Source organism: Mesoplodon mirus, assembly GCF_964341445.2.
Source record: "Mesoplodon mirus genome assembly, chromosome: 17".
In the NCBI taxonomy this organism is placed as follows: Eukaryota; Metazoa; Chordata; class Mammalia; order Artiodactyla; family Ziphiidae; genus Mesoplodon; species Mesoplodon mirus.
Window position 1 is genome coordinate 66978654 of NC_138993.1, and position 489972 is coordinate 67468625.

The window sequence follows — 489972 nt, forward strand, 5'->3', positions numbered from 1 at the left end:
CTGGTGTATTTTTGAGGAGAGCTTACTTTCTCTATTTCTTCACTGGTAGTCTGTCAGACAGGTGGTTTTCTTGAAAATTATACACTGGATCACTAACCGTGTTATGCTAGTTACTTAATCACCAGAAGCTTTAGTTTCTCTGTCTGAAAAAAGGGGATAATGTCAGAACCTCCTTCATATGTGAAAAACTCCTATCTGGTAAATACTAAGTGCTTGGTAAATATTAGCAGTAAGCTAGCAAACTTTACACAGAAAAAGCATCTTTCAGAACACAACTGATCTGCCTTGGTATTTGAACAATCAGTAACTCCTAAATCTACTGCCTTGCTAGTAATATCTTTTCCTTGGATAATAACCATTTATGATACATACTAAAATTTTTGCTTTTTCAGTTTTCTTTATAGTTTTCAAAGCAATTTCACATAAACTATATTCATTGCTTTTACATAAGAATAGACAGAAAGGCAGTGATTTATACTTAAGCGTTAAATTTTTTCTGAATATAAAATTCATAAATGCTCATTGAAAAAATTTTAGACAGTTTGGAAAATAATTTTTTTTAAGTGCAAAAGCTTATAATCCTAACACTAAAACCAGGTACTTCCATAATGGTGTTTTTCCTCCCCAAATTTTTTCCTGTGCATTTAAGACTCAAAGTTGTTGTAAAGCAGTTATACTCCAATAAAGATGTTTTTAAAAAATTAAATTAAAAAATAAAAACTATAATAAAATATTATATAGAAAAAAAAAAGACTCAAAGTTCTGGTTCAACTTTGTATGCAATGTTGTATCCTGGTTCTTAAACTTAATATAATGACAACAACAACTTGTCCTCTCCAGACCAGTCTCAGCACAGTGTTCCATCCCACAAAAAGACGTATGTGCTGGGCATGGAGACCCTTTCCTTCTACCCTACGGCCACCCCAGCGATAATGGGCAGGAGAATCTATTAAGTATTTTATTAAAAGTGGTTAAAAACCTTCAAGAAATGAAATTTTAATAGATGAAAATATTCCATTCTATCATTTTTAAATCATCCTCAATCACTGGATATTTAGTTTGTTTCCAAATATTTGCCATTATATACAAATAACAAGGCATAGTGGAAAGAAAGAAGCTTTGAGAGAGGCAGATGTGAGTTGGACTTCTGTTCCTGCCACTTACCACCTGTGTGATTTGGGGCAAGGCATTTCTCCTCTCTGGCCTTCAGTTTTCTCCTTTGTAAAATAAACACTACAATACCCATTTCTCTGATTTGTTATGAAGATTAGGGACAATTCCATAGATAAAGCAGGTAGTGTGGCCAGCAGCCCTCACACATAGCAGGCTCAACAAATAGTAGTTATAAACCAAAGGGTGATAGTATTATGTACAAAAATGTACTATTTCTGTATGCCAGAATTTTTTAAAATTAATTTATTTTATTTTATTTATTTTTGGCTGCATTGGGTCTTCATTGCTGTGTGCGGGCTTTCTCTAGTTGTGGCAAGCGGAGGCTACTCTTCGTTGCGGTGTGCAGGCTTCTCATTTTGGTGGCTTCTCTTGTTGCGGAGCACGGGCTCTAGGTGCGCGGGCTTCAGTAGTTGTGGCTCATGGGCTTCAGTAGTTATGGCTCACGGGCTCTAGAGCACAGGCTCAGTAGTTGTGGTGCATGGGCTTAGTTGCTCCGCAGCATGTGGGATCTTTCCAGACCAGGGATCGAACCCTTGTCCCCTGAATTGGCAGGTGGATTCTTTTTTTTTTTTTTTCCTGAGGTACGCGGGCCTCTCACTGTTGCGGCCTCTCCTGTTGCGGAGCACAGGCTCCGGACACGCAGGCTCAGCGGCCATGGCTCACGGGCCCAGCCGCTCTGCGGCATGTGGGATCTTCCCGGACCAGGGCATGAACCTGCGTCCCCTGCATCGGCAGGCGGACCCTCAACCACTGCGCCACCAGGGAGGCCCCTGGCGGGTAGATTCTTAACCACTGCACCACCAGGGAAGCCCCAGAATTTTTGTTTAAAGATAAAATTTCCCAAGTGGGAGATTATTTGTCCAAAGGATAGAATGTCTTGTAGATCCTTAATATATACTTGGTAGGTGTTATTACTGACATTTTTCAAATTAAGAAACGAAGGCTTAGAGAAGTTAAGCAATGCAGCTAGGTTTAGGTGCTCATAAATGGTAGGGGCCACATTAAACTTGTATTGGGAATTCCCTGGCGGTCCAGTAGTTAAGACTCAGCGCTTTTACTGCCATGAACCTGGGTTCGATCCCTGGTCAGGGAACTAAGATCCCACAAGCTGAGCAACGTGGCCAAAACAACAACAAGTTGAATAAAGGACTCTCACAATTCAAAATAAGAAAGCAGATTAAACTCACATTTTTACGAAACGTCACAAACCCAGAACCCTAATCCTTGCAGTGTGGGAAACTAAATCAAGCCCTTTGTGAAAATCAGCTGTACAAGCTTCCTTATAAATACCATGGTTTTGCTCTGACGGGCCCTTCCCCTCAGGAAACTTTTATGGGTATGCAGTAGGGAAGGAGTTGCTGAAAAGTCATCAGCTTCGGTCACGGAATCAGGACGCCTGGGATTTCTTCCCAGTCCTGCCATTTACTCTTCATGTTATCTTGGTGGAGTGGTCAACATATCTGGTCACAGTTAGCTTATCTGTAAAGTGAGCACTCTGGATGACTCCTAAGGTCATTTCTGGTTTAAAGTCCCGTTGTTAAAGTAGAGTGATTACACAGCTGGGGAATCAAGACTGAAACTGTCTTCCTAGATGCCCTCTACTAAATATCATGCCACAACTGAAATAACTGTTGCAAATGTATATACATTGGTTTATGTTTTCTTTAAAAATACCTTTGGAGACCGAAAAACCAACGCATGTATGCCTATCCCATAAATGTTCATTAGAAGGTGGTGTTGAGAACTTGAGGGTGGGTCTACTCAAGAGTTTAGTGTGTGAGGAAGACATGTCTTTGTAGAGTTAAGAACTAGAAGGAAAGTGAAAAATGAAAGCCTCGGACTTGGGGGATGGCCTAAGAGTAGAGTTTTTCTTTTCTTTTCAATTACTCTCAGTATTGTTCATGCAATGCCAACATCAACAACAAAAATACTACTTCTTAAGATGCTGGTGATGAATTCTGGCTTTGAGAACCTTGTTTGGAGGATTTTTTAAAAAATAAAGTCTTATTCTTTCAAAAAAAATTTTTTTTTTCAAGATCCTGTTTAGTTGAGCAAACGTAACAGATGTGGGTAGCCTTCGGGGGTGAGGACGGCTCTGAAATTGGCCAGTACCCCAAAAGGGCAGATTCCTGCACTTAGCATATATAACGATTGGCTGCATAAACACATTTCTGAGCTGTAGAGGCAGAGGACCATCAGAGGCCTCTGCTTCAGAAAGTGCGGCTTTCTCCAGCCCTGGTCTGCCTTCAGTCTTTCTCTCCGCACCCACCTGAGATTAGAGGCAGTTAGTGTCAGCTGCTTTCCCTTCCTGGCCTCTTCCCTGAGACTCTGAAAGCACAGGGTCGCTCTTACACCTGTGGCTCCCAACCAGGGGTGGTCGGCCCTCACTCCCCACTGCAGGGAATATACACCAACGTCCGGAGACACAGACATTGGACAACGTTGGAAGACACTTCTTCCTTCGGTTGTCATAAACGAGGAAGATGTTTGCTACCTAGAGGGCAGAGGCCAGGGATGCTGTTAAACACCCTCCGATGCACAAACCAGCCTACCCACCGCGAAGAAAGACCCAGCCCCAAATGTCTATGATGCCGAGGTGAGAAGACGTGCTTTAGGGATAAGAGAAGTGAAGATAGGGCGGGGGCTTCCGGCCTAGTCCCCTGTGGCAGGCTGTCATTTGCAAAGGGCACAGAAAGTAGGTAAAGGGTGATGGCCAGTTCTGCGGTTCTGCCCCAGTGACATCATCAGCCCCTGGAGATCTGGTGCCTGGAAGCTTTGCCTGGATGAAGACTGACCTCACCAGTCTGCCTAAGTGGACACAGGAGTTGGCCCTTGCCCCGACATTGTGTCCGAGACATACATTCCTACACGCTCAAGACGACTTCGTGCCAACCGCCCTTTCTGTAAAGCCTGTTTCTCACCATAGCAAGTTTCCTGTAAAACCAGTTTCTCAAGCCTGGCAGCCAAGCCCTGACATTTCCAAATCTCTTCTTCCTTGATTAAGTGAACTCAAAGGCACAAGAGGGCATGGAAAGCCCAGGACTAGGTGAAGGGAAAATCAGCCAAGAAGAGAAGCTATCAGAAATGATCAGGGACTTCCCTGGTGGTACAGTGGTTAAGAATCCGCCTGCCAATGCAGGGGACACGGGTTGGAGCCCTGGTCCAGGAAGATCCCACATGCTGCGGAGCAACTAAGCCCGTGTGCCACAACTACTGAGTCTGCACTGTAGAGACCACGAGCCACAACTACTGAAGCCCACGCGCCTAGAGCCCATGCTCCACAAAGAGAAGCCACCACAATGAGAAGCCCACCTCCCGCAACAAAGAGTAGCCCCTGCTCGCCTCAACTAGAGAAAGCCACGTGCAGCAACAAAGACCCAACGCAGGCAAAAATAAATAAATAAATTTGTTTAAAAAAAAAAAGAAATGATCATAAAACCACCAAGTTATATGAGAAAGTGCAACTTAAATTGGCACAAACTCCGCCCAAAGGCTGACGATGAAACAATAGTTCTGGGAGTTTAGTTCAGAGAGTTTGGCTCGAGACACTGAAAAGGGAAAGATGAAGGGAAAGGAATTGGTCAGAGAGCCAAGAATCCGAGGAAAAGGGTTCACGGACAGGATAGAACAGTTTTGATAGCGAAGAACAGAAACTTATTACATGACCGTGGTGTGGTGGAAATATTTCTTACAGCATCTGGCTTCTTTCACTTTAATTTTGTATTCGCTGTGCAACTCTGACCTCGATGAGGTTTTCTGAGGTCATGTTTTTCTGTCGACCAGCTAAAATGAAGACTTGCCTGTTTTTATTGTAAATTAATAAGTGAGCATTTTGGTTTTGTTGAGTCCGGCCTGTTCGCCCTTGGGTGAGTCTGAATCGCAGGACCCGCAATGCTAAGGATCCTGGAAACAGAGCTGGAGGCCTTGGGCAACCTTCATGGTGACAAGATGAGGGACCATCTTGCTTCCCGGGAAGCCTTTCAGTAACAAGGTATTAAAAATGGTTTTCAGCCCCCGGTTGACAACACTGACAGAGGGAAGACAGACCACACGGCCGCTGAACCCCCGGCATATTTGGCTCTCCCTCTGCCATCAGGATCTTGTCCTCCCATCAGTCCGGCTGAGAACATAATCTTACTAATTAACCAAGACAATAAGGGGTGGGGAAAAGGGAGGGCCTTTTAAATCCAGAGCCGTGGTACAGATGGATGAGCAAGCAGGTCAGGAGGCATAAAAGGTTTTTACTGCAGTAAACTCAACAGACGGTCTTGAGAAGAAGTGCGGCCAACGTGGTTAACACAGCGAGGACCGGGGGGCCAGCCAGGCACCGTCTCCTGGGGTCGTGCAGGGTGATCCAAGCCCTGGGCCCTCGCTCGTCCTAGTCTCTTCCCTGGTGGTTTGGAGTCTTTTTCCAGCTGCTCCAGCCACTGGCTTCTGGAATTTCTGCAGTCTTAAATCTCCTGCTCCAGACTCGGTCTTGGCCCAGTGGATTGATTCTGGGTCTGTTTCTCCACCCTGGACCCTCACTTGGGTTAATCGCACACAGACGTGCCTGGATAGTTTACACAGATTCAACTGAAAGGTTCCATGAGAGGTAAATGACCGTGCCCGCCTGTGATGGAATGCTGTATTCCTGCACCCTTTATCTGAGATCGGTGCAACCACAGAAAGAGTCTGAGCTGGGTCGCTAGGAAGATACACCCACACTGTGACAAGTGAATATCAGGACCCATGGAAGCCCTGTGGTGGCCAAGTTACAGTCGTGAAGCCTTGTGTAGCAACCAGGAAAGGTGCTTGTGGTGAAACACTTCCATGAAGTGGAAGGTGAAATAGGATAGGAACGTGCATGATGCCACGAGGATATTTATTTCTCAAAGACAACGCCATCAGCAGTACTTAGGTCTCCAGCCCTACGGCTGCTGAATCAGAACATCTGAGGCTAGAGCTCAGTAGTCTGAATTTTACCCAAGTCGTCCTGGTGGTTCTTATGGGCTCTAAAGAGTGAGAACCACGGCGGAAAGAAGTCTGTGCTTAGGACGCAGCACTGCAGCCAGGAGTTACGTCAGATTTAGCGGGATTATTCATGGATTTTTCTCACCCCACACTTTTTGCTACTGTTACTTTACCTTTACAATGAAAAGTAAAGTATTTTACTTCTACTATGAAAAATAAAATAAAAATAAAAACAAACTAAATAAGAAAAATTTTAATATATAAATAAAAAGGAAGAAAAGAGGAACTGGAGGAGCCCTAGAGACAGGCACACAGGTAGGCAGCCACCGAATAGCCCAGGTGAAAGATGACAAAGACAGGGCCGATGCAGTGCAGGTATAGAAGGAGGGGACTTTTAGACCTAGACTTAGAAAACTCGGGTTCAATTTTGTGAAATCTGAGTTTAATAATTGCCCATTTTCTACATGCCTGTCGCTATTCCTAGGGCTTTCCGTATATTATCTCATCCAATCATCACAGAAACACTTTGAGAGACATACTATTGATGTTATCATCCCAACTTTTCAAATGAAGAAAGTGAGAAACAGAGAGGTTAAGTAACTGGCCCAAAGACACTCAGCTAGGAAGTAACAGAGCTGGTAAATAAGTATGAATGCGTTTCCTTCATTATTCAGCTCTGTATAATGTCAGGAAGCAGCTTTTTTCTCTTTTTTTCCTTTTCCTTCTTTTTGAAGTGGCCGAGTAATCCCTTTAATTAGAAGGAAACCTTCAGATCCTTCTCCGTGACTTCAAACATTGTCTATGCCCCCGAAGGGTCACTCTTGCTGAGATCAGCACCACCTGAGACAGACTCTGAACTGGACCTGCTGGGAAAATACCATCCCCATGGTGACCAGTAAGTCTTGTCATGGGGAAGCCATGCAGAGGCAGGCATCCTCACACCACCTCTGCCATGTGACTTGGAAGTGTTACCTGTGCTCCCCTGAACTGGCTCGGTACTGTTCCGTGTCAGGACACCTGGGCTCAAGTCCCAGCCCTGCCACCTGTCGGCTGTGAGATCTCAGGCAACACACTCACCCACTAGCTTCAGCCCCAGCTGCCGCGCTGGTCAATTACTGGGCTTTGCAAAGCCCTGCAGGTGATTCCAACGTGCCACCAGCGCTGAGCACCTTTGGTTTGCCTCTCCAAGCTTTCTGTTGCTTATGCTCCTTAAAAGGGGAGTAACCGGGCTTCCCTGGTGGCACAGTGGTTGAGGGTCCGCCTGCCGATGCAGGGGACGCAGGTTCATGCCCCGGTCTGGGAAGATCCCACATGCCGCGGAGCGGCTGGGCCCGTGAGCCATGGCCGCTGAGCCTGCGCGTCTGGAGCCTGTGCTCCGCAACGGGAGAGGCCACAACAGTGAGAGGCCCGCGTACCGCAAAAAAAAAAAAAAAAAAAAGGGAGTAACCACTCATAACTGAAACTTACTTCTTGAGCATTGATCAGGCATTTTCTCACTGAGCCACCAAAAAGGCCCATGAACCCAGTACTGTTTATCCCCTAGTTTGTACTTAGTTGGTGGTTAGTGGCAGAGCTGAGACCCCAACCCAAGTGGTCAGACTCCAGGCACAGTCCTTCCCACTGCCTGACATCTCTCCACCAGCAAACGGTTTCACACACGGTTTTCTGCATATCAACCAAGAAACTCCTAGCACAATGCCTGGCGCATTAGTCAATAAGTGGAAAAACTGAATAATTAACTTGAGACAGAATTTATTCTAACCTACAACTTCCCAGGTGTCTTGGAATCCACCCCCACCCCAAAGCAAGGCAACATGTTCCTTTTCAGTGATTACTGGATGCATAAAATTCAAAATCAGGGCTCTTACTTACCCCCAGTCCTGGATTTCCAGATCAACTTTGCTCAGCCACGGTCTACACTGGGTGGTCCTTTGGGGACACTACAATACAGTCTGCTTTCTGGAGTTGAAGACAACAACGGCCTTCCAGCCAGAGTAGCGGGCTCTGAAGGGGTGGTGATACAATGCAGCTTGTGCTGTATCTTCTCCATCTTCGTGAGGATCTTGTTTCAGGAAATCTTTGACTGCTGTCTTTGGGTATCCAGATGACTTACTGATGCCTTCCAGAAATCCCAGGGTTATGGTCAGGTCCTGTCAGCCCAGTGGGCCAGCTGAGGGCTGTGCATTCTCCAGGTGACAGTCTAGATCGCAAGGAGGTATATGAAGGGCCCAGCGTTTCAGCAAAGCCTTCCTTACAATCCGCTTCCCACTTTCCCTATGTCAGGATCACCTGTGGGGCTTGTTAAAGCATCCAATGGCTGGGCCCCAGGCTCAGAGTTTCTGATTATGTACAGCTGTGCATTTCGAACTAGTTCTCAGGTGGTGCTGATGCTGCTTGTCCGGGGCCAACACTGGATTAGAGAGACAGCCATCATGATCGCCGGTGTCTTGTGAGGCGGATTCCTGGAGATTCCAGCAATGACTCTGAGGCCACCTCATGCCTGCTCTGGCCCAGGAACTCCTCCTCTTTGGTCGCACTGAGGCTGGAGGCCCACGGGGAGGTACATGCGGCAGTGACGTTGGGCAGAGCCAGGACCAGGAGTCTAGGGACTCCAGCTTGTCGGATCAGGTGACACCCAGGGCTGAACAGGGATGGTCTGGAGTTAAGGAAGTCTTACACGCCAGTGGTGAAGATCAAAGTCCAGAAGAAACGCAAGGCTCCAACGTCAAGAAAGTCTTAAAGATGACACAGGGCTTCCCTGGTGGCGCAGTGGTTGGGAGTCTACCTGCCGATGCAGGGGGACACGGGTTCGTGCCCCGGTCCGGGAAGATCCCACATGCCGCGGAGTGGCTGGGCCCGTGAGCCATGGCTGCTGAGCCTGCGCGTCCGGAGCCTGTGCTCCGCAACGGGAGAGGCCACAGCAGTGAGAGGCCCGCATACCGCAAAAAAAAAAAAAAAGAAGAAGAAGACAGCAGACCCAGGGGTGGCATGACGTGGCGTTGTGACATTATGGTATCCAGGGGGTGCCACCCTCAGGCCTGATCCTCTGGCAGCAGGATGTGATGTGCAGTGGAAAGGGAGGTGTTGGCCTATGCTCCACCAGGAAAAGCTGAGAATAAGAGTCAGAAAACTACGATGCACTTTGCTCCCGACTGGGGCTGAGGCAGAAGGGGCTCAGAGTCCCGGGCAACAACTGTGGCAAAGCCCATGAAAACATCTATCCACGGGACGCATGCACGCTTGTTGCCATGGGAAACCTAAAAGTAATTTTTTGTTTGATGCTCAGTAAGGCAAGAAATTGATCTTGGGAAACCATTTGGGTACAAAACGTCTGACGTCGATGGCTTTTACACGTGTAGACTATGAGCACTCAGTCTCTCTGGCTGATCTGGAGTTGGCCACTGTCCTGTATCTGCTGGTTCTGTCCCAACGCCAGGAGCCTCACCTTCGTTCACTTTGGAATTGCGCTGTATTCCGCAATATGATGAAGAGCAAGCAGCATGGCAAAGCTGAGGTCAGGAGCGGTTAAGTGTTTTCCCCGAGAACACGGCAAAGCGCTGGCAGGGCCCTGAGCCTCTGCTAAGCTCCTTCATTCATCATTCAGGCTCTCTGTGACATTTCCAGACCAAATGAGGACACACTGCTTAAAATGAGAAAAGAACAAGGCCTAGCCTAGGAGTTATCATTCTTTTATTAAGAGAAAAACTGTACCCTGCCTCCTCATAATTAAAAAAAAATTCAACTAACTGCTTTTCATTGGGTAAATTGTTTTATTGGAGCATCTTCGTATCATTAGGCCAATGCACGTACTCCAGAATGCACTGGTATCGAGGTCAGAGGAGGCTAGTTTCCTTCACTGCGCGCCTCTAATGAAAAGAACACCAGCATTGGGATGCTTAGTGGTCTCTGTCGGTTAGCACGTGTTAGTTTTGTCTTTCACGTGCTTTCTTCTAAAATGGAGTTTTAATTCCATTGAAGACTGTACTGGCTAAAAAAGGTTCAGTAACAGAGAGGAAGTATTCAGGTGAGTAAGCACAAAAATGGAACAGGAAGTGAAAAAAATGCCAGTGGGATGACTGACAGTTAAAAATGAGAACGGCCGGGGCTTCCCTGGTGGCGCAGTGGTTGAGAGTCCGCCTGCTGATGCAGGGGACACGGGTTCGTGCCCCGGTCCGGGAAGATCCCACATGCCGCGGAGCGGCTGGGCCCGTGAGCCATGGCCGCTGGGCCTGCGGGTCCGGAGCCTGTGCTCCACAACAGGAGAGGCCACAACAGTGAGAGGCCCGCATACCGCAAAAAAAAAAAAAAAAAAATGAGAACGGCCGAGATGACTCCCGGCGCTGATAATGGCCTTCAATGTAGTAATTATGCCAAAAAGGGCTTGGAACATAATGGTAGAGACAGGGGAGTTTGATAATGCTCGACATTTCTCCTCTGAGGGATTTTTGAAAGCATTTTTCTGAACGCAAAAAAGGTACATAAAGTGAAATTCAGTGCATTCACCAGGTTGAGTAGTCACACGGGCGTTGTTTTTAACATACTTTTTTTTTTGGCTGCATTGGGTCTTCGTTGCTGCAAGCTGGGGCCACTCTTCATTGCGGTGTGTGGGCTTCTCAGTGCAGTGTCTTCTCTTGTTGTGGAGCACGGGCTCTAGGCGCATGGGCTTCAGTAGTTGTGGCATGCAGGCTCAGTAGTTGTGGCGCACAAGCTTAGTTGCTCCGTGGCATGTGGGATCTTCCTGGACCAGGGCTTGAACCCATGTCCCCTGTACTGGCAGGCAGATGCTTAACTACTGAGCCACCAGGGAAGTCCCATGAGCATCGTTCTGAGAACATTCTCAGACCAAGCGAATATGACTGTCACCATCCAAGGGACAGCTCTGCATCCATTTTGGGCTACATTTTGATGACAAGATCAAGTCTAAACACCCCCCTAACCCAGTGGCATCAGCACACAGATGCTTGTTGGCATTTGCTTTGCTGATTCCTTTCTTTTCATCCCAGCGCCTTCAATCTGTAAGGTCTACAGGATTTCTGTGGACAGTAACAAAACCAAAACCAAACAAACACAAGAACAATACGGGACTTAGCAAGGACATTTAGTGTCCAGTCTAGTCTCTGATGGGTACAGACATTTGGGGGCCTGCTCATGGTTATTTCTTTATAAACCCCAGAACATCCCACGTGGCTGACTTAACACTCTCAAAAAATACAGGAGAATCAGTTTCCCCGAGGCTTTAGTGTAATGGATGAAGGCTAGGGACGCCTCCGAATATTTTCACGGAAAGCTACGCCTCTTCATGGAGGAGGAGCTGGAGAAAGCACATGAAACTCTGTTCCATGAGGTCTAATTCACTATGTCTATTGGGAACCTGATTCATTCTTTGTCTGAAGGTCGGGCTGTCTGTTCTTTGGATCTGATCGTTGCTATCACCAGCCATCAGAGTACCCCAAGCGGTTGCCAAGCAGCACAGTGCTGCTCATTCTGTTAGGGTCTGTCATAGCATTCTTCTGCCTGCCTGCAGCTGTACTGCGACTTGCCACAGCGCCTACCACTCTGCCAGGGTGACTGCCAGTGGGGCTTTTGTTTGCTTTCCAAAGGAGATGGGCCAGAGAGTCACTTCCCAGGACACTCCAAAATGATGCCCACAGACCTGATGGCTTAGTAACCGGAACACCCACGTGGGGAAGGCGCTTCCAGAACACATGAAAACCAGCTCAGACCCCTGGGTGATCATCTCCGCCCTGGGGAGGGCAGGCTGGGATGCGATGGCAGGACCGTCGGGGAGGACGGTGTGAAGATTCGGGAAGGAAGAGCTTCAAACCCAGGCTCGCACGTGGCAAGACGAGCTTCATGCTCAGGCTGGCACGTGGCAAGAACTCTTTCGTAAGCCTCTGCCTGTGGTGACCATGAACGTTGCTCCCAGTCCTAAAAAGCAGCTCTGGCCCCCTGGATGCATCACACAGACTTACCCTGGCAGGAGGAGAGGACACTGACCCACCACTCACTCCACTCATCCCCCACCCTGGCAGGAGCCTCCTCTCTTCCGAGACAGGAGAAGGTGGTCTTACCTTTGTGGAAATAAACAAAGGGCAACCAAATGAGAGAAGCAGAGGCTATTGATTCAGCGCCTGCTGTAGCAGGGAGTCAGCCACCGTCACTTGTGTTTGGCAGAGACTCAAGGGCAGGCAGGGCAGGGGGAGAGCTTCATAGAGGAGAGAAGGGAAGGCTCCACCTGGGCCCTGACTGGAGGCTATTGGCCTGCGGAAGCTGGGGGCGGGACAACTAGGAGAGGGGCTCCTATGTGATTGGTTGGGGGGCATGTTTGGCTTTCTCTGATTGGCCCCAAGTTGGAAGTGAGGATGAAAATTAGGGAAGCTGGGCTTCCCTGGTGGCGCAGTGGTTGAGAGTGTGCCTGCCGATGCAGGGGACACGGGTTCGTGCCCTGGCCCGGGAAGATGCCACATGCCGCGGAGCAGCTGGGCCCGTGAGCCATGGCCTCTGAGCCTGCACGTCCGGAGCCTGTGCTCCGCAACGGGAGAGGCCACAACAGTGAGAGGCCCGCGTACCGCAAAAAAAAAAAAAACAATTAGGGAAGCTGGCAGTTATTAAGCAAGTCCTGGCCATTTTGGGACAGTTGCTAGAAGGGTTATTGTTTAGCTTCCTGGACTGGTTACTAGAGATAATGGTCTGACCTTCTACAAGTCTGACTTACATAGCTGGCTGGCTTCCTGGGCTGTACATAAATGTCCTAACAGACCTCTCCCCCATGGTGCCCTCCATTTACACGCCCGGCTCTAAAATAACTTTTTTTCTTAATCCATATTTCTTCAGTCCTCATCTTCTCCTTCCAAAGCTCCATCTCCAAGTGTGAGGTCTTGGTGGACATTTGCAAAAAGCAAACAGATTAAGGTGTGAGTGTGCCTGCAGAGCCTTCCCAGGTGATTCTGTGTATCTAAAGAGAAGGTGCTGATTAAAGCTGATTCAGCTCCAACCGCTGAGAGTCCGGGGGTGGAACTCAGGGAAGGATTCCTGGCAATAAAGGAGGGGAGTATCTTGGGGCAGGTAATCGTGTCCCGTACAGTGGGAGGGCCTCTGATTTCGCTGTGTGAAAGGGAGTGAGAGGACAGCCACAGCCAAGGGCAGGATAAGTGAGCAAGGGATTTGGTGCCACCTGGGGTGATGCAATTCATAGGAATTTCACCATCCACCTGGCCTCTCGGGTTGGAGATGGAATCAAAGCACGTGGGCCAACAGCAGCCGTCTCAGGACACTTCCGAAATCCCGTTCCTGTAGATTTAGGCTCAATATTTTGATGCTCACAGAGCATGTTCTGCCCACAATTCAAAGCCCACAAGTACAAACATCAGCGGCTAAAAATCTGGGAGAGAAGCCACAGAGCGCTGGGCCTGGACCGCCTTCGTCAGGTCAATAAGAGGATTTGTGTCTCTCTGCTTGTCCCTGACATGAAATTCATTCCTGGTGCTGTACAAAGTGGGAATAGAATTAAAAACAAAATCCGCTCCTAACCCTGAAAACCTCTCCACAATGGTAGCAGAGAAAGAAAGCAGTTTTACTATCTATCAAGCATTAAACAAGAATGTGATGAGTATTGCAGACAACCTGCTAATGAGATTGCAGACAGGAAGCGTCTCACTCTTAGGTGGCTAACTGGGTACATCGATTACATTTGTGGGTTTCACAGTGCAGAGTCAGGTGACAATTCCGGCCCACCTCCTCCCGGGAAACTGGGAGCCAGGGCCTTATCTTCCCTGATATTACATTGCAAAGGGACGGCTCCAGGTCCTCGAGGAAATGACCCTGAGTCTTAAGGGTGGCAAGTGGCTTCTCTGGCCATTAAAAAGATTTACATACATTTGAAAGGACAGAGAAAAATTCTGAAAGAAAAGGGAGAGGTTGGGGAAGGCTCCCCCCCCCTCCTTTCAACCAGAGGAATTAAGCCTCTTATTCTTAATTTATATTTGCCCTTACCAAAGCCACAAATGTCAGACGGATACTCTACGCTATCACTTATATATGGAATCTAAAAAATAAAACAGACGAATGTATACAACAGAACAGAAACAGACACATACAGAGAACAAACCAGTGGTTAACAGCGGGGGGTGAGGTGGGCAAGACCGGCAAGGCGGATTGAGAGACACAAACCATCGTGTATAAAATAGATCATCAACAAGGATATATTGTACAGCACCGGGACATACAGCCATTATTTCGTAGTAACTTGAAATGGAGTATAATCTATAAAAATATTGAATCACTTATGTTGTATACCTGACACTAATATAATACAAATCAAATATACCTCGATTTTAAAGACCCCACACCTGGTTCAGGAGTCAGGGACTCCTGGTTTAGAGGCACCAGCCTGGGGAGGATGGCAGGCAGAAAAACCAGCGGGCGTGGGCGCAGTTTCCCCTTTCGGATGAGCTCCTCTCTCCCGCCCGCCCCCTGCAGGCCAAAGCGAGGGCAGCGGGCTCCACGTTCCCGGCGAAACAAACCCTCTGGGCAAAGGGGGGATTTATGAGCGCTTCTGCCCCCCTTCCTTCTCCCCAGACAGCCTTTAACCCACTCCCCGCCCCCGCCCTCCGCCATTCGCACGTTTTTATCTCCGATCCCCACTCACAAGATAAGGTTTCCATAATGGAAAATGAGAGCAAAAAACGAGCGTCAGGTGATGAGTCAGAGCCATTCAACAGCAACTTAAGAAGCCCTACTCTGAAGGCTGCCGCTTGAGCTGCAGCGGGAAGCAAAAGAGAACCGGAGCTGCCAGAACATCACAGGCGTTGCGCGCCCACGTTTTCTTTCCTTCTCTTTGCAACCTACCCGCTCTGGAAATGCGGCCCCGCCTCCCTCCTGCTTCCAGGGCTCTGGTGGAGTGAGCTTCCTGCTTTTCGAAAACGTCCCCCAGGAGCCCCAGGTGGGTTTCTAGCAAAGCTATCAGAGGTCAAAAAAGATCTCCAGGAAATCATAAGGTCGGACCCTCTGCCTTTAGCTAGGTCATGGCCAGAAGTCCCCAGGCAGGTAATGTGCTGGTCTTATCTTAAATAAAATGTGGCCACTGCTGCCAGGGACTGGACATCCATTCATTGCTTCACTCATTCATTCCTTCCACAAAAATGAGTTGATGGCCAGCTTTGTGCGGGGCACTGCTCTGACGGTGTGGACACAGGACAGATTCTGCCTGTGCGTGGTATGTTCCTACAGAGAGAACAGGTATGTAGAGCTGTGGGGTCAGAGCCATCCATCCCCCTAAGAGGCTTAAGTGAGCCCCCGGCAGTCACCAGGCATGTGGTCTAATCCTGTTTACCGCACCTTCCTGGAAAAATATTTGGTAGAGAGTCCAGGAAACCTTTCTCGAAAAATACCCAATAGCAGATAAGGCTGCAAGGGTGCTTAGCTCTGGCTTTTGGCCAAGATCTGATTCAGCTGTGCAATCAGGCGCACCTTTGGAAGGTCAAAGAGCCAACTTCTTTGTCTTTTCAGGCATCCTGACCTCAGGCACCTAGGTTACCATTAACTCTAATCAGCGCGATGATGCCAGTAATTCAAGGACTAAGGTTCACATTTATTGTTATCCCTGAATACTTATTCTCCAATATGAGTAAATATCAGTAACTGAGCAGGACCCCATAGGCCCTTCCTGGGACAGACCCCTCCCCCATATCCCCTGTTTCAGCCCCTCTCTGAAGTACCCAGATAATAATAGTATCTGATGCCTATTTTCTGAGTTGTTTTACAGGTGCTAAAACCACCACAGATGGAAGAGTTAACTACTTGATGACCATGAGCACGTAGCCCCCAGGCCTAGGGCTCCTAAGGATGGATAATGTAACCCCCTGTGGCTCCGCCCTTTTACCTCACCATCAACCAATCACAGAACAGTGCACAAACTGAAATTCCCCTCCCTCACCATCCCTTTAAAAAGGCTTCCTTGAAACCCACTGGGGAGTCTGGGTGTTTGAGCATGCGCTGCCCTGGACTCCTTGCTTGGCGCTCTGCAATAAACGCCGCCTTTTCCTTCACCGCAACCTGCCCTCAGCAGATCGTTTTTACTGCGTGAGGGCAAGCGGATCCAAGTTTGGTTTGGCAACATATCGATGTGTAATAAAGCATCATGCTTAAAGCACAGCCTAGGTCTTAGTTTGCAGGATTGTTTCAGTGAACTTGCATCATTCCCATTGATCAATCTTTAAGTTCAGGCCTTAAAGAATAGATAAATCTTTACCTTTGTCGCTTGCCACTGGAGAGGAAGGGAAGCTTAATAACTTGGTGACGACATTACCAGCATCAGTACCTTGCCCTGCAAGGCTAAGCCAGAGAAGTCTTGCTCTCCCAACGAGTTCCGTTGAAAGCGAGTGACTAATATCGGAAAAATGTAGTTTCGTGGCCACAAGAGAAATCGTTTCAACACTGAAATGTCAAATTTAAAAATTAACTTCTAAAATTTTTAATATAACATTGTAAGAATCATTAGTTTTTGATGATATTTCAGATTTTTTTTTGTAACCCATGAGTTTTAGTCTTTGATATTTGGCTTCAACGTCAACCAGGTATTGATTTTAACACTCAGTCACTCCCATTCAGCCAAAATAAACATTCAATGCACCCGTAGTCACTGAGGACACCGTCAAACTGAGTCTGCACAGTTCTAAATGGCTGGTCCTTGGGGAAGTCGGGGGTCGGGGTGGGGCAGGGGGAGGGGTGAGTAAAGGACAATGAAGGCAAAGGTCAAAGGGTAACCAAAACAGCTGAAGGAGTGGTGACCTCAAGAGCTTGTGACAATGCTGGTCTAGCAACTCACCCTACCCTGACGCCCCTTACCCTTCTGCTTCGAGACCAGTGCCCTGTTTGGTATGAGCATTTTAGCACCTGGACACTCATCTTGTCCCCACTTCCACTCTGAGTTCTTTTGTCCAGAGGTCCTACACGACTGGGACCCTGCCCTGTCTCCTACGTCTTGAAGGTCCCCAACGCTGGCCCTTGAAACCCTGAGCTTGGGGCTGCGCCCCTCCTGCCCATTGTCAGGTTTTCCGACAAGAATGTCCCTCCACTGCACACCCCTTCCTGGGCTGAGTCCCAACCTTCTAGGATGGGCTGGTTCTGCTCCTGACTTCGCATGAGCTGAAATCCCGTAATGATGGCAGAGCTGCCATATTGTAAAGGATGAAAATGGGGCTTGATCAGAGCTTTAAGACAAAATAAATTGCAATTCAAGAAATCTTTAAAATAAACAGGTAAAGGAAGAAAATCATATCATAGGTACAGGCATTTAAAAAAATAGTTCTTGTACCAAGCCACGTAATACCTGGCTTTGAATTTATACCCATTGTATCAGTTATGGGGAGGGAGGACCCCATGAGGACTCGTAGCAGATAACTGGGGGAGGGCAAGTGGAAAGCTTAGTGCTGCAACACCTTACTTCATCTTGATTACATGGCTAGAATAGTGGTATGAAGGCTCAAAAATTTTTGCCATGTAATTAAACGAATTGGAAATCCTTCTGTCTGTCTTTTCAAGGCAGGCTTATTAATATTTGATTTAAACATTTACAATGCTTATGTTTTCTTTCTTAAATTTAAACTCTTTATCCTGAAAAAAATCTCAGACATCAGAAAAGTCATAAGAATAGTATAATGAACTCCGTATACCCTTTACCTGAATTCACCAATTTTAGCCATTTTTACACATTTTCTTTTTTGCTTTCCTGCTCTCTCTCCCTCTCCCTGCTCCTTCTCTCTTAAGAAGAGAGACATTCTCTTAACTAATTACAGTACCATTAGTCAGTCAGGAGATTTTATAACAATGCCATCCTATTATCTAACCAATTTTCCATTAATATCCTTTATAGAATTTTTTTTTTTTTGATCCAGGATCTAGTCCAGGATCACACTTTTTTTTTTTTTTTTTAGTCTTACCGGGTCTTAGTTGTGGCTCGCAGGCTCTTTAGTTGTGGCATGCGAACTCTTAGTTGTGGCATACATGTAGGATCTAGTTCCCTGACCAGGGATCGAAGCCAGGCCCCCTGCATTGGGAACGCGGAGTCTTAACCACTGCACCACCAGGGAAGCCCCCTCCGTTTTAGCTGTGATTGTTTCCCCGTGATTGCAATCAGCTTTCCTCCCGATTAGAATCGGGTTGTTTGTGGCAGGATTGCCACATTGCTGCTATCGGATCCTTCTCAGGGCCTTGCCTCAGGGGCATGTGATGCTGGTTCTTCCCTTTATTGGTGGCCCCTCAGTTAAAGAACTGCCCTCCAGCTCCCTCCACTGCAAAGTTCCCTTTTTTTTCCTTTGCAATGAATAATTTAATTGTGGGAATATATCATTGTATTAAGGTTCTCCAGAGAAACAAAACCAATAGGATGTGTGCGTGGAGGCAGAATTCCCACTTCCTCTGGGAGCCCCAGGCTTTCTCTCTACTGGTTGCATGAGGCCCGCCCACATTGTGGAGGATAATCTGTTTTACTCAGAGACTACAGATTTCGATGTTGACTTAGACTGGTGTTTCACCAGATGTCTGGCACAGCCAAGCTGACACATAGAATTAACCATTGCATTCCCCAAACCTTCATCTAGTGGTTTTAGCACCATTGATATTTCTAGCTTTAATCAATCATTATTATGATGGTTCAAAATGGCAATGTTCTAACTCTATCATTCCTTCTATATTTATTGGCCTTTAAAAAATTAGAAAATTGCAAATAAAGCTAAGTTTCCCAGTAGTATGGTGTATATATATATTACTTTGATGTGCACCATTCCACATAGTTTTAGGTATTTAATTTTTTAGGTATTTAAATATCTTCTTCATTTGGAACTGATTCTGAGTACATTGTGACATATGGAGCCAACTTAATTTTCCCCCAGATAACTACTCTATTTTCCTAACATCATTTGTTGAAAAGTCCACGTTTTTTCCCAGTGATTTGGTATGACACCTTTATCAAATTCTAAATTCCCATATATTTGGGTCTATTTTGATCTTTATGTCCCATTCTATTTGTCTTTTCATGACCCATATTACCTGTTTTAATTATAGAGATTGTATAATACCATATCTGTTGGGACACAGTTGTCTTTGGTCTCTTGCATTTTTGCACATCTTTTGAGCTGAAGATGCCTTTGTTCTGGGCTATCTTTCAAGGATATGTGTGTAGCAAACAGCCTTGGAAGATAGAGGCAGTGTCTCTTGGAAGCAAAGGGCAGGCATGGTCCTGCCCATGATGATGTGGGCTTCCTGAACTCAGGGTCTCTTCCCCTTAATGAAACCCACCTGGCCCTCTTCATGTCGCCTCCGGGAAAGGCTTGGGGAAGCCACACAGGAAAACGTTGATGATGCCGACACTTTGGATTTACTGGGGGATCTCATGTCTTCTACAAGCCTCACACAACCGTGGTAGGGCAGCTTGCTGGCTTGCAAGAAGGGTAAAATCTCCCACTCTCACCCAGTTCTTGACATTATCCTGCAGGGCAGTCCTTTCTCAATGGTCTTTTTGTTTAGAGTTTTCCTGGTATTCTTACATGTCTATCTGTTCATGTCAACTTTAGAATTAGTTAATCTAGTTCCCAAAGTTAATCAATCAAACAAAAACTTGTATTTTTACATGGAATCTTAATTTCACAAAGCCACTTAGGGAGAATCTATGACTTCATTGTTAAGGCTTCTTTTTTCTATTCTCATGATCCATCTTGTAATTCACACCTAATCAATTTATTCTTGAACTACAGCTCTTCTTAAAATCAAATCTTGGATTTTGTCTTACACAAGAGGGGAGAAAACCCCTGTTAAATCACAGGATGAAAAGTATCGTAGTCAAAACATGGCCTGTGGGGCTTCCCTGGTGGCGCAGTGGTTAAGAATCCGCCTGCCAATGCAGGGGACACGGGTTGGAGCCCTGGCCCGGGAAGATCCCACATGCTGTGGAGCAACTAAGCCCGTGTGCCACAACTACTGAGCCTGTGCTCTAGAGCCCATGAGACACAGTACTGAAGCCCGTGCGCCTAGAGCCCATGCTCCTCAACAAGAGAAGCCACTGCAATGAGAAGCCCGCGCACCACAACGAAGAGAAGCCCCTGCTTGCCGCAACTAGGGAAAGCCCATACGCAGCAACAAAGACCCAACGCAGTCAAAAATAAATAAATAAAATAAAAAAACAAACAAACAAAAAAACATGGCCTGTCACTGAACAGGGCCTGGGCCCCATCTGTAAAATGGGTAATAGCAGAGCCCACTCCACGGGGCTGTCGTGAAAAGTAAATGAATTCATGCATGTGGATCAGGCTCAATAAGGGCTCAATAGATGGCAGCTAGTGCTATTATAATTATTTCTTTTTTTGTAACAGTGATCTTTCATCTCATTTGGCCAAAAAAATCCCAGTTCTAGCCATTTTAATATGTGCAAATCTGTTGGTGAGGAAGCTCAAGATAACTTTTACAAAATGGAAATGATTTATTGGACACCTCTCCAACATGGCTACATTAATTTGACTACATTGGTTATGATCATCTATAAATAAAATCCTCTCCCTCAAATGTATTTTTTCACTGAAAAACATGTTACATATCTCATGGAGGCCACTACTTCATCATTTTTACAATTTAATGAGAATGAAAGACTTGTGCTTATGCAGAAAGGGATAGTAATGGATGGTTTTGTTCTATATCAGAACTATTATAATTCTGAATCTTCTGCCCTTGGAAATGTTTGGTTCACAGATTAATGTTGAGTTCAGCTGTTGTATAAAATACCTCTGTAGGGCTTCCCTGGTGGTGCAGTGGTTGAGAGTCTGCCTGCTGATGCAGGGGACATGGGTTTGTGCCCCGGTCCAGGAAGATCCCACATGCCCCCGAACGGCTGGGCCCGTGAGCCATGGCCGCTGAGCCTGCGCGTCCGGAGCCTGTGCTCCGCAATGGGAGAGGCCACGGCAGTGAGAGGCCCGTGTACCGCAAAAAATAAATAAATAAATAAATAAATAAATAAATAAATAATAAAATAAAATAAAATACCTCTGTAAAAACCGGCCATTGAGGCAGTTCAGAATTAAACAGAAAAAAATTTCATTTGTTTTTTATTTTCTGGAGATGTATAACCCAAATAGCTTTATACTTCCTTAACGACAAATTGATGCAAAATATGACAACCTTAATGCAAAACTTTGTAAAAAGTTCAATTTTGAAATAAAATAAAAACACAAACAAAAAATCCCACAACTGAGAGAGGGCGCAGCAGGCTTCAGAGTTTTTAACTGGAATTTGGTTATTTGCTTTATTCCAAGGTATAATTTTCAATTCTCATTATTTCATTTGGCTATTAAAAATCCTAATTTTTATGCCATAATAAAGAGTCTGAGTGATTTCCATGATAATGTGCTATGCTTTTTTTTTTTTTTTAAAGCCTAAATCTGAAATGTGACAGGAGTCCTGAGTTGTTAGGAACAGGTCCCTGGGCACAGTAACCTTTTTCAGAGGCAGGAACAAAACTGAGGCAAGGCCCGTGTGGGCCATCTGGAGCAGCCAGCTGGGATTTGAGGTGTGGCCTCCCAGCCCCAAACCATGCCCCTTGCCCCAAGACCCATTCCAGCTGGGGAACCAAGAAGCTAGTTCACATCAGCTGGTTAGGCATCCAGCCTATTAACAGTTTCTCTCAGAAGGTTCTAGCTAAAACCACATTCCCCAATTTTTTCCCAGGAATATTTTCCAGGGGCCCCTCCAGGTCCATTCTCTGCCCACCTCCACTCTGCTCTCTGCCCTGGGAGGCCGTCTACGTGAACTGCCCACCGGACTTCCTTGCACGGGCTTCTGATTGGGTTCAGCCAGTGGGAGGCGGGAGGAGAGGGAAGTCAGGGTATCTCTCCTCCCAGGCTGCCTTGGGTTGGCTGCATCCCTCCTTCCAGGACCATCACCCTCTCCCACGGCTGAGCTGCCTTCTCTGGGTTCCAGTACCTGCTCCCTCCCTTTGCCTCTGTCTCGAACTAGTAAGGTTTTTACCAGATCCAGGTGCTTAATCATCGTGTTGGTCCCACCAGCCTCACCCACAATCTTTCTTGCTTATGGTTTCTACAGACTCTTCTCACTTCCCCACTTCGAGAGTACCATCTGTTTTCTGTTGGGGGCCCGTATGAGTTTTAGGGCTGCCATAACAAACTACCACAAACTGGGTGGCTTCAAAGAGCAGAACTTCATTCCCTTACAGTTCTAGAGTCCAGGAGTCCAAAATCAAAGTGCCAGCTGTCAGCAGGGCCACGTTCCCTCCGAAGGCTCCAGGGAAGACTCTGTTCTAGGTATTTCTCCTAGCTTCCGGTGTTGCCAGCAAGCTCGGGCATCCTTGGCTTGTGGCTGCATCACTCCAGTCTCTGCCTTCCTCATGACACGGCACTCTCCGCTCTGTGTCTCTGTGTCTCTATAGCTCTTGTCTTCCTGTAAAGACACTGGTCATATTGGATTAAGGGCCGCCCCTACCCTAACTTGTTGACATCTACAAAGACCCTATTTCCAAATAAGGTCACATTCACAGGAAACAGGGGTTAGGACTTCAACGTATCATTTTGGGGGGATACAGTTCAGCCCACAACAGGGCCTGACCGATGTAGTGCCCCAAGGGGGCTTTTCTCTCCCTCCAAATTCTCATGCCCCCAAATCTCCTCCACTGGTCCTTCCTCCCCAGCCTTCTTCAAGTTGCTCTCCTACTTGACTTCCCAATCACCTCAAATGATGTCCCCTTGAAAACTCTTCTTTCTTTCCTGGTCCCATGGCCACCACCCTAGTTTTAAGGCATTCACCTCTTTTGCCCTGTCCTGGTCTCCTGACAACCTCCCCACTGCCCAGACCTGAGTTGGCTGTGCACGTGCTCTGCTAACAGTGATGAACCAGACGTGGGTCGCATGCTATGCACATACACCCAGTTGTGAGTTGAAAGTCTCTTCTCTCTCACGTGTGTACTGAAATTGACCATGACTAAGGAAGCACTGCTACCGGCATAGCCCTCCTATAACCACGAGGGGAAAATGAAATGAGAATGACGTGGATGGAGAAAAACTGAAAGAAAATAGAGCCTGAAAGTATGGAGTCACTGATGACATCGTAGAGCAGCTGGATCAACCAACCCTGCAGCCTGTCCTATCTTTGGACTTTCAATCATGTAGCCAAAAAATGTCCACGTTACCTACATCTGTGTGGCTTGCGGTTTCTGTTACTTGCAGCCAAAGGCAAGTACACCACTAGGGGTTTTCCCTAAGTCTAAGCAGATGGAAAAAAAATTTAAAACAAATCAGAAACCAACTTCCCTGGATGCCAGGTGGCCAGATCAGAATTTGAGGCTGCCTGGTTCTTAATGTCAAGATGTCAGAGGGGATAAATAACTTCTACTCTCCCTGGGTCCTTGGATTTTCAGCCCCACCAAGTCTGTCCTGAGTGGATGCTGCAAACCGGCTTATAGCTTGAACGGAAGGAGAGTGGGAGTGAGATAACCTCTGCAGAACCTGGAAGACTGCTTTGGGTTTGGGAAGAACAGGTCAGCAAACTAGACCTGGGGAGAAGGTAGCTTTTCCAGGCATCTTGAATAAGTTGTTGGGAAGAGTAGAGACAGAAAGTCTGTTCAATCAGAAGAAGGCTGCAATCGTACACCCGGGTCACGGCGGTGGCGGACTTCTGGATGGAGATGCGCAGTGAATAGAAATATTTCCACCTACTCCCTCCTTAAACTCAGTACATGACAGTAAGGACAGTGAAATATATTTTTTTAAATGTATCAACTCACAAGAACTGGAGAGAAGACAACAATATTGACAATTTTGGAAGCTGAAAAGCAGATAGAAGAGTGGTGAGTGATTGAGCCAATTCAGAGAGCTGGACTCAAAGTTTTATAGTAAGGAAGCTATAAAATAACTCAAATTGCACACACACCCATGCACACACTCACACCCATCTCAGGAATCAGCAGCATCAGTACCTTAGGAAGCAGGTGTGAAGGTGGGGCAACACATGGAATCTGATTGTTAAGCTCCCCCATCCCGTTCCTGCACAGCGGGCTACATCTCCCGCCCCACGACCTCCCTGGTGGTTTAGTCTCTGGAGAGGGTAAAACCAAGCATCAAGGGCTTGGGGACAGCTGGCACACACAGGACGTAAATGAAGTTTTACACACTGAATGCTAAGTTCCTCCTCCCCCTCCCCCCCATTCAGAGCTCAGGACAGTCGTGCTTTCACCCTCTGGTCTGGATCAGCTAAAAAAAAAATCTAAAAATGCCACCTTCTGGGTTTCTGCAATAAAATGGCTTATCCATATTTCCTTAGAGTGAAGACCATGGGTCTGTGCACAGAACTTCCCAGCAGCTTTTCAGACCCCTCCTCTTAAACATGAGCAGACAGCCAAGAATCATAAGACATTTGGGGAAAAACAACTTGGAGGGAACAGAGACTAAACAGGGGAAGAATGCTTAAAATACCCATGGGCATAGTCTAAAAGGAGAGAAGACACCGTCATCATGAAATACAAGCTGGATACCATCAAAAATAACAATTCAGATAATTAAAAAGACTCTTTGGATTAAAGCTGGTAGGAATTAAGAAAAATAAATCAGGGAATTTGGAAAATAAGTTGAGGATTTCTCAAAAGTAAAACAAAAAGAAAAAAATGTAGGAGAGAAAGGATAAGAAAATTAGAGTCTCAAGAAGGAATAACATCTAAATAATAGGAGTTCTAGAAGGGAGCAGGGGAAATGGAGGGGAGAGGATTAAAATAAAATTCATGACAATGGCCCAAAATCCAAGGACATGAGTTTCCAGATGAAAAGGGCCCACTGAGCAGCCAGCATAATGGATAAAAATGGATCCACACCAACATACTTCACCACGAAATTTCAAATTACTAGAAGCCAAGAGATGATTCTACAAGCTTCTAGGGAGAAAAACGTTTTCATACAAAAGATCAATAACCAGAACGCCTTGGGCTTTTCAATAGCAACATTGAAAGCTCAAAGTCAGTGGAGGGATGCTTTCAAAGCTCCCAAGGAAAATGGCTTCCAGCTGGAATTCTACACCCAGCTAAGTGTCGATCAAATGGGAAAGTAGAATAAAAATGTTTTCAGACATTCAAGACCCTAGAAAAAATTTACCTCCCATGTTTCACTTCTCAGCAAGCTACTACAGAAAAGTGCCCCACCGGAAAAAAAAAAGAAGAAGAAAAAAGGAAAGAATCAAGAAAAAAGATGACATGGGATACAGAAGGTAACAGGAGGTGACAAAGCAGAGAGGTGAAGGGGACCCCAGGATGCTTTTAAAAGGCTCTTTCTGGCTTCCAGATTGGAGTCCTTCAGAAGGCTCTAGAAGAAACCTTTTTAAGATGATGAAATCAATAGAACATTTAGTGTATTTGATCATACTGAGAGGATATTTCAACTAAACCAAGGAAGATTTGGAGGCTGAATTAGTAAAAATATATAGAAGAGTAAGCAAGTTTTTAAAAGAGTAAGTAACTCCAGGGAAACCAAAGTACAGTATCTGCAGAGAAGGAAAAGCTAACCTTAGTACCCTACGTAGCTTATGTGAAAACAGCACTTACGTGAGCATAACAATGTGACAGTGAATATCAACCTAACTAAAGTCACTATAAAGCTGTACTGGATGGATGGGGAACACCCTCCCCCCGATGCAAGTGTGCATTTGCAGCTGAGGTGAATGGCGGGGGGGGTGTGAGGAAGAGCTACATTCTCATTGTCTACAGTAGGAAGTTAATATATAAAGTTGAGAACTGAGAAACCAACAAGTAGTTATATAAGCATGCCATTTGGAGATAAACCATCAGATTGTTTGCAACAGTTCAAAGCGGTGCCTCTAAGGAGTGGGAATTGGCCAGAGGAGGGAAAATGGCAGACTGCTATTTCTCAAAACAAGTCTTGTAGAGATCTTTGCCTTTCTAGACTTTGCATGTACTGATTTGATTTTTAAGAGACTAATTTAAAAAATATACTACATTAATACAGAGTATTCAAGATGGATTGGGTTTGAACAATTATTTTGACTTAGGTGGGTTTGGGTAGATTTCATGCAATCAAATCTCTAGTGAGATGCGTACTGGGTGCCTTACCTCTACCTTGTAAAAATAAACTTGAGGTAGCAGGTGACCAGCCACTCCGCACACAATCTTGCCAAGCTATTGATTAAGGGAAGCATAATCTGAAAGCTTCACACCAGCACTCACTGGAGAAGAACAAAGGAAGGGTTACTGCAGTGTTGTTTCCTATCTCTGCTGCCAAAACCACATTGTTTAGGGTCTACCATTCTTTGATTTATTTTTAAATTGCAGTCAGAAATTTCAAAGACCAGTCAAAAGGCTTCACATGCACTTAATCACTGCTAAATGCCACACCTAACTGATATTTGATTTTTATCCTTCAAGCTGAAGGTGGGAAACGTCAGTTTCAACATCTATGTCTATGGCTTCTTGGCCCCAGGGTGGATTTTGCTGCCCAGTGATTGGAGGAGTGGGGTCAGGAAGGAGGATGGTCCAAAAGAGAGGCTGGCAGGGTTCCGTAGAACTCCTGGAAAGAGTTCCAGCAAATGGAGGCAAAGTTCCAAACTGCTGGTAATCTTCTCAGGGCAGAGATGGGGACCCCAACTCAGGCCAGGAAGGAATCCCATCCTACTTAATTTTACAACAAAATGGGACCCAAGCAGGGCACTTGTTTGTAATATTCAAAGTTCCTCTGTGTGGAGGTGCTGATATGTCGAAGGCAAGGCACAGAGGCCTTGGCTGGCACATCTTGCTTGAGAAAATGATCTAAAAATTATACATGCTTCTGCCAGGCATTCCAGGCACCACTGGGGATGTTCTTAAGAAACTCCCAACACATTTTTTTCTCAAATCAAAGTCAACACATGTTTGCTCAATTAAATGAGCATTCTCATTTCCACAGAGGCCTTCAGCAGGGCACATGCAGATGTGAATAGAACAAGAGAACAAAGGACCCAGAGGAAGGGAGAGGATGTGAGAGGAGTTTTGCTGTTTCCGGAGACGTGACCACCAGCATCTCATTATGCTTGTTCTGGACAACAGCACCGAGGAAATCCAAACCTTGCCTTCGATAGTTTACATCTAAACATACCTGACAAATTTATAGAAACAGAGACATGCCTGTATTTTACCTGTATCACCCTATTTCTTATGCTGGTCATCATAGCTTCTAATGACTCATGATGCTTTAGGAATTTCATTTTCCCCAGGAAAGATTCACTGGTGTTGATGGGAGATAGGGGTTCCAACTTTAAAAGTTCATAGTTTTTAATAGCTGTGCTCAGTGACCCATGTCATGCTTCCATGCACTTACTGGATCCAAAGTTGTTCCCGAAAGGCACACATTATCGCTAATCACAGCGTTTGCGCCGTGCTTTGACAGTTTCTATTGTGCTCTCACACGGTATCGAATGCTGTGGCTTCAACCTTGGTTGCTAATAATCCCTGGCGCGTTTAGAAAAAAAACAGATGCCCAGGCTGCAACCCCAGAGTTCTGATTCTGGGTCTAGGGAGGCCCAGGCACTGGGATTAGAGCCTCTCAGATGATTCTGAGAGGCAGCCCACACTGAGAACCACTGTCTGACAGCTTCTCAACATGCATAGGAAAGAACCCAAAGTCTTATCATGGCCCCCAAGGCCCTACACGATCAATCCGGGTCACCTCTCCCTTGCCCCTTGCTCACCACATTCCAGACATGGGAGCCCCTTTGCTGTTCTTAGACACACAAACCATATTCCCATCTCAGGCATCCGCCCTTGTTAGGACCCCTTCCAGAATGTTCTTCCCCATCTCGCTCCCTTACTCCATGCATGTCTCTGCTCATATGTCACCTCTTCAGAGAGGCCCTCCTGGGCCACTCCTTCTAAAATACCAGCCTTCACCCCTTACTCTGTTTATTTTTTGTTTCATAGCACTTATCAACACCTGACACTATTATATATTTATTAGCTTACGTGGCCTGTATCAGTGCCTGGAAACCTCGAGAAGCTTAATAAATATTTATTGCGCAATTAAATGAGTGGATGAGGATGTGTATTAGATAATGCAAACTCTGGCTTGTAGGAAGTGCTTGATAAATGTGTTTCTTTCCCAATTCACACAAAGCCTGTTGCTTCTACCTGCTGCCTGGTGTCATCCCAAGGAACAGCGACCCCTGCTGGAATTTATACCTGAGTCCCAGATAGAATAGAGTCCACTAATCCAGTCCCAAGAATGGAACTTCCAGAAAAAAATACGCAGTGTATGATGAGGCCTTCTGATGTGCATTCATGAAAAATTCCGAATAAGGTAATTATGACATTTACAAAAACCTTTTGTTGGTATGTTGTGGCAAGTTTTCCCAAGGATGTTCTCTTCTGCCATCTTGTGGCCACACTGGGAACTTCCAGGGGAGCAGTTTGCGATGCCCTTGCTTATTAGTCAAAAGGAAAGTTGGGGGCTGGGCTTGCCCAGGGCCATTGGGCAAAACACCTGTGGTCATTTAACCAGGCCCTGGTGCTACCCAGGTTCTCGGGCTTCTGTTTTTTAGAAACAGGAAGCAACCGAGGTGACTGCCTCGATTGGTGGCTTCTGCTGGGGAACAGCAGAGAGAAGCAATCGAGGGCCATTCCCTGCCCAAACTTGGTCCTCCCATTCTGACACATCCCTACATAAACTCTTCACAGCTAGACCCTGGCGATCTGGTCTGGGTACTCAATAAATGCTTGCCAACTCCACAAGGGTAGGCTTTATCTATTTTGTACCCCTAGTGTATTAAACTGCATTGAGGGCTTCCTTGGTGGCGCAGTGGTTAAAAATCTGCCTGCCAATGCAGGGGACATGGGTTCGAGCCCCGGTCCGGGAAGATCCCATATGCCGTGGAGTAACTAAGCCCGTGCGCCACAACTACTGAGCCCACATGCCACAACTACTGAAGCCCACGCGCCTAGAGTCCATGCTCCACAACAAGAGAAGCCACCACAATGAGAAGCCCGTGCACCGCAACAAGGAGTAGCCCCTGCTCGCCGCAACTAGAGAAAGCCCGCGCACAGCAACGAAGACCCAATGCAGCCAAAAATAAAATAAATTTATAAAAAATAAAATAAACTGCATTGAGCACAGAGCAGGTGCTTACTAAATAATTGTTGTTAAAGGAATGAAATAATAATTGTGTTTACAGAGCACTTACTACTTACCATGCACTGTAGGAAGCCCAAGCATTGCACATACATCGTCTCCTAAATTAGGCTGACCAACTCGTCCCAGTTTGCCCAGGACTGTCCTGGGAACTCCCTCAGTCCCTGACAAACAGGGACGGTTGGACCCTGTATTAGCCAGTTTGGGCTGCCTTAACAAAATGCCACAGACTCGGTGGCTTAAACAACAGGAATTACTTTTCTTACAGTTCTGGAGGCTGGAGGTCCAAGATCAAGATGCTATCAGGGTTGGTTTCTGGTGAGGCCTCTCTTCCTGGCTTGCAGACAGCTGCCTGGGGGTGGAGGGGTGGGGGAGGGAAAGAGGGGACAGCAGTGGGGAGAGGGAGAGAGAGCTCTCACTTCTTCTAAGGGCACTAATTCCATCATGAGGGCTCCCTCCTTCCCGCCTGGGCTGCCTGCTGCAGGGCCTTAATACTTATTGGACACATGTGGGTTGTGACTGTTAGTAGCTGAGTGGGATATATTAAGAATTCTTTGCAGGTTTGTAGCCAAACCAAGGATCCAAGTAAGACTGATCACTCATTGAAGGTTAGTCTTACTAAGACTGAAATCCATTGAACAGCATGGGGCAGCTGAGAATGTCATTTCTGCCCAAAGGTACAGTTTCAGGAGGGGCTCTCGGCACCTTTTGCTGGTAATTGCAGAGCTGGGAAGCCTTACACAGTGAGTTCTGTGAAAGACGGCCTGCACCTCCCTCCTCTTACCTGTGGTGATGGGGGCAGAGACTGCTTTAGGAGCCACGTATGAAATGGAAACTGTTAAGGGAAGCACTTTCTTCATTCAGCACTCAGGGCAGGACTCCCACACAGCAAAAGCTCTTAGGGCCCCTCACTGGCCTCTGGGACCTGCCACCTTAAGAAATGCAAGGCTCTCGGGAATTCCCTGGCGGTCCAGTGGTTAGGGCTCTGCACTCTCACTGCCAAGGCCCAGGGTTCGATTCCTAGTCAGGGAACTAAAATCCCACAGGCCATGCGGTGTGGCCAAAAAATATTTTTTAAATGAAAAGAAAAAAAAACAACTGGAAAATATTTAAAAAAAGAAAAACAAAAAACAAAACCATGCAAGGGTCTCTGTTTCAAGGGCACCAAAATATCAACCTTACAGATCCAGCTCCTGTTCCTTATGAGTCTTTAAACAAATCTATGGAGCCTCCAAGTCTCATTAGAACAAGCCAGACATTCCAGTAAATAAAAACCCTGGAGGCTCTGAGTGGTCAGAGGTCAGCAGGATTTGGGGAGGGGGGACAGACGCTCTGTGGTCAGGCTGCAGGGGCTGGAGGTGGGCTGTGTCCCCACGGACACACCTCGGAGCCCCAGGTGGCCCAGGCTCTCTCCTGTTTATCGCTTTTGATCAGGTGTGAGCTGGAGGCCGCAGACACTCAGGGCTTCTCCAGGAAGCCTGAAAGGCCTCCGACATCACAGGATGGAGGTGAGTGGAAGGGGAACTGCTGGAGGCCTCTGGGAGGAGTGGGGAGTGGGGAGTTAGTTTTTACTGAGGATGAAGTTTCAGTTTTGCAAGATGATAAAAGCTGTGCAGCGGGCCGGTGGTGACGGCTGCAAAGCAGAGTGGATGCTCTTAATGCCTCTGGACCCTGTAGACTTCAAAATGGTTCGCGGTGAACTTTGCCACATATGTTTTACCATAGTGAGAAAGGAAACAAGACAGCCTGCCCGCTCTCTGTGGCCCTTGCTGTGACTTGCTGGCCATTCCTCCTTTGTAGCCCACACATACCCCTGCCTCCCAAGCCGGCTGCCCCTCACGTGAGACCCTGGCCCCCGCATGGCGAGCTTCAGAGCTGATCACCATGACCTCGGAGGCGCCAACGCCAGGACTCCCACGCTGGCCATGGGGGCGTGCAAAACCCAGATCCATGGGGAGGGGGTTCCAGTGTCTCCAGAACGTCACAAGGTCTTTACAGGAGGTCCTGGATCCCTCTCAGATGGTAACTGTGTCTAATCTATTCTGTTTCACCCTTTGAAAGCAGGATTTACCAGCCTCTCCTCCCTACACATGGCCCCTCTTGCCCCTCTAGGCCAGCCCTGGGGTGTCCACTTGGATTTCGGGTGGATCATGTTTCTCTGAGGCCCCCCAGTGCTCCCCTTTGCCCTTCTCCCTGGTACACCGCTCCTGCCATCACATGTCTGCATTTGACTACGTGAAAGAAGACAGTACGGCCTGGTGATTAGGAGAGAGGTACTTCTCCCTGCTCAGACATGCTTGGGTTCACATCCTGGCTTGGCTAACTGTTGGGTATATGGCCGTGGGCAAGTTACTTAAGCTGGTTATTCCTCAGTTTTCTCATCTCTAAAATGGGGGTAATAACACCTTCTTTAGTATCGTTATAAGGATTAAATTCAGTTAATCCATACTGTCCAGTAACTATTGGCAGTGAGAGGCACGCTGGTGTAGTGGCTGGTAGCCTGGGCTCTCGAGCCAGATGGCAGATGTGACCTTGGACAGATTACTTGGTTTCTCTGTGCATGTTTTCTGCTCTGTGGAATGGGACTAATAACAGGAATCTAAATTATAGGGCTGTTGCAAGGACCACATGCTTGTAAGCGTGACACAGTAAAGTGCTTCACATGCTGTCTGCCCATATTCAGTGTCCAATAAGTGTTAACTACTTTTATTTGTCATAAAACAAATGAAGTTGCAGGACTTCCCTGGTGGCAGAGTGGTTAAGAATCCACCTGCTAATGCAGGAACACGGGTTCAAGCCCTGGCCCAGGAAGATCCCACATGCCGCGGAGCAACGAAGCCCTTGCACCACAACTACTGAGCCCATGTGCTGCAACTACTGAAGCCCGTGCACCTAGAGCCCATGTTCCGCAACAAGAGAAGCCACCGCAATGAGAAGCCCGCGCACTGCAACGAGGAGAAGAGTACCCCCACTCGCCGCAACTAGAGAAAGCCTGTGTGCAGCAACGAAGACCCAACACAGCCAAAAATAAATAAATAAATTTATAAAAATAAAAAATGAAGCTGCAAAATAAGTCCAGAATGCATGACAAAAATCTATGGCTAAAATGGTCAACAAAAATTAAACTGGAAGGTGCATTTAATAAAGTAACTTTATAAAGTCTAAAATAGACTGCAAAATAAATATGTTAGTACCCTGAAAGAAATAAAGAACACCCACAAAATGAAAAAAAAATTATGGAGACATGTGGAAACAAAACAAGAATAGGCCAATAAGATTCATGTGGACATTATAACCACTGTTCAAAATATTCTCCATCAAAAAGTCTAAAAACAATAAATGCTGGAGAGGGTGTGGAGAAAAGGGAACCCTCCTACAGTGTTGGTGCAAATGTAAATTGGTGCAGCCACTATGGAGGACAGTATGGAGCTTCCTTAAAAAACTAAAAATACAGCTACTATGTGATCCAGCAATCCCACTCTTGCACATATATCTGGAGAAAACCATAATTCAAAAAGATACATGCACTCCTATGTTCACTGCAGCACTATTTACAAGAGCCAAGACAGAGAAGCAACCTAAATGCCTGTTGACGGAAGAATGGATAAAGAAGATGGTACAATGGAGTATTACTCAGCCATAAAAAGAATGAAATAATGCCATGTGCAGCAACATGGATAGACCTGGAGATGACCATACTAAGTGAAGTAAGTCAGACAAAGAAAGACAAAGATCATATGATATCACTTGTATGTGGAACCTAAAAAAATGATACAAATGAACTTATTTACAAAACAGAAACAGACTCACAGCCATAGAAAACAAACTTATGGTTACCAAAGGGGATGGGGGAGGAGGGATAAATTAGGTGTTTGGGATTAACATACACACTAGTATATATAAAATAGATAATCAACAGGGACTTATCGTACAGCACAGGGAACTCTATTCAGTATTCCGTAATGACCTAAGTGGGAAAAGAACCTGAAAAAGAATAGATATGTGTATATGTATAACTGAATTAATTTGCTGTACACTTGAAACTAACACAATATTGTAAATCACCTATACTCCAACCTAAAATAAAAATTAAAAAAACCACAAAACAAAAACCCCACAAAATATTCTGGCTTTTAGGTATAAGCAATGAAATCCTGCTATGTTCAACGAAAGCATTTCCATTCCAGATACTCTCCCCAACCCATGTAGGATCATACTTCAACACTCAGCCAATGTTCAAGTCAGTGAATTATTTCGATTAAACACTGATCAGCAACTTAGAGAAAGGTGTAAAGCACAAAAAAATGGGGGCCAAGGAAAAGGCAGAAGACCAGAGGTTGCGGATCTGGCCCCACGCGTCCCCCTCGGCCACTCCTGCCCCATGACACTTGCTATTGTCCAAAGTATTTTATCTAGAACCCTCATGGTCGCACCCGGCAGTCTTGATTACGTTTGGAAGAAATGGGAAGATTGGAGGGAAGATCACTCTGAAAACTCACCCCTGATGATCAAAGTGCCCCGATGCCCCCCGTCCCCACTCTTATCCTTTAAAGGCCAGTGGAGGCCACATTAACACTGAGTGAATGTTTTCGTCCAACTGCAAAGCACACTCAATGTTCAAGTCGTAGTCGATTGAGGGGCAGGTCTTCATTCAACATTTGGAAGCCTGGTGTGTGCCAGGTACCCTCAAACAAAGGAGTTTAGAGACTTCACGTTGTCTCGTGTTCTCTTTGTTTTGTAGGAGAGGAAAATGAGATTTGAAAGGTGAAGAGTTGCCCCATGTTACCCAGCGGCTGTAAGAAGTGTTAGGACCAGAATATATTTTGAGGATTTAGGATGAGTTCTCTTTGGATTATTGACAAGAGTGGGGTAACGGAGCTGAGAGCTCATCACCATGACGGTTGTTTTTCTCCATCAAAGGCATACTGTGTAAGTTAGAGGGTAGAAGTGACCAGAGAGGCAAAATTCGTAGTCCCTTATAGCTAGTCTTTCACACTAGACCTTGTCAACGAGGCGCATTCAAATCACTGCTCAAGGTTCAGTTCTCAGCCTCTTCCATCTCACTCCTCATGGTCCAAGAGATTTTAAATTGTTATTTAACAAAAGAGGCCAACCACCTTCCGGAAATTAAATGGATCACAGGATACACGCAGAGAGCTTCCAGCCCACAGAAAGCTGGACAGTCACAACACACTGAGGGCTGTGTCACAGGAGTGCAGAGGAGAGACAGCCAAACTGTTGCCAGAGCTGCTCCAGGTCTTTGCTCAAAACCTGCCAACCCCTACCTTTAGCAGGAGTGAACATAAATCTTTAAGTTAAAGGGTCCAGAGATAAGAAAGGAAGCTACAAACAAAAAAACGCAGATGGGGACTTCTCTGGTGGCGCAGTGGTTAAGAATCCGCCTGCCAATGCAGGGGACACGGGTTTGAGCCCTGGTCCGGGAAGATCCCACATGCTGCACAGCAACTAAGCCCGTGAGCCACAACTACTGAGCCTGCGCTCTAGAGCTCGCGAGCCACAACTACTGAGCCGGCGTGCCACAACTACTGAAGCCCGCACACCTAGAGCCTGTGCTCCGCAACAAGAGAAGCCACCGCGATGAGAAGTCCGCGCACCTCAATGAAGACCCAATGCAGCCATAAATAAATAAATTAATTAAAAAAACAGAAGCCCAACGCAGCCATAAATAAATAAATTAAAAAAACAAACCCAGATGGAACCAGCTGGGACCAAGATGGTGCCCCGAATCGAATCTGACCTCCAACAGACCCTGAGTCTCATTATACACTGATTTTACTACATTAGCATATTAAACGACACACACCTACCAACGGCCATGACTGGACACCAAGGACCAAAAAAGGATAAAAGCGGTGGCACTCCCCTCCCTCGGAGAAAGTGCTGCCGCTTCCCCAGTAGACTAACGCATGTGCCTCCCCATCATTAGCCTCAGTCCTCCTCCCTTCGTCTTTACTCTAAAATTAAATCCCTCTCACCAGGTGGGTGAGAAGTTGATCTGTGAACTTACCTCCTGTTTCTCCATTCCTTGGCCCATGAATAAAGCTTGTGCTGTGTCCATCTCAGCTTCAGTTTTGTTATTTGCCTACTTGAACCCAGCTGGGCTAGGGCTCAAACAGGGACCATGCAACTTAATTTGGTAACGAAACTGGGGAACAGGAAAACCGTTGGAGGAAGTGGCCTGGATCCTGAAGACGAAGAGGATTTTGCCAGGAGGCGCGCGTGGGCGAGGGGTGGGTAGAAAATAAGTGTCTCAAGGCCTGATTTTCTTTTGCCTTTGACTAGAAGTGAGAACCCACTGCATTCCAGGAACTAGAAGCAGCTGGTGGATCAGAGAGAGCACAGAGAAAGGTGACATATCCACAGAAGAAACAGCCTTCTCAGTTAAGGAATGAGGACTTGATCCAAAGGGTAGAAAAGGTCCTCAGCAAGCTTTGATCATTTACATTTGCGTTTCTCACTCTAGACTTTGTCCCTCTGTTTCATTCCGTCTCCACACTGCAACGACAAGCTTGTGCCTGAAGCATCTTAGAGATCCAAGCTCCTAACTCAGGAACCAGTTTCCACATTCAGAACTGTGCACACGTCTAAGAACTGTTGCTCGTTTTAACAAGAATGCCAAAGCAGACTCGTTCTGAGTCTGATACCTGGGAATGGTTATATGATAAATATCTATAGGATGAATTAGGCAGGAAGTGTTTATAATATTTTGGAACGATTTTTATTCAAGTAGAAAAATGCTCACGAGTATTGAGAAAAACACTTGGAGATTGTACAAAAATATGCACACAGGAAGCTCCTAGTAATAAAAGAGAAGTGTAGCCATAGATAACCCTGAGAAAAGTAGGAAACGAACTCTGATATTTCATGTTCCTGGAATTTACTGTTTGTGGGTCTTGCTCTGTTCATGCTTTTATCACCTTCTGATGAAATCTTAAGGAGCGGGCGCAGCGTTTATAATCAGGAAAGGTCAAGTGTTAAGGATTTCTTACTCAGCCTCCAAATACACAGACACTTACTCTTCAGAATGAGAATTTATTTCATACCATTGAAACTCTAAAAATCATGACTTGCCTTTACCTGAGTAGTTTTTTGAGTTATACATAATTTAAAAAGACGTAGGGGCTGGAAAAACAAAACTAAAAGCAGAAGGTAAAGTTGCCAGCTCCTACTAGCCGGTCCCCATTGTGTACCATTCTAAAGCCTAAACACTCACTTTTTGCCTCATTTAACATCGTTTCCATAGAGTGTTCGAAGGCAAACAATATGGAACTTTGCCACCATTTCAAAAATTTAAGTTAGTCCAAAATAACTTTGTGTCTTAGGAAAGGAGTTAAATGCAGGGTATGGACGCAGTGTTGTAAAAGTATGTGCATGTGTGTGTGTATGCTTTAAATAAGACTTCTCTGCAAAACAAACAAACAAAAGGACTTCTTTTAGAGTGTTAGGTTTGTTGCTGGCTGCTTAGAAAACAGCTTTCTTGGTTTGTTTCACAGTTCTGAAGTCTTCCCCATCAGCGGCCATACAGCAGAGTGTCCTGCCCCCAGGGGACAGACACCTGGGCACATCCTGGGCCCAATCCGTCCTCCACTTGCTTCTTGATATTCACATCTGTGTCTGTGAGACGGAATCCAACTTGGGATATGGGTTGCTATTTTCCAGGTACTCTTTCTTTTCATCCACATCAAACTGCGCTTCAATCTCTGCTGGATTGATGTACGTATAGAATCGGGCCATGATGGCAAATATTACGCTGACGACCAGAAGCAACGCCGCAAACAGAACATACTCGGCCCACTTTGAAGTTGGAGCAAGGAAGAAAACAAAAACAATACAGGTTATGGGAATGTATATATCGCGGGTATTTTTTCTTGAGACATCCAGATCGAAGGTGTTGGAAATGAAGTTGTTGGGGAAACTGGTAGCTACTGCCACAGATGCAGAATGGCCAGCTTTTCTTGAATGCCCAATGTAACAGTAACATTCTTCGAACAGCTCTGGAGTGCAGACACCCAGGACTTTAAGAAGATGAGACAAAATTTCTGAAAAACCCAAGTCTTAAGACAAATAGCTGGCCCCTGGAAGGATGGGGACCAAGAGCACACCAGGCAGAGTACTCCTGAGGGAAAAAGAATGTGCTGAAATGTTCTAAGGTAAGACCCCCATGTTATCTTTTGGCAAAACGTGGAGGCCTTGAGCATGAAGGATTAGCACAGGCTCTGATGGGACCTGGTGGGGGAAGTAATGAGTCTGATGGGGTAAAGGGACAGCTCCCTTATGAGGCAGAGATTCTGAGTGCTGAAGGAGAGTTCCAGAACCTGAAAAGCCCTCATTTTATTTTAATGGGAAAAATTACGACAACCTTTAGAATGGCTTTAACTTTAGGTATTATGGAACTTTCTGGATAACACGCCTGCTTTGGGGCCATTGAGCTGCATTCACTGAAGCCAGGAAGGATGTTTCCTTTGATAGTAAACCATATGAGCGTGTAGGTATGTTAACCCCATCTGGTTACATCTGGTTATTTTCCAAGTAGAAATAAGAAGAATCAGCACACACTTGGCTGTAAGACCTTTTTGTATCTGCCCTGTCTGGCTGGTCTGGCAGTTTTACTCAGCCATTAGCCAAGACAACCACGTGTATATACGGACAGCTAGGGAGGGTCGTCGCGATCATGATTAACAGGCGAGAAGACAGAGGTACGCGCGATCTCTGTCTGCATCAGTACCTGTTCACTGAACTGGCCTGCTCCTGCTACAATAAGGACGATGAAGTTGCCAATTGCCACTGTCAACAGCCACCCTGCTTGAAGCACGGATTTCATGTTGGAAGGAGCCTGAGGAAACGAAACAGAGTGAGTCCCGATGTAGATGTCAACCGCAGAGCGGGAGAACACAGCGAACGCACAGACTCCCTTAATTAGGCCGTCTACCCCCAGAATGCACATTAAGAGTCAGGCTGGTTTAAATGTAAAAAGGATTATCACTTGGATAATAAGACATCCCAAATGCTCCTGTGGTATGAACATACAAGAATCCTTTGTTTTTCACTCTCCACATGCTTGCAAAGCTGTCATCCTAATGAAATGGGACGAATCTACAGATGAACCGATTCTGCTTCTACAGAAGAATTTTCAGACAAAGCCATGCAGTCCGACCTCTCCTTCCCCCCAAACGGAGGCTGCTCTCTGCGCTGTCATCTTGCTCTTTGGGGAGCTTCACCGCTAGATCACCAAAACTTCTCTTAGAACTCTTGTCACCTGTGTTATAGTCATCTCCTTAACGAGACTCTGAGGTCATTGCAGAAAGGGATTACCCAGCTCATATTTACAATCTTTACTGCAAAACTTGAAGGTATTAGGCATGCTGGGGTTAGGACGACCGTAACTGTATTTTGATAAGATAGTTCAGAACCTAAGCTCTAATTTAGGTATCAGCAACATGTGCCTCATTAGTCTAATATTCACAAAAGCAATACTATTTTTTAACTTTTAAAAGCTAGGCCTTGGGCTTCCCTGGTGGCACAGTGGTTGAGAGTCCACCTGCCGACACAGGGGACACGGGTTCGTGCCCCGGTCTGGGAAGATCCTACATGCCGCGGAGCGGCTGGGCCTGTGAGCCGTGGCCGCTGAGCCTGCGCGTCCGGAGCCTGTGCTCCGCAACGGGAGAGGCCACAGCAGTGAGAGGCCCACGTACCGCAAAAAATAAATAAATAAATAAATGAAATAAAAATAAAAATAAAAGCTAGGCCTTAATCAGTGTGTTTACTGGGAGCTACAAAGAGACCTCGAGTGGACCTTAAAAATAATGAGGACACAGACCTATGCATGAGCCTGTTATGAACAGGGTTGTTTCAGAACGTGGGATCCACTGACCATCACGACCCTGGTAACGGTTGTTAATACAGTTTTTCCTACTTAGGACCCTAAATCTCTAGCATGTGACTGGAAATTCAGATACCTATATATGGACACTCATGATGCTAAATAGTAATATTCTTTTTTTTTTTGGCCACGCCGTGTGGCTTGCGGGATCTTAGTTCCCTGACCAGGGATTGAACCTGTGCTCTCGGCAGTGAAAGCATGAAGTCCTAACCACTGGACCGCCAGGGAATTCCCTAAACAGTAATATTCTTATTCAGTAAATAAGACTTGGTAATTTCTAAAACCTTGTTTGGTAGAACCTACCATAATGCTTTCTAGAATTTTCTTTTACACTGTAAATACATGGCTACCCTAGCTTTTAATTAAGTCCCAGCAGCATTATTTGAAGGCAGGGTTGTAGGAGAGGGGTGTACAGAACAATAGACAGGAAACCTGAGAATATGAGAACTCCAATCCCGTGACGGAGAAAACCACCTCGCCGCAGGTGAGGAGGAAGTACTGGGGGATTTGCAGGGCCATGCTGATTGTGTTCGGGGAAATATCTTCAAATATCGTCAGTTTGGGGCAGCTGTCACCCTAAACCAGTAAGGCAAAAGCAAGAAGAAGAAATGAAAATCGAGACTGCTTCCAGAATAAAAATTGCTCAGAGAGGCAAACTGAATTTGGACCTTCAGGGTTACACCATAGGATCTATCCAGAAAGTACACATTTTAAATGTAAATATGCAACACTGCATTTTATCCTTGGGATGGGATGGCCTTGGTAGGATTTGAAAATATGTTCACTAGCGTTTTCTTCTTAAATAAGAGAGCAGATTGGAAGTCAGGTTTGTTGAAAACATTGCCAGCTCTTTGAACGAAAAGCTTCCAAGGTCCATGTTGACAGTCTATGAGGACACTGGTCAATGTGAACGTTTAGAGGTCAGTCTGTTTAATTTTATTCTAAAGGTGGACTTAAGGCAATGATAAACCACAGAACTAGTGGTGAACTGAATTAATTCTAAATTCGTTTAAAATACAGATCCTAATATCACTCTGTTAAATCATTACTATGTCCTGTTTTCAAGGACTCATATCAATAAACTTTGAGTGGAACTTCTGATTCAGTGCAATGAGTTACTAACCTCCCTTGTGATTACATAGGTATACGCACTACCAAATTCAAGGTAGGATGTTTCCAACTTTTTACACTGTTGTGCAATCTCTGATGAGTTTATTGTGAAGGTCTTTCTATGAAAAGAAAGATTAATATAAATTAATGCTCTTGGTATTGAAAGTTTCAATGTATTATTCAAAGAAAAAGACTTGAAACCCTTGAACTTGGGAGCAAAGTGTCCATTGTAGGTACTTACTTGCCAGAAGAGAAAAAATGATATTCGCTGGCATTGTGACTGGTGACGTTTTCATAAACTTCCCCATCCACTGTGACATTGAAGCTCTCAGCAAGAGTATTTACAAATCTGAAACAGAAAACCATCTGTCTTGTGAGTGGACTATGGAATGATTTGCTCCAGGTCACAGTATGTGCATCTGAAGTTGGGCTCTCTTCCCTTTTGGAAGGAATTTAAGATGTCTGCAGAAGATGTCTAGAGTATAAAGGCAGAAAGTAACTTACTCTAGGTTTGCCTTTGCTCACCTCATGAGAACACACCTAAAATAATTTATTTAACTCAGGTAAATGCCGGGAACTGTTCTAAGTACTCTGTGACTAGGAACTATCTCAGTGGTATTTTGGGATATTAAGTACAGATTGAAATAGCTGCATCTCCTCCCCCTCCGGAAGGCAGCCACGTCTTTGTGCTTCTTATTTCAGAAGCTTGACAGCCAAAGCGATGAAGGACCAAAAGCAGTAGTTGCCAAGTACCTAAAAGACAGCCTCCAACTGGGGCTTCTTTTACAGCGTCAGGGAAGCCCATTTATTTCCTTTACTTTAAAGAGCAGCTTCAGGCAGGGAGGGGCTCCAAGGAGTGGACAGGAAGACGTGGGCCAGCCCAGCAATCAGAGACAGTTTGGAGGAATTCCCTTCAGATGGCAGAGACCTGTGTCTGCAGGTCGTGGAGTAACAGTGATCAGCACCCACGGGAATACGGCTGGGAATGGAACACCCAGTAGGACTGGGTGCTGGGTCCCAAGGTTTCCAGTCTCTGAAATATTCCCTGTGTCCAAGCTTCAATGGGACCGTTTGAGTTGTTTGCCTCCAAAGGACCATATAGGTGGTGACCGGGTGGACAGATGATTAGAGATCCCTTCCTCAAGTGTTCCAGGCTAGAGAAGGCTCTGATACTCTTGTACTGCCCCAGGGAGAAGGGGGCTACCCCAAATAAGAGCAGCGGACCTTTCCTACCAGATAGGTGATTTGAAGGCATACAGAAGATCATCCAATTCAGAGAACGAGAAGTAATAACAGTATACACCTAAGTACCATAAAGAACAATTTACCTTCCGCATCCCTAAAATACATGGTGATGGAATAAAATTTACGTTTTAAGGCAGGACAAGAATATGTAAGCATATCATTCCCTGCCCTGTATTGAGCACTCCCTAATATGCAGTGTGCATTATACATTAACTTGACCTCCCCAAAGGCGGGAATGCTGGCTCCACCGTAAAGATCAATTTTTTTTCCTTTCTTCTGACGTCAGCAGTGTAACTTCTTGGAAGATAACATTCTTTCCTAATTCTGTAAGGGGTCGTGGCGACCTACTGCTTGCTTTGTATGTGCAGACTTAGACTATGTGTTTTTGGTGAACCTTATGTAAAAGTGTATGTCATTTTGATGTACAATCTTTTGTCTCAAAAATGTACATTTTGAAGTACCTTTGTGGTTTGTTTTTTTTTTTTTTGGCCACGCCAGGCAGCTTGTGGGATCTTAGTTCCCTAACCAGGGATTGAACCCAGGCCCTCGGCAGTGAAAGCGTGGAGTCCTAACCACTGGACCACCAGAGAATTCCCTTGAGGTACCTTTGTATACTTGAAGTACCTTTGACTTCTAACAAGTGGAACAGTCATCAGAGTTTTTTGAAAGTCTGTCTCCTGGGTTATAATCTTTTAGATCTGCTCAAATAAAATTCTCTGCTTCTCCTTTAGATGGACTATTGATTAATTTTTTTGTCAACAGTGGCCAAGTTTCATCTACTTTGTGGCAATAAGTAATATTGGTCAAATTCCAGGGACTGAGAGAACATTTTTATGAATGAAACATTTGACTTGGTGTCATTTAACAGGTGATTAAAATAGAAAACTGAACCTGATGTAGGTCAACAGGAGCCTAATAGAGTGAATGTTGCTCCGAACTATAAATGCCACTTTGATAAAAGATTAAGATGAACCATTCAAAAGAGAGACAGTGGAAACAGTATGAAATTAGGAAGTAGACCCTTGGGCCTGGGGCCTGGCTTTATATATTATAAGCCAGAAGACTGAATAAATCCTATCCTAAGGCTTGAGTACTACTGTCCGCCTGACATATGTCTCAGGGCTGGTACAAGATACCAATAAGAATGGAAATAATCTGAAAAAAAGAAAAAAAAAGCAACATCACACATACCAGATGTGTTTTCATATACACACAGAAAATAGGAGAGGATTAACAGCAAACACATTCTGAGTGCTTCGAAAGGCATGGAAAGCAGAGGTTCCAGATCAATTGTGCTCTGAGAGCTCTGATCAGGCAAATCCTAGGGTCCACTAGGCTTCACGCTGGCTTGACGTCTTAGGAGCACCAGGATCTAAGCTACAGTGATCATGGGAGGAGGGATGGAGAGTGGGAACCAGGTGAGAAAACAAGATGGGACCAGTTCCTTAAAGAATAACGAGAGGACAGAGATATTTGTTCCTCTTCAATAAAAATTTTTTAAAAAAGGCTTCATGAGCTATAGTTCACATACTGCAAAATTCACCCCTTTAAAGTGTGCAATTCAGTGATTTCCCTATAGCCACATGGTTGTGCAACCATCACAAGAGTCCAGTTCTCATCACTCCAAAAAGAAACTCAATACCTGCGAGTAGTCTCTCTCCAGGCCCCCTCCCCACAGTCCTTGGCAACCATTAATCTCCTTTCTGTCTCTGTGGATTTGCCTGCCGTTTCATATAAACGTAATCATACAGCAGGAGGTCTTTGTGCCTGGCTTCTTTCACTTAGCATAATGTTTTTAAGGGGTATTCATGTGACAGCATAAAGCAGTACTCCATCTCTTTTCATGGCTGAATAATATTCCACTGTATGGATAGACCACATTTTGTTTATCAGTTGATGGGCGTTTGAACTGTTTCTACATTTTGTCTATTGTGAATAATGCTGCGATGAACATTCATCTACAAGTTTTCGAGTGGACATATATTTCCATTTCTTGTGGGTTGTATACCTGGGTGAAAAATTGCTGGGTCATATGGTAACTCTATGTTTAACATTCTGAGAAACAGGTTTTCAAAGTGGTTGCATCAGTTTACATTTGCACCAGATGTGTACAAGGATTCCAATTTATCTGCCTCCTCACCAACATGTTTTATGACCTGTTTTTTTTTTTTAATTTATTTATTAGAGCCTGGTGAATGTGAAGTGGTATCTTGTTGTTTTGATTCACATTTCCCTAATGAATGATGATGCTGAGCATCTTTTCATGGACTTTTTGGCCAACAGTATTTTTCTTTGGATAAATGTCTATTCAAATACTTGGCCCATTTAAAAAATTGGGTTACCTGTCCCTTTGTTATTGAGTAGTAATAATTTTTATACATTTGGAATACACGTCTCTTACATACGATTTGCCAATATCTCCTCTCCTCCTGTGGGCTGTCTTTCACTTGCTTGATGGCATCATTTGTAGCACAAATGTTTCCAGTTTTTTTTTTTTTTTTTTTTTTTTTTTTTTTTTTTTTCCGTACGCGGGCCTCTCACTGTTGCGGCCTCTCCCGTTGCGGAGCACAGGCTCCGGACGCGCAGGCTCAGCGGCCACGGCTCACGGGCCCAGCCGCTCCGCGGCATATGGGATCCTCCCAGACCGGGGCACGAACCCGCATCCCCTGCATCGGCAGGCGGACTCTCAACCACTGCGCCACCAGGGAGGCCCATGTTTCCAGTTTTGATGAAGCCTATTACCATTTTCGTTGTTGTTGTTGTTTCTGCGTTTAGTTTCATATATAAGCAACCACTGCCTAATCCAAGGTCACAAAGATTCATTCCTATTCTTCTTCTAGAAATTGTATTGCTTTAGCTATATTTAGGTCTATGATCCATCGAGTTAATTTTTATATATGGGATCAGTGAGGGGGGTGTTCAACGTCAGTCTTTTGTATGTGGATTTCCAGTACCATTTTTGGAAAACTCCACAATTTTTAAAATGAAGATATCTTTCTGAATCTACTTATGGCCAATCATGTCCCAGCTACACTCCCTCCTTAAAGCATCTTTTTTCAGTATGGCAGTCATCAAAACCAGGACTGAAATAAACTGAACTGACAGTAAATCTTAAATTGAGATTTTTATCAACCAATGAAGCATATAATCACATGATCTACATGAATGATTTCTCTACCACTACTGAATAAAAATATTTGTAAAATATTGTTTTTTAAAACTTTTTTCATCCTTTTTGTATTTCTTTTTTGTATAACTTATGATGAACATATTAATTTGGTACAGTAGTTTATATACATTTATAATTTATAAAGGATACCATATTCATACATTGTGGGTACATGCTCAAAATATTTTTATTGAATGTGATAAAAGGTTTAAAGATCACTGCCCTCGGGCCTCCCTGGTGGCGCAGTGGTTGAGAGTCCGCCTGCCGATGCAGGGGATGCGGGTTCGTGCCCCGGTCTGGGAGGATCCCATATGCTGCGGAGCGGCTGGGCCCGTGAGCCATGGCCGCTGGGCCTGCGCGTCCGGAGCCTGTGCTCCGCAACGGGAGAGGCCACAACAGTGAGAGGCCCGCATACCGCAAAAAGAAAAAAAAAAAAAAAAAAAAAAAAGATCACTGCCCTCGAGAAACTTCCCACATGTGGACAAAGAAACATATGTGAATGTGGACTGTGACATTGTTTGGAGAAGCGAAAATAACCTAAATTTCCTGTACAGAGGAATGGACAAAAAAATTGTGGTATATCCATGCAATGGAATATTATACAATGGTTTAAGTGAATGGATAAGGGACACAGATATGAATATGACTAAATATTAAAATAATATTTCTAATGTAATATATTTTATAATATGATTGCAGAATGACATATACACAGGACAATAACATTTTAAGTTTAAAAACATGTCAAAAACATATTGTTTATAGATACATATATATGTAGCAATATGTAGTGTTTAAAAAATTCATGAAAAAGATCAGTATCAAATTCTTGACCACTTTTTGACTGAAGTATTGCCATTTATTTAAAAGAATGTAGTCTATTAAGTCCTGCAGTTTCCTGATACCACATAATTAAGAGGATTCCATTTTGCTTAAGGTTCTATATACTATTCCTTTATTTCATATATTACTCAGAAGTCTGACTTCCTGAAACTTTTGAAGTTGTTCTAATTATCAGTTTCTCTCTGACGCTAGTTTTTCAGAACTTCCCCTTTTTTTTTTTTGCAGTACGCGGGCCTCTCACTGCCGCGGCCTCTCCCATTGCGGAGCACAGGCTCCGGACGCGCAGGCTCAGCGGCCATGGCTCACGGGCCCAGCTGCTCCGCGGCATGTGGGATCTTCCTGGACCGGGGCACGTACCTGTGTCCCCTGCATCGGCAGGAGGACTCTCAACCACTGCGCCACCAGGGAAGCCCCTTCCCTTTTTATTTTAATGTGTCTCCTGGGCATTACTGAAATAATAAATAATAAAACCTTTGATCCATTAAGAATTTGTTGTTGCCAATAAAAAGAAAAAAGCTTCTGGTTTATCTTTTACCACGTGGATGGACTGGTGGAGTTAAGTGTTGGCAACCTCATGTATCCTTCTTCTTTTCTAAGATCTCATCAAAGACAATGAAGGAGGAGAGGGAGAGGGAGAGGAGTGAGGAAGGGGGAAAGGGGAAGGGAAGGAAGAGGGGGAGGAGAGGAAGAGGAGGAGAAGAACGAGAAGAGGAGGAGAAGAACGAAGCTTTAACAGCACCAGAACAAGAAAGGATACCACAATCTAAATTGTCCAAAGTTTCTAAGGTTAGGAGACGTTTTTGACAAAATCAAAGCAATGGATTCTGAGGCACAAAACAATACCCTGAGGCACAAAGGAAATCCCAGAGGTGCTGCCAGCTCAGAATCAAATACAAAGGTCAGGAAAGGGCCAGGTGACCATGATTAGTGTACTTCCTCCCAGGTCTGCTAAGGCAGTTGTTGCGTATGTGCGTGGGTGAGGGAGAGAACAACAATCCAGAAGATAGAAAAGGTATTAGGGGCTGAACTGTGTTCCCCACTTCCCAGTTCATATGTGGAAGTCCTAACCCCCCAATATCTTGGAATGGGACTGTATTTGGAGACAAGGTCTTTAAAGAGGTAAAATGAGGTCATTCGGGTGGGCCTTAATCCCAGATGACTGGTGTCCTTATAAGAAGAGGAGATTAAGACACAAGCACACACAGAGGGATGACCATGTGAAGACGAAGGGAGAAGATGGCATCTACAAGCCAAGGAGAGAGGCCTCAGAGGAAACCAGCCCTGCCGACACCTTGACCTCAGACGTCCAGCCTCCAGAACGGTGAGGAAGTCATTTTCTTTTTGTTTAAGCCTCCCAGACTGTGGTACTTTGTTATGGCAGCCCTAGTAAACGAATACAGAAGGGAACAAAGAAAACGAGGGAAGGAACCGAAAATTCAAAGGGCCTAGCGCAGGCAAGATTTATGAATAAAATCACATCCAGACTTACTTTCACTGCAGAGAAATGTGAGAACACCAAGGAGAAAGGAGATAACAAAAGCGAGGAGAGAAGAAAATGAAATCAACTACAAAGACTGGCAGACGCTTTTTGTTGTTTTTTTTTGTCTGCACAACTAGGTACTAGATGCCAGTAGAAAAAAATCTCCAAGGTTCTGGGAGAAAATAGCATCCAACCTTATGATGAAGTGTACGAATAGAAAAAGGCATTTTCAGGCACACAAGGGCTTGCAATTTACCTCACAGCTTCTCTTGACAAGATAACTGAGCATATCCCACAGCAAAACAAGAAAGGTATCTCAGAAAGATGACATGAGATCCAAGAAAGAAAGGCAGAAACCTGGGCATACGACAAAAATTCTATGAGGATAGTGGCATCACAAGATTACAGAGCAAAGGTTCCAGTGGGATCAAAGAGCATGCTGAAGGTTTCCAGAGACACGGAGCCCTGGATCTGCTCACCTTGGGGATAAAGGCTTATGCTTTTGTCAATGAGAGGTCAAGTAAGTTACAGGACAAAAACAAAAGCTATGCGAGAAAGCCTTGGTTAAATTAAGGCAATCAGGATGCAGTACCACCGAACAATTCATGGAATGTCAATGAATCTTGACATTCAGAACATTTCCCTTTGAGGATACATTTTCAAGTTTATAAAGTTACATTCTCTTCTCTTTCAGACTGATCACTCTTATTACACTACGACTAATATTTATACAGTCAAATTGTAAATCCTGTGTATTGATCTATTTTTTAGACTCCACCTAGCACATGAAATACACGGAAAAATAAATGTTAAGTATTAACAATGTGAAACATGGGCAGTAAAGAGAGATGGAGAGTACATTAATTTCTTTATACCATTAAATTAGTAGATACCACCGTAATAACATACTTATTTCTCTATTAATGTGTTCTAGTGGTAGCTAGTAAAAGCTAAAATCAGAAATTCGGTTGTAGCCACAAAGAAATGGGAATTGCAGTAAGGGTTAAGGCAAATAGGAGACCTACTCTCATTTTTCCCCAATTTATTCTTATTAAAAAAGTGTATTTATAGTAAACTGGCTTTTTTGCTATATAGTTCTATGAGTTTTAACACATGTCTAGATTTATATAAACATCATCACAATCAGGATACAGACCAGTTCCATTGCCCCCAAATCTCCCTCATGCTACCATGTAGTTAAACCTTTCCTTCACTCCTACCCATGTCAACCACTAATCTGTTCTTTATTCTTAGGGGTTTTTTGCCACTTCCAGAATGTCATATAAACGGAATTACACAGTATGTATAACTTTTTGAGATTGGCTTCTTTGATGGCATAATGCACTTCAATTTCTTTTATATTGTTGTATGAATCAGTAGTTCGTTCCTTTTTTTTCTTGAGTAATATTCCATTGTATGGATGCAATAAAATCTGATGTCTGTTTACCCATCACCCACTGAAGGATATTTGGGTGACTTCCAATCTTTGGTGATTATAAACAGAGCTTCTATAAACATTTGAGTATAGGTTTTATGTGAGCATAAATTTGCATTTCTCTAGGATAAATATCTAGGAGTGAGATGGCTGGCTCATATGGTAAGTGTACCTTTAATTTTATAAGAAATTGCCAAACTGTTTTTCAGAATGGCTGTACCATTTTGCACTTCCATTTCAATGCATGGGAGGTCTAGTTGCTCTGTATCCTCACCAGCACTTGATATTGTCAGTTTAAAAAATTATTATAACCATCCAACAGGTGTGTCATGAAAACTCACTGTGCTTTTAATTTATATTTCCTCAATAACCAATGATGTTGAACACTTTTTCATGTGCTTATTTGTGTATCTTCTTTGGTGAAATGTCTGTTAAAATCTTCTGCTCTATTTTTTGTTTTGTTTTGTTTTATTTTTTTCTGGTACGTGGGCCTCTCACTGTTGCGGCCTCTCCCGTTGCGGAGCACAGGCTCCGGATGCGCAGGCTCAGCGGCCACGGCTCACGGGCCCAGCCGCTCCGCGGCACGTGGGATCCTCCCGGACCGGGGCACGAACCCGTGTCCCCTGCATCGGCAGGCGGACTCCCAACCACTGCGCCACCAGGGAAGCCCCCTCTGCTCTATTTTTTAACTGGATTATTTTATTATTGAGTTTTGAGAGTACTTTATATGTTCTGGGTACAAATTCTTTGTCAGATATGTATGTGATTTGTAAATATTTTCTCCCTGTTTGTAGCTTACCTTTTCATTCTCTTAACAGTGAGATTCATTGAACAGATGTTTTTAGTTTTTTTGTTTTTTGTTTTTTTTGCGGTACGCAGGCCTCTCACTGTTGTGGCCTCTCCTGTTGCGGAGCACAGGCTCCGGACACGCAGGCTCAGCGGCCATGGCTCACGGGCCCAGCCGCTCCGCGGCATGTGGGATCCTCCTGGACTGGGGCATGAACCCGTGTCCCCTGCATCGGCAGGCAGACTCTCAACCACTGCGCCACCAGGGAAGCCCTGTTTTTAGTTTTGAGAAAATTTATTTTTTTTCTTTTATGGATTATGCTTTTGGTGTCATATCTAAGAACTCAAGTCACAAAGATTTTGTTTCCCTATAAAAATTTAATAGTACATTTTACATGTAGGTCTGTAATCAATTTTGAGTTAATTTTCCTACATGATGTATAAGATTTTTTATATAATTTTGTATAAAATGTAAAGTTTAGGACAAATTCATTTTTTACGTATCTGTCCAAATGTTTCAACACCATTTTTTAAAAAGACTAAACTTATTAGCCCATTGAATTGTCTTTGTACTTTTGTCAAAAGTCAGTTGGCTGTACTTGGGTGGGCCTATTTCTGGACCATTACACTGACCAATTATGCTAAGTGAAGTCTGCTAGACAGAGAAAGACAAATACTGTATGGTGTCACTTATATGGGGAACCGAAAAAGAAAAAGTTGAATACATAGAAACAGAGAATAAAGTGGTAGTTGCCAAGGAAGGAGGGAATGGTGAGGGGAGATGTTGGTCAAAGGGTATAAACTTTCAGTTTTAAGATGAATAAGTTCTAAGGATCTAAATAAAGTACAGCATGGTGACTAATTAATACTATATTGTATACTTGAAATTTGCTAAGAGATTGGATCTTAAAATTCTCATAATATAAAAATGGTAACTTTGAGGTGATGAATATGTTAATTAACTTGATTGTGGTAAATATTTTACAGTGTATACATATACCAAATCATCACGTTGCATACTTTAAATATATATGATTTTGTCAATTATACCTCAATAAAACTGGAAAAATCATAAACCAAAAAACCAATGCTACGATTGAGATAGGAAATGCACTAAACCTATAGATCAATTTGGGGAGGATTGACATCTTTTCTATATTAAGTTTTCTAATCAATGAAACCAACATATCTCTCCATTTATTTAGGTCTCCGTTGATTTTTCATCAGCGTTTTGTAGTTTCAGCTCTCAAATCCTGTATATGTCTTATAAGATTTATAATTAGTATTTCATCACTTTTTTTGAGCTATGGTAAAAGGTATAGTTTAAAATTTTCAGTTTCCAATCATTTATTGCTAGTATATAGAAATATGTTTGTTTTGTTGTTGGCCTTGTATCCTGTAACCTTTCTAAACTCACTTACTGATTCTATGGGCTTTTTCTGTAGAGTCCTTGGGACTTGTTTATGCAATCCTGCCTGCGTGAGTTGGGATAGTTTTATTTCTTCCTTTCCAATCTAGATGCTTTTATTTATTTTTCTTGCCTCATGGCACTAGCATCCAGAAGGATTGTGAATAGGAGTGGAGTGGACAGTCTAACCTGGTTCCTGATCTTAGGGGGAGAGCATTTAGACTTTTGCCTTTAAGAACAACGTTAGCTTGGATTTTTTTAGATGTACATTTTCAGAGTAAGGAAGTTCCCTTCAGTTCCTAGTTTGCTGAGAGTTGTTAAATGAATGGATGCTGAATTTCATCAAATGCTTTTTCTGCATCAATTCGTATGATGATGTGGATTTTCCTCTTTAGTTTATTAAGATGATGGATTTTATTTATGATTTAAAAAACACTGAACCAGGGCTTCCTTGGTGGCGTAATGGTTTAAGAATCCACTTGCCAATGCAGGGGACACAGGTTCGAGCCCTGGTCCAGGAAGATCCCACATGCCGCAGAGCAACTAAGCCCGTGAGCCACAACTACTGAGCCTGGGCTCTAGAGCCTGTGAGCCACAACTACTGAGCCCACGTGCCACAACTACTGAAGCCCGCGTGCCTAGAGCTGGTGCTCCGCAACAAGAGAAGTCACCGCAATGAGAAGCCTGCGTACCGCAACAAAGAGTAGCCCCCGCTCACCGCAACTAGAGAAAGCCCGTGCAGCAACAAACACCCAGTGCAGCCAAAAATAAATAAATAAAATAAATTTAATAAATAAATAAATAAATAAATTTTAAAAAAACCATTGAACCAGCCTTACATTCTTGGAGTAAAGCACATACTCTCATTTTATATCCTTGTTATAGTTGAATTTTACTATGGGTATACATTAGTTATGTAAGAAGCTGATATAACTTAAGTTTTAAAGAAATACACATACCTGATTCCATTTTTTCCATTTTCTGGCTTCTGGTTAAGGCCATCCTTTACCTGAGAAAGAAAACATTTTCAAATCTAACTCATCAGAATAAGTTCAGAAGGAGAGTGATATTGGCATTTATCCTAGGAGCTAAGGGCACCTTGATTACATTTGCTGGGCTCCATTCTTCAGCCCTGGTTCACCTGAAGTTAAGATGAGTCTCTACAACTTTTCATGCTTGCTTTCTAGTGGTTCCACAGAACACTGCTCTACAAGAATTTAGGGCAAGTCACTCAACAGTTCCCTAATTAAACACATTACCAAGAAGTCTTAATTCCCTATCGCAGTTCTGTAGAAGCTCACCTAAATTCACCTGACAGAATACCCACAACTCCTTCATTAGGTCAACTACACCATCACAGCTTCTTTATATGCCGAATGGAATATCCAGATGCCTATATTTTGTCATGAAATCATTTTTATGCGTTTCTATTGCTTTTACCTGACGTATTCACTCTATTTTTTAAGAGACGGCTCTAATTTCCCAATTACTCAGTGCAAATTTTTTAAATGAATGCCATTAAAGATATATTTAAAACTTTATCTCAAAAAGTCTCTGAGAATGCACACAGGTACTCTGTGTGACCTGTGTACACGTACACCATTCCATGCCCAGAAGGTCTTTTTAAGATTTGTAAAATTACTATTAACCCTTCCCATCAAACCTTTACTGCAAGTCAAATGACTGTGTCCTTGAAGAAGGAAGAATTGAGGATTATCTAATATGGGGAGGAAAAAAAGTCACACCACTAAAAGGCTGTGTCTCCAATAGTACAGTCAAGAGTCAGCTGCAGGTGTCCAGCTACTTACCACTTGGTAATTGTTTGGGGCCCAGACTAGAAGGGTATGGCGATGGCCCTGCTCAAAGTCAGGAGCTACTGGAGTGAGTGGTGATCCAGTAGAAGAAATGTTTATACTTGTCAGTTTGTCTGCACTGAAAGTCATAAATTTACTTGCCTATAATGGGGGGAAAGGAATCACAGTTAATACCAGAGCCTTATTCAGCATTAACACTCTCATGCATATGATTTGGCATTCCCAGGTCATGTTCATACACATCCAAAAATGCCTTGATGGAGGCTGGCATTGGTTTATCTCAGCCCCCGCCCTAGTCCACCCCTGTGGACTCTATCCTGAAGTTGTTTAGCATTACCACAAGAATTATGATTTTCATCCAGCATTTTACTTTCATTTTATGAAGATAAATGCTATGGAAATTATTTCTACCATTGGGCAAGGAACAGCATTGAGGAAAAGCAACAGCCTGGGTGAAAATCAATACTGGGCTTTCCCAAGCATCGGGCGTCAAACATTCTTTCTTCCTTCACGATTATTAGTTTGGCAAGATCTAAGGGAGTGGTTCTCAGTGGTGGCTGACCAGGAATGTGACCAGTTAAATCAAAATTTCTGGAGTTGGGTTGAAGGCATCAGAATTGTCAAAGCTCTCCAGACTTAAGGTTGAGAAGCTCTAATCGAGACCAATGACCATCCATCCACAGTAGGGTTTTCCAGTCTCAGCACTGTTGGCATTTGGGGCAGATAATTCTTTGTTGAGGGGGCTGCATGTCAGCATCTCTGGCTTCTACACAGGAGACGCCAAAAGCATACTCCCAGTTGTGACCATTAGAAATGTCTCCAGAGATTTCCAAGTGTTCCCTGTGGGGGCTATTTTGATAGCCCCGGTGGAGAACCGCTGACCCAGAATCTTGCTATTTAAAGTGTGGTTCCACGTACCGGCAGCAGCAGTGTCACCCGACAGCTTGTAAAAATGCAGCATTTCAGACCCACTGGTCACAGATCTGCATTTTAACAAGCTCTCCAGGTGATTCACAGACACATTAAAGAGTACACTGGTCCAAAGTGAAGCCAAAATGAGATCAGAGATGAAGATATTTCACTTCCGGGCTCATCTTTGGATTTACACAAGAACCAAGAAGATCAGCTTCTCCAAATCCTATTGTAATAACTCAGGTCAGAAGAGGAAAAAGAAAGTTGCATTTCCTTCTACTTACTTGATACGTCTGGTTAAGTGTCACTGTCGTTCCAGGAAAAGATATATTCATGGTATCATTTCCTATATTCAATACTTTAATTTGGACTTCATTTCCTTTGGGGAAGACGGGAAGAGTTTTCTGAGCAAAATAAAAGAGAATTGGCAGTGAGGTCTTCAGTGCGTACTGAAGATGACCGTAACCATGGCACTGGAGTCACTTTCCCCCTGGCCGAGGAAGGTGGACTGGCTGAGGCACACAACGCACCCACCACGAAGCCCAGGAGGCCTCCAATCCCGCACTTCATGGCACCCATAGAAAGTGATGCTCGGATGGAACATGGAAGCAGTCGGCAAGAGGCTGCTCTCGGTCCTACCCAGCCACCTCCAGGTCAGACCTGGTCAAAGGATGCCAGGGTATGAAGCCTAATACCTGAGGGGTCAGAGTAACCATCGCCTAAATGAAGGTTGATCTTGTTGTAGCACCTGAGGTCTGCTCTCCCTCGTAACTCTAGAAGCTCAGACCTCAGCCCTGGACATAGTGCTCTAAATATCCCCTCACAATGCTTGGGAGCCCCCTGCCTCTCACCCTGCTCAGGGTTTCTGCCTTTTCTCTCAAATCCCAGTGTCACTGAAGTAATCCACGTCTATTTTAGCCCCACAATTCATTTCCCATAAAGCTAGTGATGTCCAAGAGAAAGTGAGCACACCCAAGCTCAAGGCAGAATTACTGACCACAGCCAAGAGGTGGAATGACCCAAATGTCCATCCGCAGATAAATGGACAAACAAAATGTGGTATATCCATATGAAAGACTATTATTCTGCCTGAAAAAGGAAGGAAATTCTGACATGTGCTACAACATGGATGAACCTTGATGACACCGTGCTCAGTGAAATAAGTCAGACACAAAAGGACAAATACTGTATGACTGCCCTTATATGAGGTACAGAGAACAGTCAAATTCAACGAGACGAAATAGAATGGTCATGGCTGGGGGACTGGGGGGAAGTAGAATGAGGACTTGTTGTTTAATGGGTACAAGGTTTCAGTTTTGCAAGATGAGAAGTGCTCTAGAGACTGAGGTCACAACAACATGGATGTACCTAGTGCTACCAAACTGTACACGGAGAAATGGTTAAGATGGCAAATTTTATGTTATACATATTTTACCACACTTAAACATTTAAAAAAAGAGAGAGAAGGGAGGGAGGGAGGGAGAGAGACAGAGACAGAAATAGAGAAAGAGACCGAGAAAAAGAGAGACATGGGGGTGGAGGGGTGGGAAAAGGAGGGAAGGGGGGGGGAGAGAGACAGAGAGAATGAGAGAGAGAGAGAGAGAGAGAGAGAGAGAGAGAGATATTTTACCTCTCATCTTACATACTACCTAACACCCTGTTTCTGAGACCTGCTCTCAGACTAACAGCATTAGGAATCTAGTTCAGTCCCATTTTGAGTCCAGCAGACGTGTGGATTAGCTTGGGAACTAACCATCATCAGGAATGTTAGAATACAAAAGGCATCTTCCCATGAACAATTTCCCATTACAATTGACACATTTTTGCAGGACTTTGTGAGTGACGAACCTCTTTTAACCAGATCTCTTAGGAGTTTAAATAGCAAAAGAACAAGTTCCACAAACTTCCCTCCCCTTACGAAAACTGTATTATAAATGGAAGCCCCTGTGTAACTGCCATCTAAGTTTTCTCCTAATTGAGTGCACCCTTTCGGCCCTACTCCTGGCTGCGTCCTTTGCAGTGACAAGAACCCACAGGGCAGGCTGACTGAAAGGGACTGTTTTGCCCTGCAGCGCATCGTCCGCAGCCCCAGGACTTAGTTTATCAGCAAATCCCTGGCGTCCCTCATCCTCTCAAGTCCTGGAGAAGGACGCTCCACCAGACCCACCAAGAAAGGCCACTGGAGAATCAGAAAGCAACTCACTTCGATTTCCACCTGCACAATTGCAGCTGCCACAAAAGCCATGGAAGCCAGGATCATTCCAACCGTCATCTTCTTCAAGGGACTGGCGGGACAAGCAAAAGGGTGGCTCTCAGCCAGCCATAGGTGAGCAAGCTGATGGTAAACCCACAAGGGAAGCGCTCCTCTCCCGCCCACCTCCCCCAGACAAAACCAACTCCCCCCCAAAACACGTGGATTCCAAGCGTCTGTCTCTTATTCATGACCAGGACTAAGGAGGATAAATGTTACGGCTTCTCATTTGCATTTGGACATTTAAATTCTAGAAACTACTTTGGACCACAGTTACTATTTCTATCATCTGCACATACAAGGGAGCCTTAATGAGAGGATTTTTCAGGGTGCCATTAATAGCGCTTTCATTTTAAGGGCAAATTTTCAGAAATGTCAGCACATAGACATCTGATTCAAAAATATTTCTTGGAAAACTCCCTCACATAGTGGCGTCATGGGAGAGAAGCCAGACGTTCTTTCTGCTGAGGCTCTGGGAGCTGAGGGAGCGCAGCCCATTTGCAAAGCCCTGGGACAGATGGAGTCCGAACCCCAAGCTGAGGGTCACCTACGTGAAACTGAAGCCACATTTTGCGATCAGAGGATACACCACGGCATCCATGATGGGGACCAGGATAACGATCAGGATGGCATTCACGGTCTGCAGAGGAAGTGGAGAGGGGCTGTGACTGTCTCAGTGGTGGTTTTGAGCTCTGAAAGCGACTTAAAAATTTTCTCTTACCTGCATCTGATCTGGCTGAATTTCAATAACTCCCTAAAAGGAGGGGGGAAATCTCATTGATAAGTTCGCACAGAGGATCCGTTGGGGGGCTGGGACGTTATGAGAGGGAAGCAAAAAGGGGGCAAAGGGGCTAAAGCAAAGGAATAGGGTCCAAGGGCTGTAAAATAGCTCCAGGTCCCAGACTTACAATTTTCCCATTCATAGCTGTTGCTTGCAGTGTCCACCTGGAGCCCTTCAAAACAAGTTAAGTTTCCTGCGTCATTTGGGAATGTGGGTTTTAAACATTTTATAAGTCAGTGCGGGGTCTTTTCCAAATCAGGAATGAGGTCTGAATTGCTATGGGGTTTAAAGATGTTTTTCAGTATCAGGCTCCTCTCCCAGCTCCACTGTGATTGTAGGTAAGAAGAAACAAGGGCTTCCCTGGTGGCGCAGTGGTTGAGAGTCCGCCTGCCGATGCAGGGGACGCGGGTTCGTGCCCCGGTCCGGGAAGATCCCACATGCCGCGGAGCGGCTGGGCCCGTGAGCCATGGCCGCTAAGCCTGCGCAACGGGAGAGGCCACAACAGTGAGAGGCCTGCGTACCGCAAAAAAAAAAAAAAAAAAAAGAAGAAACAACTTGCATTTCTGCTGTTCAGTTAACAACAAATTGTACTCCAACCACTCACGCAGAGCCTACAAAGGACCACTTTGAGGTAAGCTCTCCTTCATAAAGACAAAAATGCATTTCTGAGGTTTGCTGGGAAGCTGACATCACCTGCAAGGTGAAAGCATCTTCACACCCTGAGGATATTTTATGTTCACTGGGATCATAGTTTCAGGAACATTATTACTGTTAAGAGCCTACTGTTATGTTAAAAAACAAAAACAAACAAAAACAAGAAGGGAATACCATTGTCATTAAAATTTTAAGAAGTAAAATGGTGATTGATATAAGGCAAATGTAAAAAAAAAAAAAAGAGCCTATTGTTGACAGCCTAGGTTGTCCTAAAATGTAATTCCATCAAGAGAGTGATGGATTTAAACCTGGGCAGCCTAGTTATATTCAACCTATTTTGTAGTAAAAGATGATGCAGGACTGTACAAGTATATGTTATATATTCCATGAGAACTGGATATGTGAATTTTTCAACATAATCTATCATCTCTACTAGGAGAACATCATAGAAAGTCAGGAAATATGCCACCGGCTGAGTTCTTAATATAAGCCAGTCACTGATTACTTACTATACATTCTCTCTTTTGATCCTCACAGCCTTGTCCTGGGTTATTACCCTTTCAGAAGGGTTAAAGGATTACAGCAAGTCACACAGATAAAAGGTGTTCAGTGCATTTCTAGTGCAAGCCTGATTCTAATAACCAGTTCCCGCCCAACATGCAAAACTTGCTCTTAAGATGTTGGTCTAGGGGCCTCCCTGGTGGCGCAGTGGTTGAGAGTCCGCCTGCCAATGCAGGGGATACGGGTTCGTGCCCCGGTCTGGGAGGATCCCATATGCCGCGGAGCGGCTGGGCCCGTGAGCCATGGCCGCTGGGCCTGCGCGTCCGGAGCCTGTGCTCCGCAACGGGGGAGGCCACAACGGTGGGAGGCCCGCATACCGCAAAAAAAAAAAGAAGAAAAAAAAAAAAAGATGTTGGTCTAAATTCCATACTTACAAATAAGGAGATTAATGTCTACACTCAGTTTTTTCCAAGAGAAGGTTTACCCTTTTAATAATCCTTCCTGCACAATAAAACCACACATGTGTGTAAATTTCTTGCGGTAATGCCCAAAGAATGTTTTGTTAATGAAGATGTACAGAAACAGTTGCATATTACCTGCTGATCAAACAAGGCCCAGAACATGGGGAGAGGAATATACAGGAACATCACTCTTGTAACCATCTTGATTTGAGAGATGAGCCGCTCCTGCAGTTGGAGTGAGTGCGGGGACAAATCAGACATGACCTGTGCCAGAGCTCTCAGCCAATGCTATTTTCAGCGTAGACATATTTGCATCTAGAGACAAGCTGGGAGGTGAGTAATTGCTCCAAGAACCCTATCACAGGTTTCTTTAGAAAACCCCAAATTCCTAAGGTGTTGAAAATAAGAGTGAAAACATCTTTAGGAGGCAAATTATTCAAATTTAAGTGTAAATTCACTAAATGTAAATCCCACCACCATCACTTAACTCTTCGATATTCAAACTAAAGTTATGTGGTCATAATGACAGATTATTCCACATGAACAACTATGAAGAGGTAATATTGTTTCCAGATAAATTATATCCATTGTTTCTCAAGTTCTTTTCAATATAAATAAGCACTTTCACACAGGGTCTTATTTAAAATGTTAATAAAGTTTATGAAGATACGACTGATAATTCTGTCCATGTAGCCTATTTAATAATACGCATTACAATCACTGGGGCCATTGTAGCAGTAATCATCACTTACGTCGTATTTCTCCTTAGCCCAGTCCAGCCAGTGCTCCCTCTTGGGAAATCTCTTACTCCGATGCCTGACCCTATTTTTGATGGCAAACTGAAGGAAGGAAGAACAATCAAGTTTCAAAACAGAACTGATTCCTGTATCAGTGCAACACATTCCAATGAAACTCCCTTTATTGGAAGACTTACGAGAGAAGCAAAATATGAAATTGTAGACGTTAGTGTAATGACGATGCTAAAGGCATAACATGCATTTATTTCAAACCTCTCCCTAACTGAGAGCGTTTGAGCCAGGGTGAACAAAACCACGTTGTTACTTACTACTTCACTCTCTGGATTCTCTAGAGAGGAGCACTCAGTAGAAATACAACACATGACACATTTGCCATTTGAGTTTTCTGGTAGCCATGTTAACAAGTAAAAGGGAAACAGGTGAAATTCATTTTAAATATATTTTATTTAACCCAGCAAACCCCAAATATGGTCTTAACATGTACTCAATGTTAAAAAATTAATGAAAAAATTTACATTCTCTTTTCATGCCAAGTCTTCAAAATCTAGGGTATACTTCACGCTTACGCCACATTTCAATTTGGATGCCAAATTTTTATCAGAAATGTTTGATCTGTATTTACATTGTCTAAAATTTATGCTTGAAAAACTAGACTTACACACCTAAGTTGTTTCAAACATATTTAAAAGCTGTCCAATAACTGAATTGAGTACTGGTTTTGAAATTTAAGAGAACCCACTGGGCCTCCCTGGTGGTGCAGTGGTTGAGAGTCCGCCTGCCGATGCAGGGGATACGGGTTCGTGCCCCGGTCTGGGAGGATCCCATATGCCGCGGAGCGGCTGGGCCCGTGAGCCATGGCCGCTGGGCCTGCGCGTCCGGAGCCTGTGCTCCGCAACGGGAGAGGCCACGACAGTGAGAGGCCCGCATACCGCAAAAAAAAAAAAAAAAGAGAACCCACTACATAGAAATACATGTATAAGAAATTACATAATTTAAATTAACTTAAGTGAAATCCAATTTAAAATTCTGTTCCCCAGTTGCACTTGCCACGTTTCAAATGTTTGATAGCCACACGTGGCTAGCGGCTACCATACTGGATGGTGAAGGCCTATTATAAGGTATTACAGTCACACGAAGGAGAGGGAGAACTCACTACATAGAAACAGAATTAGAAGAAAATAAAGATTACAGTTGAACATATTTTAAAACATGGTAACACTGATCCAAAAAACATACCTACCTACCACCACCCATTACAAAATTGGAGGCTTCCAAGATTCCTTGTTTGTAAGATGCCTTTAGGAAAGCAAAGTGCATTCACAGTGATGTAACAGCAGGAGAAGGCGATGGTGATGCCAGCTGGGGACATGCATGTGACTTTGTGACTTAAAAGCAATAACTCAAAGCTACGAGATGACTTAGGATGCTGGGAAACAACAATATCATTCTCATGACTAAATAGCTTGAAATTGTTCTTTTGGCATTGGGACTAAGTCATCAGTTACTTGGGAAGAAAGAACTTAGAGATCACTGGAATTGGATCATTCCTATTAGACTGGGAAAAGCTTTTTGGTGGGAATAGTTCCAATGTTAGAGGAAAGTGTAGGAGGAAAAGGGAATAGCAGCGAGGCGGGAGAATTTTTGACTTTGATAAAGTATACATGTATACTTTAACACAATAACATCAGGAAAAGGGGAAAGTAAGTGACTAAAATTATCTTAAGGCTGCCTTTACATCCAAAAGATTACCCACACTTAAAAAAAATGAGTGACACATTACTCCCTGATTATACAATGTCGATATTCCTAAAAAAAAAAAATGGGTAGTACGTTTGAGAATAAAGTTATTTGACTCCATTATTTAAAAATTCCTACACTCAATATTTATTTCCTGCCTTAAAATGTGCCTGTGTGGACACATACCGTGTAGATGCACATGGAAGAAACCATATTCCGCATGTTCCTATTTGGTGAAATAGTCTTGGAAACAAGACTTCTGATGTCTGCACAGTATGACATAGATGTACTATAAGTTAAACACTGTTCTATTTTCAGCAACTTGCTGGACTTCAATTTTTGCCATACATTTTTTTCTAAGTATTACATACATTGATAACCTTTTAATGTGAAGCTGTGTTCATTTTTAAAAGTTATTTTCTTGGCCTTACTTCCTGCAAGTAGGATTACTGACACTTTCCACACTTCAGACTCTGCATATACACTATGAAGCCAGACCTCTCCCTTTTTGTTTCACTGCTCCCTGACAAACATCAGATGGTGTCTGTCATTTTGAGAGGTAAAGAGTCCCTCTGATTTGCTTTTCTTTCACCACTCATCTTATTTTATAAGTTCAATAGCCATTTCCATCCCTCCCTTTTTGAGTTCTGTTTGTGTCCTTTTCCATTTGGTGAGTTTTATAAGAAACTTCAATTTATCAAAAAAGGAAAGAACAAGAATAAAATGTCTAAAGGAAAGTCAAAGGTTCATTGAATTTTAATTTAAAGGAGGTAGAAGGCTCTGGGGGTGACTAAATGTGACTGAGAGAGAGGACTACTGAAATACTTACCCCAACACACCTGGCGACCTCAGCCATGACATTACCCTGGGGCTGGACCTTCTTGTACATTCCACTGCCAATGACAAATACAACTGGGGAGGGAGGGCAAAAGAAGATAAGTCAACAGGGAGTTTGACAGAACTATCTGTGAACTAGGATATGGGTTTTTATTTGACTTACAACCTTGTTTTGGAAATACCGGGATTACTCATAGTGTTGGTTTACCTCCCTCTCTCCTGGTTTCCAGAGTGCTTTTGATTCTAATAATCACAGCAGCTTCTCAGTAATATTATATTGTGTTCTCATATATGAACATTGAAGCCTAATACTATCCCCTTCCCAGAACTTGGGGCAGCTTGCAGCCACTCGGTAGAGGTATTTGAGCACAAGTTCTATCCCTCTTTACAGGGATAAATGCTTTCACAAAGCAGATTAATGCATTATTGTACAAATACACAGAACACAGCTTTAATTTTCTGGCTGCAATAGCAAGAGAAAGTTTATTCTTTTTTTAAAAACTTCAGACAAAAATAGGAACTAATCTGTTGAAACTTCTACTTAGTCACATATGGCAGAATTTATTCTGTGGTCATGGTACAGAAACAGTCACCATTAATTGCATGTGCAGTTACAGTTTTACGAAAAGTTAAAAAGTTCTTTTTCAATGAGGCCATTCTTCCATGGACCTTCTTAGAAAATGCATAATACTGTGAAAATAACTTAGGGGAAAAAAAAGCCTTTCTGCAAGAGACTCTGAAAACCACAATCTCTATGCTGGGATTTCTGATTATCCAACATCACAATTCAATAATTTTAAAACATCGATGAATTGCTTGACTCCTACTTGTTTTCCTCAATTTAAGAAGGCTTGAAGTTTTGACAGGTGCCAACTCTCAAGCATATCTCCAAGTGTGTGCCTGGATTGTAAATGTTCTTACAGTTAAAGGAAGAGAAGTTTACTTGTATTCTCACCCAATGCTAATTTCCCTCAATCCAGACATGGAATACCCAGTTGAGTATTCCATTTGAGTTTACCTCTTTTTGCCAACCAATATTTTAATCTTTAAGCTTCTGATTAACTAATGAACTTGTTCAAGCATAGGATTGTTGCCAATAGGAACCTCTAGAGATGATGGTAAGGCATAGGATTTGGCCTCTTCTCAAATTCATTATAAGAAAAAGCATAATCTTTGAGGTAAGGATGACTCATAGAGACGAAAAGAGAATTTACCTGATGCCAATTTAACACAGCATCTGGCATAAAACAATAGTTTTTGAAAACCTATCTCTTTACCCAGAATTAGAGGAGAGAAGGCATATATAAGCCTTCTAGGGGAGAGTGGCAATATTTAAACAATTACAGAAGAAAATGGATGTTAAAAAGGGGGTGGATCCTGAGCTTTCGCCTAAGTGTTAAGGATAAAGCTAAATTACTACAACATAAGCAAAAGAGATGAAAAAGGGCATACTCAATACTACTAAAAACTGGTAAAAAAAATCAGAGAACGTGATAGTGCTGACTGTTACCTCATCTGAGAGGGACGCGATGCTATGAAGGCTTGAGAAGGTTATCGGGTTCTGTTTCCTTCTTTTGCTTCTGTTGTAGAGTGAACTGTGTTCTCCCCAAAAGATGTTGAAGTCCCTGTCCCCAGGACCTCAGAATGTTACCTCATTTGGAAATACAATCTTTGCAGATGATGAAGTTACGGAGAAGTCATTAGGGTGGGTCCTACTCCAAAATGACTGGTGTCCTTATCAAAAGGGGACATTTAGACATAGATGCACGCACAGGGGGAAGGCCATGGACCGACTCAAGTTATACTGCCACAAGGGAACTATTAGAGGTAGCAGGGAAGCCTGGAAGAGATTCTTCCCTAGGGCCTTCAGAGGGAGCACGGCCCTGCTGACATATTGATCTTGGACTTCCAGCCTCCAGAACTGTAAGACAATTAATAAATTTCTGTTGTTTAAGCTACTCAGTCTGTGATACTTTGCTATGGCAGCCCAAGGAAATGAAGACACCTACCATTTTTAATTTTTTTTATTTTTATTTTATTTTTATTTTTATTTTTTTTTGTGGTACGTGGGCCTCTCACTGTTGTGGCCTTTCCCGTTGTGGAGCACAGGCTCCGGACGTGCAGGCTCAGCGGCCATGGCTCACAGGCCCAGCCGCTCCGCGGCATGTGGGATCTTCCCGGACTGGGGCACGAACCCGTGTCCCCTGCATCGGCAGGCGGACTCTCAACCACTGCGCCACCAGGGAAGCCCACCTACCATCTTTTAAACTGGACTATCCCTTGTAGAAAACTCTTCAGACCTCCTAAAACGCCAATGCCAAGAACTTATGTGCAAATGACTATACACATATATTCCTCCCAGAGGAAAGACAGTCTTCTAGAAACATTTAGAGATGATACATTATGGAAAACTAGATGTTCACTGGAAATATTTAAGTGACAACTGGACCAGGTTGCCATGTCTTCAGGCAAGTTGTAGATGAGCACATGTTGATTAGAACAAAAGCCTTCAGCCATGGTTTCACCTAGTCTAGCAGATTCTATCACCTTCTTCTTAATCTGCCTAAATAGTTTCAAACCTTTAAATGTCCAACTCAATTGATCCCCTTTCCTCTGGACTCTTTTCTGATCCTGCTTTCTCTGAAACAATATGCCAAACTCTACTTTCTTTGAATTCTCAGAGTATGTTTAACGTGGGATGGCAATTCTTTGTATTACTTACTATTACAATTTGTTACCTGAACTTTAAAAAACTGGTCACAACAATTAATATGAAGGCCTGACCTGATCACAGGACTGTATTAATTCAACTGATTTGTACTTACTCAGAGCTACAGCCATAAGGGCAGCAGGAACCCCAAACGCCAATGGGTAACAAGGGTGTTTACTGTGAATTCCACATTCTTTAACTGGGGAGAAATGACAAGATTAAAATTCATTATGGCAATGGTAATAATACTCATGTATTTCCTGGTTTTGTAAATCCCTAACTGGTTCTTACATATTGTTTTCACTTAATGTTCTAGACTTATCCATTTGCCTTACTGATGTCATTGCAAGTAGACTGTCATTGCAGTAGACTGATGTCTACTACAAGGCTGAGCAAACAGCTTTGTAGTAGAAAGAGCAGGAGATGGAGGCGGGTTCTAACCTTAGCCACTAAATAGATGTCTGATACCAGCTAAGCCAAAATCAGTGGGAACCCTTATGTTCTGTGGACTTACTTAGTGGGAGAGATGAAAATGACCTAGACACAATAATGTGAAGAAAGTGGGACTCAGAAAGTAAAATCAAAGGGCCCTGGAAAATCAGGATTATATGTCCCTGAATTCATGCCAATTAGAAAACAATTAGGTGACCCAGGGTAGGGGTCAATAAACTTTTTTGTGAACAGCCAGATAGTAAATCTTTTAGGCTGTGGACCTGTCCTAACTACTCAGCCCTGCCTTTGTAGGTGAAAGCAGCCATACACAATACACACATGGATGGTCTTGTCCAGATTTCTGGATTTGGCCTGTGGGCCATAGTCTCCTAACTCCTGTCTGAAGATCTATTTTAGCTCTGAAATCCTAGGGTTGGTAGGGAAAAAATTAAGACTCTGGAAGGGGCAACAGAAATTACTGGAAATCCTTTCAGTGGAGTTCTGGAGCCTCCAGGAATCATCTGATCCTAAAGGGGTTCGTCTTTGTTTTTGACCAACTGTTTCACAGTTCTACAGAGAAAGAAGTTAACTAGGCAGAAAACTATAGTCATACAAATGTTTCCTGTTCGTTACTGTACAAATGATTCCTATTCACAGCAATGCAAAATAATCCCCCCATCCAGTAAAGAACATAAATCTCTGTTAGTCAAATCCTTATTTGAACTGATTGTAGCAGCTTTCCAGTTCCCTCATTAACTAATAAGTTACATAAAATCTCTGTCACGCTGATGTTACCTCTGTATGAGAGCCATGATTTTCCCTTAAAAATTATCCTATTACACATTTTCTAATTCAAATATGCACAGCATATATTCTAGTAGAACCTGGAGGCGGGGGAGGTTAGGGGGTGAGAAAACATAACGTAAGAATAAAAGCTAGTAAATTTTCATACAAAGCAAGTTGGAATGGGGCTTAAGTGTCATCTTCAAAGTGCTACTACAGGCAGAAATACATAAACTCCATAAATTATCTCCTTTCATAGTTTATTCTGACTCGAGGTGTGGACACCATAGTCCTGTTTTGGTCTAATTTGTCCCCAAATATTCCCTTCCACATGGGAAATTCATAAACCCTCAATGGAGTGCTGACAAGCACAAAAATATGAGCTGAGGATAGATGCTGTCCCATTCTCTTCCTGGGGGGCAGTTCTTTCAGAAATATCTGAGATGATGGGAAAGCAAAGGATAAAACCTCGCCTGCTAGATTCTTCCTGGCTCACTGAACGGTCACTGGGGAGCAAAGCTTGAAGGCAAAAATCTCAACTAGGGCCCACCCGGTGTGGTTTCCAAACAGCCTCTCTTGTCTTATCTCTTACCATGAATAAGGACTTTGCATTAATAATCATTTAGAAAAATCGATTGCTATGCTAAGGACGGTTTAAAATTTTCAGGGGTCACTGGGATAAGGGATTCAAATAAGATTAGGAGTTAAATCTTGAAAGAAAAGTAGCTGGCATTCCAGATTTCACTGTATCCTCTAGGATGTATGTGACAGCTGAGGCATCATGGGAGAATTGAGGGACAGGACACACCAACAGGGACTCCACCTTTTCACCTGACTTCTCTTCACAATTAAAAAAAGAAAAACCAAGGTCTACTTCAGATATGTTTTACCTCTGAGCATGGGAGTGATGATAGTAGACAGCAGACTTCCAGCATTTATGGCCAAATAAAAGATGGAAAAAAATCTGTTTCTTTGCTTTTCCTGTAATAAAAAAGGATAAGGTAGGATGACTTTGGCTATACAGTAATGGATCAACTTTGGCGATGATCTGACTTGACTTTGAACTTAGCTTTGGTCAGTGTCTTACTTTCACGTGTACTTGAACAGCCTCCAATGGAGAATACACTTTGACCGTGGAATTTGATTCCTGGGTGTTTATAATCACTTACATGGTTTCTGTGGAGACGCATGCTCTCACCTGGCCCTTTTCAAACTGATCTCCACCAAATGCAGACACACAAGGCTTTATCCCTCCGGTACCCAGAGCTATCAGGGCCAGGCCAACCATGGACAGTGCCCTAGGGAAAGAGGTGGGTATTGCTGAAATGTGAGATCCTTAAAAGCATCGGCCTCTCTCTCCCCTAATTTCCCTAAGAGGACCAGGCACACAGAGAAGGGATTCAACCTGTATTAGAAGATAATTCAAGAAATGCAGTCTTGACAGTTGAATGAAACTTGAACTCAAGGGCCTTCAAATTCATACTTTTATCTAATAATTTACCATCTAGAAAATTTAAAGAAATGGCTTGAATTCAGAACAAAGATTTATGTATGGAGTTCTTTTGTAGCCTTATGATTTTTAGCAAAAGAATGGGTAAGTAAAATTTTAAGCATTGTCTCTGGTACAGTCATAACAGACTAATAACAGTCATTAAAAGACATTAGAAAACATGATTTAATTGCAAAGCAGAATAGCAGGTTATGTAGTAGGATCTTAACTTGTTTACAAAGTATAGAAGACTGAAAAAAGTAGAGCAAAATGTTTATTACTATAACTTTTTATAATAAAAAAGATTATTTATAATAATAAAAGGGATTAAAGAGTATTTTTAAAATTTGCTTTCGTGTTTTCCAAGTTATTTGTGTTTTAACTCCTGAATTGAAAAAAAGCACTCACAGAATTTACCAACACTCATTTTGTAGTTTTGTTAGATTTACAATAGGTTACTACAAATTTCAGGTTTTATAAGTGTTTATTCCATATCTTCTTGATTGATAATATTGTTTTAAAATGCTAAACAAATATTTTATGAAACAGATAAAGTCAAGGGAAGATACCGCACATAGAAAGAATTCTTTAAAAAATCATGCCCATCTTCCTAGATTAACTGGCAGAAGCATCTCTTTCATCTTGCTTGCCTCTTAAAACAACTTGTGTTTGGTGGTGTCACTCTGAGCATTTTAAAGGACAACAAAAACATGGCCAATTGAATATTATATACCATGCACCCTCGTGAGGACTGTAGGCAGGTTTCAATACTAACCCCGTGAAATAAAATAAGTCACTAAGCTTTCTTGAGTACCTACTGCTTGCCAGGCAGTGTTCTAGGTGTTCTGCCTGGATTAACGCACAGGCAGGTACTATTACAAATGAGGACAACTGGGCAGGCACAGAGGTTAAGAAACTTGCTGAAGATCAATACTAGTAAGAGATACAGGCAGAACTGGAACCCATACGGCCTGGCTCCAAAGTCCATATTCTTAATTGATATTGTAGATTAGAAAACTGAGGTGTGGAGGAGATAAGTTGGCCTAGGTCCTACAGCTCCTCTGTGAGACTCAGATCCTGGAAATCTGAGCTGTGGATTATACCCTGCTTATACCCACTCCCCTCCACTTACAGAGTTCCCTGGGGGCACCACGGGTTCACATTCAGGGACCTAGCCTGGATGGCAATCTGATTGACTAACAAACCAGAAACACACATACTGCAGATACTAATTTGAATTTCAATAATATTTTCCCAACCCATTAGATGGTTTACTCATAGATCGAGGAATCAAAGCAAAAGAACAGGAAACAAAATAAATCTTTACAACTTGTCTGCTAGGCCAGACTGCCACGAAGGGAAATTCATCTCACAGAGGAGCAGTTGTCAATAGCACTGTTCATCAAGAAAGCAGAACACAGGGCTAGAAAAAATATTTATGAAACTGAATTACCGAAAAAGGAGCAGAAATGTGGTACAAGACAGAAAATCAAAGGTACAGAGTCTTGAGAAAACCTGGGGCCATTGAGGATCAAGGTCTGTGGGAGTTAATGTCCCTCTAGGGAAGATCGAGATTAATACAAACATCCCGTGCACTGACCGTGCCTCATGGGAGATGCACCCAAGACACCAAGCCTTCAAGTGAGCAATGACTCCAGACAACTGTTAGGATGGTGACATACTGAGGACCCAACTCTGAGTCAATTCAACACCTTTCTCTACACTGATGAGGGAGGAAAGGTTTCCTTACACTTATGGTGAAGGTTCAAGAAAAATGATTAAAAATTAGAGCACCAAAGGGGGGAGGGATAAATTAGGAGTTCGGGGTCAGCAGATACCAACTACTCTACATAAAAGAGATAAACAACAAGGTCCTACTGTACAGCACAGAGAACTATATTCAATATCTTGTAATAAACCATAATGGAAAAGAATATGAAAAAGAATATATAAACATATAACTGAGTCACTTGGCTGTACATCAGAAACGAACACATTGTAACTCAACTACACTTCAATAAAAGAAAAATTTTTTTTAATTAGAGCACCAAACAAGCAACTAGTGAGAGGACGGGGTAGGGCCGCAGTTAACATCAACTCACACGTGCACAGAAATATGGTCAGGGGTTCCATCGTGGTTGAAGTCCGTGAGGTCATTAATTGAGCTCACTGAAATGACTACTTGTCCAATGGTGTAGACAATGGAGAGTGACACAATCGTCCTGTGTTAAGAGAGGTCAAGAGAATCCAAGTTAATTGTACAAGAGCCACACACTTCCTACGCCACTGCGAAAAGGCCTCTGCTTCCAACTTTCAAAAGCCCAGTCACAATTCTCCTTGTTTCTCAAACTGGGACAAGAACCTGATAAACCTTTGCAAGGCAGCCTGCTGAAGAATCTGTTCCTCAGCACGTAAGCACTGAGCGAAGTTTTGGCTGCGGGCACCTGGGGAGGCAGGAGATCTGTTCTTTCTTTCAACTATTTGAAGACTCAGTGTCTATTGTTACCTAACTACTGAAATGAGGACCTGTATCTTTAAACAGAGATATTTATCTTGCACCTGGTAACACTATTTGGGCAGGAGTGGTCCATTGGTTATTTTTGAATTATATTGAGTAATTTTGAGATAGTGAATATTCCTGCCTCTGCCCGTGTCATGCATTTGACCTGGAAGAGCCTTTACTTCCTTCTGTGTTAAGTCCAAGGAAGTGTCCCAATGACCCGCCCCCTGCCCCGCATCGAGCGCACTCTTGGAGCTCTTCCTGCAGGACTGGTTGAGCACCCCGTGCTTCTGGTCCAGCAGTTTGAGTCTTTCAGCAGCTGGGGTTTTTTTTTTTTTTTTTGCGGTATGCGGGCCTCTCACTGTTGTGGCCTCTCCCGTTGCAGAGCACAGGCTCCGGACGTGCAGGCTCAGCGGCCATGGCTCACGGGCCCAGCCGCTCCACAGCATGTGGGATCTTCCCGGACCGGGGCACGAACCCGCGTCCCCTGCTTCGGCAGGCGGACTCTCAACCACTGCGCCACCAGGGAAGCCCAGCTGGGTTGTTTTGAGGGAGCTTTTTTGTTCTCCCAGCCCTTAATTTCTCACGCATCGTCAACAACAGACGCTATCCCTAGTACTATTTCAAGATGCGACAAAGATGTTATAAGTGTTTAGAGGAGGAAAAAACATCCTACCGATGCTATTTGCATTCACCCTGCCGAAGGCCAGGCACTGCGCTGAACTCTGACAATGCGAGGATGAGCAGAAACAGGGCCTGGGACTCTCTCCTAAGAGTTTTACGTTCCCTGATCCTTTGTTCCCCTAGCCCACCCTCCCAATCCCCAAAGCTTAGCATTACTTGTTGGCTTGCTCGTTAACAAGAAAGCTGCCACGACTCACTTGAACTTCCCCAGCCACGAGTCGGCCACGAGAGCTCCGAGGATGGGTGTCAGGTAGCACAGAGCCACAAACGTGTGATAGATGGCGGTGCCCAGATTGTCGCTCCAGTGGAGGAAGCGTTGAAAGTACAGAATCAGGATCGCTTTTTGCCGAGGGTGGTGGAGGACGAGAGGGCGACAGAGTTAGCAGTGGCCACGGTAACTCAGGCTCTTCACTGACAGGGGGCGGGGAGAGTGTTGAAGAGTTACCTCTCATTCCATAGTAGGAAAATCTTTCACAGAACTCATTGATCACGATGAAGAAGATGCTCAAGGGGTAACCAAAGCAACTCTGACAAAGAGAAACAGTCTGCGTTTGAAACAAGCTCCTCACTGGTCCATCTTCGCCAGTGAGGGCTAACGGCATGGAAAGTAGCAGATACATGTTTAGTAACGTATCAGAGGCACCCCAGAGGTGGAATCAAGAAGTAAAAAGTTTTATTCCCTTACACTCTACATAGAGACAACAATGAAATGAAGATTTTCTTGTTTTATCGTTTTACTGTTAGTCTGAGAAAAGCTAGACAGGCAGACCTCAGAGATATTGTGGATTTGGTTCCAGACCATTGCAATAAAGCAATAAAACAAGTCATACAAAGTTTTGGTTTTCCCAGTGCATATGAAAGTTATGCTTACACTATACTGTGGTCTGTTAAGTGTGCAGTAGCATTATGTCTAAAAAAACAATGCACATACCTTAAGTTAAGAATGCTTTGTTGGGCTTCCCTGGTGGCGCAGTGGTTGAGAATCTGCCTGCTAATACAGGGGACACGGGTTCGAGCCCTGGTCTGGGAAGATCCCACATGCCGTGGAGCAGCTAGGCCCGTGAGCCACAACAACTGAGCCTGCGCGTCTGGAGCCTGTGCTCCACAACAAGAGAGGCCGCGATAGTGAGAGGCCCGTGCACCGCGATGAAGAGTGGTCCCCACTTGCCACAACTAGAGAAAGCCCTCACACAGAAACGAAGACCCAACACAGTCAAGAATAAATATAAATAAATTAATTAAAAAAAAAAGAATGCTTTGTTGCTGAAAAATGCTAACCATCATCTGACAACACAGGGTTGCCACAAACCTTCAATCTGTACAGAAACACAGTCTCTGGGAAGCACAATAAAACGAGGTATGCCTGTACACAGCATTTCCTAAAGAGAAGAAATGTCACACAGGAACTCAGGATGGTCCCCTCACTGGTGTGAGATGCATGAGGTGCATTTGTTAAGCGAATAAAGCACAGCTGTGAACATTTACGGGCAAAACAGGTTGTAAAGTTTACATCATGAAGCTACGTGGAGAAGTAGAAAGGACACTCACCTGCGATACGGACATTCCTGAAAGAAAACAAAATGCCACCGTTAAAGTCGAGTACTTAAAATGCTTTTGGCTGAGTTACGCTCAGACCCTCCGTGTTGGTCAGGCCGTCGGGTGTGTTGTCCAGACCCTCCGGCCCTGTCCACCATCCCAGTCCCAGGCCTGGGCCTCTTCTCCGAGTCAGACTGGGCTAGTGGCTGCATTTTCTTTCAATCACCTGCTCGGGCAACTCTCGTGTGTGGTCAGGATGGAGAGCCAGAGGCTCAGAGAATCTGCCGAAACCACTTCCTCCTTAGAAGACTTAAAAAGGCTGCCCAACGCCCACGGGATAGAATCCAAACTTCACCATCTCACAAGGTCAGAGGGTTTGGATGGGGGTTAAACAGAAAACGCTTAAGAGCGCCCGCTACACAGTGAGGTCCCGCGCCCGTCCTGTTCCCCGGGCCACCCTTCCTCCCGCCCGCCCGGCCCCGGCACACAAGGCTCCCGGGACACGCCACGCGCACCGGCCTTAGGTCCTCAAGACAGCGACCCCTCTGCCGGGAAGCCTCCTTTTAACGTGCCCCTTCCCTTCGCGAAGCCGCCTCTGACCTCCCCACGTCCCCAGCGTCTTTGCGTCAGAAGAGTGAATTAGGAGAACAGGAAGAAAATGGGTGAGAATGCAAGTGAGTTGGTACAAACCGGGCGCCGCTGACCGCCTTCTAAGTCCTAGCTGTCCCCTCGATCCCCTCTGTTCCAGCCCCTGCTTTTGTCTCCGCTGAGTTCCGGCCAGAGCGGCCTGTGGTCTCATCTGCGCCGCTGATACTGACAGCCTGGCCCGCCCCGATCAGGGTCTGTCACAGGCTGTCCCAGCGCCCACCGCTCCCCGCCGCCCCTCCTCCGGCCCCACTGCCGACAGCTTCGAGTCCCCCGCGGGGCTATGGATCCGTGACGTCACAGCAATTGTTCTCAGACTGGAGGCTGCCTCAGAGGCACCCCCAGGGCTGGGGAAGCAGGCTTCTGGCCTCCACGCCCAGAGCTGCTGTCCCTGTAGGCCTGACGTGGTCCCTCGAGCTTGCATTTCTAACAAGTTCCAAGGGGATGTCGGTGTTGCTGGTCCAGGGACCACACTCGGAGAATCACACGCAGGCTGTGAGGTCGAGATGCCTGACCGATCTACGTAAGTGTTTTATCCCTGCCCTGTCCCCAGCACCAGAGAGACCCGCCTGTGCCCTGTGTCCCAGGGGCGGGGGCGGGGTGGGGGAGGGAACCGGATACAGAAGCCGGACGGCACGCTGGCGTCTCCACCACGACGACCCCCAGCGCCAGCTCTTACACCTTCCCCGTCTGGGCCTTTCCTCTCCGACCTGCCACCTTGTGTTTTCATCATGTGCAAGTCCAGGGCCCCATCCCACAAGAAACAAACCGCAGCTCTGCCTGAGGAACTCCCTTCTGGGCCTGGACCGCATGGTCCTCCAGGCCCCCCTTCATCTCGTGGGCCGGGGTCTTCCTTCCTGAAGCCGCTCACGCTGGGCTGTGGGTATCCGCACTTCCCCAGCTCAGCACGGCCTCACGCCCCACACCAGATAGCCTCCCACTCTTGCCTCGTCACTTAAGAGCAGCGATGCCATTTCAGTCCTTGTCCTAAGGTGGGAAATATTAAAATTCTGGAAGGAGATTCTTCACCACTAATAGACTGGTTTTCTCCCCAGTTAGACTTCCTTGTGGGAAGGGGCTGCTCTCAGGGGCAACATGTGAAGAATGCGGGCATGGGGTCAGAGGGGTAACGGCATCTCAGTCCTGACCCCCCCGTCACCCTGGGCAAACCCACCTCCCCTGTGGACAGCCTGCCTATCAGATGAAGATAACGCCACCCACCTTCTAGGATGACTGTAAGAGTTCCACATGGGAAGCCCCAGACCAGGGCTCAATGGGTCCTTCAGTGGGAGATGCTACCACGTCAGAATCCTCAGCCCCTCACACGGTGCTTTTCAGAGTGGAAATTAAATGTTTGTTGAATGAATACATATTCCAAAGAACCAGCCACATCGGTCATCAGGTACCGTGTTCAGACCCTGGCCCTGCCACTCAGCAGCTCCATTTGCCCCACGAGCCTCCTTCTGTTGGTGAGGCTGACCTGGTGGGCTTCCTCAGTGTCCCCATGTCTTCCCAATCCCCATAGTGTTTGGCCAATGGGGAGCCGTGGCAGGAGGTCAGAGGGTCAGGGTGTTCCTCTCCCTGAGGCTTCGCCCAGGCCACCTCAGATGGCTGAGCCCTCAAGTGTCAGCCACTGTGCCTCCGAGGTCAGCCCTCTCGCTCTCCACACGACTCTCTTTCCAGGTTTCCATCCCGGTTTTGTACCACTTCCTACAGGTGGTAAGAGTAAGGCCGATACTCCGGGTACCTGCACCATCACTTATGGTGCCCTGCCCCCCACCCCTGTCTAAATGTCTTTCTGTGAATAAACACCCCTATTTTGAGTATGCCATCGGTTTCCTGATGGGACCATCATGGACAAACAAGCCACGTTTCATCACCAGACTCTACATGTCGCTGTGTTTCATCACCAGAGTGGGGAGACGGCCACTCTGCTGTGAAATAAAAGGACCTGCCAGGAAGGCGCTTTTGCAAAGTTCTACAGGACGAGCCTGTTGGCAGTATTCGAAGCCTGTTTCTTTGCTCTGTCTTGAGGATCTAAGCAGGACCGTACGACGCTCCGCCTACTTCAACTTCAGATAACGCAGCCCTACCTCTGTCTCCCAAAGACCAGACAAAGCAATGAGTATCGTCCACACAACAGCTCAGTTTGGTTCTTGCAATGGGCTTTCTAGAGAAAAGCAGGAGGAGGGTATGAAAATCCAGACTCAACAGAGACAGCCTGGAGCTTTGCTGCAGTCACCTCTTTCACATGTTTCTCAGAATTCTGGTTTGCAGGGAAAGACTTCACCTGGCCAGGGTAGCACCTGTAATTTTTTGGCTAAATATTACTTAGCACCAATTATTTGCTAAATAATAATGGCAAAGGTTTTGTTTAGTTCAGACTTGAATAGGGTTACAGCAAAGAGATCTTAAACCTTATTACAACAACCGTCACACCCAGAACTACATGATGGAAAATGAAATTCCTGTACTCCCTCAAGTGAAAATCTGAGATTTAGTACCCACTCATCACTCTGGAAGTTTTTTCTTTTCTGAAAGCTGTGTGTTCCAAGGAACCACTTTTATTGCTGTGGGGCAGAGGTTGCTAAGCTCTTCTTTTATAGAATTCAGAGCTACTTACTGGATGTAATACTGCAGTCAGCATTTCTTAATACACCCGTGTCCTCTCAGGATTGCTGTCTGAGGAAGCTAAGTGCGGAAGGGGGGGTACGTTGAGCCTTAAGTCTGAACTCAAATTTCAACTGTCACAAGATTCTGTTCACTTTCGTGGAGTTGGGTCTATTGTTGATATCCTGACAGTAAACCTGATCGGCATATTTGAGTGGTCCGATGTTCCTAGCACCCTTCATGGGTCACTTGGTTTTAACTACTGATCAGAGTAAAACAGCTTAGCCAGTCCCGGCATATAGTAACCGTGAAATCAATGCTGGCTCTTACTGTTATTCTAAGCCTAGCAGTGCTTTTGTCCCTCTTTTGGCTAAAGAATTTAGTAAAGTAAGTGTACATTATGAACCTCTATGATTACTGCCTTGTGAGGACAGCAGGGAACACCAAGGAAGACACACTATCGCTTTCAACTACTTGATGGGATCTCTCCATTAAGGTGACTATTTCCTACTACTTAACGAAGCACATTCCATATTTTGAACCATTTAGGGATGGAAACCCTAACTTTAATGTTTTATTACCTAGAAACTGATAACTCCCTCAGCAACATGATGGGCGTAAAGAGTGCTTTTCTAGGATTTAGACTTGGGAAGGGAAGGAAGAGGCATCTTTGCTGGATCTAACAGAGAAGCTCACACCTGCATGCAGAGAGAAAAGTATTCCCTATCATCGCCGGGAGGGAAATTGAGGGAAAGATGTAAGTACTGCATCATGTGTTGGGGATGACATTTCTGCAGTCGCATGGTGTGGGTGGCAGACCAGTGGTCCCCCGAGGATGTCCACGTCCCAATCCCCAGGGCTTGTGGATATGTTACCCTCCACAGCCAAAGGGACTCTGTAGGTGTGATTCATTCAAAGACCTTGAGATGGGGCGTTTATCCTGGATTATCTGGGTGGCCGCAGCACAATCAAAAGTGTCTTTGAAAGAGTCAAAGGCGGAGATATGTAGACAGAAGCAGAAGTTGGGGTGACAGCAATTGCTGGAAGGCCACCATGAGCCAAGAATGTGGTGACCTCTAGAAGCTGAAAGGATAAGGAAATGGATTCTGTCCCTTGAGCCTCCAGAAGGAACCAGCCCTGCCAACACCTTGATTTTGCCCCAGTGAAACCCATGTCAGACTTCTGACCTCCAGAGCTTTAAGATAATAATTTTGTGTTGTTTTAAGCTGCTAAGTTTGTGGTGATTTGTTACAGCAGCCATAGGAGACTAATACACATGGGTTTTGCCTCAAGCTCTGTAGATGTAGGTTTCATCACTATTTACATAGATATAAGACTCAAACCTCCTAGCAAGTTTTATTTTTCAGCAACATGTCCTTTTATCATTTGTTTTCCTGAGCTACATTTTCTATCTGAGGGCTTAGGAGTCCATACTCGGCACCTGCCTTTTTGATGGGATTTGGCAGAATCTGTACTTGCTCAGCTGCCTTCTGCAGGTTTCTGACTCTTCATAACCCATCTCTAAAGTGGGGATGCTGCCTTACAGGGTGGCTACCCCAGGAATAAGGGGGTCTGAAAATGGTTTCACAAACCAGGAGTAAAACGAGTTTCCTTGACTATGGCTCTTTTAGGCTGTGCATATGCCTCACAAAGTCAGTCACATGAGACCCCAGGGGACACAATGCTCCTGCTAGAATATACTTAGCCTCTCTCTTAGCAGAAGTAGTTTCTGAGTTAAGGTGAGAACTCCTCTCACAATATTACCCCTGCAGTTGGTAGATGGAAGGACATGGGACTTTGGAATCAGCCTGGAGACATTCTTCCCAGCCATGAGGCTCTGGTCAAAACACTCAACCACTGGCCCTCCATCTCTTCATCTAGAAATGCTAACACCTTCTTTGCAGGTTGGTTAATAAGATCGAAGCTACATTAATAAGATGAAGTTTGTTATTTACTGCATCCCATGAAGACATCTGGGTAGTGTGGATGGATGTTTGGAATGGACTGACTTTAAAATAGGGACAAGAATTTGCCATGGGGAGCCCTGGCAGGGGTGAGAGGTGGCCCTTGAAGAAAGAGGCCGTCCCCTCCAAGGTTGCTCTCATTGACCAAAATCAGAAGGTCCTTATGATGTCACTTAGGGAAATTAGGTCATGGGATGAGGAAGTTGTGGACAGAAAAAAGTCAGACTTCCCAAATACAAGCCACAGTGGCAAGCACTAACTTTCAGTCAAGCTGTTTTCAAATCGGCAGCAGTATAGTGCGTGACTGTGTGAGTGGCTGCAGGGGTGAAAGGAACGTTCAAAAATTCTCCAACACAGCGGTTCTCCACATGTGGTTCCTGCACCAGCAGAAACAGCTCCTGGGAACTCCATGGAAATGTAAACTCTCAGGTCCAGCCCAGACCCACGGAATCAAAACCTCAGAGGGTGGGGCCAGCTGTCTGTGCCGGGGATTCAGTTTGGGAACCACTCACTGCCCCGCAGCAGAGCTAGGGAGCCCCACGGGAGGGGCCGGGGCGCAGGCAGGTGCTGAGCATCGCTCACGTCTGGCTCATCAGCTCCTATGATGTGATTCTGGCCTCAGCTCTTCATTCCCTCTTTCTGAGCTCTGTCTTCCGTTCACCAGGACGACGGTGACCAACAAGACGCCTTGCCTCACCTCCCCGTCCCCTGCCCACCCCACTGACCTGAGCGTCCCCGGTGAAGCCTCTCAGGACTGCCCTCAAACCTCGCTGGCTCTGCTACCTGCAAGGCCAGGCCTCCCCTGGGGACCTGACTTCCATCATCCTCCACCTCAGCAGTCCAGCCAGGCCTCCTACTTCTCCCTCCCTCCAGGCTCCTTCATGGCTCCTGGCAGCATTAGGGCAGTTAGCACCTCCCCCCACCGCACACACACACGGCCCCCTCGGTCTCCCCACTCCTCTCTCCCCGCTTAGATCCCTTTAGCCTCTTTACAATCACCCCAGACATAGCGAACTGTTCTGACTTCTGGAAAGTGTTTCAGAGCTTCACATATCATATGATCCCCCCCACCTTTTTTACTTTTTTTTTTTGAGAAAATAAAGCATGTGCCATTTCAAAAAGAGCCCAGCAGGACATGCACCAGGCGTAACTGCAGCTGAGCTGAGACTTGGTGGCGGGAGAGGCGGGGGGGCCTGGTGTTGCACCCCTGCTTTGATTTTTTTCCCAAAATTGATCAGCTTTGATCAAGAAGTGAAAGGGCTTTTCGTTCCTTCAATGGGTTTTTCCCACAGGAGTCAGGCTAGTTACAGAACAGGCTCTGCGTCTGTCACCCAAGGCCCTAGTTTCCAGAGTGGGCTCTTCCTGAGGCTGTTTCTTGCCTGACTTGATGATTTTTTCCCTTCCTGGAATGTCTGGCCACATCTCCCACCTCAGGGTCACTGCTCTTCCGTATAGCAGTTTTGTGTGCTTTAGAACATTGTGATCTTTCCGGCTGGATCCTGCCCAGGAGGCAAGGCTTGCGAGTGGAGAGTGGCTTGGCGGCCTGGGCGGTGCCTTCCAGCCCTGGGCCTCCTGCTGGGGCCCCCAGACAGGGCACAGCCTGCACACCGATGGGCACAGGCCCTGCCCACCCTTCACTTGTTTTTATAGAAATAGCCTCTTTTCCACAACTACCTCCTTCCCCACTAAGACAGAACCTATTTTTCCTTTGATACATTGACAGATAGCTACATAAACACAGAACATACTGATGTATGGTTTTCCTAAAGCCATTTAATCAAGCTCCTGGCTGTCCAGCCGGCACCGCTGCTAAAAGCAAATGAGTTATCAGGCCTTTGAGAACGAAGAATTTCAACTAAACCCTAAGAACACGGAGCTGCTTTAGAAATATGGGGAAGCCAGTGCTAATGGGACAGTGTAGGTTTTATGATGCGACCCTGGCACGATGCCATGGCAGGGGCTCAGCCTGGGGCACTGGTGACCATGTATCCACACAGACCGAGGCGTGAGCCCAGGTGCCGGGGCGTGGGGCTCTCTGTCCAGCCCCAGAGGAGACAGACGTGGGGTATGAAACTGTCTGGCTGCAGCCTGGCACTGGCTCCTCAGCCACAGGGTCCCTCACCACCGTGCTGCCGTCATCGGCCCCTGTTGTTTCGGCGTCACCCTTCTTGGCTAGTCTTCCCTCGCTGCCTGTGGGTGCAGTGAGCTGCCTCGTGGCATCCCGAGCCGCCCAGCAACCGGGTCTGGTCCTGTGTGTGTCCGACGGCCAGGCCTTCATCTTTCTTGAAACCTCCTTCTCTCGGCCAGGGGCCCCCTGGTCAGGGCCGAGGAAGGCAGCCCTGGGTCAGTGCCTTCGTTTCCTGGGGCTGCCACAACACTGTACCATGAACAGAGAGGCTTAAAACGATGGAAGTGCATCGTCTCGCAGTTCTGGAGGCTGGAAGCCTGAGATCAGGTGTGAGCAGAGCTGTTCCTCCTAAGGCTGTGAGGGAGAATCTGTTCGCTGCCTATCCCCCAGCTTCCGGTGGGTTGCTGGCCATCTCTGATGTTCTTTGGCTTGTATTAGCATCACCCGATCTCTGCCTTCATCTTCACCTGGTCTTCTCCCCTTGGGTGCGTCTGGGTCCAAATCTCCCCTTTTACAAGGACACCAGTCACACTGGATTAGGGCCGCCTCCTCCAGCGTGACCTCATCTGAACTGATTCCATCTGTGATGACCCTATTTCTACATAAAGTCACATTCTCAGGTGCTGGGGGTTAGGACTTCAGTATATGAATTCGGGGGTGACATAATTAAACCCATAACAGTCAAGAGCATTTGTAGTACTTGACCTATTGTTGTAGGTTACAGATGTCCTCCTACCTTTTAAAAAGGTTTCTAAACGAAATTGAGCTATTTGTAGTGAGGTGGATAGACCTAGAGTCTGTCATACAGAGTGAAGTAAGTCAGAAAGAGAAAGACAAATACCGTATGCTAACACATATATATGGAATTTAAGAAAAAAAAATGTCATGAAGAGCCTAGGGGTAAAACAGGAATAAAGACACAGACCTACTGGAGAATGGACTTGAGGATATGGGGAGGGGGAAGGGTAAGCTGTGACAAAGCGAAAGAGAGGCATGGACATATATACACTACCAAACGTAAGGTAGATAGCTAGTGGGAAGCAGCCGCATAGCACAGGGAGATCAGCTCGGTGCTTTGTGACCACCTAGAGGGGTGGGATAGGGAGGGTGGGAGGGAGGGAGACGCAAGAGGGAAGAGATATGGGAACATATGTATATGTATAACTGATTCACTTTGTTATAAAGCAGAAACTAACACACCATTGTAAAGCAATTATACTCCAATAAAGATGTAAAAAAAAAGAAAAAAAGGTTTCTACACATGACTGTCTAAAATCACAGGCTTAAGAGGCCCATAATGACCACTTCTGATGGTTTTATAAATCACCTACAACTTTTAGCGTCTTGTTTCCATAACCACAGATGTGAATCATTGATCGCCATTCCCATCCTCCTTCAGAAAGAAATCACCTCCAGGGGCCCCAGGACCCAACCCCCTCGGTACATGCTCAGAAGTTGTTTATGCCTCTATTGCAGGGAAAGGGCAGCCAGGCCAGAGGGTGCGACACAGTTAGTATGTAGTAAGCTGCTACGCAAAACAGAAAGATCCAGGGACAGGCCTAAGTTCTGCCTCAGGTGTAGGCAGATCAGTTACTCAGGGTTCAGGAAGGCAATCCTTGCTCTCCAGGGATTTCCTGTATCTACACCTGGACATTCCCGTTTTCTAGAAGAACACCCTGTATTCTGAACTTAGAATGAGGCTGACTCTAAATGCTATGACTTCTGAGAGTGAATAAACAAACATATTCTCAGGGTAAAGACAGACCTTTCCTCAGAGCTGCTCTAAAAGGAAATAGGAGGGAACGTGAGGAAACAGGAGAGAACGTGAGGGGAACCGTCTCTCAGCCTCCTGGACATCACCTTCCCACCACGGCAAGTGACACGCTCCAAGCAGGCAAGAGAAACAAGCATATTAGCATCGGCCCTGATACTGTCGTGCATTTCATAGGAGAAAACAATGCCAAAGGCACACAAGTGTCACTAAATTGAAAAAAAAGAAAAAAAACTAAAAACCAATCTTCTGGTCTTTGGGGGAGTTTGTTTGGAGGCAATTAAGTTAGAGATCCAAAATTTTAGACACAAAGTGTTTTTACTCTTAGATGTTAAATCGCGACTAGAAAAACAGCTTTCTGATCACGGTAAGTGTGAAGTTAGGCTGCAAAACTAGGTACAGAATGCAAATATTTTCCTCCATTGATATTTAGGTTGTACATGCCTCATTCTCATCCTGAGAATACATGAGAATATCCATAAGAAATTTCTAGAAGTAGAACGCTGGTAAAATATTATGCATATTTTAAATTCCATCAGATATTACCTAACAATTCTCCACGGAAGTGTTAGGTGACTTATTTTTTCCAGTCTTATAATTTTAGAATGAACATGCACAGAAGAGACAGCTATTAAAAAAAAAACACTATTCATAGTTAAAGACTGCCTGGAAACTTTATCTACAGATCAGTAATACAGTATCAACAGAGTCTGACCATTATTTTTAGAAATAATTTGAGGTAAATTACCCATGTCTATGACATCAGTGTGAACATTTCTGATTCACCTACTATTATACATGGGGGGGTGTTTACAGACCAATTCTGTTATTAATAGATTGCTGTTGAGAACTGATTAGAGCTATGACTTGAAAGTCCATCTGTCTTGCTGCGGGGAAGACACTAGTTACTAAATGTAGCACCTAAGCTGAGGATGCAGGCCACAATGGAACCATCTTTGCACAGTAAGAATATTTCCTAACTAAAGTTATGGACAAATAACACACATATATCAGAGAGAATATTTTCTATTACCATGTGTACTGGGTTAAATAGTGTTCTCCCAAAACTACTGTCCTTTCCATAATCCTAGAAGGTGACCAGATGAGAAGAGGGAAGATGAGGTCACCCTGGAGTAGGGTGGGTTCTGAATCCCACATGACCAGTGTCCTGATAAGACGACAGCCACACACAGGAGGAAGATGATGGCCATGTGATGATGAACGCAGAGACGGGAGTGATATGTCCACAAGCCGAGGCATGCTGGCAACACCAGAAGCTAAGAGAAAGGCATGGGACAGATTCTCCCCTAGAGCCTTCGGAGAGAGTGTGGCCCTGCTGACACCTGGATTTGGCACTTCCAGCCCCCAGCAATGTGAAAGAATACATTTCTGTGGTTTTAAACAAACTGGTTTGTGATACTTGTGTTATAGCAGCCACAGGGAACGAATACATTATGGGAGCTTCTGTGTTTTGACTAAATAAGAAAAACTTTTGCTCCTCCGAGAACATTTCAGGTGTACCTCCTGATATGTCCTAATAGAGCTTATGATAAAACTCCGCAGATAGCAGAAGTTTTAAATGCTGACTTTGAGAACTTTGAATGGGTCTTCTTATGTGGTATACTTTGTGAGCTTTCTGGTCTTATGTCTGATCCTTGAACCAAAGTTTCCTGATGGGCACATGTTCATTTCTATGTCATACCTGGGGACTCCGACCCCTCTGTGTGATGAGAGGCTCCTGGAGGCAGCCCAGTGGGAGGCCCTGGCTGGTTTCCAGTCTCGGAAGGACTACACCTTCCTCCTCCTTCAGGAGAGTCTGCAGAAGACCCTATCCCTTCCCCTTGGCTATGGCACCTTCCAGCTGCTGAGATGGTCCTGTAACCCTGTACTGCCTGCTCACGGTAGCTGCACCTGGACCAAACCTGGGTGGCAAGCAGAGGCCTGACAGCCCGTTCACATCAACCCCATGAGTTGACCCCACTGTGCTGCTTCCTCAGCGATACGTTTCTGACCTTTGAAACCAGGGGACAAAGTTACAAAACAGCGACTCCATGGTTCTTTATGTTGCTCTCCCGTGGACTTTACGAGTTCACGGTTCTCGTTCATCTCCTGACAATACTGCCCTTATTCTTTCACCATCATCATGGAAGAACATGGAATGTCCTCAGACTCCACCCTTGTTTTTATTTCCTTATCAGCTCACCTGGGACACCCACATACGTTCTCTCCTGCTAAGGATGGAATCAGGATGTAATTGTGTCCAAGAGCTGCCACCACCCAGAGAAGTGGCTGGGCGTCCCTGCCCCATGGTTCCCTCCATCTGGCTCGACCCTGGAGGACAGAAGGCTCCCCGCGAACCAGCCTGGTAGCTCGCGATCCCTCAGTCTGCCTCCGTCTTTCAGAAACTCAAAGGGCAGCGGGAAAATTATTCATCAAAATCCAAGTGAACCAAAAATGGAATAATCCCACTCAGGACATTTTGTAGGGTGTGAAGGACGATGCAAATATTTACCATTAAGACGGCAAATCCTCCAACACGGACGTGGTAAAAGCTGCTGCTTTCATAACACTTGATACTGGTCTCATAATACTTTGTTCACCTCACCTATAACTCAGTGTGGGAAAATGTTGTTTACGGGCTTGTGCTTCTGCCCTTGAGGATATGAGGCTCCTCGAGGCAGGACAGTTTTATTCCCTTATGTGGTAAAACAAACGAACAAGCAAACAAAAACTGCATAAATAGGAGATTCAGGTCAACCCCCTGCCAGCCTTAGCTGGACCACATTGAGTCAAGGCTCCCTTTCCTAAGACTGCCTTTATGAGCTAATTTTTAAATTCTAGCTACTAATTTGACCCAAATTTGGTCACGTGGACAAGCCAGGGGCCAGAGTACACTAGATCTTCTTGCCATGACCTCATTTTGGGGGGCATAGTAGCAACGTCTGGACATGGGCAAGGGTAGAGAAAAAGAAAGTTGTCGTGTAGAGTCACTTAGGGCAGTGGTTCTCAAAGTGTGGTCCTGGGACTGGCAGCAGCAGCATCACCTGGGAACTTGCAGATGCAAATCCTCGAGCCCTGCCCTGACCTACCGAAGCAGAGACGCTAGGGCTGCGGCCCAGGCACGTGTTAGAATGCCTTTGCTCAAGTGATCCCGATACATGCTAAAGCCTAAAAACCACTGACTTAGAGTAATGTCAGCCTAAAAGGACCCAATGTCAGAAGTTCTCTCTTTTTACTGCATGGGAGAAAGAGGTTCTCCCAAGGTTGGGAAGCCCAAGGCTCCCTTTGGTGTGGGGTACCCTCCACTTCCAGCAGCACACTTACAGCCTACAGCAGGAATGTCAGCCTCCCTGGTCCTTTGGCTGTGTTCACAGGTCTACCCAAGAGCTTCCAGAAAGAGGAGAGAATGTGGAAGGGCTTTTAAAGGACCAGGTTTGAGGGACCTTCAAGGCTAGACCCTCCTTTTATACTCAGGAAACTGACTTGAAAAACTCTTCAGAATTGCATACAAGGCCAGAGGGAAGCTGAGGGCTGGAGGGGAGGAATGTGATAAAGCGTCATCACTAAGTGAATGAACTTCTCAGGTCGGCCTGGAGGCCCTGGCATGGGGGGCAGGAAAACCGGAAGCCTCTTCCTAGAACCCGAAGCCTTGTCAACCTCCATTTTCAGAGTCATATATGTGGCATGTGACAGGGTAGGATCTATGGTTTTCCAGGACCAAAGTGAGGGAAGGAATTGGTGAGAACAACAACTTTGGCATCTACCTTTGCTAAGCTCTGGGCTAGGGAGTCGGGTGGGGGTAACAGGACGGAGACAGAAGATTCCAAATCTTCCACAAAAGCATCCCCAGCCCTCCAAAGGTGTCAGAGGCGGCGCTCCAGTCACTGAGGAGACCTAACTCCACAAGGCAGGCTGGTCGCTGCCTCCTCTGGCCCCGACTCTGATCATCACACACACCCTTTAAAGCAGAGGTCAGCAGCTATGGCGCGGCACCAAATCCAGCCCCCTGCCCATTTCTGTATGGCTCGTAAGCTAAGAATGGTGTCTACATTTTAAAATCATCGAAAAACGCTATTAAAGACTATTTTGCAACACCTGCAAATCAAATAAAATTCACACTTCCGTGCCCATTGATAAAGTTTTACTGAAACACAGATTCGCCCATTTGTTTCATATTTCAAATTACAAGGGTGGACTTGAGTCGTTGCCACAGACACTCTGTGGCCCCCGGAGCCAGAAATATCTACTATCTGGCCCTTTTCAAGGCAAACGCTTCTCTAAGAACTTTCCTTGCTTCTTTCCCTCCTGCTGGATTCACCAAGCTTTCCAAGTGTTCCCCGTTCAGTCACGAGGGGATCTGAAACAATCTTGGCATTATCTAAGTCACAAAGATCTGCTCTTAAGAGGGGAAGTTACTGCTACTTTTTAAAATTAAAAGACATTTCCTAATTATTTGTTTCATTTACTAACTGGACCCAGATATTGAAAATTTAGGACTTGAGTAAACATAAAACTGGCGTCTGAATATAAACTTTTTGTTGCTACTCACACGCTATGCCAATCTCAGTTGCAAAACAAACAACCCCCCACCCCCAAACCCTTCAGCACCAATCTGTAAACTAGAAAGGCAGTTCACTGGGGACTATACTTCAAAAGCTAACCTTGTGTTCATCCACTGACAATCAGGCTGCCGACAGCTACCCCGATTGGAACTGTGTTAGGAAAAGTTCTAATTCGGCATGGATACCATTCAGGTATTTAGGATCTGAAAACCAAAATGAATACTTCAGAGCACCTCCCAGAAAAGTTACACAGAGTGACAAGCCAGTGGTGTTTGAGGCAGGACCCAGAGCTCCAGCCCAGGAGTCGGGCTGCCTGCAAAGCTGAGCTCTGCTGGGTACCAGCCCCTGACAGCCTGCACCGGAGAGGGGGCTGCAGCATCTTTCCGGAACGAGCAAACTTAGCAGCGCTAGAAGTCCCAAGGGTGACCCAGTAAACACTGCTAGTCCAGGACCACGACTCGGCATGGCACAGTGAGGCTGAGAGCCAGGTGCCCACGCACACCCGGCACTGAGCTCCTACACAGCTCAGTGCTGCCACTGAGGGCGGTATGGACATTTCTGCCTAATGGCTGAGGGAGTCAAGGGCCACAGAGCTTAGCTTACTGATGCGAGAGCACAGAGGGAGCAAGTGGCAGGGCAGGAACACAAGTGCAGGCCAAAGTCAGACCCGGTTCTCTCAACCACGTGGCCGCACTGTGACGGCCTGGACCCATCCACGCACAGGCTTGCGGGGAGAAGAGGGCTGGGCTGACTCTGGTCTCTTGCAGCTCCGTTCTGCTTCTGCGTTCATCCCAGAGCTGTTTATTCGGAAGCAGGCAGGATTAAGTTGTTTTCTAGATGTTCCGCCGACACTCCATGCCTATGGAGGACCGGCTACTCTCCTGTATGCCTTCTCCTGAAACTCGAAGACAGCAGCAGAACGTTAAACAGGGCCCCAACGGGCCAGCCCCAGGTCCTCTTGGACCAGGGCTCCCTCAGCATCTCTGGAGTCACCTGGCCAGCCAGAGGCAAGAGAAGCGCCAGAACAGCCACTGAGCGCCACGCTCCCCACTCCTGGACGGAGGCTCTGCTGGCCCTGCCGTCACCAGCACGATGCAGTCTAGCTTCCAGCCCACTCTCAGCCCACAGGGTGGGAACACAGAGACCGAGGATTCACAACAGGTAGGCAGGTCAGGGTTACTGCGCTCCTTCTTCCAACCTGTGACCGGGCGCCTGGGGCCCTCTGCCTCCGCGTCCGGGGACGAGATGGGGCGGGGAGGCTGCCCGCCCCGCAAACACGCCCCAGCCTGCGAACCTCAGCGCCACCCCGGGCTCCGCTGAGCCCCGGTCGCTTCCCGCCTCGGCGAGGTGTCCCTGCTGCGCGCCCGCCCTCCTGCGGTGCCAGCGTTGCCGGCTCCGCCAGCAGGTCCGACAGCCGCCGGCGACCACGGGGACCCGCGTGGCAGCCCGGCCCCGCCCCGCGGCGACCCCTCCGCGCAGCCCCTGCGCCGGGCTCCCCGCGACCCCGGCCCCGCGCGCCTACCCATGGTGTCGGCTCCGAGGGCTCCCTGCGACTGGCGAGCGAGGAGTGCAGGACGGAGGACCCTTTGCTAAGGCGTTGCTTCCCGTGACTTGGTGTGCAGGCCCTGCCCAGCACCTGTGCGGCTGGAGGTGCTCGGGCGCGGCAGCAGCGCTCCGCCCTTGGAGGCGGCGGAATGGCAGAGGCAGAGGTCAGGGACCCTGGAGCCCCACCCAGCAGGGGGACACCTGCCCGTGGCCGGCACCCGGACTCCGCTGTTCAGACCCCCCTGGCCCTCGGGGGCCGGCCAGAGGCATAGCGTGGGTGACAGGGGGGACCTGGGCCGGGGACGCCCCGGCTTGAGCGCGCATCTGAGCCACGGGGAAGGAGCATGAAATGCAGGGCCCCCGGCCTCGGCCGGATTTGCTGACTCAGTAGGTCGGGGTGGGGCCCGAGAATCTGCGTTTCTAACAAGTGCTAAGGTGAGGTTGACGCTGTTGCTCAGGGGACCGCACTCTGGAAAGCACTGCCTGGGAAAGCACTACGTCTGCGCAGGGAAGCAAAGGTGGGTGGAAGGCTGCTCAGTTTAATGTGTGAGCGGTGCCTGCACGTGTGTCTTTAGGTGGAGTGTGAGTGTGGAAAGCATTTATGGAGGATTCTGCACTTCCTTTCTTTAAGAATAACGGGGGGGGGTTCCCTGGTGGCGCAGTGGTTGAGAGTCCGCCTGCCGATGCAGGGGACACGGGTTCCAGCCCTGGTCCGGGAAGATCCCACATGCCGCGGAGCAACTAAACCCGTGCGCCACAACTACTGACTGAGCTTGTGCCCTAGAGCCCGGGAGCCACAACTACCGAGCCCATGCGCCTAGAGCCTGTGCTCCGCAACAAGAGAAGCCACCGCAATGAGAAGCCCGCGCACCGCAACGAAGAGTAGCCCCTGCTCGACGCAACTAGAGAAAGCCCACGTGCTGCAACAAAGACCCAATGCAGCCAAAAATAAATAAATAAATAAAATTGATTTTTAAAAAATAAATCAAAATCTAAATCTAATAAATACCATTATGCTATTGAAATTGTAAATGTTCACTGCAGAGCCAGGCAATAGAATTTGATTACGTTTTCATGGTACCTTTTCTGATTACATTTACTCCGTGGTTCCAGTGTTTCACTCCTGTGCCAAGCAGAATGTTCCAGATGTCGGTGTCAAATGGATTTCTTTTCTAAGCCCCACCACTGGTTCCATCTGAGGCACGTTTTAGTTTGCTTTACACAACTGTTGTATAGCTTTTCTTCTTCTTTTTCATAATTGCATTTAGCTTTTTTCTTACTGCTAGAAGAAGCACACGCTTTCACTTTATTCGGAAGATTATCCAACTCTCTAATCATGGTATTACATGGAAACCACTTTCTTCTAGAGGGTTCACTCTTACCTCTGGTTCCCATCAGGGCTGAGTGCCCTGTGGGCTTGGGGCACAATCCTGCTGGGACTCCCCTCCAGTGCTCTTCCCGTTAGGATTTCTGCTGTTGGGTCCCATGACTCACTGACTTCCTCCCTCCCTCCTTCTACTCTTCCTTCCCTTCCTTGGAGAACATCATCAGAAAGGGTGCTTGGCAAACAAATGTTCTACCTGCCTGAAAACATCTTCATTATGCTCTTACACCTGAATGAAATTCTTCGTTGGAATTCAATTTCCCTCAGAATTACAAAGACATGGCCTCTTGTCTTCCAGCATGAGTGTAGCTGGAGAGTCCATTTATTTTTTTCACTGTAGGTTTCCTTCTAAGTTTTTCACTCTTCTCATGAGAACGTGTCTAGAGGTGAGTTGATGGGGGTTTTTATACATCTTTATTGGAATATAATTGCTTTACACTGTTATGTTAGTTTCTGCTGTATAACAAAGTGAATCAGCTATATGTATACACTTATCCCCTATCCCCACCTTCTTGCGTCTCCCTCCCACCCTCCCTATCCCACCCCTCTAGGTGGTCACAAAGCACCGAGCTGATCTCCCTGTGCTATGCAGCTGCTTCCCACTAGCTATCTGTTTTGCATTTGGTAGTGTATATATGTCCATGCCACTCTCTCACTTCGTCCCAGCTTACCCTTCCCCCTCCCCGTGTCCTCAAGTCCATTCTCTATGTCTGTGTCTTTATTCCTGTCCTGCCCCTAGGTTCTTCAGAACTTTTTTTTTTTTTTTAGATTCCATATATATGTGTTAGCATATGGTATTTGTTTTCCTCTTTCTGACTTACTTCACTCTGTATGACAGACTTTAGGTCCATCCACCTCACTACAAATAACTCAGTTTTGTTTCTTTTTATGGCTGAGTGATATTCCATTGTATATATGTGCCACATCTTCTTTATCCATTCATCTGATGATGGACACTTAGGTTGCTTCCATGTCCTGGCCATTGTAAATAGAGCTGTAGTGAACACTGCGGTACATGACTCTCTTTGAATTATGGTTTACTCAGGGTATATGCCCAGTAGTAGGATTGCTGGGTCATATGGTAGTTCTATTTTTAGTTTTTTAAGGAACCTCCATGCCGTTCTCCATAGTGGCAACATCAATTTACATTCCCACCAACAGTGCAAGAGGGTTCCCTTTTCTCCACACCCTCTCCAGCATTTATTGTTTGTAGACTTTTTTTTTTTTTTTTTTTTTTTTTTCCGTACGCGGGCCTCTCACTGTTGTGGCCTCTCCCGTTGCGGAGCACAGGCTCCGGACGCGCAGGCCCAGCGGCCATGGCTCACGGGCCCAGCCGCTCCGCGGCATATGGGATCCTCCCAGACCGGGGCACGAACCCGTATCCCCTGCATCGGCAGGCGGACTCCCAACCACTGCGCCACCAGGGAGGCCCTGTTTGTAGACTTTTTGATGATGGCCATTCTGACCAGTGTGAGGTGATACCTCATTGTAGTTTTGATTTGCATTTCTCTAATGATTAGTGATGTTGAGCATCCTTTCATGTGTTTGTTGGCAATCTGTATATCTTCTTTGGAGAAATGTCTATTTAGGTCTTCTGCCCATTTTTGGATCGGGTTGTTTTTTTTCAGATTGAGCTGCAAGAGCTGCTTGTATATTTTGGAGATTAATCTTTTGTCAGTTGCTTCATTTGCAAATATTTTCTCCCATTCTGAGGGTTGTCTTTTTGTCTTGTTGATGGTTTCCCTTGCTATGCAAAAGCTTTTAAGTTTCATTAGGTCCCATTTGTTTACTTTTGTTTTTATTTCCATTACTCTAGGAGGTAGATCAAAAAGGATCTTGCTGTGATTTATTTCATAGAGTGTTCTGCCTATGTTTTCCTCTAAGAGTTTTATAATGTCTGGCCTTACATTTAGATCTTTAATCCATTCTGAGTTTATTTTTGTGTATGGTGTTAGGAAGTGTTCTAATTTCATTCTTTTACATGTAGCTGTCCAGTTTTCCCAGCACCACTTATTGAAGAGGCTGTTTTTTCTCCATTGTACGTTCTTGCCTCCTTTGTCAAAAATAAGGTGACCATACGTGCATGGGTTTACCTCTCGGCTTTCTATCCTCTTCCATTGATCTATATTTCTGGTTTTGTGCCAGTACCATACTGTCTTGATTACTGTAGTTTTGTAGTATAGTCTGCAGTCAGAGAGCCTGATTCCTCCAGCTCTGTTTTTCATTCTCAAGATCGCTTTGACTATTCGGGGTCTTTTGTGTTTCCATACAAATAGTAAAATTTTTTGTTCTAGTTCTGTGAAAAATGCCACTGATAATTTGATATGCATTGTATTGGATCTGTAGAGTGCTTTGGGTAGTATAGTCATTTTCAACAATGTTGATTCTTCCAATCCAAAAACATGGTATATCTCTCCATCTGTTTGTATCATGTTTCATTTCTTTTATCAGTATCTTATAGTTTTCTGCATACAGGTTTTTGTCTCCTTAGGTAGGTTTATTCCTAGGTATTTTATTCTTTCTGTTGCAATGGTAAATGTGAGTGTTTCCTTAATTTCTCTTTCAGATTTTTCATCATTAGTGTATAGGAATGCAAGAGATTTCTGTGCATTAATTTCGTATCCTGCTACTTTACCAAATTCATTGATTAGCTCTAGTAGTTTTCTGGTAGCCTCTTTAGGATTCTCTATGTATAGTATCATGTCATCTGCAAACAGTGACAGCTGTACTTCTTTTCCAATTTGGATTCCTCTTATTTCTTTTGCTTCTCTGATTGCTGTGGCTAAAACTTCCCAAACTATGTTGAATAATAGTGGTGAGAGTGGGCAACCTTGTCTTGTTCCTGATCTTAGAGGAAATGGTTTCAGTTTTTCACCACTGAGAATGATGTTGGCTGTGGGTTTGTCATATATGGCCTTTATTATGTTGAGGTAAGTTCCCTTTATGCCTACTTTCTGGAGGGTTTTTATCATAAATGGGTGTTGAATTTTGTCAAAAGCTTTTTCTGCATCTATTGAGATGATCACATGGTTTTTCTCCTCCAATTTGTTAATATGGTGTATCACGTTGATTGATTTGCATATATTGAAGAATCCTTGCATTCCTGGGATAAACCCCACTTGATCATGTTGTATGACCCTTTTAATGTGCTGCTGGATTCTGTTTGCTAGTATTTTGTTGAGGATTTTTGCATCTATGTTCATCAGTGATATTGACCTGTAGTTTTCTTTTTTTGTGACATCTTTGTCTGCTTTTGGTATCAGGGTGATGGTGGCCTCGTAGAATGAGTTTGGGAGTGTTCCTCTCTCTACTATATTCTGGAAGCATTTGAGAAGGGTAGCTGTTAGCTCTTCTCTAAATGTTTGATAGAATTCACCTGTGAAGCCATCTGGTCCTGGGCTTTTGTTTGTTGGAAGATTTTTAATCACAGTTTCAATTTCAGTGCTTGTGATTGGTCTGTTTACATTTTCTATTTCTTCCTGGTTCAGTGTCGGAAGTTTGTGCTTTTCTAAGAATTTGTCCATTTCTTCCAGGTTGTCCATTTTATTGGCATAGAGTAGCTTGTAGAAATCTCTCATGATCCTTTGTATTTCTGCAGTGTCAGTTGTTACTTCTCCTTTTTCACTTCTAATTCTGTTGAGTATTTTCCCTTTTTTTCCTGATGAGTCTGGCTAACGGTTTATCAATTTTGTTTATCTTCTCAGAGAACCAGCTTTTAGTTTTATTGATCTTTGCTATCGTTTCCTTCATTTCTTTTTCATTTATTTCTGATCTGATCTTTATGATTTCTTTCCTTCTGCTAACTTCGGGGGTTTTCTGTTCTTCTTTCTCTAATTGCTCTAGGTGTAGGGTTAAGTTGTTTATTTGAGATGTTTCTTGTTTCTTGAGGTAGGATTGTATTGCTATAAACTTCCCTCTTAGAACTGCTTTTGCTGCATCCCATAGGTTTTGGGTCGTCATGTTTTCACTGTCATTTGTTTCTAGGTATTTTTTGATTTCCTCTTTGATTTCTTCATTGATCTCTTGGTTATTTAGTAGTGTATTGTTTAGCCTCCATGTGTTTGTATTTTTTACAGTTTTTTTCCTGTAATTGATATCTAGTATCATAGTGTTGTGGTTGGAAAAGATATTTGATACAATTTCAATTTTCTTAAATTTAACAAGGCTTGATTTGTGACCCAAGATATGATCTACCCTGGAGAATGTTCCACGAGCACTTGAGAAGAAAGTGTATTCTGTTGTTCTTGGATGGAATGTCCTATAAATATCAATTAAGTCCATCTGGTATAATGTGTCATTTAAAGCTTGTGTTTCCTTATTTATTTTCTGTTTGGATGATCTGTCCATTGGTGAAAATGGGGTGCTAAAGTCCCCTACGATTACTGTGTTACTGTCAGTTTCCCCTTTTATGGCTGTTAGCATTTGCCCTATGTATTGAGGTGCTCCTATGTTGGGGTGCATAAATATTTACAATTGTTATAGCTTCTTCGATTGATCCCTTGATCATTATGTAGTGTCCTTCTTTGTCTCTTGTAATAGTCTTTATTTTAAAGTCTATTTTGTCTGATATGAGAATTGCTACTCCAGCTTTCTTTTGATTTCCATTTGCATGGAATATCTTTTTCCATCCCCTCACTTTCAGTCTGTATGTGTCCCTAGGTCTGAAGTGGGTCTCTTGTAGACAGCATATATATGGGTCTTGTTTTTGTATCCATTCAGCCACTCTGTGTCTTTTGGTTGGAGCATTTAATTCATTTACATTTAAGGTAGTTATCAATATATATGTTCCTATTACCATTTTCTTAATTGTTTTGGGTTTCTTATTGTAGGTCTTTTCCTTCTCTTGTGTTTCCTGCCTAGAGAAGTTCCTTTAGCATTTGTTGTAAAGCTGGTTTGGTGGTGGTGAATTCTCTTAGCTTTTGCTTGTCTGTAAAGGTTTTAATTTCTCTGAATGAGATCCTTGCTGGGTACAGTCATCTTGGCTGTAGGTTTTTCTCTTTCATCACTTTAAATAGGTCCTGCCACTCCCTTCTGGCTTGCAGAGTTTCTGCTGAAAGATCAGCTGTTAACCTTATGGGGTTCCCCTTGTATGTTATTTGTTGCTTTTCCCTTGCTGCTTTTAATATTTTTTCTTTGTATTTAATTTTTGATAGTTTGATTAATATGTGTCTTGGCATGTTTCTCCTTGGATTTATTCTGAATGGGATTCTCTGTGCTTCCTGGACCTGACTATTTCCTTTTCCATGTTAGGGAAGTTTTCAACTATAATCTCTTCAAATATTTTCTCAGTCCCTTTTTTTTTCCTCTTCTTCTTCTGGGACCCCTGTAATTCAAATGTTGCTGCATTTAGTGTTGTTCCAGAGGTCTCTGAGACTGTCCTCATTCTTTTCATTCTGTTCTGTGGTAGTTAGTTCCACTGTTTTATCTTCCAGGTCACTTATGTGTTCTTCTTCCTCAGTTATTCTATTGATTCCTTCTAGAGAATTTTTGATTTCATTTATTGTGTTATTCATCATTGTTTGCTCTTTAGTTCGTCTAGGTCCTTGTTAAACGTTTCTTGACTTTCTCCATTCTATTTCCAAGATTTTGGATCATCTTTACTATCATTACCCTGAATTCTTTTTCAGGTAGACTGCCTATTTCCTCTTCATTTGTTTGGTCTGGTGGGTTTTTACCTTGCTCCTTCATCTGCTGCGTATTTCTCTGTCTTCTCATTTTGCTTAACTTACTGTCTTTGGGGGTCTCCTTTTTTGCAGCCTGCAGGTTCATAGTTCCCATTGTTTTTGGTGTCTGCCCCTAGTGGCTAAACTTGGTTCAGTGGGTTGTGTAGGCTTCCTGGTGGAGGAGACTAGTGACTGTGTGCTGGTGGATGAGGCTGGATCCTGTCTTTCTGGTGGGCAGGACCACATTCAGTGGTGTGTTGTGGGGTGTCTGTGAACTTAGTATGATTTTAGGCAGCCTCTCTGTTAATGGGTGGGGTTGTGTTCCTGTCTTGCTAGTTGTTTGGCATGGGGTGTCCAGCACTGGAGCTTGCTGGTCATTGAGTGGAGCTGGGCCTTAGTGTTGAGATGGAGATCTCTGGGAGAGCTCTCGCAATTGATATTACGTGGGGCTGGGAGGTCTCTGGTGGTCCAGTGTCCCGAACTGAGCTCTCCCACCTCAGAGGCTCAGGCCTGACACCCAGCCAGAGCACCAAGACCCTGTCAGACACACGGCTCAGAAGAAAAGGGAGAAAAAAAAGGGAAAAAAATAAAGTTATTAAGACAAAAAATTTTTTTAATTATTAAAATTAAAAAATAATAAAAAAAGAAGAGAGAAACCAAACCAATAAACAAATCCACCAATGATAACAAGCACTAAAAACTAAACTAAGATAAACATATAAATCAGAAACAAGTCAGTCGCAGACAGCAAACCCCAAGTCTACAGTTGCTCCCAACGTCCACCGCCTCAATTTTGGGGTGATTCATTGTCTATTCAGGTATTCCACAGACTCAGGGTACATCAAGTTGATTGTGGAGAAACAATCTGCTGCTCCTGAGGCTGCTGGGAGAGATTTCCCTTTCTCTTCTTTGTTCGCACAGCTCCTGGGGTTCGGCTTTGGATTTGGACCCGCCTCTGCGTGTAGGTCGCCCTCTGGCGTCTGTTCTTCGCCCAGACAGGAGGGGGTTAATGGAGTGGCTGATTAGGGGGTCTGGCTCACTGAGGCCGGTGGGAGGGAGGGGTACGGATGCAGGGTGAGCCTGTGACGGCAGAGGTTAGCGTGACGCGAAAGCCTGAGGTGCGCCCTCTGTTCTCCCAGGGAAGTTGTCCCTGGATCACGGGACCCTGGCAGTGGCGGGCTGCACAGGCTCCCAGGAGGGGAAGTGTGGATAGTGACCTGTGCTTGCACACAGGCTCCTTGGTGGCTGTAGCAGCAGCCTTAGCATTTCATGCCCGTCTCTGGTGTCTGTGCTGATAGCCGTGGCTTGTGCTCGTCTCTGGAGCTCGTTTAGGCGGTGCTCTGAATCCCCTCTCCTCGTGCGCCCCAAAACAATGGTCTCTTGCCTCTTAGGCATTTCCAGACTTTTTCCCGGACTCCCTCCCGGCTAGCTGTGGCGCAACTAGCCCCTTCAGACTGTGTTCACGCCGCCAACCCCAGTCCTCTCCCTGGGGTCTGACCTCCAAAGCCTGAGCCTCAGCTCCCAGCCCCACCCACTCTGGCAGGTGAGCAGACAAGCCTCTCGGGCTGGTGAGTGCTGGTCGGCACCGATCCTCTGTGCGGGAATCTCTCCGCTTTGCCCTCCGCACCCCTGTTGCTGTGCTCTCCTCCGCGGCTCTGAAGCTCCCCACCTCCGCCACCCACCGTCTCTGCCAGTGAAGGGGCTTCCTAGTGTGTGGAAACCTTTCCTCCTCCACAGCTCCCTCCCACTCCGTCCCTATTCATTTTTCTCCGTTTTTTCTTTTTTCTTTTGCCCTACCCAGGTACGTGGGGAGTTTCTTGCCTTTTGGGAAGTCTGAGGTCTTCTGCCAGCGTTCAGTAGGTATTCTGTAGGAGCTGTTCCACAGGTAGATGTGTTTTTGATGTATTTGTGGGGAGGAAGGTGATCCCCACGCCTTACTCCTCCGCCATCTTGAAGGTCCTTCAGGAAGGTGTTTTTAAATAACAGGGAGAAGGGCGGACAGACCACACATTTGGCTGGATGGGAAGCACAGAAGCAAGGCCTGGGTACTCAATCTCTCTAACTTTCAGTTTCCTCTCTCTCTAAACGGAGCTACTGATCTGTTTGGGCTGTGGCAAAGGGGAGAGGTAGTCTACGTTCAGTATGTGACATATAACAAGGGCTGTATAGGTACTGTTTTTACATTATTATTCATCATATGACTCTGGAATATCCCAAACCGAAGCATAGAGTCAAAACTGAGTTGAGCGTCAGTTCTTAGAGGAACTGGACATCTGCCTGTCCTTTTGTTCCCCACCCCCGCCCCAATTTCACCAACGCTAAGCTCCCAACTACTGCAAGAAGCTGTATGGATCACTAAGAAAGAAAACAACAACGATTAAATGATGACACAAGGCTTTCTTATCACTAGGTACAGGAGGCAACTGATTTCAGATGTTTAAATGGGAAAACGTGTCAGAGCCAGTGAGTGATAGTTCACTGGGTTCTACTAGATAATCTCTGTGACTTTGGACTTCACTGGGGCAGGGAGCAGGGGAAGGAGACAGGGAAGGAGATGGCAGAGGCAGGCGGGAAGCCTCTGAGTTACAGCCAGGACCAGAGGAAGGACTGGGTGGTTTGTAATACTGCACACATGTCCCACACGCAGAACGGCCTGAGCTGCCTGTACACAAGCAACGTTTCCCAGGGACACACCCCGAGAAGGCTGTGGGCTCAGAGACGGACGTGAGAGGCTTCAGAACATTTTGTCTTAAACTTTCTGACTCTTAGGTCGCCCCTTAGCATCTCTAACCTTTGGAAATGTGTTTTATGTCTTTTTCAGGGCAACCTGAGAAAATAAAGATTTTTATACCCAGTGTATAAAAAGTACCCTGAGGAGTATTTGTTCCTTTGTTCAGAAATATTTACTGAGCATCTATTATGTGAGTCATATTAAAAATGAGAAGCCCTCCCTGGCGTAGGATTTGCAGTCTTGTGGGATGGGCTGTGCACACTAATGGGTGACTTTTCTGTGCTCAGGTGGCCCGTGAAGAAGAGGAAGCTGGGTAAGGAGCCACATGTCATACGGGATCTTAAGAGCCTGGGCCCAAAAACCATTTCCACCACTCACTGGCTTTGGTAGCTTGGATGTCCAGCTTTGTGGGGGTCTGCATGTCTCAGTTTCCTCATCTGTAAAATGGGGCTTCACATAGTACTTATCTCTTAGCATTATTGTAAGGACCCAATGAGTTAACACATGCCTGCCTGTTATGAGTACTTATTAAGTGTTCATTATTTTAACAGTCAGAAGCCACTATCCAAAATTAATTTTTAAGTATTAAAAACTTCAAAATAGTATAAAAGAGAGTATAAACTCTTCTTCCCATCCTATTCCCCAGCTACCTGCTTCTCTTCCCAACAGCCAAATTGCCTTCCAGAGATAATTGAGGTTCATACAAGCAAATGGTAGCACATATATAAATGGCACAGATTATAGACACCATTCTGCACCTTGATTTTTTTTAAGCTTTAAAGTTTATCTTAGGGCTTCCCTGGTGGCGCAGTGGTTGAGAGTCCGCCTGCCGATGCAGGGGACGTGGGTTTGTGCCCCGGTCTGGGGGGATCCCACGTGCTGTGGAGCGGCTGGGCCCGTGAGCCATGGCCACTGAGCCTGTGCGTCTGGAGTCTATGCTCCGTGGCGGGAGAGGCCACAGCAGTGAGGGACCCGCGTACAGCAAAAAAAAAAAAAAAAGTTTATCTTAGATGGCTTTCCAAATCAGAAGTAAGAAACAGAGGTTTCTCATTCATTTTTTGTTGGTGTTGAATTTTTCTCTGTTATACAGATATATTGAAAATTGCCTTATAATCTCTTTTAAAAAGGCGCCTTTTAATTTTTTTCTATTTTATTTATTTATTTATTTTTGGTTGTTTTGGGTCTTTGTTGCTGCACACGGGCTTTCTGTAGTTGTGGCTAGCGGGGGCTACTCTTCATGTGGTATGAGGGCTTCTCATTGCGGTGGCTTCTCTTGTTGCAGAGCACAGGCTCCAGGCACGTGGGCTTCAGTAGTTGTGGCACACAGGCTCAGTAGTTGTGGCTCACAGGCTCAGTAGTTGTGGCGCATGGGCTTAGTTACTCCATGGCATGTGGGATCTTCCCAGACCAGGGATCAAACCTGTGTCCCCTGCACTGGCAGGTGGATTCTTAACCACTGAACCACCAGAGGAGTCCCCCAAAAGGTGCCTTTTTAAAAATAATGAAACTATTTTAAACTTGAATAATTTTTATTCTTGTACTCTTAAATTTTAATATTAAAAAATAAATTTTGGATATTCTGATTAATATGTGGCAATAAATTTAAAAATACATATGAAATGGACAATTCCAGAAAAATAGAAATGACATATGGGGCTCAGGATAAAAAACAGAATTCAGAGTTGTAACAATATAGTATCTAAAATGTCCAATTTCAACAAAAAAGTATGAGACAGGTGAAGTAGCAGGAAAGTGTTACCCACCCCCAGCCCCCATTCCTCAAGAGAACACAATCAACAGGAACTGACTGAATGGGCGCAGAGGCCGAATTGCACAGAAAAAAATGCTTTGCAGCTTTTATAATTGTGTCCAAAGAATTAAAGGAAGCCATGTTTAGAGAATTAAAGGAAAATATGTTGATATGACTTAACAAATAAGAAAATAACACCAAAAAAAATTGAAACTATAACAAGGAACCAAGTGGAAATTCTATAGTTGAAAAGAACAATAGCCAAAATGAAAAATCCACTAGACGGGCTTAACAGTAGATCTGAGATGGCTATATCTAGCAAAATTATTCTTCAAGAATAAAAGCATAAAAAAACTCCAGTTAAATGAAGATTGAGGTAATTTGTTGCCAGCAAACCTGCCTTACAAGAAATACTAAAGGAAGTACTTCAGGCTGAAAGGAAATGACAACAGATAGTAGCCTGAAAAAATTAAGAGTGCTGGAAATAGTAAATTTGAGGGTAAATATAAAACACTGTATAAGTAGACTTTTTCAATTATCTACTCTTAATTTTTAAAAAAATTATGCAAATCAATAACATTATGTTGTTGTGTTTATAACATATACAGTTATATGTCAACTATTCAATAATCTAAATTGATAATTGATAATCTAAATGAAAAGGAAAAATTCCTAGAAAGATACAAACTACTGAACTGATTCAACAAGAAATAGGGAGTCTGAATACACCTATAACAAATAAAGAGATTGAATTAGTAAACAGAAACTTCTCCAAAAGAAAAATGTAAGCCCAGACGACCTCATGGGTGAATTCTACCAAACATTAAAAGAAGAATTAATGTCAAATCTTTACAAGCTCTTTGAAAAAAACAGAAGAGGAGGAAACACTTCCCAACTCATTCTATGAGGCCAGTATTTCCCTAATACCAAAACTAGATAAAGACATCACAAGAAAAGGTCAATAGCTTTTACGAATATAGAAGAAACTTCCCAACAAATACTACCAAACTGAATCTGGCAACAAACAAAAAGGATCATGCATGACTAAGTAGGATTTATCCCAGGAATGCAAAGTTTAACATACAAAAATCAATGTAACACACCATATTAATAGAATAAATGGTAAAACCACAGTATTTCAATAAAGACAGGAAAAAGCATTTGACGACATCTAACAACTTTTCATGTTAAAAACACTCGGCACACTAGGACTAGAAGGAACTTCATCAACCTGATGAAGGCCCCCTTTCCCCTCAGATCAGAAACAAAGCCAAGGATGCCTGCCCCCAGCTACTTCTATTCAATCTTGTATCCAGTAGTTTCACTACTAGGTGTGGCACAAGAGAGTTGAAAAGACAAAAACATGCACACAAATATTCATAGCAGCATTATTCACAATAGCCAAAAAGTGAAACAACCAAAATGTCCATCACTGGATAAAGGATAAACAAAATGTGGCCTATCCATACAATGGGATATTATTCAGTCATAAAAAGGAATGACACAGGCTACAACAAGGATGAGCCTTGAAAACATTACGCTAAGTGAAGGAAGCCAGAAACAAAAGCCCACCATAGGAATTTACTTATATAAATGTTCAGACTAGTCGAATCCATAGAGATAGAAAGTAGAGTAACAGCTGCCAGAAGCAGGGAGGAAAGGGGGTGGGGACTGACTGTTAGTAGGTTCAGAACCTCCTTTTGGAGTGATGGAGATGGTCTGGAACTATACCCTGGTGATAGTGTACAATGAACATTCTAAAAACTACTGAATTATATGCTTAAAGGGTGAATTTTATAGTATGGGAATTATATCTCCATTTTTTAAATCCATGAGTTAAAAAAAGTTGTACTGGAAGTTCTAGCCAGATCACAAACATACAGCTGGAGAGATTTTCACCCAAGTGCACTCACCTAAATAAAAAATAGAACATTCTTGTAGTTTCAGAAGCACCCCTTGTGCCAGTCACTAATCCACCTCAAAGTAACCACTCTGCCACCTGCTAACACTGAGGGTGACTTTGAACTTCATATAAATGGAATCATGTGGTATGTACTCTCCATGTCTGACTTCTTTCATCCAACATTACGTTCATCAGATTCACACACATGGTTGTGTACTTGAAGCACGTTCATTTCTCTTTGTGGATTGCATTCCATTGTGTAAATACACCACAGTTTATTTGCTCATTCTCCTGTTGACGGGCATTTTGGGTTGTTTTTACCTTTTGGCTCTTAGTGTTGTGAACACTTTTGTGTTCGTCTTTTACTATATATTTATAAAGCATTTCTCTTGGATGTCTTCCGCCGAATGCTGGTTCGTAAGGTATATGTGTAGTCTTTTTTTTTTTTTTTTTTTGCGGTACGCGGGCCTCTCACTGCTGTGGCCTCTCCCATTGTGGAGCACAGGCTCTGGACGCGCAGGCTCAGCGGCCATGGCTCACAGGCCCAGCCGCTCCGTGGCATGTGGGATCCTCCCAGACCGGGGCACGAACTCGTGTCCCCTGCATCAGCAGGCGGACTCTCAACCACTGCACCACCAGGGAAGCCCTATGTGTGGTCATTTTTAATATACAATGCCGGATAGTTTTTCCAAGTGTTTGTACCAATTATACTCCCAACAGCGAAACATGAGAGTTACAGGGGACTTTTTAGAGGCAAAAATATTAAAAATATGTGTTCATCGACATGGCAGGAAAGGCAAGACTCTGCCATATACTTTATCCGCATGAGCCTAAGGCCATATTGACATCATTTTTCCTTGTCTTTTCTCATGCTGCTCTAGGAAGCTTTTCAGGGCAGGAAGCCCCCAGGTCCTGTTACAGCACCCCTGTTACCTAGCCCCTTTCTTAGATGCCTTCAGTACCAGGAATCTCTTATGCTGCACTGAGTGAAGGAAAGCACAGGACAAGGGGTCTGTGGGGGCCTGGTATATCCCAAAGGCCTAGACACTGCCTGGCACATAACAGGAGCTCAAGAAACATTTGCTGAAGGACTGTATCATCCCATTTACTCTGGTAGGTAGGTTGATGCTATTATTATCCGCCGTTTATTAAGGCAGAGATGAGTTACCGGCTCCAAGTCCACTTTCAGGAGGTGGAAGAGCCAGAATCTAAGCCCAGGCCCCTTGACTCCGGAGCCCAGGAGCTCAGCCATCTGCTCTCCAGCCTCCCATGGACGTTGGCCATGCTTTTGTTTCGGGTGAGGACAAGGTGGGGAAGGAGGGATGCTGGAGCCCTTGGGAAGATGGAAAGTCTAAGAAAGGGCTGTTCTCAGAAGCTGGGAGATTCAGAGTCTTGGGCAACAGGCTGGAGAGCAGGGTCCTGGGAGGGGGATGGCAGTCATGAGCGGAGGTGGACCCTTGGTGACTCAGGTCCACCCCTGGAAGGAAGCAGACCTGCAGGGCTGTGTGCCAGGACTGCATGGTGCGCCCCTTGTAGAACCTCTTTTGTTGAGTTGCCCTTCCATGTGGTGCCCTGGGCTTTTTGATACACGAGGTCTGTTGGAAGCTTGTTGCTGAGACGGCCATTCTTTAGGGACCCTAAGAAGTTCATGTCCTATCTCAGTTTCAGGACTGCTTATGTTTTCCTTCAGCAACTGTTTTAGTCACCTACTGAAAACTGAGTTTCTTTTTCCACGGGCAGCTAAGACGTCAAATGTGTACGCTTTCCTGTGGGCAGAAGTCTAGGTCTTTAATTATTGGCAATTTTGTCTCAGCTCCACTCTTGCCTCTCTTTTATGTTCCTGGCTTGGTTTTCTTCTTTCTACCCACCTTCCACCTGAAATTATTTCTGGAACAATGTGAAATATACATAAATTAGTTCAACATATTAAAGCCTTAATATTAATGAGGAAAGGACTGTCTTTTCTTGCCTTATCATCTCTTGAGCAGCCCGTGAGCTACTGCTGTTTGCACTGGCTCAGGGAGCACTGGCCTGGGACACTTGAGGTTTTGGTCCTGACTGCTAGCAAATCACTGTACCGTTTGAGCCTCCTTCTCCTGTTGTGTGGCTCACTCTGAAGTGGTGGAGAATAACAAGATAAGCACAAAGCACTCGGGCAGATGCTTTATCAGCACAGTAACAGGCATCATCACAGTGACAGCTCTCTTACTGAGATGGAATGCCAGCCCTTGAGCTTCTGCTTATGAATGAATGAGGGCAACCAAGAGCGGGCAGACCGCTCACGGTCAGGTTCAGATTCTTGCCTAGAGCTCTTGGCCAGTCATGGAGATGACCATTCCGGAAGTGGTGTGTTGCTGTGGGCACAGAGGGAGAAAGTGAAGGCTTCAAGCTGATGACCTTCAGATAGAAGAACATTCTGGAGTAATTCTCAGCCGGAGAGGGGACTGGAGGGAGCTGACCGGCTCTGCTAGCTCACTGCTCTCCCAGCCCCTCCGAGTGGTGGAGGTGACCGCTGTGAGGCTGCACTTGGGGGAGCTTGGCTCTCCTGGATGTCCACGTCTGTGTCCTCAATGTCTTGTGGAGAGAGCCTCCCTCCCTCCTTCTCTCACTCTCCATCCCCCCACTCTCTCCCCCAGCGTCTCTCAATTCCTTTCATCCAACATGTGGAGCGTTTACTCGCCGCCAGGCACTGCGCTTGGCACCAGGAGAGACCAAATGAGAAGAAGGCCCCATCTCTGCTCTTCTGAGGCTCACTTTCCAGGCAGGTTATTCTGATACTCAGGAAATAACGGGAGCTGGGTGGGTGGAGGGTTTCAAAGCTGCATCCTCTGTAACCGACCAGCAGATGCTCCAACCAAGAGCCTTAACGGAGCTTCAAAACACTGGAACACGCTACTGAAAGGTTTGCGGAATCTTCTTATCTTAAGATTAAAAATCGAAATGATGGTCGTACCTGTTTTCACACATCATATGGTGCATAATAGAATTCCATTAGGCTAAATCGTTCCTTAAAATAAATATATTGAAGATATTAAAAGAGCTGGCTATTTAGACAAAGCTTTAGCTGAGCACTGCGTTTTGGTGGGAGAGTTGACTTTTGCTACCAGGCCCCTTGGCTTTGGGTGGGAGACTGGGGGTTGCTTAGAGCAACGATTCCCAGACCTTACTGGACAGATGAACCTTGTTGTAACGTAGATTCTGAATCAGAGGTTGGGGTGGAGACCGAGACCCTCCATCTCACAAGCTCCACGTGCTCATCAGTTTGAGGCTGCTGGTCTGCAGACCACACCTTGACCAACAAGGGATGGGAACAAGGCCTCTCAACGCCGGCACTACTGACAGCGGGACCGGGAAGTTCCTTGCCGTAGGGGGCTGCCTTGCGCGGCGCAGGACCCTCAACCGCATCCCTGGGCTCTTCCCGTTAGATTTCAGCAGCAGCCCCACCCCCGACCGTGACAACCTAAAAAAGGCTCCAAACATCGCCACATGTCCCCTGGGGACCGAACCAAAATGGTTCCCAGTTGAGAACCACTGGGCACATGACTTTCAAAGACTCTCCCCCGTCTAAGTTTCTGTGATCACAAGCCGACATCAAAACACACATGCCGCTAAGCCTTTAAAGACGACCCTAGAGCTAGTCTTTAAATCTCCTTTTAAAGGTATGAAGTCTGGGATCAACCTGCCTTTACTACAGCCAAGCGCAGCAGCCCACCTGCCCCCAGCAAAGCCTGGGCTAGCGGCATCTGCACCATTAAAGAGACCCTGGCGCGTGAGAGCCCCATGTGGCGGGGCTGGGGGACAGGGTAGGGCACACTTGGTCTCTGCGGGGATAGGCGTGAGCCTGCCTTGGGGGACAAGCGCTATTCATCCCAGCTCAGCAATGGAGACCTTCCTTGAGAAGCAGGAGGGCAATTCATCGAAATCAGCAGAACACTGATTTTTCTTTACAAGGGGACTTTGCTCCCATTACCCAAGGGGTTAGGAGGCGTGCGAGGGCTTTAGATGGGGCTGGACAAGTGGCCAGTGTCTTAGGGCTCATTAGCGCCAGGAAGGATAGGATGGGGCAGAGGCCCAGCGTTCATCTGAGAGCCAGTGTCTCAGCCCCAGGACGAGAGACGGGAGGCTGAAAGCCACAGAGAGAGAGAGAGAGCAAAATGTGCTACGCGGATGCCCATTTATTTGCAAATGCATTATTAGCTCTTACTGCTCTGAAAGAAAAATGAGATGGTATTTCATTAGTAGTTGGATAAACTACTATGTTTCACAAGTAACAAAAACAAGTCTTTGAATGGAAAGTTACCTGTACAAGAACTACAGAGAAATCTCCCGAGGGAGTGCGAGCTGGGGAGGGCAGGCTGCCACGCATCTAAGGAAGGGGGCGGGGGGCTGTGTCTTGTATTGAAGAAATGAACGGATCTTCCGAAACATTTAAAATTGGTTTTCTTTAAGGAGCAGCAAAGAACGGAGGGACAAGCACGGAAGTTACACTTCTTTAAATGCACCTCTTTTTTTTTATATATTTGACCTGGGAACTATGGGAATTAAAACAATAAATAAAAGACTTTATTTTTTAGTAGCGGTGGGATCACAGCATACCTGAGTGGGAAGCACAGCGAGTTCTCACATCCTTCCTCTCCGCCCTCCCACACGCACAGCCCCCCACGGACAGCCCACACCAGAGCGGGACAGTGTCACACTTCCATGAACCCACACTGACATGCCACTATCACGCCAAATCCATCGCTCGCATTCGGGTTCGCTCTTGGATTCTGACAAGTGTATGATGACGTGCATCCGCCATTATGGTAGCGTTCAGAGCATTTTCACTGTCCCCAGAATCCTCTGTGCTCCTCCTTGTCATCCTTCCTCTGCCTTAACCCCTGGCAACCACTGATCTTTTTATTGTCTCCCCAGTTTTGCCTTTTCCAGAACATTGGCAAATCCCACAGTAAGCGGTGACATGTATTGTGTGTTCTGTTGGCTCTGTGGTTAGGTGGAATCACACAGTATGTAGCCTCTGCAGGGTGGCTTCTTTCACTCATCAGTAGGCATTTAAGTTTCTTCCATGTCTTTCTGTGCTACGTAAATCTTTCACCAAGTCATAAGCAAGATTACATTTCAAAAGAACAATCTTTACAAATCGAAAACAAAAGAATACAGATGAACTTAACTAGTCCAAGTGACTTTAAAGTGCAGTAATTTGACTGGACATCCCTAGTGGGATAAAACCTAAGGACCAAAATAACTGCAAAAAATTGTTCTAAACTGTTTCTGACACTTGGTATTATTGAGTTATATTTTTGGAGAGAGTGTCAGTATTGTTATTCTGAGGTTGTCAAGTATGTAACATGGAATAAAGCAAGTAGGTAATTAGTGGTATTCAAATTCCATCCTGAATGTCCTGAAAGCCAGTCTTGTCGGTGTGGAGGAAAGGGGATACAGTTGGAGGACAGGAGAGGTTAGTGGGCACCTGCAGTCCTGGACTGAGTTGGAAGTAGCATCACGAGCTCATGGGGTGGTTAGCATTTTATAGACGTGCGTTTCCTAGTTCTTCCACTGTAAAGGCCTAAAACCAGTGACCAACCCAGAACAGGGAGCATCCCTAGTGTCCAGACCAGTGGCTTGCAAATTTCTAACCAACAAACCCCAGGTATTCTGGGAGAATGGGCTGATGCCATGGCTGGGCCAGAAAATAGACAAGACGAGTCTGGACCACCTCATGAATCCCAGGAGCAAGGAAGCTGTCCATGACTTTGAGGGTCATGACTTCAGGGATCACACACAGCCTGAGGAGGCTCCCACTGGCCAGGATGGGACAATCTGAACATCAGTGAGAATGACGACTGCAATGCGCCATCAAATATGTTTAAATCTGTGCATTCATAATGGCACTAAAAAGAAGAAAGCAAATTGGTCACGTAGTAGGATGCTAGTGAGCTAAGTCATTGTTTTGAGAACTGGTAATTACAGGGAAAGAGTTAAGTATTCAGTCTGCTTTTCCTACATGAACTGTGCTGAGGGCTAACCAAATGGTAGACGAGGGGAGGTTTTTCTTATGAGAAATATTCCAGTTAGTAAGTGAAGATAGAACATCACTATTTTGCAACCTCTAATCAATGAATGGAATTGAGTATCATATCAGCCCCACAAGACATTCTCTGTCTCAGGAATGGAAGCATTACCACCTCCAAGACAGTTGTGCTAAAAAAAAAAAAAAAAAAAAATCCAAATTTACATCTGATCAAGCCTCTGGATCCAAATACCCATAGAGAGGCAATACAAAGGATGGAACGGACATTCTAGGAATGTAATCTGCAAAATCCAGTGGGAAGACCTGTGGGACAAATGGCCCACTTTCTTCAACACGTAAATTTCAAAGAACTAAAAGGTGGAGGGGGAACATATAGATTAAAGAGTCCAGACTTCCCTGGTGGCGCAGTGGTTAAGAATCTGCCTCCCAATGCAAGGGATATGGGTTCGAGCCCTGGTCCGGGAAGATCCCACATGCCACAGAGCAACTAAGCCCGTGTGCCACAACCACTGAGCCTGCACTTTAGAGCCCATGAGCCACAACTACTGAGCCCACATGCTGCAACTACTGAAGCCTGCGTGCCTAGAGCCCGTACTCCGCAACAAGAGAAGCCACTGCAATGAGAAGCCCGCGCACCGCAATGAAGAGAAGCCCCCGTTTGCTGCAACCAGAGAAAGCCCAAGTGTAGCAACGAAGACCCAACACAGCCAAAAATTAAAAAAAAAAAAAAAAAGAGTCCAAAGAAACATCTGCTTCTCAACATATGATGAAAAATGAAATTTTGATGAAAAAATAATGATGAAAAAATCAATTTTAAAAAAGTATGATATTTGCATAGCATCATTAATCCAAATCCACCATTATAATGTCATATAGAATAGTTTTCCTGCCCTGAAAATCCTCTGTGCTTCATCTATGCCAACCCTATCCACGGCAACTTTGGTCAACCACGATCTGTTTATTGCCTGGATCATTTTGTCTTTCCTAGAATGTCATATACATTGAATCATAGTATGCAGCCTTTCAAACTGGCTGCTTTCATTTAGCAATATACACTATTTGTGCCTTGAAAGCCATTTCCTTTTATTACTTAGTGATATTCCACTGTATGGATGTACCACAGTTTCCAATTGTTTATCAATTCTCTTTGAGGGACACCTTGATTGCTTCTAGTTTTGGCCAATAATGAATGAAGCTGCTATAAACATTCATCAAAAAAAAAAGTATGACATTAAAGAGACAATTGGAAGTAACACTGACTGGGTATTTGATGATATTAAGGGACAACTGTTAATGGTAAGGCATAATAATGGTATCTTTATCTTTTAAAGCTACATCCTGAACTATCTGAGGGTGAACCAAGACAATGTCTGGAATGTGCTTCTAAATGACACAGGATTTGTGACCACCTAGAGGGGTGGGATAGGGAGGGTGGGAGGGAGGGAGACATAAGAGGGAGGAGATATGGGGATATATGTATATGTATAGCTGATTCACTTTGTTACAAAGCAGAAACTAACACACCATTGTAAAGCAATTATACTCCAATGAAGATGTTAACATAAAAACTTAAAAAAAAATAACTTGATGACAGAGGAGGGGGCAGAGGCTGGGGGTGAGAACAGCTGAGACAGGACTGGCCATGACTCGATCACTACCGAAGCTGTGGGGTGGGTTTGCCTCTCTTGTATATATTTGAAATTCTCCATCATAAAAAAGCAAAAGAAAGAAAGATCAGAATCAAGTATACAGGAAGACCATAGGCTAACACAACATTGTAAAGCAATTATACTCCAATAAAGATGTTGAAAAAAAAAAAAAAAAAAAGACCACAGGCTCCAGAGGAAGCGATGTCTTTGCCTTTATGTTGAGTTTACTTTCAAGCTCTCTCACTGTGGCCCAGCTGCCTGGCCCCTGTCACCTGGGCCTGGAGCCTGAAGGACCATTAGTGATAGCTCTAATTTGGCAGCGGGATGGTTACGAGCGTGGGCCCTGGAGCCAAAAGCATGCTTCAGACAGAAGGTCTGCCACCTCCCAGCTGTGTGGGTGACCTTGCCCCAATCCGTCACCCTGCCTGCCTCTCCATTCCCTGGTCTGTGAGTGGGGCTGACAGTAGTACCACTTTAGGGGCAGATTAAATAAGTTCACGTTTGTAAAGCCCTAGAGCAGTGCCTACTGCGTAGTGAGCACTAAACATGCGTTAGCTTCCCCTCTTTATTTATTCTTTTTTGTTTAACATCTTTATTGGAGTATAAGTGCTTTACAATGGTGTGTTAGTTTCTGCTTTACAACAAAGTGAATCAGCTATACATATACATATGTTCCCATATCTCTTCCCTCTTGCCTCTCCCTCCCTCCCACCCTCCCTATCGCACCCCTCTAGGGGGTCACAAATCTTTCACTTTCTCTTCAGCTCCAGCTCTGTGATAGGAGCTCTGAGTGAACAAGTGCTAAATAAGAAGCACAGACCACCATGTGGGTACTGCCTCTGCTTGGGGGGTGTGGGCTGTGCCCCAGAGGAGGCCACAGCCAACCAGCACCCACATTACGGAACCATGGCCCATCAGAGGGCTGCGGTCGGGCCAGGGCACCCCAGGCCAATGTTATTTCATGTGCAAATATTCCAAACCCTCCAGGTCAGGGCGAACTGAAGCAACAGGAAAGTGCTCGCTGGGCCACAGTGGGGACAAAGAGGCAGTCCATGGGTCCCTGGGATGTTTCTGAAGTCCTGTCCTCAGGGCAGTACAAGGACAGGACAGAAGGGGACATTTCCTAAGAGCCCACCAGGCGCCAGGCTCTGTGTGCACATCCATGGACCCTGGCAACAACCCTGTGAGCCTGGCCGGGCCAGAGAGTGTGAGGCACCTGCCCAAAGCCACGTCGCTGTACGTAGCCGAGCTGGTATTTGAACACACAGACCTGTGTGATTCCAGAGCCCCCTGGAAAGTTGATAAATTTTACCAGATCCTCCCCAGCCCTGGGAAAGTAAAAACAGAGCAACGTTTATGAAGCCCCATTTCATGACACATACCTCATTTTTACATGGCAGGGCCCTCAAATGGGCTGAGAAAGGCTTCTGGTGATGAGTGCTTGGGCTCAGCACATGTTGAGTTCAGATTCTAATCCATTTCCAAGGGGGGTCGTCAAGGAGACAGGTAGACAGAGTCTGGAGTTTGCAGAAGTCTGCGCTGGAGACATAAATGTGGAAGTCGTCATATAGCAGCACGTAGAGGCGGTCGGTCAAGATCACCAAGGGAGTGGGTGAAGGCAAAGGAAGTGATGCCTTGAGCCCCGGGGCCCTCGGAAAAGCAGCAGCTGCATCTGAGAAGTAGGGACCATGAGGTAGAAGGAAGGCAAGAGAGGGCTGTGTCCCAGGAGCTAAGGCAAAGCGAGGACTGAGGACTGACCACGGGGTTTGGCCACAGGAGAGGCAAGGGAGGACGTGACAGGAGCGGTGATGGCGGAGCCCTGGTACCCGTGCCTCGGGCCTAAAGCAGCCCCACGACCTGGGCGGTGGAGCAAGGAGGTCAGGGGCGTCTCCATGGAGCTTTGCAAAATGACCTGCTTGCTACCAGAGGAAGTAGACCTGAGGTCACAGGAGCACAGGCAGAACTGGTACCTTCCCAAGAGGCCCGCAGGGCAAGACAGGCTTGCGTTCCTGCTGCTTTTGCCCATTGTACCCAGTGCTCCTGTCCTAGGGCAAAGCCAGCCTTCTGGACAGGCACAGCCGTGGTGACACCATGGAGATGAAGGGGCTTGAGACCTGCACCAGGGCCACCCCGTCCTCTCACCCCAGGCTGAGGGAGACACTCCCTCTCAGGGCACCCCAGGTGGGTGCATGGGGCCCAGGAGGGCACTGCCATGTGGCCGACTCAGGAGGAACAGGAGCCCTTGCCCCCTCCTTCCAGTAGAAACTAAAGGCGGGCGACCCTCCAGGTCGAGTAGAGGAGAGGGGTTGACTCCTGGTTCCATGGAAAGGGGGTGTCTACACCAGCGACAGGGCAAAGCAGGCAGGGCATCTGGCATTTCCCACCACACCGAGTCCTGGGACCGAGCAACGCTGGGGGGCCGCACGGCTTCCCTGCAGAGCCACAGGGGGTCTTCTTTCCTCCCCTCAAATCTAAAATGACTTCTGCTGCACCCTCCAATAAGCCCCCCTCCCCACCCACCTCCGCCCCCTGCCCGCTGGTGCAGTTAGCATCACATGTAAGAGGGGAAATCACAGGTAGAAAGAATTCTCACAAAGATCGATTGATCACATTGATCTTGGAAGGAGATTTTTAAATGATGTGTGTTAAGTTGTGTGAATCTCCTGTTGATGGAACTTCAAACAGTGAAATAAGAAAGGGCAGGAAAACCCAGGTGCCGATAGGCTTTTTAAAAACTTCTTTTCCATTATAGTTTATTACAAGATATTGAATATAGTTCCCTGTGCTATACAGTAGTTCCTTGTTGTTTATCTATTTTATATACAGTAGTGTGTATATGTTAATCCCATACTCCTAATTTACCCCTTCCCCCCTGCTTTCCCCTTAAGTAACCATAAGTTTGTTTTCTATGTTTGTAAGTATATTTCTGATTTGTAAATAAGTTCATTTGTATCATTTTTAATTAGATTCCACATATAAGTGATATCCTATGGTATTTGTCTCTGTCTGACTTACTTCATTTAGTATGATAATCTCTAGGTCCATCCATGTAGCTGCAAATGGCATTATTTCGTTCTTTTTTACGGCTGAGTAATATTCCATTGTATATATGTGCCACATCTTCTTGATCCATTCCTCTGTTGATGGACACTGAGGTTGCTTCCATGTCTTGGCTGTTGTAAATAATGCTGCTGTGAACATTAGGGATGCATGTATCTTTTCGAATTAGAGCTTTTGTCTTTTCTGGATATATGCCCAGGAGTAGGATTGCTGGATCATATGGTAACTCTACGTTTAGTTTTTTAAGGAACCTCCATACTGTTTTTCATAGTGGCTACAGTGGGCTTTTTAAAAAATAAAGTGGGATGGTGATGAGGAGCCCCTTCAAAAAGCTCACTAGGCTTCCAGGTAAAGGTTCACTGGGAAGATAGGAACATTGGGTGAAGAAGTTAGTGCCTTGGAACCACGTTTCTCACTAGGCTGGGTTCTCTTACAGTTTGCAGAGCAGGGCCTGTTTTGGAGTGGGAATTGGTAGAATTGGATACCCACAATGAGATGTCTATGCCTCATCATGTGCACTGCCTCATGGCCCTCCAGGTGGGACAAGGGGAAGGTGGCCCCGGAACAGGCTGCTTAGCTTGCTTTTGAAGGAAGTGAGCTCCAATCCAGGAGAGGCTGACAGACTGGTAAGTCTGATGCTCCTACACAGCCTTTACTCAGATCAAAAACTTCCAAGGCTGAGGCAAGTCAAAATTTAGGGTCAAGAAGCACCAGGAGATTCAAAAGACATAGAGAAAATACTGGAATGAAGTCAGTTGAAATGTTGACAGCAGTTATCTGGAAGGAACGGGGCAGGGAGGACTAGGGATATTTTTATTCTCATTTAATATTTTTCAGTATTTTAGACGTTTTCTACTAGGAGCAGGTATTGTTTTCCCAATTAGAAAAAAGCTATTTTTGTAAAGAGTCAAGGAAATAAAAAAGTTTATTAGATTTGCCCAGAACATGAGATTTTGACTGGGAAGAGATTACAGGGATAAATTAATCTATTCTCAACCAAACAAGTCTAGGGACTTCCCTGGCGGTCCGGTGGTTAAGACTCCGTGCTCCCAATGCAGGGGGCACAGGTTCGATCCCTGGTCAGGGAATTAAGATCCCGCATGCCGCGAGGTGTGGCCTAGATAAATAAACTAAACAAGTCTAGAAAGCCTAAAATGTCTAAAAATATACGAAATTTGAGTTTAGAATCTAGATAGATTCTGTTCATGTTTGGAATCTGCACAGTGAAATCAAATGATCATTTTTAGTACTATATAATGTTTTACTTCAAAAGAGTACAATAAGTGAAACAGCAATATCTTATACTTTATTTTTTTTTCTACTTTTGAAACTGCTCCACTTTTTTTCGTGACCACCAGGATGCTCAGAGCTGAATTTCGTGCTTAGTCCACCTTGTACAGTTGTACAGCCACGTCCTCCCTCTGTTCCTTAACTTTCATGATTTTATGCTTGCTTAGATGATTCTACTTTTTTTTTTTTTTTTTTTTTTTACGGGTACACGGGCCTCTCACTGTTGTGGCCTCTCCCGTTGCGGAGCACAGGCTCCGGGACGCGCAGGCTCAGCGGCCATGGCTCACGGGCCCAGCTGCTCCGCGGCATGTGGGATCTTCCCGGACTGGGGCACGAACCCGTGTCCCCTGCATTGGCAGGCGGACTCTCAACCACTGCACCACCAGGGAAGCCCGATTCTACTTTTAATATGTCTTTATTACAAGCTCCCCACAATCCTTTTGGGGAGTGGGTGGGGCATAATAATAAGAATAAATGATCTTATTTAAGAGAAAACCTCTGTGAAGTCAAGAGGAACAGGGATTATCTCGTTTACAGATGATGAAGCTGATGGGATCCACTTGAACTAGAACCCAACTTTTCAGACTTCTCATCCAGTGCTTCTTTCCCTGTGCCAAGCTAACTAGTGGGGCATCAGGATGGCTGTCTGTGACCATGTCAGGGAGGGTGACAGGAGAGGCCATATTGCCACCCACTCCTGGTCACTCCCCATCTGGAAAGGCTGAAAGCAGTTGACCAGGTGACATGCCCACTTTACTATATGTGAAGAACCAGGCAAACAAGACGGCCAAAGCCAATGGTAACAATTAATACTTCCCAGTCTTGGTTTCAGAGCAAGGGTTAGTTCCTCCAAAGTCTTGCTGTCCTCATTTCTGTCCTGGTTTGGTGACATTTTTGTTCAAACTGTTTTCCCCTCGAGGGTCCTGAGCCTCTCCACACAGCCGGGGAAGCTTTTGCTCTGTCTTCCCTCATGACTGGGAATCTCACTGGGTGCTTCTGTTTTGGGCTGCCATAACAAGGTACCACAGACAGGGGGCTTAAACGACAGAAATTAATTTTCTCACATGCTGGAAGTCCAAGATCAAGGTGTTGGCAGGGTAGGTTCTTTCTGAGGGCCGGGAAGGATGGATCTGTTCCAGGCCTCTCTCCTTGTCTTGTAGGTGGCCGTCTACCCTCTGTGTTTTCACATCATTTTCCCTCTGTGCATGTCTGTCTGAATTTCTTCTTCTTACAAGGACTCTCATGATATTGGATTAGGGCCCATCCTAATGACCTCATTTTAACTTGATTATCTCTATAAAGACACTATCTCCAAATAAGGTCAAATTCTAAGGTACAGGGGTTAGGACTTCAACATGAATTTTTTGGGGAAAGAATTCAGCCCATAATGCTTGCCCCCCCATCTCCTGGTTTGGACAACAGCCCCTGCAGAGGCCCACGATGCTAGGAGGCCCCGGGCATCCAGGCTGGCAAGGGCATATCCACCCTTCTTCAGCCAGCAGCTGACTGGGTCAGACAAATCTCAACTAGAACCCCAGCTCCACCATTTACTATGACCTTGGCCATTTCCTCCATTTCTCTGAGGTTTGGTTTCTTCACATAAAACCACCTCCTACCTAACAGGATCATTATGAGAAATAAGAGTAACAATGTCTGTGAAGTGCTGGCACCTGGGAGGAATCTGTGAGGTGAGGCCAAGGCTGATACTTAAGCAAATTGCCAGCTTTAGCTGGGAGACGCCAGGCCTGTCCTATCTCTGAGCTGCCAGGTCAGTCACACCCAGAGGAAAGGCTTCCCCGGGAGAGTCTCTGGGCCTCCTCTCTGAGGGACACATCTTCCTCCTCTGAGCATCTTTCAGAGCTCAGCTCAATACCTTGTGTCCAAAGAAAGAAGTTCTTTCTCAACTTCCGTCATGCCTGGTGACCTCAACAACCTAATGATGGGTCGGGCCTTGATTCAGGGGTTATGCTGCTCCAGTTTCTAAGGTTTAGCAACTCAGCCTCATTTCTTCACCTGTGGTTCCCTTTACAAAGCACAGATTATACACGTGGGGGTTAATTTTGTGTGTCAAGTTGACTGGGCCATGGGGTGCCCAGATATTTGGCCAAACATTATTCTGGGTGTTTCTCTAAGGGTGTTTTTGGATGAGGTTAACACTTAAGTCAGTAGACTGAGTCAAACAGGTTGCTTTCCCTAATGTGATGGGCTTCGCCCAATCAGCTGAAGGCCGGAACAGTACAAAAGGCAGATCCTCCCCAGAGTAAGAGAGCGCTCTTCCTGCCTGACAGCCTTTGAACGAAACATCGGCTTTTTTTCCTGCCTTTGGACTCAAAATGAAACATCGGCTCTTCCTGTGTCTCTAGCCTGCTGGGCTTCAGACTAGAACTACACCATTGGCTCTTCCTGCGTCTCCTGCTTCTGACTCACTTCACCCTACAGATCTTGGGAATTGCTGGCTTCCATAACTGTGTGAGCCAGTTCCTTAAAATAAATCTTTACACACACAAACACACACCCCACACACGTGTGCATGCACACACACATGCATGCACACACTCACACACGTCTTAGTGGTTCTGTTTCTCTGGAGAACCCTAATAAAAGAGGTAAATCCCAGGTGACTAACACCAGCATACTAGTAGATGTCACCACCCAAATCCCAACCAGTGGGTCTACGTTCCAGCAAACTCTAATTGACACTGACTTCAAGGAACCATTGTAACCATTGTTCTCACTTTTCCAAACAAGAGGAGGGCATTCCTTTTCTGCCTTGAAGGTCCCCCCTTTAATATGCATATCACCCCCACCTGAGGTAGGAGGTGTTATGGCTTTATGCCTGCCTTGTGGAGGGAGCGACAGAGTGAAAAATAAGTTTGCTCAAGTCATGTGTGGACACGGAAGGAGCAAGCTCCAGACTGGTGCCAAGCCTGTTGCTCAATGTCTGTGCAGCGTGACACACCCCGGACACTTGCCGGATGACATGCAGCCTCATCCATACACAGGCTCAGCCCATCTGGGAGTAGCAGTGACCCTCCTCTCCCAGGGTTATCTGCCCAGGTGGAGGAGGTGACCACTGCATCTGTGCTCCCAGCTGGAGTCTCGACAAGCATACTGGAGCCACTGCTCCACACAGAACAGGGAGAAAAGGCAGGACAGAGGATGGGTCTTGTAGGGTCTAACGGAGGATCCCCAGAGTGCCTTTTGTGGAACACTGGTCCTGGGACAGGCTTTAGAGAAGCAAAATGGATTGCCTCCATGAATTAATTTGGGGAAATGCCCCTTAGGAGAGACCTATCTTGGAAGCAAAGTCCATAAAGAAGACTCTGAGAAGTACCATAGGAAGAGCTTGCTTAACTTTGCCTTACTATACCCATAAATTTTTAATTTTGTTTCCCCATAATACCAATTAACATTCCACATCCTTTGGAATCAGTAATGTTCTACAGGACATGTGCAGGAAAACACGGGTCCAAACAATTATTGAGCAAGAATTAATACCGAATTTTCTCCTCTTTCCTCATTTGGGCTGTCTTGATTTAAAAAAAAAAAAATGTGGTATTTACTCTGAGCTTACTCAGAGCCAATTAAGTAGTTAACTCCTTAACTCCTGTAATCCTCAGGGCCACAGGAGGTGTTGGGAACCATTAGCATCCCCATTTAACAGATGAGGAGACCGAGGCAAAAAAGTTAAGAAACTTGCCCACTGTCAGACAGCTAGTAAGTGTAGACTGAATTAAGATACAATTCACCTCCGGTGGCTTAATTTCCTTGTCTTTTTCTAGTTGCTCAAGTCCAAATAATACCATCCAGCTGTCCCAGGCAGATTCTATAGTCCAAAGTGAACTGTAATTGGAACATTTGTCAGAAAACTTTCAAATACAACCACGAATCCAAGAAAGATGCTAAGCTTTAAAGGAGACAAAATAATGAGCTGTGCCCTTGACCTCGTGTTATTTTTTGGAGAGCAATTTGGGTGAACTGCCACAGTTTTACTTTTCTTTATTCGTTTCTGTACTGCACGGATTTTCTGCAAGGTGCAGCTGTTATCCTTGCAAGTCAGAAAAAATAAAATTACAAAGTGCCCTGGGGTCCAGGCGGTAGTCAGAGGGGAGGTGGACATGGGGGAGGACAAAGGGGATGGTCTGCCAAAAGGAGGCGGTTCTGTCCAAACTCTGGGGGCTGCACTGCTGTTCCGGCCTGTGCTAGAGTTTTCTAGAACAGAAGACACCTCTGTCTCCTGGGGTGACATCCCTGGACAGAGGAGATGGAACTTCCTGACAAATGGCAGAGTCCATCCAATGCCAGCAAGGCCCTACAGAGCACACGGGGACCTCAGGAAGAGAACGTGGCTTTAGGGACTGCATGGTCTCTGGAAGTGGAGGCCATGCAATTTGCTGGTTAGTTCCTAGGGAGCGCTAGTTAAAGCAATACCAGGTGTGTAAGTTTCCCTTTGCTGCTGTAACCAATCACCGTAAACTTGGTGACTTAACACAGACTTATTATCTCACACTTCTGGAAGTCAGAAGTCCGACATCAGTTTCCCTGGGCTAAAGTCAAGGTGTTGGCAGGGCGGGTTCCTTCCAGAGTCTCCAGGAGAGAACTTGTTTCCTTGCCTTTTCCGGCTTCACAAGGCTGCCCACATCCCTTGGCTCGTGGCCCCTTCCTGCATTTTGCAAGCTCATCAGCCCAATCTCTGCTTCTGTCATCACGTCACCTTCTCTGACTCTCACTCCCCCTGCATCCCTCTTACAAGGACCTCTGATTATACCAGCCCACCTGGATAATCCAGGATGGTCTCCCGCTCAGGGGCCATTATTCAGCCCATCACTACAGGGAACAGAGGCTACTGTTCTCTGTGAATACTAAGAAACACAAGTGTTAAAGTACTAAAGATATAACCTTGATCCCATCAGTTGGTGAAGCAGGGAATGGGAAACGACGGGCACGACAGCCAAGGGGATGGCGTGGTTCACAACAGGACTCAAGGCCAAGTTCTCAGGCTCTGTCCCAAGGCTGGCATGACCCAGAGACTTGCTTGGTCATGACTGCACTGAGTTGGTTGCAAACTATACGAGCGCCAAGAGAATGACAAACATGCATCCAAATTCTGCCTGTGCTCATGGGGACTGCCCGCCCCGGACTTGTCACCATGAGGAAATGGTGACAAGGAGAATGGGGACATGGATATAATTATGAAGCAGCCCAGAGTCAGGAAAAGGCAACTTCATCATTTTTCTACCAATGTGAGAACTGCTTTACTTACTGAAACATTTGACAGCATTTGTGTCCCCAACTCAAAGCATAGCCCGGTCACTCTGAGGGTGGAGCTCAAGTGCCACATGCACTCTGCTTGATGCCAGCCACGGTCTTGGCTCAAACAACCCCCCTAAAGGTGACACAGGTCATCCTGGCAGTAGGAGCACCTGGCTGGGCAGGAGACAGGACAGGGCGGGCAGCACGCAGCCTCGGGTATCCCTCAGGCTGCCCTCTCACAGCCTCCCACTTCCTTCCCGTCCCACCCCCTCTTTAACCCCCCGCAACCACTTAACTGCCCTCCATTACTGTAATTTTGTCATTTCAAGAATGTTATGTGAATGGAATCATGCTGTATGTAACTTGGGGATAAGCTCTTTTCGCCCGGCATATTCCCTGGAGAGTCACAGGTGTTGTGCGCACGTGCAGTTCACCCCGTTCTACTGCTGAGTACCATCCACGGCCTGGGTGCACCGCAGTCTGTTGAGAAGCTTCTAGGTTGACCTATTATACAAAAAGCAGCTATAGGGCCTCCCTGGTGGCGCAGTGGTTGAGAGTCCGCCTGCCGATGCAGGGGATACGGGTTCGTGCCCCGGTCTGGGAGGATCCCATATGCCGCGGAGCGGCTGGGCCCGTGAGCCATGGCCGCTGGGCCTGCGCATCCGGAGCCTGTGCTCCGCAACGGGAGAGGCCACAACAGTGAGAGGCCCGTGTACCGCAAAAAAAAAAAAAAAAAAGAAAGAAAAAAAAAAGCAGCTATAAACATTTGTGTAATGGTTTTTGTGTGAATAAGTATTTTCATTTCTCTGGGACAAATACCCAAGAGTGCAATCCCTGGGTCATACGGTAATCACATGCATGGCTCCTTAAGGAACCACCAAACTGGCCAATTTACTTTCCCATCAGCAATTTACAAGTGATTCAGTTTCTCTACACTCTCACCAGCATTTGGTGGTGTCACTATCCTCCCCAGTGAAATGTTTATCCGAGTCTTTGGCACATGTTCTAATTGGATTGATTTTTTTCTGGTGAGTTTTGAGTGTTCTTTATATATTCTAGATATTAGTCCTTTGTCAGATATATTGGTTTGCAAATATTTTCTCCCAGTCTGTAGCTTGTAGTTTCATTCTCTTAACAGAGTCCTCTCAGAGCGAAAGTTTTTACTTTTACTTTTAAAATTCAATTTATCAATTTGTCCTTTTATGGGTCATGCTTTTGTTGTCAAGTCCAGGCTCCCCAGGGGTCTCCACGGGCACCGCAGGGGCAGCGCAGCTGAGAGTCCTGGCTCCCTTCGGGCCTTCTGACCCCACCCTGGCAGGTGTGCTGGACCCGTGCTCCAGCCTAGAGAGGGTGGGAGTCCAGCTCCCCACTTGGCCATTGCTGATGCGGGTGTGGGTCAGGATGCTTTTCCTGTGGTGTTGGCTGGAGTAGTGTCACTGTGGCCTAAAAATTTTCTGTCTTGCTACGCTGCCCTTTTCATTTTCCTCTGGTAGAGAGAGTAGCTTCTGTTTCGTTTATTTATTTTTTTAACGGTGGTTAAATACATATAAAAGTTACCGTTTTAAGGTGTACAGTTCTGTGGCACAAAGTATATTCACACTATTTTGCGACCAGCACCACCATCCAGCCCACAACATTTTCATCGTACCCAGCTGAACCTCTGTACCGATTAAACACTAACTCCCCATTTCCCAACTCCCCAGGCCCTGGCAACCACCCCTCTACTTTCTGTCTGTGTAAATCTGACTGCTCTAGGACCTCATATAAGTGGAACCATGCAAGATTTGTCCTTTTGTGACTAGCTTGTTTCACTGAGCATGTCTTCAAGGTTCATCCATGTCGTAGCACGTGTTAGAATCTTCTTCCTTTTAAAGCAGCATGATATACTGTTGCATTGTTTACCACATTGTTTACCCATCCATTCATCAGTGGACACCTGGGTTGCTTCCATCATTCGGTTATTGTGAACATAGGTGTACAAATGCTATGCTATGAACATAGGTGTACAAATATCTGTTCAAGTACCTACTTTCAATTCTTTTGGGCATATCCTCCAAAGTAGAATTGCTGGATCATACGGTAATTTTATATTTAATTTTTGAGGGACCATCATACCAACTTCCACAAGAGCTGTACAATTTTACATTCCTACCAGCAATGCACAGGTGTCTCAATTTCTTCACATCCTTATCAAAACTTTTTTTTTTTTTGGATAATAGCTATAATAATGAGCATGAAGTGGTATTGATCTTCTTTTGTCTGTGCCTGTAGGTATTTCCGTGTTGCTGAATTCTTCAGCTCCAAGTATGGGATATAAGAGGCATAAAGAAAACTGAGGGACTTCCCTGGTGGTGCAGTGGTTAAGAATCCGCCTGTCAATGCAGGGGACACGGGTTTGAGCCCTGGTCTGGGAGGATCCCACATGCCGCAGAGCAACTAAGCCCGTGCACCACAACTACTGAGCCTGTGCTCTAGAGCCCACGAGCCACAACTACTGAGCCCGTGTGCCACAACTACTGAAGCCTGCGTGCCTAGAGCCCGTGCTCCACAACAAGAGAAGCCACAGCAATGAGAAGCCTGCGCACCGCAACAAAGAGTAGCCCCTGCTCGCCGCAACTAGAGAAAGCCCACATGCAGCAAACAAAGATCCAATGCGGCCTAAATAAATAAACATATTAAAAAAGAAAAAAAAAAGCCTTGAACAAAATTTAAAAAAAAACCAAAAAACTGGGGGGCTTACCACTGTTATCATTCTTTGGGTCCCAATGTTGCTGGCTGGTCTGCTTCCTTCACTTTACCTTTCAGAGTCTTCTTATGTTTTGTTTTTTAATGTATAATGTCCAGGGTTTTTAGTTGTATTTAGTGGAAGGGATAGGGAAAAGTTTATCTAGTTTACATAGTAGATATACCATATCAAGAGAACCTTGAATTTCTTTTAACATATAAGTGCCCTCTCCATCTCTTTTTTCTTGAAATTTACTGAAGAAATCAGATCGTTTGTTCTACAGAGCTTCCCACAGAACTGGATTTTGCTGATTGCATTCCCCGTAGTGTCATTTAACATGTTCCTCTGTGTCCTGTATTTCCCAGGGAATTGGTGGTTAGATTTACAGACTTGATCAGATTCAGGCTACAGTTTTTGGCAAGACTCCGTCATAGATGGTGGTGTGTACTTCTATCATGAGGCATGTATCACCTCTTCGTCTTTCTTGGTAATATTAGCTCCTTCAATAGCTGCTAGTCTTTATTTTTCTAGTATCATCATGAACTTAATTATATAATTTTAACCCACTGCTATTATTATTCTTGTTTATGTTCGTCCCATATCTACCTAGAAGGAGCTTCTTGAAATTCTTTTGACAGGGTCTGTGGTGTCTTTGCCAGTCCCATGGAAGTCAGGTATGAGAAGACGCTCCAGATCCACCTTGGACATTTTCTGCCCTAAATCTAGAATCAGCCATTCTCCATGGAGCCTGGATAGTTTTGGTCAGAAAGGTATTTAGAGACCACAATTTGGGCACTTAGAGGTGCTCATTAGCTGCTGGCTTGGTCATTGTTTTTAAGTCTTTTCAGTTAACCAAGTGAGGAAATAAGTGTGTATTTAAGATAAATATATGATGGGTTCAAATTCTTATCTCCATATCAAATTCAGAACTAAAGGGTTTTAATTTAACCTATTTTTGTCTTACAGATGTAACTTCTTTTTCTCCCATGCCAAACACTTGGTTCCTAATGATATCCACATAATCACTCATTTACTTTCTCCAACAGTAAACACACAAGTCTCAGAATGACAATATAATCTCACAAAAACAAAACACCACTTCCACAAAACAATTACTGAAAATGTTTTTTGTTTATTAACCAATCATTTATTTATTTGTTGCTACTATTTTTGTCCTTAGGGTATATGTCACTAGAGATGCACAGTGAAATTCCTGTATTTTAAAGTCATTTGAAATAATTCCTATGTATTTGTGTCATCAACTGTATATGTGGTTATGTTGAGTTATTTCATTTTGCTTTCAATTCTTAGGAATCAAAAATTTATTTTAATAATTTTGTAAATATTCACATGGTTCTAGAGCCAAATCTATGAAGCAAATTATATTTGAACAGGTTAATCTTCTAACTCTGTCCCCTATGTATTATTCCCTCTCTCCCCATATAGGTAAACTTAAAACTTTTCTTTTTTGATTTTTCCCTTCCATCTAAAAAAAACAATTCTCTCTGCTTACTTATCCCTCCTTTCTTAAATAATGGGTAGCACACTATTTGCACTTTTCTCTGTCTTGTGTTTTGTACATATGGTATCTTGAAGATCACTCCAAAGCAGTAAACAGAGATATTAATCCCTTTTTATAGCTACACAGTGGAGTCACTGTGTAGATGTACAATAGTTTATGCAAACAATCCCGTTGATGGAAATCTAAATGTTTTTGAACAGAGTTTCTACACTGAGTAACTCTGACATATGGTTATGTAAATCCCAATGATTATTACTTAAGTCACCTTTTAATTTCACATCCCTACTCTCAACAGCTTTCTCCATGCAAGGGGCTGACTTTATTTATGTATACTACCTAGAGTTAGTTAGTTCCCAGGTGGCAAATATCCCTGATAAAGTCCTGAATAGTGTTTTAATTCCAAAGTTACTTCAAAGAATTTTCCCAAAGGGGGAATAGGGAGTTCTTGTTTAATGAGTACAGAGTTTTTGTTTCGGAATATGAAAAAGTTCTGTAGATAAATGGTGGTGATGGTTGCACAACAATAAGAATGTACTTAATGCCACTGAACTGTACACTTAAAAATGGTTAAAATGGTAAATTTCATGTTATGTATATTTTACCTTAATAAAAAAAAAGAATAAATAAGATCTATGGAAAACATTAAAAAATTTATTGAAAATTAGCAATAAAGATTTCTTAATGTTAAAAAACACAATATTCCCCAATAAACTGCTACTTTAATGTATAACTTTATACCAAAATTAAAATTTTATGCATAAACTAAATGAGGTTTTTAACTGATGTGAATGTGTTTCAGTGCAGGGTCAACAGATGTCTTCATCTTAGAGATGGTTCCTTTCTCCACTGTTGTAATTAGGGAGGGTTGGTCACCTTCCAAGCTGAGTCTTATCTGACATGAAATCTGTACAAACTACTTTCCAAGTTTAACCACAAGGTAGCAAATTAGCTCTTTCTAGATGTATTTATCTTACTGCACGATGACTTGCATTTTATGGCTTCTAAATGAGGCATTTGTGACCAGGAAATCCAGCTCGGCGACAAGGGAGACAAACACTTATACCTATCCCTGCTGGTGTTAGGGAGACTCAAGGTTTATTACACGGGGCTGACATGTCAGAGACGCAAGGCAAACGCAGAGAATCTTCCCAAGCCCTAAGTCTGGATCCACTAATGAATGGGCTGCAGCCTGGTGAGTTGTCGTAACTGCTCACATCTCTTCTTCATGACCTCGTCGCCATCTGTAAAATACAGCCTTGCCCACTGATAGAGAAGTTCCAAAGACACCATAAGATCCTTGGCATCTGGGTGCTCAGGATGTACACAGCATCATGATTTCCTTCCTCAACTGGTTATGAAAAAAGACAGCCTCCAAAACCCTTCAAGTAGGAGAACCAGCTATTTTATCTCTTGTGAAACACTCCTCTTTCTTCCATCTCTGGAACTCTGGGGCTGCGTGGCTCCTCTGCTGGGTCCCTGGGCACACCACAGGCAGGACCAGCACCTGCAGTCTGAGGCATCACTTGACTCGGCTTCAGCGTTTATGATGAGGTAAGGCACAGGCAGTGTGGGCACACCTGGCCACTGATGCACTGCTGGGATAAATGGCCACCTTATCCCAGCGTACTCCCCTTCAAAGCAAGCAGGGAGATGACAAAGATGGAGACCTTGGTAGAGTTGAAGAGGAAAAGACAGAAGTATTAACTTGTCTATGTATGCTTGGGAACAACCAGTAGAATTCAGAGCCAGACTGCAGTGTCACAAAGCATTCATCCACAGCCCCTGGAAGATCTGGCCCCTAGCCCTGCCTCTTGAAATCGGTACCAAGGAAGCTTTGCACAAAGGCAGAGAAACGGGTATAATGATTCCCACGTACCCAGCCTCAGCTTCCACAATTACCAACATTTGTCATCTACCTGCCCTCTTTTTTCCCCCTTAGGTATTTTAAAGCAAATTTCTTTTACCACATTATTTCACCCCCAAATATTTCAATATCCTGCCCCTCTTAGGACTCTCAGACAATAAATACCCAATACTCACTACCGGAAAATCAGCAATGTTATTTTTAATACAGCTGTGGTACAGAATGTTTAATTACAGCAGGGCAGAGATTCTAGTTAAATAAAATTAAAAACCTTTATTTTTCCCAAATATAAAATTACTAAATTAATGTCTGAAAAGAAAATATAACATGGTGAAAGCTTTACATTACACCACTATTCACCACAGGATTTATGATTTACCAATGACATACTCCACCATTTTGGCAAAAGGATGAAATTTTTAAAACAGTTTATAAACCTAACATAGCAAAGACTGTATACATCTCCATATTGCACTTTTTTTATGTACAAGAATAAAACAGTAAAGTCAAGTGTGTTGCATATACTAAGAACACCACAAATCTGTCACAATTAAACTTTATGCGGAAGCTGATGTGAGTATTAAAAATGTAGAAATGTCATACGTGTATGTACACAATGCCAAGACCGTATTAACAAACTCTATGTACATAACAGTATACTGTATTACTTTAAATGTTTAGCATAGTAGTGTTTATTAATACAGGCCTTTGGTTCTAAACTGCTTGACTAGTCTTAAGCTCACATAGTTTCTTAAGCTTTCGTATTTTTTAAATGCAAGTAAATGAGTATAAAAGCACTAAACCTCCGGGTTCACTGGTACAAAAATTACAATGGTCGGTTCCCTTAGGTCATCAAAAACTAGTCACAAAAATAGTTCTTGTATTCAACCTGAATGTGCCACAGGAAAAAAAAAATATTTTCAAGATTTTCCAGCTTAGCCTAGAGGCAAAAGGTTACCCCAGCCTCGATTTCAGTGCTATGTACATTCCAGAATACTTGTTTTCTCCAGGCCGTTTATTTTTAATACTACTCTGTAAGGAAGAATAAAATTTAACTCCAGCTTAAGAGTGTCCGCCACATACCTCTGTTAAGACATAATGAAAATGTTGACTATTGCCAGCAAGGTTTAAAAAAATATGTGTGCCCTCCTACGACCCTGCAGAACATCTGCTATGAAATAATGCGGCTCTTTCTTTCCCTTCTCGCGCGTTCCCCTCAACTGCTCCTTGGGCTCCGCCTCCCCGGGTCTTGCACGTGCCCAGTGAGTAGCTTTGGAGGTCATCCTGAGTTTGCAAATGACAAGGCAAGTCCCCACACGCGGTCCACGAGATGAAGTCACACCACGGAGGACGAGCTGGTCATGCCATGAACCAGCGTGCTTGTTGGAGTCCCACTGATGGCGTTGAAGATGTGAAGGGAATTCGGCAAAAGGCTGGTCTTCTCCTCCAGGGGGCAAATCTCAAGGCACAGAAACACAAGGTTACCCAAGCGTAAACTGCTCCAAATGACACTTCTCACATTTATCATCCAGTGGCCACTGTTACTGTGAGTGGTGGTGCCCTCAGAGAGCTTGGCTTTGGCGGTTTGCAGAGGGAGTGTGTTAGCTCACCTCATAAATGACGTTTTTCAGATCAGGATTTTAAGGAGAAAGTCAAGAACAACACGCTTTGTTTCCTTTCCAGGTTAGTGAGTAGAGAGTCTTCTAACCTCACCAGGTTATAAGGCACCTTGAGGCCTATCCTACACATACTTGATGGGGACACGACCTGGCCTTGTCCCCTGGAAAAGTCTTTTTTAATTGAATCTGGAGCATCGGTGCTCTCTACCAGCTCCTTCTCTTAGGGTCTTACAGATTTCTATCCTGGGAGCAAGAGAGTGGCTGCCTCGCTGACCCTGATCAAGTCTCTTTCACACTCAGTAATGCAGGGAAGAATTCTAAGTGCAAGACTTGAGCTATTGCCAGGTGGAAACTGAGAAGAACATACACACCGATGCCCCTGGAAAATCCAAAAGCAAGTCTACTCCAGGTCATGACTCTTTTTGCTCAAGGGTTCAAAGTTTAATCTTCATAGTTGTTGAGATAATGGCAAGTTCAAGGTGTAGTTTAGAGCACAGCATGGCATTGTGTCCATACAATCTGGGAGTTTATTTTAGTACTCTCAGCCCACAATTTTCTTCCTACTTTCATCTTTTCTAGTGCTAAATGCTGGCACCCACTGATCAAGCTCTCCATCCTGTCTGGAGGCCCCATGGAAAAGACCTTGAGCTTTCTCCAAAAACTTGTTCCCATGAGACCCTCTCTTTCTGCTTAATGATTCACATGTTTATTCAATTTTGTTTGCCTACTTTTCTAAATGCCCAGGAGAGGGCTTCTTTTTGCACGTGCATGGTCATTATGTCAATGTCTGCCGTTGCCCAAACTCAGTAATAACTTTATGTGAGCCAGTTATCAAGATCCAGAGAAATAAAATTAAAAAATGACATTACCATCCCATCTGAACGTGTGAGCATGGAGGAGAAAAAAAAGCAAGTTAAAGCATAGACATTTAAGTTAGTTTCCTACAACAGAATCCTTCTCACTAAATCATCACATGGTATGTTAAGTGACACAAATGGTCTTGGCTTCCATCTTGCGAGAATGAAAGACAGTACCGTAGGGAGGAGACAGAAGCAGTCACGTGCTATCAAGGTGCCAACACTAATCATAACGACTGAGTCCGTGACTCAGAAGAAGTCACCGTGGCTGACGGAGAAGCAACAGGAGATGGCCTTTGAGGTTTACTCAGTTCCCTGGGCAGCTGTCCCCCCTGATGACCGCTGAGCCCACATATGTAATCCTACCAAAAGGAATTCATACAGGAAGACGATAGTAGCAGTGGAATCAGGAAAGCTGCCCACAATGACAAGGAATAAAGAAGTAGCCTTGAGGAACCCACGAGGGCACCCAGGTCAGCTGAAAACAGTAAAAAACTGAACGACCTTATCTTTTTAAATGGTGAAAGACACTTACTACAACAGAGAATTCCTTAAGCCAGGCTGGTAAACCCTGTTCTTCCAAAGGATTGGGTGAATAAAGACACGTCCAGGACGGGCACTGGTATTTTTTTTTAGTGTGAGGTGTTTTGAGCTAGATTAAGTGATACACAGGAGGACGGCGCTGGTCTCCTCTGGTCATATTAGACAATGACGGGTGAGCACAACGTCAGCGGCTCCCCAGGTACCCACGGTTCGGTGGTGGCAGCAGTGCAGCACGCTACACTACCCTTCAGAGAGCAAAATTCTGGAAGGATGCCAGAGGGTCTAGGCCATCACTGGGGGCACTCGAGACGCCAACTGATGCGTGCTCCCTAAAAACGAGCAGCACTCCAGAGTGGCACCTACCTGCTCATGCATGATTTCAGAGAGCTCTTTTGTCATTTCCCTGTAGTTGGCCTTCATTTCCTCCTGATACTCTAACTGGTCCTCTTTGATCAGCCGTTCATTGACCGCTAAGGCTTGACCGCAAGCTTCCACAAATTGCCTGGAATGGTGTGGGAGAGGGAAATCAAGGCATGTACAGAACAAAGGATGAGTCCAACTGGTAGGATCTCTTTCTGGAGTGAGCACAGAAATGATCAAGACTTGAAGAGAAAGAGACATTTCCCGTGTGCTTTACCTGAAAACCTCTTTCAGCAACTTCACTTTATTGTCAGGATATCGTTTTGTGTTTGTGTCGTCTAAGAAAGCTCGGGCATATGCTAGTGGACCAGCGTTGACCTAGATAAAGAACCAAGATCTTAAATTACATCGGGAAGAAAATACCAGTTATCATCAATTTAGCTTCAGTTGGCATTTGCTAAAAATGCTGCTTGAGTGAGTTAGTCATGACCCCTGCCCTCCAGGACTTAGGACCCCAAAGAGGAAACCATGAATAAAGCTCATGATGTTATAAGCGATTTGATTTTATCATCTCAGCCATCCTTAGGGCACTTGTGATGATGGTTCATTTTATGTAGGAAGAACCAATGCTTGGAAAACTTAAGGACCCGTTCAAGGTCGAATAGCCAATAAGCAGAACACCTGAGATCAGAGCCCAAGTCTTCCAACTGGTATTTGTGCTACATGACACTAAACTAAGAGGCCAATCTGGTGAGTGCAATGAAAACTGAAAAATTAAGCATATGAACCAGCTTTAAAAAACCAACTGTTCACCTCATGGAATTGTGTAGCTAGCCATGGGCAAGCTGATCTGCTATCCTCACATGAACTAACCATTCAGGTGGGCTGGAAAGACAAAGATTTGGGGCATTTAGCAACAGGATGAGTGAACCAGAGCCCTGCATGCCTCCTTTAATTCACCAAGAAGAGTTCGCTGAGGTTGTGTAAGTCAGGAAACGTGGGAGTGTTGAGAGAAAGAAGGTTAGACACACTGGATGGGAAGGAGAAAGTTCCAGGCACCTGAGACATCTTGGGGAAGGTCCTGACCATGTGATTAGTGCATGATTTTTCCTGGGAGGTCTGGTGGACTTGGAAGGTAAGTAGGGAGGGCCGTCTGTCTCGTCTGTGGCTGTCGGTGAAGGGGATGGGCCGTGGTCCTGGTCCACAGTGTACAGGACTTGCACAGTAACTGAGCCAAGAGAATTCACACCAGAGGTGAGGAGATGGGGGGCACAGACATTAGAGGTGGGGCCCTCTGAGACAGGGACAACTAGCGAACCCTCGGTGATGACTGGATATGATTACTGGATATGTGTGGAGAGCTATGTTAACAACCTAAAGGTAGCCCAAATGAAAGATTATCCAAAACGATACGTATGTTCAGTTTTAAGAAGATGCAGAAGGGAAGCTGATGAGACTTCATAAAGTCCAGCATGACAAGATCTTGGAGTAGAGTGCAGAATCACGGAGCCACCTGATGGCTCTGTCCTGTACAACAGCAACCCCAGAGGCTCTTGGTGGAAAAATTAAAGAAACACACAAATAAAACAATAAAGTTCATTTCCCCTGACTCCAGCTTTGTTGTTACCCTGGAGGGTGCACGTGTATAAACTTAATCTCCTCATTTCATCATGGAATTCTTTGCTTTTAAAGATGATCGGGCATTTATAAAACTCTAAGGTCACTCCTAGAGACTGTCATATGGAGTGAAGTAAGTCAGAAAGAGAAAAACAAATATCGTATATTAACACCTATATGTGGAATCTAGAAAAATGGTACAGATGAACCGGTTTGCAGGGCAGAAATAGAGACACAGATGTAGAGAACAAACATATGGATACCAAGTGGGGAAAGTGGGGCGGGTGGTGGTGGTGGTGGGATGAACTGGGAGATTGGGATTGACATGTATACACTAATATGCATAAAATAGATAACTAGTAAGAACCTGCTGTATTAAAAAAAAAAAACCCTCAAGGTCACTATCAAATGGCAGGGCACATTTTGCCCTTTAGAAGGCTAGACCCGTCCAGCCCCATCCCTTACTGGCACACACACCCTTCCACTGGCCTTAGATAGAGGCTGGATGTTCCCAGGCCAGGTTTTGTTTTAAGCTGCAGAAAATTTTGGCCTCTGGCCTATTATCTAATCAATCATGTGGCTGGAATATTTATCATATTCGCTTGATAAATTATTTTGGCACATTAGTCTTTTGGGCCGTAAGGGAAGAGGCTGAAAACATCTGTGAAAACTTTTGCAGTGAATGACATTTAGAAAAATGTTAGGTAACAGCTCAGCGTGGATCTGATAAAAAGTTGACAAAAACTAACTTCAGGAAATGAAACCATTGTATTACAATCTATAGGTAACTTTCATAAACACACCCTTCCAGAAAGAGAAAATAATTGGATATGGGAATATATACATATACATAAAGCAGATGCTAGAATTATTTATACACATTTAAAAACATCAATAAAGCAAGAGGCATGCTGGTCCCTGGAGGGAGTGATTTAACATCTAGTAATTTCTTAGGAAATCATATACGTAAAATACCTGAAAAAAAAAACCCCTATGGTTGAAGTGCACTATACAAACATAAAGGTGCATATATCATAAGTGCTTAGCTTGATAAATTTTCACAAACTGAACATATCTGTGTAATCAGCACCTAGATTCAGGATGACTTTGTCCATAAATGGTACACATCACTTGAACAGCTATAGGAAAAAAAATGTCTTGACCCCTATATGCTACCACATACAAAAACCAATTCAGATTGATTGCACACCTACACAGGAATATAAACAAAGAATACATAGAATGTCTCTGACACAGATTTCTTAAAGAGGACACACAAATAAAGGAAAAATTGATTAGCTGGGCTCTATTAAAATGAATAATTTTGTTAATAAAAGATACCATTAAGAGAGTGAAACTTAATGTACTTTTTCAGGTGCAATTTTCATAGAAACCAGAAAACAATAGTTTTATAAGAAAACCTATAGCTATCCACACTTCTTTATATTTAAAAGAGTCTTTATGCTTCCAATTAGGCACCCAGAATTCCTCAAATTACTGAAAAACCAGGTTGTATGGAGAGCCATCTCCTACTCCTGGCAGACAACTTGGTGAGAATGACACTCTTGTAGCCCCAAGGCTACTGCCCCTCTGGTGTCAGGAGAAACTGCACAAATATTGAAGGGAGGTAACGGGGATCACCTGATAAAGCCAGGGATCTACACTGCACCTTGCTGGTGTGAACGACCTAAAATTTCCCAAGGTCTAAGGATCTGTTCTCTGTTGCCCTGTGGTTTGCTTGGTCCAGCGCCCAGCTCACCTGGACGCTCACACTGCCCTGGAGTTTGAGCTGCAGTTTGATCATGTCCACTTCGGCCGAGGAGCACAGCTGCCGGAGCTCAGCCACCTTCTTACTCATCTCATCAATGGCCACCTCGATGGGGTTCAGGTCCGTGTGGTGCTGGTACATGACGGGGATCCGCTTCTTCACGTAAGGGAAGCAGTGTATGGCTGTGGAGGAACACGGCCTAGAATGAGTCCACAGCTTGCACGTGCTTCACTAGTACTGAGGTAGAAGTGATCATTACTCCCATTCTACAGATGAGGAACCCAGAGCTTGCCTAGGTCACATGCCAGTATTTCGTGGAACCAGAATACTGTCCTCGTTTATCGTTGTGCATGACAGGCATCACATAACGTCAAGAGAGTTGGGTTCTTGTCAACTTTAATATGAGAAGTTTGTCTTTGAAGAAATCACTTTATCATTCCCTGCTCAATTTTCTTGCCCATAAATGCACTACTTCCTTGGAAATTATGAGAGCTGAATGAGCTAGTAGGTATAAGATGGCTTTGCAAATATAGAAAAGACTAAATAAACAGCTCTGAGATATCATATAATAAATTAAGTCCAGAAAACAGTTCCATAGAAATATGCTTGAGCCATAGAACAACTTTGAATCACATGCTTAAGTTTGTACAGCCAGAGAAATCAATGAAAAATAACATGAGAATATATTTCCAAGCAAAGTATTTTATGAAGCAGAAATTCACAAACTCTTTGAGTTGCATAATAAAGATATTTTAAAACTTTTAAATGATTCAAAAACATTAAATAAAAATATTTAATTTTTCTCACTTTTTTTTTTTTTACCAAAAAAGGTGCCACTTGATATTGTTTTCCTTTCTTATAATAAGACACCTGAACATATCAACACCAAAGAGTTCATTTAAAGAAGAACAGAAAGGTTTTCCTGGAGGCACAGTGGTTAAGAATCTGCCTACCAACGCAGGGTACATGGGCTCGAGCCCTGGTCCAGGAAGACCCCACATGCCGCGGAGCAACTAAGCCCGTGCGCCACAACTACTGAGCCTGAGCTCTAGAGCCTGCGAGCCACAACTACTGAGCCCGTGCACCTGGAGCCCATGCTCCACAAGAGAAGCCACCACAATGAGAAGCCTGCATACCGCAAGAAAGACCCAATGCAGCCAAAAATAAATACATAAAATAAATTTATAAAAAAAAAAGAACAGAAAAATAACTGGTTCCAATTCGGTACTGTTCTACATTTCTACCTTATTGCTTGTATGGTACATGGAAAAATCTATAATATTCTTATTTAATATATATTTATGAATAGACAGGTAGATATATGTTTAAAAGCTTATTTTATTTTTTAACAAGCTAAAGTAAGATGGAAGTGTTATGTTTGGATTCTTTACTATTTACTAAGTGGCTGGGGAGGGTTTACTCAAAAAGGACTGATCACAAAATGAGAAAGCCCAGCTCCCTGCAAAACACAGAGTTCCCTCGGGTTACCCAGAGTCTGAACAAGACTGGAAAAGACATTCAACGTGTTGCTACTTTGTTTGTCACACACTTACAGGCCTGTTCTAGTCGCTACATGTTTTATCAATCTAAGGCCAAGGGTCTGTGTCTACTATTTCTTCTGTGTTCCTTGTGGACACAGAGTTTTTAAGTGGCAACCCTGGGATTGATACGTCCTCTTCGGACTGAAGACTCCTTTGATACGTGACAAGAACTAGATGCTGCTGTTTATCAGCCAGGGAGACAGAACACGGTCCTCTGGCCAGAGGTGAACTCGCATGTGATAGACTGACACGCTTTACAGAGGGGAGGGCCACTGCATCCTCACTTGTCAGGACACACGTTTCATGAGGCTAACAGCCATGTCCAAACACACGTGATTAGCGTTATCACAGTGTTTTTGAGTGCCACAGTGCGGTAGTGCCATTATTTCAGAGAGAAAAACCAACTCCAACGATGTCTGTGAGATGTCCACGTTACGCTGATTTCGCTCAGCCAAATAAGTCCTGAGTCACTGCTGCTTACGATGCTTAACTGGAGAGTAAAAGAGGCAAAGGAGGGATGTAATGATACAGGAAACTCTGGTCTGTGCGTGAGCCTCCCCGGTCCACACAATCTGGGACTGCCCCGGCCCCTGCCTTCCTTGCTGGCCTCATCTCTCCTCTCACTGGGGCTCACTCAGCTCCAGCCACGCCTGCCTGCCGGTCGTGCCCTAAATGTGCCAGGCACAGGGACCCCTGCCACTGGCCTCTGCCCTGACGGCGCCTTCTCCATCCAGACATGTGCAGGGCCCACTCCCTCAACTCCTTCAAGTCTGGACTGTCAGTGAAACCTACCCTGGCCACGCCATTAAACTGCAGCCCCCCTGCCCCCAACCCCACAATCCCAACCCCCTTTGCTTTTGTCCAGAACATGTATTACCTTCCAACACAGAACCATTTACCCATTATATTTACTGTTTATCATCTGCCTCCTCCTGCTAGAGTCTAAGCTGCACAAGCCAGAGAGCTTTGTTTTGTTGATAAGCCAAGTTGGAACACTGCCTGTGCTCAAAGAATTTAGCTGAACTGAAGAATGTGTTACTGCCCAAATGGCTAAATGAAAGAGCAAACTGGCCTGGAAGGTAGAAAATTAGGTGGTGGACTGAGTGAGCCACCGTGCTACTAATCAATGGCCCACACCAGGGATCTGCAGCCCTTCAGGCAGGAGGACGAGGAAGAGACGGGGAGAAGCGCGGGTGGGTGTACGGGCTGGCTGGACTGAACAAAGGGTGAGGGGCGGGAGGATACTTCCAACCTGAGTAGGAGTCTGGACATGATTTGGAAGACTTTGGAACAGTGACCGGGAAGAAACTCCATGGAATGAGTTCCACGAAATCAGGAACAGAGGGGATCACGTAGGGAGGCAGGCCCAGAAATTTACACCAAGGGGGCCTGGAGGGCAATCATTGGATTTTTCAAATGATTCCATAACTGCAGCTAACTGACTAAACCATTCAGGAAAGTGAGCCAGTCTGGGCTCAGAGGGCAGGGAGGGCAGGGCGGGGTTCCCCGACAACTTAGAAGGCCAAAGGTCAGCTCTGAAGCAATGCAGTGGAAGAAAAACCTAAGGGATTAATAACACAAGGGAAAACTCTCAAATTCAAAGTCTTCAGAATATCCTGGTCTGTGTGTCTTTTTGTTTGTTTGTTTGTTTGTTTGTTTGTTTTTTGTGGTACGCGGGCCTCTCATCGCTGTGGCCTCTCCCGCTGCGGAGCACAGGCTCCGGACGCACAGGCTCAGCGGCCGTGGCTTACGGGCCCAGCCGCTCCGCGGCATGTGGGATCTTCCCGGACCGGGGCACGAACCCGTGTCCCCTGCATCGGCAGGCGGGCTCTCAACCACTGCGCCACCAGGGAAGCCCTGTGTGTCTTTAACTGAAGGTTGATGTAGTTTATAGGCTCTTAATAGCATTTTTTATAACCCCTTCTCTAAATCTTTACACTACCCAGTAGTTATCCTCCAGAAATTCTGGGAATCTTTCAGGGCAAACACTGCGCCCCCTTTTGGTGCTGTGTTGTGTTATAATCTCCTTTCACTCCTCAGCAACCTCAAAAGGCAAGGAGCTCAATGGTGGGTGAGATGTAGCAAAATGAAGTACATTCTTTCCCCACCTGGGCATAATTTACAAAATTCTTTGACACCAGATGGATAGTACAAATCTCTTTTTACAGATGAAAAACTAAGGTGCAGAGAGGTTAAGTGACCTGCCCAAGGTCACACAGTGAGGATGTGACTGGGTCTACAGGACCCAGGCCCAGGCTCTGGACTGCCCATACCTTCTCAAGGTGGTTATTTCCCAAGCCAACAGCCCCTGTGTCTACTTTGCCTCTCTCTGCAGTGGGGTTACTCTTTGTCCCCTCTACTCTGGCAGGTACAGAGCTTTGCTCTAGCCCGTTATCTAATCTAAAATATTTCTGTGACAAAACGGGAAACTGGCCAGGAAAGTGCCTCATGGTAACTGTTTATGAATCAGTATGCTACCTGAGCAGAATGATCATAATAAAAAATCCTGACCTTGACTCATCAGTGAGCTAGGTTTATTTAAATCAGCAGTTCTCAAACTTGAGTGGCATCAGAATCACCTGGAAGGCTTGCTTAAACACAACCTTCTGGGCCCCACCCCAAGAGTCCTCGATTCAGAAGGTCTGGGTGGAGCCCAAGAGTCTGCATTTCTAACAAGTTCCCAGGTGATGCTGATGCTGCTGATGTTTCCAGGAACAACCTTTGATAAGCACTGATTTGAGGTCATCACAGCTGTAGAGATAAACGTGGTAAGCTGGTAATTCTCATCAAATGACTCCACCTAGAAATGCAGTTATTTTGCTTAGTAAGAATTTGCTGCTGTGTCCATTAGAAAAACAATTCATTTACCTATGGGGAGGGGCTAACGTTTTAGAGGCCAATATTGTTTGTGCCTTACATGTTATCTTATTATTCTAAAAGCAGGAGCAGAGACTCCTTCTTTAAGAATGTAGGGTTTTGGGGGTTCTTTTTGTGTTTTAATTTTTATCTCAGTTCCCTCATAAGAACGGTGAAAAATCCTGTGCAATATGCTGTTCTGAGCTATTTCATAATGAACCATATTCTTTCCTTGGTAACAGCTTTACTGAGACATAAATCACACACCACACAATTCACCCACTTAAAGTGTACTGTCCACTGGCGAGGGTGGAGCCTCACCTGAAACACGCCACCCTCACAGCGCTCCTTTCACTATTACAATGATCCCTGTTCCCGCCCAGGAGGAACACCTGACAGCATCGATTGCTGGACAAGCAGCGGGTGCTTCCCAGGTTCGACTTAAGTGAAAAACGTGCTTCAATAGCAGATATAGACACAACTGGCATTCTCAATAGCCTCCTCACCAACTTTTTTTTAAGTCAAGAAAGCGTTTTATTTCAGGTTACCCGTCATTTGCTGACCCTAACCCTAAGAGTGATGGAGTCAAGCTCCCCTAAAGAAGGTAGAAATCACTCACAAGATGACTCTACACTTGTCAGGAACAGGGAGATAATGCACAGCATAGTTCTGGGGGTGGGTGATCAATGGCTAAGCAGTGCCAAAGGATCCATTAAAACTCTGGCACAGCTGAATGGGCAGCCTGTGAATGCAGTGAGCTTCCTGGTACTGGAGGTGCCCAAGCTGAAGGTGGACAGCCACTCAGAGACTAGGTGGGTGGGGTCCAGCCTCATGTCCCATTTATTCACCCCACCTAGAATCTCTGAGCAGGCTCATGCTGGTGTGTAAGGGGTCTCTTCCCATGACGCAGATGCAGCACTGTGTGCGGGGGTTCTTGACCCGGGGGGGGGCCACGGGTCTAGAGAGTCTGCAAATCCCTTGAAATTGTGTGCAAAAGCATTCTGAGCTGTTTTCACCAGATTCTAAAAAGGGTAAGTTACCTGACATTGGATATGAACTTCTGGTCTGGTGGAAGACTAAAATACAAACAGGTAAATAGAAAAATGTCATGAGTATTCGAAAGCAAGCATTAGATCCACGTTAAGCTGAAATGGATATGTAAGTAAAGTTAACTAAGCTCGAAGGGCCCTTCCGATTCTAGACGCTTCTGGACCCCTTCTGGAGGGCTCTTTCTCTTGACATCTGGCCTGATGCCTGGGTATGACTCTTCAAGAAAGGGGCCAGGAGGACTGTACCGGTCAGTATGGTGCGCCGCTTGCACTGCTCTTCGACGCCTCCCTGCCTCTTCCCAGCCTGGGTGAAGGGCATCTCAAACATGAAGCGGCGAATGTTGTGAGATCTTTCAAACTCCGTTTTTCTTTCTTGCAATTCCTTCTCATCAAAGAATGGGATCACATGAGTCACCTGGATATATGCATACTTGGAATCCAGATCCTTCGGGTTGACCTTTAAATGCAAAAAGGAAATGGAATATTGCCATTGCTGTTGAAAGGACTCCTCCAAAGCATGCCGAAGCTGTGGTTTTCCACTTCGTATTAGTAAACGTTTGGGGAAATTTCAGAAAAGTTTGAAAAAAAATAGTACAACGAACACCCACATACCCACCACTGAGAACAATTGCTAATACTTTGCTATATTTGTGTCTATTCACACACACACGTATATGTAGACTTTTTTTTTAGCTGAAGCGTTTCAAAGTAAGTGGTTCACATCATGACACTTGAGCCAGCATCTCCTAAACATGAGGATATTCTCCTCCATAACCACAATACATCATCATATGTAACAAAATTAACACCAATTTCCTAATAGTGCCAAATATACCAAGTTGAGATGAATTTCTCAAATGTCCCAGAATATTATTTATGGCTATTTGTGTTTGAACCAGAATCTAATCAATGATTGCATTTTACATCTAGTTTTGTCTCCTTAGTCCTGTTTAATCTAGACTATTTTTTTTCCATGACATTGACTTTTTTGAAGACATCATGCTAGTTTTTGTGTGGAATGACTCCCCGTCTGGATTCCTCTGATTATTTTCTAAGCCGTATTTTTACATATTTGGCTTAGAGACAAACATGTTTACTTTACTAATAATGTTTAAAGCCTAGGCCCCCAAATCATAATTAATCTGTAGATAGATTAGATATAAACAGATGTAGATGAATTAATTTAATACAGGTACAGACTAATCTAAGACTGCTCAGATTATAAATTTAGTTCCTGACAGACTCAGCACATGAATGCTTTTAAAACTACACGGCTAGACCTCGTGGTGCTCTAACTTCTGTGACATGCTAGAAAATGAAACATAGGCACTTTCCATACAAAAACAAAAGTTAATTTATTAGGGAGACAAATCAACTTTGCACATATTGGTTTTAAGCTTCTAGAGCAATAAAAGGGGACATGAAAGAAATGACCATACAGAGAATTTGGAGACGATCCTGGAATGAGGGCAAACAACTGAGATCAAGATGGGTTTACTGGTCCCAAATGATCATGCACCCTTGTTCTCTTAACAGAGACGTGTGTGAAGAAACATGAAAAACAGATGTGCAAGTGCCTTAAACTCTAGAAGTTCAGAAAATACATAGTCATGAGTTATTTTTCTTTTAGAAGGGGCCATCTGGCCAATCACTATAATTGTATTCAAACCTCTTAGACTTAACTTTCTTTAGCAGAAACAATTTGAAAGCAGAGGAAATGACCATTCTTGCCTATTTTTCCGTGGTGTTTCCCTAGTTTTCACTTTCAAACTTGTATGTGTGCATCAGCAGAAGGAATAAAGGACTGGCGTTTGAGGAAGAGAAGAAGGTCTCGGACGTCTTTCGGCGGCTGCATCAAGGACCACATATCAAAAGGGCAAGAAGAACCAATGCGTGAGAACCTTGACAGAAGGTGGTTAAGGTTAAAGCCACAATCTGACCCAGACAAAGGTCTTGGTTTCAGAGAAAAAGGCAAGTTGGACCTGAGTGATTTGGTCTAGAAAGGAAGTAGGTCTTCATAAGGTTGTGTTGAGGTTTCTAGCTAAAAAGGGACCAACAGTGTACGTCTGTCCCTTTTCCTTTGTGCAACTCTATTAAAATGACAGTATAGAATTAACCAGCAAGGACCAAGAAGAGAGGACAGACAGCAGTGGATGAGTTTAATGAGTATCTGGAAGGCAGGTGCATGGAGATGTACTTCCTGACTTGGGAGAGAAAGTTCTAATCCAAGCTCCCATGGAGAGGGGCAACAACAGGGGAGTCAGATCACCCCACCAAAGCCTGTTGTGATAGACTTAATGTCTGCGTTCCCCCAAAATTCTCATGCAGAAATCTTAACCTTCAATGTGATGGTATTAGGAGGCAGGAGGTGATTAGGTCAGGAGGGTGGAGCCCTCATGAATGGGATTAGTGCCCTTATAAGAGGGACCCCACAGAGCTCCTTCACCCCTTCCTCCATGTGAGGACACGGCAGTAAGACAGCAGTCTGTGAAGCAGTTAGAAGAACCTCACCTGACACCGAATCTGCCGGTGCCTTGACCTTGGACTTCCCAGCCTCCAAAACTGTGAGAAATAAATTTCTGTTGTTTATAAGCCACCCAGTCTATGGTATCTGTTATGGCAGCCTGAATAGACTGGCATCTGTAGAGGACCAGGACCAGGATTTCGGTGACCAGGAGACGTGTGGGGTGGCAAGTGGCCCAAAGTCTATGTGAGGTGGCAGAACCCCGGGCTCCCTTCCCTAGTCCCAGCCCCACAAGAGAGAAGAGACTGTTCCTTGGAGAAACCAGTCTGGAAAGAGTCTAAGTGGGTTCACCAGTCTCAGCAGAAAGCAGGGGCAAGGAACAGAGCAGGATGCAGGGAGGCAGGTGAAAGACTGCAAGTCAGACGTGGGACCTTCGCCCTTGCTCATCCCCTGCCTCCAGAATTCAGAATTACCCCCTCCCTTGTCCCTTCCCTACCACCTGGGCAGGAGACTGGAAGAGTCTTCTCTGGAGAAAATGAAGGGCCCCAGGGAAACAGATTCCAGACACTGGGGGCTCCAAAGCAGGGCTCAGGCCAAAAAAAATGAACGAAGGATCCTCCAAAAGGATGAACTGAGAAAGAGGTAGAGCTTATTGCTGCTGGAAACTGAGCAGGAGAAGCATTTTTAATGCAAAGAACAGAAGTTCTATCTTGGCCTGAGCTTCTGGAAGCAAAGGGATCCCATCTCTCGGGAGATGTCCTGAAGACAGTGGAACACATAAACATATAGGAAAAACGTGTACGTTCAGAAAGGGTTTTCATGAGAGCAATACAGCAGAGGACAGCCTCTCTAAGTAGAAAGTAGATCTCATTCCTACAAATGTGCTGGCTAATTAGTTCATTCCTTAGTCTCTCTGTCTGCCCATCCATCTGTCCATATATCAAACAATCAGTCAGAGTGTCAAGTAACATGCCAGGCACTGTGCTAAGTGCAAGGAAAAACTACAGTGACAAACAGAACCTAGGACCCTACTCTTACAGAGTTTCTAAATAGTTGGACTAAAAACAGTATATCCTTTCAGATGATAATTATTTTGTAAAATATCTTTTTATAATATTTTTAAATAGAACTACCATATGACCCAGCAATCCCACTACTGGGCATATACCCTGAGAAAACCATAATTCAAAAAGAGACATGTACCAAAATGTTCATAGCAGCCCTATTTACAATAGCCCGGAGATGGAAACAACCTAAGTGTCCATCATCGGCTGAATGGGTAAAGAAGATGTGGCACATATATACAATGGAATATTACTCAGCCATAAAAAGAAATGAAATTGAGCTATTTGTAATGAGGTGGATGGACCTAGAGCCTGTCATACAGAGTGAAGTAAGTCAGAAAGAGAAAGACAAATACTGTATGCTGACACATATATATGGAATTTAAGAAAAAAAAAATGTCATGAAGAACATAGGGGTTAAGACAGGAATAAAGACACAGACCTACTAGAGAATGGACTTGAGGATATGGGGAGGGGGAAGGGTAAGCTGTGACAAAGTGAAAGCGCGGCATGGACATATATACACTACCAAACGTAAGGTAGATAGCTAGTGGGAAGCAGCCGCATAGCACAGGGAGATCAGCTCGGTGCTTTGTGACCACCTAGAGGGGTGGGATAGGGAGGGTGGGAGGGAGACGCAAAAGGGAGGGGATATGGGAACATATGTATATGTATAACTGATTAAATTTGTTATAAAGCAAAAAAAACATAATAAATATTTTTAAAAATATCTTTAAAATTATGAAATAAAGGTTTGCTTAATGAAAGACACCTGGGACACACAGACAGGTATTAAGAAAAAAAATACACCTGCCACTCAAGGCCAACCATTCCTGACTTTTTCCTGGGTCTTCCTTTTTTCTACCGCATTTATAAATATATAACATATGATCAATCATACATAAAAAAACAATATTATATTGCTATAATACGTTTCCAAGCATAGTCATACCTTGCCAGAATCTTGTATCATTTTGACGTTTTCAGAACCAAATTTATCTGAGTAAAGTTTAAGGAGTCTCTGAGAAATTTCTGACAGAGGCGTGAGTTTGGGTTCCTTGTAGATATACTCCTTTCCATCTTCATCTTCAAAGAATCCCTGTGACATAAAGCATAATTAGAGCTATCCCCAAATATAAGCCCAAGGCTTACCACCCAGGAAGGATTCTTTTGTTACAGGAGTTAACAACAACAAAAAAGGGAATGATTCTAAAAACAAAATCAGGCTTTCTGAATAGGAAGGAAAATGATAATAATGTGAGGTCTGGGTGCAAGGTAAAGGCGAAACACAAAATTGCAAACTCATCCAAGAATGCTGTCATTAAGTGTTGAGGGAAATGAAAGATTGGGGATTCAAGACTGTGTTCCCTCGGTGAAGTCTAATCATGGGATTCAAGCCTGTTTCACATTCCCAAGGAGCAGAACTCACTAAGACATGACTCAGCAGCCTGCTATCCGCAGGCCTCAGAAACGCACACACACCCCTTCTCCTGATCTCTGCCGTTTACTTGGGATTTTACGGCATAAAAGGAAGCATTCTGGTCTGGCAAAAGTTATGTGAGGTTGGTGCAAATTCTATTTTGTCTTCCTGATGAGACAAATATTAAAGGGCTGTAGTATAAGATCAGGAAATATTTTCATTATCACCAGTCATCATCTGTTTTAGCACCAATCATGTCTCGATACAAGAAGGCTAAGTATTGCACGGGAAGTGAAAAAGGTTGAAAACTAAAAAGCCCAGATTGGGGTTAATATTTGAAATAAATTAAAAAAAAAATTTCTCATCTAAAATGAAAGAGAGAAAATGGTACAAAAAACACAGTATATAAAAGAAAAAAATGCAGGCTAACATGAAACAAAAAACACCCACATCAAACTAGGAGTTTAGATGCAGTAATTTCACTACATTACTTGTTTTTTATGCATTTACTGTAATTACCTCCACATCTGTTTCACTGTCTGTAAACTGGTATTGCTATAAAGTTATAAAAGACAATAAATAACAGGATAAATTGAAGGTTATATAATGCTCATAGAAAACCACACACTCTGAATAAATGGATTGTAATTTATACTATTTAATCATGTTAGAGACTTGGAGGTTAAACTTTCAGTTAAATTTAAATGACCCCTTTTCTAAAGGGTTTCTGAAATATTACAATGGTAAATCTACTTGCAGAGATATTGTATTATAAAAGATAGAGAAGCACAGGGACAAAGGAAACCAGAAAGTCTTAATTTTGGTTTAAAACATGCAGTATAGATGTGTAAGGGAACAGGTGATTTATTTCTGTAAATGGAATAAAATGTTAATTTTGTTTTGGAGTTTGTAATGACTGGACAGATATACATACAGACTTGAAAAGGAAACTTGCAAACCACACTGAAGTACCAAAGATGCCGCTAAGAATATCTTATGGAAGGAGAACTTACCGCTGCCTTAAGAAAGTAATAAAGAAAAGACAGGAAGAAAGAAAAAAAGGCAGAAAGTTTACTACTGAGGAAGATAAGAACCATACTAAACATGACAAATTCATCAAATTAGCATTTCTAAAAAACAGAAAATTTACAAAATACCACTTTGTATATAGAGTTTAAACAAGAAAAAAAGGACTTGGGACGGCCTAGAGAACAGAGAGGAGGCTCACCTGTCCGAAGAAGGCTACTCGGAAGTACGTCCCCAGAAGCCTTCGGCCTGAATGCATGACCTCGGTCACCTTGCTGTAGGCTCGGTGCAGTGTGTCATACAGATGGGCCAGCCTCTGGAAAGCAGAACAAAACCCATTTCTTCCCACTTGCAACTAGTAGAATTATTTTAAAATAACAATGAAATGATACTATATAGGTGAAAATTCGTTGGACTTGAGTTTCAAAAAAAAATCAAGAATGAATTTTGACAGCACAACCGGTAGTGATTATTATCCAACTGCTTTGTTTTCTACCCACAGGGCCATCCTGCATACTGAAGACCCACTGGATTTCCAGTGCAGTGAGCCCATTCAGTCCTCTGATGACGTCTGCAGTCTTTGCTCTTCCTACTCCATTCCTTAGCTGAGAGAAACTGGATGGCCTCCCCAGCCCAGGAAGGATGAAAGAAAGGGTCACTGTTTTCCCACGAAGGTGGAGTGCCAGAATTCCCAACCCCTGTCGTTTGAGATTTGAGGTCTGGGTAGAGGTGTGACACCTGGTGGCTCTGAGGATGGCGACCCGCCAGTGTCACGTGGCGGGTCAGAGGCCATTGCTCAAATGGCCTGCTTGCGCTTTCTGTATATAAGAACGTCTGGGGATGTGTGTCACTCAACTGTCCTCTCAAACGGGAGAAAACAAACCACTCAGGTACCTCAAAATCCCTCCGCTTCTCGTAGATGGGGATGATGAGCTTATAAATGTCGGCGATCAGCTCGTAGCGCTCGGCCTTCCAGAGTCCGTCTGCACACTGTTCCAGGAGCTCCATGAGCACGTCCTGATCAAAGAAGGCCCCCGGCCAGGAAAGAGTGTTACAGGGAAACTGGCACTGTGTTCCTTGCAGAATATATAAATGGTTAAGACGGCCAGGAAGGAAATTTCAAAATATGTAATATTTTTAAACACTAACTTCCAGGTTCTTTTTCTTAATGAGCTATTTTCCAAACATGTTTACAAACAGAAATGAAGGGTCACATTGTGTAACTGTGTAATAGTTAAATGCATGGAAAAAAATTGAAATGGATGGTTTCACACAGGCTCTCAATTTTTGTTCTCAGTTTTTTCTAAATATAATTTAGATTTTCTTCCTTTCTGAGGAACAATGACAATGCTGAGACATGGAAAGTCACTAAGCATGACTTCAAACCAATTTAAACATCTTAGAGCAATTCAGTAATGGAGTGTGGTAGGCACTACACCGGCCTCACCAACATTCTTTCCCTTTTCCTTTCAAGACTTCTATCTACTGAAGTTTGGGCAGTCACCCTACCTCCATTAAAGCCCTTGAACTTTGGAAGAAGCTAACACTATGACTCAAGGGCTGGGACAGGTGCCTCAGGTTTAAACTAACCAGCATAAATCTATTTTCCTGCCAATCATTGCTTCATCATATGACCTAAGCTGGCCAATCAGGGTGAATTTTAGGACCCTTGCTGGGAATGCTGGGACAGATGCTCTCAGCGGGCTGGCATCCATCCCATGGCCAGCCAGGGGCCTGTCTGCCCTATGAACAGAGTGGAGAGCTCCTCCTCCCTTCCAAAGTAACTGTACCTTTTACCACTTTGTTAAACCATCAGGTTGATTTGTCAATCCTCTGTGGAATTTACTAATGGGAGTCAATTTATTCGACCTTTATTTAAGCCCATTGGAGTAGGGTTTCATGAATGAGGTTGAGTAAACTTCATGTGCATATTTGTCATCTATATAGCTTTGGTGAAGTACCTATTCAATTCTTTTCCTCAGTCTTCTTCTACTGGGTTATTTTCTTATTATTGGGTTTTGAGAGTTCTTTATATATTTTGCATAAAAGTGATTTGTAATTTTCTCCCAATCTGTAGCTTGTCTCTGGATTTTCTTAACAGTGTCTTTTGAAGAGCAGATGTTTTAAATTTTGGTGAAGCTCCATTTATCAAGTTTTTATTTTCTGGATTGTGCTTTATACATTACATCTAAGAGATCTTTATCAAGTTCACAAAGATTATCTCCTATGTTTTCTTCCAGAAGTTTTATAGTTTTATATTTCACATTTAAGTCTATGATCCTTTGAGTTATTTCTGAATACAGTGTAAAGTACAGGTCAACTTATTTTTCCCATATGAATGTCCAGTTGTTCCAACACCACTTGATGAAAGACGGTCCTTTCACCATTGAAGTGCCTTTGAACTTTTGTCAAAAATCAACTGACCATACCTGTGTGGGTCTACTTCTGGCTTCTCTACTTTGTTCCATTGATAGATGTGTCTGTCCTTGTGCCAATATCACACTGTCTTGATCACTACTGTAGCTTTATAGAAGGGTTTCTCCACAGTGACATGAACAATATTTTGGGCCAGATAACTCTTTTTTCTGGGGGGCTGTCCTACGCATTATAGGATGCTTAGCAGCATTCTTAGCCTTTACCCACTAGATGCCAGTAGCAGTAGCACCACCCTTCCCCCTTTTTCCAAATTGCGACGTTAAAAAACCTTTCCAGACACAGCCAAATGTTCCCTGGGAGAGAGGGGGCAAAATCATCTCTAGCTGAGAACCACTGCTTTATCTTGAAATCAGATAGCACGGCTCTTCCAACTTTTTCAAAATTGTTTTGGCTAGTCTAGTTCCTTTGCTTTTCCATATAAATTTTAGAATCTGTTTATCAATTTCTACTAGAACTCCAGATGGGAGTTCGATTAGGACTGCTTTGAATCTATAAATTAATTTAGGGAGAACTGACATCTTAAAAATACTGAGTCTTTTGTGCCACTTATTTAGGACTTCTTTGATTTCTTTCATCAGTGTTTGGTAGTTTTTAGCATACAAATCTCTACAGATTTACATCTAATTTTTCAACGTTTTTGATGCTTTTATAAACAGTACTGTTTTTTAATTTTGATGATTTTTTTTGGAGTAAAGGCCTTTATTTGAGTAAGATTTAAAGTCATCCAGCATACCTGTTTGTAGGAATTATACAAAGTAATTGTTAACAATATGGTGAAACTATGGTGTAAGAATCTCTAAACGTGAAGGTTGATTGATTTTTGTACACTGATCTTATGTCCTATGATCTTGCTAAACTCAGTTTTAGTAACTTCTCTTGTAAATTCTTTCGGGTTACTTCTGTCACAAAAGACAACTGCATCTTATGTCAATATATGCAGTTTTATTTCTTTTTCTTACCTTACTGCACTGGCTAGAACCTGCAGCACAATGTCAAATGAGTGGTAAAGCAGGTATTCTTGTCTTGTTCCCAATTTTAGGGGGAAAGCATTCAGTCTTTCACCATAAAGTATGATGTTAGCTGTAGGTTTTTTGTAGATAATCTTTTTTCTTGAATAAGTTCCTTTCTACTCCTAGGATTTTTTTTTAAACTCATGAATGGATATTGAATTTTTTCAAATGATTTTTCTGCATCTATTAAGATGGTCATAAGACTTTCCTTATTTATTCTGTTAATATGGTGAATTATATTAATTGGTTTTTACAGGGTTGGACCAACGGTGCATTGTCAGGGTAAACACCACTTAGTCACAATATATTCCTCTTATTTATATACTGCTAGATTAAATTTGCTAATATATTTTTAAGGCTTTTATAGTTGCCTTTTAATATGTCTGTATCCTCCACAGTTCTGTAAATGAAGGGCACGACCTGTGTTTTTCACTACCAGCCTAATATTTCATTATAGTCCTAATGTCTACGGTTTATAGATCCAAAGAAAGTAAACATTTTAAAAGCAGTTGTGAATCAATTTACCAGAAAATACTACCTAACTGACTTAAACAAACCATCTTTAAAGCAAGACATTTACTTCCTATGTCATATTTACAACATACAAATCATAAAACTGTCATCTGTGTGACTAAACTCTGTACCAATGCTTATAAAGAGGTGTATCAGTTATCTCATACTTTTATTGTAGGTCTCATTAAGTGCAAACACTGAAGCCAGAATATGTAGTAATTATCCTAACAGCTATAGACAAAGAAAAAAGTCAGTAAAGGTCCTAACACCATATCTTTTCTCTGTGCGTTTGTATTATGAAGTTGCAAAACCTCTCTCCGTTTTCTCTTAGTTTTGTCTCAAATCTTTTCCAGTGGAGAATCTGTCCAGGTTAAATAAAACAAGATTTTACGATTCTTCTCATGCTTCTCTGATTATAAAAAGCTACATAAAAGAAAAGCATAAAAATAAAACTTGTATAGTGTCAGTGTCAATGTACTTACTTTAGCATATTTGTAAAACTGGGAAGGTAATAAAGGTCTAATCTAATTTGGTAGTTGTGATGATCAAATAAAATTTTACCCATTAAAATGCTCTGAAAACTAAATGCTATATGTAATAATAGGCCAGTTAAACAAATCTCTCTTTTTCAACCATCACTTTCTACTTTGTATTAATTTTTGAAAAATGATATCTTACTTCTACTGGGCAATGTAATATCCCACAGTGCCACATACATATTTGGTAGGCAAGAATTTCTTGGATGAATGAATCGATCTGCATTTTTGTTAGTAATATAACAATATTACTATTAGCTGTCCTTCGCTGTAGGGAAACGAGTCCTTTATCAAAGGCTTGCAATTCTTACATATCTTAGATCACAGACACTGCACTGGGTATTTATTGAGCATCTTCATTCTCAGTGATGCTGTGGGACTATAGCAGAGGTGAACGAATTCTGAGAAGACCTAATTTCCCATCAGGGATGAGAATGCTGTACAACCAAGGAATTCTTCTGATAACAAAATAGTCAAGGCATGGAAATTTACCCATCTTAAAGCTATTCTTAGGTTTAATTTACAGACTACTCATTTGGCCCCTTCTTTTCTCACTACTGGGTTTTGTTCAAACTATAGTATGGTTCACACTGTAGATGTAAATACACAATGATGACACCCTATTTATTGTGGATGGGATCAGAGAGACCTAAAGATTCCTAACTCCATGCCTAGCAGTTACAGCACAATAAGACTCTAGAGTAACTTTAATATAATCTCATAGAATATTTAACATTCTTCTCAAAGAGTTATAAATGTTATAACCAGGCACAGTCACTACCACATCATTAACTTGATTCTTTCATTCATTCATTCACACATTTTACCAAGAAGCTACTACGTACAAGGCACTGTACTCGACACTGGGTTTATAAAACAAACCTATATAAATAAAATTTAAGTTTCTGTAATTTATAAAAATGGCTCTGTAGATTTTTACTAAACATGGGGTGGGGGTGCGTTTGGGATAGTTTATCAGGTTATGTGGTATACATGAAACTGGCTTTGAGGAGGAGGCCCTCAAAGACACAGAGAGGTTGTCCTTCGAAGCAGCTAGAAGTGATGGACTAGAGACCCATGACCACCGACTGGAAGAGACTTGACGTGCATGTTAAGATACTGAGGACAGAGAAAGCCACAGTGACTTCAAATACGTGCCAAACTGCGAGTCAGAAGGGTATACGCTCTGAACTGAGAGCAGTAGGCGTTTACTGACTTAACAGTAGTCTGTGTGTCTCTGAGTGAGTCCAGGGGAGGCCAAGAATCAAGTGAAGAGAGCACTTCCTGCTCAGAAAGCTCAGATCTCTATGCAGATCCATAAAGAGATTACAAAAGATGGTGGTGAGTGTGCTGATAAATGCACAGGGAATCAGGGATGCAGAGAGGAGCAGCACCTATCCAGTGATGGGGGATGGGGGGCCATGGAAGGTTGCAGAAAGTGATGACTGACTGAGTCTTACACATCATGAAGAGTTAGTGAGGTGAAGGTGAAAGGTGGGAATAGCAAGGAAGAGGGGGGAGACATTCCAGGGAGAGGGAACAGCCTGGGCAGAGACATGGGAGAGATGGCAGCATGGTGTGTGAGAACTTTATAAGTAGTTTGAGGGCTAGAGTATAAAATCTGAGTCAAACAGGGCAAAGAGATGAGGTCGGGGAGGTGGAAAGATTAAATACCCAGATTAAATAGCCACACTCAAAAGTTTTCTAAAAATAAATTAATAATTGAATATAGATAATTTTATGAGAAATGAAAATGCACACACACATCCACTATCACAACAAGGAAGTATTATATAAGGAGATGTTACTTGATTTTAAAATGATGTTCTGTCTGTCCTCATAAGGCATCCGCGTATATACCTTTCAGGTATATTTTGAATGGTTCTAGATTTAGTCACTTAAATATATATATCAAATAGAGTTTATGAGTAATCTCCTGAGCCAAATGCTCCTAATTGTGAGACTAAGATTTGAATACTACTTTTACTCATTTGTCAAACCAGAAGCACAAGGAAAGTTTAATAACGATTAAACCTGAATTCATGTGGCATATCAATACTATGGACAATTCAGTTCACTATGGAAAAATCTGCCATATTTGGTACAAAAAAGTAGACTTCAACCAGGGACACTTCCCAGAATGGTTGGAAAACAGTAATGTTTCATAGAGTGAATAGAGCTTAGTAAATAACTATGAAATAAGTATCACAACTTGATGGTAATTAAGAATTAGGAAACAATACATCATCAACCTATATATGCTACTGGACATTATTTTATCTTTTCTTTTGATTCAGGAGGCATTCAGAATCTATAGTGTATCAGTCTGAATATCACTTTTTATTGTAGAAAATGGTAATGTATACTATAAAAAGCAGAGTAGTTAGAGATTTTACCCAATAACAAACTAAAAATGGCTTTTATTTTTAAAAAAGGTAAGTCCTTCTCTCATAAAGGTAGAGTATGGATTACTGAGCATCAAAGCTTAATTTGGTAAGGTAAATTATTCAAGCTAATGTCAACTCTATACCTAGACGTTTACAGCTGGTACATCAAGTAACAATTCTTTGAATAGAAATAACCAGCAATCATAGACAGCTAAGTTTGAGAGGCCATATGTCAACACAAAATTATAAAGAGTCATAAAAACTAAGACATCATAGTAACTAAACGTCGGGGCATATATGAATAATATTCTCAACAGAAATTCCATGTATTAATTTACTTTGAATTCTCAGCAATCACTTGAAAACAAGAACTTACACTGACAGCGGTCAGAGAGTGGTGACCTTGAAAGGCGATCATACATAAAGTCTGATGATTTTCCCCCTTGTTTAAAATCTAAATGCCAAGTTATTTTTTTCTAAATTGTCAATACACACAAAGAACTGTAAGTAATTACTGGTTGGGGGAAAAAAAACCTCAATGAGCTTTATGCACCTGGAAAGTATACATTTTATGATACTAGACTAGACTTAAAAAGATCTCGGTACATTAAGCTCGTAAGCCATTCAGGAAGCTGTTTAAAATGTAATTAGCCAGTCATTTTTAGGTGTGTCACAGCCATGCAATTGAGGGCACCGAGCATCTGTCTGTGGAAATAGCTCACTAATGCTGTGCATGGGTGCATGTGTGTGCTTGAAAATGCATTATGAGCCTGTGTATTTGCAGGGTATTTAAAATTTTTTCACTTAAATATTTGCCCCATCTTAGGATTGACTGATTTAATTTAACCTTTCTTATGAAGCTACCTGTCTCTTTTATCTACCATTTGGGAATAACCGTAAGCATGTGACCTGGCTTGGGCAATGGCGTACATCATGGCATCATTCACATTTCCACTATATTATCGTTTCTCAAGATACAGTCGAAGATCCTTTGTATCGGAATAATCACCTGGGATGCTTGTTAAAATACAGATTCCCAGGCGCTACAGTCACCCAACTAAATCTGGGGATGGGTGGGGGTGGGTTAGAATGGGAATCTATATTTGTAACAGGAATCTAAGTAATTTTTAAGCACACTAAAGCTTGAGGACTAGCACACTAGGTCAAACTTTCTAAGACAGGCACCTCCCTCATATATCACTGAGCTGGCATATGGCACACAGCTAGTTTATGGAGCAAATCAACACATGTAAATGTAGAAATTTCTAAGCCACAAAGAATGGAGACAACTTTCAATTCAGATTCTAAGGGACCGTGGTTTAGGTGTTTCTCCTCAATGGCAAGAAAGCATCAGAAGCAGTGTTGTGTGCTGGGGCAGGGACCACATCATGCTCACCCTTGTCTCTCCAGCATAAGGAGGCTTAGGAAATATTTGCAACATGAAGCAGGGCAATATGTCCTGGTATGAGACAAGGTAGAGCAGTCAGACAAGTTCCATGGGCCACGTTCCCTACTGCTATTGTTTTTGAGAAGCATTATAAAAGTGAAGATATGCTACATAACTTTTGTGGTTCTAAGAGCACTCTTGGTCAAGGAAAAGTAGATGCTTGGACCACTCTACAGGGTTACAGAAAATGGCCAGGCTTGGATGACGTGTAAACAAGGAACCACAGAATGTGTTTTGCTGATAACTCTCTCTTGGGATGTTCTGTAGGTATAAACATTTTATGTTTGTTGTTTCTGAACAAATGCAGTTTGGCTAATACAAGTCAGTGACCTGCCTGGTAAACCTCACCGTTGCTGGTCTGTGAAACAACACTTGAGGGTGCCAAATACAGTCGATCCTCATTATTTGCTGTGGTTATGATCTATGGTCACCACCGACACTGAATTTGTGAACACGGAACACTCCCTTCTCGGGGAAATACAGGATTAGGCTCCAGAGAGCCTCTGGTTACAAAATTTTTGGCAATTGATTAGTACATAACCTTGTTTTATGTGTGTTTCTGTTTAAAGACACCTCATTTAGCACATATTGTTGATTCATTAATATTGAACCCATGACCCAAAGCACTGTAACTCCGGCCTGAACAGAGTTTATCTGACAAGTATTTTCTCTGTAAGGCACATCACCTTCCTGAGCTCAGGAACACTGGACAAGCACTTCAGCACCATGCTAGGGGGCCAGAGAAGGACCCCTGTTTACAGCACGAGCTGAAACAAGGAGGCAGAGTGTTGCCTGTTCAGCCTCAGATGGGAACGTGTGGCCTCAAATTTTTTGCTGCTTTGTGCCATGTCCCCAAATGACTGTAAAAGCACCTCAGTGCATGCTGATTCTGGGGTAACAAAGAAATTTTAGCAACTGGGCAAATAATGAGGATGGACTGTATTTTCCATTTCCCCACTACAGTCCCTTTTGGCCCTGTTCCTCCCTTGCTCTGTGCCATGCGGGCCGATGCACCAGGACTGCTGGCCTGCCTGCTGGGCTCAGCCAGTGGAAGGCCAGCAGGAGAGACTGGTGGACAGAAGGAGAGTGTCGGGAGGGGGTGCCTCCCTCCCTGCCCCCCTGCCAGTACTGAGCCGGGGCAGGTGGCCCCTCTGTGTAGTTTCTCTCTCCCCGCTCCCTTAGCCCACAGGTTGACAGTGGCAACCCAGCTGTTGCTAACCTCCAGGGTTCTGCAATATTCCTTGTTGGTTTCCCTAAACCCTGACCAAACTTTTCAAAATAGTCCCTTTGTTAGACTTGCTTTAATTTCTGAGAGTGCTACCTATTTCCTTCTAGAACCCTGCCTGTAGGGGATAATGAGGTTGGGATCTCAAAACAACATGGGCTGCGTGGAATTTTGACACCACAGGAAACTCAGAATTCTTCAATCTGCATAGGCTCCAATTTGTGAAACAAAATGTAAACAGGAATGGAACGTTTCTCTTTAATCAAAAGCAGCTGCGGGGGAGTTCGCTCTTTAGATCAGAGTCAAGGAAGATGGACTGCTGCCAATAAAAACTCACCTGAGGGCCTCCCTGGTGGCGCAGTGGTTGAGAGTCCGCCTGCCGATGCAGGGGATACGGGTTCGTGCCCCGGTCTGGGAGGATCCCATGTGCCGCGGAGCGGCTGGGCCCGTGAGCCATGGCCGCTGGGCCTGCGCGTCCGGAGCCTGTGCTCCGCAACGGGAGAGGCCACAACAGTGAGAGGCCCGCGTACCGCAAAAAAAAAAAAAAAAAAAAAAACTCACCTGAGGTCTCCTCCTAGGAGAATTCTGCATTTTTAGGCAGTGCCTCTAAAATCATGTTAGGAGAGCATCTTAGACATTTAAATATATCTAATAATGCACATTAAAAGGGCAATGATTTTTATTAAACTATTGCTCTACACCTATTCCCATCAGCTTTCCCCAAAACTCCTTCTCTGGCAGAGATATTCGACTTTCCCTTTTTCTTGAAACATCTTGAGAGCCAAAGCAAAAACTACGTGGCAGTTTCTGCTTTCGTGACTTTTGGAACACGTTCTTTTTTTACTGCTGGCTAGTTTCACTCAATGTGCAGGGCTTGCTTGGGGCTTTACAACCCCCTGTGCCACATCCTAATGAGGATAGATCATTGCGTACTATGGACCTTGTTAAAGATTTACCAACTTTATGCTTCAAGGACAGGGTGGAAAATCCATATTCTGAAAATAACTGATAAAGTTATCCCTGTCACATGTTCAGTTATTACTCAGAATGGGTGCCATCCACAAATTTCCCCAATCAAGCCTGCCCTTGATTTCACAGGGCTCATTCCCTAGGCTGCAGAGACTATTCCAGCCTATTAATCTGATGAGCAAACCTGAACTTCATGTTATCATTCCAAAGGACAGGTGACCCAGAACTGTTTATTTTCGAATCTTCAGTTGTTCTTGGCATTGCTTTTTTCCTTATCGAATCTAAACAAAGTGCTGCACTCTGGAGGACTGACTGGTCAGCTGGGGACAAGGCTGGTTTCTCCAAGGAAACAACGCGTTCAAGCCTCTTTTCAGGGAGGAACCCAGTGCAAACCCTCCTTGAAGCGAGGAGTTCAAAGCCAAGAGCGTGCGGGCCTTGTTGCCTAAGGGACAGGCACACACATCAGAGTAAAAAATGAAAAATTACCATTGGGCCAGGCATTTCAAGGTGGAGAAACCGCTGAACTGTTAAGACCATGTAATAACCAACTGTGTTTTTTTTTTCCCCTTCAGAATACTTAGAGAACTTCATGTATTTTGGTTAAAATTATTTTAATTATTATTATTATTTTTTTGTGGTACACGGGCCTCTCACTGTTGTGGCCTCTCCCGTTGCAGAGCACAGGCTCCGGATGCGCAGGCTCAGCGGCCATGGCTCACGGGCCTAGCTGCTCTGCAGCATGTGGGATCTTCCCGGACCGGGGCACGAACCCGTGTCCCCCGCATCGGCAGGCGGACTCTCAGCCACTGCGCCACCAGGGAAGCCCCTATTTTAATTTTTAAATGTGAAATCACTCAATATATTATCCTTCTTTCTCACAGTTAATTTTTAATTTAGAGGGTCATTTGAGACTAGACAATTTTTGGCAGTGGTTCTTAAACCTTTGAGGCTTAAGGTCCCTTTACATAGCATAAACATTACTGAGAATTCTTTAAAAATAGCTGAGAACTTTTGTATACATGGGTGTTATCTCTCAATATTTACAATATTAGGAATGAAAACTGAAAAAAAAGTAGATTACTTTAAACTAAGATAATAAACCTATGACATGTTAATGAAAATAACACTTTTAATGAAAAAATAACATTTTCAAAAAAAAATTAAGGAGAAGTGTGGCATTGTTTTACATTTTTTGCAACTCTGATGTCTGACTTCATAGGAGAAGCCTGGATTCCTGTCTCTGCTTCTGCATTCAATCTCTTCAATATGTTGTTCTGGGTGATGTAGACAAAGAAAATCCAGCCTCACAGAGACATTCAATTGGAAAAGTAAGGACCTCAAAGACTTCCTGAAAGGGTCTCGGGGACCCCAGGACCACACTTTGAGAATTGCTGATTCATGGATGGTCAGTGTCATGGAGGATGTTTGCTCATGGGCCCTGCTTACCAGCATGAACATGATCAAAAGTCCTGATATTAATTGCAGGACTTCCACATCATAAACACAAGTATAACAGAGGCAGAAGACATTTACTCCTTTCTCTGTTCTTTATCTCCACATGAAGAAACACACACACAGAAAACTGGCATTTGTTCAAATTCTTAGCTGTATTTCAGAACTCTCTAGTTTCAGATTTTAAGTGGCTTCAGGGTGATCCTGTTTTGGCAAGAAACTTGCAAAAATTGCTACAATGATCTAAAGTCAAACTTTCTGATCTCTATGGGGGGTGGGCTAGGGTGGTCTTATCTACTCATGGTGCACAGACCCTGGCTGACAGCACTGAAGTGGGGGCAGGGAACTGGGGGCCTGCTCGGCCCCTGAGCCCAGCCTGGCTTCTCATGGCCTTGCATGTTTGGGGACATCAGGGAGATATCTTGTGTTGGAGACACTAATCTAAAAGTCAGAAATAAAACCCAGGAACCAGAGAAATTAACTGTTGCGAAGAATGAGAAACTTTATGATTCACAATATTGGGCCTTTTACCCCAAGTGTTCAAGCTCTCAGCCTCACTTCACTATCAACTAGTTCCTCAAACTCTCTCCAGAGGAAAGGGGGAGTTCCTGGGAATGGGAATGGCAGAAGCTTTCACTGTTCAGTTTCAGCATTCTGGGGAATTATCTTAGAGTGAAGTGTGTACACAGCAACTGCAGACAGAAAATCCCAGTTGGGTGCAGGGGCGGGTGAACGGCAGCACCCGAGACACTGGGGTGACCGGAGCCCTTGCGGGCTGCGGCGCTCACCTCGTTGAAGTGGACGTCCTGCATGCCGACGTCTTCCATCATGGAGGCCTCCTCATCTATGTTCGGGGTGATCACCCTGAAGGCTGTGCATCCTTGTCTAAACATGCCTAGAATGGAGAGAGCAGGGGAGACAGGTGGAGCTATCAACCTGAAAGTGGATGAACCGCGAGGGTTCTTCCTGCCCTGTTTGTTTCTGGGTTGCATGAGGACCGATCCTGAAATCCCTTGCGTCTCAGGCCAGCATTCCCATATGGGGAGCCTGGGCACCACTGTGTGCTTTCCTTCATTCACTTCCTCATATTTAACCCTCACCGCCCTCAATTTTTTTTATTTTTCTCATCCCTTTTTATTTTTCACCCACCTTTATTAAAATGTATGTAATCCTTAAATAAACTGAAATAGGTATTGAATCAAATTAATAGCAAAGTAATCACAACAATAGTTTGATTTGGTAGAATGACCCATGCTCAGATACCAAGAAAAATAAAGAAGCCAAAGCCAATCAGAGAAATACAGACTCAAAAACAACTCTGTTTCCTTCCAGCTGTCATCTCACCCCCTCTGGCTGGAGTAAGCCAGAACTCAGATTAGAACTCGCCCTTCTCCTGCAGGAAGCAGTCTACCAAGATGTGACTCGATGGCCGCAGCCGTGAGCTGAGGGGCTGCCCTGGCTGGTTCCACGTCAGCAGCCTGAGGGGTAAGGAGAGGCCTTTCCTCCCATGGAGTCACTGGGGAAAGTTTCATGTCACTTGGACAATGTCAGCTGGGCAAAAACGATCAAGTGAAGGAGGACTTGAAATGTCTTCCTACTCTACTGAGATTGCTGTTTACAGTAAAACAAAAGTCAAAACCTGAACTGAGACCTCCCCTGTTTCAGGAAAAAAAGGAACACAGAGCAGTTTGAATTCAAGTCTTGAAAGAGTGGACCCTAAAGCCAGAGATGTTTCTGCTGCACATGGTCAAGGTTTCCAGCCCCTTCATGGGTTGTCTAGCATCTCTGCCAACGTCCAGCTTTCGCCTTGCTTTTGTTCCGTGGAGACAAAGATTCCCCTATGCAAAGCACTAACCTGGGAGCTTGAGGATACATGATGGTACAAAAAGCAAAATTATAAAATCCAACCATCCATGTTTTTGGCTACAGAGTAGATTTAAAAATACAACTCAGCTCTGGTGGAACGACGACAATGGTGGCCAAAGTGCTTTCTTCTCCTTGGCTGCCACCAAACCAGAGAGGCCAGGAAAAGAAGGGAGGGAAGGAGAGCCAAGTCCATCCCAGCAGAGTTGAAAGAGAAACCCCCCACGTCCGAGTGTCACAGGGACGGGGCGGCCGGCCCGCTCTCAGCTCACCTCCCCGGCGCCTCCTCTGGCAGGTGCTGTGGCTGGAGGGGAGGAGGGACGGCTCCAGCTGGAGGGCTACGTCTGCTTCTAAACGTGAGGAGATGTGTTACCCGACAGCAGGTCTCAACAGGACATCGTGCTGGCAGTAAGAGAATACGGAGCCCCTCCCTGGTTTCTTTCTCCTTCCAGCTCTGATGTATGACAAGCCTAGATGCCCTTAAATTCCACTCCAAAGAGCCAGCTGTACCAGAAAGATAGAAATTCCCTGACCTGGCCATCTGTGGTTTCCTCACATTGCGAAGGAATCAGCCAGATCTGGTGCAGCCGTGCTCCAGCACACACGTGCACACAACCGGCCTTTCTAAAAGCCCCGTGTTCTCAAATTTGAAGTGGAAACGAGCGACTGGTGTTTAACCAGAGGAGCCGTGACGGAACTCGCAGCCTGCTAACATGGGAACAAGCACTGAGCACACAGGTGGGTGGCACTCACTCCTGCCAGTTCCTTCCATGGGGTGGCAAGGTTTCCAGCCTGCAAGCTGCCTTTGCACACAGCAAAGCCGACCGGGCTGTGCTCCAGAAAATACTGTCTGATCACCTCCTGTTACAGTTGCCTTTTGATTGATAAACAGTTCTGGTGGGAACTATCTTAAGGGCAAATAAAATCTTTTCAGCTGGAGACTGGCTGGTCAGGGACTCCCAGATGCCAAGCTCATTAACTAGTTTTTGCAATATGGAGTTATCAGTAAGAGGTTATATGACAAAATGCCACCTACTTTTGTTTTGCATTTCTGCGGTGCCTACCACACATCAAGCAAATGTCACGCCAGTGAATAAAACAATGAATAGAGTGTACACATACACACACACACACACACACAGAAATCCCCCACGTGCAAATCTTTCTTAATGGCTCTCATTTGTCTTTGCTGCTTTGTGCAATTTTTTATTTATTTCACAAACCCAGGAATCGTTTCTTACCTTTCCGTGTGAGATATTCTGCCACCAGGGCTGTGACATGGACATAGCACATTGCTGCCTAAAACAAAAGACACGTTTCAGAACCACCAATTATAAAGAATGGCACAATGCTCACAAACAGAAATCTAATGACTATATGTACTTATATTAGATCTCAAGGCATCAACTAGTGTTTCTAATGGCCAACATCTTACCTTTTGAAAAAAGTAGAACAATTCAAATAAATGGAAAATTTTAAACTTTGAATTGAGACAAATGGCAGTAAATTTGCTAAGACCTATTTCTATTTAAAATTATTAAATTTAAATGTAAAAGATTTTTAAAAAGCGTTTTTTCTTACTATAAAATTTCAGCATTATTTCTCTTAAAGGGAAAAGAGGATCATTTGAAGAAAAGGCATGTGCATTCTTAGATTCAGAGATGAAGTGATAACTTTTTCCAAAAATCCTAAATGAAAATATTATTTTATGTTAAATGGATAACATTATAAACACCTTAAAACAAAAGAAAAAATAAAAATAAATTCTTTTCACCAAGTTGCCATGGTTTACAAAACATTAAAGATAGCTGTTGGAAATGAACCTACTATAAGGTTCCAATGCCTGAGCCCTGGGTCTTGTCAGAATGATAAAAAAATTACTACTACTAACAGCATGTAATTCATTTTTATTATGGCTAATGTATATTTTAGATTAAACTTATGGTCAAACAGAATGGACTCTGAATAATCAATAGGTAAAAATAGTTACATAAAATTTTCAGATACAGAACACAATTTTACTAATTTAAGCAGTTAGAGAGGTTTAAAAGTAAAAGCACACTTCTTTGGTAGTACTGTTAATCATACCTAAACGCCTCAGGCATGAACCCTGAGCAGAGTTTTCATGGGAACAATGAATACTACCCGCCTTACAGCCTACTGTTTTCCTTAATTTCCCCCATTTTACAAATGATGTCATAGAGACACAGAGGGGTTAAGAACTGGCTCAATGTCACCGAGTTAGTCAGCGTTGGATCCGGGATCCAGTCTGCCTTGGAGCCCACACTCCCCCTCTGCCCCCGCCATGCTGTCGCTTATTGAACTGTGCAGCTCTGTCCATGAGGGAGCTCTGACACCTGCCACGACTACAGACGGAAACGGACTACCTCAAACAGGAAAAAGCAATGCCCTGTCATGACTTCCATACAAGGAAATCTAATTTTATCATAAAATAGCTGAATTTTAGATCTAGAGAGGAGTTTTGATGAAGAAACTGAGTGCACCTAACTAGCAGGCAACTGTGTGAGCACGGATGTTTTCTAAGAGCCTTCAAACAATGCCCTTTTGTGATGGAGACATCCCCTTAGGACGTTGTAAATTGTTAAAATGCTTAGATGACCATGAAGGAACCCCGAGCCCAACACTGTTTAAAGTATCACATATTTTTAACCGGTTTCTTTGAATTACTGGGAAATTTTTCTCATAATTGGCTTCCTTCAGTGAATGGGACACAATTTGTTTTCTCAAAAGCCCGGATTGACAGGCTTGCGGGGCTACCTCGGACAGGTCCCCGTTTTTGACATGGATCCGGGCCATGCTGTCCAGCCACGTCTTCCGGAGCTCGGGGGTGCTGGCGTAGGACTTGGCCAGGCTGTACTGGAGGTCTACCAGCATCTCGGGGTCATTCTCGTGCTCCTTCATCTGGGCCGTGGCCATCAGAACTGTGCGGATCCTTTTGGTCAGGTCCTTCACGTCCGAGGAGAAGGTGGTGTGCTGCAACGAGGGTGGAGGGGGACACGGGGCTTTCAGCTGCATTCTGTCCGTGTGCATACATATCAGATGATGAGGCGGAGCTTTGGGGGTAAAACATAAAACGAGACTGGGCCACCCACCTTGATGAGCCTGTCACTGTTGGCACAGTTGTTGATGATAGACAAGGACTGTTGGAATCTGGTTCCCCCAATGCCAACAACATCTGCTATCAGTTGGCTGACGGAAATAATGACCTAAGGAACACACAAACGTGAGCAAATCAATTCACCCTCAAGTGACGCCCCAGGCTCAGCTCCTGGCTTTGGTTAGGATGTGCACGGGGATGGGGCGACGGGGAAGCTGCGAGCAAGGATCGCTCCGGTGTGGGAGACAATGTCTGAGTCATCTTCCCCCTTCCAAGAATTATTCCAGAAGGTGATCTTGCTACCCTTCCATCTCGGTTGCACATCAAAATGCTAATCAGGAGAGTGTAGAGGAATGAGAATCAGATGAGCCCATACCACTTGGATGGTTACTTACCTATCACTTTCTCTAATAAAAAGGAAGACCTTATTATTTACCTCTTTGGTGTTTGGCTTGAATTTATATGTACTGAATATTCAGTAAGTGGACTGTCCTTTGCATTTATTATTAAAACATGTACATATGAACTATGCAGTGGGGGAATCTGTCTTTTTGGGGGTCTATAAATAGCACTGCCTTTACCCAGTTACTCAGCTAAACCGTGGACCATCCCCCTCCCCCCATTCCCCCTTCTCATCCTTTACCGTCACCATACCCCGGTATAATCAATCACTAAGTATTGTCAACTCAAGCTCCTCTCCCTTCTAACCTCACCAGGCCTGACCCAGGACACCATCCTCTCTGGCCTAAATTTAACCATGGTTTCCCCACGGTCTCCTGATCTAAGGCCTTGACTCCCTGATCCATTCTCAGCCTGGAGTCCAGGCGATCCTTCCAAATGTGCAATGTTGCCATCTCAACTTGTTCTCACCCATACTCTCACCTCCGCTGTAAGGACCTTCTCTGGCCCCCTGGATGGTCCCTTTCCCATGGTGCATGCGTGGCCTGGAACATGCTCACCCCCGAACCCCTCTTCACGCTTCACATCGCATGGGAAGTGCCCTGGTCCCCTCCCTGGGGCACTCGAGCTCTTCTGTTAGGGGACCGGGCACATGGCACAAGGGCCTCAGTGTCTGTCTGTCCTCCACTAGACGACACTCTGTGAGGGCCAGGAGAGGTCCTGTTTTGTTCATGGTTGTATCCATGAATCCCAGCACACAGTTTGCAAGCAATAAACATTTGTTTTTTAAAAAAAGAGTAAGTACAGAGACGGAGAAGGCGCTCCTGTATGTATTTGTAGAAAAAGAAAGTCTACAAAAATATATAAGAATCTTCAGTATCTGGCCTGGTTCACAGAACAGAGAATTTGGGACACTAAATCTGGAGGGATGGCAGGTGCGTCAACAGAAGGAAGACAGAAAAGAGTCACTTTGGGCTTTCTGTGTCTTACCTAAGATGTTTACTATGAGGTATCCTCTCACAGGTTCTATAAATCTTTACTCAGTAGAATTTTGGTCAGTCGAACATTGATTCGACATTTAAACGTCAATTTACCAATAGAAACACATCCTGGGCCCAAATCTTACAATGTGGAGGATGAAATAAATAAAACCAGTAAATGTGACTTTTTTTTTTTTTTTTTTTTTTTTTTTTTTTTTGCTGTACGCGGGCCTCTCACTGCTGTGGCCTCTCCCGTTGCGGAGCACAGGCTCCGGACACACAGGCTCCGCGGCCATGGCTCGCGGGCCCAGCCGCTCCGCGGCATGTGGGATCTTCCGGGATCGGGGCACGAACCCGTGTCCCCTGCATCGGCAGGCGGACTCTCAACCACTGCGCCACCAGGGAAGCCCTAAATGTGACTTTTGAATTTTCCATCTAGAGGCCAGATTGTTCAATACTTACACCGAGGTAACTTGGTAGATGTGACACTCAGATTTTTCTGCTAAAACACAATTCCACACAGCACACTTGACCTTGAAAGCTAAAGCACACGCACCTGCAGGTGCGTCCGGACAAAGGACTTCTTGCCAGTGTAGTCGAAGTTGTTCCTCATCAGGAAGTACAGCAGCTGGGAGGCCTCAGTCCTGATGGAGCTCAGCTTGGAGTTGCAGCATTTCAGGACCTCATAGCACAGGGCTGCGCACATGTCTGCTCTCCGCTCGTAGAACGTTGAGGGGAACTACACGGACACGAGGAAGCAAAGGAGCCCGGAGAGGTTAGTGCGCCGTGCAGCTCCAGGGAGACACAGGAGAGTGGGTGAGAATCAAGAATGACCTTCCCCGGTGAAACAACGTACCTTATAGATTAATGACCTTAAGGCAGTGAAGACAGTTTTTAAAGCCGTTTCAGACTGATGTTTTTGAAGAAAACACAGGTAGACGTCAAAAACCTTTTTCATGAGGGGATTATGTCCATGGTCAGCCAGGAGCTGGTTCTTAAAACACACAAGGACAGCTTGGTCAGTGAGACACACCAGACACTGCTAATCGGTTTCATACAACTTTCAGCCTCAAAGGTTACATTGTTCAGGTACTAAGACAACTTATAATTTAAACAAACTTCCCATGAATCCTCTAGGAAAGCACAGAAGTCTCTTGTAGTACAAACGAACATCAATAAATTTATGCTTTGGAGAATTTACTTTTTCTACTAAGGGAGAGACTAATTTAAAACTTCCCAGCAAACTGTACTACGGTTTAAAGGACCACTGTGCCTCAGTATTGATTGGGCTTCTATTTATTTACTTATTTTTACTATCACCAGCCACTAATACGGAGGTAATGTTTGCGACACCTTAATTCCAACAAAGAAGTGCCATTACAGGTATCAGCTAATTAATGGGCTGGAAAAAATAACTGAAGTGAGGTGTATGGAACAGGTCTTCTACCAGTGAGGGCTAGGTTTTCTCCCCCGCCGCAGGCTCTCAGGCACTCTGTGAAGCCATGAATCACCAGGCAGTCTGGTAAGGGGGAAAACGCACAGGCTTCGGTCAGGCACCATTTCTCACGTGCACGGATTTGCACAGGTAAACCGAGCCTGGCCATTCTCATCTGTGAAACAGCGACCCTAAAACTAAGCTTGCGTAGCTACTGGGAAGACTTGAGGTCAAGTATAGGGATTGTCTGACGCCCCCTCTGATCTAGCTCAGTTAAGTGGCAAGCAGGCCACCATTAATTAATTCTCCTCGTTCTTCAAGGTTTTCTCCCACCAGCAGCAAATTCACACTGATTTAACACCGTGAAAGCCTGGTTGGCTAAAACTCCTAATGATTGCTGCACATGCACAGTGGACTGAGGTGTCGCCCAACTAGAGGCCAGCATGCAGCCACATGTGCTTGACACTGGAGAGCTGCATCTTCAAATACAGACAGCCCTGCCAGGACAAAGGTGTGTTTGGGAGAATGTGTGCATTTTGCACAAGTAGGTAAAAATGACTGTCATTGAAAAAAAATGTCCAGAGGTCAGTACCTCAAACCAACCTTAGAGTTTAGCCAAAGGAACAGAGATAACTTATGTCCAAATAGTTCGGTTACACAGCAAATTACGGCTGGAGTAATAGTTTCAAGATTTACCTCATCTTATTGTTGGAGAAAAAGTTTTACTCAAGGAATAAGTTTTGTTTTTTTAGGTCCAGTAATTCACGGGTGTATTTACAGCTGGTAGGACACCTGGAATCCACAGTGACCTTTATATCATGAAACACTGAAGTATTGAATTCCATCATGTGAAAGAGAAGCAATTTAATGAGCAGAAAATGTGACTTAATTAACTGAATATGATGTAATTCTCAACCATGAGCAGCTGTTCACCAACCGAAAAAAAAAGAGGTTGTTTCCAGTGTTTGGGGAACTGCTTAGTGTTTACTGTTTCTGAGCAGTTCTTTTCTCAGGAGTCACAGTCCTTCCTAATTATGGCTGGATTAAGATTTGCATGAACCTGGATGTGAGCTTTTATTTTTTCAGCCCTCTTTGCTGGAGATATCCAGGAGAGATGGTTCATACAAGAATCGCTAAGACCTCTGGCCTTGCTGTCTGAATTGGCCTGTCTCCAAGTCATTACCACTGGAGGTAAATTTGCCTTCCTTTCACTCTCTCTGGTCAAGGTTTTTGCTTCCCATTTTCAGGATTTAGTCTTCTTTGGGTTCTGGTCACAAAACTTGCTTGAAGAATGGAGTAAAAACACACACAAAGATATAAACAACCCCTCATTTAAAGGGGTGAGGGACAGGGAGATCAGCTCGGTGCTTTGTGACCGCCTGGAGGGGTGGGATGGGGAGGGTGGGAGGGAGGGAGATGCATGAGGGAAGGGATGTGGGAACAGATGTATATGTATGACTGATTCACTTTGTTATAAAGCAGAAACTAATAAAAAGAAAAAGGAAAAAAATAAAAAAATAAAAAATAAAGGGGTGAGGGAGCTTTCGTCCTGAACACACCCCAGTTTACCAGCTGCCTTCCTTATTTTCCAATCAATTTTCTTCCTCTCTCTCTTTCTCATTAAAAACGTTGAAAATTCAGAAAGGCTCAAAGCAGGGAAAAAAGCAAAACAAAAATCACCTTCACTTTTCCACTCATAAATAACCATGGATAACAATGGGGTATCTCATTTCCACCTCTGTCTCCCTATAGACTTTTACTGAGGATGGGAGAATTTCATTGATTAAAATGAAATTAAATGAGACGTTAGAATAATGTGAAAGGCATGACTTATTTCTAGCAATAAGGTGGAGAATAGGTTATAAATAATTCTCAGGAATTGTCTGACGTGGATTCAAGCTTGACTGTCGTTACCAGCCTCCTAAGGGAAATGGGGCTTTCAGAGAATGAATACACATTATCAGTAATTTCTAAAGAGCCAGGAACAGGAGAAAAATGAACTTAAACCTCAGGTGCCAAAATGAGATATCTGGAACCATGTTATTTAAGACAGCTACATCCTTCCTAGGGATATGGCTTGATTTTTATTTAGACACTGATTTATAGAATAACTTAAAAAATCTAGCTTAGAGTAGCACTCTCTCTGTCGCAGAGGCTCACCAATCACCAAGATGACCTAAACCCCAGGCTCATGGTTGTGTAAACCGGACCCCAGGTTCCCTAGCTGACCCCCATCATCCACATGCTCCCCACCCTGGTCATTCACAGCGATCCTTCTCATCATGTACTTGCTGGTTCTCACTATGCACCTCAGATCAAGAGAAGGCACTACAGAGAATTACTTAAAATACATTTTCATATTAAATTTGTAAGTACATTAAAAATATTATCAACTATTTAAAGGCCAGATTTGGTTTAGGACTGTATTAATAGACAAGTCAAAATAACCAAAGAAGAACCATGTTTTTCTGCATGTAATCACCTTGGTTTACAAAACACACCTTTCGTGTATTAAATAATATCTGTGAAAGTGCCCACACAGTACCGGCATCTGGTAAGTGCTTGGTAATTTCCTTTTTTCTGTGTGAGAGATCATTCAACTCCCTTGATACTCACCCAGCTTAGCTCCTTACACACACACACACACACACACACACACACACGACTTACTTAGTGGAGAAAAAGGGCTTGACAGGCCAATTGTGTAGTGATCTTGGGCTAATTTCCTAACCTGTCTCAGCCTCAATCTCCTCATCTGTAAAATGGGGGATAAGAAGATCTACTGGGCCAGGCTGTTGTGAGGACTGACGCTGAAGACACAGAGGCACTCAATAAACGGCAGGAAGCTAATATAATAATAAATTGGGGTTCAGGGCTTAAATCTTTTCAAACATTTCCTCTCATTAAGAACATGATTTCTTGATTACCTTTGGCAACTTATTAGATGTGGTCAATTAAGAGGCTCACCAATGATGAGGCAACATTTGTGGAGGAAGATTTTTCTGCCAACAATCATGTCAGCTAACTCAATGTAATAATTTAATTTTCCCGATATGCTCCAATTGATGCCTCAGCTGAGTAAATACTTGCAACGGAAGATCCCACTGCTGCTGTGCCAGTGGGCCTCTTGGACCTGTGAACATAGGCCAGGTAAGCCTACAGCTTGGCATGACATCCTTTAATGCCATAACATTTGCCCATCTTCCCATTTTTTAATGGGTCTGTGTGTGTGTGTGTGTGTGTGTATGCGCTGAGCTTTTTTTTTTTTTTTTTTGCTGTACGCGGGCCTCTCACTGCTGTGGCCTCTCCCGTTGCGGAGCACAGGCTCCGGACACACAGGCTCCGCGGCCATGGCTCGCGGGCCCAGCCGCTCCGCGGCATGTGGGATCTTCCGGGATCGGGGCACGAACCCGTGTCCCCTGCATCGGCAGGCGGACTCTCAACCACTGCGCCACCAGGGAAGCCCCCTGCGCTGAGCTTTAAACATCAAAGATTTTTGCACGCAGGCATACAGACTCTGATAGAGATCACCTCAGCTCTAAAACACAACCTTCCCTGTGCGTCTCAGGAATCAGACCCTTTACCATAGGATCAGGAAGGCGTGAGTCTAGGGAAAGCGCTTATTGCTAAACTAGAGTCAACATTTGAGCTCCTACTGTGTGCCAGACACAGGATAGATGTTTTTGGATACTTCCTATCAATTCATTATACAGTAGGAATAACTGCCATGTTCTAAGTAAGGAAATCAGGGCTTAGAGATGTCAAGCAGACCCACCCAAAGCTTAACATCTGGCTAATGGTGGAGCTGGGGTTTGAAGCCCATGGTGTTTCTGTACACACGGCTGCTCCCAAGTGTCCCGGAGCCTGGTCTGTGGCAGCAGGGTGCTCGTCCATTCTAAGGGTCATCTCACTTTAAGCTACAACAGCCCCGGGAGGCAGATCCTATTTTTTCAGTCTCACAAGTGAGAAATCTTAGGTCTGGAGACATGAAGTGATTTTCCCGAAGACATTCACCCAACAAATTTACAATCAGCCTTCATTCAGAGACCATCAGCTGTTGTTTCTCTCGAGTCAGAACCTATTGGGTGGCCAGACACTGGAGATCCGGGAACGTTGACAAATACTCTTCTTTAATATGAAGCAAGCAATTTAAAGGAGGTTGAGTACGAACTCCAGGCTGTGCAGTAAGGACACTGCCACTATTCTCACAGTGCTGCCAGGCTACACCTGTGCCATGTGTGCCCCCACCTGCCCGTGGTGCCAGACCACACCTGCTGTGCAGCCCCGGGGTTTCCTGCTCATTTATGTGCTGAGGCCCAGGGAGAGAGTGGAAGAAAGTGTCCCAACTACTGTTGTGAACTTACGGGTGCAGAGTTAGCACTGATATAGTCCAGGGCAAATGCTCACATTACAGATTTCACTGCCTGTTTACCTCAAAATCTCCAAAAGAAAACAGACAGAGGTTCGAAACATGGTTCTGGTAGAGCAGCGGTTCTCAGGCCACACTGTCTGTGCGCATATCACTCCCAGAGTTTGATTCAGTCAGCCAGGGCCCGAGAACCTGCATTTCTAACAAGCTTCAGGGCCTGTATCTGCTGCCAACCTGGGGACCATGACTGAAGGCCACTAGACTAAGGCTCCACGTAAGAAGACACTGCTGTCCCCATACTCATCCTAAGGATCTGTATGCCCTCCGCTCTCAACTGGGTTCCTAGTTATGACATTTCCTGGGGACATGAGTAGCATGGCTGCTAAGAACAAAGGTAAATTATAATAAAGCAGCATGACATCAGGTAACTATTTTTACTCTAATAAAGAAATGTGGGGCTTCCCTGGTGGCACAGTGGTTGAGAGTCCGCCTGCCGATGCAGGGGACACGGGTTCGTGCCCCGGTCCGGGAAGATCCCATGTGCCGCGGAGCGGCTGGGCCCGTGAGCCATGGCCGCTGAGCCTGCGCGTCCGGAGCCTGTGCTCCGCAACGGGAGAGGCCACAGCAGTGAGAGGCCCGCGTACCGCAAAAAAAAAAAAAAAAAAAAAAAAAAAAGAAATGTGCTTCATGAGAAGAGATGAGTAAAGCACAGATTGACTTTGGATATGTTTCCCAAATACCCTTGCAAGTAAACATACTGATTCCATAAACAGAGCATATTAACACATTCAGCTTCTCTGGAAATGGAAGTAGTTATTGAGTGACAACGGAAAGGGTTAGGTTCCTAAAAACAAGAAGGTGGCTGAAGAGACCATCTTTACCTACTTAAATGTTACTTGCTAAAACCTAAAAATAAGACCAAGATCACTTTTTATTCTCTATACTTGAAATGTTTCTATCATTTAATTTAGTAACAGATCCAAAAAAAATTGAAAAGGTGAATGTTTTTAGGTACTGCTCCTCTACGTATAAACATCTAATTTTAATTGCTACCACACGTGGATATGTTTAAAGATAGTAGAGGCAGAAATGCCCAATTAGGTTCCTGTATTTATCATTCTCGAAGGCTCAGCAAAGCCACCTTCCCTGGCAAACGCTTTCATCTGGCCAAGCGTTAACCGCCTCCTGAGACTGTGTCCACCTTTTGCAAGCAGGTGGCACACCCTGACCAGTTAAGCTGTATTATATTTCAGGGAATTCAAGTCATTAACAGTGGAACGGTTTCATTAAGGGAATTTAAGGATTAATGGTTTCCTTACAGGGGCAAAAACAGTTGCTGCAGTGAAAACACAACATAAGAAGTTCTTGCTGATTCAGTTAAATAAGCAGAATGAATTTAAAAGGTAAGGCTCTGACCATGAACAGCTGTTCAATACAAACCTTAAATGCCAGTGTAAACAGAGAGAGGGTGTCCAGAGCCGTCAGGCACACCTCAGTAGCAATATTGGCTTCAAGTAACGACTGGTGGAGAACATCTGCGTCCGAGTGGCCGTAGCCTGCATGAATCATAATACAAGGTTACTGCCGGCGGCTGAAGAAGAAAGGCTGGCAGACGGTATAGTCACAGTCAACTTTTGATTATTTCCAGAAGGCTTCCTTCAGGGCCTTATCTCCCTGTTTGCCTTTTTTTTTTTGGTGGGGGGTGGGGTAAAAGGAGGTACTAAACATGTTTCCATTCAGTTATGACTTTTTCGGCTCTGGGAGGGAAGTGATAGCAGCAAACATTTACTGTGCACTTGCTATGTGCCAGCCAGAACTCTGTGAACTTTACATGTATCACCTTAGTTAATCCCTCAATCGCCCTATGAAGTGTGTACATCATTAAACCCTTTTTGCAGATAAGGAAATGGAGGCCCAGAAAGGCTAAACAACTCGTCTTAAGTCACACAGTTGGTAAACAGGGGAGCTAGGACTGGTACATGGACCGGAGTCACTCAATTGCGCCACTTGACTGAGCTGTTAAGATGGTGGGGTAGTGAAGGAGGCTGACATTTCTGAAGCTTCCCACACAGACAGAGGCTGCAACACAGCACAGGGAAAGAAAATGAGCTGAGGGGCAGACTGCTGGTCAGTGAATCAAGCTCGTCCCCTTACTAGCTGTGTGACCCTGGGCAAGTTACTTGACCTCTTTATACCTCAGTTTCCTCATCTGTAGAATGGGGATAATAACAGTATCTACCTCAAAGGGCTGTGGTGAGCATTAAATTCATTAATTGCTGTGAAGCTCTTGGAAGAGTGCCTGGCACACAGTGAACGCGATGTACGTCTCGAGTCAGTAAAGTCAGGATCTGTTTTATCAGGTGGAATCGTGAATGATAACCAAGAGTTGACTGCACTGCAAACAGTATTCTACTTGCTTTAGTACAAAAGCACAAAAGCCACTATGACTGAAAGAAATGTGTAAGAAAAGGAGAGGCCTTGAGAGTCATAATTTAAATACAAACTGGTATCTTCTGTATGTGGCTGTCAAGCCAACTTAGTATTGACATAAATGTAGTCTGACATACAATTTGAGATTAAATTATGAAATGGTATGCAGTAGCAGAAATATACATAAGGGATGCAAAGGTGTTTCAGTGTTGATCTAGATTACAAAGGAAGATGGCAATGTAATAAAACATCAGGTAATGTCTTTCTCCAAGGAGCAGAACAAATCAACACTCACTATGTAGGTAATTTTCTTACTACTCCAGAGAGGAGGACATTTTGTACATAGATCAGGAAAATGAAGTACAGAAAGCCTAGAGAATTTTCTTGAGGCCAGTAATGGGATAAAACCAGAAACTACACTCCCAATTCCTTATCCAGGTCACTGTACCATAATCGCTATTATGAAGATAAAATACAGTAACTAGCATGATGTTATTCTGACTTTAATAAAGGTCAGAGATAGAGAATGATTTTTGAAAGACTACAAAAAGCTTTTCTAAAGCTACCGAGTTGCTTTTTAAAGTATGATTAAAAAAAAACCAAACTAATGTGTGCTTTCATCCAACTTTGCTTTGCTTTTAAAATGGTGGTTTTGAGTGGCCTGCATTATTTTCACAGTGTGACAGAGTCATCGTGTCCCTAGTAAGGCTATGGAACACATTTGGCACCATGCTAGTTCTGTTTCTTTATATTCCTGGTTTGCTTTTTTTTTTTTTTTTTTTTTTTTTTGGTAAGAAATCTAGCAAAAAGAAAGACAGACATTTTTTTGGTACTAATATTCACTGAACTGCCTTTGTAAGCCAAGGTATTTCCTCATTTGGTAAGGTTTGTTTGGTGAGACAGCCAACAAAAGAGGAAAACAAACTAATGATTATTGTTACAGTGATCACAAACCAGGGCAAGTGAGGACCAAAAAAAACGAAACAAAAAACAAAAAACAAACAAAAAACCCACCACCTTTTATCAGACCAACCAAAATTATCACACAGGTCAAAAGGACCCTATACTGAGGGCTGCCATTTATCCCAAATGAAGTTTTATAATCTGGGTTAAACTGTAACAAGGCACTTGCTTTGGTGATTAACTGTATTCTCTGCACAGAACTATCCTTTTCTCTTTCTAGATAACCTATTGGATAAGTGTATCCAAGTGTGATTATTATAGATGAGATGGTCTACACACTGAAGAACTCCAACAGAGTTTACTTATACCTGGCTGAATGTCTAGAACAATTCAAGAACTGCAATTTGTCAGTCTGCTATTTTTTAAACATATATAATCAATGGGTCAAGCTAATTAATGACAAAATTTCTCTAAGCTACATTACACTATCTAATCTCCTTTAGAATAAGAGTCAATTCATATAGAAATCTGTCTGCCTGTGTCCGAATCATATAAGAATAAAAGAAACAGTTCTTTTAGCCACAATTGGTTATAATTTGCTTTTCCTTAAACTGTTTTGTCTCAAAAATCAGCAGGTTCCTGAACCAGTGTTACTTAAACATCCCTAAAAATAAGTGGCAGCATGGGACGTTGTGTGAGTGACAGAGACTGACTGGACAATCTGCCATAAGATACCCCCGTGGGGACAGTCTGTCTCAAGACCTGGAACAAAGCTGTGCATGAGGAAAGACTCTAATCAATGGTCACCTTGTTCCTGGCTAACACAGGAAAATGAAACTGAGCTGGCAAACCCAAGAAGGGGTCTTAAGAGACACAGTAATTTCTCAGAGCATCGGTCAGCAACTTTTTAAAGCTGACTAAGTAGATTCTGACCAAGGCCAGTAAGAAGTACTGTTAACCCTACTGACTTCCACTAGGGGGTAGTGGTGCCTTGGGGCACAGGCACTGACGTGGTCACTGAGGCAGGTCAGGGAGGGAAGGACTTCCCTGACGCGCCATCTCCAGCAGGCACCTCAGGGGGTGCTTTAGAGACCTTAGGATCCACTGCTCACATGTACACAATTTTCATTCTGCTGTCACTCAGATAAGTGATTTATTCTCAAATCCCCACATCTTTTAAATACTCAAAGGACGAGGATGAGATTTTTTTCCCTCTAATGTCATCTGCTATGGTTAGACTTACCTAACTTTACTCCGTTTTATGAAGTCCTGTTTCCTGAAGAGCTCGGTTTAGTAATGCTGAGGACACCTGTAAACTACCCCTCCCTCCCCAGTGCCACATCAGAGGTGATGTGGTCAGAAAGGCAGAAGCCTGATCCACTGCCACTCGCCTTTTCCAAAAGTCAGAGGACATTTGGGCTAGAAGAATAAGTCGGATACATATTCTCACAGGAGGCACTTCCTTCTTGAAAGCTGCCTTCACTCTTTATGAAACCAGAATTCTTGTTTTTATTTTTAATTTTTTTCTCTGGCCCATAATATGAATCCAGAAAAATAATACATTTTATGAAAAAAATATAAATATTGAACGGCTAGGAATCTTCTTGCTAAAAGAAATCCCCAAATGTAGAAGACTTAGCCTCCTAGATATATTAACTCATGGTCTACAGCTTTTACTAACTGCACATATTTATGCAAAGTATCAGATGGATCCACCACTACACAATCTATTATTGATCTCCATCTCATTTTTATTGCTACAGATGGGCAAGAAGTGGAGAACAGAATAAGGAATGACATTCCAAGGCGAAAAATCATGCGATTTGCTGTCTGCCCTCTGATTAACCACCAAAGAAACAAATAGGTTCAAAATGATTTGTGAAACTAGTCTGTAATCTCAGAGTTTATACTCGAGGAAATGGTTATACTACCTGCTTTCTAGTCTCAGATTACCTTGCATAAGTGATTGTCACTTAGACAATCAGATACTTAGCTGTATCTGAAAATGGTATGGGATATAGACCCCAAACTGTGACAACACTTGGTTTAAGCATATCATACCTTTTAATTTAAAGTCCTCTTTAAGGATACTAAAAATATAAAAAATGACTGACTTTAAATGGGCATTGTGTCAGGTTTTCTCAACTCTGAAACCCTGTCAATTGCAAGAAGCACCAATCAATGACAGGCTACCATGTTAGATGTAAATTAATTCAGGATATATCTGTAAGATAAGACCTGCTAAATCTGTAAAATATATCCTGATTTCAGAAATGCTAGCAAAGGGGCAAAAATCTATCTCCAAATCAAGGAAATATGGCTTCACAGACATTTTATTTACTATCTTGAGTATAGACATTTAAAGCATCCAAGCCCATTTCACCTATTTGAAAAGATACATCACCCATGCTTAAGAACTTTTGAGAAATATTGATTTTACTTCGGAGACTATATGCCTCCCCTGCATTTTTTATATTGATTCAATATTATCCACAATAAAGGAATTTAATTATCATCTATATTCAGTTTCTTACTTGAGATTCATAGATATCAAAGAACATCAGAATTAGATGGGGTCTGAACAAGCCATCTCGTCTAACTCCTCATATGATGCTTAAATGACCTGGACAGTATCCCCAATGGGTCCTCATCAAGTCTCTGTTTTCACATTTCCAGCTGCCAGTACCTGTACTAGCTAATAGGTAGTCCAGTTAGAAAATGCTTCCCCATATTCACCTGAGATCTAATTCTCTGCAACTTAATCCAGTGATCTTAAATTGTCTCTTATACTGAATTATATGAAATACAGGTTTTCTCCAAGGGTTTCTACCTCTCGGCTGGCTTCTCTCCCATCACACCAATGGGAAATATGGATTATCATGCAAGTGAATTTAACATATTCCTAGAACAATATGTAACATTAAAGTAAATACAAACTGTTATTTTATAATTTTTGCAAATGAATCACTTATTTGCAAACATGTTTCACTTAGTTTTCCCCTCATCACTCAGTTTATATAAAATATATAAAGTATACTCCGAGCACCTATCACTCTCAATTTGTCCTTTGGCATAAGTCTTCTCTACTGATACACAATGAGTACCCGTTGCAGTAAACAGGTCAATGCCTTAATGTTGTCAACATTTGCTTTTTATAAGCCTGGGCAATGACCCAAACAACAAACTCCTACCCTTTGAGTGCTTTTAAAATAGTTAAGACCACTGGCCACAGTGCAGTTTGTCATTTTCACTATTTCCTGTATAATTCCGAGAGTAAGGCTAAGTGCCCGCTAGCGTTACACGTGTGCTGTGTGCGGTGTCTCTTCCCGTGTCCTACTGTTAATAGGCGATGGAGACCGTGTGGCTTGGCCTGCATTGGCTTAAGTTCCTCGCAGTCCTCTGCTGCCCCCTGCTGGTCACGCTAAGATCTGACAAAGCCTGTCCTACTCAGAGAAAGGAAATGAAAAATGCAGGTGTATGGGGGACTCTTCCTATTTTCATTCTTTTCCAAAATAAATTCATTTTAGACTCTGGCATCCCAGCAAGTCTCTCACATACTGGATCTCTGTCATACTGGTTGGCCCAATAGAAGGTACTGTATTCGTTAAATAGGAATTTTCTTAAAGAGACATATGTGGCTATAAATTTCCCATACGATACCTAGGTGAAGATGTAAAAACTCATGTATGTATGAGTTCACACACATACACATGTATACATACAGTATACACTCCCTTCTCTGTGGCTTTTGGCCGAGTTGACGATTTGGAACTCAAAAAGCTAATGGTGGCAGAGGCTGAAGCCTCCCAAATACAGAATCACAATTAGAGACATAAGTGAAGACTGAGTTCAGGGTGAAGATGCAGGGACTACGGGACATCAGAGGCTATTCGGGGAGAGCAGGAACTGTGGGCACACATTAAAAGGCTAAAATAATCAGCTACACACTCTTGACGGGGAAGGCTAAAGGAGAAGCTTTGATCGAGAATGGTGTCACTGAAAACTGACTAAAGAAAAACTTGGGGTTGAAAGAGGAGAGGGGCAGGAAGGACAAGGTTCTCTGTGGGTAGCAGGAAGAGAGAATGGAAATCAACCATGTTAACAATAGGGTTTTTGGCAGTAGAACACAGCCAGCTGTCTCTCTCCTCCAATTCAAACCACCACCGTGAAACCCATTTGCAGAGGGAGGGGTTGCTGCATATCTTGGTGGATTAAGGTTATTTATTCGTGTGTTGATCATTCAGTTCATTTTTGTTTTCTATGTTTCCTACATGATTATCTTTGGAGGTGGGGCCTTGGTCTGCTTATGATTTTTTTTTTTACAGTGCTTTAAAGTTTAAGCATTTATTTCAACTGATAGTGAGGTACTGATAGTCCCTGTGTTATAAATTATCTGGGCAAAGGTAATGTAGCAGGTCTTGCAGAAAAGTGGGAATTTGATTTCTCTTTGCTAAATAGGAAATCAAAACTAAAAATAATGAAACTCCTTGTTTTGTTTGTTTAAACCCTTTGTCTGCAGAGCTAAAATAGCCCTAACAGACAAGACGTTGAAAAATCAAGTTCTGTAGCCTTAGACGTGTCACTAACGCACATTCCACAGCTAAGTATAGAACCCAGAACTAGCATTTGAAGGCTACCAATTCAGTGTGTGGCAGACTGACATAATATTGATTTAAATTAAGCCTTGAATTTTATAAAGAGAGACTGTACCCACTACATTTAACTTTCTTGGGGGTGGAAGAGTGGGAAGGTGTCATATTTTGATTCCTCAGCATTTTTACTTTGAACTATTCTCAATTTAAGGTGTCAGGAATATATCGTCTATACTCTTAGCCTGTACTAAGAAAGAGGTACGGAAATCACAGTGAATGGAATGAATTCTTATGATTAGAAATGATGAGAACATATTACTAACCATGAATTAAAGACATTGCTTGCAGCGAGTACAAATAATTGTCTAGATAGAACAGTAACTAGCTAAGTCATGCTTGGAGCAAAGATGGGACAATTTAGAGAACACACCACTGACAGAAATGATGACATTAGTTTTATAAAGTGCTGCATGGTTGATATCTTTTAGGTTTTCTGCTTCAAGAAACCCTTAAGAAGACTAAACACTTAGATTTCTAGAAACAGCACATGATGCTATGTCCCCTCTGACAATTGATAAAATTAAATTAAAGATATGCTCCCATGTTTTGGCAAAGTCTCTACTGTGAAGTTAGGAAGCCCCAAAGTTAGGAAGGCGAGATGAACAAGAAGTCTCGGTTTGCAAGTGAAGCGGCCTCGTAAGCAGACTTCAACCTGATTAAATCTTACCATTGTCTACAGAAATTCCAAGCACACTTGATATCTTTCTCACACTGAAAACACAGAAAAAGTCACTTTGTTATTGGCTTTTCCACACCCTCACACATTGATTCACGGGCTTTACGGTTTCACAGCAGTTTAATGATTAACATACATTCAGGGCTGGAATGTCAGAATGTGGACGCTTGATCAATTACACGCGTGGGGTCAGGAGGGTGAAAGGAACTTGCTCCAGATGTTCTTGGGAGTCACACGGGGAAAACTGAGGATAAGTTGGTTACTGGCAACAAATCAAAATACTAAATTAAAAATATCAGAGAATGTCTCGCTATCAGGCCAGATTTTGTTTTAAAAACACCAAGCAGATGGTGTGGGGCAAAGGGTCTAGGCTTTCAGGTATGGTGCTGTAGTTGACCGCGTCCCACATTATGTCATTCTCCTCCGAGGAAGGGAACTGCGCCACGAGCTCTTCATCCTACTGCTCTGAGCTGGAAGAAAAGTCGATTTGGTGATGTGGTGTGGTGTAGCCAGGGGCTCTCCCCTCTGAACTGTCACATGGGATGGCTGGCTGTTACGATGGTGTGTCATGGGACTTACTGTGGTTAAAAGTGAGAGAGTTATCCAGGCTGCCCAGCTGCTGCAATCTGGCATGCATCATTCCTGTTCTGTTACGGGAAACAGGCAATGTCTGAGATTTTCGATCATGAACTATGGGTCCCAACCCCTCCTGGTTCCTGCAACATGAGTGAAATGGGATAGAAGCAAAAGTTAGATTTGTTACACTGCAGCGAGATGGGGAGCATTAGTTAGTGAGGCCAGGACACAGCATGAAGGAGACTGGCCACGCACAGACCAAGCACAGAGGAGCCTGTTTGAGGCCACATGAGCCAAAGACACACACAGGCAGCAGCACTTGGCAGAGTTCACAGCAAAGCATCTGAAGACGAAGGAGCAAAAACCAGGGCAAAGCAGAGACCTTTTCAGTTTTGGAAAGTCATTTAGAGATGCTACTTGTTTTTTGGTTTTTTTTCGGTACCCGGGCCTCTCACTGTTGTGGCCCGTCCCGTTGCGGAGCACAGGCTCAGCGGTCATGGCTCACGGGCCTAGCTGCTCCACGGCATATGGGATCCTCCCAGACCGGGGCACGAACCCATGTCCCCTGCATCGGCAGGCGGACTTTCAACCACTGCACCACCAGGGAAGCCCAGAGATGCTACTTTTTAAAAAGGTGAACATCAGTCCAATGTGGTGCTAATGACTAGCATTTGGACAACAGCCAAAACACCATGAATCTCTTTGGATTATATATGTTATTAAACAGCAAAAAAAATTTTTTTTAGTTAAAATAATACATTGGAAGAAACAGAGAACAAACATGCAATGGGAAGGATTATATGAGGCGGGTTAACACCTTTATTCTTACCCAGGAAAGGAGGAGAAGAGCCACAACCTTTGTTAGACTTGTCAGCAGTCAAGTGAAGAAAACAGAAAAGTGATCTGGATTAGCAATCAAACAGCTAACTTCCTACTGTGTACCATCACCAGAGCAGATGAAAAATGAGACCAGCGCTGGAATGACACCTGTCCCCCGTCCCGTAGCCAACCGTCTCCCTCACTGTGTTATTGTGTGGAGTAGAACAGGACATGCATGGAATATCATTGGGCAACATGCTGCTGGGTGATTTCAAAGTGACACAATGAGAAGGCGCAGTGTTCACAGAACCGGACCACCATAGAGGGCAAACACTGACAACGTTTAAATCATCACTCAGGATCTCTTCCATGTGCAGCAGAGACCATGGCAATTTTCAATAAAACAGGGCACGTCTTTCCACTGTGCACGTTACGAAGTAACACCATCCTCCACCCCGCCTATCTGTTCCCATTTATTTTTAAGACAGTCCAAGGAAGCATACTTTTACATGCAAATATATACAGGGTGCCTAAGAAGTCAGAAGATTTTTCTTTAAAAAAATTAAATTTAGAGACTTTGAAAAAATAAGTTAACTGCTTCACAAAATCCAATTCCAAAATAGTTTGTTGGGGCAGAAATCTTTAGCTTTTCACATTCACCATGTTCAGCTCTGAGGCATTTTATCCTATTTGCACAACATTTTCCAAATGCCATCTTGTGAGGTGGGTGACACCATGAGAGGGTGTGAAGCTCCCCCAGCACAGTGTCTTTCTGTTGTAAATATACTGTTTGCCCATCTTCATGGGACAAAGTCAAAAAGGATGAAGTTATTGTATAAGGACACATTGTATATATTTGCATTTAGTACCCAAAAAACTCAAATGCAAAAATTACTGTTACGATAAAAAATAAGAGTTAAGATTAGAGAACGTTAAGTGCCACCACATTTCAATTAAAAATAGAAAGTATTAATAGGAAGAAGGCATAATATAGTCTCTCTACATTTGCTTTTTAAAAGAAAACATACTTTTATTTGACATAAACACAATTCTGAAACTTTCTCAAATATCTCAAGAAAAAAACAATGTTACCATAAAGAGTGAAATCTTGACCCTCAAATAGAAAGTCTATTAAAAATCTATTTCCTATTTCATTGTTGTAAAGCAGAATTATAGATAAGCAAAAAACCTCAATGACAACTAAATTTTAAAGTTTTTCTTAAAACATAAATATGTTTACTTATAATTAAATTTTAGCAACAACAATAGAAAAATAGGATGCTTAGACCAAGACCCCATGAATACATTATCACAGGATACACAACAACGGAAGAAAACAAACACAGACACACTGAATGGCAACAGGGAAGGAGTAAGAACTCGCTAACGACAAGGGGCAGTCCGAGGAAAGCCTCCAGAGAAGGAGCTGCGTGGCTGCCCATCAGCAGTGAGTGTCCAGCTCTCCTCAAGCTCAGCGCGGAACCGAGAGGATGGCTGGGACAGGGCAGTCAGGGTCTGTGATACTCAACAGAGAGTTCTGGTCAGATCACAACAGAGGGCACAGACAGCTTATTCAGAGAAAGAGGAGAAAAGGCTCAATTTTAGAGATGGTTTTTGTGGCAGTCCAAACAAATTTGAGATGGACTGAAAACATTCTTTCATTAAGGAGGAAAGCGGTTCGATGAGAGATTACTCTGTAGTTGGGAGGTGGGATGGTAAAAAAAGGACCTTTGAAAGCGAAAAAGGGAAAGAGAGATCATTGAGGAAGGAAAAAAAGAAAGAGGGGGAACACACAGCCAGAGGAGCCGGGAGAAGAGAAAGAGGAGACAGGAGGAACAGAGCACGAGGCAGGATGTGGAAGGAAGCGGAGAAGTGCAGCAACAGGCCACGGAGGAAAATCTTTCCAGGAGGTATGCCTGAGACAGAACAAGACAGAACGAACGGAGGAACGTAGGCGAAAGATGCCACCAGATTTCAGGGCAGCAACCCAAAGACCTGCCACTGTCTGCACGGCGGTTGAAGAGAAGGACAACCGCCAATCCCCACACAAGTTCCCACACTCCTGGATCCAAGCGACACAGACAATGACACAACACTTCAAACGAAAACTCCCACAGTACCTGGCGATATATCGCTTCCCCATGTATTGGAACTGGTGCAAGCAGACTCTGCGGAGAGAATGGAGATTATTAGGGAGCGATCACGTTATTGGAGGTGAACTTACTTTGGACACATGGCTTTGCTTAAACCCAGTTACAGTAACATGTTCAATAAGCTCTTACACCTACCACTGGCCCCTTACTTCCGGTTTTCAGAAATTCTCTGGAAGGTCCCTCTAAACCCGGAGAAAATGATCAAACGCAAGGGAGGCCGCGTATCGTCCTGCTGTCAGTGCCATGGTGGCTGGTCTGAGCAACACGGAAGAAAGGCCCAGGACCGACAGGCTTGACTGGTGACTTCGGGGGTGGATATTTACTCCACATCTGCCTTAGAAGGCATGGTGGAAACCATATGCACTGTGCCAAGTGGCTTATTCGTTCTCATTCAGCCTATGTAAGGAGCTTTCTTTTTTGATTCAAGTAAATGGACTGGTTCCTTACAGACATCAAGTATGTAGTTTTTTGTTTTACTTTACTGTATTTTGTTTACAACATTGATTTTTTAAAAAAATCATATATTTAATAAAAGTCAGTTAAAACAATGTCTAGTAAGTTCTTCTGAACTTACTAGAATCTTGTCTCACATGTGACAACTCCCACCTTTAACTCAGCAGAGGAAGTGACCATGGATTTGGAAACCAAGACCGTAATTCCAAAATGCACAAAGCTCTGAACACCATGGGTTTGCACCGAATTCGTGCAAACACATTTGGCAGCAAATCATGACCCCAACTAACAGAGGTAAAGCTACCTGGTCATGATTTAACCTACTACTGTGAACGATCACAGTACACAGAAATAACTTCTTACTGCAGAAACAACCATGTGCTTGACTGTGGGGTGCTGCGGAATATACTCTCTATGTAAATTTTTCAAAAATCCAAAAAATTCTGGATTTGAAAACTCATCTGGCCCCACTAGTTTTGGATAAGGGATTGTAGATTCGTGTTTCTAAAAGTAAAAAGCTTAAAGGAAAACTTAAACTAAAGTGATAAAATAATATAGACTGTATTTAAGATTTCACTTTTACATATTTTTAAATTGTAGCAATTTTTATGTCTCAGTTTCTGAGCATCATCCACCGAATTCAGCGAATAAATGTTGTGTTATTTAATTAAAATGGCTTATACGCACAAGTAGTAACCTCTCATCTACAATAATCACATATCTAATCATTTAAGGCTGTCGCTGTCCACTGGGTCATGAGCCCCTGAGAGTGGGTGTTGGGGTTAGGTCCAGGAGAAAGAGCTTAAGGATAAGTGTGGATGTGAATATATATTGCATTCCTGGTTCAACTGTCGGTGCACTGTATTCTTCACACCTCTTAACTAGCCAGGAAAAATCAAGAGTCAATGAGCAAAGATGAAACTACTCACTCCAATATTGTAAAAAAATCCATAAGTTCAGATGTTGAGGCCTTGTTCCAATACGTAAACAAAGCATCTGCAAAGTAAACATTTATTTGATTAAATTGTAATGAGTATTTCGTACATTATAAGATGGGAAGAGACCTCAGAGTGTAGGCCTCCAAACTTTCCTCGGCCCCCTTTTATAGTTGATCAAAGGATAAACCAGTGACTAATCTATTATAAGGGGTAATATGCACAACAGGCTTAGTCAGTATAAAGAAGCTACACTTGAACATTGGAACTTTAATTTCAGCATGCATCATCTAGCCCTAAATGGTACCTATTTAACTTATACATAATGTGCTCTTAAATAGACTAGAAAATTACCCACTACAGAATTCCTCCCCAGTAGAGAATCTGTTGAAAATTCTGACATGTACGTAAGTAACCCCTTCCCAACACACACAAACACACACACGCACTGCAGTGGAAGCATGTATCCTACAGGCACTGTTTTGCCCTTTGAGGTTTGATTCAGCAAGAAAGCCTGGATCTATCTCAGTCTTTTCCAAGCTGCATGACAGTCCTCTCCATGGATGTACTGCAGCTGAGTTAACCAGCTCCCCTACTGACAGACATGTACCTGTCCTTCCCCCCAGTTTTTTGCTGTTATATATCATGCTTCAGTAAAAATCCTTTTTACATGCGTCTGTGCACACTCGTCCAACTACATCTATAGGAGAAATTCTTAGAAGTGAACTAGCCATGTTAATAGTGTGTACATTTAAAATCTGACATATATTGTCAAATAGCCTTCCAAATAACAGTGTATGGGAGTTCCTATTTCCTAGCACAATGGTACAATGTACTAGTGGTTAAGAACCACACCCGCTCTTTATCAAGAGCAACTGGGCGCATCTTTAGTTAAGGCAAATCCTACAAATTCACTTACAGGAAGCATTCTCTGTATATGACTCTTAACCATTCGACATTGCACAAAGAGTGTTAGCGTGTGATAGTTAAACATTTTTGCCTTCTTACATTTTACATTGAAGTTGAGAAATGCGTTAAAAGATTTCTTTCAGGGAAAAAGCCACTGAGTCTTCGGGGCCTGAGATGAGCAAGAGGCTGGCTGCAGAGATGCTGGAGGCTCATGAAGATGCACGGCAATGGACTTTTATTCTACACTTGTCAAGAACAGTGACAGGTGGGAGAAGCTGTGGGATACATACCAAGTACCTGCTATGCACCAGGCACTGTGCTAGGTCTCATGACTTCACGTATATCCTGTCATCGAATTCTCACCATGATCTGGGGCAGAGTTTCCATTTACAAATGAACTAATGAAGGCTCAGAGAAGCTAAGTAACTCTCCCAACTACCAGCTGACAGAATGCCGGTGGAATGGCGATTTAAATCAAGTGCACCCGATTTTGAAAGCCACAGCTGGCCTCTTAGACTAGAGGGTGGGTCGGGGAGCGTCCATCTCTTGGGGGTTTCAAGTTTAGAATCCAGAGGGACGGACTCTGGTTACTTGAGGCTGGTGTGTTGGGAACCCAGGGAGTTCCCTGGATGCTGGGCCTCTCGGGGTCAACGTGCAGACATCTAAGGCCAGCAGACAGAACCAGCTGGCCAGCCGGGTGGTACCATCATGGCCTTTCCTTGCTCTGTGCTCTGGCTATTGGCTGAGGAGCGGGGAAGACAGAACTAAGCTCTATGACGGAGAAAGGAGGCACAAGAAGGCACGGAGGGCGAGGGGCCCTGCGTGTAGGCCATGCGCGTTCAACGTGGGAGAAAGGAAAGAGCAGCTACAGAGCTAGTCACACAACTGATGTTGGGTATCTGTCTGGTAAACTATTCTAAAGGCAATTTCTCCCCCACCCCATACTATACACAAAAACCAATGCTTGGTCGAGACTAAGATTTAAATGTGAAAATTTAAATAATACAGCTTTTAAAGAAAATACAGGAGAACATCTTCAGAGCCTGGCGGGTAGGTAAAGATTTCTTAAATGAGACACACACAAAAATTCTAATTATAAAGGGGAAAAAAGTGTAACAACAGTAGTTGTAAAAAAAAAATGAATATTCTGAAACTGTTTTGAAGAAGTTGTTGCATTTTTTAAATATGTGCCTGGCCTTCCAAAAGGCTGACTTTAAAGGGTAACTTTCACTTGGATGCAAAATTTCTTGTATATTTGTTTTTTAAAAACAGTTATTTTCTTTCTAGTTACACATCACATTTAATATTTGAAATGTAAAATATTTTAAAGAAAACTTTCAATAAAGGAAAAACAGGACTATATAATGCTGGCTGAAACCCACTACCATGATGAAAATTGAGAACGTTTGACTTAATGGGAAGAATTTCAACTTTCTAACTGAAAAATCAGAATAAGAGCCTGGTGCTTTTGTATTTGGTCATCATTCACACAAAAAAATCTTGTCTGCTTGTGTTTTTCAAAATAGCTATTTTAAAGTAACATGTTGACAGAAGAGTAAAATCCTCCAGTTCCAACGCATTTTAAGGATCCTATGCTGCTCCAAACCTCTGAGCTACAGGTCAGGCTCCTGGTGCTGCTGAAATGGAAGCTCGAGACAAAAGAAACACTATGTGCAGCAGAAGTACCTTCCCCTGGATGCTCAATGCCCACACCCCCTGCCACCAGACAAGTGGGCTTCAGGTCTCCAAAAATGGCATTTTACTTTCAAAAGAGTTTGTCTTCTCTCAATGACCTTAATGAAGCTCACAGTACCCTTCCTAATTTGTTACAGGAAAATTAAGAAGATTTTTGACCAAGATAAGAACTGTGACATTATACTATGGCACAGTTTCATGTGATTGCTTATATCACACAATCAGAGTTGGAACTGTCCTGCCATGGATGTTTACAAGCTTTAAATGGTACTGATAAAGCATTAATGGTTGTGGTCATATCTATTTTAAAATGTGGTGGTCAAACCCTTAATCAGAAGCTTAATCTACCAGAATACCACTATTTCCATTAGAAAACTAAACACACCCCACCTCTAGTTAAAGCCAGGAATGTCACACATACTGTAAATGGAAGAGATGCTTAGGTCACCAACACTACATTCTCTAATTCAAGAGACTGACTAATAAAATTATACAAGTTGCCAGTAAGTTTGCTTGGACAAATGAAATTTAAAAAAAAAATCAAAAGCTATTTCATTTATCTGCTTCTGTCTCCCTTAGTGAAGATGTATGTCTGAGCTTAATATAAATTTTTAAAATACGCCATTCACATTTTAGAACTGTTTCTGAAACACAATAATTAATGAAAATAAATTTCCAAATTAAGACTTTTATTTCTAGTACATTCAGTAAATAATATGTATTTCAAACAAGAGAGAAAATCCCTTTAAATCCTTAAACACTTTGAACCAACTATAATTTTTAAAAAAATAAACCAAATACTGAAACAAGGAAAGTAGAACAGATATCTTCATTTTTTTTTACCTACCATCAGACATGCTTTTTAAGATGTAGAGGAAACACATCAGCAGGCTCTTAATCTCAGACTGGTCAAGTTTGTCGCAGCGAACGACAGAATTTCCCAAGGTGCCACTTTGCTGGTGCTAAAGAAGGAAACAGAGGTGATTCTTCTCCTTCGTTACAGGTAAAACAAAATTAGGTTCACTTTTCTCCTTTGGAAGAGAAAGAGTCTTCGAACTGAGTCAAATCACACAAATTGGAAGGTATAAATGATTTGTCAACGAACTACAAGTACACCATCACCAAATACACACAAGTGTTAATCCATGGAAGCTCTGTCTTGTCTCCTTGGCACACTCTCCCAGGACAAGCCAGAAAGCACAGACCTTTCAAACTGAAAAACCAGTCGTCGTTACTGGCTTAGTGCCGAAATGCCAAGTAAAACTTCATGCAAAAAACTTTGTGTGCTAAGACCAAACAGAAATGATGTTTCAGAAGACAGTGCCAAACCAAGCATATCCTCAGGAAAACGTCAGTGGCTGAAAACAGCAAATTAAGTCCAAGGGGCTGCTATGGACCAGCCACTAAAGCCTGGAGCTGAGTCACTGTTATTCTGTTACATCCTGGGGCAGCCTTGGGGGAAAACCACAGGCAGGTGCCTGATAGGGACAAACAGGGACACCTCAGTGCAGCAGGACCAAAGCCCCTAAACTGATGAGATCACGCCATCATCAGCTTAGCTCAACACTGCAAACTTCAGAAAGCTCAGGGCGCAGGGTGAGGGCAGCTTTGCCACTAGACAGCAGGTTCACACCATGTTCAAAGCATTCACTTAAAAAAAAAAAGAACAAAAATCTCATCTCATTTAAAAAAACACAAGAAATTTAAAAATCTTGAAAGTTATATTTCCAATTGAAATCTGGAAAAATTTTTTGCCAAATACCAAAGCAGAAAGATCAGTAAAAAAAAATCTTTCATTCAAGGTACCGGTGGGCAATGGAAAAGATATATACTAATCAGGTTTAACTAATAACATACACGAGTATTTTTATTATAGGAAGAGACACACTGCAATTAGTGGCAAAGCCGTGGTGCGGGTGCACCTCCCGCCCACCCACTTCATCAGCGCCGCTGGGAGAGCCCAGGTCTCCCTGCAGTGGGAGCAGGGGTGCCGCCTGCGGGGCCTCCTCCGGCAGAGGCAGCAGTGTTAGCAGCGAGAAGTCCATGGTGACCCGGTGTCTCCTGGCTGACTGGCCGCCGCCCTCCTCCTCTCCAGCTCCGCGTATGACACAAGCCGAGTGCCTTCTGAGCAGCTTCTCCCTCTACGCACGAAGGCATGTCAGGGTCAAGGGAAAAGTTCGACAGGTCATGACACCTGCGCGGAGATGCTCGGACGGCTACAGAACCGCAGCTGAGGATCATCACGGCGAGGTCGGCCACATGACCGCGGTAAGGTTACGAACCTGACCCCGAGGAAGGGAGGCTTCCACGTTTCTGAGAACTAGGAATACATCCCTAAGAGAATCACTTGCTTATCGGCACATAAACCTATAACTTAACTTAACCTATACATAACTCACCTATAACTTGAAATAACTTAGGAAAACAGTGGCCGAGGTGAGACTAATCTATCATGGTTCCAGGTCTAAATCCAAGCTTTATCCATTTGCACAAAATTCCAAACTTAGGTATTTCAAGAAAAAAATAGTTAAATATGAGGAGGATGTGTTGTGCTGGGGGCACAGTATGAATAGAGTGATTTCAAATAAAGCCTTATCCCTGCATCGTCTATATGACTGATTAATCTTTTCTGGAGCCAGCTTCGGATCCAACGCCCATTCGCATGGATAACTGTGTTATAATTGGTGTGCCCTGGCACACAGACCGTGGGGATTCTAAGCAAGTGGCATTTTGATTTCCCTACGTGTTCAAACTGCCAGAACCACTGGCTCAAAGTGCTCCACTGTAAACACTGCCCTGATGAAATCCTAGAACAGGAATCAGGGGGTTTCAGGGAATGGGCTCCATCCTTAGATCATACTCTGAGATCATCTACCCCAGGTTAACTGAGCTGTTTAAGGAAAAAAAAAAAAAGTCGTACTTACTGAACACTAGAACATGAAGCATGCTTACTTTGGGCTAAATCCATTAGTTATAAGAAACACTTAAGTTACATTAAAAGAAATTACCTTATCCAGGGAATTGCTCTTCTCACTATGCCTTTCTGGAAGGCTGTTCCCGGAATCTGTGCTTATGAGGGATCCCCTTGAATCAGCACTTCTCACACTACTGATGTTTGGAGTTGAGTTTGTATATGGAGGAGCTAAACGGAAATCAAGCCAAGACCAAAGGTTTGGTGAGACCGAACAAAATAAAAAGAAGTACTGAACTTTAATAAGGGAAACTGCTTTTATGGCACCTATTTGTCCTGCGAGAAAGCTGGCTCAAGAGTTTCATTCGATTCCCTCTCCTTTAAAGAACCAGGCCATTTAGATTGAGATACAATAACCGTTAACCTGAAACGTTCAGACATAACTATCAATTCACTTATGAGAAACCACCTTGGATTGCTCAGACTAAAGGAGAACATGCTGGTTCAGACTGGGGTAGAATAAAGACTTCAAAAAATTAAAAAGATAAATCCACCTACAACTATCAAATTAAGAAAACTAAACCATGCAATAAACCCGCAGTACTCAAACGGCGGGCTGAGGTACCCCAGAAAACTCTGAGGGGTGTCATGGGACATTTTAAAATTTCAAGGAAAACTCAGTGATACTTGACATCTGCCGGAAACTGTAGTTTCAACCTCCGACTGTGCTACATTCCTTTCCGTGATGTCATATCTCTACAAAGTGGGGTATTTGGTGGTCGCTATGATAAAAAGCAAGTACTGGGTGAAAATCAGTGTGGAACAGGAAATGAGAATGTCGGTGAGCGATCTGATTCCAAATGTGACAAGCCGTGTAGCGCCCAACAGGCACACACAACCCATTAGTAAGAATCGTTAGTAAAAATAAAAATTTTTTTCTTTATGTATGTGTATAGTTTTCAAATGCCTACTAAGTTGTTAGGTTATAAGTACTTATTATTTGGCCCTAAGTACCTAATAAACAGAACCATTAGGTGTTTCTTTTGGCCTGGGGACTCCATGAAAAATTACTTTGATTAATAAGGGTGCTGTGAATTGAGAATGTTTGGGGATCTCTGCAATAAACAGTTACAAGCAGAAAGGAAATCTAACTTGGAAATAAAATTTGTGACATCTGTTGAAAAAAATAGCATTTTAAGGGAGAAGTCAGCCCCTACCTCAATACTGTGGAATTTCTAAAAGTAATAGATGACTTCCTGCTTAGATAAGATTTAAATAAATCACATAATTAAAAATGACTCTTAGACTTGCACATTCTGGCTTGAACCAAAAGGCATGTCTCCGGCTGCAAGGCTGGGCTGGCAGTGCACACTGCGGAAGACTTTTGGCGCCACGCTGCAGCAAGCTGTAAGCACAGCCTCCCATCCCCAAGCTGTCTTCACCTGAGATGCCTTTCCTTGGCACCTCAGAACAGGCAGGCCCTTTCTGGGTTTCAGCCTGCAAATTAGCTGCCATGGGCTGATACACCTCGAAGTTGATCCCCTCCCCGCCCCTAACACTCAGGTTTATCCACCACCATCTCTGAAACCAATTCAGTGTATTAAGTATATCAAGCAAAGAAGGGCAAGGGAACCTGAAAATTTAAGTGCAGGCAGGAACACGTAAACCATTGGCCAGGGGCTGCGCCTACCCAGAATAGGAACTGTGTGATTGACTGCCACAGGGTGCAGGTAAAAACACTATGAAAAAGCCAGGGGCCTTTTTCTACACTCAGAGAGAAAAGAAACATGCACTGCGACCAAACTATAACTATCGTCTTCCTAATATAACCAGACTTCATACTTAGTGTAGAACACAGAACTCAGGAGAAAAAGGCTCTCAGTAAAGTAAAATTAGACATTAAATTCTCAAAGTTTTAGGCTCAGTTCCAGAACAAGAGTCCTAATCTAAGGCAAACAGATGTAAAGGCAATAAATCAAAATCAACATGCTTAGTAGAACTATGTTCCTGGTGTGTGTGTGTGTGTGTCTCTCTGTGTGTGTGTGTGTGTCTGTGTGTCTGTGTATTTAATATCCTGGCCCAGTGCATAACTTTAAAAAGAAATTTAGTTCAACTCTCTCCCCTTTGTACAGACAGCAAAATGCAATACACTGAGTAGGTAGGTAAAGGAACCCTAAGGTAAAGGAGCCTAAGAATGCATGCCTTGAGAATGTAATCTTTTTTTTAAAATTAATTAATTTATTTTTGGCTGTGTTGGGTCTTCGCTGCTGTGCGCAGGCCCCCTCCAGCTGTGGCGAGCAGGCGCCACTCCTTGCCGCAGTGTGCATGCCTCTCACTGCGGTGGCCTCTCCTGCCGCGGAGCATGGGCTCCAGGCGCGCGGGCCTTAGTAGCTGCAGCACACGGGCTCAGCAGTTGTGGCTCACGGGCTCTAGAGCGCAGGCTCAGTAGTTGTGGCTCACGGGCTTAGTTGCTCTGTGGCATGTGGGATCTTCCCGGACCAGGGCTCGAACCCATGTCCCCTGCATTGGCAGGCGGACTCCCAACCGCTGTGCCACCAGGGAAGCCCCTAAAATGAATGTAATCTTAGAGTAGTTTTTATTCAGGCAATGAATCGGTTTCAGAAATTTTCATTGCACCATGTTCCAAAGACATTAAAAAAACTGCCGAGGGTACATTCTCAGTAAGTGTGGAAACAGAATTTCCTTAAGAGGCGTAAGGAGAAAGTCAGCTCTTGAAGGATAAGCACTGGGACTAAAACTCACTGGAAATTCCTTGATGAATAAAAGAAGAATTGCTAAAGCTACCAGAAAACAACTAGTAAACCCAGTTCAAAGGTGGGGGCTTTCCTGGAAGGCATTCCTAAAAGGAAACAAGGATTAAAGTGTTTAAAGATGGGGGCAACATAGATAAAAGCCTGAGTATAAATTAAGTCTATTGTGGTGAATTCCCATGAAAAGTGGATCCAGATCTTGAAATTCAAGAAAGAATGAAATGGGACAAAATTAGCCTTGAGAACTTTCTGTAACTTCACCATGAACACAGAGCAATCGAAGGCCATTTATGTCACTGAAGTTGTGCTAAAGACCCCCCTCGGCTCATCTCTCTGTTCTCAAGGCATCCCAAACCCTAACAAGGTGAACGTGGAATTGGAGAATCAAGTCGGAGTCAAAACATCACCTCATTCTAGTTTCATCATTTCCACAGAGCCTTGAATCCTACAGAATACTGGTCAGAGAGGACAGAGGGTTAAGATTTAGGCTACGAAGAGTCTATCACAAAGCATGAATAACACTGAAGACCTGTGCTCTATGTTATAATGGCGGTCAAATAATAACACTGTTTACCTTGCCCAGCACTGCACACATTCAACTAGCTCTTCATCCCTCACCGCGACTCTATTTTTGAGATGTGGACACAGGGTAAAGAGGAGAGACACCCTGCCCATGGCAATTGTAAATGGTGGAGTCTGGATCCAAAGCCACATCTGTCCGACTTTAAAAACAGTGCTGGGAACCGCTGCAGACAAAGCCCCTGAAAGGACCCCTTCCCCACTCCTGGAGAGCGGCTGGGCTTGTGGACAGAGTGAGGCAAAGGAGACGGAGCAAGGGCCCCGTGAGAAAGGCAATGGCGATACCACGAGCCAGGCTCCGCATTTTGTATGAATTAACTCACTTCATCTTTACAACGCCAAATGAGGTAGTAAGTGTGACTACGAAAAACACACAGAAACAGAAGTAAGATTAAAGACTGGTATGGGCGTTATGGGATAAATCTGAGCATTGGTATGCGGATTCCAATTTTACAGTCTGGCCGGTTTCATCACCTACGTGAAATACCATGTTAGCAACTAGAACAACCCAAAAGCTAAGGACATAAACTCAGAATGAACCACAGTCCTGCAGATTAATTAGGTAAAAGGACTGCCCTTTATTCTGCCCTATGAGTTAGTTCCATTATTGGGTGGTCTAAGCAGTAGCCACAGCAGGATGCTTCATTTATTCAAACTGTGGTGTAAAAGAGAGGAAGAAATATAAAGACAGCATAAGCCTGTGAGTGTCTGTGAAGATATATATATATATTTTTTGTACCATTATCTTTATGAAGGAGCTGGCACATGTGCTCAGAGTATTAATAAATACATTTCTCAGGCATTTTCTTATGGAAAAACTACTCAGTTTGAATCTTGATTTATGCCATCTGTTTTCCTCCCCATGGGGGCTGCTCTAACATTATTTCAGATAGAAAAAATATTGTAGGGAAGAAGATTTTAGAAAACTGATTTCAGGACTGCATTCTAGCCATAAACCAGTATCTCCATCAGCAATTAGTCTGTCACATCTCATCTAAATTGTTAACACTACAAATAAATCCTACCCACCACACACACACTTGCAAAGATATTCTTTTCCTAAAAGCTTAAACAATCCAGTTTGAAGATTTAAAATGAAAAATTAACACGCATTAAACAAAAAGCAAACAGGAAAAATATGTGGTTAAGTGTACTACATGTGTTATTCCTGAAATCTGAGATCTTTATTTCAGTGTAGAGTTAAGGGGTTTCATAGCTGAGGAACAAAATCAGGAAAAGAATATCTGAAGTAGAAACTCAAGACTTCAAAGTTCTGATCTGAAAGCTAACAAATGATCGGATTAAAGACGCTTTCCGAATTAGACTGCAGAGAAGCAGGTCAGAGCCCGAGCATTTACCAATGCCAGAGATGGCACCAAAGAGGTCCTTGTGCAGACTGGCATCCAGCGTGCTCCCAGACTTCTGCGGTGTCACCATCGGGTTCACGGCTGGCAAAGTAAGGGACTCCTCCTTCACAGTCTGTCAAGGAGGAGAGAGACAAGAAACAATTGAAGGTGACTTTAAAGGATTCACCAACAGTTCTTGGCAGTGTGAGGGCGAGCGTAAGAACAGGACGCAACAGCCTGGCATGATAAACGTGCCTGAGTGGGAGGAGGACAGCAGGGGGTGGAGGTGGGGTGTGTGGGTCAGAGAAGCGGCAGGAGGAGGGAGCATGGGGCACTTCAGGTCTGGGGCGGGTGGAGAAACCTCGGCCCATGAAGTCCTGTATTTCCCCAGGAGGTCTAGCACCCTTCCCTTTCCAGAGCTCTGATGCCCAACATTTCTGTAGATTATTTCAGTATGTTTCTTCCTTCAAAAGAAGCCTCACGTGCCCTTTCTAACTGGAATGTTGTTTTTTTTCCTCTCACATCAGAAATCTTCCCAAATGAGCAAGTGACCTCACAATAGCAGCAGTGAAAATCTCTGCAAGGTGGGTGCTTCATGTGAATTCTCAAATCAGTGGAAAAATTATGTTCATTATGAAGTTATGTCATAAAAGGGATTTTACTTTCATGAAAGCCAAAGCAAAAGCTGGTGTTCATTTTTCTCAGGATTGAAGCGGTACAGATAGGTAGCATTACACCCTGAATTACTTATTCCGATTAGAAAAGCAGACAAATTTAGAGAATATACATGTGAAATACAATGTTGTAGAGGGTGAGATTAGTGTGGTGCATTCCATGTAAGGACAGTGAACATTCACACTCTTTGGAACTACAAAAACTAGTCTATAAATACAGTTCATCTCAATGCACCATCATGTAGGAGATGTAGAGAAAACAGGACGAAGCACCACCGTTGGGGGAAAAGGGACACAAGGGAGCTCCCCCGGTGTATGCTGTAATGACAAAGTGGCAAGATGAACAATGGAGCCGGTTCACGGGTCCAGAATAAACAGGAAAGGGGCACTGCTGAACTGCTAACACCTGTCCAAACTAACGGCAGATTGTCTCCAACCAAAACGCTTTGAGATCATTTCTGGCATCATCCTTCAGTCAACTTAATTTCCAGTGTATCTTTAAATGACTGCATAAAGCTAAAGTAAATTAAGGTGGTCAGTTTGGGGAGGTGGGATCATTCACCCTGGCCCCCTGACATTTAGTCTGATTATCTTTCTAATTTTACAGACACAGAGAAACTTCAGCCCAAAGAGGTGGCTTTTCCAAGACCGTGTAGTATGTTACATCAGAACCGGGGCTAGCACTGAGCTCTTATAGCACAGAGGTTAGAACTATGCTTTTTTTTTTTTTAAAATAAACTCCTTCCTCTATAACTTTTTGTTGGATATACAAAGAAGATCCTGAAATCTTAAAAGAAAATGAGCCATCAGGAAAGCATGGCTTTTTATAATGATTTTTTTTTTTTTTTCTTTTCGGTACATGGGCCTCTCATTGTTGTGGCCTCTCCCGCTGCGGAGCACAGGCTCTGGATGTGCGGGCTCAGCGGCCATGGCTCACGGGCCCAGCCGCTCCGCGGCATGTGGGATCTTCCCAGACCGGGGCACGAACCCGTGTCCCCTGCATAGGCAGGCAGACTCTCAACCACTGCGCCACCAGGGAAGCCCTATAATGATTTTTAACAAGAGTTGAGGGTTTACTGATTGACCCCGTCTTAGCCAGAAATGCAACTTACCAAGACTACTGTAGATTATTATGGTTTTAGGGGCAAAAAAAGAGGAGACGTGTAGAGTTGAATAGTGTCCCTCCAATTGCGTATCCACCCTGAACCTCAGAATGTGACCTTATTTGGAAAGAGGGTCTTTGCAGATGTAATTAAGATGTAAGATAAGACGATGTCATCCTGGATTAGGGTGGGCCCTAAATCCAAGCACTGGTGTCCTTATAGGGACAGGACAGGACACCAGAGACACAGACACACACCAGGGAGAACACCATGTGAAGACAGAGGCAGAGATTGGAGTGATACAGCTATAAGCTAAAAAAAAGCAAGGATTTCGGGCAACCACCAGAAGCTAGGAGAAAGGCATAGAACCAACTCTTCACCCAGAGCCTCCAGAAGGAACCAACCCTGCTGACATCTTGATTTTGGACTTCTGGCTTTCTGACTGTGAGAGAATACATTTCTGTTGTTTTTGGCCACCCAGTTTGTGGTATTTTGTTAGGGCAGCCACAGGAAGCAAACACAGGCTGTGTCTATGTGAATGTGCTTACGTACACTGCCAGGGTTCACGGGGAAGGGAGACACATCTCTCACATTGATCCGCTGGACATTCTCAATCAGAAGACCGAACAGAGGCAGGTAGAGAGTGGCTATCCTTGCTTGGTGGCTCTGAAACAAAGGCGCAAAGCGTGAGTTTATCCCGGACTCGGAATTTAAGGATGGGCTGAGCTAGCACTTGGCCGTCTCCTGTATTTGGATCCATCCTATAAAGACTGCTGTTAGATTTTATCGTATAAACAGAGAAAGTCTTAGTGCTGTTACCACTAATTGTCTAATGGCTTATTTCTTTATATTACTCAAAATGAAGGACATTTATCCATCGTATTTCCTTCCATTAGGGAACACTCACCCTGGACGCGTATCTGTCATCAAAAGAATGCTTTATCAGCAGGTTCTTAAGCACCCCGATGGCGATCAGCCGGACCTCCCTGAACTCCTGGAGGGCCGTCCCCACCTCCCTCAGCAACAGTCCCACCAAGAAGTGGTTTCTGCAGAACTCATCTGTTAACGCGTAGTCAAGCTGGAGATCTGAAATGAGGATAGAAACCACTTTAGTTCGAAAGGATGTAACACTCTTTGAATAAAATAAAAACCAAGCCCATCCTTTGCTTTCAGCCTCCCCTGTGTGTGTCATCAGGTGGTCACATCTGGCTTCCAAGGGGAAAGGGCTGATAACCTAAAATACTGCTCTGTACTCCAAAGTGAAAACGAAATTTAAATACAAATAAATGCACTGGATGTTGATTTTAAAAGGTATTATTCCATCCTACATAATTATTAAGTTAGTGAATCGTTTTAGTATCAATTTTTAGAATATAGAACAGCATGTTATATTACAAATGTAATTTTGTTATTGGTATGAAATTTAAAAATAAAATTGTAGCAACTGACAACATTCTAGGGGAGTAATTTGTGCATAACAGACACGTAATTAAAGAATAAATATAGGTGGTCTATTAAAGTGTACTTCACTACATGAGTTCATTTATCGATTTCCTGGTCATTAATGCCCATTAAAACCCAATGTGTTTAAAATGAACGAGTTACCATATTACCTATTATTTTGCTATCACTGAAGATCTTATTTGACTTAGAATTTTCTAAAATATACTCTTAAAACTTCTTTACCTCAGAAAGCCAATAGAAAACGGATATAAATTAGAACTAAAATGGACAAAGCACCAAATCAAACTAGTAAGTCATCAGCAAGCTAAGTGACAAGACTGAAAGCTCTTCAGGAAAAGAGATAATAAGCAAACGTGAAACCTACTGAGGGAGGGTAAATAAAAGCAGCTAAACATCACACTCTAAAGCTGAAATAAACCTATCCAGAAAGCTGTGGCTCGGATTTAAATTCTTATACTGAATCCATTGTTAAGAGGAAAATCTATAGGCCTCTCCTTTAACTTTAATGCCATGTTAGTTGCTTCTAAACCTATTCAAAGTCTGACCCAAGTCCTATGAACTCTTTAGCAGAAGGAGGGGAAAGAGTGTTCATCTTTCCAGAATACTCACGTCCACTGTTTATGATTTTTAAGTCCAGTTTACTGAAAAGACAGTTCACAGCTTGAATTCACATGATCCCCTTAGAAGGAAAACTATTTATGGGTTTAACTGTACACGTGTGTGTGTGTACGTGTGCGTGTGCAGAGGGGAGAGTGGAGGAGCAGGTGAGAAGGTAAGAGGAAGGAGGATGCTAAAAAAACCCGAAACTTTATTCCTATCAGTGCAGTTATGGAAATTATCTGTAGCTGACCCACGTCACCTGCCTAGGGCAGCCCTTCTAGCCGCCAATACCCTGACAGTCTACTGAGAGCCTGTGCGAGTCTGTGGGGTACCTGAAGGGTCTCCTCCTCACTCCTCATTTGGTTCTACAGCATAGACAGCTGGGCCAGTGGGGAAGATGGACATTAGCACGCGTTCACTGCCCAACCGCTGGGCAGAAAGAGCTATCCTCAGCACCCTGAGAGGTGAGAGGAAAACAGTCACGGTCTCCAAGGACAGGTGGGCTAGGAACTGAAGGTGGGGTGAAGGAGGGTCTGGGGTGCAGGGTAGGGAGCAATTCACTCCAGGTGGGGCGCTGGGAGAGACGAGGGGGAGACCTGGCTGGGCCCACATGGGAGGTGCTGAGTGACTGGCCAGGAGGAAGACGAGGATCCCCAGGGAGGTGCTGTGTGAGGCTGAGAAGTGCGGGGAGGGCCGGCCATGTGTGCGGAGCTGGGTCCAGCAGGTGTGCCCGGCATGTGGGGAACAGTGTGGGGTGGGACAGGCGGGCGGGCTGGGGCTGGATGGGGGATGCTGAAGAGCCCAGGCGCTCAACCCCTCACCATCTTCAATTATCACCCCAAAGTTGCCTTCTCAGTGAGGCTTTGCCTGGCCACCTGATCTCAATGCCAGCCCATTGCCTATCCCCTTCCCTTGCTTTATTTCTCTCTCCTTCGCACTTATCACTCTCTCATGTTCTACGTATTTCACACAGGTAAGACAGCAGGGGATTTCATCCTTGTTGTCCACAACTCTATCCCAAGGCTAGGTATAGCTGGTGCTGAGCAAATATTTGCTGAATGCAGGACCGCCAACTTCAGACCACAGTCCCCCTTCTTGCTCTTTAGAAGGTAAGGTATTTTATGTCTCTGAATGAATTCCTTTGTGAGTTTCTCTCTCAATTTCAGAGTCAGTTGATTTAGGTGTCATTAATAGTTTGGTGGCATCCTTCTACTTTTTCTCTCCTTTAGCATAAATAATCCTGAGCACATACAAGGTGCTAGATATTACTTGACAGACCCAAGAGACTAATTTGATTCATCTGACTTACTCAGTGAAGACAAAGAAATCTCTATGAGCTTAATTCTCTTCAAACTCAAAAAGGATACAGAACAGTTAATAAAGACTCAGCATGCAAACATAAAAAGCATGTGAAAAGCCACGTTGCTTGTGACATAGGTTACGGCTACTGCTATAAACAAGGACTATGAAAATGGTGGAATAATACATTTTTGAAATGAAGCAGAGCTTTTTGTTTGTTTGTTTTACTTAAAGAAACGTCCTAGAGGACCTAGTGACCCCAGGTGCAAAAAAACCAGATGCCTGCTGGGGACGCTATGGCAATGTCTTAGCTACAGTGAGAACAAATTCACTGGTTTATCATCAATTTTAAAACCGATCCAAGTATATGGCAAATGCCTACATGAATAGCATACGTAAGCATTTCAGCAATCACTTGCATTCTTTTTCTTTTAAAGGAGTAAGATGCAAGAAAGCAAGCGTCACACCCCACACCTACCTACAGGAGTGTCATGTGACTCCACAGCTGGTGAAAGAAAAGCTAATTCATAAGAAAAAAGAAAAGTGAAACAAATAAAAATAAACTACAGTAAATAAAATGGATTACTATTGTTTAAGCAATGGAATTTTTCAATGAAAGAGTCACACTGGCATGATCTGTAGTCTGGTAAATTTGCTAAAAAAAAGTAAGTTCCTACATAGCATTTTATCAATTTTTTTAAAAATGGAAATTTAACAAGAAAAAAAATCAATTCATCAGTGAAAAATATCAGATAATTTGAATGTCATGTGTGAACTAATTCTCTTTTCTTATTAAAAATGAATGGCTCTCTTTCTGAAAAGACTAGGATTAATACATTTAAAGATAGATTACCTTGATATCTTTGAATCCTGCCTTTTCCAAATGGCATTGGTAAATTCAATGGAATATAATGTTCATGATTGCACACCACGCGGAGAAATTCAAATTTGTATTCAAAGAGGGTCTGCAGGAAAAAAATGGTTAGTCGTAAGTTAAATACCCCAGTGGATACTTTATACAGCCTCCTGAAAAACCTATTAGGAATCACACACTCGTCTTTAGCTTCTTCCCTGTCTTAGAGGTGCACGCTCTAGGCTATTTTACAGATTTCAGGATGTCTGCAGGGATTTGTTTGAAAATTGGGAACACATTTCATTAAACAATGTCCTCCACTGACTTTTAGGGAATTTATAATTTATGCTCCTCTTACTTCAATAAAGGATTTCAGGCAGCTTATAATTATAGACACAGATTCAGTGCAATACAAAAATGAGTAAGGCAGAGCTTTAAAATAGACACGCAAGGGAAGAGACAGATAATTCTAGCAGAGAATGGGTACATGGTTACTTCTGTTACCTTGTTAAATAAACTATGATTTGCAACACATATACTTTTAGTTTTGCAGCTGAGAAGTTATTTAAGGTATTTATGAGAAAAATCAACAGGCATTTATGTTGCATGTGGAATAACTGTGTCCCTAATATCTCACACATTAACGCAAGTACTAGTTAGTACTAGTTAGTATCTCCAAGAGAGGAGAATGAATAGTGCCTCTGGGACTGAATGAAAATTCTGATGCGAACCAAGAGAAGCAGGTGGGTATCCAGATGTCACTCAGAGAGACAAAAAGAACAGTGTGTAACACACACACACACACACACATGCACGCGCGCGCACGCACGCACGCACAGGCTACCTTAGGATCTCCAGGAGCAAAGCAGCTGATGTAATTGTTGATCTGTTTAAAGACAAAGCCCCTATCCATGAAGGTGAAACATCTCTGTGGAGGAAACAACCCACAAAGGTTAAGTATTTAGGCTTTTTTTGCAAGTTGGCTTCAAATCTGCATTTATTGTGAATAAGTTTATCCTTCGGCATAAAAACCTGCCATCAAAGTTCACTGAGCATCTATATGTACGAGTCACTTTGCTAGAAAAAACACACTAGGCACTTGGCGGACACCCTCTCCCCCGGAGGCCCCCACCTTGATGAATACAGCCAGGCTATGATTCGCATTCTTAGATGCCTCCGGGTTATCTCGAAACTTCTGAGTGATGTGTGGCATCAGCATATTCACAACAGTTTCCACTGCATGATGATAGGATGCAGGAAATCTCTGGTTTCGCAATAACTAAAAAGGATTTAGAGCAAACATTTATTATTTTTTAAGTTGCAACCTTTGAGGGGGAAAAAAACCAACTCATCCCTGAGTTCATTTCAAAAACCCAGGGCTCTCATCTTATTTATCTGAAATTAGATAAGATAAATTATTCTTTCTTCTCTCCAAGTACTGTATAAGTATTCTAATACTTCAAATAAATGCTGTGGATCAGGTCTGAGATGTTAGACTTCAGTATGATAAAGACCACTGTGGAGGTATTTATAAAAATGTGGAGATGCACCTTTACTTCCAGAGATTCTGATCAGACCTGCATTTTTACTGCATTTTACTTTGATTCTAATGCCTGTATCTTTCAGAGATTTCTTTAGAAAACACTGGCTTAGGTTTAAGCCTCAAGTATTCAAACTGAACACACACAGAATGGTGACTGTATGTCACTAGTTGAAACTGCTTAGAAGTCCTCTTTAAATTGACTTTACATAATAATTTTTCCCCATCAGGAATGCTTACCTAAGAAATTACACACCGATCACTTAGCAGTTAGCTACCACTTACCATGTATCTTCTACACACCAGGCGCTGCACTAGATATTTTTATGTACTTTTTCATTAAATTCTTAAACACCCTCATACTATAGAGGGTCAGAGAGACTAGGTAAATGTGCCTTCAGTCACACAGCTAACAATAACAAAGATTCAAAGCCAGATCTACAATGAGTTTAAAGCCTATGCTCTTTCTGTTCTGTGATGCCGCGCTGCCCCCTCTCTGGCCCCAGTGCATGGAACCATTTACTGAAGGCCTGGAATGTGAAGGGGGCTGAACTGGATGCTCCAGGACACTTATCCGTGCATGCACGTGATTCTAACAGCCACAACAGGGGGGTGTTTTCATCCCCACATTACAGATGAGATGAAACTGAAGCTTGGAAAGATTCAATAAAGAATACTAACTGACCTTTAATATCTTTCCTTTCCTTCTCCCTTTTAGTGGCAGAACTCCTGGGTTTTACAGGGCACATGGCTGCCCAGCTAGAGACTGCATTTCCCAGCATAACCTGTGGCAAGATAATGGCCATGTGACTAGTTCTGGCCAATGGGCTGTAAGAGGAAGTGACGCTTGCCTTTCCCATAAAAGGCACTGCTTGCCTACCAAGTCCTCCTCTTTGCCACTGCCTGGAATGTGGAGTGGTGGTGAGCCAGCTTCTCAACTATGCAGACGAGGGTGACACCTGGGCTGGATAGTTGGATAGGAGCTTGAGTCCCTGAATGACCTTGGGGGACAAGATGCCCACTGTCTGAGCTGCCTACTGGCTCATAATTTTCCAAAAGAGAGAAATGAACCTTCTGTCTTATTTTAGCCACTATTATTTTGGCCTATTTTGGAGCAGCCAAACCAGTATCCTAATATCAAACAAATAGTATTTTGTAAAACTAGAACTGGAGCCTAGGTATTTATGCTATGAAAGCATGCTTTATTTTATGCATTAAATACCAGAACCTACTATGAAATTTTGAAATGCCAGCTTTACAATAATCTCAGTTCTCAAACCAATAACAAGACAATCTTTGTAAATGTACATAAACTCAAGAATCCAGTGAGGGAAGGATCAAGTCATAAGAATTGGAAGTTTACCTACTTTCAAAAACAGAACAGTAAAATGTGAAATTCCAAAAGGATTTTGTTCCATATGTGCAAACCAGTAACTCTATAACCTGAGGTGTCAGCCTCAGATGATCAGCTTCCAGGAACCCAGGCAAAGCCAACTCTAACCACCAGGCATGACTGCCAGCTACCTAAGCTGGCCATTCCTAAAGAAGAGGTCTCCCAAGAAAAGCCTACAGAATGGGGCTGAGTCAACAGCTGCTTAAACCATGAAAAGTGGGTGGGGAACTCTATAATGGACGCATGGGGTGGACCGAATGGAGCCTAATAGTCAATATTATTATAACTAAAAGTGGGACAACCAGACTCCTATGCCTTCTGACGTGTTACAGTAGCACCAGCTAAGGTGTATCCTTGCCACAAAGAAAATCAAACCTGAATGGAATTAAGCCTCTAGATACCACTACACAAGTGTACAGGATACAGAGGGTACAGAGAATCATGTTACATATCACTGCAAGGTTACAACTGGCCAAATCTAGAATATGGGAAATTCTACAGGACAAATGGTCTACTTTCTTCAACAAATACACTGCATTAAAGAAACAAACAAACGGAGAGGAAACAGTGTGAGGATCCAAGAAACTTCAGAGACACATCAACCCAATGCAATGTGTGGACTATGTTTAGATCCTGATTCAGACCAACTGTAAAATGACATTTTTAAGACACCTGGGGGAAACGGAATACAGATGGGGTGTTGGATGATAATAAAGAAATATTTCTAACTTTATTGAGTGTCATATGGTGCAATGGTTATTCTTTTTTAAGGCTTTATCCATTGGATAATATACACTAAAGTTTTATAGATAAAATGATAAAATATTGGGGAACTGCTTTAAAAATACTCTAGGAAAAAAGAAGTATTAGGGTGGATACCTCAAGCAAGAATGGCAGAGTGTTGATAACTGTTGAAGCTGGGTGGGTGAGAGGCACATGAGATTCATTAAACTATTCCCTTTCTTTTTCTTTTTAAAAATTTCTATAATATTTTTTTTTTAATGGTGAGATAAAGCTCTCCCTGCAGTGACAAACAGCTATTGTCAAGAGTCCTCATTTGGGGCCTCCCCTGGTGGCGCAGTGGTTGAGAGTCCGCCTGCCGATGCAGGGGACATGGGTTCGTGCCCCGGTCCAGGAAGATCCCACATGCCACAGAGTGGCTGGGCCCATGAGCCATGGCCGCTGAGCCTGCGCATCCAGAGCCTGTGCTCCGCAACGGGAGAGGCCACAACAGTGAGAGGCCCGCGTACCAAAAAAAAAAAAAAAGAAAAGAGTCCTCATTTGGCAACAAAGCAATGAGGTAAGACACACATCGAAGGATAATAAAGACTGAGGTAATGAGAAGATTTTATGGAGATTATTATAAACTGAGATGGAAGAACATGATCTAGGCTAATGAGCTGATATCTAGGGGACTGAGTGTATAAGCGCTGCCTCAGGAGAGGACAGACACTAAGACAGCAGGAGACTTCTCAGCCAAACGAAACCTACCTCCTGACCATGTCCTGCAGCCGGATCTCCCCTTGGTAATGCTGCAGCGTCGGCAGTGGCCCGGCCGCCACCATCTATGCCTCCAACAAGTGCTGCCGGTGCTCGGTCTGCCTGCCTGCCCAGCACCTGCCCACACCTGATCTGCCTCCTCCAGCCCGCCTGCTGTGCCCCATGCCCCCCACCCTGCTGTCAGCCCGACACCTTCATGCCCTCCTGCTGGCTGCTCAGCTCCTGCCACCTGGCCCCTGGCCTGAGTGGGAGCTCCCTGATGACCCACACTCAGCCTTGAAGCGAAGGGCCCTGTGGGCCCTGCTGCTGACAGCCACATCTCTACAGACGCCAGCGAGGGGCTATACCATGTCCTACATCATCTGGGTGCCACATCCACTGCCGCCCAAGTCGCTGCCCACTGCGCAAGGACATCCAGAAGCCTTCACGCGTTCAGTGCTTTGCTGCTTACTGTGTCCTTCTACTCTCTTGGGTGTAGAGACCTCTCTTCTACAGGCCATTTCACTGCTCAGTGTTACAATAAATAAGACTACTAGTTAATAAACTTCATTTTCCTGGCTTAGCAAACAATGGTAACAACAGAAAAGTAATGGGGTAGACGAGAAAGTTGCCAGTGACATTGCCAGCAGTCTCAAGTTACTCCCTCTTCTCACTGGAATCCCTACATCACTTCTTCCCTCTTTTGTCCTACAAGTTCTTTCCTTCTCCTGTGTCCTCGTTTTCATCTGCAAAACTCGGTCTTCCCTCTAACCTTTCTGTGTTTATTTCTCTCTGCAGCCTGCTGGTGCCACATCCTTACAGGGGAAAGGCGTGCCCCCCCACCTCGTGCTGGCTCCACATGGACGCGGTGGTGCCCCATTCAGATCAGGAGGACGAGCAGCCCTCCAGGTAGACAAAAGAGGGAAATGGACGGAGTCTGGGCCTCCGTAACTTTGTGGAACGGAACCCCCATACTACCCTGGACGTTGAGGTGAGAAGAAATAAACTTTCTTTCTTGTTTGTCAATATTACTTTAGATCTCTGTCACAGCAGCTGAACCCATAGCCCTAAATAAAGCATAAGATCTCCCAAGAAAACTGATCACCTCCACCTTCCCTGGTAAACCATGCCCTGATTCTCTCTTTTGAAAGCTCCATTCCACTGTACGCTCACACTTAATATCCAGGTGGCCTTTTATCCCCTATTCAATTCAATCTGACTTTACTATGTTCTAAGTCAGATTTATTGAGGTTTAATTTACATACACTAAAATTCATCCTTTTAAGGTACACAGTTGGGTTCATCTGGACAAATGAATACAGCTGTGTAACCACCACCACAGCCAAGATACAGTCCATTTCTATCACCCCCAAAACTTCCTCTTGTCCCCTTGAATCCCCTCCCCCACACTGGCCCCTGGAAACCACTGCTCTGTTTCCTGTCCCTGTAGTTTTCCTTTTTCTAGGATGTCATATAAATGAACTCACACAGTGTACAGTGTATTGTGTATATGTGACCACAGTGACCTCCTTCACATAGCATAATGCTTTCAAGATCCACCCATGTTACTGGACGGAAGTCAAATCAATACTTTGTTCCTTTTTATTACTAAGTAGTATTTCACTGTATGGAGTTACCACAACCTGTCTATCATTCACCAGTTAATGGACATTTTCAGTTTTTGGCTACTATGAATAAAGCTGCTATGCACATTTGCATACAGGTCTTTGTGTGGATATCTGTTTTCATTTCTTTGGTAAATACTTTAGAAGTACAATTGCTGGGTCAAATTATTGGTTCTGTCTTAATATCCTCTCATTCATTCATAATGGTTTGTATCCTCATCCTCAAGCCCACCTCTTCCCTCCCAATGCTAGATCTTCATCAGCATCACCAGAAAATGTCATTTTATATTACTGCAGTTAGAGAGCTAAAAAAATAAATAAATAAAAGACATATAAACAATGACAGGTGCATTAATCTGTTCCACAGACTATTTAAACTCCAGGAGGAAGGGAGACTCATTGGTACAGAAGTTTCCCAATCACTCTGCTAACATTTACACTCTCTTTCATCTTGTCACTACCCTTTCTATGGTCTCTACCAAATCGTCTGCTGCTTGGCCACAAAGCTCCCCAAAATAATCCTTCTAGGCCCAGGTAAAGTTCCAGCTCCAGCTCCACATGAATCTACCACGTTGGAGCTCGTACACCTTCCTGCACTCTCCTCTGACTGCATGTTCTCCTTCTCCAAGGACTCTGTGAGCTTCAAGGTTGAGGACGCACCCTCCACTCTACCTGCATTTCTCCTCAATGCTCTGCACAGAACAAACACTATTTGAAACACGCACTCATGGATGGAAGTATGGCTATTACTGTTCTGCCATCATGTATGTGTAGAATTCACACATATGGTTTAGGGGAAGTCCAGGCAGTACACTTAGAACATGAACCGTACCATCCTTTTGTTCACTCTTCAAATGAAAGCTCTTTCCTTGCTCAACTAAGACAGAAAATGGTTGAAAGCTAAACAACTGACACTTAAAGGTAGATATTCATCCTGTCCACTGCCAGGTTTACAGCTTCCCCGAGGAGCACCTGTGGAATGCTAACAATTTGCTTGATTCAGTATGGGAGGGAAGGAAACTCAAAATGGTCTGCTGAAATTACAGTTGCTAAAAATAAATGACAGAAAAAACACACCTAAAATATGCTGACCTTAGAGGCAGAGTGGGGTTGGGGGTTGGGAACTCCTCAGTAAGCCCCAATGAGGCCTGTTTTTTATCTTTCTCAAAAACTACTTATTACAAATTCTAAGGACCTCACCTATAAAACACTCAAGTTTGGCACAGTCATATGTAATCAATCCAAACTTTGCAGGTCCATCTGCTGTAGTAAAGAAATTGATTACTTTAGATGCTACTTCAGAGAGAGGCTCCGATTCACAGCTCTCCTCCGCAAGTGTAGCAAAGTGTGGTTTGCTTGGCCGTGGATGGGAAGGTGGACATATATACATGGTTGCCTCCATCTTCGGTGTAACAGCGTGCAGATTTATCCCTCCCCATATATGGGCATCAGATGGAACAACCCTGCCAGCACCGGGACTGGAAAATGAAGGCCTCAGTTCAAGACACACTATGCCCCCAAATGCTGATCCATGGCAGATATCCTTGGGCAGGGCACTTTCAGCAACACTGAAAGCAACATCTGGCTCTTACATGAATCCATGGCCCAGGTGCCCCTACAAGACAGCTGTGTGCCTGTTCATGGCACTTTAAGACAGACTCACCAATGAGGAAGAAAGTCAAGGTCGGGATTATAAACACATTGGATTATATTGACAATCTTCAGACTAAAAATAGAAAAACTCTGAGGGGATTTGATCATGATTCTGGAAATCACAAGTGGTACAGAAATGGTGAATATGAACTTGTTCCCTAAATCCAGAACACAGGGATCAGGGACTAGGGCATGCAATTCTTAAGATGTAAATATAAGACAAACATTAAAATAAATAATTCAAACATAAAAACTCATTACTCCTAAGATATGAGGCAAAGTTAATGCACGCTTCAAAAATTGTGAGAGAAGTTCCTAGATCAAGGTGTGGTTTAGGGGAAGGGTGGCATGACTTAGGGGAAGGATGCTATCTTGGGTGACATGGAAGCAGAAGTCACAGGAGAGACCTTCTAAAAGTGAATAATGTCAAACTCCCCAAAGTGGGGAGCAGGTGTTTTGAATCTCTTTTTATAGTAAATTATGTTGCAGTTAAGCTTTCTCCTTTTGGATGCCTGTGTTTCTTTTCAAACTGGATAATTTTAAAATAAACTACCTCTAAAAACTGTCTGAATGTTGTTTTGAGACCAAGATATAATTAACTTACAGAAAAGGCTGTGCATGGCAGCATCTGAGTGTTTTGTGTAAAGTTCCAAGTACAAACTATTTCCTCGTGCTGTTGGAGAATGGGGTTATACGCTGGGAATGGTAGAACACTTAAGATAGGCTGATCTTGCCTCTAGCATGATTCTTGGCTCTGCTCAATTGTGTGACCCTGGGCAGGTCACTTCATGGGTACAGACTTCCATCTCTACCTCTGTGAAATAAGGGAGGAGTTGGACAAGAAGTTAGCTTTCTAGTCCCTCTGACCCTAAAGTTCTGTGGTTTAATTCGCCATCTTGAGAAAAGAACACACACAATTAAATTCCTTTATTAATTTTTTATCACAGTTCTCAGATAGATGACACTGATAGTTGATTTTAAATATACTTCTCAACCAGTCCCTCCCATTAGGAAGCTTGCACAAACCTCTTATATAGCCTCATCCACAAGAGGGCAGACAGCAGAAGCAAGAAGAACTACAATCCTGCAGCCTGTGGAAAACCACATTCACAGAAATATAAACAAAATGAAAAGGCAGAGGACTATGTCCCAGATGAAGGAACAAGATAAAAACCCAGAAAAACTAAATGAGGTGGAGATAGGCAACATTCCAAAAAAGAACTCAGAATAATGATAGTGAAGATGATCCAGGACCTCAGAAAAAGAATGGAGGCAAAGGTTGAGAAGATGCAAGAAATGTTTAACAAAGACTTGGAGAACTAAAGGACAAACACCTAGAAGAATTAAAAAACAAACAAACAGAGATGAACAATACAATAACTGAAATGAAAAACACACTAGAAAGAATCAATAGCAGAATAACTGAGTCAGAAGAACACATAAGTGACCAGGAAGACAGAAGGGTGGAATTCACTGCCATGGAACAGAATAAAGGAAAAAGAATGAGAAGAAATGAAGACAGCCTAAGAGACCTCTGGGACAACATTAAACTCAACAACATTTGCATTATAGGGGTCCCAGAAGGAGACGAGAGAGAAAGGACCCGAGAAAATATCTGAAGAGATTATAGTCGAAAACTTCCCTAACATGGGAAAGGAAATAGCCACCCAAGTCCAGGAAGCACAGAGAGTGCCAGGCAGGATAAACCCAAGGAGAAACATGCTGAGACACACAGTAATCAAACTGACAAGAATTAAAGACAAAGAAAAATTATTAAAAGCAGCAAGGGAAAAATGACAAATAACATACAAGTGAACTCCCATAAGGTTAACAGCTGATTTCTCAGCAGAAATTCTACAAGCCAGAAGGGAGTGGCACAATGTATTTAAAGCGATGAAAGGGAAGGACCTACAACCAAGATTACTTTACCCAGCAAGGATCTCATTCAGATTTGACAGAGAAATCAAAAGCTTTACAGATAAGCAAAAGCTAAGAGAATTCAGCACCACTAAACCAGCTTTACAACAAATGCTAAAGGAACTTCTCTAGGCAGGAAACACAAGAGAAGGAAAAGACCTACAAAAACAAACCCAAAACAATTAAGAAAATGGTAACAGGAACATGCATATTGATAATTACTTTAAATGTAAATGGATTAAATGCTCCAACCAAAAGACAAAGACTGACTGAATAGATACAAAAACAAGGCCTGTATATATGCTGTCTACCAAGAGACCCACTTTAGACCTAGGGACACATACAGACTGAAAGTGAGGGGATGGAAAAAGATATTCTATGCAAATGGAAATCAAAAGAAAGCTGGAGTAGCAACTCTTCTATCAGACAAAATAGACTTTAAAATAAAGAATGTTATAAGAGACAAGGAAGGACACGACCTAATGATCGAAGGATCAATCCAAGAAGAAGACATAATAATTATAAATATATATGCACCCAACACAGGAGCACTCAATACATAAGGCAAATGCTAACAGCTATAAAAGAGGAAATCGAAAGTAACACAGTAAGAGTGGGGGACTTTAACACCTCACTTACACCAATGGACAGATCATCCAGACAGAAAGTTAATAAAGAATACACAAACTTTAAATGACACAATAGACCAGATAGATTTAATTGATATTTATAGGACATTCCATCCAAAAACAGCAGATTGCACTTTCTTCTCAAGTGCACACGGAACATTCTCCAGGATAGATCACATCTTGGGTCACAAATCAAGCCTCAGTTAATTTAAGAAAATTAAAATCATATCAAGCACCCTTTCCGACCACAACACTATGAGATTAGAAATTACAGGGGAAAAAATGTAAAAAGCACAAACGCTTGGAGGCTAAACAATACATTACTAAATAATCAAGAGATCACTGAAGAAATCAAAGAGGAAATCAAAAAATACCTAGAGACAAATGACAATGAAAACATGATGATCCAAAACCTATGGGATGCAGCAAAAGCAGTCGTAAGAGGGAAATTCATAGCAATACAATCCTGCCTCAAGAAACAAGAAAGATCTCAAATAAACAATTTAACCTTACACCTAAAGGACTAGAGAAAGAAGAACAAACAAAACCCAAAGTAGAAGCAAAGAAACCATAAAGACCAAAGCAGAAATAAATGAGAAGGAAATGAAGGAAACGATAGCAGAGATCAATAAAACTAAAAGCTGGTTCTTTGAGAAGATAAATAAAATTGACAAACCATTAGCCAGACTCATCAAGCAAAAAAGGGAAAAGATTCAAATCAATAGAATTAGAAATGAAAAAGGAGAAGTAACAACTGACACTGCAGAAATACAAAGGATCATGAGAGATTACTACAAGCAACTATATGCCAATAAAATGGACAACCTGGAGGAAATGGACAAATTCTTAAAAAGGTATAACCTTCCAAGACAGAACCAGGAAGAAATAGAAAATATGAACAGACCAATCACAAGTAATGAAATTGAAACTGTGATTAAAAATCTTCCAACAAACAAAAGCCTAGGACCAGATGGCTTCACAGGTGAATTCTATAAAACATTTAGAGAGGAGCTAACACCTATCCTTCTCAAACTCTTCCAAAAAATTGTAGAGGAAGGAACGCTCCCAAACTCATTCTACAAGGCCACCATCACCCTAATACCAAAACCAGACAGAGATACTACAAATAAAGAAAATTACAGACCAGTATCACTGATGAATATAGATGCAAAAATTCTCAACAAAATACTAGCAAACAGAATCCAACAACACATTAAAAGGATCATACACCATGATCAAGTGGGATTTATCCCAGGAATGCAAGGATTCTTCAATATACGCAAATCAATCAACGTGATACACCGTATTAACAAATTGAAGAATAAAAACCATATGATCATCTCAATACATGCAGAAAAAGCTTTTGACAAAATTCAACACCCATTTATGATAAAAACTCTCCAGAAAGTGGGCATGGAGAGAACCTACCTAAAAGGCCGTATACAACAAACCCACAGCCAACATCACTCTCAATGGGGAAAAACTGAATGCATTTCCCCTAAGATCAGCAATAAGACAATGATGTTCACTCTCGCCACTATTATTCAACATAGTTTTGGAAGTGCTAGCCACGGCAATCAGAGAAGAAAAAGAAATAAAAGGAATTCAAATTGGAAAAGAAGAAGTAAAACTGTCACTGTTTGCAGATGACATGATACTATACATAGAGAATCCTAAAGATGCCACCAGAAAACTACTAGAGTTAATCAATGAATTTGGTAAAGTTGCAGGACACAATATTAATGCACAGAAATCTCTTGCATTCCTATACACTAACAACGAAAGATCAGAAAGAGAAATTAAGAAAACAATCCCATTCACCATTGTGACAAAAAGAATAAAATACCTAGGAATAAACCTACCTAAGGAGGTAAAAGACCTGTACTCAGAAAACTAAAAGACACTGAGGAAAGAAATCAAAGATGTCACAAACAGATGGAGAGATATACCATGCTCTTGGATTGGAAGAATCAATATTGCCCAAAGCAATATACAGATTCAATGCAATCCCTATCAAATTACCAATGGCATTTTTTTACAGAACTAGAACAAAAAATCTTAAAAGTTGTATGGAGATGCAAAAGACCCCAAATAGCCAAAGCAATCTTGAGGGAAAAAAACAGAGTTGGAAGAATCAGACTCTCTGACTTCAGACTACACTACAAAGCTACAGTAATCAAGACAATATGGTACTGGCACAAAAACAGAAATATAGATCAAAGGAACAGGATAGAAAACCCAGAGATAAACCCATGCACCTATGATCAACTATTCTATGACAAAGGAGGCAAGGATATACAATGGAGAAAACACAGTCTCTTCAATAAGTGGTGATGGGAAAACTGGACAGCTACATGTAAAAGAATGAAATTAGAACACTCCCTAACACCATACACAAAAATAAACTAAAAATGGATTAAAGATCTAAATGTAAGACCTGACACTATAAAACTCTTAGAGGAAAACACAGGAAGAACGCTCTTTGACATAAATCACAGCAAGATCTTTTCTGATCCACCTCCTAGAGTAATGAAAACAAAAAGAAAAATAAACAAATGGGACCTAATGAAATTTAAAAGCTTTTGCAAAGCAAAGGAAACTATAAATAAGATGAAAAGACAACCCTCAGGATGGGAGAAAATATTTGCAAATGAATCAACAGACAAAGGATTAATTTCCAAAATACATAAACAGCTCATACAGCTCAATATTAAAAAAACAAACAACCCAATCCAAAAATGGGCAGAAGACCTAAATAGACATTTCTCCAAAGAAGACATACAGATGGCCAAGAAGCACATGAAAAGCTGCTCAACATCACTAATTATAAGAGAAATGCAAATCAAAACTACAATGAGGTATCACCTCACACCAGTTAGAATGGGCATCATCAGAAAATCTGCAAACAACAAATGCTGGAGAGAGTGTGGAGAAAAGGGAACCCTCCTGCACTGTTGGTGGAAATATAAATTGATACAGCCACTATGGAGAACAGTATGGAAGTTCGTCACAAAACTAAAAATAGAATTACCATATGACCGAGCAATCCCACTACTGGGCATATACCCTGAGAAAACCATAATTCAAAAAGACACATGCACCCCAATGTTCACTGAAGCACTATTTACAATAGCCAGGACATGGAAGCAACCTAAGTGCCCATCGACAAAGGAATGGATAAAGAAGATGTGGTATATATATACAATGGAATATTAGACAGGTATAAAAAGGAATGAAACTGGGTCATTTATAGAGACGTGGATGGACCTAGATACTGTCATACAGAGTGAATTAAGTTAGAAAGAGAAAAACAAATATCCTATATTAACGCGTACATGTGGAATCTAGAAAAATGGTACAGATGAACTGGTTTTCAAGGCAGAAATAGAGACACAGATGTAGAGAACAAACATGGACACCAAGGGGGCAACGTTGGGGGGCAGGTGGTGGTGGTGGGATGAACTGGGAGATTGGGATTGACATGTATACACTAATATGTATAAAATAGATAACTAAAGAACCTGCTGTATAAAAAATAAAATAAAATTCAAAAATAAACAACTAAATAAATATACTTCTCAGGAATGTTTCAGAAGTGTCCTTACCCCCTTGAACATGGCTCCCGTGGTCTAACTGCACACTTTCCCACGTGAACTCCATGAAGGCACAAATCATACTACATTTAGCCGTGTAACCTCTGAGCCTGTCATATAATAAGGGCTCAATGAATACTTTCTGAACACATCAGTTATTTTTAAAAATATAACCAGGTTTACTAATCTGTCTGAAGTGATTCCATTTATTTAAAGACAAAAATGATGAAAAATCCAGCAGTTCAGTTATGAACTGAATTGTGTCCCTGTTCCCAACCTCCCCCCAAAATTCGTATATTAAAGTCCTAACCCTACCTCAGAATGTAAGTGCATTTGGAGATAGGGTCTTCAGAGGAAATTAAGTTAAAATGGGGCCATCAAGATGAGCCTTAATCCAGCAGGATTAAGAAGAGATTAGGACGCAGACACACACAGAGGGAAGACCGTGTGAGGACACAGGGAGAAGAAGGCCACCCACAAGCCAAGGAGAGAGGCCTCCTGAGAAACCAACCCTACAGACACCTTGATCTCAAGACATCTAGCCTCCAGAGTCACAAGGAAATCAACTCCTGTTGTTGAAGTCCCCCGGTGTACAGTACTGGTGATGGCAGCCCCAGCAGACGCCGACAGGCCTAGAGCCTGTCCTGTACGGGGCATTTTTAACAGAAAAGTAAAATAACATGATGTGTGTGTGTGTGTGCATGCCTGTTTAGCTGCACACTGCCAAGGAGACAATCTGCTAGATTTTTCCCTTGGCAGGCTGTGCTGGCAAGATTTAGATGGTGCGCTACTCTGTGGAAGGCAGGGCCCACCTCCATCTGGCATCTCCCTGTGCACTAAAATTGGATTTAAAAGAAAAAAGAAAAGAAAGGAAACCTCCCGATCAGGCTCCAGCTCTACTAGAAGAAAAGCACAGCTTTAGGTTCTGAACCACCAGCCTTCCACCTGACAAAATCCACCAGCCTTTCCCCAGGCTTCCTCTCCATCCAGATCCTTTGTCCAGGGGACCTAGGTGTTGAGCCTCCCTCCCTGGGGCTCCGCCCTCCTTCCCACGTGCATTGAGGAGGCTGCTGGGTCCCAGGACCCCTGCTCCCCGCATGAGCGCCTGCTGCTCCCGGCCACAGTCACCAACATCCCGCTTCTGTACAGCCACGACACAGTAAGAATCCAGTCATACAGCAACTCCGGGACTCTGAGAGTCTCAGAAGCAATTCTGCGCGCAGTCACCTGGGTTTACTGCATTGGAATTCCATAAATATTTATCTACACTGAGCCTCAGCCAGCCAGCGGGGGCATCAGGCCAGAGTCTGTTCATCTCATGGCAGAGACCAGTGGGAACCAGGGGACAGCATGGGGACCCAGAGGGTCACACACACCCAGGCACCATGGGGAGGAGGCGTCGGGGGAGACGGAGTTGTCTCAGAGTCCACTAATTGGCCATAGAGGATATGTGGTCATACCAGACTTTCCCATCTAAGTTCCTGAGAAATCTCTACTATGTTTAAGACACTTAACAAACACTGGGTAGTTACATTTGAAATGAACGCTTAAACTGCTACTCCCTTTTCAACAGATGTGAAGATTTCTAAGCTAGTCAAAGGAAAAGACGTATTTTTCTCTGGATTTAATAACACAGAGCTCCACGAGTGTGGGCTCTGGAGCTAGACTGGCCCAAAGCCTGGCTCCTTCCATTCATTGCAGGGTGATCCTGGGCAGGTAACTCAAGCACTCTGGTCTCAGCTTCTTCATCTATAAAACTATAAGACTAGTACTTCCCCCATAGGGTTGTTATAAAGCTAAAATGACTTACTACTTGGAAAGCCCCTAGAACAGTACTGTGACCGAACATAGAAAGCAATAATAAGTGTTAGCTACAAACACAATGAAAGAGAATTTCCCATAAGAACTGCCAGGCAAGCCCTGAGAGGAAGTGACATACCTTAACTTTGGAGTTCTCTATCAAATGCTGAGCCATGGATTTGATCAAAACTTCAAAGAAAAACCACGAATACTGAAAGAAACAAAAGAATCCAGTAAGGAAAACAACAAATCAGAAGGTGAGACATTTACTCCCTTAGGCTGACAATGTCACTGACATGAAGCAAGTGTGACCTGAAAACATAGCTGAGCCTCTTGGCGAATGGCTGTCTGAGCAGAGGTGCAAGGCAGATGCACCCGCTTCCACGCGTCCAACAGTAAACAATGCCGTACACTCAGCAGACACTCAGCACGGCACAGCCAACCAGAGGTGCCAGCTCATTCGCACTGGCCTTTCCTCTCGGTTGGGTCCCACCCGTGGACACTTGCCTTTATAGTCTCTAACTCAGTGTCCTCCAACGGTTTGAATATAATGACTGTGAAACTTTGAATACAGTAATACCTTGCGGCTCTGTTAGGAGCACAAGTACAAGCAGCAAAGAGGGTACTGAAGAACTAACTCTGTTACCCCGTTTTAGGAGGTGGTGATTGTCTCCAAAAGCACACAAAGAGGGTGAAATCGATCAGGCCATGAAGTCTGAATTTTCTTCAGTTTCAATACCACAGAGCCACACTGGCCCTCCTGACATACCTTAAGTAGTTTGTTGCTGGTGAGGAAATCGGCGGAAGGCTTGAGAATTGTGGTCATGGATTTGGTCAGCTCTTCATGCACCGTCTTGTATTCAGAAGCAATATACGGCTCAGCCTTATAAGCATACTTTGAAGAAAAGGGAAGGATATTTTAATGCACTGGTTCTCCAAGTTGGGCTGAAAGCTGGAAAGGCTCCAAAGGATGGAGATCAGGGACTGAGATACAACTGCATGGGTGGGAGAGGAAGGTGTGGAAACGGAAGGTGGGAAGGGTGGTTGTCATGTGACAGGAAGAGGGAGCCCAGGGTGTCTTCAGGGAGCCCATCCAAACATGTGAATCACCTGACTCAGCTGGTGGGTCCTCCAGCCCAGAACTCCGCCTCCCAAGGACTTTAAGCAACGTGTCACGTGACACTCAGGAACTGATTCCCTAAAGCACCCCAATTTTACTTTTTAAACTAATACGTAACTATAATTCACAGAGGTGTCACAGGTTAAATAGAACACGTGTAACTTTTTAGAACAGTAAAGGCCATCATGTTCACGGAATATTGTATGTAAATGATGAGCTTGTTGATATTTATCCTAACAGCATCTTTTACTTTCCTTCATAGTCTTCTAATTTGATGGTGCCCACAGCTAACCTTCCCATCTTTAAATTTCTATGTCATTTGGGTCACATTATTTGCAAAACCCATTAAAGGACGAAATGTAGCTGAAAGAATGCAATTAAGTAAATAAAGGAATGGCTGCCCCTCTTTGGACTTCCCCGCGTTCAGGTGCAGGCACCAGCTACAGGCACAGAAGATAAAGCAGAGGTGTTAAGTTTCATCCCAGATACATCCCCAAATGACTAGATTAAAGAAAAGTAAGTCCTCAGAAGGAAAATTGGAGAGCCACACATTTAAATGACCGGGGCAGTTTCGTTTACATACCTTAACATATGACCTCAAGTGGCTCTCCAATCCTTCCTCATGGCACTGGGCAACCACATGAATAATGACCCTACACAGCACAGGAATGAATAAAGCCATGAACAGTAACGTGAAAATGGAAACATTTCATTATCATCACGGCAGCAGCAGAGTGATGGTGCTACTGGCACCGCAGGAAACGAGGAAACAAGGAATCAGATGGGGTCCCCGCATATGGCATCAAAAGAAATGTCCTAACTATACTGTTCAACACATACTCGCATCCCAGACACGTATGACTGTGCTCCAGATGCGGACAGACTGAAAGGGAAGAAGAGTATCCACCCCTCTCTGCCTCTCTCACCGTGTCACGTTGACGGCGACTTCCTCCTGGGTTGCTCGGGTGAGGACACGGAATAGCTGGTTTAGGATGGTGGGCAAGAAGGCGATCATCACGTGACCTTCCATCGCGTGCAGGCTCTACAGACGTGGAATGGCAAAGTTCATGTTACCTTTTTAAACGTAGACCAACCCCAAGAAGTTTCCACTTAGTTCCAAATAAGGATGGAAGAAATCCACCTTAAACAAATGGAGACAGTGGCAGGCAGACTAATGGACAAAGATGTCCATGTCCTAAACCCCAGAACCTATGAATGTGTTACATGGCAAAGGGGGATTAAGGCTGCTAATCAGATTAGCTGGCCTTGAGACAGGGGACTCTGCTGGACTATCCAGGTGAGCCCGAAGTAATCACAAGCATCCTTAAAAGTGGAAGAGGGAGGCAGGAGAGTGGGGGAAAGAATGCTCAGAGATGCAACATTGTTGGCTTTGAGATGGAGGAAGGGGCCACAAGCCAAGGAGTAAGTGCAGCCTTCAGGAGCTGGAAAAGGACAGGAAATAGATTCACCCCTAGAGTTTCCAGAAAGGAACTCAGCCCTGTTAATAACACCCTGGTTTTAGCCCAGTGAGACCCGTGTCAGATCTCTGACCTACAGCAAGTGTAAGAAAACAAATTTGTGTTGTTTTAAGCCACCATTTTGTAGTAATTTGTTACAGCAGCAAAAGAGAATGAATAAAAGGCTCTTATTCAAGTCACATGGCTCTTATGACGTAGCTGAAAGGGGACCTGGAGCAGTAATTTCAGAATCCCCACTCCATTTTCCTTGCTTAAATCAAACAAACTCCACTTCTCACATTTCTTCTATTTTGTCCCCATGCTTAGAATGCCCTTTTTCGAAATGCTCCCCTAGAATCACGTTCTGGGTGAAACTCCCCTAGACCAACCCTCCTGCTCTCCCTGTGCCATGACTCCAGGAGCCCCCCAGCCTGCCCAAAGCTGGAGTTGGTTATGTGCACCATTTCTGGGTTTTTTGCCCACCTAGCATGCATTCACCAAGTTTATGTTGTCCCCTACAATGAATAAGAAGTTACTTAACAGTGGGACTAAAGTCACTGCTTTTTATGTGCCTGTGACTGTGCTCTGTGCCCAGTGAGCACTCACAGGGAGGGCCTCTAAGTGGGTGGTTTTCTATGCGGAATAATGTGTTTTAGGTCCAGCCTGAGAAAAGGATACGTGGGGCTGGAATGAAGATCACAGTGGTATTATTTCCGAGTCCACTTCTTCCCACTATCTAAAACCATACAGATGCCATCAGTGTGAGGGCATCTCGCTAAGAGCAGCCTTATAAGATTTCCAAGGGGTAAGAAGAACACTCACCACCGAATAAAAAACCCAACCTCCTCTACACTCATTAAAAAGGGGTTACTAAGAAAGCTATCTGATACCTTAAGGTATTTTACAAGTTCACTCCCTAAGGCTTGGGCTCCGGATTCGGTTTTCTGACAGTACTGGAAAAAATTATGTAAGTGCTGATCCTGGGGAGATAAAAGAAGAAAAGAAAGTGAAAGCTTATTAGCGTATCTGCTGTGGAAACAGAAGTATTTGCTTCTTGCAGCATGTATGTTTTATTTAGACTACAAAACATCATATAATAATGAAAGCATCAAAGAGATAAAAATAAAAATAAATTTAAAAAAAGATTGCAAAGATCCTCCAACAAAAAACTGTTGAGAAACGTTACTTGTACTATTCATTTATATCCTTATATGAGAGCACCTTATCTGCACTTTCTTTCTTCAAAAAAGGACTTATAGAGTGAAAATATATCTATGTAATGTATCAATTAGGATTTTATTTTGCCAAAAAATCATGCAAACTCATTCACAAAGCAATCACTGCTAATTTTAATGGCACAGCACTTACCTGAGTATACACTGTGGAAACCAGATGAGTTGAAACTTTCAGCAGTGGCTTGCTTCCATCTACCCATTTAATTTCTGGACCATAATGCTGAAAAAATATGGAGGGAAGAAACATCCCAACAGATTAGTGACATTAGCTTCAAACGTCATCTTCAGTGAAGGTACTGATGAGGTGCTGAAGGCCAGACAGCCTCAGTAACTTGATATTTATGCCTGGCTCACAGCAGGAATGTAACCAGTACTAATTTCTGCCTACTTCCTTCTCCCAAGTACAATGCTCTTCTTACTGGATATTCTAAGCTATCTTTTCTGTGTACATGCAGCTGTATGAATTACTGTCCATTTGAGAGGGAAAGACTCCCAATTTTACCAATGACTTAACCGAACTTGAGTTCAGGGTTCTGAAAGTCATGGCATAAGGTACCAGATAAAGTAAATAGGATAGTAAGTATTCCTGGCACAGGCAAAGGGTCCATCATCTGTTTGTGTTTAGTTTTATTTCTGAAACCTCTGTTTTTCTCATGTTCAGACTAGGAATAATAACTGAATGTTACATGATTTACCCTTATTTTGGAATATTTTAACTATTTGTTCATAACATGGGCCCAAATTTGGCACTATTTAAATGCAGAGAGATATTAAAAGCCATTCACAATGAGACAGAACAGATCTTAACTAAGCATGTTATAAAACTGAAGTCTATAACATTTAAGATGGCTAAAAAGAATATAAAACCAACCAACCAATTAGAGAAATCTGAGAAAATTCAAGCTCTAATGAGTCAGAAACGTATCAGAGTGGACTACCATGTGAGTGAGAGATTTGCTTACTAGACTCACAGCAAGTTGGAAGACAATTCCTAACCATTTGCGTGACTCTAAGAACCTATCTTTATTTGAGCACGGCTAGTTTTCAGAGACAAACTTCCACCCCATACAGTACCTCCGAGTTTCCATCTCCCTGCTGAAGCACGGCTAGTTCAGGGCTTACAAAATGCCCCAAACTGTCATTACAGGTTGTACTAACTGTGAACAGCACTGCCGTCCAGTGGCCTAAGTGTACTTGAAAAGGAATAACTAAAACCCAACTGTAATTACAGATTGTACCAACTGTGAACAGCACTGCCGTCCAGTGGCCTAAGTTTACTTGAAAAGGAATAACTAAAACCCAACTGTAATTACAGATTGTACCAACTGTGAACAGCACTGCCGTCCAGAGGCCTAAGTGTACTTGAAAATGAATAACTAAAACCCAACTGTAATTACAGATTGTACCAACTGTGAACAGCACTGCCGTCCAGTGGCCTAAGTTTACTTGAAAATGAATAACTAAAACCCAACTGTCATTACAGATTGTACCAACTGTGAACAGCGCTGCCGTCCAGTGGCCTAAGTTTACTTGAAAATGAATAACTAAAACCCAACTGTCATTACAGGTTGTACTAACTGTGAACAGCACTGCCGTCCAGTGGCCTAAGTTTACTTGAAAATGAATAACTAAAACCCAACTGTCATTACAGATTGTACTAACTGTTAACAGCACTGCCGTCCAGTGGCCTAAGTGTACTTGACAATGAATAACTAAAACCCAACTGTAATTACAGATTGTACCAACTGTGAACAGCACTGCCGTCCAGTGGCCTAAGTTTACTTGAAAATGAATAACTAAAACCCAACTGTAATGACAGATTGTACCAACTGTGAACAGCACTGCCGTCCAGTGGCCTAAGTGTACTTGACAATGAATAACTAAAACCCAACTGTAATTACAGATTGTACCAACTGTGAACAGCACTGCCGTCCAGTGGCCTAAGTTTACTTGAAAATGAATAACTAAAACCAAACTGTAATGACAGATTGTACCAACTGTGAACAGCACTGCCGTCCAGTGGCCTAAGTGTACTTGACAATGAATACCTAAAACCAAACTGTAATGACAGATTGTACCAACTGTGAACAGCACTGCCGTCCAGTGGCCTGAGTTTACTTGAAAAGGAATAACTAAAACCCAACTGTAATTACAGATTGTACCAACTGTGAACAGCACTGCCGTCCAGTGGCCTAAGTGTACTTGAAAATGAATAACTAAAACCCAACTGTAATTACAGATTGTACTAACTGTGAACAGCACTGCCGTCCAGTGGCCTACGTTTACTTGAAAATGAATAACTAAAACCCAACTGTAATGACAGATTGTACTAACTGTGAACAGCACTGCCGTCCAGTGGCCTAAGTTTACTTGAAAATGAATAACTAAAACCCAACTGTAATTACAGATTGTACCAACTGTGAACAGCACTGCCGTCCAGTGGCCTAAGTTTACTTGAAAATGAATAACTAAAACCCAACTGTAATTACAGATTGTACCAACTGTGAACAGCACTGCCGTCCAGTGGCCTAAGTTTACTTGAAAATGAATAACTAAAACCCAACTGTCATTACAGATTGTACCAACTGTGAACAGCGCTGCCGTCCAGTGGCCTAAGTTTACTTGAAAATGAATAACTAAAACCCAACTGTAATTACAGATTGTACCAACTGTGAACAGCACTGCCGTCCAGTGGCCTAAGTGTACTTGAAAATGAATAACTAAAACCAAACTGTAATTACAGATTGTACTAACTGTTAACAGCACTGCCGTCCAGTGGCCTAAGTTTACTTGAAAATGAATAACTAAAACCAAACTGTCATTACAGATTGTACTAACTGTTAACAGCACTGCCGTCCAGTGGCCTAAGTTTACTTGAAAATGAATAACTAAAACCCAACTGTAATTACAGATTGTACCAACTGTGAACAGCACTGCCGTCCAGTGGCCTAAGTTTACTTGAAAATGAATAACTAAAACCCAACTGTCATTACAGATTGTACCAACTGTGAACAGCGCTGCCGTCCAGTGGCCTAAGTGTACTTGAAAATGAATAACTAAAACCCAACTGTAATTACAGATTGTACCAACTGTGAACAGCGCTGCCGTCCAGTGGCCTAAGTGTACTTGAAAATGAATAACTAAAACCCAACTTTCATTACAGATTGTACTAACTGTTCACAGCACTGCCGTCCAGTGGCCTAAGTTTACTTGAAAATGAACAACTAAAACCAAACTGTAATTACAGATTGTACCAACTGTTAACAGCACTGCCGTCCAGTGGCCTGAGTTTACTTGAAAATGAATAACTAAAACCAAACTGCAATTACAGATTGTACTAACTGTGAACAGCACTGCCGTCCAGTGGCCTAAGTTTACTTGAAAATGAATAACTAAAACCCAACTGTCATTACAGATTGTACTAACTGTGAACAGCACTGCCGTCCAGTGGCCTAAGTTTACTTGAAAATGAATAACTAAAACCCAACTGTAATTACAGATTGTACCAACTGTGAACAGCGCTGCCGTCCAGTGGCCTAAGTTTACTTGAAAATGAATAACTAAAACCCAACTGTAATTACAGATTGTACCAACTGTGAACAGCGCTGCCGTCCAGTGGCCTAAGTGTACTTGAAAATGAATAACTAAAACCAAACTGTAATTACAGATTGTACTAACTGTTAACAGCACTGCCGTCCAGTGGCCTAAGTTTACTTGAAAATGAACAACTAAAACCCAACTGTAATTACAGATTGTACCAACTGTTAACAGCACTGCCGTCCAGTGGCCTGAGTTTACTTGAAAATGAATAACTAAAACCAAACTGCAATTACAGATTGTACTAACTGTTCACAGCACTGCCGTCCAGTGGCCTAAGTTTACTTGAAAATGAATAACTAAAACCCAACTGTCATTACAGATTGTACTAACTGTGAACAGCACTGCCGTCCAGTGGCCTAAGTTTACTTGAAAATGAATAACTAAAACCCAACTGTCATTACAGATTGTACTAACTGTGAACAGCACTGCCGTCCAGTGGCCTAAGTTTACTTGAAAATGAATAACTAAAACCCAACTGTCATTACAGATTGTACTAACTGTTAACAGCACTGCCGTCCAGTGGCCTAAGTTTACTTGAAAATGAATAACTAAAACCAAACTGTCATTACAGATTGTACTAACTGTGAACAGCACTGCCGTCCAGTGGCCTAAGTTTACTTGAAAATGAATAACTAAAACCCAACTGTAATTACAGATTGTACTAACTGTTAACAGCACTGCCGTCCAGTGGCCTAAGTTTACTTGAAAATGAACAACTAAAACCAAACTGTAATTACAGATTGTACCAACTGTGAACAGCACTGCCGTCCAGTGGCCTAAGTGTACTTGAAAATGAATAACTAAAACCAAACTGTAATGACAGATTGTACTAACTGTTAACAGCACTGCCGTCCAGTGGCCTAAGTGTACTTGAAAATGAATAACTAAAACCAAACTGTAATGACAGATTGTACTAACTGTTAACAGCACTGCCGTCCAGTGGCCTAAGTTTACTTGGAAATGAATACCTAAAACCAAACTGTAATGACAGATTGTACTAACTGTTAACAGCACTGCCGTCCAGTGGCCTAAGTTTACTTGAAAATGAATAACTAAAACCAAAATGTGGGACTGGCAAAAATACTGCATGCTGTTGTGTGTTACTGTTGTTTTAGCTGATCTTTAATGCTTTCTGAAGGAATTGCGATCAACCAATCTTAAAGTGCTGTACCCTGCCCATCCCAAGCTCCTGGTAGCCGAGGTAGCCGGATGGGAGATTGGCTGAGACAGGGATGTGCTGCTCGCTAGTCACCACCCTTCCATCTTTCAGGAGAGGAAGCCAGGAATATCCAACTGTTGAAATAAAGAACAAAAAAATCACCGTAAGTGTAGGAAAATGTATGAAGACAGCCATGTTACTAAATTGCCTGAGCTTTAAGAACTGTTAATACCAATCAGAGTAAGAAACTGAAAAGACCCTGAATACAGTCTCTGCAGAACAGCGTCTATAATGTACGCTGGCCTCTTTGGGATTAGAATTCTAAAATTATCTCCTATAAAATGGATGTATGTAAGCCGGACATGCTACCCTTACAAACGTCATCTAAAAACGCCTTCACAAAAGGATGCAAATTCAGAATCAAAACACAATTTAAGAACCTAATGTGTAAGTTGTGAACAATCAAAGGAATAATGAAATTCAAACCTTGTGTTTCAACAACATCCTTCTTCTTTGTGCTTCCTTTGCTTGAATTATCACAGCTGACATGGAAGAATGTGAACAGCAAGTGGTGCTTTTCATGTAGCTGGGTGGGCAATTCTATTTTAATCTGCAAGGAAGACAAAATAACAATCTTTTTTATATTCCAAAACAACAACGTGTCACCCATGTACAAACGTGTATTTGCTCTCTAAACTGATTTAACGTTTGCAGTTAAAGAGAGCTGAGGCTGGGCTTCCCTGGTGGCGCAGTGGTTGAGAGTCTGCCTGCCGATGCAGGGGACATGGGTTCGTGCCCTGGTCCGGGAAGATCCCACATGCAGCGGAGCGGCTGCGCCCGTGAGCCATGGCTGCTGAGCCTGCGCATCCGGAGCCTGTGCTCCACAACGGGAGAGGCCACAACAGTGAGAGGCCCGTGTACCGCAAAAAAAAAAAAAAAAAAAAAAAGAGAGAGAGCTGAGGCTGTAAAGTTGTGCTAAGGAAGAAATGGATCCTTAATACACTGTACTGGTCTAAATGTTTGTGTCCCCCACAAATGCATATGTTGAAACCCTAGCTCCAAAGGTGATGGTATTAGTAGGTGGAGCCTTTGGGGTGATTAGGGCATGAGGATGGAGCCCTCCTAAATGGGATTAGTGCTCTTGTAAGGGATCCTATAGAGCTCCCCGGCCCTTCCTGCCAGGGGAGGACACAACTGAGAAGTCTGTGACCCGGGAGGTGGCCCTCACCCAACCATACTGGCACCCCAATCCTAGACTTCCAGCCTCCAGAACCGTGAGCAATTAATATCTGCTGTTTACAAGCCACCCAGTGGGTGGTATTTTGTTACAGCAGCCTGAATGGACTCAAAACATTCACTGACCAAAAAACAGGAGAGTTGGTATTTCAACTCTAGAGAGAACTGGAAAACTCATGACAGAAACCACTTCATTAACTTAACACAACCAAGGAATAATGAAAAACCAGGTTTAAACATTTAAAAGTAGGATTCACATAGTAGTTTTAACGAACTGCATTGTAATTCTACATAAGGAAACCCAAAAATAAGAAAGGAAGATTCTCAGGTCCAACAAGTATTTAACTATACTTAAGTATGCACTTGAACGGAAATATTAATTGTGGTAGTGATACGGGAGGAATTTTGACTTTTTCTTTTCTATATTATCTGCATTTTCCAAGTTCTTATTTTTTATAATAAATGTTACTTTTATAATTAGAAAAATTATGTAAAATAAATATTTCAACATTTAGTTCTATTACTGTAATTTCAGTATGCAGCTTCTCTTGAATTCTGGTTTACTAAGCAAAGAAAGTGGAGTTTTCCTTAAAACTGGTTAAACTGGGTTTTCTCTTGAAAACCTCACTTACCTCATCATAAAATTCTGGGTTTTGGTGATGGTGTAAAACTGCAGCAAAGGCGCTTCTTGTGAATACTGGCCCACCAGGTCTGCCATAAATGCACTAAAATAAGAATTAGCAAAGGGAGACACCAGTCTTCAATTAATAAAGAAATTAAACTCAGATGTGTTCTAAAGAAAGCAGCATTCCTACAGCATAAACTAAGCCACCTTTGATGGATTTCTCCTGCTTACAAGACTCCAGACCCACAAGCCCTCTTACTCCTAGATCCTACCCGCCCCTGGCTTATCTCCCAGCCCTCCCCTCCACTCCCTCCCCCACCCTTCCCCCACCCCTCCATGCCCTGGACAATGCCTGCTCACTGCTCACTTTCACCTCCATGCCTTTGCTGACACAAACCCTCGGTCTGAACGACCTTCCCTCCCATGTACAGCAAGCAAACTCTCATGCATCCTTCAAGAAATGATTCATTCCTTCCTGTGTCCCCTCGGCAATTTTTTATACTAATTATTCAGTTTTATCCAAAAAAACCATTTCTGTACCTTCTGTGTGCCAGGAGCTTTTCCTCCATGACTGCCTTTCCCACTAAACTGTGAATTTCTTGAGGGCAAAAACTATATTATATTCTTTGCATCTTTATCTCCTTCCCTTTTTGGAAAGTCATTTCCACACAGTTACAGTAAAGAATTTGGGCTCTGGAGCCAGAATGCCTGGGTTTGAACACTGGTTCCACTAATGTATGGCCCTGAGCAATTCACTTAAATTCTGTGCATTAGTTCCCTCATCTAAAAACAATTCAGATAATACTAGTTCCTAACTCAAAAGACTGTTATGAGCATTAAAGAAGTCTAATTACCTATAGGGCTCTACGAGCAGAGCCTGGAATATAACAAGCACTCAATAAACATCACCAATAATCTACTATTATTATTACATACTAGAATAAACATTTTCAAGTTAGGTGCAGATATGTTTACTGAATTGAACACGTATAAAAAAAACCCCCTCCCTAAAGAGTATAACAAAACAGACATTATCAATTAAGAGCAAGAACTCAATTATTGCAAATTCTGTAAGGTTCAGCATATGTGGTTATATTCTGTGATGTCACATATTTTGTGTCTGTGTCGATTAAAATGTGCTAAATCCCTTTAGTTGTACAATATCAGGCAACTGCATTTTTTAAATGGAAAATTACGAACACATAAAATACAAACCTTCAGAGGCTGAGAGTCTTCCTCATCTGAATCTTTGAATTCAATGCAAATAGCAATATTTCTGGCCTGCAGTGATAGTTAAATAATAAAAAAAAAAGAAAAGAAAAAGCCAAAGTATGTAAATATTTATAAAAGAACATGAGAAGCCAAAATCTAAGAGAGCTTGGTATCAAAAATAAAACCTCAATCTTTGCACTCACCTTGGCAAAAGACTTTTGACTGTCATATTTCAAGGACTTAGGATAAACATAAAGGTGGTGGTTGTAGATGGTGTATGGCTGAGTGTGTTTTGGTATGCAGGGCACAAATTCCTCTACCTCAAACGTGATTGGCATTTTAGTACAGGTTTCAAATTGCTTCGTAGGAATGTACGATGAATTGACATAATCTAAAAAAATTAATAACAAACAAATTGCAGTAAAAACCAAACAAAAACTTGTCTGTTTATTATATAGAACTTACACTTACTAGGAAAGTCTGAGGAAACATTATCAATTGTAATGTCTAGATTGCCCAAAATCACAGGGAGTTTAGCCATCTTCTCAGGTCTACAAACGAAAGAAGAGAAAAATCAAACAGGTTAGGTTAGCTCTGAATTCTAGAGCAGCACTTCCTAGAGAAATATAGTGCAAGCCATAAAAGTAATTTTAAACTTTCTAATAGCTACATTTTTAAAAAGTAAAAGGAAACAGGTAAAAATTAGTTTTAAAAGTATTTTATTTAACCCAACATTTAAAAACTATTATCTCAATATGTAATGAGTATAAAAAGTGTGTTCTAATTCTTCGAAACCAGGTGTGTATTTTACACTTGCAGCTCATCTCAGTAGGACCTGCTGTATTTCAAGTGCTGGATAGTCACACGTGGCTAGTGGCTACTGTGCTGGACTCAAGTCCAGATAAGAATATTAGCAAAATGTTATAGCGGAAGTTTTCCTGAACCACTCCATCCTCAGCATACATTCTTGGCTCATGTAGGATCATGAAAATTCAGAAGCCATCTTAGGCTCCAATGTCTAGTGAAATGCCAGATACAAAGAAGGTACTCAGTGAAATGTCCGGTGTTTGTATTTGGTCTGACTCCATCCAATGCAGGAATGTCCTCTGTGACATTCCTGACCTGCCTCAGCCATTCCTAGTGACATGGAAATCTTCAACATAGCCGTTTCGATACCCAGATTGCTCTTCGTCACAGCATGGTAAAATTCACTTCTCTGAAGCTTCCACTCATCAAGGAGCCTAGTTATGTTTCTCTGTGTAACACTTTTAACCATCTATACACAGCTATCACCTTCCTGAAGTCCTGGATTCTCAGCCCTTTTGCATGTCCCTCCGATGCCATTTCTCTCACGTAAGAACATCCCCTTTACATCATGGCTCCCAGAACTGCCTAGATAAGGCCCAGTGTGGTCTGCCCAGGTGGGGTAGAGCAGCTGTCTGGTTTTGAACAATATACCCTCCTGATGCAGCCAAAATTCTATTACTTTTAAACGGTCACACCACCCTAGTGATGCACATTAAATTTACAAGCACCTAAACTCCCTAATTTTTTTTTCAAATGCTTCACTATCATGCTATATGTTTCCATCCTGTATTTATACAATTATGTTTTTAGAAGTCAGAACAGGATTTGATTTTTGTCTTGGTGAAATTTTATCTTTCTATGATCGAGTCATTCCAGTTGATCAAAACCCTCCTAAATCCACATTCTAACATCTAATGTATTAGATATGCCTAACAGCTTTATGTCATGAAGACATTCAACAGCACCTTACATTCTCATAAAAGTCACTGATGAAGATAATGCACAGAATATTGCAAGCAGCAGCTCCTTCTCAAACCTCTAGAGGCCCATCGCCAGACTGATACTAGCCACTCATCACCCCTCCTGGTTTCTGGTCACTCCAGCATTGAACAACTGTCCACTCTCTCACATGTGCTACACTTCTCTGACCCGTTGGTCACCTTAGAATATACACTTTGCATTCCTCTGCTGGACCAGCGTGGCAACCCAATTAAAAAGAGAGAAGCAGAAACTTGGCTAGGATAACTTGTTCTACGTGACGTGACTTGTTCCTAGAACACAGAACACTACCTCCTGGTTCTTCATCGGCCACCTGTTTAATTATGTCTTTGAGAACACTGGCAAGAAACATCACAGCTCAGTGGCCAACAGATTCAGCATTTGGTTTTGTTGCCAGTTTTGAAAAGTTCCTAACTCCTGTTTTTAAGATTCCTCAGACATTATTGTTGTCTTAAGCAATCTCACATGTAACTTAAAACATATCTTGTGGTACTGTGGATCTGAACCAGGAGGCCCCTAACAGTTCCAAATTCTTGCTTCCATATGACTACAGCCCACATTGACCATAGTCATCTTTGCCCATCACCAGCTCCAACTTACACAATCACCTTCTCTCAGGATTCCTCTCATTTCCACTTGTTTTTCGTTTACAACTGAGTTTAAATGAACAATTCCTTGAAATCCTGACAGAGATAACTGTCAGGAAAGCAAGTCAACAAATATTCATCATTCTGCCTTCAGTTAAAAAGATTGCTGGCCAAAAGATGTCCAGGTACCGTCCAGCATTACCCCGATACTTTGTCCCTGTGCTACTGTGTGATTTGTTCACAAACACAATACCCTTTTCTTCTAGCAGGAAGACTGTGCCTTCGACAATCATTCCCTGGGAGCTGTCAATGGCTTCCCAAGCACTGTTAGCTACCACAGTGATACTCCACCAGAGCCTCCCTCACCTTTACCCAAAACTCTTGGGGCATCATCCCTCAGACCAGGGGGTTTCTATGCAGGTATAAATTTTCTTGACGTATACTGCCTTGCTCCACCTCTTCATTTGAGCAACTTAACTCTGCAACATACCATAAAACTCTGTGTTGACAAAATCTTAGAGACACCTACAGAGTTGTATCTGCTTCCTTGAGTCAGAAATATTATGTTTAATGTAAATGGTACTTTTAAATGTACAATAAGTACTCGAGAATACTATAATTCACCCCTTCCTAGTTATTTCTACCTGTGGATAAATATATACCTTCTTCAAGATTTTTTTTTTTTGGTCATCACTATGACATCATGCCCATATAAGTTTAAGAGATTTGGATTTCTAAAAAACAAATTTTAATTAAATTATCTTCATTCACTGGAACTCTTTCTATGATGTGTTACTTACTTCTGTGTCTAACTATACTTACTTCTTATTCTGTTTCCTCCCTCTATTGAGAGCTTTATACTTACTTCTTTTTCTGTTTCCTCCCTCTACTGAGAGCTTTTACTTCTAGTTGCTACTCTGTAGCGGCATTATTTCCATTCATTTCCAAGCAAGCACCGATCTGAGCTTAGTTCTGTATCAGGTAGTACAGGGACTCTGTGGAAGCTGTTTCTACCAACTCAGTTTTTTAAAACATAATCTTAAACCTATTTCAAAACTTTATGATTTTTATTGAACTTGGCTTATTAGAGATCAAAACGTCACACACATCAAAAATTCTACTGCCTTTTATATGTGCATTTCCAAAGTGACGGGGGGTGTGTGTGTGTGCAGGTATGTGTTGCACAAAGAGAATTCTCTCATATCTGAAATTAGTTTGGAGTTTTTTTTTTTTTTTTTGCGGTATGCGGGCCTCTGACTGTTGTGGCCTCTCCCATTGTGGAGCGCAGGCTCTGGACATGCAGGCTCAGTGGCCATGGCTCATGGGCCCGGCCGCTCCACAGCATGTGGGATTTTCCCGGACCGGGGCACGAACCTGTGTCCCCTGCATCAGCAGGTGGACTCTCAACCACTGCGCCACCAGGGAAGCCCCTGGAGTTTTTTTTTAATGCTAAAATTAGTACCTACTTGAGCATGAAAACCCATCTTAAAACTTCACTGATTAAATAAATGTGTAATGGAGATGCATGTACGGAGTCTGGCATTTGGAAACTGCTTCTGTCTACATGTGAACTTAAGAGTGAGGCTCAAACTCCCTCTCTTGGGAAAATGAAAGGTTTTCTTTTCCCACTGCCCATACATTCCTGCTGGTTCAACCACTCCCCCAGAGGAAAGGGCAATGGTATCACAAACTAGCAGTCATCCCATGCCAAGAGGGTTGGTGTCCTTACCTTTGTGTTTCTGGAGCTTGACCCTCCCTTCCCTACTTCCTATATTGACCCATTAAAGTGACCAATTGGTAATACAGACATGCTTGGGTGTGTTGTTGGTGTGAGTCTACTCTTCTAACTGCATTTTGTGAAAGGAAATATTCCCTAAAAGCTCTTCTGTCACTTAAAAATATATATATGGTTGAAAGAAATTTGAGATATTTTTATTTAAACAAAACCACTGAATTTATGTCTATGATAAATTTCAATAAGCGTCTATCAAGTGTTTACGCTATGCTACAATGTGCAATATACTAGGCACCGTGGACAGAAGACAAACAGGATCTGATTCCCGTCCTCAAGAAGCCAAAAATCCAGCACATACTGTCAACTATTTAAGATATATGAAGGCAACTACTTCCGTAGCCTGTATACAAACGTCTACTGAAAAGTGGAGGCTCTAGACGTATTGAGAAGGAACAGGGGATGAGACCAGTGCTCACTGTGAGAGGAATCACCCTGACAGGCATTCTCACTTATTCCCACAGTTCTAGGAGGCAGGGCTATTATTATCCCCCCTTAAAAAGAAGAGGACACTCAAGCACAGAGGTCAAGTGACCCGCCTGAGATCTCCCATCACAGAAGTGAGTTACGGATTAGGCTGCGAACAATAATAATGTCAAACTTGGGTACACAGAATAGAGAGGTACAAATAAACACAAATATGTAAGCCTCATGCAGAAACCCTTATAGTATTATTACCTAAACTACTTAATATGGTAGCATTAAAAAAAGGTCTGCATTTTAAAGAAAATGTTCTATTTTTATACTTTGCCTTCAGGTCCGCTGCAGAAATAAGACAAGACACAGCCATCAGCAAATCAAACAAATGTAAAAAACCACGTCCCTCTTCTTGGATAGATACTTCCTGGAGCACATATGTTAGCAATACCATCTATCTGACAGAATTATTTTCTTACTAAATCGTGGAATGTCTCCTCTGATAATTACTACAAGGGAGAGGGGCAAAGTGGCTGATGAGCTTTGCCAGCTGTTTTCTAGACACTAGGGCAGCTTCAGAACATTTTTCTCATCCATTGTTAAATGACATTTTGAGACAATCATGGGAGCAGAAACCATAGCTTTAGATCCAAGCTGGTGCCCAAGCCACTGATATGAGATTATTCTTTTGTAAAAAAAAAAAAGAAAAAGAAAAAAAAGAGGAAAGAAAAAGAGCAACACTAAGGTTTTTTAAAAAATGAAAAAAAGGCATCCTCCACTCCCCTAACTCAACTGTGAAAAACACACAAAGAAGCACTGGAATTTCTTTGGATTCTTACTGAAAAAGGACAGCAGCTTTCCTCGTGCCACTGCATTTTCTGCTGCTGACAGCATTGGTTCTCTATTTTCGGGTTTCTGAGTCTCTCGCTGGCCATCTGGACCACACTCTTCCCAGCAAACCCTTCCTACTGAAGGCCTGTGGTGCAGGGAGAAGCCACCCTATGCTCGGGACCAGTGGAGGCTTTGCTCTTTGCTGCCTGGTCACAGGTTCTCTGCTCGGATCATGTTTTGATTGATGAACCTGTGAAGTTCCACCCTCCAGGTTCCACCTAGGAAGCCAGACCTTCAGCTGGGGCCACCCCCAAAGAGCAGCCGCTGTGGCGGAAGCTTCAAGCTAACCAGCCTAGGGAGTGACTTCTGAGACAGGGCTCCCAACCCCCATCACACATAAAAAACTTCACTTTCTGTTTTGTTGGAATATATGGGTAAATGTTAGTTAAAAAAAAAAAAGTTCATGGAAAATCATAGAAAGCTACAAAGTGGAAAGTGAAAAATCCCCCATAAACCCACCCCTCAGAGATAACCATGACTACCATTTGGTGTATAACCCAAATGACGATTTTTATGTCCTTCTATCTTTCCATCTAGCTAGCTATTCGCCTATCCATTTCTTCATTTATATACAAAAAGAAATATATGAAATATTTTCTTTTCAAAATTGACGTCACATAGATACCTTTTCCCCTCCTTACCAACAGTGAGCTCACCTTCCTAAGTGAGTACACAGACCTACATCATGATTGTTGAGAATCGCATGGTAGGCTAGTGAGAGAAAACTGTCATCTATTTAACTAAAGGTGACTAGAGGTTTTTTTTAAAAAATCAACTTTTTATTCTATAAGCAAGGCTGAAAATTTCCTGAAAATCAAATAAAAACTTAACAATACTCTAGGACAACACAGTATGTATAACAATACACTACCCATTACCAACAAGTAAAGGTTTTCGAAAGATGTTAATTATGACTCTATTTAGAATTCTGAAAAAAACAGGAGAGAGAGAAATAAGATAAAGGTGAAAATGAAGTTAAAGAACGCTAAACAGCCCTTCTGAATTCTAGGTAAACTTATAGTGTTACTTTGAAGTGCATTTTTTTCAAGTAACAACATCACACGGAAAGGCCCCTAAGGTATAGACTAGTTCCTGGCTGGCTCCTGGCTCTTCTTCTCATGTCATTGTCCTTTAATACCCTCAGCTCTGTCTCCTTCCCAGAAGTTTCCCAGAGAAATTGTAACACCCACGTCCCTAGCAAAGGAAATCCGTGTCATAGGTTCAGCAGTGAACTTCTTACAGTGGAGCACCAGAACAGCCCAGTGGTTAAGGGCTCAGATCCTCAGCCACCTGACTGCCACCAGCTGTACAATGCTGGACACCTCACTCAGCCTCTCTCTGCCCTATTGCCATGGGTTGAATTGCGTTCCCTGAAAAGATGGTGAAGTCCTAGCCCCCAGTACCTATGAATGTGACCTTATTTAGAAACAGGATCTTCACAGATGTAATCAAGTTAAGATGAAGTCATTAGGGTTGGCCCTAATCCAATATGATGTGTTCCTGTAAGAAGAAGGAAATTTATAGACAGAGACACACAGGAAGACAGCCGTGTGAAGACGGGAGGCAGAGATTGAAGTTATGCTGCCAAAAGCCCAAGAATGCCTGGGGCTCCCAGATGATGAAAGACACAAGGACAGATCCTCCCCTAGAGATCTCAGAGGGTGCGTGGTCCTGCCAACACCATGACTTCAGGCTTCTAGCCTCTAGAATTCTGTTGTTTTAAGCCACCCAATATGTGGTGCATTGTTAGAGCAGCTCTAGGAAACAAATACCCTCACTAATATAGGTAAAGCACTTAGAACAATGCCTGTGAACTGTAAGTACCGTATGAGTTACTGTCCTTCCCCCCATCACCCATTCAGTTAATGGTACCACAAATCACTCCATCGTGCAAGTCAGAAAACTGGGAGTTATTTACCTGAGACTACCACCCATTTCTCTCTCCTTCCACTCTAACACCCAATCAGGAAGCCAAGACCCAGTGACTGCACCTGTCTAACGTGACGTGAACTAGTCCTATGTCCTACTCTTTCTATGTCCACTTGCGATGGCTTTGCTGAGTCCTTGCCCACCTCTTGCCCAAGGTTCCTCAATTGTCTCTTTCCTCCCTGGGCTCATCTCTGCCCAACAAACGCTTCACAGCACCACCGATAACATTCTTTATACGATTCAAGTTAACCAGCGAACTCTTCTGACTTTCAACCCCTTCTTCCTGCTCAAGGACTTGAGGAAAAGTTCCACGCTCATCCAACATGCCCTTGTGTATGAGCTGAGCAACTGAAAAGACTGCTCCTGCTTCCTCCCTTTCTACGGAACAACTTCTGTTTTTCAGGTGTGGAAATAAGTAAGGCCTTGAGACTCACTTTCGAAAGTCTGCAAGTAACTTGAGCATGTCTTCATTGGATAGCTTATTGCTGTCTTGCTTGTAGAGAGCAGAAAATCTGGCATTTTTGTCAAGGTTTCCAGATGCATCCTTAAACAACGTCCTGAAATAGCAAAACAACGTGTCTAAGCTGTTTCCAAATGACCAAAATAAATCCATAACTTGACTCCAGTTTCTATGTGAAGACTAATTATTATTCCACTGGCTATAGCCCGCAGAAATCTCATTATCTAAAGACATGGAATATATTTATGAGGATGAACACAACTAACTCAATTTACATAGAAAACATTTCCAGCAAATGGCTTGTGCTTAGGAAATAACATACACAGCCAAATGCTTAAGAAATAGAGATCACAAATAAAGAGGATCTGTAGGCCTCACCGGGCTGCCACCCACTCCCAGCTGGAGGCATGTGGCTGGAACCTGGAATCCCAGCTCTGCAACAAACACTCATGTCCATCCTGCCAGTACCAGCACTGCCATCCTCCAGCTAGCATCTCTCCTCTCTGTGTCTCTAATAAATGATTTTTCAGATATGGAGCTTACTTATTTTTCAGTTTTACATATTTAAATCCTCTTTGTCTCTGGACAAAAAAACAGAATAGGTCAGTCTGTCTGTCTGTCTACTATCTATCTCCATATATCTGTATCCATATAAAAGGTATAAAAGATGTTCTCCTTACCTTGCTGCCCAAGCAAATGGCATTCTGTACTGCCCTAGTCTTTGGCATGCCTGCTTGGCATTCTTCAGCACCTTCTGAGCAACCTTGAAGACATCAGAATAAAACCATGAGTTACTGTATCCCACAGACTAAACAACCTCTTATGGTAGTGTCAGATGCATGGACAAGCACACCTTACTGTAGTGAATATGGCTGGATTTATACTCATGCAGAGTATTCTGCTTCTCACATTCCCTAGTAGTGATTTTCAAAGAATATCAAATGAAAATTGTTTCCAAAATGTATGTCTTTTCTTTGGTCTTCATAGGCAACAAGCATGTCATTTCATAGGCCTTTCTATTTCTTCATAACTAAGGGCTATATAATGAGACCACTGAGTTATTAACAATTACTAATACTTGGTATTCATGCCCAAATATATCACATTACTAGAGTTTAAATGAGAATACTAATGAAAATACTAAGCTTTCATAACTCCTAATGTGCCCTGACTTATGCAGACTCCCCAGATTTGGGGGATATATATTCATTATTAAGACATTACAGGTATTGACTTAAGTTAGGCCAGTGTTTTCAATCACTATGTTCTGTTTTCTAGGTATAAGTTACCATTACTTTCACTTCTAATGATTAATTTTGGTTTGTTGCGGGTGGCTGGATTAACTCTATGGTGCACAGGGAAGCAGATTTGCTTTTGGCCTATGTATGCATGGCAGGTCTATTCATCAACTATACCTCTATTGCTAAAGCAGATGACACCCAATTTCCCCAAATTTGCTTCTTCTGGAATACTGCATTGTTACCACTACAAAGTGTGACTAATTCAGAGTCAGAGCGGGGAGTTGAAGGGTCTTTTACATTACTTAAGTACATCGGAGTCAAACCAATTTTGGGAAATGTGACCTAGTGCCTGTGAATTAAAGTGTGCTCTGCAGAGCTGCAGCAGCAGCCCCACTGGGAGCCTGTCAGGAATGCAGAGTCTTGGGCCCCACCCCAGACCTCCTGGGTCAGAACCTGCATTCTGACCAGACCGCTGGTGATCTCTGCGCGCCAGGTTTGAGAAGCGCTCATCTAGAAGACTCAGAAGGAGAACAATAGGGCTCTCTGTCTCTGAGTAAAACTGAAACCAGCTGTGTGAGTCTAGAGCATTAAACCTCTCTGAGCTCTACTTTCCCACCCGAAAAATGAAGAGCTTGGGCTAGACTTGGCATTATCCGTTCCAGTTACTAAACATGACGATTCTACCGTAACCATGGGGAGGAACTGCTGCCTTCATGAATGACTTGGAAAACACTTCTCGATTGAAACAGGTGTCGGGAGCTCATCCAGCCCCTCCCTTTCTGCGTCAAGTGGGGCACGTCCATGTGGGGACTCGGGGATCATAGAGTAAATGGTCTGCCTTCCTGGGGTGGCCATTTTTACTTACACATTTTCAGGTAGAAATGATTATTTTTAGCTTCTAACAGTAATGACTATGTTGTGGAGTAAAATGCAATATTTGCGTAAAATTTAAAGCCAAAACAGGCCTCAAATAAGTTTCACTCTTGCCTGTAGTGAACGAGGACTGAACTCTCAGACTTACTGAGGGTATAAATGGAACACAATATATATAAAAGTCAGAGTGAAAAACTCATTTTTGCCCTTTGGTTCCCCCCCGCCCCACTTTTCTTTCTTTTTTAGAAAATCTATTCGTGGTGGACACCTACAGAGACTATTCCTAAAAATTTCCTCCAAAACAATAATTTCCTCCAAATGATGTTCTAGACCATCTTGGAAAACATGAAGAGACATTTTGATATACAGCAAAAATCATCCCTCAGCAAAATCTCTACCGAAGCTCCTATTTTTATATGAGGTGGTTGAGTCTTAATCTCTGCTTTAATTTACTGCATTGGAGGTGTGAACGCATGGAAAAATGTACACATGGCTGAGCCTTACGTTCCATAAGTAATGAAGCAGGAGCAAATTCAACAGATGCTCAACGGACACTGGGAAGTGTGGCATCTAGCCTGGGGGGATATGTGATGTTCACACCAGCGTGAGCTGCCAAATTTCAAACCACGCACGTGGCAGGCAGAAGTAGCAAAGCTGGAGCATAGCAGCCTTGGAAATGTGTTGCATACGTGGCGGGGGAGTAGATCTTACCTTGGGCATTCACTGATTATTAACCAAACCATCAAAGAACTAAAAGAGCTTCTCATCCAAGGTTTTACAGACTTGATGTTAAAAATAACACTGTTTCTCTCCAGAGACCAAATTTTACTCTGCTTTTATCAGCCAGAAAGGCATATGTTTGAAGTCATGTGCCTGGGTAAATGGGCTTCTCCTTAACTGGAGCTGTAATAATTGATAATGACATCCTCCTATATGCGTCAGTGATTTAGTACCCATAGCACTGTCTCGTATGTAGGTGGTGGGGGGGTAGCAACATCATCTTTCAACTACAGATGGGACACCTGGGGCCCAGAGAGGTGACATGATATATCCAGGCTAGTTAGGAGCTCAGCACCCAGGTCTCTGACTCCTGGAACCTGTTCTTTAAAAACCGTCCTGCATCTTGGTGGACACACCTGTGATGTACAGTGGCCAAAGACAGGAAGACAGGAAGCTCTGAATCACTCAGAAAACCCCAGTTAGAGCCTCTGGGGTGTCCCCTCCTACTGCTGACCAACCAGTCCTTGTCAATGTATCAGGATGTCAGATGACCACTAATACAAAATTTTTTTAAAATAACTAAAAGTACTGTCAAACTGGCACAGGACAGCACTCAACAGCTGACTGGAATCAGGTAGCTCAATGTGCTAGAAAGTGACAGTCAAGTGCCAGTTGGCAACTCTAGCTGTGGGACACTGAGCAGGTAACTAAACCTTCATAAACCTCAGTTTTGGGGAGTGTGAAAGGTATTCTTGGCCTAGATGACTTCTAATATTCAATAACTACTGTATGTCCACACCTAGGCACTCCCCAGGTAATGAACAAACACCAAAGTAATGAAAACACACCAAATATACATCTTGTACGTTTTCTTTCCCTCTTCCACCTAATGTCACAACACCTCTGCCACCGTAGCCCCGCCCCACCTGACACAACACAAGCGCGCCTGATCTACTGACACTACCGGCCAGATCATCTGAGCCAGGTCACCTCCTGGTCTCCAGTCTCACATTTAAGTGTAAATGGACCCAAATTTATAATTCCAGGACCTCGGAGACATGCCAACAAGTGGAATGAACTCTATTTACATACAATATATGTACTTTTTAATGACAGAAAGTTTACTACTAAGCTGGAAATTCCTTTGCCAATTATTTCAGGATGTCAGGACAGTCTAGCCAAATGAAGTTATTTTATTTACACATGGAACTACTTTTCACGGAAAATTGGACACATAAGGTTAACTATAAGACAATCTATGAGACTAGTCTACATCTTTTAGAATATAAATATGGCTTAACTGTGATTTCTTTAAGCATTTCTATATATCTTTTTTCTGATTGCTGTTTATCATCACAAAGCATGCAAGTCATCCATACCTTAGAAGAGTCTGAACTTTTCATGTATGGCTCAGCACCATGTGTGATGCTCCCCTGAAGCACTTTTTCAATTCTAGCCACAAGAAATATATCAGGATGAGGGCACGTGACTGAAAATATTCCCTAGGGAACAAAAGATTTTCTTCCATGAGTAGAATTTACAGCCACATTAAACAAATCCCATGAACATTAAAGCTTCTTAAGCAGCAAAGAGCACTGATACAGTATAGCTATTCAGAAGCACCCAGGGCCAAACTGGTTAACTCATCAACAGTTCATCATCTGATCAAAAAGGCTATTTGGTGGAGGAGGCAACTAGCAGAAAGTTTAGAAAAAAGAAATGAGAAATCGAAAACTACTTCTTCTCTTTCAGCTTGCTTTTACTGTCTAATTATATATGCTGTCAATATAATGAACCGTCTCATTTACCCCAGTTGTGCATTACAAAGTTTCATTACGTATTTACATAGCACGTGCAAGAGAAGCCTTATTGGCATGACCGCTGGGCTTACGCTGCCCCCACCTGCTTTGGATACTGCATGGCGGCTTCGTGAAGGATGTCCTGCAGGGCAGGCGAGCTCTGCCTACCGCCGTTCATCAGAGACGGGGATGTGGTGGCCAGCATCTGCCTCACTGAGAAATGGTTCAGGTCCACGTGGAAATCGGCAGAAATCTTTCGGTTGTATTTTATGTCAAACAGGGATAGGGTAACAAAGAAAGGCTCGACCTGAACAAAACGAAACAATCCAGACCATCACTATGGCTCAAACTGTTGGAAAAAAGAACACTGCTATCAAAGAAGAAATGACTAGACCTATGTATGACTGTTGCTATAAATTACTGCTCAAGAGCAATAGCCTCCATAGCTGTCCTGTATCACAAACGTCCTGTCCCGGCAGCCGAAACAACCCTTGGCACCCTGATCTAACACCGCACCTCTGTGATACCAGGAACTAGGCCTGAATGTCCCAGCTGCACTGCAACAGGCGCATCTGAAACCTCTGGATAGGCTTTTTAAACTTTATTTTTTAAAAGGAAAATTACATTTGTAGTGGGTCCTTCTTCGTTTTCAGCAACACAGCATTGCAAATTGAAAGATAAATCATTGCACTTGACAAGAATTCTTTTTCCAAACTTTTCTTCAAATGGCTTCACTTCTGGCTCAGCTGATGAGAAGTCAAGCTTCTTTAAAAGAAAATGCAAATATATAAATGTATTATGCTCTCACAAAAAAAATCCCATAATAAATGTATCCTAAGGAAATTGCTTAAAATATGGAAACACTATATACCTTAATTTACTCACAACAGTGTTACTATTTTACACATTTATATAGTATATAATAATGGTCAAATCAATGATGCTATATCTACTCAACGGATCATTATGCAGAGCTTAAAAATTATTGTTATGAACAACTCAACTGTCCATCAACAGAAAAATCTATAAGCAAAATGTGGTGTATACATACAATGGAATATTACTCAGTCATAAAAAGTGGGGTTCTGACACAAGTTATAACAGGGACGGACCCTGAAAACATGCTAAGTGGAACAAGCCAGACATAAAAAGGCAAATATTATATGCTTCCACATATATGAACTTCTTAAATAGGCAAATTCATAGAGACAGAAAGTAGAATCGGGGTGAGGGGAAGGAGGCATGGTGGGCTGTTGTTTAATGGGTACAGAGTTTCTGTTTGAGAGGATGAAAAAGTTCTGGAAATGGATAGTGGTGATAGTTGTACAGTAATGTGAATCTACCCAATGCCAGTGAACAGTACACTTAAAAATGGTTAAAATGGTAAATTTTATATTATGCATATTTCACCACAAGAAACAAAAAATCATCAAAAAGCAAAAAAATATATATGCGTGTGTATATATACGGTTATGAAGTCTGTGAAGAGACACAGAAAAATACTTATGTTTAAAGATAAATGGTTACAAGTTCTATAAAAAAAGACCACAAGTGAAGAAGAGGAAAATATGGGAGGAAACACAGCAGAACAGCTGGCCCCTCAAACCAGCCCTATCTGTAGGCAACCCTGGAGGCCCTCCCAAGCCGTGTTTTGGATTTTTTGGGGACACAGATGTGGACCGCATGTACTGAAAGGCTTGTATTTGGAACTGAGCTTGGGCTAGTCAGAAAATATCACAGTCTACTGGACATCTGTAGCGATGCTTGTTATCTTCTGATGGTGATTTTAGGGGGTAAATTATATATGTTCTTTGTGGACTTGAGAGTGTCTTTGGATAAATCTCCCTCAATTTTCAACAATCTATTAAATATTCACAATGGTTGTGCTATGGTAATGAGATTACAGGTTGTTTTTATTTTTTCCTCTTTCTCCTGAATTTTCTATATTGTTATACTGCTTGTTATCCAAAGTATATAAATAAGCAAACAAACAAACAAATAATCTAACAAAGGTTTTCTTTCCTTGAACTATTTTAAATATTAAAATAGTTCTTACCTGGGCATCTGGGTCCAAGTAAAAAAGTTTAACTCTGCTTTCACTTTTCAGTTTGATTTCTGCTTCTCTGGTACTCTGATGACAAGATAAACAGAAAATAAAAATTACATTGAAAAAACCCTTTTCTTACAGAGATGTGTAAATATGTTTGAAAGCTACCCCATCCTGAAGAGCCAGACTGCCAGACAGCTCTGCCCTCATCTTGGAGGGTCACCTGCATGTCAATGAACAAGGATAGGCTATCCAGTATGTAGCACACAATGTAAGTGCTATGGGGTAAAAAGAGAAGTCTTGATCCCTGCCCGTATGAAGCTGATAATCAACTGTAGCCAAAACCAATGCAAAGAAAGCAAAAGAGAATAATTAAGCATTAATATCAAGAAAAGCTTCATAGGGCTTCCCTGGTGGCACAGTGGTTGAGAGTCCGCCTGCCGATGCAGGGGACACGGGTTCGTGCCCCGGTCTGGGAAGATCCCACATGCCGCGGAGCAGCTGGGCCCGTGAGCCATGGCCGCTGAGCCTGTGTGTCTGGAGCCTGTGCTCCGCAACGGGAGAGGCCACAACAGTGAGAGGCCCGCGTACCGCAGGGAAAAAAAAAAAAAAAAAAAAAGAAAGAAAGAAAGAAAAGCTTCATAAAGTAATGGAACAGGGGACAAGCCTTGAATGAAGGGGTGGAATTTAGATAGCAAAAAGGAGGAAAATGTGAGCATTTCAGACCAAATGAAAAGGATGCACAGAAAGGACAGATACTGAGAGAGGAAATGAGCCCAAAGGGTAGAAAGGACTTAGGGTCCAGCCTGAGACTGAGGGAACAAGCAAAGAAAGAGGAAGGCATGCGTTTTGGATGGTGGAATAAAGAAAACTGTGGCGTATCTTGAAGGACGGCCATAGGTGTCAGTAGCAAGCAAGGGGAGAATTGCTGATTCACTCAATAAATATTTATGAGCACATATTTTATGTCAAGCTAGGGACACAAACATGAATGAAATGCAGTTCCTATCCCCAAGGAACACCATCTGGGAAGACAGAAAATAAACAGCAATATGAATGGCAAAAGAAATCGTACGTACAGTGAGCTAACCTGCACTAGGGGTGGCCGCCAGGAAAGAGCTCCCAGAGGAAGGCCCATCTTGAAGGACAAGGACATTTGGCCAGAAAAGGAGAGAAGGGCATTCTAAGAGGAGGTACTACAGGGATAAAGGTACGAGTCACACCTGAGCAATGATCAGGTCATTCACTACAACTGAATGGTTGTACATGATGAAAAAAGTAGAGAAATGAGTCAGATTTGTATGGTAAGGTCTGGGGATTTCACTCAGAATCCAAAAAATCCTGCAGTATTTTAACCAAGGGAATAAAATTACCAGTTCTGCATTTTAGATCCACCCCTCGGGTAGGGCTGAAGCAATGGATTACAAAGGGAAAGACTAGGAGGTCCACATGGTCTCTCCTGAGTTATCGCAACAGGCTCCCAGTCTCACAGCAAGGCCCATAGCAAATCCCACCTTCCTAGCTTGGGTGGCCTGCTGACTGGTCAGTCCACTAATTTGGGAGGAAGAGCAGGTTTGTGGAGAAGATGGTAGAGTCTGGAGATGCCTGCGGGATTTCCAACTGGAAACATCCAGTAGACAGCCAGAAGAGATGGGACGTGAGCACAGGGTGGGGAGGAAGGCTGGAGTTACAGACCAGGAGAACATCAGCATAGAGGTGAGGATGCAAGTCTTGGGGGTGGGTGAGAGTCCCTGGCGGAAAGTGTGAAAGCGAGTCTGTGGACAGAAATCCAGGGGCCCCAACACTGAAGTGGACAGAAGAAGAGAGGTCATTCAGGGAAAGAGACATGGTGGCAGAGATGGGGGCTGGAGAAGTGGGATATGGGAACAGGGAGAAGAGGAAGCTTCTTAGACATTCACAAGATAGAAGTCATCTCCAGCCACGTTATGCCACACCTGATGCCTCTAAATCTATATCCTGTTCTTCCTGGCAGTCAGAGTTCTTAATAGAATGTCCTCTCTCATCTGCTTCTTTGCCCAAAGACCATGAGTCACATCTCAGCACATAATGGGTGGTGACAGCCACAGGGGAGAGGGCGTCTTGTCCTCTCTGCTGGTGGCTTAAAGAGGTCTACTATTACATTTCTAATCACGGCCAATGAGAAATTAAGCATCTTAATTTTCTCAGCCATGTAGTTGTTGTAACAGGTTCTTAGCAATGACCCAAACTCTACCCTGACCATATTTGACAAACTATCTACATCTAGCAGAATGAAATGACCACCAGAATGCCAGCTAAGAACTAAGGGTTCTAGTTCTAGTTCAGTTGTTAACTGGCTGCATGAACTTGAGCAAGCCACTTAGCCTCCTTGGACTCTATTTTCATTTCTGAGTAAAAATGTTCAACAAGATGATGGCTCGAGTCTTCTTCTACAACAAAGTTTATATCTTGATGCTCTCCCTGCAGCTTTAAGGCTTCTGGAGGCTCAGGGGCATTCCTACAAATCATCTGCTCATGCTTACAGAGGAAAGTGTATGCCTGTGGCTGGGGACGGGGGTGTGTAGGACAATGTTTTGTTTTGTTTTGTTTTCTTGCGGTACGCGGGCCTCTCACTGTTGTGGCCTCTCCCGTTGTGGAGCACAGGCTCCGGACGCGCAGGCTCTGCGGCATGTGGGATCTTCTTGGACCGGGGCACGAACGCGTGTCCCCTGCATTGGCAGGCGGACTCTCAACCACTGCGCCACCAGGGAAGCCCAGGACAATGTTTTAAATCCATCTTGCCCATACCCTTATCCTAATTTTTCAAACCAAAAGGGCCAGAACACGTGCATGTAGAATACACTTAACTGAACCCAAAGAACTTGCTTTGTACACAACCCATGGCGTTTCCTAACAAAAACATCAGTACTAGGTGCTGCGAGCCACCACCAACAGAAATACATTCTCCTGAATTTTTGCTTGAGTCCTTCAACAAGGGCAAATGCTATGATCTCAGACACTGGAACACAGCAATGGGTTCTTAATGTAGATGTATTTCCTCATGTCTTTCTGAAAGATGCTTGTTGACTCAAGCGGAGTAGGAGATGAGAAATGAATAAAGCAAGAAAGACTGCTAAGAGCTCTATATAATTAGAGGACAAACAGAGATGCAGACACATTAACAGAAAACAACAACAACAACTAGCCAAAATAGACTCAAAGTATCCTGATGTTGCCACTAATATCCAAGGGATATATTCTTCACTAGAAAAACCATTTAATGGGGAAGAAGGGACAACGTTAGATGTAAAAATAACGTGAAAGCTTATAATCCACCTTGCACACACTGACAGATGAAAAGCAGGCTCAGCTTCTTAAAGCTCCTCCCATCCTTCCCAAGGCCCACAGTGCTTTAAACAGATGGGACGCCTGATAAACAGTGTCTGAAAGAATTACCAAGTAAAATCTAGGCAGTAAGAAAATGTGGCTCGGGAAGGGCAGGGCTTTCCCCCAGAGCCAGGGAATAATAAATACTTGAAAGCATCATAATGATAAAAGCAAGTATTTGTTGATAATAGCCAACATCTCTATGCTAGATGTTATCCTAAGTGCACATTTAAATTTGGTACAAACTTAGGAGGCAAGTCTTATTATTATCCTTGTTTAAGAGAAAACACTGGGGCTCGAGGGGTAAATACTTTGCCCCAAATTCACAACCCTAAACAGAAACCTGGCTTCTAACTGAGGCTGTCTGGCTTCAGAGCCCAGATTCTTTAACTATTAGATCAGAAAAAAATAGGTAAAGAATATGAACAGGCAAGTCAGAGAGCAGGAAAACCAAATGGCAAATAAATATACAAAAATATGAAAAATACCACTACTAAACAGTGGGATACAAATTAAAGCAGTGAAACATCATTTTTCACTCCTCTGGTGAGTATGCAGAGAAATGGGAATATGAATTGTTACAACCTTTTGGGAAAGTAACCAGGCAATATTTAAAGCACTAAAAGCACAATAAACTGTGACCCAGAAATCCCACCTTGGGGAATTTCTCATACAGAAATAAGAGCATGAGTATTTCAGCTTATAAATATGTCATGATGCTTATTGTGCACTGTTTGTATAGGCTAAAAACTGAAAATTATCTAGATGCGCATGAATAGGGAGATGGCTGAATAAAGTGTTCAGTATCCATATTTGGAATGTTATGCAGCTATGAAAATGAGTGAACTGGATCCTCTATGGCCCCAGGGGAACATCTATGAAAAATTTTTAAGTGATAGAACAAGTTTCAGAGTAACATATATATCATGAGCAAATTTTTAAAAATAACTAAAAACACTGCATATGTGTAAATGTTTCCATGAACAATTGGTTCAGTAAAGAAACAATTATAACAGGTTAATAACATCAGTGCTCTCAGGAATCTGGGGATGGAGGCTGAAGGAAAAGATGAACTTTTCTTTATACAACTTTGAATATTTTTACTTATTATAGCAAGTACATCTATTTTCACTTAAATTTTAGTAAAGACAATAAAGTAGATTCCTGTAATAAGTACCTTCACAGTCTAAGAGCCCACAAAATATAGCTGTAAAAAAATATCCCACAGACTATGCCATCCAGCACTTCTCAAAGTGACAGAGACCAGATCTGCTCTTAAAATAACCTGTAGTCAGTCCATACCATAGATGCAGGAAGAACCCCAATTGGTTCTTCCCCAAACCCTGTTGCTGGTCCTACCCACTACCCGTCTAATACTTTAGTATAGAGGAAAATGGAGAGAGAAAAGTGACAATGACAGAGCCATTCCCTGTAAAAACGGACACTTCTCAGATACTACAGAAGAGAATGATTTGTCTAAAACAAAGGTTATTCCCCCCACTCCTGTATTCCCTAAGTTTAATCACTAATGATACACCCTGACAATGTTTTCTTCCTTGTCTTAAGAGGCAGTTATGAACCAAACATTCAAGAGTGTCCAGAAGAACTACCATCAAGCTTAGGCATACCCTGTGTCTTAAGTTTATCTCTGAGCAGGGAAAACAATCGAAGGCCAGAGCATCATATTTTGAGGACGGCTCTTCAGGAAGATACTGTGTTGACTGTTGGTTCACTTAAACAGAATGGGTTGCAAACAGGAAGACTTAGCAAAATCCTCTGAAGCCAGAATACATACTTCTAATTTAAAAAGCTGTCAGGATTTGTTTCCACTACTTCCATGATATCTAAATCCCAGGGACCGTCATCTCATCCTCTGTGTCACAAAGCTATAATAAAGCATTCTAGATAAGGAAGCCCAAGAAATGGAACGCCAGCTGACCTCACAAACACAACCCTAGCCAATTCCCTTGTATCATAACACAATGACATAGTTTTCTGGATTAGGATACAGAGAAGGAAGCATTTATTACAGATGTGGTTTAAAAACTCAGAGAAGGTGTCTGTGAAGCTGTTTGGGTTCTGACAAGTACTGCTGAACTTGGCCCCCTGATGCTTACTCAACCTCAGCGAGACCATAAAGTTTGAGACACCAGACTCTAGCCTGTGTTCAACTGTGGAAGATTTACCAAGAAAGGTAAAGTCATTCACTATAAAGAAGTTACAAGGTAACAGAATGGGAGCAATTTTGGTTCAACAGGAACCACATGGGGAGGCCAAATTACGAGTGAGCAGCTGGGCTTCCTTGGTGGCGCAGTGGTTGAGCGTCCGCCTGCCGATGCAGGGGATGCAGGTTCGTGCCCCGTTCCGGGAGGATCCCACATGCCGCAGAGCGGCTGGGCCCGTGAGCCATGGCCGTTGAACCTGCGCATCCGGAGCCTGTGCTCCGCGACAGGAGAGGCCGCGACAGTGAGAGGCCCACACACCACAAAAAAAAAAAAAAAGAAAAAAAGAGTGAGCAGCTGTTTTTTGAGTACACAAAGAGCTCAAAAATAGAAAAGCTATGGAGGAAAATATAAGGTGGGAGCATGAGGGTCTTCTTCATACTACCTTTCCACAGGAGATGATATATAATACATACATATATATATATTCATTCCAATGTTACCTAAGGTAAACGTAACCAGAAAAACTATTTACCAAATAAATAGTAATCGGGTTTACCACATGATCGTATTACCCCTTGACACTGTAGGGAAGAAACCAATTAACTAACTTTAACCACAGTTTGTGTATTTCATACAAATGTTTAGAAGGCTGTGTCCTCTGGTACTATAAACGCTCTTACGTTTAGAGCAAACATATGTTTGGCTCCAGTGTAGACAACAGGAGGAAAAGAACAGGTTTTAGGGTATACACAGTGTGTCCCTGTAAGAAAACAATAGGGGTGTTCAGTACTAAATGTACAAGCAACAAAAGGGCCAAGAATATACAAAATATTCGGAAAACCTAATTCCACATCACTCCTACTGTATGTCAAGGGCCCCTCCATCACATTCCACAATGAGAAACCAGCTATTTTTGTACTAAAACAACTTCCTGTCGCTCATATCCTGTTTGGTTATGTCTCCTGTCACAGTGGAAAACAAAAGCCGGGGCAACAGGATGAATGAAGCAGAAAGAGGAGTTGACCTGAGTGGAGCCTGCCATTAAATTACACCTTTGCCCGCCCCCACTGTTCTAGTCCTTTCTCTACAATCTGACGTAACTGCGGCCTGATCTCCCCATGGACCTTTCCCTGGTGCTGGCCTCTTAACCTCCTCACCCCGACTAAACTCTCCCTCCTTGCCTAGCTGTGCAACTGGAGCCTCCCTCCCCCTCCCACACGCCCTCCCACCCCTATTCAATCTCACACTCTGGAATCCATTCCTTCTAAAATCAGGATGACCAGCTATCAATCAACCTCCTTCCTTTCTTAACAGGTACAAATGATCCCACCCCAGATACACTGGAGGGGGTTATAAATAGTCAAAACCACTCACACTCGGGGCCCTGGATGATGAAGGGGCTGAGAGCCGGGCACACTGGTGCCTGAGCCCCTCACACTGCACTTCTGCCACCAAGCAGGCGGACAAGAGGCATCACCAACAGACACCTGCCCCACAAGCAGGATGGCAGCATGCTGGTGAATAACAGCACATCTTAATTTTCTTTTTTTTTTCTCTTCGAAAAATTACCTTCTGCACTTTTTCTACCTTCTTAAGTTAAAATGGTTTAAAAACACTTGAGAGCTGGCGGGGCGGGGTGATGCGGGGAAACAACAGTTAAGTCCCCTATAATGATGCACTTTTTAGGTTCTGACCATGACCCACAGTAAGAAATACATTTACATCACAACCCCACACACACATACACAAACACACTCACTCTCTTTCTACATATATATATCAACATATGATATATGCATGATATACACATATATCTTAAATAATATCTATCATTATTAAAGGCAGTGCACTTTAATATCCTCTATTCAATTCTATCCATTTTTTTATTCTGGGTCACATAATGTTGAGCTAAAGAAGCCTGACACAAAGAGTCATACGTATGATTCCATTTTTCGGAAGGTCTAGAATAGTCAAAACTAATCTACAGTCATAGAGGTCAAAACAATGAGAATGTCAGCTGGGAGGGAAGATACAAGACAGTCTGCTGAGGTGCTGGAAATGTTCTATATGTTGATATGGATGGGGGTTATGTGGGTGCACAAACATGAAATCCATCAAGCTATACAATTAGGGCCTGAGCATTTTACTCTATGTAAGTTCTACTTCAATAAAAAAAGAAGAAAAAATTTAAAAGTAAATGAGAAATGGCGATTGAAACCAATTAATTTAATTTAATTTAATTAGACCAATTTAATTACTTTTTACCAACTAAAATAGCTTCAGCTAACTTGGTCATTACCCACCAGTTTGAAAAACAGCTTCAAATATGTTTTATAAATATGTATATATATATATATATATATTTTTTTTTTTTTTTAAAGAATAAATATATGTGATATATATCTCCTTAGGTCTTAGGATCAAGGGATTCTGAAGGCCAGGTAGTAGCAGGCAGTGAGAGAAGAAAGGAAGGCACAACTCCTGTAGTCTTCACAAGAAAAAAAACATTTCTAATTAATCAACATTAAGCTCAAATAATATGAGTCTTCTCCTAGGTATCCACTGCGTTCACCCAGTAAGTGTAGAAAGTTAACTTTCTAAATTCTAGATTGCACTGCATATATTATCTGTTTCAACAGACATTTTGCTTTGAGAAATCATGAACCCCAAAACATAACAAAAAAGCGAATCTCAATGCAAAATATGACACACCGAAGTTCATAACATGAAAGCACAAACACATAAGCTAAACTCTTCCCAGCCTAGAGGGAGGTTACGATGGTGGCACTAAACTTAGCTTTTTAATAGGCAGGTGCTAAACAGATACTGTGGTAACAGTCAAGTGCTAAAGAAAAACAATGCTCTAAAGTCCTAGCCAGGGAAGGAGACTTTATATTTTAGAACGGCTACGTTGTCTTAAAGTAAAGGTCAATGTTGAATGCTAGTCTACTTAGAATGGTATATAGATAAACCATGTTTTCTATTACAGTGTTTAAGATACGGGTGTGTAGCGTCTCTATTTCACTGTATTCACACACACACACACACACACAAAAGAATAGAAAGGCAATAACAGAGTAAGAATATAAAGGGCCAAAGAAGACAAGGATATTTCTCTCATTTAAAAAGAATTATTCAGAGATGCACACAAGGAGGCAAGTACAAGGATATTCATTGTAGCATTGTTTGTAATAGAAAAAACTGAAAATAATAGAACTGCTAAAATAAAATGCTTACACAATGCAATAAAGGGTATGAATTAGATCTATATACCAACTTGGATGGATCTCAAAAACAAGGCTAATTTAAAAATAAAAGCAAGTGCAGAATAATATGTTAGCATTTATATAATATGTTAAGCGTACAAAACATAGCCACATATTATTATGATAGGTACATTGGTAAAGATATGAAAATCAAATGGAAGTATTTCCAGAAAACTCACAATAGTGGTTGTCTCTAGTTGAGGTTGTGGGGGAAGAAAGGAATGGAGTACAGATGATGTTTAAAAAAGAATTTCAAGTTTAACTGATCTTTTTATTTCTTTAAAAAATGTTGAAGCTGAAAAGACAACACAGTAACAGGTGTTGAATCTGGGTGGTGGGAATATGGTTGTTTCGATCTTCGTGCTTTTCAGTAACTTTTTGAGTTTCTCAAGATTATAAAAAACAGGTGAAACTTTTTTTTTTTTTTCATTCAGACTGACCCGGGAAAATTTCATATAACTCAGGCAACCCTTTTTGGTTCAGTAACAAGATTATTACTTATCCATCCTTTTTGGAATTATCTCTATCAACTTGAATAGGGGAAGCATATGTGTGAACATAGTAAGTAACATGTTACTATGGAAACATTTACCTGTGCACCTTGGTTATTTCTTCAATACTTCTAATGTGGTATTAAGTATTACGTGGGGAAAACAAAGAATAACAAAAAGAGAATACTTTGTAAGGCACTTTCTGGAAAACAGACTCAAATCTGACTTAAGTCAGCAATGTATTTCACTTCACCAAATACTGAAGTCAAAAAATAGCAGTAACTACAACATGATTTTAATAATTTACTATAATGTATTTGTTAATCATTTCAATATCATTCTATGAAGAGCAGAAGATTTAAGATGATGTTACCTTGGCAAGTTCAGGCAGGTAGCTATCTAAACCGGAAACGGAACCTTCTATTTTGCTTTGTTCATCATCTAAAACAGCAAAACAGATTACCTAAGTCACTCATAGTTGAAAGCATTTTATTTAAAACAGGAGGAGGAAGGCCGTTTCTCTTATGTGCCCTTTAACACAGTGGTTTTCAACTCTGGATACCCAACAGAAACACCTCAGAGCTTTTAAAAAATGCTGATGCCAGGCCCAGTGGTGAGAGCTGAACATTGATGGCTGGAGCAGCACGGGCAGTGTCTAACCAGAACTGTCAAGAGCTATGAACAGCAGCCCATGTGGCCACACCCACCAGGCACCAGCCCAGGCCAACTAAACCAGAATCTCTGGTGGGACAAAGGAAAGAGTACTTGTTAAAAGTGTCCAGGGACTTCTAAGGCACAGCCAGAGCTGGGGATCACCTGTCTAAGCGCCTGAAATAAAACATGAATTGTCAAGAACATAGCCAGATTTTCCCAACCAATTTAATCTGTGGCTTCTGCCCGTCCTAACTTTGACTTGAAAATTCCAAAGGATATGATTAACGATAACAATAAAAGCTATAATTAGTATTTGAAGTGCCGACTCCATGCCAGGTACTTGAGATACATTATCTTGTTTAATCTTCCCATCGACCAGCAAGTTCCGTTTTTAGTCCCATTTTACAAGAGAGTAATCCAAGGCTCTGAAAACGTAAGTGGCTCGTCCAAGGTCTCACAGCTGAAAAATGGTATTGCTGGGACTTGAACTCAGGTATTCCTTTCTGCCTCCAAAGCTGTGATTCTTCTCATTATACAAATGATGTCAGGGTAGGACATTCTACTGGGACAAAATCTTTGCTGACAGGTTATCTGTAAGGAGCTCATGTCTGTCCCACCTCCATGTACCTGTGCAGTAATCTGGCTACTTCCTGTGCCCTCTGGCAAAATAGAAGACACCCGCAGAGTGTGCATGCTCCTGGGGAAAGCTATACCCGCCTACCTTCGTGAGAGTCTCCGTTTCGCTTTTCTTGCATTGCAGCTTCAAAGTTGAGCTGGAGAATCTTGTTCAGAGTTGTGATCCACTCTTCCATTTCCACTTCACTGTCTGCTGCCAAAAGGTAACTACTTTTGTCCTGCATCTTGAGCTCAAAAGCAAAACGCCTGACTTTGTTGTTCTGAAACAGAAAAAGGGTAAAGGGACACATTTTAGAAGAACTGGAACAGCCTTAAAAATTCTTCTCTTTATTATCTGCTGATGGGTACTATCTCATCGGCATTTCGGACCAAGTTATTTAAAAAGGCAAGCCCCTTCCCAATAAACCCCCATCTGTATCCACCTTCCCTGAATTATTTTCTTCATGGCTTTATTTTCCCATCTGACACATTACACATTTTACATATTTATTTGTTTGTCCCACCCAATGAAATGGAAGCTCTTCAGAGCAGAGATTTCTTTTGTTCAATGCTACATCCCTATTTCTAGAACACTGCTTGGCAAATAATAGGCTCTTGAAAAATATCTGAATGAATGAAACTTCACTGAAAATTTTCAGTTCCTCTAGCTCCTATCTTTTTTAATGAAGTACTATGTGGTATCACATTTTAAAAGCAAACCATTATCTATCAATATGTCTGATTTCCTTCCCTGGAACTTTCTCATCATTTGTGAGGCCCAAAAGGTATTTAGATTCCATGTCTACCTTCCTCCAGCTCCCCTCATGCCTCCAGCTTTTATGCCTGTGAAAGGGTATCTTACTCAAAGTATAAAAACCGCAGTCCATGTGCGTTAAATGATGAAGGATGAATGTGCACGAGGCCAGGGTTTCTCCACTTTGGCACTACTGACGCTTGGGGCCGATAACTGTTATGGGGACCATCCTGTGCACTGTAGCCTGTTTAGAAGCAGCCTGGCCTTACTCCTTAGATGCCAGTAGCATAGCCCCCCAGTTGTGAAGATCAAAACATGTCTTCAGATATTATCAAACATCCCCTGGGGGGTAAAATCGCCCTGGCGACTGCACTAGATAAAGGTTCAGCTCCGAGGAACATGACACAAGACTCCTGGTACTTACAGGCTGAGGGACGTGACATCACAAACTCCCACCAACGTGCGGCGTCCGAGCAGAGACCTTGCCCACTAAAATTCTAGCTGGTTAGCCGCAGTCCCTGAGGGGGCTCTCAGCGAATGTCTTGGGGACAGGGTGGCCCTCCCAAAGTCTCCTCTGTGACCTCTGCAGCATGGTTCTCAGGAGACAACTGCTCCCAGCAGAGCATGCAGACCACTGTGCACAAGGCCACACACCTCACTTCACAGCAAGAGTCCGAGAAGGGGTCAAAGGCCAGATATGAGAGGAGCTCTCTCCCCTGCACTCCTCACCTACTCATTACTATGAAAATAAGTTAAAAGTAGGGTGAGCATTAGGCCTTGATTCTGAATTATTCCTCTTTCTGAGCCTCAGTTTCCTTATCTGCAAAAGAAGTGCAATCAACTTCAAGGTTCTAAAATACTTTTAGGGCTCAAGATTCGTAACTGGATTCTTTTCAGGTCTATTTTTAAATTTTAGTATAGGCATTTCTTTGAACTCATAGCATTAATCAACTAATTTTTTTACAATGTCCAAAAGCAATATTAAAAAAAAAAAACCCTGAAATACTTAAGCAACAACTTTTGGAGGTGAGCTTACAAACGGATGTGGAGATAAAAACAAATTATTTAAACATGTTGAAGCCTTAGACACAATTCATTAAATGTAAAACACCATCAGCCACACCTGCAAAAAGAATACGAAGGAAGGGATGGCCACTGAAGTCAGAACTTTAGATTCTGAAATGTATTCCAGAGACTGAGTGATCGGGGACTCTGTACTGTAAATCATCTATACTCTGCTGAAGACAGGCAACAAAACTCTCATAAAACAAAACTAATTACTGCTACTTTCCAAATGAGGTTGCCAAATATATTTAGTTTTGCTTTAAACATTTTTTTAAAGTCAGTGCCAGAAAACTCAACTAAAATGTAACTGAAAAGGTCTCTCAGCTTAAGAATACAAATCAAACTCCCACTTGGGAATCCCACACAAGAAGTTACTTCACTGTCATTGACAATTCGCTCTGGTACTCCTTCCTTTATGCGGTGAATAAACATACTTTGATATAACTTGGTTTCTACAGTGGCAGCTTTCAGCTGAGTTTGGGTTACAAGCTGAGAGTGCCATGTGCCAATTAGCTGTTGACGCAAAAATATTTCTCAATGAATATTAAGTGGTGCTATCAGCTTGATCTAGGGTTTGGTCCTGCACTAGAGGACCAAAAACAATGTTTTTGGGAGTTTTTTGTTGTTGTTTTTAAACTAGTCACCAGTAACTAAAAATACCAAGATTTAACTAAAATTTTGTATTTCTGGTTTTCTTGAACCAGATAAGCTGGCAGTGCCACCCAGCACATCAGCTGCCCCTTTAAACAGGACCACTTGTGCTCCAGTTTGTCACAGTCCCCAGCATTCCCTATCGCTTTATGCCCAGGCCTCCTCTTTCACTTAATTTATCTGCTTGGCCCCTGTAGCCATCTGAGTTTGGACCCCCAACTTCCATGCTGACCATGATGAAGCAACAAGGTCTGGACTTATATTCCCAACATAACTACTAGAAATAACTGGGCAAAACAGATGAAACAACTGTTTTTAAGGTATTTTGCAACCATCAGGGCAGCCCTGTGATCCCTGATAGAAAGGAAATAGAGGAGGTGAGCCCTACCATCACCTCATCACTTTCTGCCTGGAGGCCATATCTGGACCCAGGAAGGTGAGCCTGAACAGAGTCCAGCAGTCTTGCTAACTGAGGAGGCTGCCCAGAGTTCAGAAGACCCAGGTGGCTAGAACATGCAGGACAGAGCCTCCAGAACAAGAACAGACTTCTCAGCACAAATAGATAACAGAGATCTAAACTTAGCAAAAACTCATTCATTACATGTTTATTTTCTCCTTATGTCATGCCTTAACAAAAAAGCTTACCAAAAAAATCAAAATCGACACAATGACCTAAATTTCAGGTCACCATAGATAAGAGATAAGGAGAAGACCGTGAAGAATAGGGAATAACATAAGACTCCAAAACAACACAAGCATCTAGAAGACAATGGAACGCCTTCAAATTCTAAGGTAAGTTTCATCTAACTGTCAAAAAATTAAGACCTTACACATGATTTCCAGGAAGCTCCTGGAGGATGTGTTCCTCCAAAACAAGAAAGGAAAATGAGAAAGAAGACGACATAGGATCCTGGAAACAAGGAATTGACACAGGCAGGACAGCAAAGGGAATTTCCAGGATGGTGACTGTGCAGAGGCTGAGGAAGCAGTCAGTCCAGCTTAGAGCATGAAGGAGGGTTGCAGGAGCTAAAGTCCTCTCTAGCATCACATCATGTCCACAACTAATGAATGAAGAGCAGCGAACAGTCCTCATCTAGCAATGTGGAGGCAAATCCCAAGGGAAAAACAGTGGAAACAGTTGAAAATGACCATTTCAGGGAGTGGGGAGTAGGTGAAGGGAGGTGATGCTGGCAGGACTGTGCCTTTAGTACCACCTCTCTGTGCTGTTTGACATTTAAACCAGATGAATGTAGTATTTGGATGAAAATGCAATTTCATTTTAAGTAAACATGTGAATGCATAAGCAGGTATACCTGAGGGTCAAACCAGAGCTGTGTCTCTAACCTTAGTCACACTGGCCCCACAAGACAACCTTTCTTAGAGAATCGAGCTTTGGGCTAATGTCACCAGCGAACACTGAGTCACCTTAAGGAAGAATTCTCTGATAATGGTGACTGCGTCTATTGGGAAGAGGCGTCAAGAAGATTGTTCGTTCATCACACAGGGCCCTCTGTATGAGGGCCCCCAAGAGAAACGTCTGAATGCACTTCATTCTGAGATTACTCGGGCAGCTTCTGACTAATTGGACTGCTTGTATCTACAGACACTGGGCAACTGAACGGGTCTCCAAGCTAGAAAGCGTAGAGCCTGGTTTGTCACCCACCGTAGCAGGTGTTAGGTCTCTAAAATACATGCTTTTTCCTTAACTTAATCCCACTTGATCTCCTCCCTACCCTGACTCCTCTCACAACACTTTAAATTTATATCGGCCTGTGTTTTACGTGCCCTTGTAAATTGCTGCCTTCGATCTTCCTGGAAAACGGGAGGGGAGTGGATGAATGGATGGACGGATGAACAGACAGATGGGGAAACTGCCAACCTGCTTCCAAAGGCAATTCTACAAAGGCACGGAAGGAGGCACACCACACTGGTTAGGGTAGCTCTCTGAGAAAGGGAGACATGGGGTCAGCAGGGACTTCTGCACTGCCTGTGATGTCTAACAGTTCATAGTACAGATACAGCCATGTCTCGGGTATGAGTAAACTAATGTTAGGACGAGCTCCACAACTGTAACAGCACTATGACACCAAACCCTAACCCAGCCCTGATGCTGGCCGAATGCTTACCATGTGCCAGCACTGCTCTGAACTCTTTACATGTACTGAGTAATCCTCTCCATAGCCATAGTCAGCACTGTCATTATCCCTATTTAACAAACGAGGAACCTGAGGCACAGAGAAGTTGAAAAATATCTCCCAGGTTATAGAGCTGTAAGCGGTAGAGCGGGGATCTGAACTCAGTCTGAATCTGAAACCCAGTCTCTTGGCCAATATACTACTGTGCCATTGATACTATCACGATAAAAGTCATCACAAAGATGCTAAGAACTGTTCTGAATATCTCCAAGTTAACTCATCCAATCCTCTTACCCTATTAAGGAAATATGATCATTATCTGAATTTTGCATGTGAAGAAACTTCACTTAATAGCCAGTCCAAGGTCACATAGTTAAAAAGTAGCTGAGGGGCCTCCCTGGTGGCGCAGTGGTTGAGAGTCCGCCTGCCGATGCAGGGGATACGGGTTCGTGCCCCGGTCTGGGAGGATCCCATATGCCGCGGAGCGGCTGGGCCCGTGAGCCATGGCCGCTGGGCCTGCGCGTCCGGAGCCTGTGCTCCGCAACGGGAGAGGCCACAGCAGTGAGAGGCCCACGTACCGCGAAAAAAAAAAAAAGAAATATTATCTGTAGGATTTTTTTTGAACCTGCAGAATTTTGATCTTGTCACAAATATTTTAACGATTATTAGAGTTAATTCTATCAAGACTGAAAATAAAGTCAGTTTGACCTTAGTTGTATCAATTCCTCTATAAGTTTGTACTTTTTCTCATTGAGAGCCGTTATGTGAAGATCTGATTAGTGGCTGAATTCCTATAGTCTCACAGGACATTTCCCTGTGACCACAGGTAGAAGCTCAATACCTAAATATAATTCAGTTAATGACCCAGTTCATAGAAGCAAAGCTTATCATCTTGACTAAACTGAGTAGGTAATTTAACCTTCCAATAATTTGAATTGTTAAATGCACCATAAAACAGAGATTCTAGTTGCCTTTAATATCTTCTCTCAGGTCATGACTAAACGCAGCTTTCAATGACCTGCAAAGAGGCTGGCCTGTGAAACTCATCTAACAACATTCAGCTCTGTTTTTGCTTATAAGTGGAAGACACACATGTAAGTTACAACAGTGAGAGGCCCGCATACCGCAAAAAAAAAAAAAAAAAAAAAAAAGTAGCTGAGGACTTCCCTGGTGGAGGCGTGGTTAAGAATCCACCTGCCAATGCAGGGGACACGGGTTCGAGCCTTGGTCTGGGAAGATCCCACATGCCACGGAGCAATGAAGCCCGTGCACCACAACTACTGAGCCTGCGCTCTAGAGCCCGTGAGCCACAACTACTGAGCCTGTGTGCCACAACTACTTGAGCCTGTGCGCCACAACTACTTAAGCCCGTGTGCCTACAGCCCGTGCTCCACAACAAGAGAAGCCACTGCAATGGGAAGCCCGCGCACCACAATGAAGAGTAGCCCCCGCTCGCTGCAACTAGAGAAAGCCCGCGTGCAGCAATGAAGACCCAATGCAGCCGAAAATAAATAAACAAACAAATAAATAAATTTATATTTAAATTAAAAAAGTAGCCGAGCCAGGTTTTAAACGTAAAAACTCACACGCAGAGCACCTGGGCCTCCTACAACAGAATTCTGCGTGTGTGTTGTACCCACTATCTTCTAAAATGACGAAAAACAAGCCTTTAACTCATTTTTAAGTCTGCTATTATACTTCTACCACGAATATTGCCATTTTTTGAAGTGTTTGCTTAGATCTGCTAATTCATAGATGGTACTTTTACAATGAGAAAACTCAACGATAAAACTCGTGTCGTATTTACCTGAACCACACCCATACAGGAGTCCAGAAATATTGATCCTTTTGGTTCCTTGGAGATCTTTTCATCTTTATAAAAATTCAAATTGTAGGACCCATCACCAAGTTGAATCAAGTGGAAAAATCGTCTTTTAAACGACTGAGAGAAAAATACACACATAATTATGGTTTCAAGATGAAAACAGCCACAACCTCTCTCAATAACTCACAAGTACACCCTATGAAAAAACCATTTCAGTTCTCTCCAAAACAAATCTAATTCTGGCCAGCGCCCCAGGTAACTGGGTGAGTTAAGACTCTCCATCACATCTAATAATTTTACTGAATTTAAATTCTGTGGAGTTGGTTCACTAAGCATTCCTGGGTCATTTTTCTCACCCACAGAATCAGAGATTTTTACATAACCACCCAGAAGCGGTGCAGTGAATTCTAATTTGGGATGGAGCTCAGTCTAATTTGGGATGGAGCTCAGAAGGATGGAAACTTTCTCAGATCCCCAGGGTGTCTTGCTCACACAGAGTAGGAACTGTTCTCTGCCTCACGGAACTGGACGATTTTCCAGCCTCAGGATTACAACAATCAGCATTTCCCCTGATTTAACGTTTATCCCCTGCCCATCCTACCTCACTTCCACTGTTTCTCTTTATTATTAATTCTGGCCTTTCACTGGTCCTACTTCTCTCCTGAATAGTTTTTACACTAGTTTTACTTTTCCCTTGACAACCCCCTTCCAATTTAACCATTTTCCCTTTAGTCCTTGATTTTTGCTTTTCTTGACTTTATTGCAGGAAGACCTCCATGAAAGTGCTTAGGTGTAGCCCCTCCGTGATGTTCTACAAGGTACCAAGTATCCCTTTTGTAGTCAATACGGAGAAGAAAGGCTGTAAGGCGACTGCACCTTCACACCAGACTTAGGATGATCTCATCACGCTGGTGGTTGGAGGGTGACAAGGGGAGCGGGTGGAAATGGGGCTGTACCAGTGGGGGTCGATCACCGATCACCAGGGAGGCATCTCACTAACCAGACAATGTCACTTTTGTCAGGAAAAACAGCATGCCCATTCATCTTGAGCATCACTCCCAAGACCCACAGGAAAAAAGGGGCTTAGTAAGGGGAGAGCAGGGTGATGGGCCTCCTTACCCTCATGGTCACGCTTATTGCACTGTTCATGTTGCCTTTGTACAGCCATCCGTGCTTGGTGATCCCACCCTTCTGAGAGCCGAGGGAAGCAGCATCCTAGGAGACAAGGGCAACACCGCAATCAATCTCCCGTTATTACTGATGGGAAATGCATTCAATTCATACCAGGTTGCCCCTCACCCCTTTACTGGAGTAACCGTCTGGCACTCACACCTACTGTGTCCACTTACCAATAAAAGAGGCGGAACAAGCCTAAATTTCTGCAAACTCTAGTCCATTAAAAAGCAAAGCTTGTTCTAGTGCAAGTTTTTTTTTTTTTTCCTCCCCAAGTGTTTTAAGTGTTTAATGAGCCACAAAAAGTACATACCATACTTAACCACTCAAGTTGTAAGGTCTCGCCCGGTTTGATGAAAAATGTTTTCACATTACACTCCCATATAGTTGGAGGACAAAAGCAAATTCCTGGAAAACTTCCCAGATGCTTAGTTCAGGGAAAGGTGAATAAGAAAGGAAGGAAATATGAGGCAGGCAATAAAGAAAGCAGAGATAAAATGCTGGGGCAACAGAAAAGAGGGAAAGAGAGAGGCAAGACCACAACAGGGAGAGAGGAAAGGAGACAGAAAAGTGAAGGGCAACAGCTAGCAAAGTAAAGAAACATGTTTCCTCAAGTTCTGACCCGAACACTGAGATCTGGGTTTAAGGGCCTGGGGCTGCCAGCTGCTGCTATAAATAAGTCAGGCTTGTATTTGCACATATAATGAGCAGACAGATGAAATATACGCACACACACATACACAATGTGGCAGACCTTCCACCACATCCTGACCCCGCCCCTTCCTTATGCTCTAAGACCTCTGCCTTGTGACTCTGCCCCCTAAGACTGTGTCCAATACACACTTGAGTAGGAGCCTTAGGAATCGAGGACTACCCTGTCAGGTCACCCAGCTCACACCTCCTGAGGACTAGTCTAATTATGATGCTTATTTTTGTAATCAAGTAGACAACTGCAGAAAGACCTGTCTTACGCTTTGTCTGAGACCACCTCAATTTTAATATTGGTGGTTTTACTGTTGTTATTATTAGTGATAACAGAAGTAACTTATCTGTCTAGGATTTTACAGTTCGGTGTGTGCGCTTATGTGCATTATTTCAATCGGTCTTCCTCTTACTATTAATCGGCACCTAGTTTTTAATATCTTATTTTTCATTTTGAATGACCACTCTTCCCAGAATATTCTTAAAGTGGTTTCTAAAATAATGTGCTAACATGGACGTTGTTAACACTCACAATTAGGCATCTAATACTGAGTACGGAAGAATAAGTAATGCGGAGATGGGCAGCACTAACTTTTTATTACATTTTCCTTGCTCAGGGGACACGGTCACCTTAACGCCCGGCTCTCTTTATACACTTCTCTGGCCATAATGTTCCTCCAATAGTAGGGGGAGTGGGCTTGTTAAATTCAGAGGTTCTGGGTACTATCTACTTTACTCAAAGCCCTCACTGAAGAAACAGCCATTTAAAATCTACTGGCTGCCAGTTTGTTTCAAATAGCCTGCTGAAAAACAACCAAAACTCAGGATCTAAGTAATCTTGATCTTTTAACAATGTAGCCAAATCTTGTCCAGGACTTTGAAAATGATCTCAGAACAAATAAACAAGGACCAGAGGAACAGGCAATGCTAAGCAGTCAAGTTGAAACAGAGACCTTATTTCAATCAATCAAACAATACATTTTTTAAAATTCCTCCCCTGTTTCAAGAAACATTCCAATTCCTGTTTTGGCTAAATGTTGGTAATTCTCCAATAAATCTTCTAAATCTGTGAACTAAATCAATTCTTAGATCCGTAAGCAAGCATCCTACCTCATCTTTGTCCACCTCCTCATCAACTTCATAGACATGAACTGGAAGTTTATCCAACTTGGCCACTTTGCTTTAAAAAGAAGAAAGAATCTTGTTTTATAATTACCTAATCTATGAAGAGATGCTGCATTTCTTCCCCCATCAAAGGAACCAGCATTTAACAAATCCAAAGCTGGCCCACTTGGCTAAAGAATAAAAACAATAGATGAAGTTGCTTTTCAAAAAGTGGGTGATCCAAGAGTTAGAGAGCTCCCAAAAGCTAGGTAGACAAGACGGCATGGCTTGTTGGGAGTTATGTAGATTACAAATGGGAAAGTGTATTAATAAATAAACACATGGTAGGATAACTTTTAATACGAAGTTTAAATGAGGTCACTCCACTTGAAGTGACTGGAAACCACAGTCTTGATGATGATGGTATTAACAACAAAAACAGGACAATAACGGTATCAGTCATTAGACAGTCATTAAACAGTTATTATGTGCTAGGCACTGTGCTGTACTTCACATGTGTTACCTCCTTTAGTCCTTTAGATGGTGGGGACTGGTGCTAAGACCACTTAATAGATGAGGACACTAAGGCTTACAGAGGGTAGAGTAAGTAGATGATGCAGGCCGACTACAGAGTCTATGTTGTTGGTTTTTTTTTGCGGTACGTGGGCCTCTCACTGTTGTGGCCTCTCCCGTTGCGGGGCACAGGCTCCGGACACGCAGGCTCAGCGGCCATGGCTCACGGGCCCAGCCGCTCCGTGGCATGTGGGATCCTCCCGGACCGGGGCACGAACCCACGTCCCCTACGTCGGCAGGCGGACTCTCAACCTCTGCGCCACCAGGGAAGCCCGAGAGTCTATGTTCTTAATCACTGTTACAACCTTCGTCTCCTTCTCATCACACAACTGAAATTCTTATTAACGCCCAGAGGTCAAATCCACCAGCAGTAAAAGTATATCGTATAAAATACACTGTATCCCCGGTCGGTTCTCTTTCAGTCATGAGAAGAGCATGAACAAACCTATCAGTGAAGACAGCTTTACCAACCAAACAGGAAGAATTAAGTCCCCAAATAAGTACTGGCTACATACAGAAGTAAGAAGCATACCCATCTGGAGAAGACAATGCTGGAAGGGAGTGTTCTCAGCCGAGGTTTAAAAAGAGGCAATTGGGAAGTTGGCTGGACACTCTTAAGGAGTGGCTGAACCACACAAACAGATGAAACAAACAGCTAGGACCACTGAGAATAGTATAAACATTTCAAACTCATAGATGCAACAAACCCTAAGAAAAATTTATTAATAGGGTCTTAATCAAAATTTTCATTGGCAACAGTTACTTTTGAAACACAATCCATTATTTGCTTTCAATTTTCATAATAAACTAAAATCTGCCAACTGTGTTATTTCAGGATGTACCATTTTATAACAGATACCCTCTCAAGGCAAGACCTAGCTATACCTGGTTTACTTTAACTACTGCTCATCAATCTAAACACACGTGTTTTTGGTATATTTTAGAATGAGTTAATACTTTAAAGGAGGTAAAGAAATTTGGGGAAATGCTTGTTCTTTGATGTACATTTTTTAAATATAAAATTTGTTCAATATAAAATGCTTTCCATGTCTTTTCAAAATATTCTTTTTAAGATAAAACACACCTCAGCATATTTCAAAACACTTACATTTTGTCTTCTGTTTCTCACTGAAAAAAATCTCACCTGTTTTTGTTTTATCAGTGGTACCCTGAGCAGAATCACTGAACATAATTAAACCATCCATGGGTTTCTTACCATCTACCAATTCCCAGAGTACTAGGTTTGAGTACTATTAACAAATACCCTGTAAACAACAGCTAACCCGTATACACACAAACCATCTAGAAATATTTTCTCTAATCACTCTGATTGCATGTGAAGTTACACATCTCCCTAGGCATTTCAAGTACAAAGAACTTTCCCTGTGTGTATAACCCCATCTTGTGTGGTCTGATCATTTACTCACTTTGGAAGCTGTCGAAACTCTCCTGAGTAATCTTCATATTTGTAGTTCACGAGATGCCAGTCAGAGTTATAGGTTTTGATGCACTATTTGGGGCGGGGGGGGAGCATAAAAAAAAGCATAAGAGAAAAAGAAAAAAGACATGTGATAACTTTTGGAGAACATTCGGGAAAGTTTATGAAGGCACACCCACACCAATATCAAAAAAATTCTTTCCCCTCAACCCTCTCATGCCTGAAATGCCACCACTAAAGGATCCTATGAAGCTTAAGAACCACTGAAACGTTACACTTGGGAGAGGGGTCATTCCAGTCATCGTCATTCATGATCCAAGAGCAGATGTTACCAGGAGACAAACCTCACCTCCTCTTGCTGCATTTACATAACAATGTGCTGTTTCTGACTTAAAACCACTTGGTTCCTAAGAAGTCACGTGGGCTTCTAGAAGAACATGAAAGTGGAAAGTGTGAACCTAAAGATACTTTCATAGTATTTACTAATATTAAAACTTGCTCATTAGTCAATATTACATACATTGGCCCTCAGATTTTCATTTTATTTATAAGGGACAGTGTGAGGTAATTAGGAAGAAAGATTTAGATTCCAATTCACAGTGGCACCATGACCTCTTCACGTGTACATGTGTGCGTGCATGTGTACAAATGTACAAAGTATGGAGCAGTCCATTGCCCGGATTCCACGGTGACACCAACCTACACGGACTGCATTAAGCTACCTCGCTATCTGACAAGCTCGACCAGCCAGCATGGTGTCTTTCATTCACCTGTCCAGGAGGATCCACTGAGTAGTGTGTAGTCTTAAGGTTATAAGGTCTCCTCCACCAGATCGTCAAATATGAATGAGTCAAAATCAACAGGTGAAGCATGTGACTTATTTGTCATCAGCGAATTTGCTTTTCTGTATGGACAGCTCTAGACTACACGTATATAGAGGTCAGTGTGGCAAAAAATGAATGAATAAAGTGAAAACATAGGTAGTTAGATGTATTAGTCATACCTAGTTGACTTGACTCTGGCTGTAACATCATGAGCAAAGTCTCTATTCTGTTGACTTCACTTCGTTGTTTATACTGTGAACCTTTTTATCTATCTCATACTTCATGCCCGAAGGCTTTCTGAAGCAAAAACCCCAAGGTCATGAAAGTAACTACAGCTAATGCCTCTTGTGCCAGGCTCTACACTAAGCACTCTATTGGCAAGGCTGTGAACGGAAGGTAGAGTAAGTTTTTTATATGGTCATTCTGAGGTGGAATAAAGAGCAGAGAAGGGTTAAAAACAAAGTCAGATGTGGGAGCTGAACAACGTTTCAATTTCTTTGTTATGTAGTTACAAATGTTTTTAAATACCATTTTATTCTTATAAATGCTTTTTTTTTAATTTCAAAGCATTTTCACATTTAGAACATCAGATATCCACACTCAAAATCACATTCCAAAACCAGTATGACTTCAGAATTATCTGTAGGTTTGGGTTTTCCCATCCTATCCCCGGGTCCATTAGCACAGCTAAGTCAGGTCAGACTATGTATGACACGGTCTTGTGGACATGCTCCTATTATCTTTGTTCTGGTTTTTCACCAAGCCCTTCGACTTCAACTTTCATACCACCAAAGTCTCTTGTAGGATATTAAACCTATTCCGAAGCATAAAATGTACCTGCCCAATTAAAAATAAATAAATAAGTATACACTTGTACATAATCAGTGCATTTATGAACAGAACACCTGAGTGCCCAGATTTTTAATATCTTAGGGAAAATGGGTAAGAAAGATAATTACAATGTTTAAACATTTTAAATTATAAGGAACTGCAAAAAACACAGTTAACCAGGTTAAGTAACTAGCGTCACTCATTTAATAAGCCATTGTTGACCACCCACAAGGCAGGCACACAGAACAAGGCAAGCAACCCACACCCCTCTGGAGGTGTAGAAAGTCTAAGAGACAAGGGGTTCAATCAGAAATCAGTACCCAGAGAACTGCATCTCTAAAGAGACAGGGATCTGACTGGGCTGATTTCATGACTGACCTTTCAAACTTGTGAAATTCAATAATATTTTGAAGTTATACTGGAAGGTTTTTGAAGTTTTTTTTTTGTTTTGTTTAAAGCCATTAGGTCATCCTCCTGTGGACAAGAGTACGGGGCGGAAGCGCTGTTGCACTCCACCCTGGTGGAAGAGGCCCAAGAGGGTGTAGCTATGTTGGCTCCTGCCCCACAGGGTGAAGTTGCTATTGCCCAACCTGCAGTGATGAGAGAACTTAATGGAGAGTTGTCCCTCGAACATAATATTTTTTTTAAGAAACTGGGAGAACTGAATTAGTGATTTAACAATTTTACTATATGCTTTAAAACAAGGATCAACAAATTTTTTTCTGCAAAAGGCCAGATAGCAAGTATTTTCAGCTTTGAGGGACACGCTGTGTCTACTGCAGCCACTGGTGTCTGAGCTGTAATGTGAAGTAGTCACAGGCATACGTGAGCAGGCAAATGGGTGCAGCTGTGCCGCAGTGTACCTTGCTTTACAAAAACAGGCTGCAGGACAGTTCACCTAATGTCCTGCTTTAAAATAAACATTTGAGACTCTGTAAACATATTTGGCTGCGTTTGTCTTGCATTAATATTACGAATAGAGTGGCAAAGGAGGTACGACAAGAAGTTACCTTTTCAGAATGATAAAAGAACACACTTCAAAAATTTTAACTATACATTCAAGTTTTCAAAAATCTCAGTGAAACTAAATGTTGTTATTGTAATGGGCCTTCGCTGAGAACAGCATAGCTTCCTTGTAGTGGGCAAATTTATTGATGGGCATATTTAGCTCCTAAATATCAACTAGGAAAATGGGGATAAAAATACACTATTTTTTAAATGAAGGAGCACTTCAAGAAACAAAATTAAAACACCTAACTCGTTCATCCTATCTAAAGGCACCTGGAGGAAGAAACAAACACCTCAAGAGAGAAAAAGCAAGCAATCTCAAAGCAATAATTTTTCTTTCCTCCTTAACGAAAGAGTCGTTTTCTGTGTGTTCAAACAAAAGTAATAATAATCATATATTGATCAGGGATAGTTAGGCTCTGCTCATTGTTACCTGGTACTTCATGAATATTGAACTAATCTTGATAATAAATTACAAGTATAAACATATAAATGAAGTCAATGAATACATAAGTGCATGTGCTGAGTCACCATTAAAAACAATATCAAAGTCTGCTAAGTGTCCAAGTGAGTTCATTCACAAGTTACGCCTATTCTAAGGCTATGAAATAAGTTTTGTAGAATTCATGTTTGTCATCAAATTGACCCCTGTTGACATTTCTGTCCAAGTTTCAGACTCTGAAAACTTCTTATTATTTTTCTATTCTAACTTCCATCATAAAAATGTAATTACCTCTTTGACACTTTCTTGAAAATAGCACTGGAATTTTTAAAAGGGGAGGAGGCATAAAAGAATACATTACCTCTGTAACAAATAAGCTCTGAGCTTCCTGCTGTGCGTTGGCAGGGATGGTGGAGCATACGTACCGCCCCTGTCGTCTCAGGATGGCTGTCTGTGAAGGAAGCACCAGGACACGACTCGGTTAAGTGAAGACGTTAAGGCGCCAGCCTCCCAGGGCAGTGGGGCCCTTCCCCTTTCTCTGCAGTCGCACCCCGTGGACCCCAGACTCCAGCTGGCTCCTTAAACTTCAAAAGGTGGGGGCAGTGGCTCCCAAGTCCTTCTGGATCACGGGCCCAAGGACCCCTCCAGGCAGGAAAGAGGCCCCTTTCAGAGACCCTAACACTCCCCCACCCCAGGTGCTTGATCTAGTCCCATGAAGTTGCCTTTTACTTGCTTGGACTGCGGCAGTTTTAAAACTGTGGTAAAACAGACATAACATTCACCGTTTGAACCATTTTTAAGTGTACAGTTCAGGGGCATTAAGTACATTCACATTGTTATACATCCATCTCTTAACTGCCTTTTACAACTGTTCTTATTCACTGCCACATCCCCAGTGGGATCCGTAGCAGGTCCTTAATATTTGTTGACTGAATCTGTGACTGTGAACACTACCTTCCCTCCTGTAACGGAGAACTGCTCCTGTTTCATGAGGCTTAAATGCTTACTCTAAATAATAAAATCTCTCATGACTTTAGGCAGCAACACACCTACCCTAATTAACACTGTAGTGTAGGGACTACAGTGTCAATTCGAGTTAACTAGGCCTTGGGCTTCAGGAAGGAATGTTCTAGATTTTTTCTCCCATGGACTGTAATCCTTGGATACTATTAACAGATCATAGTTATAAAAACAGCACACAAGAAACCAGCTTGTGGACAGAATCTATCCCATCGGTTCCTGAGGCTAATTACTAAGCTGGGATCTCCCAGCATCTGTTCCATCTGTTTTTCTTCTTCCTAAGATTGGAGGAAACTTTGGGTCAGATCTGTGGTCCCTCCTCCTCCAGCACAGGGGCAGAACTCCAGGGCATACATTTTTTTAATAATCTTATTTCCTGCCCGTATTGTCTCCCTGTTGTGTCTGCTTCACCTGTCTTTACTCTTTGCTTGCACTGTGTCCATCTTTGAAAGCAATCTTAAATCCTACTTTTACAATAAGGCTTCCTTATTCTAAAGGAAGAGAAGGAAGGAACTCTGTTCTCTACCAAAATCCTTCACAGGTGAATTATTAATTCATTCAGCTTCCTCCACGAGGGCCTTCAACACCCTGGCTCTTGGCTTCTTTGTGAAAGTCACAAATGGTGACCCTTCTTACACACCTGGTTCCATGAAATGCCATAGAGATGAATGACAGTAGGCCCTGGAGGCATAATCTATTCAAAAAGCTTCAAAGTAAAACATCGATTGTAAGAGACTGTCAAAACTGTTAAGAATCAGGTATACCAGTAAAGGGGAATTAAGAAATTATGTGCACTTCAAAGAAGGACACATTCTATACCCCCACTTACTGCGTCTCATCTTCATTTATTTGGGTCTATCACGATTTTTTGAAACTAATTATCATACTTTAAAAATGTTCATGAAATGGCTCAGGTCAAGAAATAGGACTATTAGGGTCATTTCCAGCTCATTCCCCATCAGAACATTAGGAAGAAATAAAATTTATTACAGAATTTTCCTAGTGGAATTACCAACTCAAGAAACTTTAATTATGTGACACTTTTCCAAACACCCCTTTAAGGTAAGAAAAATAATAGGAAATGAAACCTTTTTATTATTGTGGATCAAAGTGCATTACGATTTCAATTTAAAAAGAAAGCAACTTTACTCATTAAAGATAGATGACTTTTAACAGATAAGAGAGCACTGAGCATAATTAAACCAATCATCCATGTGTTTATTACCACCCACCAATACCAGAAGGGTGTAAGAAAGAAGAACACAGAAGCACAGGCTGGTACGAGAGGAAAGAGTCTAAGAGGGGAGTCTAAATCCGACAGGGAGGAGAAGCGGACATCAAGAAGATGAAGACGTGCACTGAGGCAAAGATGCTTAAGCTACACTGTACAGGACGAGTACAAGTTGTGTTTAGTACAAAAAGGAAGAGAAATGTGAAGATAAGCCTACCCTTAGAAAGTTAAAATAACAAAATCAAGTCATAATAGATGAGATTAGCTTTTTGCACACACATAAAAAGCAAACCCATTAAGTCCTAGAATTAAAAAAATATACGCCAAAGAAAAAACTGCCTAAAACTCCAATTAGCTTGAATTAAACATCTCTAAAACTGCACCAACCTACAGCCTAGTCAATGGTTTTAACTAGGGAAAGCATGAGCCAACAGAAAGAACAGGGCTTGTATGACCAAAGCAATTCTGTCAACGTCTTTGTCACCCTTTAATAGGAAAGGCTGGGGTCCATCAGGCTGTGACCCACTGGGGGACTCCTGGACTTGGCTCCAATGAGGAGTCACTGTTTGATGTCACCAGTTGCCAAGGTCTTTCCTCTTGTTCCCTCTGCTTTGAGTTTAGCCTCACCAACCCACTTGTTCATTATAATTCCCATTTCGACTCTGCTAATCAGAGAACACACAGCCAATGAATGTATTCTGATCTGCTTATTAATTCTAGTTCTCAATGCACATTATTAAATGGTATTCTGGTTTGTTTAACTTCTCCATATATTTTATGTATTAAAAGTCACATTCAGGTAATAGTCTACTGTATGTCAAACCGATTCACATTAAATTTCTATAGTTTTATTTATCTGGCTTATAAAAGAGTCCAAATCAATACCTGCAGATTTATACTCAATGAACACTAAAGCTCTTCTCAAATATGAGCTTAATTTTCTTTTTCATGGTTGTGGTATTCTTTCCTACTTTCCTATTAACTAAAATCATATTCCTGCTAAAAGATGGGTCTACGTCCACCTTATATAAATCATCCTCAAGGCGGACATTCAAAGAACATCAGTCCCATCCCTTTGTTTGGAAATAAATTATTTCCATTCTACTAAAAAAAGCTGTACATCTGCACGGGGTAGGGGGAAAAAACTGCACACTATGAAGTGTGATAAGATGCGAAAATTAAATCTAAACATAGCTAGCATCTCAAACATCCTTTGGGATATAAATCTCACAGTACAAAATACAATTTAAAACTAAAAGCCTTCTTCTAGCAACTATACTAGATTCAATTATTTTCAGTCACTGTTGTTTCTTAGGTTACACACTGGCAGTGCCTGACGCACAGAAATCCTTAATTACCTTGGCCAAGAATGGGCGTGAGTCTTATGAGGCCTTCCACAAAATGTTTGGACTAATTGAAAAGGTAACTTAGGACGGCAAAAGGAGGAGAAAAAGGTGAAGTCCTCTTCTAAAGGACTTATATAATGATGCATGGACACCTGAGAGCCTAGGCCAATCCTGATGCGACTTTTTTTTTTTAATGATATGAACTGATGAAATGCAGAGGTGCCCCCAGATCCGAATATAAAGGGTACAATTTACCACTATCTCCAAGTCTAGTTAGGATGACAAATTTCAAATAGAGCCTTTTTTATTTTAAAGACTTTTTTTTTCCTCTTGGTTGAAATGATTCCCTCCAAAAACTGGGGTCACTTTAATGGCTATGAGCCGTAATCAGGAATGTGGGATGCTCCGCCCAGGGAAGCAGGGTCCCTAAAGGGAACATACAGAGGTACCACGTTTCCTCACCTGGGCACAACCCCGGGGGCTTCTGGGCATTTCCTGCCCCTCTTTTTCACCGCTCACTGCTCTTCCCTGATGGCCTGCTGTGGCCCTGTTTCTTTAGCTCTAACTTGGAATTGCTCTTACTAATGAACATCCTGCCCCCAATCTGGCCAGGGCTCTGTCTTTCCTCCATAGGGTGCTGGCTAACACGCTACCTTGACCCCACTGAAGCTGGGATACCAAGAAGCTCAGGTTTCAAACCACAAGCAACGTGAAGCACATAACTTAATTGAACTTCCTATGGAAGAATTGGAGAAGTGATCTTGCAAAGAGGTGGGACTTGAGAGCCAGGAAACCTGAGTTCTCATCTGAGCTCTACCTCTAATCAGCTGTGAAATCTTGGAGGAAAGTTTTAACTTTCCACATCCAGAATTTTATAGGGTCTCTAAGGATTTCGTTGTGGTTTAAAAACTCCATAGTTCCATGGAATTCTAAGTCTCTCTCTCACAAGTGGTTTATTGAGTGCTACGAATTGCTTTGTGAGAAACTAAAAACTTAAAAGACATCCAGAAAAAAGATGAATACGCTGTATCTTTTTTGATTTATAGTCCTATTACCCCACTTACTTTTTTAATGAAAGGAATTGTTTTAATGTGTTTTTATGAAAAAATTGGATTAAAAGGAGGGAAGATTCACTGTGTAGACTTAAATACAGGCGTTAGTATTAAGGAAGATGTTCTTTTGTGTCATCATTTCTTTATTTTTCTAATCCTCTCAACTCAGAAGGCACCAGATTTTTTTTATTAATCACTTTACAATAGGCATTAAACTATAACAAAACAACCCTCTTAATTCCTGGTGGGAAGTATGCATATCTACTGGGTGTCTAAAGTATCATATTTTATAGGACTTACAATTCAGACATTGAAACAAAAGGCCCACCCTTCCCCTGGGACACAGGAACAATGAGCTGGAGACAATATCCCAGAGAAGTGGGTGGGCTGTAACCTGAGCCAGCTGTGCGGATCTACAAGGACTCTCCCCATCTCTCCTGTCCTAAGGAGCACAGGGCAGGGAGTGTCCGCCCTCAGACAGAAAACAGACATCACGGGCAGCCCAGGAGGGAGTGCAAGCTCAGAGATGGCTGCTCCGCGGGTGTCCTAAGCAGAAGGAAGGCAAGGCCAAAGTGCGCCACCTGAGACACAGAAGAGGTGAAGAGGGTTCTCCTCAGTAATCGGTCAGTAGGTATGGCTGCAGAACAGAGAGAGAAGGGATTCCTATGCTCCTGCCATCTTACCTCTAAGATGGGCCTTGAGGCCTGGGGAGTGAGGGTAGGAGGGGCCCAGGCGCAGCGAAGGGAGGCAAGTGGATGTGGCAGAAATCAAAGCCCAGGTGGTCTGGGTAAGACCGAGCTCTCAGGCGGGCATGGCCCATCTCCCTAGCTAAAGAGTAAGCCCTGGGTTGAATTTTTATTGTGCTCAACTGTGCCAAGTGGAGTTTCAACTGCTCCCTGCTAGAGAGACAGCTCTCAACACCTCCTTCCTCTGTCTCTAGGTCCCTCTGAATCTGCTGGAAATACCCCCTTGGATGCGTGTCTGTACATTAAACGTTTTGTATCCTGCGCAGTATTAAACCTCACTTTAGACGAGGCTGGGAACTTAGCTGCAACTTTCTGAGCACAGCAGTAATGGAACCTTTCCAAGTATCTGGCAGATGCATTTGTTTCAGAGCAGATGACTCGCTTTTGAGAGGATTCAGTTCCAAGCTAGGCTGGAAACTGAAATCCACACAGGGCGTTCCCCGCATCTCACTGCAGAGATCAGACCCACAGTGTTCCATGAAGATCAGACAAGTCCATTTCCAGGGAAGCGGTTTCCTGAGGATTCTCAATGTTTAATGCACTAATAATCAAGAAAACAAACAAGGCATGGGACAAGACAAGGGTCCAGAGAAAGATGTCCACTTAGGTTTCTGGAGGGACTTAATAAAAAACAACTCCCGAGAAACTAAAACATTACAAGGACGGAGCCTAATATGGGCAGAGAAACGGACATCTCTCTGCCTCTCTCTGACATAGCCCCTGCCCGGTGCCCAGGTTTCCATCTTTAACTGTCTCTCTCTCTTCCCTCAACAGCATCACCCTGTGACGTCAAGGACTTTCCTTGCTGTACATCCCCATGACAACGCACCGATTTAGGGGGCTCTTGTGTGAACCTCAGTGCGGCACCCTCCCTGACGGGGATGTCTGCCTTCCCTCAACCAGCCCTCTGCACAGCTGCCAGTCATCTTTCTGAAACCCTTATCAATAGCATCATGCCTCAGCTTAAATTCTTTCAAGGACCCCCACCACCACTGCCATGAGAATAAAGTCCAGACTCCTCAGCACGACCTGACCTTTGGTGACCCGCGGTACTGACTTCTCTGGACTCCTCTCCTGCCCGTCTCTGACCCTCCAGCACACGGGCTACTTCTGACTCCCTGACGTAGCAGCCCCTGTGCCTGGCTGCGGGGCTGCTCACTCCCACCCTCCTGCAGCACACGGCACACATGCAGTTCTGCAGAAATTACTCAGAAACCTTGCTGCATCGCCTACCAGACTCAAGAACCTCAGACTGTGCTAGTCACCTTTGCTTCTCCAGCATCCTTACGTAACGTCTGGCCTAACATGAATGTCTGAATAAATGGGCAGTTGGGACTTTTAAATGGAATCACTTGGGGCTCCGAATGAGACAGTGTCTTAGCAACTGGTGAGACATCAGGTAGCTCTGTCACTGCATAGTGTCCTGTTTCCTAAACTGTCATATATGTACATTTATAGATGTCAGTAGACCGTTGACAGTCATAAAAATTTCATTCTGCTACCTTGAAAACCCCCTAAATTATGTATTACATAACAGTTTGGTCAAATGCAGTAAATTATAACTAAATAAGTTAAATGTTCAAAACCCTTAATGACCAGACTCATCAGTTGGGGGGCGGGGGGTGTTTGGTATTACAGAGAAGCTGGTTTCTTTTTTTTTTAATATATTTATTTATTTTTGGCTGCGTTGGGTCTTTGTTGCTGCCTGCGGGCTTTCTCTAGTTGCAGCGAGCAGGGGCTACTCTTCGTCACAGTGCGCAGGCTTCTTTCTGCGGTGGCTTCTCTTGTTGTGGAGCATGGGCTCTAGGCGTGCAGGCTTCAGTAGTTGTGGCTCGCGGGCTCTAGAGCGCAGGCTCAGTAGTTGTGGCACACGGGCTTAGTTGCTCTGCGGCATGTGGGATCTTCCCGGACCAGGGCTCCAACCCGTGTCCCCTGCATTGGCAGGCAGATTCTTAACCGCTGCGCCAGCAGGGAAGTCCCTCTAGTCACTTAAGTATCACTGCAAAAGTGAGGACGGGGCTGGCTATCCAGAAAACCAGGAGAGGCCTTGCAGCCACCTGAGTGGACACGTGGCAGGTCCAGCTTCCCCATGAGTAAGGGGCTCAGCCTGCTCCACATCATATGACTTTGCAACTAAAAACTGCCATCCTCAAAAATAAAACGATGTTACCTAGAGGAGAGGAAGAAGACTCCACTAAGCATCCTGGGCACTCAGCTCCCTCCCTGCTACCTGGCAGACAACAGCCAGTGTGTACAAAGAGTCTCCTTGAATGGTGACATCTCTTTGGATTCTCACACATCTAATGAGAACCCCAATTTTAGGGCAAATGTTATCTCTGAATTACAGGTTAAGAAAGGTGAATTTACATGGGAGTATCATTGAAAAAAAAAAAAAAAAAGGAAAGGTGAATTTTAGGAAGGTTTATGGGTTACTGAAATACCCAGATTAGTGACAGACAGACCTGGGGCTAAGATCTAGACCCAGATGACTACATCTCAGGTCTTGCCACTACCCTAGTGTCTAGAACAACTACCATTCTATTCGGTAACAGAGCCTTGAGGAAGAGGTAGGCAAGTGTAGCCTTTCATTTTCTAGTTGTCTGTGTATGGTTCCCTATGTCTTCTTTAGAATGCAATTTTAGTTGTTAAAAACACCATACGTTTGTGCGAATACCTAGCGTAGTGAATAGTGAATATGCTTCATGTTAAAACATGTCCATTATTTATATACTTCCGATATCCCAATGAAGTTTCCTTTCAGGACTTGCCTTAGGGAGGCACACGCCTTCATGCACACGTAAGGCCTCGCTCGTGCATCAAGGATAATTTCACACAAGCCCCTCTGCGCGTTTACCAGCACCACCAGGACGGTCTGCTCAGAGCAGCCCTTCAAAGCCTGGGACGCCAGGCAAAGTCCTACCTTAAACACAGTGGCGCAGAGGTTATGCTTTGCGGATAAAATACTAAGCAGATGGGGAAGTCCTGACTGGGGGACTTCTGACATCAGGGGACTTCACGGAACCCCCTTAATTTGTCCTCACTGGATCTCAGGCACACACTCAAGGGTCCGTCAAACCCACACAGGACACGCGGCAGGGCCCGGGTTCCGCCAGCAACCCTGGTAGGAAAAGGCAGAGGCATGGACACAGCAGGACCCATTCAGGTTGTAGGAACCACGGAGTGTGTGCCTAGTAATACATTAAATGGCATCTGATGATTCTGAGGCCAACACCCAGGTTTTCTTTTGCTCGAAGGACTTCTGAGTTTTGTTTTTGCATGCTAACATGTCTCCCTCTCTTCTACTCTCCTGACCCACCACCTTGAGCTGTGCCCTTACGACCACAAAGGCAGCTGGTGCCGAGATCTCAAATCCATCCGTTGACTCAAAACATATTAAATGCTTACCACGAATTAAGCACTGTTGTAGGAACATCACACATGCAAAGGTGAATTTTCAAAAAGCTGTGGTTTATAATAAAAAACCAACAACTATGGTTTGCCACTCTCATAGCGGTTTTATTTTCTATTTGGGGAGAAAATAATAAAGTCTTACAGTTACAAATAACCATAATGAAGAAGGATTTTCAGTGAATGCTAGAGATGTGGTATAAATAAATCTGCACTGCTTGCACGGTCTTAAGATTTCATCCTGGCTCACACCTTCCTCTGTCAATGCCTGTGAGTCGTGTTTAATAACCTAAGACGTATACATGAATCACGTAGATAAACGTGTTCTTCTACCGCTCACTGGTTACACATGAGGTCTGTGCTTACCCAATTCCCCTCACCGTGGAACCTTCACCGTTCTCTCTGACCTACTTAAAATGTGAGCAAACATTAGGTTTAAAAAGCAAAGAAAATTTGAAAAAGAAAGAAAGAAAGAGAGAGAGAGAGTGAGTGAGAGAGAAGGGAGGGAGGGAGGAGGGAAAGAAAATGTGACCTGATATGGGGAAAACACGCATACAGTAATGGACTACTAGACTCAGCCAGTATTTTTTATTCTACCTGAGAAGAAAATAAAATCTTAGATTCACTTATGAAGGTAATATTTTGTGTGTGTGTGTTTTATTTCATCTAGTTATTTATGTAGGTAATCTCAACTCCCCATTCGATCATAAGTTTTCCTAAGCACTGCATGGTGTTTCTAACAAAAATCATGTCATACATTGCCGGTATGGTGCGGGGCAGGGGGGAAGAGCTACTTCCCTCACCGGGCTGTCTTGAGGAAAAATGAAGAAAATGTCTAAAGTGCTAGTAAACACAGAAATCAACCTGACAAGTTTTTCCTCTAATGGTGTTCACAAAAGGCACCGCAGCTCCCTGAGGTGCCCAGCTGCTGGGGCACCATCACACCGCATTCTGTATGAACGCCCCAGCTCCCTAGGAGAACAAAGAATGCATATCAATCATGTCCCCTAGAGTTGCATCCCATGGAGCATGGCATGGGCCACCCGCCACTGAAGAACGGGCCTCCTCTGCCTGCACAGAGCATAGGGACCCAGAGGTACACCCGTGGGCAGTGAGGAAGACCAGAGTACCCACCTGGGTGCCACATCAGCTGAACCTCGCTGGTTACGGCCAGATTGTCCTCCTACCCTACAAGGCTGCTACCTTCATTTAGAAAGGATGGCACAAATCAAAGTTAATTATGGTTCTTCAGTATATTTCTGTATTTTCTGATTGAGAATCTGATATAGAAGCTGTTTTTCAAAAGCAATTTTCCCCTTCACCAAACGAACACTGAATTGTCATACTTCCAGGCTGATATTCCTTTAAAGTGGGTGAGCTGAACACAAAGGTCTTAACAAATTAAGGAACAAATGTAACAGTCAAGGTAATAATAATGACCAAGGTTCCTAAATCATTTCTTTTCCTGTTGCATTTCTAACAAGAAAGGTTACAATATATACCTTCCAAGGGCCTAAGGATCCATGTCAAGCTTGGATTAAATGTTCAAAATAGTCCTTTGAGGAGCTACACCCATAACTTACTTCTTATTTCAGTTTGATTTTATGTATCATCTAAATTCATTAGACCTGGTAGCTGGGCCGAACATTTTCACATCTATTAATCTTCTGAATTTCTATCCAACTATTCAGTGCTCACACATGTCAGCTCACCTTTCCTGTGGGCCCTCCACAGTTGCCCCCACTCCACGCTGCCTACCCAGCACCCCACCTGTAGGATCGCAAACACGGCAACGCCCCGTCTCCCAGCACCACCTTCCATCCCTCCAGCTCCCCCACACCAGGCACTTCTGCTTGTTCAGCCTCAGGGTCCTCCCGTGTCTTCTTCTCCCCATCCAACATCCACCTCTGAACACTCCCCAGCAGCCCAGAGTCCTGAGGACTCAGCTTCCGCGTTCTTGGGTCCGGTAGCTACATGCCCACCCCTTTGCCATCTTAACCCCCATCCTTTGTTTTCTCTTCTCTGTTCTCAAGCTGTTAACATTCCCAATGAGGCTGATTTTATCAAAATCTCAGGTGGAAGGAGCCCACTCCTGGTTGGTGATTCATACATTCTCACTCTCTCTTTCTCTCTCTCACTCACTCCTTCCATTCAATGAGTATTTCTTTCTTTCTTTTTTTTTAATTTATTTATTTATGGCTATGTTGGGTCTTCGTTTCTGTGCGAGGGCTTTCTCTAGTTTAGCAAGCGGGGGCCACTCTTCATCGCGGTGCGCAGGCCTCTCACTATCGCGGCCTCTCCTGTTGTGGAGCACAGGCTCCAGATGCACAGGCTCAGTAGTTGTGCCTCACGGGCCCAGCTGCTCCGCGGCATGTGGGATCCTCCCAGACCAGGGCTCGAACCCGTGTCCCCTGCATTGGCAGGCAGACTCTCAACCACTGCGCCACCAGGGAAGCCCCTATGAGTATTTCTTGAATTCCTACTCTCTGCCATGTGTCCTGTGTGCTCGGGAAACATCAGTGAATACTGAGATCCCCGCCCTCACGGGGTTCACATGAATTAAACAATAAACATGTGAGCATCTTAGAAGCAGGTAAGTGATATGGTGAGGAAGAAAGAAAACAGAGCAAGGTAAAGAGGACCTGGAACGCCAAGAGGGTGGAGGGCATGGCAGCGGGCAAGGGCCTCACGGAGAAGTAAGAACTGGAGAAAGACCTGCAGTGGGTGAGTGAGAGCTGGAGAAAGAACCCTCCGGGAAGAGGAACAGCCTGAGAAGAGGCCCTGGGGCAGGAGGCCGCCTGGAGTGACAGAGGAGCCCCACAGAGGCCAGTGTGGCTGCAGCAGAGAGTGGGGAGGCGACTGGTCAGAGAGGTGCGGTGGACAAGATCACGGCCACAGTAAGACTTCCCTGAGTGAGGTCATCGGACCGACCTTGAAACTTACTTTTTAGAAGATCACTCTGGCTACTCTGTTAGCATAGACAGGAAGAGGGGCAAGGATAGGATCTGGAAGACCTGATAGGATTAACCAAGGTAAGAAGGGATGAGGGCGGTGGCCACGGTTACAGCAGTGGGGGTGCTGACTGATGACTCTCACTGTTACGCCCTCCCCATCCCAAGCCCCGTAGCCTGCTGTCCAAACCCTCCTGACTCGCCCCCAGGCTGCTCTTCACCTGGGCCCACCTGACATCAGCTCCCTCAGCCCAACCCGCCTCTAAATTTCTCAAATACCCAATCCTCTCCTTCCCATTCAGAGACAGAACTCCCTCTCCTTCCTGAACTCTTCCTGCAAAGACCCTCATTCCATCCCCACAGGGCCCCCTAAAGAGCCTTGCTTCAAAATGCACCCCCACAGCTTGCATCTTCAATCTCTTCCTCATTCCTGGACTTCCCTTCGTAGCTCATTCTCTCAGTCCTGATAAAACCTCCTGTGTCATTGCTCTGACTTACAATGATCCCTTCTCTCTGCTACCATTTAACGCTAAACCCTGTGCCCCATGCACTCACTTCTTCAGCCCCGGCAAGAAACGACCATCACAGGCAATGACGCCCTAGCTATCAACTCCGAGGGCCATTCTCCCACGCCAGTGGCAGGCGCGCATGATGGTCTGCTCTTTCTGCCTGCCTTCTTCAAAACTCCTCTCACTCCCTTCCAGGGCCCCACAGTTTCCTGGTCCTTTTCCCACTTTCCCACTTTCTGTATCTGATTCCCACCCCCGCTTCCTCCTAGGTGAAGGTGCTCCCCAAGATTCAGTCCCCTGAGGGCACTCTCATGCCCTCGGTCCCTGTGGCCACTGTCTCACATTTCTACGGGTGAGCCCAGACTGATAACCCTGGCTTCTCTCTTAGGCTGGACTTCTGCATTTCCAACCACTTTAAGGGCTCAGCACCTGGACGTCCCACTATCTTAATGTTCCAAGAATAAATTCCCATGGGATTCAATTTGTCATGACAGTGGTCACATTCTCCTCCTTATTATTAATATTAATTCAATATCTCCTCTCCTAAGTTTTGAGCAATTTGAAAGCAGGAACCCTGTCTGAGCTCTTTGCACAAAGAGTATAACTCTAAACTATATGCTAAATAAATACACTCAGCTGATCAGTGCTATCCAAAAAATAAGCTTTTCTTTTTAAGACATACTTGATGATTAAAAAAAAATAATAATAACCTGTCGCTGTTTTCTGTAAAAGGCAGAATTCTTGACCTGGAATTAAAATCCTCATCTCCTGAAGGTCTGGACAACGTCAATTTGGAAACATTATTTATCCAGATTTTTCAGGTAGGTTCAATCCTAGACATGCACTAATAACCCAAAACCCACAATATTCACAGAAACTGACATTGCTGGCCACTAAATGCAGACGGATAAAAAATTTGAGGAACTTTATCAAAAGAACACTTTCCAATAAAAAGCCCAAAACAAAGTATTGAGATTATTTTTTGGCAGCATATAATAAAAAGCAAGGACAAAACACTGTGAAAAAAAATTCTTTCTTTTCAAAAGGACAGATGGGAAATGAGATGAGGGACTTCCAGCCCCTTTGTAAGGAGCGGGGCCTGGTTTCCTTTGCAGGTCAGTGGTTTGTAGATCATTATCAGTCTCATGTAAGCAGAAGAGGAAAAGAAACAGAAGAAAAATTAAAATCAGGATGTTATTTAAAGGGAAATGGATTGACCACATTTTTCGATACAATGCTGAGAACACTCTAGGATTCTCCTGTATCTAAACTTTTCCAAAAGTGAAAATTTCTAGAGTTGCCAATTATTAATAATTTTCCCATCTTTTAAATTCTCTTGCTAAAGAGATTTGACATTGATGATACACCATGAAATGTCAATAGGAAGAACACCTGAGAGACACTCCTTGCCCTGACTTCTCATACAACTTCCAGGAAGACAACAATTTCACGTCTGTACAGCACAGAAAACCCATAACATCCTGCTCTTTTTTCTTCATTGTGGTATAATGTCCGTAACATAAAATTTACATGTCAACCATTTTTAAGAGTACAATTCAGTAGTGTTAAGAATATCCTCATTACTGTACAGCTGTCACCACCATCCATGCATAGAACTCTTTTCATCTTGCAAAACCGAAATCTGTAACCATTAAACAATTAACTCTCCATCCCCCCTCCTCCATCTCCTGGCAACCACCATTACACTTTCTGTCTGGATAAGTTTGACTATTCTAGGTATCTCATGCAAGTGGAATCGTACAATATTTGTCCTTTTTTGACTCATTTCAATTAGCATAATATCCTCAAAGTTCATCCATGTTGCAGCATATATCAGAACATCCTTCCTTTTTTTTTTTTTTTTTTTTTTTGCGGTATGCGGGCCTCTCACTGTTGTGGCCTCTCCCGTTGCGGAGCACAGGCTCCGGACGCGCAGGCTCAGCGGCCATGGCTCACGGGCCCAGCCGCTCCGCGGCACATGGGATCCTCCCGGACCGGGGCACGAACCCGTATCCCCTGCATCGGCAGGCGGACTCTCAACCACTGCGCCACCAGGGAGGCCCCCTCCTTCCTTTTTAAGGCTGAATAATATTCCATTGTGCATATACACAAGTTGTTTATCCATCTGCCCATTGATGGACACTTGAGTTTTTTCTTCCTTTGGGCTATTGTGAATAATCCCATTAGGAACATGGATGTACAAGTATCTCTTTGAGTCTCTGCTTTCAATTCTTTTGGGTATATCCCCAGAAGTGGAATATGACATTCTCTCTTTATTTCTTTCATACAAACTCTATGCCTTGTTAGTTTATATCAGACACCAAAGTCTAATGTTTGTGAAATATAACTGGTATCCATAAATTGCCTCCTAATATCCTTTTTTACTGTTTACTACCTTTTCCATATTCTATCACTTTATAAAATTGTACAAACATTAGTAAGCTGTGTAACAAGCCAGGATACAAGGAGCTCAAAAGCCAGCTACAGATTCAGTGGATTGATGCCAGCAGTTAAGAATGTCACCACCAGGCTTCCCTGGTGGCATAGTGTTGGGAGTCCGCCTGCCGATGCAGGGGACACGGGTTCGTGCCCCGGTCCGGGAAGATCCCACATGCCGCGGAGCGGCTGGGCCCGTGAGCCATGGTCGCTGAGCCTGCGTGTCTGGAGCCTGTGCTCCGCAACGGGAGAGGCCACAACAGTGAGAGGCCCGCGTACCCCAGAAAAAAAAAAAAAAAGAATGTCACCACCAACAGTATCATCCAGTAAAAGGCTTCCACCTGAAGGATGAAGGTGCTCCCCAAGATTCAGTCCCCTGAGGGCACTCTCATGCTCTCAGTCCCTGTGGCCACTGTCTCACATTTCTACAGGTGAGCCCAGACTGATAACCCTGGCTTCTCTCCTAGGATGGACTTCTGCATTTCCAACCACTTTAAGGGCTCAGCACCTGGACGTCCCACTATCTTAATGTTCCAAGAATAAATTCCCATGGGATTCAATTTGTCCTGACAGTGGTCACAAGTGGAAATCAACGGCCAGACTCGCATCAAATTCTGTGTCTCTGACAGGAAAGGGAGGAGCCCTGGGCATTATTTACAGTTATGTTTAGATCTGTCATTTCTTAAGCAATAAGTCAATTTACCTTTCTTTTTTCTTTTTTTTTGGCCTCACCACACAGCACGTGGGATCTCAGTTCCTAAACCAGGGATCAAACCCATGCCCCCTGCATTGGAAGTGTGGAGTCTTAACCACTGGGCCACCAGGGAAGTCCCTCAACTTACCTTTCTTGATCTAAAACATTTTAATCTTAAAGGTTATCATCTCTGTCTAATTGCCTGTTAAAGTTTACCTATTATTTACCCACGGAAAAGTAAGTTCTCAGAGTTTTGCCAAGTAAACTTGAAGAGGCCACAAAACTTTAAGAACAATAAAGGTCCATTAGTCACCAGAAAGTGTGCTCCTTTTATGACTCTGTTTCGCTTCCTTTTTATTTTATTTTTTTTGCGGTACGCGGGCCTCTCACTGCTGTGGCCTCTCCCGTTGCGGAGCACAGGCTCCGGACGCGCAGGCTCAGCGGCCATGGCTCACGGGCCCAGCCGCTCCGCGGCATGTGGGATCTTCCCGGACCGGGGCACGAACCCGTGTCCCCTGCATCGGCAGGGGGACTCTCAACCACTGCGCCACCTGGGAAGCCCCCATTTCATTTTTATTTCAAAAATTACCTAATTTTCCACCAAACCAAATCATTGGCTCAGCAAAAAGTTTTACAATTCTAGTCACTGGCATTTCCACATATGCTCCCTGGTATTCACAGTCACTTCAAGAATCAAAGAAAACTAACTAATTAATGTTCATAATAACTTTACAGATTTTATATGAAGCCAGAAGCACCCAAGCCTGGCGTCCAGCGTGCAGAGGTCATGTGAATGTGGAGGTGGATGGGTGGGGAGGGAGGTGACAGAGGCAGCAGCACAGCCCCGTCCTCAGGGCCACAGCACAGATGGGGACACTTGAAACAAAAAGCATGAGAAGCCATTACTGAAAAGCTCTAGACAACGCACTTAGCTATTCATGTAACAATGTAGACAGTAAGTATTAGAGGAACTGAGAGAATGGGGAAAAAATACTGTGGATTTGAACAACTTCAGAGGACAGGGGATTTGAAGTGGCCTCAAAGGGTGAGAAGGTTCTAGAAGGATGGGAAAGAAGAGATGATATTGCCGGGAAGGAGAACCATAAAGCCAGGGCAGAGACAGAACAGAACGACCCCTAAGCGCCAGGGTCTGATTCTGAATAAAAACAAGCGTAGTCTATATGAGCCACGGTATTCCTACCCCAATCTTGGCAGATAAAGCTTCACTTCATAAATATTCTGACAGCTGAGAACTGTCCTTTTGCCTTTTTAAAATTCACATTGACTTTCTGTCTCTTGGGTTTTTCTGTTTTAAACACTCTTCTCCCACCTTAGACAAGTACACCCAACAACAAACTTTATCTCCATAAGGCTCATTTTCAGAGAACTCAGACGTTCTTAGGGGCTGACCAATACCAACGCGGGTCTACTTGCGACCTGTACAAATGTATCATCCCTATGCGCACCTATCGTTTAGTAAATTATCATTTTGAATATAGTTGACAGGACTTCACACCAAATTCTATTATCTTAATAGGTAACTAATATTGTTTAACTAGTAAGTATAGGATTGCAAATCAACCCCACTATGCACTTTGCTCACTATCTGACCCACTTCCTAACCAACTTGCTATCATTTTTCCATACAAAGTAAAATACTTTCCCCTGATCTAATTTGTTCCCTCTGCCTCTAATAATACAATAATAATTCTGCTCCCATTCTGCCTAAAAATGCAGGGACAGACAGAAGGAATCTGTGACATCACTAAGACATTTGGCTCATTCCACTAACTAGACAGTTATTAAAATCATCAAGACAATTTAGCAAGAAAGCATATAACCTTACTGGATTAGAATACAGGACTTTCCTAGAAAAAAGTAACTATCCAAACTTCATTGTGCCCCATCACAATTACTGTGATGGGGATGAAAGCTGAAATTCAAGCTCCTTAATCTTTGAAAAAACTGCCCCCAAACAGAACTTAACATTGTTCATTCAATCTTGGCCAGCAGAATGTCAGTGAGTTCTTTGCTGTTGCTAGAATATTTGTGTCTGGTATCCCCAGAGACATTGTTATAGGCAAAAGGGACAAAGGAGTTTTTCTCAAAGTTTCAATCGTCTGTTTCTACAAATGCTTAAACATCCAGGTTCCTTGTCTGTGAGATAAAAGATGAAACTAAATTAAGTGTAAATTAAGTGTATATTATTTCTGTGGTTTGTTTGCTTCTTAAGCAATTTTATCTCAGGTTTGCAAATACAATTTTGCATTCCAGGCTGCAAAACTCGAAATAACTTTGTTACTCTAACTGATACCAAGAAGAATACATACTTCACGCTCAGAGAAACTTGAGATAACCTTTAGCTTCCTGAGAGCACACTACAGGAAAAATACGTCAACATGGAGTATAATTTGTAATCATCTGATTTAACTTCTCATGCTAACAAATGATGCTAACAAAAGGCATCATTCTGAGGTTTCCATTTATTCACCCCTTAGCTAGGTAATCTACTCTTGTAATGAAGTTTTCAAGGCATCAGATTTGGGGGCGTGATCTGAAACCATCTATGAGCAGAACGTACTTTGGCAGCAGCATCCCATTAATAGTCAGTTTCATTTCTGTGGCATTTCTTATTTTTCAGGAAAGAACTAAAGAATAATCATTTTACCCACAGTTAGAAAAAGTGAACATTTGTGAAAATTCTCACCTTTGTCGTAAACTGGAAGCTTTTAAATTTGGTGGGGTAGAAAAAAACTTCAAGGAATATAATTTAACAATTGTTATTAACATGGAAATTTCTAAAGACAATTCGGTACACAAAGAACTGTATATATGGCAGGTTATGTTCTGGGGAGTGGGATTAAAAAGAAGGTGGTAGGGGAGGCTTTTAATGTCAAGTGTTTCAATAGTGCCTGTCTGTTTGTTACAAGTAGGTACTAGTTTTTAAAATTAAACAACAAAGAATCAAGGAAGATTAAAAAAAAAAATAAGGCAGTTTAATTCACAAAAGACAGGTCTTGGATGGTAACAGCATCAGGTAGAGAAGAAGGAAGTGCCAAGATTAAGTCCCAGGAGATCAAGGGCAATAACTGGAATCTCCAGTAGACAAAGATGACTCCAGGTTGCCAGGCATCTAATGGTGCTGGGGTTCTATCACTCGTCAGTGGCTCAAAGCTCTTGCGGGTCACTCAGCCACAGGCCATAGTCTGAAAGGCTTCAAGCCACAATCTAGAGCAACTCACAGCAAAAGCTGTGCTGAGGGCCTCCCTGGTGGCGCAGTGGTTGAGAGTCCGCCTGCCGATGCAGGGGATACGGGTTCGTGCCCCGGTCTGGGAGGATCCCATATGCCGCGGAGCGGCTGGGCCCGTGAGCCATGGCCGCTGGGCCTGCGCGTCCGGAGCCTGTGCTCCGCAACGGGGGAGGCCACAGCAGTGAGAGGCCCGCATACCGCAAAAAAAAAAAAAAAAAAAAAAAAAAAAAAAAAAAAGCTGTGCTGAGTCCCCTGCTGGCAGCTACTGAGCTCCCAGAAACAGCACCTGTCACAGCATCAGTGAGGTCAATGTTGGGACACCCCTCGATGTCAGAACCCCCAAACTCTTCTCTGTGAGCCCACACACAGTTCAGGGCCTCTCTCAAAGCAGTCTCCCAAAGTGACATCCTAAAAGGATGCATGGCAAAATCCTCCACTGCTTCCGAGCAAATCCCATCCTTAAGACTCTAAGGTACTTGGCAAAACCCCTAAATGCCTCTTCAAACAAATCTCCTAAGACATAGGAGGCGCTTGTGTCTACAGAATTAGCCCAGAGTGTAGCACTTCTATTCGAGATAAAACATACACACTTGAAAAAGTATTTGTGTCATATACGTCTGTGTGTTTATGTATATGTGTATGCATGTATTTGCATATGTGCATGTACATACATACACATACATCTATGCATACATATGTAACATATATTCAGATCTGCGTGTGTACACACATACACCCACATATATACACATATATATGCAAAAATAATTCCACATGGCTCTATTTACACTTAGACGTTACCTACCTGAAAGTCATCGTAAGGGAAGAGCAGCATCTCCCTTAAACAGTCGTTCAGGATCTGTGTCTTCTTCTGGACGATGACATTTTCATAGTCGAGTGGCTCAATCAGCTTTGGTTTGGCCTAGAAGGTGAAAAGATAAGCAATTGGAACACTCTTATAAAAGTAACTTCTTAAGACTAAAGAACTTCATACGTCCTACTCTACATGTTTTTGTACTTTCCAACTTTTCTACAATGAGAGTGCATCAGTTTTGCTATCAGGAAGAATCAGAAACAAGAGAAACAAGTTGTCTTCAAAGGAAAGTAAACATTTCATGGTCCTCATGCTTGTTTGGTTATTTAAACACAAAGGAGGCTATGGAGTCTGGTGGAACTTCCAGTCACGTCTTGCATCACCCCTGGCTAGGTCAGTCCCCTTCTAAGCCTTAAGCTTTGCCAGAACTGCCCTGCTTGGAGGTCCAGCCATGGTCTGGCAATGAAGGCCACCAGCTCCAGCCATGACCATCTCTTCTTGGCCCTGGGCTTAGAGCAATCCCCAGAGCTCACTATTTTATATAAAACTCTATGGAACTCATCTCTGAGTCTCAAAATATCCCTGTCTAACCTGAACTATCTATACACTTACATATGCAACACCTAAACATAGAGAAATGTGAGCTGGACCAAAATCAGGCAAGCAAGGGAAAAAAGTACTTAAACCAGGGCTTGTGGGTGACCCCCAGGGGGTAGGGATGATCATCCCTGGCATGCACTAATCCAAAGAAAGAGGCAATGAGCAACTGGGGAAAGAAAAGAGAGAATATGCCTTTTCTAGCTATTTCCAAACTTATTCTCAGTAAAAATCTCATCTAGTTTTAGTCATTGCCACAGTGTTCAGTGAGCACTTCCCACATGCAAGGCACTAACTGGGTAAGTCAAGGATAAAGATACATATTCAACTAACTATAGCACAGTATGCCAAGTTCTAAAAGAGGCACACGTCTGCGCGTGCACACACACACGCACACACACACACTTATTGGAAGTAAATTCATTATATCAATAAATTCATTACTACAAGATTATTTTTGAAACTATTAATAAAAAATCAGCTGATAACACAATTTCAACAAATGCTCTATATATTAAAATGACAATTCATATACAGATAAGAAATGTATTAAAGACATCTGGTATGTGCCATCTAAATTAGGAATTGTAACTGAGAGTTCTGTGTGTTCCCAAAATCTGTCTCTTTTCATTCCAAATAGAACTGGACTACATTTCCCAGCCTCCCCATGGTTAGTGTGGTCATGTGACTGTCTTCTGGCCAATGGCGTGTGAGTGGAAGGGATGTGGTCGCTGCCAAGCCTGGCTCATAAAAGCCTCTGCTATAGACTGAATGCTTGTGTCCTGAAAACTCATATGTTGAAACCTAATCCTGAAAAATAATGGGATTAGGAAATGAGGCTTTGGGGAGGTGATCAGGTAATGAGGGTGGAACCCTCATGAATGGAATTAGTGTCCTTATAAGAGAGACCTCCAAGAGCTCTCTCGTCCCTTCCACCATGCGAGCGCACAGCAAGAAGACAGCATCCACGAACCAGGAAGTGGGCCCTCACCAAACACTGAATCTGCCAGTGCCTTGATCTTAGACTTTCCAGTCTCCAGAACTATGAGAAATAAGTATCTGTTGTTTAAGCCCCACTCAATAGATATCACAGCTGCCCAAGCTAGCTGAGATGGCCTCTCTCCCCTGTTCTCTCCCTATTCCCCTCTGCCAGCAGCACGCACAGGATCCAGCAGTGGACTCAGGAGGCCTGAGGAAAGGGTGAAGCCCCAAGACGAAAGGAGTTTGGATCCTGAATCACCTTGCAGAAGCTGTCTGTTTGAAACAGGCACTGAGATAGCCTGAGAACAAGAACTAAAGCATCTACTGTGTTATGCCAATGAGGTTCTCAAGTTTCTTAATGAAGCAGTCAGCTTGCTCTGCCTAATATAAGAATAAAATGTTCATATTTAACTTCAATTACTTGATTTAAGTAGACTCTACCTGACGTCATGATATGCTGAGGAAAAAACACAGTGCTCAAACAAGTGCACAATTATTATAATTGGGTAACAGTACATGTTTATGGACGGAGATTTAAAATATACACAATCAAAAAAATTAGAGCTATCTTGTGAAAGTGTAGGTAATTTCTTCCTCTAAAATATTTGTAATGTTAAAATGTTTTTACATTCAAACGAGGCCAAAAAAAGATTTACACAGGTAATTATTTTTAAGTAAGAACTGACACAGAAAATAAAAGTATTCTCCAAAATATTTTAATTCAACTTAAATCGTTTCTTCCTTTATTTTAGTTTGTTATGTTGTATATAGTAATCAATCTACAGGCGCTTGTTGGCAAAATGGATCAATGCCACAATCAGTAACATTTTTCTTTAGGAACCGTGACCATATTCCTAATAAAATCGAAAAAGGCATAGAGCTTTCTACAGTGACAGAGCTCAGGATTCTGACAGCTAAACTTCCATTACAAGGAGGTCAGAAGGAGAAAGACTGCAGGATGGAACAGACACTGCGCTCCCCCCTGCCCTGTATCGTGTCCAGCACATGACTGCAGGCAGCGAAGCCCAGAGCGGGTGACCTAGTTTTGCAGCCCGGGGCACCTCCACAGGCACCAGCTGGCCCAGGGGAATCCTCAGCTGGGTACCTCCCCTTCCAGTCTCTCGGCACAGAGCATCAGCTCCACTCCCTCCAGGCCACAGGGTAAGGTCAGACTGCTTTCTCAGAAAACTGCCGCAGTGTTAGCCCTGGTTAGCAGAGGGTGCTGCAGAGACACTGCTTAGAAAGCGGCTTTTCTCAAGCTCCAGTGTTCTGGAATTGTTCCTTGGTTTGGGGGATTTTTGCTTTGTTCCTATAGCCCAGCAGCCACTGGGGGCTTTCTGGGAGAGACCCAGTGGCACACACCCTCTAGAAGTTGCACAGGCACCCCAGCAGGTGGTTCCCAGCCTCTAGCCCGCAGATCCTCAGCAGACTGACTTCTCCACTGTCCAGAGACCAGGGCCACACTCCCTCCACCTAGGCCTGAATCTTAGCCTTGGGTGCAGGTTTGGGGTGGGGGGCAGGCGGGGGGTTGGGGGGCTCTTCCAAGTTTGTGCTTTCCTTGGGTCTCTGCTCCCTGGATAGACTAGGCTTGTATTCTTAGAGCAGGGGTTGGCAAACGTTTTCTGTGAAGAGCCTGAGAGCAAATATTTTGGCTGACTTACAGTTTCTGTCGTAACTAGTAAACTCTGCTGTTGCAGAGCAAAAGCAGCCATAGTCAACAAATGGGCACAGCAGTGTTACAATCAAACCCTATCTACAAAAACAGGCAACCCAGTGGTGTACGTCAACATCTCAATAAAACTGGCATGGCAGGGGGAGGGGCAGTACAACAGCCAGATTTGGCCCACGGGCCATAGTTTGCTGATCCATGCTTTAGAGTTACCCTTACTCCCTAGTAGTTGATCCCCTTTTACCAATTTAATAATTCTCTACATTAATTTTCCATGTTCGATCAACGGATGTGTTTTCTGCCTCTGGACTGATACAGACAATGTTTACAGCTTCTTAAGTGCATTTAATGACACTTCTCACCATTTGACTGAACTTGGATTTCTTAAATGTTTAGTAAACGAAAACAACAAACATATTCATAAATCAGTTTTGCTATTTAGCATACCAAATAACGCTTTTGTTAATTAGATGAATTACTGTTTTCCCCTGAAGGTATCTTGGCAGTATTTAATGTAACATTGTAGGTATTAGGATTACCTCGCTTTTGTGGGCCACTGTTAATTTTTGAGGTGTTTTCACACTTAATCCACTGTTAAATTAATTAGACAAGGAGGCCATCAGTCTGAGGCGGCTCTAAGGCAATGAGGTGGCAGTCTACGTAAGCAAACTGAAATGTAAGCCTGTAAATGCCTCGAGGTTAATGAAATCAAAACACTATGGACAACCCAGCACAAACAGCCGACGAGGCTTCACGCTAGTGCCGATCAATTATTCCTTTCTTTGCTTCTGCACTTTTCTTTATGTAAGTCTCTCCCCAGCTCCTATCATCAGTGTTCCCAACCACTGGGAATTGGGTGTTGCCCAATTTGAATCGATTTTTGCTCACATAAACCTTGAAATGTTTAATATGCCTCAGTTTATCTTTTAACACCACTAAAACGTAGGCATGGAAACGTCACTCCATTGGACTGAGGCTGGAAACTGAGGATCACAAATTGAGCTGACTGCCTGAGCGTCCCAAGTAGCCAGCAGACGGGACTAGGACCCAGTCTTCTATCAGTCAGAACCCTTCCTTCTCCAGGCTGCCTTGCTAAGGGTCTGTGCTCACCAGTGCTCAACCATGGCTCGTCTGTGGAGAGTTTATAAGCCAGCGTTTCTGTTCAAGACTGATGATGCATGTTAACCAGGAAAGCCCATAGAAGAATGGCATAAGGGAAATCTCAGGGAAGAATGAGACATACAGGGAATCTCAGAGAAGAACAGCACGTCTTCTCTGGTCTTCGGGGCTCCAAGACTGGGAAGATTTGAAACTTGTGCAAACCCTTAAGTTGCTCAACGAAGTGACTCCTGGAGACCTGACTGGGCAGAGGTCTTCGGCAGCTGCAGGGAGCACTGTCCCCGACAGGACCGCTGACTCCAAGGAAAAGGGGCCAACGGAGAGCAACTCACCTGCTACCTAAGTTAAGAACAAGGCAAAAAGCTCTTGCTTCAAACACGAATAACTGGCACAATGTGGATTCTACATGTGGATTTTAGGAGGAAGAAAGAAAGAAACTATCAGAGGAGAAAGGCTGAGAAGGGAGACTGGTGAAGAAAGAAAAGAAAAGAGACAAGAAGGAGATGGGGGAGAGAAAGAGACAAAAGTGACCGACACCTAGGCGTGGTGGAGGTAGAAGATGCAGGGATGGAGGAAACATAAGGGCAAGATAGAGACAGATAAAGAAGACAGAAAGAAATGACAGGAGAGAGGGGCTTGGGAGGCTTGAGGCGGACCTATCTACCACACTGTGGGTCAAGAGCACAATCGCCTATTTTCCACTCTTCTTTAAACTGATGATTCACTGGTTACAGCTGTTCAGTGTTCTTCAGCTCCACTAAGCTTTTCCAGCTGGTCACAAGTGTGGGGGACAGCCCACTAGTGTAGGAAACTGGCCTGCAGCATCACTGGTAACAGGAATGTCCACTAACAGCAAAGTGAAATTAGGTTAATTATCAGACTGCCAGTCCCCTAGTCCTGGTTCAGAAGAGGCTTTATTAGCACAGAGCTGGCACATGGCCTTGGCTTTAAAGCCATCTCAACACACCTAAGTTCATTGCTTCTCCTGGTGACATAACTCCAAGAGTGTTGGGCTGCACGCCAGAGTCCTGCAATCTTTGCAACTGCCCGGCCATGAGGCCAAAGAAAGAACCTGGAGTCGGCGACATAGACATCAACGATTTACTGAACAGGGAATCTTACAAGCCAGAGGCTGAAGTCCCAGAGCAACACCTGACCATGTACAGCTCACGGCAGGCAGGACACGACAGCAATCTTCACTACACAGAGGAGGAGGATGCCATCAGTTATGGGGGCATGACATCAGAAGGCTCCTCGGTTGCCAGAAGGACTGCTGGAACACATCCCTCTGCAGCTCTTTGGGCTAGCGACCGTAGTGAGGGCCGCGGTCTCCTGTTGATGACCAAACATACTGGAGCTGGTCTAGTCCCAGGGCTAGAACAGTCACTCTCAGACCAATCACATAGGTAGTTACTGATTAAACCGTCAGCTTAGGAGAGGGAGGCAATCATGTGCATTAAAGTAAGGGTAATGCAGGGCAGGGTCAGGCAGGGGATGTACAAGACAGCAAGAGAGTAGCCATCTTATGAGGCCTGATTATACAAAGAGCTACTTTTTTTTTCTATTGAGATAATTTACATACAAGTTCTTGATTTTTTATCTTCAAAAGAAAAAAAATCTGGGTCCGGAATTACCCAAATTGATGAATGGTCAATACTCCTAGAACTGCTCCTAGGCCATCAGAACTACCAGGTTTCGGAACCCTGCACATTTACCAGTTTGAATTTTCAATATTTCAGGACACTGTGTCTCCCTAAGGACGATGGGGCTTGGCCAGCTCCCGAGTCTAGGACATTGAGAACATGTACAGCGCATGTACTGTGCATTTATAGTGTGTAAAAAATGTAACTCGGGCTTCCCTGGTGGCGCAGTGGTTGAGAGTCCGCCTGCCGATGCAGGGGACGCGGGTTCGTGCCCCGATCCCGGAGGATCCCACATGCCGCGGAGCGGCTGGGCCCGCGAGCCATGGCCGCGGAGCCTGTGTGTCCGGAGCCTGTGCTCCGCAACGGGAGAGGCCACAGCAGTGAGAGGCCCGCGTACAGCAAAAAAAAAAAAAAAAAAAAAAAAAAAAAAAAAAAAAAAAAAAAATGTAACTCGATCTCTACACGAGTCCTTCAGCTTTCTCTCCCATTTGGAGGTTAAAAGTCCTTACCTAAGAACATTCAGTTCTTAGTTACTGTGAAGTCAGACAGGGAGAGGACTGTGGTACTTTCAGTCCCAACGGTCTACAACAGCAGTTCTCAGAGTGGGGTCCCGGGAACAGCATCCCTTGGGAAGCTCACACAGATGTAAATTCGGAGACCCCATCCCAAGCCTGAACCAGAAACTCCAGGAATGGGGACCACGCTTGAACAAGCTCTCCAAGGGATTCTGAAGAACCCCTGGTCTATCATGATGACCCAGGAACTGTGCTGGAATTTGTAAATTTAGGGATGAACAAGGAACAAGCCCAGTGTTGAGCTCCCTAGCCTCCTTGGGGTTACAGACCCCTTTGAGACCATGGGCCCCCTCCCCCCAGAAATGTATATACACATTACTTTCTACATTTTATACCCAGTTTCGGGGGGAGGGTTGTCCTTCCCTGGAGAAGAGCCATGGAACTGAGTCACAGAAACCCTGGACTAGTGGGACAAGCAGGCTTGTAAACACCTAATTCAGTATAGTGAGAGGTGCGGGCAGACGTTAATGCAGAGGTGGGGCGGGAGGTGGTGTCAATTACTGTCCACGGGCTGCAAAGTTGCCTCACTTCACCAAGGAAGTGCTGCTTCATGAGTGCCGAGGGAAGAGTGAGAAATCTTCAGGTGGGCAAGGTTGTGAACTCCTTAACGTGATGGCGCAGCCCTCCTTGGGCAAGCAGGTGCACAGGTTCCAGTCACATCTCCAGCCCCGCGCGCCCATGACACAAGCAATGTGGTTCACTGTCTCTGACAAGCCTGCTCCTGTCGTTCCCCACGCCTATACACCTGTCGGAGTCCTACAGCCCTTCAGGCAGAGGTCCAAAGATGTTTTATTTTAGCAGCAGAATCCTTCCTCTAAAAAAACAAATATGGCAGAGGCAGAGATGCTGAAAAAGTTAAAGCGTAGTTGCTCTAGCCCCAGGGTATGCAGTGAGTGGCCATATAACTGGAGCACCACCTCAACCCGTTAAAAGGCAGCCTGTCCCGTCTCCGACCACTGCATCTGGGTGAGTAGCAGTCCTAGGGCGCAGTTCCTTCTGCCCTGCATTGAAATGACCCATGGACAGTTCATCCCCTCCACTATTAGTGCCTTGGGACAGGGCCGGCCTCCTTATCTCTGTGCTCCCACAGCATCTAGCCCAGGACCCCGAGACACACTGACTGTCATTAAGACAGCTGAATGCCCCTCACTTGCACAGACCCCTCTCCAGGCCCCATACACATCCCTGTTGAGTTCAATTGCTGCTTGGCATCCTGGTTTAGGAAGGTTTACAGGAACATGGCCCACTATGTCGGTCCACCCAGTGTCACATAGGCAAATCGATATGAGGTGCAACACAGGGGCCATACTGCAATATAGGCACATCCCAAGGTGCTTGGGCCAGAAATGCTAGGAGGTGCTTGAGATTAGTCATTGCGCAAACTGAGAATGCCCCCAATCACACAGCTCCTGTATAGAAGAAACCTAACAGAGGTTTATCCAATCCTAAAAGCTTATGTGAGGTTACCAAATGTTGCAGAGATAGAAGAAACTTTTCTAAGCTATGATTAATAAAATACAAAGTTCGACTTGCTTGCTACGGGAAAAATTGAATGACCTATTCTTGCCACACAGAATGATGATACAAAATCATGATCACACGAGAGGTAACAGGAGTATGAAGCCAAAAAATGCTGGGAAGAAAGTTATTACTGAGGTGTGCCAAGAGACTCATTGATAGAAATGTGTTTTCCTGTATTTCTGATGTTGATAATTTGGCTTTTTAAATTTTGTAATTTGTTGTGACTTCTTTTCAAATTCTAAATTATTCTAAACTCAAATTCTAAAATATTCACTTCCAGGCCAAATTTTGTATTTATAAATTTTATTTTTCTTAAAAGTCCCCAAAATTCTAAGCTTCATTGCTCAGAAAACCTGGATCTGCCCTGATAGGGCCATATGTGCCACACGGATACTGATCGAGTTGAAGGCAGTCTATGGTACAGTGGTTAAGAAAGCTGAGCTGTGCAGTTACGTGAGGTTGTCACTGGGCCTCATTGAGTTAATGTTCGACACAGCCTGGCAAACAGTAGGCACATAATAAATGCAACCATTATTATTATTATTAAATATGTTGCTTGCATGACAGTAATCTTAGTTTTTTGTTTGTTTTTGAGTGGGTGCTACACATACATTCAATTTTACCAATCTGTTTACAAAAACTTTCCTCTATCCTCCAAGGAACATATTAAACAGACAACAGTGGCAGGGACTCTCACAAAAAAAAGGAAAAACAAAAGGCCGAATGCAGAGGAAACTATTAATATATAATAATAAGTAGAGATGACAGTGGCATTCAGGGACTGAGCCCAAAGAAAACCCAAATAGACGCTTACATTATAAACTGAATTGCGTATTGATGAGGTTTGTGTCAGGAAGGGCTGAGAACGGTTGGGGGTCGGGGTGTACACAGAAGCACTTTAGACCCACCCCCCATGAGGGCAGCTCCATGACAGCAGCTGGATCTAACACTGAGGAGGAGAGAAGGTGGGGGGGGGGGGGGGGGTGGTAAATCCCAAGGGACGCTGCTCATCGAGGGTTGTGTGGCGCTTCCTCAGGGCAGAAGATGGAGCACAGTCACCGGGGCCCACAGACGGTTTTCTATCAAAGAATCAAAGCCTTGGCTTCCTTGGAAGGACTCACAGGAACAGCCTGAGGCCAGGGCCACGTGACCAGATGGTGGGGAGAAGCACCTCCACCTCAAGGGACATCATGGGCACAGGTGACCCACTGACAGCAAGGCCACCGGTCCCCATCTGCTGGGCAAAGCAGCGGGCAGCAGGCAAGCCTGCAGTGATCACGTGGCTCTCACGGGCACCAAAGGGCATGATCCACGTGCCCTCCCGTCAGTCTCCCTCTGAGCCTCTCTGAACTCAGTCCTTCCTACAGCATTTGCCGCTCTGTGTCTGGCTGCTCAACAACCACGCAAATTGAAATTCCAGATCCACAGGCAATCAGAAGCCAGGGGATCTTCTGAGCGCCAAGAAAATGAGATTCCCCTGGAATCCAGCAGAACTGGTGAGCGTCAACCCACAAATGAGTTCAGTGTTGGCCAAACATGTATGAAGCCTCAAGAACCATGGGAAGAGTTAAACAAAAAGGCTTTCTGATTCTATTGCTCTTCCCTCTGACATGATAGCTTCCCGTGAACTTTCTAGTCATTTCTTCCTTTGTGTGCCTGGTAATTAAATGTTAACACAAGCTGAAACCCTGAATGCCACTTCTTGAAATAGCCAACTAAGGAAATGGCAGCTCTTGGAGCGCTCTATTTTAAGAAATGAGAGATGCGTCGCTTCTGCTTATAAAGAATTTAGGACTTCCTTGATTTATCTGCAGAGCTATAAAAGCTACTCGACCAGCTGAGATAAAAATCCCTCATGGAACTGAGTCCATCTTCAAAATGGTGCACTTCTCAACGTTGCCAGCAGGACCCCAGCACTGTCGCTGGGGAGGGGGACAACACGTCCTGCAGTGAGGAGGAGAGGGCTTCTGCAGCTGGATGTTAATCAGTGTGGCCCCCAAGCCTTTCTGCATTACCGTCTTACACACAACTCTCACTTACTCCGTACTCCCACCGGGAACCTCTTGAAGTTGTCAGATTTGAAGGAAAAATCCTCAGCTTCCTATAGTTAGGGTGGGCGCAGGAAATTAGCAGCTGACCCCTTCCTCATGTGCAAATGCTATTAGCAGTTATATGTTCCTTCTCCCCACAGATTTTCACTGAGCCTATCCATGCACGTTGTGCCAGGTCTTTGGGACACTGAGATAAAAAGGACACAGCCCCCACCACAGAAAGCTCACAATCCAGAGGGGAGGTGGATGTGTGAACAATCCTGAGCAGAATGACAGCAATGGGAACCCAGGAGTGGCACCTGACCCACTAGAATGAACCTGACTCCCCTCCCCCTCCCACTCCAGTTAGATTACAAGCTCCATGAGGGCAAAGAGTTCTATTTTATTTACTGTGTCTATATTATTTCTGCTTTGTCCAGCCCCTGAACAGCACCTGGCATAGCACAGGCACCCAGTGTGCAAAGGGGCCCAACAACGCGGGTGCTTCCTAAAGAAGGCGGTTAGAGCTGAGTCTAAGAGATGAACGAGTCAGCCAGGATTCAGGGTGGACTGAGGGCTCCTGGCAGAGAAAATGGAGAAGCCAGGGAGTGCGCTCACAGATGGAACCAGATTTTGTGGGGCCTGAAATCTGTACAATCGAAGAGGGAAGGGGGTAAAGAAAACACAAAGTCATGAATAGGAAGTTGCTGGAGTCTCTTCCAGGGCCTGGTCGATCCCCTCCGAGCAGGGTGAGTTCAGGAAGCAGCAGGCAGATCAGAATAGCTGGGCAGAGCTGCATGAAGTGAGCAGATGGCAGCTGGCCAAGGGCTTGGGGCACCAGTGTCTGCATCACTGGAAATCCAATGTGATGCAGAAAACTACATTTATGAGAACTCCTTTCTGAAAGGGTACTCGATGCGGCTGCAAAGAATACATGAACAAGCCGCCTGAAGTCAGCAGTGGAACTCCTGGAATGGATATGCTTAAGAAACAATGGATAGTTACCCGCAGGGCCTTGGTTTCTCTGAATAGGTGGGAACACTGGAGTCAGAGACGAACAGCTCTGCACAAGGGGTCCCGTTTCACCTCTGCCCCAGGCAGCCCTCACTCTCCCCTCTAAGATAAACAACTATCTAAATAGCATGTCATTTTGGTTTTTTTTTAGTTAGTTTATTTATTTGTTTATTTTTGGCTGCGTTGGGTCTTCATTGCTGAGCGCAGGCTTTCTCTAGTTGCAGCACGTGGGCTTCTCATCGCGGTGGCTTCTCTTGTTGTGGAGCACGGGCTCTAGGTGCGCAGGCTTCAGTAGTTGCGGCACGCAGGCTCAGCAATTGTGGCACGCGGGCTCAGTAACTGTGGCTTGTGGGCTCCAGAGCGCAGGCTCAGTAGTTGTGGTGCACGGACTTAGTTGCTCCAGGGCATGTGGGATCTTCCTGGACCAGGGCTCAAACCCGTGTCCCCAGCATCGGTAGGCAGATTCTTAACCACTGCGCCACCAGGGAAGTCCCAGGAACAGCCTGTGTTTGAGGTCGTCCCAATGATTAGCTCACCTGGGGTACCCACATGTCTCAAAGCCACCCCTAGACTACAACCTGTGGTGAAGGATGAGGCCACAGTGGCAGGTGGGCCATGTTGAGAAGGGCCCTAAGGAAGCCAGCAAACAGGTGAAGACTGAGAGACATAAAACTAGGTCCATACATCTTCCAGCCGTGGAAAATGCCTCCCATCTCCTTGTAATACACATGGTCTTCTTCCCTTAACCCAGGACATTAGAACCTAGGAGACCATGGTAATCAACATATGAGCACATTCTCCTTCAGCAATACATGTTCTTCTCCAGACTGCATCAGTGTGTGTAGGAACAACGGTCTCAGCAGCTGTTCAGAATCATGCATGTTTAAAAGGAGCAGGAGGGTCAGTAATACTAGAACTACAATTGTGCAAACATCAGAACCTGAGATTATCTGCTCTAGCCCTCTCGTCTTACAGACAGAGACACCTGGGAGCATGCATGGGAGTTAAGTGACTGTCCTAAGGTCCCGGAAAGAGTTGCTGGCAAAGCTGGGCCTGAATCCCAGGTCTCCTGACCCCCGGACCATGCTCTTCCTTGGTCCCTGTTCTTCTAAGCCTCTACATTTTAAATTTTGCATGTTCACTGACAACATGCACAAGCACGTGCTATAGAAAACTGGAGGAAAAAGGGAGCCCTATCTAAGCCTGGACTGAGAAGAAAGCTCAAACCTGAGCATTACACCATAACAGCTGATGAACCGGAGAATGTCTAGAAGAACGCGTAATGAACAACAGACTTGCACACATCTAAATATATTTCTCATGCTGAAATGTGGTGTTACACTCAGAACAGACTAACACCAAGAATGACACACTTGTGAATATAGTTTTTATATTATAAACACTGATAAGATGCTGAATTCCCTCTTTACACAGTACTAAAAAGAGCACTCAAATGAGAAAACTTGTCACTGAGAGATTTTATTTAATCAGGCATGTCAGTATGAGCAATACTTGGACACTCAAAATGAATCAAGTTAATGGAAGGATGGAAGGATAAGTGCCTGGGTTTTGTATTTGTCATTTTTATAAATGTGGTATTCCAAAATTACTATCCTATTACTAAAATGAACAGAATTAAAGACTCTATGAAAAACTGTCAAGTCAATAGCACCTAGAAAATGGAACAGGAATTGAGATAATAATGAAGGTAGTAACACCAGTTAACAAAAACCTGCATAACTGCTTGTATTTAGTCAGCTGTGCTCAATGGGGGTGCCAGAGAGAACAAGGGATCTAGGGGGCTTCCTCTATGCCCTGTGCCTCTGGAGCACAAGGAGAGAACTGAGTGGAGGAGGGACCACTCTTGCAGACAGCACCTCAAGTGTCTTCTTTCTATCCTGACACAGGGCATGAGCCAAAGAGGGGTAAAGAAGGGTGTGAGGAGAAGAGAGAGAACAGGCGGAGAGCTGAGGGACAGCTCTGCAAGCACCTCTCACGCACACATCCATCCCAGCGGCTAATTCTGGCTGCCATTTTTTCACATGTGAAAAGCGATGATGTAAGCAAAAGAGAAAGAGATGCACCATGGTAGGTGCCTAAATAATTCTATCTTAAATCTATACTACAGACTCTGTTCCAACCAATAATTTCCCTCCCCCTTTTTTTTAGCATTATGGCCTGAAATTTTTAATTCTTCCTATGTCGATAAAAGTTATTTTCGAAACTGAAATAAAGAGGGTAAGTAATTAGGCTAAGGGGCTCGAAAAGCCAGATTTAGTCAGATTTCCAAACAACCTACTTTAAGCTACTTATCTGAAAATATTGGTGGCGGGGGATGGAATTCATAACACATTTCTGGTTCACAGGAGTTTCTGAGCATGTCATCACCAGAAAGGCAGTTCAGAGACCACCAAGGGCAGACGTGGGGAGTTAGGATTGAAGTCCTGGTCCCCAAAATATTTACTACTGTTGGAGGTGGCGACAGGTGGATGGGGATTCCTTATATCAGTCCAGTGTTTCTCAAAGCATGGTCCCAGACCAGCAGCATCAGCACCGCCTGGAACTTTTTAGAAATGCACATTCACTCCAGACCCATTGAATCAGAAATTCTGGGGGTGGGGTCACGCAATCTGATTGTGATCTGTGTGTGATTGTGACACCACCCAAGTTAGAGAACTACTCTAGTAGTTTACCTACCTTTGTGTGTGTTTGAGAATTTCATATTTAAAAGTATTTTTTAAAAATCCTAGCTCGAGGGACTTCCTTGGTGGCACAGTGGTTAAGAATCTGCCTGCCAATGCAGGTGACACGGGTTCAAGCCTTGGTCCGGGAAGATCCCACATGCTATGGAGCGACTAAGCTCGTGCATCACAACTACTGAGCCCACGGGCCCAGAGCCTGCAAGCCACAACTACTGAAGCCCGTACGCCTAGAACCCATGCTCCACAACAAGAGAAGCCACCACAATGAGAAGGCCGCACACCGCAGCGAAGAGTAGTCCCCACTCACCGCAACTAGAGAAAGCCCACGCGCAGCAATGAAGACCCAATGCAGCCAAAAATACATACATACATACATACATACATACATAAGGGGGCTTTCTCAAAAAAAAAAAAAGAAAGAAAGAAAGAAAGAAAGAAAAAAAATAATCCTAGCTCGACTCCTTGTTTGCTATGTGGCCTTGAGACAAGTTACTAAATCTCCATATCCACATCTGAAAATGGGAAAAGTACCAATTTCTTTTATCTTTATCACAAGGTTATTGAAAGGTTTCAATATACAGTGCCTGGTACAGAGCAGGACCTCACCAAATGGTGGTCATGGGGATCATACATAGTTAAGTGTCATTCAGATACAGGAGAATTTTAGTCCCTACAACATAAACATGGCTTTGCTGGATCACACATATATCTTCTCTTTAAACCTCCCCAAATTTCACCATTTCACAGATGCGGAAACTGAAGCTCAGAGGGGTTACATGAATTAACAAAGGTCTCACAGATGGTGACCCATGGGTCTCCTGGCCCCAAGCCCAGGACCTTTCCCATCACCCACTAGCAAGACACGTGATGGAATTTCAGAGTTCCAGAACAGGAAGTGCTCCCCTGATGCTTCCACTTCTCTTTGTATGAGAAATGCACAACACTGCTCTACACTGTGATGCTTCAGCCTGCACACCTCCAGCAAGGACAGAAATCTGAGGCTTTCTGCCCTGCTCTGAGATCTGGAAACGTAAGCTACACTGAACTGCCCAGGCTCCATGATCTCACGGGGGAGAGAGAAAAGGCAGAGTCCTTTCCTGAAGGATATTCACTTTCCATATCAAGTACATTACAAATCATACTCCAAAATATTAAATCTTCCTGAAGAATCAGGTTTGAATGCGAGGTTTTAACGCCATTAGGTAGAACCTCATTTACATTACCTCCAAATACTTCAAGGACATGATCTGCACAAGGAAAAACCAACCTTAAACTTAAATCACGCATTTCCTCCCCACCCCATCCAATGACTCACCCACCAAAATGACAACTTTCAGGTTTGAGGTGTTTCTGCTAAGGAATATGTAAGGTTATAGACCTGCGCCGTTCACGACGGTCGCTACTAGCCACATGTGACTATCCTGAATTCAGATGTGTTACAGGTGTAAAACAGACACCAAATTTCAAACACTTAGTATGAATAAAAGAATGTGTAACGCCTTGATACTTTATAAGGATTAAATGCTAAAATGATGATACTTTTGGAAATATTGGGTTAAAACTATATTACTAAAATCAATTACACCTATCTATTTTACTTTAATTTGGCTATAATTTAAAATTACATATGTGGCTCATGCTATAGTTCTATTAGACAGCACTATTATAGATGTATGAAACATTTTTTTTTTAACACACAGGTAATTTTTAATACTTCATGGCAAAACAAAGGACAGACCACTTCCTGAAATTTACACTCGGGGACACAAGACAAATTTGGGAAAAACTACCCTATTAGAGACAAAACAGTCAGGTCGAGTCTTGGTCAAGTAAAGCAGGTGACCTACATTGTTCAGTGTTGCTAACAGGCCCTGCTTTCCTTTCTTTCCCCCCAGGAAGAGTGGTCTTCTTTGCCCTACATCTTGTAGGTCTCCACTACCCTTTCCACATATAGTCAATTTACTGGGATTCTGGTAATAAGGTCACACAATGATTTTTTCCAAATGTCCTACAACCATTAAAGGTGATGTTACAGTTTCAGGTGTGGCTGATGAGAAGAAGTAGTACTCACATGGGAAGGGTGCTGGCTAAGAGGAAGAAATAGAAGAGCTTTGACCCTGGTCACCTAAGTTTGCACTTGTGCCCTCAAGTCACAAAGTGTTAGCTAACATTTTAATTTAGATCAAAAATAACAGAAGCAGGGCCTCCCTGGTGGCGCAGTGGTTGAGAGTCCGCCTGCCGATGCAGGGGATACGGGTTCGTGCCCCGGTCTGGGAGGATCCCATGTGCCGCGGAGCGGCTGGGCCCGTGAGCCATGGCCGCTGGGCCTGCGTGTCCGGAGCCTGTGCTCCGCGGCGGGAGAGGCCACAGCAGTGAGAGGCCCGCGTACCGCAAAAAAAAAAAAAAAAAAAAAAAAAAAAAAATAACAGAAGCAAAGGAGAGTTTGGGGGCACAATACCTACATCACATTTAGTCAAGCAGGCTCCTCTAGGTGCATCCTTTTTTACTTTTTTGGCATTTCAACATACTTGAATGTTAGTGGCTAAAGTGATGAAGGTGGAAGAGGGAAGAATGAAGACGGAGAATGATCCTCAGATCCCATCTCCCCCAGAAGCCCTTTCTGCAACCTGTTCTTCGCATCCGGCAAAGGTGATGCCGAGAAGAAAAGACAAAAAAAGGCGGGGGAGCTTTGACATTATGTCAGAGACAATACAAAGAAAACCATGGTTCCTGTGGGGCAGAAGCCTCCGCATTAGTGAGGGAGACTAGAGTACAAGCCTTAGCTACAACACAGCAGAGATGCATAATCACCTAACACGCTAGAATAATGATGCCATGATGGGCCACGGAGAACAGAGTCTATGGGAAGATGTGGGGAGAGAGTTTTAAAAGCTTCTTGGAGGAGCTGGCATGTGACCGGGACTTGAAGGATGAAGGAGAATGGTCGGTCGGGCAGTGAAGCCACGCCAGGCAAAAGAAGCACTGTGCCCGGGTGTGAAAGCACCCCCGGTTGAAGAATACAGGGCCTGGGTCAGGACGCATTTTGGAAAGTGCAGTAGATGAGGGAGACCTGCAAGCAAGTTCAGGGCCAACTTCTGAGGGTCAAGTGGGCCGTGCTTTGCCTTCTCTGCAAAGGAAAGTCAGGGGAGGGGTTTAGGGAGGAAGTTAATAACCGTATCTGCGTTTTGGAGAGATTGGTCTGGTGGCACTTTGGAGCATGGCTCGAAGTAAGAAAAGACTGAATGCAGTAAGTTGACCAGGGTAGCCAGACAGCCCTCGGAGATGGGGAGTCTGGAGGACAGACACCACGACTACCTCCATCTGACAGAAACGCAATCTCAGCTTAGAAATGTCAAATGTTTAGAAGACACAGGGCCCAGGACTCCTGACCCTGAGTGCAGGGCCCTTGGCACCACTCACTTTTGCTTCTCCCTTAGTAGTGACAGCTCTCCACGGCAAGGAGATCCCAAAGCAGAACTTCAGACGGGCTCTTCTTCCCCAAGCACCCGGCAGAGCAGTCAGAGACCCACTGGTAAGAGGCACGTGCACCTGTCTGGAAAGTGAGCACTAAAAACTTCTGAGGCCTCAAAACGGTACTCGAAGAGAAACTTCACAAGAGCTGTATCACAGTACAGGGATATTTCAAACTTCTGGAAAGTTCAGGGTAAACTATAATTTCCAAGTCTTCTTGTTTCTAAAAATTATACTCAGTCGTGTCATCTGTAGGCTCAAGCCAGGTTCTTGCCTCTCCTGTACAGTAATCCCTGGTAACTGCAAATTTGCTACCACTTCTATTTATTTCCAGGTTTGCCAGCCCACTGCACTCATTACATTGGGTGGAAATCCAGTATCCCCTGTTTTACAGCTCCTATAACTCAAAACCCAAACGATTTTGGATAAACTAAGCTTAGAACCTGAAACTGAAACTCTAGGATCTGGATCTGACTCCAACACAAGTTATTCTGGGACCAAAGCTGAAATACAGAGCTTTAGCCCCAGAAGAGACCTTCGAGATTATTTACTACACATTTCTCATTTTACGGACGAGAAAAGTACTAAAGCCAGGGCCCGGCTGGCATGGAGTTGGGGAGGGAAGGGGGGTCATCCTCAGAGACTGAAAGGCAGATTCCAGACCAAATCTGAATCTGGTCTCCAAAGTGCTTTCTCTGAGACCACCCAACACCACCCACTGCCTGTGACATAGTTCTGCTATCTTGTATTTAGCCACTACCTGTCAAAGGGTAGAGCACACTGGGCAAATGGCAGCCTCCTCTAAACACTACGGGGACCACAGTGCCTATTCTACTGATTAGGGAATAAACATTTCAGGGTTATCCTGGATCGTGCTGTAAATCAGTTTAAAAAAAAAAAAAAAAAGAAATCTAGGGAGGAAAATAAGATGTCTCCAGACTGTCAGATATTCCACCAGTCTATGCTCCTGTATAACTTTCCGGGAAGATGATAAAGCGGGACACTCAAAAGGAAAGTGACGTAACTCCCAGCTCCATCTTGTTCATGTTTCCAACTTCTTCAGGCATGACCATCCTCCTCTTTATTTTTCTGTGCTATTCAACTGCTGTTGTTCTGTCACTTTGAAATTGGCCTTTCTCTGACAATTAAAAAAATTTTAAGGACAGAGAATTTCGAACGCCTCTTTTCCATCTTTATGATCCCAATGTCAAGCATAAGGAATACATTCCTTTTTAATGGATCATACATATGTGTTCAGGTGTGCGTTCTGGAAAGCCTGACTGGCAGCTTAAAACCCTGGCTCTGTCAGGTCCTAAATGTACGACTTTGTGCAGGTTACCTAACATCTCTGTGCTCAGTCTTCTCATCTGTAAAAAGGCTAATAATAACAGCACTTGCCTCCTGGAATTGGGAGGACTAGCTGAAATAATGTTTAAACAGGTTTAAAACCGTGTCTGACACAAAACAAGGCACTATATAAATATTTTCTATTTTTATCCTTACAGCGAAAAAAAAAAAAAAAAAAGAAAGAAAGCAATTGCCATTACCTTGTTATAAAAAACAGTGACCAGCCACTCTGCCTCCACGATGATGACAGACGTGAGAAAAGAAACTCACCGGAACTGGGTGGATTTTTACGCTCTGTACGAGCAAGCCTCCCAGAAGACATGAGTGGCTCAGTGCTGTAATGAGGCGGTGACACAAGCTGTGGAAGCTCCTTCTCTGGGGTAAGAGAAGCATGCACTTCCCAAAGATTCCTTCCACCAACCACTCCACAAAATACGGTGCAATAGCGCGGCCTCAATCACACAGACTATTCATGTGAACAGAGGTCTCTATGCCTTCAGTAAAGCAAGGCTAGGCCTGCTTTAGGTGCTAAAAAATAGAATGTGTCCTTGCTGGAGCTGATGATGATTTAAGTGTTGTCTGCCTAAGTGGAAAAGGATGGGTGAGATTAACACTCACTGTGCCTAAAAACTACCACGTGTATCTCACTCACCCCCGTATCCCCAATGCACTACCCAGTATGTTTGGCACACCTCAGTACTTATAAATGTGGCTGAATGAACAAACAAATAAACAAATGAAGGGGAAAACCAAAGAGCATAGTGAAGGCTTATGGCTCTGAATTAGTAAAATGTCCTGTTGTTTGTCACCTGGGAATATGTCATTACACAGAGCTTGCAGGAACTTCCTTCCTTTACCACTCAGTATTAAAAAAAACAAAAACAAAAAAAACTACATATTAAGTATCACCAACATAATATAATTAATTATTTCTAAAGACTTCTATAGAGATGCAGAAAAACTTTAGAAGAGCTTTATAAGTATAATTTAATTAACTCAAACACAGTCCTCTGAAGTCTTGTAGGATATTGACAACAACATGATCATTACCCATAAGCTTATCCTTCAGGGTTTGTACCTTAATTTGTTTCTGCTACTTCTAGAGTAAATAGAACTTAAGGGAGAAAAGGTTTCTCCAGGTAATGCACTGACTTGTCCAACCAGAAGCCCAGTCTCCTACTCCTTTCTACACTGGTACACATGCTCCTTTCTCATGTGGTCATTTAGCTAATCATTTGTTCTTTAAAATGTTAAAATAAGAACTCAGATTCAGTGTTTAACACTTGAAGATTCCAGAAAATTACAAAAAATTGGGAATCGCCTGGCAGTCCAGTGGTTAGGACTCTGCACTTCCACCGCAGGGGGGCACTGGTTCAATCCCGGGCCACGTGGTGAGGCCAATAAATAAAGTTCTGATTGCTGTTTTTTTAAAAAAAGAAAAATATCAAAAATAGAAAAGGTGTTTCTGAAAATATACTTCTTTAAAAATACCTAAGGAGTATACCTAACAAGTGAAAACGCAGCTCCCTCCAGCTTCCCATCTTACAACCTTCAAAATTCGCAAAATAAGACCTGTGCTGCAGTCCTCACCTGCCTCTTGAAAGTAATCCAATGCAAAGGCAACACGCAGGACATATACCCCAGCCAGTTCTGACTCTCTGAGGCCACACCCTTTTCCTCTAAATTGTTGAGCTGTAACAATTAGAATAAATTATTTCCAGGAATTACGTTAGAGTTTGGGGGGCAAAAATAGGTATTCAAATTCAGTGGGGTAACTAACTTGTAGACATCAAGAATATCCTGATTGTTCCCCTATTAGTCATTTTTCTGTAGGGCTGGCAGTGAGCCTGGAGAGGAATGGGGAAAATTCACCATGCACTTCCTCCTGTTTATTGTCACAGTGAAGGGACATGACCTACCTGCATAAGTGCCTGTAAGTTGAACCTTGCAGCCTCTGAAAATCTGTAATGTCCAAACATATACTTCTCTTAGAAACACTGACTTTACGTAGCATGGAACAAGTAGCCACTGCTAAGGGAAACTTAACTGTTGCCCTGGCAGAGGGGAAAGAAACATTGACTTCTGATACAAGTTTTACAGAAAAAAGTACTTCTGTCCAGCATAAGTGCTTTCAGATCAGATACGTTTACTAGTACATTCACTGTTAGTCACTCACAGCCCACAAAGCCGTTTCTCAATGATTATACATTGTACTAATGGCAAAGAATTGGAAACAAATGGAATCAAATTATGGTACAGCCATTAAAAATGATGCCATAAATCTATACGTGGTGACAAAGAAAGATGTTCTTGATATGTTCTGGGAGAAAATTAATGCAGAAATTTATAGTACTATGCATTTTCCAAACACACACAATAAATTATATTTTTATGTGCACAGGAGAAAGTTTGGAGAAAGTTATACACCAAATAATAAATGGCGGGCACTTTTGGAAATTAAAGGTAAGGGCACTTTACATTTCCCTATTTTACACGATTCATATTTCTAATTATATGCATTAATTACTTTTTTGCTTTCTAAACTATGTAATATTCTCCCCAAGGAGTGATTGTGTACATAACTAAAACCAGCCAAAACTTGATTTCAAAGTAAGTTACTTACATGTAAACATTACAGACTTGGGGATTCTCAACAGGCACACGGGCTACTAACATAATAGTAATGAACAGCACTACAACACACAGATCTCATGGCTGTGCTGGCACACTTTAAAAAAATCAGCTTGGAGAAAAGCTGTATTCCGAGCAGTGTGTTGAATTCTCACTTGTTGTGGGCAGTGAGAATCACAGGTAAGGAGATCTGCCCTGGGCAGAGGCTCTGCTTAAATATCCTTGCTTCTCTTATCTGGTAGTAGCTCTTTTTATCTTGCTTACCCCAACGGAATAAGAGAAACACCATCAGATAAGAAAAAGTTTCTTGTTGTATCACTGTTGCCTTCCCCTCTCCCTCACACCTCTCTCTGCAGGTGCACAGGCCAGAGCTCTCCACGCTGCCAGAAGCTCCTGGGTCCCCACAAGCACTCCCACCAGGTGCAGCTGCAGCCAGCACAGCCTTATCCATTACAGTGGAAAACGTACTCCCCGTGGAACTGCCTGGAGTGAGATTTGACCTAAACAAATAACTAGGGACATAAGCGGCTGATTTTTTGAGCACAAGAAAGAGAAGCAAGTTTTTTAAGTCACTTGGGTGATTTAAAAAAGAAAAAAATCACAGAGCATCTTTCTACAGTGTATTTAATCCTCTGGACAAATATTCCTACACATCTGGAGAATCACTGACAAAAGATTTTTAAGAATATTCACAAGGGAACCCAAACCACACAACTTCCTCCAAGAAATCATAAGCGACACCAGCTGGGAGCTTTAACCGGTTAAATCTATTACTGCATGAAAGCTGCTCAAGCTTCTCAATGGATAAATGAACTATTGTGCTAGCAGAAAGGAATCCAAGATAACGAATAACATCTCTAAACAATGCTGGGAGCGGGGAGGGGGGCCTAAATCTCTCAGATGAAAACCTACAGTGAAAAAGCCCATCACACTTTACTGACTTTCTTAGTTCGTGGTTGGCAACATAATTTTGAAGGCAATACAATATAAGGCAGTCTCACAGGTCAAAGGCAATTTAATGCAAATCAAATCCATTAGAGAGGAGTTTAAAGTTCAGATTCTTAAAGACATTAATTGAAAATTAAGTTCAATAACCAAACACTTTATAACAGCAAATGAACCTCCGTGTTAAAAAAAAAATCACTATATAAAATTGCTAAGTACAAGTTTAACAATCCCTTTAACAGATCATTTGAAAGGCTCAATTGTCCCCACCACAGGGCATGTTGGTGGTTTTTTGCAGTTTGCTTAAAAAAGTATGTGCCTTTATTGTACTAAAGAAATTCCGAGAGAGAAGCACAACCTACTCATTGATGATAACAACAAAACCATTTTTCACATTCCTCCCTTACAAAGTCTACCGAAGCACTTGAATTTATCCAAACTGCTCTGAGTTTAGCTAATGTTAAAAATAGAAACTTTTCTATTAACTGGTTCAAAGCTTAGGTTATTTCTTACTTTGCTCAATTCAAGGCAAACCTGTTAAAATGAGTGAAAATACATGTAACTTCAGCAGTTATGTTCCTTAACACTCCCCCCATGTCATCATCATCATTTTCACAATCACATAAACACATAATGTAAATATGTTTTAATTTTGCAGAAGACGTTTTTCAACCCTATAAAAGGCAATTACAACGTGCCTCTTGGGTTTACGTTTGACAACAGTGCAGCTAGGTGAGACATGAACAATACACAGTTGTTCTATACAAAGAAGCCTCCTGGAAACCACATTCACCCACAAAACGTCAACATATCTTTCCTCCCAAAGAAGAATCAAAGTGGAACTGAAGTCAGCCTACAGGAGGAAACAGCGAAGAGAGTTCGCCAGAAATAGGCAAGGCAAGTTTAAAATCAAACCAGAGAGCCAGAAGGCACCGAGCATGCACACGCAATAAAAGCACTGCGTGGAGAAGACAGCAGAAGCCCCGTGGATGGGGCCCTCTTACCAGCACTGGCCCTGGGCTCTCTGCTTCCACTTCTCCCTGGGCTGCATCCTTGCACTGCAGGGGGGACTCGATCACCAGCTCCTTTTTGACATTTCTACTACTTGTCCTGAATTTATCAGCCTGCATCCTCGGCTGAAAACGCAAGTCAGAAAGTCTGCAACTGGGACAGCTGCGAGTCCTTGGCTGTGCAAGGCACACGCATGCCAGGGGCCTGAGGACGGAAAGGAAGCTGACTTCCCAGGCACAAGTGGTCAGCCCTGCCGGCTGGGTCTGCAGAGCCCGCTAGGGTGGGAGGGCCAGCCTCCAGGGGTGTTACTACTGCTCGGAAAATGGGAGGTTCCCACTCGCCGGCCAAAGGAAAACAAACCCCAAACTGTACAATGCACAGGGCACTGCCTCTTCGATAAAGACCGGCCTCATTGTTCCTGCTCCACGCGGCGTGGGCCACATCGACCCGAATCAAAATAGTGCTGTGTTGAAAAGAAAACCAGTCACAGTTAGACTCCTTCGTAATTACTTCAAATCTGGAGCTGAAGAGAAGCTAGGTCATCTGGCTGTTCTAAAATTCTTATAGTTTTCGGATGCTTCCCTTCTTGTTATGGCTAAACACCAAATGCTTGGCTGATGATCAAAGCAGGGAGGTGCAAACAGCAAGGGGTTCCTGTAGCCGGCACCTCACGCGTGCAGATGTAAGTGAAGAGTTTCTCCCTGCACGACAGCCCGCAGCACGCAAACTTAATTTACCTACTATTTTATAGTAGATAAAAGATGAGGTCATCACACATTTTCATGATACCACATGTCATGGTAAATTAAACAAAATATTACTTTAAATCCATCGCTATGTATGTGAGTACCAAGAGGTCAATGAGTCTGTACTGAGAGGATCACAGTAAAAATATAAGGCAGAGTAGAGTGTCTCTCCCTTCCGGGAGTGTCAGAGCAAGCTGAGAAGGCAAGATTAATAGACATCATAAATAACAGATTCATACAATTAATAGAGATTTACACAAAAGCACAGGAAAGTAGATGGGTCACCATCCCATGGTTCAATGGTGATAGCACTTAAAATGTGTTTTCCCAAAAGCCTGCTATTTTAGTCATTTCTTCACATTACTAGTGAAGTAACTTTTAAATCATCTCAGGAAAAACCAAAACAAAAGTGTTAAGGGATTTATTAATAAACTACATGGAAAATGCACATTAAGATGGGATTAAATATTAATCTGTACTTCCTGGGATGCTGCAGAGTTTCTCCCAATTAGTTATTCTGCTTGTTTCACTGAGACTGGGGAGAATTTAGTAAGAGTAATAATAGAAGTAGAAGTAAACAATGGAACGAGGTATCACTTAACAGCAATAGGTGCCACAAGGTATACAGGTGTATATATCCAGGAAAATATAGAAACTATTATGTAAGGTATAGGTACAAGTCTCTTCCTTTCCCGATCAAGTGACTGAGGCTGAGAGGGCTCCGAGGGGACACTGGGGGAGCCAAGATGGCGCCCTATGTCCACACGTTCTTCTTCCCACCAGGGCCCAACGAGGTCACCCCAGTCTCTGTCACTCAAACATCAGGAATCTTTCTGAGTGTGGATACTATTGGGTAATGAGTCACAAGGGTTCTATGAGTCCATTAAAAAAAATTAGTAGTTTCTATAATTTTTTTTTTAAATTACCCAATTTCTCAACCTTGGGTAATCTTTCAGGGTAATATAAACTCACCAAATCTGTGTTCCAAAATAATACAATCTATGGATTTTTAAAGTCTATCTTTGGGGAGGGACTTCCCTGGCAGTCCAGTGATTAAGACTCCGTGCTTCCACTGCAGGGAGCACAGGTTCAATCCCTGGGCTGGGAACTAAGATCCCACATGCAGCACAGTGCAGCCAAAACAACCAACCAAACAAAAAAAAAACCACAACAACAAAATTAAAAAGAAAAAACAAAAAAATTGTTTTTAAATCTATCTTTCAAAAGTTATAAGAAGATAGAAAAAAACCCAAAGAGCCTGTAACATAAATATAGATTTGAAATAAGTTAAATCAAAACTTAGAAATGGGGCTTCCCTGGTGGCGCAGTGGTTGGGAGTCCACCTGACAATGCAGGGGACACGGGTTCGTGCCCCGGTCCAGGAGGATCCCACATGCCGCGGAGCGGCTGGGCCCGTGAGCCATGGCCGCTGAGCCTGCGCGTCCAGAGGCTGTGCTCCGCAGCGGGAGAGGCCACAACAGTGAGTGGCCCGTGTACCGCAAAAAAAAAACAAACAAAAAACTTAGAAATGTTCTATAAATCAGAGGAGGCAAGCCATAAGCACTAAACAGACAAACTGAGCCCTAGTAAAGTACAACATAACCAACAGTTTGAAAACCTTTTCGAAATGGCTCGAGAAGTTCTAAAAAGCCCAATTCTTCCTCAAATCCCCATCATCATTAAGCCAGAAGTTCTAGACTCTAAGGAGAGAACTGCTGTCCTATTTATTGGGTCAAAATACTCTGACATTCTGTAAGTAATGAGAAGGAATTTAAAAGGTTATTTATTTTATGAACGCTGTAAGTGCTCACTGTGTCCCAAACCCTGCAGAGGTAATTTATTTAATCTTTATAACAACCCTGTGAAGTAGGTAACATGATTATTCCCATTTTACAGATGAGGAAACTGATGGGCAGAGAGGTTACATATGTGCAGAAGGTCACACACTGCATTGGCAGTATGGATGCAGTGTACACACTCTTCGCTATGATGCTATGGTGAACCAGTTTTCTGTTCCAATGATGCCAACAGCTAAAAAGCACAAATAGGTAAAAGCTACTGATTAGCAATTAAAGATAAAGGCAGCGTCTGGGTTTCATCCAATCAAGGTAATTTCAGTGAAGAGGTACAACGGTAAAAATGGCACAGCACAGTGCCTAATACACAGGTAGGCATTTATTTAATGGTAATTACTATTGTTGCTGTTGCTATTCCAACCCGAAGAAATTAACCTTAGTCTTCAATGCAGGACTTTGGCTGTGTGATCTAAAATGACAATCCTGCCTGCTGTGTTGCTACAACACATCACAAAGCGCTTAGGCAATTTAGAATCCACGGCTCTCCCCTCTTTGCGGCTTGACTGTGACAACAGCCTTCCAACAGTTGTCTTGATCCCCCTGTGTGCATGCCACGAGCATCTTCTTCTTCAAGTTTTTCTATACTTTTCAAAACGTTAGCCATGAATTTATATTTCTTTTGTGATCACGGAAAAAACTCTGAATTGGCTCTGAGCTTCCAGGTGGCCAAGACAGAAAGACAAACAGAGTCAGTTCCATAATTCGTATCATCAAAACAAAAAAACATACCAAGCTGTAAGGCAAGTACATTTTTTGAAGTTTCTCACACAGAGAGTTACATACAAGAGAACTGATTAATGTCTAGACAAGGTTCTCAACATGTTTATAGGAAATGCAGCAGCAAAAGTCACACAGCTTTCTCACCACCAACTCAGAGCATTATACCGAAATCCCAGATAAAGGAAAGCAACTGTGAGAGCAAGACATTGGTCTAGCCCGTCCCCTTCGAGTGGGTCCACTTTTTATGAAAGAAGGAAAGTCTCAGGACTTAGAGGAATGGAGATCCTACTGTCACCAATCCCGCCACCTAACTCCTCAGGCAATGTAAGGGGCCCTTGTTCGATTCTGCTCATTGAAGACAGACCAACACGTTAGAAGTCTGCCTGTCAAGGGGAGTCACACAGTACAGAATTTAGCATCCGAACCTAAACCAACAAGTAGGATGTGGTTTCTCTAAGGGATTCATGAGATCGATGTCTGAGGACATGAGAATGACATCTGGTCAGAGCAGCCACAAGAGGAAATGCCATCTTAGAAGGACAGGAAGTATGTGGTCAAGTTCTACTTTACAACATTTCAAAGAACAAGGTATAGGCTGGACCTCTGGATTCAAATCCACAAACATTCACCAAGCTCCTAACTCTAGCGACCTCAAGTTCTTTCACACACTAACCACTTTAACTCTTACAATAACAAATACGTCTATCAACATGCATTAAGGGTATAGAGTTTTACTGTTAAAACAGAATGGAGTAAAAACCATGGGAAAGTAGGAACGTTTCAGAGACAAGATGAAATGGATGTTTCTGTATATGGGTTTCAGCTCTCAGATTTTGATATACATACAAATTATTATACAGGTTGGGTACAAAAAAAACATGAAGACTTTACAGGAAATTTAAGGAATTTTCCAAGGGTAATTTTTTACTGTAAGGAAGGCTAACTTTACACTCCAAAGCCCCCATCTTCCTCCTCCCACCGTAAGATGAAGTTCCATCACATTCTCAAAAGCAAGATGCTGAATAAAGGACCCTCTCGCCCAGAGGACATCTCAAGACCCTGTTTACATGCCACCTTCCCTCTGAAACTCCCTGGAGCCTCCTGACCAGACTGAATTAGGTCCTCTTCTGATGCCATCTGGGCATTAGTTTCATTTACCTCCAATCTTGGAGCTTTTCACAGTCTACCTTTTACTAAGTTTGTATGTGCTGCACTCTTTAGTGAGACTGTAAATTCATGGGGGCGGGGACTGTATCTTAACCACCTCTGAGTCCCCAGTGTCTGAGGTACTGCAAGCATTCAAAACATACTGGCTGAATTGAATTCTTTTTTTTTTTTTTTTTTTTTTTTGCAGTACCCGGGCCTCCTACTGCTGTGGCCTCTCCCCTTGCAGAGCACAGGCTCTGGACGCGCAGGCTCAGCGGCCATGGCTCACGGGCCCAGCCGCTCCGCGGGATCCTCCCAGACCAGGGCACGAACCTGTGTCCCCTGCATCGGCAGGCGGACTCCCAACCACTGTGCCACCAGGGAAGCCCCATGAATTGAATTCTTATGGCAGCTTTATGTCACCGTTATCTTTAGCCCTAAAGTGCAATTTGGTGGTTGTAAAGTTATGCAAATATTTTCATTCGTTAATGACCCAAATTAAGGCAGAAGCATTCAACTGTTCATAAACTGAAACCCAACGGATCATTTACTAATAATTAAAATGTTCCTTTCTCCCAGCTAAGAAAACGTTATTCTGCAAAACTTGCTAGACATTTTTAAAGACAAAGGTATCCTTGGAAACAGTGTAAGTGAACCTTTAAGAAGTGCAAATAAACTTGTTTTTAGCAATGAATTATATAAAAATTCAAACTGCATTTTGCTGTAGCTAGTAACTATATAAAGAATGACTGTGCAAGGAATAAATGTCAATTATCTCAACGGAATTTTTTAAATCTCCTATTAGAGGTTGTTGGCATATCAGGAGGATATTTAAAATATAACAATTAACTTTAAAGGCAAATATATATATATATGCCTTTAAAGTATATGTAAAGTATATTTGAATAAATAAAGTGTACTCTACTTTGGAGTAAATAGTTAAATACATATTAGATATATGCTCCAAAGTAATCACTCCTTTTCTCTTTTGTGGGAAAATGTGAAACAGTAAGAAAAAATTATTAAGAAAAATTGCAAAAAGGAGCAAATGACTAAAGATTTTCCACAGTGTATGGGTCAGCTTGCTAGCCAGAGAAAAGAAAACGTGTTGGGAATATGACCTGTCCCTCTGAGCAAACAAAAATATGGTACACAGAAGTAGCAGAACAGAGTACAGGACAAGATTGGAGGCAAGGGGTGCAGGGAGCAAAGTGCTAAATAGTCAGTTACAGTAGAGGAGGGATATGGTGACAAAAATGCAGGACAGATGTGGGGACAGGTAGAGGTGGGAGGGGAGAGGAGAGAGGGTTTCTATACCAGACCCCTGGGGCCTCTTAGAAGAGTTAATATCAAAAGTACATTCTGGGCTTCCCTGGTGGCGCAGTGGTTGGTAGTCTGCCTGCCGATGCAGGGGACGCAGGGTCATGCCCCGGTCCGGGGGGATCCCACGTGCCGCAGAGCGGCTGGGCCCGTGAGCCATGGCCGCTGAGCCTGCGCGTCCGGAGCCTGTGCTCCGCAACGGGAGAGGCCACAACAGTGAGAGGCCCGCGTACCGCAAAAAAAAAAAAAAGAGTACATTCTGATATAAAGTCTGATGCTCACCTCAGTGACTTCTGTCATTAGAGATTTAATCAGATAATCACAGAAACGAGATACACATCATCATCTAGCCTAGTGTTTCTTAGCCTGGAATCCAATGCTGAACTTGGGAGGAAAGTAATCCACGAACCCTCTAAAATTACATTCAAAATTTTGTGTTCCTGTAATATCTGAGGAGAAGCCCCTAGAGTTTATCTAGTTCTTAGAGAAGGGACCAAGGGAAGACCTTTCACTCACTGAATAAGGTAACTGGGGTCCAGAGGGACTAGCCAGAGTCAACCAAAGTTTTAAGATAACAAAGCTCCTCACTTTAGCAGGTTCAAATTCAATTTAAGTAGAGATAAAGCAATTTAAATGGTTTAAGTGGTTAAATAAACAGACCATTAGATGGCAATCAGCAGTGTCAACACCTGCAGTCTTACTCATTTGCTGATTGACGGCCAAGTCAGCAAATGAGTCATCAGATGAAGCCTAATGCCCAGGGGACACCCAAAGGCCAACACAGTAAACCTCCAAACACGGCAGATAATAGAACCAATAAAAGATATGTTTTTTGAGAACTTTTGATGACATCGAGGAAATGCCCACAATTATACACATATACAAGACTGAAAACAACAGCAACGACAAAATGTGACTGCTGGTTACTTCTGGTATGTAAGATTATTAGTGACTTTATTTTTCTCACTCTGGTTTTCCAGATTTTCTTCAAAAGCACTTATCACTTCTATAGTTAGAAATAAACAAATACGCTATATTACAAGGTAATGGTATAGAGAAAGCTCACACTAAGGTTTTGTTTTAGCCCCACTACACGGCTCAACAGCTGTGTGCTCTTAGAGAAGTCACTTCACCTCTCTGGGTCCCACACACTTTACCTGTAAAACAACAGAGAACTTAACACCAGAAGATCTTGCCAGCTCTACATGTCTATAATATTAACTGTTAAAACTTGCCCCATTGATGGCATTTGGGGAGAAATAAACCCTCCGAATGGAATGTTAGACATTTCAAAATCATATTGCCCTACTACACACAGAGGAAAAACACAAAGACTAAAAGGCAGATGTATTTCTAAACATGTCAGATCCTCATGTCCAACAGAGCTGGGGCAGAGCTGACAGGCTGGCAGAAGACAAAAACTACAGGATGTTCTGTTGGTGAAGAAGCAGGAAGCGGAGGCCTGCTGCCCTCTCCCCCCAGCTGGGGGTGAGCCCACCGGGCTGGGACAGCGGGGGGCAGGCCCTAAAGAAGGCTCTGGTTTCAGAGGAGGAAAGTAAGATGGGCAGAGTCCTCCCATTTCTACGGGCTGCTCTCTGGTACCGGCTGTGGGAATCTAGAACAGCAACTTCACCATTCTGGGGGCCCAGTTCCCTCACCTGGAAAACAGGGATCAGAAAGTCCACCATTATTATCCTAGCTAGATATGGTTCACTCCCAAGACCCAGGTGGATAATGGACGTGTCCCACCACGTGGAGGAATGCTGCCTGCAGCTGCGAATGATCTAGAAGCTTCTCAGTAAAGACAGCCTTTCCCACCCGCAGCATCCCCCTTTCCTGCCTCCATTCTTGCACAGCCTCCATCACCATCTGGCACTCTATATTCTGTTTTCCTTATTTGTTTAGTGTCTGTCTAACTCCAATTTAAAAACAGAAGAAGCTCTGTGAAGACAGAGATTTTTGTCTATCTTGTTTATTGTTCTATTCCCAGGTCCTAAAAGCGGGTAGGTGCTCAAAACACATTTATTGGATGAATCTACTAAAGGGTCGGGAACCCCTCAGTCTGGATATAGAGCTCTCTTACACTCTGGATACTCACAGTTTTTCTGTGAACTATTTATTTTAGTCACTATAATGATAATTCAGCCAGCAGTGTCAATGATTTGTTTCAGAGATGGAAATTTACAAAGCCAAGGAAAACATAATGTGCCTGGGATTCCTCTCAGGAAATGAAACTCCTGGCCTGAGCTACCGAAGCCAGGCCTGTGGCAGCCTCAACCTTGACTGGAGCATGTGTTATCTCCCCTCGTCAGCTTTGAGCCCTGGGAGGGGGGGTGGCTATGTACTGTGTACACAGTAGGTAATCCATAAATGTTTGCTTATAGAAACAAAGGATGAAACTGCCTCACCTTGGTTTGATTTATCACAAACTCAAGCATCAAGGGAGTTCACAGGAAGTAGAATTTTCTAACTTTCCTCACCGTGTGACAAATACTGAGGTGAGGGCCAGAGAATGTGTGCTTGGTAAGAAAAAAAAAATAATCAAAACCTTTTTTGAAAGCACTAAAATTTTTCTTTCAAATGCCTTATTTGTTTATAAATGGAAGACAAATGTCCATTCTTTCACTTCTCCCCATATCCACCTCTCAAAACAACATAATGAAAAACATGAATAACCACGCCCCAGGTTTACAGGTTTCATTACAATATTTGTGTATGTTAATTTACTTAAAGCATGTTCCATCAGTGTTTATAAGGTGCAAAGCCGGGGGACCATCTTGATGCCTGCATCTCTAAATGACAGAGATGGGACAAGCAGGAAGAGGTCACAGGGCTCTGATTACTCCCAGGTGTCACAGTTCATGGCCATCAGCTCCCTAACAAGGGGGAAGGAGAGAGAACGGGTCCAGTCAACACTGCACACCTACTTCTGCAAAAAGGAAAACACTCCCAGGCTGCAAGGGGCAAACCCACCATGAGGAAACTTCGCAAAGGGGGTGCGGAGTCTCCTCCAGAAGATCTGGCCAAATGTAGCTTGCATTTAAAAGACAAGGATCATTGACAATCATACCGGTTCCCTAACAATACCTGGGAAGTCCCCCTTTTTAAAAAGCAGTAGATTATCTCCCTTCCATAAGGTAAACTCGTCAGCAGCAAAGATGATGTGTCCCTTCTCATCCTGCCGCCTCAGTGAGGGCCCTCCAAGCTCATTGTGACTGATTTCCTTTGTGAAATTAAGAGACTGACAAGGAATAGAAAATAAAGCCGACAGCTTTAGGGGGCTCAAATGTTATTCCTGGACAATACGTCCTGACAAGTCAAAGCTTTCCCCGGAGTGCCTGTTAAAATACATAACTAAACTAAATGAATTTTTCATAGATAAGCTACAAATAAAGGTGACCAGAGGCGGAGATACAAACGAGGCAGGTGGGGAGGGCAAATGTCAAAGGCAGGCAGGCCATCAGAGCTTCTCTTCACTGCCAAATCAACACACACACATCACACAACCCAGAAACCAACAGTGGTGGTGGTGGTGAGGGAGCTGCAGCATCTCTGGTCCTGTACGGAAGGCTGAACAGTCCAGGGCTACTCCTGTCACATTTCTAAAGTATTACACATGCAGCACAATGGACTTCAGCTTTCCCCTCCCACACAAGGGAAAACACTCTTCTTCCAGGAAAAGCATAGTTAAAAGAGAGAGGTGGGAAAAAAAAAAAAAAGAGAGAGCGAGAGAGAGACATGTTTAATCAAGCTCTGAAAAGTGCAACACCAGGGGCTATGAATATTCCACTGGCCTTTCCACAAAAGGGGGCCAGGCCTTGAAGTCCCTCTGTCGATTCGAAAATAGCAGGTTAAATAAATACGAAATAAATGAGTCTTCCAAAGTTGTATGAAGCATTTAGGAACTTTCCAGGCACACACTTCAATTTATGCTTTGCCAAGACCTAAATCCAGAAGTCAATAATTATTTATTTATTTAGGTAACTGTCACACAGGAATTTCAACACAGAAGGGGAGAGGAAAGGGAAGAGAATGAGTAGCCTGGGGTCTGGCAGAGATGGGCAAGGAAACCATTCCCAAGTCCCTACTATGTGCTAGGCTTTCAACATACATACTCATTTAATTCATTTCAATTTAACTGTTAAAATAATTACACTATATGGAGGTATTTTTGTTTATAGAAACTGGTGTTCTTATAAATTAAATAACTTACCCTAAGTTCACATAGTTGCTGTGCTTTGGAGCTATGTTTCAAAATTAATTTTAAAACTAGTAATTAAGTAGGTCAGAATATTTTAAGGGTTTTTAAAAATAAATTTACTTATTTATTTATTTTTGGCTGCGTTGGGTCTTCATTGCTGTGCGCAGGCTTTCTCTAGTTGCAGTGAGCAGGAGCTTTCTTTTCGTTGTGGTGCGTGGGCTTCTCATTGTGGTGGCTTCTCTTCTTTCAGAGCTCAGGCTCTAGGCATGTGGCTTCAGTAGTTGTGGCACATGGGCTCAGCACTTGTGGCTCGTGGGCTCTAGAGCGCAGGCTCAGTAGATGTGGCACCCGGGCTTAGTTGCTCCGCGGCATGTGAGATCTTCCCGGACCAGGGCTCGAACCCATGTCCCCTGCACTGGCAGGCAGATTCTCAACCACTGCGCCACCAGGGAAGCCCCTAAGTTTTATTTCAAACATAATTTTACCTCCCTTTCGAACATGTATCTCCTTAAGAGAGCCACAGAAAATACTGGAGAGTTTTCTGAGGCCTGAAAATATTAGAATGGAAGATAACAGGAAGTGAAAACTGAAATGCAATATTAATAGCGGTTGTGTCTGAAATATGGAACAAAGGCTTTCATCTTCCCTACTTTCTACTTATCTATACTTTTTAGACTTTCTTTAATAAGCATGAAGTATTTTAAACTAAACACATTATTTAAACCTTCTAAAGCCATTTATTACCATTTGGGAACCTTTTTAAATTATGTCTAAAAAGTAGCTGATGCATATATAATACTTCCTCCGTGGCCGGGACTGGGATAGGTTAAGTGAGGGCTGCAACTGAGGAACAGAATTTAAGACAGCACTAAAAACTCAGTCATCAAGATACATAAAAGTTAATAAATACTAAATCAAAGTTAATACCCAAAAAAAGCCATGATAGACAAATCAAAACTTGAAATAAAGATAAGATCAGTACTACTGATTGTTTTTTCTTTTTGCTTCAGGCTCCAATATAGCTCTGCTCAGCATGGGCTTACTCTGTGCCTGGCACTATGATAAGCAGTGTATTTAGTCCCCCACCAACCCTTACTTTACAGACGAGGAAACCAAGGCACGGAAGTTAGGGAATTAGTCCAAGGTCACAGAGGTGTTCTGTGGTAAAACAATTTTTTTTTTTTTTTTTTTTTTTTTTTGCGGTATGCGGGCCTCCCATTGCTGTGGCCTCTCCCGTTGCGGAGCACAGGCTCCGGACGCGCAGGCCCAGCGGCCATGGCTCACGGGCCCAGCCGCTCCGCGGCATGTGGGATCCTCCCAGACCGGGGCACGAACCCGCATCCCCTGCATCGGCAGGCGGACTCTCAACCACTGCGCCACCAGGGAAGCCCGGTAAAACAATTTTAAAAAGATTAATAAGAGGTCATTTTTACGTGCCTTGACCATAAAGATAAAATCAGCATCTATGTTTAAAACTGGTCTACAAGTGACCAGATCTTCAGATTATCATCCACAACTTGAAAGATTTAAAACTTAAGCTCAACATTAAGTTCTTCTTCCTTAGAAGACTAGGTGAATACAGGGGCAATTTGGGCAAAGGACCAAAACCTCACTCTATTGAAACCTTTTCTATTTTGTTGTTCACACATAGGTGAAACCTCCTAATAGTTCAAAGAAGGGAACAGAGGGAAGGAAGACGGAAATGTGAGGGCAAAGACTTTCCTCCCATTTTAATCCCCCAAAGGAAGGCAGGAAGGAAGAAACAAACAGTATAACCTGGAGATCCAGCTCCCAGGGCAGGACAGTCTCTCCATGTGCTAAACCGTGCAACCCTTCAACCCACAGCCTGCCAGCCTGATGCAGCACACAGACCCACTGTGGTCCCCCCTGCCCTCCTCACCACCCCCATCCCAAGTCTTATGCACAAAGACTACTGACTGTTTTGCCTCCTCATGCCTCACCTTCATGCCTCCAGAAATGCTGTCTGTCAATCTGGAATGTTCCCCTACCACCTCCTGATCTTAACCTGTCAAATGCCTGCTCCCCTCTGTATTATTATACAGATCCAGGACCCCACCAGAACTTCTGAATTGAAACCTTGAGCTGAGACCCAAGGATCTATAGTTTTCACAGCTCTGCAGGTGATAACTATGCTGCAGGCTTTCACCTAAGTCTGAGAATCACTGATCTTCATTTAATAACAAAAGATATAGGAGGAACACCCACAATGTTTAAGCCCAGATCCAATACAAGGAAACATGTAGAGTATGGGGATGAGGCCAAAACGTTTACTATCCTCCAGGGGATGAACACACGCCTTAGCCTAATTGAAACACCATGGCAGGTTTCGACTCATTAGTGAACTGATCATTTCTATTTAGCTGCACTTTTTGGAAAAACACAACTTTGTGGGGGGGCTCTTCCACCAGAATCCCCCTTCACCCACTTTCCTTGCCCCTTCGTCCCCCACCCCTGCCAAAATAAAATGCCTTTCAATTTCAAGGCAATAAGAAAAGATCTACAGAGCAGGACAAGCTTCACACATCTCTCAAATTATTTTTGGTGTGATCACATACTGAAACAGGTGCTTAGCAGTATACTTTCCTGAAAAGAATATAGAACAAAACCAACCCTAGGGTTTTGTTGCCTAGAATCCCTTCACAAACACCTTGTTTGCCAGCTGAATTACAAGCTCTTATTCAAGTTCAAATTTGTGACCATTATGGTGGCTAACTCAAAGCAATGAAGCAATCTGTTTAGAGAAAGGCCACATGCATTTCGAAGGATTTCCTTTCTTCCTGCCATAAGAGGAATAAGATGCCAAAGTGACATCCTCCATATGTATCCTCCACACTGCAATTAGCCCAGTAATGAAAAAAAATACCGCTAATCCAATATTACAGGTCTAATGTACTACTATTTTCCTTTTAAATAGAATTTCAGATGTGTACATTGGACTGATAAAAATTACATGAGCTTTCCTAGTTCCTGATTTAAGACTTTAAAAAAAGGTGGTAAAACAAAAAATCTTAAACAAGTTTTGTTTAGCAGCATTTTTTTTTTTTTTTTTTTTTTGTGGTACACGGGCCTCTCACTGTTGTGGCCTCTCCCGTTGTGGAGCACAGGCTCCGGACGCGCAGGCTCAGCGGCCATGGCTCACGGGCCCAGCCGCTCCGCGGCATGTGGGATCTTCCCGGACCGGGGCACGAACCCACGTCCCCTACATCGGCAGGCAGACTCTCAACCACTGCGCCACCAGGGAAACCCAAAGCTTTTAAATCTTTAAGAGCTCACTACATTCCCTTATTTTTCTCACTTGCACACAGATCAGAAAGAGCTTTGTCATGGTTTGAGGACCAGCATTTGAGAACCTAGGAGGGAGGCAATCAAATGCTCACAGGAGTTGATGAGTGATCACCTAGCTCCCTGCAAAGGTGGGTTTGAGTTGGCTCTTAAGGTATAATTAAGGGAGCTTCCAGGTTGGTAAACATGTGGAGATTCAGGGAGAGTGGTGTGACTGGAGAAAGCATGGAAGCGCCGTGCTTTCCCCATACCTCGCCCTATGCACCCCTTCCATCTGGCTGGGCCTGAGATCAGACGCCAGAAAGGACGAAGCCAAATATTGCTGACACTACTCCTGCTTTTGGAATCTGACAAAAATATACAAGCCTGCAACCCAGAGTGGCCTCGCCCTGGGAGACTTTTTCATACAACGTGATGACGGACTGGATAGTTATTAATGACTGAATGAGATTCTAGTAATGTGCCAGGATCTTTTGACCTTTATGATTGTTTTGCTGTAAGAGTTCATTGTTCAAAGACCAGGGGGTGGACTGTGATACTGTGATCTATAATAAGAAATACATATTTGGTCTTTGTCCCATTTCTGGCACAGAGCTCCTAACAGAATAAGAAGAAGAATTCAGAATTGGATTGGTGCTTCAAAGTTTAAAAAAAAAAAAAAATCAATGAACTCGACTTCATTTACTTCAGAAAAGTCAAGAATGAAATGCCCACTGCAGAGGAAGGGCTGTCAGCATGAGTCTCAACAGAAGCTGGGATGTGCACACCACCTCCCCGGACAGAAATGCTGATGGAGACAGGCACCCTGTTCTGCCTGCCTTATTCTGAGCACTTAGGCTAGTTTTGAGCACTCACCCTCCAGACTTAACCTGAAGCATGAGATACTCCAATCTAGCGGTTCTCAACTGGGGGTGATTTTGCTCTCCTCCAGGGGACACTTGGCGATATCTGGAGACACTTTTGGTTGTGACGTCTGGGGAAGAGGCATCTAGTGGGTAGAGGCCAAGGATTCTGCTCAACTTCCTACAATGTACAAGTCACCCCCCTACAAAGAATTATCCAGCCCAAAATGCTAACAGTGCAAAGGCTGAGAAGCCCTGCACCAACCCTATCAGAGGACTGTTAGTCCTCTGATAGTCCTCAAACGTACAGATCTTCTTCTGCAAAAAGAGAATGCAGGCACAAAGAGTTCAGTGTATTCATCCTACAATTATATCTTATATAATCATGTTATTTATAATCATATATGTGAGTGTACATAATATTATATATATACATATACAAATATTTACAATTATGTCCCTAATCAAGGTCAATTAATTCATTACCTTTGTTCTTTCCTCCCAATTGTGCTCCTAATATAAAGTGGTATATAAAGTGGTAGTTTATATCTTCCCTTTTCTTTCCATTCTTTTGTATGACTTCTGGAAGAAAATTAGAAACATGCTTATCAAAAATCCAGGCCTGGGCTTCCCTGGTGGTGCAGTGGTTGAGAGTCCACCTGCCAGTGCAAGGGACATGGGTTCGTGCCCCGGTCCGGGAAGATCCCACATGCCGTGGAGCGGTTGGGCCCGTGAGCCATGGCCGCTGAGCCTGCACGTCCAGAGCCTGTGCTCCGCAACGGGAGAGGCCACAACAGTGAGAGGCCTGCGTACTGAAAAAAAAAAAAAAAAAAAATCCAGGCCTTACATATGGTAACTAATTTTTTGTGTTAAAAATATTTAATTATTATGTTTTAGAATAGTACATTCTAGAAGCCCAACAATATTAAACATTAAGTTTTACGTTTCTGTTCACTTTAAATTGTAAACAAGTAAAAAACTTTAAGAAGTTAGTGAGGTATGGTCACTACCAGTCCACAAACAGGAAATTGTATAAATGACCAAGGTGTTCTAAAGCAATGTACACATAGAAAAACATCCCTAGTGTCTGAATCATGCTGTTAGAAGTCTCTCTGCTGGGTGGCGGTACTCAACCGTCCGGGTCTATGTGCGTGCAGGTCATGCGGCCACCAAGGACCCCGAGTCCCACCATGACAGAGATACCCTATCCCAGGAAGGCCTTTGCTTGTGGACATTCTATTAATATCGTTCCCTCATGTAAAGCTAACGGCAGGGCACTGAGGGGAGTGATAACGTTACAGTGGCTCATCACATAACGCCAGCAAGTGGGCTGGGAGGAAGGAGCACTCCTCAAGGTTTCTACAAACACGTGCAGAGCTCCCAAGGGAATCATCCTGTAAGTAATGAGCTACACAACTGCTGGTTTACGTATGGTCGTGATAAGCGTGCTGAAAGAAATGCAGAAGATGCTTAACCAGTTTGGGGTCAAATAAGCCTCTCTGAGGAAGATACTTTGTGGCCAGAAGGAGGAGTGACGTTGAATAAAGAATGGCTGAGTTAGAGCAAGTTGGGGGTGGGGTTAGCACAGCACATGCAAAGGTTCTGAGGCACAGAAGAGCTGGCTCATTTGGGGAATGAAAGGTAGCCCACTCAGTTTCAGTGCAGTGGTCCAGGAGAGAACAGCACATGCTGAGCCTGGTGGGGTAAGCAGAGTACAGATTCACCCTGATAGGTGTATTAAAGACTGTGTGTTTTAGCCTGGGTTGCATGGGAAGCCATCAAGGGGCTTTAGGCAGAAAATGATATGTGGCCACACGTGCACAGAGATGAGAACAGAGCTTCAGATGCAGATCTGGTGGGAGTCCACATACAGGCAGGTGGTGGCTAAAACATGAAAGTGGATGACATCACCCAAGATGTTGGCCCTGAGTAATACAAACCCAGCTCACCCACATTGCTTCCAAGGTGCAAACCAGCCCAGCGATGACAGCGGTCACACACCTTTTCCCAGACCCTGAGTACTAACAGCAGGTCACCATTAGGTGCCTTACACCTTCCGAAGTCATCCGGAGCTAAGATCAGGACTAATATTACACAGGTATTTAATTTTTCATATATTTATATCCTGTAATTACCACAAACCCAGCTCACCCACATTGCTTCCAAGGTGCAAACCAGCCCAGTGATGACAGCGGTCACACACCTTTTCCCAGACCCTGAGTACTAACAGCAGGTCACCATTAGGTGCCTTACACCTTCCGAAGTCATCCGGAGCTAAGATCAGGACTAATATTACACAGGTATTTAATTTTTCATATATGTATATCCCATACTCCAACTGGACTGTACATTATAGTTCCTTGATGATGTATATATATTCCAATAATCAATTTTAAAATAAAAGATTTTCTGACCGTGGAGAGATAATCTAACCCAAACCTGCCTTTACACAAGAAGAAGGACAGCTCAGGGAAATTAAGCAACCTGGCCAGGGTCTATCCACTCTGGTCATGGGCTGTTGTGTTACAGAAGGATGCCCAGGACCACACCTGATTTCCTATGTAAATCTTTATTTTTTAAATTAATTAATTAATTAATATATTTATTTTTGGCTGCGTTGGGTCTTCATTGCTGTGCGTGGGTTTTATAGTTGCAGCGAGTGGGGGCTACTCTCCCTTGTGGTGCACAGGCTTCTCATTGCTGTGGCTTCTCTTGTGTTGTGTGGCTCTCTAGAGCATGGGCTCTAGGCATGCGGGCTTCAGTAGTTGCAGCACGCGGGCTCAGAAGTCGCGGCTCAAGGGCTTAGCTGCTCCACGGCAATGTGGGATCTTCCCGGACCAGGGATCGAACCCGTGTCCCCTGAACTGGCAGGCAGATTCTTAACCACTGCGCCACCAGGGAAGTCCCTGTCTATGGTTTTTTTTTAATTATTTATTTATTTATTTATTTATTTATTTATTTTTGCTGTGTTGGGTCTTCGTTTCTGTGCGAGGGCTTTCTCTAGTTGCAGAGAGCAGGGGCCACTCTTCATCGCGGTGCACGGGCCTCTCAGTGTCGTGGCCTCTCTTGTGGCGGAGCACAGGCTCCAGATGCACAGGCTCAGTAGTTGTGGCTCACGGGCCCAGGTGCTCCGCGGCATGTGGGATCTTCCCAGACTAGGGCTCGAACCCGTGTCCCCCGCATTGGCAGGCAGATTCTCAACCACTGCGCCACCAGAGAAGCCCCGTTTATGTTTTATTATAATATTAATGTGGAATTAAGTTGCTCTGCCAGTGGTAAAGCGAACAGCACAAGCATTCCACAAAAAAAGTCTGAGTGTTCTGAAATCCAAAGAAACTGCATCTGTGCTAAGCCCAATTTGTACTCATTTCTCAGTTGGCTTAACAGAAAGAAAACAAGATGCATGCTCACCCTTCCGCAACCTCTGAGCAGAAAGAGAGCCCTGCACGGGGCATTCACTCTGGAACACACCTGCTTCACAGGGGCGCCTACTGCTGCTACCCGAGTGGCCGTGCACCCCGGTAACTTCAGGGAACAGACAGTGAGCTGGGGTCCCTCCACAGATGATTACACACGTTCCTCCTACTGAGAAGGTATGGTTCCCCCCCAACAACCCCTATCAGGAACGATATGAAAACTCCGGATAAAAAAGAACTCACCGGGCTTCCCTGGTGGCGCAGTGGTTGAGAGTCCGCCTGCTGATGCAGGGGACACGGGTTCGTGCCCAGGTCTGGGAAGATCCCACATGCCGCGGAGTGGCTGGGCCTGCAAGCCATGGCCGCTGAGCCTGCGCGTCCGGAGCCTGTGCCCCACAACGGGAGAGGCCGCGACAGTGAGAGGCCCGTGTACCGGGGGGAAAAAAAAAAAAAAAAAAAAAAAGGACTCACCAATTTGGCTTGAACTTCTAAATAAAGCCTTTTGTTTAACCTCAGTCATGCTGAGCCCTCAGAGTGGCTTTGCCTAAAACATTGTAAAGAAGACCTCTCTCAAGGGCTTTGATAACGTGTCTCCTGCTTGACCACTAGATTCCTATTTGCCACACCTGAAATCAAAGCAGATCAGCAGCAATGTGAAATAAGGTTTGTCTTCAAAACCACCTGACATCCTTTGGCATTCTCTCACCACCTACCACCCAGGCTCCATCCCCTGGGCCCACCTCTCTGGACTGTCTTCCAGTGTTTGCCATGCTCAGCCTCCACTGTTTCTTCCCGGGAATTCACTCTCCGTCTCTGTGCGTTGCTGATTCACAGCTCATCAGGGTGAGACGTTAAGTCCTGGGTGGTCAAGAATATTCCAGATGCTTCCCTGATTTTGTGCATCTTTGTGATAGAACAGACGGCACTTCCATGCGGGATCGTGGGAGGACAGTTGAGAAGCAGCCATTCTGCAACCTTACAGTTAGGGAGGGGTTGGCTCTGCCCGGTGTGGTACTGCCCAGCCCACCTGTGCCGACAAATCCCTGCTAAATCCCCAGAGTCCTCTTTGCTAAAGCCCTGAGGAGTTTCTCAGACCGTGAAGCAGAGGCCCGTCTGCTTTTCCAAGATGTGCTACAAGCCACAGAAACATCCCAGGATGGTGGTGAAAGTTACACCACAGCGCCCAACCTGACATCCTCCTCCATGGCTCCTGAGCACTTGGCTGGCCCTCTGTGAGTGAGTCACAGCTGAGAACAGCTGACGTGGATGGATGATGGAGCCATAGGGCAGGGATGAGGGGACACATCACAGAGAAAAGCCACACGGGGTGTGACGAGGGCACCCACGTGTCTCCGTGTACACGTCTCATCTCACTAAATGGAACGGAAGCCCCTGAAGGCAGGAACCACCCCACCTTCGAGGTTCCACTTGTACTCACCCTCTGGTGTCAACTAAGGGCTGATCATTTGTCCAGACAGACAGAAAAGCGGAAACAGCCTGTCACCAACGCGATGAGCCCTTTTTAACCTCAAGTGCACTCACAGCATTCCCGGTCTTGGTTTCCATCTGAATCACACAGGCAGAGAGAGCCCAAAGCCAAGCTGCCAAAATAGTTTACAAGTTTCCGAGCCAAGAGACTTGGTAAGATTCATGAAGTCTGAAAGAGGCTTGTGGTTCAGGGAGCACTGTCTTGGTCAGCACCTCCTCCTTCTAGAGCAAACTTGCGAACTCCCCACCCAGCTGAGATCTTCCCAATCTACCTTCTGCCCAGGACGGTAAGAGCAACACCAAGGGAGGCTGCACAGCTGCTAATACTCCAACTGCTTAAACTCTAGGCGCACAAATTCTTCTAGATCCTTCAGATTACTCTCCATTACTTCAAAAATAGTAACGGAGAGAGGCGATGGGGGCAGACTGTCCTTCGTGGTGGACAATCCAAGGCCATCTATATTTGCTTATGGATCTGAGCAGCCAGATTCATCTTTAGGGCTGTTTTCTAAATTAGTTTGCAATCCCAAAGGTACAGTGAGTGGATAGTGGAGAAAGACAGCCACGATGTCACTGGGGGTGAGGCAGGGAAAGAAACAGAGAAAAGGGACGGGGGGAAGCTTAGAATCACAGTTTTGTTATATAAGTAATCTAACCACAGACAACAGGGTGAACAGGAAGTCAAAGGTATGCATCAACTCTCCCTTTTACTTTTGTGATAAACCCAAACTCAAGAGTTTGGCCCTAGAAGCTCATACGTTGTATACTTGGAAATAAATGGCCTAAGTATTCTCTTAAAACCTAGTGTGGCAATTCCCTGAGTTCCTTCAACAGCCTTTCCAACTCATTAGTCTTGTTGTCCACAGGCTCAGAGGGTGGGTGGGTGGCCTCAAACAAGGTTCAAAGGAGCAGTTTATAAACACACAGACACACACACACACACACATACACAGGAAGATGGCCAAGGAAAGGATAACAAAACAACTCTTTTTTAATAAGAAAAGCAAAAAATGTTAAGGTTTTGTTGGGTTTTTTTTAACTCATTTCCCAATAGAAGGAATTCTTAAACGATGAACTCTCTTGCTTGTTTCAAGATCATCTGGCCTTCTCCTGAATTCTCTAATTGCCTGCTTCCAGCCAAGCCCTACATGTCTAGGGTTGCAGGACAGAACACATAAGCAATCCTAAAACTTATCTTCAATGGTCTGTTTAAAAAACGTTTCTCTTTGAACAAGAGGGTGATTAGAAATTATAAAAATGAAAAAGGTTTTCAAGTTTTGGTACAGCTAGAGGTTGTTTTTAAAATTGAGACCATTACTGCCTGCTTTCCCTTTGGACGGTGCCCAGCATTTTTCAGATAAACACACATCTCCAGAAACTATCAGAACTTCCTCTTGTTTTACAACACTGGTCACAAGACAGTATGATTTGGACAGCCACCTGCATCCCTCTGTGACACAACAGCCCATTCTAAAAGGTGGCTGAATTCTAAGGGTGAAAAGTGAAAACAAATTTCAGCATCAACTCTCTTGCATCCAAGTTCCCAGAAACTATCCATGTGCCCTCATTTATTAATTTGGCGAAGAAGGACTGTGAATCCCACTCCAGTTAGTGGAAAAGGGAAACCAAAAATAAGACAATGATGTTCTACTTTGCAGGAGTGGCTAAAACATTCAGGGCTCTGCCTGCCTTCAGTACCCCACCCCACTCATCCCCCAAATCAGATTTATAAACACAGGAGGATCTGGTGTAACTTAAGGCTCTGGGAAAGAACATACATAGAAGCGGCTCCCACCTACCAATTTTAAGTTATAAGTACACACCAGTCCTTTTAATAGCCCTTCTCTGGATTTTCTCCTGCCCTGTTAGGTCCTTCTTAAGATGTAGCACTCAGTTCTCAGCCCTGACTCAGGAACACCAGCAGGTCGTGGACCTGAACGAGAAAGCAACATCTCAGTACCCTTTCTTTATAAGGTCCCAGGATTTCAGGCCCGGTGATGCAATTTGCAGATATTTTCAGTTCACAAGAGCAGGAGCCAACTTTTCCAAGGCAGGTGCTAGATTCCCAAGCTCATCTTTCTGGGAGCTTGGTAGTTTGCAGTTGGCAAGGCACAGCAGAGAAGACCACTGCTAAATATCTCATACCCTCCCAATTAAACATCTGAAGTTTGCACTAGATAACCATACACAGAAAGCCACTGCCTACTTGGGAAAAGAAAAAAAGAATAAGAAAAATGAGGTAAAAACATTCTCCTCCTATAATCTAAACAAAAACCCAACACACACAGAAACTAGCATACAAACTCCATTCATTCTACAGTTTGGAAATGAATGACAAATTGCTCCAAAATCTTCCATAACCTGCAGCGCTACCCTTCGTTAGCAAACTCCCCTCTAAAGTGCAAATACCCTTTGACAGACAGAATTCTGTAAGCTATTTATACCATGTTGTGAAGGTTTTAATCAGATAAGAGCCTAACATAGCTGAGATCATCCACACGCAGACTGACAGTGACAGGAAGGGTGGGGGTAGATTTCTCGAGCACTGAGGGGGCAGGTGGCTGCCCAGAGCACGAGGCACTGTAGTGGGCGGTTCCAAAGGCCAAGGTGCAGCAGCAGGAGAGAGGACGTTTGACCCAAGTACATCCTTGTCCTTGGTAGTGTGAGTAATTATCTCCTGCAAGGATAGGCTCTTCTGCGAAGTTATCAACGATACAGACTAGACAATGATTCTAGCATTCCCCTCTCCACTCCCTTCTTACTGCTACGGAACTTTTTGTACATATTATTGGGATAATTACCTAAATGTGCTGCCTTACATTTACTGGCTATGATGAAACCATTTTTCATCTCTGTTAGGAAACCACACAAATTTGGTTTAAAAGACTTTATTCTAAGAGACTTTAGGTAAAATAAGTCCCCCAAACTCTTTCTTAAAAGGAAAAGCTGGAAGTGCTATAGTTCAATGTACACATGGCCACCAATTCCTGCTGATAATCTAAACAGAACATACCGGGTTGGCCAAAAAGTTTGTGCGGGACGTTATGGAAAAACCTGAATGAACTGTTTGGCCAACCCATACTTTCACTATTCTGGTCACAGATAGTGGTAATAAACCGAATCCCTCATCCCATACAAGCCCTTTGTGGCTTTTTCTTTCCGTTTCACTTGTGTGTTAGGGAGACTGGGGTTGGGGGGCGGGGGAGAGGGCGGGAGTAGGGTACCTTTTCTGCAGAAAAGTCAGAAAGCACAGCACAGGCCTTCCTAGACATCACATGAAGGTAACCCTGGGTTAACTTTAATTAGCTCTTACAGTCTAAACAAGGTGATAACCAGCCTATGGCCCAGAGAGGAACCTGGGGGTTTTCTGAGATGCAGGAAGACACAGCAGGGGACACCAGAGAGGGAAAAGGACCTCCAGGAGCCTAGGCACCTGCCACGACACAGGAGCAGGTCCACCAAGAAATTACCAGAGCTCAGGCTTCAGGACCCTCCCTGGCACGGCCCCCTCCTAAAGTCCTGTACCTAACTTGGTCTTTTCATTTTCTACTAGTTCTCTTAAAGAGGGCTCTCAACTGTAGGAGCTTCAGGCCCTACAAGAGCTGGACCTGTCCCTGACCTGAAGGTTCCTTGGGCATTCAAACACAGCAAGACCAAAAGCGAACTCGTGATCCGCTCTCCCCCTTCCTCCGCTCCATGCCAGCTACGCTTAAACCCGCCCCTCCCCTTCCGTGCCTGCATTTGATTAATGGCCTCACCACCTCCCAAGTCAGAAGACCAGGCGTTGCTATTCCCGGCTCTCTCATCCATTTCCAGCGTGCGGCAGTCCTTTCCCTCCATGCCTTCCATCAGAGGGCTTGTCTGGAGGGTCAGAGCTTTCACCCTGGTCCTCCTGCTTCCAGTCTCTCTTCCTTTCTGATTCCAAACCCCACTCTGGCATGAGAAGGATGGTCTAACCCCACAGGGCCCCGCGGGCCTCCAAACTGAACAGCGGCTGCTCGGCACATGAGGCAGCTCTTCCCAGACAGGCCAACTCACCTCACACCCAGCTCTGAGCCGCTGAGCCCTCCCTGCACGCCCCCCAGCATGCTGCTCCCCTCGGCTACAGGTCCTCCCCACGCACGACCGCACCCTAATGCCTTCAGGGTTTGCGTTTGTCCTTCACGACCCCCTGAAAGGCCACCTTCTCTGCGGTCCTCCCCAGTCGCCCCCGCTCAGCTGCTGCACACACCCTTCGGCCTCCCGTGGAACTCAGCTCTCGCCTTCTACTGGCCTTTCCTCTTATCCCCAAGCTAGACTGCGCTCCTTGTCCTCTCTGTCTCATCTTCTTCTCACTCATCCGGTGTTACGAGGTTCACTCATTTCTGAGTACTTTCCCACACCCCATGTGTGCTGTACCAGAAGGCTGGACTCTACGGTATGACGGTTAAGAGCACAGGGCTCTGCAACTACATGACTGGTTTGAATCCCAGCCGTGCTACGAACTACTTATATGACTTTACACTTTATTCACCTTTCTCTTTGCTCCCCGGTTTGGTTTCCTCATCTATAAAATTAAGGTAACAAGAGTACTTCACCAGGTTGTCATACGACTTAAACGAGTAAATAAACATATGAAGCTCAGAACAGTGCAGGAGAACTGGTGAACGCTCCCTAAACGTCAGCTCTTCTGATGCGGGTAGAAGGAGGGGCCGTGACTTGATTCAATGATCAAGTATTCCTTGCCCCACTATTTAAGCCCCTTCCAAAGGGCAGAGGGGATACTTGCCTTGTGCAAGAAGGATGCTGTGCACACAGCTCGCTAAACGTTTCTGTGAGTGGTTCAGATGACTCTGCCGGTGCTCTGGAGGCAGGAGGCTTAAACAAACATGTGCAGGCTAAGTTCTTCAAGCTCTGGGCATTTAGAGGGCTGTAATCCTGCTTCCAGATGCAAACCTCACCATCCTCTACCTCCCTGGCCACTCCACTCTAGACAGCTATTCCAACTCCTTCCCTTTGCCCTTCCCGGGGCCTCCCAGCTCTCTCACCGGCAGACTGTCCACTCCCATGCCTTCCTCACCAGGCTGGGATCCACAGTTCTGCCTAGAGCCCGACAGTCATGGCCCCCCTCAAACTCAGGATGACCCAAAATAAAATCCTCCTCTCCATCCCAACTCCCCCAGACTCATTCTTTCAAAGCTGTTCCCCAGCTCTGTAGACGGCAGCCTGGAGGTACCCAAGGCAGACATTTGAACACCCCTGACTCCTTTCCCTCTCATTTAACTATCTCTTAGATCCAGATACCACCCTCCATCTCCACTACCAGCCACCTTAGTCAGGCCACGAATGCCTGTCATCCTGCTGCCCAGACCTCCTCACTAGGGTTCCCATCTTCAGACACCCTCTTTCTCCAACCCATCATCCACTCTACAGTCTGAGAGATCTTTCTAAAACATCAGTCTGACCATGTATTTCCTAATCTAAAACGTTCAGCAAATGGTTCTCCTCCAATATTAGAATAAAGTTCCAAAAGACCCACCATGATCTGGTCCGTGCTACCTCTCTAGCCCCACTGGTCACCACTGTACTTTCAGCCCAGTAAGCCCTCTCCAGCCTCATGAAACTACAGCAGCTACAAGGTCTCAGCTCTCCCTCCCTAGGACGTTGCTCCGTATGCAGAAATGTCCTTGTCCTACCCCTGTAGTTTGTTAACTTCTTCACCTTCTTCAAGACTCAAGTCAGACATCACCTCCTCCAGGAGTCTTCCTAGACTCTGTCCCAAAGGTGAGCTAGGAGTCCCTTGCAGGTTTTCTCATGGTAGCTAGGCTTGTCCCCATCACAGCCTGTATCCCACGTAGGAGATCTCCAGGCCTTCTGAGAGCACAGACTGTGCCTTATTCACCATTGTATTAGCAGCTATCCAATGGATATTGAGTGTGACATAATACGAAGTATTTGGTCTCTGCCCTGATTCCTGGCACAGAGCTTCTAAAACTCTTGTAATTCTGTGACTAACAGGGGTGACAGAAGTATCTTGTTATACATAATAAACCCCTTTCAACCATACCTGAGTTTATGCTAATGAGGTGACTCTTAGAGCAGGAGGGGTTGGTTGCCTGAGGAACCAATCCTGTGACTAGTAGGCTGTATCTTTCAGCTCTGCTTCCTGACTTCCCAGGAGAGGAGAGGGGCTGGAGATAGAGTTCAATAACCAACAGCCAATGATTTAATCCATCATGCCTACATAACGGAGCCTCCCAAACACAGGCGTTTGGAGAGCTCCTGGGTTGGTGAACACATAGAGGTGTTAGGAGAGTGGCATGCCTGGAGAGGGCATGGAAACTCCATAGCCTTTCCCCATACCTTGCCCCATGCATCTCCTCCATTTGGCAGTTCCTGAGTTGTATCTTTTATGACAAACCAGTAATAGTAAGTACTGTGTTTTCCTGAGTTCCGTGAGCCATTGTAGCAAATTATCGAATCCAAGGAGCGGGGACGTAGGAAACCCTGACTTACAGCTGATTGGTCAGAAGCACAGGTGAAAACCTGTGAGCCCTTGAGCCCTTGGCCTGTGGGATCTGCACGAACTCTGAGTAGTTGGTGTCCAAACTGTTTAACATAAGGGACAAAGCCCACACATTTGGTGTCAGAAGTGTTGGGAGTACAGGAAATAGCTTTTCCAGTAGAGGGGAAAAAACAAGAATAAATTTCAGGGTTCTCTTCCGATTGCTCTTTGACAGTAAAGAAAGCTTAGAGAAATAAGAGCAACTTGGAAGGCCAATTCTTTGATGCTGCTGTTACCTATTTCATAAGCCTAGAAAACACAAGGAATATCAAACGTGCAGAAGGATAAAACTGTTAGTAAGGACTGCCACCAAGCCCACATCTTAGAACTGTATAAGCAAACAGACCCCATAAAGGCAGAACATACTCTAGAAAAGCAGAGAAAACCTGTCCGTCAGCAACTACCATGTCCCTCTGCTTAGGTTCACAAGTCACATCTACTTCAGTTTTCTAGGATATGGGTTTTTCCTTGGCAGAGAAACAAATGTGTATTGAAATGCATCCGAGGATAAAGCCTTGGATTGTTCACTGACATGCGAAAAAAGTAAAGTACCCCTTTATCCAATATTTCAGTACTGAGGTAACAAAAAATACACACACATACACAAATAGACAGTCACACACAGACATATGCATATCTAAAACTTAACACAGAGGGCTTCCGTGGTGGCACGGTGGTTGAGAGTCCGCCTGCCGATGCAGGGGACAAGGGTTTGTGCCCTGGTCCGGGAAGATCCCACATGCCGCGGAGCGGCTGGGCCCATGAGCCATGGCCGCTGGGCCTACGCATCCAGAGCCTGTGCTCCGCAACGGAGAGGCCAGAACAGTGAGAGGCCCGCGTATCGCAAAAAAACAAAAAACAAACAAAAAAACCCTTAACACACAGGGCTTCCCTGGTGGCGCAGTGGTTGAGAGTCCGCCAATGCAGGGGACACAGGTTCGTGCCCCGGTCCAGGAAGATCCCACATGCCGCGGAGCGGCTGGGCCCGTGAGCCATGGTCACTGAGCCTGCGTGTCCTGAGCCTGTGCTCCGCAATGGGAGAGGCCACGACAGTGAGAGGCCCATGTACCGCAAAAAAAAAAAAAAAAAAAAAAAAAAACCCAACTTAACACACACATAAAATGTAGGCAAGGAGGGAAATCAATTAGCTTTAGAATTCATATAACGTATAAAGGAAAAACTACAATTCACTCTCCATCTATTAGGATACAGATAAATTTCCTGCAGACACCAACACAATTGGTTTGGAAACTCTGGTAGTACCTCTGCTTATAGTTTGCTGGGACTCCTTTTGTTAGGAGAGACCGGATACACAAAACATGTAGATTCAAACCAAGGTTACTTGAGGATGCAGCTGCCACATTGGAATTTCTCTTTCATCAAAATGCACCAGAGAGTCCTTATTAAGACAAGCTTGATCTACCTTATGAGCAGGGGATTTCACAAGGAAACAAATTTACAAATATACTTAACTCTACACTCAATCCTTAACCCTTAAGTCCCTGAATCTTTACCAATACATGCTTTATAAAACTATCTAATTCAGCAACTTATGCAGTATAGCCTATTTACAGATAAATCTTAAAAATTTAGAATTTGTTTCTTCAAATTTCTCATTTCCATTTTTACTAAACTGTAATTGAACTCATAGCTGGATAAGAACTTTGCTTCTATAATGGACAAAGAATAGTCCCAAAACAAAGCCTAGTACATAAAGGAACATAAAACATAATGAAGGCAGGATCACAAATCAATGACTAAGGAATGGATTATTCAAAATACAGGATTGGGAAAAATGAGTGTTGGGAGTAAGGAGGAAATCAAGTTAGGGCCTCAACTGAACTATATACCAAATAAACTCTAGATTGACTAAAGCGAGGATTGGCAAGCTTTCTATAAAGGGTCAGCGAATAAATCTTTTAAGCCAGAAAGTAAATAATATAGACCTCTAAAAATAATACTAATAAATTAAAAAAATAAAAAGAAGAAAAAAAAAAAAAACATAGACCTCTACCACAACTACTCAATTCTGCCACTAAGAAAGAAGTCACAGACAACATGAAAACAAATGCCAATAAAACTTTTTTAACAAAACCAGGTGGCAAGCAGGCCCCTTGGGTACAAAAGCCAAATGCTAAGTAAATAAATAAGCAAGCAAACAAGTTCCAAAAGAAAATACTGGTGAGTATCTGATCTGAGATAGGCAAGAATTTCTAAGTATAAAAGTAATGGAAGAGGGACCTCCCTGGTGGTCCAGTGGTAAAGAATCCACCTTCGAATGCAGGGGACACAGGTTCGATCCCTGGTCAGGGAACTAAGACCCCACATGCTGCAGGGCAACTAAGCGAGCCACAACTCTTGAGCTCGTGCGGCTCAAGGAGAGAGCCTGTGTGCCACAAACTACAGAGCCCACACGCTCTGGAGCCCGTGCACCACAACTAGAGAGGGAAAACCCACACACCACAACTAGAGAGAAGACCAAGCAATGAAACAAAGAGACCACAGGCCTTAATGAAAGATCCTGCATGCCTCAACAAAGATCTCGTGTGCCACAACTAAGACCCAACACAGCCAAAAAAATAAGGGGAAAAAAAAAGTAATGGAAGAAATCACAGAGGAAAAGACTCTTATGCTTATCACATACATTTAAACTTCTATTAGTAAAATAAGTACTATCAAGAAGGTAAACAAAATTAAAGGCAAATGACAAAATGGAGAAATACTTGAAATGAATATGACAAAGGATTTGAGTTTCAAAATTGTATCTTTTATCTCTCAAATTGGCAAAACGATCCTGGCAATCATCATATATAAAACAAGACTAATATTCACTGGTGCTAGGAATGTAACTTGGATCAATCGTCAAGCAATAAAACAATATGCCTTAAAGGGCCTTTAGAAAATTCATTCCTGCCTTAACAAGTTCACATTTATGAATCTAGCCTATGAAAATAATTACAGATCCATAAAAATATGTTTGGGTAAAGATCTCTTCAGTAAGCTTAGTTTATAACAACCTAAATGCCTAACAAAAGAAAAGCATTTAAATAAATTCTAGTATATGCATTACAGTGGAATATTATGCACATATTAAACACTGTGTTAGCAGAATATTACAGGCATAAGTAAATGGCCATAAAAAATGACAAGAGAAAAAGGCATCAGAATTATTTATGAAATATACCATTTTTTATATTTGCATAAGCATGGAAAGATATTAGAAAACATACACTACATGTTAAGCAGTAATTAATTAGGGCTGTGGGATTATGGCTGATTTTGTTTTCCTCTTTATTCTTCTCTGTAGTCTCTATATTTTCTAAAATAATTACATATTCTAAATACGAAAGACAACCAGTGTTACTTTTAAAAAAGCAAAAAAGTTGTTGCTTCTCACCAGATCAATGGGAGAAACATAAACCAGCTATTGGAATACCTAAAAAGACTTGAGCAAAAGCAGTAACAGCCCTACTCATCTGTTTCTACTCAGTATTTCTGCTGCTCTTCCCTCTTCAATATCTATGAAATAGCTACCAACTCTAAAAGGTTGACGACCCCCCAGAACAAACACATTCCAGCCCCCACAATGGAACATTTCAGAATTCTACAGGGATATTTAAGAATCCTAGTGGTCATGCTTCCAGAAGTTGAGGCAAGAGTAGTACTAATTTGAACCCTGGTATGACTATGTTACTGCCTAAGTATACAGTAATCTAAGTTGATATTATTCTGTTGAGCAGGTAACTCCACCAACAGCTTAATAAAAAGCAATAATGATTTACAATAGCCAGGACATGGAAACAACCTAAGTGCCCATCGACAGAGGAATGGATAAAGAAGATGTGGCACATATATACAATGGAATATTACTCAGCCATAACAAGAAACGAAACTGAGTTATTTGTAGTGAGGTAGATGGACCTAGAGTCTGTCATACAGAGTGAAGTAAGTCAGAAAGAGAAAAACAAATACCGTATGCTAACATATATATATATGGAATCTAAAAAAAAAAAAAAAAAAAGTGGTTCTGAAGAACCTAAGGGCAGGACAGGAATAAAGACGCAGATGTAGAGAATGGACCTGAGGACACAGGGAGGGGGAAGGTTAAGCTGGGACGAAGGAAAGAGTGGCATGGACATATATACACTACCAAATGTAAAACAGATACCTAGTGGGAAGCAGCCACATAGCACAGGGAGATCAGCTCGGTGCTTTATGACCACATAGAGGGGTGGGATAGGGAGGGTGGGAGGGAGACCCAAGAGGGAGGAGATATGGGGATATATGTATACATACAGCTGATTCACTTTTTATACAGCAGAAACTAACACAACATTGTAAAGCAATTATTCTCCAATAAAGATGTTTAAAAAAAAGCAATTATGAAAGCAAACTGCTTGAAGTCACAAGCAGAGAAAACAAATTTTCTTGTCTTCAATTTTTAAAAATCTCAAAACAATATTTCTGGAGGACAATCTGGCTATACATACAAAAATCCTTTTAAAAGCAAATACATTGAGCTCCATGAGCTGTTTGTATATTTTGGAGATTAATCCTTTGTCTGTTGTTTCATTTGCAAATATTTTCTCCCATTCTGAGGGCTGTCTTTTTGTCTTGTTTATGGTTTCCTTTGCTGTGCAAAAGCTTACGGAAAACAGTATGGAGGTTCCTTAAAAAACTAAAAATAGAACTACCATATGACCCAGCAATCCCACTACTGGGCATATACCCTGAGAAAACCATAATTCAGAAAGAGACATGTACCAAAATGTTCACTGCAACACTATTTACAATAGCCAGGACATGGAACCAACCTAAATGTCCATCGACAGATGAATGGATAAAGAAGATGTGGCACATCTTCAATACAATATTTTATGGCTGAATATTACTCAGCCATAAAAAGAAATGAAATTGAGTTATTCATAATGAAGTGGATGGACCTAGAGTCTGTCATACAAAGTGAAGTAAGTCAGAAAGAGAAAAACAAACACCGTATGCTAACACATATATACGGAATCTAAAAAAAAAAAAAAAAATGGTACTGATGAACCTAGTTGCAGGGCAGGAATATAGAGGTAGACATAGAGAATGGACTTGAGGACATGCGGTGGGAGGGCGAAGCTGGGGCGAAGTGAGAGTAGCATCGACATATATACACTACCGAACGTAAAATAGTTGGCCGGTGGGAAGCAGCAGCGTAGAACAGGGAGATCAGCTCCGTGCTTTGCGATGACCTAGTGGGGTGGGATAGGGAGGAGGGAGGGGATACGGGGACATATGTATGCATATGGCTGATTCGCTTTGTTGTGCAACAGAAACTAACACAGTATTGTGAAACAATTATACTCCAATAAAGACCTACTTAAAAAAAAATGCAAATATACTTTGACCCAGCTACTCCAAGTCTAGAAGTCTATGCTAAGAAAATAATTTGACAAGTTTTAAAGTACATATGCAAAGATGTTTATCACAGCATTTACAATTGGAAAAAAATGGGATAGTGGGCATATAAGTTAAGTAAAATGTCATTTCCTCCAATGTGAATGTTTGTGTCCCCTCAAAATTCATATATTGAAACCTAATTCCCAATGTGATGGTATTTGGAGGGGAGGCCTTTGGGGGTGGAACCCTCATGAGGGGGATTAGCGTTCTCTATAGAAGAGGCCCCCAAAGAGATCCCTCACTCCCTCCTCCACATGAAGTTACAGTAAGAAGACAACCATCTAACAACCAAAAAGTGGGTCCTCGCCAGACACCAAATCTATGGCTGCTTTGATCTTGGATTTCCCAACCTCCAGAACTATAAGAAATAAAGGTTTGTTACAAGCCACTCAATCTATGTATTCTGTTATAGCAGCCCGAATAAACTAAGACACATCCATACGATGAAATGACACCATTAAGAATTAGATATAAAGGTATACTCATTGACATAGATGTTTGTGATGTCTATTTAAAGCAAAGAACAAGACTATAGAACAAAATAACCTGTATATTGTTATGTATTAGTCAGCTTTGGTTGCCATGACAAAATACCATAGACTGAGTGGCTTCAACAACAGAAATTTATTTGCTCGCAGTTCTGGAGGCTGAAGTTCAAAGTTAGGGTGGCAGCATGGTCAGTCGGTTCCTGGTAAGGACCCTCATCCTGGATTGCAGAGAGCTGCCTTCTTGCTGTGTGCTCATATGGCAGAGAAAGAGAGATTTCTTACTCTTCTTAGAAGGCCACAGTCCTATTGGATTAGGGCCCCACCCTTATGACCTTATTTAACTTAATTACTTTCTAAAGACCCTCCCTCCAGATGCAGTCACACTGTGGATTTGGGCTTCAACATATGAAGTGGGGGTGGAGGGAATGAACAAAATTTAGTCCACAGACACCCATTATATACGTAATTTTTATGAACAACACTATACATGGATGAAATTCCTGAAGGTTTTTGCCTCACAGTGTTTGTATCAGTGGTTACCTCTGTGTAGCAAACACAGCACGCTTAGTTTCTACAATGACTGTTAAACTTCCCGCTTATGATTTAATAAATACTAAAAGGACGGTAAATTTGTAAAAGCACCGGGGACGGGGACAGTCCTCGCTCCTGCTAGCTCATGCCGGCTGCACTCACAAAAAGCAGCACCAAGAGAGCAATGCGATCTCAGGACACAGGAAGTGGATCTAGGAGTCAGAGCAGACTGTTCCTTGACCTACTGCTGTGATCGACATAGGCAATGAAATCCACCGGGCATCATTAGGAAGGGTACTAGAAGTAAAATGGGAAACACAGCGTACCGAAAGCCATGGCCCCGAGACCGGACCTGGAACCAAAGGACTGCTCCAGAGGTGGCCAAGCAGGTTTCCGCTTTCTTACAATTCAAGACACTTGTAATAGTGCAAGAAACAGGTATGAGAGAACATCTGAAAAAACAAAGATCCGGCCTTTACTTTCCCCGCTGCCTCAAGCTGACAGGTAGTATACCACTTTTCACTTAGCCCGTCATCATCGATTATACCGTTATCTCCCCTTACCCTCCTGCAACCCACCTACCCCTGCAGCCGCACAGGCACGCACAAGCAGGACCGCCCGAAGGCTCTGATGGCCATATCACCTTCAACTCTGTTCTCTTTGCACAGTGCACATACGATAAACCAAAGGATTTTCAAAGCCAATAGGCGCTTTATGTTAGGAAGGACTGTTTAGCCTGGGGAGACTAAAGTGGTCTGATAAAACCCTACACAGCAGTAAAGGCTGAGAACATGCTGACGACGTGTAGCACATCTTGAAATAGGAAAACCATGAAAAACTTCAAAGCTTTAAGGAGGTAAGAAAAAAAGATTAACTATCATTTTACCATGGGTAAAATTATCAATATATTATCCCAACATGTCACAAAAGAAATTGAGGACAAGAAAGTTTGCCTTCTGCTCTCCTTGTGACTTGCAGCAACGTGCTCTCTATGAAGCTACTGACAAAATCCCAGCGGCCATCAAGGTTATAACTAAGTGACTTCTTTCAGGTCAGTTACAACTGGCAGAAAGAGAACAGGGTACAGCATAATCCCACAGGTCCTCAATTCCTCCACAGAAACATTAAGAGAGGAAGATTCTATTACTGGCTATGAGTAAAACAGGCCAAGTCCTAGTCAATAGGGCTGGGTGCGTCACAAAGCTTCACAGACAAGGAAAAATGGGATTTACAAGTGTTTTGTCTCAGCTCAAGCTGCCCCTCCTCATGGAAGGTGCCTGGGCCAAGCTGAGCCCTCACGTCCTTGACCGTGCCCTGTGCGTCCTGTGTCAGCTTCCCCCAGTGGGGCCCTCAGCTTCCTCACCATTCCTGTACATCCAGCACCCGGCACAAAGAAGCACTCAAGGGTGTTTCTTGCATAACCTGGACATTCCATTAATTAGAAAAGAGAGACTTTAGAAAACTCTATATTCAAGAACACAGTCTACTCCGACTCGATCCTGCCCCTCCACTGTGGCAGAATTACCAATCAACATCTAGGTGTGGCACACGGGACCTTCAGTCAGTCCGTAACCTCCAGATAAGCCCTTTTCCCGGTGTACCAGCCGCCACGGGGCTGATTCATGCCTTGTAGACATACAAAGAACCTTCCTGTACAAGGCTGCGCGGCTGCAGCCTTGCTGTCAAGCTAGCGTCTGCGCTCACGACATCCGCTTTCTAACGAGCTCCAGCGGAATGTTTACAGAAGTCACGCAGGCGAGCTTTAGTAGCGGACGAAGACGGGACGTGCAGCGCGGAAGCACTGCACGTCCTGTGAGTGACCATTACGTACGACTGCCTTAGCTCCGATGGAGCAGCTGGCACAGCAAAGACGCAACCTGTGTGAAAACAAAACGCAGAAAAAAGCAAGCTGAACAAAAGTAGGTTTTTACGGAATTAGATGAACACTAAAAAAAGACATCGGGTTTTGCTGCAGAGCCACCCTGAAGGTTTGCTCTTCACTACAGTTCTCTATTCACTTATTAATTCATACTCTGCTTTGTGTCAAAGGATTTAAAGTGATTTACATAAAAACATACAGAAGAGGGTTAAAAGTACTTTAACAAGCAGATGAGAAGAAGCAGACAGCCATAAAATAGTCATACAGGAAAGCAAGAAGCAAAGGTTAAGGGAAATATAAAACAAGTCATTTTGAAAGAGCCTATGTATCTGTTAGAATCGGGTCATATTGTGAAACTGTTAAAAGATAAGCTTTCTTTTATTTATTTTATTTACTTATTTATTTATTTGCGGTACGCGGGCCTCTCACTGCTGTGGCCTCTCCCGTTGCGGAGCACAGGCTCCGGACGCGCAGGCTCAGCGGCCATGGCTCACGGGCCCAGCCACTCAGCAGCATGTGGGATCTTCCCAGACTGGGGCACGAACCCGTGTCCCCTGCATCGGCAGGCAGACTCTCAACCACTGAGCCATGAGGGAAGCCCAGATAAGCTTTCTTTTAACAGTCAACTGAAGAGGTGGCTGAGGTCAGTTACATGAATCATAATGTATATAAAATAAAAACGAAGTAGTTCCTCAGGAAAAGCACAACCATTCAGAGCATGAAGACAAGAGGTTTCTTCCAGGGCTCCTCATAAAAGGAACACTAAAAAATAGAAAGAATTATAATTGCTAACAATTAGCACTAACTTACTTGCAAAATACTGTTCTAAGAACTTTAGACATATTCACTCATCTAATAACCCTATGAGGTAAGCACTGTTATTATCTGCATTTAATGGATAACAGGAACAGAGAGGTTAAGTAAAGTGCCCAAAGTCACACAGCTAGCAAGTTGTGGATCTGGGACTCAAACCCTGAAGGCTAGCTCCAGAGTCGCCACTCTTAGCCACTACACTATAGTGCCCTCAGCACCCTCATAGTAGACATCACTTTTGTAAGGATGTTTCTTATGAGGTCCTTCAGTGTCGGCAAGAGAAAAATGCAAAGCTTAGTTCAGGAGCAGCAATTCCTCTGAGGCCCAAATGAGCCAGTCCACCCCTGTGGGTTTCTGACAGATAGGCAGCTATCTCCGGTATTTTAGAGTCTCTAGAAGAATGGTAGCTTCATGAACACTACTTTTCCTCCACAAGGTTTGTTATGCATTGAGCGGCCGGGGTGGAGGTTATACCCTGAGGAGCAGTGAAGTACAGCGCTGACCTGCTGACAGTTAAGGTCGAGCCACAGGCTGGCGTCACCACCTGAGCTGGAAGAAGGACAGACATCCTCCCCACCAAGGCTGAGGTGCCTGACAAGGACCCACATGTGCCTGATGAGAAGGTCAACCTACTTTGCATGGAGCAGGCCCAAGGGAGGGCCGATGGGCAGGACTCCCTTAATAAAGGGTTTGGCTGGATCAAACCGAAGGATGAGAAGGTCCTCAAATGCCCATGCCACGGAACAGGTCTCAACAGAGCTAGTGTGGACAATATCCAAAGATAGCATTATCAATTGTCACTCAAGGATCGTAGCAAACCCATGGAACGGCCAGCCTTGGACCACATAACTTCTTCGGGTGGCTCCAAGAAAGACTGGTTTTAGAAGATAACCTATCTTCTCAACAGCTTCTCCAAGTTCAAGTTCAGGACCATAAAACCATTTCATCAGAATTCACTTATTAGCCAAGCACTTACTAGGAATCAGGCATTGTTCAGGCTGTTGAGGGCACAGCGGTAAGTAAAACAGACAAAAATCCCTGCCATCATGAATCTTGTCCCTGTGTAAGTACCATAAGTAACAGCATTAATTATCATTACTACACTCACGCTGTTAGTCTTGCCTAACTGTGTGTCAGCTGAGATCAATATGATGAAGCAACTAGAGCGGGGACCCAGAGAAGGGTGTGCTGGGGGTGCAGCAGGATTACACCGGTGGGCAAGGAAGCCTTGCTGCCATGGGGAGATCTGAGCAAAGCCCTGCAGGAGGCTGGGGGTGGACCAGGTAAACGTCTGAGTAGGGATCCCAGGAGAAGAGGCCAGAGAGAGAGGAATGAGGAGAATGAGGAGGAAACAGGGTGACGAGGAGCAAACAGGGTCCGGTGGGCAGGCTGGGGATGGACCTGGAAGCCCGTGTAAGGATTCTGGATCTGACTGAGCAGAAGAAGGATGGTCTGACTTTCCTTTCCGAAGGACCACTGTCTGCCACGTAGAGAAGAAGGCATGGGGTCAAGGAGAGGGGCAGGGAGACCAGTTTGGAGTGAGAGGGTGCATCTTTCCACCCACAGCACCTCGGCCACATGCACACACAGTTCCGTTGTGTTCCGGGGTCTGCTGGTGTGGGTGAGGGTGGTGGCAGAGAGCATCCGACCAAAGGCACAGGACCAGTGCTTCAGAATCCAGTCCCAGAGTACCAACAAAGGCCCTGGCAGGTTAGAATTCCTTCACACAATAAAAGAAAAAGAAAAACATGCAGAGTCTCCCAAAGGCAGGTTAACCAAACAAAAGTCAGTGTGGCCTGAGGGAGCAGAAGCTGGTGGCATGGGAGAGGCGCTGGCATCACGGGCCAAGCAGTCCTACAGCTGTCAGGGTTATGGATTACACTACTGGGACAGACACTGTAATGAGCCAGTCCTTCTAATCTCTGATACCAGTTATTCTCAAAAGCATATCCCAAAATACCTTTGGGTTTAAAATATTTAGTAGTTAAAACAGCACCGCTTAAACTCCATACCCACGCATAACACTCACTGCCTTCCAAAGCGCATCTGATGCTCATGTGACATTCTCCTTTGCTTTCCTCCCAAGGATTTTGAGAGCTAACGTCACATAAGCCTCTCCACAAAACACATCCCCTCTACGGGCTTCTGCAAGGCTGGGGCGACCTGGTACGATCCGGAGGTGCATATGGCACGCCAGCCTCTCAGTCTCAGATGGCAGCCTAACGACCAGGAACGGTTTTGGGGTTTCCGCACACCCTGCCCTCGCCATACCGGGATCCTGCTGGCCAGCCACACACAGAAACTCCCATGTGTATTATTCCCCACTCGTTTTGACAAAAACTGTGAGAAGAACAAGGAAAAATGGCAAGGCATCCTGAGGGAGGAGGAGACCAATATGTAGCCTTCTCATGAGCCTGGTATTTGTGAGAAGGCCATGGAGAGGCACACCCATCTGTGACTTGACACCTCCTTGTGCACTGGGAAAGGAGGAAAGAACACAGAGGCGTCAGCTAAGCTTCCTTTTACTCTCAAGAGCCTTCACCCACAAAATTATAAATAGCTGGATTTAAAATAATAAAACTGTAAATATTTTTCTCACACCCATTACATTACAGTTTTCTTTCATGTTCCCTTTACATTTCTCCCCCTGACTCAAAGGACTAACCACAAGCCATTAGTAAGGAAAATCTAGCCAAGTAAAAGGCTAAGATGTAAAGGGACTGAGTAATTCACCATCACAGGGAGAAGGTTCGCTATATTAGACCTTAAATACAGGCTTTGCCCAGTATTATTTCTAGAACTATACTAAGAACATGTAAGCTCATAAAGCTAACTCAGAAAACTGGTCTGTAACCAAATATCTGACTCCAGCTGCTCTCTCTGTATGTATTTCAGGTTTGATTAACACATGACATTCTCACACATACAAACAGGCACTTCATAATTTAATTTTAAGGCCACTAATTACCCATTCATACACACAAGCTACATATATATAAGCATACTGAAATAAATATATTTGCTTTACAGGTAAAGACTAGTTTATCCTAACACCAGCAAACTACTTGTTAATTAAGAGACAGCATTTACCAGACAGGAGGAGATCAATAGTTCTGAATCTTCTTTTGTCCAATTGTATGCTGTGTATTCAAGGGCATTATTCTCTCCTTGCTGTTTGCACATATAAGCACAGTTTCTTTCAAAAACGGTGCGGATGCCTTTAAACAGAATCACGCTAGTAGTACAACCCATCCCCAAGGTGTGGATGTTCAGGTCTCTAGCAATCTCCACTCCATCTCCACATCATCTTCCTTGGCTCTTCAGAGCAGCCTCCCACTGCACCATCTTCATGACAGGCAGTTGCCGACACCAGAACAGAAGGGAAGCTCCGAGCTGTTGTACTAGATTCCGCTTCTGCCCAGCAGCCTGACAAAAAAAAAAACCAAGCTCCGGGTGTAAAACAGGAGGGGTGGTGCAAAAACAAGACGACACACCTTCAGATGCACCAAAACCTTTAAAGTATTGCTTTTCCAATAGATTCCTTCACTGTTAATACCAAAAACAAATAAGCAGAAGATTTACATGTGGTTACTGGAAAACTGCCGGCTCCTGTGATTTGCTTGGGATTCTTCTGAATCTCAGAACCTGCCCAAAATGAAAAAGACGGTGCCAGACAGCCACCCTGCTGCAGATGCTGCTGGAAGGCACAAAGAATGTTCATCTGCTGCAAGAAACCTCTCTCCCAGAATGCTTAGCCTAGCATCTATATTAGCAAACATCTCTCTCCTTGACCTAAATATGCTGTTTGTTTAATCCTGCATCCGCGAGGAACAAGGAAGCAAAAGAAAAAAAAAGTCCAAAAACGAGAGGAATCACTAAGATGACTGCTGCTATGGAAACATGTGTAAGCCCACTTCAAACAACCTTTTGCGTGTGTGGGTAACAGCTTGCTGACAGCAAGCCACAAGGGAACATGAAATTGCTGTGTCAATCTTGACTTCTGCCCATTTCCACTCTTTGCTAGAGAGGGGGCTAGCAAGTTTGCACTGCTTAGAAGAATTCTCCCATGCCTGGTACCCAAAGATGCAAATGAGAAGCTGGATACAGGATTACCTGGCACCTTCTGAAGCAGCTCCCTGGTATGCAATGGTAAATGCACACTGAAGTCCCACAGGCAACAAGGTTATTATTTTTGGTGCATAAGTAATTCAGGTCCTTCCACTGCAGACTGAACTCAGTAACACTATACTACCTTGTGCATATCTTTGGGGATGGCTGATAGGAAAGCTCGTCATTGATATAATACCAAGTTGACTCTTGCCACTTTCCTTCTAGAAAATGAAAAGCGAATTATGTAAAAAGACCACGATGAACACACAGGGGAAACCCCTCCCACCTACAACATGCATCTAGAAAAGAGTTACTGCTCTTTTAAAATCTGTTCTGATATTCTTCCTTCCTTCACAAGGCAACAGATGGTTTTCATTTTCTATCTACAGACTTCAAAGTTAGAGTGAATTATAATAATTGAGTACCTGCAGGTTGGTAACAGAAACCTGTGTAATGTAGTGAAAGCAAATCTTTAGAGAATACCATGCAGTCACATAATTCTAAAATTTCTGCTTTCTATGGTTAGTTTACCTATTAGGCCCAATAGATAAGCAAAAGTCTAGGCTTCGTCTATCTCCTGAATTTTTATGCAGTGTATCAAATAGCTATAGAAATCAAAGGAGTAGAGATACTGGCCACATGCAAAGCAAACAAACAAACAAACAAAACCAGAATAACTATATGTGGTCAAAAGCAATCAGCTTCAGAATGGTAATTCTGTTAAAAAAAAAAAAAAGAGCTACAGTATTCAAGATTACACCCAAGCCCTGATATCATATCTAAGTCTTCATGTGACATCCCAGTGCTGGCAGATAAATAACATGGAAACTTATCTACACAGAAACTGAATCCTATAGACTATAAAAAACTAAACACCTGGGTTAAAAACTGTCTGTCTTGAGATTTCAGAAGATTCACCAACTAACTTAACTTCTGTACCATAAGGGGAACAATTTAAAAAATAATAGTTAATTCAATATAAATAAGTAAATATAAATAAATAAAGATGATACCTAGAAATTTAAACTTAATTTACTATTATTACTTATTTTAGACATCCTGGGTAGAAGCCAGCGAATACTACTTAATATATAAAAGATTATGTTTGAACTTTACAAAGGATCATAAATGATAACCAAGCAAATTTGAAGCTGCTGGTATATCCTATTTGATTTACTTTAAAAAAAAAAAAAAAGGGCTTCCCTGGTGGCGCAGTGGTTGAGAGTCCGCCTGCCGATGCAGGGGACACGGGTTCGTGCCCCGGTCCGGGAAGATCCCACATGCCGCGGAGCGGCTAGGCTCGTGAGCCATGGCCCCTGAGCCTGCGCGTCCGGAGCCTGTACTCCGCAACGGGAGAGGCCCTTGTACCGCAAAAAAAAAAAAAAAAAAAAAAGAACCTAAGTTAATACTTAAAACAATGGAAGAGAATGAAACAATTTCCTAACAGTCATTCAGAGGAAAAAGAAATGTTTCCTAAAGATACATTAATAAGCACTTAAGCAACTTGTATCATTTTCCAACCAACAAAATAAGCGGGCAAGAAAAACAGAAAACGTTTAGAGCAAAGGATTCAACAAGGCCCAAAAGTGAGTTTCATGCTAATAGAAGCATGACAACAATGAATCATTCAAAATGTGTGTTTGGTTTCACTGATTCTTCTGCATCATAATGATTTTGGATTAGTCTAAAATGATAATTACCCTGAATTCCATCAGAGGACATGAATAGATGGATGGTATCTATTGGCAGCCATTTCAGCTACCTACAGAGTACATATTTCAATTTGGAGATCATGTTTACTCTCACATCTTGAAATGCCACCTCTAATTTATACAACATCCAAGACTAGATGTCTGCCCTTGACTCCCTTTGAGATCCAAGCCCATGTCTTCCTCTCCTGCTAATGATACCTGGCTCTCCCATCATCACCTCACCCTCAGATGTTCCAAGTCAGTCATCTTTTACTATGACTAACTACCACAGTATGACCACACAGTGGAATATTACTCAGCCATAAAAAGGAATGGAGTCCCAGTGCACGGTACAACATGCATGAAGCTGGAAAATGTCATGCTGAGTGAAAGAAGACAGTTACAAAAGACCTCATATTATACGATTCTACTTAAATAAAACGTCCAGAATTAGGCGAATCCATAGAGATAGAGAATAGATTTGTGGCTACCAGGGAACGCAGGAGGACTGCTAGTGGGTACGGAATTTCTTTTAGGGGCAATGAAAATGTTCAGAAATTAGTGTTTCTAGCATACATGCTATCTATACACAATATATAGTCTGTGGATATACTAAAAACCACTGGATTGAACACTTTTTTTTATTGAAGTACAGTTTATGTACAATATTATAAGTTACAGGCGTACCACATAGTGATTCACAATTTTTAAAGGTTATATTCCACTAATAGCTGCTAAAAAAACACTGGCTACATTCCCTGTGTTGTATAAAGAACACTTTTAAAAGGTGAATTTTGTTGTATGTGAATACAACAAAGAGCCCGAATCCATTTCTGATGTTTTACTGCTAACAGCTCTTAAGTCTCACCCTTCCTTCTTCCCCTGTGGGCAAAGGACAGGGAGCACCAGGCTGGCTCCCTCCCTTAGTGCCAGCGGGAAATTCAAACCACTCTCGGGAACCCTCACCCCTGCCCCGCCCCCCAACCACCACAAAACCCCCCAAGCCAGTCTCCTTTCCCTGCTCGGTCAAGCCACGCCTCTTTAGGACGTGCTTGGGTACAGCCCTGCTCTCCTCAGAGTGCTTCATTATGTGAGTAACAAGCCTTTCACACCCTCCTGGGTGGTGTGTGTGTGTGTTTGTGTGTGTGTGTCTGCGTGTGTCTCTGTGTTTTTTAAAAAAAAGTTTTTTTTAAAATAAGGGAAATTATGGAAATGCTATTAAATAAAAATCTTTTTAAAAAATAAGGAAAAGGAAAACTTTCCCACCACTGTGTATTTCAGGAACATAAACCTTAAAATTTGATTGTAGGAGAGTGGGTAGACTTACCACGTATCCAAAAACTTCTATCCATCGTTTATCTTTCCCACCTCAAAACACTGAAATGCCAGGACTGTTACCTCTAGGTGAGCAGAGATTAAGGTGGGTGTAGGGACAGTGGTGCAGAGGAGGGTGTCAGACCCCTGAGAGAGCTCCGGTCTGCATTCCTGTCTGTCCCACTGTGGTGAAACAATTAATTTTGCTAAAAAAAAAAAAATGTATCTCTAGGGCTTCCCTGGTGGCGCAGTGGTTGGGAGTCCGCCTGCCGATGCAGGGGACACGGGTTCGTGCCCCGGTCCGGGAAGATCCCACATGCCGCAGAGCGGCTGGGCCCGTGAGCCATGGTCGCTGAGCCTGCGTGTCCAGAGCCTGTGATCCGCCACGGGAGAGACCACAACAGTGAGAGGCCCGCGTACCGCAAAAAAAAAAAAAAAATGTATCTCTAAAGTCATGACCACATAAAATACTGGAGTCAGGTCGGCTGCTAACAGTGGTACTTAAATCATTCTCAGAAGCAGAGAAGGCAAAGTTACACAGGTATCTCTGTGTTGGTGCTGGTGTATTAAGGAGGCAGCCAGTCCCTGTGGGATGCTCTGAATACCTGCATGCTCACTGGGTGACCAGGTCAAATGGAGTGGAAGCAACCAAATCAGGCTCCATGGAACTGAGGGCAGTGGTCTTCCAGAGATGACCAGTCTCCCAAAAAAGGGGGAAAGAATCCTCCTTTTTTTGACAGGAGACCAAGTTAAACAACTTTTCAAATAAAACAGATCTCCAAAAGGAAGAAAACTTTGCACTAAGAAAACCAACTTACTTGCTGGTAGGAATGCAAAATGGTGAACCACTTTGAAATAGGGTATGGCAATTCCTCACAAAATTAAATAGAGAATTACCTTATGATCCAGCAATTCCCCTTCTGGGTCAATCCCCAAAAGAACTGATAGCATAATTTCAAAGAGATATTTATATACATCCATGATCATAACAGCACAATAGCCAAGAGGTGGAAGTAACCTAAGTGTCCATCAAAAAATGAATGGATAAACAAAATGTGGTACGTGCATGCCATGGAATATTATTCAGCCTTAAAAAGGAAGGAATTCTGACACATGCTACAACATGGATGAACCTTGAGGACATTATGCTAAGTGAAATAAGCCAATCACAAAAAGACAAATACTATATGAGTCCACTTATACGAGGTACCTAGAATAGACAAGTTCATAGAAACACAAAGTAGAATGGTGGTTTCTAGTAGCTGAGGGGAAGAGGAAATGGGGAGTTGTTATTTAATGGACACAGGGTTTGTCTGTAATGATGAAACAGTTCTGAAGATGGGTGGTTACACAACAATGTCAGTGTACTTAATGCTACCAAACGATACTTAAAAAGTTAAAATGGTAAATTTTATGTTATGTATATGGCATGTTATATATACATTAAAAAAAAGAAAAGCAACTTACTTACTAGGCACTGCTCTCCTATGACTTCCAGGAACAACTGATGTGAAATAACAGAAAACCAGGAGGATAACTAGTCTTTTCTCCCCTTCTCTCCTCCTGCCCCTCACAGAGGGCAGACAAGCCCAAGGAACAGGTTTCATATGCTTATTTTTCTCCTATTTCAAATAGTTTCTATTAGATTAGTTTATATACTATAGTTTATATAACTAATAACTATGATATTTCCTCATTAACACTTGGAAATGAACTTCTTAGAAAAACCCTTTGAACTACGTACCATCACACCCAAAAAAGACAGCTTGAGATTTAAATTCCTGATGCATAGATGACTTCTACTTCTTCATTTCGAGCTACAAAATGAACGAACCAACAGTATTTATACAGGTGCTGATTTATCCCTCAGCTCAGGAAGCTGCAGGCAAAGTCAGAACTTCAATCACTGTTATGGGAGGTCATGGAGCAAAACCATGGTTTCTGAGGGAACTCAGTTTTTTGAAGAGAAACCAATAAAGCCATAAATGCCAATCATATGTCAAATACGAGAAGCTGCCAAAAGAGCTATTTGCAAAGCTTTATTCCTCACTGAACACACTGGTAGGGGAGGGGCTCAGTGGAGGGGGGCTGATGGCCCAGAAGAGCAAAATGAATACAGCAAGCGCCAAGGTCCAACTGTAAATGAGACACTGAGCAAAACACAAGGAAGGAGAGCAAACTCACAATGGCAAAGTAAGACTAGAACTCACAGTGACCTCCTCTTGGCCTCCCCCAGCCTCTTCCGAGGAAATTCTATTTTAGGCAGACATCTGAAGAAATCACTTAGTGGCAAGGTATACTGAGTTTAAACAACATAAAAGGTATGCAGCATAATTCGTGTACAAATGCACTCATGAAACAGTTCATGTGCTTCAAATACAGAGTTACAGCTATTGGAAAGTTGTTCTTACATGTGAAGAGAGAAAATTCAGATTCCACACACTTCAAGTACTTGTATCTTATGTGTTAGCAGCTGAATATTTAAAAATTTTTTACTGTCATTGTGTCAGTATAGAAATATTTGTCTCAACACGGATGAGGAAAGGAAATACATAAAATGGAAAACATAAACATAAAATTTGAGTTTGCTATTTTAAAAACTATTACAATTATATTTCAAAAAACAAATAAAAAAGAGATCAGATTTGTGGTTACTAGAGGCAGGGGGAGGGGGAAGAGGAATTGGATGAAGATGGTCAAAAGGTACAAATGTTTTTAAAGAAAAAAATAAAATTAAAATAAAAAAATTAAAACTATGCAATAGCATCAGATTTTCAGTCAGATTAATCAAAAAGCAAATAATAAGAAATAAAGATACCACAGTGGTTACTTCTCCAAAATATAGGTGGGAAATGGAATTTTTCAAAATATTCCTATGGTTTTGAAAAAAGAGAATGAAAAGATACAAAATAAAATATGTAGTCCTTTATCTAGGCCAGTGGGTCAGAAAGAACTAGATATATCATATATCCCCACTTACGAAAGCTTATAAAACTCCATTTTCTACCTGACTCCTTAAAAAGTTTTAATTTCTTTTTACAAAGACACAAAATTCAGAGCCTTCGCAAGATTCTTTTCTATACACAGCCTATGGGTGGGATATGGCTTAACTATAACTGTGTTTGAAAAGAACATTACTTCGACTAAGCATTCTCTGATGTGTAAGTGGACTTAACCATGTCAGGGAAGTGTGAAACTTTTCTGGGAAACCAGTCTCCACATAACAATTGGACAGATTACAGACATTGCCATCCCTCCATGCCAACTATAAACAGACAAAACCCAAAGAAGATACACATTTGGCCAACAAGCAAATGATAAGTCATTGGTGAAATGCAAATCAAAACCACGAGACAGCACTTCATACCTACTAGGATGGCTAAAATAAAAGAGACAAATAATAACAACTGTTGGAGAAACTGGATCACTCATACACTTTTGGTGGGAATGTAAAATAGGGCAGCTGCTTTGGAAAACAGTTGGGCAGTTCCTCAAATGGTTAAACACAGAGCTACCATATGATCCAGCAATTCCACTCCTAGCTATATACCCAAGAGTAACTGAAAACACATGTCCACACAGAACTTTGTTTATGAATGTACTTAATAGTATTACTCATAATAGTCAAAAAGTGAAAACAACCCAAATGTCTATCAATTGATGAATGGATAAACAAAATGCAGTATACCCATACAATGGAATACTATTCACGCTACAACATGGATGAACCTTGAAAACATGATGCTAAATGAAAGAAGCTGGTCACAAAGGACAACATATTGTATGATTTTGTTGGTATACAATGTCCAGAATATGTAGAGACAGTAGATTAGTGGTTGCCTATGGCTGGGGGGCTGGGTAGGGTGGGATTAGGGGGCAACAGCTAAGGGGTACAGGGTTTCACTGGGGGCAATATAATTTTTCTAAAATTGATTATAGTGTTATCACAACTCTGAATATACTGCAAACGACTGGATTGTACATTTTAAAAGGGTAAATTGTATAATACATGAATAATGTCTTAAATTGTTAAAAAAAATAGGTAGTACATATCAGGGACAGGAAAACACAGGCAGAACACTCTTTGACATTAATCGTAGCAATATTTTTTTGGATCCACCTCCTAAAGTAAAGGAAATAAAAGCAAAATAAACAAATGGGACCTAATTAAACTTAAAAGCTTTTGCACAACAAAGGAAACCATGGACAAAACGGAAAAACCTAGTTCATGGGAGAAAATATTTGCAAATGATATGATCAATCAGGAGTTAATATCCAACATATATAAACAGCTTATACAACTCAACCTCAAAAAACAAACAACCCAATTAAAAATGGGCAGAAGACCTGAATAGATATTTCCCCAAAAAGGACATGCAGATGGCCAACACGCACATGAAAAGATGCTCAACACTGCTAATCATCAGGGAAATGCAAATCAAAACCACAATGAAGTATCACCTCACAACTGTCAGAATGGCTATCAATAATAAAATTTAAAAACCACAAATAACAAATGTTGGTGAGGATGTGGAGAAAAGGGAACCCTCGTACACTGTTTGTGGGAATGTAAATTGGTGCAGCCACTGTGGAAAACAGTATGGAGGATTCTCAAAAAACTAAAAATAGAACTACCATATGACTCAGCAATTCCACTCCTGGGTATATAACCAAAAAAAAACAAAAACACTAATTCAAAAAGATACACACACCCTAATGTTCATAGCAGCACTATTTACAATCACCAAGACATGGAAGCAACCTAAGTGTCCATCAACAGATGAATGGATAAAGAAGATGTGGCACATATATACAATGGAATACTACTTAGCCATAAAAAAAGAATGAAATTTTGCCATTTGCAGCAATATGGATGAACTTGGAGGGCATTATGCTTAGTGAAATAAGTCAGAGAAAGACAGATACTATATGGTATCACTTGTATATGGAATCTAAAAAATACAATTAGTGAGTATTACAAAAAAGAAGCAGACTCACAGATACAGAGAACCAACTAGCGGTTACCAGTGGGGAGAGGGAAAGGGACAACACAGGGGTGGAGGATTAAGAGGTACAAACTAGGGACTTCCCTGGCGGTCCAGTGGTTAGGACTCCATGCTTCCACTGAATGGGGAGGGGGTTCGATCCCTGGTCGGGGAACTAAGATCCCACAGGCCACACAGGGAGGCCAAAAAGAAAGAAAGAAAGAAAAAAAAAAGAGGTACAAGCTATTAGGTATAAAATAAGCTACAAGGGTATATTGTACAAGGGGAATATGGCAATTTTTTTTTTTTTTTTTTTTTTGGCCACACACACAGCATGTGAGAGCTTAGTTCCCCAACCAGGGATCGGAACCCACGTCCCCTGCATTGGAAGCGTGGAGTCTTAACCACTGGACCGCCAGGGAAGTCCCGCAAATATTTTATAATAACTATAAATGGAGTTATTTGTTTAAACTTTAAAAACTGTGGGGCTTCCCTGGTGGCGCAGTGGTTGAGAGTCCGCCTGCTGATGCAGGGGACACAGGTTCGTGCCCCGGTCCGGGAAGATCCCACTTGCTGCGGAGCGGCTGGGCCCATGAGCCATGGCCGCTGAGCCTGTGCATCTGGAGCCTGTGCTCCACAAAGGGAGAGGCCACAACAGTGAGAGGCCCACATACCACAAAAAAACAAAAACAAAAACAAAAAAACTGTGAATCACTATATTGTACACCTGCAACTTATTTTTTTTTAAGTTGAATTTCTCCTGAAGTCTATCCTCAACAGTTATCTCTACAAAGCATATCACTATCTCCAACACAGCAAACTCCCAAAAGCATCCCTAGCATTGTATATGCGAAAGAGAGTACAGAAGAGAATGGTAAGATGACTTCTTAAACAACGGCCAGTTAAAGCCATGCTCCTTTAGCTTTTATGATGGATTTTGTAAACAGATTTGTTACAGGGTAACCTGTTCTCTAGCTGTGATCTTACCACTTCAAAATGGGTGTAATTTGAGTAAATTTTGTATGGTAAAGGATCAATAAAATGACTTTTTTTAAGAGTTAAAAAAAAAGCTATCCTGCTTTATTAAATTCACAGAGCACTTCAGGGAAAACTTTTGTCGAGTCAATAACTTGGCTCATTCATTCTGTTAGGCAAGGTCTGGGCCTGAGGGCTGAGCCATCTATCCCAAATCATTCTAAGAAATTTATTTTGCAGATCTTTTCCCACAAAATTCTCATCTCTGCTTTAACCACAAGGCCCTCAAGATCCAAGAAAAAAATACCACTTGGAGAAAAAGTCAGAGGAGGGGTGGAAAGAGATAGATTGTGAACAGGGGGTCTGAAATTTTATTTAAATCACAGAATTGGCTCTATTTAGGTCACTCTAGTCACCTAAACAATGTAGGAGATTTACATTTTAAATGTAAATTTTATGGTAAAACAAAGAATGTTCTATAAATAGTGCTGGGCACATCTTTAATAGAGTGGGTTATGTGGACCTAATTCCTGCTACATGCCAGATGCTGAGCACAGAATTCAGTCACATGGTCTCAATCTTCTAAACAATTCTAAAAGTTAAGTTCATAGGTGATCTCACTCGTGACTGCCATCCTTTGACCTTGTTACAAGTAAACAAGATCTCCACAGAAACCCATCCTGGTGTGTAGGACCACTGAAGGACTACAACCAACACTGACATCATGTGGACTGGGACTGATAAACCACGTGGGGTTGGATGTGAGAAACCCACAAGTTCAAATGTCTCCTTAGACTTGTAGCTTTCAAAGTACTGCCACCATGAATTATATTAATAAATGAATTTTAAATCACGATGCAGTGTGTATAAGAATATCTCCCCAAGAATACGTACCCTTACAACATGTGTTACACTATATTATTTTCTATCCTAGCCTCTCTAGTCCATTCTAGCTCATTGGAGGGAAGGAGGGAGGGAACTGGTCACAGCCCACTAAACTGGCTTCAGGACCACTATGGCTCATGGCCTGCAGTTTGAAACCACCACATGTACCGCTTATGAAGTAGCGTCTGTCAGCACTTGGAATTCACCAGTGTCTCTACATATCCCATTCCCTACAAGCAGCTGGCCGAAGAACAGAATGGAAGGGCCTACTGAAGACAACAGTTGTAAAAACATTCCGAAAGGACGGCATTCTGTCTCACACGATATACTATATGTTTTGAAGCAGCTGTCTCTCGCCAAGTCAGAAGACACTGGCCCAGGAATCAAAGGGTAGAGGTGGGAGTGGCCACTCTCACTGTAACCCTAATAACACACTCCATTCCTGCTGGTACAGAGGGCCTGGTTTTAAAGGGAAGAATGCTTCCATTTAAAGGAGACAACAATGCACAATGAATTGAAAGGTGAGACCTGGCCATTTGGAGGCTCCTCAAGCTGCTGAACCAGAAGGCAAATGAGGAGGATACTCTACCAGCTAGGGTAAGATGAAACTGGGCCGCCACCTTCCAAAGGGTCAGGAAAGACCATGGCTGTAACCCAGGATGGATTCTTCAAGGCATCTCTTAGTATTTCTATCTCCAATAGTACAAGTTGATGAAAAACCACAGCAATCCAAAGAAAGTCAAGACTACTGAGAATTCAGATGTTCAGGTAAAGAAGTCTAATCAACTGAGGTTCTGGCTGGGGGCAAAGGACATATGGAATTAGTAAGAGGACAATAAAGAGATAATTAGGAACTACCCCCAAACAGCCGGTTAGAGAAATGAACACTGCGACACCTATGCATATTTCCTTCCCGCTTGGGTGTACATGTGTACCAATTTCATCTCTTCTCCTCCTTCCTCTTGTATTACTTTATACAAGCATTGTTGTTGAAACTTTACAATTTAGACTTTGGGTAGCACATATTCACGAGGCTGCTACTGAATTTAAGGATTAATTAACAAAGCCCAGAAATGGATGATGTTAGTCCTCCCTAAGATGGATACAGTGAGACTGTGTGACTCCTTGCTTGAGGAGCCAATGAGAACATCTGCATGTACTTGAAGGATATCTACCTTCTGTTAGGCTGAAACACGTGTGGAAGTTCAAGTATGTGTAGAGGGTGGGTCTGCATGCTGAGTAGTCAAGGGGGTGGTCTGTGCCAGTTATTAAGCTACTATCTCTCAGCTCCAGCCCCACCCTTCCATACTCAGCTCTGGCATGCTAGAGCTGGTCCTCTGAAAACCACATTGTTTTACTAGTTGGGTCCCAGTTAGGCTTGCCAGCAGGGGGCACCAGAGGGAGACTGCAAAGCCTGGGGAGGAGAAGGAGCTTGCTCCTTGGTGCCAGCTTCCTGCTGGCTTGGGTTCCCAGTGTCACCCAGCAACACTGCTTCACCCTGGCGGCAGCACTTCCTTCCTGTGCAGCAGCTGAATCAGGTCTGCCATTTCTCCAGAACCATCCTCAATACGCTCCCCCTCAGAAACACCATCACCAGCTGCCCAGCAGCCACTCCTCAGAGGTCTGGGTTTCAGCTCTGGGAATCCCCCCACTCTAAGCATCTAAGATTTAATAACACAATCTCAACCCTTGGTCCCCCAAGCTCCAGGGCTGATGGCTGCTTCCTGCAGCCACTACCTCCATGATATGTTAATGTTCTCTTTTTAACTTTTCAATTACCTACTTAACAATTTTATACCTAATAGCAACTCTTTATAGTTAATTCTATTAAAATAACTGGTGTGATTTCTGTTTCCCGGCTGTACCCTATTATGCTATACAGTCATTCCTTGTAATGTGCAGAGGATTGGTTCCAGGACCCCCTGCAGATACCAAAATCCAAAGATGCTCAAGTCCCTTATATAAAATGGCATAGTACAGTCAGCCCTAAGTATCTGCAAGTTCTGCATCCATGGATACAGAGGGCCAACTGTACTAGGCTCTAAGGAGTTTTTAAAAACTAGGATCGGGCTTCCCTGGTGGCGCAGTAAAACTAGGATTGGGTTTCCCTGGTGGCGCAGTAGTTAAGAATCCGCCTGCCAATGCAGGGGACACGGGTTCGAGCCCTGGTCCAGGAAGATCCCACACGCCGTGGAGCAACTGAGCCCGCATGCCACAACTACTGAGCCTGCTCTCTAGAGCCCGCGAGCCACAACTACTGAAGCCCGCGCGCCTAGAGCCCGCACTCCGCAACCAGAGAAGCCACCGCAATGAGGAGCCTGTGCACCGCAACGAAGAATAGCTCCCCGCTCGCTGCAACTAGAAAAAGCCCACACGCAGCAACCAAGACCCAACACAGCCAAAAGTAAACAAACAAACAAACAAACAAACTAGGATCACCAAAGAATGAGAATGGCTAATAAGCACTAAATAGATGCTCAAGATCATTAAGGAAATGCAAATTAAAACTGCAATGACATCCCATTACATACCTATTAGGATGGCTAAAATTTAAAAAGACTGGCCACACTGTTGGCAAAGATATGGAGTAGCTGGAACCCTCATATATTGCTAGTAGAGCCGCTCTGGGAAACACACTGCCTAAAAATGTTAAAGAGTTACCACATAACCTAGCAATTCCACTCCTAAGTATCTGCCCAAGAAAAATGAAAGCACATGTTCACACAGAGACTTGTACACCAACGTTTACAGCAACATTATTCATGATAACCAAAAAAGTGGAAACCACCCAAATGCCCATCAACTGGTGAATGGATAAACAAAATGTGTTTTATCCAGAAAACAGAATGGAATACTAATTGACAATAAAAAGGAATGAACTACTGATACATACTAGAGCATGGATGAACCTGAAAAACATTAAGCTAAGTAAAAGGAGCCAGACACAGAGGCCATATATTGAGTGATGCCATTTATATAAAAGGTTCAGGGCTTCCCTGGTGGCGCAGTGGTTGAGAGTCTGCCTGCCGATGCAGGGGACACGGGTTCGTGCCCCGGTCCGGGAAGATCCCACATGCTGAGGAGCGGCTGGGCCCGTGAGCCATGGCCGCTAAGCCTGCGCATCCGGAGCCTGTGCTCTGCAACAGGAGAGGCCACAACAGTGAGAGGCCCGCGTACCGTAAAAAAAAAAAAAAAAAAAAAAAAGGCTAGGAAAAAGATTTGAAGAAAATCTAGTGACGTAGGCAAAGGAAATAAATCATAAGAAACCACGGTGCACTAATAAGTAAAACAAAATGTTTGTGTCTTAGATATAATTACATGTGATACATACAGGATGCCTAAGAACCAAACCATTTCAGTAAACAGAATATATTTCCTTCAAATGCTTAAGAATAGGTCTGGTGTGTGGCACTAAAGAAATGCCCAGCTTGAGTGAAAGATGTTTTGACTGCTTCAAAACTGAACAAATAGGATAGTACCAGCATTCAGATCTAGCCAACGCCATTAAATAGGGAGATACTGCTTTAAAGCTGAGAAAATTCTTTCCTGTGAAAGGACAGGCCTTTTTTTTTTTTTAAGGAATGCCTCTTAACAGTGGTAGTGTCATTGCCAAGAAAGACAGACTGATGATGCCTTATTACAAAACAGCAAAGACTGACTGACCATAGGCATATAGTATAACCAAAATACATTACATACATCTCTGAAATTGTTCTTGACCTTGAAAACAAGGTTGAACTTGAACTCGGATATCATTACAATGTAAAAGTAAAGGATCTCTAAAGATGGGAACACTCCCTCCAAGAGACTAATCATTCAGACAGGCAAATACTTTTTCTTAAAATGAATGACTCAGATTTTGAACTCTTTTGTTGATTCCTGGATGATATCTATGCTTACTATAGAGAAAAGAACTACTCTTTAGCTCAAGTTCGGGGCATTCATATTTTAAGAAGACTTTTCCCCAAAAGTCCATGTAAAATATCTCAAAAAGGAATATAATGATAACATAAATTTTACAATAAATATTGTTTTACATAATTAATGTTTTTAAAAGCTAATGTTTACTATTATAACTTCTAAAAATAATCTTTGGTGCTTTTATAGTATAAAATTATGTTCTGCAAAAGAATCCCAATTTGTAACATTGTGCTTAAGACAAATATAAGGTAAATTTAATGTTATCCAGGAACTAATTAGGCCATGAGACATGGGTTGCCTGTATTACTCTCTCATTACAGATGACAAGACCAAGGCTCAGAGAAGTAAACTGATTTGACCAATGTCATAGAGTTGGTATGTGGGATATGAACCAAGGTTCCCTGGCTCCTAAGTCCCTGTTCTTTCCAGCATGTCACAAATCCCATTAATAATAACGATGATTACACAAGAGGTAAAATTATAAAGTATCCATACATATAAGATGCTGAAAGAAACTATGAACTTCCAGTGCTTTATTTAGTTATATTAGTTCCTTAAAATAGATCTAGTCCTCTATTTGGGAAACATAACGCTGGGCTAGGTCCTTTTCATCAACTGAAAGACTTTTCAACACTCTAGAACTGAAGAGCATTGAAGAAGATGCTCAGTAAGCAGGTAGGTATATAAATATATATATATATATATATTTTTTTTTTTTTTTTTTTTTTTTTTTTTTTGCGGTACGCGGGCCTCTCACTGCTGTGGCCTCTCCCGTTGCGGAGCACAGGCTCCGGACGCGCAGGCTCAGCAGCCATGGCTCACGGGCCCAGCCGCCCCGCGGCATGTGGGATCCTCCCGGACCGGGGCATGAACCCGTGTCCCCTGCATCGGCAGGCGGACTCTCAACCACGGCGCCACCAGGGAAGCCCCAGGTAGGTCAATTTTTTTATTATTCCAGCCGCCCTACCGAAACGTCTAAACTACAAAGTGGTTCATGCACGGCCAGTGCAAAGTCTCCGTTCAAACGGCCAGGCTCGTGCCCTACTCAGTACAGAAATTCCGCATATCCATGGAATGTGAGGGATTAGTCCGCCTGTTCCTGATGAGAGCCACAGGGAATTCAAGGGCTGATGTCACAGCTACCTGCTTAGGACACACCACTGATGGGAGAGACAGATTAGAGTCCTCCAATTTCCACAAATGAACAAACTCAAGGCCACTTCTGGGAACACATGATTCTTAATTTCATGATGACCAATAGCTTGATTATATCTATTATGTAACCAAAGAAATAGCTTGATGATTCAAAATTTCCTGGGAAAAACTAGTGATGCACTTCCTTCTTTTAACCTATAAGAGTCACCAATGTAGGTCACTAGCTGGAGGTCACCAGGAAATCACGGTACATCCTTACTTACACTCAGTGGCCTTGGTCCAAGGAAGTTTCTCAGTTTTTAGTTTTCACCCAATGGATAGGAATATGGTCATATACATTTAATCCATTACCTCAGTACCAATGAAGACACAGTGGAGATTACATACTAATGTTAAAACTGATTCCAAGATCCTTTCAAATATATGAACTCCTAAAACTCCTCTATTTGGGAAATAAAAGACTGAGGCCAGGTCCTTTTCAACAACCAAAAGAAGAGGTACTATAAATTTATTAATTTGTATGTTATAAATTGATGTTTTATTGCTTTCCCACTGAGGATATCAAGCATGTATAATTTTAAAGGAATTCTGAAGAGTTTGTTTCAACATATCACAAAATTTTGGGTACTTGGCAACCAATAAGAACACCAACCTAAGTGAAAGTCTTTATTCAGCAGATGCCTACTTAATTTAAAATTAACAGATATTACGAATGGTAAAATTACACATTCCCATAGAAAGTTCAAAGATGCCTAAAAATGAAAGTGTTCATTTCACTTCATTACACATGAATAGCAGATTCAAGTAGTCTAAGATATCACTGGCTTTTAGGAACAAATGTGTCAACCAACAACTGTTAAAGATTAGTTCCCTGCTATAATATAAAAGCTTAAAAATTTAGGACATATGATGTCCTAAATTGTCCTGATATAAATGATGTCCTGATATACACGATGTCCTGATATAAATCAGATAACAGATTTATATACATATGGCCACTTTTCTATCCATCAGGTAAGAACTAAAGACTGAGAAACATTTTGATGATACTCTCTATTTCTTATACATCACTTAATTCAGCCAGGCCCAGTAGAAAAGAAGACAAAGATAAATGTTCCATCTAGGCTTTAAAAGAGAAAATTGGGATAGGGAAGACAGATTAGATTACAAGATGTGGGCTGCTCTAGAAGGAAAAACCAGGACCAATATGCAAAACTTCTCTAACAAGCAGGAGCAGGAATGCCAGTGAGTGATGAAGCACTGCCATGGCGACTGAACTAAATGACGTCAAAAGTCCCTTCAGGTCCTATAATTTGATGGGTTCTCCGCTTTACAGGCATCGGCTGTGAGTGTGATTTCAGCCAGGCAAAATGGGATTGAGTGCATCTTTGGTTGCACAGGTAACCTAAAGGGACGGCACGGAAGGCCCAATATGCCTTATGTATAAGGTATATCTTACATATTACCTAGTACAATAATGTTACCAGTGAGGACACTGAGGTTCAAAGATGTTTAAAGAAGACATGACCAAAGACAACTCTCAGAATGGGAGAAAATATTTGCAAACGAAGAAACTGACAAAGGATTAATCTCCAAAATATACAAGCAGCTCATGCAGCTCAACATCACAAAAACAAACAACCTAATCCAAAAATGGGCGGAAGACCTAAATAGACATTTCTTCAAAGAAGACATACAGATAGCCAAAAAATGCATGTAAAGATGCTCGACATCACTAACCATTAGAGAAATGCAAATCAAAATCTCAATGAGGTATCATCTCACACCGGTCAGAATGGCCATCATCAAAAAATCTACAAACAATAAATGCTGGAGAGGGTGTGGAAAAAAGGGAACCCTCTTGCACTGTTGGTGGGAATGTAAACTGATACAGCCACTATGGAGAACAGTATGGAGGTTCCTTAAAAAACTAAAAACAGAACTACCATACGACCCAGCAATCCCACTACTGGGCATATACCCTGAGAAAACCATAATTCAAAAAGAGTCATGTACCAAAATGTTCATCGCAGCTCTATTTACAATAGCCAGGACATGGAAGCACCCTAAGTGTCCATCAACAGATGAACAGATAAAGAAGATTTGGCACATATATACAATGGAATATTACTCAGCCATAAAAAGGAACGAAATTGAGTTATTTGTAGTGAGGTGGATGGACCTAGAATCTGTCATACAGAGTGAAGTAAGTCAGAAAGAGAAAAACAAATACCGTATGCTAACATATATATATGGAATTTTAAAAAGCGGTACTGATGAACCTATGGCAGGGCAGGAATATAAAGATGCAGACGTAGAGAATAGACTTGGGGCACGGGAAGTGGGGGCGAGGGGGGAGCTGGGATGAAGTGAAAGAGTAGCACTGAAATATATACACTACCAAATGTAAAATGGACGGCTAGAGGAAGCTGCTGCATAGCACAGGGAGATCAGCTCGCTGCTTTGTGACCACCTAGAGGGATGGGATAGGGAGGGTGGGAGGGAGGCTCAAGAGGGAGGGGATGGGGGATAGATGTATACATGTAGCTGATTCACTATGTTGTACAGCAGAAACTAACACAACACTGTAAAGCATTTATACTCCAATAAAGATGTGGAGAAAAAAAAAAGAAAATATGACCAAAGTCACAGAGTACTGAGTGTTTGAACTAGGACATCTAGTCCCTCATCCCCAGACTTCCAGATTCAGACTCCTACTCTACCACAATGCTTCCCTGTCAGGACCCAAAGAACCTCATACATTCCTTACACACAGAAGTACTAAGAAAGTAAAAGAAAATTTTGTATTTACAGAGGAAAAAATAAAACCCACAGATCAAAATGCCTGGCTAACTTCAGGGGGTCTGCAATATGGCTCCAGTGAAGACCACATCTTTCTTCCAACTTCTAATCATGAAATATATTCAAACCATGTGCTCCATCTAGTGGATTAATGGAAGATCCTCAGGATGATGGAAATGCACATTTTTAGTACTGCTCAATTCACACAACCCTGAAGCATTCATTTGCTATCACAAACCTCTACCTAAAATGGCAGTGCTAAAAAAAGATTATAAAAACCACAAGCTTCCAAGAGTCAACGATGAATTCTTTCCAACTAGTTAAAACTGTACTCCAAATTTGCTTCCTCCCCCTTCCCAGTTTTCCCCAACATAAGTAACGAGGTAGGTCACCTCACAGGTAATCAAAGTAAAAGTTCTCACGTGGCACACGTCCAGTAGGTGTAACTCAGACCAGACTGTGAAGCTCACAGAGATCCTATAGCCTCTTGACGTTACTGCAGTTACTAATCGTCACCTTAAACTCAAGAGCAGACCTTCCTCTCAAAGAAAAGAACAAGATGTGACAGGAAAAACCCAGCTCAGAAGTCAGCCAAGATGCCTGGTCCTGCCAAGTTTCTGAATGTTGCAACCTTAAGTCATTTAACTTCTGCCTTGGTTCCTCCTTTGTAAAACACGGTCAGTGATCTATCCCTCAGGGGGTACTGTGAGGATGAAGAGGGATGACCACTGAGAAGCACCTCCAGGAGGACCCTAGCACTCAATGAACGGCAAAGACAGACAGGTGGATTTAAGTACGCTCACTTCTCCAATTTATGGGCCCTTTCTTTTCTTCACCCCCAAATTTCTATTTTAAAAAGGTAATACATCCAAATGGAAGCAGAGTTGCTAGAAGATATGGAGATACAAAATAATAAGGAACTGTCCCTTATTCAGTGTAACCAAAACATCTGTGAAACAAGAAGGTGGGTCCTTGTAAACCATATTAATGTGTTTGAATTTCATCCAAAATTCAATGAGAAGCCACGACACTGTCCTTCCTTGACCCCGATCTGTCACATTCCCACAATGTTCCAAAACTTTGTCAACCCATTTCCTAAAGAATAAAATAGAATACTCTTAAGAAGATGTGTTTCTGTCTTCTGCCTCAGCTTTACAATCTGAATGTCAACTTTCACGTACATGTTCACTCAAGACTTGTGTTTTAAGTCTGAAGAAACATCAAATTCAATAATGTCCATTATGAACCTTTTGTTGTGTCGTAACTCTCAACCTATCAGCTTTGAGTGAGCATATTTCATAACAGCAGTAAACATCCTCAACTCCAATTAAACTATTAACTGTAATGTAATACAAAATATGAAGGAACTGTCAGAGACAGTTGATTGCCTCACTCACCCCAATTATCTATCCTGCCCTTTTGATACAGTAAGAGAAGTATGAGTGAGCTTATGGCCACACAGCCAGACTATATTTCTCAGCCTCTCTTGCAGTGAGGTATGGCTACACGACTAGGTTCCGGCTAATGGGATGTAGGCAGAAGTGATGTGTGCAACTTTAAAGTCATGCACTTAAATGGGAAGGAGTATGTCATCCTCATACCATCTCCCCTTCCTGCTAGCCAGAATACAGACCAGTTGGCAGAGCTGGAGTAACGCATCTAAAACTACAAGAAGAAAGATCATGTGGAAGATGGCAGAACAACAGGCTAACAGGAACCTGGACCCCAAAATGGTAGAGTCATCAAGCAAGCCTGGGCTGTTTACACTTGGACTATCATTGTAAGAAAGATTTTCCATCCTTTATAAGCCACTGTTTTTTGGTCTTTGTTAAAGTTAAATCCTAACGAATACTGAAATAACTACAAACCTGAAAACAAACATTTCGTCCATTCAACAAGTATTTATTGGGGACCCACTACGTGCCAAGCATGGTATAGACTCTAGAAATACAACTAAGAATAAGACTCAGTTCCTGCCCTGTAAGAGCTCACACAATGGTGGGCTGAAAGACTCTGGACTGTGGTATTAAAAAATAAGATAATGCGAATGTACTTAATGCCATTGAACCTATCACTTAAACAATGTTTAAACAGTACATTTTATGTTGTATGTACATTGCCACAATTAAAAAATATTGCCAAAAAAAGAAGAATCCAGAAGAAGCAAACTTTAACTCGGTGATTTAAGGTTTTCAAATCATGTATCTGATAAAGGACTTTTATCCAAATAAAAAGAACTCTCAAAACTCAATAATAAGAAAATAAACAATAAAAATAGACAAAAGGTTTAAACAAAATCGTCACCAAAAAAGACATCTAGAAGCAGTACATTAGAAGATGCACAACATCATCAGTAATCAGCAAAATTTATTTTAAAACCCAGTGAGCTACCTCTACACACTTACTAGAATGGCTAAAATTAAACACTGACTATAACAAGTGATGCCAAGGATGTGGAGCAAAGGAACCCTAAAACACTCTGATGAGCTGTTTGTGGGAATGTAAAATGGCACAACCACCCTGGAAAACAGTCTGACAGTTTCTTAAAAAGTAAACATTCACGGGCTTCCCTGGTGGCACAGTGGTTGAGAGTCCGCCTGCTGATGCAGGGGACACGGGTTCGTGCCCCGGTCTGGGACGATCCCACATGCCGTGGAGCGGCTGGGCCCGTGAGCCACGGCCGCTGAGCCTGCGCATCCAGAGCCTGTGCTCCGCAACGGGAGAGGTCACAACAGTGAGAGGCCCGCGTACCACAGAAAAAAAAAAAAAAGTAAACATTCACCAACCATATGACCAACCATTCTACAGTTATTTACCCAAGAGAAATTAAAACATGCATCCATACAAAAATTTATACACAAATATTCATGGCAACTTTATCTGTAATAAACAAAAACTGAAAACAATCCAAATGTCCAAGTGACTAGATTGACTGACTGATATATAGTATACGCTTATAATCAAATGTTACTCATCAATAAAAAGGAATGAACTGTATGAATGAATCTCAAGATAATTATGCTAAAAGAAAGAAGATAGGGGCTTCCCTGGTGTTGCAGTGGTTAAGAATCTGCCTGCCAATGCAGGGGACACGGGTTTGAGCCCTGGTCCGGGAAGATCCCACATGCCACGGAGTAACTAAGCCCGTGTGCCACAACTACTGAGCCTGCGCTCTTGAGCCCGTGAGCCACAACTACTGAAGCCTGCGTGCCTAGAGCCTGTGCTCCACAACAAGAGAAGCCATTGCATGAAAAGTCCTCGCACAACAACAAAGAGTAGCCCCCGCTCGCCGCAACTAGAGAAAGCCAGCGCACAGCAACGGAAGACCCAATGCAGCCAAAAATAAATAAATAAAATAAATAAATTTATTTAAAAAAAAAAAATTAAGAAGATAAACCAAAAACGTTTGTAATGCATGACGGCATGTTTATAAAAAAACAATTTATAGTAACAGAAAGCAGCTCTATGATTCCCTAGGATGAGGAAGGATTATAAAAGGACACAAGGAGACTTTTGGGGGGGATGGATATGTTCATTTTCTTGAATGTGGTGATTGTTTTACAGATGTACACATGTCAAATCTTATTAAATTCCACATTTTAAGTATGTGCATTTTAATGTTTGTCAATTATCCTCAGTAAAACTACTTATGGGGGAAATGTCTCTATAGTAGCATTTTCACACAAAGACTCTCAAATGTACCCATGTTTTAGCTTGAACTAATCTAATTCAGACTCTGCTCTAAGGTTATCAAAATACCCCAGTATTACTAATTACTAAGCTGAAAAGCTGACATTATGCCACTTTTAACTCAAAACAAAACTGATTTCTGAAAAAAAGAGAAGAAGAATATGCATTTCATATTCTCCGTCCTTTGAAAAGAGTTCAGTTTTCCTATGTGCCATTTTTGGCTTCTCCCATGGGAAAGTACATTTACACTCAGTCTGTGCACATGTATATTCTTCAAAGGGGGATTAAGAAAGGAAAGGATAAATAGTACCTAGAAATTATCAAGCACTAGCGGATGAATTAAAGTTCTCCTAATTCCACTATGAGAATGTCTCAAAACACAATGAAAAACTCATAAATATAATATCTATTGGTTGTCTTGGAAATTATGCACATTTGGTGCATGACAATTATCATTCCACATTATCCTCAGAACAATGGTAAAACATAAAAAGAGTTTAACTTTTATTTCACTTAATTTATATCTACTTCCTTTACTAGAGAATTTCTAAATAAAAATCTGCACATGAATTACCAAACTTTTCAGGAAACATCTTTCATAGATTAATTTTTTAATGCATTATTTAAAAAACAACATCTGTTTGGGCAATAGACCCAGTAAATAAAATACTTTACTTTTTGAAGTTAGAAAATGTTTTGTACACATAATAATTATGTTAGTAAACTCTCCAATACATAAGACGGGATCTTAAAAGTCTTAACACTCAGCTCACAAAATAAGCTCTGTAATTTATGGGTGCTAAAATGGCTCTACGATCTAAATGACATTATTGTCAACCATGACTCATAGGAAGAAAAAAATGGTTTTCATTTCTTAACACTTGGGAGTTGTTTCATCTTTAACTACTAAAATTAAAAAACAAAAACAAAAACACTCTCAAATTAAACTGTTACAAAGAAACCTTGGTAACAAAGAAACCTTGGTAGAAAGTCATACACATACTACTTTAATTGAATATTGATAATAAAAGTAATAAAGTATAGTGGCTACTCCCTGCAAAACGGTGCCACCAGGTTATCAGTCCTTGAACACGCACTGTGCTTGGTGGAGGAAATGTAGTGCAGAAGTAATTCGACCCCATTAGGGACTCTGTCTGCTAGAGAAGTTCTCTACACCAGAGGGGAAGACCAGCGCATTCTTGGTAGCGGACTCCAAGTGTTCCCTCCTCCGTATTTGCTCAGTCATCAGCACAGCCACAGCTTAAAAGAGGCTGAGTACCATTGTACTTTGATTACAAATTCCTGTCTGGACTGCCTAACGGGAGTTACACTTTCCTGATAGTACTGAAAGGATGCTTGAAATCCGGAGGGGCTCTGGAGTCAGACAGCCTTGGTTTGAGGAGTTCCAGCTCCCTTCCTTACTGCCATGTAACCCTGAACAAGTTACTTAACCTCTCTAAGGCTCAGTTTTCCCATCTGTTAAAGGGTGACAATAACAGTACCCACCTCTAGCATAGTGAGTACTCCATAAACAATATCACTTCATAATTCTTTTCCTATCACAATCAGCAAGAGGGACATCTACAAGTATTGGTGAGAACTGAGTAGAAATTGAAAAAAACTGACACTGACTTTCTGAGAAACCAAAGTTATAGTCAGAAATATAAAAAATGCAGGAAAATGTGTACACAGTGATTGTTTAAGTAGAGTGTTCTACTTCAAAATTCAATCCAAGTGTTGTACCAGATATCTAGTGGCTGCATAAATCATTCATGGATCCCCAGAATTCAAGTACTCATTCACCAAACATTTAGAGAGAGCTTCTACTTTGCTTCAGACCCCAGGGAGGACACACAGAGGGAAGACCTGCTTGTGTCCTAAAGGAGCCAATGACAGCACGGGGGTGGGGAGACTGGGGCGGGCGGGGGACGGGAGGGGGGAGGATGGACACACTCTTAATACAATAGACTGACCCACCTCTTCCAGCCTCACTGCTCTACCCGGGAACCCCCCAAGCATCACTGCGTAAGTCAGCAGTGTAACAAAAGATGGCTTTATTCCTCTGAAGCAAACTAAAATGGAATCTGGCTTGATGACCCACACAAACGTTCAGAGTTGGTTTTCCTCTTCCTAGGCATTCCATTCACACCTAAGGTGGGCCCTGCAGAACCCTTTGTCCAGAAGTGTCCAAGAGCCATCAGACAACTGTGTGGGGCTATTGGGTATGGAGCGTGTATCAGTCAGCTCAGGCTGCCACAACAAAGTCCCACAGACTGGGTGGCTTACAGAAGTGTATTTTCTCACAGTTCTAGAGGCTACAAGTCTAAGATCAAGGTGTCAGCAGAGCTGGTTTCTTCTGAAGCCTCTCTCCTCAGCATGTAGATGGCCATCTTCTCCCTGTGTCTTCACATAGTTTTCCCTCTGCGTGTGTCTGTGTCCCGATCTCTTCTTACAAAGACACCAGTCATATTAGATTAGGGCCCATTCCTACCTCATTTTAACTTAATGACTTCTTTAAAGACCTTATCTCCAAATACAGTCACATTCTGAGGTACTAAGGGTTAGGATTTCAAAATAGGAATGGGGTGAGGGCAGAGGGACACACCTCAGCCCGTAACTGAGAGGACTCAGCATCTGTGGTCAGAGCATCTTGAAACAGAGTACAGGGAGGCAGGAGGATGTTCAAGCAGAACATGCAAAAATAATCCACTTTCTCCTACTCTCCTAGAGAGAATTATGTACTGGTAAGCAGACACATTTTCCCCCTGGTTTCTTTATACTCCTCTGTATATCTTAAGTGTTCTACAATAAGCTAAGAGTGAACTACCTTGATGTGTAAAAGCATCATTCCTTAGAGTTGGACACCTAGTGCAGGCCATGGGGTGCCTCTGGTACACTTTCTAGTCATCAGGATACAGATGGAGAGTACAGTGGGGTGAATGGTATCCCCTCAAAAGATACGTCCATGTCCTAACCCGCAAAATGTGTAAAAACGGGTCTCTGTAGATGTAATGATCTTGAGATGAGATCATCCTGGATTACCCATGTGGATCTTAAATCCAATGACAAGTGTCCTAATAAGAGACAGAAGAGGAGAAGACACAGACCCAGAGGAGAGGCTGTGTGAAGACAGAGGCAGGGATTGGAGTGATGCAGCCACAAGCCAAGGAACGCCAGAGACCACCAGAAGCTGGAGAAGGCAAGGAAGGAGTCTCCCTTAGAGCCTTCAGAAGAAGCACAGCCCTGCCAGATTTCCAACTCCAGCCTCCAGAACTGAGAGAGTAAACCTCTGTTGTTTTAAGCCACCAGGTCTGTGATAATTTGTTAAGGGAGCCATAGGAAACAAATACAGAGACCAATATGATTAAAACAGGAAACTCTGTGGTTGTAAGAATTTTCTAGTGGGCTTTTATTGGCAGCCTATGGTCAGGCACCTTTATTTCTGCTGTAGCCAATAATTCTAACAAACTGCCAAGTGAGGTATTATCTCTGTTCTACAACTAGTCACTGATGCACCGAAACTGAACTTGAGGATCGTGCAGCAAGAGATGGTGCAGCGGCATTTTACACCCCCGACTCCACTAAATGTGGCCTTTTACCTACACCTCCATGCTTTCCAGCCAAAAGGTGTGTAAGTTTACTGCACCGTCCAGCCTCCTCCTCCTGCAAAGTATCCACTTAGTCCTGCCGGGCGACGGAGTGATGCTTCCCAGACTTGAAGATCCCCTGTCAAACGAGGAAGGAACCTGGAAATATTTTTAAACTTGAGTGAAATGTGTTAACACCGAGTTCCTACTCCCCATGAGTTTACACTTTTAGACATTTTGCTTTCAACTGTGGAACGGAAAGATGTGTCACTGTTATATAAATGCGGCAAAGATGTGCTCTGTGCCTTGATCCCCAGGTCATTTATTCCTTCACTGCAGGCTGAGACAGGTTGGCTCAAGAGCCCACCGGCACCAAACTCAAATTTTTACACATCTGACAATTTTGAAAACAGCACAAACAAGCAGATTTTTAGCCATTTAGCCTGCTTTACATACCCTGTGGAACGTCACCAGACACTGATGAGACAGGGTCTTACAGTTACAAGGTCCAGGCTGCAAGAGCCCTCGGAGCGCGCTGCTGCTGAGCAAGGTCACTTAGACGTGTGAGCCCTCTCCAGTGCCCCCTCAGCCCACTCCGGGGCGTCCCCTGCCCTCCTCCCCTTCTGAATGGTGGTCCCTTGGCTGTAAGCCTCTGGCCGGTCTCCTGTAACGTCGCCCAAGTGCTGTCCCATCAAGCTTGTGTGTTACCACTGCCTCTCGTGGTGGATCAGCCCCAAACCCTTCAACGCCCTACAGTCACCGCAACAGGACTCAGAGGCAAAAGAGACTGGGAGGAAATCATCCCGTCTTTTCCTTGCCTTGGAAACTGAACTTCCCTTCGAGCTGACTGGCCCTGAAGCAGCTGCAGGCGCCTGGGGTTTCCATCCTCCTGCCCCAGAAATCCTGGACAGGCTCCCCCTCCCCGAGGACAGAAGAGTCATCTGTCCTGTTTCTCTACGGGCTCCTGTCCTGGGACGTCAGCCCGTCTAGCTTTCCATCACTAGGAGGTCGAGCGCAGGAGGAGCAGGGGGAGGCTGCCAGACAGGTACACAAACAGGACCCAAGAACAAAGATGAGGCAGACAAAAGTGCAGCTGCCAAGGACCATCTCTAACCCTTACCCACCAAGGGTGAGGAAAGGGAGGAGAAGACAGCCCAGAGGGAACTGGGGAAGGGGGTTCAAGCAGGCAGTGGTAATAGTGGAGGAGAACTGACTCCTTTACCCAAGTCATCCACATCCCCTGCCCCCTACTCAGCTCAGCCCCTCTTTGAAACCCTCCGAGACCTCTACCTGTGCCGTATAGTAGTCGGAACAGCAGTGATGTGCCCACCCCTCCGCGTGGCAGGGGTGAGCACCCTGGACACTGCTTGGCGCCAGAGGCCTCTAGTAAATGTTTGCTGAATGAATGACAGTGAGCACTTACTTAACATTTACATTTAATTGCTGTGTAACCCAACTGTGATTCTTATTTATACGACACATTAACTCTGCTATGAAGTTATCTGTGAACAATGGCTCGGGAAGGCTCAGTCATGGTTTGCTGGTCATAAAGCATGTTCAACTGCAACACTGCTGAACTTCACAGGTGGAAAGCCGGGGCCAAGCCTGATTGTTCACTGCCCCACGCTGATTATGCAAAATGATCTTAAACTCCAACGCTGAGGGAAACAACTGGCCAGCCCTCCTGCAATTGTCTCTGTAGGAATCACTGGCTCAAGTAACAAGAACCCCGCAGGCAAGTGAGCAGCAGGTGTTGGGTATAATTTGTGTGTCCCCTCAGCAGCTGGCAGGTATACAGCAGAACGTCAATAAATGCTTAGTGTGAGGTTTCCTGCAACAGCAGATGCTTCCTACAGCTGAGATGTTTCAACCTCTGGAGACATCAAATGTTCTCTCACCTGGCTGAGGGCCCCGGCCAGACCCATACCACCCAGGACCACTGTACGGTGGCAACTGGAAAGGAACAAGAGACCATTCTTTGTGAAAAATAGGATGACTTCCTACTTCTTTATTTTAGAGTAATTACTCACTGATGCTTTATAAAAGTGCAAATTTTGACACATACACCAAAAAAAAAAGAATTTGGAAATGCAAAAACTTAGAACAAAGAGCAACTGAGATAACTTACAAGACACTTAACTTTGGGCTCCCTTAGAAATTGTTTCCATATTGACAACAGGTTGAAGACAAGAGCAATCATTTCCCCCAAACTACAATGCATTTTTTAAAACCATAAGTAGAAGTTACACTAAAAGAACTCGCCTGATTATAAGCTCAACTGCTGACATCTCTCACACACACACACACACACACACACACACACACACACACACACACACACACACACTCTCTCTCCCTCAGTTTTTCAGCAGCAGGATGGGATTTTACCACACGGAGAAAAAAAGGGAGGAAACTCCCACCTCATCGAACCATTTAGTAGCACCCAGATGGACAGATCTTCTGCAAGACTTGCCTCACTATGTTAATCAGAGGTTTTTTAAGTGGTATCAAAGTGACTGCCACTAACAAAACAACCAGGAAATCTTGAAGCAGACAGAAAAGGAGGGAACTCCTTTTCAACACGGCCACCCCAGACTCGCAGAACCAAGCTGAGTGACCGCTCCGAACTCGCCCTTCCTCCCAAGGGACGGTGGGAGGTGGGACGCTCAGCAGCAGATTCGCTGGAACGATGCCCATCTGCTCTGAGTAGCAGGAACCTGACCTCGGTGCCACACACATCACATAACTAAAGGCTAGGCCTCATCACTCACCCTCTCAGAGATTAAGAAAGGAAGTGATTTGTTGGTTTTGAGGTTTTCGAAAGGAAGAAGGATTTTACAACCAGTGGGCTAACCCCCTTAGCTCTACTCTGCAAAACAACAGTTAAACGGCTGCCCAACTTTTAGGCCCTGTCTTGGCGGTAAACACCCGGTAGAACCTGCCCGGTCAACAGGAAAGGTGCGGGCCATGGGGGGGGGGGGGCGGGCGGGGTTCTAAAGAGCCACTCTGACTCACTGCAGTGTCAAATACCTTGAACGCATTTCATCCACACCCTCGAAACCTGTTTTATTCAGAGTATAAACTCAGATACGAATCTCTCTCTCTGCCTGAATCCACCATTTACTTTTTCTTTTTCATTACATCCAACTCTTGACCCGTAGTTGTCCTAAAGATATCCCCAGAAATAACTTATGCTTAACTTCACGTGTGCACTGATGCTACAAAGTATAGCTCTGGATGTTTCTTAAAGGCTCCTCTTCAGGTTATGCTTCAAGTGAAAATCCACCTTGAAATTTCCTCTCCCATAAGGGTGAGTAGAAGAGAGAACAAAAGTTGGGTGAAACAAGTTTAATCTCTTATACCCCGAGAAATTAATTAATAGACAAAATGTTTATTTAAAACACTATGTCAAAGAGTCACTGAAATCTATGCCATACTTTTTTTTTTTTTTTGCGGTACGGAGACCTCTCACCACTGTGGCCTCTCCCGTTGCGGAGAACAGGCTCCGGACGTGCAGGCTCAGCGGCCATGGCTCACGGGCCCAGCCACTCCACAGCATGTGGGATCTTCCCAGACCGGGGCACGAACCCGTGTCCCCTGCATCGGCAGGCGGACTCTCAACCACTGCGCCACCAGGGAAGCCCCTATGCCATTTTTTGATGGCTGTCTTGGACGCACATATAGAAGCCAAATAAATAAAGTGAGCCAAGACTTTTAGTGTACTTTTCTCAATGATAAAATTTCCCAAGATGATAAGCTAATTAAAACACATTCCAGTTGACCCTGGAAGTAAAGTATGGCCTATTTGCCAAAAAAAAAAAAAAAAAAAAAAAAGAAGTTATACAGTCTTGATTTCCTCAGAATACACGGCCTTTCCTATGGGACCACCTTAAGGAAAACAACTGAACAGATTCTAGCAGAGAGCCACCAGACTGAGAAATGCCCCTACCATGCAAGTACACAGGCTTGTCACTGTCAGGGCCCTAGAATTAGACAACAAAAATTAGGGGATTATTTTTCAACTTTTAAACATTTTCAGGACTAAGAATATCTTCTTTACTACCTTGTTTTTCACTCCTGGGGTGTTGTCTGAAAGTAATCAAACAAAAAATTAAATTCCACAGTTAAACTTGTTCTCAAATCAGTGGTTCTAAGAAGCACCAGTCTTAAGCAGCAGCCTTTCCTGCAAAGTGTCCCTGGACACAAACTCAACATTTCGCTCTCCCCCCGCTGTCTTGCTTTCCTGTCCAGGACTCCTCAACAGCAGAGCTCCTACTGGTCGAGTCATCGGCTCTGCTACCAACTTTCAACCTGGCAAGGCCCCCAGGTCATGGGCGGCACCAGGGACTACAATGGCAGCACAAGCGTTGACCCAACACTGGTGCCCAGTGACAGAGCTCACTGGCACTGTATCCCATTTGTGCTCAAGGTTCTGGAAGATGTTCACGTGGAGTTAAAAGTGATTCGTTGTTGTCTGCTTCTTGGTTTACTGTTTTGTTTGTTTTTTCATGGTCCAAAGCTCGGGCAAGACTTTTTTTTACCGAACTGTGAGTTTTGGAGAAAGAGGCAAACCTGGATACAACCTATGGGTGACCAGGACTCTGGGCTTCCCCAAATTCACTTCTCACGCTCCCTGCTTAACTTCACCACTCTGCTACTGTCTGGTCCCTACTCTGGAAAGGAAGACAAGCTGGCATTTTTAACAACGTATGTTTTGTATTTGTCAAAGTAACATATGCACATAACCAAAAGAGCTGACAGTGAAAAGCAAGTGTAGCCTGGCTCACCCCACTCCACTCCCAGCCTTGCTCCTCAGAGGCAAATCCTTTCAGTGATTTTGGTGCTTTTCCTGGTAGTTTCCTCTGTAGCTCTAATGTATACATTTTCTAAATTCATCCTTTTTAATAAGCATTTTCAATCAACTTTCTGCTATGAGAGAGGAGGACAGCACACAAACAACACTCTTATGCTCACACTGTCACTATTTCTAGGTCTCTTTAGTTACCTGTGTAACTGTAAGTAATACACTTTATACTATTATTCCATCACTGACAATTTCTCGTGACTTCCCACTTTGTAAGGTAAAGATGTCGGGTACCAAAAAGTGAAATTCCAATCACTTAAATTTCGCTTTGCTACTAATACCAGCTGATAAATGATGTGCCTGACAATAGAATGAAAAGGAATAGTAAAAACTACGTTTTGGCATTGTATGGACTTCAATAAATTACTCTGTTTCCTGGTTCCAACTGGCAGAGTAATCAATGGCTATTCTTATGCAATTCTCCATTACTTAAGACTTTTGGAGGCAAGGCCCAACTGTGAAGCAAAAATTCATGAACAGTAACACTGAGTTCATGTGAATATGTTTACAACACCTCCAAACTCACACACCCTCCCCACCCCCTCACCTTCCAACCTCAGAGTATCTGGCTAAGCGGAGGTAGCAGGTGATGGGAAAGTTTCTCATCAGATCTTGGCCAGCCCAGAGCTTCAGGAAGCTTGCCATAGCCATGGGGTAAGGGACACACCGCAAAAAGACAAATCTGATTTGAGGGGGCCAGTGAAAGGCTACTGATGTAACAAGTAATTTTTGAAGGTATGACATATACTATAGCCAGTTAATGATCTCGAACACAAAAAAATTGAATTTCATTAGGAAATTATTGATCTTTCAAGATAATGCTGTAGATACTCTTTTAGGCCAACATCTTCATCATACCTAAAAATATAAGCAACAAATATAGAAAATATATTTAAAATAACCTATGAAGTTTTCAAAGTTTACCAAGGATATTTAGGTTTCAGAATGTAAAATGACACCTGATTACATTTTGTTTGGATCCTGCCTAAAATTTCAAACAGTAGACAGCAAGTAAAAACAAATGAAAAGTTGAAACACACATGGAATGTATAGTTTTTGTGTGTTTTTGTTTTTATTGAAGTATAGCTGACTTACAATGTTGTGTTAGTTTCTGGTGTACAGCAAAGTGATTCAGTTATATATATTCTTTTCCATTGTGGTTTATTACAGGATATTGAATATAGTTCCCTGAGCTATACAACAGGACCTTGTTGCTTATCTATTTTGTATATAGTCGTCTGCATATACTAATCCCAAAGTCCTAATTTATCCCTCCTTCACCCTGGAATGTGTAGTTTATATTATGTCACAAAGCAGAAGATAAAGCTTCAGTGATGTTTTAATTATAATCCAGTACCTTTAATTCTTCCCATATTTCAGGCCTGTAGGAGAACTATAAACAAGACGGCCTTGGGGTGATATGCCAGTAGAAACAGCTAAGACAGCAGAAATGTGAATCAGCCACAGCGTGATCTTGAATGACTCACTTATTCTCCCGTCCATTCAATAAACATTTCACAAGCACCCACTATGTTCCAGACACCATCGTCAAGTCCTGTAAGCTCTCTTCATCTATAACCTGGAGCAGCTGCAGCCTGACCCACTCCTACGTGCCTCTGCCTCTAAAACTGGATTCTACTTCAGATACATGACCTCCCCAAATGTTGGTTCCCGATTGACCCAAAGGTGCCTGACTCTCCAGGTCAAAGATCAAACGTTTTCAGAGACAGCTGCCCAATGTATGAAGACCAGCACGATAAGCTCATTTCAGGAAGTGGATGCAAGAAGGATGAGGAGCAGGTGGGAGACTTCTTTCTGCGGCACCACCTTCCCACCCTCCCACCTGGCCCCCTCCCCAGCTCTGCCGACACCCCTCCTTCCAGCAAGAGAGGGTGTGCCAGCCACTGCCCGCCGTGTCCTTAGAGTCAGTCCCTCCACTGTCCCCTGGCGCAACAGGGAAAGGAGGCGCTTGGAAGGCGGGGAAACCTCACCGGGTTCTCTGCTCTTTAGCCAGCCCGGCGTACCCTTCACTGGCCAGGAGCTGGCAATTAAAACCATGACCCTCCAGGCCACCTATCGCCCCTGACTCCTAGGGTCCAAAGCTCAGTTACTGCTTCCTAGTTCACTGATTTCCACACGTGCTCACTATCCCTGCACACACACCTGTAGCTTCCTGAGAGCCCATGAGGACTGAGCCTGGGACACAAACTCACCCTGGGTTTGGGGCCAAGGGCCTGAGGACTCTTCCTCCTCCCCCTTCTCTGCCACCCTTAACAGGAACCTAAGTTTGCAGGTTTCATACCAAAGAAAATATCACGCAAACAAGTTCTGGGTGGTTTTATTTTTAACTGAAGTATAGCTGATTTACAATATTGTGTTAGTACCAGATGTACAACAAAGTGATTCAACTATACATATATATTTTTTCAGATTCTTTTCCATTATAGGTTATTACAAGATACTGAATATAGTTCCTTACGCTATACAGTGAATTCTTGTTGTTTATCTATTTTATATATAATGGTGTGTATCTATTAACCCCATGCTCCTAATGTACCCCTCTTCCCCTACCCTCCCGTGGTTTTTTAACACCCAGAACTTAAAGCTATGAGAAGGCTTTACAAGTCATTCCCTGACATATGCCAATCGAAGGAGCAAATCAAAGAAAGCAGAGACAGAAATGATGAGGACAGTCACTTGGAGGACTTGACCCAGCTACAGAAGGGAGTTGTTCACCATCACCATAGTCATCCTTTTTACCCTCTATTACCTCAATTCTCTGACAAAAACCCTCTCAAAAATCAACAAATAAAAACTACGTTTCCAGTGTGGAGATAAAGAATAAGTTTCACTCCTCTAGTGGCTAAGAAAAAGTCGAAATTCACAATCTGCTGAACTTCCCTCATAATAAATTTGCCCAAAAAACACAAGAACCACAGGAAATACCTCGTAGGAAAGAGAAACGAGCTGGCTTTTGAAAATAGAGAGGAAATTCAAGGAGCAACAGATGCCAAACTGATATTCAGCCAAGGGACCATTCCTGTTTAAAGATTCAAAACATCCTTAATAACCATAAGTCATTAGCTCTTGGCATCTCAGCATGACCATTTTCTCATGGAAATCTGTGGATGCCAGCAGAACCGGGTCTTACAGTGGAGGGTAGGGGCATAAATACACCACTCCACAGTCCACGTGGAAACACAGAGAGACCTGCCAGGTGCACTGGGTACCCAGCAAAGAAAGGGGTATACACAGTGGAACCCCAGTATCCTCTCCTCCACAGGGACCCCTGCGCCTGGCCTACCACCCACTACCTGGGCCTGAAGGAGGATGGAAGAATCTCATGTTAAACAGATGCTAGCACGCGGCTGACTCCCTGAAGGTGGCTCCCCATCTCCCTAGATTCCTTGAAGGAGTGATGATCAACATACAAAATATTCTACTATCCCAAAATATTTCCAAGTATCAATTTCTTCATTTACCCTCTTGCCACAATCTCCAAGGAAGAAAGATAATACAGGTTTTATCGTAACATTTTTACTCAAGAGGCCTTTGCCTTTCATTCTGAAGACTGTTAAAGGGAGTAAAACTATAGTACTAGTTATTGATAACCACCAGTAACAAAGTATTTTTAAGAGGCTTCAAAAATTCAGTGCCTGTCATGTGCCAAAGGTTAAACCAGATATTTTACACACACCATCCTTCATCTTCCCAGGTTAGGATATAAAATCAGTGATAGGTAAAAGCTGCTTTGGATCACTGCACATCCATTCTTGCCAGAAACGACTCTGATAGTGAAATTTCCAATCTTATTGCTAACTCAGCCATCAACCAAGGCCACTGGGAAGCTTTATGAAGTTGCTCTCCCATTCTGTGCCCTTTTCCCCTTTCCTTTCTATGGCCCGTTTTATCTCAGAGGACAGTTATCTCACAGAAAATTTAATTAGAAAATCTCATAGAGAAACTAATTTGCACTAAGATACTAGTGAGTTAAGGCATTATTGTTCCCAGAGATATATACTTGATAAAGGAGACCAACAGGAAGACAGCTACGCTTAACACAAATAAACGAATTACTAATGGTAGACTTTTCAGGTCTCAGGATTATATGGTAGGGTGAAGTCTTTCCCATTACCCCTTCAATCAAACCACTTCCAGTGCCCTGTTTGTCAGTTGTCTCCACGACCACAGTCCCTAAAGAGCCCTGAGAATGAACCTCTGGGCAGCAGCCTCTACACTCTCCCCTCAAACAGATTACTGTTGACATCACCACTATCTCCCCTCCCCATTTCCACTGCGTTTACTTTCCTACTGTCCTTTTCTACTGAAATCAGGCAAGAATGATGTCAATAACTTAAACCACAAGATTCCAAGGACTTTGTTAAATGAGAAAAGTGAAAATTCACAAGTCTACAATATTGCACAAAAAGAACTAAAAAGATAAATTTTGTCACCTGTACGTTATTCAAAACTGCAGCAATGGGTACTATAGGTTCCCGCACTAATCACACATGTCAAAAAGAGAGGAGGGAAAAAAACACCAGCAACTCTGATACATATTTCCAAAATATCACATTAGGCTTTTAACAAACAATTTAGAATATAAACTTAATTATTCAAATTCAATTTAATTGAATTTAGCATAACTGCATTAAAATATTTAACTTATTTTCAAAGATATTCATTCTGTAAGCCACCTGAACCAGAAAGTTGCCTGGTTTTATTTAAGGCCAACAGTAAGAACTTTCTGAGAAAGGCAGAAACCTCTGTAACTCAGATACTTGTACAAAGGAAAAAATAAATAAAAACAGGGTCCCAGGTTTCATTAACTGCTAGAGTATTCTGCTTCCTGCCTTGGCCTGGAGTCAGGATCAGTTACTGTAACTAAGAAACCTCAGACTGTTACCTGATCCCCAGTGATACATAGTACGTGTGGCCTGGGTCCATCAGACAACACAAGCTCAGAGGGTTATCACCAAGGGAAGCTAAGCACCCCGTAACCTCCATCTCCACTTATCTACCTTCCTACTCCCAAGAAAACATCAGGTGGTTTTGGGAAAAAGATTAATTCTGCACTGAAAAAACACACAACAGATGGGGCTAACACAGTTTAAACACCACATCTCAAAGGTTATCTGCCCTAACATGTTAAGCAAGAAAGGGGGAACCATGGTGAAGCCCAAGTCAAAGTCTTAAGTGAATTTCTATATAGATCATTTTCACCTTTCTCCATGTCCCCCATAAAAGATGTTGCAATGCTTTGCCACGTGTCAAAGGATGCGACTCTTCTGCTGGACTGCTCTGAAATCTAGTTCATGGGGATTATCCAGGTCTATTTATAAACCCCAAAGGCTGCAAAATTACAAATATAAGAGCTCTCACCGGGGCTTCCCTGGTGGCGCAGTGGTTGAGAGTCCGCCTGCCGATGCAGGGGACTCGGGTTCATGCCCCGGTCCGGGAAGATCCCACATGCCGCGGAGCGGCTGGGCCCGTGAGCCATGGCCGCTGAGCCTGCGCGTCCGGAGCCTGTGCTCCGCAACGGCAGAGGCCACAGCAGTGAGAGGCCCGCGTACCGCAAAACAAACAAACAAAAAAAAAGAGCTCTCACCTAGAAAAATGAAGACTTGGTTCTATAATTATCACATGGAAATGTCACTCTCCATTCTCTGAGACCCTTAAGGTAGGTTACCTTCTTACCTATCTAAAAATTTGAAAGAAGGTAGGCCCATGTTGCCCACTATGACCTAGAACTGAGGCTGAGATAGCTGAACCCAGAATCCTAGTACATCCTAAACAGCAGAGAGACACTGAGCTCACAACAGCAGAAATAACACCCATCATGATGAAGCAGGTTTTACAGAATAACTGGGGAAACAACACAAACCCACACAAAATAATTAAGTTCTTAACTGTGACAAACCTAAAAACTAGGCTTTTCTTGTTTATTGTTTTGTCGAACGGGGTTTGAGGACAAGAGAGAAGGCATGGAATAACATCAAATTTCTTTTATTGTTTTTTTTTTTTTTTTTTTTTTTTTGCGGTACGCGGGGCCCTCACCACCGCGGCCTCTACCGCTGTGGAGCACAGGCTCCAGATGCGCAGGCCCAGCGGCCATGGCTCACGGGCCCAGCCGCTCCGCAGCACGTGGGATCCTCCCGGACCGGGGCACGAACCCACGTCCCCTGCATCAGCAGGCGGACCCCCAACCACTGCGCCACCAGGGAAGCCCAAACCTGCTCCTCTTTTTACCTTTGGTATTTATGTTCCCTCTCCTCCGCTCAGAGAGTCTTAACTCCACTGGTTACCACTCACAGACCAGTGCAATCAAAAAGAGCACCATCTTGGGCTTCCCTGGTGGCACAGTGGTTGAGAGTCCGCCTGCCGGTACGGGGGACATGGGTTTGTGCCCCGGTCCGGGAAGATTCCACATGCCGCGGAGCGGCTGGGCCCATGAGCCATGGCCGCTGAGCCTGCGCGTCCGGAGCCTGTGCTCCACAACGGGAGAGGCCACAGCAGCGAGAGGCCCGCGTACCACAAAAGAAAACAAACAAAAAAAAACCCAGCACCATCTTGAAGTTAAGGGATAAGGCTAAAGGAGAGAGATGGAAAAGATCAAGCCACCTTACTCATAGTAAAGGCACCTGAGCTGCCTTTACTATGAGCCATTTTTAAACCAATAACCACAAAGAAGACAAAAAAAAGATGGTGTCTCAGAATTATAGGGTGCCTTCTCTACTTACCTTCCCAACTCAGGAGAGAGGTATTCATCCGTCCATTTTATAGACCAAGAAACTAAATCACAGTCATGACTGCTATTAGTGAATATAAAATAGGGAGAGAAAGGTTCTCATCATTTTTAATACAGAAAGTTTCTGCTATGAAAATTTCCTGAATGAACATGTGAATGAATGAATGGTCCATTACTCTACTACTTAGGAGTTCAGTGGCTTAACTGATTCTGTTTAACTAACACAGAGAATGTGTCAAGAGTTAAAGAAGGAACAATTCCATTCCTAGGTATATACCCAAAAGAACGAAAAGCCGAGACTCAAATTGATACTTGTACACCAATATTCATTGCAGCATTATTCACAAGAGCCAAAAGGTGGAACAACCCAAGTGTCCATCAACAGACAAGTGTATTTTTTTAATGTGATATATGCATACGATGGAATATAATTCAGCCATAAAAAAGAATAAAACTCTGATACAACATGAATAAAACTTGAAGACATTATGCTAAGTGATAGAAGCCAGAAACAAACAAATATCTGTGTATGATTTCACTTATAAGGAGCTGCCTAGAATAGGCAAATTCATAAAGACAGAAAGTAGAACAGAAATTACCAGGGGTTGGGGAAGAGGAATAGGTTGTTATTGTTTAAGGGATACAAGGTTTCTGTCTGGGGTGATAAAAAGTTTGGAAATGGACAGCAATGATGGTTGCACAACATTGTGATTGTAATTAATGCACTGAATTGTACACTTTAAAATTGTTTAAATATCCTCAAAAGATTAAAAATATAATTGCCACATGATCCAGCAATTCCACTTCTGTGTATATGCAAAAGAACTGAAAGCAGGGACTTGAAGATATATTTGTACACCCCGTCCACAGGAGCATTATTCGTAACACCCAAAAGGTGGAAGCTAGCCATGTGCCCAACAGATGAATATGTAAACAAAACATGGTATATACATATAATGGAATATTATTCAGCCCTAAGAAAGAACGAAGGAAATTCTGACACATGCTACAACATGGATGAACCTTGAGGACATTAGTCTGAATTAAATAAGCCAATCACAAAAGGGCAAACACTGTACGACTTCACCTACAGGAGGCACCTACAAAAGTCAAATTCACAGAGACAGAAAGTAGAGCAGTAGTTGCCAGGAGCTGGGGGAATGGGCAGTTACTGTTTAATAGGTACAAAGTCTGTTTTGCAAGATGAGAAGAGTTCTGTGGATGGAAGGTGGTGATAATAGCACGACAATGTTGAAATGTACTGTAACTATATTTTTAAATGGCTAACATGGTATTCATGTCTTGTGTACTTCACCACAATTAAAAAAAAATTTTTTTTAAAGGCTAAAATAGTAAACCTTGTTATATATTTTACCACGATTAAAAAAAACTAATAATATATCAAAAACCACTGAATTGTACACTTTTTTTTTTTTTTTTTCTGTACGCGGGCCTCTCACTGTTGTGGCTCCGCTGCATGTGGGATCTTCCCAGACTGGGGCATGAAGCCGTGTCCTCTGCATCGGCAGGCGGACTCTCAACCACTGCGCCACCAGGGAAGCCCTGAATTGTACACTTTAAAAGGGGGTTGTGTGGTATGTGAATATCTCAATAATTTGTTTAAAAAAGAAAAAAAACAGTTGGAAAAGGAAGCAACAGCACTCTCTGCCTACCTGCCGGCTATTAACCAGCTGCGAAGCGGTCCCACTCACCCACTTCCTGCCCTACTCGTCCACTTCCCGCCCTACTCATCCACTTCCGGTTCTGCTCATCCATGTCCGGCGCTTCCCTTTCCTCCCTCTTCCTGACCCCCAAGCAACCCAGTGCAAGGGGGGAAAGAAGCGCCATGCCTCTCCCATCTCCCCACAATCTCTTCACTTACTTTTGCAGCCTGGCACACAGAGGAAACATGAGAAATAGCTTATTGAATGGAGTGAGCGGGAGAAACTGAATTTGATAAGCAAAATCAGCACTGCATTCAACAGACTTACTAGGTTCTCACTAGCTCGGCACAGGGAGTTTCCGAGGCTGAAACATTAAGTACTGCTTGATGAGATAAGTACACAAATAAATACAAGACAGAGTTTTTTTTTTTTTTTAAAGCCTATAAGTACAGAGAAGTCGTTCATGCTAGGGAAGAAATCATATCTGGCTTATCCTTTCTCCGTGTTCATTTAGGAAGATGATCAGTAATACTCAGCCCTAATGTAAACAGCTGAGGTATCTGGGTAAAGGGTATACAGAACTTCCTGGTTTTATTCTTCCCGTTCTGTTTAAGTTTGAAATTCAATAGAAGTCCCAAAAACAGAATAGGGGAAAAAAAATAGTAATTTGCCCTCTGTGTGGCGTACGGTTCCTTCTGTTGAAGACCAACACTAAAGGAGCTTTCTAGAAACTTTCAAAAGCGAAATCCGTGTCCCCATGTGCAAGCAGGAAAGGAGGATTCCCTGCGAGGAGTCCGAAAGGAAAGAAGGAAATGCTGCGGGAGTAGGAGATGGGATGTTTGTTTGGGCTGGGTATGCTCTTGTGAGTGGAGGAAGGTGACTTGAGGACACCTGGTATGGGAAAGCTAGCTGGGGCTTCTCCATTTGGAGAGATGAAAGGGGAGGGAGAGATTGGAAGAAAAGGGCAGTTTGGCAAGCACTCAGTCATCTGTGGTCAGTCCAAAAACACAGGGCAGAGCAGGAAAAGAGGCACAAGGAATTTGGATTGGGGTTTTAATGGAAAACTATATGCACTTATATGGGACATAAGCTACGTAATTAATTATATTAATTACTACTATGCACACAGTTCTTAACTTTTCTCCAGGCTTTCCACAGGACAGCCTCATAAGCCTGTACAGCCTCTCCCCAGCTTTAAACGAAGACAGACAACAGATACAGGGAAGACTAGAAGTATGCAGCACTAGACCCAGAATCTGAGGCCTACTGTAAATTCCTAGCCCAAGGCATCTGGGCTCTTTCCGAAATGAAGCAAGCTTTCCAAAAGCACCATCCGAACCAAAACTCAGCTGCACCAGCATCCCAGGGACACGGAGTTTTAACAAAAGTGCCTTTTGTAGTTGAATGAAACAGAACCTAGTCTGGTTATTGTACTCCACACCAAATGCTTCGAAGATGACAAATTTAAATTCCAGAAGGTCTTCTTCCAGTTTAGTGAACACAGTGCCCCCCTTGGAAACATTTTTTTCCCTGATAAAGAGAGCACTAAATATATGTCGGAGTCATGTTTAGAATATATGTGTAAAAAATACTTCTGAAAACGCAATTGTGAGATCTGTTTTGCCATACAGACTAATAATAGTCAATTTGGCTTCCCCCGGGCATCCAATGACTTTCTTGTTTGACATTGTTTTGGCACATTAAATGGTGCTGCGGAAGCTGTTTTTGAGCTTGTCTTTTAAAACAACAAATCTTAATGGAAAACATCAAAGGGCGATTTAAATACTAAATATTCAAAAGCATTATAATATCCTTATAAAGGATAACTAATATTATTTTGTACATTATTAACTCTGAGGGGAAAAAAGATGTTATGTCTGTAATGATTCAACTAGGTGTGGCCCAGTCTTCACTGTGAGTAAAACCAGCTCCTAACTGTCCAGAACAAAGAAATGAGCAATCCAAAAGTCATTTCTGAATGGATTTATATTTTGGGGCAACAAACTTTCCTCCCCAATACTATTCTCTAAGTTAAAATAAACATCGTGGAGTGAATACTTGTTGGGTGGCTGCCCAGCACTTCCCTCTTCCCCGTAACACACCGTTTTTCTGCGATGCCCTTTTTTCCATAACCCCCTCCATGGCACTGGGGGTCATTCATGCCAAGACAGGTTGGAAGGCTGCCCAGGCCAGTCCACCTCTGGGGCCCAGAAGCAGTCCCTTGCTCTGACGCAAGGCAGTAGTCCTACAAAGCCGTAGGGACAGCACTGGGGCTCCCAGAAGCCACATTCCTACAATGACCCATGGCCCCAGCCACAAAGGCAGGTTCTAAGGGTGGACATCAGATCCAAGCCAGGTCCCCTCCTTGTGGGTGTCAGAGCTGGGCCTGAGAGATGGGCCAGTCTCTTGCCAAGTAGCTGGACTCTCAAAGTGCCATTCCCCACCATGAAGGCTGGGAGCAAAGAAAGGGAATCTCCAGGTAGAGAAGGACTCAAAACCTTAAGGAGACCAGCAGGGGTAAGGGAGAGATTACTGAAGGCTGGGAAACCCATCGATACACCCAGCTGCATCCCTGCCCTTGGGCTCTGGGAGACACCCTACATCTTTATAATACACCCCCCTTTTTTCTGTCACTTGCAACCAATATTCCAAATTAATACAAAGAATTTCCAGCAGTCACACTAAAGAAGTGATCCAAAATATCAGCTGATACCTTGGGTGTGAAATCTTGCAAGCACAAAATAGATAACCACAGAACAGTGGGGGATGGGGTGGGGGAATGATATTTTTAAGTCCTAATTTAAGAGTAATTACCCTGCCACTCAGGTAGGGGAAGTCCTGGCTGAGCTGGTTGACTGGACTTTCGTGTTTCATCTCTGATTTCTTTACTAAACCACTGACTGAGGGTCAATTTTGCATTTAGGGGACTTCCACATCTATTACATAATATTCCCCCAAATAAAATAATAATAGTTATTTGAACATTTAAATGTTTCCATAACACTAACGTGCTGCCTTTAATAAAGTAAAAAGTAACTGCAGCTTATAAAATAAAGGTTAAAAGTGCAAATTATAAATTTACAAGTGGAACAGCTTCAAAGCTCTTGGAAACAATAACTTAAACCCTCCTTAAGGAACAGTGGTTTCAAAAACACAGATAAGCAGACCCGGAGCTCCATGCTGGCTTACAACAGACTAAAAGACCAGCAGGCACTCTGCTTAGACAGTATACTAATTGACATGCGTTAAACTGATTTTGAAGATACTATCCTTCATGTTGATTTTTCTTATACTGATAATACAACGTAGTTTTGTTCTACTGAAAACCGATGAGATCTAGATTTACAACTCTAAGAGAATCCCATAGCTTGTATTAAACAATATTTCAAAGAATGTGCCAAAATTGGGGGTTGGGAAGGTTATTTCAAGTATTTGTACAGGACCTCTCTCAGAACTGTACATGACCAACATACCAAGAAAAATATGAAATGCCCCAACTTCAAAAACCCCCATCTTAGTGATTCAGACCGTCAGCCCGGCAGTACTTGACATCTTGACACATGCTGTGCCGCTGGGTTCTACTAGGCCAAGTGAAAAAGCAGACAGGACATCTGCCTGTGTCAGCGACCCCAGGACCCTCTGCCCTAAAGCTGCATCTTCCTTCCCCTGCCCAGCTCTATGTGCCCCGTAGGCCAGGGTCACTCACCAAGGGTTCCCCTACAAGCATCCTGGTCAAACACTCACCCAGCAGAGGCCCTGTAAGTGTTTACTGTGCTCCAACGAGGCCACACTATGGAATGCAGAAGAGCCAAGGAAGGCGTGCTGGGCGGTGCTGCCCATCATCATAAGGACTCTATCCCTCGGAGGACCCATGGGCCACATGTGGAGCCCCACGCCAGCCCGGCTCTAGGTACATGTCTGCACCACCCATGGACCTCACCAGGTCACCACCTTGTCAGTAAATCCAGTGCACACTTTGCATCTATTACCTTACCTGACCTCTCAGAAGCTTATGGCAAGCTTATGTTTCCTTGCTTTGAAACACCCTTTCCTTGGTTTCCCCGACACCCCACCCTCCTGGATGCCTCGTATCTCTCAGGGTCCAGGCCCCTGTGAAGTCTCCTCTTCCACTACCGGGCTCATAAGTGGAGACGGAGTCCCTTCTTTTCTCTTCCACACCCTCTCCACAGGAAATCTCACATCCACTCCTACGGTTTCGAGGCACGTCCACAGGGTGGCCTCAAATTAGGTAGATCCACCCTGATTAGACATTCTGACTTAATACACATAAAGCGAAGCTCCAAAATTTGCATTTTTTAACAAGCCCCCTGAGGTTTTGGATTCCTGAGCTCTGTATCAACTACCTACTTGACACCTCTGTGTGCCCGGTCGGGGACCTCTCAGTGGGTCCAGCGGTGGCATGCTGATGTCATCTTCTTCCCTGCTCGCTCCTCCACCTATGGCTTAAGCTGGGCATATAGGCACAGACCTCAAATCGCTGCCCCCAGCCCCCGCCCGCCTCTGTCCCTCCCACATCTAATCAATCACCAAACCCTGTTAAGTTTACTGTCTGCTTCCGGTCATTCCCACTGCCATTTCCCTAGTTTAAACCAGCAAAGTCTCGCATCTGTATCACCCTAACAGCCTCTTAGTGGGATCCCTGCCTCCCATCTCAACCCTTCCAAGCCGCTCTCCTCACTGCAGCCAGAAAGATATTCCAAAAACAAATCCAACCGTGTCACCACCCTGCTGAAAATCCTTCAGGGGATCCCAACCAACCTCAGGATAAAATTCATACTTTTTTTTTAAATGTTTTATTAAGATACAATTCACACACCACAAAAAATTCATTCATTTAAAGTATATAATTCAGCGACTTCAGTATATCTACAGGGTTGTCAACCATCACAACAATCTAACTTTTATCACTCCAGAAAGAAACCTCAAATGCATTAGCAGTCTCTCTCCATGCCCCCTCTCCCAGTCCCCGGAAACCACTAATCTACTTTCTGTCCCTGTGGATTCACCTATTCTGGACATTCTAAATATGTGGACTTTATGTCTGGCTTTTTCCACTTAGCATGTTTCAAAGTTTATCCATGTTGTGGGATGTATCAGTACTTCACTCCTTTTTATGGCTAAATAATATTCCATTGTATGGATATACTCTATTTTGTTAACTATAGTATTTGTTATTCATCAGTTATAGACATTTGGGTTCTCTACTTTTTGGCTATTACCCACAATGTTACTATGAACATCTGTTGTGATGGTTAGTTTTATGTGTCAACTTGACTGGCTCACAGGGTGCTCAGATACCACCTGGCTAAATATTATTTCTGGGTGTGTCTGTGAGGGCGTTTCTGGATAAAATTTGCATTTGAATCAGTGAACTCAGTAGAGCAGTTTGCCCTCCCCAGTGTGGCTGGGCATCATCCAGTCATCAGAGGCCCTGAATAGGACCAAAAAGCAGAGGAAAAATTTGGCCCTTCCTTAAGCTGATTACTTAAGCTGGGACATCAGTCTTCCTCTGCCCTTGGTACTTCTGGTTCTCAGACCTTCAGACTCAGATTGAATTATACCACTGGCTTTCCTGGGTCTCCAGCTTGGAGATGGCAGATTGTGGGACTTCTCAGCCTCCATAATTTCATGAGCCAATTCCTTATAGTAAACCTCTTCCTATACATATAGGATATATATACATATATTTCCTATTGGTTCTGTTTCTCTGGAGAATCATGACTAATATTTCCATGTACAAGCTTTTCTGTGGACATATGTTCTCAATTGTCTTAGATATACCTACTAGTGAAACGGCTGGGTCATAGAGTAACTATATTTAGCTTTTTTTTTTTTAACTGAAGTATATAGTTGATTTACAATGTTCTGTTAGTTTCAGGTGTACAGCAAAATGATTCAGTTATATATATATATATTCAGTTATATATATATATATTCAGAATATATATATGTAAAGAGCATGTATATATATTCTTTTTCAGATTCTTTTCCCTTATAGATTATTACAAGATATTGAGTATAGTTCCTTGTGCTATACAGTAGGTCCTTCTTTGGTTATCCATTTTATATATAGTAGTGTGTATATGTTCATCCCAAACTCCTGATTTATCCCTCCCCACTATATTCAGCTTTTTGAAGAACTGCCAAACTGTTTTCCAAAGTGGCTGCACCATTTCACATTCCCACCAGCAATGTTTGAGGGCTCAGATCTCTCCACACCCTCACCAACATGACAATAACAGACAAGGGCTATTGTCTGTCTTTATGTTCTAGCCATCCGAGTGGGAGCTCTTTGTGGTTTTAAATTACATTTCCCAGATGACTAATGTTAAGCAGATTCATTTGTATATTCCTTTAAAGAAACATTTGTTTAGACACTTGGCTCATTTTTTAACTGAGTGGTCTTTTTATTAATGAGTTGTAAGAGTTCTTTATACATTCTAGATGCAAGTCCCTTTCCTCTCATTCGGTGGGTTATTTTTTCACTTTCTACATTGTGTTCTTTGAAACCCAAGTTTTCATTTTGATAATATCCAGTTAATTTTTTCTTTGGTTACGTGTGTTTTTGGTGTCATATCTAAGAAAACACTGCCTAATCCAAGGTCATGAAGATTTACACCTATGTTCTTTTTCAAAGAGTTTTATAGTTTTAGGTCTTGCATTTAGGTCTATGATCAATTTTGAGTGGGTTTTTACACATGGTGTGACATAAGGATCCAACTTCAATCTTTTGCATATGGATATCCAGTTGTCCCGGCACTGTTTGCTAAAAAGACTAGTCTATCTCCATTGAATAGTCTTGGCACTCTTGTAAAAAATATCAATTGATTATAAATGCATAGATTTATTACTGGACTCTGAATTCTAGTTCATTGATATATATATGTCTATCCTTATGCCAATACCACACTCTTTTGACTACTACAGCTCTGTAGAAAGTTTTGAAATCAGGAAGTGTAAGTCCTCCAACTTTGTTTTTTTTTTTCAAGATTTTTTTTCATTATTCTGGGTTTCCCAAACTTCCTTATGAATTTTAGGATCAGTATGTCGATATCTGCAAAAAAGGCAGGTAGGATTTTGATAGAAATTGTATTAAATTGTAGATAGATTTCGGAAGTAGTGCCATCTTAAGAATATTAATTCTTCCAATTCACAAACAGTGGGTGTCTTTCCATTTATTTAGCATTCTGACACTTCTTAGTTAAATTTAGTCCTAAGTATTTATTTTTTGATGCTATTTATTGTAATGCTATTGTAATTGGAACTGTTTTCTTCATTTCACTTTTGGTTTGTTCATTGCTGGTAGAGAAACACGACTGATGTTTTTATATTGATCCTCCGCCCCTCATCTTTGCTGAACTCCTAAGTTTCTGCTTCTAAACATGCCTAAGAAGGCCTTATGTTGGGTCCTAGCTCACCTCTTCAGAGCCCTCTCTCATCATTCCCATCAGAGGCTAAAGACTTTGGTCATACTGACCAGCCTTTAATTACTGGATGCTAAACTAAAAGAAAAAAAAAAGCCATGCTTTCTCTTGCCTCCAGGCCTTTCTGTACATGCTGGTTCCTATAACTAAAATAAAATACCCTCTTTATCTGGCTTATTTCTTTTTATCCTTCAGATCTCCACCTAGATGTCACTCCCTTTGGTCCAGAACAGATGCCTCTACCATGTAATGACAGGACACCTCACATGTCTCTTTTTGGAGCTCTTATCCCACCACATTGGAACTGTCTGGTTACCTATTTATGTCCTGACCAGACTGGCAGGTCTGTGAGGTTGCAAAGTTTATTGCAAAGACTTGCAATAATGGAACTGTCTGGTTACCTATTTATGTCCTGACCAGACTGGCAGGTCTGTGAGGTTGCAAAGTTTATTGCAAAGACTTGCAATAAACTGTCTAATTTACAGTTCTAGTCCAGCTTCTGGCCCAACAGCTGGTATGTAACAGGACTCAATGAATATCTGTTAAGTAAACAAGTTACCAAAATCAACAGATTATCCAGTCCAAGCCTCTACACTTTCCACTTTACATATTAATCCTACATTACCTATAATAAAATGGCTAGCAGATTTGATGGTAAATAAGTTTTCACAGATTTAAAAAAAAAAAAAGATAATTTAATCCCATACCTTATAAGGCTGTCTCTCGGTATCCTTATAAGCTAAATCTGACTAAAAGTATGACCTGCTGACAGCTGCTCTATAAGTGTTTACTGAGATACAACAGTGAAACGAAACTTACTCATTCCACAGAACACCTAAATACTTGTCAATATGGCAAGACAGGGAGGAACTGGGAAGGTCAAGAAGACACTGAAGGATGACAGAGGCCATAGTACATTTCTCCCTTACCCTCCTCAAAAAAACCGTTTTAGGGGCTTCCCTGGTGGCACAGTGGTTGAGAGTCCGCCTGCCGATGCAGGGAACACGGGTTCGTGCCCCACTCCAGGAAGATCCCACATGCCGCGGAGCGGCTGGGCCCGTGAGCCATGGCCGCTGAGCCTGCGCGTCCGGAGCCTGTGCTCCGCAACGGGAGAGGCCACAGCAGTGAGAGGCCCACGTACCGCAAAAAAAAAAAAAAAAAAACCGTTTTACTCTTCTGCATCAACTCTTTTATATTTTCTTTATCTCCCTTACAGCCAAGGTTCTCAAAGATACAAACACACACAGACACACACACACACACAGACACACACACACACACACACACCACTAACTCACTCACTAGCTAATATATCTGTCTCTTTTCAGAGATTCTCCTTGCCTAGCACTCCTCCTCCTAGACAGACAAGATGTGAAACGCAGTGAGTTAATTGGCCTTTCAACCTGTCATCACACAGTTTTCCAGCCCCAAACAGACTTGGAATGTTCAATCAGGTCTAGACTCGTGGTAGAGTGGGGACACCAGCCTCAAAGGGTATAAAGTCACCACTGAAGGTGTGGCATGCATGCAAGACAGCCTCCCCGGGGTGGTGCCTGGGGAGATCGTCCCTGACCCTTTCCCACCCCCACTGCTCCCAGAAGACCCTGGTTTTCTCTCCTTTACCACACTGCTCTAATTTTCCATGTCTACATCTTTCCAGCCCACTCCTGTACTGTTCAGCTGCCTGTACGTGTTGTCTAATTTTCCTATAATAAACATGTATTGCTCTTGTAGTAAGAGAGGAGAAAGTGAGTTCTTTTTAAAAAGTACCAAGGAACGGTCCCCTAAGAGCATATACCAAACCATCCTCTTGTAAATCTAATTCCACAAGAATTTGCCATTTTAAGTGATCTTTAAACTTAATAATAAATAAAACTTGGATAGCGCTTACATTTACTTGTACAGTTCACTGCCCCCTCCCAGGCAAACTTAGAACCATCTCATGGGAAACAAAAAACGATTTCATTTTCCTAATTTGTCCTGTGCTATAGATCTCTGTGTCGGACAAGTTTTTAAATCACAAAGCACACACTTATAATCCTATTAGTAAGCACCATAAATAAACGGAAAACCATTTTGACTTGGCCTGCAGAGTGACTGATTGCCTTCCCACCTCCTCGTATTCCTTAAAGACACGGGAAGAACAAGGTGCATTTGTCGACATTCACGCCCCAAGCCTCCTCCAACAGGATATCTCCATCCGCTGCTGGCTTTTTGTTCACTGCTCGTAACAGGAAAACTCGCTTTCCTGCTTTCTCAATACCAGACGAGTTAGAGCTGCAAGGGAAAACATCCCCTCAGAATCCACCCCAAGGCTACCCAGAAGGCAAGAGAAACAAAAGCTGGTCCATTCTTTCCCCGGCGTTGGCAGGCAGCCGAGGACCGCGCACCAGTTCAGTGGTTTAATATCCTGTCACTTCGGTGGAAAAGACAGAATTAGGAAGTTGCCAGCCCAAGATGCCAGAATCTGCTCTGCTGGTGTTAATATCTGCTGGACATCTATCATGACACCACCTTTCACAGAAAGAAAAAACAGCCACTGTCAGACAAGTGACAGAATTGGGAAAAGGCCTATGGAAAGGTACATGGCTTAGAATATAAGGGGTCCAGGAAAACTACCAACAGAAGGAATCCTTCTTCATGTTAGAAGAATTTTAAAGACACATTTGGGAAACAAAAGAGAAGAATCACCATTAAGGTCTGTGCAGTATATCTAGGCAGAGTCAAGGTACGAAAGGACAGGGACAAGTAAAAGAGGAAAAGCAAGCTTAGGGCACAGGGAAAGACGTGATACCCTATTCATGTCTGGTGAGCCCAAAATGACACTACCTATGATGGTCCAACAGCCCAAGCCTAGAAGCCCCTGCCGGTAGGGCAATATACACACTCCTACCAAACGCTGGGGCTGGGCCTCACCTGGGTGTGGGCGCCATGTGCCTAAACACTATTCTTCACCCCAAAACCTCCTTCAAGTCACAAGACCCCGTCTCACTAGGGAACCCTTTTCCTCAGCTGCTAAGAGGAGCACCCACCTGCTCCCGGCCCAGGCACCCCTCATTCCTGCTGCCCAAACCAACCACTTCAAATAGAACATCCCCGACTACCATCTTCACAAACCTACAACAGGCCTTCTCCAACTACTTGTGAAGGCGCTCTTACTCCCCCATTCCACGGGGGACCAACACTTTTATAATATACCAAATAATAATAACAACAAATGAAATAAAAGACAAAGGCATGCAAGATATGTCACCCTTTGTATTAGATTCAACAGACTTAAAGTTGCCCCTCAAACTGTTCAAGATTTCTAAACACTTCTTCCCCATTTCTGCACACACCTCATCATAGGCCAGTTACACACAATTCACAAGCACACTCCAGTCAGTGGATTTCACAGTGCGTGGCTCGGCCTCACAACCAGAAAGGTAGGGTCAACGCCTCCACGGCTCCATTCCCTCCTGTGCTGCTCTATTCTGGAGCCGCCGACGAAGACCTGTAGATCTTCCATGTGGGGCAAATTCTCATTGATTCTCCTCATGTTTCTCTCACCATAACCCTTCACCAACTGGCTTTTCCTGACCCTCAAAAATGTCTTGGCCAAGGCTGGAAATTAAGATATGGGATGAGTTTTTGAAGTAGAGGTAGCAGCTAAACTCTCTGGAGGGTAGAAGGAGGGAAACTTCATGTACTCACCCTTCTTGGGTATGGCTACAGTGGAAGCAGAATGGGGGACAGTGAGAGACCAACGAAGGCATGAAAAAATAGTTATTATTACCACTGTCACCGTATTGGTTAACAGCCAGGTAGTAACAACAGTATGAAAGGAAGATGGGATTTCACGGTGGAGAGATCTACAGTCATAGGAAGCAAAGAAATCCAAGAGGAGGAAAACTGAGAACACTTTTCCATCTATAATTTATCAGTCCATGCAGTGACTTAGCTTGTATCTGGAAATATTAAAGAAACTCACATCCAAAAATGAACCGGGGCCCCGTTGTACGAAGCAGTCATTTATCTTCTCTTGCCTAAAACAAGTAAATTACAGAAATGTGCACGAAAGGGTAACAAAATGAATTACCTAATTATTTATCTTCTCTCTAAATAATTGTTTAGGAACCTACCATTTTTAAAGACTTTAATTTTTCCTTAAAAGGAGAGGGAAGAAAGGTGATTCCAGAAAACTGGTATGAAGTCAGACTATCGGCCTTGAAGACACAGTGGCAGAGAAAGCAGCTGGTCGGGACCTCCTGGTGTAGCATACGCTGATAGGACTGCCTATTTTAAAAAGGACTAGATGGTTGGTTTTTAAAGCTATCAGCTCTACCCTAAACACTCTCTAAAAAATGAAGGCCCCTAACAGCTCACTGTTAACCCCTTGCTCTAGTGGGGTTTATAGTGGGAGATGAGATTCTCATCTGTCTGCACCAGTTTATCTGAAAGCAGGAGACCAGGTAAACTTACACTTCCTTCAAGGCCTGAGTAAGAGGGGTGGGTGTTCTCAGATTTCTGTATCACCACCGTCCTGGTCTCCGCCTGAAACGTAAGGCTGTATTTAATGCCTCCAGGTTCCCACTCTCCCATAGCCAAGGAGTGCCAAGCTCAGCTGGGGTGGGAGGAGGAGGGATTACTGGTAAATATTTACTGAATAAATAACCTAACCTAATCAGGTTCAAATACTTAGCGACTTTATCCCAAAATTCTTCTTACACATGACCTCTATCTCTTGCCTAAATTATAGTAAAGTCTCCTAAGTAACATCTAAAACTCCAGTTCTCTGCCTCTATCCCCACCCCAGCCCCTGGGCTCCAATGTCATGGTCACCATAGTCCCTCGGCAAAGCTCTGATCCAGGCACCTTCCAGCTCAAAAACCCAAAACGAAGAAAAAAGTCAACACTCCAGACATGGCCTCTGTCAGCCCCCTCCTTCCTTGGGTGATGGGGATCTGTGCGCCCCTAACTCTCCCAACACCTCACCAGGCTCAACAACCATGTTTCCCAGATTTCCTTCCTCGGGGCCTTTGTCACAGGGTCCCTCTAGCCAGAACAGTTGTCATCTCTCAAATCTACTTTCAGCTCAAAATGCCACCACCTTCAGTAAGTTTTTTCTAATTCCCTCCACTAGAGGTACTCTCGTTTCCTTAGTAGCCTTTAACACGTTACTTTTAACTTTCCAATCTTCGATTTAAATGTGCATAAAGCTTATTTTGCAATCTTCCCTCCCTATTAGTCTGTCAGCAAGGTAGGAAAGGATCTGTCTTACTCATCCTGCTTGCCCCAAGCACCTAGCACAGTACTTGGCACGTGTAGGGACTCAACAAATGTGTTCAATTAGTTCAGTGCATGTGTGAAATTAAAAATCTATTCCTGGGGACATCCCTGGTGGCGCAGTGGTTAAGAATCCGCCTGCCAATGCAGGGGACAGGGATTCAATCCCTGGTCTGGGAAGATCCCAAATGCCACGGAGCAACTAAGCCTGTGCGCCATAACTACTGAGCCTGTGCCCTCTAGAGCCCGTGAGCCACCACTACTGAGCCCGTGAGCCACAACTATTGCAGCCCGTGCGCCTAGAGCCTGTGCTCCGCAACAATAAGCCACTGCAAGGAGAAGCCTGCGCACTGCAACGAAGAGCAGCCCCTATCGCTGCAACTAGAGAAAGCCTGCGTGCAGCAACGAAGACCCAACACAGCCATAAATTAATTAATTAATTTTTTTAAAAAAATCTATTCCTGGGACTTCCCAGGTGGTCCAGTGGTTGAGACTCCACGCTCCCAAAGCAAGCAGCCCAGGTCAATCCCTGGTCAGGGAACTAGATCCTGCAGGCCGCAACTAAGACCCCGAGCAGCCAAATAAATAAATAAATATTTTTTTAAAAAATCAATTCCTGTACAACACAGGGAATATAGTGAATATTTTATAACAACTGTAGGTGAAATATAACCTTTAAAAATTGTGAATAACTATATTGTACACCTGTTATTTATATAATACTGTACATCAACTATCTTTCAATAAAAAATTAATTTTTAACAATCCGTCTATTCAGAAATGTGGAGACATAGATGTGGAAGCATCTATAATATGTGTATTTATTTGTCAATCAAATACTTGCTCATTTCTTTTCCCAGGAGCTTACTAACATAATCCACACACGTCCTTAAAAGTAGGAAGCAAAAATCAATCTATGAAACTAAATAAAAACCAAGCCTAAACCAAGTAATGCACCCTTACATAAGAACGAATTTTAGTATTTTATTAATAAAGATGTTCCTCTGCACTTGAAAAGGGGTACTTTTCTAGTGTCAGTTATGCTATCATTAGCCTAACTGCAATCAGCAGGATGTCACCTTGCTTCCAAAAGCACCCATGCTTAGTTTCTTTTACAATCACTAAAAACCCAGGCAACAGCACCATGCAAATCTCTGTTCCATGGAGCTTAAAGTCACTGACAATTTTGCATAAAAAACTGAATTTTCTTTTCATGCACAGTTCTCACAATCAATTCAGATTATTTTTAATCTGGAGCCCCACAAAAATTGGTTTCATTTTCAGTTCTGAAGAAAGCAGAGGTTTTACAGTTCTTAAACCCTCAACCATAGTATATAAATAACTACAATAATATACTACCATATTATTTAACGTAAGTTTAATATGTTACTATCACACTGAATTATTTAACACACGTTTCATATGGCTTCTAGGACTAAATAAGGACATGATCAAGATCTAAATCCCTGCATATTTGGGGATCTTTGCACCTCAGAACATATTCTAGATGTCACGAGAAATAAATCTCTTAAACGCCCAGTCTGTTCTCCCTAGTTGGCAAAGTAAATTACTCGTGCATAGATAAAAGTCTTAATTTTAGGACTCTTTAGGATGTTAATAGCTCCCTCTCTAGCTCTATAGTCTGTGCCTTTGAGCCTGACCTACAATTCCCATTGCACTCTTATCACTGATGTGAGTTTCCTCTATCTCTACTCAATATCTTCGAGACAAACATTCTGTCACTACTCCTACAATGAACACGCAGGTCAAGCTTCATGTTTCCTGGGTCTCAGGAAAGCAGTGTAATAGTTGAGGTCCCAGTACCTTTCTACTTCCCAGAAAGCTGACTTCACTCTCAGCACCTTCCTAGGAACTCAACCTGCAACAGGTCACAACCGTCCTTCTTCCTTCCAGGATGCGAAAACAGCCACGAGGCAGAGGACTCCCAAAGGGGAACACCAACCCAAGGGCTCCCTGGGGGCTGTCTGTGCTCCTTTTCCCTCTAGACTGCACAGTCTTTGAGGACAAGGTCTGTGTCTTAATCAAATGTTTATCCTGTAGTGTCTGTTGAGTAAATGAACAACCAGTGACAACTGGGGATCTACTGAACACAAGTTTTTAAGCACAAGAGCTTAAAAAATTGTAACAACACAACATTTCTGTCTGCTAATGTCACTGTTAAGAACTCAAAAAATAGGGCTTCCCTGGTGGCGCAGTGCGTGAGAATCTGCCTGCCAATGTAGGGGACACGGGTTTGAGCCTTGGTCTGGGAAGATCTCACATGCCGCAGAGCAATTAGGCCCGTGAGCCACACCTACTGAGCCTGTGCTCCGCAACTAGAGAGGCCACGATAGAGAGAGGCCCGCGCATCGCGATGAAGAGTGGCCCCCGATTGCCGCAACTAGAGAAGGCCCTCGCACAGAAATGAAGACCCAACCCAGCCAGAAATAAATAAATACATTAATTAATTAATTTTTTTTTAAAACCTCAAAAAATGCCTCAAGATCTGCTAAGATCCTGACTAATAGATAAACAAGAGGACACTGAATCCTCAGGAGGCTCCAGGGCAAGACACCCTGGACTGCTAAGAAGAAGATCACGAGGAAGCCTGGAGCACAGAAGCCTGGGCTCCATCTGGCCTCTGCCCCTCCCCTCCCAAAGGTCACCTTTGATGGAAATGAGCTCCAGGGCCGCACTAGGCCAGGCTCCAAAGCAAAATATCTGGTCCAAAAGGAGGAGCTTAAATCCACTGTAGGCTGGTCAGTGTCCCCCCACATTGTGCGGGTGACACCAGGCCAAGACCACAAAGGGATAGGCATCACAGGTAGAACCCAGGCCTCATAACAGCAAGTGTACAGCTCACTGGAATATGCTGGGAGACTGTGGGGTAGAGTGGTTTGGGGCTTGCTTCACAGAGTAGGGGATATATCCAAGACACCAAGACTCCAAGTGGTAAAGAAAGAAGTCAGCACTCTTTCTGATCATTTCCAACAACTGAAGCTATGGAAGAAGACATCTGTGATTCTCTCAAATTCTGGAAGCTATTCTGAAACCCCTTTCCTCAAATGGACCCCCCCTCCCCAAAATCCACCAAAGGAGCCCATCCCCACCATCCCACCACCTATGGAGTCCCCAGCAACTATGCCTGATATATTAATTCTTCCAGGAGAAATTAACATTGTGTCAGGAATCTTTGCCCATCTCAGTTTTAAGTGGCTTTGAATTCTAAGTCCCTTTAAAAATTTGATACTTTAATTGGTTTTTCACAAAATCAACTCCAAAGAAATCAGTAGGGTACACATTCCTCCATTTAAAAAAAAAAAAAACAATGATAAAACAGCAGTTATTTCTCATCTTCTGGAAAAAAAATAATTAACATTCTCTCAGAAGGTATTCTTTAAAGAATAAAGAAAATTAAAATGGCTAAATGAACATATTCAAATCCTGGGAAGAAAAAAAGCTAACCTAAGAGATTAAATATCTAGCTAGTGTAATGGTTTATAAACGAATTTAGTATACTATAAATATTATGGGGCCTCTGCTATCACCATAGGAACTCTGCTTTCTACTTAAGAAAATAGCAATAAGTTAGAATGACAGATTAAATAAATTCTCTAAACAATCTTAGAAATACAACTCTTTTTGTAATGATACAATTTGAACAAATTGCCATTTACAGCTGAATATTTATTTTAGCCAAGGCAAAGCAGGCTGAAAGGTAAAATGACCTAGATTAACAGAGTTTATTCTACATTAAAGAACTTTAGGTTAATAGGCCCATGAAGGTTTTTTCCTCAAGCCACATAATTATTTTAACCAAAGTACACATAAAACCATGATTTCATATCCCTTAAAAAATATTATCTAACTACTAAATTAATTCTTCCTTGTTCAGTAAGTTTCTATTGAGATCTTTTGTAGATTAATCTTGTAATTCTTGCTTTTTATTTCTTCCTGTCCTCCTAATATCCCTTAAACAGAAATGAAGAACACATTTCTTGGCTTATGGAAAAACGAATGTCAGTTTCACCTACAAACTGGCCTAGGCCTAATGAAATATACAAGCGGGAAAGAGATCCATGGTACAAATAGATGTTTCATATTCTGATATTATCTGATTACCATAGTATGTAAAGATACTTGATAAAATGCAAAAGTAAACAAAGTACATTCAATTATTTCCTGGGGTCAGTGGAAAATACATTGGATCAGAGCCAGTAAACTCTGTAGATTTTGTTCTTTGTTCTCGTCTGTAACAGGAACTGTATGACCATAGACAAACAGATTAACCATGGTAGATCTTATCTTCCTCATCTGTAAAATTAGGAAGCTGAACCAGATGACCTCTAGAGATATCTTTCACCTCCAAAGCAGTATGATTTCATTTCCATGTCACAAATTTCTACCAACCCAGAGAATTCATGGTACTTTCCACAAAGGCGTGTAATGATTCAAATTAACCATTTAAAAGTTTCTGACAAACTCAAATTTTAAAATTATATCTTTTTTGACACACCCTGCCACCCTAACAAGAAAAACGTGTTAACTCTGAGCCAGGTGACCTTAAGCGAGTCACTTGACTTCTCTGGTCTTCAGTTTCCTCATCAAAACAGAAATTTAAACAAACAAATAAATAAACAAACCCAAAACCCCACTATCCCTGTCTGTCTGACTACATTTTTCCAGAGGCTCATGCAAGATGTTTTTTGGAAAGAATTTTATAACACCGTCAAGTGCAACATTTCATTATTTCACCTGGGCCTCCTTCCTCTGAGCATTCAAAGCAGGACCCTTAACTTGTTGACAATATTTTTGCTACCAAGATGCACGTGTGTATCTTATTCCAGGAACACACATTTTACATTAAGATGCACACCTGTATAAGCACTAAGATGCACAATTTTCAAAGAGGACCAATTGGAGTGTCTTACATGAAGCACCAAAATTTCCCTCCTATATTCGTTTTCTTTTTTCTTGATAGGTTATTATCCATTCACTTATGAAAGTTAAACAATTAGAAAATATTAGAGTATATAAAGAACAAATCATATTCCCTTTTCACGTATTTCCTTCCAACATTTTTCTTACACACAGGTTATTTCTTACACAATTGTGACGTACATACTTCCACATACTATTTCTTTTTCACCCAACATTAAAATTTTCCCCTGTTATAAGTCCTCCATAAGGAGCACTTTTAAGACTTGTATGGGCCTCCCTGGTGGCGCAGTGGTTGAGAGTCCGCCTGCCGATGCAGGGGATACGGGTTCGTGCCCCGGTCTGGGAGGATCCCATATGCCGCGGAGCGGCTGGGCCCGTGAGCCATGGCCGCTGGGCCTGCGCGTCCGGAGCCTGTGCTCTGCAACGGGAGAGGCCACAACAGTGAGAGGCCCGCATACCGCAAAAAGAAAAAAAAAAAAAAAAAAAAAAAAAAAAGACTTGTATGATATTCCTTTAGGCTGCCCTCATAAGTCACAAAAGTTTGTACTTACTGGGTTACTGTGCGCCAGGCCCTATTCTAAGTGCTTTATATGCATCTTCTCACTTAATCAACCCAAACATCTATGGGATGAGTGCTATTATGATGTCCATTCTTGGGGTGAAGAGACTGAGAAAGCAGAGCTTTCTCTGAAGAGCTGGGTTTAGAACCTCCTGAGCTCAAGTTCTTATCCACTATATCCTACTGCTACTCCTCACAGAACTATCCCCCTATTAACAGAAACTTGGTTATACCACGGTATTTTCTAAGTTCTAGAATTCAGAGACTAAACATCTGATATTTAACTTATTCCTGAAACAAGAGCATACTGTACTGTAGCATCTGTAATACCATAAAACGTTTTCATCAACAAAATAGTGCTTATGCTTTTTTAAAAAGTGAACAATCTGTATACACTGTTCATAATTTTTTAATTTATCATGGTAAACAACTTTCCTTAGAACATTTCTATATCCACATGACAGAACGTGTATTTTCTGTATGAAAATACAGTATGTGAATCTCTAAGTACACAGAGTTTGAGAATAAACTTCTTGTGGTCAGTGGAGATGGTGGGAAGTTCAATGACATCTGCTTTCAGATTCACTTTCAGACTAATATTCAACAAATGTTAATCTATAATAAATAAATGGGCACATCTCCCACACATGCACTGACCCAGCCAGCCTCCCTAAGTAGACATACCTAAGCACTATCTTGATTGTATTTATTCCTGCCAACTTCAAAGAAAGCGGGGGGCAGGGAGATGCCAACAAACAATTTGGCATTACAGAGCTCTGATCAGGTAGTAAGTCTCCTTGCCAACAATTTGCTGATAAGAATTTAAGCAGTCCATTAGAGAAAAAGAAAAAGTGACAGAGATGTAAAAGAAACAGAAAAAACTTCACCATCTAAGTACTTCTTAATGATTTGCAAAACTCATGCTTCAAGCGATAGAAAAGCACTTCCAGGTTTTTATTATTTGTATTTTTGTTTTATTTTGTTTTCTTCTCAGATGAGTTACTAGATACCTAACATAAGAATTAGATCACTGTGTTCTTTTACACACTGGAGTTCAAAAGATTTGGTGAAAAGAAACTGTCCTAAAAAAGGAAATGAATATTACTTGTATTAAAATGCGTAGCTGCTCTCAAAACCTATGCAAAGATCACACAGATTTACTGACAACTTGCTTTTTCTAAACTAAAGCAGACAAAGGGCCAGCCTCAAAGTGATGCATTCTTATGTACATGAACATCATCAAATCTATCAGGTTGCAATGAGAAACTAATGATATAATGGATCCTGTGCATTAGGAAAGTTAATCTGGCAGAGAGAGATAGGTTAGACTGAAGTAAATAGAAATGGGTGCAGGGAAGAGAAATTAGGGGCAGTGGGGAATCAAAAAAAGATTTAAAAATAAAACGTGTCAGATGTAGAGACTTCAGGAGTCTTTCATTCATCAAAAAAAAAATCTAATATCTTGTAATAACCTATAATGGAGAAGAATCTGAAAAAGAATATATATATGTATATAACTGAATTACTTTGCTGTGCACCTGAAACTAACACAACATTGTAAATCAACTATATTTCAATAAAATTTTAAAATATATATATATAGAGAGAGAGAGCCCCTGCTAAGTGCCAGGTACTGGGGAAACCATGGTGAACCAACAGTCCAGTGAGGGAAACAGATGCGAAACAAATGTACATACACATCAATATGTAAATTGTGGGGCTTCCCTGGTGGTGCAGTGGTTAAGAATCCACCTGCCAATGCAGGGGACACAGGTTCGAGCCCTGGTCCGGGAAGATCCCATGTGCCACGGAGCAATTAAGCCCATGCGCCACAACTACTGAGCCTGTGCTCTAGAGCCTGCGAGCCACAACTACTGAGCCTGCATGCTGCAACTACTGAAGCCCACACGCCTAGACCCCGTGCTCGGTAACAAGAGAAGCCACCACAATGAGAAGCCCGTGCACCGCAACGAAGAGTAGCCCCCACTTGCTGCAACCAGAGAAAGCCCGAGTGCAGCAACGAAGACCCAACGCAGCCAAAAAAAAAAAGAACCCACCACATTCAAGACAGTGGCTGTCCCATCAACCCGGGTGCCAGAATGTGGACAATGTGGTCCCCAGCCACCCTCAATGGAGAGGCAGCGTGAGGGAGAAATAAGGAGGAATTAGAGATTTCAGAGTTGGTGACCATGCAACGATGACTCTCACTACAGAAAACAAGTATGCAAAAAGGACGGCTGCTTTGAGATGAAAAGTGACTGTTTATGTTTCATAGATGCTAAACTTAAGGGACTGGTAGGACAGCCAAGTACACATCAGGCAAGTTAGCAGAAAAGCAGGTCTGAGCTGGGGGGAAAAATCAAAACTGAGATAATGATTCAGAAATTGCAATGAAGGTATGCAGCTCGCTGCAGAGTGCAGGGAAGAGATTAAATGTTATGGAGCCAAAGGTGGCGATGGGACTCTTTCGGAAGGGTGGAGTGAAGCAAGGGAACAGAGGAATGGGAGAACCAGAGAAGGGGAGAGGGGTGCTGCGTGGTAACAAATGCTGCAGAAGACAAGTTGAAGGGGTGAGGACGGAGAGGCTACCCCACACTAAAGGCAGAAGCCAGGCTGCAGGGGCACAACCCAAGGTCACATAGTGGTTAGTATTAAAGTGGTAACAGAACCCAGGCCCCCAAACTTAACCGCAGGCCTCACTGCCTCCCAACACTATAATGGAAGAATTTTCTCAAGTCATTATTCTTCTAAAACTAAACTTAATGGCATCATAAACAATCCAACCCCACAATTCATTTACACTACTGTTAAGACCTTTAGATAGTTTGCAGTTGGTCAGTATTTTCCATTTTCTGCCTTGAACCGTCAGCACTGTGACTTCAGACACTGTCCTTTATGTACATTTCAGTTTAGTCCTTAGGGGGAATTCCTATAACTTTAAGTACTGAGCCAAAGAACGGAAGCATGTTTTAAACTTCTTGATACATACAGCCCAGCTCAAAAAGTTATACCATGCATGTTACAAAACCCAGGTGACACAATTCTCATAAAATGCCACGCAAATGGGGCCCCTGGAATTGTGGGATGAGGAAGCCCTGCAAACAAAAGTGCCCGGCTCACCCCATCCATGCAAAACCTTTTCTATCTCTGCAAATTTGCAAATTTATCAAGCAAAATGGCACCTTGTTGTAATTAATGTTTCTTTAATTGTTAGCAAGGCTGAACATGTTTTTCTTCTCTTCTTTATTGGCTAACTGTATTCCTTTCTTTGAGGAATTACCTATTAATGTCCTTGCCCATTTTTCTTCTGGAGTATTTTTCTTTTTTTAATTGATTTGTAAGAACTCTCAATATATTTTTTAAACTTAACACTATGACAGAGATATAGATATATAGAGAAGACAAATACTGTTCCTAAGCTTACTATTTGACTTTTAAATTTATGGTAATTATAACATACAGAACAGAGGTTTGAGTTTGCATGGGGAGGCAGAAGGCAGAGTGGTGAGTAGGAACACATGGTCTGAAGCCACGGTGCCCAGGTTCAAGACACAGATCCCCCACTTATAGACTTGTGACCTTGAGGTGACTTGACCTCCCTAACACATATCCTAGGACACAGTAAGTGCTTAATAAATGCTGGCTCCAGATATATTTAGTCAAGACAAGCAATCTTTTATTATCATAATACAAGCTTACCTTTATTAAGCACTTAGTATTAAGGATCTTTACATATATTAAATTATTTAATCTTTATTTTAAGAATGCCCTAAGATAATAATACCTAACAATCCCAATCCTCAGATGAGCAAACTGAGGCTTAGGTGAAGAAACCTGATCAAAGTCCTCAGCTCATCAATGGCAAGGCCCCGGTTCACCTCCCAAGCCCAGGCCAAACTTCTATTTTCCTTTACTTGCATGCTTTAAAAAAATTCCTCTCCACCCTTACATGATTATTCACCCATGTTTTATGCTGTTTCTTTGATTTATTTTACATGTGACTCTTACATTTAGTTATCACTTATTTCAGTGACACAAGTCCCCTACATACGAACGAGTTCCATTTCAAGAGTGTGTTCTTAAGTCCAATTTGTTCGTAAGTCCAACAAAGTTAGCTTAGGTCACAAACTGACACAATCGGCTATATAGTACTGTACTGTAACAGGCTTATTAATAGTTTTCACACAAAAAAATACATTAAAAAACACAAAAAATAAAACATTTTTAATCTTACAGTACAGTACCTTGAAAAGTACAGTAGTACAGTACAACAGCTGGGCTACAGGGGCATGTTCACATCTTTGAAACTTCACAACTTGAAGGTTCGTATGTAGGGGACTTACTGTATAAGGTGGGACCCCAATACTTTTTTTGCAATATCATTTACTCAATGGTGTACCCACCATGTTTGACAACTGCTCACATGCACCATAAAGGTTGACACACACAAAGGCCTGTTTCTGTTCTGGGTCACAGACTTCTCTTTGGGTCCTTAGGCTTGTGTGACACAAAACCGTCATATTATTTACCCCCAAGATTACACTGAGGGGAAGATCTCTCTAAGAAGCGTTTATGATGTGTTCTCAGCCAGTCATTGAAATTGTTCCCCAAATTAGCAACTGTAGTTCTCAAAGCTTCTCTCCCTTCCTTCTAAAACTTACCCCTCTCTGTCCAAGCTGCTTTGCTCCTTCTTTGCCTAGCCGGGCATTTTAAGCATGTGCTCAATCTCTATCTCTCATTCTTTTCTGGAGAAAAGTCTCCCTTACCATTACATCTTCCAGGTCCAGTTCAATTCTTCACAAACCCTTTCCCAAGTATATCAGTTCTCTGCTATTTCATCTTCACGTGTCATCTGAACCAGGCGTTTGAACCTTTATGTGTGCTCCTGCGTGCTGCTATCTTTTTGTTGAAGAGTGACCTGTGCACCTGTCTAGACCATAAACCCTTCAGGGCAAGGGCCTGCTCCAACACAGCAGCAGGTCCTCAGCACCCAGCAAAAAGTCCTAGCACAGAGCAGGCCCTCAACAAATGTGGATGAAGGTTTCACAATTCCGTTCTTCCCTTTTCAAATTCAAGGCGTTACTGATGTCCTCCTGTCTCCCAATATTCAAATGGACCAGAAACCAAAGAAGTAGAACCTGTTGTTGATTATCTAGTTGGAGATGGGCCTCCACCCTGCTTCCTGTATTCTGGGACATTTCTGTTGTTAGGACTCTACCAGAGGGTGGAGAAAGACAGTGAGGTGAAGCTCAGGCCAGTTCAGTTACCGATTTACTATCCTATCTGATTTAAAATTACAGCCAAAATGAGGTTTTACGTTACCTGAGGATTTCAAAGAACACCACCCCTCGGGTCTCAGGTTACCTCAGATCATACTGGAAATCTCGTGTTGACTGAACTGGGAGGGCGAGAAGGGCCTCGAGCGTGCACTCCGGGAGATTATCACCCCACACCTCTGTCCATCATCCTCCAGTTACACAAAGGAAAACTTAGTGACGGCCTGACTCGGTTTCATTTCGTTTCATCCTGCAGGCTCTCCGATGGCTGTGCAATGGTGTCACCAGCAGGGGCTTGATGTCAAAGGAGAGCCTGAAGCTGAGCACGCTGAGATAAGATCGGCAAGGAAGCCGGCAGCCAGATGACTCGGGCATCAATACCCAAGCGCAATCGAGCCAGCAAACCCATGCAAAGCGCCCTGTCCCAATATTTACACAAACCTTTCAGAAAAAGAATATTTTTAGGCCTTGGGTGGTATACTCCGTTAGATCTAGGTCATTACGATGCTATCTTTAATGCATCTGAAAGGCCCAATCGCAAGTCAACCCTGATCGGGGAATTATTTCTAGTTTTTCTCCTGAGCTTGCGTATATTTTGAACGTGCTGCCCTCCTGCCTATTCTCAATCACGGGCAGCTAATTCTGGAATTGGGAGGATTCTTCTTTCATTACCCAAAACCATAAATTACATTTCCTACAGTTAAGAATATGACTAGTAGTACCTCTGCTACTCTTATAAAAGCATCTTAGAATCGAATCCTGTTGGTAAGGAAAGGGACTCCAGAACAATCTAGTACAGCTCCTCATTTAACAGGAGCCCTGAGGTTCAGAGAAGTTAAGCGACAGCCCAGGGTGACTTAAGTAGCTGGCAGAATATCAGCTGGGCACCATCTAAGAGCTTTACCTCTATGGCTCATATAATCCTCCCAACAACCATATAAAGTGAGTATGATTACCATCTCTACAGATGAGAAAACCGAGGCACACCAAGGCTGTTATACGCCTAAGACTGCACAGCTGGTAAGGGGTAGAGGTGGAATTACAACCCAGGTGCTCTGACTTCAGAGCCCACGCTCTGCACTACTAAACCTCTAGGATTAAAACTCAGGACTCCTGACGCCAGGGAGGGTTCACTCCGTCATTAATAATTCTAAGGCTCATGAAAGAGTAAACCACATTTGAAAAAGCCAGCAAAACTTGTTAGGATCCTGATTAGAACAAACTACCATTAAAAGATGTTTCTTAGGCAATCTGGGAAATCTGAATAGTATGTCAACAGATTATTGCAAACTTTAACATAATGGCATTGTAGTAAGAAAACATCCTTATTTTTAATAATACACACTGGGTATTATATAGGGGTGAAATGATGGGAGGCATGGCACTCACAATCACACAAAAAAACGAGGGGGAAAGGGGATAGTTAAAGCAAGTTTAGCAAAATCTTGATAATTACTGAATCTGGGTGATGGATTATGAAGGTTCGTGATGCTATTCTCTCTGCTCTTTTGTGTTTTTTTCAAGGTTTTCAAACAAATTAATACACTATCAGGCCCACACACCGGAGCTTATGAAAAATGAACCTAACAAACAACAACAAATTTATGAGTACACCTTACTTCTACACTTTAAAGCTTGTTTTTTAAATGGCAGCCTTTATTACCCACTGAACTATTTAATTCTGTTGTTTCTGATCTCACTAAAAGCCACTCATCAATACTAGAAACATGAGAAGAGCTAGTTAAAGCCATACCCTGTTCGTTTTTCTTTCAGTCCATCTACAGAATTGCTACGTTAGTCAGCTAGTTAAGAGATATTTACTGTGTGTTTACTATGCTGTAGGCATTGTATCAGCGCTGACCCAAGCTGTCAAAAACAGAGGAGAGTACTACTTCCATCCAAGCATGGATCGGTGGACCATGGGATTCCAAACCCCGGCTTGGTTGCTGCTCTGCCTTCTGCAGGGATCAGGGGTACCTTCTTAGATGCTCCTAGAACAAAGCCGAGACAGGTGCACCTGCTGTGGCTTCCTGGCAGACACTGGGGAGCAGCAAGAAACAGCAGGCGGTGGCAGAGTCCCTGGCAGGAGGTGAGGGGGGTGAGGTGGATGGGTCGTTTTTAGTAACTGTAAGCTATTGCAAATTCCTCCATCTGCAATGCAGAATCACTGCAGTGTATTTCCCATTCAGCCGGGGAGCCTTTCAAAGGCCCGAGGAGGCCCACCTACTTTCCAGGATTTTGTGTTTGCTTCATCACAAGTTTCATCAGACAAGTGATCACAGACTGGCAACACTAAGGGCTGAGACACCAGCCAAACGTCTGGCTGTTCATGCTTAAGGGTGAATAGGGAAAACAGATGTACTCTTTTTTTTTTTTTTTTTTTTTTTTTGCGGTACGCGGGCCTCTCACTGTTGCGGCCCCTCCCGCAGCGGAGCACAGGCTCCGGACGCGCAGGCCCAGCGGCCATGGCTCACGGGCCCAGCCGCTCCGCGGCATATGGGATCCTCCCAGACCGGGGCACGAACCCGCGTCCCCTGCATCGGCAGGCGGACTCTCAACCACTGCGCCACCAGGGAGGCCCCAGATGTACTCTTAACGGGTCATGAGGTGGAGCGCAGCAGCAGTAGGCCGCACATGGGAACGGACACTGCTAGGTCACTAGCAGTGGGCCAGCCTCCAACAGGAAGGGCTGCTGAATTCAAGGACTGTGGCGCAAGAGTAGCGAGTACTGCTGTGCTCCACCTAATGGCTTCTCAAAGTAGTACCTCCACCCCAGTCCGGGTCTGTCCGCACTTTGGAAATCATGAGTTTAGTTACTCTTCTTCGGCCTCAAATCTCTAATGAGGACAGTGCCCCCAGCTAGAAGAACGAAGTTTCCTTCCAGAACAAAAAAGACGCCACAGATGTTCGCGGGCTGTCTCCTTAACATACACACACTGGCGAAAGTCAGGAAGATACAGGATATACCACTGAGGCCAAAGCAACTGAAGTTAAGGACGAGATCCCAGGTTTTGGTCTACTCTCAACTCCTGCTCTACTGAACTTCAGTAAAAAGAGAAAAATAAAATCCCTTATGACTAAACAAACTGGAGTTTGAGGAAATCTAGAGGGAGCTGTCAGAGCAATTGAGAGAAAAATCAAACTGCGCAGACTAGCTATGGAAATCAGGGAAGCTTCGTCTCCAATCTCCACAACCAGCATTCACGTCATTCCGTGTCTGACCAGAAAGGGCATCTATCCGCCACCGAAAAGATGAGCCAGGCCCTGGGTTAAGGGACCCAGCACTCCACCCCAACAATAACCCACACAAAGCCCAGAGAATCACTTCCAAGGCCCATCTTCTCGGATCGTTCCAACAAACACAAGTCACCCACCCACAAACAAGCCCCTTTCAAGAAAACAAATGCCAGCGCCAGCGCAAGGAGCTGCTCAAAGTTTCCAGCTCCCCAGGACAGCACAATGCTGCTCTTCCGCACCTTCCAAGTGATGGGGTGTACTGCGTTTCCAAATACAGCAGGACCAGCCCTGGCAGTGGAAAAGTTGATTTAAAACTTCATCTTCCTCACACCCAGAGGCCTATTCTCAAAAGACTTTCTGCTACGACCAGATTAATCACCGGTCTGCTTGCTCCAAATCCCCAAACTTCGTAGTAATTTGCACCCATGCCGAAGCCACGGGAGATTCCTATCAAGACCCTTAACCCTTGATAAGAGGCGGCCAAATCTCAGGATGCCGGCCAGGGGGAGGGAGTGGAGGGGAGAATGCGGAACCCCTTCCCTTCTGGAGCTCAGCCCACCCAAAGGGTCCGCAGGGCCATATCCCACCGTGGGTTGCGGACTGGAAAAGGAAGCCTCCACCTCCACTCCCCTGCGCCCCTTCAGGCCACAGGTGCCAAGCCCCTCCAGAATAAGGGAGGACAAGGGGGATGTGGGAGGGAGGGAGAGGAAAAGGAGAGAGTAATTTCTCAGTCGGCAAAGGGACGTAAAGTTCGGGGGGAGGGGGGAGGAGGGAGATTGCGATCTCATTCCCAGGAAATTTCCCCGGAGGAAAGGGGCCGCAGTTGGGAGAGGACCCCCTAGACGCAGGGTGGGGGTCTGGGAGCTGCTGCCTTTCCAGGACCTTCCCTTCTCCCCTGTATAACACCCCCCCCTCCTTCACCACCTCTTAATCCTGCAGACCCAGTAGGGTCGGCGGCTCCGCCTCCGCCCCGCCGACTTAGAGGAGCGTGAAGGAGGTGGCCGCCCGCCCTCCCGCCCGCCTCCCTCCCTCCCTCCCTCCCTCCGTGGTCCCGCACTCACCAGGAGCACCGAGCCGCGCACCACCTCCGACACGCTCTGCCGCAGCTCGGCCGCCGTGCCCGGCTTACTCAGCGCCCGGGTGAACTTCCGAGTCTCCGCCGAGGAGGGGAGCAGCGGCGGCTGCGACATCCTCGCCACCAGCCCCGCCGCCGAGCCTGCTCCGGCAGTCTGGCCGGGCCGCGCCGCCGCCAGGTGCGCCCTCGGCGCTCGGCCCGGCCCGCCCGCGGCCCCAGGCGCCGCCGCCCGCTCCCCCCGCCGCTCGCCGCGCGTCCGGGCGGCGCAGCCCGAGCCACGCCCTCCGCTCGGTGTCACGCCCCGAGCCACCCCCCTAGGCTCCCGCGGTCCCCCGCACTCCGAGCGGCGCCGGGGCTCGCTAGGGGCAACTGTGCTTGTGGCCGCGGCGACGGCTCCCCCATGCCACCAGCCTCCCTCGGCGCCCGCTCGCCGGGCCGCCTCTTCGGGGCGGGGTGTCCGGCGCAGCGCGGGGCGGGGCGGGCGGAGGAGGGGCCGGCGCGGCAGGACAGCGGGCCCTGCAGGTTGGGCGGCGGGTGCCTTACGGCGCGGGAGGCGGGCAGCGGGACGCTGGCAGCGCGCTGGCCCGGACCCCTGTCGGGGCAGGTAGGGACCCCGGGGAGGCGCCTCCTCCCCGGTCCGACTGTTCCCCAGGCCGCACGTCCGAAGACCCGGGGCGAGGGCCGCGCAAGCCGCCGGGAGGGCGCGCGACCCGCCGCCCTCCCGGGTCGCCAAGTCCTCGGAGCCGGTGCCTATACACTGGGACCGTGGGTTCCTTGCCCGCGGAGTCCCAGCATCTTGGGGACTCCGCGGTCACCGGCAGGGTCGGGGTTCGGTGGCACCACGCCCACCCCCGCTGAGGCTGCTGAAGGGACGGAGGTTTCAGGAAGGTGACACTCGAAAAGCACAGAGCCGTTCGGAAGCCCGGGCCGTGCGGAGCGGGACGGAGCGCCCCTGCCCGGGACCCGGCGCGGAGCACCGCGCGCACTCGTGGCGGCGCTTCTCCGCCTCAAAGCACTATTCCGCCCCCAGAGGCGTCGCGCGAACGGTGGAAGCCTCTGGAGCCGAAGGGAGGGTCCGGGATGAGTCACGCAGACCCTGGCCCGCAAGGACGAGCTGCTGAGTCACCATCAAAACTTCTGAGCCTGGCCCAGCTCCTCTGTAAACTGAGGACAATAACCTGCAAGGGGCTGAGGAGACACGACGTGCCCATCTGCCGCGCCTCCGCGGCCGGGTGGGACCGCTGGGCGCGGAGCCCGGGAAACCCAGAAGCGCCGGCCTGCGGGCCCAACATGACCCGGGAGCTGGCGGCTGCTAGCGACAGCCACGACTCTGAGGAACTTCTTCCTCACACCGCCTTTCCGCCTTCCCCATCCCTAACGGGCCCCACGTCTCCTTTTCTCCTCTTTTCTGAGGAAACTCAGGGCAGCCTAACTCTGACCTCGCCGCGGAGAGGGCGCGCGGGGAGAGAAGAATTTGCGTAGCGCCCGTGGCGCATGCTCCGTGGTTTGGGCGGGGAGACTGCCTTAAGGGTGGGTCTGCTGATTGGTCGGTGTGCGCAGGCCGCGCCCACCGCCTGCTGATAGACAGCTCCTTACCTGCGCGCGAGGTGGCACTGTGGACCCCGCCTTCAGGGGAATCTCCCGTGCCTGTAGTACCCAAGTGCACTGAGGCCTCCTAGCAGACGTCAGCTCCGAAGGAGGCCGCCCGTGACGTCCCACTCTGCCAGAAAGTCAAATACCGGAATCTTAAAGTGGGAAAACTACCAATCTAGTGTAGAAAGCAAAACACCACCGTTCAGGACTTAATGGGCAGGTCTGGCCCATATTAAGCGTGGAGTTTAGGCATGCAGTCAGTACTCAATAAATGCTTGCTGGATTGGATTGTTTTCCCAGTGCCCTGGGATGCAGGATGTAGCACTAAGTGAGCCTGACAGGCTGGAAGATAAACAAAACAATCATTCGTGATTATAAAAACAATTACTAACCCATTTCCTTTACTGCGAAATGAGGGAGTGGCCTAGACATGAACCAGGCTGCTTCTGTTCCAGGAGTAGGGCTGGGTGACCCCAACAGGCAGAAGGCGCTGCTTTCATGGGGAGCTTGTGCTGCTTCATATGACCATGCCCATCTCATATATACACCTCTGGGCTCCATGGGATATGTGAGTTCGGTTCTTACCTGAACTGTTAGGTGCTAGTCTGAGAATCCTCAATTTTTAACCTTTGAGCCTCTGACTCCTGAAGAAGTTCCAGATAGCATAAATCTTTACCCCACTGTGTTACCTTGACTCTAAACCGCATCTACTTCCATAGACTGCAAATAGATTATTTTTTTATTATTAAAAACAACAGAAGCACACAATGTGGGAGTTTTTTTCCTTCATTTCCTTTTTTTGCTTTGTTTTGTTTAAGAAATATGTGAACACAGAAAAGAGCACGTATATCTGGAAAGTGAAGAGTTTACCCATTTCTACTAGTCCTAAATTCTGTGCTTGCTTACTGACTCATATTCTAGAATTGGCAGATTTTCATTTAGGAAGCAGGGGATGATGTGTGGTGCTGGCAGTAGTCACTGACAATGCCTAAACAAGGACAAGTTCTGACAGAGAAGGAGGTATGGAAATGTGAACTAAGCCCAGGAAGACTGATTTTCCCAGCAACTCAGAGCAGAGCCTCTTCTTCCTGGTGGAGTTAACAAATGGGACATTTCTTAGGTTTAACTTTGAGCAGAAATTTGGTCCTTACACTTTTGGATTGAATTGTGTCCCCCCAAAAGACATACTGAAGTTCTAACCTCAGTACCCGTGAATGTGACCTTATTTGAAAATAGGGTCTTTGCAGATGTTACCAAGTTACAATGAGGTCATATTGGACCAGTATAACTGGTGTCCTTATAAGAAGAGAAGAGACAGACACAGAGAGAAGGCCCTGTGATGACAAAGGAATGGAATGATGCATCTACAAGCTAAGGAACACCAAGGATTGCTGGCACCCACCAGAAGCTGGATGAAACAGGATTCTTCTTTTGAGCCTTTGGAGAGAGCATTGCCCTGCTGATGCCTTAATTTTGGATTTCTAGCCTCCAGAACTGTTAGAGAATAAATTTCTTGTTCTAAGCGACCCAGTTTGTGGTACAGCAGTCCTTGGAAAGTAATACACTTATCAAAGTCTGGTTTTTTGTTTGTTTGTTTTGTTTTTCTATCCCCACCAGTGTGGACCTATAATTGTGAGTTCTTACTGCATCAACTCCTGGAGAGAGGCTGTCACACCTTTATAGAAGGAGGAGCATCAGCTCCAGGTGAGGATGCTGCATGGAATGGGGAGGATGGTGTTTAAAGTGTGGTGGAAGATAAACCCATCTACTATAGCTTGAGGGAGTAACCCCGTTTTTGTTTTACCAAAACTGTAGGAAGAAAGCTTTCCTTTTTGCCAAGGATGATACTAGTAGGGAGTGGAGATGAAATATAACTGCGGCCAGTTTTTAAAATTTGCATATAAATGACTGTACAACACCCAAATATTTATAATTCAAGCATTATCTATGTTTTAATGATAACCTCTTAACTGCATCATTTCCTTGTTAGGTTTGCTTTAGGATTTGTATGTGTCTTAATAATACCTAATTAGTTTAAAATCTCTTACAGGTGTATCCTGAAAGAGCACATCTGTTTTTAGCCTAAATAAAAAGTAACCTGTAAAGAGCAGCCAGTCCTGTGTTAGCGTCCAGGGAAGGGCAGAAGGAGCTTTCATTCTTTATTTTTGCATTGATTGAATTTTTTTAAATAAGCATCTTTTAATTTTGTACTTCATTTTTTTCCTATGAAAGCTGAACCCTTTATTTTATTTAAAAAAATATGCTAAATCCTTTTGTATACAAGGCATTACTAGGCGTCAAATTTTATAACAATAAAATTCTGAAGTTTCTTACAATCTAATGGTGAAAAGATTTGGGTTTTTTTTATTTTTGTAAACTATACATAATGTAAAGTTTACTATTTTAACTGTTTTTAAGTGTACAGCTCAGTGGCATTAAGTAATTCACATTGTTGTGTAACCATCACCACCATCCATCTCCAGGACTTTCTCATCATCCTGAACTGAAACTCTGTACCTATTCCTTCCCCCTACCCTCAGTACCTGGCAACCACCATTCTATTTTCTGTCTCTTTGAATTTGACTACTCTAAGTACCTCATATAAGTGGAATCATACAATATCTGTCCTTTTGTGTCTAGCTTATTTCACTTAGCATGTGTCAGAATTTTCTCCTTTTTTAAGGCTGAACAGTATTCCATTGTGTGTGTGTGTGTGTGTGTGTGTATCACTTGTTATTTTTATCAGTTCATCCATCAATGGACACTTGGGTTGTTCCCACCTCTTGGCTACTGTAAATAATGCTGCTGTGTACATGGATGTGCAAATATCTGTTCTGTCTCTGCTTTCAGTTGTTTTGGGTATATACCTAGAAGTGGAGTTGCTGGATCACATAATAATTTTATGTTTAATTTTTTTTAAGAACTATCATACTGTGCTTCATTGTCTAAATGTTTCTCATAATGCTTGTTTTCTAAAAACACTGGTTGATTAATTTTAGAAAAACCAGCATTTTAAAATTCCACTAGGCAATATAAATAGAAGACAGCCCTTCAAGGAAGAGCATCTGGGGGAAAGGTATGCAATTAATCTAACAAATCTAATAAGTTTACAGACACCACTTAGGGCTAATGGTACTGGAGGAATATAACCCCCTTTCACTTTTATCTTTTCAGGAGAGATTCCTAGTGGAGATGAAATATGAGGTGTTTAAGAGATCATTGAGACCAGGGCTTCTCAAACTTTAGTATGCATAAAAATCACCTGGGGATCTTGTTAAAGTGCAGATTCTGATTCAGAAGATCAGGTGTGTTACCCAAAATCAACAGTTCTAACAAGCTCCCCACTGATGTCAAATTTCTTACCCAAGCAGATGCTCCTGATGCACAGATTTTGAGTAGCAAGCACTTAAACTTTCATTCCCAGCAGTTTGGCAAACTGCAGGCCCTTAAAAATTCTCCACTTTTAAATGTTAAGGGGAAAGAAGACCAAACACCCAATAGGAAAATGGACAAAATTCATGACCAAACAATTCACAGAAAAGACATAAAATGATCAGTAAACATATGAAAAGATGTTTGGCCTCATTTATAATAAAGTAAGTGCAAATTAAAACTACACTGATACACAAGTTCTCATCAATCAGACTGGGAAGAATTACAAAGCATAACACTATTGGAAAGGCTGTGGAGAAACAGGCACTCACACACATGGCTGATAGAAGTACAAAGTGATATAACCATTATGGAGAGGAATTTGGCAATATCTAACGAAACTATATATGCATTTACCTTTTGAACCAGCAGTCCCACTACTAGGACTTTACTCTGAAAATACACCTCAAATGATAATAAAATACTACACCCAGGGTATTCATTGCAGCATTACTTGCAATAGTAAAATTTTGGAAAATATCAATATTGGAGACTCTGGTAAAATATGGTACATACACACAATGAGATATTCAACTGTGAAAATGAATGAGAAAGATGTCGATCAGCTAATGTGAAGTAATTTTCAGGATTCATTGTTTAAATAAAACAAAAAGAGTATCTAAAGTATGCTGCTTTTGTGTAAGAAATAAGGGAAAATAAGAAAATATACTAGTATCTGCATGCTTGTTCAAAAACAAACATAAGAAGGATAAAACAGAGATTTATAAGTTTGGTTACCTTCAAGGGGTCACTGGGAATAAGGTAGGAAGGAGAAAAGAAATGGGGAAACATGGAGTCAGGGACACTTCTCTGAATATACTTTTTTTTTTGCGGTACGCGGGCCTCTCACTGTTGTGGCCTCTCCCGTTGCGGAGCACAGGCTCCGGACGCTCAGGCTCAGCGGCCATGGCTCACGGGCCCAGCCGCTCCGCGGCATGTGGGATCTTCCCAGACCGGGTCACGAACCCGTGTCCCCTGCATTGGCAGGCGGACTCTCAACCACTGCGCCACCAGGGAAGCCCTGAATGTACTTTTTTGTGCAATTCTGACTTATTATGTTAATGTTTCACATATTTTTTAAAATCTCGACAAAGAGAAAAGAAATAAAATCAACAAGAATGGAGAAAAACCCTAAAATGGAATACAAACAGAAACCAATAGACAGAACTCTATTTCAAATGAATAATATAACCACACTGAAGGGGGGAAATAAAATGAACTAAACCCAGTACCCTTTGAACACAGTGTTTGGAATATATACCATTAGGTTAAAGACAAAAAGAACTCTTAAAAAAAAGAGAGATGTGAACAAGTAGGCTTTTTTTTTTTTAAGATGTATCAGTCAGCAATTCTGAGATGACTTTCTGTGTATTCCAGGATTGAACAAATAAGTAATATATTCTTGATAATGAAAACCAGGTTTTTCACTGTCAGAGAAGGGAATTACAAATATAGAAAGGAGGGTTTTAGAATAACCCTGTGGTATTGGGTTGGATTTGGAGGTATAGTGTGAACTCATGGGTTTTAATAGAGATAGATTAGATAGATGATTGATAAGTAGATGAGAGTAGATAGATACACACATTAAGGTGGGGTGCTACTGTTTCATACTGGCTCCAGATAATCTTTGCTCCATTGTATTGCCTTTGCTCCTTAGTCAAAGATGAGCTGACTATATTTATGGGAGTCAATTTCTGGGCTCTCTATTCTGTTCCACTGATCTCTTTGTTCTTTTGCCAATACCACACTGTCCTGATTACTACGGTCTAGTATTCAGAATATATACTTTAAAAAAAAAAAACACTTATAGGGCTTCCCTGGTGGCACAGTGGTTAAGAATCCACCTGCAAATGCAAGGGACACGGGTTTGAGCCCTGGTTCGGGAAGATTCCACATGCCGCAGAGCAGCTAAGCCCATGCACCACAACTACTGAGCCTGCACTCTAGAGCCTGCACTCTAGAGCCCGCGAGCCACAACAACTGAAGCCCCCGCACCTAGAGCCCGTGCTCTACAACAAGAGAAGCCACCACAGTGAGAAGCCCGCGCACCACAACGAAGAGTAGCCCCTGCTCGCTGCAACTACAGAAAGCCCACGCGCAGCGACGAGGACCTAACACAGCCAAAAATAAATAAATTAATTAATTAATTTTTTTTAAAAAACACTTATAGGTAATTTCCTGGCAGTCAGTAGTTAGAACTTGGCACTTTCACTGCGGTTGCCTGGGGTTCAATCCCTGGTCAGGGAACTAAGATCCCGCAAGCCAAGCTGTGTGGCATGGCCAAAAATAAATAAATAAACTTTAAAATAAATAAAAGTTTTAAAAAATTTTAAAAACACACCTCAACAATGAAAAGACAACCTAATTTAAAAATGGACAAATGGGGCTTCCCTGATGGCACAGTGGTTGGGAGTCCGCCTGCCAGTGCAGGGGACACGGGTTCGTGCCCCGGTCCGGGAAGATCCCACATGCCACGGGGCGGCTCGGCCCGTGAGCCATGGCCGCTGAGCCTGCGCATCCAGAGCCCGTGCTCCGCAATGGGAGAGGCCACAACAGTGAGAGGCCCACGTACCGGAAAAAAAAAAAAAGGACAAATGATCTAAATAGACACTTCTTCAAAGATACACAAATGGTCAATAGCACATGAAAAGATGTTCAGCATCATTAGTCACTAGGAAATTGCAAATCAAAACCACAGGGAGGTACCACTTCACACCCACTAGGATGACTATAATAAAAAATACAGACAGTAACAAATGTCGGCAAGGATGTGGAGAAATTAGGATCCTCATATATTACTGGTAGAATCACAAAACTTTAAAAAATAGTTTGGCACTTCCTCTAGAAGTTAAACATAGAATTACCATATGACCCAGGAATTCCACTCCTAGGTATATACCAAAAAGAGTTAAAAACATATATCCACATAAAAATTCGTACATAAGCGTTTATAGCAGCATTATTCATAATAGCCAAAAAGTGGAAACAACCCAAATGTCCCTCAATCGATGAATGGATAAACAAAATGTGGTATATCCACATGATGGAATATTACTCAGCTATAAAAAGGGAGGTAGGGCTGATTTATGCCCCAGCAGCTATGAACCTTAAAAACATGATGCTAAGTGAAAGCAGCCAACACAAAAGGTCAAATATTGCATGATCCTATTTATATGAAATGTCCAGAATAAGTAGATTTGTGGTTGCCAGAAGCTGGGGGGAAGGAAACATGAGGAAGTAACTGGAAGTAACGGCTGTTGGGCATGGGGTTTCTTATTGGTACAAAAAAAAAAATGTTCTGGAATTAGATAGTGGTGATGGTTGCACAACTTTGTGAATATACTAAAACCACTGAATGGTACGCTTTAAAGGGTGAATATTATGGTATGTGAATTACATTTCAATACAAGAAAAAGAGGATTTATTTTGGGCAAGAAGAAATTTACTCCAAATGAGAGATCTGAGATAGAAGAAAGAATGGTGAACAAATAAACTAATAAATATGTGCGCATATCTAAATAAGTACTATATCAGACAAAAATAGTGATGCCTAATTTGTGGAGCTTAAATCAACCTCAAATATCAAACAACTATGTATAAAGCAGGATGGTATTTGACAGGACAGTATGTGCAGGTTCTTATGTTGTTCATGAGGAATATACTGATTAGTTTTAGAATTTGTTAAATGTAACTGTCTAGGATGTTCATAGTATATAAATAGAGTGTTTCTCTTCCAAACTAGTAACGTGAAAAAGTAAAAATGGAAAAAAAGATTCAGTAGAAAAGGAAGTAAGAAAAGAGGGCTTCCCTGGTGGCACAGTGGTTGAGAGTCCACCTGCCGATGCAGGGGACGCGGGTTCGTGCCCCGGTCCGGGAAGATCCCACGTGATGCGGAGCGGCTGGGCCCGTGGGCCATGGCCGCTGAGCCTGCGTGTCCGGAGCCTGTGCTCCACAACGGGAGAGGCCACAGCAGTGAGGGGCCCGCGTACCGCAAAAAAAAAAAAAAAAAAAAAAAGGAAAGAGAGGGAGTAAAACTATAGGAAAAGTGCAACAAATGGAAAAAATAAAATAAGCTGGTAAAAAGAAATCCCAATATATTAGTAACAACAATAATTATAAATGGACTTATACTCCCAGTAAAAGACCAAGACTGAAAACATGAATTAAGAAGCAAAAACCATATATATGCTGTTTATAAGAAATACACCTAAATCATAAAGAAAAAGAAAGGTGGAATATAGAAGGATAGAAAACATTTATACTAGGCAAATACTAACCAAAATAAAGTTTAGCATAGCTATATTATGATCAAAGTAAAGAGATTTAGGGCAAAAATCATTACAGAGTTAAAGAGATTTACTAAAGAATAACAAAAAGAAAAGTTCAAAACTTCAATTCCCCAGGAGGATATAACAATTCTAAACTTGTATGCACCTAACAGCATCTGCCTCAAAATATATAAAGACATGGGCCATTCAGGACTTTTCATAAAAATAATATTTCCCCATAATTATTGAATATCTTTTTTTCCTGAGGCTTCACATTCAGATCATATTTTAAAACTCTCTAGGTAAGAGTCAAGTGTTAACAAAGAGTTGAAAATATTCTAAACTCTATTTCTTAAAAAGATTATGAAATGTCTCAATATACTCTGAAAGAGGATGTCAACAAAATGGAATTTTTTAAGCCATAAAAGAACACTTAAAAGGATATCATTCAATACCCTTTCAAATATGAAATCATTATGTAATATCCAGTTGTCTCCTACATTTCTTATAATCATTAGTACTTATAATTGAACTGTACTAGACTATAGCATAGAGCATCATTTCAGGTTTGAACTATCCTTTTCATAGTAAATAGTTACTTTGCTACAAGACTAATAATAAAGTAGGAGGAGAATATTAAATTAAATTAGCTGGGAAAAAAGATATCAGTTTTTAAATTAGCATTTGTTATCAGCCATATTCATTCTATCCACCTTTCTTTAAAGGGCAGCACCAACAGTTTGCCAACATTTTTCTAGGAAAAGGAATACAAATTGCATTTTTTTAATGTTGCAGAGATCCTTTCAAGAGGTATAGGGACTTGCCTGGTGGTGCAATGGTTAAGAATCCACCTGCCAATGCAGGGAACATGGGTTTGAGTCCGGGAAGATCCCACATGCCGCGAAGCAACGAAGCCTGCGCGCCACAACTACTGAGCCTGCGCTCTAGAGACCGTGTGCCACAGCTACTGAGCCGGTGTGCCATAACTACTAAAGCCTGCGCACCTAGAGCCCGTGCTCTGCAACAAGAGAAGCCACTGCAATGAGAAGCCTGCACACAGCAACGAAGAATAGCCCCCGCTCGACGCAACTAAAGAAAGCCATCGTGCAGCAACGAAGACCCAACGCAGCCATAAATAAATAAATAAATTAATTAATTAATTTTTAAAAATAAATAATGATAAAATGTTTCAAGAAATTGTTGTCAGAGCTGTTTACTATGCACCCAGAGAGGGTTCAGATTGCGAGATGAAACTCCCTACCCCAAGGCTAAGGAGATATTTTCATACCAAGTTCTCTCTATTTTTGAATTAGCCTCGGATTTTCCCTCCCTTTTAACTGCTCATCACCAGCAGTTTTGCTCTAATTTGTGAACACTGTTCATAAACTACAAAGGTTGACTGACACCAAAAAGGCAAATGATGTTTGTTCATCTCATTTTTCGTTTTGTAATGTGCAGTTCAGAATTTTGTTAATATTCTTTGTAGCAGTTTGTATTACAAAGTCTAAGCTTGTCATGTCATCATTTAATAAAAGAGAGCTGGCAACTGATGTGGAGTGAAAATTGTCTAGTATCACTGAATCTCAACAACCTGTTATTATTTCTATACTAGATGTAATCAAATAATGATCGTATATAATCACAATGAACGCATAATCATAATTGTTTGGTTTAAAAATGCTGTTGTTGAAACGATTCTGACCTTATCAAATGAATTCCCACAATATTCCTGCAAGATAAGTGAGTTAAAGTTCATGTCACAGATGAGCTACAGAAACACAAATAGAGATGTACTCCTAGATAACTTATCTCTCCAAACATGCTCACATGGGACTTGTGTATCCTGAATATATCTGAGGAAGTAACTAGATCTTTCTCCTCAATTATTTCCATTGTAGGTAAGGCTTTTCAATGAGCCAATAAAGCAGAAATTAGGCAGGAATTCTGCATGATTTTAAAATGTCTACCTGGTTAAAACTGACTAGCTGAAATATGACCTAAAAGCCAGTTTCCTTTGGAAAAGATTTATTTAGCAAAATTTACACAGTTTTTCTAGGAAATACAGTAATAAGAATACAAACACAGAGTTTAAACAGATAGGGGGATAAAGTCGACAATGAAAGAAATGAGAATCAGGGGTAAAAATTGAGCCTAGAAAAGGGTTATGCTTCTTAAAAGTATAAAATTTCTCATAGCAGAAAAATGTTGATCTCTAAATGCCTTTTTCCAGGCTTAGGCTCCAGAAGAATGTGGGCCAGGATGAATGGCAGAGGAACAGGGCCAAAGAGAATCTGTGGTTAGCACAAAGAGGACTGGCGTGGCCTCCCCTACATTGTTCCTGGTGGAAACCTTAAGGCAGAATCCCTTTCCACTTGGGAAAAAGGTCCAGTGTCTAAAAGGGCAATGATTCTGTTGAGGACTGGCTATGTAATTTGCCATTATCTACATGATCTGTTCAGTACTGCCTACATAATTTTCAGAGCCCCGTGGAAAATGAAAATGTGGGGCTTCTTATTCGAGAAGAATTTTAAGAGCTCAAAGGCCCTTCTAAGTAAGCTCAGGCCTGGAGGCCCCCTTCACCATCAGCCATTAACGCTTTATATGATCCCAAGGTGGTAGGGAGGTGCTCAGGGTTACGAGGTAATGGCTATTTATCAGCCAGTAAGGACATAGTTTTCAGTGCTTTAGCAACAGGTCCTGTAGTACCAGCTGTATCAGCTTTAACATCAACCAGACATAGAAAGAGCATCACCGTTGAGTATAATGGGAATGTTACAGACCTACCTTAAAGTTTTCAACAGACTGTAGAATAAACAAGTAAGCAGAACACATCCTCTTGACTAACGGGGTAGAAATGTATGTATATACAGTAAACTCCAAAACAAGTAAATAATAAACCCCAAAAGATGGGATCTATGATCACTCAAAAGCAATTCTGAATAAACTGATACCAAGGACTTCAAGAGAAAGAAAAGGCGAAACCAATACTAAACAGAAGTACTGAGCAGCAGCACTCAAAGGCTAAGCTGTGTTCTAACCATGACCATGGACGTGGCCATGAAGAGGAGAACTAATACGGAGATGCTGTGTAAAAGCTTACCCAGCAAAACCAAATCCCAGCCGTGACTTAAAAATACATTAAGGGGCTTCCCTGGTGGCGCAGTGGCTGAGAGTCCGCCTGCCGATGCAGGGGACACGGGTTCGTGCCCCGGTCTGGGAGGATCCCACATGCCGCGGAGCGGCTGGGCCCGTGAGCCATGGCCACTGAGCCTGCACATCTGGAGCCTGTGCTCCACAACGGAAGAGGCCACAACAGAGAGAGGCCCGCGTACTGCAAAAAAAAAACAAAAACAAAAACAAAACATTAAGGGCTTCACACCCATTCAGATAGCTATTATCCAAAAAACAGAAAATAAAAAGTATTGGCAAGGATGTGGAGAAATTGCACTGTTGGTGGAGTGTTGCAGCTGCTTCCACACTGTGGAAAACATTATGGTGTTTCCTTGAAAATTAAAAAGAGAACTACCATATCCAGCAATTCCACATCTGGGCATATATCCAAAAGAATTGAAAACAGGGTTTGGAAGAGATATTTGTACACCCGTGTTCACAGCAGTATTATTTACAATAGCCAAGAGGTGGAAACAGCTCAAGTGTCCAATTATGGTTGAACTGATGAACAGAGTGTGGTATATACATGCAAAGGAATATTATTAAGCCTTAAAAAGGAAGGAAATTCTGACACATGCAACAACATGAATGAACCTTGAGGACATTATGTTAAGTGAAGTAAGATAATCACAAAAAGACAAATACTATAGAATTCCACTTAATGAGATATGTAGAACAGTCAAAATTCATAGAGACAGAAAGTAGAATGGTGGTTGCCTGGGGCTAGGTAGAGGGACGAATGGGGAGTTAGTGTTTAATGGGTACAGAGTTTCAGTTTGGAAAGATGAAAAGAGTTCTGGAGGTGAATGGTGGTGATGGTTATATAACAATGTAAATGTTCTTAATACCAGTGATCTGTATATTTTTAAATGGTTAAGATGGTAAATTTTATGTCATGTATATTTCACCACAATTAAAAAATGTATAATAGATATAAAGCTTACAGATTTCAAGAGGTCCTCTTTTAGAAAAAGAATACAAAATTATAAATACCAAATTGGGTACAAAAGTGGATATTTAGTATAAGAAAAATCACACAAATTACAATTTTTAAAGCTACTAAATACCACAAACATTACAAAATCCAGAAACATAACAGTGTTTCTAACTAATTAACTTCCTCATGCATCTCTGAAATGCTTTTTTTCCTACAATATTTGTGTGCATACATTCTGATAGTCCCTTCAAAAGACAATGATTTTTGTACTTTTTTTTTTTTTTTTCTTGCGGTATGTGGGCCTCTCATTGCTGTGGCCTCTCCCGTTGCGGAGCACAGGCTCCGGACACGCAGGCTCAACGGCCATGGCTCATGGGCCCAGCCGCTCCTCAGCACGTGGGATCCTCCCAGACCAGGGCACGAACCCGCGTCCCCTGCATCGGCAGGCAGACTCTCAACCACTGCGCCACCAGGGAAGCCCTTGTACTGTTTTTTATAGTGAGTATAGAAAGAAAATTCAGTCTTCCCTCGAGCATACTTAACTGAAATTTTCTGTTATTGATAACTTGAACAGATTTATTTCAACTCTGCACCTAGTTGTTAGTAATGTCTTGTAACTCTCTTGGATTCCATCAAATTTGAAGGAAGCAAAGAAGTTTCATAGATGAGCTGTAAGATTTCAGAGTATTTTAAGTATTTTGGGGTCAATGTCTTCAAATTGACAATATTAAATAGCCAGTTTGTCATCAAAGTCCTCAGTGTACTGGAGGATTAAGCGTTTTATATTCTCCTTATCAATGTCAACATTTCATGTTTAATCTGTAAGAATTTAAAATTCCTTTCCAATGAGTTCATATGATTCACAACTCTTCACCAATCGGATTTTCAAACAATCCAAATACCATTTATTTCTCCTGATAGATTGTCCCGTCCTCATAGTGAATGACTGATTGGTTTTCGTATGATCTGAAAGTCTGTGTTACGCTTTCCTTCTCCATGTCAGAATAACATCTATTGACTTAATCACTCAACTGTTTTGTTTCATATTCCAGTAATTTTACCTGAATTTTCTCTCAATTTTTTAGTCAATGAATTTAAAGAATGTAAAATAAGCTACCCTTATGTCTAAATAGGAGTTTATAGTTTCTTGTGTGTCTTTGTTAAAATGTTCCCAAACATCTTTCTCAATTGCAGTTAATATAGCGTATTCCTAACTCAACTCTCCCTTAGCAAATCTGAAAACTGTCCATGAAGCAAGTTGAGATGGAAAGGCACAGTGGGGTTAACTGATTGCGGTTAAAATGTCCTACTTCAACAAATTTTTAAATACTTAACACAACTAAGACCCAATGCACAGAAGAAACTAACACAGCATTGTAAAGCAATTATACTCCAATAAAGATGTTTAAAAAAAAAGACCCAATGCAGCCAAAATTAAATAAAATAAACAAATAAATAAACAAATAAATCTTTAAAAAAAACACCAAGAAACCTTAAGACCATAAGTTTATATCTATATGAGGTGATGGATGTTCACTAAGCTTGTTGAGATAACCATTTCATGATGTAAGTCAAATCATTATACTGTGCACCTTAAACCTATCCAGTGCTGTATGTCAATTATATTTCAATAAATCTGGAAGAAAAAAAAAAAAAGGTGATTTTTATCTGCTTAGCAAGATGTCCCAATAAGTGAGATAGGTAGGTTACAGAGTAGTATGTACAGTATGTAAAACTGAATACATCAATGTACGTGTGTATTTGAAGAGATAGATGTCTTTATGTGTGTATGAAGGGTGTTTACCAAAATGTTAACAGTGATTGTCTCTGAGTTGTTAGATTTGTGGTGACTTTTTTCAACTTTTCAAAAATGTTTCCGTATTTTTTAATTAAAAAAACAAAACAAAACACCTAAGACCATATAAACACATTGCTAGGCCCCTGCCAAGGCCTTGGAGAGGGGACAGCGGACGCCAAAGCTTAGGCAAACCTGCTTCTGCCACCAGCCCCAAGAAGCTGCACCCTAGCAGCAGGTCAAGTCCAGAGAACCAAGTCAGCGGTTTGCCAGTTGTTGTACCATATTTTAATTTTATTTCGTTTCATGACCGCCTCCTGCCAAACTCCTCCCTCTCCTGCTCTAATCAGATGGATGTAGAGAATTCTGTTTCCTCCTGGCCCCTCCTCCTCCTCTGTTAGCTGCTTTTCCACCCCTCCCCCTCTTGCATCCTGGGAGATCATGCTCTGGGGCCCTGCGGGTGCTGACAGGTTTCATTAGCCTGATGGAAATGTTTCTCCTCCTTAGGCCTTCCTATGGCAGCTGCCGAATTTCTCTCCTCCTCCCAGGGTGCTGAGTCTCAGGTCAGGTCTCCACCGACCCGGAGCTGCCCATGTGACATGGGGCAGAGGGTGGCAGTCATTGGAAACCCAACCATGGACACTTCCTTTAGTTCATACAAAGAAAGAATATATTTTCTCCAATGAAAATAAAAATACAACCTCGGGTGCCTTGAATTTGATCTCTATTCTTCGACCACTCTTTGCCCTTCCGTGTGTCTTGGATCTCACAAGTGAACTGAAGATTCAGGAGCCTGTGGGCTTTAAAATGAGGCAAAATCCAAATTGTCAGGTGCATTATCAACACTTCATGATTACAGTTTTTAGCAAATGCAAAATAGAATTACACTCTCAAAAGGCCGTAGGCTCATGGAGGAATCCTAATTGTCTTGTTAAGTTTCAATGTAAGTCTTCTGAGTCAAGGCCCTGAACAAGTTTCTAGAGAGAGATGAACAAACTGCTTTTGCTAATGTGACCTAGCAGACATGAGACACTATGCAATTTGGGGGAAGACTTCCTGAGTCACATTGTCCTCAACTGTAAAAATAAAAGGATTGTTAAGGTTCCCCCAGCTCTACTGTTCTATTAATGCCCACAGTGTTCATCTTTCATCTCTTCATTTTTTTTTTTCCCTGCATGTGGTCTTGGCCTCTCTCTTCCGGTGTTTACATACCACAGTAGGAAAAAAAAATTTAAGAACCAAGTTCCCTCAGGTCTGATGTAGCTCAATAAAAACCCTTGGAATAGGAATGGGAAATACCGGCCCATGGTCATAGTCCTGGGCTCAATTTTCTGGGAACCTTCAGGTGATAATTGACTAGTCTTTGCTGTAGTCTAAAGCAGGGGTACCTAAACTTTTTTGTAAAGGGCCAGGAGGTGAGTATTTTAGGCTTTGTGGGCCTTTCAGTCTCTGTTGTAACTCTGCCATTGTGATTGCTAAAGCAGCCATAGACAGTGTTTAAATTAATGAGCATGGCTATGTTCCAATAAAACTTTATTTATATTCATGGACATTTTGAAGTGTATATAATTTTCACTTGCATGAATCAATTCTTTGTTCCTGCTCTTTATGAGTAGTGTTCCATTGTATGAATGTACCCCAGTTTATCCATTCATCCCCTAAAGGACATTTGGATCATTCCTAGGTTTTGGCAGCCATGAATAGAACTATTATGAAATGGTCATGTATAGGTGTTTGTGTGAACAAAAGTTTTCATTCATCTAGGTGAATACCTAGGAGTAGGATTCCTGGGTCATACGGCAAATGTATGTACAAGAAACTGCCAGACTGCTTTCCAGAGTGACTGTAGCATTTTGCATTCTTGCCAACAACGTATGAGAGTTCTAACTGCTCCACATCTTTGCCAGCACTAGGTATTACAGTGTTTTTTAATTTTAGCCATCCTAATGTTTGTAGTGGTATCTCATCATGGTTTTAATTTACATGTCCCTAATGGCTAATGATGTAGAACATCTTTTTATATACTTATTTGCCATCTGCTCCTGTTCTCTTTAATGAGCGTTCAAGTCTTTTGTGCATTTTAAGGTGGGTTGTTTTCTTACTGTTGAGTTTGAGACTTCTTATGTATTCTGGATAAAAGTCCTCTGTTGGATATGTAACTTGAAAATATTTGCTCCAAGTCTACTGTTTGCCTTTCCATTCTCTTAATGGCATCTTTCACAGAATTTTGATGGAGTCTAATTTACTAATTTTTTCTTCAATGGGTTGTTTTTCATGTCATGTAAAATAACATGTTGCCTAACTCCAGATCACAAAGATTATGCTCCCTTCTAAGATTTTGGTAGTTTTGTGTTTTACATTTAGATCTATAATCTGTTTTAAGTTAATTTTTGTATAAGTCGTGACATTTAGGCTAGGTTTTGTTTGTTTGTTTGTTTTGGCTTCTTTTTTTTTTTGCATATTAGTGACCAATTGTCCCAATATCACTTGCTAAAAAGACTATCTTTTCTCCATTGACTTGCCTTTGCAACTTTGCTGAAAATCAAATGATCATATTTGTGTGAGTCTATTTATAAACCCTCTTTTTTGTTCTATTCTTCTTTCTGTTTGTGGTTTTTCCAATATCAGTTCCATTTTCAAAGTCTTTGCTGTGCTTTTTTGGATCTGTCCTGTGTGTGCGTCCCCCAGTGGCCAGTCTGGGACCAGGGTCTACCCCCTAGTTCGGTTCTCAGAGTTTATAGTGTGCTGTTTAGGGTCAGATCCATGCGTGTGCAGTTCGGAGGTTAGCCCAGGAGTTCATGAACTTTGCTGAGGTGTTCCCTTTCTGCTGTGATGCTGGTACATTATAGTTCCCTGCAGTTCCTTCTTTTGGTCCTCCATCTTGAAAGTTATCCCACTCTGCTGCACACTTCTCAGAAGAGTCCTCACGTCCAGGACCAAGAGATGGGAGGAAAAAGCACTAGGACTTTGCTTCCCCTCTTGGGATCACAGCTCCTCTGATTAAAGAGGAAGGCTTTTCGAAACTGCAGGCTCCCACTGCTGCTGCTGTGGCTGGAATTGCGTCCGGGGGTAAGGCTCAAAAGAATAGACAAAAGAAGGGAAAAAAAGAGCTCGGATTTCCCCCAAACTCTACTAGGAGTCCCCTTTCCAGTTGCTTCAACCAGAACTAGAGAACTTTTCCTGAAGCTCTTCTGTCCATGACTGGGGTCCACTTCTAGGTTTTAGATGACCTTGAGTCCAGGTATGGGGGGTACTGGAGGGGGCAAAAATAGGAAACACTTGCAGTTTGGTGGTAGTTCACACTCTGGTTTTCTTTCCCAATCCATCTGCTCCCATTTACCCAGGACCAGAATTCCTAAACACAAGGCAGTTTTGGTTTTTTTCCCCAAAATATTTATTTATTTATTTGGTTGCATGGGGTCTTAGTTGCGGCTCACAGGCTCCTTAGTTGTGGCATGCGAACTCTTGGTTGCGGCATGCACGTGGGTCAGTTCCCTGACCAGGGATTGAATCTGGGCCCCCTACATTGGGAGCGTGGAGTCTTATCCACTGTGTCACCAGGGAAGTCCCCCACAAGGCAGTGTTTACCCTCTTTTGATTTATACTGACTTTTTCAGGAATGTGCATAACATGTAAAATCAGGAGATACTGTACTTGATTTTGTTTAGACCTATACAAAAATGTGTTTATTACCTTCAAAAATCACCAAAGGCAGTACTGCCTGTGGCATTTGGGTTGCCAGCTTAACTCATGCCCATTTGAGCCTGCATTTGTAATTTTATATTCTCCAGTGATTCTTCATACACATGCATTCTTCTTTCTGCCTACTATTTTGTGCTTTGCTTGAGACATTAAAATATTGAAATACTTATTATTTTATTATAAATTACTTAAATTTTGTTTTACTTATACTATAGATGGGGCATCATAGTGATATTTTTGTTTGATGTGCTTTTTTTATATACATAAATATATTTATTTATTTTTGGCTCTGTTGGGTCTTCGTTGCTGTGTGCAGGCTTCCTCTGGTCAAGGCGAGCGGGGGCTACTCTTTGTTGCGGTGCACGGGCTTCTCATTGCAGTGGCTTCTCTTTGTTGCGGAGCACAGGCTCTGGGCGTGCAGACCTCAGTAGTTGTGGCACGTGGGCTCAATAGTTGTGGCTCGTGGGCTCTAGAGCGCAAGATCAGTAGTTGGGGTGCATGGGCTTAGTTGCTCCACGGCATGTGGGATCTTCCTGGACCAGGGCTCGAACCTGTGTCCCCTGCATTGGCACGTGGATTCTTAACCACTGAGCTACCAGGGAAGTCCATATGATGTGCTTTGGCAGATTAAAGAGGGCTTTAAGTCTTTTGACATTACTGTTGTCTAGAGGTGCTTCTGGGGTTGGCCAGGCATCTCTCTCTTCATGTAATTTCAGGGACTCACCACGTATTCTCTTGAGTGTGGTGGTCTCAGTGTAGGTGGACTTCTTACATGGCAGTTCAGGGCTCCAGGAGTGTTCCCAGAGCTCCAGAACACAGCTGCAAGAATTCTTATGACCTAGCATTGGCTGTCCCCAGAGGCCATCTTCTATTGATCAAGCAAGTAACTAAGGGCCAGCCAGAATTCAGGAGAGATAAGGCAGGAACTGCTCAGAAAGGGCTGGTGTCAGGAAAGGCTTGTGCATGAGATAAGGACCTGGAGGGCCAAGGCTCTCTAGACTTCAGTCAATGAAAAAACTGCTTAACACTGAGTGAATCTGGACAATTCATAAAACAAATAGAGAGGAAGTCCCTTCATTGGGTGAATTTGCATGTAATATACATGCTATGTTTCTTGTCCTTGTATAGAGCTGCCAAAGATGTCCTTTGAATGCCTATATGCACAGAGCAAATATATATTTATTCAATATCACAGTGCTAAGTATGTGGGTGATAAAGTTAGTGTCTCTGCCCTTCAAGGCTACAGTGTTATTATATATATATACATACAGGCGTGCAAATATATATAAATCAAGCAGTATGCAAAAATTGTCATAGGTTCACTAAAGAGCTTCATGAATCCAAAACAGAAATACTCTCTTTTCATCTCTAACCATCTATCTGTAATTTCAACCCTGGCTTCCCATTGGAATCATGTGGGGAGCTTTTAAACATAATAACTGCCCCGCCTCAGATTATGGTTTAATTGAGGGGTGGGCCCCAGGCATCAGTACTGATAAAGAGCTCTCCATACGATTCTAGTGGGAAGCCAGAGTTGCGACCAGTGCCCATTTCTCTACTTTCCTGATGATCAGACCACCCTTGGCTTCTTTGTAAATGGTATCACTCTTCCTGGGAAGCGCATCCAGCATGGCTGAGAGGGACAAGGAATCTGTAGCTCCAACAATTCCCCAGGTGATTCTTGTCATCAGGGAAGTTTAGTTAACACCGCTGGTTTCCAATCCCTTTGCAGTACTTAATGCAAATGCCACTCTGAATCTAAACTCTATCTCAATCTCAAATACAGAGGCCATCCCCACCTCTCAATAAAATCCTAACTCCAATGCCAGCTCTAAATTGAATCCTAACCTAACGACTTACTTCAGTTCCTACCTTATCACCTACTTCAAATTTTGACTCAAAAACCCATTCATTAATACCTCAGAGGAAAAGGCCCCATCTTTGACCCTATTTCCCCCATCCTGTTTGCCACCTTTATCAGCTTGTTTAACCCTACATGGGAGTCACTTGGTACTTTAGCCTGGAAACAGGCAAACCTCTGCTTGAACCTCAGTTCCACTTTCTGCAAGTTGTTTAATCTCTAAGACTCACCTTTCCTTATCTGTAAAGTAGGGATAATAATACCTGCTTTATAGGATTGTTCAGAAGAATTAAGAAAGTAATGCCTAGGAGGCATTTAGAGTTAATACATGCAGTTAACATTCTTACATCTATTATATCAACCTCTATGATGATTCCATTCCAGGCTTCAAGCCCAGAAACGTCTGTCTCAACTCCTGCTTCAGAAAATCTAAACAAAATTTATTTGACAGTGTTGGTGCAGGTCAGAAAAAATCTTACCTTACTCAAAAACAATGAGAAAAATTAAAAGGCAAGAATGGTGTGCTGAGATTTCTGATCTCTTCCCCTTCTATCTGTCAATGAAAGTTCAGAAAGCAAGTTTTAAAAATTTAGACCTACTTAATTTGGAAATTTTTACTATAAGCATTAAAGGAATATTAGCAACAGATGTTTCGTATTCTTTCTCTTTTGACCTCATTTATAGATCTACCACTGTTCACTCTGTTTATTTTTTGAAAAACTTGTTTTTCTTTTAAAGTTGTCATTGCCTTTTCTCTAGGATTTAGGTTGTGTCATAAATCCACGTTTCTCTACTCTAAAAGAAGCAAAATCACGCATAGGGATGGTTTCAGCTTTAATGTTTTCAATATTTTAGAAAATAGAGAATGACAAATGACTTTTTTAAACTACAACTTCCCTTCATGCATTCCTCAGCATGCACAGGCTCTCTCCTAAAAGTAGGGCATAACCTACTTTTATGTCAGTTATTAAGATCAAAAGAAAAGAAAAAATACTTTTAACCTGACCTTAAAAATGGTTCCTTTTTTGGTAGAATGGGAATTAATGGAAATGGAGTTCCCAATAAAAATGGGAAAAGAAGAAAGATCATTTATAAAAGAAATATATTCTCATTAAATACATATGCCTTCAGATTCAGGGTCAATAATATTAAGGAAAAGAAAGTGTTTATTTAAAATATATATATATGTATATATGTATACACAAACTTGGAGAATGTGTATGTGTGTGTGTGTGTGTGTGTAAATTCTCCAGGTTTAAGTTTTTAAACTACATTGTCAATGGAAATTATGATTGAAAATTCATTGCTGAGATATTTAACATTATTAAAAATTTTAGCAAAATGAATGAGAGTTGGGGACAACCACATGGGAATTGAAGAAGGAAAGGTTATGCTCTATCCTGAGAGAGCCCACTTCTTCTGATTCTTTTTCGGCTGGGCAAGAAGAATAATCCTATTCTTCCTTCTGAATTCTTTGTTGTGGAATTTTCATTCTCCCCCTTTGTGGCTTGTTCTTTCTCTTTGGTGTGGGTGCCTGCTGTAATGAGGATTTTTTTTTTTTATACAGCAGGTTCTTATTAGTCATCAATTTTATACACATCAGTGCATACATGTCAATCTCAGTCTCCCAATTCATCACACCACCACCCCACCCCCCTGCCACTTTCCCCCCTTGGTGTCCATACGTTTGTTCTCTACATCTGTGTCTCAATTTCTGCCCTGGAAACTGGTTCATCTGTATCATTTTTCTAGGTTGCACATATACGCATTAATATATGGTATTTGTTTTTCTCTTTCTGACTTACTTCACTCTGTATGACAGTTGCTAGATCCATCCACGTCTCAACAAATGACCCAATTTCCTTCCTTTTTATGGCTGAGTAATATTCCATTGTATATATGTACCACAACTTCTTTATCCATTTGTCTGTCGATGGACACTTAGGTTGCTTCCATGTCCTGGCTATTGTAAATAGTGCTGCAATGAACATTGGGGTGCATGTGTCTTTTTTTTTAAATATTTATTTATTTATTTATTTATGGCTGCACTGGGTCTTTGTTGCTGCGCACAGGCTTTCTCTAGTTGTGGGAATAGGGGGCTACTCTTCACTGTGGTGCGCAGGCTTCTCATTGCGGTGGCTTCTCTTGTTGCGGAGCACGGGCTCTAGGCGCGCGGGCTTGAGTAGTTGTGGCACTCAGGCTCAGTATTTGTGGCTCACAGCCTCTAGAGTGCAGGCTCAGTAGTAGTGGCGTACGGGCTTAGTTGCTCCGTGGCATGTGGGATCTTCCTGGACCAGGGCCCGAACCCGTGTCCCCCGCATTGGCAGGCAGACTCTTAACCACTGCGCCACCAGGGAAGCCCGCATGTGTCTTTTTGAATTATGGTTTTCTCTGGGTATATGCCCAGTAGTGAGATTGCTGGATCATATGGTAATTCTATTTTTAGTTTTTTAAGGAACCTCCATACTGTTCTCCATAGTGGCTGTATCAATTTACATTCCCACCAAGAGTGCAAGAGGGTTCCCTTTTCTCCACACCCTCTCCAGCATTTGTTGTTTGTAGATTTTCTAATGAGGCCCATTCTAACTGGTGTGAGGTGATACCTCATTGTAGTTTTGATTTGTATTTCTCTAATAATTAATGTTGAGCATCCTTTCATGTGTTTGTTGGCAATCTGTGTATCTTCTTTGGAGAAATATCTATTTAGGTCTTCTGCCCATTTTTGGATTGGGTTGTTTGTTTTTTTAATATTGAACTGCATGAGCTGTTTATATATTTTGGAGATTAATCCTTTGTCCATTGATTCATTAGCAAATATTTTCTCCCATTCTGAGGGTTGTCTTTTCGTCTTGTTTATGGTTTCCTTTGCTGTGCAAAAGCTTTTACGTTTCATTAGGTCCCATTTGTTTATTTTTGTTTTTCTTTCCATTACTCTAGGAGGTGGATCAATAAAGATCTTGCTGTGATTTATGTCAAAGAGTGTTCTTCCTATGTTTTCCTCTGAGAGTTTTATAGTGTCCAGTCTTACATTTAGGTCTCTAATCCATTTTGAGTTTATTTTTGTGTATGGTGTTAGGGAGTGTTCTAATTTCATTCTTTTACATGTAGCTGTCCAGTTTTCCCATCACCACTTATTGAAGAGACTGTCTTTTCTCCATTGTATATCCTTGACTCCTTTGGCATAGATTAGTTGACCATAGGTGCGTGGGTTTATCTCTGGGCTTTCTATCTTGTTAATGAGGACATATTTTTAATTTCTCAGAAATCCATAAACATGCAATTAAAATGAAATAGAAAATGTTTAGCTCAAAAGACACAAGCTCTTTTAGCCAAACTTTTCAATTCCCTTCTACGATTTGTAGATTAACTTAGTTGTCTCCTGTCTGCAGTTAAGTGGTGCTATATAAAGCAGAGTAAACAGTAAAAAGCTTGTTTCAGTTATAAAAGGAGCAATGTTTCAAATCCTAATTAGGATGTAAGAGTATCACTTATACAAATTTGCAAAGTGACCACAAACAGACTTGCCAATATGTGTGCACCACTGTTATTCATTCTTAAAGGTGCTGCTTTGGCTAAAACAATGACAGTTTCTTTGTTGTGTTTTTTCCCCTTTTGGTTTGGATTGAATGAGATGGCAGCTTTATATGCTGTTACTGTGCTTTGTCATCTAACATGTAGAGCATTTCAGTCTAAAAGTTCTTTTTCCTTTAAGTTTCAGATAACATAAAATGAATTAAAGCCCTTTTTGGTCAATATGGCAGGTTCACAGGGTAGCAAAATATATTTCTTTCAATGAGAGGTAACCTGGACAAATGCTGGGTACACTTAAAATTCTGTTAGAGGATGGGCATCACAATGGCGGAAATCTCAGTGGCGGGTTTGTAAAGGCAGACCAGAGGAAAAGGAGAAAGATATTGCTGTTTGAGATGGTGCCTTGGATTGTGAGCCTGAGATAGGAAGTAGAAGGTCAGGAACGAGGAGCTTGGCAGTAGAGCACTACAAACCCAACATGTGTCAACAGCAGAGGCTCTTTCCCTGGAAATATCAGGAATAAAACAATCTAGCAGAGGGGACTTCCTTGGTGGTCCAGTGGGTAAGTCTCTGCGCTCCCAATACAGGGGGCCCGGGTTGATCCCTGGTCGGGAAACATGCCCACAGCCGCAACTAAAAGATCCCGCATGCCACCACGAAGATCCCGTGTGCTGCAACTAAGACCCAGCACAGCCTAAATAAATATTTATTAAAAAAAAAAAAAAAAAAAAGCAGTCTAGCTGAAACCAGGGGAGGGGACATTAGCCATAACATTTTTATCATAACATTCCTAATATCTCACAAAGCACAAATACCTACCTAAAGGGGAGCTTTTATTGTTTGCCATGGACCAGGCACTATGTTGACAAAAGCTTTCTTGGGACTGATCAAGGAATTCCAAAGGGACCAAGAAAAAGTTCAAGGGAGGTAGATTTCAGTCCGACCCAGAGAAAAACATCCTAACAAGTGAAGTCCTTCTCTTCAAGCTACCTTACCCTGGAGAGTCACCCTCACCTGCCCCAGCACCCAGCAGCTCCCCTGAACGATTTCTGACTTCATACAGGCTCAGCCCTGCCACATCCCATAATCCAAACAACCTACAGCCCACCCGGATATTAGTTGCTCCATGGCATCCCTTGCAGTGGCCTGAGTAAGAACCAGGCCTAGTGAAAGCACTGCGGTCCAGCCTTGCACCTTCCCTGCCCCTGGTTACTCACCCTGCTGGCCCTTCTGCCTGGCTCCCTGACACATGTGCTTTCTACTAGCTCTCCCCCGGGAGGGAAGAGAGAAGCTGGCAGCCCTGCCCAGCTTACCTGCTTCCTTCTAACCTCTTTGCCCGAGGTTTGCCTTGCGTCGGGTTTTTCTCCCCTGGGGAACAGCGTCTCCATCAGCTGCGAGAAGGCTGGTGTTTCCATGTCTTTCCTGACCAGCTCATCACTTGGATCCCTGACAACTACCCATGGCCTGAGGTCGTCTGGAGCCATTGCTCTTCTCACTGCTCATCTTCACCCTGATTTGACTCAGGTTTTGTACAATGTTCCCTCAGACTTTCCACCTCCACTGCTCCAGTGTTTCTCCTGTTCACCTGTACCCCGCCCACCCTGGACACCACTGGGTTCAACGAGTGGACGTCCTGCTCCCTCCTTCGAGTCACAAGGGGGAAGGGGGGGTCTTAACTCTGTCCATCTTCCCCACATGTAACGGGTGTTATCGGTGCCCCTCACCCCAAACCCCTTGGCATTTGCTTCCAGAGTCAAAGGCTACTTACAGCTGACCTTGAAAATCTCCACTTCAAGGTTTTTTCTTGCCTTGGGAACACACTGTGCCTGAGCACGGGGAAGTCAGAAATGCTGACAGTTAATTCCCCGGAAAGTGCCCTGAACCAATGGAGAATTGGTGGATGAATACCCATCCCCTTGCTCCTCAGCTGGGTTAATTGTGAGTTTTCATTCATAGTTTTCAGAGTTAGCTAGCGGGATTGAGTTCTCTGCCCACAGTGGTAATTTGCTTGATAATGACCCTTCATTGTCTTCCTTCCCTTCCCTTCCCTATCTCACATCCACCATGTCCAGTGTTTCCTGGGACCCTCTCTCACATAAACTACTTGCACTTGAGTTTTATCTGGGGCTCTGCCAATGTGCGAGGCCTGACACAATATCTAGCACACAGTAGGTGTTCAATAAATACATACATAATTAATGCTGGGCAGGCCATCTCTCGATTTTGCAGATGGGATGTTTGCATTGGGAGAGAGGCTACACCATAGAACCACAAAGGATTCTTCCAGGAACAGCAACCTTCCTGTGTAGAAATAGCTTTCCAACTAGGAGACCTGCAAGAGGAGTTGTGAGATGAAAACATGTGAAAAGAAAGAGACTTTTCTCCACTTTGTGCCAGTGCACTCTCAGATGTGAAGGGGCGGGAACTAGTATCACAGGTTAGTTATGAAATTGTTCAGTTTCTGGAGCCACCACGGTGCCTTTTACGGACACTGCAGTCCAGGGTGCTGTGCAGGGAGTGATTTTCCATCACGGTCTATATAATTCACAGCTTCTAGTCACTACAAGAGGAGCCAAAAATAATATAAGATATTCAAACCCTAGAGTATTGTATTATAAATACATAAGTTCAAAATCATATATGAAATAAAGTTTTAATTACCATATGGCCAGAATTTTCATAACACTCTTTTATGGCTGGTTGGCACTGCATTAGTATTTCTGTGTTACAAGTGAGGAAATGAGTCACAAAAACTGTAAAAAGACGTGAGGAAGATTCTATGGCTGCCATATGAGGACAGCTGGAAGAAAATGTTCCCATCCACTCTCCTCATACACTCAGGCCAACACGGGGTTTTCATCACAGTTTCAGACTCTCAAATCTTCCTGATATATATATATATATATATATATATATATATATATATATATATATATATATATATATTTTTTTTTTTTTTTTTTTTTTTTTTTTTTTTTTTTTCAGTACGCAGGCCTCTCACTGCTGTGGCCTCTCCCGTTGCGGAGCACAGGCTCCGGACGCGCAGGCTCAGTGGCCATGGCTCACGGGCCCAGCTGCTCCGCGGCATGTGGGATCTTCGCGGACCGGGGCAAGAACCCGTGTCCCCTGCATCGGCAGGCGGACTCTCAACTACTGCGCCACCAGGGAAGCCCTTCCTGATATATTTTTATAAGAGAACAAAATCTTGTGGTGAATGAGCTATAAAAGAGCCATTTGTGAAGGGGAGTTTGATGAAATTATATATTTTGGAGGTAAAATGAGAATGTGAAAATCAGATTTTTTTCCCATAATAACTAAGAGTTTAACATGGTTGAACAAAATCAGATTTTTTTTTTTTTTCAGAACAGCTAGGAGTTTAATGCAGTTGAGCATATGCAAAATGAGGTCCCCACCTCCAAGGAGCTGCCCTGCTGGGAAGTCTCTGAATTCCACATCCTTTCTATCAGAACAGGAGCTTGGGGATGGAGTAGACAGGACAGGACAGCCCAGGAGCGGTCTGCACCTGGAGTCTACACATGCTCATGGAGCAAAGAGAGATGCATGGAGGGAGGGGACCCAAGTGCAGGCAGCACATCACCTTCTGAGAGGACTAAACTGACAGTGAACCAGGCAGCACTTAGCACTTAGGAAATCCAGAAAAACAGCTCTCTGTATTTTCCCGTTCCACATCTACAGATTCAACCAACTGGGGATTTGCCAAACTTGGATGGGGGGGCAGGGGGAATTCCAGAAAGTTCCAAAAAGCAAAACTCGAATTTGCCACTTGGTGCCAACTATTTACATAGTATTTACATTGTAATTACAACTATTTACATAGCACTTACAAAGTATTAGGTATTAGAAGTAATCTAGAGATGATTTAAAGCATGGGAAGGATATGTGTAGGTTATAAGCAAATACTATGCCATTTTATACAAGGGACTTGAGCATCCGTGGATTTTGTTATCTGTGGGACTCCCTGGAACCAATCCCCCAAGGGGACTAAGTGCAATACATGGGTGTTGGGCCGACACTGAAGCATGGCAGCCTTGCATTTGGGAACATAATGATCCAAACGGACAAGCAGTAATGTTGGGAAGCCACAGGACTGGCTAAAGGGACAGTCATTTGTCAGGCTACAAAAGTAGGCTTAGAAGTCAAGAGACACTGGAACTGAGTGCTAAGTGGGGACAGAGTGTTCAGCCACTAGAGTGAGAACCAAGGTTTAAGAAAACCCAGCCACATGGAAGCCTTGATCAGGACTCACTTGAGGAATGCAGGCAGCCTCTACAAACATGGAAATGAATTCTTCCCCAAAGCCTCCAAAAGGAACGAAGTTATGCTGACATCTTAATTTTAGGACTTCTGACATCCAGAACTGTGACATAATAAATTTATGTCATTTTAAGCCACCAAGTTGCAGTAATTTGTTACAGCAGTAATAGGAAACCAATATAAATACCTTAGGAAGACACAGTAGCCACAGAGAAACTATCAGAATAGTCATGATAGTTAGGTTTTAGGGAAATAAAATTGTTGGAGGAGACAGACAAAAAGTTGAATTAAAATATAAAAAGAGCACATAAGAAGATTCAATCACACACAAACTTTCTGGAACTAAAAACACTTTAAAATATTAAGAGAAAATTGTCACTGTTAAGATCCAACTTGGTGGTATGGAAGACAAATAGAACAAAAGCTTAAAAGACAGAATGAATATACAAAGAAATGGAAACTACAAGAGGGAAAAAAAACTCGAGAGATATAACTAGGGGAAATAACATAAATAAGAGGATTCCAGAAAGATAAAGAGATATAGGTTTGCTTTAAAATAGCATCAAATCTTCTGTGGTAACATGTTCATGGGGAGTGCAAGCTCCTGGAAGCAGTGGGGAGGGAAATGGGAAGGGGGAGAATAGTTATAAAGGGGGGCACACTGAGCTGCCTAGAGCCTCATAAGCAGCACAGCTGAAAGCTTGGCCCTGTGTGATGTGTTCAGACAGGTGGGATAAACCACTGCATCTCAGAAAGTCTTCCGGAAAGAGTAAAATTGACTGTCCAGCTCCCGCTGGTGTCCTGTCTGCCACCAGCCAAAGGTCGGTGACTCCAATGACCCAGATGTTAGATGGTTAGTTACTGTCCCACAGGTCCCTGAGGCTCTGCTTTTTTTTTTCTTTTTTTCAGTCTCTTTTCTCCCTTTGTTGCTATCTGATCCTTGAATGCATATTTCATGGCTGATGCCCAGGGTGTCTGTTATCAAACCATCATTTGATTACATAACTGTCCTTACTTGTGCTTTGGCATTTTAAAAGAATGGAGCCTTAGAGAAATGAGTCACAAATAGTCAAAAGAACCAATGTCTTAAAAAACCACTAGATTGAAAGTTGAAGCTGAGCATTAGGAGACCAGCAATAAAATATCCATCATTAAACAAAAAATTTTTTAATTAATTAATTAGTTAGTTAGTTAGTTTGTTTGTTTGGCTGTGTTGGGCCTTTGTTGCTGTGCGCAGGCTTTCTCTAGTTGCGGTGAGCGGGGGCTACTCTTCATTGCAGTGCGCAGGCTTCTCATTGTCATCGCTTCTCTTGTTGCAGAACACGGGCTCTAGGCATGTGGGCTTCAGTAGTTGTGGCTCGCGGGCTCTAGAGCGCAGGCTCAGGAGCTGTGGCACACAGGCTTAGTTGCTCCGCGGCATGTGGGATCTTCCCGGACCAGGGCTTGAACCCGTGTCCCCTGCCTTGGCAGGCGGATTCTTAGCCACTGCGCCACCAGGGAAGCCCCATCATTAAAAATTAAATTGTTACCGCTTTAACAGAAACTCATCAAAATATCTACAAGATGAGTAGGAAGCGAACTTGAAAGTAACAGATTGATGTATCAAATAACAGTGTGGAAAAATCAATTTTTACTGCTGTTTTATTTTCTAGAACATTTTCAAAGAAAGAGAAACAAGTTCGATTAAACTGTCAAATTAAAAAAAAAATCCCCAAGAAACTGTGCCTGTACTTTTTGCCAGTGCTCAGTGCTTGATTACATAAAGTTCAATAATAACGTTAGGATCTCCTGGCTCTTGAGCCAGAAGACTCAGAGTCTATATATATGTATATACATTGGTTAGAGGAGAACAGATCTGCTGCCATGAACCCCTTACTTCTTCTAATGCCCTCTCAGAAGACAGGTTTAGTGCTGGAAAACTCAGAATGAAAGTACCTGAATGAAAGCCCAGAACAAGTCAAACTTTGGCAGCCAAGATGCAGGGCAGTTTTTCCAGCCAGCATGAGAGGGTGGGCGGGAGAGGGGAGAAAAGAAGAGATGCTGTGGAGTTTAATAAGAGGAAAGAGCTATTAAATGTATTTACTTTATTTTTAGAAATTGCTCTTTGGCCCTTTGGTCTCACAGCCAAAGCAGGGAAGGAATGAGGAAAGAGAAAAATCAGCACCGAAGAATATAGAATTTAGTCCAGTAGATTTTAACCAACATAGAAATTCACTGGGAAGGTTCTATGGGGGGAAGACATAAAGGGCCAGGTGAGAAGGGACAAATTTTGTTTGTTTTCCAGAAAACTGTCAACTCCAATTCTCATCAAGGATTCAGAGCCAGCATATAATTTCTGAACCTTAGAGTGTGCTGGGCACTGAGGGCTCCTGAGCAGAGAGCGTGAAGGGGCTGTGATGAGCTTGGTCAGTTCTGCGGAAGGAGCAGTAAGTGGTAGCAACTGGACCAACCCGGGGAGTAGGAGGTGATTCCAGGTCATTTCAACCAGAGCTCTAGGTGGAAAATCAAGAGAAATAAGATGATGTGTTGAGGATAGGGAATGTGTGCAAAATAGTGTGTGTATGTGTAAGTGAGAGTTTGTGTGAATGTAGAAAACAGGATGGGGCATGGTTCACTGGAGATCATGGAAGTACAAGTTATTCAAGAGTATCAGTTTAAGATTTTAAAAAATGAGAGTGGAGGGACTTCCCTGGTGGCACAGTGGTTAAGAGTCCGCCTGCCAATGCAAGGGACACAGGTTCGAGCCCTGGTCCGGGAAGATCCCACATGCCGCGGAGCAACTAAGCCTGTTAACCACAACTACTGAGCCCGCGTGCCACAACTACTGAAGCCCGTGTGCCTAGAACCCGTGCTCCGCAACAAGAGAAGCCACTGCAATGAGAAGCCCGCGCACCGCAACGAAGAGTGGCCCCTGCTCGCCACAACTAGAGAAAGCCCACATGCAGCAACGGAGAGCTAATGCAGCCAAAAATAAATAAATAAATAAATAAATTTTAAAAATTAAAAAAAATATATAAGAGAGAGTGAAGAAGGGGACAGCCAATGGGAAATAAGCTCCGAAACAAGGTAGAAAGCTGAGTCTATCCCCCTGGCCAAGATACAGAGATAATTCCCTTCAGGATGCCTCAACATTGGGGATCACATTTTCTTTCTTTTTTTTTTTAAGTACTAGGTCATTTACCTTATCTTTATATTTTTATTTTTATACATCTTTATTGGAGTATAATTGCTTTACAATGGTGTGTTAGTTTCTGCTTTATAACAAAGTGAATCAGCTATACATATACATATATCCCCATATCCCCTCCCTCTTGTGTCTCCCTCCCACCCTCCCTATCCCACACCTCTAGGTGGTCACAAAGCACTGAGCTGACGTCCCTGTGCTATGTGGCTGCTTCCCACTAGCTATCTATTTTACATTTGGTAGTGTATATATGTCCATGCCACTCTCTCACTTTGGGGGACCACATTTTCTAAGCTCCTATTGGAGACACATGCTCTGATAAGACTACTTGAAAATGAGTTCATCCCAGAAAATTCTACAGTTGCTGTATTAGCAGGGATTTTAACCTCTGCACTATTGACACTTGGGGCAGAATAATTCTTTGTTGTGAGAAGAGCTGTCCTGTGCAGTGTAGGATGTTTAGCAGCATCCCTGGCCCTTACCCACTAGATGCCAGTAGCACCACTCTCCTAGGTATGGGGGTCAAAATTGCTCTGGTGGAGAATAACTGCTGTTCTGCAATAGACAGTAGACCCATTTCAGTCCTAATCCTCCTTAAACTCTGCAGCTTTAACAGGATTGTCTGACCACACCCTCCTTTGGTAAACTCTCTCTTGGCCTCAGTGAGGGTTTATTCCCTTGATTCTCCTCCTCTTCACTGCCAACTCTTTCTCAATCATCCGGAGGGTAGGTAGAGTCCTAGAATCTCCTCCGTTCTTTCTTGATGATTTAATCTGATATTCCCCCTGTTCCTTCAAAGTACCAAACTCCCAAGACCATGGGCAAAATTCAAAGGATATGGCTCCTGGTAGAGCATGAGCTTTGGCTGGGTAACCGGAGCAGTGAAATCAGCTAAGTACTCAGGCTGCAAATCAACTTCCTTGCCCCTGAACTCACCTCTGAACTTCATACCAACACTTCTGAATTCTCACTCAGAATTTCCCTCTGGATGTAGCTCTGGTGACTTAAGATGAAAATGTCCAGGGATGACTTCTCTCTCTGCTCTAGAATGTGTTCCCTATGTCTGCTGACGGGATCTTCGGCTTTAGTGTCCCTGAAACATCTTTGTCTTCTCCCCCTAAAGGCACTGGGTCCTGGATCTTGATCTCTGTGGTGAGTCCATTTGTTTGTACTCCTGCAGTGTCCCTGTATCCATGCCTTCCTCTCCACACGATGCTGGCTGGATCCTCTTCATCCCTCAACTAGATGCCTTTCTCTCCACCGTTTTCTCTCTCTCCACTTTCTACCGTCTATCTACATGTTTTCTCAGAGCTTACTTTTTTTTTTTTTTTTGCGGTATGCGGGCCTCTCACTGTTGTGGCCTCTCCCGTTGCGGAGCACAGGCTCCGGATGCACAGGCTCAGCGGCCATGTCAGAGCTTACATTTTTAAAAGAGGAAAACGTGCATGAAGTTGATGCTGAAACTAGCATTAATTCTAACAAGAATTAATATTCTTGGATATATGAACTGATTGAAGATATTCACACCCATCTTAGTAAGATAGCATTTTCAATACATTTTTCAAATGTTTTAATGAAAAATTTCAAGAATACAGAAAAGTTGAAAGAATTTTGCAGTAAATGTCATATACCCAACTGCCTAGATTCTAGAATTATTTTTACTAAGCTTGCCATATCACATATCTATTTGTCCTCCATTCTATCCATCTATCAATCCAGAGAAGTTCCAAAGTAACTTGCAGGCACCAGTATATCTTACCCCCAATACTTCAGCATGTTAGAATTCAATATTTGTTGACAGTTATTTTTTTTGTAAGATCAACATGCAATGAAATGCTCAAACCTCAAGTGGACCATTCTGTGGGTTTCAACAATACATACACCTGTGTAACAAAACCCCCCTCAAGACAGAGTCGTGCCATCACCCAGAAAGTTCCCTGATGCCATTTCCTAGTCAATCCCTGCCCCAACTCCACCCCGGAGGCAACCACTGTTCTGAGGTTCTTCCACCATAGGTTAGTTTTGCCTGTTTTAGAACTTCATATGAATGGAAATCATACAATATGTGCTCTTTTGTGTCTGGATTCTTTTAGATAAAAATAATATTTTCAAGATTCATTCCTATTGTTTCATGTATAAGTAGTTTGTTCCTTTCTATCGCGAAGTAGGATTCCACTGTGTGAATATACCACAGTTCATTTATCCATTCTCCTATTGATGCAGACCTACGCGTTTCCAGTTTTTGGCAACATTTTCAATAAAACTGTACTTTTCTTTATCATTTATTAAAGTTTGTAATATATTTTTGTTGTTTTAATCAACTGTGGACTAAGAATAATTATAATATCAATTCAATACAAAAGAAATTTTTATCACCTTCAATTTCATAGTCACAGAAAGTTATATTAAATATGCATACTTTTCTTTTTGCAAAGTATTATGAAAGGGTGAGCAATAAAGAACTTTAAAGCATAAAAATGTAGGGAATTCCCTGGTGGTCCAGTGGTTATGACTCCATGCTTCCAGTGCCAGGGGCTGGGTTCGATCCCCGGTCGAGGAACTAAGATCCTGCAAGCTGGATGGTGTGGCCAAAGGAAAAAAGTTATATTAGGATAAACTTCTAAGGAGGAAGTGGAAAACAAATAAGAGTTTGAAGGAAAATGAGAAACAATGTGAACTATCCAACCGTTAAAGATGATCTGTGTTTCTTAAATGGATGATGTAAATAATAAATTGCCATGGCATTTAGATTCCACTGGATACATTTGAAAGAGCAATATTTGTAATATTCCAGAAATGTCAAATTTATGATGAAAACTATTAGATGTCAAAGTAAAATTATGCAAAGGGGTTCATAATTTTCCCAAAGTATTTTCTAGAGCTCATTCAAAATACCAACAAGAAAAACAGAAGCCTTCCTTGCTGCTTATTATCCTAAATTGGAACCTGGGTTCCAATTGATCACTTTCTAGCTGCAATTGTCATCTTTGAATCCCAACAGGCCTTGAGAATACTAACAATTAGGCAATTTTCATGGATCCGTTTTGGCCTTATTTTATATCTCAGAAAACTGAAACTGAGGTAAGCCTTTGGGCCAAATGCAACCCAGATGGTCAACCAATGTGGTTTCATTCATATGCCCCTCTTTTTTGGTCTGTGGTCAAGCTCTGACCCCAAAGCAGAAGTGAATTCACAGCTTTTCACTGGGAAGATTTGGGGTCTTCCACCATCTTCTTTATCTTTTTTCCACTCATGTGGCTGGAATACTCCAAAGGAAATCATAGGTGTCTTTGCATTGGTTATTTCATTTTTCCTCTGAGAAGGCCTCTTTTGGCTGAGTTTGAATAGCCACAGATCCTGTTACAGAAAACAGTGATTACAGAATTTAATGGGTTCCTCGTATATTATATTTAGCTGTGTCTATAGATATAATATGAAAAGAGCTCACTAATTTGTGGAAAATATAGTAAAAGTGGTGGGAATGGCATAAATAAAACCACTGACTAATAACATTTTAATATGAATAACCTGGAGCCTTTACAGAAAACTAAGGGTCATGGGTAGACTCAACCATTCTTCTTTTCCCAGAAAATGTTCACTTTTTTTTTTTGGCTGTGCCATGTGGCATTCAGGATCTTAGTTCCCTGACCAGTGATCAAACCTGTGTCCCCCGCAGTGGTTAAGAATCTGCCTGCCAATGCAGGGGACATGGGTTCGATCCCTGGTCTGGGAAGATCCCATATGCCGCAGAGCAACTAAGCCCGCGAGCCACAACTACTGAGCCTGTGCTCTAGAGCCCATGAGCCACAACTACTGAGCCCACATGCCTACAGCCTGTGCTCCGTGACAAGAGAAGCCACCTCAGTGAGAAGCCCGTGCACTGCAACGAAGAGTAGCTCCTGCTCTCCGCAACTAGAGAAAGCCTGCATGCAGCAACCAAGACCGAATGCAGCCATAAATAAATAAACAAACAAATAAATTAAAATTCATATTCAAAAAAAAAAAAATGAGGACAGTTAAGAGACCTCTGGAACAACATTAAGCGCACTAACATTCACATTATAGGTGTCCCAGAAGGAGAAGAGAGAAAGGGCCTGAGAAAATATTTGAAGAGATAATAGCTGAAAACGTCTTACGTGGGAAAGGAAACAATCACCCAAGTCCAGGAAGCCTGGAGAATTCCATACAGGATAAACCCACAGAGGAATACACTGTGACACATTGCAATCAAAATGACAAAAATTAAAGATAAAGAGAAAATATTAAAAGCAACAAGGGAAAAGCAACAAATAACATACAGGGGAACTCCCATAAGGTTATCAACTGATTTTTCAGCAGAAACTCTGCAGACCAGAAGGAAGTGGCATGATACATTTAAAATAATAATTGGACAGATTATCTGTCAGGCAAGAGCTGCTGTGATGGTTTATGATGATGCCAATAAAAAGTGGGTGCCAGCTGGTGGTTCAACTGGGTTCAGGAGAGTTCATATATATCATCATACAGGCAACAACACGTTCAGCGTGGTGGGCAGGAAGATTCAGGACCATCAGGTCGTGATAAACCGTGCCGTTCCTAAAGGGTTGAAGTACAATCAAGCTACACAGACCTTCCACCAATGGCGGGACACTAGACAGGTGTATGGTCTCAACTTTGGCAGCAAAGCAGATGCCAATGTTCGCAAGTGCCCTGATGCATGCCTTAGAAGTGTTGAGTTCACAGGCAACAGGGTCAACATTGCCTAGACAAAATTCACAGCTACCTGCCCAAGTTCAGAATGGCCCATCACAAGAAGAACTGGAAATTCAAAGAAGGCAACTACGAGAACAGCAACGACAAAAGGAGCTGGAGTGGGAAAGGCTGGAGAGAGAAAGGATGGAAAGGGAGAGATTGGCGAGGGAGAGGTTAGAAAGGGAAAGGCTGGAGAGGGGGCGACTAGAACGGGAGCAGCTGGAGAGAGAGAGAGAAGAGCGGGAGGGGCTGGAGAGACGGGCCCGGGAAAGGCCAGAACGAGAGCCGCAAGAGCAGCTAGAAAGGGAGCAGCTGGAAAGAATATCAAATGCTGCTGCCCCTGCCTCTGAGGAGACTTCTCCAAACTCTGTGCGGGGAGACCCCTCTGCTTCGGAGCCAGGCTTGCAGGCCGCCTCTCAGCCGGCAGAGACTCCAGCCCGACAGGGCGTTGTCTCGGGACCACCTGCACGCCCACCCCCTCCTCCACTCCCACTAGGTCCTGCCCAGGCATCAGCCGCGCTCCCTCCTCCCCCAGGACGCCCTCCACCCTCCACTTCCGTCCCCACCTCCTCCACCACCTGCCCCTCCCCTCCCTGCATCCCGATTTTTTTCGGGATCCACATCTGAAGACAACTGCCCTTTAACTGGACTTGCAGCTGCAACTGCTGGAGCAAAACTTCGGAAAGTGTCACGAATGGAAGATGCCTCTTTCCCAAGCGGAGGGAATAACACTGGTGTGAATTCGGCCTTATCTAAAACAGATACAGGTCATGGAAAGGGACCCCTTCCTTTAAGGGGTAGTGGTTTAATGCAAGAAATGAGTGCCCTGCTGGCCAGGAGGAGAAGAACTGCTGAAAAGGGACCAACAATAGAAACAGAACAAAAAGAGGACAAAAATGAAGATGGAGAGCCGGTAACTTCTAAGGCCTCTTCAACAAGAACCTGAACACTCTGAGCAACCTGAACAAGCACCTGAACACCTGAACCAGCAAGAAAACCCTGGGAAAGAACAAATACAATGAATGGCAGCAAGTCACCTACTATTTCCAGACCCAAATCTGCACCTTCTCCGCAGCCCAGGGGAATGGCGTCCAGGCGGAAGCAGGACATTCTAGATGAAATGAGAAAAGAATTAACTAAGCTAAAAGATGAGCTCGTTGATGCAATCAGGCAGGAACTGAGCAAGTCACATACTGCACAGAGAAACAAACTAAGGAGAGATAGGACTTTAATCCGGAGAAGGAAAAAAAAAACCTACAAAGAACAACTGTTAACAACAACAAACCCCTACGTTTTGTGAGCTATAAGAAGAAAATGGAGGCAAACAGTCGGAAGGAGGGAAAAACCAAATACTTTGAAAGCCTTCAGACATTACTACTCTGGCGATAAGCTATTTCCCTCCCAGTTTGCTGCTTTTTTCTGACCTTTACAACAGGATGGAAGGGAGTCATACAGGAGTTCCTGTATCAGTTATGCAGAAAATACTAAACCTGTCAGGCAAGATCGCCATGCCTTGAAATATTTTCATGTCAAGAGAAAAATCGCACGTTTTCCACAATCCACACTAAGATAAAGAGGAGAAAGGCTTGAGAAGTTTTTTTCAGAGAAGGCTGAGGAAGAATTTAGCAAGTTATGCTATTGTATTGTAAATGTTTCTCTCAGGTTTGTCTTCCTATCATATTTGATATTCCATGAATAACTGAGGTCAGCCCTATGCAGGTTAAGATCATAAGATGTGGAACAAATGGAATTGTATGTGCTTTCACAGGTGATATTTGTAAGAAAGTGTCCTAAAAATGATCTGTCCAGAGTGAGGAATTTTAGAACAATAGGAAGTCTCTCGAGTTAGACTTCATGCAATTTTGTAGATTCAAACATAAAATTCGTCCAGAATCTAAAGATGTAGATGCCTTCCTAAATTGTTACAAATGCTTTACCAAATCTGTGACTCCTACATAACACAAACCAGTGGTCAAATGTAAAACAATATATTGTAGATTTACTGTAGGTTTTCAACCTTTTTTAGATTTATGTGTATGGACATTTTTATAATGTAATTACAACTACCACAAAATTAACTTTTTTATTTGTTTTATTTTATTTTATTTTTGGCTGTGCCACACAGCTTGCGGGTTCTTAGTTCCTCAACCAGGGATTGAACCCGCGCCCTTGGCAGTGAAAGTGCGGAGTCCTAACCACAGGACCACCAGGAAAGTCCCCATATTAGCTTTTTAAATTGCAGACAGTAATGCATGTCAAACTAATATGTAGTGGCCTTTTCAAGGCCTAGTCCCAGGGAAAAGATTTTGCAGAGTATAGGGGAGTAGGAGGAAGGGAAGGAATAATGTTTTACTTAAAGTTAATTTCTGCACTATCTTTTTTTCTCAATTATCTGCATAAATAATAATGAGGAATATTTTGTGGCTTTAATTGGTAAATATGTTAACAGAACCAAGTACTTCATCTTTTACATCATGTCATCAGCTATTTATATTTTAACTTCGGTAAGTTCAATGGTCTGAAACATGATTCTGAGCTTCACGTGAATTATATCTTACTGCGGAACTCAAAACAGCCACATAGCACAGGGACGTCAGCTTCGTGCTTTGTGACCACCTAGCGGGGTGGGATAGGGAGGGTGGGAGGGAGATGCAAGAGGGAGGAGATATGGGGATGTATGTATATGTATAGCTGATTCACTTTGTTCTACGGCAGAAACTAACACACTATTGTAAAGCAATTATACTCCAATAAATATCTATTTTAAAAATGCTAGATCTTAAAAAAGAAACTGGTTTATGCACTAAAGTTTTGTGCCTTGATCTAATATTAACATGATGTCTGTGTAAAATGACAAAAAGAACCAATACTGAATCACATTACATTTCCTGTCATCCTGCATTATCCCAGATTGCTAAATGTGTTCTTTCTAAGAAGTTTCATTGAATTACTGTATACATTTACTGTCCTATGTGACAGTTTCGTCATTGTTAAGAGATTTCAGTAATTAAAATGGGAAACATGGGCCTCCCTGGTGGCGCAGTGGTTGAGAGTCCGCCTGCTGATGCAGGGGATACGGGTTCGTGCCCCGGTCTGGGAGGATCCCATATGCCGCGGAGCGGCTGGGCCCGTGAGCCATGGCCGCTGGGCCTGCGCATCCGGAGCCTGTGCTCCGCAACGGGAGAGGCCACAACAGTGAGAGGCCCGCATACCGCAAAAAAAAAAAAAAAAAAAAAAAAAAAAAAAAAAAAAGGGAAACAGAAGCTTAGGTTATTTTCCTTATCAAAACTATGTTCCTTGAAGCCGCATTATTATGATGGCTTTCATGCTCTTGTACATTGGATGTCTTAAACTGAGTGCAGTTCAGGGGATCCTGTCTCATTACAGGAAGGTACTTCTTTCCTTCAACACTGTGATCTGACCTGTGACAAATCTGTACTATATACTATGTAACCGGCTAACAAGTCAATTGCAAACCAACTGAATGTCCAAATCTTAGTGCTGGTGCTGAAATCTCTTCACAATAGTCATCATGATCTCAAAGTTTGTTTCAAAATTTGCAAACATCAAGTGTCAATCAAATAAGAAGGTGAAACACTAATGAATGTCGAATTTTCATGCTTTAGGTGTACTTCCGTTTTAGATTTTTTGGTTCTCTGCTATTTTTACAGTACTGTTTCATTTAAATTTCCTACATGCTAACTTCGTTTGTGCGATTGAAATAAAACTGCAGTATACATATGTTTAAAAAAAATAATTTGTTGTTTAAGTCACCCTGTCTATGGTATTTTTGTTATAGCAGCCCAAATGGACTGAGACACAGAGTTTAGCACATAATTATTCCTGATTATTTAATCTGTATCTGTTCTCACCTCAAATTTAAACTTCTTGAAGGCAGGTATTATCTAAAATTTCTGTCCCTCACAGTTCCGATCACTGGATTAGGTACATAGCAGGTGCTTAATCTGGGGAATGATAGTCAAAATCTTAATAGCTGACTAATTAGAAAGAACACTGGGGACTTCACAGTGGTTAAGAATCCGCTTGCCAGGCTTCCCTGGTGGTGCAGCGGTTAAGAATTCACCTGCTAGTGCAGGGGATACGGGTTCGAGCCCTGGTCCGGGAGGATCCAACGTGCCACGGAGCAACTGAGCCCATGTGCCGCAACTCTGAGCCTGCGCTCTGGAGCTCAACTCCAGAGGCTCAACTACTGAAGCCCGCATGCCTAGAGCCCGTGCTCCACAACAAGAGAAGCCACTGCAATGAGAGGCCCACGCACTGCAGTGAAGAGTGGCCCCCGCTCGCCGCAACTAGAGAAAACCCGCGTGCAGCAACAAAGACCCAACTCAGTCAAAAAAAAAAAAAAAATCCACAAGAAAATCCATTAAACAAAAAAAAAAAGAATCTGCTTGTCAATGCAGGGGACATGGGCTCGGGCCCTGGTCCTGAAGATCCCACATGCCGTGGAGCAACTAAGCCCGTGAGCCACAACTACTGAGCCCGCATGCCTAGAGCCCATGTTCTGAAACAAGAGAAGCCACCACAGTGAGAAGCCTGCACACCACAACGAAGAGTAGCCCCCGCTCGCCACAACAAGTGAAAGCCCGTGCACAGCAATGAAGACCTACTGCAGCCAAAAACAAACAAACAAACAAATAAATAAATAAAAAGATTTTTTTTAAAAAAGAAGAGAAGAAAGAACACTGGCCATAGTGTTTGGTGAGCACCCTCTGTGCCCAGCATTTTAGTTGCTGGATTGTAGGGAAGTCCAGGGGTTCCAGGGATGGGGCCAAAGTAGCAGGGGGAGAGTGGGGGCCCAAGGCTGTGGCTGTTTACCACCCAAACCAGAAATATTTATATGTTTATAGCAGGACTGGAGTTAGCATCCAGCTTCTGGACTCCAGATATCACAGTCCAGATAGTTTGATGTGTTGGATGATGCTGGTGCTCCGCCTTGATCCCCTCTCATCCATTTGTACCTTTTTTTTCTTTCCCTTTTGGGGGTGCTTTTGATTTCAACAAGCAAAGTGTGCTGCACCTTTACGGAGAACTACCTTCTAGTTACTGGACCCCACTTGCCTGCAGGTGGAGGCCCTTGGCGTGGTCTACAGCCTGTAACGGATAGGGTGCTGGGGCAGGAACCCTAGCTCCCTTGCCTCGGGCGAGCCCACCCCAAGGCATTGCTTACACCTGAGCCCCCCTCAGAGTTGGGATGTCCCCACCTGTGGAACGTGGCCGAGCAGCCTTACTCTCCTTCCCCCTCTCTGCTCACCACACCGCTCTCTCTCTCATGGTTTCACCTGTGAGCACTTGCTTACGAAGCCACTCCCACACCAACCTGACTGTGGGGATTCTGACGGTATTCATTTCCTAGGTCTACTGTAGCAAGTACCCCTGCAGCAAGTACCGAGTGGCTTAAAGCAACAGAAACATCTTCTCTCAGGGTTCTGGAGGCCACACATCTGAAATCAAGGTGTCGGGCAGGCATGCTCCCTCTGAAGGCTCTAGGGAAGAGTCTGTTCCGTGCCTTTCTCTTGGCTTCGGCTGTTGCTGGCAATCCTTGGCATCTCCTGATTTGTAAACACATCATTCGTCTCTACCTCTGTCTTCACACAGGGTTCTCCCTGTGTCTGTGTATCTTTTCTTTTCCTTCTAAGGACACCAATCATATTGGATGAGGGACCATAACCTCATGAGTATGGCCTCATTTTAACTTGATTGTATCTGCAAAGGACCTGTTTCCCAATTCGGTCATGTTCACAGGTGGGGAGGGAGGTGTTTGCTGTGGCTGTGAGGGAAGGATCTGTTCTAGGCTTCTCCCCTTGGCTTGTAGATGGCGGTCTTCTCCCTGTGTCTTTTCATAGTGTCATCCTTTTGTGCATGTGTGTTTCTGTATCTTAATTTCCCCTTTTTATAAGGACACCAGTCAGATTGGATTAGGGCTCATCCTATGACCTCACTTTAATTTGATTACCTCCGTAAAAAGCCTTTCTCCAAATACCACCATATTCTCAGATTAATAGGTGTTACGACTTCAACATGTGAATTTTGAGGGGATATAGTTTAACTCATAAGGGGGGCTTACAACTTCATATCTTTTAGGGGCACAATTCAACCCTTGACACTGACCTAAAACATCTTATTTATTACTTTAAGATTTTGTGAAGGTCAACTATATAAACACACAAAAAATGGTATGTACAGTATATAGAACCCAGTGGCTCTATTTTCCAGTCATCATTATTTATTTATTTATTTGTTTGTTTATTTATTTATTTAGGCTGCGTTTGGTCTACATTGCTGCTTGTGAGCTTTCTCTAGTTGCGTTGAGCGGTGGCTACTCTTTGTCACGGTGCGCGGGCTTCTCACTGCAGTGGCTTCTCTTGTTGCAGAGCACGGGCTCTAGGCGCACGGTTTTCAGTAGTTGTGGCACGCGGGCTCAGTAGTTGTGGCTCACAGGCTCTTGAGCGCAGGCTCAGTAGTTGCAGTGCACAGGCTTAGTTGCTCTGCGGCATGTGGGATCTTCCCGGCCCAGGGCTGGAACCCGTGTCCCCTGCATTGGCAGGCAGATTTTTAACCACTGTGCCACCAGGAAAGCCCTGTTCAAATGTATTAAAATACTATATTTTTATTTTTCTGAGTTGTCATAAAATCAGAAACAATATTATAACTTCATTTATAGGACATAAGTATCTACAACATTTGTGTTTTTACTTCCTGCAGTTAAGGTTAGATTCTTTTTCTGATAAGTATCAGTTTTGAATTGGAAATTATGTACCCTTAAGTGTTATTTGTATGAAACAAATGAGTCATTAATAACAGAATAAATAAACTGTACAGTGGTTAAGAATGTGGACTCTCCTGTCAGACGGCTTAGGTTTGCATCAGCTCTATAACTTACTAGCTGTGTGACCTTAGGCCAGTTAATTAATCTCTCTGAGCTTTCATCCCCTCAGCTGTAACTAGCAATGAGAACAGGACTGTTATTTTGAAGCACATTGCTCAGTGTCTGCTCATAGTTAACACTCTCTAAATATTAGCTATTATTTTGCCTGAGGTATTCATTTATACATAATAAGTCTGAAAATGTAAAGACATAATAGAATTGAAATTTATAATTATCTCTTTAGGTAAAACCTCACACTTTTCCAGGAAAGTATTACTAATATATTCCTTTAAAATAACAGAATATAACTAGTCTTTTCTCTTTGTCTTTCTGAATTTAACTATTTATTACCAAGATAAAATTACTGTTCTGTTTTCATGAGAAAAAAAGTTTCATTGTATATAATGTTTTTTTTAAAAAAAGGCAATTCTCTAATATGGTACAAATTTAAACATCACAAAAAGAAATATAGTGAAAAGTAAGTCTCCTCCCCTTTCCCCCAAATTATCAGGTGACCTTTCCATGGGCAACCATCGTTACAAGTTTCCTTCCAGAAATAGTCTATGAATATGCAAGGAATATATTTTCTTACCCATATTTTTAAACATTATAGCATATTATGTACGCTCTTCTGCATCTTGCTTTTTACAACTTAATAAGATACCTGGGAAATTTTCTCTTATCGATACCAAGTAGTTTTGTTTCATTCTTTTTCAGTGTTGCATAGTATTCCACTCTACGGATCTACCAAACTTACTTAACCAGCTCCCAGTATATCTGGTTGGCTTCTTTTGTTACTGCACGTGTATTTGCATCTTTAAGCTCATGTGCAAACATATCTGTAAAATAAACTCCTAGAGTAGAATTGCCAAGTCAAAAATATCTGCATATGAAAATCTGGTGGCACTTTGTAAATTGCTCTCCAAAGAGGATGGACCAATTTGCCTTCCCACCAATACTAGTCTTCCCATCACCATCAGGGCATTGCTAAATTTTCTGAATTTTTCCAACCTTACAAGTGTCAACAGCATCTCATGCCACTTTGAATTTCTATTTCTCTCATTAGAGTGCAATTAAGCATCATATCATTTGCTTATGAATGATTTATATTTCCTTTTTTTTACAAACTATTTGGATAACTTACCAATTTTTCTATTTAAATATTTTTTTTTCATAATAATCTCTATTAGCTTTTTATATATGAAGGAGTCTAAATTTGGTCGTATGTGTAGTATTTTTCCTGTTTAGTCATTTGTCATTGATTTTGTTATGGTTTTTTTTTTTCCAGGAATTAAAAAAAATTGTTTTTGTTAAATCTATCAATAAGGTAGGAGACTATTGCAATTCTGCAGGTAGGAGCGTCAGGTGGCTTGGGATAGAGTAATGCTAGTGGATGTGGTGATAATTGATAATTGTATTTGAGGATACAGGTATTGGGAAGCTAGAGCTTGGCTGACGCATTAAATATGGTGGCAGGGGGTGGGGTGGGGAAGGTGAGGGAAAGAGAGGTTGACTCAGAGGCTTTCGGCCTGAGTAACCAGGTGGACAGTGATACCTCTGACTGAGATGGACAAGATTTTAGGGGGAGCAAGTCTCTAACCTGTTTTGGAAACATGCTTCCACATGCCTGGTTTCATAATGTGATACACATTCAGGTCCTGTTCATTCATTGTCTACTGAGGCTCTTCCCATCAAAGTGAAATGCTGAGTCAAACTATATATTCAGCATGTCTGAAACAGTCATTACTACGTTGCATCATAGGTGGTGACTTAGAGTTCAAGAGAGCTAACATCATACCCGCAATGTCATCGCCGCACCCTGCATCTGTGGTCTCTTCTGGGGACTTCAGCACATGCTCTGCAGTCACTGAGGAAACACTGACCTGGCTCTGTGTCTGGGGTTGATTTAAAAGAGTTTGACTAGTTTTCCCTGAATTCTCAGGTATTTAACTGGCAGGTTGAGTCAGTTTAACAACTTGGCCCGGTAACCCCAAACCAAAAAAAATCAGACTGGTTTGTACACGTCTGGAGAGAGGGCCATGGTCTGTGAGCTCATCTGGTGGGGGCAGGGGAAAAGGTTGATTTTTTCAGAGATTTTATAAACATAAAATTCTGCATGGATGATTAATAATTCTGTGCAACATAATGGGTGTTGGAACACAATGGGGAGAAAATCTTACTGAAAGAAAATAAACAGTGTTGTGGAATGATTCCAGTAGGAATTTAAGACAATCTCAAGGAAATCTCTGAGGGTCTGTTTTAATCTGTCTTTTCATGTATCCCTTTGACAGTAAAATTAGTGCCCAGCATTATGGAACACGGTGAAGAACAGCTGCCAGCTAGCATCTTGCCTCCTTTTACAACACGTCCAATCACCAAGTCCTAAATATCTTCCTAAACAGCTTTCAAATCTATCTTCTTCTTTCTGCAACTTAATGAGTAAAGCTGAGCCAATCACCACCCAAAACAAGATATCAAACATTCCTAGCCCCTCTGCAGTGCTCTTTAAATTAGGGAAAATAATACCTTCATTGTACAGAGAGTAGACAGTTTAGTTACGATGCTTACCTTGCTATTTTGTTGATTCTGAGCCACTGAATGTTTTCAGCTCTGATCACCCAGTTGGCTTTCCTAATAATGTCTTAGAGGTTCATCCAGAGGCCAGGAGAACAGAACATATACATGTACTACAAGGGGGCCTCAATACCTTAGCAGGTGGGTTACAAACTAGTGTAACTCTAGATGGAAATGTACATGTTACCTTCCTTGGCCAAATGTATTTTCCTGAGATGGTGGCAACACTAGATTCCCATCCCTTGTGCTCCTCTGCAATGTGATCTTGTCACTCTCCCATAGAGTTGGGGGTCTCATTGTCCTCTCCTTGAATCTGGACGAGTCTTAGTGACTTTCTTTTCTAACAGAATGCGGTGGGAGGGATGTTTTGGACTTCAATGGCCAAGTCATAATAAGCCTTGCAGGTTCTGCCTGGAAATCTTGGAGCTGCTGCTCTTGGGATACTCCCTCTATGAACCCAGCTGTCAGGCTGTGCAAAGCACATGGTGAGGCCAGGCTTGGGTGCTGTGGTTGACAGCCCCAGCTGAGCTCTCAGCCAACAGCCAACTTTATCCACATGTCACAAGAGTGAGCCACCTTGGATGTTCAGCCCAGTTGAGGCTTCAGATGACCGAGACTCCAGCTGACATCTGATTGCCACCTCAAGTGAGACCCCAAGTGAGAACTTCCCAGTTGAGCTCAGTCAACTCACAGAACTGTGAATGGATTGTTAAGTAGGAACAGCTACTGAAACATTTGCCATTCTAGGAGAAATAAGGGCCCGGGAAAGTAAAATCAAGGAACACATACTGAGCATGAGACTCTATGGAAGATACAAGAATATGTATGCAGTTGAGATGGGGAGAAGGGACACTTACATAAAAGAGTAAGAGATGGTTCAAGGTAGCACATGACTCCTAAATATAGGTGTGTAGGGAACAAAAAGATCAGTGAAGGCTGGGAGTCTTCATGGAGGAGGAGGGACTTGAAGTGCGAATTAACAGATAGGAGAGTGCATGCAAGCAGAGAATAAGAGGGAGGCCTGGGTACAGCACGGATAGAGGTATGGCTTTAGAAATGTGCCTAATGCTTAAAGACTGAATAGATCAACATGACTGGAACACAGCATTTATATACTTATGTAACAGCTGATAAAGTTGGAGACAGACCCAGAATAACAGGTTAAACTGCTTATCAAGAGAAAGGTTAAGGCAAGAGTTTTGAGTTGAAGAGCCATCTGTGCTTAGGTGAGAGGTGAGACCATGGAAGTGAAGGTCTCCAAGGAAAAGAGTCTCAAAATAACTTTGTTGGAGTATGGAGTCTTTTAAACTGATCATTTATTTTTGGAAAAATCCAATTTCTATAAAGCAACTCATGTTGGATAGGGGAAGGAAAAAGAATCATCAAGGAAGGAGAACCATTTAAGATTATCATTGTTGAGGAGAATGACAATAATCTCCGGTGGTTCCATCTTAACTGAGGAGAAATTTGGGAGTCAAAAGTAATCTAATGGGTGCCGAGACCACTGATACCAGCTGCTGAGGACAGGGCCGTTCTATAGCTATTTCAGTTACTCTTGAAGCCAGTTTTCAGGAAGCAGCCAGACCCTCCTTAGCCCAACCTCAACCTCCAGGGAGGGGTGAAGAGCTGGAGAGTTTAATCCCTAATGACCAATGATTTAATCAATCATGCCTATGTAATGACACCTTGATTTAACAAACTCTAAACAACAGCATCCTGGATGGCGAACAATTGATGTACCAGTTGGGTGGCATACCCTGACCCTACAGGGACAGAAAGTCCTGTGCTCTGGACCCTTCCAGACCTTGCCCTATGTATCTCTTCATCTAGCTGTTTACTTGTATCCTTTATAATAAAATGGTAGTTATAAGTATAGAGCTTTTCTGAGTTCCGTGAGTTGTTCTAGTGAGTTATCAAATGTGCGAGGGGCATTGTGAGAACTCCTGAATATTCAGCCAAGCTGGACAGGAGAGCAAGTGGCCCCAGGCTGGCATCTGAAGCGGAAGCCGTCTTGTAGAACTGAGCCCTACTTTGTGAGGTCTGCATTAACACTAGGTAGTTAGTCTCAGAATTGAATTGAACTGGAGGACACTCAGTTGGTGATGTGAAACACGAGGGGTCATGGGGAGAGGTGATGCAGATCACAAGGGAGGGTAACCAAGTGGGGCATTTTCATTATGAAGCCCTATGTGTATAAGGCTCTCCCCTTTTGTGGTAAAGGGGAAGGGGTCATGTTGATGAGGTCAGAACTTCTGTCTCCTGCATTTTACTGCTTTCGTAAGAGATCTGCCCACACATCCAGTGTGGTCTGGCACTTGGCGCTAAGCCAGGAGGTAATCAAGAAAGGGACAGGAACTGCTTCCTGGATGTCTTCAGAGGAAGAGGGAATGAATGAATTTAGGCAGAGATGAGGTTGAAAAGGAATTAAATCTTCATAATGCATGGATTTGGTGCCACATATGGCCCCCGATTCACCTCTGGATAAGCATACCTTTCCTATTCTCAGTGTATATGGAGTGGTGGGGCTGACCCCACCACTTGGCTCCTGAACCAAGCCAATGATTGGCTCAGAGGGGGCCCACTACCTAGGCCAGGCCAATCAGAGACAGGAAGCATCATGCCAGGAATTTTGCCAGCGCTACTGGGGGAAAAATAAGCTTTTCTCCACTCTAGGCTTGCTAAGTTGTTAAGATGTAAGCCTAAAAATGTGGGTGGGTGTCTTGACTCCAGTTGAGGTGAGCGTAACCTGCCAAAGAGTGAAACCAACACAAAGGAAAGCAGAGTGGGGAGGTGTGTATGTGTGTCTGTGAGAGAGAGACAGAGAGAGTGAGACAAAGAGGCACAGAGAGACACAGATGACTTTATCTCTGGAAGGGCTTGTGTGAGGGTAGTTTGTCTTGGGAAGCAATCCCCAAAAAAGAGTGAGCAACTGGGAAGAGTGATATCAGAGAGAAGGCAAAAACAATTGGAAGATATTTTATTCAGTTGCTCATTGCTGTGACCAACTGGGACTGGATCCCACTGAGACCTTCCAAGAAGCCATATTGACAACCTCACAATAGTTTAGGAGTGGGACACACTGATCAAGGCTCCAGGCTCCCAGTGGATCAAAGGATGCTCCATAAGACACTAACTTCTCCCCACCTTTAGTGGCCAAGATTCTCCAGAGACCAGCCCATGCTGATAAAGAGTTTTGATACACATACAGATTGAATAACCCCTTATCTGCAATCCTGTTTCGAAGGGAAAATAAAAAAGTTTTATTTAGGCTTTTGAATAAACTCAGCCAATTCACTTAATCAAAGATGCATAAGACACAGCATATAACAAGAGATTTGTTTAAGAAAAGAGATGATTTTGAAACATTTAGTGCTTAATTCTACTTATATGAGGTACTTGAATAGTCAAATTCATTGAGACAGAAAGTTGAATGGTGGTTGCCAGGGGCTAGTGAGAGGGAGAAATGGGGAGTTATTGTTTAATGGGTAGCATTTGGGATGATGGAAATGTTCTGGAGATGGATGGTGGTGATGGTTGTAAAACAATATGAACTTACTTAATGTCACTGAATTGTATACTTCAAAATAGTTAAAATGGTAAGTTTTATGTTATATATATTTAACCACAAAAAAATATTTACTGCAGAAACTTAGCTATAATGAGTGATTCAGGGGGTTATACCACCTCCTTGGCAATGACCAGATAATGAGCTTGATGATTAGGCCAGATTGACTATAAAAAGCAAATGCTTCAAGGAGTATTGCTGTAGTTTTCACTATAAAATATAAATTCATTTTCTAACTTGGAGATAGAACAACTAAGAATGCGATTAAGAGAATGCTCTTAAGGATAAAAGGCCAAAAATTTGGCCTGTGCTCTATGTTAGCAACGGGAAAACGTAGGGCAGGAAAAGAATTCTTCTCACAGAGCAGGAATGCTCTACAATTTCTTCTTTACCACTTAAAAAATGGTGGGTAATCATGGTCTAATGAGAAAAAGTACTGGGTTTTTTGTTCTTGTCATGGGCACAATCTATGAGCAATCCATTCTTTGATTTTATTAATTGTCATCCCTCCCCATGTGTTATCATTTTGATTAATATACACAGGTACTTTTTTTTTTTTTTTTTTTTTTTTTTTTTTGCGGTACGCGGGCCTGTCACTGTTGTGGCCTCTCCCGTTGCGGAGCACAGGCTCCGGACGCGCAGGCTCAGCGGCCATAGCTCACGGGCCTAGCTGCTCCGCGGCATGTGGGATCTTCCCGGACCGGGGCACGAACCCGTGTCCCCTGCATCGGCAGGCGGATTCTCAACCACTGCGCCACCAGGGAAGCCCCACAGGTACTTTTTTAAAAATAAATTTATTTATTTTTGGCTACGTTGGGTCTTCGTTGCTATGTGTGGGCTTTCTCCAGTTGTGGCAAGCGGGGGCTACTCTTCATTGTGGTGCGTGGGCTTCTCATTGCGGTGGCTTCTCTTTGTTGTGGAGCACAGGCTCTAGGCTCGCAGGCTTCAGTAGTTGTGGCACGCGGGCTCAGTAGTTGTGGCTCACAGGATCTAGAGCGCAGGCTCAGTAGTCGTGATGCACAGGCTTAGTTGCTCCGTGGCATGTGGGATCTTTCCGGACCAGGACTTGAACCCAAATCCCCTGCATTGAGAGGTAGATTCTTAACCACTGCTCCACCAGGGAAGTCCCCTATACGGATTCTTTTAATTACCAGCGTACTTTAAAGCCTTTTTAAATTGAAGAATATGAAATTCCTAAACATGAATCTACCTAAATAGGAAAGTTTGTATTTTATTTCCTTTGATACTTTACTTAATTTTGAAGGCTATACACTACAAATTAGTGAATTGTTAAAAGTTATACATAAAATAGCCAAATATAAAATAATTATAAAATAGCCAAGCAAACTGAAAGTAAGTGTAACTATTATTTATATAGAAATGTCTACATGACAAATTATATAATGCATGAGAAGTTCTTAAGACAGGGTCTAGCATATAGGAAGTGCTTAATAAAAGTTAGTTTTTACTGACAATATTGATGCCTTTAATTTGCTTCATTTTAAGTCCATGAAATATGTAATAAAGACTTAGTGCACTTTTACTAGATAAAAGTCCTCTTGCTAGGCTGTATGGGGGAACACAAAATTGAAGGAAATATATATACCACAGAGAGAAACATCAGTTCTCCTAGGGATGGGGAGAAAGCAATTATATAAAAAATAAATTACATGACAGAGAGTTACCCAAATGTTATGGAGATTCAGATAAATCAGGGGAAATTTCACAGAGGAAGAGGCATTTATCGTGGACCTTGAAGGACGGATGGGATTTCAAATGGTAAATATGAGAGAGGGAGATGGAGGGGGTGGGGAGAGCACAGATGCAGAGAGAGGAGTGAGGGCAGGACCGGATTATCAGGTTTATCTGGAACACAGGATGGCAGCCAGAGAGCTGTTGGAGATCGGCCTGGAAAGGCTGGCTGGGGCCAGAGCATGGAGATCTCAGATTCTGAGAGGAGGGGAACCCTTAAAGTTGTTTGTACCTGAAACAACATGACTAGAGGGGGACTTCCCTGGTGGCTAGTGGTTAGGATTCTGGGCTTTCACTGCCGTGGCCTGGGTTCAGTCCCTGGTCTGGGAACTGAGTCCCTACAGGCTTCGCGGGTGCACAGCCAAAAACAAAAGCAGAAAAACATGACTAGAGAAAGTTTTAGGAATCGTGATCTAGAGGCATTCTGCTTCTGCTCTATTGAAATAAAGAGGAAAATTCCATTCATATAGGAAAATGGTTAGTTTCCATTTCACAGATGTGGTCACTGGCTCACCTTAGGCCAGAACCAACCCTTGGTTTTCAGACTTGAGGTCCGGTGTTTGTTCCATTTCGGTTGTACTTTATAAGAGCTCGTCACTGCCACTGTATCTGTATGGACCTGCAGACAAGGTGTCCCCAGTGGCTGTTGGGTGGGCTTCCTGATGGAGTCTGAGAAATGGATAGTAGAATCTGCATCACGCTGATGCTCTCCGAAGGCCCTGGCTGCCATCTTCCCAGGCCCTCCCCTCCCCGAGTCGTGCAACACACCTCAGTGTTCTGGATGGAGCAAGAAAAAAGCGCCCACCCCCCGCCCCCTCGGCAGCGTCCTGCACAGCTGGAGAGCCAGGAGCTCACTCACATGTTCCCACTTTCCCCCATGGGAGAAATCGCCAGCCAAGATGGTCCGTCTTGGTATGAGCTGTGCCAGTTTAGGGGAGGAGGGATGCAGGTAAATCAAAACTGTTCCTCTTAACATCTTCAGTGTGTCCAATCCCCATTTTTTTGCTTCACTGACATGGTGGAGCTCCTCCGCTGGACTCCTGGGCTTCCAAAACGACATTCTTGTCCACAGGCAACTGTCAGAATTGGTGTTCTTTAGGGGGAAGATGGTAGAAAACTCCTATTCTTCCAGTTTGCTGACATCACCCCACAGGATCCCTTTTAATGAATGAGAATACCCCTGGGAAGATCTATTTATCTTTGCTTATTCTCACCTTGCAGAAAATTATCTTATTTATTCTTTGTGTAAAATCTAAGCAACTGAGGGCATCTTCTTTAGAATCAAATTGATGGATGTCAATGATTGATATCATTCACATGTTGAATAAATTCAGTCCTTTGAGGATTGGCTTAAACCAGGTGACTATGAAGACGTGAACTGCTTACTGTCTCTGAAGGGAATTCTAAGAGTGGCGTCCAAAGAACATTTTCGAAAACAGCACTACTTGAGTAAGATTTATGACCTCTTACAGAGCCTGCTTTGAAGGTCAGTCTATTGGCTTTTCTCAAATTTAACAAATTTGTTTTCAAAACTGAGTTGTATTCTTTCTTATAATAGAGGCTGCTAGAGCTCACCAATATCAGGTTGGCCATACAGCCAGACCGTACTTCCCGGGTCCCGTCGTCTAGGGGTGGTCATGTAACTAGTCTTGGCCAATGGAATGTGGCATTCCAAGTGATGTGTGGCATTTCCAGATGTGGTCCCTAATCCCTCCTTGGATTCTCTGTGTGTCCCTCTTGCCTTGTCTGTTGGTTGGATGCAGAGAATCTTCTGAGGCTCCTGGGCCCTAGAGGATAGAAGAGCCACCAAATGAATGAGGCCTGAGTCCCTGAATGATTATATGGAGCAGCGCCTGCTCCCCACCAACACATTAGACTGTGACTTTTTTGGTTAAGCCAGTTGGATTTGGCTATTTTATGTTATGGCTGTGAGCCCCTCCTGACCAATATGCATGATTCCTCTTAGATTCTGATGAAGTTGCTAAGACTTTAGAGGCGACACCTATCCCATGTCTGAACCCCAAATCGCTAGAGCATTGGACACAGCTGTTGCTTTTGGATTTATTTAACATTAGCGTTGTGCTCTCTGAGGCCCCAGGCAAGCCACTCCTCTTGATTTAGTTCCTGATTCACTGTCAATCAGCGTCAATCAGTCCGACCACCTTTGCAGGAGATTTCTCGAGGACAGCTAGCTGTGTTGCTGATGAGAAGCTTAGACTGTCCAGGGTTCCCTGCTGTACAGTTTGTCTTCAACAGTTCTGTCAACAGGCTTTAGAGCTTCACCACCCCCTGCAAAGTCCCAGAATCTTTCCCACATTTTCTTGAATGTGTGCTTTGAGATTGCAGACGGTTAGCACCCAGTAAAGCCCGACCCACAGTGCCAGAACATTCAATAACATAACCAGCTCACTGAGTTCCCAGAAAATGAGACATCTATTTTAACATCAGCCTCAAGTTCGCTTTTCGTGTCATCAGGGAGAGAGATGCACACATTCATTCTATTTGGCTTGTAGAATGAGTCAGAGTGCAAACCAGTAATTTGACACAAGTGACCAAATTCTCATGTGTTGGGCTCCAAACTCCTCAATAGACATAATAAATGAATGAATTTCTCTGGCTGCTCAGACTTGCCAAATGTATATTTTTATGGACTTAGCTACGTAGATTTATGGGCTTAGGAATAACTAAGGTGGACAGAGGTCTGGATATTGTCTGCACATCTCCTGGAGGGGCTCTGAAGCAAGGACCGGGTCTGCTAGAGCAGCGGCCCCCAACCTTTTTGGCACCAGGGACCGGTTTCGTGGAAGACAAGTTTTCCATGGACTGTGGGGCTGGGGGTGATGGTTCAGGCGGTGATGCGAGTGGATGGGGGGCGATGGGGAGTGGCAGATGAAGCTCCGCTGGCTCGCCTGCCGCCCACCTCCTGCTGTGCGGCACGGTTCCTAACAGGCCACAGACTGGTGCTTGTTCGCTGCCTGGGGGCTGGGGACCCCTGCGCTAGATAACCCCGAGTGTAAGTGTGGGCTGGGATTCTGGGAGCTAGCGGCTGACAGCTGTGGTGAATAAAAATGTTTCATAATATTTTACTTCCAACAAAAGTGTTTATGGTCGTATAAAAGTAAGAGTAGCCCATGGGCATGTATTTTGGCTGAAAAGAAACAACTCAGAACCACTAGTCTAAATAGCCCTATTTTGAGATTCTGCATTCAAACATTTTTGTACATGCATTAATTTGAAGCACTTGTTCCTTTTTCAGAACCACATTCCTTTTATATGAGACATCAAATAACAGTTGACATGGTCAGCCAAGAGATGGTATTGTTCAATTTCCTCAAGTGACAGCCACACACCTAATAATGCATGCAGCTGGGAATAAAATTAAGTGTTCTGAGTAAAAAAATGTTGAGACCTCCAAAGGAAGAGATGTTATTGCTCGGATATTCACAAATGTAGGCAAAACCATGTCCCTGAGGATTAAATCAATGCTAGGAGAAACATAATTGCATAGAAAAAAGCTCCAGAAGCTATGAAGCATGATATTAAGTAAAGTTGATCATTGCTGCTTCTTTTTTTTTATGATATTTTTGATGTGGACCATTTTAAAGTCTTTATTGAATTTGTTACAATATTGTTTCTGTTTTATGTTTTGGTTTTATGGCCATGAGGCATGTAGGATCTTAGCTCCCCGACCAGGGATCGAACCCGCACCCCCTGCATTGGAAGGCAAAGTCTCAACCACCGGACTGCCAGGGAAGTCCCTGATCAGCTTCTTTTACTACAAATGTTTATCGTGCATCTACAATATGTCGGGCACTGTTCTTAGTCATTTGGATGCATCAGCAAACAGTTCCAAGTCCATGATACATATTCAAATAGTGGACAGACATAATATAATCTATTTCAAGAAGAAAATCAGGGGCTTCCCTGGTGGCGCAGTGGTTGAGAGTCCGCCTGCCGATGCAGGGGACACGGGTTCGTGCCCCGGTCCGGGAAGATCCCACATGCTGCTGAGCAGCTGGGCCCGTGAGCCATGGCCACTGAGCCTGTGCGTCCAGAGCCTGTGCTCCACAACGGGAGAGGCCACAACAGTGAGAGGCCCATGCACCGCAAAAAAAAAAAAAAAAAAAAAAAAAAAAAAGAAGAAAATCAGGAAGTGACTGATTATGCTTGATATAAAATAAAGCAAGTTAAGTAGATGCAGGTGCTGCTATTTCACATAGTATGGTCAGGGAAGCCCTCTCTGAGGAGGTGATATTTGATGGGAAGGATTGAGCCAAGTGGAGATATGAAGGAAGAGGGTAAAGACGTGACGGTGGAATGATAAGCATGCAGATGTTATTTATAGTCACGGACTCGGGTGAGAATGGTGAGAGCATCCAGACAGACAGGTGAAGAGGGCACTCCCAGTCACTCATCATGTAGAGGCTGCAAAGAGGAAGAGCTGGCAATGGACACTGAGAAGAAGCAACAAGCCAGGGGCCTCCCTGGTGGTCCAGCAGTTAAGACTCCATGCTTCCCATGCAGGGGGCCTGGGTTCGATCCCTGGTCAGGGAACTAGATCCCAAAAGCCACGACTAAAGATCCCATGTGCCACAACTAAGACCCGGTGCAGCCAAAAAAATTAATAAATATTAAAAAAAAAAAAAGAAGAAGAAGCAATGAGCCAGATGGGAGGACAACCGGGAGGGGGATGTCCCTGAAGCCAAGTGAAGAAAGTGTATTAGAAAGGAGGCTTGAGCAAGTGGTAGTCCACACAGAAATAAGCATCAGACTTAAATCCCCACCTCCCCTAATATGCCAAAACAGGTTCCATTTGACCTACACATGGAGAGCAATAGTTAAGAACTTTTTGAAGGAAATAGAGACAAATATTCTTATGACCTCAGTCAGTGGATGTATGTCTCTAAAAAGACATAAATAGCACATACCACAGGAGGAAAGAAGAAGACGTTTTATATTTCTGGTCATTAAAAAACAGTATTAAAAAGTAAAAAGACAGAGTGCAAACTGGGAGGAAATATTTGCAGCACATATAATAACCAGAAGCTTCTTAATAATTCAGAATAGAAAAAGAACTCCTACAAATTAGTAAGACAAAGACATATAATGCAATAAAAAAATGGGCAGATGACATAAATAGGCATTTATCATTGAAGGAAGCTTGAATGGGCAATAAACATATGAAAAGATGTTCAACCTCATTAGTAATTTGGAAAAATGCAAATTTTAATCTGCAAAAGATATCATTTTACACCCACCAGATTGGCATAAATTTTAAAATATGACAATACCAAGTATTGGCAAGGACATAGAGATTGGGAAATATTATTCACCACTGGTAGGAGTATAAATTGGTAAACAACTTTGGGGCAATTTTGGTTTTATCTTATCAATTTGAAAATGCACATACCCTATGGCCCAGTAGTCTCCCTCTAGAGAAACTCTTGCCCATGTGCATCAGGAAGCCTGAACAAGAATAAGAATGAGCATAGAAGCACTGTTTATAATTTTTTAAATTGAAATAATTAATGTCATTTAACAAGAGAATAGATCAATAAATTGTGATACAGTCATTGCAGTAGCCAGCCTCCAAGATGGCCACAAGTGTCACCTCCTGGCAGTCACATGCTTTGAGCTGTCCCTTCCCACACTGGATAGAGCTGAACTGTGGAACCAATAGAATAGTTTAGAAATAATGGTGTGTGACTTCCAAGGCTAGGTAATGAAAGTCATTGTGACTTCTGCCTTGCTCTCCTGGATCTCCCTCTTTGGAAGAAGCCAGCTACCATGTTGCATGGATACTCAAGCAGCCCTGTGGTGATAACTACATGGCAAGGTACTGAGGCTCCTTCCAACAACCAGCACCAACTCTCAGTCTCCTGAGTGAGCCATCCTGGAAGCAAAGTCTCCAGCCACAGTCAAGCTTTAAGACGACTGCTTACTTAGCCAATATCTTGACTGCAGTCTCATGGGAGATCCTGAGCTAGAACAACAAGGCTAAGTCTCTCCTAAATTCCTGACCTACAGAAACTTTATTGTTGTTTCATACTCCTGAATTTGGGAGCAATTTGTCACGCAGCAGTAGATAACTAATACAGGCATGTGATAGATACTGCATAGCAGTATAAGTAAGCTGGGGTTACAAGCAGCATCATGAATAAATCTCATAAAAATAATGTGGAGAGAGAAAAAAGCAAGTTCCAAAGACATATGCGGTAAGTTTCTGTTGATGTAAAGTTCATAAAACCAAAAATACATACATTGCTAGAGAAATAATACATTGCTGGAGAAATACACATATACAATGAAGCCATGCAGGATGGCAAGGGAATCATAAGCACAGGATTCAGGAGGATGGTTACGTCCAGGAGACAAGCAATCAGAGAAAGACACACGAGAGTTCCTAGTGGAGGTGCTCTACTGTTTAAGTGACCAGTAGGTACATTCATGTCTAGTATAGTAATCTTTGTATCTGTTTTAATGTATAAAAAAGTCACAGCGGGCTTCCCTGGTGGCGCAGTGGTTGAGAGTCCATCCGCCTGCCAACACAGGGGACACGGGTTCGTGCCCCGGTCCGGGAAGATCCCACATGCCGTGGAGCAGCTGGGCCCGTGATCCATGGCCACTGAGCCTGCGCGTCCGGAGCCTGTGCTCCGCAACGGGAGAGGCCACAACAGTGAGAGGCCCACGTACTGAAAAAAAAAAAAAAAAAAGTCACAGTTTTTTTTTTATAAAGGTGGGAATAATTGACTCTCATCAAAACTACTGAGAGTCAATTATGCTGAGGACAAAGGACTGACCGCTGGGTCTTTTTTTCTCTTTCTTAAAAATATTTATTTATTTATTTATTTGCTTGCACTAGGTCTTAGTTGAGGCAGGCAGGCTCCTTAGTTGCAGCTCATGGGCTCCTTAGTTGTGGCAGGCGGGCTCCTTAGTTGATGCACGTGGACTCCTCAGTCATGGCATGCAAACTCTTAGTTGTGGCCTGCATGTGGGATCTAGTTCCCTAACCAGGGATCGAACCCGGGCCCCCTGCATTGGGAGCACGGAGCCTTATCCACTGCACCACCAGGGAAGTCCCTGACTGTTGGGTCTTGCTAGGCAGAGGCCATCAATGACCCTAATGAGCATGATTTCAGTGAATCATGTGTCAAAAGTCTACGTGGAATGGGTTGCAAAGAGAACGGAAGATGAGGAAATGGACACGGCAGGTACCAGCTCTGAGATTTTTTGTAAAGGGGAAGAGAAAAATTGTGTGAAAGCAGGAGAATAAAAGGATATATATTTTGGGGCAGGATATTTTTAAAGGATCTAATAAGAAGTGGAAAATTATTGTTTCAAGAGAAAGTAAGAACTGTGTCTATTCTTGAATATTTGGGAGATAATGAGATACAGTTCAAAAGTGAAGGAGTTGGCCTTAGATGATAGTACAAGAACTGTATATTGATATTATTCACAGGATACTGGTGGTACCAAGGCTGGGTGGGCAGCAGCCTTCATACTGCTGCTGGGAATAGAATACACAGACTTACATGGTCTGAACTAAGGTCAGATTATTGGTGACGGGGAAGACATCAAACCATCCCTGGTATCTTAGGACAGGGATAAAGACAAAACTATGAAGCAGATACATTGTTTCCAGGATCCACCTTTTGATTATTCCTTTGTCCCTATGGTCCTCTCTCCTTTCCTTTCTTTTCAGATTCTCTTCCCAGTCACAAACTTTCACAATCTCATCTCAGTTAATGAAATCACATATAAGAAGTAGCAAATTCACATGGCTCCCTTTGGGGGAGCTTTGGCACTTTAATTCAATTCCATAGTTAAATTTGAACATAGTTGAAGTGGAATTCCATAGTTCCAGTTTTGAATCTCTAGGTCTCTCCTCCTCCTAACACTGTGTGACTCCATGAATCTGAAGTCCTTAGAACAAGTTAGTGGACATTGTCTCAACCCAATTCAAATCAATCTGGAAGGTAAGTATTAATATTATACTTTAAATGATAAAGTGTGAGACCCAGTTATGAGGGAGCCACCCTTCTTTTATTGTATAGGTGTAGTTATATGTGTTCATTGTGTGTGTCCTGTGGTCATGATATTATACAGTTGGACCATTGTTAGGGCTGGAGCCAACCATCTCTATACTCAGGAACCACACCTGAGAATGGACGGTAGGGATGGAAAGCGAATCCTTTCATGATGTCAAATACCTGGGAGAAAGGTAAATCTTCCAGGCCAGAAACTAGAATGGGGAGGGAGGCCGTAAGTGATGAAAAGAGACCTTTTCTTTTGGGTTAAATTACAAAGAGGTCAAGGTGTCCAGGATGAACCTGGTGGTGGAAAATCAGCTGGGACCACCTAGAGAGACAAGCCAGGAGCACTCTCCTTCTGGGACCCCATGTGCAAAGGAAATGGAACCTAAGCCTTGAGGACAAAAGGAAAGCTGTGGTGGCCTTAGAGATTATTTCTAACGCAGACTGTATTTATATTCCCCGTATTCCCTGTTCATCTTTGCTGTATTCCCTGTTCATCTTCACTAGCATCCAGTGAAATCTTTCTGGGTCTAGCCTGTCTCAGCAATAATGGTATCTAACATTACTGAGTACGTACTGTGTGCCAGAGACTGTATAAAGTCACCTGACAATGTGACTCCATGGGTTAGGGAACACCCAAGGGACAGAATTAAAGCCCCTATAGACTAGCCACGCCAATGCACCAGATTCTAATTCTAGGACTAAACTTCAGAGGCACTGGTGCTTCCTTACACAGGGGGATGTGAGATCCAAATAGCAGAGGATATTGCACCTGAGAGTTGAGAGAAACTAATGAAGTCAGAACTCGGAAAAGCTGTGATGGGAAAAGGCGGTGCAAGAAGATGTATTCAAAGGGAGACAACGAGAAACAGTGCTGAAAACAACGGTTCCAGGGAACAAAGTGTGGAGAGAGGACGTTCAGGGCAGGAATGCGTCGTATACATAAGTGGAACAAGCATTACCCTCCTAACAGCACTGGGTGTTTGAAATTATACATTGGTTGCCTGCCTCTTTTATTTGTAGTATCTAATCTGCCATACTAAAATCTAGTTTGGCAGTAAGTAGCTTCCGTTTTGTCAAGAACCACTACCTTAAACAAACCATTCTACATTCACCCAACCAGTTTGGGGGGCACTAGAAACATTTTGCTGGTTTTAAGGTATTTTAAAAGGATTGTTTTATTATAGTTCTTGTAATTGGATCTTTTATCTCTGCTGCTTCAAATTATCTGACTAGAATCTGTTCCAGTGTCCTAAAATGAAACAAGGTCAGTCCAGGTGAAATTTTTTTCCTAAACATTTCAAAGTTTCTATTCTTGTTCCATCAGTTGGGGTTTGAAGTGTGGGGACCTGTGGGCTTTTTTTTTTTCTTTCTTTTTTTTCATGTCATAGGTCAGAAACTGCAGCATTTTTCTACCTCTGAGGCAGACAGAAGAAAGAAAAATGTGACACAAGTTTGGACCCAGCTGCCTCCACTGAGGGGCAGGGTCGTTTCTTGGCCCCAAAGTGTATCTGGTCATGTTCCTTCAAAGTGTCCTCTGGTCATGACTTTCTGAAATGGACATGAGATAACCATGGACCAGGGTGAGGGTAGTGATGAAGATCACAGAGCAGAGAGAAGCATGGGAGCAGAATTCCTAGCAGGAAACTGAACTGGCCACACTGGCTATAGCTGGCTCGCAGCAGGGCAAAAGCACTCCTATGTGAATTCAGGTTAATTGCTGCTAAAATTATACCAGATTTCTTTTTACTCTTTATTGTCATAAGAAAAAAATCTGGGAAATTCTGCAAGCAAATTGCTTGATGAACAAAAATACAGCCTGTCAAAAAGGAAGTCTTTAGCACTCGTCCTCAGCAAGTCCTGTGACAGTGAGTTTTCTCCACCAGCAGACTCAGGCCTGCCCGGTTTCTGAGCCAACATCTATGAGTGCAGGAGTTCATCAGTCTATCTTTCTTCACTTCCAACACCATCACAACCAGGCCAGGTCAAGACTCTGGTGCACTGTTAAAGGCCTGGTATTTCCCTTTACCAGGAAGTGGAGTAGGCGCCCTGTTATAGGCTAAATTGTGTCCCCTTCAAAATTCATGTGTTGAATGTCTAAATCCCAGTAGTTCAGAATATGACTGGATTTAGAGATAAGGCTTTTTAAAAGGTAATTAAGATTAAACAAGTTCGGGGAAGGCAGGGAGGGACAAATTAGGAGTTTGGGATTAACATATACACACTACTATATGTAAAATAGATAACCAACAAGGACCTACTGTATAGCACAAAGAACTGTACTCAATATTTTGTGATAACCTATAAAGGAAAAGGAAAAGAATCTGAAAAAGAATATATATATACACACATATATATATATCTGAATCACTTTGCTGTATACCTGAAACTAACACAACATTATAAATCAACTATACTTCAATTAAAAATTAAGATTAGGATTTCCCTGGTGGCGCAGTGGTTAAGAATCCACCTGCCAGTGCAGGGGACATGGGTCCGGGACATTGATCCCCAGTCCGGGAAGATCCTACATGCCACGGAGCAACTAAGCCAGTAAGCCTCAACTACTGAAGCCCACGCACTGCAACAAGAGAAGCCACTGCAATGAGAAGCCTGCACACTGCAACGAAGAGTAGCCCCCGCTTGCCACAACTAGAGAAAGCTTACACGCAGCAACGAAGACCCAATGCAGAAATAAACGAACAAACAAACAAACAAATAAATAAAGATTAAACAAGGTCATTGAGGTGGGCCCTGATCCTAACAAGATTAGTGTCCTTATAAGAAGAGGAGGTTAGGACACAGACATACACAGGAAAAAGGTCACGTGAAGACAGAGGGAGAAGGCAATCACCTACAAGCCAGGAGAGAGGTCAGAAGGAACCAACCCTGCTGACACCTTGACCCTAGATTTCCAGTCTCCAGAACTGTGAGGACACAAGTTTCTGTTGTGTTATGCCACCCAGTCTGTGGCACTTTGTTATAGCAGTCCTGGCAAAGTAATACAAGCCCCAAACGTTCATTCCACCAAGTAACATCTGCTTTCTTGTCCTCATTCAACAAGCCAACATCAGTGGGCTTCTGTGAGGATCACCCTCTGCCCTGAACACACCACTTCAACTAGGGGTTGGCAAACTTTTTCTGTAGAGGGTCAGATAATAAAAAGTTTAGGCTTTGAATATGAAGAAGCAAAAGAGAGAATATTATGTAGCTGCTTATATAACCATTTAAAATGTAACCACTTATACCTGTACATCTACGTTCACAGCAGCACTATTCGCCAAAAGGTGAAAACAACCCAAGCGGCCATGGATGGATGAACAGATAAGCAAATGTGGTCTATACACACAATGGAATAGCCTTCAGCTTTAAAAAGGAAGGAAAATCTGACACATGATACAAGATGCATGAACCTGGAGGACGTTATGCTGAGTAAAATAAGCCAGACACAAAGGGATGAATATTGTGTGATTCCACTTATATGAGGTACTTAGATTAGGCAAATTTGTGGAGACAGAAAGTAGAATAGTGGTTGCCAGGGGCTGGAGTGGGGAGGGGGGATGGGGAGTGATTGTTTAATGGGTACAGAGTTTCTACTGGGGATGAAGAAAAAGTTCTAGAAATGCTTAGTGGTGATTGTTGTCCAACATTGAGAATGTGCTTAATGCCACTGAATTGTACACTTAAAATAGTTAAAATGGCAAATTTTATGCTATGTATAGTTTATCACCGAAACAAAATGGCTATCCCACCCCTCAAAATGCAACCATGGGGAAGTGGGAGTGGGGGCAGGTGGGTAGGAGGAGAAGCAGATTGGCCCATAGGCTGTAATGCGCCTACTCCTACCCTACACTCTTTGGTTAGGGCTCCGCCTCTATCTCTGCTCCCTGAGCGACAAGCATGAGACCTGCTCTAAAGAGACAGATCACCTGGAATCATCAACATCTGTCATTAAGTATTAGGACCACTGTCTGGAATGACCTCTTACTTTGCCCCTTCTAGATTGTGCCCTTTGGATAAGAAATCAAGCCCAAATTTATCATGTTCCTTCAGACATTCCTGGCTACTCACTTCTGGGGGTAACCCTGCACCTGGACAGCCCCCCGATACCAGAAGCTCGGGGTCCTCTTTCTCCATCAGCCTGTGCTGCTGACATCTCTGCGTGCCTTGGCGCCTAATCCACCGAGGCTATGGATGGAGATGGTTGAAGGATACAAACAAGTTAGAGAACATGATTCTGCTTAATCATAACAGGACCTGAAATAAGAAATAGCTGAGTTTGCCGCCTACTATAGTAGAGCTATGCTAGTTAGGCTCGGTATCTCTGAGCAGAGTACAGGGTTGGCTTATGTAGGGTTTGGGGAGCATGGAGCTCGGGGACTGGGAGACTTTCAGAGGCATAAGAGGGTTGACATCATCTGTAGGAGTGTGATTGCTCGCTGAGCTATTGTTGATTGGTTGGCACCGGGAGGTGTGTTTATTAAAGTGAGTTGATCTCTGGCTGATTTTCATATGCTAGGGGTTGAACTGACTGACTAGCTTGTACAAGTGTGTCACTGAGGCAAGTTGTCATTAATCGATTAAAAGGCTGTAAAACTAGTTCGTGGGCTACTTGTTACCATGGTTGCAATCCGTTTTTTCCTAGGTTGGTGGGAAATTTTTAATTTTCATGTATTATCTGTGTAGCTGTCTCTCCAGCCATTAAAAATTTGCCTTATCTTCCATGGCAAAGAATGTTAATTGCCAGAATTCCCTGGTGGTCCAGTGGTTAGGACTCGGCACTTTGCCGTGGCCTGGGTTCAGTCCCTGGTTGGGGAACTAAGATCTCGCAAGCCTCGTGGTGCAGCTGAAATAAAAAAGAATGCTAATTGCCTACGTAATATCCATTGTCCCCTTCTTCCTTCCTAACAGAGCCCTGTTTTTGTCAAGTGTAACAATGTTCCCAACAAGTACCTTCCCCAGACAACCTTGCCGATTGGGTTGAGCACGTGACACAATCCTAACCAATGAGCTGTGAGCAGAAGTACTGGGTGCCCTTCGGAAAAAGCTCCTTCAAAGCTGAGCAGAGTCAGTGGGCAGGCCCCTTCTCTCCTTCCTGACTGAAAGGGGGTCATGCTGGCCTGGGGGGCAGGTGCCATCTTGGATCCATGGAACTACAGCCATAATGATGGCAGATAGGAAGAGAGAAGGAAAGAGATCCTGAATATGGTGGAGCTGTCATATCAGCTCTGGACCGCCTGCCTCCCGTCTTGCAGGTGTGTGAGAAAAATCAAACCTCTATTTGGTTCAGCTACTGTGAGTTTTCTATTAAGTGTAGCTAAACCTATTCTTACTTGATAAACCTGCCCTGCTGCTTTCCTTATCGCTTCCCCTCACAATCATTATCAATGGCTCCCACATGTCTTCACTGGATAGCAGGGTGCTCAGCACAACACACGATACACTCTCAGTATATATTTGTTGAGTGTGCAATTCCCAGGTGAGGTTTTTGTGCCTCCAGGTACGAGGCAAAAAGAAGTACACAACATCATCTACAAAGCAATCTTGCCAAAAATATTTAACCTGAATCCAATCATGAAGAAGCTATTAGACAAACTCTCATGGGAGACAATCTAAAACAACTCACCTGGACCTTCCGAAAAGTTCCACGTGATAAAAACAATAACCAAGGAGGCGGGAGGGAGGATTATTCTAGATTAAAAGAGACTAAACAAACATAACAACCCAGTGCAACGCATGAACATCATTAAATCCTGGATCAAACAACAAAAGGTATCTGCATCACCCAGTATACCTGGACTTACCTGCCAGAAATCCCGGAGGCAGCCGCAGTGGCCTATGTGGTATGGAAAGGGCACTTTTCAAGGGATAGATTCCCCACTCAGACCCCCAAGCAGATGACTCAGATCAAGAGAGAAACTTGGAGAGTTATTTAGTCCAAAAACCACTCATGTAGTTGAGATAGAAATCCAGGAGTTTCTTTACCATTCTAAGCATCAATACAGTCAGAGAGGCTGAGGAAAACTCTGAAATCTATCAGGGATGCTCCTGCAGGGATTGAAAGGCCATTGTAACCAACATATGACAATCTTGCCACAAGCCTTGGAAGCCATCAGGGCTGCTCTGGGGATGCTCATTAGGGGTGTAGCAAAACTCAGCCACTTGCAGTGGTTAAGGATCTGCCTGCCAATCCAAGGGACAGAGGTTCAAGCCCTGGTCCAGGAAGATCCCACATGCCCTGGAGCAACTAAGCCCGTGCCCCACAACTACTGACACTCGTGTGCCTAGAGCCCGTGCTCCGCAACAGGACACTGCAATGAGAAGCCCACGCACTGCAACTAGAGAAAGCCTGCACTCAGAAATGAAGACCCAACGCAGCCAAAAGTAAATAAACATTTTTAAAAAAAGAAAATGTTTTTTAAAAAAAAACCTCAGCCACTGCTGCCAGTCGCTGTAGCAAACCTGGTGTGGTGCCAGGGTTGAAAGAAGGGGTGTGCTACATAAAACAACAGAAGCATTGTTAATGCATAAAGTAACGACTGTGAAATGCCTTCTTACCGAGAGGGAGAAAAGCTGCTGTCTCCTACCTGAGGACCAGGTATCAGTGAGACAACGCAAGACCAGGGGATCCACTAGAGGGCGGTAGAGTCCACTGGTTAAAGGCACAGTCTGGAATCAGAGAACCCCATCAGTCCTGGCTTCTCCACTTCGCAGGTAGGTGACCTAAGGCTGGTCACAACCCCTCTGAGCTTTAGTTTCCTCATCTGTGAAATGGAGATGAGAACAGTGTCTACAACAGAGGTTTGCTGTTGATAATAAATGTGCCTGGCATACTGTAAATACCCAATTCATATTAGTTATTATTCATTATTTACAATAGCCAAGATATGGAAGCAACCTAAGTGTCCCTCAATCCATCAACAGATGAATGGATAGAGAAGATATGAGATACATACACACACACACACACAAAATGGAATACTAGTTAGCCATAAAAAAAGAATGAAATTAGGTATAAAGTAAGCTACAAGGATATATTGTACAACATGGGGAATACAGCCAATATTTTATAATAACTATAAATGGAGCATAACCTTTAAAAATTATGACTTGCTATATAGTACACCTATAACTTATATTGTACAGCAACTATATTATACTTCTATAAAAATAATAAATAAAAATAGCCAATAGTTTAAAATAAATAAAATTTAAGTGTTGTAAAAATAAAGTATTAATCCAAACTTTAACTTCAAAAAATTTATATATTAGCCATTATTATCGTTCACTGAAATAACACATCGTTCACAGGAAAACTAGAAGGGAAGGCTGCACCTGCACATACGCATCTGGGTAGGAGGTGGGTGTGCAGCAGAGCAAACGAAGACAAAACCCGTTGGAATTTACAACGTAAAGTCTGGAAAATGCTGCTCATGAAGGTGAGTTGAGGAATGAATCACTGTGGGAAGATGCAGACCCGTGACACATCAGGTGAGGGGTGCCCACCCAGAGCCTCCAGCTGGAACCTTTTAGTTCCTTTTTAAAAATATATAATTGTGGTAAAATACACATAACAAAATTCACCATCTTAACCATTTTTAAGTTGCATTTAGTGCATTCACATTGTTGTACAACCATCACCACCATCCATCTCCAGAATACTTTTCATCTTGCAAAACTGAAACTCTGCACCCATTAAACAACAACTCCCCATTCCTCCTGCCCCTGGCAACCACTGTTCTACTTTCTGTCTCTATGAATTTGACTACTCTATACTCTAGGTACGTCATATAAGTGGAATCACAATATTTGTGTGTAACTGGCTTATATAATGGCCTCAAGGTTCGTCAGTGTTGTGGTATGTCAGAATTTTTTTCCCTTTTGAGGCTGAATTCCTTTGTATGTATGTATGACATTTGGTGTCTCCATTCATCTGTCGATGGATACTTGTAACCCTTTTTTAGTTCTTTTTGAACTAGATAGTCCATCAGGAATTTTCTGGGAGGGGACAACCAAGGGAACCAGCGGCTGAGCCCTGGGATGGGAAAAAAGCTCCAATTCAGCAAGAGGCCGTAGAAATGATTCTCAGACAAGGGAGGAAAGAAATTTAGCCAGTATACATGTGTGTATAGTGTATAGTTTCTAAGTGTCACCATATAGTTGAGGAGTGGCTTCCCCATGATGGTCATTGCCTCTCAGCTCCAAACTCATGTTTCTCTACTTGGCTTCATGATGCTGGGCTGAGATTCTGCAAACCACACTTTGGGCTCTAACAATGAGGGATGCAACAGGGAGGCTGCAAGCTTGGAGGAAGAAGGAGGGACTTGCGACGTCCTTTCTGCTTGTGGTTCTTCAGAGCACACCCCGGCAATGCCTCTTCACCCGGCAGGGGCTGTGCTTTCCTGTAGCAACAACTGAATCCAGTTTCCATTTGTTCCAACACTTGCAGGGACAGTGTCATTGCTCCCCAACCATCACCAGCCAGCCAGCACCCCCTTCTCTGAGGGCTGGGTCCCGGTCCCGTGGGACCACTCCTGTACCGTTTAAGGTTTTAGTAAATTCCACCCAGCTGCCTTAGTTTGCCCAGCCCGAAAGGTGGTAGCCGCCTCCTCTGTGATATCTTGGCACAAAGTTATAAAAGTTCTCTTTTAACTTTAATGTAGTTAACAGTTCTTCAAATTTAGTTCTCTCTTTTCACATCGCTGTGGGTTTTGTCTCTCGACTAGGTTAAAACTGATGCACCCCCAACCACTATCTCAAAACTTTAATGGCCTCCCAGGCCCCGTGTTTAAGCCTAAACCCTTCACTCTAAGTAAGAATGACCCGGCCTCCCTGTTCATCCAGAAAATTAAAGCCATTATAAGTGACCTCAAACATGCCCCCCCAGTCTATAAAAATGTCTATGGCCAATTTTCTCTTCTTCAGTCTCAAAAGATAAAGCATTTTCTTCCTATTTAATCCCAAATCTTCCAAGGGCGCTTTTGAGCCCAACTCCATCCCACGTTCTCGGGGCTCCTGCTCTGTCTGTCCCTATATCCCCTCTCCAATTCTCAGCAGGCTCTTTTCTGTAGCCTCCAGGGAGCTGAGTAAGGACAGGTCAAAGGACTGCTAGGTACTTCTCTTCCTCTCTCCTGTTAACCACATCCATGTTTTCCCCCATTGCATGCCCACCCCCCAAGTCTGAATTTCCAGACAAGTCCTGCATGCCCAGCACCCAGCACAGCGTCTGGCAGGGAGTAAAACCCTGGGTTATGAGTCAAGTCCATCTCACCTGCCTTTGCTAATCAAGGTCGTTTGAAGACTTGCATGGCCTCCAAGCTGTGTGTAGCCTAAACAATAAGATGTTTGCCAGAGTTCTGTTCCAGAAACTTGGAGTCAGCTGTGTCTACTTCCAGCTGAGCTGGTTAAGACCGGATAGGACCATGGACCCTCCAACTGGGCATGCGTGAGTGTCCTCGGGGTGACCTTTTGAACACACGGAGGCCTGCAGCCTAGTTACGCCTGCGCAGAAGGATGGTTACCGCACCTTTTCGCAATCACCTTTCCCCAGGCTCCCCACGCCGCAGCCCGCCCTGCTTCTTTATTCGTTATCCCATGCATACCCTGAGCCCCTTCCCTTTCGGGAGGCAGATTTGAGATTTGTTTCCTAGCTTGGCTGCCTTGCGACTAAACCCTCTCTTTGCTGCAGACCTTGGCGCCTCAGCATTTTATCTTTCTGTGAGTTGGGCAAACCAGCCTGGTTCGGTAACAGGAGGAGGCTGCAAGATGACACTCAGTGTTTGCTGAATGGGTAAGATCAACAGAGGAGTCACCCCTTACCTGCTTGCTGGAGGGATCACTGAATGGGTGGGATTCTGTAGGTAGAGCTCATGGCACACCTTAGGGCCATGTTTCTCCCAGTGTGGCCCTTGGACCACCTGCGCCAGAATCACTTGGGGATTTTACTAAAAATGCTGATTCAAAAGTCACATGGCTGGGGGGGTGTGTCAAAGTGACACAGGAGCCAAAACAAAGCAGTATTGGGTTGTAACCCAAAGTATAAAATAAATATCCGTGAGTCCATACTGATGTAAATAAATGGTTGAGTAGATAAACAGGGAGAAGAGACAAATGTCCTGTGCAGACGAATTCCAAATAATTTATGTGGATCCCCTGTCCCCAACAAGATGGAGCTTAACTCCCGCCTCAAGTGCGGGCTGCACATAGCGGCTTCCTTTCAAAGAGGACAGTATGAAAAGGCGTGTGCGTGTGTGTGTGTGAGAGATTAATTTGACAGTAGAGAAACCAGACTAACACCACCTCAGCCAGGTGATCAAGGTCAACACAAACAGTAGGAGTCAGATTGACAGTATGTATACTTGGTATGAAGTGATGAAAATGGCATTTTACCCCTGGGCCTTCCAACGATCCATAACCTCAGTCTTAACATGAGACAAGTATCAGGCAAGTTCCAATAAAGGAACACACTACCTGACCCTACTCCTCAAAATTTTCATGGTCATCAATACCAGGAAAATCTGAAAAACTGTCACAGCCAAGAAAAACCTGAAGAAATGCGACAACTAAATATGATGTGCTATCCTGGATGGGATGCTGGACAGAAGAGGACAATAGGTAAAAAGAAAATATTATGAACTGAAGTATGGACTTTAGTTCATAATAATGTATCAATATTGGTTTGCTGATTGGGACAAATACACCACAGTAATGTAAGATGTTAGTAACAGAAGAAACGGGGGGGTGTAGGGCTTATGGGAATTCTTTTTACTATCTTCTCAATTTTTCTGTAAATCTACAGCCTTTCTAAAAAATAAGGTCTATTGAAAAATGTTTGGATCTTTAACAAATGCAAATTCCTGGGCCTCCCTTCAGAATCTCAGGTAATGAGCCTCAGGACTCTGCGCTTTAAACAAGCATCTTGTTGGTTTTGTACACACAAGTCTGAAAGCCAGCGTCTTAGAGACTCTCTGTTCAGAGGTATCGAGGCTCCTTGCTTGTTGTGGTTTGGACCCATGCCACTGTGTGGCACGACCCCCACGTCATCATTGGTACTGTGACCAAACTTACAATGTTAATGGCAGCTGTGGAGTGGACACCATGCATTTTCATCTGCTGCAGGCCTTCCTTTGGCCCACAGATATCAATATGAGCCAACATTTAACAGCTGGGAAATTCTTCGTCAAAGCCCAAAGCCCTGGGCTGCATTTCTGAATCCCCCCAGTCCCTTCTGGCATTTTCTTGTAGGGCTCAGAGTGGCTCAGCTCTTCAGATGGGACATGTGCTGATTAGTTCAACACATTCTCTACCACACCCTATTGTTCCTCACACTTTAAGAGCTGTTATTATCATGACTGTGTTGTTGACTTTTTTTTTTTTTTTTTAATTTTTGGCTATGTTGGGTCTTCATTTCTGTGCGAGGGCTTTCTCTAGTTGCAGCAAGCGGGGGCCACTCTTCATCGCGGTGCACGGGCTTTTCACTGTCGTGGCCTCTCATTGCAGGGCACAGGCTCCAGACGCACAGGCTCAGTAGTTGTGGCTCACGGGCCTAGTTGCTCCGCGGCATGTGGGATCTTCCCAGACCAGGGCTCGAACCCATGTCCCCTGCATTGGCAGGCAGATTCTCAACCACTGCGCCACCAGGGAAGCCCCTGTATTGTTGACTTTTTACAGAAAAAAAAAGTTCTCTGTATCTGGGTCACGCTCAAAAGTGGGAAAATGAAACATAAATGAAGTGAGCCTGTGTCCTTAAAAACTGGAAGAGAGCATCTTTATTTGTGTAGGTGGAGAATCTTACTGCCTGATTAACATACAAGCTAAGCATGTCTGTTGATTGCTTATGTCCAGCCTCTTCCTTCCATGATGGCCCATTTGGACCTCAGGCCAGCAAGAGATGCTGCAGCGATAAACAGACTGAAGGTGGATCATAGAGGAAGAAGGAGGGGGAGAATGACTCTTCCCTCCCCTCTGTTTTTGCATGCCCTGGGAACACAGCAGGGAGAGCAACTCGACTCCCCAGAGAGTCAGGATCTGGCGGAGCTAAGCCAGAACCTGCACTCCCAGGTCCTTTGTCAGATGGCGTGATCACACCGTTCTGGTCCTTTATTTCTAATTACTATTTTAGGAACAAACTGTCTCAGGAGTGCTCGGGCACAAATAGGCAGACTCGATTTTGAGAACTGTTTCAGCCTCCTTGCCAATGTTCAGAGTATAATTATGAAAATGACAATGATAATAATTGCAAGAAATTACTACGGGCAGGATCTGTTCAAAGTGGTTTTTCTTTCTTTTTTAAAAATTTTTTATTTATTTTATTTTGGCTGTGTTGGGTCTTTGTTGCTGCACATGGGCTCTCCTCTGGTTGCGGTGAGCAGGGGGCTATTCTTCCTTGCGGTGCGTGGGGTTCTCATCGCGGTGTCTACTCTTGTTGCGGAGCACGGGCTCTAGGTGCACAGGCTTCAGTAGTTGTGGCACGTGGGCTCAGTAGTTGTGGCTCACAGGCTCTAGAGCACAGGCTCAGTAGTTGTAGCACACAGGCTTCGTTGCTCTGCGGCATGTGGGATCTTCCCGGCCCAGGGCTGGAACCCGTGTCCCCTGCATTGGCAGGCAGATTCTTAACGACTGCACCACTAGGGAAGCCCTCTTTTTTTTTTTTTTTTATGTATTAACTTATTTAATGCCCAGAAGACCCCTAGAGGCAGATACTATTATATCACCATTCCCTGTTTACAGATGAGAAAATGAGGTGTGGAGAGTCAAGTAGACCTACCTGGGGGTCTACACTAGTTGAGAGTCCAGCTGGGATTTGAAGCCAGGCTCCCGGCTCTGAGCATTAGACCACTGCACTGTACTACCCTGTTCAACTCCCAAAAGTTGAACAGATACCTAGAGTTATTCAACTCTTACAATATATCAAGATGCTAGAGGACATAACTACCTATTTATATGTTAAATACATAACACATTTGTGTTCACATTTTAAGATGATAAAGGACATGCAATGTATGGTAACAGTATACAAATCATTTCTTTAAATAGAATTATTGATTAAAAGCCCTGGACTTTTAAAATTTGGCATGATGGATTGTTAGCTGGAGTTCATATAAACTACTGGTTGGTGGCAGGGGGAGCAGTTGTTCTGCTGTGAATTTGCTTGGAATAATTTTTTAAATGATACCTTTTATGTTAAAACTTGAGGTAGATTATTTTCTTTATCCACCCAGCTCTTGAGTTGACTGGCAGATTGTATTAGAACTTCTTTTCCTTTCCTTTAGGAAGTCTGGAGTAAGGGATTAGACCTTGTCAGTTATCATCAGAAATATATCATGGTCAATGATATTTTATGCCTCTCTTTTATATGTAGAGTCTCATATACCATTTAAACTCCACAGTGTAAGAATAATATGGAATATTGGAGAGGAATTTAAAAAAGAATAAAAATGATCAAAGGGTTAAAAAGTTATAGAGGGCCTCCCTGGTGGCGCAGTGGTTGAGAGTCCGCCTGCCGATGCAGGGGATACGGGTTCGTGCCCCGGTCTGGGAGGATCCCATATGCCGCGGAGCGGCTGGGCCCGTGAGCCATGGCCGCTGGGCCTGCGTGTCCGGAGCCTGTGCTCCGCAACGGGAGGGGCCACAACAGTGAGAGGCCCGCATACAGCAAAAAAAAGAAAAAAAAAAAAAAAAAAAAAGTTATAGAAATATTTAGTCTGGAGAAGAGGAGGCTGAAGGTGTTTGAAAAACTCACTTCAAAAATGACTAAGCAATCAGGAGGACACTGAACAGACGTCTAGTTAGCTGGTGGCCGGTGGAGCAGGTTTGGTTAAGGATATTACTCAGAGCAACTGCAAGGGAATAAATTAGGGGCATCAGCACCAGAAATGAAGGTTATAACCAATGATGGGCATGTTTTAGTTTGGAGAATTATAGGCACACAAAGGCAGTGGTTTATTAAAGGGCACCCAGCCAGATGGACATATGCTCGTAGGCACGGTCAAGGTCAGTGTCAGGATCCCACCGCTCCTGTGGGCACTCCTTCCTCCCTGGAGTCAGGCTCCCTGATGCAGGATCCACCTGAGTCCCAGTCTGTCCACCTGGCATGTTTGCACAGGTAAAACCTCCTTGGCTTGCACACAAGGACAGACTGCTATCAGCTAGTTCAGAAAATGCAGGTCTTTATTCTTTCATATCTTTTTGGCCATTGGTAGGGCACCTGTTGCTGAATCATTTCCTTATAAAGAAATCTATCAGTTATAAGGACATAAATACTTGCCAAATCAGAACAATCACCTCACTTTAACATTTTAACCAACACCAGTTTCTAAACATACATATTATCATTGAAACAATATAAAGGAGAATGTTAAATGCCCTTGTTTATGCAGTTCTACCAGTAGACTCTATGAGACTCTCCTAGAACATAATTTATCTTACAATGACTTTGGAAATCCTTTGTCCATACCCGGTGGGGGAGGGGGAATGGAGGGATGGAAGGGAGGGAGGGAAGGTGGGGTTATCTTGAAACCTACCTGGGATTTATTTTAATCGGGTATGGTATAGTGACAGCCACGGAGACAGCTGCCTTTGAAGAAGGCAATTCCCACGAGGAGGGGGACCCGCCACACAGGGCCACAGCGGGAAGTACTAGGGTCAGCCAGGAGGTAGAAGGAGCAGGGAGAGAGCATGGTCTAGAGCCTTTACTGTGGTTTCTGTTGGGAGGAACAGGCAAAGAAGGGTGGGCAAATGTGAGCAAGTTTAGGATTGGATGGTTTGAATACTTCGGGCAGGCTCTGAGCAATAGGGGTGATCTCTAGTTGTATATTACCTGGCCCTGGGGTAATCAGGGCAGGGGGAGATTGGTTTGGGGTATGAGAGTTAGAAACAGGAGGGGCCCGAGAGTGAGGGCTTCTGCCTGGGTGGTTTGCATATGAAAGGCATGCTCCAAGGCAAGTTATTCACCATCTCTGGGAATCAGTAGCCCTTAGAGGAGCAGTCTTTCCAAGCCTCAGGATGTTAAAGCCTCATAAAGTAGGAAAAGCCCCATGATGAATACAGGAGTCTGGTATCCCAGAACCGGGTCTGAGTGACTCTGTGAAAGGTTGAGGGCAAGTCTAGGCAGACAGGCTGCACACACAGTCTGGGGAGAGGTGCAGCTGGCAATGGGGGTGCCGGTCAGAGCACAAGGGGTCGGGACTGTCCACTGATCACAGTGCGTGCGGATAGCACAAGCATACACTACTTAGAGAGCCAAGCAGACAGGGACCATCTGTCAGCAAGGGAGCTGATGAGCCCAGCATTCCCAGGAAGGTCACTGGTCCTTGGAAGTGGGTGGGATGGTGTACTGATCAGTGTTTTCCAGACAAACGGAATCAGTAGGATGTATAACTATATCTCTGCATCTATACATTTCTCTGTCTCTCCATTGGTAACTACCTATCTGTCTGTCTATATATCTATCTGTCTATCTATCTATCTACCTATCTACCTGTCTAACCAAAGAGAGAGATTCATCATAAGGAATTGGCTTACGTGATTATGTCTGGAGACTTGAGGAGAGCCGCTGCTGGAGTTTGAGTCTGAAGGCTATCTGCCGGCAGAATTCCCTCTTCTTTAGAGGAAGTCAGTCTTTTTTCTTAGGGCCTTTTACTGATTGGATGAACCCCCACGCCCCCATTATGGAGGGTTGTCTTAGTCTATGTGGGCTGCTATAACAAAAATGCCATAGGCTGGGCGGCTTAAACAACAGAAATGTATTTCTCACAGTTCTGGAGGCTAAGAGGTCCAAGATCAAGGTGTGGGCCAATCTGGCTTCTGGTGAGGTCCCTCTTCTTGGTTTACAAACTGACACCTTCTTTCTGTGTCCTCACATAGCAGAGACAGAGAGATCATCTCTCTCATATCTCTTCTTACAGGGGCACGAACTCCACCCTCATGACCTAATTACCTCTCAGAATCTCCATCTCCAAACCCCATCACATTGGGGATTAATGCTTCAACATATTTGGCAGAGGGATGAGAACATTCAGTCCATGGCAAGGGTCATCTGCTTTACTCAATGTCTACTGATTTAAATGCTGATCTCACCTAAAAAATACCTTCATAGCAAACTGCAGATGTGTTTGACCAAATGTCTGGGTATTGTGGCCTAGGCAAGTTGACACATAAAATTCACCATCACAGATGGGGTCAGCAAAGTATAACTGTAAGTGTGAGAAGTCTGGGAGCACGGGGCATGCACTACTCATTCACTGGGGCATGAGATAGACACTGGATCTCGGGAAAAGCTGGAGCCCACCCAACTGTAGAACTGGGGAAGCAGCAAGTGTGGCTCATTCACCTCATGCAATAAGTATGTATATTGAAGCCCTACTGTGTGCCAATCACTGGGCCAAGACTTGGGGAAACAAAGATGAAAGACAGGCCCTGCCTGCAGTTGAGTGGAGGAGATAGACAATTACCCGATGAGTGCGCTTAGTGTCTACTGGCTCTGATAGAGGAATGCAATGCCCAAGGTGCCAAAGGAGTCTGAGGGCATGGAATCCAGCCACCCTCAAAGAGCAGGGGACTGGAACCTTTTAAATTACTCTTACCCTACATCAGAATTAGACCTAGTGACGGGACCACAGGTTCATCTGCAGAGGGAGGTCAAGGTGGGAGCCGTGACTGTGGAAATGGTGGGTGTCAGGTGAAGAGGCGCTGAAGCCAGGAGAGTGAGTAACTGGTAGTTTCTCCTTGATGCTGGAGTGACCAGAAAACAACAGCCTTAACTTAAAGCAGTTTTAGATTTTGTGAGCATCGTGATCATGAGCAGAAAGATTTTATCAGTGCATTTCTGGGTTCATGGTCTTATCATCAGACACATGGCATATGAGATCAAACATATTGTTACCTTTGGGACAAGGGGTTTGTTAGAAAGAGCATGGTGAGCTGTGGCCCTGTGGTTGGTGGGCACAAGTAAAATCTCATCTTTTACCTAGGTGGAAATTAAGAAAGAGGAGAGGGGTAACAGATGAATACCAGATGGAATAAGATATTTTAAAATATGAATTAGGGGACTTCCCTGGCGGTCCAGTGGTTAAAACTCTGCGCTTCCAATGTAGGGGGTACAGGTTTGATTCCTGATCAGGGAACTAAGATCCCATATGCTGTGCAGCACAGCCCCCCCCCAAAAAAAACTATATATATATATATATATATATATATATATATGAATTAAAGAGATGAGTGTTGCCTAGTACTGCCACAAAAAGCACACAACCTAGGTGGCTTAAAACAACAGAAATTTATTCTCTCACAGTTCTGGAGGCTGTGCTTCCCCTGAAACCTATACGGGAGAATCCTTCCCTGCTTTTTCCATTTTCTGGTGTTTTCCCAGAAATCCCTGGTGTTCCTTGGCTTGGAGATACAGCACTTCAGTCTCTGCCTTGGTGGTCACATGGCATTGTTTCTGTGTCTGCCTGGGGCATTTTCTTATAAGGACATCAGTCATGTTGGACTTTGGTCCCACCTACTGCATTATGACATCATCTTAACTAATTACATCTGCAATTACCCTTTGTGCAAATAGGATCACATTCTCAGGTACTGGGGGTTAGGACTTCAACATACCTGTTTTGGGGGGCTACACAGTTCAACTCACAACAGGGAGAGAACTGAAGATGCAGGTAAAAGAGAGTCTTGAGTTTAGTTTTACATAACAAAAATAGAAAAGCTAAAATCAATAAGCAAAGTTAAATGGCATATGATGGTCGTCAGTCTTTAGTACTTTATTTTGTATCTCCAGCTTATTTCCTGAAATTTAGGAAATATTGCCACATGTTCTTTTTTTTTTTTAACCAGCTGCTATGGTAATGATACTCTTCCATGTATGCATATTTCTGTTGTATTTCTATGGATTTTCTATAGTAAATATTACTAATAATGGAAATAAGAGTGATAAGGAGTTTCCTACACAAAATTGTTATGATTATCTCAGCTTGGGAAAAGAATAAAAGATTAAATGAATATGACTTGTTTTAGAACATTATGTTGAACACATCAAATCAATGTGCTATTACTGGTCGGCATGACCTGGCCATGAGATGCACAGCAAAATTAAACATTTGAGCCAATAATGACCCTCACATTTCTGAGTAAGCCAGAGAGAGATAAGCTCGCACTTCTTTTTTTTTTTTTTTTTTTTTTTTTGCTGTACGTGGGCCTCTCACTGTTGTGGTCTCTCCCGTTGCGGAGCACAGGCTCCGGACGCGCAGGCTCAGCGGCCATGGCTCACGGGCCCAGCCACTCTGCGGCACGTGGGATCCTCCCGGACCGGGGCACGGACCCATGACCCCTGCCTCGGCAGGCAGACTCTCAACCACTGTGCCACCAGGGAAGCCCAGCTCCCACTTCTTGATACAATCCTGGGGGAAGTAGATCTTGGGCGTTGGCCTTGCTGTGATGGACGGGAGGTGGCTGGGCAGTTTCATAAGAGGACATATCGTGGGAAGGGGATGAGATTATGAAGTTTGGCATGTCTGTCCTGTTTTGATGATGCCCTGAAATCCAGCTTGCACCCTGTCAAGGATCCAGGGCAGCTACATCATGGTCCAAGAGAAGTCACTTATGTGGCATCAATCCCCAGCCATATCCATCAAGGGAAGGAAAATGCTAGCCCCATAAAAATGTCCTGCCCGGGCTTCCCTGGTGGCGCAGTGGTTGAGAGTCCGCCTGCCAATGCAGGGGACACAGGTTTGTGCCCCGGTCCGGGAGGATCCCACGTGCCGCAGAGTGGCTGGGCCCGTGAGCCATGGCCGCTGAGCCTGAGCGTCCGGAGCCTGTGCTCCACAACGGGAGAGGCCACAGCAGTGAGAGGCCCGCATACCGCAAAAAAAAAAAAAAAAAAAAAAGTCCTGCCCTGGGGCCTGGGGTAAGAGTATGAGGGGAATTGGTCATTTGGCCTCACTTCCTTCTTTCCACTTTTAGCAGATGCTGGTGATGTCCCAACCATATCCTCTTTGCCCACGCTGAAGGTCACCTAGAGCTTCAGTGGACAATTGTCATAAAAATACCTGTGTCTCTCTGCCTGAGCACTTTCTCTGGATGCAGGAGCATGGCTGAAAGTGCAAGAGGGAGCAACCCCCAGGAGCAAACCTCATCCAATGAGAAAGGGAGTTGGTGTGAAATAGCGCAGCTTCCTTGGTGGTTGGTGAGACAGTTCTGAGGTATGTTGTGGTGTCCCTTAGGTCTCTAGTAGGACTTAGTTCCAAGTGCCCAGAGTTGTAACCATCTCATTACTGACTCCCCTCTTCCTTACCTCACTTCCCCAGTTCCTCATCCTGCTTCCTAGGGTCACCTCTCAAGTAGAGAGGTGGGATTTGCACCCAAATCCTTGTCTCAAGGTTGGTTTTTTGGGGAACACAAACTAATAGCATTATATCCAATATCCCCTTTGAATGAAGAGTATTCAATTTGTTTAAACAACATGGATGGGCTAGGAAATGAAGGTGTGGTATTGACAACCTTGCAATGGAAAGCTAGGAATCCGTTCCACTTTTATTACTGCACTGTACTATGAGCAAGAGCCCATCCACTTGATCAAAATTACCCCCAGAGAAGAAAAATGGATAAGGAATAGAATAATCCTGTTTGTGAACAATATGATTATAACTTATAAATATTCTAACCAATGGTTAGTGTTATGAAATATGTATGATTGTATTAAGATAACTAAAAGCTTCTATGTCTCCTATTTATAAGTCATATATCTAAAAACAAGACATAAGAAAATGTCTTATATATCTGATATGTAATTTTGAAGATGACCTAAGACTGCATTGTCTTTATTCACATTAGGCCATCCAGAATCCAATTCCAGTTTGTCAAATGTATGCATGGCATAAATTGTATACATCTAGTCTAATGGTTCTCAATCCTAGGAGACCCAACTCTCCCTTTTATAACAAATATTCTACAATTCTGTCTTTAATATCCTAAATGAAAGTCAAGAAAAATATGCTATACATAATTTTAATAATACAACACCCTTACTTTGATGTGATGAAACAAAGGAAAGAAATGTATAAGAAAATAATACATATTTTGATCTGTGGGTGTTTGGACAGGACTACACTAGGAGACAAATGCTTGCATTCACCTGTAAATATATTAGTTTGTATATAAGAGAAGTAAGAAGATCAGCAGTGATGCCACACAGGATGTATAGAAAAATGAATGCACAGCAGAAAAATAACTAATGGAGGATGAGAGGGTACCTGCGTGGTACCAAGAGACCAGACATGTTTGTATGTGACATGAGAAAGAGAAGTAACCTTCACTGAGCCTCCAGGAAAGAGCAGATGGTCAGGGTGAAGAAGCGAGGAAGTTTGATTGTCTCACAATCAGGCTCCCTATCAGTTGCTCTAACATACTTCCCTATGTTTTGAGGGGTAGTGATGAAGCTTGATAGAAAACTGATGTCCTGTTT

General features: G+C 43.3%; 2 protein-coding genes and 1 pseudogene across 9 annotated transcripts; 1 reads left to right on the forward strand and 2 right to left on the reverse strand.

Annotated features, from left to right (window-relative positions):
• Positions 1-36421: 36421 nt before the first annotated feature.
• Positions 36422-70577, reverse strand: SLC15A1 (solute carrier family 15 member 1; the record flags this gene model as incomplete). Its single annotated transcript, XM_082602365.1, has 21 exons — positions 36422-37091; positions 38023-38130; positions 39610-39753; positions 40301-40406; positions 40529-40636; positions 51613-51662; positions 52462-52608; positions 53664-53783; positions 55583-55664; positions 56182-56270; positions 56352-56384; positions 56539-56583; positions 58163-58252; positions 58780-58866; positions 61352-61434; positions 64185-64268; positions 66175-66265; positions 66483-66582; positions 68876-68995; positions 70155-70296; positions 70403-70577. 21 exons carry the CDS (start codon positions 70575-70577, stop codon positions 36900-36902), a joined length of 2196 nt encoding a protein of 731 aa, XP_082458491.1. The 3' UTR covers positions 36422-36899.
• A 51407-nt stretch (positions 70578-121984) lies between these two features.
• DOCK9 (dedicator of cytokinesis 9) lies at positions 121985-410439 on the reverse strand. 7 transcript variants are annotated; one of them, XM_082602533.1, is made up of 54 exons: positions 410211-410439; positions 282033-282149; positions 262946-263035; positions 259469-259551; positions 257475-257544; positions 255609-255704; positions 254472-254606; positions 248166-248340; positions 247164-247231; positions 237512-237586; positions 236080-236220; positions 235559-235762; positions 235036-235158; positions 231503-231585; positions 230797-230919; positions 223412-223491; positions 223144-223331; positions 222944-223009; positions 221736-221828; positions 220354-220477; positions 219880-220001; positions 215242-215328; positions 214764-214853; positions 213343-213458; positions 213000-213069; positions 212066-212191; positions 211436-211507; positions 196800-196946; positions 196512-196595; positions 195668-195779; positions 192359-192537; positions 192004-192117; positions 189687-189807; positions 185076-185209; positions 182915-183029; positions 179458-179524; positions 178043-178090; positions 175107-175243; positions 167307-167422; positions 160919-161056; positions 160619-160801; positions 158679-158792; positions 158344-158559; positions 156807-156864; positions 155838-155915; positions 154491-154597; positions 142622-142744; positions 141930-142043; positions 140234-140380; positions 136000-136210; positions 130299-130489; positions 127200-127300; positions 126926-127064; positions 121985-123346 (listed from the first exon to the last, which is right to left on the reverse strand). In XM_082602533.1, the coding sequence occupies exons 1-54, from the start codon at positions 410337-410339 to the stop codon at positions 123293-123295; spliced, it is 6294 nt and encodes a 2097-aa protein (XP_082458659.1). In that variant the 5' UTR covers positions 410340-410439; the 3' UTR covers positions 121985-123292. The 7 variants fall into 7 exon arrangements, with proteins under 7 accessions (XP_082458659.1, XP_082458661.1, XP_082458658.1 ...); XM_082602535.1 differs by lacking the exons at positions 121985-123346; positions 175107-175243 and adding exons at positions 123720-125002; positions 174519-174562 and having other exon boundaries at positions 410211-410438; XM_082602532.1 differs by lacking the exon at positions 121985-123346 and adding an exon at positions 123720-125002 and having other exon boundaries at positions 175107-175174; positions 410211-410438.
• A 28090-nt stretch (positions 410440-438529) lies between these two features.
• On the forward strand, positions 438530-448004 carry LOC309792647 (protein enabled homolog; annotated as a pseudogene). The gene is made up of 3 exons: positions 438530-438600; positions 443097-443125; positions 446309-448004. The product of its transcript is annotated as a protein enabled homolog (transcript).
• Positions 448005-489972: the final 41968 nt, after the last annotated feature.

Bases quoted from the DNA above. Each gene is read 5' to 3' on its own strand.
- DOCK9 (XM_082602531.1), bottom strand. From the start codon at position 410,339: ATGTCGCAGCCGCCGCTGCTCCCCTCCTCGGCGGAGACTCGGAAGTTC. The intron at 236,221-237,511 runs GTAAGAACTATT...TTTCTTTTAAAG, and splicing joins ACTTGGACCCAGATGCCCAG to AAGCTTGACTTCTCATCAGC. The intron at 142,745-154,490 runs GTGAGCGCCGCA...TTCTTTGATCAG, and splicing joins AGGACGTCCACTTCAACGAG to GACGTGCTCATGGAGCTCCT.